The following is a 576,716-nucleotide window of genomic DNA, read 5'->3' as shown; positions in this document are numbered from 1 at the left end:
TTGGCATACAGTTGCTTGTAGTAGTCTCTTATGATGCTTTGTATTTCTGCGATGTCTGTTGTAACTTCTCCTTTTTCATTTCTAATTTTATTGATTTGCATCCTCTCCCTGTTTTTCTTGATGAGTCTGGCTAAAGGTTTATCAATTTTGTTTATCTTCTCAAAGAACCAACTTTTAGTTTTATTGATCTTTGCTATTGTTTTCTTTGTTTCTATTTCATTTATTTCTGCTCTGATCTTTATGATTTCTTTCCTTCTACTAACTTTGGATTTTGTTTGTTCTTCTTTCTCCAGTTCCTTTAGGTGCAAGGTTAGATTGTTTATTTGAGATTTTTCTTGTTTCTGGAGGTAAGATTGTATTGCTATAAACTTTCCTCTTAGAACTGCTTTTGCTGCATCCCATAGGTTTTGGATCATCATGTTTTCATTGTCATTTGTCTCTAGGTATTTTTTTATTTCCTCTTTGGTTTCTTCAGTGACCTCTTGATTATTTAGTAACATATTGTTTCACCTCCATGTGTTTGTGTTTTTTACATTTTTTCCCCTGTAATTGATTTGTAATCTTATAGCACTGTGGTCAGAAAAGATGCTTGATATGATTTCAATTTTCTTAAATTTACCAAGGCTTGATTTGTGACCCAAGATGTGATTTTTCCTGAAGAATGTTCCATGTGCACTTGAGAAGAAAGTGTAATCTGCTGTTTTGGGATGGAATGTCCTATAAATGTCAATTAAATTTCTCTGGTCTATTGTGTCATTTAAAGCTTGTCTTTCCTTATTAATTATCTGTCTGGATGATCTGTCCCTTGGTATAAGTGAGGTGTTAAAGTCCCCCACTATTATTGTGTTACTGTCAATTTACTATTTTATAGCTGTTAGCATTTGCCTTATGTATTGATTTATGTATTGTATAAATATTTACAATTGTTACATCTTCTTCTTGGATTGATCCCTTGATCATTATGTAGTGTCCTTCTTTGTCTCTTGTAATAGTCTTTATTTTAAAGTCTATTTTATCTGATATGAGTATAGCTACTCCAGCTTTCCTATGATTTCCATTTGCATGGAATATCTTTTTCCATCCCCCCACTTTCAGTCTGTATGTGTCCCTAGGTCTGAAGTGTGTCTCTTGTAGAGAGTATATATATATGGGTCTTGTTTTTTTTATCTATTCAGCGAGCCTGTGTCTTTTGGTTGGAGCATTTAATACATTCACATTTAAGGTAATTATCAAGATGTATGTTCCCATTACCAGTTTCTTAATTGTTCTTGGTTAGTTTTTGTAGGTCCTTTTCTTCTCTTGTGTTTCCCACTTAGAGAAGTTCCTTTAGCATTTGTTGTAAGGCTGGTTTGGTGGTGCTGAATTCTCTTAGCTTTTGCTTGTATATAAAGCTTTTGATTTCTCCATCGAATCTGAATGAGATCCTTGCCAGGTAGAGTAATCTTGGTTGTAAGTTCTTCCCTTTCATCACTTTAAATATATCATGCCACTCCCTTCTGGCTTGTAGAGTTTCTGCTGAGAAATCAGCTGATAACCTTATGGGAGTTCCCTTGTATGTTATTTGTCATTTTTCCCTTGTGGCTTTTAATAATTTTTCTTTAATGTTTGTCAATTTGATTACACTGTGTCTCGGTGTGTTTTTCCTTGGGTTTATCCTGCCTGGGTCTCTCTGCATTTCCTGGACTTCCTGGGTGGCTATTTCCTTTCCCATGTTAGGGAAGTTTCCGACTATAATCTTTTCAGATATTTTATATGGTCCTTTCTCTCTCTCTTCTCCTTCTGGGACCCCTATAATGTGAATGTTGGTGCATTTAATGTTGTCCCAGAGATCTCTTAGGCTGTCTTCATTTCTTTTCATTCTTTTTTCTCTATTTTGTTCTACGACAGTGAATTCCACCATTGTGTCTTCCAGGTCACTTATCCATTCTTCTACCTCAGTTACTCTGCTATTGATTCCTTCTGGTGTGTTTTTCATTTCAGTTATTGTATTGTTCATCTCTGTTTGTTCTTTAATTCTTCTAGGTCTTTGTTAAACATTTCTTGCATCTTCTCGATCTTTGCCTGCATTGTTTTTCCGAAGTCCTGGATCATCTTCACTATCATTATTTGGAATTCTTTTTCTGGAAGTTGCCTATCTCCACTTCATTTAGTTGTTTTTCTGGGGTTTTATCTTGTTCCTTCATCTGGTACATAGTCCTCTGCCTTTTCATTTTGTGTATCTTTCTGTGAATGTGGTTTTCATTCCCAGGCTGCAGGATTGTAGTTCTGCTTGCTTCTGCTGTCTGCCCTCTGGTGGATGAGGCTATCTGAGAGGCTTGTGCAAGCTTCCTGATGGGAGGGACTAGTGGTGGGTAGGCTGGCTGTTGCTCTGGTGGGCAGAACTCAGTAAAACTTTAATCTGCTTGTCTGCTGTTGGGTGGGGCTGGATTCCCTCCCTGTTGGTTGTTTGGCCTGAGGTCACACAGCACTGGAGCCTTCGGGCTTTTTGTTGGGGCTAATGGCAGTCTCCGGGACGGCTCACACCAAGGAGTACTTCTCAGAACTTGTGCTGCCAGTGTCCTTGTCCCCGCGGTGAGCCACAGCCACCCCCCACCTCTGCAGGAGATCCTCCAACACTAGAACGTAGGTCTGGTTCAGTGTCCTTTGGGGTCACCACTCCTTCCCCCTGGGTCCTGATGCACACACTACTTTGTGTGTGCCCTCCAAGAGTGAAGTCTGTTTCCCCCAGTCCTACTGAAGTCCTGCAATCAAATCGCGCTAGCCTTCAAAGTCTGACTCTCTGGAATTCCTCCTCCCATTGCCTGACCCCCAGGTTGGGAAGCCTGACATGGGGCTCAGAACCTTCACTCCAGTGGGTGGACTTCTGTGGTATAATTGTCCTGCAGTTTGTGAGTCACCCAGCCAATGTTCATGGGATTTGATTTTATTGTGATTGCGCCCCTCTTACCATCTCATTGTGGCTTCTTTGTCTTTGGATGTGGGGTATTTTTTTTGGTAAGCTCCAGTGTCTTCCTGTCAATGATTGTTCATTAGTTAGCTGTGATTCTGGTGCTCTCACAAGAGGGAGTTAGCACACGTTCTTCCCCTCCACCATCTTGAACCAATCTCAAAATATTCATTTTCTATACTTTTCTACCTTGTCAGACTAGCTTTTGTTCAGGATTGCCAAGCTGCTATAATTCTGAGAGTCATTCTCATCTCTGCACTTCTCCAGTCCTTCTGAAAATTATGAACCAGCAACTAATCTAGGTCCATGGATTTCAGTAGTGAAAAGCGGTCAAAAATGTCTGGCTTCATAGAATTTATACAGGAACTGAATTGGCAGGCACTTTTGATCTTAGACTTCCCAGCCTCCAGAACTGCAGGTTGATTTTATTGACTGCTTCCAGGAAATGGGACACTCCTACGTCTTAGCTATGTGACATTTTTTTTTGATGAATGGCACAAAGCTTTCCTCTGCAGTAAGGATGAATGCTATTGCCATTGTTTTTAAAAAATCCTCCAGGAATTTCTTCTCTGTGGAATTCTTTTTAACATGAACTCAGACCTAGATTTTTGTTTTACGGGGTAAAATTTTCAACGTACTTAAAGCATTTCCTTGCAAACCAACAGCGAAGATCCTTGAGGACAGGGAATATCCTTGTTTCTCTAGTGCTTATTACAATGTTTGGTCCATCGCAGAAACTCAGTGTGTAATTGGGAAGAACAAATTTGACTCCATAGTGGATCAGTTTCTTTTACTTTAACCTTTGTATTTGATTACTTTTGTTTAGTCGTACTAGCTCAAGCAGGCATGAAACCAAGCAGGACCCTGTGAGGCCCTCCCAAGTACAAATCCTTCTTGGGTCCCTCTACTTAAAGACTGTTTAATGATAACTGTTCTGACAGGTGTGAAGTGATATCTCATTGTTGTTTTGATTTGCATTTCTTTAATGATTAGCAATGTTGAGCATCTTTTCATGTGCCTGTTAACCATCTATATGTCTTCTTTGGAAAGATGTCTATTCAGGTCTTCTTCCCACTTTTTGATTAGATTGTTAGTTATTTTGATGTTGAGTTGTATGAACTGTATATATTTTGGATATTAACCTCTCATTGGCTACATCATTTGCAAATATGTTTTTCCCATTCAGTAGGTTGTCTTTATGTTTTGTTGATGGTTTCCCTTGCTGTGCAAAAGAGAAACATTTTCTGTTGTCACTAGTCATTGGTATAATAGCTGTAGAATATTTCATTGAATAAATGACTTTAATTTACTAAAATTTTTCATATTATTAAATTTTCACTATTACAAATAGTGCTGCAGTGTGTAATATTGAATACAAATTTTTATGACTCTGACGATTTCTTTATGTGATGTTACTGAAGTGTCCTATGAGTAAAATTACTAGGTCAAAAAGTATAAATAAATAATTATTGATTAATGAATGACATATTATCTTAGAACACACATATAGAAGTTGTTTCTGTGTGTTTTTTTTCTTTCTGAAGGGTTTCTGTTTTGGATAATTCACTACACAAAGGCATTATAATGCTAAGGGGACCCAAGGGGAAAAAATCCTTTATGAATTTTAGGTTCCCTTTGTGGTCACCTCTTTACACTGGAGCTTTCTCCACTGACTGTATCCCAAATTAGTTGATGCCTATAGACCTTAAAGATGAATCAGGCTTACACAACTTGATTATAATGCAGCAGTTTAAATTTATTCTCAAATGTTGTATTTAAAATGTCAGGGTGTGAATGACGTAGTAGCATGCTTTAAACACGTTGGTAGTACTTGTTCCTGGTGTCTGAATGCCTAGCCAATCTTATGAAGAGTCAAGATGACCCTCAATTAACCCCTTTAAAAGTAAGTCTTGGGGCTTCCCTGGTGGCACAGTGGTTGAGAATCTGCCTGCCAATGCACGGGACACAGGTTCAAGCCCTGGTCTGGGAGGATCCCACATGCCGTGGAGCAACTGGGCCCATGAGCCACAGCTACTGAGCCTGCGCGTCTGGAGCCTGTGCTCCACAACAAGAGAGGCCGTGACAGTGAGAGGCCCGCGCACCACGATGAAGAGTGGCCCCCAGTCACCGCAACTAGAGAAAGCCCTCGCACAGAAATGAAGACCCAACACAGCCAAATAAATAAATAAATAAATAAATGGATTTTTTTTTTTTAAGTCTTTTTTTCTCTCTGGGGTACCTTGATACCAGTTCTATAAAAGGAAACACATATGCATTTACCAGTTTCCACAACTACTGCCTATTGGTTTTCTGATCAGATGGACCAGAATCCAGTTTTCTCAAGGACTCAGGGGAATGCATATTCTCTCCTTTTCTCTATTGGCAGCATGGCCAAACTGCCTAGAGGGGAGAGAACTGGCCTAGGAATAATAGGTGCTGGCATCAGAGAAAGTTGTTCTTGTGTAAATCCCACCCATGACACCTCTGGGAGGCAGGGTAATGTACTCTGGCTCACCAGTGTTCTCTGTGGCCAGGCCGCGTGCGTTCATGATCCTAGTTTCACTACACATAAATGTTATGACCACGGGCAAACTGCTGAACCGAACAGCCACTTTGTGTTTCTATTGTCTCATTCTTATGAGGGATTGTGATAATGGCATCTACCTGATAAGGTTGTTTTGAGGATGAAATAAGATAAAGCATGTAAAGAGTATAGAACAGTGCTTACTGTTAATAAATGCTTAATAAAAGCCAAATATTAATTTTATTTATTTATTTTTATATTAATACTTTTATTTATTTTTTTAAAACATCTTTATTGGAGTATAATTGCTTTACAATGGTATCTTAGTTTCTGCTGTATAACAAAGTGAATCAGCTATACATATACATATATCCCCATATCTCCTCCCTCTTGCCTCTCCCTCCCACCCTCCCTATCCCACCCCTCTAGGTGGTCACAAAGCAACGAGCTGATCTCCCTGTGTTATGTGGCTGCCTCCCACTAGCTATCTATTTTACACCAAATGTTAATTTTAGAAGAGAAAGAAGCTGCTCTTAGTTGTACCTTTGGAAATATAAACAACTTGGAATCAAGTTGATATGTCCTAATCCGTGCAGTCATGCATGCAGACATTCATTCAGAAAGCACTGTACTCTGCTCAGTGCTAAGAGAAGATAAACAATAAAAATGAGATTATATGTGTGTAAAGAATTTAGTATGGTGCTTATACTCAATAAATGACATTGTGATTATTATGAAATTATAGATAATGTGTGTGTTAGAAATAATCATGATTACAGATAGTGTGAATTAAAAACTGTTCTTCTAAGTCAAAATTTATTTTAGAACAAACTTGGACCTGGAGGAGGTGTGAATTCAGTGATGCTAAGAAACTTTGCATCTCAGTGGATGCTCTCTGGCTCAACTATTAAAGCACAATGTACATTTTAATCAAGTTGATGGATTTCAAGCTTGGAGAAAATTTGTGTGTCTGAGAAAAAAATATGATGGTTTATTGAAAGGACATATTTATTTGTTGCAGTGCTAAATTTTCATGTCATTTTTGCAGGTAAACCATGGGGTGGGGTGGGGAGAGGAAGAGGAGAGGAAAAAAGTCATCTGTGGGGGCTATTCCACATAGGATTGATGTACTTTCTAAAATGAATGTTAGTGGAAGGTGAAAAGTCAGCACAACATAGCAGACATGTGAAAGAGTGACCAATATATTGCATGTGGTACAGCATTCTCTGAGGAAATGGAAATTTCATGGTAGAAGAAGAAAAGTTTATCTGCATCTAGCTTCTGTATGAATTCAGCTGAAAGCTAAAAATATTTGCTTTCCCTAAGAGAATAAAAAAATTATTATCTCATCAAACAGCCAACTATATAATTGCTTTGGCATTGAAATCTCATGGTGAGGTAAAATTGGTCAAAGCATATCCATTAGAAATTTTGAAAATGTGGTATTTATAAGGCTAAATTTCTTAGACAGATTTGACCAGAGATACACAGTTTTACTGGATGTTCTAATTCCATCACACAATCCATTAAAGTTATTCCCAAGTTTTATGTTTGATTCTTAATATTTATTGTAAATGGCAGCATTAGCCAGGAACCAGATTCCCAGCCAAATTGAAATAAAGATGGATAGAATTTTATCTTCATAGTGATGTGGAACTTGTCTCTAAAGTCTGTCTTGGCTCTTTTATGAGATCTTCATTGTCATATGTTTGCTCAAGCTACTAGGAGTTCTGTAGCCCTGTACTTCTGAACTTTCAACATATGCCATCAAGTGCTTTGATTGATGTTCTGATTGTTCTTGTTGACGAGAACAGGATCTTCTGCCAAAGTTAAGCAACACCCTCCTTTCTTTCATGATCACTGCTCAGGCACTTGGAATGAACTGCATGCTACTTCCCAGAATCCTTTTAATTAAAAACACTGGTAAATTTGGATTTATACTCTATTATACTTCTACCCACTTTCCCAATTTTTTATTATATAGGTCATACTTACAAATTTTAAATATTTTTCTACATAATTAATATTTTATACTGAAATTATCCTTGCCTATAACCACAATTATTAAACTACAGTACCTCTCAGACATAATTATTTATTTATTCATACTTTATTCTCAAATTATAATTTTTTAAATAATCATTATAACTTATTGGTACATGTTCATGGTTAATTATTTACATGTGTAATCACATGTATTATCATAATAACACCTCTTGAAAAGGTATGGAGTTTAAGATAGTAAGAGACAGAAATGAGACTCAAACATATGTCTGAAAGACTCCAAAGCCAATGTATTTCACAATGTTATGTTATTGCAATCAACTCCTTTCTGTTCCAACTAAGGGGGTCTTTGCCAAATCTAAATCTGTTAGAGCTTATCAACATTGGATTGCTGGTGATGCTACTTCTGGAACTAAATAGTTTTCAATCACTAAATGACATTCCAAGTCAAGTGCTTTCAGTACAGAGTTTTCATTGCATAAGACATTTTCTTATGTTTCATTGAAATAATTTTTTAGGATTCTGATGATGGAAAAACTGGAGGAAAAAATCATGGGAAGACTTCATAAAACATTACACTGTTTCACTAGACTAGGCAAAGGTGAAAAAAGAAAACCGAAATTTAAGTGTTGTTGTCTCCTTCTTTCGTTAACACATGTTACTTTAGAGTACATGTGATACGTAAATTTAATTCATTTACTTATTTGTCCACTACTGATATCTTGAGCCCATATTTTATTGTTGGTCACTATAATAAGCCTAGAAATACCATGATGAGCAAGTACCTCCAAGGAGCTCAGAGTTAATGCAAAAGTGCTTACCAAGACTTGAGTTTAGAGACCTAGGAGCTGTGAGAACAAAGAAGAGAAAGAGAAACCTCTCCCAACAGCCTCAGAAGCAGCGGATTAAAGCTCCACAATCAACTTGATGTACCCTGCATCTGTGGAATACATGAATAGACAACAAATCATCCCAAATTGAGGAGCCAGGAGTCAGTGCTGTGCCTCTGAGGTGGGAGAGCCAACTTCAGGACACTGGTCCACAAGAGACCTCCCAGCTCCACATAATATCAAACGGCGAAAATCTTCCAGAGATCTCCATCTCAACACCAGCACCCAGCTTCACTCAACGACCAGCAAGCTACAGTGCTGGACACCCTATGCCAAACAACTAGCAAGAAAGGAACACAATGCCACCCATTAGCAGAGAGGCTGCCTCAAATCATAAAAAGTCCACAGACACCCCAAAACACACCACCAGACGTGGACCTGCCCACCAGAAAGACAAGATCCAGCCTCATCCACCAGAACACAGGCACTAGTCCCCTCCACCAGGAAGCCTACACAACCCACTAAACCAACCTTAGTCACTGGGGACAGACACCAAAAACAACGGGAACTATGAACCTGCAGCCTGCAAAAAGGAGACCCCAAACAAACACAGTAACATAAGCAAAATGAGAAGACAGAAAAACACACAGCAGGAGAAGGAGCAAGAAAAAAACCCACCAGACCTAACAAATGAAGAGGGAATAGGCAGTCTACCTGAAAAAGAATTCAGAATAATGATAGTAAAGATGATCCAAGATTCTATTTCCAAGATCCAAAATCTTGGAAATAGAATAGACAAAATGCAAGAAACAGTTAACAAGGACCTAGAAGAACTAAAGATGAATCAAGCATCGATTAAAAACACAATAAATGAAATAAAAAATACTCTAGATGGGATCAATAGCAGAATAACTGAGGCAGAAGAACAGATAAGTGAGGTGGAAGATAAAATAGTGGAAATAACTGCTGCAGAGCAAAATAAAGAAAAAAGAATGAAAAGAACAGAGGACAGTCTCAGAGACCTCTGGGACAACATTAAATGCACCAACATTCGAATTATAGGGGTTCCAGAAGAAGAAGAGAAAAAGAAAGGGACTGAGAAAATATTTGAAGAGATTATGGTTGAAAACTTCCCTAATATGGGAAAGGAAATAGTTAATCAAGTCCAGGAGGCACAGAGAGTCCCATACAGAATAAATCCAAGGAGAAATACGCCAAGACACATATTAATCAAACTGTCAAAAATTAAACACAAAGAAATCATATTAAAAGCAGCAAGGCAAAAACAACAAATAACACACAAGGGAATCCCCATCAGGTTAACAGCTGATCTCTCAGCAGAAACTCTACAATCCAGAAGGGAGTGGCAGGACATAATTAAAGTGATGAAGGAGAAAAACCTGCAACCAAGATTACTCTACCCAGCAAGGATCTCATTCAGATTTGATGGAGAAATTAAAACGTTTACAGACAAGCAAAAGCTGAGAGAGTTCAGCACCACCAAACCAGCTTTACAACAAATGCTAAAGGAACTTCTCTAGGCAAGAAACACAACAGAAGGAAAAGACCTACAATAACGAACCCAAAACAATTAAGAAAATGGGAATAGGAACATACATATCGATAATTACCTTAAATGTAAATGGACTAAATGCTCCCACCAAAAGACACAGATTGGCTGAATGGATACAAAAACAAGACCCATATATATGCTGTCTACAAGAGACCCACTTCAGACCTAGAGACACATACAGACTGAAAGTAAGGGGATGGAAAAAGATATTCCATGCAAATGGAAACCAAAAGAAAGCTGGAGTAGCAATTCTCATATCAGACAAAATAGACTTTAAAATAAAGACTACGAGAAGAGACAAAGAAGGACACTACATAACGATAAAGGGATCGATCCAAGAAGAAGATATAACAATTGTAAATATTTATGCACCCAACATAGGAGCACCTCAATACATAAGGCAAATACTAACAGCCATAAAAGGAGAAATCGACAGTAACACAATCATAGTAGGGGACTTTAACACCCCACTTTCACCAATGGACAGATCATCCAAAATGAAAATAAATAAGGAAACACAAGCTTTAAATGATACATTAAACAAGATGGACTTAATTGATATTTATAGGACATTCCATCCCAAAACAACAGAATACACATTTTTCTCAAGTGCTCATGGAACATTCTCCAGGATAGATCGTATCTTGGGTCACAAATCAAGCCTTGGTAAATTTAAGAAAATTGAAATTGTATCAAGTATCTTTTCCGACCACAATGCTATGAGACTAGATATCAATTACAGGAAAAGAGCTGTAAAAAATACAAACACATGGAGGCTAAACAATACACTACTTAATAACGAAATGATCACTGAAGAAATCAAAGAGGAAATTTAAAAATACCTAGAAACAAATGACAATGGAGACACGACGACCCAAAACCTATGGGATGCAGCAAAAGCAGTTCTAAGAGGGAAGTTTATAACAATACAATCCCACCTTAAGAAACAGGAAACATCTCGAATAAACAACCTAACCTTGCACCTAAAGCAATTAGAGAAAGAAGAACAAAAACATCCCAAAGTTATAGAAGGAAAGAAATCATAAAAATCAGATCAGAAATGAATGAAAAAGAAATGAAGGAAACGATAGCAAAGATCAATAAAACTAAAAGCTGGTTCTTTGAGAAGATAAACAAAATTGATAAACCATTAGCCAGACTCATCAAGAAAAAAAGGGAGAAGACTCAAATCAATAGAATTAGAAATGAAAAAGGAGAAGTAACAACTGACACTGGAGAAATACAAAAGATCATGAGAGATTACTACAAGCAACTCTATGCCAATAAAATGGACAACCTGGAAGAAATGGACAAATTCTTAGAAATGCACAACCTGCCAAGACTGAATCAGGACGAAATAGAAAATATGAACAGACCAATCACAAGCACTGAAATTGAAACTGTGATAAAAAATCTTCCAACAAACAAAAGCCCAGAACCAGATGGCTTCACAGGCGAATTCTATCAAGCATTTAGAGAAGAGCTAACACCTATCCTTCTCAAACTCTTCCAAAATATAGCAGAGGGAGGAACACTCCCAAACTCATTCTACGAGGCCACCATCACCTTGATACCAAAACCAGGCAAGGATGTCACAAAGAAAGAAAACTACAGGCCAATATCACTGATGAACATAGATGCAAAAATCCTCAACAAAATACTAGCAAACAGAACCCAACAGCACATTAAAAGGATCATACACCATGATCAAGTGGGGTTTATTCCAGGATTGCAAGGATTCTTCAATATACGCAAATCAATCAACGTGATACACCATATTAACAAACTGAAGGAGAAAAACCATATGATCATCTCAATAGATGCAGAGAAAGCTTTCGACAAAATTCAACACCCATTTATGATAAAAACCCTGCAGAAAGTAGGCATAGAGGGAACTTTCCTCAATATAATGAAGGCTATATATGACAAACCCACAGCCAGCATCGTCCTCAATGGTGAAAAACTGAAAACATTTCCACTAAGATCAGGAACAAGACAAGGTTGCCCACTCTCACCACTCTTATTCAACATAGTTTTGGAAGTTTTAGCCACAGAAATCAGAGAAGAAAAGGAAATAAAAGGAATCCAAATCGGAAAAGAAGTAAAGCTGTCACTGTTTTCAGATGACATGATAGTATACATAGAGAATCCTAAAGATGCTACCAGAAAACTACTAGAGCTAATCAATGAATTTGGTAAAGTAGCAGGATACAAAATTAATTCACTGAAATCTCTGGCATTCCTATATACTAATGATGAAAAATCTGAAAGTGAAATCAAGGAAACACTCCCATTTACCATTGCAACAAAAAGAATAAAATATCTAAGAATAAACCTACCTAAGGAGACAAAAGACCTGTATGCAGAAAAGTATAAGACACTGATGAAAGAAATTAAAGATGATACAAATAGATGGAGAGATGTACCATGTTCTTGGATTGGAAGAATCAACATTGTGAAAATGACTCTACTACCCAAAGCAATCTACAGATTCAATGCAATCCCTATCAAACTACCACGGGCATTTTTCACAGAACTAGAACAAAAAATTTCACAATTTGTATGGAAACACAAAAGACCCCGAATAGCCAAAGCAATCTTGAGAACGAAAAATGGAGCTGGAGGAATCAGGCTCCCTGACTTCAGACTATACTACAAAGCTACAGTAATCAAGACAGTATGGTATTGGCACAAAAACAGAAAGATAGATCAATGGAACATGATAGAAAGCCTAGAGATAAACCCACGGACATATGGTCACCTTATCTTTGATAAAGGAGGCAGGAATGTACAGTGGAGAAAGGACAGTCTCTTCAATAAGTGGTGCTGGGAAAACTGGATAGGGACATGTAAAAGTATGAGATTAGATCACTCCCTAACACCATACACAAAAATAAGCTCAAAATGGATTAAAGACCTAAATGTAAGGCCAGACACTATCAAACTCTTAGAGGAAAACATAGGCAGAACACTCTATGACATAAATCACAGCAAGATCCTTTTTGACCCACCTCCTAGAGAAATGGAAATAAAGACAAAAATAAATACATGGGACCTAATGAAACTTAAAAGCTTTTGCACAGCAAAGGAAACCATAAACAAGACCAAAAGACAACCCTCAGAATGGGAGAAAATATTTGCAAAGAAGCCACTGACAAAGGATTAATCTCCAAAATTTATAAGCAGCTCATGCAGCTCAATAACAAAAAAACAAACAAACCAATCCAAAAATGGGCAGAAGACCTAAATAGACATTTCTCCACAGAAGATATACAGACTGCCAACAAACACATGAAAGGATGCTCAACATCTTTACTCATTAGAGAAATGCAAATCAAAACTACAATGAGATATCATCTCACACCAGTCAGAATGGCCATCATCAAAAAATCTAGAAACAATAAATGCTGGAGAGGGTGTGGAAAAAAGGGAACACTCTTGCACTGCTGGTGGGAATGTGAATTGGTACAGCCACTATGGAGAACGGTATGGAGGTTCCTTAAAAAACTACAAATAGAACTACCATATGACCCAGCAATCCCACTACTGGGCATATACCCTGAGAAAACCATAATTCAAAAAGAGACATGTACCAAAATGTTCATAGCAGCCCTATTTACAATAGCCCGGAGATGGAAACAACCTAAGTGTCCATCATCGGATGAATGGGTAAAGAAGATGTGGCACATATATACAATGGAATATTACTCAGCCATAAAAAGAAACGAAATTGAGCTATTTGTAATGAGGTGGATGGAGTTAGAGTCTGTCATACAGAGTGAAGTAAGTCAGAAAGAGAAAGACAAATACTGTATGCTGACACATATATATGGAATTTAAGAAAAAAAATGTCATGAAGAACATAGGGGTAAGACAGGAATAAAGATACAGGCCTACTAGAGAATGGACTTGAGGATATGGGGAGGGGGAAGGGTAAGCTGTGACAAAGTGAAAGAGCGGCATGGACATATATACACTACCAAACGTAAGGTAGATAGCTAGTGGGAAGCAGCCGCATAGCACAGGGAGATCAGCTCAGTACTTTGTGACCGCCTGGAGGGGTGGGATAGGGAGGGTGGGAGGGAGACGCAAAAGGGAGGGGATATGGGAACATATGTATATGTATAACTGATTTAATTTGTTATAAAGCAAAAAAAAAAAAAAAAAAAGAAAGAAAAATTAAAAAAAAAAAGACGAGTTTACAATGCAGATTCCTAAGATCCACCATCACTAGTTTAGATTCAGTAGATGTGGGGACGGACCCAAGCCGTTTTATTTTCATTAAGCCCCTGGGGTTACTGTGATGCAGATTGGCTGGAACTATTCTCTGAGCAGCAATGATTTAATGGGAAATACAGGCAAATAAGCAATTACAATAAAATATAAGTTCAACAGTAGCAATAAGCACAGGGTACTATGGGATATATAGAGTATCTTCTAATACAGATTTAGGTTAAGAGAAGACAAAAATCATGAGTTTCAAATCTTTTGTGGTGTCTCAATTTTCACCAAGGTTTTCTCTCACAGCCACTGCTGAGTCACGTCATCAAAAATGTGAATATACAAAAGAAAGGAAAAACATATCAAGGAAAGGATACATGAAAGAATCCAGTTTGAAGGAAAATATGCCCCAAGAAACAAAAAAGTTTCCCACAGGTGCTTCATGCTTTGGAATAAATGAATGAGAGCCAAAGTCTATAAATTGAGCATTAGAATAGTAGACACTGATGGGGTTCAGGATGCACTGCCCCAAAATATGGCATCTTGGTGTACTGTATATTTTAAGAGGAAATTTGAGAAAATGATGGAAGCAAGAAGGTCACTCTGACCTTCCTTTGCCCTTCTCCCTTGAAACAAGCATTAAAACCCTCATGTGAGGGCCTCCCTGGTGGCGCAGTGGTTGAGAGTCCGCCTGCCGATGCAGGGGATGCGGGTTCGTGCCCCGGTCTGGGGGGATCCCATGTGCCGCGGAGCAGCTGGGCCCGTGGGCCATGGCCGCTGGGCCTGCGCGTCCGGAGCCTGTGCTCCGCGACGGGAGGGGCCACAACGGTGAGAGGCCCGCGTACAGCAAAAAAAAAAAAAAAAAAAAAAAACCCTCGTGAGAGGAACATCCTTGTCTCCAAAGACAAAGGGATACCTGGAAGAATCTGAACAAGCAGGCCTTGTTAGGTTTCCCCAAGTTGACTATAATTACCTCTTACTCCTTGACCTATCCCACGACTGTGTACTCTTGATCAAACCTAGCATAAAAAGACTCAGGTCTAACTGTCTTTGGGTCTTCATTTTCTTATGAAGTCTCCTGTGTCACGTGAAGTTTATATTAAATAAATCTGTATGCTTTTTTTCTTTTTAATCTGTTTGTGAGTTTAATTTTCAGACCTAGCCAGGGACCATAAGTGGGTGGAGGAAAACTTCTTCCTCCCCTACAATACAAAATAACAGAATGAGACAAAAAGAACAGTGTAGACCTAAGGAAATAATTAAGGCTCAAATCAATGTTATTATATAATGAACACAAATTAGAAACAATAAGGCAAAATATCTAACAAAAATAAAATGATTGATGTGGAAGAAAGGCTTCAGTGTATGAAAATGCAAAAGACCATAAGATTAAAGAAACAGAAGAAAAAATAATAAATGTGCGTTCAGTGAAAGAGGAACCATAACAATGACACATAATGTTTGGGAAGTAGAGAATCCCACAAGTGGAAGATAAAATGTCTCTGGGTTGAGAAAAAAATTTAATTTTGAGACTTGAAACATATTTTGTTCTTGGGGGGGAAATTAAGTTTTTGAATTTCATAGATCAAGAACACCAAAGTAAACATATACCAGGAAATTGCCCTCCCTTCCCCCCCAAAAAAAGGACATATATCAATAACAGAAAAGTTTGAGTTCAAGGCAAAAAGCTGTAAAGATGATGAAGAAGGGAATTTTATAATGATAAAGGTACAATCTATGATGAAAATTAAATCTTAAGAATCTTTATGAAATGCCATTATTAAAATTATTAAGGCAAAGACTGCAGGAAGTACTAGGATGAATAGATACACAAATCAAGTAGGCAAAATATAAGTAAAGACATAAAGAATCCAAAAAACAAAATTAGTTAAAGAAATGGTGTGTATATGGACATGGATATATGTATATCTATCTTCCAAGAACTGCTTTAGCCTGATCTCATTCATTCTATTTTCATTCTATTTCTAAATATTTTTCAATTTCAGTTTTGACTTTCATTTTGAATAGGATTATTTAAGAGAGGGATTTTTTTTGCATTTTATTTTTATTATTACTTGTTAATTAAACTCAGATGTTATACTTTGTACTTTATTTAAATTTAGAACTTATTGAGGTAACCTTTATGGACTAATTTATGGTCAATACTACATTTATACAAATTCTCTTATGACTTATCTGCACCCATTTCTATAAAATATCAAAGTCTGTGTTCTGAAAACATTATATAGGCAAATATGTCTATGTATACATATGTATTGATAACATTTCCCTTATCAATTACACATACACAAACATGTGGAAGGCTGTAACCTGACAACACAGAATAACCATTTTTTATTCATTATGTTTCCAGTTTATAAAAATGTAAATTAGGTCACAATTAGTAGCTCAATAATTGCTACAATTTAAATGTATTACAAAGTTCAGTCTCTGGGACTTCCCTGGTGGCACAGTGGTTGAGAGTCTGCTGCCGATGCAGGGGGCGCAGGTTCGTGTCCCAGTCCGGGAAGATCCCTCATGCCGCAGAGCGGATAGGCCTGTGAGCCATGGCCGCTGAGCCTGCGCTCCGCAACGGGAGAGGCCACAACAGTGAGAGGCCCGTGTACCGCCGCCCCCCCAAAAAAAAGTTCAGTCTCTTTTAATTTTTTTATTTATTTTTAAATTTTATTATTATTATTATTTTGGCTGCATTGGATCTTTGTTGCTGAGCACGGGCTTTCTCTAGTTGTGGCGAGTAGGAGCTACTCTTCGTTACGGTGCATGGGCTTCTCATTGTGGTGGCTTCTCTTGTTGTGGAGCACGGGCTCTAGGTGCACGGGCTTCAGTAGTTGCAGCATGTGGGCTCAGTAGTTGTGACTCGTGGGCTCTAGAGCACAGGCTCAGTAGTTGTGGCGCACAGGCTTAGCTGTTCCACGGCATGTGGGATCTTCCCGGACCAGGGCTCGAATCTGTGTCCCCTGCATTGGCAGGCGGATTCTTAACCACTGCGCCACCAGGGAAGCCCCAGTCTCTTTTTAAAAAAATTTGTAATAAATATACAAAAATTGGCTCTCTTTTAACACCATTCAAAATATAAAATCAGGATTGCAATTGCAGAATATTTAGAAAATAATGAGAATGAAAATATAATCAAGCTAAAGCAGTACTCTTAAAGGGAAGAATATGTATTATGTGTAATATGTAATTTTATAAAAGGAAAACATAATAATATATAATAAGTAGAATACTTATATATTTTATGCACACATACACAGAGAAAATTTTAGACTATAAATGTACCCAACACAGTTCTCTGGAGAGAAAATCCCTGAAACGGTAAAATATATAGACCACAACTAATCCCAATCAAGAATAAGGAAAAGAAAGCACAAACGGTACAAACATGCAAAATTAGATATGAATTTAAGTTAATAGCCAGTGTGGTGGATTAAAAACACCACAAATTCTTAGTCACTTCTGCCATCAATGGAGCAGTCTAAGTCCTCTTAAACATGGCCTTTGAGCTTGGCCATATGACTTACTCTGTCAATGGAACATGTGTTGAGGGAGAGAGGGAATCAGAGACTTGGTAAGTGCTTATGCTTTGGGGCTTGCCTTCTTGGAACTCTGAGACCACCAGGATGTGAGGAAACCCAGGATAACCTACTAGGGGATGAAAATCCATGAGAGGAGAGCCATGGTGTCCCAGTGGACAGCCAGCATCAACTTTCAGATATGTGAGTGAATCCATCTGGACCCTCGACTCCCCGTTAAGCGGTCAAATGACTGCAGCCACATGAGTGATCCCAGGAAAGACCAGCAGAAGGACCTCCCCGATTGGCAACCCACAGAATCATGCTGAACAACAAACTGTTGTTTTAAGCCATTAAGTCTTGAAATGATTTATTGAATAGCAATAGAGGAGTGGAACAGCCAGAGATATAAAGGACATTCAAGTGTTAATTAGAAGATACTTTGTTCATGGAGATTGATTTGATCAATGGAATAGAACAGGAAGTTCAAAAATGAAGACAAATTCATTTTGGAATTCAGTGTATGAAAAGAGTGGAATCAGATGTCAGTGGTAAAACAGACAAAATAATAAAGTTTGTCAGAGCAAAAGTCTAGCCATTTGGAAAAAATAAAACTGATCCTCACTCCTTACACACAACATTTTCCAGATGACTCACATATTCAGGTAGGAATATGAAGTTGTAATATTATTAAAACAGGCAAATATTTTCATAATTCTGGATTGGAGAAGGCCTTTCTGAGCAAAACACAAAAACTTAGAAGCTGCAGAGGATAGGTGGGCAAATTTGCCTGCATGATAATTAAATTTTTCTGCTGGACCATTAAAGGGAAAAAGAGCCATACCAAAGTTTAACAACAAAAGGGAAAAACATTTAGTATTAATTTCCTTAACTTCAGCAAATTTCCTTTACATATGAAAAGTAAAGAGCTTTATAAATCAATCAAGAAACATAAACAACGAGGTAGATAAATGGGCAAAAGATAAGTGAGTTCACACCAAGCGAATTCAAATGGTGTATAAATATAAGAAATGTTTTTCAAACTCATTCATAGTTAAGAAAGACTGGTAAATAGTGTGTTGTTGCCCTATCAGTTAGCAAAAACAAAAACATTTGATAATACCAATTGCCAGCAAGGATGTAGAGAATCAGACCAATTCCTACACTGTTCATAGGATCTCTTTGGAGAGCAATTTGGTCCATCTATCAGAATCTCTGCTCTTAGATCCAGTAATTCAGCTTCCAGAAACCAATACTCTATGGGCATACAAAGATATTGTACAAGGATGTTAACTCTAAAATATTGGGAATACCTAAATGTTCATTGAAATAAAATTGTTAAAAAAATTAGAGTTGGAATAGGAATTTGTAAAAAAATAATTAGGTGAAAAAAACATTTATACATTACACTAATATTTGTGAGACACAATTTACATGTCAGCATCTAGAGATCCACTTGATTCTTTTTAAATGGTTTTAGAATATCCTTTTATATTAATAAGGTTTACTGTCTGTGTTTACAGATATATCTATATCTGTTTATCTATCTATGCATATTACATAGAAAATTTTAGAATAGGTGAAGGGAAACTTATTTTTCATTATGTATTGTCCTGAGCTGTTTAAGATATTTTAACCACAGGAAAATTTTAGTTACATAATAAAAAGAACTTAGTTCATTGTCTGCAATAGGTTATGATGAGCTCAAACAAATAAATCTTGGGTAGAAAACACCACATGTCATAGGGGCACCAAGTGCTAAATACTTGACACTTAAGAATGGTATTACCAATATATACTGGCAAAGTGTTGCTTGCTGTGATTGTGGAGGTCAGTGAGGCCCACAGTGAGCTCTTTTCTTTCTAGGAGCCCCTTGATGGTGCCCCACCCTCTTACCGTCAGGGAGTAGACACAGAGTACTTCATGCTTATGACCATATCTTGTGTCCAGAGGCCTGGACGAGCCTTGGTCACTGTCACAACACACCCACCATTAAACTGCCAGCTCGACTAGAAATTTTTTTTTTTTTTTCGGTACGCGGGCCTCTCACTGTCGTGGCCTCTCCCGTTGCGGAGCACAGGCTCTGGACGCGCAGGCTCAGCGGCCATGGCGCACGGGCCCAGCCGCTCCGCCGCATGTGGGATCCTCCCGGACCGGGGCACGAACCCGTGTCCCCTGCATTGGCAGGCGGACTCTCAACCACTGCACCACCAGGGAAGCCCTCGACTGGAAATTTTGATGATAGGAGGCTTCAAGCTGAATGACTTATTGACTCCATAAAATTCCTGATGCATCAACATAGGGTATAAAGGGGAGTGTCACAGATGAGCAAAAACGAACTAGGCGGCAAGTTTGTTCCTCTTTTTTTGTTTTGTTTTCCTGACTACTCCAAAGCCAATGGGAATATGAAGGGTCTCTTTAGAAGAGAACACATTTTGATGCCTTCTTTTTCACAAGCCTCACATGAGAAGGAACAAAATCTTCTTTCTGACCACAAGATCAGCCTTATGGAATCTGAGTAACTAAAGCTTTCCAAATTGGAATTTCAAAATCAGAGTCATGCAGGGCACAATAAACAGTTTGTAAGTACAGACTTCAGCAAGGGCATAGAGTACACAGAAAAACAGATTAATAATTTCAAAGATGCCCACACAAACTGAAACATGATACAGATTAAGATTGGAAAAAAATATTGGTGTACTATTTTGAAATCATGTTTAGCGCTTAATGTAAAGCTCATATGGTGTTAAATTAGTACTTAGATCTATGGGAAGTGCAAATGGTGATGGAGTAATTAAAGCACTCTTAACAAGAAGCATACTTTTGAATGAATTAGGTCATTGAAGGTTATTAGAGCTTGCACCAGATAAGGCTGGTGTGGTGTTAGGGTAAACATTTATCATGCTTGTTGCCCAAACATGTTTCGGAGCCCACATCAAACAAAATGGATATTTCAAAGGACTAGTTAAGACCAGAAATAGGTACAGTTAATGATTATGCAAATTTGAACCTTTGGTTTCAGAGGTGAAAAAGTATATTTCAGTACCCATCTCTCTCCAGCCTATTTTAGTCTCTATTGTTTGGCTCAGAATTCTTAATTATATTTTTATTTTTAAAAAACAGTACTCACATACCTGAAACTCTCAATTAGTTTTATTTTACTGTTTGGTTTTGGTTTAAGTTTTTTTAAGGAAAAGAAAGTGTATGATTTGGTATTTGGTGACAAAATGAACATTTACAATGTTATACTGAGAGATAATTGAAAAGTTTTTTGCCACCTGAATTAACTTGTGTCTCCAAATGAACCTTGGTCAAAGATGAATGGACGGACGTTCCTGGTGGCGCAGTGGTTAAGAATCTGCCTGCCAATGCAGGGCACACGGGTTCAAGCTCTGGTCCGGGAATATCCCACATGCTGCGGAGCAAGTAAGTCCATGCGCCACAACTACTGAGCCTGTGCTCTAGAGCCTGAGAGACACAACTACTGAAGCCCGCATGCCACAACTACTGAAGCCTGTGCACCTAGAGCCCGTGTTCTGCAACAAGAGAAGCCACCACAATGAGAAACCCGCGCACTGCAACGAAGACCCAACGCAGCCAAAAATAAACAAATAAAATAAATAAATTTAAATAAATTAATTAATTAAATAAATTAATTAAATAAAAGTAATATGAACTCATTTTAGAAAACTGCAACATTCAGAAAAATGAAAATAAGAGAAAATCAGGAAATCACTCATATTTCTTTAAGTCTAACAACCTTTGTTTAATAATTAAAGACAGTTTTGTTAGAGGTGGCATTTAACTTGGTTTTGCTTACACAAGGTCTTGACAGCACCAGTCAAGTACAAACAACTGAGGTCAAGTGTCTACCCAAATTCATCTACATATTATTGTTTAACATAAACCTTTAGGAAACAACAAAAAGAATTTTTGGGAATGATGTAATACATGCTTTGGACAAGAATTTCACATTAACTTGAACTTAATGCATGCTACAAAATACAAAAGATATATTGTCGGATTCTAATATTGCATGTGATTATGAGAGGAGCCCAGCCCCATCTGACCGAAATTCTTATTTTTCAAGTTCTACTCATCCTCTTTTGGGTTCTCTGCTGGTCTCAACTGGTGTGGGTCATTTTAGTGTGGCAGTGTACTTACTTATTGTCACTCTCTGTTTAGAACCTGACATAGAGTCCACTTTGCAAGCAGTTGATAAGGGAGCCTTGAGTCCCCACAATAAACTTGGCAAAATTCCTGCCTTCAGACAGTTAGCTAATAGTTCCTGGGGAATAGCTACACTTTCTGTTTAAAAAGCCCTACTACATAGCTTCAAGTAGCATGAGTTTTGGCCTGAACGATCGCTTTTTGTTGTTTTCTCTAAGACAGTGATGAACAAGATGCTGTGAGCTGTTGTTTCATAGAGAGAGCCACTTCTTAGTGGAGGCATAAGCTGAAAATAGATTTCTCTACTGGACAAATATGTGGAGTCCTTAGGACTTCTCATGTAGGACCACTAATCTCCTACTTTCCTCATGGTGCAAAACCTCAGTGACTGTTCTGTTTAACCAGGTCACGCCTTATACCGTGCAAATTACATTTCAGTATCCAAAGACAACCAGACCTATTTTGGTCCATTTTTTAAAGTATTTTTTTGTTGTTATAAAATAGTTGTTATTCTAGTATATATTTCTATCTATCTATCTATCTATCTATGTAATTTTGTATCCTGCTTTTTAGAATTAGTATTTTAATAAGTATTTTTCATTTGAAATATTTTGATGGTAGTTTCTTGTTGACATGCAAGAAAAGTAACAATAAAGAAATTAGGCATAATATCTGAAGTTTTTTTTTTTTTTTTTTTTTTTTAGTACGCGGGCCTCTCACTGTTGTGGCCTCTCCCCTTGCGGAGCACAGGCTCCGGACGCGCAGGCTCAGCGGCCATGGCTCACGGGCCCAGCCGCTCCGCGGCATGTGGGATCCTCCCGGACCGGGGCACGAACCCGTGTTCCCTGCATCGGCAGGCGGACTCTCCACCACTGCGCCACCAGGGAAGCCCTATCTGAAGTTATTTTATACAGTAAAACATCTTTAGGGAAATGCTTTTCAGATTTTAACATGAACACGAAAACCTGGGGATCTCGCTGAAATAAAGATTCTGAATTTGAGTTGGAGATCTCAGGTCAGATCTTGCGTTTCTAACACACGCCTAGTGACACTACTGCCCCTGGTCTTAGCACCACATTCCAGTGCACGGCTTTAGATGAAGTCCTTAAACTGCTAAATTGACTACATCAGAAAAACCTAATTTCCTTTTACCACGAAGCTGAAAGAGCAGTGTGGGCAGTATCACTGGATTTCAGCAGGATGCTTGACAGATTCTTGAGATTCTTTTTGGAAGAATAGAGGCGGCATGGTGAGTGAGGCAGATATGAAGGGAGAGGTGGCTGGAAGGATTTGTAATGGCTTGATTAACCAAATCCAAATAATTGTTATTAGTGAATTGATGTTTCTATGAAGGTTTCTAGAATCTTGTTGAAGAACTCCATCTTTGATTCTGTCCAGTTTAATAGTTTTAATAATGATTTGGTTGAGGACATGGGTGAAATTCTTATAGAAATCTGCAGTTAAGATGAGCTGGGATGGAACCCAAGACAATAAATGATGACGGATGAGCAAGTGCACTAAAACCACAAAGTGTGAGTAAAATGAGTTAGTGTCTCTGTGTATGTTTTCAGATTGAGTACTTTTAACTATAGTTATTAAAAAAACATACCCGAGGGACTCTGGTAAGGATAAACTTCCCATGAAAATAAATGTAATAGGGGCAAATATAGGCTTCCCACTAGTTCAAAATACAGCCAGATGTTGTATGTGGAAAGAATGCAGGGCCAGGAGGAAGGGACTCTGTTGATATCTAGCTGTGTGGCAATTAGCAGGTCACTTCTCCTTTTTGGACGTCAGTTTTCTTAAGTGGCCCTAAAATTCCATACAGTAATTCAATAGCACAGGTGAGGAAGGCATGGCTTCCCCACAGTTCTCATGAGAAAGACTGGATAGTGTGAGTGACACGGCTCCGAGTGAGTCCGTAAGTCTGTTGTGTGCTTCTGATGAGAGCTGAATAGAAGGTAGCCTCAGGAGTGTACGACTCAGAACTTTCTGGAGAATATTCGTCAGAACTGTGATGTGGGAGCCAAAAAAGCAAGTATGATCTCAAAAAAAGAGCCAGCATAATATAAAGACAGAGTTGATAGTGAAGGGGAAGGTAATCCTGCCTTAACCTACCATTTCCAGAGTTGTGTTTTGGCTCCGTCTGTGCTGTGCACTACAGTTTTAAAGACTCACAATAAACCTGTGTTCAGAGGATAGCAAAAGAATGAGAGTCTGTCATTTAAAGAAAGGATGAAAACAATTTGAAGGATTAACAAAAAGAATTAAAGATGCTTGTGGGGTGTGTGTGTGTGAGCGTGTGTATGTGTCTGTGTGTGTGTGAGAGAGAGAAAGAGAAGGAGAGGGAGAGAGAGAGAGAGAGATGGAGTGGTTCATACTTTATTTTCAAATATTTGAAGGATATAGGGGCAGGCAGAATTGGATTTGTCCTTTGCAGACCCAGAGAACTACACTAGAGCCCTGTAGTTGGAAAGCTTAAGGAGAATAATTTCGGGTCCACGAAGGGAGCTATCTGTGCAGTTAGAGAGTGCAAAAGCAAACTGGTCTTCTCAGGAGGCAGCAAATCCTCTGTCCTTAGTGGACTTTTAATTAGAGCCTGGGTATGTTGTGGAGGAGATTGAAGCTTTGGATTGACCAGGTTCTTGTTTTATTCATTCATTCATTCATTCATTCATTCATTCATTCGTCCATTCATTTGTGTGAATAGGACTGTGCCATTAAGCCATCCATATGGGAGGTTTAACAGAAAAAAAAGTTTTCACAATTTCAGTTCACTCTATTTAGTTGAAAGGTCAAAAATACCACAAAAGTCAATTATTACAGCTTATTAAATTTATCTCTTACAAATGATTAACACTGGATAGTTTTACATAAGAAGTAGCTTTTGGTTTTATGGAAATTCTGGACAAGTGATTCTGTTGCTTATTAACTGCAACCTGTTAAAACTCAACTAAAGTCAATAAATATAACTAGAGAGGCAGGTGTTGGGGGAAGTACCAGGAGATTATTCCTTGAGAAAGGGCTTCTGAAGATGAACAGTCCTCAGACAGACCTTCCTTCTCGTACATAGTAGAAAGAAGGTAGTAGAATTGTTGGAGTTTATGGGGAAAAGCATGAATTAGTAAGAAAAATTTTATGTGTACATAATGCCTGTTGCTATCAGAAGGATATATAATTTTTCACATATAATTATTTTTTACAGCATTAAGTTGAAAATTAAGTGGGTATTCTCAGTATTTCAGAAAAATTACTAAATTAGTAATTCTTTTTCTCATTATACCTATCCTGTATTGCAGTTTGGTAGTTTTGGGTTAGCTGATCTAAAAACATAAGCAGAAATCATCCCTTCTAGCTTCATTATCAAATAACCCCTTGAAACTTTTCAATTTGACTTCCTGCTTAAGCTAAGGAGGTGCATACTTTCTAAAATATAACCGAATGACCTGAAACAGGAAAACTGACTCTAGGTTGAGTTCCAGATTTGTTTTGCTTTTATTCTGTTTGAAAAACATCCAATTTCTTATAATACTCTTTACAAAACCATGTTAAATAATACCACAAAAATAGTCATAGGTATTTTTTCAGTGGTGTGTGTGGATGTGTGAAATATTTATACACAGTGCATTAAATACATATGTACATTCTAGAGCAACACTGTCCAATAGAACTTTCTACAGTGACGGAAATGTCCTCTATCTGTGCTGTCCAGTAAGGAAGCCGCTAGCCATATGTGGCTTTTGTGCACTGAAATGTGATTAGTGCAACTGAAGAAAAAAAAATTAAATACCACCCTAAGGGAAAACGTTAAAAAATTACTGAGACAACTTAAAAAATAAGCCACAGACTGGGATAAAATATTTGCAAAGCATATATCTGATAAAGAACTTGTATTCTGAATATGTAAGAACTTTCAAAATTTAAAATTAATATGATTTATTAATAAAATGGGCAAAATATTTGGATAAACACTTCACCAAAGAAGATGTGTGAATATCAGATAAGTGCATGAAAAGATGCAAAAACATCACTGTGCAACTACAACCATAATGAAACCTCTGTACACACCATTTAAATGGCTAGAATTGAAAAGACTGACCATACCAAGTTTTGGTGAGGATGTAGAGAAACTCTCATATACAGCTGATGGGAATGTAAAGTAGTACAACCTCTGTGGAAAGCAGCCTCTTAACAAGTTAAGCACATACCTACCAAGAGAGCAAATGCTCATGCAGTGATTTACATGTGGATGTCCACAGCAGCTTTACATATAATAGCTCAAAATTTGAAGCAACCCAAATGCTCATCAACAGGTGAATGCATAAGCAAATTGTGGTGTATCCTACAAGAGAATACTATTCAACAATTTTTAAAATGAAATATTGATACATGGACCTATATGAATGAGTCTCATAAAAATTATGTGGAGGAAAAAATGCATACAGGAAAAAATATTGTTATGTTGGGGGCTTAAAAAACCAGTGGAACAGCAGAGAAATGGGAAAGGAGGCAAAAACAAGCAATTGATGCTGCTAATTATTGTTTACAGACTAGCATGGGAAGCAGAGAGGACAAAAGGGATGGAGAGAAAATAGTGAGGCTAGCTACCATAGACGATTGCTGTCCCTTCCTGATATTTTTCCTAAGTCTACCTCAAATTTCACTCCCTGCCATCCCTCTGTGAACTCTTTTCTGATTCTACCATACCTCACTCCAAAAAAAATCTCTCTACTCGTAGCTCACAATTTGTGATCAGGGACCTTGTTACTCATGACTCAATGTTAAAAGTTTGTTGTTGTTTTAATGAGCATGTATGCCATCGACCTCTTCCAGAGTGCAAGCTGCTTGAGGGCAATCTCTGAATCAGAGTCACTTTTCTATGCCACAGAACTTAACACATTACCTGCCTCCTCACAGGCTTCTAGTAAATTTCCCTTATTAGATTCCAGTCTGGGCAGAGTAGGCAGGCTGAGTATTCAGCAAATATTTAACACATCAAATATTCAACATTCACCAAATGACCCTCTTTCCATTATCTTGTGGCACATTCAGTGGCAGTTTAATGTGTCTGTGTGTGGAGAGGTCTGGGGAGCAGAGACAAGGAAGGTTTTAAAAAATTTTTTATTGAAGTATAGTTGATTTACAATGTTGTGTTAGTTTCTGGTGTACAGCAAAGTGATTTAGTTTTGCCAAATTAGGTATCTGAAATTTTCAACCTTGATGCTTAGAAGCCATTGGCATGCAGTTTCAAATTTAAATAACATTGTTTTTTCCTTTGATTCATTGCCTCCATAAACAGTGTTAAATATAAAATTATAAATATGAATCAGTTATGTAAGCTTGAGGGCTTCCCCTTCAATAACTACACTGCTGTTTGATTGCCTTGCTGGCGGCACATATTAACCTTGTATTTAGCCATCTCTAATGGAATTACAATAGGGTCCGCTTCACCACATCTTACTGACATTTGCTATAAATTATCTCAGTACGTTAAGCATTAATAACAAATGATCTAGCTACATATTTACTTTTACTTATTTTTATCTTGGAATATCTAAGTTGAGATGGTTTTTTTTTTTCAAATTTTTATTTATTTATTTTTGGCTGAGTTGGGTGTTCGTTGCTGCACATGGGTTTTCTCTAGTTGTGGCTTGTGGGCTCTAGAGTGCAGGATCAGTAGTTGTGTCACACAGGCTTAGTTGCTCCACGGTATGTGGGATCTTTCTGAACCAGGGCTCGAACCTGTGTCCCCTGCATTGGCAATCAGATTCCTAACCACTGCACCACCAGGGAAGCCCGGGGTGTTTCTTTGTATCAGTTTTTTGGTAACACTTTTGTTACAAATTTTACTATGCTTAAAATGAAAAATTCTTCTTTTGTTACATATTTAAAGGTGACGGTAAAAAGTAGCCCATTTTGTACATAGAAGTTTTTTTTTTTTTAATCTGAAAAAGCTTGCATTTAGAAACTTAGGGATACTTTTCAAAGCATAACCAAAGATATGAAAATGTTGTACAAGGAGAAAACAAAATCGATTTAGACTGTTGAAGGTAGATTATTTTATAAATGAGCTTAAGGGTAATTTTCCTACAGGTTCTACCTCTGATAAACTTACAACTAAGTTTATACTCTGAGGGTTAAATTATACAATTAACTGAGAACTGATCATGGTACATATTTGCAAACTCTTCTTAAATATATTGCATGAATACTAGGTCAAGGAAGATAGTAATCAGTCTGAATATACTAAAATATTTAAAGAAAGAATATCTCAATCAGAAGAAAGTTAGGCTAGCAATGGAAACAAGAAAAACTGTAGTCAAAAAGGCACACCTTGGCAGTGCCTTACCTAAGCATTTTCCAGGGACAAAGTTGTCCTGACCCAAGAGTAAAACCTGTCCATATCCTTTTATTCATTTATTCATTCATCCATTCAAAATAATATATTGACTATAAATTATATAGTCAGTATAATTGTGCATTGTTTAGGTGCTATGCCTGTTATGTGCATTGTTTAGGTTCTGTAAATGCAACAGTGAAATAAACAGACACCAAAGTGTCTTCATAGAGCTTACATTCTAGTGGGGGACATGAAAACTTTGCTTCTTCCAAACAGTTCCCCATGTTCTGAACCCAGGTGCACCATGCAACCTTCTAGATTTAAACCTGATTTCTGTGTATTAGTTTATCCATGAGAAAGTAAGAACCAGCTAGGTTATCTGGGTATCCTTGACAGCTTTATTTCTCATTGTAATAGCTACCACTTTTTGAGCAACTAAGAGTGAGCTGATTCCAACCCCGATCTAGCTGATCTCAAAGCCTGTTAACTATAAACTCTTCATTGATCCAGTGGATGATAATGACCATATCTCTCTAGCAGTGGTTTTTAGGGAAACAAGGTGTTGAGAGTTTTTGGAAGAATCACTTAGAAAACTTATCTTCTAAAATATCTGCATTCTCTCCTCTTACCTCCTGCATGATCTATCATTGTGGTAGTTCATGATAAGTTTAGGATCTTGAGTTATATAGTCAATGGATAGAATTCCATTTTTTAAAATACCTCCTATATTTTGGACACCGGGTTAAGCACTTTATATCATCATAATCATACTTATTCAGAACTTAGTATGTTCCAGGCACACTGTTCTAAGCACTTTATGCCTGTTGATTAGTTTAATCATCAAAACAACTTGGTGAGATAAGGAGCTATTACTGTTCACCATTTCTGGTTGAATAACTGAGCCATAGAAAATTTAAATGATTTACCCAAGGTCACACAGCTGGTAAGTAATAGAGACAGGATTTGAACTCAAACAAGTCTGGCTCCAGAGTCCCTGCTCTTTACCACTGTGCTGCCCTGCCTCTTCTTATGTTATTTTGCATAATCCTCATAACAATTCTATAAACTAACCATCATTACCTACATATTAAAGACAGGGAAATGGAAACTCGAAGAGATTGGAAAACTCTTTCAAAGTGATACTAACAAGTTGTGGAGATGTGATTTGAACCAAAGTTCAGTTTTCATCCAGAGCATGTGTGTAGCATTCTTGCTTACCTATCAGTCTTATGTGAATTAGATCAGTATGGCAGCTCTTCCAAGTCAGATAAACCCTGGGCGCTGATAAGATTAAGTCTCTGGACTTGCAAGGCTGTGTGTTATATGAAATTCATACTAATAATTTGGAGTATTGTGTACATCCTCCTATCAACTTTGTAAATTTCAATTTGTTGTTACAGATTGGTATTATTCACAATGATATCATCTGGTAGCATCCTGTATATATATATATATATTTTTAAAGGGCTTCAAATGCTTGGCTTTTTATTTATTTATTTATTTATTTATTTATTTATGTTTGGCTGTGTTGGGTCTTCAATTCTGTGCGAGGGCTTTCTCTAGTTGCGGCGAGCAGGGGCCACTCTTCATCGCGGTGCGCAGGCCTCTCACTACTGCGACCTCTCTTGTTACGGAGCACAGGCTCCGTAGTTGTGGCTCACGGGCCTAGTTGCTCCGAGGCATGTGGGATCTTCCCAGACCAGGGCTCGAACCCGTGTCCCCTGCATTAGCAGGTAGATTCTCAACCACTGCACCACCAGGGAAGCCCAGTAGCGTCCTATTTTAACAGCATTAAGGCTCTTTCAGTTTCTTATTCATGTGTTCACTGGAGTAGCACTTTTAATTTCCTCTAAGAACTTTTCCTTGTATTCACAACTTGGCTAACTGTTTGGTGCCAGAGGCTTAGCTTTCTGCTCATCTCGGCTTTTGACATGCCTTCCTCACTAAGCTTCATCATTTCTAGCTTTTGATTTAAAGTGAGAGGCAAGAGACTCTTCCTTTCACTTAACACTTAGAGGCGATTGTAGGGTTATTTATTGGCCTAATTTCAATATTTTTATGTCTCAGGGAATAGGGAGGCCTGAGGAGACAGAGAGAGGCAGGGGAATGGCCAGTAAGTGGAGCAGTCAGAACATATACAACACTTAGTGATTAGGTTTCTTGTCTTATATGGGCACAGTTCATGGTGCCCCCAAAACAATTACAATAGTAACATCGAAGATCACTGATCAGGCTTCCCTGGTGGCACAGTAGTTAAGAATCCACCTGCCAATGCAGGGGATATGGGGCCGAGCCCTGGTCCGGGAAGATTCCACACGCCGTGGAGCAACTAAGCCTGTGCGCCACAACTACTGAGCCTGCGCTCTAGAACCCAAGAGCCACAACTACTGCGCCCACATGCCACAACTACTGAAGCCCACGCACCTAGAGCCCATGCTCCACAACAAGAGAAGCCACCGCAATGAGAAGCCTGCACACCACAACGAAGAGTAGCCCCCACTTGCTGCAACTAGAAAAAACCCGTGCGCAGCAACAAAGACCCAACGCAGCCAAAAATAAATAAATAAAATAAATAAATGTATCTTTTTTAAAAGTTCTTCAAAAAAAAGATCACTGATCACAATAACAAATATAATAATAATGAAAAAGTTTGAAATATTGTGAGAATTACCAAAATGTGACACAGAGATATGAAGTGAGCAAATGCTGTTGGACAAATGGTGCCAATGGATTCGCTTGACACAGGGTTGCCACAAACCTTCAGTTTGTAAAAAAAATGCAATATCAGGGAAGCACGATAAAGTGAAACACAATAAAATGAGATATGCCTTTATTAGTGTATAGAAATGCAACTAAATTTTGTACATTGATTTTGCATCCTACAACACTGCTGAATTTCTCTATTAGTTCTGACAGTTTTTTGTGGACTCTTTTAGGGGTTTCTACATGTTAAGATGATGTCATCTACAAACTGAGATAGTTTTACTTCTTCCTTTCTGATTTGGATACATATTATCTCTTTTTCTTGCCTAATAGCTCTGGCTAGGACTTTCAGTACTATGTTGAATAGAAGTGGTGAGAGTGGGCACTTTACCTGGATTATATGGATTCTCAAAAATCCTAGTAGGACTGAAACTTGGCACCAACAGCCGATTAGAAATCTCATCCTTGCATTGAGTTGACTTTTCCTCCATCTCTTTTTGCTTCTCTCTTCTACCTTCTTGCTCCCTGGCATCAAATTCTCAAATAAACTATCTGTATGCAAATACAGTGAACTGAATGTTTGTATTCTCCAAAATTTCATATACTAAACCCTAATCCCCAATGTAATTGTATTTAGAGATGGGGACTTTGAGAGGTCAGGATGGAATTAGTGGTCTTAGAAGACACCAGAGAGCTCGCTTCCCCTCCCCAGCCAACCCTTTCCTATCTCTCTTTTTTCCACCACGTGAGGATACAGTGAGAAGGCGGATGTCTACAAGCCAGAAAGCAAGCTCTCACCAGACACTGCATCTGCCTTAATCTTGGATTTCCCAGCCTTCAGAACTGTGAGAAATAAACGTTAGTTGTGTAAGCCACCCAGTCTATGGTATCTTGTTATAGCAGCTAAAAATGACTAAGGCATTAAGCCTTTATTTCAGGCTCTGCTTTAGCATAAGCCCAGGTTAAAACATCAGGTTTCTGCTAGCTAGTTTAATACATGGATTATTTTGAATAAATAATTTATTTGAACAAATTGATGAAAACCAGTTTTTTTTAATCAACCCTCTCTCAGTGTTGCTTCTCTCGACAATCCTTTCCCATTCTCTCTTGACTCCTTCTAATTACATTTTTGTTCATGCGCCCAACTTCACTGACTGTCTTATCAAAATCTTTGTATTATCAAAACCAGTGGTAAATTTTAAGTCTTCATCTTACTTGCCTAACAGCAGCATTAAATCCAGTTAACCACTTATTCTTGTTGAACTACATTCCTCACTTGGCCTCTGGGCCACCACTTACTCCTGGTTATTGTCTTGCCTCACTAGCTGTTATTTTTCCTTCCACTATTTGTTAGACCCCTCTTATATTCCTATGCTGGAATGCCCCAGGGCTCATATTCTCTCTGTTTATATTCATCCTTTATATTTCTTCTAGCCCCTGTGGCCTTAAATATCATCCATATGTTCATGATTCTCAAATGTCTCTTTGCAGATCCAATTAACAAGTTTCAGAAGGGAGCTGCAGACAACCACCCCTTCCACCAAGGCTCACAGCCTTGAGTCCATCCACCAAGACTAATCTCATGCCTTTTATCTCAGTTACTTGGGATGCCAAAAGAAGCCCCAGAATTCCACCTTCTTTATCTTTCATACTCTAATCTCCACAAGCCTCTGTCATCCCCAGTTTTATCCCATTCTTCCACTCCTTCTCAACTTTTTTTTTTTTTTGCGGTACACGGACCTCTCACTGTCGTGGCCTCTCCTGTTGCGGAGCACAGGCTCCAGATGCGCAGGCTCAGCGGCCATGGCTCACGGGCCCAGCCGCTCTGCGGCACGTGGGATCTTCCTGGACCGGGGCACAAACCCGTGTCCTCTGCATCGGCAGGCGGACTCTCAACCACTGCGCCACCAGGGAAGCCGTCCTTCTCAACTTTTGAAACCATTTCACTGTGCTCCTCTTCATCTTTTTTCTTCACTGGAAACTTGGCTTTTCCCTGAGGACACTGTTTCCCTTGCAGCTTTTCCAATAGTGGCAGTATTTTCTCCTACAGCTCTAGAAATACTAGGAACTTAGACTGGAGTTTTAGTCTACTTACATTTAATGTAATTACTGGTAAAGTAGGATTTATGCCTGCCATTAGTTTTTTATGTCCTGTCTTTTCTGTGCCTCTGTTTCTCTAATACCGTTTCTTTTGTGCTAAACAGATACTTTCTAGGGTTCCATTTTAATTTCCTTATTGTCCCTTTACTTTATTTATTTATTTATTTATTTTAGTTTATTTTATTTAACTATTTTCTTAGTAGTTGCCCTGGCGATTACAATTGACATCTTAATTTAAAACAATCTTGTTTGGATTAATACCAGCTTAATTTTACTATTATACATACATTTTGTTCCAATACAGTACCATTCCCTTATCTCCTCCTTTGTACAATTATGGCCATTCAATTTAAATTCTTATGTTAAAGCCTATCAACAGAATTTTGTAATTATTGCTTTATGCAGTTTTCTTTTAAATCAGACGTGAAAAGAAGAGCCTTCCAAAGATAAGTTTTTATTGTCTTATGTAGTTACCTATGTACTTACCTTTACTAGTACTCTTTATAATTTTTGTGGATTCAAATTGCTATTTAATATCCTTTCATTTCAGCCTGATTTTTTTTAGTATCCCTGTTTGTGATGAGTCACTTTTCTCTTTCTGCTTTCAAGATTCTCTCTTTGTCTTGTCATTTTTTTTTTGACAGTTTGACTACAGTGTGTGTAGAAGTGCGTCTCATTTATACTTCTTGGATTTTGTTGAGATTCTTGAATGTGCAGGTTAGTGTTTTTCATCAAATTTGAGACGTTTTCAGCTGTTATTTCTTCAGATATTCTCTCTCTCTCCTTTTGGGCTACACATTTTGTTGATATACTTGATGGTATTCCACAGGTCTCTGAATCTCTGTTCCTTTGTCTTCATTGTTGTTTTTCTTCTGTTCCTTACACTGGATAAATATCAATTGACCTATCTAACTCTTTTTTACAGCTGCTCAAATCTGCTGTTGAGACTCTCTAATGAATTTTCTATTTTAGCTATTGTACTTTCCAACTCCAGAAATTCTATTTTGTTATTTTTTTAATATGTATCTTTATTGGAGTATAATTGCTTTACAATGTTGTGTTAGTTTCTGCTGTACAACAAAGTGAATCAGCTATATGTATGCATATATCCCCATATCCCCTCCATCTTGAGCCTCCCTCTCCCCCTCCATCTCCCACCCCTCTAGGTCATCACAAAGCAACGAGCCGATCTCCCTGTGCTATGCGGCTGCTTCCCACTAGCCATCCATTTTACATTTGGTAGTGTATATATGACAATGCTATTCTCTCACTTTGTCCAAGCTTCCCTATTTGGTTATTTTTAAATAATCTCTATCTCTACTGATATTCTCTATTTGGTGAGAGATTTTTCTCATATATCCTTTTAATTTTTAGAAACTGTTTTCTTTAGTCCTTAGAGCATATTTATAACAGCAGATTTTATGTCTTTTTCTACTAGGTCCAATGTTTGTTCTTTCTCAGGGATAGTACCTATTGACTGTCTTTTATTTACCTTTGTATGGGCCAGACTTTCTCTTTTGTATGTGTCTCAAAATTTTTTGTTGAAAAGTGAACATTTTCTTTTTTCTTTTTTATTGAGATATAGTTGGCATACAATATTATGTCTGTTTCATGTGTACAACACAGTGATTTGACATTTATATAGATTATGAAATGATCACCACAATAAGTCTGTCCCCATACAAAGTTATTACACTATTATTGACCATATTCTTTAGCTGTATATTATATCCCTGTAGCCAAATATTTTATAGCTAGAGGTTTTTACCTCTTAATTCCCTTCACCTAGTTCATTCAATCCACCACACCCCTCCCCTCTGTCAACAACCTATTTGTTCTTCATATCTGTGAGTCTGTTTTCTTTGTTTTGTTTTTTAGATTTCACATATAAGTGAGATCATATGGTATTTGTCTTCTTCGGTCAGATTTATTTCACTTAGGATGATACCTTCTAGGTTCATCCATGTTGTCACCTTTTTATTTTTATGGCGAGCAACACTCCATTATGTGTGTGTGTGTGTGTGTGTGTGTGTGTGTGTGTGTGTGTAATCACCTGTTCTTTATCCATTCATCTATTGATGGGCACTTGGTTTGCTTCCACATCTTGGCTATTGTAAATAAAGCTGCAATGATCATAGGGTGCAATGTCTTTTCTAATTAGTCTTTTTCTTTAGATGAATACCCAGGAGTGGAATTGCTGGATCACATGGTAGTTCTATTTTTAATTTTTGAGGCATCTCCATACTGTTTTCTATAGCGACTTTACCAACTTAAAATCCCAACATCAGTGCACAAGGTTTCCCTTTTCTCTACATCCTCACCAACGTTTATTATTTGTTGTCTTTTTGATTATAACCATTCTGATGGGTGTGAGATGATATCTCATTGTGGTTTTGATTTGCATTTCCCTGATGATTAGTACGTTGAGCATCTTTTTACGTGTCTATTGGCCACCTGTATGTCTCTTTGGAAAAATGTCTGTTCAGCTCTTCTGCCCATTTTTCAATTGAGTAGTTTGTTTGTTTTGATGTTGAGTTGTATGAGTTCTTTGTATATTTGGGGTATTAAGCCCTTATCAAATATATCATTTGCAAGTATCTTATCCAGTAGACTGCCCTTTTGTTTTGTTGGTGGTTTCATTTGCTGTGCAAAATCTTTTTTAGTTTGACGTATTCCCATTTGTTTATTTTTGCTTTTGTTTCCCTTGTGTGAGGAGAAGGATCCAAAAAAATATTCCTAAGACCCATGTCAAAGGGCATACTGACCATGTTTTCTTCTAGGAGATTTACAGTTTCAGGTCTTACACTTAAATCTTTAATTCATTTTGAGTTTATTTTTGTTTATGGTATAGAAAGTAGTCCAGTTTTATTCTTTTGCATGCAGCTGTCCAGTTTTCCCAACACCATTTATTGAAGAGGCTGCCTTTAATCCATTGTGTATTCTTGATTCCCTATCATAGATTAATTGACCATATAAATGTGGGTTTATTTCTGGGCTTTTAATTTTGTCCCATTGATCTATGTGCCTGTTTTTATGCCAGTACCATACTATTTTGATTATTGTAGCTTTGTAGTATAGTTTGAAATCAGGGAGTGTGGTACTTCCTCCTTCGTTCTTCTTTCTCAAGATTATTTTGGACATTTGGGGACTTCTGTTGTTCTACACAGATTTTAGAATTGTTTGTTTTGGTTCTATGAAAAATGCCATTGGTATTTTGATAGGGATTTCATTGAATCTGTAGGTTGCCTTCCATAGTATGGTCATTTTAACAATACTAATTCATCCAATCCATGAGCACAATATATCTTTTTATTTGTGTCATCTTCAATTTCTTTCATCAATGTCTTATAGTTTTCCAAGTATAGGTCTTTTGGTGTAATTGTAAATGGGATTGTTTTCTTGATTTCTCTTTCTGATAGTTCATTATTAGTGTATAGTAATTCAAGATATCTCTGTATATTCATTTTGTATCATGCAACTTGATGAATTCATTTATTAGTTGTAACAGTGTTTTGGTGGTGTCTTGCAAAGAGTGACAGTTTTACTTCTTCCTTTCCAGTTTGGATTCCTTTTATTTCTTTTCCTTCTCTGATTACTGTGGCTAGAACTTCCAATACTATGTTGAATAAAAGTGGCATTAGTTGTTATTCTTGTCTTGTTCCTGATCTTAGAGCAAAACCTTTCAGCTTTTCACCATTGAGTATGATGTTGGTTGTGGGATTATCATATATGGCTTCTATTATATTGAGGTATGTTCCCTCTATATCCACTTTGTTGACAGTTTTTATCATAAATGCATGTTGAATTTTGTGAAAAGTTTTTTCTGCATCTAGAGATGATTTTATGATTTTTTTATTCTTCAATTTGCTAATATGTTGTATCACATTGATCGATTTACTGATATTGAAACATCCTTGCATCCCTGGGATAAATACCACTTGATCATGATGTATGATCCTTTTAATGTATTGTTTGATTTGGCTTGCTAGTATTTTGTTGAGGATTTTTGCATCTATGTTCATCAGTGATATTGGTCTGTAATCATTTTTTGTGATATCTTTGTCTGGTTTTGGTATCAGGGTTATGGTGGCCTTGGAGACTGAGCTTGGAAGTGTTCCTTCCTCTGGAATTTTTTGGAAGAGTTTGAGAAGGATAGGTGTTAACTCTTCTCTAAATGTTTGATAGAATTCGTCTGTGGATCCATCTTGTCCTGGACTTTTGTTTGTTGGAAGTTTTAAAATTACAGTTTCAATTTCAATAGTTGTGATTGGTCTGTTCATATTTTCTATTTCTTCCTGGTTCAGTCTTGGAAGTTTGTACCTTTCTAAGAATTTGTCCATTTCTTCTAGGTTGTTCATTTTATTGGCATATAGTTAATTGTAGTAGTCTCTTATGACCCTTTGTATTTCTGTGGTGTCAGTTGTAACTTTTCCTTTTTCATTTCTAATTTTATTAATTTGAGTCCTCTCCCTTTTTTTGTCTTCATGAGTCTGGCTAAAGGTTTATGAATTTTGTTTATCTTCTCAAAGAACAAGCTATTAGTTTCATTGATCTTTGCTATTGTTTTCTTCATCTCTATTTCATTTATTTCTGCTCCAATCTTTATGATTTCTTTCCTTCTACTAACTTTGGGTTTTGTCTGTTTATCTTCCTCTAGTTGCTTTAAGTGTAGGATTAGGTTGTTTATTTGAGATTTTTCTTGTTTCCTGAGGTAAGATTGTATTGCTGTAAACTTCCCTCTTAGAACTGCTTTTGCTGCATCCCATAGGTTTTGGATTGTCGTGTTTTCATTGTCATTTGCCTCTAGGTATTTTTTGATTTCCTCTTTGATTTCTTCAGTGATCCATTGCTTTTTTAGTAAAATATTATTTAACCTCCATGTATTTGTGTTTTTTACAGTTTTTTTCCCCTGTAATTGATTTCTAATCTCATAGTGTTGTGGTTGGAAAAGATGCTTGATAAGATTTCAATTTTCTTAAATTTACCGAGGCTTGATTTGTGGTCCAAGATGTGATATATTCTGAGGAATGTTCCATGTGCCCTTGAGAACAAAGTGTATTCTGCTGCTTTTGGATGGAATGTCCTATAAATATCAATTAAGTCTATCTGGTCTAATGTATCATTTAAGGTTTGTGCTTCCTTATTGATTTTCTGTCTGGATGATCTGTCTATTGGTATAAGTAGGGTATTAAAGTCCCTCACTATTACTATGTTGCTGTCGATTTCTCCCTTTATGGCTGTTAACATTAGCCTTATATATTGAGATCCTCCTATGTTGAGTGCATATATATTTACAATTGTTATATCTCCTTCTTGGATTGATCCCTTGATCATTTTGTAGTGTCCTTCCTTGTCTCTTGTAACTGTCTTTATTTTAAAGTCTATTTTGTCTGTATGAGTATTGCTACTCCACCTTTCTTTTAATTTCCATTTGCATAGAATAACTTTTTCCATCCCCTCACTTTTAGTTTGTATGTGTCCCTAGGTCTGAAGTGGGTCTCTTGTAGACAGCATATATACGGATCTTGTTTCTGTCTCCATTCAGCCAGTCTGTGTCTTTTGGTTGGAGCATTTAATCCATTTACATTTAAGGTAATTATCGATATGTATGTTTCTACTGCCATTTTCTTAATTGTTTTGGGTTTGCTTTTCTAGGTCTTTTTTCTTCCCTTCCTCTTTTGTTCTCTTATGGCTTGAAGACCATCTTTAGTGTTGTGTTTGGGTTGCTTTTTCTTTTTGGTGTGTGTATCTATTATAGTTTTGGTTTGCATTTCCCATGATGTTTCGATATCACTGTCTATATATGTACAAGGTTGCTTTAAGTTTCTGGTCTCTTAATTTCAAATGCAATTTCCATTTACCCATTTGCACTTTCCTCTTCTCATGGTTGCTAGTTTTGATATCATATTTGTGTGTGGATGATTTCCTATTTTTATTGTATGTTTTCCTTTACTGGTGAGCTTTCCCATTTGTGATTTTCTTGTTTCTCATTATGGCCTCTTTTTTTCTTCCCCCTGCTTATAGAAGTTCCTTTAGCATTTGATTCAAAGCTGGTTTGTTGGTGCTGAATTATCTTAGCTTTTGCTTGTCTGTAAAGCTTTTTATTTCTCCTTCAAATCTGAATGACAGCCTTGCTGGCTAGAGTATTCTTGGTTGTAGGTTTTTCACTTTCATCACTTTAAATATATCATGCCACTCCCTTCTGGTCTGCATAGTTTCTGCTGAAAAAAATGGCTGAATACGTTATGGGGATTCCCTTGTATGTTATTTTTTGCTTTTCCCTTGTTGCTTTTAATATTTTTTCTTTTTATTTAATTTTTTTAGTTTGATGAATATGTGTCTTGGCATGTTTCTTCTTGGGTTTATCCTGTATGGGACTCTATGCTTCCTGGATTTGGTTGACCATTTTCTTTCCCATGTTAGGGTAGTTTTCAACTATAATCTCTTCAAATATTTTCTCAGGCCCTTTCTCTTTCTCTTCTTCTTCTGGGACCCCTATTGTGCAAGTGTTAGTGGGTTTAATGCTGTCCCAGAGGTCTCTGAGACCATCCTCATTTCTTTTCATTCTTTTTTCTTTATTCTGTTCTGTGGCAGTGATTTCCACCACTCTGTCTTCCAGCTCACTTATTCATTCTTCTGCCTCAGTTATTCTGCTGTTGATTCCTTCTAGTGTATTTTTCATTTTGTTATTGTCTTGTTCATATATATTTGTTTGTTCTTTAAATCTTCTAGCTCCTTGTTAAACATTTCTTTTATCTTCTTGGTCTGTGCCTCCATCCTATTTCCAAGATTTTGGATCATCTTTACTGTCATTACTCTGAATTCTTTTTCAGGTAGTTTGCCTATCTCCTCTTCATTTAGTTATTCTTTGTAGGTTTTTATCTTGCTCCTTCATCTGCAATATATTTCTCTGTCATCTCATTTTATCTAACTTACTGCGTTTGTTGTCTCCTTTCTTCAGGCTGCAGGATTGTAGTTCCTCTTGCTTCTGTTGTCTACCCCCTGGTGGGTGAGGTTGGTCCAGGGGCTTGTGCAGGATTCCTGGTGGGAGGAACTGGTTCCTGCTCTCTGGTGGGTGAAGCTGTGTCTTGTCCCTCTGGTGGGCAGGGCCATGTCAAGGAGTGTGCTTTGGGGTGGCTCTGAGCTTAGTATGACTTTAAGCAGCCTGTCTGCTGATGGGTGGGGCTATGTTCCTGTCTTGCTGGTTGTTTGCCCTGAGGTGTTGCAGCACTGGAGCCTGCAGGCTGTTGGGTGGGACAGGGTTTTCATGCTGAAATGGGGACCTCTGGGAGAGCTCACACCGATTATTATTCCCTGGGGCCTCTGCTACCAGTGTCCTTGTTCCCACAGTGAACTACACCCAGCCCCTGCCTCCCCAGGAGACCCTACAAAACCCCTAGGTAGTTCTAGCCCAGGTTCCTATGGAGTTACTGCTTTGTGCTGGGTCCCAGTGCACGTGAGACCTTGGGTGCACCTTCAAGAGTGAATGAGGCAGAGATACTCCTTATCCTCAAGATAGAGAAAGGTACAAGAGAAGATTCCTCTTCATAAGCCAAATTTCTTTGTCCCTCCATTGTTTTAATTCAAATGTTATATAATTCAAAAATGTTAGAGAAACGTATGATCAAATGGGAATGGAAAAATTATTCAAACCCAAACAAATAATAGACTGTAGTACATCCATACAATAAAATACTATTCAGTAAGAAAAATGAATGAACTACTAATACATGCAACTACAGGATGAATCCCAATTGTATTATCCTAAGTGAAAGATGGCAGATTCAGAAGGCTACATATTTTGTGATTCCATTATGTAACAGTCTGGAAAAGGAAAAATTATAGGGGTAGAAAACAAATCAGTGGTTATCAGGTAATAGAGAAAGGGGGAAGAGGTTGACTGAAAAGGGAAAAGAGGAAACTTTGGAGGAGGAAGGACTGTTACATATCTTAATTGTGGTGATATTTATGCAACTCTATGCATTTGGCAAAACTTATAGAAGTGACAAAACTATAAAAGATGAATTTTATTGTATGTAAATTTTACCTCAACAAACCTGACTTTTAAGAAATACTAAATGGAAATTATTTTATTACGTATTACTCATAATTGAATCCAAAGATTCAATTAGTACTTCTTACATGTAGAGCTTTTCACTTATATTTGAAAATACTTAGAATAGGGGGCATCTGATGATCCAAAATTTAGTGAGGCTTATGAAATTTTAGAGATTATTCTCAAGCAAGACCAATATGTGGATAAAGCTGATTTCCTTTTGACAGTTTTTTTTTTGTGTGTGTGTGTGTTACGCGGGCCTCTCACTCTTGTGGCCTCTCCCGTTGCGGAGCACAGGCTCCGGACGTGCAGGCTCAGCGGCCATGGCTCATGGGCCTAGCCGCTCCGCGGCATGTGGGATCTTCCCAGACCGGGGCACGAACCTGTGTCCCCTGCATCGGCAGGCAGACTCTCAACCACTGCGCCACCAGGGAAGCCCCTTTTGACAGTTTTCATTGGGATATTTGATTGACCTGAAACAGAGAAGGAAGATGTTCATGCACTTTTCATCAGACTATTAAGTGGCACTGGTGAATTTACTTTGATTAACTGTTAATAATTTGAATACATAGTCAATCATGATCCTTTTTCTTTTGTGGTAATTTAAAACTTATTAATGAGACTAATATAACAGAATTTTAATATAAATATTTTCCTAATTGTTAAATTTGAAACAGAAGAAAAAGTATGTTTTGAGGTCAGAAAAATTAATATTATAAAAGATGAAAAAATATTTTATTTATTTTTGCTTCATTTGTATCAATTCCAGCAACTTCTCCTCAAGTCAATTGGATCTCCACTACATGAAGTCATAGATTAATGATACTGTGAGAGTCTCTCCCAATTTAAAACCTACTTTCACTTAGACACACAAACACATTTCTCCTCTTGTTTCTATTAACTTTGGAAAACTTGGTCCATTAATCTATCTCTAATACAATATGAGACAGTGCTCTCATTTTGTAATTATTCATTATCTTATGCAAAAATGTCTGTTTCATCAATCTCTACCTCTTTTTCTAAGGTTAAGATCCCCTTATTACTCCCATTTCAATAGAAAAGTTAAAACTATTATCAGATACCCAACTGTTTAATGACAGTTCAGCATTTTAAAGTTATACTATTTAGTCTGTATGTTGAGAGCATGTGATAGCTTACAGAGGAAGTTACTTCTTACTTCATCCAAATGGACATTGCCAAGTCAATTTTGAATAGATAACTAATGACATTACATGGGATAAATTTTTTTTAAAAAGTAATCATTCTGGGTTAAGTCAATACATATATTTTCCATAAAGATTCTCTTATTAATGCATATTGCAGAAGTTAGCTTTGTAGTAAACTACTTGCCTGGGACCAGGCTAGTAGTAGCAAATGGTATCTAGAAGAATTACTTTGAGTAAGAAAATAAAATATATGTTTCATTTTGTATATTCTGTTTCATGGTGAAAAGGGTTTGGTATCTATACTTTATATTCATACAGCTGAACCGGGATACTTTTGCATTTTTTTCTTAGCAGTTTCTTGACTCTAATTCTGTAAAGCTATTTTCTTGAGAGTCTGATTTTTCTGCGATTGAGGGTGGGACAGATTTTCTACAGAGAGTAAGTGACTTATCTGTGAAGTTTCACAATAAAAGTCAGGTAATAATAATAATGATTGTAATTCAAGCTAACATTTGCTGAGCAATTATACTATACCCAACACATAGTTAACCTAAGTCATTTATATATATTTACTCATATTCATTATGGAATACATATGAGATAGCTACTCTTATTAACTCCATTTTAAAGATGAGGAAACTGAGACCCCAAAACATTCTATAACTAGCCTAATATCCCTGAGTTGGGGCTAGAACACATGCAGTTCAGCTCCATGGCTAAACTCTAACCATGGTTTGGAACACTTTTGGTGACCAAGACTACACAATAATCAGTTTAATACCCTCGTGCTCATCTGTTTGAATCTGTGTTGAGAATGAGCGAGTTAACTGCAATGCTACAGAATAGTTCTCACGCATAAGCAGTGTTGTGGGTGGTGATCCCTAGATCCTGGAAGCTGTTTCTCCCCAAGGCCTTGTAATATAAGCATCATGATAACTCATCAAACAGAGCTTAATAAGTAGCTTCTGATGGTGAAAATGGTAAGGAAATTCCTAGGAGTAACATTCAGTTAAGAATTTTGTAAGGAAAATTAAATATAGTATCCTATATTTGGAAATTAAAGAGCATATTTTTTACAAATATGCTATGATGAAATTATCATGATACTTAGAGTCAAACAATCTAAATTCAGTCATGAAACTGTTACTAAGTTGAGTTAGTGTGATGTGGAATAATTTGCTAGACTTCTGTTAGATTTTGTTTCTTTCTCTCTTACGTAAGAGGATTGAAATAGATCCAGAGGTCCTTTTCAATGTTAACATTTTGTTATACAATTTAAAATTTTCTCAACAACTGGAAAATATCATTCTAATTAAAACACATTTTTTTTTTTTTGGCTGCGTTGGGTCTTGGTTGCTGCACACGGGCTTTTGCTAGTTGCAGCGAGTGGGGCTACTCTTTGTTGTGGTGTGTGGGTTTCTGATTGCAGTGGCTTCTCTTGTGGTGGAGCATGGGCTGTAGGCACACAGGCTTCAGTAGTTGCAGTACGTGGGCTCAGTAGTTGTAGTGCATGGGCTCTAGGGTGCACAGGCTTCAGTAGTTGTGGTGTGTGGGCTCAGTAGTTATGACTCGTGGGCTCTAGAGCCCAGGCTCAGTAGTTGTGGTGCACAGACTTAGTTGCTCCACGGCATGTGGGGTCTTTCTGGACCAGGGATCGAACCAGTGACCCCTGCATTGGCAGGCAGATTCTTAACCACTGCCCCACCAGGGATGTCCCTTAGAACACATTTTTAAGTCTTGTGGTCAGTAGATATGATTAGACTTGAAACCGAAACACCATAATTTAATTTACTAAAATTTCATCTGGACTCATCCAAAATCTAGCGAAGAGGCTGGGAATAAATAGAAACATAATTTAAAATATATGTTCATTCTATTCTGGAAAATAACAAAGAAAATCTTCATTTAAAAAATAAATAATAAAATTACAATACAATAATATTCTCATAATTCCTTGCACAAGCATATGGTTTAGAGAATGTCTGTCTATTTGAGATTAGTTGCATATTTGAGTCATATACAATTTCTCAAACAACTTGAAAAATTTTAGACCATTTCATGAATGAGTGTTTAGATTTCTATGGCAAACCAAGGAAATATCAGTTCAATTGTGTGTCTAAAAGGTACCATTCACCTTGAAACATCCTTCGACTTGAGTAAACTCATCTTAAAGGCTATATCTTCCTACTCATTTCTGCATTGATTTATCTTCACTTTAGAGAGGCAAATATTCCATCACTGTCCAAATATAAGTCAATGTTACTAAAATAAGTATGAAAAAATATTTAAATTACAAGGCATGATAGTAAATGTATTCTGATGTTTTCCCTAAATATACCACTTTGCATTTAAAACACCTAGAGAAAGGGCCATTTTATATTTTTATGCCTTCACAAAATTTAAAGATTGATGATGTAGTTAGTAAATGTGGGCTTAGTGGTTGGTGTACATCTTATTCTTTTGCCATATCTGCATTAGTACATTTTAGAGTCAGTGAATTTTGGAAATAAACAAAACAGAAAAACTTACCTATTTTCCTCTCTTAAGATTCACCAGAAAACATTAAAATGAAAAAATTCCTAAGCATAATTATTGGATTACCTAATTCTATTTCTTGGAAGAAATTGCTTTATGCATTCTTTTTTTTAATTTTTAATTTTTTTAGCTAATTTTTATTGGAGTATAGTTGCTTTACAATGTTGTGTTAGTTTCTTCTGTACAGCAAAGTGAATCAGTTATTTGTATACGTATATCCATTCTTTTTTAGATTTCCATCCCATTTAGGTCACCACAGAGCATTGAGTAGAGTTCCCTGTGTTATACAGTAGGTTCTCATTAGTTATCTATTTTATACATAGTAGTGTATATATGTCAATCCCAGTCTCCCAGTTCATCCCACCCCACACCTTTCCCCCTTGGTATCCATAAGTTTGTTCTCTACATCTGTGACTCTGTTTCTGCTTTGCAGATAAGTTCATATGTACCATTTTTCTAGATTCCACATGTAAGCGATATTATATGATATTTGTTTTGCTTCATGCATTTTTAAGTGTTCTATTAATCATCACTAAGTAGCATAGGATTGAAAGGAGAAATGATCCAGAATCAATTAAGTTCAAACGTGTTTTGGTGGGGGAGGTCTCTTTGAATGCATTAAACATGAGATCATTCTCATAGGGTTTACAGGAAAGTGCCTTTGATATGCCATTCTACTGAGGGGGTATGGGGAAACCCATCAAAAAGTCCATGAATATGAAATTATTAAATCGTGCCTTTGTGATTGGCTGCTTGTGTGACCTAATGTCTTAATCTCTATTTTCCAACAAGAAACTAATTTTTTTAGCATCTTTATTGAGGTATAATTGCTTTACATTGTTATGTTAGTTTCTGCTGTATAACAAAGTGAATCAGCTATACGTGTACATATATCTCCATATCCCCTCCCTCTTGCCTCTCCCTCTCACCCTCCCTATCCCAACCCCTCTAGGTGATCACAGAGCACTGAGCTGATCTCGCTGTGCTATGCGGCTGCTTCCCACTAGAGTCTGTCAGACAGAGTGAAATAAGTCAGAAAGAGAAAAACAAATACCATATGCTAATACATATATACGGAATCTAAAAAAATAAGAGTTCTGAAGAACCTAGGGGCAGGACCGGAATAAAGATGCAGACGAGGAGAATGGACTTGAGGACATGGGGAGGGAGAAGGGTAAGCTGAGACGAAGTGAGAGAGTGGCATGGACATATATACACTACCAAATGTAAAATAGAAATTAATTATTAATTCACTTATCCACACACATGTATTAAGTCTTTACTAATAACTGTGGTCTACTTTTCTCACCGAATGCTATGTGGCTTAATTAACCTAGTGGTTATAAAGGTGTGGATAGAAGTTATATGTGGAAGAAAGGCCACAGGGGAGAAATTGAAGGGAGTCATCTGGAGAGGGTTTACTGACCGCCTGTAAGACCTCTACTGCATGGGGTGAACCTGATGATGCTATCAGAGTCTTGTGTGTGGTCCTCAGCATTACATGCTCTAAAACTTGACTTCTCAGCACCCGTTGATAATAAGTCTCTGGTCAGTGGACTAATGCTAACCTCACTCCAGACTTCCATGGAAGCCACAATGCAATTGTTTCTTCCATGGAGAGGCTTGTAATCCATTATCAGTGACCAAAACGATCAATTATACTACTCAAAGCACCTCCTTCCCCCAAAATATTAATCAGAATGTGTCTGTCTTAGCAAGGAATAAGGTAAAGGAGGTGGATATCCCTGAGGAGGATTTGACCAACTGAAGTATGCTAACCTCACAGCAAAGTATGGCTCTAGAATTCTCGTTTCCTAAATTCAATCACTGCTTCACTTTCTCTGCTTGTCCCCAAGTTCTTTTGATACTGTTTTTACTTAGATATAAATATTTTGGATTGAGCCAAGTTAGCTGTCCCTGGTCAGGGAGCTGTTCTGGGGCTGGAAGACATTCTGTCTCCTCCCATCTTGTGCTGATTTAAGTCATTTGTTTCTCAGAAGACAAACTCATCTCCAGGGGCACCTCACTCTGCCCTCAAGTACTTCTAAAAAAGTTCTCGGCATATCATGGGAGGATGTTTAAAGTACAATTTTTCTAGAATATTCACAGAACATCAAAATATACAAAAGTGTAACTGAGATAGAGCATATAACTTTGTGAAAATAACCAATGAATAGAAATCAAATAATCGGCCTGTCACCTTCTGAGATGGCCACACTCTGACTGTGGAGTGTTTATCTCCCTGAATAAACCTTCTTTCCAAAAGAAAAAAGAAAAAAGAAAGAAATCAAATGATTTGATTAAAGACTGGTCTAAGGTTGTTGGAACACTGGAATCGTGAATTAAGGTGGGAAAATATCTGGATGTAGGCTGGGTAATAGCTTTCAGACATTTCAGGACTGGGTTTTAGAAGCATAGCCATACTGGTACTGTTTCTTCCTGTGACCATTTCTCTCACTTGAATCGATAAGCATATTCTGAATCAGGTAAACAAAATGATTTTGCAACATTGTGACCTGAGGAAGACATGATTATTGTCTTACGCTCCTGTACTGAGAAAAGTCGTAAGAACCTCCAACCCAGAATCAGCAAGGGTCCCTTAGGAAGAGGAAGGAAGGAATGAAAATATCTCATATAAGATACCTGTGCTTCCTGGCTGCTCTGGCCAGCTCCTTCCTGTCCTCGAAACTCTCACAGCTTTATCTACAGCCACGCTGGACTTGCCTTTGAATTCCTGCTTGAAGTTTGTCATATTTTTCTACTTCTTAATCTTAACTTTTCTAGCCTACTCTCTCTCCCTTGCTGGTTACATCCAACCTCACCACCTTAAATATCTGTATGCTGATGATTCCAACTTTAAATCTCCATCTCATTTTTCATCTCTATCAGTTTGTACATCCAGCATCTCCATTTGTATGCCTAGTTGATATCTCAACCTTAACATGTATGGAAGAAGCTCCTGATACACTCCTCTCCACAACCAGCAATTTTCACATCTCCCCTATGCTATTTCAGTAAATGGCAACTTCATTCTTCCAGTTGTTTAGGTAAAAAACAAAACAAAAAACCTTGGTATTATCTTTGGTTTTTATTTTACACTTTGTATCTTATCTGTAAGCAAGTCCCATTGGTTCTATCTTCAAAATAAATACAGAATCTAACTACTTCTCATAACCTCCAGTGTCACCAATCTGGTCCAAACCATCAAATTTCTCATGTAGGCTATGGTAATAGCCTCTTGGTAGATTTGCCCTAACACAATAGCCAGAGTGATCCTATTGAGGAATCCTGCTTCATTCACTCTCCCATTCTGTTAGATGACTATTTCATACCTCCATCTTTCTCCTCATACCTCCACTGCCCCCTCCTACATCATAATTCCTTCCTGATGACCTTAAATGTTATTAGGTCACATTACTCCTCTTCCTAAAACTCTCCAATGGCTTTCCATCTCATTCAGAAAAAAAAGCCACGGACTTCACAAAGCCCACTGCCTCTCTGACTCCATCTCCTGTGATTTTACCTCCTTGTTTACTACTCTTCAGCCACTCTGGATACCTGTTCATTCCTTGAAAATGCTAGGCAAGCTGATACCTCAGGCTCTTTGCACTGGCTGTTCCCTCTGCTTGGAATGCTTCCCTGCAGATATCTGCGTGGCTCACTTCCTCACTTCTTTCAAGTCTTAAATGAAATGACACTTTCTTAGTGAGGCTTTCCCTGGCTACCTTATTTTAAATTCCAACCCTCCCCTAAAACTGCCTTTTAGTTTTTAAAATTTATTTTTCTCTGCAGCACTTGTCACTATCTGACATACAACTCTAGGAGAGGAAAAAAACATTTTAGTTTCTCCAGCAAGGGCCTTGTAAGTTAGACTGCCCAAAAACAAATAAACAAGAGAAAAACAAGCAGAAGTTAATTAACATGTGCATTGTGCATGTACAAATGGGAGCAACCAGCAATGAGTGACCCAAAGAGGTGGTTAGAACTTGGGCTTATGTACCATCTCACACTAAAACAACGGAAAAGGTGTTAGAGGCTTCTGCATGGCGAAGACAAATTATGGGAATGTCACCAGGAAAGGTAGGGTAAACAAGGGCTTTTTAGTAAGGTTTGCTATGCAGACTTAAGTCGGTGCCTTCTCCATTTATAGAAGTTAAGAGTCCTCCTCTTCCAGGTATAGGAGAGGGAGGCATCTTTACAAATAGAAATTTCTTTTATAAGTGTAAATTTCCTTTACAAAAGGAAAACCTGTGCTCTGTTTTTAGAGCTTCTCTTGTATCTGCTGTTTCTTAATGGCTTTTGGCTCAAAATAATCCACATGCCTAATAGGCGTATGTTGGGGTGGCATATTCTGGTACCCTTCATGACATACTGTCCTTATCTTTTTTTAATGTCTTTCTTTTTCTACAAGAATGTAAGATCTATGAGGGCAAATATTTTTGTCTTTTGTTTACTGCCGTAGACCAGTGCCTAAAACAGGCATTGGTGCACAGTAATTCTCAATCAGTATTTGTTGGATGGGATGACTTAATAAACATTTATTATTCGGCAGCCATTGAAAATGCAGCTTAATGTTTCACATTAGTTTACCCTAGAAACATTATTTTGAAGGAACCACTGGGAACATACCATGTTTATTTTTTATTCTCAGCATTTTTGTAGGCTTAGCCTCTCCAATTCCATTAAAGAATTTTTTGAGGGTAGAGTCGAGTTAATGTCTCTTACATCTCCCTTAATAAAGATTCTGCCTGCACTGATTGACCCAATTCATTTTCCTGCACTGAGGACATAGAACATTCTAAAATACCTGTCTGTTATTTTAAAAGCATTCTCCACAATCTCTTGTTTTTGGGGGGTTTTTTGGGGGGGAGGGTTTTTTTTTTAGATTTAAACAGTGAAATTTTCTTCAGGGTAATTTTTTTTCTTTTTTTAATGAATGAAAGATTTTTTAAATTCTATAGTGCCTTAAAATTTTCAAAAGTTTCACACACATGATGTCATATAATCCCATAGTAACCCTTTTTTAAAATTCCCTACCCCTCTCTTGCCCCTCCTCCTTCCCTCTCCCCACTGGTACTACTAGTTTGTTCTCTATATCTGTGAGTCTGTTTCTGTTTTGTTATATTCACTAGTTTTACTTTTTAGATTCCACATTTAAGTGATATCATACAGTATTTGTCTTTCTCTGACTTATTTCACATAGCAGTCTCTAAATTAAACCCAACCATTCATTCAGCAAATATTTATTAAGTAAAACTACCCTAGGCTTTGTCATATAAAGACAGAAATGAATCCTGCCCTAAAGTAGCTTACAGTATAATACAGGAAATAAGATATGTACACATTAGAAATACAGTATTATCTAATACAACTCAGCACATGTTATCTCGAGAGATGTAGAGGTCCTTATCCCTGACCGCAGATCGATGCATCCTCCCTGTAAGTGGCCAATTATGGAACACGAATAGAGAATATGAAAACAGGGAGAGAGATTGAGGGCAGTTATTGAAAAATAATGTGGGTTGTTCATCAGAGTCTTGATGAACAGCCCAATTAGAATTGAAATGGGCAGAGTGTGGTGGGTTACTAAGTCAGTTTTAGAATATGCCAAGCCAAAGCATATATAAGCAATAGAAAACTTTAGATCACAGGAGAAAGGAAAAAAAGAGAAGTAGAATGAGTGTACTACGTCCTAATTAATTTTTAAAGGCAAATTCTGTAGCAGAAGTCCAGTTTTGAAGCTAGGTAATTTAGCTCTCTATTTGTAAGATACATTTTTTCTTAGAATTGGTAGCTATATTTTACACGAGTTGGGTGATTTAAGATTTATTTGCAATCTTTAGATGACAACATTAGAAAAAAGTTAGAGTTCTCAGGAATATGTTGTGGGTGATTAAGGACCACAACTGCAGCCACTCGAGATTATTTTCAGCCTCTTAGCTCTTAGGGGTTAGCAAACTGTGCACTGTGGGTTAAATCCAGCCAGCTGCCTGGTTTTGTAAATAAAGTTTTATTGGAATATGGTCAGGCCCATTCATTTACATATTATCTATGTCGCCTCCACACAACAGCAGAATTGAGAAGTTTCAGTGGAAACTGGAGACATTATGGTCTAGCTAGCTAGTCCACTACAGAAAAAGCTTACCAATTCCTGGTCAATGTTATTCTCTCCATTTTCCTATTGACTCTTTTCACTGGGAATCCAACTGAAGATTAACAAAAAAATTCAAAAAGTCTAGTGAGCAATAACTAGTGGAAGCTTAGTTATTTTGCTCTTGTTAACACATTGATTTATATACTTAAAACATGTGAAGTTTACCTATACTAATTTTAAACCAGTTAATATTGTCTTGACTTGTAGCCACATAGAAAGCCAGTTATGGTACAATAAAAATGGCACTTGAAATAGATTTTAAAGATCTGGATTCAAGTTACACTCTGCCAGTTACAACCTTAGACTAGTCACTCAAAAATCAAAATCTCTGAGCCCAGAGATTAAAGTAACAGGAGAGAGAGTCTTTACAACTAGCTGTAAAAATTGAATGAGATAATAAAAGTAAAAGAGCTTTATACACTAAACCGTGATATCATTATCAGATATTGTTCATGTTCCTAAGAATGTATACAGCATATCTGTTAAAAGAGCAGGCTCTATCATTAGATTGATTTGAAGGATTTGGTTGATAAATATTTACTGAGGTAATCCTGGAAAGGCATCTAGCACAATGACTGACAACACCAGCTATTATTATATATTTTGTTACCATTACTATTATAAAATAGCTAACATTTGTCTTTCATAGATACTAATCATTGAATGCTCTCAGCTCTTAGCCGATCTTTGAATGCTCTAACATGAGTTAATGAAAGGATGAAGGCCAGTGAGTATAGAAAGCGAATAGTAATGTTCCAGAGCTTGTGTACTTCTTTTTTGACTGACTACAATTCCCTGATACTAAAGGTTATCTAGTAAGTCTCTTTAAATTTTAATCTTCTGTTCACTGCTATCATGTTTCATACATTTTTACTGGTGTTTATTTTTATGTGCATAATATATCTATTTATTATTTTCTCTCTCCCACTGTTTTGTATTAAGACACGGGAAAATCAGTAAATAGAGTTCTTCATCCAGAACTATGCCATCACAATTCATAATTTAGCCTGATGCTAATATTATTTACTTTTAGCAAGACTAAAAGCAATATATTTAATTTGCTAGAATGTGAGGGACATAAAAATTAGGCCATTAATTTAGAGAGAGAAAAATATACAAATATTGCCATTCTAAGGAGAGCAAAAGAATATATTTAAACTCTTCTCTAGGGAGAGTTAGAAAATGTAACTTTAGTTTTAAAATTATTTTGGAATGTGTAATAAATTGAAAGCTAGAACCTTTAAAAAATTATTTTGACTTTGTCATAAAAGTTAAGTTTAAAATGGGACAAGGACTCTCTTCTCCCATTTCTGAATGATAACTTCCACCTCTTGCCGTTAGTGGATTTTTGTATTATGTCCTACCTCAAGGAGCCAATGTCATCTTCACTCTCTTCACCAAGAGAACTTGAAAAGGAATAGAAACAATCTGGCCTTGTTCTCCCTTTGCCAACACACCCAGTTGGCCAGAACTGACCAAACATTAGCTATATAAACAGACAGAAGTTTGTGCGTGTGGTGTGTGTGTGTGGATGTAGGTGGGTGTTTATTGAAGAACCAGGGGGATATCAGAAGTTTTACAATGGCAAAGGGACAAATATTGAGATTCTAGTTAACACACTCTCATAAGCACAAGAGGAAACTCTGTAAGACTTAAAACGTTGAAGGAGTGTGTCATCCAATAAATTGTCCCTCCTCTACGAATCTGTACCTTTCTTCTTGGGTCCTCTACGTCAGTTAGACAAATGAAGAGTTAAAGGGAGCAGCAGAACCCCACAAATCACCCCCTCTTCTAACACCAACTGCAAGGTCAGCGGGTCCCCAAAGCCACCCTCAAAGTCGGTAATTCACTAGGAGAGCTCACACACCTCACTGTAAGCAGTTATAGTTATGGTTTATTACAAGGAAAGGATACAAAGTAAAAACAGGCAAGGGAAGAATGAGTGAGCACCAATTTTGGAGTTTCCAGTGTTCTTTCCCTATGTAGTCATGGTGTGTTGCCTTCCCAGCCCTGAAGTGTGACAATATGCATGGAGTATTGCCAACCAGGGAAGCTCACCTGAGTCTCTGTGTCCAGAGCTTTCATCAAGGCTCCATCACATAGACATGATTGACTGATTGCTCACCCTGATACCCTCAACACTTCATTCCAGGTCTTCTCTTGGAGGAGGTAGATGGGGGTACTCCATCTACACCTAATTCTTTTTTCTCTTCTCTACCTGTTATGGTCTGAACTGTGTCCCCTCAAAGTTCATACATTGAAGTTCTAACCCTATGACTATATTTGAATATAGGGTCTTTAAAAACTAATTAAGGTTAAATGAGTGCTAATCCAATAAGACTGGTGTCCTTATAAGAAGGCAAAAAGATACCAGTGATCTGTGTGTGTGTGTGTGTGTGTGTGTATGTGTGTGTGTACAGAAAAAGAGGCCATATGGGGACACCTTGAGAAGATAGTTCTCTGCAAGCCAGGAAGAGAGTCCTCACCAGGAACCAACCATCTTGGCATCTTGCTTTTACACTTCTAGCCTCCAGAACTGTGAGAAAATAAACGTCTATTAGCTTAAGTTGTGGTATTTTGTTATGGCAGCCCACGCAGACAAATACACTTTCTTTCTCTTTCTTTTCAGGATCCTCCTTCTAGCCCAGAAAAATGGTGGTGTTTTGTTTCTTGACCTTTCTGTACTATAAACTCCTCATACATAGCCTTCATCCCTTCGTATGTTGTATTTAATATTTTATGAACTCTGTGCTTTAGTCGTCCAAGCTCTGGCCTGATTTTCCAATCCAGGTCCCTCTGGATTTCAAAACACAACTTCTTTGCCTTTAAACTTGTTCTTATAAATCAAAAGCTTCTTCATTTAAGATGAGTGTGCCTTCTGTAAGTTAAAAAAAATCTATTAAGCACTTCAGATTAGCTTTCAGCCCATGGGTCTGGCTAACCTTCTTTTTTCCCTGTCCTCAGAAGCAAGCAATACCATTGATTCACTAGATAGAAAGAGAGCCAAGGAGCAACTAAAACGATTAGTTACCACATTAGTTGCCAAAGTTTGTTCTCCCAGTATTCTGCTGATATCAGAAATTATGCCATTTCTGATATACCAATCATGATTAAATTATCTTGACGCTAGTGTGCTTCTAACAGAAGAAGACCAAGAGGATTTTTCCAGTTTATCTTGTCACCAATCTATACAAGTGTTTCCCATTCCTTCTGGGAGGTCCTGGGATTATTGTAAGGAATCTGTGAATTCATTTACTACTACAAACTTTGATTATAGGCGGAATAAGCAGAGTGTCTCATGCATATGCAAGCCTCTATTTTCAAATATACGTAGATGTTATTGCAGTTGACAAAATGTCAATAATTTAAAGTATAACTGAATTCACAGAAACTGTTTGTCATCATGCATTTTTTAAGTAATGGATATTAGAACTCCAATTATTGTCATATGATATTTCACTATTTTGTTGTTGCCATTATTAATAAAGTCATTTTTACAATATAAATGAAAGTTTGAGTAATCTATTCTCCTTGCCTTACCTAAAGGAGCAATCCCATATTGTGCTTTATTGGAAAGTCTCCTTTATTGAAGAATCTTTTTAGTCCTGCCTGTTATTCTTTCTAAATCTGAATTCTAGGAACATGATTCCCCTAGTCTCCTTTGGCAATCAGAACACTCTCTGGGAAGGCAATCTTGGAAGATTTATTGCCCGAAAGGAATTCTAAAAGCGGCTTTTTAAAAGAAAACTATATTCCCAGTCTGCTTATTTTGGCTACCAAAATTTTTTTGTAGAGTACCATTTTTATTATAAAAATAATACTCTGGGTACGTCTTCACACCTTATTAAGGAGAACATGTATTTTATACCTGTAAAATATGTTTTTGCCATATGGTTAGGTTTAATAATTTGTATTGCTCCTTTCAGCTGTTTTCAATTTTTACTATTATAAATAAATCACAATACATATCCTGGTATATATTTTTTCTTTCAGATAAATTAATGCCAGACTTAATCAAAAATATAAACATGTTTAAGGCTTTTAAGGCTTTTAATACACATTCCTAAGTTGGTTTCCAGAAAGATGATGCCTATTTAAACTCCCACTAGGACCTAAATCTCCACTGTGAATTTTACCTCCTGAAGAGCAAAATTGATTATTTCCTTTTTTTAATTGTTGATAATTTGATTAAAATTATTATTAGAAAGGTTGGAGTTTCTGTATTTTATTATCCACTGTCATTTCTTTTTCTGAGAATTGTCTGTTCTTGTTCTTTTCAGCACTAGAACCTGATTTTTCTTTAGAGCATTTCCTTTTTATATTTAGTGTTCCTCATTATGCATAATTTGCAGCTAATCTTCCATGTCCTTGCACTAAAACTATCAATTTTAGCTCAATTGTAGAGTCTCTCTAGTCCTTCTAAGCATAACTTCTCAGAGTCCTCATATTAGCGGATTTCCCCTCTTGACTATATTTTTACATAACTCTTTTTTTTTTTCATATTACAGTGCAGGATTGGGCAAATTGCTGAATCTACCTCCAAAATCCCTGCTGCCCATTTTATCCTGGAATGGCTTTCCTATCTAGCCTGCTTCAAGTGCTTTCAAATTCACAGCTGTGAAGGTTGCTAAGCCATTATATGTTTAGGTGAGAAAGTGATCTCTCTGCACAAAGGACATCAATTCTTTGATATTATCTCACACTATTAAACATACCCTCTGAGACAGCCACTTGAGGTCTTACTATGTATTGTTTCATTGTACTCTTTCATATGCTGTCTGTAAAACCGGACTTCTAGCCACCACCATAGCAACTTTACCATTGAAGAAAGAAATAATTTGACATTGAAAATGATTTAAAGGCCCATTATCTCTACTTTTGAATCATCTGGCTTCTTTCCAAAGGCAGTAGCATTTAAAACTCAAACTAATAGTGTATTTAAACTAGAAAAAGTTATGATAGAAAGAATAAGCTTTAGAAATAAATGGCACTGAGTATGTACCCCTATTAACTAGCTGTGCAAATTTGGCGAGGTTTCTTAACTTCTCTAAGTTTCAGACTCTTCATTTACAAAATGAAATAAATAATATCCAACTTGGTGGTTGTGAGAATAAATAAATGTACTACCATATAGAATCAAATTTTCCAATCAAATCACATGAAGCAGAAATATCATCTAGTATCGTTTTGCTAACCATTTCAAGAGTACAAGCACTACAGAGGGACAAAGCACAAAGCGGTCTGGGGCAGACTGTGTGGTTCCGAGCCCTTTCTTCCCATGAAACACCTTCATTTTATATGCCAGAGAGTTATTTGGCCTATGTGACATTGTCCAAGGAGTCTTGTCTCATAAATCCATAGATTCTGGGTTTATTTACTTTAAGTGATCCTGTAGCCAAGAATATATACTAAGAACATATTATAGTCAAGGACTCTTCCTCCTAGCAAATATCATCCATCTCTTGGTCTGGAGTCCATTGACAAGGGGGCTAAATTAGTCAACTGCCTTCTTTTCTTTTCCCTGGAAGAGTCCCTCAACCCCACCCCAGCCCCCGTAGATGAAGTACGTGGATCATAGGCAAGCTGATTTAACAACTTCCTCCCAAAATATGTAAATCACTCCCTCCTAATTAATAATTGAAATTATCTCCTTTGCTTAAAATATTTGCTATGACTGAATATTGTGTTGGCAGAAATAGTATCAATCATCTGTAGCACAGTATGAAACAGTTTATCAGTCCAATGGTGAAAATTGACAAGTACATTGAAAAAAATAACCCATTTTCCAACCTGGGAATTAATTAGTTATTGCTCTCCAAGATTGATAGAATTTTGAATAATGATGACACTCTATGAAACCACTTCCTTAGATGGCAAACCATCAAAGAGAATCTTGTAGAGGTACATAATCTCAAGGCAAATTTATTAGACACAGTATCTGTTAGTCAACTCTGTCCCCCACACAGACTGAGATCCTGAAGCTTTCCTCAGAGAGTAGAAACCTCATTGGCATTCCTAAAAGAAGGGTGAGTCTTCAAATTAGGAAGACATGGGGAATCTGCTTCTGGCCTTCAGAGGGACATTATTAGGAACAGGTAGGCTCCAGCGAAAGAGGGTTGTCTTCCCATCAAGGCTACCTAGGTGCTCAGTGAGACAGGGCTCAAATGCTAGATAAGATGAAATCAAATTCCACTAGCCTATGCGTAACTGAATCCAAAAACAAATGGAATAAAGGTAGCTGTTAGATTTTCAGGAGCCCAGAATTGCCAGAAGAGGTGAAGGCACTAACCACAAGATAAGGGCAGGATGGAGGAGGCCAGATCATAGGCTTCTTCATCATCCTGCAGTTCAAGGTCCAGGATACAAGGTAGGGATGTAAGAGGGCCCAGGCAGCTGCAAAGAAACACAGCCCAGTTGGGTCCAGAAAAGATGATCTGGAAGCCCAAAAGCTAGGATAGAAAAAACTAAGAAGGTCCTAGCAGGACATAATTCCACCAGACATGAATGTGAAGTCAGTTCAAACAAACGTCAATAAGAAGACTGAAGCAGTCGAATTTAGTGCTTAAGAGCTCAGACTCTTAAGAGTCAGAAAAGACCAAGTATTGATTTCAACTCTGCCACTTCCAAGCCAAATGACTTTGAACTAGATATTTGCTTTTGTCCTCTTTAAAATAAGGAAAATAATGGTATCTACTTTCTAAGATTGTATGAAAGTAAACTGAGATAATGCATGTAATGTGTATACCTGTAATATATAGGTATACAAAATACTCTCAGTAAATATTAGCTGTTATTATTTGTCTTATTGAATATCTTTCCCCAGCATTCACTCAAATACCCACCCTGGACAAACTTAAAAATTAACAGAACTGGGAATAAGTTTATTTGTTATACAGCCAGTATTTTCCAGGGGCCCATTCTCTGTGGTTGTCACTGTGCTAGATGCTGGGATACAGGGAGGAGGAAAGCACTCATGGTCTTCATCCTTATGACCTTACATTCTAGTGAAGGAGACACTCATTAAAAACAAAACCACACAAATAAATGTTAAATTCCAGGCGTGATAAGTTCTAGTTACAACACCTGCATTTTCCAGCCCTAGTCATCATGACGCTCAGCTTTTAGATAAGTGAGAATAAGAAATCAGCACTAAGTAACCAAAACCATTTGTTTAACTTTGCATTTGTTTTATTTTCTACTGAACATTTCTTCAAAGAAATTCCAACCTTAGCTAAACTAAGGATTTGAAAGAGGATTTTATATATTTCATTCAAACAAAATAGGTGGGGACAATGCCCTTTTTTAAAATTTAATTTAATTTTTTTTTTTTGGCAGCATTGGGTCTTCGTTGCTGCACGCAGGCTTTCTCTAGTTTCCGCGAGCAGGGGCTACTCTTCGTTGCAGTGCGTGGGCTTCTCACTGTGGTGGTGGAGCACAGGCTCTAGGCGTGCAGACTTCAGTAGTTGTGGCTCGCAGGCTGTAGAGCGCAGGCTCAGTAGTTGTGGCATGGGGGCTTAGTTGCTCCGCGGCATGTGGGATCTTCCTGGACCAGGGCTCGAACCCATGTCCCCTGCATTGGCAGGTGGATTCTTAACCACCACCCGACCAGGGAAGTCCTCAATGCCCTTTTCAGTTGCCTTTAGTTGCCCAAATGTAATGGTTGTAGACCTAGTGGGAAGAAAGGAGGGCGAGCTGAGGTAGCAGGATAGATACAGCTGCCCACAAGGTGAAGAGACTGTGTCATTGTTATGCTACCCTCTGCCAAGTCTGACCCTTTACATCAGTAGTTCCCAAACTTATGTGCATCAGAATCATCTGGGAAACTTGGTAATGTGCAAGTTATCAGGAGCAACCTCAAAAGTGTTTAATTCAGTGGATGACTCAAATGGAGCCTCAGAATCTGCATTACAACATGTCACTGATTTTTCTGATGACATGGCCTGAGAAACACATTTTAAGTAATATCACTTTGAAAGGTAACTCTTCACAGAGACTTCCAATTGTATCAGAATTCAACCAAGTGTCTCATTTTTTTAAAGGTTCATCCTTACCCCCCTGATTTGACATGCTGTCTTTATTATATACTAAATTCTTATATATATTTGGGTCTGTTCATGGATTTTCTATTCTCTTCTATGTAACATTATATATACACCCCATGCTGTGGTAATTATTGAGGTTTTATAATGTTTTAGTATCTGATACCTTCATTGTTCTTCCAAGAGATTTCCTGGCTGATTTTTCTTATTTCAATTTGTATATGAACTCTAGAATCCATTTGTTCTTTCCCTTGTCATTCCTTCTCTTTCTCTCTCTCTCTCCCTCCCTTATTTCTTTTTTCATCCTTCATTAAAAGTGTATTAATCTCCTTGACCTCATGCTCAAATTAGTCCAAGTTCTGACTGAGTAGAGGGAGAAAGAAAAAATTCAAAAAGCCATTGTCCTACTTGTCAAGACAAATTCAATTTGCTTGAGGTCAGGAGAAAGGCAACTCAAAGGGAAAACACTGCTAATATTTTAATAGGAGCCACATTAATTTACAAATTACCTCAGGTAGCACTGAAATCTTTACAATTTTGAATCTTTTTATTCAAAAACATGGTATACTAAAAATCTTGTGTGTGTGCATGTGTGTGTGTCTGTGTGCTTTAGGCATGTTTTAATGTTTTTCTTATAAAGGTTTTATACATTTCTTGTAAGATTTGTTTCCACCTGTCTTATCATCTTGTTGCCATTTTATTTTATTTTATTTATTTATTTTTTATATATTTTTAACATCTTTATTGGAGTATAGTTGCTTTACAATGGTGTGTTAGTTTCTGCTATATAACAAACTGAATCAGCTATATGTATACATATATCCCCATATCTCCTCCCTCTTGCATCTCCCTCCCACCCTCCCTATCCTGCCTTCTAGGTGGTCACAAAGCATGAAGTTGATCTCCCTGTGCTATGCAGCTGCTCCTACTAGCTATCCATTTTACATTTGGTAGTGTTATATATGTCCATGCCACTCTCTCACTTTGTCCCAGCCTACCCTTCCCCCTCCCCGTATCATCAAGTCCATTCTCTAGTAGGTCTGTGTCTTTATTCCTGTCTTACCTCTAGGTTCTTCATGACATTTTTTTCCCCTTATATTCCATATATATGTGTTAGCATACGGTATTTCATTTTCTCTTTCTGACTTACTTCACACTGTATGACAGACTCTAGGTCCATCACCTCACTACAAATAACTCCATTGTATATATGTGCCACATCTTCTTAATCCATTCATCTGTCGATGGACACTTAAGTTGCTTCCATGTCCTGGCTATTGTAAATAGAGCTGCAATGAACATCGTGGAACATGTCTCTTTTTGAATTATGGTTTTCTCAGGGTATATGCCCAAGAGTGGGATGGCTGGGTCATATGGTAGTTCTATTTTTGGTTTTTTAAGGAACCTCCATACTGTTCTCCATACTGGCTGTATCAATTTACATTCCCACCAACAGTGCAAGAGTGTTCCCTTTTCTCCACAACCTCTCCAGCATTTCTTTATAGATTTTTTGATGATGGTCATTCTGACCAGTGTGATGTGATATCTCATTGTAGTTTTGATTTGCATTTCTCTAATGATTAGTGATGTGGAGCATCCTTTCATATGTTTGTTGGCAATCTGTATATCTTCTTTGGAGAAATGTCTATTTAGATCTTCTGCCCATTTTTGGATTGGGTTGTTTATTTTTTTGATATTGAGCTGCATGAGCTGTTTGTATATTTTGGAGATTAATCCTTTGTCAGTGGCTTCATTTGCAAATATTTTCTCCCATTCTGAGGGTTGTCTTTTCGTATTGTTTATGGTTTCCTTTGCTGTGCGAAAGCTTTTAAGTTTCATTAGGTCCCATTTGTTTATTTCTATTTTTATTTCCACTTCTCTAGGAGGTAGGTCAGAAAGGATGTTGCTGTGATATATGTCATATAGTGTTCTTCCTATGTTTTCCTCTAAGAGTTTTATAGTGTCTGGCCTTACATTTAGGTCTTTAATCCATTTTGAGTTTATTTTTGTGTATGGTGTTAGGGAGTGTTCTAATTTCATTCTTTTACACGTAGCTGTCCAGTTTTCCCCGCACCACTTATTGAAGAGGCTGTCTTTTCTCCATTGTATATTCTTGCCCCCTTTATCTAAGATAAATTTACCATATATGTGTGGGTTTATCTCTGGGCTTTCTATCCTGTTCCATTGATCTATATTTCTGTTTTTGTGCCAGTACCATACTGTCTTGATTACTCTAGCTTTGTAGTATAGTCTGAAGTCTGGGAGCCTGATTCCTCCAGCTCTGTTTTTCTTTCTCAAGATTGCTTTGGCTATTCGGGGTCTTTTGTGTTTCCATACAAATTGTGAAATTTTTTGTTCTAGTTCTGTGAAAAATGCCATTGGTAGTTTGATAGGGATTGTGTTGAATCTGTAGATTGCTTTGGGTAGTAGAGTCATTTTCACAATGCTCATTCTTCCAGTCCAAGAACATGGTATATCTCTCCATTTGTTTGAATCATCTTTGATTTCTTTCATCAGTGTCTTCTAGTATTCTGCATATAAGTCTTTTGTCTCCTTAGGTAGGCTTATTCCTAGGTATTTTATTCTTTTTGTTGCAGTGGTAAATGGGAATGTTTCCTTAATTTCTCTTTCAGATTTTTCGTTGTTAGTGTACAGGAATGCAGGAGATTTCTGTGCATTAATTTTGTGTCCTGCTACTTAAGCAAATTCATTGATTAGCTCTATAGTTTTCTAGTAACATCTTTAGGATTCTCTATGTATACTTTCATGTTATCTGGAAACAGGGACAGTTTTATTTCTTCTTTTCTGATTTGCATTTCTTTTATTTCTTTTTCTTCTCTGATTGCTGTGGCTAGGACTTCCAAAACTATGTTGAATAATAGTGGTGAGAGTGGACATCCTTGTCTTGTCCCTGATTTTAGAGGAAATGTTTTCAGTTTTTCAACATTGAGAACGATGTTGGCTGAGGGTTTGTCATATATGGCCTTTATTATGTTGAGGAAAGTTCCCTCTATGCCTACTTTCTGGAGAGTTTTTTATCATAAATGGGTGTTGAATTTTGTCGAAAGCTTTTCCTGCATCTGTTGAGATGATCATATGGTTTCTATCCTTCAATTTGTTAATATGGTTTAACACAATGATTGATTTGTGTATATTGAAGGATCCTTGCATTCCTGGGATAAACCCCACTTGATCACGGTGTATGATCCTTTTAATGTGCTGTTGGATTCTGTTTGCTAGTGTCTTGTGGAGGATTTTTGCATCTATGTTTATTAGTGATATTGGCCTGTAGGTTTCCTTCTTTGTGACATCTTTGTCTGGTTTTGATATAAGGCTGATGGTGGCCTCATAGAATGAGTTTGGGAGTGTTCCTCTCTCTGCTATATTTTGGAAGAGTTTGAGAAGGATGGGTGTTAGCCCTTCTCTAAATGTTTGATGGAATTCACCTGTGAAGCCATCTGGTCCTGGACTTTTGTTTGTTGGAAGATTTTTAATCACAGTTTCAATTTCATTACTTGTGATTGGTCTGTTCATATTTTGTATTTCTTCCTTGTTCAGTCTTAGAAGGTTATACCTTTCTAAGAATTTGTCCATGTCTTCCAGGTTGTCCATTTTATTGGCATAGAGTTGCTGTAGTAGTCTCTTAGGATGCTTTGTATTTCTGCGGTGTCTGTTGTAACTTCTCCTTTTTCATTTCTAATTTTATTTATTTGAGTCCTCTTCCTCTTTTTCTTGATGAGTCTGGATAATGGTTTATCAATTTTGTTTATCTTCTCAAAAAACCAACTTTTAGTTTTATTGATATTTGCTATTTTTTTCTTTCTTTCTATTTCATTTGTTTCTGCTCTGATCTTTATGATTTCTTTCCTGCTGCTAACTTTGGGTTTGTTTGTTCTTCTTTCTCTAGTTCCTTTAGGTGTAGGGTTTGATTGTTTATTTGAGATTTTTCTTGTTTCTTGAGGTAGGCTTGTATAGCTATAAATTTCCCTCTTAGAACTGCTTTTGCTGCTTCCCATAGGTTTTGAATCGTTGTGTTTTCATTGTCATTTGTCTCTAGTTATTTTTTGATTTCCTCTTTAATTTCTTCAGTGATCTCTTGGTTATTTAGTAACGTATTGTTTTGCCTCCATGTGTTTGTGTTTTTTACGTGTTTTTCCCTGTAGTTCATTTCTAATCTCATAGCGTTGTGGTCAGAAAAGATGCTTGATATGATTTCAATTTTCTTAAATTTACTGAGGGTTGATTTGTGACCCAAGATGTGATCTCTCCTGGAGAATGTTCCATCCACACTTGAGAGGAAAGTGTAATCTGCTGTTTTGGGATGGAATGTCCTATAAATATCAATTAAATCTATCTGGTCTATTGTGTCATTTAAAGCTTCTGTTTCCTTATTTATTTTCATCTTGGATGATCTGTCCATTAGTGTAAGTGAGGTGTTAAAGTCCCTCACTATTATTGTGTTACTGTCGATTTCCTCTTTTATAGCTGTTAGCAGGTGCCTTATGTATTGAGGTGCTCCTATGTTGGGTGCATATGTATTTATAATTGTTATATCTTCTTCTTGGATTGATCCCTTGATCATTATATAGTGTCCTTCTTTGTCTCTTGTAACATTCTTTATTTTAACGTCTATTTTATCTGATATGTGTATTGCTACTCCAGCTTTCTTTTGATTTACATTTGCATGGAATATGTTTTTCCATCCCCTCACTTTCAGTCTCTATGTGTCCCTGGGTCTGAATTGGGTGTCTTGTAGACAACCTATATATGGGTCTTGGTTTTGTATCTATTCAGCGAGCCTGTGTCTTTTGCTTGGTGCATTTAATCCATTCACATTTAAGGTAATTATTGATATGTATGTTCCTGTGACCATTTTCTTTATTGTTTTGGGTTTGTTTTTGTAGGTTTTTTTTTTCTTGTGTTTCCTACTTAGAGAAGTTTCTTTAGCATTTGTTGTAGAGCTGGTTTGGTGGTGCTGAATTCTCTTAGCCTTTGCTTGTCTGTAAAGCTTTTGATTTCTCCATCAAATCTGAATGAAATCCTTGCAGGCTAGAGTAATCTTGGTTGTAGTTTCTTCCCTTTCATCACTTTAAGTATATCATGCCACTCCCTTCTGGCATGTAGAGTTTCTGCTGTAGAAATCAGCTGTTAACCTTATGGGAGTTCCCTTGTATGTTATTTGTCATTTTTCCCTTGCGGCTTTCAATAATTTTGCTTTGTCTTTAATTTTTGCCAATTTGATTATTATGCATCTCAGTGTGTTTCTCCTTGGGTTTATCCTGTATGGGACTCTGCACTTCCTGGACTTTGGTGGCTATTTCCCATAGTAGGGAAGTTTTCAACTACAATCTCTTCAAATATTTTCTTGGGTCCTTTCTCTCTCTCTTCTCCTTCTGGGACCCCTATAATGCTAATGTTGTTGCATTTAATGTTGTCCCAGAGGTCTCTTAGGCTGTCTTCATTTCTTTTCATTCTTTTTTCTTTATTCTGTTCAGCAGCAGTGAATTCCACCATTCTGTCTTCCAGGTCACTTTTCCGTTCTTCTGCCTCAGTTAGTCTTCTGTTGATTCCTTCTAGTATATTTTTCATTTCAGTTATTGTTTTGTTCATGTCTGTTTGTTTGTTCTTTAATTCTTCTAGGTCTTTGTTAAGCATTTCTTGCATCTTCTCAATCTTTGACTCCATTCTTTTTCCGAGGTCCTGTATCATCTTCACTATCATTATTCGGAATTCTTTTTCTGGAAGGTTGCCTATCTCCACTTCATTTAGTTGTTTTTCTGGGGTTTTATCTTGTTCCTTCATCTGGTACATAGCCCTCTGCCTTTTCATCTTGTCTATCTTTCTGTGAATGTGGTTTTTGTTCCACAGGTTGCTGGATTGTAGTTCTTCTTGCTTCTGCTGCCTGCCCTCTGGTGGATGAGGGTATCTAAGAGGCTTTTGCAAGTTTCCTGATTGGAGGGACTGGTGGTGGGTAGAGCTGGGTGTTGCTCTGGTGGGCAGAGCTCAGTAAAACTTTAATCTGCTTGTCTGCTGATGGGTGGGGCTGGGTTCCCTCCCTGTTGGTTGTTTGGCCTGAGGTGACCCAACACTGGAGCCTGTAGGCTCTTTGGTGGGGCTAATGGCAGACTCTGAGAGAGCTCACGCCAAGGAGTACTTCTCAAAACTTCTGTTGCCAGTGTCCTTGTCCTCACGGTGCACCACAGCCACCCCCCACCTCTGCAGGAGACCCTCCAACACTAGTAGGTAGGTCTGTTCAGTCTCCCCTGGGGTCACTGCTCCTTCTCCTGGGTCCCGATATGCACACTACTTTGTGTGTGCCCTCCAAGAGTGGAGTCTCTGTTTCCCCAAGTCCTGTCAGAGTCCTGCAATCAAATCCCACTAGGCTTCAATGTCTGATTCTCTAGGAATTCCTCCTCCCATTGCCGGACCCTCACGTTCAGAAGCCTGACGTGCGGCTCAGAACCTTCACTCCAGTGGGTGGACTTCTGTGGTATAAGTGTTCTCCAGGCTGTGAGTCACCCACCCAGCAGTTATGGGATTTGATTTTATTGTGGTTGCGCCCCTACTACCATCTCATTGTGGCTTCTCCTTTGTCTTTGGATGTGGGGTATCTTTTTTGGTGAGTTCCAGTGTCTTCCTTTCGATGATTGTTCAGCAGTTAGTTGTGATTCTGGTGTTCTTGCAAGAGGGAGTGAGAGCACGTCCTTCTACTCTGCCATCTTGGTTGAGGCCTCTGCAGTCTGTGTCTTTTGGTTGGAGCTTTTAATCCATTTACATGTAAGGTAGTTATTGATATGTATGTTCCTGTTACCATTTTCTTAATTGTTTTGGTAAGTCTTTTCCTTGTGTTTCCTGCCAGAGACATTCCTTTAGCATTTGTTGTAAAGCTGGTTTGGTGGTGCTGAATTCTCTTAGCTTTTGCTTGTCTGTAAAGGTTTTAATTTCTCCATTGAATCTGAATGAGATCTTTGATGGGTAGAGTAATCTTGCTTGTAGTTTTTTCCCTTTTATCACTTTAAATATGTCCTGCCATTCCCTTCTGGCTTGCAGAGTTTCTGCTGAAAGATCAGCTGTTAACATTATGGGGATTCCCTTGTATGTTATTTGTTGCTTTTCCCCTGCTGCTTTTAATATTTTTCTTTGTATTTAATTTTGATAGTTTGATTAATATGTGTCTTGGCGTGTTTCTCCTTGAATTTATCCTGTATGGGACTCTCTGTGCTTCCTGGACTTGACTATTTCCTTACCCATATTAGGGAAGTTTTCAACTATAATCCCTTCAAATATTTTCTCAGTCCCTTTTTTTTCTCTTTTTCTTCTGTGACCCCTATAATTCGAATGTTGGTGCATTTAATGTCCCAGAAGTCTCTGAGACTGTCCTCAATTCTTTTTATTCTTTTTTCTTTATTCTACTCTGCAGTAATTATTTCCACTATTTTATCCTCCAGGTCACATATCCGTTCTTCTCCCTCAGTTATTCTGCTATTGAATCTTTCTAGAGAATTTTTAATTTCATTTATTGTATTGTTCATCATTGTTTGCTCTTTAGTTCTTCTAGGTCCTTGTTAAACGTTTCTTGTATTTTCTCCATTCTATTTCCAAGATTTTGGATCATGTTTACTATCATTACTCTGAATTCTTTTTCATGTAGATGCCTATTTCCTCTTCATTTGTTTGGTCTGGTGGGTTTTTACCTTGCTCCTTCATCTGCTGTGTGTTTCTCTGTCTTCTCATTTTGCTTAACTTACTGTGTTTGGGGTCTCTTTTTTGCAGGCTGCAGGTTTGTAGTTCCCGTTGTTTTTGGTGTCTACTCTCAGTGGGTAAGGTTGGTTCAGTGGGTTGTGTAGGCTTCCTGGTGGAGGAGACTGGTGCCTGTGTTCTGGTGGATGAGCCTGGATCTTGTCTTCTGGTGGGCAGGACCACGTCCAGCGGTGTGTTTTGGGGTGTCTGTGTACTTATTATTATTTTAGGCATTCTTTCTGCTAATGGGTGGGGTTGTGTTCCTGTCTTGCTAGTTGTTTGGCATAGGGTATCCAGCCCTGTAGCTTGCTGGTCGTTGAGTGGAGCTGGGTCTTAGCATTGAGATGGAGATCTCTGGGAGAGCTTTCGCCTTTTGAAATTATGTGGGGCCAGGAGGTCTCTGGTGGACCAGTGTCCTGAACTCAGCTCTCCCACCCCAGAGGCTCAGGCCTCACACCCGGCCAGAGAACCAAGACCCTGTCAGCCACATGGCTCAGAAGAAAAGGGAGGAAGAAGGAAGGAAGGACAGAAGGAAGAAAGAAAAGAAAGAGAGAAATGAGGGAGAGAGGGAGGGAGGGAGGGAGGGAGGGAGGGAGGAAAGGAGAGCAACCAAACCGAAAAACAAATCCACCAATGATAACAAGCACTAAAAACTATACCAAAAAAAAAAAGAAGAATAAAAAAAGGACAGACAGAACCCTAGGACAGATGGTAAAAACAAAGCAATCCAGACAAAATCACACAAAGAAGCATACACATACACACTCACAGAAAGAGAAAAAGGAAAAATATATATAGATCTATATACAACACAAAAAGAAAAAAAATGAGAGCAACCAAATCAATTAAAAAATCTACCAATGATAATAAACTCTAAATACTAAAATCAGAGAAACATAAAACCAGAAACAAATTAGATGCAGAAAGCAAACCCCAAGTCTACAGTTGCTCCCAGAGTCCACCGCCTCAATTTTGGGATGATTCATTGTCTATTCAGGTATTCCAGAGATGCAGGGTACATCTAGTTGATTGTGGAGATTTAATCCACTGCTCCTGAGGCTGCTAGGAGAAATTTCCCTTTCTCTTCTTTGTTCGCACAGCTCCTGGGGTTCAGTTTTGGATATGTCCCCGCCTCTGCGTGTAGGTTGCCTGAGGGCATCTGTTCTTCGATCAGACAGGACGGGGTTAAAGGAGAAGCTGATTAGGGGACTCTGGCTCACTCAGGCTGGGGGAAGGAGGGGTATGGAATGCGGGTCAAGCCTGCAGCGGTAGAGGCCGATGTGACGTTGCAACAGTCTGAGGCACACCGTGTGTTCTCCCAGGGAAGTTGTCCCTGGATCACGGGACCCTGGCAGTGGCAGGTTGCACAGGCTCCCGGGAGGGAAGGTGTGGATAGTGACCTGTGCTTGCACACAGGCTTCTTGGTGGCTGCAGCAGCAGCCTTAGCATTTCATTCCCGTCTCTGGTGTCCACGCTGATAGCCGCGGCTCCCACCTGTCTCTGGAGCTCATTTAGGTGGTACTCTGAATCCCCTCTCCTTGCGCACCCCGAAACAGTGGTCTCTTGCCTTTTAGGCAGTTCCAGACTTCTTCCCAGACTCCCTCCTGGCTGGCTTGCTATGGTGCACTAGCTCCCTTCAGGCTCTGTTCACTCAGCCAACCCCAGTCCTCTCCCTGGGATCTGACCTCCGAAGCCCCAGCCTCAGCTCCCAGCCCCTACCCGCCCCGGCGGGTGAGCAGACAAGCCTCTCGGGCTGGTGAGTGCTGGTTGGCACTGATCCTCTTGCGGGAATCTCTCCACTTTTCCCTCCGCACCCCTGTTGCTGTGCTCTCCTCCATGGCTCCGGAGCTTCCCCCTGCCACCCCCCGTCTCTGCCAGTGAAGGGGCTTCCTAGTGTGCGGAAACCTTTCCTCCTTCACAGCTCCCTCCCACTGGTGCAGGTCCCGTCCCTATCCTTTTGTCTCTGTTTTTTCTTTTTTCTTTTGCCCTACCCAGGTACGTGGGGAGTTTCTTGCCTTTTGGGAGGTCTGAGGTCTTCTGCCAGCGTTCAGTAGGTGTTCTGTAGGAGTTGTTCCACGTGTAGATGAATTTCTGGTGTATCTGTGGGGAGGAAGGTGATCTCCGCATCTTACTCCTCTGCCATCTTGAAGGTCTCCCCCCTATTTTAATACTTCAAATCCTTATTCTTATTCAGAAAGTTTTGAACATATATGATGGAAATTTTCAAGAAGAGTATATGCAGTGGATTCTCTGTTTAATTTTCAAGTGTTTCCGGGCTGGCCAAGGAGACTCCTGAGGTGGACACCAGAAGGGAAGACATCAGTGCTGAAGCCTCTGGGTACCTAATTACCTCAACGTCCCCGGCGGCAGCAGTGTGGGTGGGAGCCCTGGGCGTGGGGGCCAGCGGTGGGTCACGCCAGGCCACAGGGCATCTCCTGCAGTCCCGGTGGCAGTTGGTGCAGTAGTTCCGGACGTCTGGGCTGTGGCTCCACAGAGAGTGAGGCTGCTTGAATGCGAGCAAACCAGAGTGTGTGCGCGCGTGAGAGTTAAGAGGCGGGCGGGCCTTGAACCCACTGTCTTCTAATTGAAACCACTCACTTGGTCTCAGGACTTATTGAAGCCCAGGTTCTTTTGTCTCAGTGCAGAAAGAATTCAGTGAGAGGCAAAGTGACAGGCAAGGAGTAAGTTTATTATAGGACGCTTGTGAGAGATACAAGCTGGCAGGCAAGGGAGCGCAGCTGCAAGAACAAAGAGGGCTACATTTTTATAATCAAAGAAAAAGTGGGAGGGGAGAAGATCACCTTCATTTTTGGGTCGACATCAAGGCTTACATCATTAGTTCCTCCTTTAAACCTGTATGATCTAACTGGGCCTGTCATGGCACTCTATGTATATTAGCAAAAGAGCGGTACTATATACTAAAATATGGTAACTCATCTCAGGGTTTCAGTAGAATGTCCCCTTTCACCTAGTATCTTTCCCCTTTCACCTGTACCTGTGTTAGCTATATGCAGGAATGTGGGTTTTTTCAGGGTCTGCTATCTTATAGATCTCCCAAGGCCAAATGCAGGTCTAGTATCCATTTTTCTGTGACAGCGGCCTAAGTAAGTCTGCTTAGTTTCAAAATGTTCTGATTGTTGCTTCGCTGCCAGATGTTCTGGGCATTTTCTGCTTGGTGTCTAGCTTATGGTGATCCCCTGAAGTCTCTCTCGATCTCTCTTCCCCTAGTGGATTTCTAGCTGTGTAAGTATCTTATTCTATCCCCATCAATCTGCCAGAGAGTAAATGTGTGATACAAAATGGAATCCATAAATACTGGAACACAACCATTTTACATCTCTGATATTTTTAGTTTTCAGTATGTAATTTTCTTTATAGAAAGTTATATTAAATATAATTTTGTTTCCAAAAGCTCTACCTAAGAGTTTCTGAGCTCAACTATTGTAATAATACTGTTAGATACAAAGAAGCTGCATCTGGCCAACCACTCTTGGGGATTTTTGTGCTCTTGATGAAACTTTGCTGCTGTGGATCAATTTTGTTTTATTCTTTGGTCCTTTGTTTGAAAACTTATATTTGGTCCCAGTGGAATTAATCACTGATTTGCTAGCTGAGTAAAGGCTGAAAAGATACTCTATAATAGACTAAGTATGGGAAATTACTAGCCTCTCAGCTAAATTTCTGGAAGAAATTCAGCTACCAACTTGACAGAATTTTCAAAATTTTATATTAATTAGAAGGATTTTACTCCAACAAAAGATTGAAGTAGTGTTGTGAGAGAATTTACCTGGAGATAAGAGCAGAGTACTAGAAGGTAAAGGGCTCCCCCAGAGGACCTTGCCCTTGGATGTACTCCCAAAAAGTGCCTCAAACCTGGACTACTGAAATCCCTGGGGTATGAGAAGGCTTTCCAAAAGGTTTGTGGCCATGGATAGTTTAAGGTAAACTAATTCCCAGTCTTCAACTTTCATACTTTCATAAGTACTTGCAACTTGCACAGGTACTTTTTTCTAAAGCTGATCTGCTTGAGAATCCTCCTCTGATGGAGGAGCGATTAGATTCTCCTTTCCCACCTCCATTTGCATAATTGCCCTTTTCTTAATTTATAAAAGACACACTTCTCACCCATCCCTAATGTTAATGTGCTGTATTGCTCCATAGTGTCAAAAAAAGGGTCACCTGGAAATAAAAACCTCAGTGTTGAGAAAAAGAATGACTTTAAAAATTAGGTAACAAATATTTTTGTGAGTGTACAGTATTTTTTTCTCAACAAAATTTAAGAAAGACCTAGCCAAGTGTTGAGCTGATGGATTTTTTAAATGATTTTTGTTAGTAGATTAATATGTGATTTTTGCCATATAATTCAAAAGTACTTTTAAAAATTTGAGTGAGAATGATACACAAAATGCCGCATTTAAATCCATTTCTTGAATAAAGTTTCTCAATGCTTACAAAAATGAAATATTGCAATAGACTTGATGCTGAATCCTGTCTTATTTAAGCAATAAGTAATATCCAAAAATACATGGACTATTAAGAGAGCATTTATTATTTATAATAAATGAAATCTAGCTAAGGGATTTTTCTGATAAATTTTTATTATAGTTAATAATACTGAAATGTATAATGTATTTATTTCATGATCAATTTTGTGCTAAAAATAATTATAATTATAATCCAACTCAGAATAAATTTTGTAAAGTAATAAAATTTTAAAACATTTAATCTCAATTTATGTTTTATATATATTTATAGAGAAGTATGATAGAGTAATTAATAAAAAGACTTTCAAACATAAAAACAAATTAAATGAAATTCTTTGGAGGAAGTGAAATGGAAATATATGTTCAGTGAGAAAAAGGAACAATATAAAATTTCTGACTCATAGAAGTTATTCATGTCACCTTAAAGTGGGTTATGGTCAACATCTATTTTGTTAGCTGTTTATATTCCACTGGCTGCATTTGTGATTAATAATTTTATTTTAAAATGTCCATCTTTGCAATGCATAGAGAATTATATCCATGACTTTTTTTTTTTTTTTTTTTTTTTGGCCATACCATGTACCTTGTTGGATCTTAGTTCCTCAACGAGGGATGGAACCCAGGCCTCCAATGGTGGACGCACGGAGTCCTAACCATTGGACCACCAGGGAATTCCCTCCATTGCAAGTATTTAAACGTAGGGGAAAAAAACCTCAGCTATCAATTTAAAAATACGAGCAATTGCCATTTTTTCAAAATTATTTCAGGGTGAACACAAATCAAAACTTGATGAGTGTCTGTAAATCTTGCCTACATCTGCCCATGAGGGAAAGGCTGCTGCAGATCGATTCAGAAGGCAAAAATTTCCTTTCTAAACATCAACAGTCTTGATTATAGGTTCATGTATAGTAATATCTCTTTGCTGGAGATAATAAAATTACCTATCCAGTGTATTTTTTCCCTAGCTGAGCTCTCTTCCCTTTTTCTCAAGTTCATTTCTAGCCCAAGCCTTATGCTTGAATTGAATTTCTACCTGTGTCAGTGCCCTGCTTGGAACTCAGGATACTGACTCTAGTTTTTATACCATGACCTTCTATAGCCTGTGTTCTGTACTCAGCTTAGATCTCTAAATATTCACCACAGGCCAACTGGTCAAATCTCAAACATTCTTGCATCTTTCAGGTGGAACTGGCACACTGTACTTTGACCTAGGCTTGCCTTCAGGACTCTTGATAACTTCTCACCTTCCTTACATAAGCTGGTATGTTCTCTGGCCTGTGTACTGCTTAAATTGTTCTGCCCGTGATTATTCTGGCTCCATTCTCAATCCTGGTCCCACTGGTATGTATGGTTTTATAACTGCCAAAAATACTTGGACCCAGGGTTAGAAAAAGTGATTGATAGTAGCTGTAGATTGATGACAAAGGTATTGCATTATATATTAGACTTTGTTTTCTTTACAACCCATGTTATATAAATATCCTTAAAACTAGCGTTCCACATTAAGTTAATCTGCTTGGGGAAGAGTTCTGTTCTGTATTCTTTCAACAGGGAGAACTTACAAGAGTAACAGGAATGTCTAGGCTTTTCTGGCCAGTTAATGCAGATGAGATCAGATATGTATTGATTACCTGAAAATCAAACCTATACATCCGGACCTGACATATTAGAAGCAACTCAGTCCCTCCTGGTTTTTCTCTCTGTCTAACGTCTCTTGGAGAGTGCTCCAACCAAGGATGTTGGAGTCCTGCTTTCGTTCCAAAGTCCCACCATGTTTCGCACTTTAAAGTGCAAAAGTGGTATTGGGTCACTTTACTGTACCTTCTCTGAAATTTTCCAGAGCTCCCTTGGCTGTGGTACAACTATGGCACAAGACAGGCATAGGCAGCAGATGGGTGAAAAGGATCATTGCTTCTCTCCCCAGGTCCTCCCCATTAACATCGTTTCCTATCAATACCTATAAACAAAACAAAAGTAAAATGAGTAAAAAATACCTAATATACATAGGGCTCAAATTGTTAAAGAGGGTACTCTAATAATCAAATAGGAATAGTTACAAACCTGCTCCTTGGACAGTATCACCTCAACAGAGGCAACATCTCTGATGGACAGCACTCCTAAATTTTGTCAAAATATCTAAGAAGAAGCAAGCAACTTCTCAATTGCTGAACTTACCAGTATAAGGCATGGAATTTTGAGCCAGATGGAACTGACATCAAGATTTTGCCCTGCCCCTGCTTTTTCTTAGCTGACTAGTCTTGGGTAAGTTATTTAACATCTCTCTGCCTCACTTTCCTTATCTGTGAAGTGGAGATAATAAAATAATCTATCCTCATATGCTTATTGTGAGAGTGTATAAAGAAGATGAACGGTTTAGCCCAGTGCCTAGCAAATAATATCACTTCACTGTTGGTTTTGTTTGTTTGTTTGTTTGATATGGGGCAAGGTTTACTTTTTTCTGTATGGATAATCTCTTGCTCCAGCATTCCTTTTTTTTTTTAAACATCTTTATTGGAGTATAATTGCTTTATAATGGTGTGTTAGTTTCTGCTGTATAACAAAGTGAATCAGCTATACATGTACATATATTCCTATATCTCCTCTCTCTTACATCTCCCTCCCACCCTCCCTATCCCACCCCTCTAGGTGGTCACAAAGCACTGAGCTGATCTCCCTGTGCCATGTGGCTGCTTCCCACTAGCTATCTATTTACATTTGGTAGTGTATACATGTCCATGCCACTCTCTCACTTCATCCCAGCTTACCCGTCCCCCTCCCTGTGTCCTGAAGTCCATTCTATACGTCTGCATCTTTATTCCTGTCCTGCCCCTAGGTTCTGCAGAACCATTTTTTTTTTAGATTCCATATACATGTGTTAGCATATGGTATTTGTTTTTCTCTTTCTGACTTACTTCACTCTGTATGACAAACTCTAGGTCAAACCACCTCACTACAAATAACTCAGTTTCATTTCTTTTTATATTCCATTGTATATATGTGCCACATCTTCTTTATCCATTCATCTGTCGATGGACACCTAGGTTGTTTCCATGTCCTGGCTATTGTAAATAGAGCTGCAATGAACATTGTGGTACATGACTCTTTCTGAATTATGGTTTTCTCAGGGTATATGCCCAGTAGTGGGATTGCTGGGTCGTATGGTAGTTCTATGTTTAGTTTTTTAAGGAGCCTCCATACTGTTCTCCATAGTGGCTGTATCAATTGACATTCTCACCTTACTGTTGGTTTTTACTAAAACTATTCATATATGTGGTGTCATGAATGCCACAAATAGCCAAAACTAATTAATAAATAAGAGGCTTCCTAGGATAGGAGGAGCAATAAATGTGGAACAGAAGAGCCCAGAAAACATACTCTATATCCTCTAGGTAGACACCTGGAGGTCTTCGGAATGGCTCTGCAAATGTACCTAGCTACATTTGTTTTTATAATTTCTGTCTCATGAAATTCAACACAGCAGGAGAGGTTGCCATGGAAACATGTACACTTGACAATTCTTATTTATTCAAAATAGTTTCCATAAAACTTGCCTACTTCTTTGTTAGATGTCAGTTGTTATTCTGTCCTTCTATCAACGTGCCTTTCAATTCTGTGCACTTCTCATCTGCAGTGTGGCCAAGGCTTTGAGGGAAGGGAGAGCACACAAGGCTGACCAAGCTCCCTTTTATATCAGTCAAACAATTCTTTTTTCTGTCCCCATGACTGGCAACCACACCTGTTAGCAGCATTCTGGCACTGCAGGCAGAAGAGTAGAAGCAAAGGGTATCATGAAAAGGTCTTTCAGTTCTGGTAGTGCCAAACCTTCTTCCTCTTTTCCGTGGCAACCAAAAGTACCTTCAGATGACAAAGAGGGGAATTCTTCTAAAGCTTTCAGGATTTGAGTACATGTTTACGTCTGCATTGTTTCTGTGAACTGTGGAAGCAGTTAAAATGCACGGTGTGCCAATATGTGATTGCAATGAAATTTCCATTACTTGGTGCCTGTACAATGTCTGTAGTTTCCACTGAGCTTTTGCTTTAGGGATTTTGGTCTAGTGAAACACATCAGAAAATATTCAGAAGACATAGATTAAGAAGATATGGATAAAGCATATTTTTTTAAATTTTTAAACCTTTTAAAAAATTTGGAGGTCAGTGTCCAAGGATTACGAATAAACAAAGAACTCCAGAATGAATGAACTCACTTTGCACATTTATTCTAGTATTTTCTACGTTCCTATAATTACATAGTGATTATACAATGTAAGTCATTGTGTTTTTATAAGACCATGTGTTTACTTCTGAGTCACATGGTTTATTTGGAGAAGAGTGAGAAGATAAGCCTATCACACGGGAAGGATGTTAGAATGTTGAGCCAAGAAATGAGAAAATACATAAATGATTTACTGGTAATTCCTCAACAATTTGGAATAATCAAGCACACTAGTGAGGGAAAAATTGTTGTTGTTTTGTTTTGTTTTGGCTTGGCTTGGAGAAGATAAGCCTTCATATATACTAATGTGATAAAGGAGGGGTACCTCTTAGTATTGTTTATGTAGAAATGAATTTATATTTGCTTATGCTTAACTCTAAGCAAAGTAGCAGGTGATGGGATATTCCTCACAAGTCTAGTGAAATAACTACAACCAGAAGTTACATGGTCTGGCAAACTGAAGTACCTTAAGTAGGTTTCGGATTACTAAGATTAGAATACATTGAACTTACTGGGAAGTTTGAGAGTTGAAGTATTCCAAGAGAAAATTTAGAGTACAAAACCTTTTAAATTTGAACACAGTTATACTGAGAGAGAATGAATTTCAGGTGGTAGAGTTTGAGATCTGTCCCATGAGAACTCGCTGAGGAATCAGTCAGTCCAAGGGTAAGAACAATAAGCTTTACATGTCCACAAAGAGCAGAGTACTGTATATCGCATGTCCACCATCAGAGTTACTCTTTTAAACATTTCATGTTGTTGTACATAAACAAAGCAGCAGGTGAGCATGACTCAGCCAACAGTCGTCCACTGGGTGTCCACAGGGAGCATGGTGCTAATCTGAGGAACACATAACAAAACCTCTGTTCCTAGAAACAAAAGGTGAGTTTTCCTTGCTTAACAAACACCATATGACTCACATATTTGTAAACATTTGGAGTGAAAACAATCATATTACAAACAGTACATACACTAGAATCCATTTTGTGAAGATAGAAATTATATAAGTGATAGAACAAAATATCAACTTAGGGTGTCTCTGGATAATGAGCATGTTAGGGATTTTTTTCATCTTGTTTCTTCATATCTCCTGATTATTCAATAATAAATATGTTTTGTGTAATTTTAAAGACAGATCTTTTAAAAAGAAAAAACAACCAAGTTGTCCTACAAACCCTAGAAGTAAGGATCTGATGACTTTGGACTACGATAGGAAATGCCAGCATAACTGTTGGTCTAGGAGGCTGAAGACATTGAGATTAAATTTGGAGCCAACACATTTGTGTTTAAATATCTGACAATCTTATTGTTTGTCATTCCTGTCTGCAAAAAGGCAGAACTTCTGTTTCCCTTCTTATTTTACTTAAAACTGAAAGTAGTACTCACACAATAGACATTTTGATGAAAACATTGTCACTAGATGAAGCAAAACAGTAGACTGTTAGAAATGTGGTTTTTGTCAATGACACAGAGCTAAGAACTTAAATAAAACAAATCTTGATAAGTAGCCCAAGTGTAGTCTGCCAAATATGAGGAAATGGCTTTCAGAATTTTTAATAAGGAAAACACCATGGTTTCCTTCCTTCGTTCATTCAGCAAATATTTATTAGGCAGCAGTGTAGCACACTTCAGGTGCTGGGGATAAAACAGTGAACAAAATAGATATGGTTCCAGTCCCACAGAGCATTCATTCCTGTTACAGAGATGAACAAAGAGCAAAAAGAATGCGAATGCTTGTACAATTATAGGTAGAAGTTCTATAAATGCGAAGGGCAGGATGTTATTCTAACATTCATCAGGGGGACCCATCCTACACAGAGCTATCAGTGAAGACATTGCTGAGAGATATTTAATCTGGGTCCTAACAATGAGTAGGAATTGATTAAGATGATGGAGATGATGGAGAAGGGACTTTGGGAAGAACGAATACTAAGTGGAAGAAACCTGGGACATTAAAGAGGGTTAAGAAACTGAAAGAAGGAAAATGAAGCTGGAGTATGGTGAAAGGGGAAAATAGCTTATTAGGTTGTGTTAATAGGTTTAAATGTGATCTTAAGAGTGATGGAAAGCTCTTTGGTCAGCAAATGATGCAATTCAATTTTTGTTCAAATAGTAACTGCATTAAAGTTATTTTATCTCTTGATCAGCATTGGGACCTAGAATTCCAGAAGTCTTAGAAAATGTGTTTTCTAGTAAGTAGGGGAAAAATCAACAAAGGATTAAAATCTGTTGGTGATATGAATCTAATATAACTGTTTTACTAAGTCCCTATGTCCGAAATACAGACTCATCTCTTTTATGATGCCAGTTTCCTTTGGAGCCTTCACTGTTTCTTGCTGGCCAAAATTTCAGGATATCTTGCTGGAAAGTTTTTTCTACCCCTCAATTTATCCAAGAACACCAGGAGCTTAACCCCGTCCAAACTGTACTAGTCCAGCTTCCAAAATAGAAAATGGGTAGGAGCTGGAGCCTGGTCTGTTCATTTATGCCACATGGTAACGCTGTTGAAGAAGAGTCCTGCACAGATGATCAGACCATGCCGTCCACTCACCGCTGAGGCACGCTCATGGTAATTCAGGTCCTAACCCAGGCTTCAGGGTGCCCATGCTGCATGCCAATGCCATAATAATAATAATTATTATTATTATATCTTTACTGCTTATCATGGAATGTTTCAAATATATACCAAAGTATAGTATACCTATCACCCAGTTTCAACAATTTTTTTCAATTTATGGACAATTTTTTTCATCAATACTCTTCCTTCCTTACCCTCCCCATCCCCAATGTCTTGAAGGAAATCCTAGACATCATATTATTCCATTTGTAATAATGTTTGTAGCATTAAAAGATCTGGACTATTACAAAGAAAATCTAAACTCAGTACCATTATCACACTTAAAATATAAACAAGTTCTTCATATGATCAAATATCCAGTCATTGTTCAAATTTCCATGGTTGTCTCACAAAAATTCTTTATTTTTTTTATAACTTTCTTGTTCAAATCAGAATCCAAAGTTCATACATTGCAACAGGTCCCTTAAGTCTATTTTACTCTAAAGATTTCTCCTCTACATTGCTTCTTTATCCTTTGCAATATATATATATATATATATATATATATATATACGTATATCTATATAAGAATTTGTGTGATTCGTCCTTTTGTGGATTTTGCTAATTGCATCCCAGTGGTGTCACTTAACGTGTTCTTTATTCCTCTTGCGTAGTTGGGAAATTGATAGAGGCTTGATTAGATTCAGGTTGGATTTTTTGGGGGGAGGTGTGTACAATGACCTTATGGGTGGTATTGTTTACTTCCATTAGGACTAGCCTGCTTTATTCCAGTAAGTCTCTGCAAACTTTGAATCTTAGGAAACAAGTTTTGGGTTCCTGAACACTTCTCTCATATAAAGCCCCTAGCCTCCTGAATACAAATAGATTCATTTCGCCTACTCCCTACTCAGAGTTCTGCATACCTAAGAGAAGAACAGGTTTTGTTTAGTCCCTCCAAATAAATAAACAAAACTCAGCTATACATTTCTCAGGATCCTGAGTTCTTCCTGTCCTCTATCAGTGTAATTGAAAGGGACCAAGACATAGAAGCAATCTGAACGTCCACCAACAGATGAATGGATATAGAAGATGTGGTACATATATACAATGGAATATTACTCAGCCATAAAAAAGAATGAAATAATGTCATTTGCAACAACATGGATGGACCTAGAGGTTATCATACTAAGTGAAGTGAGCCAGGCAGAGAAAGACAAGTATCATATGATACTGCTTATATGTGTAATCTAAAAGAAAAAAAAAGACACAAATGAACTTATTTCCAAAACAGAAAGAGACTCACAAACACAGAAAACAAACTTACGGTTACCAAAGGGGAAAGAGGGGTGGGAGAGGGATAAGTTAGGAGTCTGGGATTAACATATACACTTTACTATGCATAAAATAGATAACCAACAAGGACCTACTATATAGCACAGGGAACTATACTCAGTATTATGTAATAACCTGTAAGGGAAAAGAATGTGAAAAAGAATATTTATATATTCTTATATATATATATTCTTATAAACATATATAACTGAATCACTGTGCTGTACACGTGGAACTTACACGATATTGTAAATCAACTATACTTCAATAAAAAAGTTATTTTAAAGAATAAAAAAAATTTTAAGTTATTACAAAATAATAGCTATATTTAAATATGTAGTACACTATATCCTTGTTGCTTATTTATTTTATACATAGTAGTTTGATCTCTTAATCCCATACCCCTATTATGCCCCTCCCCCAACCTCTCCCCATGGATAACCACTAGCTTGTTCTCTATATCTGTGAATCTTTTTCCTTTTTATTTATTAAAAAAAATTTTTTAACATCTTTATTGGAGTATAATTGCTTTATAATGGTGTGTTAGTTTCTGCTTTTCTTTTTTATTATATTCACTAGTTTTTTTTTTAGATGCCACATATAAGTGATATAATGCAGTATTTGTCCTTCTCTCTCTGACTTATTTCACTTAGCATAATATTCTCTAGGTCCATCTACATAAATGAAAATGGCAAAATTTCATTCTTATTCATGGCTAATATTCCCTTATATACATATAATTCCATTATATATACATACCACATCTTCTTTATTCATTCATTCATCTGTTGATGGGCACTTGGGTTGTTTCCATATCTTGGCTATTGTAAACCATGCTCTATGAACATTGGGGTGTATATACTTTTTGAATTAGTGTTTTTGTTTCTTCTGGATATATAGCCAGGAGTGGGATTGCTGGATCATAAGGTAGTTCTATTTTAAATTTTTTGAGGAACCTCGATACTGTTTTCCACAGTGGTGGCACCAATATATTCCTTTTTCTCCACACTCTCTCCAAAATTTGTTATTTATGGATGTTTTGATGACTGTCATTCTGACAAGGTGAGGTGATATCTCACTGTGGTTTGGTTTTGCATTTCTCTGATGATTAGCCATGTTGAGCATATTTTCATGTACCTGTTGGCAATCAGTATATATTTTTGAAAAAATTCAGGTTTCCGCCTATTTTTTATTCAGGTTTTTTTTTAATTGAGTTGTATGAGCTGTTTGTATATTTTGGATATTAACCACTTATTGGTCATATCATTTGTAAATATTTTCTCACATTCCGTAGGTTGTCTTTTGGTTTATTGATGGTTTCTTTTGCTGTGCAAAAGCTTTTGTTTGATTTGGTCCCATTTATTTATTTTTGCTTTTGTTTCTTTTACCTTAGGAGACAAATCAAACAAACAAACAAACAAAAACAATGCTGTGATTTTTGTCAGAGTGTTCTGCCAATGTTCTGTTGTAGCAGTTTTATGCTTTCAGGTCTTACATTCAGGTCTTTAATCCTTTTGAGTTTATTTTTGTATATGACATGAAGAAATGTTCTAATTTCATTCTTTTACATGTAGCTGTCCAGTTTTCCCAGAACCACTTGTTGAAGAGACTGTCTTTTCTCCATTATGTATTCTTGCCTCCTTAGTCATAGATTAATTAACCATAAGTGTGTAGGTTTATTTCTGGGCTCTCTGTTCTGTTCCATTCATCTATGTGTCTGTTTTTGTACCAGGGTCATGCTGTTTTGATTACTGTAGCTTTGTAATATAGTTGGAAGTCATGGAGCATAGTATCTCCAGCTTTGTGTTTTTTCTTCAAATTCCTTTGGCAACTTGGGGTCTTTTGTAGTTCTTACGAATTTCAGGATTATTTGCTCTAGTTCTGTGAAAAATGTCATGGGTATTTTGATAGGGATTGCATTAAATCTGTAGATTGCCTTGGGTAGTATGGCCATTTTAACAATATTAATTCTCCCAATCCAAGAGCATGGGATATTTTTCCATTTCTTTGTATCATCTTCAGTTTCCTTCATCAGTGGTTTATAATTTTCAGAGTATAGGTCTTTCACCTCCTTGGTTAAGTTTATTCCTAAGTATTTTTCTTTTGATGTGATTTTAAATGGGATTGTTTTCTTGCTTTCTCTTTCTGATAGTTCATAATTAGTGTAGAGAAAGCTACTGATTTCTGTATAGTGATCTTGTATCTTGCAACTTTACTGAATTTATTTATTAGTTCTAATAGTTTTGGGGTGGAGACTTTAGGGTTTTCTATATAAAATATCATGTCATCTGCAAACAGTGACAGTTTTACTTCTTCCCTTCCAGTTGGGATGCCTTTTATTTCTTTTTCTTGTCTAATTGCTGTGGCTAAGACTTCCAATACTATGGTGAGAGTGGACATCCTTGCCTTGTTCCTAATTTTAGAGGAAAGGCTTTCAGCTTTTCACTATTGAGTATGATGTTAAGTGTGGGTTTGTCATAAATGGCTTTTATTACGTTGAGATATGTTCCCTCTATTCCAGTTTTAATGAGCGTTTTTATCATGAATGGATGTTGAATTTTGTCAAAGATGTTCTCTGCATCTACTAGGATGATCATGTGATTTTTATCCTTCCTTTCGTAGATGTGGTGTATCACGTTGATTCACATTTGAAAATATTGAACCATCCTTGCATCCCTGAAATAAATTCCACTTGATCATGATGCATGGACCTTTTTATTTATTGTTGAAATCAGTTTTCTAATACTTTGTTGAAGATTTTTTAATCTATATTCATCAGTTATTGGTCTGTTTTTTTTTTTTTTTTTTTTGGTAGTGTCTTTGTCTGGTTTTGGTCAGGTAATGGTGGACTTGTAAAATGAATTTGGGAGTGTTCCATCATCTTCTACTTTCTGGAATAGTTTGAGAAGGATAGGTATTAGCTCTTCTTTATACATGTGGTAGAATTCCCCTGTGAAGCCATCTGGTCCTGGACTTTTGTTTGCTGGGAGATTTTTGGTTACAAATTCAATTTCACTACTAGTGACCAGTCTGTTCAGATTGTCTGTTTCTTCCTGATTCAGTCTTAGAAAGTTTTAGGTTTTTAGAAATTTGTCTATTCCTTCTAGGTTGTCTAATTTGTTGACATATAACTGTTTGTAGTATTCTCTTATGATTTTTTGTATCTCTGTGGTATCAGTTGTTATTCTCTCTTTCATTTCTTCTTTTGTTTATTTGGGTCCTCTTTCTTTTCTTTTTGATGAGCCAAGCTAAATGTATATCAATTTTGTTTATTTTTTTTTAAAAATCACCTCTTGGTTTTATTGACATTTTCTATTGTGTGTTTTTTTTGGGGGGGGGTCTCTATTTCTTTCTTTCTTCTCTGATCTTTATTATTTCCTTCATTCTGGTGACTTTGCACTTTGTCCTTCTTTTTCTAATTCCTTTAGATAGTAGGTTAAGTTGGGTTGGGGTTTTTTGAGATTTTTCTTTGCTTTTGAAGTAGGCCTATATTGTTATTAACATTCCTCTTTGAATGGCTTTTGCTGCATCCCATAGATTTTGGTAAGTTTTGTTTCCATTTTCTTTTTTTTTTTTTTTTTTGAGGTATCTTCTAATTTCCTCTTTGATTTCTTCATTGACCCACTGGTTTTTTAGTAGCATGTTGTTTAGTCTCCACGTGTTTGTGCTCTTTTTCTATTTTTCTTCCTGTAATTGATTTCTAATTTCATACCATTATGGTTGGAAAAAATGCTTGATATAATTTCTATCCTCTTAAATTTGTTGAGATGAATTCAAAAATTTTTAAATACATGTTTTAATGTCCAACATAGACTTCATAATTTTTCAAATTTAGAGTTAATAAAGTTAGTACCTTAAGCCTGTTTGCTGACAATGGATGTTACCTCATACTTAATGTTTTTAAGTATTATAAAGAATAAGATAACAATTATTACATATGTTACATGGAAGATTTATTATGATAGATTTTTCCAGATAAATGTTCCTCCTCACTTTTTGTGTTCCCCCAGTATCCTAGCATAGAAATCATAAATGAATATTGAGAATGACAAACTTGCATTAAGTCAATGCAAAACGGTGCTATAATTCACAGCATATAAAAATCATCATATTTTCAGTTAACTAAGAGCATATGTGCTAGCAGAAATTGTTCTTTCACTGCCTACCTTTGAAGTCATATATAGTCTGACACATATGGGGTTCATTAATACAAAATCCAATGGGACAAAGCATACAAGTGGTTTTCTAACTAAAGGCTAAGGTTAAAGGCAGAAAAATACCTTAACTTCTCAAAGGTTCCATGCACTCCAAAAGTGTAATTTGGCATTTCTGAAAGTTCTGTGAAACAGAAGTGTCAACCACTGCTCTGAGGCATAAAATAGCCAACCTCAGTGATGGATCAGTCTTCAGGTATGGATTTACCTTCTAAGTACTTGCAGATTTGTCTTAGAAATTATCTATTCTAAATGTGCCATAATTACTAGGATATTATGTGTTAAATAAACTGTGCGGGACCTCACCTGGAATTGCCATATGACAAGACTGGAGAAAACTATGTTTTCTGTTCTGAATTTCCAATTATAAAATGGCCAAAACTACTGATTGAGCATGATCAGGGCATGCAGACAGAGTCATGAATAAAAGGTTCTAAAGGTGACCTGGATATTTCTGTTATTAATGCAGATCTCAATACCATATTTTTCTTGCCCAAATATTCATCACACTTCCCTAGAACAATTGCCACAGCTATGTGGGATAGACTAGGGGAAGTCAATTCTGTATTTTACTCACACACTCAAAATATCATTAGAATATTGCTGTGCCTTAAATTGCATTGTTAAATAAATTTTTATTACATAAATTAAATGAAACCTAATTAATAAGAGTTTGCTTATGAAGAAGACTGCTTGCCTCCCAAAATTGAAGACTTAAAAATAACTTAAATAGGGTTTCCCTGGTGGCACAGTGGTTGAGAGTCCGCCTGCCGATGCAGGGGACACAGGTTCGTGCCCTAGTCCGGAAAGATCCCACATGCCGCAGAGCAGCTGGGCCCGTGAGCCATGGCTGCTGAGCCTTCGCTTCCGGAGCCTGTGTTCCACAATGGAAAACTTAAATAGTTGTTTTTGTTCCACTCTGTACTTTTAAGGAAGAGCTAGAACATTAAAATTGTGTGAAGAGAATTTAACAAAAATTGCAGCTTGTTGCAAAAATATACCCTTGAAATAGATTTTAAAAACCAAGACTTGCAATATAGATATAGTGCCACAGTCAAATAAAAAAGTTTATTACCCAATCTTCAACATTCAGCTAAATGAGAGACATGTGGAGGAAAAACACTTCATCTAAATTTAGCACACAGCAAATATGATTTCCCTTAAAAAGAAAAAAATTGTCACTATATTTAAATTATTTCAAAATAGGCTTTAAAAGTTTTATTGAACTTTATGAGAAAAATACAAACTGAGCTAGAAAATTGGATATGTCAGGATACCATGAGGAGGATTTATGTTTGTTACATGTATTAATTACAGCTGGGGAACTACATATACCACTTTCTAAAGAAAGAGTCAAAGTTGTAGACCAAGTTAATATATACATTTTTGGGTAAACAAATGCTTAACATGATAGAAATATAGTCCAGTCACTTGTTTTTATTCCCAACTCCAGCTCTAACTCATAATGTCAAATTGAGCAGTCATTTATGCCCTATTTTTCAATTTTCCCATCTGCAAAATGAGGGGAAAGACTGTGTTGTCTCAGGGGGATATTATGTTGCTTCCTCTCCAGTCCTTAAAACCAAGCCCAAAACTAGGACTATTTCCTGCTTGATGTGATTTGTAATCCCAGCGGTTTTACAAGGGCACCACACCCTAAAATATCTCTCCTCTTACTATGAATATCATTCCCAGGAGCTCAAAGCATATGTTATCTGGGGATCTCCCCCACTTTATCACTATGACCTACTCTTATTTTATCAAGAACCCATGTAATCATGAGGAACAGTCTAGGTGACCATGTCACTGTGGAAATCCATAATCTCAACCAGAGAACAGCAGAATTACACTGGTACCTGTGATGTACGCAGTGAAAGGGAAAGTAGATGGATTCTGGAGATACATTTTTCCACTTAATGATTTTGCCCAAAGATGTTCATGCTTGAAATTTGAACCTTTACTTTACAATTCTGTACTCCTTTTGACCAAATTGAGCAAATGAAAGACACATTTACAGAGTCTCTCCTGTGTACCAGTCACCATGCCAGGCTCTGATGAATTAAAAACAGAAAACAAAAAAATGTAATAATGCGAAGATAAAAAACACAGTGTTTGCCCATGAGGAACTCATAATATGACATAATAGTTCAACTCTGGAAACATTCAAGAAAGAATATTCCATTTGTTTATCTGAGATCACTCAGAAAGGATTTTTAAAAATTAATTTATTATCTGTTAGGAAAATGAAGGTATGAAAAGATATTCCCCAACTTAGCTAATATTTGAGACTTCTCTTTTTTGTTGAGAATCCTGGGAACATCCTTCTATTCCTATTTCTTCCCTTAGAAGTGTTATATTTTCAGAGTACAATTTTGCTACAAAATGTGAAAGTGTAGTCAGTTGGTTTTGTATTTTATATAAACAATCTAGCACGACACATAAGCAAAATGCACAATGTAAACTTGCCCCCTTTAGCTGAAAACAAAACTGATTCCAACTCTCAGTAGACTTCAGAGCTGAGAAAGGGGCACTAGTCATTTCGCATATGACTTGGGTCTGCGGACAAGTTGTTGAAGAGACCCACCACTCCTGCCAGGTAAATGCAGAAACAAAGAGCTCAGGGCTCCGATGCTCAGATATGTCTTCTTTGCTCCCGTTGCTCCTGTTAAAACATGTTGCTCTTACACATGCAGGCAGAGTCACCCATCATGCCAGCACAGATACACTTTTATGAGATTATTGGCTATAGTGCATAATACATGGATAAGTAGAACATAGTTGTCTAACCTGGGTCATATAAATCAATATTTAAATTTTGACTTATATATGTTATGCTTCTTAGTAATCTTAGTGTACTCTATGCAAAAATAAATACATAAATTGCTTTTTGAGAGAAACTAGAAACATAACCTGACTAGAACTAGGAGCTTTCTCCTTCTTTCACTTAATTCATTTGTCAGAAATCAAGAAAAAATATTTAACTAAAAAATATGGCAGCCTCCAGTAATGCCAACACTGTGAAGGATGATTTCTTGAGCAATTCACATGCAGGTAAACTCACTTTATTGTAAGTTTCTTTAAAGCTGGGATTTCCGAAGAGATCTAAGGCTGATATATCTCACAAAATGTCTCTTATATACAGATCCTTGTCAACCCAGAGACTTTCTTAGGATGAGGTAGAAGAGATGAAAATAATAAATGAGACAGTCTCCTGGGCTTTTCAGTTTTTCTTGGTTCCTGTTAGATCAGAAACCTCACAGGGCTCCCTTCCTAACGTTATTTCAGTATTAGTATTTCCACGTCCAGTTCCAGCTGGAAGCAGGCACTGCGGACCATGTGAAAATTCAGCAAGGACACACAAAATTAGCCCTGAGGTTTTGAACCTTAAAAAGGCTTGGGTCAGGGCTGAGTTTTTTCAGAATTATTTACAAGTCCCTGAAGATCAACAGTGTCACTCTCTGACAAGGTGTCCTTAACCCCAAACTTCTATTTTTCACATTCAACCACAGCCTTGCACTCTCTCTCTCTCCTCTGACCCATTGATTCTCCAGAGCAAAGGCTCTTTAGGGACTTAGATATATTTTAAATGCAAAAGAAGAAATACAAAAGCCTAGATAAACCATTTCATAGAAATATGTGATATTGGAGTTCCTATGTACCTTGGGTAATTTCAGGGAATGACAGAGTGGATAAAAAGTATAAGAACACTTTAAGATCAATTTAGACTAAAAGCAATATCAAAGCAAGCATTTACTAAAAATTTCATAAAATCATATTTTAGTATGATTCATCATTACAAGATATGTTTGTAGCCCTCAGCTTCCCAGCAGGCTGGCTTCCAAGAGTTTGTTTGTAAGTTTGTTTTTCTGGATCTGAAAAGCCATTTCTCATATAAACAATGTTCTAAATTAGTAGTTCTTGGGCTTTGTGTTATGAACCCTTTTGAGAATATCCTAAAAGCTATAGACACACTTCCTGGAAAAATTCTCATATGCATGTGTACCCTAATTTTTCATACACTTTCAGTGGCTTCACAGATCTAATTAAGAACTTCTTTTCTCAGGCACCAGGGTAGCTCAAAAATCCATAGCCATAGGATGAATTAAATAGACTTTTGCACTCTGGTCTGGAGATGGAGCCACCATTTCTAACAACATACTAAACAATACACTTGTAATTATGTCTTTGGAGACTAGCACACCAGATTAACATCCCTGGCAGCTGCCACAGTTAAGCTACGGGGTGGTAGCATGATAGTATTCTTACCTCATCAGGGTGCAAGCCAGAATCTCTGGTTTTACAAGGTTGGCTAGAAGGGGTGTATGTTTTGTAGCTGGGGCAGATACTGGCCTTATTTCTGAAGGACTCTTACTGTTCTTTGAGAAGGTGCTAAATCAAGAGAGACATTTGTGTAGCAGTTCAGTTATTTATAAATCAGTGGTGCCTGTAGTCCAGGTCAAACTACATACAATGAAGCATGTTAACTATGTAACTCTCTTTTTTTAGATTTCTCCTCTCTTAGGAATCTGAGAGCCAAAAAGAGTTACTACTGTAAGAGCAAACCCTCTCCAAGGGTTTCTGAATATAAAGTTTACATCTCTTCATAGACAATCATTACCTTCCCCACATTGGTAGCATTTATTAGAATAAATAAAAATCAAACAAAAATCTATCCTCTTTTTAGAATGTTTATTGTAAAAAGGCTAACATCTCTTGATGACTCTTGACATGGTGTGCCTAGAGGCATCTACATAGCAAAGTCTTTTTAGACCCACACTTACCTATCTTGGCATGCTGCACAGTGGATCCACTACATCAGTATTTGTGGTTCTTGTGGGGTGTCAGGAGCTGGCAAAGTCTCCTCAGCATGCTGAGTCTGACAGTTGCTCTTGTGCTCTCAGCATCCCCAGGAGCCAATATCAAGGCTCCTGTTGAGCCTGGTAGTGACCCCTTTCAGGTCCAGCACTCAAGAATACCGCAGTGTCTTCTTCACTGGCTTCCTAAGATCCCTAGAGATAAGGGCATATGATGAGTCTGCCAGGTCTCCAAAGAGGTTCTCCCAGTATTTTGTACTATAGACCTACAGACACAAAATCTCCTAGTAGTGTCCAGATTCAGAAAACTTGGCAACAACTTCAAATTCATCTCATAGCTCCACAAAGGATATGGAATCAGAAAGATAAATTAGAAAATTGAGTCCAAAAAATAGCACCAAGATAGATTGGATTACAATTTAGCAAATATTCATGGTCCTTTCCCTTATGGTAGAGTGGACATTCCTGCTGCAAAGGGTTCCTGAACCCAATTTGTGTGTGTGTGTGTGTTGGCTTCACCAACACCAACAAGCAATTCTCAGACACCAGCAGGGTGTTTGAGAACTCAACTCAATTCTGACACTATCCACCCAGAGATAGAATCATATTCTACAGGAAAAGGGCTCAGTTCACAAGACTGCCTTCTACTTCAGATACTTCAGACAAGTCCAGGTTGTTAACTACACTTCTGACTGATGGGCTACAAATCAGAGGTTCTCACAAACCATTCTTGGGCTTGATTAATTTTCTAGAATGGCTCCCAGAACTCAGGAAACCCCATTTACTCACTAGATTACCACTTTATTATAAAAGAACATTAAAGGATACAAATTAACAGCCAGATGAAGAGGTACACGGAACAAGGTCCTGAACAAAAGTAATTCTGTCCTCGTGGAGCATGGAGCCCTGCACTGTGGCAGACAGAAACTCTCTAAAAAAGGGCAAAAATCTGTCCTATTGGGTTTTTATGGGGGCTTCATTACATAGTAATCATTGACTAATTCATTGACCACTGATGATTGATTCACCCTCTAGCCCCTATCTTCTTCCTGGAAATCAGTGGGTAGGACAGAAAGTTCCAACCCTCTAATCACATGGTTGTTTCTCCTGGCAACCAGCCCCCACCATTGGGTGAGACCCAAAACTCACCTTCCCTAAAGCATTTTCAGGAACTGAGGACAAGAAACCTCGGGTCTCAGGAAATTTCAAGCATTTTAAGAACTGTGAGCCAGGAACTTAGGATGAAGACCAAATATATATGAAAATATATATTTGAATGATGAAATATGTATTTCTTATAAATCTCAGTATTGCACCAGCCCACTTACTTAGGCCACGTGACTCACTTTGACCAATGAAATGGCTGCAGATGTAGAGTGAGTAGTAGCTCTCAGTGGGCTATGTAGTCTGTCCCTCTTATGCTCCTATTGTTCCCCATAAGGAGAACATGCCCCAGGGTTGCTGGTTCAAAAAGAAGGTGAGAATTGTGGAGCAAACCCAAACCCAAACTTGGCTGATCTGTAGCCTGAAACCCATCTATTCAACCTACCCACAGGCCTTTAAGAGAAAAATGCTGCTGTAAGTCACTGGGTTTTGGAGTAGCTTGTTATGCAACATCATTTTGACAGTTGCTGACTAATTCACATATTAACTCATCTAACTCATTAAACTAAGAAGTGGGTAATATTACTATTTTACAAAGGAGTAAACCATATACTGAGTTGGAGCAATATTTATTAAAATGTATTCCAATGAATCAGGGTTGGCTTCTAGGTTATGTAATCTCTGTAGTCACACAGGGCATCACATTCAAAAAGGCCCTACACTTAGCTTAGTGCTCTGTTATTGGTTTTTTTTAAATTCTTAATCATTTTTATCTTTGAATTTGTGTTTTGTATGTGAAGTCCAAGGGAACAATGAGCATGCATGTCAGCAGAGGAGATATGTACAATATGGGTGTCCATCCTATTCTTTGCCACTTCATTTGCATATAGCATTTGCCATGCCCCATGAACACAGAATTCTGGTGGACCGCTGATGCATGGGAGTTCAGCAAGATACAAAGAGTACCTAAGTGCAAGGTAATCATGTTATGTCTATATCTAAGTAAGTAGGGGTTCTGGCATCCCTGAAAGGCCTTGCTTTCCGTTTGAAACAGAACTTGCTTTGAGTACAGAAAGAAGGGAATAACCTTCTAAGAAATACAAACAATCAAGGAACCCTATCATGCCTTTTTTATTCACATTACTTCCCTGTATTAGCCAACCACTTATGCTAAAAATGATGACATAGAGAAAAAGAGGAAAGATCAGGCAACCTGTACTTCTTTTTCCACTTAGTTCTTCCTTACTCATCAGTAAGCATAAAGTAGAGAGCATTGGTAGAATGTGCATGAATCAAGAAGTGAATGGAGGAGGCAATGGACTTGGGAGAAAAACGGATGAACACAGTGAGAAGTTTAACAAAGTTAGAAAATATAAAGAAGAACCAAACAGACCTGAGTACAATAACTGAAACAAAAAATACATTAGAAAGAATCAACAGTAGATTAGATGACTCAGAGGAATAGATCAGCAATCTGGAGGATAGAGTGGTAATCACCCAAGGTGAACAAAAAAAAGAATTTTTAAAAATGAGGATAGTTTAAGAGACCTCTGTGACAACATCAAGTGTAATAGCATTCTTGTCATAGGGTTCCCAGAAGGAAAAGACAGAGAGAAAGGGATGGAGAACATATTTGAAGACATTATAGCTGAAAACTTCCCTAACCTGGGGAAGGAAACAGACATCCAGGTCCAGGAAGCACAGTCCCAAACAAGATCCACCCAAAGGAGGTCCACACCAAGACACAGTATAATAAAAATGGCAAAAATTAAAGATAGAGAGTCTTAAAAGCAGCAAGGGAAAATCAACTAGTTATGTACGAGGGAACTCCCATAAGACCATCAGCCAACTTTTCAGCAGAAACTGCAGGCCAGAAGAGAGTGACATGGTATATTCAAAGTGATGAAAGGATAAACCCTACAACCAAGAATATTCTACCCATCAAGGCTATCATTCATATTTGAAGGAGAGATAAGGAGTTTTAGACAAGAAAAAGCTAAAAGAGAGGCGGAGTCAAGATGACGGTTTGGGAAGATGGGGAGTTAGCGTCTCCCCACAACTTGGGCGCCTGCCGGCCGCTGGTGGGGTACTCTAATGCCCAAGTAGATGGGAGGAACCCCAAAACGAACCGGTAGGACGTAGGGGGACGGAGGGAGGAGGAGAAGTGGAGGCCAGACAGGATTAGAATCCCTGAATTCTGGGAGATCAGGATAGGCAGGTAGGAGGGACTACCCATGAAGAGCAGGAGAAGAGTGGAGGGCGATCATCTGGCCCACTTGGGCCAGGGAGCCTGCTGAGCTCCCAAGCGGGTACACCCCCTCCTAAGCCCCATCCAGGCCACGTGGGTCCTGGGCGCATAGGAGGGAGGCTGGGGAGGTCAGGAGAGGCAGGCGGGAAGAGCGAGCCAGGAGAAGCAGGAGAGGAGTGGAGGGCGATTGCCCTGCTCACTTGGTCCTGGGGAGCCTGCTAAGCTCCCAGGCCGATCCCCTGCCCTCCAAACACCCCCTCCAGGCCACGTAGCTCCTTGGGGGCATAGGATGGAGGCTGGGGAGATCAGGAGAGGCAGGCGGGAGGAGCCATCCAGGAGGAGCAGGAGAGAAGCAGAGGGTGATTGCCCCACCCACTCGGGCATGGGGAGCCTGCTGAGTTCCCAGGCCAATCCCCTGCCCTACAAAGCCCCCTCCAGGCTGTATTAGTCCTGGGGCCATAGGAGGGAGGTCAGGGAGATCGGGAGAGACAGGTGAGAGGGGGCCTCCCAGACCAGAGGAGCAGGAGAGGAGAGGAGGGCATTTGCCCCACCCACTCCAGCCCAGGAAACCTGCTGGGCTCCCAGGTGAGGTCCCCTGCCCTCTGAGACCAGGGGTGGGGGGGCACGCCTGGGCCCCTTGTGTTCCTTGAGCCTAAGCCCCACCCCCAACAGCCCCCAGGGCCTTTTCCAGCCCTGTGGGTCCTAAGCATAGGCCTTGACCACCACCCAAACCTCGCCCCTGTTAGGCCCCACCCTCCACAACCAAGGCCTTCCCCTCCCCCTTTTTAATTTCCTTTTCCCTCCTCCTCTTTTTACTATTGTGGTACTGATGTAGCTGCTGGTTGTTGATTCCTCTGTATTTTTATTTTTATATTCTTTCTAACATATCTGTTAGTTTCCTAGTCTAATTTTATTTATTACATTGTTATTGTTCTCCTTGTTTTTTTTTTGTTTTTTTTGTTTTTTTTGTTTTTTTTGCTGCCCCATGCAGCTTGTGGGATCTTGGTTCATGAGCAGAGGATTGAGCCAAAGCTCCTGGGGTAGGAGTTCTGAGTCCTAACCACTGGACTGAGAACCTCAGAACCCAGGGAATATTCATGGGAGTGAGGTCTCACAAAGTTCCTCATCTCAGCTCCAAGACCCAGCTCTACCCAATTGCCTACAAACTCCAGTGTTGGAAGCCTCAGGCCAAACAACAAGTAAGACAGGAACACAATCCCACTCATAATAATAATAATAATCAGACAGCAAAAAAATATGCCACAGATGAAGGAGCAAGGTAAAAATCTACAAGACCAAATAAATGAAGAAGAAATAGGCAATGTACCTGAAAAAGAATTCAGAGTAATGATTGTAAAGATGATCCAGAATTTAGGAAATAGAATGGAGGCACGGATTGAGAAAATACAAGAAAGGTTTAACAAAGATCTAGAAGAACTAAAGAACAAACAGAGATGAACAACACAATAAATGAAATGAAAAATACACTAGAAGGAATCAATAACAGAATAACTGAGGCAGAAGAATGAATAAGTGAGCTGGAAGACAAAATGGTGGAAATACCTGCCAAGCAGCAGAATAAAGAAAAAAAAAATGAAAAGAATTGAAGACAATCTCAGAGACCTCTGGGACAACAATAAGCGTACCAACATTCAAACTATAGGGGTCCCAGAAGAAGAAGAGAAAAAGAAAGGGTCTGAGAAAATATTTGAAGAGATTATAGTCGAAAAATTCCCTAAAATGGGATTTTGGACCCAAATCTTGGACCCAAGTCCAAGAAGCACAGAGAGTCCCATACTGGATAAACCCTAGGAAAAACACACCAAGACACATATTAATCAAACTAACAAAAATTAAATTCAAAGAAAGAATATTAAAAGCAGCAAGGGAAAAACAAAAAATAACATACAAAGGAATTCCCGTGAGGTTATTAGCTGATTTTTTTGTGGAAATTCTGCAAGCCAGAAGAGAATGGCAGGACATACTTGAAGTGATGAAAGAAAAAAACCTACAGCCAAGATTACTCTACCCAGCAAGGATCTCATTCAGATTCGATGGAGAAGTCAAAAGCTTTTCAGACAAGCAAAAGCTAAGAGAATTCAGCACCACCAAAGCAGCTTTACAACAAATGCTAAGGAAACTTCTCTAGGCAGGAAACACAAGAGAAGAAAAAGACCCACAAAAACAAATGCAAAACAATTAAGAAAATGGTAAGAACATACATATTGATAATTACCTTGAATGTAAATGCATTAAATACCCCAACCAAAAGACACAGACTGGCTAAATGGATACAAAAACAAGACCCATATATATGCTGTCTGCAAGAGACCCACTTCACATCTAGGGACACATACAGACTGAAAGTGAAGGGATGGAAAAAGATATTGTATGCAAATGGAAATCAAAAGAAAGCTGGAGTAGCAATACTCATATCAGATAAAATAGACTTAAAAATAAAGACTGTTACAAGAGATAAGGAGGAAACTACATAATGATCAAAGGATCAATCCAAGAAGAAGGATTTATAATTATAAATGTTTATGCACCCAATATAGGGATAAAGAGGTAGACATAGAAAATGGACTTTAGGACATTGGGTGGGAGGGCAAAGCTGGGGCAAAGTGAGAGTAGCATCAACATATACACATCACTGAATGTAAAACAGTTGGCTGGTGGGAAGCAGCAGCATAGCACAGGGAGATAGGCTTGGTGCTCTGAGATGACCTAGAAGGGTGGGTTAGGGAGGATGGGAGGGAGGCTCAAGAGGGAGGGGGATATGGGTACACGTGTATGCATATGGCTGATTCACTTTGTTGTGCAACAGAAACTAACACAGTATTGTGAAACAAGTATACTCCAATAAAGAGCTATTAAAAAAAAAAAAGCTAAAAGAGATCAGAACTACTAAACCAGCTTTACAACAAACGTAAAAAAGACTTCTCTAAACAGAAAAGAAAAGACCACAATTGAAAATTTGAAAATTATAATAGGAAAAATCTCATTGGTAAAGGCAAATATACTGTCAAGGTAGTAGATCAATCATTAATAAAGCTAGTAGGATGGTTAAAAGACAAAAGTAGTAAAATCACCTATATCACAATAAGTACTTAAGTGTTACACAAAGCAAAAGCATGCAAAATATGATGTCAAAAAACAGTAACCGTTTGGGGGGAGGTAGATTGCAGTATTGTTAGAATGTGTGGAAACTTAAGAGATCATCAACTTAAAAAATATTATTGTATATAGACTTCATGGTAACCAGAAACCAAAAACCTTTAATAGACAAACAGAGAAAAAAAGAGAAGGGAATTCAACTTGACATTAAAGATAGTTTTCAAATCAAAGGGAAGAGCACAAAAGAAAAAGAACAAAAAAGACCTACAAAACAACCCCAAAACTTTTAACACAATTGCAATAAGTATATACCTATAGATAATTACTTTAGCTATAAATGGATTAAATGTTCCCATCCAAAGACATATGTGACTAAATGGATAAAAAAAACGAGGCTCATATATATGCTGTCACAAGAGATCCACTTCAGATTTAAAGACACACACAGACAGAAGATGAGGGGATAGGAAAAGGTATTCCATACAAATAGAAATTAAAAAATAAAGCTTGGGTAGCAATAATTATATCAGATAAAACAGGCTTTAAAACAAAGACTGTAGCAAAAGACAAAGAACGACATTACATAATGATCAAGGGATCAATCCAACAAAAAGATATCACAGTTGTAAGTATATATGCACCCAACATAGGAGCACCTAAATATGTAAAGCAAATATTAACAGACAAAAAGAGAGAAATTCACAGTACCACAATAATAGAAGGGGACTTTAACACTCACTTACATCAATGGACAGATCATCCAGACAGAAAATTAATAAGGCATCGCTGGCCTTAAATGACATATTATACCAGATTGACTTAATAGATATGTATAGAACATTCCATCAAAAAGCAGCAGAACACACATGTTTTTCAACTGCACGTGGAACATTCTCCAGCGTTTGGTCACATGCTAGGCCACAAAACAAGTCTCAATAGATGTAAGAAGACTGAAATATCAAACATCTTTTCCTACCACAAGACGTTGAGACTACAAATCACCGACAAGAAAAAAATGCAAAAAAAAAAAAAAAGACTAACATATACTACTAAATAACAAATGAGTCACTGAAGAAACCACGGAGGAAAAATAATATCTGGAGACAAATGAAAATGGAAGCAAAACTATCCAAAATCTATGGGATACAGCCAAAGCAGTTCTATGAGGAAAGTTTACAGAAAACAAACCTACCCCAGGAATTAAGAAAAATTTCAAATATACAATCTAATCTTACACCTAAAGGAACTAGAAAAAGAAGAACAACCAAAACCCAATGTTAGTAGGAGAGAAATATTAAAGGTCAGTGCAGGGATAAGTGAAATAAAGACTGAAAAGACAGTTGAAAAGTTTAAGAAAAATGAAACTAAAAGCTTGTTCTTTGAAAAGATTACAAGCTTTATAACAAAATTATAAGCCTTTAGCCAGACTCATCAAGGGAAAAAAAAAGAGTACCCAAGTAAATAAACAATGAAAGAGAAGTCACAACACACACCACAAAAATAGAAAGGATCATAAGAGATTTCTATGAACAATTATACACCAATAAAATGTACAACCCGAAAGAAATGGATAAACTCCTAGAAACGTGCAATCTCCCAAGACTGAATCAGGAAGAAATGGAAAACAGGAAGAGACCAATTACCAGTAATGAAATTGAATCACTAATAAAAAACACTCACAACAAACAAAATTCCAGTACCAAGCAGCTTCACAGGTGAATTCTGCCAAACATTTAAAGATGAGTTAGCACTTTCAAACTATTCCAAAATAATTGAAGAGAAAGGAATGCTTTCAAACTCATACTACAAGGCCAGCATCTCCGTGATACCAAAACCAGACAAAGACGCCACAAAAAGAGAAAATTACAGGCCAATATCACTAATGAACATAGATACAAATATCCTCAACAAGATTTTAGCAAAGCAAATTCAACGATATACTAAATCAAGTGGGATTTATCCCAGAGATGCACGGGTGACTTTGCATCTTTTTTCGGTGAGTCATTTGTTGTTTAGTAGCATATGTTGGTCTTTCTTTTTTTGAATTTTTTTCCTGTTAAAATTTGTCAATATATGCAAATAAATTAATGTGATATACCATATTAACAAATTGAAGAATAAAAATTATATGATCATCTCAATAGATGCAGAAAAAACTTTTGACAAAATTCAACATCCATTATGATAGAAATTCTCAACAAAGTGGGTATTGAAGGAACATTCGTCAACATAATCCAGGCCATATATGACAGACCTATAGCCAACATTATTCTCAGCAGTGAAAAGCTGAAAGCTTTTCCTCTAAGACCAAGAACAGACAAGGATGCCCATTATTGCCACTTTTATTCAATGTAGTATTGCAAGTCCTAATCCTAGTCACTGTTGATGATGGCATACTACCAAAAATTATTAGAACTAATAAATGTATTCAGGCAGGATACAAAATTAATATACAGAAATGTGTTGTATTTCTATACACTAACAACGAAGTATCAGAAAGAGAAATTAGAAAGTATTTTGAAGTGATGAAAATAAAATGCAACAAATAAAACAGTGAAATGCCACAAAAAATTACATAGAAGGAAATTGATAGCAGTAAAGGGCTATAATAGAAAGGAAAAAAGATCTTAAATCAGTGACATCTGCTTCCACCTTAGGAAAGTAGAAAAATAAGAGCAAATAAAACACGAAGTTCAAAGAGAAGAAAAGAAAGAATAAAATGCAGAGTGGAAATCAAGAAAAATAGAAAACATGGGCTTCCCTGGTGGCACAGTGGTTGGGGGTCCACCTGCCGATGCGGGGGGCACAGGTTCGTGCCCCGGTCCGGGGGGATCCTGAGTGCCGTGGAGCGGCTGGGCCCGTGAGCCATGGCCGCTGAGCCTGCGTGTCCGGAGCCTGTGCTCCGCGGCGGGAGAGGCCACGGCAGTGGGGGGCCCGCATACTGCAAAAAAACAAAAAACAAAAAAACAAAAAAGAAATAGAAAACAGGAAAACAATACAGAAATTAAATGAAACCAGAACTTGTTTTAAAATGTGGTGGACAGATTTTAAGGGGGCCTCATGATCCCTGCCTGCTGGTATTCATGCCTCCTGTGACCCCTCGCCTTGAGTGTTACTCGGACCTGTTACTGCTTCTAATCAATAGAATATGGCAAGTGTGAAGGAATATCATTCCTGTGATTGTTTCATGACGAAGATGATAGGCTGTGACTCTCATGATTCTGTTACCTTTTATGAGACTGCATCTTGCTAGCAGACTTGCTCTCTTTTTCCCTTGCTGCCTTTGAAGAGGTAGGCAGCCATGTTAGGAGGCCCATGTGGCAAGAAGCTGAGGTCACCATGTAGGAGCTGAGGTGACCAGCCAGAAGGAGTCTGGGTCCCTTAGTCTTACAACTGCAAGGAAATGAATTCTGCCAACAACCTGAATGAGCTTGAAAGTGGACCCTTCCCAAGTCAAGCCTACAGATAAGAACCCAGCCTTGGCCAACAGTCTGAATGCAGCCTTGAAGAGGATCCAGCTAAGCTATGCCAACATTCCTCACTTAGAGAAACTGTGAGGTAATAATGTGCATTGTTTTAAGCCACTAATTGTGTGGTAATTTGTTATTCAACATTAGATAATTAATACATTAGACAAAAATAAAATTGACAGACCTCTAGCCAGAATAACCAGGAATAAAAGAGAGCATACAAATAATTATTAATCAGGAATGAGAGAGGTAACATCAATACTGATTCTACAGGTACTTAAAGAATAACAAGGGAATATATAACAACTTTATGACAATGAATTCAATAACTTAGATAAAATGGACAAATTTCTTGACAGACACAAACTACCAAAGTTCTTTCAAGAAGAAATGGATAAGCTAAATATCCCTTTAATCTATTTTAAAAATTGCCTTTGTAGTTAAAACCTCTCCATGAATAAAATTCTAGGCCCAGATCGCTTCACTGGTGAATTCTACCAAACATTAAAGGAATAAATAATAGCAATTCCACACAAAGTCTTATGGTAATTTGAGGAGGAGGAAATTCTGCCCGAATTATTCTATGAGGTCAGCATAACCCTGATTTCAAAATCAGACAAAAGATATTGTAAGAAAAGGAACTACAAATATCTTCATAAACACAGTTGCAAAAATGCTTTTTAAAAATTTTGGCAAATTGGGAATTCCAGTGGTTAGGATTGCAGTCCAGTGGTTAGGATTCTGGACTTTCACTGCCAGGGGCCTGGGTTAGACTCCTGTTCGGAGAACTTAGGTCCTGCAAGCCATGTGGCACAGCCAAAAAAAAAAAAGGAAAAAAGAATTTAGCAAATTGGATCCAATACTATATAAAAAAGATAATTCATCATGACCACGTGGGATTTATCCCAGAAATGTAAGGTTGGTTTTATCAACAATTGTGAAAGTTATGAGATTTTAGTCGTCTTGTAAGTTAACAAGTTAGCCTGCCACAGTTTCATGGGTGCTGGCACAAGACATGAGACTCTTCCATCAGAGACAAGACTTTAATACTCATTGCAGGGCTTCCCTGGTGACACAGCAGTTAAGAATCCGCCTGCCAATGCAGGGGACACAGGTTTGAGCCCTGGTCCAGGAAGATCCCACATGCCACGGAGCAACTGAGCCCATGCGGCACAACTACTGAGCTTGTGCTCTAGAGCCTGTGAGCCACAGCTACTGAAGCCCGTGTGCCTAGAGCCCATGCTCCACAACAAGAGAAGCCACCACAGTGAGAAGCCCGCACACCACAACGAAGAGTAGCCCCCGCTGGCCACAACTAGAGAAAGCCCATACGCAGCAATGAAGACCCAATGCAGCCAAAAATAAATAAATTAATTAATTTTAAAAAATACTCATTGCAGAGCAAGTATCATGAACTTCATGGTAGCATCAATTTCCTTTGTTTCTCAAGTCCTACAGGAGTGTTTCAGAGGGGGCCATGGGCGTGAATTAGGTTTGCATCACACCTATGGAACCCTGAACTTAGGGAACACTAATCTATTATAATTGGCTATAAGTAAACATACCCAACCTATGTGCCAGAGAAAAACATTGTCAGTTAACAAACCTCTCACTTGCTCCAGGGGGAGGCACTATCTCTATCTTCCAAGATGATTTTCTATACAAACATCCTTGAAAAGATAGTCCAGAACAATAGGGCACTTTAGTGTCCCTGCTCCCAAGAGGTGCTGAAATGTGAGAGGCCTATGGAGAATTGTCTCCTAGCTGTTTTAACACTCAGAAGTCATTTACTGGCTTGCCTTGATTTAGGCAAAGATTTCATAGGTACAATGCCAAAAGCACAGTCCATAAAATAAACAATAAATTAGACAATCATAATTAAGAATGCCTGCTCTTTGAAAGACACTCTTAAAAGGACAAAACGCAACCCACTGGAAGAAAATATTTGCAAATCATTATCTTATTTCAGAATAAGAAAACAAACCAATGAAACATTGCCAAAAGATTTGAACAGGGCTTCCATGGTGGCGCAGTGGTTGAGAGTCCGCCTGCCGATGCAGGGGACACGGGTTCGTGCCCCGATCCCGGAAGATCCCACATGCCGCGGAGCGGCTGGGCCCGCGAGCCATGGCCGCGGAGCCTGTGTGTCCGGAGCCTGTGCTCCGCAACGGGAGAGGCCACAGCAGTGAGAGGCCCGCGTACAGCAAAAAAAAAAAAAAAAAAAAAAGATTTGAACAGACACACAGACACGTCACCAAAAAGATATACATATGGCAAATAAGGCACTAAAGAATGTTTATTATCAGTAATCGTTAGGAAAACACAAATCAAAGCCATAATGAGGTACCACTACACACCTATTAGAATGTCTACAATTTAAAATATTGACCATGCCAGGCATTGGTGGTGATGAGGAGTGGCTGTTGTTTGGAATGTGAAATGGCACAATGACTTTGGAAAACAGTTTGGCAATTTCTTAAAAAGTTAAACATACACAAAACATATAACTCAGCTATTCCACTCCTAGCTGTTTCCCAAGAGAAAGAAAGGAATGTGTCCATATGAAGACTGGTACATGGATGTTCATAGAAGCTATCTTTTTAATAGTTAAAAACTGCTTAATAGTAAAAATACATATATATATATGTTTACCCCATCCCAGCGATCCAACTCCTGTGTGTTTACCTAAGAGAAATGAAAACTCATGTTCGCATACAAACCTATATATGAACATTTATAGCAGTTCTATTCATCATCTAAGCTAAAAATGGAACACAACCCAAATATCCTTCAACAGGTGAATGGACAAACCAACTGGTACATCCAAACGATGAAATACTACTCAGCAATAAAAAGGAACTGTGGATACATGCAAGAACTTGGCTGATTCTGAAAGGTGCTATGCTGAGAAAAAGGAGCCAGTCTGTGACGATTATGTCCTATAGGGTCCTATTTAGTGGATATTTTGGAAAATGAAAAAGTATAGTAATAGACAACAGATCAGTGGTTGCCACGGGCTAGGACTTTGCAGGGGTATGACGGTAAGGAGGCAGCAGGAAGGAGGGTTTTTTAAAGTTTTATTTTATTTATTTATTTATTTTTTTGCGGTACGCGGGCCTCTCACTGTTGTGGCCTCTCCCGTTGCGGAGCACAGGCTCCGGACGTGCAGGCTCAGCGGCCATGGCTCACGGGCCCAGCCGCTCCGCGGCATGTGGGATCTTCCCGGACCGGGGCACAAACCTGTGTCCCCTGCATCGGCAGGCGGACTCTCAACCACTGCGCCACCAGGGAAGCCCAGGGGTTTTTTTTTTTTTAAACTATTCTATTGACTGATTGTAGTTCCATAAATCTACACAAGTGTTAAAACTCATAGAAGTGCACACCAGTAAGCAAACTAAATAAGCAGAGGTAATAAATACTCAAATCCTATCACTTTCCAATTATTTTACTACATTTTGCTGTCATCATGTTCTTGAGCTTATTTATGTCTATTGTATCTGCACAGAGAAAATGCTATATAACAGCACTGCTGCACCCCTTTTCCCCACTCATCTTCAGTGATGACACACTGGTAGCTTGGAACTAGCTTGGGGAGAGCATTTACACTATGGGTATTGACAACTGATGCAAATCGAGGTTTGGATTTTTGAGGGCTTTTTGGAGAGCTGACTTTTGAGAATTTACTGGCATACCACTGTGTACCTTCCCTCTCTGATGACTGGATGTCCTTGCAGTGGAATGCTGGAGCTTTGAGCAATTACCTGAACCATAAGGATATCTACCTTTGTCTTTGACGTGGATATTTTACGAATCTGTAGAAGTTAAAATGAACTTGTCCAGAACTGATAACAATGCAACTGATTCTTGTCTATGAACATGCAAATGGCTTCTGTCCAGTAGAGAGACAATGCTCCCGTGTGTGGAAAGTTTGGGATCCATGTGCAAGTTCATTTCAGTATTCCTGATCGTAAATGTGTCTGTTCTTTGGATTCTCCTTTGAACCAACATCTTTTCTGGTTCTCTCATTTAATTAATGATATAAATATTTTTTTTACATGTCCTCATTTTACATTTGCTTGAGAGTCCAGTTTTAGCTTTTTTTGAAAAATATCTTCAGCAGCATACTGTTTTGTCTGCAGCACTTGACTGCCTTTAAAATCCCTTGCTAAGAATGTCTGCCTTGTTTCAGTAAGATTATTTAAACTCCAGGTTTCTCTGCTATCCAGTTTTCCCAATATAGTTAAATACTCTGTACCCAGAATATGGTACTTTTCTTACGGATGGTACCACAGTGCAACCAAAGAGACTTTGCTGTCCTAGCTCTGAGGTGAAATTTCAGGAAATGCTAGTTCTACAGGAGTGATATGATGGGATTGTGTGAAGATAGCCAGAGTTAAGATTGAGGGAGCTCTGGGAATCTGTCTTTGATTCCAATAAAAGACTCACAGCAGGGAGGGGAGCCCTACTTTATTTAATTATATTTTGCGATAACTGGAGAGACTGGTCTTGATCAAGTTAGCCATAGTATCTCATGGGAAAGGATGTGTTAACAATTGACTTGCTGGCTTCTTTCCTAGTGTCATTCATTAACGTAACATTAACCACTAACAAGTGACCTTTTAAAATTCCTTTTCTTTGGAATATTGACAAAATTCTCATTCAGATATTGCTTTTGCCTCTATTTTTTATCATCGAATTTTAGTTAATATCCCCCAGATCAGACAATTGGGATTCTGACATTTGCTGCACCAAGAACTACTTACAAAATAACTGTCCCTTCTTTAGCTCTTTTATTTAACAATCCTGTGAACTGGAATAAGTTGTATCATCTTTATTGGGATCAGTTCAAACATTAAGTCTAAAAATGTAACAATCACACATTGCTGTTTTTCTTAACGGTTACTTCATGTGCATTCATGTATATATTTTTTTGGTTGTTCATTTTTTAACAATATTAAGAAAATCGCCAATTTGTCTAGAGACACTTGATAATTGGCACTTGGTCAACTAAATATGGAATCCCAAGCATTTGTTGCTGATGATGTGTAGTGCACTTAATTCCTCCTGCATGTGTACTTTTTATTTAATATTTCAGAAATTACTGTGCCCCCTAGGAAAGTCAGACTAGATATAACATTTTCTTTTATAAATATAGTCTCTCTAAAAAGCCCAAAAGTGTATCTTATTGGCCTATAGCAATATTATATCAGAGCCTAAAATGTATTGTAGTTTCCAAAATTGTATACATCTGGTAGTCCAAAGGGGGAATAATTGTATTTGTTCTATGAGAATTGCTTAGGGGAGTTCATAAGCAGGGCCACTGTAATTGCTTCTTGGACAAAAGGGCTAGTCTTTCTTCCAATTTAGACAAATGACCGATAAAGCTCCCTTCCAGGATGTATAATGTCATGAAACATAGACAATGCCAACTTTTCAATTACATAGAAAATCCAATTTATTAAACACCCTTGGAGTGATAATCGATCTGTAATTGTTACTCTGAAATGAGTAATCAGATGAGTTTTAATGTTACCTTATTAATGTTACCAAGGAAACTCCACTGAGATGATTAATGGTCACTCCTAACCTGCATTTCTACAATCCAGGGGAGACCACATTCTTTGGGTGTAGGAGAACCTATGTTCAAATTCTGTTCTTAGCTTTGTGACATTAGGCAGCTCACTTAGACTTTCTCAATTCTCTTTTCCTTCATCTAGTAAAATAGGAATAATACCTGCCTCTCAGGGGTTTTGTTGATGGTGGTGGTGGTATGTTTTTGTTAGGATTTTTTTATTTTTTTTGAGACTGGAGATAATACTTATGAGGCTGTAACACAGGGTCTGGAAAAGTCATAATAATTCTTATAAAAATTTAATGTTCTTATAGCTTTATGGGATTTGAGGCATCTATGGGTTTTCCATGTTACAAGATTAAAAGCAGAGGTAATAACTTTTTAGTATATTCTGCCCCCTGAGAGAGAAGAGATCCATAAACCTTATTTGTATTGGGAAGAAGGGTATAGAATAATAAGTCTAGGTCATGACTAAATTACCTTGGGATCCTGGGGAAACTTGCTCCAGAGATGCTCCAGGCTAGATTGGATTTCTTGGTAAAGATTTAGCACTCTCAGAGCTCTCAGAGACTCCCAAAGTCCTTCCTAACCTCTATGAGGCCAATTAAACAAGCATTTATGCGAGCTAATCCTTTTAAAAACAGAAGTCTATTTAAAGGCATAAAGCAGACAAAATTGAGATTACAGCACAGTCCTTTCTCACCTGCCTTTCCAGGTCCTTGCCCTGGAGGCAGGAACCTCTCCATGGCTGCGGTGCTGAAAGTTTGTTGCTATTCTTGATATAGGGATATAGGGACAATGATGTATTGGAGTGAGCAATTATCAGACAGATTTTAGCCACATGGTTGTGCTAGGCCCCAGAATTACAGGTTCATGGAAGGCACCAAAAAGCAAGGTCCAAATTCTGGTAGACTCCTGAGATAATTAGAAAACTCTATTTGCAAAGGCCCCGTCAGTTGAGTTAGGAGTGGTGCTTTATGCATGGCTTCAGTCTGGCCAATTCTTAGCTCCTGACAGATGTGGTGAGAGCTACAGCCACCTACAGCCATGGAAATTTGTAAACCCTCTCATATATATATATTTTTTGCCTTTTTTTGTTTGGGGTTTTTGGTTTTTTGTTTTTACATTTTCAAAGATATCCCTTTGTTATATGTTCACCTGGCACAAGAACTTCAGACTTTTGTTATATTCATCTAGAAAGAGAAATTTGAACTTTGCCGAGCACCAATTGACATGGTTGGCTGTGGCTTTATTAACATTGCCCAGTCCATGCTTATATCCAAGATACTTTAAATTATTTCAATTAATGAAAAGACAATAATAACAATCAATATAAGCACTGGCACGTTTATGGGAAGTGAACATTTCAAAGATCAGTATAAAACTAGTCATGTAATTTAATCTTATATTAAAAAGTTATTGATTCAAATATAAAGATGCAAGGTTCTACTATTGAGAGTTGTTTTGTAAATAACCACCTTTCATATGCAAATCCTAAGATAACTCTCATTTCCTCAAAACAAAAACTAAGATAACTTAGAAATACAGTTGATGTCTAGTTTCTTCATTGGAGGCTGCACAGCGCCTGGCTTACTTCATTTGTCTAGTTATCGTTTCTACACAAATTCAACTGAGGACTCAACTTCTCAGATACTTTGCTTGTAGGAGCTTGCAGCCCTCATTGTGTGTGTAGATTGATGGGGGAGGAAGAAGAAAGCTGGAATCAGTATGGTAGCCGTAGGGGAGTTAACCTTGGTACAGACGCTAACACCTGTAGGCCACGGGGTGACACATGTCAGGTATTTGGTAAGGTAAGTGGCGTAGTGGAAAGGTGTTCACGTTGGCTAGTACAGCCTAGCAGCTGAGAGCTGGACAGAAGACTAGTTCTTTCACCCAGGGTTGCATGGAGATCAAGCCGCAAGCTCCAAATGAAGAATGACAAGAGATGAAGCACAACAGGCTATCAAAAAGAGAGCTGGGTTACTGGCGGGAAGTGAACAACAAAGAAATCCAGCTGGACAGGGTGGGCTAAACTGGTTGCTCCAGAGAAGTGGAAAAAGAAGAGAGAATTCCAGGATCTGGAAACCTCGAGAACGTGGAGATCATCCCGACATACAAGAAGTGGGTTTATGGCAGCAAGACGAATTCTGAACCCCATCATGTGGTAGATTTCATTCTGCTGAGAAAGACCCCGTTGTGATAAACCAGAACTCTAGCTCAGGTCTGAATTTACAGGGAAGAACTTTAAGACAGTGTCAAGGGATTTTAATACCATGAAGTCAGGATGTTTTTGTTTTGATTTTTAAACCATTTCTGTGTCTGACAGTTAAATAGTTAAGTGTCAGTCTTATTTTGCTTTCAGTCGTCAGAGATAATTTGTCTACCAGCCTTCAAGGCAGTCCTTTTTCTGTAAATTTTTTGTTTTACTTCACAAGTATAATAATTACTGAGGCTGTGGGAAACCAGTATCCAACCAATCCCTATATGTCCTCTCTTCTTTATTTCTCTGTGAATAAAAATCATTCTAATGAGAGAAACTTTTTTTTGCCTTCTAGGGAGAAGTTCTGATTCAGAGGCCATCTGAAAGAAAACCTAAATTATTCTTTTTGAATTGCCACATTTGCTTTGAGGTTAAGTGCTTTGCTAGAAATCATCAACTCTTTCCACCAGGATTATGATTTTTAGAGACAAAAATCATAGTTTTTTAAAAATTAGGTCTAAAATTTTTAACTGTAAAACTTTTATTGGCTTTGCCCTCAACTTCTGGCCAATCACATTGCTAATGCTTTGCTCATCTTAAAGCTAGGAGGATGTTAATATTTGTTGAAGCAGATTTGCAGATATGTGAAGAGCATTTTCTGCAGATGAGCCATCCTAAGAAAACAAAAATTGCAAAGAGAAATCATGTAGAATAGGGTTATCCTTCATTTTATGTGTAGATTGATAGATATGATAGTATAGACTATTGTACAATAAATATTTACTCCTCCTTCAGTGTGGTAAATTATACTCCCAGTCCCCATTGATATGGAGCTTGGCCATGGGCTTTTGCCAATGAATGTAGGCAGAAGTAATGAGGTGTAAGTTCTGAGCTAAGAGCTTAAGAGGCATTGTGTGTTTTCATTCAACTCTCTTGCATTTCTGCCTTTTGTCTCAGATAACTGCTAGACCATAGGGGATGAGAGAATATGGAGCAGGCTTGGGCCCAAGCCATAGACTTAAACCAAGCCCAGCCAATCCCAGCCTCTATAAGCTGAACCCCAGGTAAGCCCTAACCCACCATATAACTGAGGGCAGGAAATAATTGTATTGGGCTTTGCCTCTGCATTATGAAGTAGTTTAACAGCATTATTGTAGAAATAGCTTACTGATTATATATTATAGCAATAGCTTACTCTCTGTATATCTGTATATAAATTTGTATTTCGTTTAATTGATGAAATAAGAAAATAATTTATGTTCATGATCTGAAGAACTGAAGTTGGGAAATTTTCAGTTTGGCAGACACCATACTAGTATTGATAAATATTATAAAAAGGAGATTGCTCATACTCAGATAGTAGGTAACTTATTCAGAACAAAGGTTTGGGTCAATGAGTATAATAACATCAGGAAGAAATGAAATCCCAGCCAGAAAAGAGGGTGACAGGGAATTAGAAAGGGAGATGAAAAATATATAAAGATGTGTCTGTGGGAGATGTCATCATTCCTTGCATTTAAGGTTAATTACAAAGTGTAGTTCTTAATTGGTCAAAATTCCATCTTAATCCCTTTATCTCCAAAATTTTCTACTTATTCTAAAACCAAAGAATTTTATAGCCATAAAGGATCTTAGGAATCACTGGAAACATTTGAGTTCAGTCAATCATTTTAGAAGTAAAGAAACTGAAGACAAAATAAGAAACCACACCATATCAAATGAGAAAAAATTTTTAATCTTGACTAATTTATTAATTATAAATCCATAAATAAATCTCCTGATTAAAAATGTAATCTTTCTACTATATCACACCATCTCATTATCAATTTATATGAAAGTATTCTTTTGTTGACAATTTTTTTCTTCTGTTTATATGGGACTATTCTTTTGTAGTTAAGAGTATTCCATTGTATAATTAAGATAAAGTAGCTGTAAGATAGGTTTTATATGGGTTTACAATGAAATTATATATAATGCTCTGCATTCCATTAAAATCAGTGATCCTTAATTTTCACCACACATGAGGATCCCCTGGACAGCTTTATAAAATACTGGTGCCTAGTCTCACCCTTTGAGATTCTGATTTAAATCGTCTGGGGAGTAGCCTAGGAACTGGGATTGCTAAAAACTTCTGTAAAGCACTATAAATGGCTTTTCTTCATTTTTCCTTTTTAGGCTTTATCCTTTTTTTTAATTTTTGTTTATTATTATTATTTTTTTGCTTTATAACAAATTTAATCAGTTATACATATACATATGTATCCATATCCCCTCCCTTTTGCGTCTCCCTCCCACCCTCCCTATCCCACCCCTCCAGGCGGTCACAAAGCACCGAGCTGATCTCCCTGTGCTATGCGGCTGCTTCCCACTAGCTATCTACCTTACGTTTGGTAGTGTATATATGTCCATGCCGCTCTTTCACTTTGTCACAGCATACCCTTCCCCCTCCCCATATCCTCAAGTCCATTCTCTAGTAGGTCTGTGTCTTTATTCCTGTCTTACCCCTATGTTCTTCATGACATTTTCTTTTCTTAAATTCCATATATATGTGTCAGCATACAGTATTTGTCTTTCTCTTTCTGACTTACTTCACTCTGTATGACAGACTCTAGCTCCATCCACCTCATTACAAATAGCTCAATTTCGTTTCTTTTTATGGCTGAGTAATATTCCATTGTATATATGTGCCACATCTTCTTTACCCATTCATCCGATGATGGACACTTAGGTTGTTTCCATCTCTGGGCTATTGTAAATAGGGCTGCTATGAACATTTTGGTACATGTCTCTTTTTGAATTATGGTTTTCTCAGGGTATATGCCTAGTAGTGGGATTGCTGGGTCATATGGTAGTTCTATTTGTAGTTTTTTAAGGAACCTCCATACCATTCTCCATAGTGGCTGTACCAATTCACACTCCCACCAGCAGTGCAAGAGTGTTCCCTTTTTTCCACACCCTCTCCAGCATTTATTGTTTCTAGATTTTTTGATGATGGCCATTCTGACTGGTGTAAGATGATATCTCATTGTAGTTTTGATTTGCATTTCTCTAATGAGTAAAGATGTTGAGCATCCTTTCATGTGTTTGTTGGCAGTCTGTATATCTTCTGTGGAGAAATGTCTATTTAGGTCTTCTGCCCATTTTTGGATTGGGTTGTTTGTTTTTTTGTTTTTGAGCTGCATGAGCTGCTTATAAATTTTGGAGATTAATCCTTTGTCAGTTGCTTCATTTGCAAATATTTTCTCCCATTCTGAGGGTTGTCTTTTCGTCTTGTTTATGGTTTCCTTTGCTGTGCAAAAGCTTTTAAGTTTCATTAGGTCCCATGTGTTTATTTTTGTTTTTATTTCCATTTCTCTAGGAGGTGGGCCCAAAAGGATCTTGCTGTGATTTATGTCATAGAGTGTTCTGCCTATGTTTTCCTCTAAGAGTTTGATAGTGTCTGGCCTTACATTTAGGTCTTTAATCCATTTTGAGCTTATTTTTGTGTATGGTGTTAGGGAGTGATCTAATCTCATACTTTTACATGTCCCTATCCAGTTTTCCCAGCATCACTTATTGAAGAGACTGTCCTTTCTCCACTGTACATTCCTGCCTCCTTTATCAAAGATAAGCTGACCATATGTCCGTGGGTTTATCTCTGGGCTTTCTATCCTGTTCCATTGATCTATCTTTTGTGCCAATACCATACTGTCTTGATTACTGTAGCTTTGTAGTATAGTCTGAAGTCAGGGAGCCTGATTCCTCCAGCTCCATTTTTCATTCTCAAGATTGCTTTGGCTATTCAGGGTCTTTTGTGTTTCCATACAAATTGTGAAATTTTTTGTTCTAGTTCTGTGAAAAATGCCAGTGGTAGTTTGATAGGGATTGCATTGAATCTGTAGATTGCTTTGGGTAGTAGAGTCATTTTCACAATGTTGATTCTTCCAATCCAAGAACATGGTACATCTCTCCATCTATTTGTATCATCTTTAATTGCTTTCATCAGTGTCTTATAATTTTTTGCATACAGGTCTTTTGTCTCCTTAGGTAGGTTTATTCTTAGATATTTTATTCTTTTTGTTGCAATGGTAAATGGGAGTGTTTCCTTGATTTCACTTTCAGATTTTTCATCATTAGTATATAGGAATGCCAGAGATTTCTGTGCATTAATTTTGTATCCTGCAACTTTACCAAATTCATTGATTAGCTCTAGTAGTTTTCTAGTAGCATCTTTAGGATTCTCTATGTATAGTATCGTGTCATCTGCAAACAGTGACAGCTTTACTTCTTCTTTTCCGATTTGGATTCCTTTTATTTCCTTTTCTTCTCTGATTGCTGTGGCCAAAACTTCCAAAACTATGTTGAATAAGAGTGGTGAGAGTGGGCAACCTTGTCTTGTTCCTGATCTTAGTGGAAATGGTTTCAGTTTTTCACCATTGAGGATGATGCTGGCTGTGGGTTTGTCATATATGGCCTTTATTATGTTGAGGAAAGTTCCCTCTATGCCTACTTTTTGCAGGGTTTTTATCATAAATGGGTGTTGAATTTTGTCGAAAGCTTTCTCTGCATCTATTGAGATGATCATATGGTTTTTCTCCTTCAATTTGTTAATATGGTGTATCACGTTGATTGATTTGCGTATATTGAAGAATCCTTGCATTCCTGGAATAAACCCCACTTGATCATGGTGTATGATCCTTTTAATGTGCTGTTGGATTCTGTTTGCTAGTATTTTGTTGAGGATTTTTGCATCTATGTTCATCAGTGATATTGGCCTGTAGTTTTCTTTCTTTGTGACATCCTTGTCTGGTTTTGGTATCAAGGTGATGGTGGCCTCGTAGAATGAGTTTGTGAGTGTTACTCCCTCTGCTATATTTTGGAAGAGTTTGAGAAGGATAGGTGTTAGCTCTTCTCTAAATGCTTGATAGAATTCGCCTGTGAAGCCATCTGGTCCTGGGCTTTTGTTTGTTGGAAGATTTTTTATCACAGTTTCAATTTCAGTGCTTGTGATTGGTCTGTTCATATTTTCTATTTCTTCCTGATTCAGTCTTGGCAGGTTATGCATTTCTAAGAAGTTGTCCATTTCTTCCAGGTTGTCCATTTTATTGGCATACAGTTGCTTGTAGTAATCTCGCATGATCTTTTGTATTTCTGCAGTGTCAGTTGTTACTTCTTTTTCATTTCTAATTCTATCGATTTGAGTCTTCTCCCTTTTTTTCTTGATGAGTCTGGCTAATGGTTTATCAATTTTGTTTATCTTCTCAAAGAACCAACTATTAGTTTTATTGATCTTTGCTATTGTTTCCTTCATTTCTTTTTCATTTATTTCTGATCTGATTTTTATGATTTCTTTCCTTCTGCTAACTTTGGGATGTTTTTGTTCTTCTTTCTCTAATTGCTTTAGGTACAAGGTTAGGTTGTTTATTCGAGATGTTTCCTGTTTCTTAAGGTGGGATTGTATTGCCATAAACTTCCCTCTTAGAACTGCTTTTGCTGCATCCCATAGGTTTTGGGTCGTCGTGTCTCCATTGTCGTTTGTTTCTAGGCATTTTTTAATTTCCTCTTTGATTTCTTCAGTGATCATTTCGTTATTAAGTAGTGTATTGTTTAGCCTCCATGTGTTTGTATGTTTTACAGCTCTTTTCCTGTAATTGATATCTAGTCTCATAGCATTGTGGTCGGAAAAGATACTTGATACAATTTCAATTTTCTTAAATTTACCAAGGCTTGATTTGTGACCCAAGATAGGATCTATCCTGGAGAATGTTCCATGAGCACTTGAGAAAAATGTGTATTCTGTTGTTTTTGGATGGAATGTCCTATAAATATCAACTAAGTCCATCTTGTTTAATGTATCATTTAAAGCTTGTGTTTCCTTATTTATTTTCATTTTGGATGATTTGTCCATTGTTAATGGGGTGTTAAAGTCTCCTACTATGATTGTGTTACTGTCGATTTCTCCTTTTATGGCTGTTAGTATTTGCCTTATGTATTGAGGTGCTCCTATGTTTGGTGCATAAATATTTACAATTGTTATATCTTCTTCTTGGATCGATCCCTTGATCATTATGTAGTGTCCTTCTTTGTCTCTTCTAGTAGTCTTTATTTTAAAGTCTATTTTGTCTGATATGAGAATTGCTACTCCAGCTTTCTTTTGGTTTCCATTTGCATGGAATATCTTTTTCCATCCCCTTACTTTCAGTCTGTATGTGTCTCTAGGTCTGAAGTGGGTCTCTTGTAGACAGCATATATATGGGTCTTGTTTTTGTATCCATTCAGCCAATCTGTGTCTTTTGGTGGGAGCATTTAGTCCATTTACATTTAAGGTAATTATTGATATGTATGTTCCTATTCCCATTTTCTTAATTGTTTTGGGTTCGTTATTGTAGGTCTTTTCCTTCTGTTGTGTTTCTTGCCTAGAGAAGTTCCTTTAGCATTTGTTGTAAAGCTGGTTTGGTGGTGCTGAACTCTCTCAGCTTTTGCTTGTCTGTAAACGTTTTAATTTCTCCATCAAATCTGAATGAGATCCTTGCTGGGTAGAGTAATCTTGGTTGCAGGTTTTTCTCCTTCATCACTTTAATTATGTCCTGCCACTCCCTTCTGGCTTGTAGAGTTTCTGCTGAGAGATCAGCTGTTATCCTGATGGGGATTCCCTTGTGTGTTATTTGTTGTTTTTGCCTTGCTGCTTTTAATATGATTTCTTTGTGTTTAATTTTTGACAGTTTGATTAATATGTGTCTTGGCGTATTTCTCCTTGGATTTATTCTGTATGGGACTCTCTGTGCCTCCTGGACTTGATTAACTATTTCCTTTCCCATATTAGAGAAGTTTTCAACCATAATCTCTTCAAATATTTTCTCAGTCCCTTTCTTTTTCTCTTCTTCTTCTGGAACCCCTATAATTCGAATGTTGGTGCGTTTAATGTTGTCCCAGAGGTCTCTGAGACTGTCCTCTGTTCTTTTCATTCTTTTTTCTTTATTTTGCTCTGCATCAGTTATTTCCACTATTTTATCTTCCACCTCACTTATCCGTTCTTCTGCCTCAGTTATTCTGCTATTGATCCCATCTAGAGTATTTTTTATTTCATTTATTGTGTTTTTAATCGATGCTTGATTCATCTTTAGTTCTTCTAGGTCCTTGTTAACTGTTTCTTGCATTTTGTCTATTCTATTTCCAAGATTTTGGATCTTGGAAATAGAATCTTGGATCATCTTTACTATCATTATTCTGAATTCTTTTTCAGGTAGACTGCCTATTCCCTCTTCATTTGTTAGGTCTGGTGGGTTTTTTTCTTGCTCCTTCTCCTGCTGTGTGTTTTTCTGTCTTCTCATTTTGCTTATGTTACTGTGTTTGGGGTCTCCTTTTTGCAGGCTGCAGGTTCGTAGTTCCCGTTGTTTTTGGTGTCTGTCCCCAGTGACTAAGGTTGGTTTAGTGGGTTGTGTAGGCTTCCTGGTGGAGGGGACTAGTGCCTGTGTTCTGGTGGATGAGGCTGGATCTTGTCTTTCTGGTGGGCAGGTCCACGTCTGGTGGTGTGTTTTGGGGTGTCTGCGGACTTTTTATGATTTTAGGCAGCCTCTCTGCTAATGGGTGGCATTGTGTTCCTTTCTTGCTAGTTGTTTGGCATAGGGTGTCCAGCACTGTAGCTTGCTGGTCGTTGAGTGAAGCTGGGTGCTGGTGTTGAGATGGAGATCTCTGGAAGATTTTCGCCGTTTGATATTATGTGGAGCTGGGAGGTCTCTTGTGGACCAGTGTCCTGAAGTTGGCTCTCCCACCTCAGAGGCACAGCACTGACTCCTGGCTCCTCAATTTGGGATGATTTGTTGTCTATTCATGTATTCCACAGATGCAGGGTACATCAAATTGATTGTGGAGCTTTAATCCGCTGCTTCTGAGGCTGCTGGGAGAGGTTTCCCTTTCTCTTTGTTCTCACAGCTCCTGGGTCTCAGCTTTGGATTTGGCCCCACCTCTGCGTGTAGGTCGGCGGAGGGCGTCTGTTCTTCACTCAGACAGGACAGGGTTAAAGGAGCAGCCTCTTCGGGGACTCTGGCTCACTCAGGCCGGGGGGGAGGGAGGGGCACGGAGTGCGGGGCGAGCCTGCAGCGGCAGAGGCCGGCATGACGTTTCACCAGCCCGAGGCACGCCGTGCGTTCTCCCAGGGAAGCCGCCCCTGGATCCCGGGACCCCGGCAGTGGCGGGCTGCACAGGCTCCCGGAAGGGCGGTGTGGATAGTGACCTGCGTTCGCACACAGGCTTCTTAGCGGCGGCAGCAGCAGCCCTAGCGTCCCACGCCCGTCTCTGGGCTCCGCGCTTTCAGCCGCAACTCGCGCCCGTCTGTGGAGCTCCTTTAAGCAGCGCTCTTAATCCCCTCTCCTCGCGCACCAGGAAACCAAGGGGGAAGAAAAAGTCTCTTGCCTCTTCGGCAGCTCCAGAGTTTTCCCGGACTCCTTCCCGGCTAGCTGTGGCGCATTAGCCCCCTTCAGGCTGAGTTCTCGCCGCCAGCCCCAGTCCTCTCCCTGCGCTCTGACCGAAGCCCGAGCCTCAGCTTCCAGCGCCGCCTGCCCCGGCAGGCGAGCAGACAAGCCTCTCGGGCTGGTGAGTGCCGCTCGGCACCGATCCTCTGTGCGGGAATCTCTCCGCTTTGCCCTACCCAGGTACATGGGGAGTTTCTTGCCTTTTGGGAGGTCTGGTGTCTTCTGCCAGCGTTCAGTAGGTGTTCTATAGCAGTTGTTCCACGTGTAGCTCTATTTCTGGTGTATCCGTGGGGAGGAAGGTGATCTCCGCGTCTTACTCTTCCGCCATCTTCCCCGGAAGTCTAGGCTTTATCCTTATATAAATAAACATCTATTCATATTGAATAGAAACATTAAATGCTATAAATTTCCCTCTATAGAACTTTAGCTACACCCCACAATTATGATATGTGGTATATTCATTTAAAAAAACAAACTTTTTTAACTATGCACTATTTATTAAGAAGAAAAGAACTTTACTTTTCATTGATTTATAACTATAGTAAATATAGGTCTGGGTAAACCAAAATTGCCTTTGCACTTAAAATATCTCCTTTTGCTATAAACTGTATATATTAAATAAATATAATATGTATAGGATATAAAAATATAATAGAACTAATTCACTTATAAAATTTATATGAAAATAATCGTTACAAAACATTATTCTGAGAACTAAGTTCCGCCAAGCTTTATTTTGAGCACAAGTTTGAGTCTCATAAGTATCATCCATTCTTAAAATAATGAACAAGATTCCTTTTGAAAACAGACAATTCTAAAGTGTCCCAAGTTTCTTGGTGTATTTCTGGCATTCCAAAGTTGATTCATTTGAAGTTTGAATCAGACGTAAAGGAACTCACATCTGATTTCAGAATGTGAAGGTGGACAAAATAAACTCCAGCCTGTGAAGGAAGGTTCTTAAGTGCTTCCCAGAAGCACAGACAATGACAGACCTCATTTTGGAGGGGGGAGGTAGAGAACCAAACCTGGTGGCACACGGTGTCTGAGTGGAGGGAAGTGAAGAGCTCTGCTTTCAGACCCTTAGTGAGGGACAGTAAGGATGCAGGCTTCCAGCCACTTCAGTGTTTGAAAAGTCTTCTTGTAATGTGATTTCTCTTAAGTCATTTTCTGGTGACTGGATCATTCTTATAATTTCATCCATCATCTCCTTCTGTCTTGAGGGTCTGGACTTCTCTTTCTTTATTTCTTTTACTAGAGAAGTCATTTCCTCCTTTGGGATTGAGTTGGTTCTCTTCAACTTTCCATATGTGTCCACCAGGCTCTGTGTTTTTGATGACTCTTTTCCTAGGCTGGTATCTTCTAAATATGACTCAGTATTTAAATATTCCTCTTGAACAGAACTAAACATGTCAAAAAATTGATGCTTCACCTGAATCAGTGCAGCCAGTGTTTGTGCAGCCAGCCTTGCACATAAAATAAGCTTCTAACCTAATGTATAGGTCTGAGCAAAAATAAGAGACCCACCAAAAAGCCAATGACAGATACACACACCACTGACTCCCATTGGAGGCTCTTGATGACAAGGCCTAGTCTCGTGTCATCTGTCAGCAGCTCTGCTACCACTTCTCGTGACTTCCCTAGGAATAGCGAAAAACCAAGCTCCATAGTGGTTCACACACCCTCTGTGGCACTGAAGTCCACCCCAGAGTTCCACTGGGTAGTCATGGCTCCCAAAGCCTACAACAAACTGCTGAGAACCCTGCAGTGTTCCACCTGGAACCCAGTCACATCTGGCAAACTAAGCTGTCTGCCAGTAGAGCCGGTCAAAGTGAAAGATGGGTACAATTTTTTGCCATAGTGGCCTCTCTTTTCTCTTTCTAATTTTTCAATTATGAAACATTTTTATTAAAGTCAATTATATACTGTGAAATTCACATCTAAAATGTACAACTTGATGACTTTTGACCGGTTACATTTGTAAAACCAACACTCCAATACATGTTCATCACTCTAGAAATCTCTTGTGCCTCTTTCCATTCCCTCGTGCCTCAGTCTCCTTCCCCAGAAGCAATTACCATTCTGATTACTATCACCATATAATTTTGACTATTCTTAAACTTCCCATAAATAGTATCATACAGAATGTAATCTTTATGTCTGAATTCTTTCACTCAATACAATGCTTTTGAATTTCATCCATGTTGTTGAGTAGAACAGTAGTTCACTCTTTAGTTTTCTATTATGCCATTGTATAAATGTTCCATGATTTGTTTATCTATTCTCCTTATTGATAGAATTTTAAGTTTCCATTTATCTTAGGAAAATACCTAGGAATGGAGATGTTTAACTATGTAAGACACTGCCAGTTTTTCAGTGGTTGTACAATTTTACACTACTATCTACAGTGCATGAGGGTTACATTTGCTTTGCATCCTCACCAACCATTTGTTTTTTCCAGTCTATTTTTAAATGTTAGCCATTTCTAATACATGTGCAATGGTCCTAGTGTTTTTGATTTACCTTTTCATGTGCCTATTAGCCATCGTATAAATTCTTGTATGAAAGACATCTTTGCCTTGTTTAAAAAAAACATTTAAGGGGCTTCCCTGGTGGCGCAGTGGTTGAGAGTCCGCCTGCCGGTGCAGGGGACATGGGTTCGTGCCCCAGTCCGGGAAGATCCCACATGCCGCGGAGCGGCTGGGCCTGTGAGCCATGGCCGCTGAGCCTGCGCGTCTGGAGCCTGTGCTCCGCAACGGGAGAGGCCACAACAGTGAGAGGCCTGCGTACCGCAAAAAAAAAAAAAAAAAACCATTTAAGATATTTGTCTTCTTCTCATTGATTTATAGAAGTTCTTCATACATCCCGGTCATAAGTGTATATGTTTGTTATATGAAATGAAAATATATACTTCCAATCCGTAGCTTGCAGTTTCTTTTCCTAAATGGTGTCTTTTGATGTGTGGGAGGTTTTAACTTTGATGAAGTCCAGTTTAACACTTTTTCCCTTTTATGGTTAGTGCCTCTTGTGTCCTCTCTTAGAAATCCTTGTCTACCTCCAAGGTCATGAAGATACTCCCCTACCTTTTCTTCTAGGTGTTTTATAATTTAAATTTTACATTTGCATCTTGAATTGATTTTTGTGTAGTGTAGTGTAGGAGTCAAGGCTTCTTGACTCTTTTCTCTTGATTATGGGTCACATTTTCCTACTTATTTGCATGTCCAGTCATTTTTTTGTAATACACTGGATGTTGCGTATAATACATTGTAGAGAATCTCAATTGGTTGTCTTCCTTCAATTGGTGTTGTGTATTTTTTTAAACATCTTTTTTTTCTTTTTTTCTTTTTTTTTGCCCATGCCACGCGGCTTGTGGGATCTTAGTTCCCCAACCAGGGATTGAACGCCGGGCCCCCGGCAGTGGAAACACAGAGTCCTAACCACTGAACTGCCAGGGAATTCCAGTATTGTGTATTAATCTGTTAAGTCAATCCTTTTGAGCAGGCTTGGTTTTATTTATTTTCTTGTTAGTACATATTTTACTTTTTGTCTTTAATCCTAGGGGATGGCCCATACTCTTTAGGTATGAACTTTCTGGGGTCTTAATAGAATGTCAGATGTGCTCCATCTGTTTCCAACACAGTAGCCAAGCTGGCACCCATATGTCCCCAGCACTGGACTCTCTCTTGTATCTGTCTTATGACAGATGACACAGAGCCAGGGGAGAATAACTTCTAGGAACAGATGATGCAAAAATTCACAACATTCACTGGAACCTAAGTGGTGATGAAACTAAAGACCTAAATATTCTCATCTAATTCCATTGATAGATCACTTGAAATATGCTTAGATTTCTCTTAATACAGGATCCTGGGACAATTTATTTTTATTCATTAAAAAAAAAAAAACTCCACTAATCCTTAATTTAGACCCAAAAATAAATGTAAGAACTTTCCTCACAGGTTAAGGTATAACATCCATATCATTACTATTTTGTACAAAAACCCTAGTGTTATCAATTAAAATGCAGTTTACAAGAGCACCATTGGTCAAATTCAGCTTTTGGCTTCCAGCTCTGCAATGGCCACCCTCCAATACCTCATGGAGTTTTGCCCTGCGCCCTTGGACCAGCACCTGCGGGGAACCTCCAGGTGGACTTCTGCGCCCACCTTCCAGCCTGCCCCACGCCCTCCCTCTCTAGTACTCTATCTTGTAAATTCCAGCTGCCGCAGCAGCCCATTCCTGCCTCCTCAGCTCAAGGTGACCACAGTGCTCAGCCTGGGCTCCACTCCACCTTCCTAGCTCTGGAGAGTGTCCCTACCTGAGAGGTAGGCCACACTGTGTGTGCTTCCACTCTCTCAAGGACCTCAGTCCAGGACTAGGACTGGAAACAGTCATGGCATGTGTTTTCTCTAGTTTTGTGAATTATAGGTGGAACCGTGTATCCCTGTATGGTCAGGCCACCGAGGATAGCTCTCTGTACAGGCCCTGCTCCACCAGTCCCTGCTTCACCTACACCCTACGCACATGAGTAAATACCGACGTACTTGCCCTATCCCCTACCCGCAGCTAGACTGTTCTAGTCTTTAGATCAGAATGGCTCCCCTTGGATAGTTTAACAGAGGGAAGACCTCTGCCTCTTGAAGGTACTTAGCCGGGGGAGCTAAGAGAGTTGTGCCCCTCTGCTGGTTTCCCTGGTAACCGATGAGCCAATCTGACCTCAACAGTCAATTCTCCCTATAACTGATGTCTCCCCATCCACCCCCAGCCGCCCACCCCCCTCAACAGCAAAGACTGCTGCTGCCTTGTCCTGCCTGCCATCTGATGTCCACAGTAGGGTGTTGCTCCAGGACCCTTTAGCTTCAGATATATAAGATATCCCATCTGTTAACCATCGATGTCTGTCACTGACCCAGGGCTCTTTCTTCAGTCTTGAGGCTGGGCAAGTAAAAGGCTTTTGCAGGCCTGCAGGGTGCAGCCCAACAGTACCCCCGCTCAAATTCATATGTTGAGGACCTGACCCCCAACACCACAGAATGTGACATTATTTGGAAATAAAGTTGTGGCAGATGTAATTAGTTAAGAGGCCACACTGAAGTAGGGTGGGCCCCTTATTCATTATGACTAGTCCTTATAAAGAAGAGAAAGTTGGAGACAGACAAGCACACAGGAGAATGCCATGTGAAGATAAAGGCAGAGATCTATAAGCGAAAGCATGCCGAAGATTGCCAGCCGAGTACGAGAAACTAAGATAGCGGCCTGGAATGGATCTTCCTCTCACAACCCTCAGAAGGAACCAACCCTGACAACACCTTGACCTTGGATGTCTAGCCTCCAGGCTGTGAGACAACAATTTCTGTTGTTTAAACCACCCAGTTTGTGGTACTTTATGGTGGCAGCCCTAGCAAACTAATACACGGTTGTAGGAGACTAAGTCCAGGACCAGTAACTCTGCTTTCGGTGGAATTTCTTGACTCTGCTTGTGGGCCCCTTCCTCTGGGGCATTCTGGGTGGGCCCTGCACCCACTTCCCCAGCTTCAGCTCGGCTTTCAGGCTCTGGAGCTCCAGCAACAGCTGCTGGTCGTTACAGGAGGACGCTGGGAAGATTTTTAAATATACCAGAGCCCCATTTCCAGCGATTGTGCCTTAATTGGTCTGGTGTGAGGACTGAGAGTCAATTTCTTTTTAATGTTTCCCAGGTGATTTTAATGTGCAGCCAGGGTGGAGAAGCCCCCCTTTAAGCCTTACAGAACGTCAGCTGACCAATTTGCTTGCATTCTGGCTTTGTTTTAGGCTTAGACATGTACCTATTTTCACAGCAAGTGAAATATATTTATTATAATATCTTTCATTAAAATAATGTATTGGCTTTAACTAAAAGAGAAAGTGGTACACAATCATTTTTATTTATTCAAAGGAAGAACTAAAACACAGGATAGGCAACAAGTATTGAGATCTTCCCATGTTCTAGGCATTGATCTTGACACAGGAGAAGCAGTAATAAGCTAGACAGCTACAGCCCCTGGCCTCAGGAAGCTTAAGTCATTGGGTTGAGGCAGACAATAAATAGGTAGACAAACAAATGATAAAGAAAACTTATAAATAAAATAAAATCATGTAGTGGAACAGAGTGACTGAGGGACAGAGGCAACTTGCAGAGAAGACCACCTCAGAGGAGGTGACATTTACACTTAGACCTGAATGAAGAGAAAGAATCAGCTTTAGGAGGATCTGGGGCACAGCATTCCCAGCAAAAGGCACAGAATGTGCAAAAACGGAGGAGAGAAATAGACATAGCATATTCATGAAAGAGAAGGAAGGTTAGTGGGACTGTAACGTACCAAAACAAGAGTTTTATAATTCACATTTATAATCCATATTAGGTGGAGCTTTATAAACCAGTGTGGTATGCAAAATGGTCCCACAAAGATGTCCATATAAAACCCTGGGATATGGCAAAAGGGACTTTGCAGCTATAATCAAGTTTACAGGCCTAACGAGAGAGAGATTATTTTGGATTATCCAGGTGGGCCCAATCTAATCACATGAGCTGCTGAAAGCAGAATGTTTTTTCCAGCTGGTGAGTGAAGGCGTGAGGCAGAAGCGAAGGCAGAGAGACTGAAAGCCTCGTGGGGTGAGCAGCATGATAAAGGGCACAGGCAGCCCGAAGGTAAGAGGCTCCCAGCGGACAACCAGGAAAGAAATGGGGACCTTAACCCTACAGCCTCAGGGAACTGAATTCCACCACCAACCTGAGTGAGCTGGGAAGTGAATTCTCCCCCAAAGACTCCAGATAAGGGCCCAGGCTAACCAACATCTTGATTTCACCTTCCGCAACCCAGAGCGGGGGTATCAGTCAGACCCACCTGGACTTCTGACATACAGACCTGAGAGGTAATAAATGTGTGTGCTGTATTAAACAGCTACGTTTGTGGTTATTTCCTATGGCAGCAGCAGATAACCAATATAGCCAGACATCAAGCTGGTTATTTGTTTCATTCGCTGTTTGTTTTAGTTTGGGGTGAACTGAGTCAATGCTAAAGTATTCATCTATTTTAATCACTATGAAACTGACTTAGCTACAGGTTGAATTCTAAATATGTCAAGTATTGAGCCAAAATTGTCTCTCCTCAGCAACAATACTATAGACACAAAAGTTGTCCAATTATTTTGCTCCCTTAGATCAGTTTTTGCCTATATTTGTAACTGGCCATTTTTATAATCTCTGCTTTAATTTTTCACCCATAAATTTGTATTTATGCTTGACTCGGCACCAGCTCAATTTGTATAGTAATTGAAGATGATTGAGAGGGAAGTGTTAAGTAAATAATAAGTGGATATTGTCATAAAAGAGATGTAGACATTGTGTCCTAATACTGATAAGAATGTCTCTGGGCTGTTTCTCTTTACTTTTGAAATTAAATGGTCATAAAATACCATTGCTTCAGGCAAGAATATGTAAGAATGTGAAAATAAAGACATACAGCCTTTGGAAAAAAATTGGATTTCAACCTTACTTTCACCTCTCATCCTTTATTGTTTAACAGAGGAGAATTTGAAAGTTGAAAATAACTCTTATTTGTTAAGTCATCATGGCTAGTGGGAGGGGGTATACCATTTAGAATGTGTTTTCATAAGAAAACAGTATTGGAAAGCCAGTTTGTCAGCAGTGGACCTAAGGCTTATTGAAGAGCTCTCAACTTCTTAGGGGATATCAATTTTTTCTCCCAAGGCAAATTCAGTTCTGTGACAAATCATCTTTTTTTTTTTTTTTCCTTCTCTCAAGTCTTTGGTCATACCTTTGGTGAAGCAAAATTCTGAATCCTGCCTGGTCTCTTCATAAATTTAGGCTGATTCAAGCTCTCTGAGGGTGGGATACTACAGATAATTAAGAAAGCCAGCAAAGTTATATTTCAGTGGAGAATGATGTGGTGAGTTTTATATTTGGATACAAAAAGGGGGAGAAGATATTGAGAAGCAGCTTTCCTTTTGGTTGGTGCTTCTCACATCACAATCCATGAGGAGCATTAGCAAGCCAGCAGGGATAGTCAGGGCTCCTACAACATAAAAACAAGTGTGGGGCTTCCCTGGTGGTGCAGTGGTTGAGAGTCCGCCTGCTGATGCAGGGGACACGGGTTCGTGCCCCAGTCCGGGAAGATCCCACATGCTGCGGAGCAGCTGGGCCCGTGAGCCATGGCCGCTGAGCCCGCGCGTCCGGAGCCTGTGCTCCGCAACGGGAGAGGCCACAACAGTGAGAGGCCCGCGTACTGCAAAAAAAAAAAAAAAAAAAAGAAAGAAAAAGTGTGATGCCAGGGCTGGACTGTTCTCATATTGAAAGAACCAACAGTGAGATTCATCAAGGTAAATCCTTTTTTAACCCTCAGAAAGCCACTGATAGATTTAGCTTCAGGGTATGAGGATAGATATTTGGAGAATAATAGAAAAGGTTATTTTCTTAGGCTGAAATTCCTAGAGGCCTTGAGTTGCTAAGATCATGCTAGGCTGCAGGACAGTGTCAGACTGAAGTGTTTAAACAGAGATTTAAAGACACATAAGTTGTATTCTTTTGTTCAGTAAATATTTATTAAGCATCTACTATGTGCCAGGCACTTTTGTAGGCATTGGGGTACAATGGTGAACAAAACAAAATGCTTGCCCTTGGAAAACTTAAAAATAAATCAATTCATAAGTACTTAAGGTAATTTAAGTGGCAATAGGTGCTATGAAAAAAATGAAGCAAGGTACGGGGCCAGAGAGTGGCAGGGAAGGTATGTTTGCTGAGTCACAAGGTAAGTTCTCTCAGAAAGCAACATTTGATAAAGACCTGGGTGATTAAAGAGGAGGAATTTAAGCATAGATTTTGGGAAGAGCTTTCCAAGTAGAAATAACCACAGGTACAAATGCCCTAAGATTACAATGAACTTGGTGTTTTCAAAGGACAGAAGTTATGCTCAGGTGAGGGTAGTGGGAGGGAGCCCAAGAGTTTGGTATTTGAGACTGAAAAGGGAAGTGAGAACCAGATCATCTGAAACTTGTGGACCTTCATAGGAAGTTTCGGTTTTATTCTAAATGTCACAGGAAGTCATAGAGGGATGTTAAGTAGGGAGAGTTATAATCTGATTATCTTTTGTAAAAGATCGTTCTAACTGCTGTTGGGAGAATAGGTTGTAGAAAGATTGTAAGAAAGCAATTTTAAGGAAGTAGAATGCTACAGTAATTCCAGTAAGAGATTATAGTGCCTTGGACTAGGGTGACTGTGGTGAAAGAACTAATATTAATATTATGTGTTGCTTTGACATCTGCTAAAATCACAAGGGCATCAAATTGCCTAACCACGAGTTCCCCTCTGCCCCATAGATAAGGCCCCCTAGCCAGACAACCCTCCTTACCAAGCAGACTGGGTGCAATTCTTCCTCATCCCTGAGTAGCAAATTTTGGTTCTTCAGCAGCACTCAGGATTATTGAAACAAGACAATCACATCCTCCTGCAGGAACCGGGGCACACCCCATCGTCTTGCTACTGCAAAGCCTGTCTCTTTCAGCCTCTGCTTGTTCACTCTGTTCCCAAGTATAACTTCTGTTTGGCCCTGCATAGTGTGTCGTGTCCCCTGGGCTGTAAGTATATGTGACTAATAAACTGCTGTCACTTTCATCTGTCCAGTGTTGGGTGCGTTTGGCCATCCCCATAACCCTAGGATGGAATTCCCTCCCTCACCAATGAAATAAAGAGGAGGCTAATAAAACAGTGATAGCACTGGAGGTGATGAGAAGTAGAGATAATGAAAACTGATCAGATGTATTTTGGAGGTTAAGCTAGTAAGATTAACAGGTGGGTTTGGATATGACACCTAGGGATTTTTTTCCCAGCTTTATTGAGATATAATTGACATATAGCATTGTGTACGTTTAAGGTGTACCATGTGATGATTTGATACAAGTATGTTTTGTGAATATAAAAATATAACCAAAATAAGGTTAGTTAACATATCCTTCACCTCACATAGTTACCATTTTGTTTTTGTTGTTATGGAGAGAATATTAAAGCTCCAGTCTAATAGTAACTTTCAAGTATATAATACAGTATTGTTAACTCTAGTCTCCACACTGTATACTAGATTCCCAGAACTTATTCATCTCATAACTGAAAGTTTGTACCCTTTGACCAACATTTCCCTATTTCTCCTACCCCTCAACTCCTGATAATCACCATTCTACTTTCTGTATCTATGAGTTTGATGCTTTTAGATTTCATGTTTAAGTGATATCATATAGTGTTTGTCTTTCTCTGTCTGACTTATTTTACTTAGCATGATGCCCTCCAGGTTCATCCATGTTGTCTGTTGTCACAAATGGCAGAATTTCCTTCTTTTTTTTGTAGCTGAATAATATATGTATATTACATCTTCTTTAATCATCCATGATGGACACAGGTTATTTTCATGTCTTAGCTGTTGTGAATAATACTGCAGTAGACACGGGGGTGCAGATATCTCTTCAGCATAGTGGTCTTGTTTCCTTTGGGTGTATTCCCAGAAGTGACATTGCTGGGCCATGTCGTTGTTCCTTAGAGGGTCACATGGTGGCTCCTTGCCAGCATTTGCTCTCTTGGCTTTTTGACGACAGCCACTCTAACAGACATGAGGTGATGTCTCACTGTGCTTTTGACTTGCAATTCCCTTATGATTAGTGATGTTGAGCACCTTTTCATGTACCCGTTGGCCATTCATATGTCTTCTTTGGAAAAATGTCTGTTTAGGTCCTTTTTCCGTTTTTTCATTGGTAATTTGTTTTTTTTGCTATTGAGTTGCATGAGTTCTTTATATATTTTGGATATTAACCCCCTTATCAGATATTTGATTTGCAGATATTTTTCCCATCCCGTAGGTTGTCATTAAATTGTGTATCTGTGTTCTCTTGCAGCTCTCTGATCATATTTAGAACAATTATTTTGAATTATTTGTCAGGCAATTTCTGGATCTCCATTTTTGGGGCGTCAGTTATTGGAAGTTTACTGTATTTCTTTGGTGGAGTCATGTTTCCCTGATTTTGTGATCCTTGTAGCTGTGCATAGATAATCTGCCCATTTGAAGAAGTAATCAAAATGAAACCGTTCTTCCTTCTTTGTACAGTTATTCTCAGATTTTCTCCTCTGCTGTGTTGCTGAATTTTCTTAAGTTGCACTCTGGAGCTCTCCTAGAGCTATTCTTGTTTGTGGATAGCTGTTTAATTGTTGATCTTCATTGGGGGATGGAGGCTAGGGTCTCCTCTATGCCATCTTGCTGACGTCTGACCCCTAGGTTTTTTTCCTGAAAAACTGGAAACATGATGAAACCCTTAACTGAAATAGGTGAAGACAAAGATAGGGACAAATATGATGGGAAAAATTAAGAATTCTGTTTTGACATGTAATCTTTGATATATTTAATGGATATGCAAAGGATGCCCAGTTGGAATTGTCTAATAGGCAGGTAGAAATTTAGATCTGAAGCTTAGGAGTTTTATAGATCTTTGCTGCCCTAACATGTCATGTGGCAATGTGGAAACTGTAGATCAAGGAGATTAAGTGACTTGGTCAAGATCGTAGCTTAGAAATGGCAGATATTCAGACTCTAAGTCCAATAGAACCAATGAATCCTGAAGCAAAGAAAATATATTGTCCCATTTGTACCCTTTTCCACTAAGCTACATGTAAAGGTTTGGAAGGGTAACTTGGAGACTGAAGGGTAGAACTGTTTAATGGTGGCTCACTTTTCTTCTAGAAAGTGACAAGTAGCAACAAAGAGAAGGGATTATTAGTGTTGGCTAATTCACTTTAAATATGGTGGACCTAAGCATGAACAAATTTTTTAAATTTATTTTATTAAAGTATAGTTGGCTTACAATGTGTTAATTTCTGACGTATAGCAAAGTGATTCAGTTATACATATTTATACATTCTTTTTCATATTCTTTTCCATTATGATTTATCATAGGATATTGAATATAGTTCCCTGCGCTCTACAGTAGGATCTTCTTGTTTTTCCATTCTATATGTAATACTTTGCATCTGCTAGTCCCAAACTCCCACTCCATCCCTCCCCTGTGTCCCCTGCCCTTTGGCAACCACAAGTCTGTTCTCTGTGTGTGAATCTGTTTCTGTTTCATAGATAAGTTCATTTGTGTCATATTTTAGATTCCACATGTAAGTGATATAATATGGTACTTAGCATGCACAAATTTAACCTTCATTGTTTAACCATTTATAAGTAACTGATTCCCATGATAGGTTGTGATCTTGCTAAGGTTACAAAGTGGCATCAAGGGGAGAAAGAGTCTCTCCACTAGTGAATGGGCCTAGCTGTCTGCAGAGTATCCACATCTCAAGTTGGTTTCATTGTTTCTATTTGTCTTCTTGTACATGGGGACTTTTAGTAAATGATTAAAAAAAAAAAGAAAAAAAAGGTTTAATTCTAAAATGCACAACAATCAAAAACAAACACAAATAAAAACCTCCATAAATAAAGAAGTTCAAATATAACTTTAGTATTGTATATAAAATTATTAGAGATTTGAAGGAATTATTAAAATATTTAGTATAAAATGCCATATTGCATCTTACAGGGGAAATTGTTTGCTGTCATAGTGCTTGGGAATTATATCGTTCTAAACACGTACTCCTTACAAACATCAGGAGTGTGTGCTAGTATTTATTTAAATGTCAGGAAATCTTTTTGATTCTAGACCCCAAAAGGCATTCATTTATCATCAGAAAATTTTTAAACATGCATTAAAACGGAAAATGATAAAGGCAACCTGTAAGTATATTTGGTAGGGAAGCTTTCAATCTGGTACATTCAGTTGCCACATGGCTATCCAGTGTTGGCAATGGTCCAGTAAATAGAACGGTTGTTCCAGTTTCAACAGATGCTCAATGAATTTAACAGGACTTACAGATCAATGTAGTTGATCATCTGAACCAAGAGAACATGTTATTATTGATACAAAGAACATTTTAGGGAAAAATATACAAACATTGATTTTTGGTTAAAAAATATAAAGTCCAACCCAACAACAAACTTTTACATTTGAGGAAAAACACTTATAACAATGGAAAATTAAAAGCAGAATCTCAGCAGGTGCAAGGGATTCTGGATGGAGCCCTAAAGTAATAAATACAAGATGAGTTGGTAGCAGCTTGGCGTGGGCCACAAAGACCATTAACACAAACTGCTACTAATAAAATCTGTCCCAGAAGGAGGGAGTGGGCATGGTCACCCACACAGTCTGAGGACCTTCCTGGTTTGATATTTAGACCTTGAAGCTCTGCACATAGTCCAGAGTGGCACTTGAATTAATTAGGCAAGGTAAGGATAATGGGGAGGAAGGAATAAGAAGGTGCTAAAGAGATAGGTTACAACATTTACCTGGACTTTAGTTCGTGTGTGTGGTTGTGTGTGTATTTAAACTGTCTTCCTAATTGACTGTCTTCCTAATTGAAAAGTAACACCTACTATAAAAAATTCAAACAATCCAGAAATGCATAAAGTAAAAACTTGTCCTCTCTCCCATGTTCTCCTTCCAAAAGAAACCACTATTAATATACGTTGTACATTCTCACAAGCATTTTTTCTGAGCTTTTACATATATGTGTACACGTTTACATATGGATAAGGAGAGGGCAAATGAGAGCTTTATATTTCTTTCCAAAAGTGGTATCATACTGCACGCACTGTAGTGTAGCTTTCTGGTTTTGCTTAGTACGTTGTGAACACCATTCCATGTCCTTACATGGAAATCTACTTCATTTTTTAATGCTTTGCATACATGGAGTAAATATTCCATAGATTGTGTGTACCATAATTTATTTAACGAACTCCAGATCAGTGGACATTTAGATTGTTTCCAATTTTTAGCTATCAGTGTCACAAACAATGTTGCATGGTAAACATATATTAATGCATACCAGTGTAAGTATTTCTGTAGGACCAGTTCTTACAAGAAGAATTGCTGGGTCAATGTGCTCTCTTACATGGTGAATGCAAAGATAGAAGCAGCAATTGCAGCCTGATTTCTTCTACCTCTCCAGGGTCCAGCACCTGAGAAGAAGAATTCAGGACACACAGGCAGAGAAGGGGGCTACCCTTCTGATATGGTAAGAGAATCCCTAAAAGCCTTCCTGGCCAGAACTCATCCCTTTCCTAGTCTGCTCAAAAGCCTGGAGTTCCCAGGATAAAATCATGTCCTCAGCAGCCTTCTGCATCCTCTCTTTAGTGGAGTGATGGCCTTACTGATTTGGGAGTGGCAATATCCTCTCTGGCTGAAATACTGCAGGAATTTACATATCTCGTATAGTCAGCACATCTTTTCATTTCAACACTTGGTAAGGATCTTTATAAAATTTTAGTCTATTTTTCTGTCCTTGTGATTCTAGGAGACTAGATTAATTTGCTTTTCTAAACCTGAGGATATTGTGACACCTAAGAATCATTCTTACAGTAACACAGTATTTTGCCCAACTTATAATAGTTTGATATTTTATGATAGTAGGCTTCTTTTAGGTATAGCATCTCACCTCCCTCCTCCAGTGGATCAAACAGGGCAAAGAGTACTTTGGTTTTATAAATGAGAATGTTGAGGTTCAGAAATGTTACGGGACTAACCCAAGACACATGAGGAGTATTGGCAGACTTTATCAGTGATGAGTGCCTCATGTGATAGATTTAAAACCTATCAGAAATGGAACTGAACTTGAACTGATATCCTAAAAATTTGAGATTGGGAGTTTTCTGGTATTTTGTTTAAACACTGTTCTCTCTTTACTCAGTACTTAAAACATCATGGTGCTATTTTTTTTTAACATCTTTATTGGAGTATCATTGCTTTACAATGTTGTGTTAGTTTCTGCTTTATAACAAAGTGAATCAGCTATACATATACATATATCCCCATATCTCCTCCCTCTTGCATCTCCCTCCCACCCTCCCTATCCCACCCCTCTAGGTGGTCACAAAGCATATGGTGCTATTTTAATTTACTATTTCCTTATAAAATCAATGTGTTTTTTAAGTTATGTTAATTAAAAGGTCTGATTAGCTTCCTGATTCTTAAACGAGGTTTCACTCTGTTACTACATTGTGACTAAAGCATAGATGTATGCACATCCATCACCAGTGGACACATCAGCCAAGTTAACAAGGCAACTCTGTGAGCCACCACAAATAACATTAAGAAGAGCTAACCTTTCCATTATTCTTTCAATGTGTTGGTCATCCACCTAAGATATACTCATATTAACTCACTTAATCCTCACAATAATTCTATGAAATGGGTTTCATTACTATCTCCCTTTTGTACATGAAGAAAACAAAGTGCAGAGCCGGTAAGTAACTTGTCGAATGTCATGTAGCAAGGAAGTGGCAGACCTGGACTATAAGTCCCCTTGTTCTGACTCCACCATCTGTGCTCTTAAACCACAGGGCTGTACCGCAGTGTCAGCATGGCAACTACCCACTTTGCCCGTGTAATGCGCAGGTGCTCAGAAAGCTGGTGGCTTCAGGAAGCAAACACTTCAAACTGCAACTTGTAGATAGTTCAGTATAAACATGACTCCAGCCAGGCCAGAGAAGCCAAAAAGATTTGTAAAAAATTCAGACCACTTCCTCAAGACCCCTACTCTGAGTTGAATCTGACCTAACGTGACTCTATCATACTTTAGCTTTTACTGACCTCCCTGTAGGCCAAGAAAAATAATGGAAGGAATTTATTCAATTTTATTAGATTAATATTCCTAAGTGAGTGAGCTATACAATACACCTCTTATCGTTACCCACTGGTTCAAATTTCACCTAAATACAGCCTTTATGATAACATTCTTTTTTTATCTATTAAAGTAGGGTTCAGTTACATAGTTTTAGGAAACTTGTTCTTTTTCCCCTGAGGCTTAATAGCCTTAAATGTTTTTATTAGCAATACGCATACTTTAAAGGCATTTTTCTTATGTAGTATTCAATATTTTAACAAACTAAGACCTGATCTTGACAGTGCCACTAAAATTTAACTAAAATTTCTTAGTTATTCTGGGATCATCATATGCAATCTCAAGCCACTCTGCCTCGGTTCAAAACCCATCTCTGCCACTTACCAGGTGGTACTCTTGGGCAAATTACTTAATTGTTTTGTGCCTTAACTTTTTCATCTATAAAGTAGTGGTTTTGATATTAGTATTAATCAGAGTTCTCTAGAGAAACAGAACCAATAGGATATACCTAGATATATGGTGAAATTTAATTGACTCATGAGATTATGGAAGCTAAGTCCCATGATCTGTCTGCAAGCTGGAGGCCCAGGAAACCAGTGGTGCAGCTCCAGTCCAAACATGAAGACCAGAGGGTGGCCAGTGGTGTTAGTCCCAGTCCAAGTCTGAAAGCCCAAGAACCAGGAGTGCTGATTTATGAAAGTAGGAGAAGATGGATGTCCCAAGCAAAGAGCAAATTCTCCCTTCCTCTGCCTTTTTATTCTGTTTAGGCTCTCAATGATTGTATGATGTCTACCAGCATTGGTGAGGGCAGTCTACTGATTCAAATGCTAATCTCTTCCAGAAACACCCTCACAGACACACCCAGAAAAAATGTTTTACCAGCTATCTGGGCATCCCTTGGCCCAATTAAGCAGACACATAAAATTAACTGTCACACCTATTTCGTGGGGTTGAGAATTTAATGAGTGCTTAATATATCGGGCACTGGTCAAAGCTCTTAACATGTATCACTCACTCGTTCAGTCCTCACAACTACTAAGATCCTAATATCATCTCCAATTTAAAGATGAGGACCCTGAAGCACAGAATGGTTAAGGAAGTTGTCTAAAGAGAAAATAAAAAGCTCGTAAGCAATAGAGTTTGGATATGAACCCCGCCAATCTCGTTATAAATCTGCAGTCTTAGTCACGGCTATGCGCTGCCTTTTTTGAAAATTAGTTTAAAACAACAACAAACTTTCAAACGCACTTTCTAAATGCAAGCATGCTCTCCAGTGGTTTCTCACTCTGACCTTCTGTCTATAAGGGGCCAAACCACCCCTAGTTTGCCATTTAGATGGCCCTGGTGTTCTGTCCACACACACTGTGATGATGTAATAACTCAAACATCAGTTTGATTTCTGTAACTCCAATTCATCGAAATCCCTTTGTCTGCCACCAGAACTTACACCATCTACTGTAGTAGATGTTTGGTAAGGGCTCATGGCAGAACAAACCTCCTGATTAGAAACCTGTGCAATGACAGTTCTAGAATCACTGGAAAATTCTTCTTCTTTCAGAGATAAAATTTTATAAGAGAAGCTTTAGGAGAAAGATTCAGAAGTAAAATTTAACAATTAAAATTCCACATCTCAAATTTTTTAATCCAATTATTTATGGCTAATTTTATAGGAAAAAAGCAAAATGGAAATTTACATTGTTATTTTGGATGTGGAAATACTTCATTTTCATTGCTCTTGAGCCTTTAAACCAAAATAAGAGAGCAGACCAACTTAGAGGACCATACTTCAGAATATATTTTAAAAATGAGCATTGTAGCCTAGTCATGCTATTGCTGTAATAGATCTCCATTTTCCTTTCACTTCTGATAAATTCAGTTAGTTGGCCCCAAATACAGTACTCTGCATGCTATTTGAAGTGAGTCAAATACTTTGCAGAAAAAAGTTTTGATTTTTGGACAAACTGTGGGAAGCCATTATTAAAAGGGACAAATATCAATACTGTGTACTGAATTTGGATCAATCTTTGTGATTACTTCATAGCTTTTTAAGTGAAGAAACATGCTCTTTGAATGAGGCTTTTAAAAAAAAGAAAAGAAAATGACCACAAACAGTGTCCTCTGGGCTGATGGAACTTGCTATGTTTAAAAACACTGATTAGGGGACTTCCCTGGTGGCACAGTGGTTAAGAATCTGCCTGCCAATGCAGGGCACACGGGTTTGAGCCCTGGTCCGGAAGATCCCATATGCCACGGAGCAACTAAGCCCATGCGCCACAACTACTGAGCCTGCGCTCTAGAACCCACGAGCCACAACTACTGAAGCCCACGCGCCTAGAGCCTGTGCTCCGCAACAAGGGAAGCCACCACAATGAGAAACCCTCACACCGCAACAAAGAGTAACCCCTGCTCGCCGCAACTAGAGAAAGCCTGTGTGCAGCAACAAAGACCCAATGCAGCCAAAAATAAATAAATAATTTTATATTAAAAAAAAAAAAAACTAGTACTTCTAAAGAAATGTTTCAACTCCACTATAGGAGGAAGACTCCATCTAAATCTGGAGCAGACACGTGATAACTTGAGAATTTCTGAAACACTTGTCTACCTTTGAAAGAAGCACAAAATTAAATTTAAAGTCTCAAGATTGGAAAGAATGTAATGGTCAAATACTGTGACCAATCAGCTTGTGTTTGAAGTCCTTCTCTCTCTATTCCCCAAATGTCACCACCAGCCTATGAATCACGCCTCTGATGATAAGAAACTTGTTTCTTCCTCAAGCTCTAAGTGCTACGCAGTCATTCCTTATGAAGACCAACTTGAATCCAAGGCTTTTTCTGTATTTCAAGTGTTGTATTCATATTTGTGTTCTTAGGACCTAGTAAAACATAGGAACACAAGTGCTCAGTGAAGCTGGTTGTATCAAATTGAAAAAATTTCCTTGGGTCATATATTACATTGAGGTCTAGTTAATTGTGCACAAATTTTATTTTCCCAACTAGATTGTAAACTCTGTGAGGGATGACTTCTTGTTTTATACATCTTTGTATCCTCCGCATCCCCTAGTATGGTATTACGCACATAGAATGTCCCAAATAACTATTTGTTGAATTTAAAATGTGAATGAATGAATGAATAACTGAATGAACAAATCTTATTACTAAGCCATTTTCAGGGACATTTTTTTTTTACAACTTTATTGGAGTATAATTGCTTCACAATGGTGTATTAGTTTCTGCTTTATAACAAAGTGAATCAGCTATACATATACATCTGTTCCCATATCCCTTCCCTCTTGCGTCTCCCTCCCTCCCACCCTCCCTATCCCACCCCTCCAGTCGGTCACAAAGCACCGAGCTGATCTCCCTGTGCTATGCGACTGCTTCCCACTAGCTATCTACCTTACGTTTGGTAGTGTATATATGTCCATGCCTCTCTCTCACTTTGTCAGGGACATATTTTTATGCTGCTCCTCAAAGCTAAGGACAAACACTTATATTCCATTTCTAAGACTTAAAAGAATGACTTCAGTTACAATTTTCCTATACCTAGAAGTTTCTACACAAAGCAACCTATTAGATTATGGAAGAAAACTGGTACTTACTCCTTGTTAATTTTTTTTTTGCATTTTTTTAAATTGAAGTATAGTTGATTCACAATATTGTGAGTTTCAGGTGTACAACAAAGTGATCCAGTTATATATGTTTTCTTCAGATTATTTTCCATTATAGGTTATTACAAGATATTGAATATAGTTCCCTGTGCTATATAATAAATCATTGTTGCTTATCTATTTTATGTATAGTATCAATAGTTTGTATCTATTAATCGTATACTCCTAATTTATCCCTCCCTCTCTCCCTTTCCTCTTTGGTAAACATAAGTTTGTTTTCTATGTCTGTGAGTCTGTTTCTGTTTTGTATATAGATTCATTTGTATTATTTTTTAGATTCCACATATAAATGATATCATATAATATTTGTCTTTCTCTGTCTGAGTTACTTCACTAAGCATAGTATTCTCTAGGTTCATCCACATTGTTGAAAATGGTATTATAGAATTTCATTCTTTTTTATGGCTGAGTAATACTCCATTATATATGTGTATATATATATATATATATATATATATATATAATCACATCTTTGTAAGACAATCATTTGTTAATGAGTATCTGGGTTGTGTTCATGTCTTGACTATCATAAATAGTGCTGCTATGAACATTGGGGTGCATGTTCCTTTTTGAATTAGAGTTTTTATCTTTTCTGGGTATATACCCAAGAGTGGAATTGCTGGATCATATGGTAGCTTTATTTTTAGTGTTTAAGGACCCTCCATACTGTTTTCCACAGTGATTGTACAAATTACATTCCCGCCAACATTGTAGGAGGGTTCCCTTTTCTCTACATCTTCTCTACCATTTATTTTATTTTTTTTTTTTTTTGCGGTACACGGGCCTCTCACTGTCGTGGCCTCTCCCGTTGCGGAGCACAGGCTCAGGATGTGCAGGCTCAGCTGCCATGGCTCACGGGCCTAGCCGCTCCACGGCATGTGGGATCTTCCCGGACCGGGGCACGAGCCCATGTCCCCTGCATCAGCAGGCGGACTCTCAACCACTGCGCCACCAGGGAAGCCCACTACCATTTATTTTTTGTAGACTTTTTTTTTTACATCTTTATTGGAATATAATTGCTTTACAATGGTGTGTTAGTTTCTGCTTTATAACAAAGTGAATCAGTTATACATATACATATACATATATTCCCATATCTCTTCCCTCTTGTGTCTCCCTCCCTCCCACCCTCCCTATCCCACCCTTCTAGGTGGTCACAAAGCACCAAGCTGATCTCCCTGTGTTATGCGGCTGCTTTCCACTAGCTATCTATTTTACGTTTGGTAATGTATATATGTCCATGCCACTCTCTTGTTTTGTCACAGCTTACCCTTCCCCCTCCCCATATCCTCAAGTCTATTCTCAAGTAGGTCTGTGTCTTTATTCCTGTCTTACCCCTAGGTTCTTCATGACTTTTTTTTTTCTTAAATTCCATATATATGTGTTAGCATACGGTATTTGTCTTTCTCTTTCTGACTTACTTCACTCTGTATGATAGACTCTAGGTCTATCCACCTCATTACAAATAGCTCAATTTCATTTCTTTTTATGGCTGAGTAATATTCCATTGTATATATGTGCCACATCTCCTTTATCCATTCATCTGATGATGGACACTTAGGTTGTTTCCATCTCCGGGCTATTGTAAATAGAGCTGCAATGAACATTTTGGTACATGTCTCTTTTTGAATTATGGTTTTCTCAGGGTATATGCCCAATAGTGGGATTGCTGGGTCATATGGTAGTTCTATTTGTAGTTTTTAAAGGAACCTTAAAAAAACAGCAAGGGAAAAACAAAAAATAATATACAAAGGAATCCCCATCTCTTTCATCACTTTAAGTATATTTTGCCACTCCCTTCTGGCCTGGTGTATAGGAATGCCAGAGATTTTCTGTGCATTAAGTTTGTATCCTGCAACCTTACCAGATTCATTGATTAGTTCTGGTAGTTTTCTGGTGACATCTTTAGGATTTTCTATGGATAGTCTCATGTCATTGGCAAACAGTGGCAGTTTTACTTCTTCGTTTCCAATTTGTATTCCTTTTATTTCTTTTTCTTCTCTGATTGCCATGGCTAGGGCTTCCAAAACTATGTTGAATAAGAGCGGCAATAGTGGACATCCTTGTCTTGTTCCTGATCTTACTGGAAAAGCTTTCATTTTAACACCATTGAGTATGATGCTTGCTGTGGGTTTGTCATATGTGGCCTTTATTATGTTGAGGTAGGTTCCCTCTGCCCGTTTTCTGGAGAGTTTTTATCAAATAGGTGTTGAATTTTGTCAAAAGCTTTTTCTGCATCAAGTGAGATGATCATATAGTTTTTACTCCTTAATTTGTTAATGTAGTGTATCACATTGATTGATTTGCATATTTTGAAGAATCCTTGCATCACTGGGGTAAATCCCACTTGATCATGGTGTATGATCCTTTTAATGTGCTGTTGGATTCTATATGCTAGTATTTTGTTCAGGATTTTTGCCTCTATATTCATCAATGATATTGGTCTATAATTTTTTTGTGTGTGATATCTTTTTCTGGTTTTCATATCAGGGTGATGGTGGCTTCGTAGAATGAATTTGGGAGTGTTTCTCCCTCTGCAATTTCTTGGAAGAGTTTGAGAAGGATAGGTGTTAGCTCTTCTCTAAATGTTTGATAGACTTCACCTGTGAAACCTTCTGGTCCTGGACTTTTGTTTGTTTAAAGATTTGTAATTACAGTTTCAATTTCATTACTTGTGATAGGTCTGTTTATATTTTCTAATTCTGTCTGGTTTAGTCTTGGAAAATTGTACCTTTCCAAGAATTTGTCCATTTCTTCATGGTTGTTCATTTTATTGGCATATAGTTGTTTGTAGTAGTCTCTTATAGTCCTTTGATTTCTGCAGTGTCAGTTATGATTTCTCCTTTTTCATTTCTAATTTTATTGATTTGAGTCTTCTTCCTTCTTTTCTTGATGAGTCTGGCTAAGGATTTATCAATTTTATCTTCTCAAAGAACCAGCTTTTAGTTTTATTGCTCTTTGCTATTGTCTTCTCCATTTCTATTTCATTTATTTCTGCTCTGATCTTTATGATTTCTTTCCTTCTATTGACTTCTACTGACTTTGGGTTTTCTTTGTTCTTCTTTCTCCAGTTGTTTTAAGTGTAGGCTTGGATTGTTTATTCGAGATTTTTCTTGTTTCTTGATGTGAAATTGTATTACTTTAAACTTCCTTCTTAGAACTGCTTTTGCTGTGTCCCATAGGTTTTGTGTCATAATGTTTTCATTGTCATTTGTTTCTATGTATTGTTTTATTTCTTCTTTGATTTCTTCAGTGATCTCTTGGTTATTTAGTAGCACACTGCTTAGCCTCCATGTATTTGTGTTTTTTACAGTTTTTTCTGTAATTGATTTCCAATTTCATATCATTGTGGTCAGAAAAGATGCTTGTTACGATTTCAGTTGTCTTAAATTTTCCAAGGCTTGATTTGTGACCCAAGATGTGATCTATCCTGGAGAATGTTCCATGTGCACTTGAGAAGAAAGTGTATTCTGCCACTTTTGGTTGGAATGTTCTGTAAATATCAGTTAAATCTATCTGGTCTATTGTGTCATTTAAAGCTTGTGTTTCCTTATGTATTTTCTGTTTGGATGATCTGTCCATTGGTGTAAGTGGGGTGTTAAAGTCCCCTACTATTATTGTGTTACTGTCAATTTCTCCTTTCATGGTTGTTAGCATTTGCCTTATGTATTGAGGTGCTCCTATGTTGGGTGCATAAACATTTATAATTGTCATATCTTCTTCTTGGATTGATCCTTTGATCATTATGTAGTGTCCCTCCTTATCTCTTGTAACAGTCTTTATTTTTAAGTCTATTTAATCTGATACGAGTATTGCTACTCCAGCTCTTTTGATTTCCTTTTGCATGCAGTATCTTTTTCCATCCCTTCACTTTCAGTCTGTATGTGTCGCTAGGTGTGAAGTGGGTCTCTTGTAGACAGCACATATATGGGTCTTGTTTTTGTATCCATTCAGCCAGTCTGTGTCCTTTGGTTGGGGCATTTAATGCATTTACATTTAAGGTAATTATTGATATGTATGTTCCTATTACCATTTTCTTAATTGTTTTGGGTTTGTTTCTGTGGATCTTTTTCTTCTCTTGTGTTTCTGAAGTTTCCTTACACTTGTTGTAAAGCTGGTTTGGTGGTGCTGAATTCTCTTAGCTTTTGCTTGTCTGAAAACCTTTTGACTTCTCCATCGAATCTGAATGATATCCTTGCTGGGTAGAGTAATCTTGGTTGTAGGTTTTTCTCTTTCATCACTTTAAGTATATCCTGCCACTCCCTTCTGGCCTGCAGAATTTCTGCTGAAAAATCAGCTAATAACCTTATGGGGATTCCTTTGTATATTATTTTTTGTTTTTCCCTTGCTGTTTTTAATATTTTTTCTTTGAATTTAATTTTTGTCAGTTTGATTAGTATGTGACTTGGTGCGTTTTTCCTAGGGTTTATCCTGTATGGGACTCTCTGTGCTTCTTGGACTTGGGTGACTGTTTCCTTTTCATGTTAGGGAAGCTTTTGACTATAATCTCTTCAAATATTTTCTCAGACCCTTTCTTTTTCTCTTCTTCTTCTGGGACCCCTATGATTTGAACGTTGGTGCATTTATTGTTGTCCCAGAGGTCTCTGAGATTGTCTTCAATTCTTTTCATTCTTTTTTCTTTATTCTGCTCCTCGGCAGTTATTTCTACCATTTTGTCTTCCAGCTCACTTATTGGACTTCTGCCTCAGTTATTCTGTTATTTATTCCTTCTCGTGTATTTATCATTTCATTTATTGTGTTGTTCATCTCTGTTTGTTCTTTAGTTCTTCTAGATCTTTGTTAAACATTTCTTGTATTTTCTCAATCCGTGCCTCCATTCTATTTCCAAGATTCTGGATCATCTTTGTTATCATTACTCTGAATTCTTTTTCTGGTAGATTGCCTGTTTCCTCATCATTTATTTGGTCTTGTAGATTTTTACCTTGCTCCTTCATCTGTGACATATTTTTTTGCTGTCTCTTTTTTTTTTTTTTTTTTTATGAGTGGGATTGTGTCCCTGTCTTACTTGTTATTTGGCCTGAGGCTTCCAACAGTGGAGTTTGTAGGCTGTTGGGTAGAGCTGGGTCTTGGTGCTGAGATGAGGAACTTCGTGAGACCTCACTCCCATGAATATTTCCTGGGGTCTGAGGTTCTCTGTTAGTCCAGTGGTTTGGATTCAGAGCTCCCACTGCAGGAGCTTTGGCCTGACCCCTGCCTCATGAGCCAAGATCCCACAAGCTGCATGGAGTGACAAAAAAAAAAAAACAAAAAACACAAAGAGAACAATAACAAAGTAAAAAATAAGATTAGACTAGGAAACTAACAGATATGTTAGAAAGAATATAAATAAAAATATCGAAGAATCAACAACCAGAACGTACATCAGTATCACAATTGTAAAAAAGGAGGAGTCCAAAAAATAAAAAATAAAAAAGGAGGAGGAGGGAAAAGGAAAAAAATATAAAGGGTGTGGGGGGAGGCCTTGGCTGTGGAGGGCAGGGCCTAAGCAAGTGTAAGGTTTGGGCAGTGGGCAGGCCAACTCTCAGGGTGCTCAGGGCTGGAAAAGCCCTGGGGACCATTGGGTGTGGGCCTTAGGCTCAAGGAAAAGAAGGGGCCCAGGCGTGCCCACCACACCTGTTCTCAGAGGGCATGGCACCTCACCTGGGAGCCCAGCAGGCTTCCTGGGCTCGAGTGGATGGAGCAAATGCCCTCCTCTCCCCTCCTGCTCCTCTGATCTGGGAGGGCCCCCCCACGCCCGCCTCTCCTGATCTCCCCGGCCTCCCTTCATGCCCCCAGGGACCCACGCAGCCTGGATGGGGCTTTGGAGGGTAGGCTACTGGCTTGGGAGCTCAGCAGGCTCCCTGTGCCCAAGTGGCCAGGTCAATCACCCTCCACTCCTCTCCTGCTCTTCCCAGAGAGTCCCTCCTGCCTGCCTCTCCTGATCTCTCCAGCTTCAGGGGCACCGATATTGCCTGGCCTCCACTTCTCCTCCCCCCTCAGTCCCCCTGCATCCTACTGGTTCACTTTGGGGTTCCTCCCGTCTCTTTGGGCATCAGAGCCCCCCACCAGCGGCCAGCAGGTGCCCTAGTAGCAGGGAGATGCTAACTCTGCATCTTCCCACACTGCCGTCTTGACTCACCAGTCTATTATTTTGAATCTATAAATATAACAGATTGCAAACCCACTTAAAGACAAAACCAGATTTACATCTTTCATGAGATTTTCACATCCTTTTTGTACTCAGGAGAAACAGTGAATATGAAAATGAGCTATTGACACTGAGTGGAACCAATATATATGATGTAGAGTATAAAAGTCAATAAAAGAATTTTCAGCACAGTAAGTATTAATCTTTGGCTAAATGTTTATGAAAACACAGAAGTTGACATGTAATTACACATATTTCAAACTTTGTCTCTTTAGTTTTGGCTTGATGAAACAGCATGTGTACAAAGTATGCCTTTGATCAAAATCTGAAACTGCTACAAAGTAACTGAGTTGTCTTGGATAAGTTACTAAGCCTTTCTGTGCCTGTTTCCTCCATGTAAATAGGATTTTTTTTTTTTTTTTTTTTTTTGCGGTGCGCGGGCCTCTCATTGTTGTGGCAACTCCCATTGCGGAGCACAGGCTCTGGACGTGCAGGCTCAGTGGCTATGGCTCACAGGCCTAGCCGCTCTGCAGCATGTGGGATCCTCCCAGACTGGGGCACGAACCCATGTCCCCTGCATCGGCAGGCAGACTCTCAACAACTGCGCCACCAGGGAAGCCCCTAAATAGGATTTTTTGATGAAGAATACATATAAAGTATTTAGTACAATGTAAGTGATCCATAATTAAAAGTTATTAATATGTTCACAAAGGAATAGGACATGGCTGTAGAGTAAAAGAATGATTTTAAAACACTATTGCTATTATTTATGCAGTCAGAAGGAGCATACACTTTCAAATCAGTCATTTTATGTAACTATTTAATTATTCAAGAAATGCTGCCTTAACTCAAAATAATTTTGGAACTCCTCTTTTGAAATTGCTGTAAAACTACTTTATGATCCACTTAAAGCTATAAGACAGAATCTTAAGATCATATTTTACTTATTTTTAAAAGTAGTAATAGTGCTTCCCTGGTGGCACAGTGGTTAAGAATCCACCTGCAATGCAGGGGACACGCGTTCAAGCCTGGTCCAGGAGGATCCCGCATGCCACGGATCAATTAAGCCCATGCACCACAACTACTGAGCATGCTCTCTAGAGCCTGAGAGCCACAACTACTGAGCCCACGTGCCACAACTACTGAAGCCCAGGTGCCTAGAGCCCATGCTCCACAATAAGAGAAGCCACCACAATGAGAAGCCCACACACTGCAACGAAGAGTAGCCTCGCTAGCCATAACTAGAGAGAGCCCACGCACAGCACTGAAGACCCAACACAGCCAAAAAAAAAAATGATAATAAAAAGTAGTAATACCCTACTGTTGTACTCAACTTATAAGACGTGGCTATGAATGATTTTGATATGTTTACAGAAATCTAATCATTTGCCAAAGGAGAAACATTTTTCCACCAAAGGGAATAATCAAAACAAGATCCTGAAAATGCAGAAGATAATTGCAAAAGGTACTTTATGCAGTGGTATTATTACTGGATTTAGTGGTTGCTTCCCAAGTAGTTTGTAAACTCTATGAGGAAAGGCATCTTGTTTCATGTATCTTTTTATCTTCTGCATTACTGAAAGGATTTTTGAAGGTGGATGCTATGTATTTGATCACATAAGTCCTATAAATATTGTACTTTATTATATATTTGACTATACATGTTTATAAATATAATGCTTTATGATTATTATATTATTATTCAGGAAAAATGTGATTAAGACATGTGATTAAGGCACCAACCAAAATATCATCCAAGACAGATGGTAGGAGTGTCAGATACTGTGCATGCTTGAGCTCTCATCAGGCTCTGATAGATACACTGCAGTAGTCCAGGAAGCTTGAGTAGAGATGATCATCTAGCTCCCAAGACAACATCCAGGAGGGCAAAAATGTGGCAGGAAGAGCATAACCCCTTCTAGACTCTAACATTCTCTTATACACTGGAGAATGAGATTCTCTCCTGAATATCCATTTAAGGGTTTTCCTCATCTTTAATCTCTTAAGCGCAGGTTGGAAAGACAATGAGTGTTCCTCATTTCCACGTATTTTCTCAGTCACAAGGACTTGGAGAAGACAACTATTAGGAGACAATTCTTTTTTTAAAATAAATCTATTTATTTATTTATTTTTGGCTGTGTTGGGTCTTCGTTGCTGAGCGCAGGCTTTCTCTAGTTGTGGCGAGCGGGGGCTACTCTTTGTTGTGGTGTGCGGGCTTCTCATTGCGGTGGCTTCTCTTGTTGCAGAGCACAGGCTCTAGGCACGTGGGCTCAGTAGTTGTGGCTCTTGGGCTCTAGAGTGCAAGCTCAGTAGTTGTGGTGCACAGGCTTAGTTGCTCTGTGACATGTGGGATCTTCCTGGATCAGGGCTTGAACCCATGTGCCCTGCATTGACAGGCGGATTCTCAACCACTGCACCACCAGGGAAGTCCCAGGAGACAATTCTTATATTTCTGCACATTTTGCCTTTTCCTGATTATCTTTTCAAGGACGTTTGTATAACAAAGATAATGTTAGTGTCTTCATTCACAGCAAAGGGCAGGCTTACTACAGTCTTAGAGGAGAGAGATAGTATCTTCTTCCAGAGCAAAGAGCAGACATACTTATCATTCAGTATAATAAAGGCAGTACATCCCTCTAAGGCAAATTACAGGCATGCTAACAGATTACTACAGATCAAGGTTTCCTAAACTCAGAATTCCTCTCCTGTAATGACACCCTTTAGGCATGTAAGTATCTTCATATTGCCATAGGGAACTGGGTCTCGGGGAACTAGTGCAAAAAGAAAAAAAAAAAAAAAGTTGGTACTCTGGTGACTGTTACTGTGAGTAGTAAACTATCCTTTATTTTTTGATCCATGAGTTCCATATCTTGTAGTAGCATCCCTGAAACTGTGGTAAGCCAACTTCATAGTTGGCAAATAGAATAAAACAGACTTTTTTTAAAAAAGAACCTAGAAATCAGAGAGAATACTAAGCAAATAGGATAGTCAAGAGCAGTGTTTTCCAACAGGAATATACTTTTGGCCATATATGTAAGTTTAAATTTCCAGTAGTCACATTAAAAATTTTTTAATAAGTAGGTAAAACTAATTTTAATAACATTTTATTTAACCCAGCCTATCCAAAGTATTGTTATTTTAACATAGCAATCAATTTAAGAATTATTAATCAGATATTTTACATTCTTTTTTTCATACTAAGACTTTGAAATCTAGTACATAATTACACTCACAGTGTATCTCAGTTCACACAAGCCACATTTCAAAAGCTCTATAGCTACATGTGGCTACTGATACTGTATTGGACAGTATAGGTCTTAGGGAATGAGACACAGCTAGAGCAAGATGTCCCGAGAATGTTCCATGTATATGAATAGGGGTTCTATGAAGAAAGGGTTACATGGTTCGAGAAGTGCTGAATTATAGGAAGTTGAATTTATTTCCTTTTTTGCAAAACTTCTTAGAAACTTTAGTACTCTAAAATATTGTTTTCCTAATTTATTTGACTGAAAAATGCTTTTCTTTCAGAGCATTTTGTGGGGCTAGTGTTCTGTGTAATACTCTTGGAAACTGCTGACACAGATTGGGTTTTCTAGGACAGCCATGATTTCAAATATTTTGTCCTGTTGTCCATTTAAGCATTGTGTGCCATGATTTTAGCTTTGAACATTTTAATCACCAAAATGCACTGCTCTGCTAACTCTCGATTCTCTTCCTTCTATTGCATTCCCATTTTAGCCCTTATGACTTTTCTCACTTTCCAGACCACACCTACCACTGTTGTCAGTCTTTTAAGTTATAGTTTTGACCCCATCCATGTCTCCCCACTTTTTCCTAAATATATGTGTATTAGTTTCCTATGACTGCCATAACAAAGTACCACAAATGGCATGGCTTAAACAACAAACATTTATTATCTCACAGCTGTGGAGGCTAGAAGTCTGAGATCAAGGTGTCAGCAGGGTTGGTTTCTTCTTAAGGGCTGTGAGAAAGAATCTGATCCGTGCCCGTGACCTAGTTCCTCGTGGTTTGCTGGCTTATAGTGCTTGGCCCATAGAAGCATTACCCCAATCTCTGCCTTCATCTTCATATGGTTTTCTCCCTGTGTGTGAGTCTGTGTCCCAATTTCCTCTTTTTATAAGGACACCAGTGCTATTGACTTAGGGGCCCATTCCACTCCAATATAACCTCATCGTAACTACTTTCATCCACAATAACCCTACTTCCATGTAAGGTCACATTCTGAGGTACTAGGGGTTAGGATTTCAATATATGAATTTGAGGAACAGACAACTGAAGCCATAATTATAAGTAAAAAAAAAATGCCCTTAGCAAATATTTATATGTTCACTATATGCCAAGATGCTTGCTCCATTCCCCAGCCTACAGATTCAGCCCTATTTCCCATTACTCCTCTACAAACCATATCCAAACTGAGCTGCTCACTATTTCCTAAAATGCTGTATTTTCTTATTATATTAGTTTCCAGTTGCTTTTGCAGCAAATTACCACTTAAGGGCCTAAAAACACAACTTTATTATCTTGCAGTTCTGGAAGTGAGAAGTCAGAAATGGGACTTACAGGCTACATGATGGTGTTGGCAGAGCCACCTTCCTTCTGGAGCCTCTAGAGAAAACTGTTTCCTTGCCTTTTCCAGCTTGTGGAGGCCACCTGCATTTCTTGGCTCCTGGCCCAGTTCTCTCCAACTCTCTCAGGGGCCAGTTATATAGCAGCTTCAAGTCTCCCTCCCTCCTCTCTCTCTCTCTCTGTCTCTCTCTATATATACCTATATGTCTGTCATCACCTCTCCTTCGGTGACTCTAATCCTCCTACATCCCTCTTTTTTAATTGAGTTGTAATTAACATAAAATATTATATTATTTTCAAATGTATAACATAGAAATTTGGTATTCTTATACATTATCAATATCACCACAGTTAAGACCAGTTAGCATTTGTCACTATACAAAATTATTACAATATTATTGACTGTACTTGCAAGTGTGGGTTACATCCCCATGACTTAAATACCTTACAGCTATAAGTTTGTACCTCTTAATCCCCTTCACCTATTTCATCCATCCCCTTACCCCCACCCCTCTGGAAACCACCAGTTTGTTTTCTGTATCCATAAATCTGTTTTCATTTTATTATGTTTGTTTTTTTGTTTTGTCTTTTAGATTCCACATACAAGTGAAATCATATGGTATTTGTCTTTCTCTGTTGGACTTATTTCACTTAGCATAATACCTTCTAGGTCCACCCATGTTGTCACAGATGGCAAGATTTCATTCTTTTTCATGACTGAGTAATATCACCTTATGTTATATATATATCACTTCATCTTTATCCATTCACCTTTTAGTGGACACTTAGGTTGCTTCCATATCTTGGCTATTGTAAATAATGGTGCTATGAACATTGGGGTGCATGTACCATTTCAAATTAATGTTCATTTTCTTTGGATAAATACCTAGAAGTAGAATTGATGGATTGTATGGTAGTTCTAATTTTAGTTTTCTGAGGAATCTCCTTCCTGTTTTTTGTAGTGGCTGCACCAATTTACATTCCCACCAACAGTGTACTAGGGTTCCCTTTTCTCCATGTCCTCACCAACACTTATTGTTTCTTTCCTTTTTGATAATAGCCATTCTGACAGGTATGAGGTGGTATCTCATGGTAGTTTTGATTAACATTTCCCTGATGATTAGAAATTTTGAGCGCCTTTTCATGTGCTTATTGGCTATCTGTATGTCTTCTCTGAAAAATGTCTATTCAGGTCCTCTCCCCACTTTTTGCTGTTTGTTTTTCTCGATATTGAGTTGTATAAGTTTTTTATATTTTGGATATCACACCCTTATCAGATATATCATTTGCATGTATTCTCAGTAGTTTGCCTTTTTATTTTGGTGGTGGTTTCCTTCCTATCCAAAAGCTTTTTAGTTTGACGTAGTCCCCCCCTTTTTTTTTTAATGTTGTTACCCTTACCTGAGTAGACAGATAAAAAAAAAGTACTGCCAAGACCAATGTCAGAGAGCATACTGCCTCTGTTTTCTTTTAGGAGTTTTATGGTTTCAGGTCTTACGTTTAAGTCTTTGATCCATTTTGAGTTTATTTTTGTATATGCTGTAAGAAAGTGGTTCAGTATCATTCTCTGTGTGTGTAGCTATCCTGTTTTTGCAACACTATTAAAGAGGATGTCTTTTCCCCATTGTATTGTATCAGTATATTCTTGCCTACTTTGTTGTAGATTAATTGACCATATGAACATGGGTATATTTCTGTACTCTCTATTCTGTTCCATTGTTTTCTGTGTCTGTTCTTGTGCCAATTTCATACTATTTTGATTACTACAGCTTTCTAGCATCGTTGCAAGTCTTGGAGTGTGATACCTTCACCTTTGTTCTTCTTCCTCAAGATTGTTTTGGCTAGTCAGGGTCTTTTGTGTTTATATATACATTTTAGGATTATTTGTTCTAGTTCTGTGGAAAATAACATTGGCATTTTGATAGGGATTATATTGAATCTATGGATTGCCTTGGGTAGAATGGACATTTTAATAATATTGATTTTTCTAATATCATGAACATGGTATATCTTTACATTTATTTGTGCTGTCTTCAGTTTCTTTCTTCAGTATCTTACAGTTTTCAGAGTATAGGTTTTTCACCTCCTTGGTTAAATTTATTCCTTAGTATTTTATTCTTTTTGATGTCTTTGCAAATGGGGTTTTTCTCTTCATTTCTCTTTCTGATAGTTTATTAGTGTATAGAAATGCAACAGATTTCATTATATTAATTTTGTATCCTGCAACTTTACTGAATTCATGTATTAGTTCTAATAGTTTTTTGATGGAGTCTTTGGATTTTCTATATATAGTATCATGTCATCTGCAAATAGTTACAATTTTACTTTTTCCTTTCCAATTTGGATGCCTTTTATTTCTTACTCTTGCCTGATTGCTGTGGCTAGGACTTCTAATACTGTCTTCTGGAGCATATGGGTGGCAGAAATGTTTTAAAATTATTTTGCCAAAGTGCTCAGAGAAGACCTTCTAAAATCATCTCATTCAAAGCACTCTTATTCTCTGTTCCTTCAGCTCTTATTTACTCTGCAATTTCATTTAGTATTTATGAAAAAATTAATATATAATTTCTCACAAATGCTTTGTGTATGTAGATTTGATCTCAGTAGACTAAGCCCCTTGAACATAGAGACTATAGGTTCTAGTCATTTGAGCACAAATAGAACCCTTTCTTCAGGGCAACTTTTTTTTCTTTTTCTTTTTCTTTTTTTTTTTTGCAGTATGCGGGCCTCTCACTGCTGTGGCCTCTCCCGTTGTGGAGCACAGGCTCTGGACGCACAGGCTCAGTGGCCATGGCTCACGGGCCCAGCCGCTTCGCGGCATGTGGAATCTTCCCGGACCGGGGCATGAACTCGTGTCCCCTGCATCGGCAGGCAGACTCTCAACCAGGGAAGCCCTTCAGGGCAACTTTTACACATGTCTGTCTGGTGTCCTGCTTTTTATGTCTGGTACCCTGGTTTTTGTGGCTGCCACCCAAGGAACACACCTGGATCACCTGGCTCTGGTGGCTAGGAGGACTTTTGTTCCTGGGTCTCGTGAGACTATAACAATCAGAGAGACAGTTCTCAGCAGTCTACCACCCCCACCCAGGGCACTGTAAAAGAAGTTGATTTGCTTGTCCTGGAGCTTCAGCCTGAGATGGAGGCTTCACATTGCACACACTTCTAGAGACCTATTGAGGTGCTCTCAGGGAACATAGGCTGGAGGAACGCTATCTTTGCATTCTCCCTCTGCCTCAATACTGCTTACTGGTATGCCCAGAAAGTAGCTTATACACTTTTCTAAGGCCCCAGTTTTTGTGACTGTCATCCAGGGGACACCTCTAGATCACCTGGCTCTGGTGGCCAGCAGGGCTTTCACTTGAAGTCCCACAGGACTGATATATATTTGTATGCTTTAAAAGTAGTGCTGCCTGAGGGTCTGGCTTCCAATCAGCCTGAATCTAGGTGCTGATTGTGATCTTCTTCTTTGGGAAACTGACAGGGCTCAGGAGCTATTAAAAATAAGATAGGTGGCTTGGACAATCATAAAAGTTTGAGACACATCCAAGAGTTAGGAGAAGGTTAAATGATGAGTTTCATCTTCTACACAAGGCTACTCTTTCAAGACTGGGAGAGGTGGCTGCTTCATCTAATACATAGAAATAAACAAGGCAAGCATAATGAGCAAACAGAGGAATATGTTTGAAACAGAAGAACAAGATAAAATCTCATTTTTAAAAACCTTAATGAAACAGAGATAAGAAATTTATCTGATAAGGAGTTTAAAGTAATGCTCATAAATATGCTCACCGAAGTCAGAAGGAGAATGGATGAACACAGTAAGAACTTCAGCCAAGAGACAGAAAATACAAGAAAGTACCAAATAGAAGTCACAGAGCTGAAGAATACAATAACTGAAATGAACAATATACCTCAGAGGTTCAACATTACACTAGATGAAGCAGAAGAAAGGATCAGTGAACTCAAAGACAGGGTTGTGTAACTCACTCAATCCGAGCAGCAAAAAGAAAAAAGAATTTTAAAAAGTGAAGATAGCTTAGGGGACTTATGGGACAATATCAAGCATATTAACATTCATGTTATAGAGGTCCTAGAAGGAGAAGAGATCGAGAAAAGGGCAGAAAACTTATTTGAAGAAATAATGGCTGTAAACTTCCCTTATCTGGGGAAGGAAACAAGCATCAAGATCCAGGAAACCCAGAGAATTCCAAATAAAAGGAACCCAATGCCCCCAAAAGTTTCATTTTTGTCAAGAGTGTTGCAAAATCCCTTCCTATGTGGAAATTCTCTGTGTTTAGTGACTTATTTACTTACTGCTTTTCTGGACCTCAACTCTGTTGTTTCTGACAGAATGCAAAATAGTATGGCACAGGGGTTCATAGCTTAAGCTCCAGAGTAAGATCTCTCTGGGTTTGTCCACTTACTAGCTGTGAGATCTTGGGCAAGGAAGGAAAATTGCTGTTTTAACTCTCTAAGCCTTTGTTTGCAGTACCAAACATTGATAGTTCTTTAGGACTGTGTAGATGATTCAGTGATATAATGCATATATGAAGTGTTTAATAGCCTTGTAAAAAAAAGGCTTAAAATATGGTAGCCGGTAATAATCATGGTACGAGTAGAATATTTCATATAAGTTAAAATATAACAATCCTATACTGATCCAAGATATAGACCTAATGTCAATGTTTTGCTCTTCTTGGAGCTTCTGGGGCTGGTGATCCTCTGCATTTAATGACAGCTTTTTAATGAGGAAATGACCTCTGGGTAGCAGTTCTTTGAAATCATTTACTTACTAGATTTGTTTTTTAGATACTTTATGTGGACTACTATGCTACTGCATTAGAGTAGTAGGTCTCGAAATCTATTGTGCATATAATCTGGAGAGTGCCTTTAAAAGACAGATTTCAAGGCCTACCCCAGATATTATAAGTCAGCAGTTCTGAATTTTTGTCCAAGTTTCATGCTGCAAACACTGACTTAGAGATTCTATGTCAGTTGTTATTTCATTCTATTTTATTATTAAATTATACTAACCCAAAGTAATTTTATAATGCACATCACCAACTATTACAATTTTGTTATTCATTTCTACTGAAATTATCACTGAAATTCTGATACTTAAGCTGTTATTATGAATTCATGTCAGCTCATCATACTTAATTTCTATCTTATTGTCACAAATGACATTGATTCACAATTCATAGTCATCAATAAGAAGTTTCTATTCTTCAAAACACCCTAAATCATCTTCAGTAGGACTTTAAGCCTATCAGAAATTGTCCTGTTGAAAATCACGTCTATAAATAATCACATGGCTTTTTTCATCTTTTTCTTCCAGTTGATAGTGTAGATCATCCCCTTTCTGAAAATCTCTACTGTTTACAGTCATACCTCATTTTATTGTGCCTCACTTTATTGAGTTTCCAGATACTGTATTTTTTACAAATTGAAGGTTTGTGGCAACCGTGCATCAAGCTAGTCTATTGGTACCATTTTTCCAATAGCATTTGCTCATTTCATGTCTTTGTACTATTTTTGTAATTTTCATATTTCAGACTTTTTCATTATTATTATTATATTTGTTATAGTGAATTGCGATCAGTGATCTTTCATGTTACTACTTCAATTCACTGATGTCTCAGTTGATAACATTTTTTAACAACAAAGAATTTTTAAATTAAGGTATGTACATTGTTTTTTTAGACATAATGCTATTGCACACTTAATAGTATAAAGTGTAGTGTAAACAGAACTTTTATATGCACTGAAAAACCAAAAAATTCAGGTGACTTGCTTTATTGCCTTATTCACTTTGTCGTGATGGTCTGGAACTGAACCCACGATATCTCTAAGATATGCCTGCATTTCTTTTAATAGCTAATATGTTTGAGCAGTTACTACTCAGTGCACCTCCTTGGGCACTTTCCATATATGATCTCACTTAATCTCCGCTCCATATGAAATAGTCCCTGAGTTGTTTCCCTCAGTTGTGGTTAAGAAAATTGAACCAAAATGAGATGAATTTTCCCAAGATCATAAGTAAGTGGTAGAGCCAGTATATGAGTCCAAGTTTGTTTGATTCTAGATCCCGTGCTCCTGGTTTTGACATGATTGGCTTTTGGTTCCCTTCTTTTTCCTCTGGCTCCTCCTTCTTGGCTCTTCTTTGCTTGCAACCTAAATTTAGTTAGTTCGCCAAGGTCTATCTTTAGCTATCTCATCTTAATCATCTAACTCCAACAGATGATCAATAATCATTTCATGCACATTATCAGGTACACTGCATCTGATCACTTGTAAAACTGTGTGGTCTCTGCTTCTGGAATATCTATTTCACATTTTTCTCTTTTATTTCCCACTACCATGCTAGGTCACATCCTTATTACCACTCACCCATATTTAAATAGCTTCCTAGTTCCAGTCCTCCAAGCTTCTTCCATTAAACAAAGCCTCACACTGTTACAAGATCACTCTTCATAAAGCTTCCAACCATATCACTCCTCCGTTTAAAAAAAAATCAAATTAAAACCTTCTTCAATGATTCTCTGTTGTCAAGTGCACTATCAGTTTGCCTTCAAGACCTATAAGGTTCTTCTATCCATCCCCCCTCATTCCTTGTAAAAGTACCTGATTTTCTTTTGAGAGGACACCTATCCCCTATCTTTAGTCATCTGTTTTGCTGAGATTTACTCCACTCCCAGTTATAGAATTGGATTCTGTATACCCCATTCCTCTGACACTCTTATTAAGGTTGGGGAAAACGAAAGTAAAGCAGAAAACTCAATCTTGTCAAATCAAAGGGAACCTCAGGACTTTTGCTGCATATGCTGGACTCTCTTTTTCTAGGCTTGGTGCTATGATAATATGAGGCTTAGGACTGCTGCAGCCTTTTTATTCCAGTCAAGAGAGCCTGCCTTCAGATAGAGCACATATAGAAAAAGCAGAGCTAGAAAATTAGATCAGTGATGGTGTTTGAGTTCTAGATCAAGCTGAACCTACACCAGAGGATCTCCCCCAGGACCATTCAACCCATTAATTTCCATTTTGGTTTAAGTTGGTTGAGTTGGTTTTTTTGAACACCTGAAATATTAATATTCCTAACTGACACAAGACTTTACTCAGGAAGGTATCAATTTATCAATCTCTAACCATACCTGTGCTCCAGTTACGTGTTGGTTCTTCATTCTTTGTCTTATGTACTTCCAACTTTTTCACTGACCTCCCTTCCTACCTGCACCTCATGCATTCTTCAAGCTCCATCCCAAATTTTATTCTCTTGTAAACTGTCAGTAATTTTTTTGCAACCATTTTTGAGCAATTACTCCATGTACTGGACTAGAGGTTTTCCAAACGATTTCATTCAATCTTTAACAAACCAGTGACATTAGTCTTCTTATCCCCACTTTAAAATTATTATTAAGGTTAAAGCTACATTAAGTTATTTTTAAAAAGCTAAATGGATTTTGAAGCATCTTTTGATATCAATTAGACTCAACTAATTTTTTTAATGAACAATAGATTTTGATAAAGACCCTGCATACATTCAAAATTAAATTACTTTGATGTCAATGGAACTTTAGCATACACTGAGTATAGAATTAGATTTGAAAAATATAATGCCTAGTTATAGTAATAGCTTTAAAATTTTACTTTCCAAGAAAAAGATATTGAGCCTTGGATTACACTAGAACTGAAAATGCATGCTGAAATAATTCAAACATATGAACTCTTAAAGTTTTGTACTTTGTAATAGCATTTCATCTCTCAGACAACCAGGAGAAAAGCAGCTTTTAAGAGGGTCTCTATCTCTTTTCTTTATGCAAGGGCAGTCAGTAATTAAGAAAACTCCATGGATTCTATTTCTGATCTTCTCCAAATGAGTGAACCCCTAATTCATTAAACACTGTATCACAACCAATTAACACCAGGTTACTTTCAGCATTTTGTAGATTAGATCCAAATTTTAAAGTACGTGTAAAACAGAGGGTGAAGGAAACATCATTTTAAAATAACCATAAAACCATCTGTTTTGATTTACTCATGTTGAAGTGACTAACTTTCTCTGAAGATTAAATAAAAGGGTGTGGGAATGATTTGAGAAAGCCTACATTCTTAACAATTGATCTTTCTAAATTATGGTTATTTTTCTTCTCAAAGATAATTGGAGCCTTTGAGTTTCCATAGGATAATGGCAGTCACATAAATTTTAATCTCTTTTAAACAACTTTCAAAAACCACACAGATCAACAAGGAAAGCAAACAAATTCACCCATTGCCTACTGCCCAATTAGAAGACAGAAAATACTACAGATTTATTCAGTGTACTGTACACCTAAGTGAGGAATTCAGCATCAGAGACGAGCAGCCTTTGTCCTAGAGCCCACAGCTGGAATAAGATTGTATGGACTGCAGAATGTAGAAGCCGCTGCAGCAGGTTTGGGGTTGCAGTCATGCTGGAACATGGGTAACACCAATGAGGACACACCCAAAGGGAGAGTCCTTCCCTCAAGGAGAATTACCCTGCGTTGGCGTGTGGTCTGGTAGATCAGAGCTCTGGCCACTGGGGTGGGGGTGGGAGGTGGGGAGGGTAAAGGAAAGGGGCCAAAAGTATTTAGGATGACAGAGGGCACCCTTGGGAAGGTTCCACTTCTAGGGAAAAGGGAGGATCTTCAAGTGGTGGCCCTTGTAGGCTTTGTGAAGAGAGGAAGAAAGCAGGCAAGGATAAGGACCCTAATGAAACAAAATAGTATTAAAGAACCAGCAGAACAGAGATTCCCTCTCCCACAAAGTGGTCACCATTTATTAAAGAAACTGCCTTTTCTTGACAAAACAGAAGAAATTCCTCTTGAACTAAGAAGCCACGGAAGCCCCCTGTAAATACAAAATTAAGACTCTGTTTGCACTTTAAAGTGGCCAGATGGTTTTTTATTATTTTGAGTGAGTGGATGGACTATGGGGCTAGCCCTGGTCTCATGCATCATCTCACAGAAGGGAACGTTCATCCCCACCAAATATATTTTAAGGAGCAATGGAAGACAAAATATAGTTGATTTGCTTCTCAAGAGCTCTACTCATTCAGTGTATCAACTTTTAAATGTAGTTTGCTGAAAACAAATCAACAATGTTGAAGTTAATAACAGAAAGATTGTCTTGGCCACTTCTAGATTCAATCCATATTTGTATTTTAACTTCATGATACCAATACAGAGATACTTGTACACAAAAGTAGAATAGACAAAATTGTCTTTAGAAATGTCATTATTGGCTAGCTCAGAATAATATCACTTCACATGTATTACCCTGCCGACCTTCATTCCTCAAATGCCGATTTTAATTTATTCTCAATTAAATTATATAAATCCTTTTAGTTCAATTTAAATTAGCTTTGTTGTGTTATTAAAATAGCTCTGACAGTTCTGACCTTGTGATGACTCTGTATGCTTGCCTCTGTTTCAACTATCACAAACCTTTTTCCTACAACAAACCTTAAAATCTTTTGACCTTCTCTCAGCATAAATGAAAACACCAAGGTAATTTTGAGCCCTGAAACTTTATCAGAGTGTTCAGTTATAAAGTAGTCACCCGAAAGATCCAGAATGTATATTTTTATTTATATGTGTGTATTAGATTAGCCTATGACCTTCATGTCCCCAGTTTGAAAAACCCTCCTTATTAGAAAGACATGATGTGTTAGGAAGAAGAGAACATTATAATCTAGAATTAGTTATAGCAAATTGCCTAAACTCTCTGTACCTACGCAATGGATGAAATGATACACTTTGTACCTTACAAAGATGAGATTATCAAGAAGAGCAATGCCTTGAAATGAAATGACATAAAAATTCAAAGAAATGCTTTGTGAATTTAAATGTAAATAATGTAATAATGCAAGCTGTATTAACTGATGTCTGAGATTTTGTTGAGGATCAGATTCTGGTTTTCTTTAATGTTCTATCATGAAGCAAAACTTATTCAATTCAATCTAAAATAATTAGAAGAGAAGAAAATAATTTGAGGAGAAGAAAATTTTTACCTAGTGTATCATCTTAGTTCAAAGATATCTTGAATAGGCAGCATATGTAAATTATTCATGGAGATACTCTATTAGTCCACTAAAATTTCCATTGATGAGCACTTTTTATTTCCTTCAACTGCTTACAACTTGCTTAGGTGCTTCATTTCCAACTGGAAATGCAAGAATATTTTCTCAGAGTAGCATATATTTTTCTGCATTTAAATCAAAAAGCCTCATATTCAGTTATAATTCTATATAAGGGAAAGGAGATCATCTTTGTAGTTGCTTCAAGTCCTATAATTTTGATTCTTTTTGTCCAGAAGATCATTCCATGACTTCTTAGTCTTATAATATTTGGTCAGTTCAGACCTTTTAAGTTGTGAAGATAAAAGATTTGTACTTTATCTGCAAGTCAAAACAACAATAAGATATAACCTCACTCCTGTCAGAATGGCTGTCATTAAAAAGACCCCAAATAACAAATGTTGGAAAGGTGTGGAGGAAAGGGAACACTTGCACACTGTTGGTGGGAGTGTAAATTAGTGCAGCCACCATGGAAAACAGTATGGAGGTTCCTCAAAAAACTAAAAATAGAACTATCATATGACCCAGCAATTCAACTCCTGGATGTATATTCAGAAAAAACAGAAACACTAATTTGATAAGATACACATACACCAATGTTCATAGCAGCACTATTTACAATAGCCAAGACATGACAGGAACCCAAGTGCCCATCAAGAGATGATGGTATTAAGAAGATGTAGTATACTCAACCACTGCGCCACCAGGGAAGCCCCCCTCCCCTTTTGTAACCACAAGTTTGTTTTCCATATTCGTGAATCTATTTTACATACACATTCATTTGTATTATTAGATTCCACATGTAAGAGATATCATATAATATTTGTCTTTGTCTATTTCACTAAGCATAATATTTTCTAGGTCCATCCACATTGCTGCAAATGGCAGACTTACTGTAAACCATGGAGTATTACTCAGTCATAAAAAGCATGTAAGTCTGCCATTTGCAGCAATGTGGATGGACCTAGAAAATATTATGCTTAGTGAAATAGACAAAGACAAATATATGATATCACTTACATGTGGAATCTAATAATACAAATGAATGTGTATGTAAAATAGATTCACGAATATGGAAAACAAACTTGTGGTTACAAAAGGGGAGGGGGGCTTCCCTGGTGGCGCAGTGGTTGAGAGTCCACCTGCCGATGCAGGAGACACGGGTTCGTGCCCCGGTCCGGGAAGATCCCACATGCCGCGGAGCGGCTGGGCCCGTGAGCCATGGCCACTGAGCCTGCGCGTCCAGAGCCTGTGCTCTGCAACGGGAGGGGCCACAACAGTGAGAGGCCCGCGTACCACAAAAAAAAAAGGGGGGTGGGGCGGAGAGGGAAGTGGGGAGGGACAAATTAGGGGTATGGGATTGACAGATGCAAACTACTATGTATACAATAGATAAGCAGCAAGGATATACTGTAGAGCACAGGGAATGATAGCCATTATCTTGTAGTAACTTATAATGGAGTATAATCTGCAAAAATACTGATTCACTATGCTGTACACCTGACACTAATATAATATCATGAATCAACTATATTTCAATAAAAATTAATTTATTAAAAGTCTTATACATTAATTTAATTTGTCCTTTCCATAGTAAGTCTTACAAAGTTTACGCCAAAGCATATTTCAGTTTCCAAGCTTCCCAAAGGAAAAGTGAAATATGGAATTCATCCTAAAACAAAGTAGAAAATTATCCCATCTATTTTGATTAATATATTAAAAATTTTTTAAGCAAAGAAGAAATGTGATCTTTCTATCACAGTATAACAGGAAAGAGATGTCATTTTGTTCATAATTCTTTCATCCTACTGAACATCAATTATATCTTAAAACATATAATAAATAGTAGGATGTGAATTAAATATATTTGTGCCATATGGAAAGAGGGAAACATACTTTCTCTCGACAGCCTAGGGAAACTTTCAGTGGCAATGTGGTTGTAATAGAGAAAAGCAATGCCAAACTGTTTGATTTCTTAGCGAAGAGCTCTATTGTGCTTCTGTGAAAGTATTTGTGGTTAGGTGAAATCATATAGAAGAAAATTTTGAAAGATGAACACAGATCATGAAAAGCTGATTTTTAAAATATTTTCTACCTCCTCTTCCTACAGCATAATTGAAGAAAACTTTTCTTTCCCCAAGGTCTCCTATGCTAGGTCATATAGCCATACATTCCTATGTTATGCTTTCGATAAGAGTTAGTATTTTTTTTTCCCTGAATCTCCCTTCTGAACTCTCTCATTTAATATATTGAGGTTTTGGCTCTGCTTTTCTAAAATATCATAAATTTTTTTAAAATTTTATTAACTCTAGATAACACGTACTAAAGATGAGAACATAGGATTGAATTCATTCTTGGCCATTAACTAGCTGTGTGGGCTCAGACCTCAGTCTCCTCATCTGCCAAGTATAAATATTAATACCTTATCTTCATAAAGCCAGGCAGCTGTGCCAGATCACCTCCCAACTTCTTTCTAACTTTCTAAGTTATTTTTTCCTCTAGTTTATGGATTCTCTATGATACTATGTCTAAGATATTTCCCAACTGCATTAAACTGGTTATGCCAACTTTTTTTTTTTTTTTTTTTTTTCGGTATGCGGGCCTCTCACTGTTGTGGCCTCCCCCGTTGCGGAGCACAGGCTCCGGACGCGCAGGCTCCGGACGCGCAGGCTCAGCGGCCATGGCTCACGGGCCCAGCCGCTCCGCGGCACATGGGATCCTCCCAGACCGGGGCACGAACCCGTATCCCCTGCATCGGCAGGCGGACTCTCAACCACTTGCGCCACCAGGGAGGCCCTATGCCAACTTTTGATGGGCACATTTACCACAGTTTTTGTGGAGTGGGGTTGACGGTTAATCCTTTTCTAGTATAAACCCTTCCAGAGTCTCCTTTTGGTTAGATCTTTGCATGCATGTTTAATTCAGCTAATTCAGTGCTTTGGCTGTCTAAGTCTTGAGCTTCCCTAAAGGAATGTTCTATAAAAGATAATTATTTGTATCATTGAATGAGAATAATATATGCAATATAATAGCTGTAATTAGTGTTCATGGCTCCAAATTACAAGGAATAGAATACCTTCCTGAACTATTCTAAAATTTTTATTAATGCTAAAAGGGATGGTGCTGGGGGTACATAAAACCAAAGAAATATATGCACTAAGTCAGAGATGGTAGAATCAATTGAATCACCATTAAATGCAGCAGATCAGAGTAGTTTATTCCCATCCCTCTTATTCTTTGTGTATAGATTGGGGAAATTCACTTAGAAATTATATGAAGTTAGGAAAATGTTTTTGAGATGCACTCTTAGCCATGAGATTATGTTTTCCATGAAGAGATGTCTTATCAAAGAACTAGATGAGTCAGAAAAGAGAACATCAGATAGGTCACTGTTTATTTTCTTGCTGGGCCGATACACCACAAAATACCCTGCAGTGCTTTCATTTAGTCAAATGACCACCATGTCAATTCTGGTCTTCCATTCAGATAAATGTATCTTTTCTAAGACTTCCATTTTGTGTATATACCTGAGAAGCTTCTGAGCTGCTGGGATTTTATCTGAACTCTTTAGGCCTGTGGTGATGAATCTCTCTCTCTCTCTCCCCCACCGCCTAGGCCCCCATTCACAGTACCCCTAGCCATTAGCATTATTATGTCTGTCTTCTTCCTTTCTACCACTTTATTTTTATTTCTCAATTTCTATTCTACTCTGTCTCAGAAACCTCCAACTCAAACCTTCAAAAACAGTGCATATTTTCTGTGTTCAACCATAGTGCCTATATTAACTCTTCTTGCTGTCCCCTTCCCTGCCCCAGACAGCAGAACTTCACTTACGTTAATGAAGCTTCTGGTTCCAGGAAGAACAGGGAAGAAGATGACTTTGTTTTTTCCCAGCTCCAGGTCTAGCTCTAACTCTTCCAGTGCAAGTGGCCCGCTTGCCAAACAGAAACCCCACTTACACTTGGGTGTTCATGTAGCTCTGGCTCCAGAGAAGCCTTCCTGTGAGGCATCACCACATCCATCCCCACTGGAAGAACTCCAGGCATGAAGTCTTTTCGCTCTCCTTTTATTCCATTCCTCAGCAAAGTGTACTCACCATTCTTGGGTCCTAGCCCCTCAACTCCTGACTGCTTCCTGATCAAATTTGATAAACCTAATTACTTCTAAGGTTTTAGTAATTGATAATGACTTGATTATTCACCTTTTACATTTTAATAGTAACCTGCACTTCTTGGCCCTGAAGATGATGGCCCAGCGTCAAAGCAACAGGAAGGGCACTGAGGTGATAATGATGATGAGATGAGCAATGGCCTGTGTACATGGGAAGGTGTTCATAGGAGGCTTCTTAAAACGTAAGTCCCAAAAAAAAAAAAAAAGTTAAGTCCCGTTGGGATATATGAACTGCATTATCCTTGTATAGAGACGGTTTTATATAATATTGCTGATGGTGCTATACACTTGCATATTTGAGAAGTATTATTGATAAAATATATGATTATAAGAATGTGAATAATAGACAACTTGTTAATACCAGAGACACCTAGATAAAACATCATCTTTATTACTAAGCATTACTAAACTTTTTATCAAAAAGAAAACAGAGCAGTTGAGGCAAATAATAAGTTTGATTTTTCTCTGAATGGGCCTAAGGAGAAAAGAAGATAATTAGGTGTAATCAAACATCATCCCTCATTCATGGCTCCCCTCCTGATATTACAGGCTTGGGGAATAGAGACCAAGAAGGGGTTTTTCTTGCTGTCACTGAAAAGTGATCACTAATGGTGGAAATTTCAGACACTGTGATAGACTATGCAGGAAAAATCAGGGGTTAGCAGAGTCCTTTAGGCATCCTAAAGACAAGTCATCTAATCACCAGTGTGCCGGCGGATGGTCACAGTGAGCCACATTTTCCAGGTAACTGAGTTCTGATGGAAGAGGAGATGGTAGACACAGCCTTGCTGCAGGCCAACTGAGGAAAGGGACAGTTGTCTCCTGTGACTGTAAAATATGGACACCACAAGGTGGCTTCCTCTCCCTGAGAGATTTAAATAGGGATGCGCACCACTGGAGTGTTATGTTTAGGAAGCATGAAGAAGAACCTTCTCTTCCACAATGCCACAGAGATGAACACATCTGAACTAGCTGTTCAGAGAAGAAAAGGAGGAGTCAAAGGTCTTTGAAGACCTAGGCCCTGATGCACCACAGTCCCTGTGCTGAGAGAGTAGGTCTCAGCCCCGTGGCTTCTGGAAGTGACCTAAAAAGGCAGACAGGAGTTGCTTCCTGACATGCATCAGAAGAGGCTGCAAGCAGCATCTCAATTACACAGCTTTGGAATTTTCCCAAGCTCTCCTGGGGTTTGCAGTTTCTAGTGTGAAGATCAGTAATTTAGTTAGATATCATGGGGCTTCTCATCACACAAACTTCCTAGTTTCCATGCATTGTCACTTATTCCAAAGACTTAATTGACCACTCACAGTTGTTTTCCCTCTAAAATGTTTGCCTTCTGCCCTCTGGAACCTTTGCTGCTTTGTAAACAAACTCTCCTAAATCCCCAATCTCTCCATAGACTGATGTTGTGTGAAATACTATACAGGAAAAATCTGAAAGATAAATGTATTAGTCAGAGTTCCCCAGAGAAGGAGAACCAATACGATGTGTAGATAGAGATTTATTATAAGGAATTGGCTCATGCAATGTTGGAGGCTGACCAGTCCAAAATCTGTAGTCTGGGCTGACAGGCAGGAGACCTAGGAGAGCCAGTGGTTCAGGACATCCAAAGGTTTCTGCTGGAGAATTCACTCTTGCTTGGGGAGGCTGGTCTTTTTGTTCTATTCAAGCTTTTATCTGATTGGATGAGGCCCACTCCCATCATGGAGGGCAATTTGCTTATTCATAGTTCACCAATTTAAATGTTAATCTCAACCAAAAACACTCTCCAAGTTGACACACAAAATTAACCATCATAATGAAGAAAAAGAATAAATAGTTGTTTTTAAAAAATATCTTCTTCCATTTTTCTTCTCTCTTTCCCTTAACGGGACCTGGCTTTCCCATAGTGAAACTACTCTCGTTGAACCCTCTTCTATGGAGACAAGCCCTCCTCCCATACACCATGGCCATGGGACTCAGAACAATGCTGTCATTCTCTTAGCCACCCAGTGTCACTTCCAGATCCTTTCTCCCCCTTTCTGCAGAAAGCCATCTTCCTTCAAGCTTGTGCTTATAGCTTATGTCTGCTGACATGCCACTGTCCATTTCCTGCTGATCAACCCCTTACATTCATCAAGGGTTCTCGCACCAAACTCACAGTATTTCCTCTTCAACTCAGTTCTACCATTGAGTTGACCTCAGTGCCCACGGTGCTGACTCATCCTTAAATGAAGAGTTTCTTCACCACTTTGCCACCCTTGAGGACTCCACGCCTCTTCAGCAGCCCAATCTACATCCTAGGCCTGACCTTCCCATCGAGGCTTTAAACAGAATTCATTCTCTTTCCTTCATCTCCATCTCCCACATCATAGAAGCCACTTTCTACTGTCAAGTAAAAGCACCCAATGGGTAAAGAGTCTGAAGCAGGTGGGCAATAGAACAGAGCAAGAATGGAGTAAGCAAGAAATTTTCTACAGATGGGACTAGAGTTACCCTCTGGCCAATCTTCTACTCACCAATCAGTTCTCCTCGCTCCCTCCAAAACACTGATCCAATGTTGTTTTTCTCTATACAAAATACCTTAGTGGTTTAGTAGATAAGTCCTAAATTCTTACCATGGCATACAAGGGGCTTCCTGATCAAAATTCTTCCGAAGTCTTCAGCATTCAATGCCTACATACATACTCTGCTGTGTATTTAGTGAAAGACTCTCAGGTCCCATAATTAAACTGTGCTTCCTCAGACCTCATTCCTTTGCAGCTTATTTTCTGTGTCTGGAAACTCTTCTGTATTTATACTTCTGTTTACCTAGCAAACTCCTGCTTATCCTTTAAAAACTAAGGCAAAGTCCTCTTTGTTGGATAAAACAAAAGGGCTCTTTCCTGAATCCCTCCCTCTCCAGCAGGGTCATCTCTCATAATTCCCCCTAGGTGCTCCCCGTCCCAGCATAGTTCCTGTCACTTTATATTGCAATTACTTGTTTGTCTATGTATCAGTTCTCTTTCCCATTCTGAGTTTCTTGAGGGCAAGGTCTGTGTACCATTCAATCCTCAGCGCCTCACATAGTGAATGAATATAAGCCTACTAAAGTCTACTTAGAGCAAGCTGACCACCAACATGGCCAGGAGACTCAGAGGCTCCCTGACCATGGATAGAAGTTATTCTAGGACTTTTTGCCCTGTTCCTTCTTACTCTGGTCCGTTGTCTTTCTGGCCTCTAACGTCTTTTGATCCATCTCTCCTCTCCCACACTGTGCTTTCCCTCTGGGCAGGACAACAGAACTTAGATCTCTAAGCTGCTTAGGGCAGCAATTCTAAACCTCTGTGTCCCAAATGTGTTGAGTCATAGAACAAAAAGAGAGGACAGGGTAGAGTTACAGTGACCTTACTGGGAATTCAAAATTAAGACCATATGCACAGTATGCACGAATCTCAAAACTCATAACATTGAGGCATGCAGCCAGACACACACAAAGATGTACATACATAAATTAGTCAATGCTGTTAGAAGTTGGGATAGTGGTTCTTTAGAGGCAGGGTGAGTCGAAAGGAACATAGGGAGGGGGGTCACTGGGGTGCTTGTAATACTCTGTTTCTTGATCTACGGGTTCATTTTGTGAACATGTATCTGTACTCTTATGTTCTGTGTGCTTTTTTGTATTATACAATACACAGTGCAGAATGTAATGTTAAAAAATTAATACCACAATGGGAAATCATTTTATTCCCTGGAGAATAGGAAACAATTTTAAAGTCTCACAATGCAAATTTTTATCAAGAATGTGCAAAAATGAGAACTCATTGTTTTTAGAAGTGTAAAGTGGCAAAAGTGTTTTCCAAAGATCTTTGGAAAACAATTTAGCATTATCTTGTAAAGCTGGACATGTGCATATCTTACAACTCGGTAATTCCATTCCTAAACCAGAGAAGTTCTTGCTTTTCTGTATCAGAAGGCATGTAGAAAAATATGCATAGAAGCATTGTTCATGAATAAAAACATAAAGAAAAGAGAAAAAAGACAAAAAAGAAACAGTTGGAATGACCCACTATCAGGGAAATGAATAAATAAATGGCAGCATATTCACACTACACGGCAGTGAAAATAAAAGAATACAAGTACTCACATCAACAGAGATGAGTTTAGAAACAAAATGGTAAATGAAAAATAGTCTCAAGAGATTATATGCAATCCAATGTTCATAAAACTAGCAAAATAATATGTACAGATGTGATAAAGCCATAAAAGAGAGCAAAAGCACAGTAAACACACAATCTAGGAGAGCGATTTCCTCTGGGATGAAGGAGGGAGATGCAATTGAGGAGGGGCATCAGGGAGCTTCATTGGCGTTGTCCCAGGTCAGGGAGTGGGTTACTGTTGTGCTGTGTAACTTGCATATTATCTATATTGCATTATCTATATTCATGTGGATGTACAGATGTTAACCAGCCAAAAATTTATCTGCGAGTTCCCATTCAGTATGAGCGCATGATCTTACCTGATCTCCTTTATAAACCCTCGTTGAAGGAAAAACTGATAATAATAACAAAGGCTTTTTTTCTAAAGCACCAAGCGGAAAAAGAAGAGCCATTAGCTAACAGGGCTGTCTACCCGCTTCCGAGAGACAGAAAGTGTCTGGAGGGGGTCGCTGAGGGTGCTCGGCAGAGGAGGCGGTAGCCAGAATGCGCGGAGGAAGGCTCGAAGCTGAGGAGGGACGGAGCGCCACGGAGCCCACAGGGAGCTTAGCCCCAGACAACGTGGACTGTGACCGAGGCGGGAGCCAGAAGTGGAGGGCGAGGCAGGCAGGTTCTTTGAACATCTCTATCTAAAAGTCTGATCCACTCCACGCCCCTCCCCCGACTCACGTAGAAAATTACCGGATGGAAAAGTCACGCCCTCTTGGTAAACGCAGGTTCTTTCACGGGGAGCTAGGACCTCCATCTCCCGAGTCTTTCTGAGAGTCTGCAGCCGGACACCTTTAGGCTTTCTTTTCCCAGGGAAAGGCCTCAGTTTAATCTGTTATCGTTTGCCAGTCTACTGTCCAGCTTTCGGAATGCTGCTGCTAGTTTCTCCTCTTAGCCCCTGTGGTCTTGCCCTTTTATTTGAATTCCTTTATCTTGATGGGGGGTGGGGGGGGAGCAAGATGGCGCAGGGAGCTCTGGCAAACTTGAACATTCAGTCATATGGTGACCAAAGCCTCTAAGTTTTACAGCAAGAAAAATAAGAAATATTCTTCAATCAAATGAACTTGGGGAGATAAAATGTATATGTGCACGTTTTAGTGGGTTGTTAAAAAATGGAACAGAACTGAAAATATTAGGGTATATCATATAGCAATAGTAAGTGCTGTTTCCCAAAACGTGTGTGTTATTTAAATATGGTTCTTACTGTGGGTTGTGATTTTTTTTTTTTAAGTGTGAAAAATGCTCACTTAAACATAGCTCCCAAAGGCCAGAATGGGGCTTCCAGGTGCAGAGAGGCTGACAATTTTCTGGATCTGGGGGCTGGGAAACAGCCAGATACACACTAGTTCTAAATCAACTGCTAGGTGCTGGCCTGGGATTAGCCCTGTGGGAGGAGAACTGGGCGGTCAGGGATGAGGTTCAAGGTAACTTCTTATAATATATACTTTGGTAAAAATATCACTATTCATACATAAACAACTAAACACATATCTACAAAAGGGCAAACAAAAATTTTTAAAGTTTATTGATGTCCTACAGTGTGGCAGGCACTGCCTTAGGGTTTTACTGAGAGAGCTAACAAAGTGCCACAAGAAAGAAAATGCATCATTAAAAGTCTAAGGTTGGGATGGTGAAAAAGCAGTACTATCTGATGATCTTAGTATGTTCTAGTGATACTAAAAACCAGAGGGATGTTATGTATGTATGTATGTATGTATGTTTTTGTTTTTGTTTTGCGGTACACGGGCCTCTCACTGTTGTGGCCTCTCCCATTGCGGAGCGCAGGCTCCGGACGCGCAGGCTCAGTGGCCATGGCTCACGGGCCCAGCCGCTCTGCGGCACGTGGGATCTTCCCAGACCGGGGCGTGAACCCGCGTCCCCTACATCGGCAGGCCAACTCTCAACCACTGATAGACGTTGAACAAGATGTGGAAAATTCCTTCCAGTGCTAACTGTCTGTGTAATACGTCCACCAGCATAGGGACCTGGGCCCATTTTCCCCTTGAACTCATTAATCAGGTCCTTTCCATGAACATCCTCAGGTCAATTTAACCGTGACAGCTGCCCTGAGATGTGATCCTTCCCACGGCTCCCAGATCAAAAGAGAACAATTTCTACAGGAAAGTATTTCTGGCCACTTCCAGAAAGCAGTCATTGGCAATGTTCAAATAACATGAGAAAAACCAATCCACATTCCGCTATATTTTACTTGCTGATTTTAAAAGAACTAAAATCTGTGCCTGCAGCAGAAGAGGGGCTCCCAGGAGCACATAAGATCCTTAGCTCCACCACGTACTGTACTTCTAAGTGCCGAGGTCAGGAAGGGAATGTTGCATTGGTTTCTAACAGACTATAAGGGCTACGTGAGACTGTTCTTGACCTCACTAAAAAAAGGGGGAAAAAATCTATCAATAAATGGGAAAAGAAACTGAATTATAAAAATATTAAAGAAAATATTGGAATTTCTAAAAAATGATTGGGGATAGTGAAGGTTCTTCTAAGCAACAAACAACCCCAACATTTTAAAAGAAAATATTAGATTTGACCCTATAAAAAATTCTGTACAAAAAAATATGCAAAATTAAAATACACTTTAAATATTTTGTGATTTTAGTTGCCATGTATATACCTCAATAAAGCTGAAAAAATTAAAAGACCAGCAACTGATAGGGAGAAATGTTGCCAGTGTATTAATAAATACACATTTAATACCTAGAAAATATGAGTCTATGAGTAAGAAAGTATACAAACTAATAGAAAATAGGAAAAAGATACAAAGAAATGATGCAAAAATAGAAAAAGAAATAGCCAATAGCATCTAAAAAGATATTCAGCTTGATAAAATCATGTGAAGATTATGTATTATTGGTCATCATATGAGCAAAATTAAAAAATAGATATCAAGTATTGGCATATGGGGAAATAGGCATTCAGATATAATTGGTATGCTTTAAACTGCTACTGCCTATTTGTTGGGTAATTAGTGGTTTCAATTAAAATTTGCAGTTGCCTTCTTGGACCCAGCAGTTCTACTCCCAAGTATCTATTCCAAAGAACAATTCATACACATACACAAAGTTTTGCAAATATGTTTATTTCCACATTCTCTGAAATAACAAGTATGTAATCTAAAAATAATATATAAGATATATGTTAAATAAGTAAATAAATATATAATAAAATATATTTACTATGTTAAAATTTTATATTTTATATAAAATTATGTATATAAGTATACAAATAAATTTATATAAATGTATATAATTATATATAAAATTATATGTATTTGAATAAATTATGGTATATCTATATTTGGATATGCACAATTAAAAGGAATGAGGAAAATTAATATACTACATGGAAAGGGCTCCCAGGTGGGCTAGGACTCTTGCAAAAAGCAAGTTACATTAGAATGAGAGGGGAGGTAGAGGGAACATTAACTGTTTAGGTAATTTGTAATAATGAATATGTACGCGGAAGTATTGGTATGTTCTTTATACATAATTGTTAAATTTGAGGAAGACATTCAACAATGCAGGAAAGGAAAGGGAAAAGATGGGAAGGGAGGGAAGGGAGAGGAAAGGAAGGAATGGGAAGTAAAACTTCTACATGCATCAGGCACTGAATTGTCAGGATAAGAAGCATCTGGGCTCCTTAATAATGATTTATTCTAGAGGAGTCTCATTGCCTTCACCTAAATTTCTTTTGCCAAGAGAAGTAGAGCAGAGTGATTCATAGCCCAGTCTCTAGAACCAGGCTATTGGATTAAAATGTACTCTACCTTACCAGATATATGATCTTGGGCCAGTTACTAGACCTCTCTGTAGTTCAGTGTTCACATGCGAAAGGGGGAGAAAATGTTAATACCTACCACACGAAGTTCCTGTAAAGATTAAATGCATAAATCCTTGGAACAACATCATTTACACATGGCAGACACCCAATAAATGTTAGTTCTAACTATCAGTACCAGTGGGCATCCCCTGTCTTTTCTGGCTGAGAGTAACATGAAAGAGCACTGCTCTTTTTCCTTGCTTAGACTACAAGGAGAGAAGGCTGTGTTGGAAGCCAACCCAGGTGTGAGTAGATCCAGGTGGACAGCACGGCCCCTGGCATCATACAGCCTACAGACCTAGTAGGTTAGGTTCTAAGCCAAAAAACAATGCCTACTTTGCACTGTTGTAAGAGTTAAAAATATTATTTGCATAGTGCTTAATAGTGCCTGTTAGTAAATGGTAGCTGTTATTATCATGGTCTGAGTCTATCTAAGCTGGCTTGTTTTAAAGTTTGGAAAATAATTCAACTTCATTAGTAGCACTGTTTGCAAAGAAACCTCATGACCAAAACATAAGTCTAAACGTTGGACTATGAACCCAGAGTTCTTTCTAATTTTGGCTCTGTTGCCGACTTCTGTAGTGCCCTTTAAGAAGTCATTTAATCAAATGAAATATTCATTAATAATGATAAAGTCTATAGACAGAGCACATCTACTTGCAGAATCACTCGCTGTGATTATGCATGAACTTCATTTAAAATTCTTAAACTTCTGGGCTTCCCTGGTGGCGCAGTGGTTGAGAGTCCGCCTGCCGATGCAGGGGACATGGGTTTGTGCCCCGGTCCGGGAGGATCGCACGTGCCGCAGAGCGGCTGGGCTCATGAGCCATGGCCGCTGAGCCTGCGCGTCCGGAGCCTGTGCTCCGCAACGGGAGAGGCCGCAGCAGTGAGAGGCCCGCGTACTGCAAAAAAAAAAAAAAATCTTAAACTTCTGTTTGTATGTGTTCTGTGAAATGATTAAGCTGCAAACTTGCACGGGATTTTCACCTGTGAGTTTTGGTTTACTCTAGTTACTCAGAAAGCTCCGTGCCTATGTCCTAGCATGCCTTGGGCAGCCCCCATGTTTCCTAGTCCCACTTGTTTGACCTCCTTTACCATCGATTTCAGAGAGGTTGGGCAGGGTGGTTCTTACTGCACTATAGTGATTCCTTCCCTGGTATTCCATAGTTACTTGTCATATATTAACTCCAGTTGATTCCTCTTGCAAGTGACTATAGTGCCACACCCATGCCATCCTTCCAACAGGAAATGGCTCTATCCAGTGTGAACCAGAGCATTTTGTCTCTAACCACTTAGGGTATATATGGTTTTCTACCCCACACTATAATGGCATATCTTCCCTTTTAGATTATAAATACCTTGAGAGATCAAAATGTATTTGTATAGCCTCATAAGCCTAAAAAATACCTTATGATAAATTATGGTCGAAAAATGAGAAGAAAGTCTATCCTGAGATTCGTCATATCTAGGATAATTAAAAAATTCAGGACCATGATTTTCTAATGGTTAAAAAATATGAATATAATTAGTTATTACACTAGTGGCTTATTTTTTATCCTGATATTATACTCTTCATCATAAGACTTAACATTTTATTTTGAAGAAATAAGTTCATAAGATTTAACATTTTGTTTCAATTTAATGGATTGGAGAAAAATCAAAAAAGGTTAACTCCTTTATAAAGATGTCTTGAAAATTTAATGATAAGTCTTCTATGGTATAGAGTATTATGTACATGTACAATATAAATATAGGACTGGCCCTGAGGAATATTTTTTAACTCCTTATAGTCTTAGTCTTTTTATAAAAGCAACTTTCTTTGAACACTTACTGTGTATTATCTTATTCAGTCTTCACAAAAGCTAACCCTAGAAATAGATTATTCATGCATCTATCATTCATTCAGTAAATATTTATTGGGACCCTACCAGGTATCAGATACGGTTCTGAGTACATTAAGATAAAACAGTTGAGGGGTGGACAGGAGGAAGGTACCTATCCTCGTGGAGCTTATGAAAGGAAGAAAGAGAGAGGGAACAAATAAACATCTAATAGAATATCATGTAGCAATAAATGTTATCCCCTCCCTCCCAAAAAACCCAAAGCTGCATAAGGAAAAGGATTGGGGAGGTTGAGGCGGGGGAGGAATAGTTAACTCATATAAGATGTCCTGAAAGGCCTCTTTGAAGAGGTAGCATTTGAACATTTGAGACCTGAATGAAAGTAGGGAACAAATCATGTAGATACCATAAGAAAGAACATTCTAGGCAGAGGAAATCACAAGTGCCTGTGTCCTGAGGTGAGAGCATATTAGCATAAAGTGAGGGTGGAAAGGTGGACAGAGGTGACACCCTGCAGGGCCTCTTGGGTCACAGCAAGAATCTTGAGGATTTTTGCTAAATGTAATAAGAAATAATTGAAGGGTTCTGAGCAAGGGAATGACATCATCTTAATGACTTCCATACTAAACACATTAGCTACAGGTTGAGAATAGAATGGTGACTGGGACAAGAGTGAAAGCAGCATCCTGTTTTATTTTTTAACATTTAGATGTTGGACTTTATTGAATGCTTATTCTGCATCACTTTCTGCATTCTTCATTCTTTCTACTTTCTCCTCCTAAAATAAGCCAGTAATTGAACCTCAGACAATCATCATCATACAGTAGAGAGAGTTGCTGTTTCCTAAAGGCTGTATATGTGACAATCTATTTCCTATGGGCTGCATTCCTCAACATAAGTCTGATTTCCCTGTTAGAAGCATAAGGAAATGTTTCCTTCATTCAGCTCCATTACTCTTGCTAAAAAGTCTCCCCTTTAGCCAAGCTTGTTTTAGCTGGGAATGACTGTAGAGAGATGGAAATCTGTCCCCAGATCTCTTCCAGCTTCCGTGGTTCTTTTTTATGCTTCCAGAAAAACCTGTGGATGTTTTAGAAGCAAAAGACAGTATTACTTTTAACTTACTGTTTATTTACTTAGATTTCTCCACGTGTCAGGGGGTGTGCTGTTAAAAATCAGCTCAGCAAAGCTTTTGCTGAGAATTTGGGTGACAGCTGCTACGTATAGGACAGGAGGGAGGTGCAGTCAGCCCTACCACAGCCTTATCCAGATGCAGTCCAGTCAGAGAGGTCAGCACCGTCTCAGAGCAAGCAAGACATCAGAGCAGCCCCAGTTTGGCTTTAGTGTTTTGGCCCATTTGGGGCCATCATCTTTTGTCTTGGATTCTGTAGTTTCCTTCTTCCCGGAAATTTCTATAAAAATCCTGATATGTGGTAAAATAGGGTTATTGCTTTGCTTAAGTAGTCCAAAAAAATCAGATCCTAGTTATCCACCACTTTCCTTTTTCTTTTTCTTCTACTTGCTTGCCATCTAATAAAATATAACTTTGAAGGAATTAACTGGTAAACCAAATATTTTGTTAGCAATAGTGGCAAAACAGAATTACTTATAGTCAGTAACTTCTAAAGGTATTGATGATTCTCAAAGACAAGTCAACAAAGGTAGCCTTAGGGAATGTAGTTCCAGCAATATGCTATTCAAAAACAGCGCTGCCCCATAGCAATTTTCATCAACTGAGGAATAAAATAATAGTATTCAAACTAGTATTGTGACACTATATGCTGTATACACTCGTAGAACAATGTAATTCTATATCTAAAAGGCACCAGAGGGGAAGACCTTACACAAGTAAGAGGCAATGTGCTCCAGCAGAATGAGTGAGCTGTAGGATCAAACAGATAGAGGTGAGGCTAGCTCTGGCTTTTACTGTGGGCATTTACGGTGTAAGTTATTTAAATTATCTACAATAATGCCCCCACATTTTTGTGAATGTCAAATGCTGAAATACATTTAAATGCCTGGCAGTTTCTTTCAGCAAATAATTATTGATCATCTACTAATCTCACCATGCTGGATCGGGGAAAAAGGAGAGGGAAATAGAGGGAAATGAGAAACACATGGTCTCTATCCTCAAAGACAAACATTAAACAAGTAATTTAAAGAGTCATGCATATAACAAAACAGGTATAGGATGCTATACAGTAGGGGCTCAATACACAGTAGCTATCATCAGCTGATAGAATTATCATGAGTTTTATGAATTATTTTAACTAAAAAACCTTTGCAAATTATTACTATGTCAGAAAATAGGGAAAATCATTTCTATTTTAAGAGAAAAACAAGCTATTAAGTGTTAAAGTGAGACTTTAGTCTGTATTTATGAACTGAAGTGAATTGGTTGGAGCACGAAGTTTAGAATACTTGTGTGATAGGCTGTTAAATCTAAATTGCCAATTTAAAATTCCTTCAACCCCCGGCCCTCTTATCTGTTGGCATTTAGCCTCATCCTTAATTAAGAACAGTCTTTGGAGTCAGACATACTTGGTTTTCAATGTTGGTTCTGACTCTACTAGCTATATATCCTTGGGCAAATTTTAACCCTAAACTTTCCTTCTTTGTAAGTTGAGAATAATAACAAATCTTTTCTCCAACTTGTCAAGGAAAAAGCATTTAGCAGTAAGTGCTTAACAAATTCTGGCTTTCACTGTTTGTTACCCCGTAGTAGGCGCTATGCAAGAGTGAACAAGTCCGTCCTCAAGAGTTTGTAGTACAGTAGAAGAGATGGGTATTTAAATAGGGAATTATGAAACAGTTAATTGCTACAGTAGGAAGAGCACACAGTGCTGTGTTGGGGATGCATCGTAATGCCCTGGGCTAGCACGGAGAGATGAATAAGAAATCTCTGCCTTGGTGAGTTATGCTAAGCAAGAAGGAGAACAAAACATGTACCTAAAAACTACACTAGAAGGCGTAAGTGTATAAGGTGGTAAGTACCTTATGGAAAACCAATGTGTTGTAGAGGTTTCTTGTGATGGAAGACTATCTCACCTTATACATATAGTTTGTGAGCCAACGCATGCTTTTAAGGAATGGTGTTTATGAACCTCAGAACTAATGGAAACTTTATTGACACAAACCCTTCACTGTGCACAGTATATAGAGTTCTCAGCCTCTAATAAGAGATAGGTAGCCCCTATTATGCACTTATTGTCCAGTTTGTTGTGCCCACAAATATAAAACTCCATAGGAAAGATACTTGAGGCTAGCATCTAATGATTAGATCCTGATTTTCAGTATTCTCTTTTGAGAAACCCAATGGCAGGAAGATTTCAGTCACAGCAAATTAATTGCCATATTATAATGACATATTCACTTTTTTCTAGCTTAACACTACGAAACAAATCCTGGCATGGGGCTTCCAACCTTACAGTCTCCTGAAATATTCAAAATATCTTGAACAATGCAATTTTCTGTGCTATTGTTCTCACCATTGCAGCTGTGCACATCGAGTAGAAATAAATCACTCAGGGTGTCAGGATTGGCACAGCATTTGTTAAGGCAAAAACATTCAATGCTCATAGGTCCATTATGTATTAAAATATTGATTTTTCCATAGAAGAGGGATGACCTTAAAATTCATGTTTCACTTAAAAAGAAATAAAAATACCTAACTGGGGCTTCCCTGGTGGCACAGTGGTTGAGAGTCCGCCTGCCGATGCAGTAGACACGGGTTTGTGCCCCGGTCCGGGAAGATCCCACATGCTGCGGAGTGGCTGGGCCCGTGAGCCATGGCCGCTGAGCCTGCGCGTCCGGAGCCTGTGCTCCGCAACGGAAGAGGCCACAACAGTGAGAGGCCCGCGTACCGCAAAAAAAAAAAAAAAAAAAAAAAAAAAAACAACCTAACTGGTGGCCTTATATATATATTTGAAACTTAATCTTTCAAGTTTATGTATTATGGTTCACATAGGCAATGTGTAAGTTTTATTATATTGCACACTTTTTAAGAGAGAGCTGCAGCACAACTAAAGAACAGCAAAACTGTAAGATGAATATGTGTTTTTGGTGATTTTTACTTGAGTCGGTTAAATTTAAGAAGCCAGCTGTCTATTTCCTGACCATTATTCTAGTTTTTCACAGCCAACTGAGCAGATAGGACATTTCCACCTCAAACCAAATATTTATGGCAATTTATTAATAGTTTTAATAAGTTCAAGAAAACAAAAAGTAGAAACATTTGACTTAAAAGAAGCTCCTAAATACTGGTTGTTTCGGGCTGAACTATATTCCTCTTCCCCCCACCCCACAAATCCATATGTTGAAGCCCTGACCCCCAGTTCCTCAGGATGGAAGTTAAGGACTGTAATTCAGTTGGAGTTAAGGACTGTAAAGAGGTGATTTCGTTAGAATGCGGTCCTTAGGGTGGGCCCTAAGCCAGTATTACTGATGTCCTTGTAAGAAGAAGAAATTTGGACATAGACACATACAAAAGACCATGTGAGGACACAGCAAGAAGGCAGTCATCTGCAAGCCAGGGAGAGAGGTCTCATAAGAAACCAAGCTGCTGATATCCCGAACTCGCACTTCTGGACTCCAGAACTGTGAGAAAATTAATTTGTTGTGTAAGCCACTCAGTCTGTAGTATTTTATTATCGCAGCCCCAGAAAACTAAGATAGCTATGGATTTCAGTCATATGATTCCCACCCTACACATCCCCTTAATATGAATAATTGACTGCTGCCTGGATTCTTTTTTAAAAAGACACCTGGACAAGAGTAATTACGGTTTTGGAGACGCTGGTATTATGACTTGTTCATTGGGCCAGAAATGAGGCTCATGTTACAGAAGGGTCAAGCTGAGTAATACTCCTCTCCTTTGAATGGAGTCAGAAGAGGCTCCTGGGACAAGGTCATGACCCCTGTCTGTAACTGAGGTGACAAATAGTCAAGATACTTTTTGATATAAAAATAATAGGTTACCTCTGTCTAGACTGAGACCTATGCTAATTTCCAGTTGCTCTTTGTGCAATAAATTTTGGGATTAAATCAGCATACATGTTTCTCATAAATCCTGACCTGTATGACCTACCCACACCCACCTCATCCCTAGAATTCTAGGCCTCTCCAAACATCTCTCCCTTCTCTGAATGAGGAATAAGAAGTGTGTGTTCATCTGAGACCTCATAAATCATGATAGCCTTTTCTGTACACCTAATGTGGTCTCACACTATTAGAATGATATTTCATGGCTCTTGATACTGAGAGCAAGGTCATTATAAGGATTCCAACAGCTCTGTAGTCTGTGAAGACCCCAATGCTATTTCACTACAGGTTCAGTTTCTGTCTTTCGTGCAAGAACTGTTTGAGTTGAATAGTGAGATTGAGCCATTCCCTAAAACAAAACCTATTCCAAAGAAGCTCCACCATGGTATTTTACACATTTCAAAACTATTTATTATTTGTCTCTCCATGGGGACAAATATTCTGGGATTTGTCCACTTAAATTCCAAGAATTTCTGGATTTTATTGTGAGCTTTTGGAGGCTTTCCCTGACTTGGAACTATTTTCTACTCTTATTGTTTGTGCTTACATTCTTGCAAGAACAAGTATAAAAACTCAGTAATCCCAGCTGTCTATATCTTTGAAAATGGCATCTCAGGTTTAGGATTCCATCTGGCTAGATGTTTAGACATTTTAGAGGTTTTGCTACTCCTGCTGCTAGGTTATTGCCAAGATATTGTTGCATTTGCTTTGAGTGTGTGTTTCATGCAAGGGGCCGTCAGGTGCTGGAAAGGAGAGAGAGCTACAAGTTCACTGAACAAGCAGGCACAGTTTGATGCCTGTTTTGTGCTTGCTGGCTAATAAGTCACAGTTGGCACAGTGGAATTCTGTCTGAGACTTTACTTCTTTGTAACATATCACCTGGTAGAGAGGTAATTGGGCGGGGAAGATCTATAGCTCTCATCTCCTTCCAACCATTGAAGGGCACTGGGGCAGGGGTGGGGGGGTGGGTGTGGAGAGAGAGAGAGGGAGAGAGGGAAGGAAAAAAGGGAAGAATATGGGATGGTTAAACCATTAAGTTTCCCTGTAACAGTCAAAATCCCTAGCAAACTCAAATAAGTCCGGGGGCATGCATCCTGTACTGGAGAGTTGGGAAAATACTAGGAGACTGCATTTCCTTCCACAGCTTATGAGGGAGCAGAGGAAAGCAGGATGGGAAGCCTCAGGGAAACATAAACTAGAGATTCATTAAGCCTTTTTCCAGGGCCTGTCACAGAGAGGAATGAGGAAGAGAAGAGACACACCCCGGGCTCACACAGTGCCCTTAAGGACTCAAGTTAGTGGGGTGCCATTGTCCTGCTGTGCTCCTTTGCCCCACCTGTCCTGTCCATCAACTCTCGCTCTTTACCATTAAAACCTTGCCTTATATTCTTGAACGTTTTAGTTGGACAAATCCATTTTTACTCCTTCTTATTCAACACCCTCAATTTCCTGAACTAATATTAAATTATTCTTATCACTGTTATATTCACAATATTCTGGGATGTTAGCACTTTTCCCATAAATGTGCAAGTTGATATGTGCATTATGATTTATTTCTGCATTTTTGTGTTTCCTGCCTGCCAACTGTATAAATATGTTCTGTAAACGGTGCGGCTTAAAAAGTGCTCTTGCTTGGCTCTTCAGGGAGGCTTTTCTTGTACTGCATAGTTTTTATCCAGTCACTCCCAGAATAAGAACAACAACACACAACTCTGTACTGGGAATACCCACCAAGTGATGGACTGCAGAACCTGCCCCAGGGGTGGCCAGGGCCATATATAGACCTAAATCAAAGAGGAGCCTGAGATCTGCAGGAACAGACACCTTTGCTTTCTATTTAGAGTCAAAAGTGGGAACTTACCATTCTTTGGTTGCATTACAAGAAAACCAGTAAAATACGGTTTTTATGTTTTTCATACTCTCTGGAATGCATGGAATATGAGACCCTAGCAGATCCTTTTGAAAAGCAGAACCATGAGATAATTTTTATACCCTTCACACTCCCTGGTGTATTTTAATCTCTCTGACTTCTCCTTAAACAATTACAAGTATCTGTTGGGGCAGATCCAGTGAGCAAAAAGAATATAAGATCTTGAAATTTACCATTTGCCCATCAGTTTCTTTTCTGGGTTGAGTTTACTGACACTGACCTCTAAGAAAAATTTTAGAAGAAAGTAACCAGCTTGAATCTTTTTCCACATAAATTTCTGCAACTGTAGCTGAGTTTTATGTTTTAGTTTTAGTTTTTTGCTTAGTTATACATGCATAAACAGAGCTCAGCTGTTATGCTGGTAAAGGGCATAAAAATTCCATACCTACTGAGAAGTGAACTTTAAAATAGAGAAACAAAAGCTCTTAGAAAAAGTGTTAAATATAACAGATAGAACAATTTCACATTTGAATTCGAACACACGATTTTTAGTTATTGTCAGTAAGTGGTGAGAATCCTTACCATTGTTCATTTAACTAAGCCCAATACCCAGAGACTTACATTTGTATTTCAAGGGGAGATTATATCACAAATGAGATTACTGTACTACAATATAGCAGGTTTTATATACACACATATACACATGCACACATAAAACAGGAATAAAAACCCTTTCACCTATGTAAAAGGTAACTGTCTAATTATTACCTCAGGGTGTTATGAAGGTGCTATTTAATTTTCTATTACATCTTGAATCAGTAATTTACAGTTTTCAAGTAATTTGTTTATTTCATCTAAATGATCAAATTTGTTGGCAAAAAAGCTATTCATAATTTTTCTTTACTATTCTTTTCATATCAGTTAGACCTGTAGTGAGTACCATTCTTTCATGCTTGTTATTGGTAATTTGTGTCTTTCTTTTTTCTTGATCAGTTGAGTTGGGAGTTTAGCAATTTTGTTGCTCATTCAGAGAACCTATTTTTTACTGTGCTGATTTCTCTATTGCTTGTCAGTTGTCTGTTCCAATTATTTGTACTCATATCTTTACGATTACTTTCCTTTTCTTACCCTAGATTTAATTTACTCTCTTTTTCCAGATTCTTAAGGTGAAAGCATTGATAATTTATTTTAAAACTTTCTTCTTTTCTAGAATAAGCATTTAAAGTTATAAAGTTTCTTCTAAACATTGTTTAAGCTGCATCATACAAATTTTAATATGATGTATTTTCTTTACCATTCAGTTAAAAATATTTTCTGATTCCCTTTGTAATTTTTCTTTGACCCATGAGTTGTTTAGAAGTATATTATCTAGAGGAAATGCTTGGCATTTCCTCTAGATATCTTATTGTTATCGATTTCTAGTATAATTCCATTGTGGCCAGGGAATATACTCTGTATGATTTTATTAGTCTATTTAAACTTATTGAGACTTATTTTATGACCCAATATATAGTCTATACTAAATAGTCTATCTATCTTGGTTTATATCACATGTGTACTTGAAAAGAATGTGTATTCTGCCATTGTTGACTGTGGTCTTCTATAAATATCAATTCTGTCAAAGTAGTTGACAGTGTATTCAAAAATCCTATGCCTTTGCTGATTTTCTGTGAAATTGTTCTATCAATTATAAAAAAGAGTTTAGGGCCTCCCTGGTGGCACAGTGGTTAAGAGTCCGCCTGCCGATGCAGGGGATACGGGTTCGTGCCCCGGTCTGGGAGGATCCCATATGCCGCGGAGCGGCTGGGCCCGTGAGCCATGGCCGCTGGGCCTGCGCGTCCGGAGCCTGTGCTCCGCAGCGGGAGAGGCCACAACAGTGAGAGGCCCACATACCGCAAAAAGAAAAAAAAAAAAAAAAAAAAAAGAGTTTATTTAACCTCCAACTGTAATGTGGAGATTGTCTCCCTTCAATTCTGTCCATTTTTATTCATGTATCTTGGTGCTCTGTTATTAGGTGCATACAAATTGATGATTTTCACATCTTCCTGATGAATTGACCCTAATATGCCTTTTTATCTTTTAATATTCTTTGTCTGGAGGTTTACTTTATCTGATATTAATATAGTCATCAGCTTTCCTATGCTTACTGCTTGCATGGCATATCTTTCTTTATCCACTCAATTTACTTTCAACCTATGTGTGTTTTGTATTAAGTCAATCTCTAGTAAACAGCATACAGTTGGATCTTTTGGATCTTACACTTTTAATCAGTACTCAATAAGTTTCTTTTTGCTTTTATCATTATTTTGGCTTCATTCGTATTCCTTAGTCTTTCTTGGTCCCTCAACTCTCTACACTAAAGACCCTAATATTTAAAGTCAGTATGCCCTCCTTAGTTATAGCACAATATTCAGCTGAGAACAGAGTTTCTCATAATTCAGAATCCTGTTCTGGGTGCTAAGTGAGAACCTGAGGCCTCTCATCTTCAAATATAGCCAGAGTTGTTTTTCTCTAAATGTTCTTCCTTTCCTTCCCTTATTGACACATATTTAACACTTTTCAGTCCATTCCCATTCTCTTGGAACATTCTTGTCACTTGGATGTTCCCTTTTCAAAAAGACCTCTGTGCTCTCTGCATCCATGAAAATTACACTGTGTCTCTCTCTCTCTCTGAAATAAAACCAGTACCAAAGGAACTTGTTATTGATGCTGAAATTCATCTGGACAGTTGATTAATTTTTTTATTCTGTTCACTCTTTTAAAGCAGTTCTATCCATGACTAAATAAATTGTCCCCTTGATCCTATTCACATATTCAGAAAGTATTTAGTGGGTGACTGCTGTGTGTCAGGCACTGTTCTAGGCACTGGGAATATAGAGATGAATGAGACAGAAGTCTCGATCTCAAATTTAGTTTCCAGTGATCAGGTACTAACAGTATATAAGTCAACATAAAAATAAACAAGATAACAGAAATATAGATCAATGGAATAGGATAGAAAGCCCAGAGATAAACCCACGCACATAGGGTCACCTTATCTTTGACAAAGAAGGCAAGAATAGACAATGGAGAAAAGACAGCCTCTTCAATAAGTGGTGCTGGGAAAACTGGACAGGGACATGTAAAAGAATGAAATTAGAACACTCCCTAACACCATACACAAAAATAAACTCAAAATGGATTAAAGACCTAAATATAAGGCCAGATACAATAAAACTCTTAGAGGAAAGCATAGGCAGAACACTCTATGACATAAATCACAGCAAGATCCTTTTTGACCCACCTCCTAGAGCAATGGAAATAAAAACAAAAATAAACAAATGGGACCTAATGAAACTTTAAAGCTTTTGCACAGCAAAGGAAACCATAAACAAGACCAAAAGACAACCCTCAGAATGGGAGAAAATATTTGCAAACGAAGCATCTGACAAAGGATTAATCTCCAAAATATATAAGCAGCTCATGCAGCTCAATAACAAAAGAACAAACAACCCAATCCAAAAATGGGCAGAAGACCTAAATAGACACTTCTCCAAAGAAGACATACAGATTGCTGACAAACACATGAAAAGATGCTCAACATCACTTAGCATTAGAGAAATACAAATCAAAACTACAATGAGGTATCACCTCACACCAGTCAGAAGGGCCATCATCAGAACATCTACAAACAGTAAATGCTGGAGAAGGTGTGGAGAAAAGGAAACCCTCTTACACTGTTGGTGGGAATGTAAATTGATACAGCCACTATGGAGAATAGTATGGAGGTTCCTTAAAAAACTAAAAATAGAACTACCATACGACCCAGCAATCCCACTACTGGGCATATACCCTGAGAAAACCATAATTCAAAACCAGACATGTACCCCAATGTTCACTGCAGCACTCTTTACAATAGCCAGGTCATGGAAGCAACCTAAGTGTCCATCGACAGATGAATGGATGAAGAAGATGTGGCACATATATACAATGGAATATTACTCAGCCATAAAAAGGAACGAAATTGAGTTATTGGTAGTGAGGTGGATGGACCTAGAGTCTGTCATACAGAGTGAAGTAAGTCTGAAAGAGGAAAACAAATACCATATGTTTACACATATATATGGAATCTAAAAAAAACTGTACTGATAAACCTAGTGACAGGGCAGGAATAAAGATGCAGATGTAGAGAACGGGCCTGAGGACACAATGGGGGAAGGGGAAGCTGGGGTGAAGTGAGAGAGGAGCATTGGCATATCACTACCAAATGTAAAATGGACGGCTAGTGGGAAACTGTTGCATAGCACAGGGAGATCAGCTTGATGCTTTGTGATGACCTAGAGGGGTGGGATAGGGAGGGTAGGAGGGAGGCTCAAGAGGGAGGGGATATGGTGATATATGTATACATGTAGCTGATTCACTTTGTTGTACAGCAGAAACTAACACAACATTGTAAAGCAATTATACTCCAATAAAGATGTAAAAATAAAAAATGAGATAATTTCAGATAGGGATAAATGCCTAGAAAGTTGTTGGGTCTGATGAGAAAGGAAAGGATTAGAGAGGAAACAAAAATTTTAGAAAATTGCAGTGTTCCTATTCCTCTCCCAGACAAAGCCAGGGTGGAGTGTTGGAGATTATAGGATCCAAGAAAGATCTGGAGATGTAGGAGAATAAGAGGGCCATGCCCCTTTCCTGGATAAGGTACAGGAAAGAATTTCCCCCAGGCTCTGGATATTTTAGGAGCAAAAGAATATTGACTTGTGATGTCCATGCAGCGGGTCTGAGACATCCCCACAGAGTACTGAGTTCCCCCAAGATGTTTCAGAAAAATATAGAAATGCAGAGGGAGGCATGATTATGGTATAAATCATTGGCAGGCCAAAGAGGCTTCATAATTGGGGCGTGAATCTTGACCTTGAGAGATCTCTTTTTCTGCTTTAGAATCTTAGTTTTAACCCCAACTGGTATGGTCTAGGAAATAACTCCAATGTCCATTAAAAAAATTCACTCCAAAGACACAGACCTACTTGAGAATGGACTTGAAGATACGGGGAGGGGGAAGGGTAAGCTGTGACAAAGCGAGAGAGAGGCATGGATATATATACACTACCAAATGTAAGGTAGATAGATAGTGGGAAGCAGCCACATAGCACAGGGAGATCAGCTTGGTGCTTTGTGACTGCCTGGAGGGGTGGGATAGGGAGGGTGGGAGGGAGGGAGACGCAAGAGGGAAGGGATATGGGAACAGATGTATATGTATAACTGATTCACTTTGTTATAAAGCAGAAACTAGTAAAAAAAAATTCACTCCTATGTTTGTTCATAGCATTGAAATAGAGTGGGTAAAGAGAATAAAACCACTGAAAAATTAAAAGTAACCCTACGGATAATTAAAAGCAAGAATTGCCCAGTTAAACTTAAGCTTACATAAAAGCGCATGTGAAATTTACCTTCATAAATCCAGCCTCCTGTATACTTTCCATGACTTCTACACAGAAAAATACTTGTTTTTGTTTTCAGTTCCCTTTAGATTTACACAGAGCTTTAAAGTATGAGCCTTTACAACCACCCTACACTCCTACCTAGATAATCAATGCTTATGTGCATTTGATTAACTCTGTGATATCCAAGAGGGGATAATTGCTTGTGATCTCACAGGTGAACTGAGTTCTTTGATGCTGAAGCCAAAATACTATTATTGGAGCAAGGCCCATGGCAGAAGACTGGGGAAGCACAGTGCCTGCACTCTGGCAGCACCAAACCACTTTTAGACACTCTCTCTTCTCACTTGATTCTCTAGACTTGGAAATTTAATTTTTGGGGGAGTCTGATGAAGTTTAAAAATTCTCAGAAAAACGATTCAGAAAAATCATCAAATATATATTTATACGTTCCATAGCCTTAAATATGTATGTGCATTTTTATTCACTGTCCTTCAGAAACAAGAAGGGCTTTGGAAACATATTTAGTCTTTTTTTTTTAACTTGTAAGATTATTTTTATGGCTAACAACTGCTTTTCTAAATAGCCACAGTTTTTATTACACATATTAAAATTGTAATTCTGGAAATATCCAAAGATATCAGTTTCTAAACATGCTTTTTTAAAAAAACAAAAAGGCTCCAAGACATGCTTTAAAAGACAAGTATGACCGGCTCATGACACTGGCCTCCTGTAGGGGACTGGCAGCAGATTGTGTCATTGTGAAAGTAGACTCCTGCCTGGAAGCTCAGGCTGTGGCAGAGTTCATGATCAGCCATGGGGAGCAGTCAGTGGAACTAGTGTTAGAATCAGTATATGAGAAATATAAATGAAAATTAGGCTGCACTGGGTCTTAGTTGCGGCACTCGGCATCTTCACTGTGGCATGCGGACTTCTTAGTTGTGGCATGTGGACTTCTTAGTTGTGGCATGCATGCAGGATCTAGTTCCCTGACCAGGGATTGAACCCAGGCCCCCTGCACTGGGAGCGCAGAGTCTTATCCACCGGACCACCAGGAAAGTCCCACCACTGGGAATTTTGATAGAGGTTGCTTTGGGTAGTGGATTGCCTTGGGTAGTATGGTCATTTTAATAATATTAATTCTTCCAATTCATGAGCCTGATATAGCTTTCTATTTGTTTGTGTGGTCTTCAACTTTTTTCATCAATGTCTTATCATCTTTCACTTCCTTGGTTAGATTTGCTCCTAGGTATTTTATTCTTTTTGATACAGTTGTAAATGGGATTGTTTTCTCAACTTCTGTTTATTATAGTTTGTTGTTAGTGTATCGAAACACAACATAATTCTGTATATTAATTTTCTATCCTGCAATTTGACTGAATCCATTTTTTAGTTCTAATGGTTTTTTGGTGGTCTTTAAGATTCTCTACAAACAGTATCATATCACAGCTGATAGCTGCCAACAGTGACAGTTTTACTTCTTCCTTTCCAATTTGGATACCTTTTTAAATTTGTGTCTTCTAAAAGAAACTGAACATGACAAATATAATGTGAATATTGATCTGTGAATTATTTTTTCCACAGAAGAGGTTTATATCTATATCTATATATCTGTATAAAAATAGATAATTTCGGGCTTCCCTGGTGGCGCAGTGGTTGAGAGTCCGCCTGCCGATGCAGGGGACATGGGTTCGTGCCCTGGTCTGGGAAGATCCCACATGTCGCGGAGCGGCTGGGCCCGTGAGCCATGGCTGCTGAGTCTGCACGTCCGGAGCCTGTGCTCCGCAACGGGAGAGGCCACAGCAGTGAGAGGCCCACGTACCACAAAAAAAAAAAGATAATTTCTCTTAACTGTTATATAGAATTTTGTTTAGAAACACTAGTCATGTATCTGTTCCTTTCTAATGAGCATTTAGGTTGTTTTCTTTTTTTTCCTTCTATTTTGCTGTTATAAACACCACTGCAATGAATAGCATTCTACAGTTTCCTTGAGCATAAATGCAAAAAACATTCCAGAATATATGCCTATACTTAGCATTACACTTCAGTGTTTTATGAGATATTGCCAAATTGCTCTCCAAAATGGTTGTTCCAGTTTACATTTCCATAGCCACGTATAGTGTTCCTATTTCCTTGCATCCTTGCCAACAAATTAATGTTCTTGGCAATTTGATGACTAGAAATGATATCTTCTTGTTGCTTGAATTTATATTTTTCAAAAAGCTGAGCATTTTTTCATACCATTTCGGTTTCCTCTTATGACTATTACCTGTTCATATCCTTTGTCCATTTTCAGTGAGGTTATTTTTCTTTTTCAAATAGATTTTTGGTGGTTTACAAAAATATTCTGTATACGAATTTGGTTATCTTCTATCTTTTGTGCCCCATACCTTCAACTTTGATTATGTGTTGTTATTGAACATACATTTAAAATTTTGATGTAAAATTTATGAAGCATGTTTTATCATTTTTCTTTTTGTTTTTTATGTAAGACAACCTTCCTTAACACCAGTGTTACACATTTTTCTATATTTTCTTCTAATGTTTAAAATTTTGTATTACTCATATGGAGTATGAGTATTATTATAATATTCATGATACTTTTCTCAATTTTAAAATTTTCTTTAAGAGAAAATGATGTTCTATAACTGCCAATGTAACCACATTATTATTAGGAAGAACACTGTCACTCTAATTTTGGATTCAGTGCAGTGGCACCAAGTCACAGGAGAGATCGTTCTATAAGGGGGTTATTCCATAAGGCAGCACAGGGAGATTAATGGATATAATTTAAGGACAGATTTGAGTTTTAATTCTGACTTTGCTCCTGCACAATGTGACCTTAGATACATTATTTGACCAACGCTGAACCAAAGAGAATAATAATACGTATCTCATAAATTGTTGGGAACACTTGATGAAATGTTTTATGTAAACTGCCTACAGGAATTTAAAAATGTTAGCCCCTTCCTTTATGATTTGCCTAGTAATTACTGGCCAAAAAGAGAGAAGCAGTAAGGAGGATAGTAACATTTCTGAATTTCCTTTTATATACTGTAGTGCTGGGGTACAAGGTCACTTGCGCAAACTGTTTCCATTAAATTGCTTATGTTTTGCCACTTCTGGAAAATCAGTTTCCTTAATTTTGTGTTGTCTAGTTTAATCCCTCTTGAACTGCCTTCATGTGGATTGCGTTTTTTTTCATTTTATTTTCATATTACTGAGTTGTCCTCAGTAGTGTGGTCTGATGTCTCCTGTGCTATTCATGATGACAGCTTTAGAGCTTTTTTCCCTTGACCCATTTTTCTTCTTCATTGCTTAAAATTGTCCCATGGCCCAGTGTTCCTCTTTTGCATGTCCCTGGTCACTAGACACACTTCAGTGCCTGTCCAGGGAAAAGAATATATATGCCTCGAAGGTTTTAGACCCTAATTAATTGAAGGGCATGTGGGGCACTCAACCCCAAAAGCTCTGCCTTTTACAACTGGCTTCCCAGCAACTAATGCAGTCAGCTAGAAAAATAGAATAAAATGCACAGTAAGGTCAACCGAGGAAGGCTACCCCAACTTCCTGAGTCATCCAAGTTATGAATGAAGGCAGAAATAGTCCTATGTAACCCACAGCACTGGCGTTATCTCTGACTGAGCTGATAATCCTGCAGGGCTCACTGAACAGCCTAACCGAGGGGAAGACTTCCCCACAGGAAGCACAGGGAGTGATGAAATACCTCCCATTTCTTCGCCTCTTAACTTCAAATGCCTTTAAAACACGTGTTTTTTCACTCATTCATCGTTCTGTGCAGATCTCAGCCTATCCATAACCAGTATTGTGGTGGGACTGGCCCTCGTGGTTCTTATTAGGATTGCAAGACACCCCCAGCAATAATCGTAAGGAAATTTTGAAAGAGACGTGGTTTATTACCTACAAGTCCTAGAAATTACACAGCACACCTGGGGCCACACATGAGGTGGGGGGGAGGGAGGAACGGAGAGAGAGAGAGAAAGAGAGGATGAGAGAGAGAGCGAGAGCGAGAGCGAGAGCGAGAGCGAGAGCGAGAGCGAGAGAGAGAGAGAGAGAGAGAGAGAGAGAGAGAGAGAGAGGGCTGGGCATGAGCATGAGAGCCTAGGGTTCTGCTTTTATTGGAGTCAAGGGTCGGGGAGCCAAGGCATTTGCAGGATCCTTTTTATTGGTGAATTTAAATATAAGAGTGGGAAGTTAATGTGCAGGAAGAGAAAAAACAAGCAGCCCACCGGTCAGTTATCTGGAAACCAACCAAGATCTTTAAAACATAGGAGGGAGGGGCGGGATCCTGTCTCTTTAACTAGTCCTATGGTTGGCAATGCATTTATTCAGTATAGCCATCTTTGTGGAAGATGCCTCTTTGAAGTGGATGCCTCGGCAATCAAAGCTTAAGTCAGCACTTGCAAAAAAAAGAAAACCCAACTGTCAGGGCTTACATTACATTCATTCTTCCATTAATCCATTTACTCTTTCTTCCAAGAAACACACAATAAGTGTCATCATATACCTGATCGTAGAGGTTTTGAAAATTAATAAACTCTAATACGTGTCCTGGAGAATCTTAGTGAGCTGGAAAGATAAACGAATACTTTTAAGGATGTGTGGTGGCAGCACAGAGAAGCAGCAGAGAGAAGGGAGATATTAGAACAACTTAGCAAAGGAGATGACAGTGGCATTGAACCTCAAGGGTTGGGCAGATCTGGAGGCAAGGGAGAACAGCAGGGGCAAAGGAATGTGGGAGCAAATTCATTACGTTTTCAGGGGTAACAAGGGGTCTACTTTGAATAGAGACAAGGTCTCTCTTATTCGTGAGGTCGAGCTATGTGAACTTGGACTTGTCATCTCTAAACTTAGTATCTCTGAACTCTAATTTCTTTACTTGTCAGGTGATGAAAGGATTCAGGATTGAGCTAGCAATGAAAGATAATATGATTATAGTAGCTGTAGCTACTATTTATTGAGTACTTACTATGACAACTGTTGTTCTTCATATAGATTCTCTCATTCAGTTATCAGACAAGAATGTTATACTTTAGATATTATGGTTATCCATATTTTATTTGGGAATTTTTTGATAGTAGGACATTCAGTTGGCTCTGGCCAGTGGATAGTAGACCCTGGGCCAACAGGTTCTGAATAAATATAATACACAGTTCCTATGGGGGTAAATAAGAGCACCCAGGGAATGTCAGGTGAGGAAAGAAGGGGGCACAGGACCAAACCCTGAGGAGGTTCATCCTTTGTGACCTGTAGAAGAGTTCACAAAGGAGACCAAGGAAGGAAGAGCAGAAAGGTAAACTGCAGAAGGAGAGGACAGATTTTACCCCCTTCCAGGTTTGTAGGAATTGACACTAAACCCATGTGTGCACCAAAATTTCTCTTGCTATTGATGTCTGCTCTCACATACCCCCTTGCAGATTATAATCCCTATATAACTGCCCACAAGTAGACGCTGAATTTTTACACTTATTTAATTTTTGCTAATGTAAATTTAAATTTAAGTAGCCCCATTTTTCTAGTAGCTGTGATATTGGACAGTGCAGCTTTAGAGTGACCAGTAAAAAAGTAATGCAAAGAGCTATAGCTAAAAAGATAATGGAGAAAATGAAATGGAGTGAGAAAAAAATGTTGATTATTTCAAAACAAGGAGGGAAAAAGAAATAAAAGAATAAAGGACAGGGGCTTCCCTCATGGTGCAGTGGTTAAGAATCCGCCTGCCAATTCAGGGGACATGGGTTCAAGCGATCCGGGAAGAGCCCACACACTGCAGAGCAACTAAGCCCATACACCACAGCTACTTAGCCCGCGTGCCACAACTGCTGAAGCCCACGCACCTAGAGCCCGTGCTCCACAACAAGAGAAGCCACCACAAGGAGAAGCCCACGCACTGCAAGAAAGATTAGCCCCTGCTCGCCACAACTAGAGAAAGCCCGCATGCAGCAACAAAGATCCAACACAGCCAAAAATAAATAAATATTTATTTATTTTTTAAAAAAGAATAAAGGACAGATGGGGCAAATATAAACATATAGCAAATTAGGTAACTTAAATCCATATCCAAAAAAACCCAGAAAAACAAAAAAATCCGTATCAGTAATTACTTAAAATCTGTATAAATAGATTAAATGCTCTAATTAAAAGATGGATATTGTCAGATGGGACTTAAGAAAAGACCCAGTTATTTGCCATTTCAAGAGACATATTTTAAACATAAAGACACAAATAGTTGAAAGTAAAAGATTCAGAAAAACTACATCATGTAAACGCTAACCATAAGAAAACTAGTGTGAATGGTGATTGAAACATTAAAAAAAAATTTTTTTTTAAAGAAAGCTGGTATGGAACTATTTATATCAATCAAATGAGATATGAGATCAAATGATTGTATAAGAGACAAAGAGGGGCATTTCATATAGATAAATGGTCCAATTGACCAGAAAGAGATAAAAATCCCATGTATATTTATTTAAATATGAATTTAAATATATGAAACAAAATTAACAGAACCAAAAGGTAAAATAGACAATCTACTATGATAGCTGGAGATTTTAATACAGGTCATTTTGCAATTTATAGAGGAAGCCAACAAAAATCAGAAGGCATATTGACAGTTGAACAACACTCTTTACCAACTTGGCCTAAGTGACGATTATACACCATCATATCCAACAACCACAGAATACATATTATTTTCAAGTGAACATGAGACATTAACAAAAATAGGCTCTATGCTATATATATAATGCTATATAAAGCTATATAAATCATTTTCAATAAATTTCAAAGGACTAACATCATACAAATATGTTCTCTGATCACAATGAAATTAATTAGAAATTAATAACAAAAAGATAACTAGAAAATGCCAAAATATTTTAAAACTAAGTAATACATTCTAAATAATCCATGAGTCAAATTGAAAACACAATGACAGTGAGAAAATATTTTGAGCTAAAGTACAATAAAAATACAGAATATCAAAACTTGTGAGATATAGCTAACACAGTGATTTAGAGGAAATTTTCTATTTCTAAATGCATGTATGAGAGAAGAAGAAATGTGTGTAATCAGTGATAAAATTTGACCTCAAGAAGCTAAAAAAAGAGGAGCAAATTAAACACAAGGAAGGCAGAAGGAAGAAAATAATAAAGATAAGAACAGAAATTAATGAAGTAGAAAAATGTCCATCAAGAGGAGAAGGAATAAGTAAATTGTGGTATATTCATGCAATTGGATACTACACCGCATTAAGAAAGAACTGTTAATAACTCTCAGAAATACTGTTTGATTGAAATACATCTAGCACAGAGAGTCCATATATTGTTCTATGTATATGATATTCAAGGCTAGGCTAAAGTATCATAGTAGAAGTGACAGTGGAGGTTATTACCTGTGGCAGTATAGACAAGAAGAGAGGCCTGAAGGAACTTTCTGGGTTGATGACACTGTTCTGCAGCTTGTACAGGAAGGAGGTTACAAAGGTCTATGTGTAGGTAAATATCAAACTATACAATTAATATATGTAAGTTTTACTGTCTATAAAACATGTCTCAATTTTAAATGAAAATTCAAAGCAGCATCTAAGGAACATGTTTTCCATGGGGCAAATAGAGATGTATATGGATGTGTTAACTTTGAGATACCTGTTAGAGGAACAAGTGGGAATGTTGAACTGGTAGTGGAATGGTAAGGATGAAATCCACATAAGACGGGGTCAAGAAGAAAATAGGAAGTCACCAGAAAAATAACAAATGCAGACCACATTTTGAGAAGTATTGCTGTATAGGAGAGTAGAGATATGGGGAAAGATAAAATGAGAGAAGGAGAGGGAGAATTTTATGAAGGAAGAGATAGCATTTATTTCATGTAGGTAAGATGAGATGGATCTAAGTGGAGGGTGAGAGTTTAGATAAGAGGGGGGACAACTTTCCACTGTAACAGGAGAGCAGTTACAGTAAGCAACTCCAAGTGCCAGTAGGTTGATATATTTATCATTGGAAACATGATGTAATTTCTCATCTGAATATGTCTTCTTCAGTAAAGCATAAGATGAATTCAGCTGAGAGAGAGAAGAATGTGTGAGATTTGAGGATAGAGGAGAAAATGTAAAATAATCATGTGAGAATATAAAAGTAAATTTATTAGAAGCATATCAGCCTTTGAGACCCATTTGAGATTAGTGCTCATAAATTTTAGTGATGCACAGTTGTGTAGTTTTTTCCAACAACGTTTAACTGCCCTAGATCACATGTTGTTTTAGGTATAAATTGGGCATTCTCACATAGAATAATTTTATCTTAATGGATTACTCAATTACATGGTAAGCCAATTTTACTGTCTACCTTTATATTAAATGGACTAACTTAACTAGTTGTCATCCCCACTCCATTTTTTTTCAATTGCTGTTTCTGTTTTTAATGAAGAAATATTAAACTCAAGTATCGTAAAACTCTGTTACATCAATGGAAGCTTTACATTTAATTTTAACTTTTGAGTAAAAACAAAGACTAAAAAGGAATTTTAAAGGATAGCTATATTCATAAGTGCTTCTTAATTTTATATATAGTTACCTAGTTTATGTTAAACGTTAATATTTTCAAATCTTCAATCTGTTGGAAGAGTATGAGTGTCTGTAAACTGAATTCAAGCCATGATTATCAGAAATACAAAATGAAAACAAAATCATCTCAAAGAAAACCCTAAGGTGTTTGTGAAATAAAGCTAGTTTTTCAGCCTTAATTTCATACAGGTGCTATGAAGAAAAAATGAATTTTACTGATAATTTAATTTAAATGACTCTTACTTCAAATAAACAACCCTATACCAAAAATATATATGAGATTCCATTCTCCAGAAGCAGGAGGAAATTCTCAAAAAGCAGTATAAAATGAAACAAAGCCACTTGAGAAAAACAACATAAGATGTTCATGAAATAAGGCAAATTTTTCAGCCTCAATTTCATATGGATGCTTTGAACAAAAAAATGAATTTTAGTTATGATTTAACTTAAATGACTGTTACCTCAAACCATCCTAAACCAAGGGAAAATATATGATTCAATTCTCAAAAAGCAGGAGAAAATGGGGAAAGGGAAAGCACTCACATTTAGCAAGCGCCTACTTCGTTCCAGGCACTAGTCAAGCATTTTTAACAGGACTCTCTGAAGGCTATTACTCAAAGTACACCTCATCAGGTATGAAAACTGGATTTGCTCCTGAAAAGTGTTAACATTTAGACTAAAGTATAGTCTGCTGTGCATTTTTCTTTATTATGGAAATGTGTAAATCAACTCACTCAATTAACTATTGTGAAAAGACTACAGATATTTTTACCCAAAGAAGGATAGAGAGAGATCAAAAATGTCTAACTATTTGAACCATTATTCCCCACATAAAAATTTTAGCTTAATCTGCTTTGTTATAGAAGGGACTTGAGTTTTTTGGGATAATTCATGCATAAGTTCCTCTACATTGCATGGCATATTACATGTTTCACTTTAATATCTCTGCAGCTATTACAATTATAAATGGCAACAAAATGGAGAAATGAGGATTCTATGTGACTTCATTGCTCTGGATAAAACACTTTGCTCCTTTTACAAGAAATCATAGTGAGAAGCATGTCTTTCATAAAGCAGCAGTGTGTATTTATTGTGAGAAATACTTTGCTTCAAAATCGTTTAAATGAGGCCAAGAGGAGTTTAGATATAAACTTCATGCTGAGTTCAAAGATTTATAAAAATAGTCAGGAATTTTTAGTCATGGTGTTTTTCTCAGCTGAAGCTTGATTTTATGTGTGTGGATAAAATGGATGAATCAATGGAGTTGTGCTATAGAAAACCTCTGTATTTGACATAAAGATTCACTCCATCAATTTCACTAAGACAAATTAGAGTCAATACGTAAACCCACCTGTTCTTCATAAAAGTTCTAAATTTTGAAAATGACCAACATCTCTTTCAATCAATTTAACAAACATATTAATGAGAAGAAAACATGATTCGTGGATTCAGCAAAGTGAAATGGTTTAACAATGAAATGCTCAGAATATATTTCAGGTACCATATTATGATCAGTGGCCTTTGACCACCATATATTTTTTTTATATACATAGACACACAACCTCAGTTTTTATTTATTTATTTATTTACTTACTTACTTACTTACTTACTTATTTAATTTTCTGCAGTACATGGGCCCCTCACTGTTGTGGCCTCTCCTGTTGCGGATCACAGTCTCCGGACGCGCAGGCCCAGCAGCCGTGGCTCACGGGCCCAGCTGCTCCGCGGCATGCGGGACCCTCCCGGACCGGGGCACGAACCCGCGTCCCCTGCATCAGCAGGCGGTCTCGCAACCACTGCACCACCAGGGAAGCCCTGACCACCATATTTTCTAAACTAAAAATCATCCCCCCTCTAGCTTGTGGGAATGCCTTTGGTAAGTGTAAATGCTAACAATCCCCAATTTTTGGAAATAGTTAAAGAAAATATCACCTGGTCCATTGTAGTTATTAATTGTAGAAGCTAAATTTAAAAACATTCAGGTCAATTGCTTCCTTTGCAAATATTTTCTCCCATTCTGAGGGTTGTCTTTTCATCTTGTTTATGGTTTCCTTTGCTGTGCAAAAGCTTTTAAGTTTAATTAGCTCCCATTTGTTTATTTTTGTTTTTATTCTCATTACTCTAGGAGGTGGGTCAAAAAAGATCTTGCTTCAATTTATGTCAAAGAGTGTTCTGTCTATGTTTTCCTCTAAGAGTTTTATAGTGTCTGGCCTTACATTTAGGTCTTTAATCCATTTTGAGTTTATTTTTGTGTATGGTGTTAGGGAGTGTTCTAATTTCATTCTTTTACATGTAGCTGTCCAGTTTTCCCAGCACCACTTATTGAAGAAGCTATCTTTGCTCCATTGTATATTCTGGCCTCTTCTGTCATAGATTAGGTGATCGTAAGTGCAAAGGATTAATCTCTAAAACAGCTCATGCAGCTCAATATCAAAAAAACAAACAACCCAATCAAACAATGGGCAGAAGACCTAAATAGACATTTCTCCAAAGAAGACATACAGATGGCCAACAAACACATGAAAAGATGCTCAACATCACTAATTATTAGACAAATGCAAATCAAAACTACAATGAAGTATCACCTCACACTAGTCAGAATGGCCATCATCAAAAAATCTACAAACAGTGAATGCTGGAGAGGATGTGGAGAAAAAGGAACCCCTGTGCATTTTTGGTGGGAATGTAAATTGATACAGCCTCTATGAAGAACAGTATGGAGATTCCTTAAAAAACTACAAATAGAGCTACTGTATGACCAAGCAGTCCCACTACTGGACATATACTCAGAGAAAACCATAATTCAAAAAGACACATGCACCCCAATGTTCATTGCAGTACTATTTACAATGGCCAGGTCATGGAAGCAACCTAAATGCCCATGGACAGACAAATGGATAAGGAAGATATGGTACATATATACAATGCAATATTACTCAGCCATTAAAAAGGAACGAAATTGGGTCATTTGTAGAGACATGGATGGACCTAGAGACTGTCATACAGAGTGGAGTAAGTCAGAAAGAGAAAAACAAATATATATTATCGCATATATGTGGAATCTGAAAAAATTGGTATAGACGATCTTATTTACAAAGCAGAAATAGAGATACAGACATAGCGAACAAACATATGGATACCAAGGGGCAAAGGGGACTGGTGGGATGAATTGGGAGATTGGGATTGACATATATACACTACTGACACTATGTATAAAATAGATAACTAACGAGAACGTACTGTATAGCACAGGGAACTGTACTCAGTGCTCTGTGGTGACCTAAAAGAGAAGGAAATCCAAAAAAGAGGGGATATATGTATATGTGTAGCTGATTCACTTTGCTGTATGGTATAAACTAACACAACATTGTAAAGCAACTCTACTCCAATTTTAAAAAAATAAAAATAAATAAAAACTTTCAGGTCAAAATTGGGATTGACATATATACACTACTATGTATAAAACAGGTAACTAATGAGAACCTACTGTATAGCACAGGGACGTCTACTCAGTGCTCTGTGGTGACCTAAATGGGGAGGAAGTCTAAAAAAGAGGGTGTATATGTATATGTATATGTATATGTATAGCTGATTCACTCTGCTATACAGCAGAAACTAACACAACATTGTAAAGCAACTATACTACAATAAAAATTAATTTTAACAAATTAAAAAATAAAATAGAAAAAAAATAAACACTCAGGTCGGCCAGAATGCATGGCAGTGGGCATTTCTAGCAGTGGTTATGAACAACTTTAATGTTTGATGCAACATCTTCTACATGTATTTTATAAAGTATACATAGATACTGACATTATTAATATTTATGTAATGCTGTCCAGTTTACAGCACATTTTTTCATAATTTATTTGCCCCTCACAACAACTCCATGGATTAGAGTTATCATCCCAGTTTTTCAGGTTAATAACCTAATTAGGAAGATGTAAAATTGGGACTCAAACAAATCCTCCCTTTTCTGACTCCCCAAGCCAAACTTTTTTCCACTGAATCATTCTGAATCTCTATTGATATGGTATGCTCCATCTGTACTCATATAAAAATATACCTGCATACAACTTGGATTCCCAGATCATTGGGAAACCTTCAACAGTGAAAACAGAAAACCACAAGGTATTATAACATTGTGTGATATGGAGAACCCACCATAACGTGGTAAGGGGCAAATTGCAGTGGAAGACGTTCTTTGTAGAGAATGAACATGTGAGTTTTATAAACCACCTAGAGATACTAGCATATAAAGACTTTTTTATCTCTACCTTACAGAGATAGTGACAGAAAATAACCTGTCAGAGAACTGCTTAAAATAAGAGATTTTAACCAGATGAACAGCATCAAACATGCTGCAGTAATAATCAGATCTTTACATTTAAAGATCTGATTATTGTTTCTGTTTCTTTATTTAACAGACATGTATTGAGTGCCTACTCTTTGGCAAGTACTGTACTTGATGCAGGGGTAGAGTGGTAAGTAAAAAGGACATGGTCTCACCTTTGTGAATTACAGTCTAGTGAGAGTGATAAATATTATTTTAAAAATAAAAATCAGGGCTTCCCTGGTGGCGCAGTGGTTGAGAGTCCGCCTGCCGATGCAGGGGACGCGGGTTCGTGCCCCGATCCCGGAAGATCCCACATGCCGCGGAGCGGCTGGGCCCGCGAGCCATGGCCGCGGAGCCTGTGTGTCCGGAGCCTGTGCTCCGCAACGGGAGAGGCCACAGCAGTGAGAGGCCCGCGTACAGCAAAAAAATAAATAAATAAATAAAAAATAAAAATCAATCATATAATTACCATATGGACAAGGTATAAAGGAAAAGCGCTGTTTTCTACGTGAGAGGATTGAAGAGGTACCTAATATAAATTGAAGGATCAGGGAAGGCCCCTTTGAAGAAGTGACATTTAAGCTGAAATTTGAAGAATGAGTTATCAACCACTTTTCTCCTCTATCATCTTTTAATGTTACATCTTTTATCTTGTTAATGCTTACGCAATATTAATAATAAATTGGAATGGAGTTTAAAATACTGAAAAGAAGCTGCTAGATGTTAGGGACATATTATATATGGTAATTAATGGTAATAATAGAATTGGAAGGTAAATTACCATGACTGCTTTATCAGTCTACTATTGCTACATTCAATTGGTATAAAAACAACCCCAGGGCTTCCCTGGTGGTGCAGTGGTTGAGAGTCCGCCTGCCGATGCAGGGGACACGGGTTCGTGCCCTGGTCCGGGAAGATCCCACATGCCGTGGAACGGCTGGGCCCGTGAGCCATGGCCGCTGAGCCTGCGTGTCTGGAGCCTGTGCTCCGCAATGGGAGAGGCCACAACAGTGAGAGGCCTGCATACCGCAAAAAAAAAAAAAAAAAAAAAAAAAAAAAAAAAAACACACACAAACCAAATTCTCAGTAATATATAACGGCAAGGATTTATTTTCACAGATGAGGGTTGGCATGTCTCTCATCCTTGGACCAGTGGGAGCTTTTTCTTCTCATGGCGATGATAAATGTACAAGAGGGAAATAAGAAACATGGGAGGCCTCTTAAGTTCTGGCACAACTGGTACACTATAACTTCTGCCCCATTCCATTGCCCAAAGCAAGTCATGTGGCCAAACTCAAAGCCAAAGGGCAGGGAAGTATATCACACCCTTTAAGAGGCCCTGGCAAGGATGTGGATGCAGAGAGAGGTGAAATATTGGAGCCAGTAATTTATTCTACCTCTATTGCTATGGATTATACTAATAGATATATCCCTGGCAGAGGTATATGTCAACAATGTATCCAATTTAAATAATTGACTTCAGTAAACTAAGAACATCATATTCTAAATATGTGCCCAAATTACATTAAATAAAAAGACCTCTGACTGGTTATAATGAATGAAGTCCAAATGATAGATTCCAAATTGTAGTCAACAAACCAGCTATTTTGTATTTGATGTAACAAAACTCCTAAACATGCTATTGTTATTCTACATGCAAAAAGTACTTACTGAGCACAGCAAGAAATACCAAGCAATATGAGAGATGAATAGAAAACATACAAGTTTGAGACAATTATCCTTATCTTACATCAGAAGCCTGGACAAAGTTAGCACACACGAAAGATGTATCCAGTCCCCACTAGGCTATGTGATAGATGCCATGTGACAGGCATGTGATGGATGCCAGAAATGTGGAAGTCCTGATCTGTCTGCAAAGAAGTTATGAATGGGCTATGCTAAGTAGTGATTTGACTGTCTGAATCATAGTGCTACTGGAGTTCAGAGGAGGGAGAAGTTGCTCTGGAATGTGGGGTGGGCCTTATGGCACAGATAGGATCTACGCAGGCCGAGATGAAAGTGGAGGGAAATCCTAGGAGAGGGAATTGTATCAGAAAATGCTTGCAGTTAGGCATGCACACAGCATGTTTGAGAGACACCGAGACTGCATAATGTAGAACATTTCTTGGGAATAACAATAATAATGATAGTAAAATAGCTAACCACATATAGTGCGTACTATGAGCCAGGCACTCTTCTAATATTTTATATATACCGCAATGTCAATTAGAAGATAGTGCTTAACTAAAAGATTTTGTTAATTTAGTTTACTGAAGTATAGTTGTTTTACGTTGTATTAATTTCTGCTATACAGCAAGTGATTCAGTTTTATATATATATATTTATATATACATATATATATAAAACTTAGAGTTACTGATTTAATGGCATCCCATTCCATTAAAGAGCAGAGAGGGACTTCCCTGGTGGCACAGTGGTTGAGAATCCACCTGCCAATGTGGAGAACATGGGTTCAATCCCTGGTCCGGGAAGATCCCACATGCTGCAGAGCAACTAAGCCCATGCGCCACAACAACTGAGACTGCGTGCCACAACTACTGAAGCCCACGTGCCTAGAGCCCGTGCTCCGCAACAAGAGAAGCCACCGCAATGAGAAGCCCGTGCACCACGACAAAGAGTAGCCCCCGCTCGCCGCAACTAGAGAAAGCCCACACACAGCAAGGAAGACCCAGTGCAGCTGGGGGGAAAAAAAAGAAAAAAAGAAAAACGGAGAAGCTCATAGAAAGTGTGAAAGAGTCATAAATTATAAATTATAATTAAAGGAGAACTCCAAGCAAGAATTGCCTTTTGCCCCTTTATCTCTGCTCTGACCACTGAATTTATGGCTACACATTACAAAAATGTATGTATCTGGGAAGAAATAAAAGATCAATTTCATAATCCTAAGTTTAAAGTAGGGACCAGATTGATTTATTCAGGGTATTAGATCTAGTATCTTTTTAGACTGTGTGGAGACAAGAAAGAGATGCAAAAAATATAAATAGCACGGGCAAGAAGGATGCCCTGTATCTACTGACTAATCCTTGTAAACCAGATTATCATGGCCATAATGTTATCTGGTGACCTGAGCCGCCTGTCACGGGGTCATATGAAGTCATATATATATTTATATATGAATGGTAATGGCAATGAAGTTATTGACTGAAAACCATGAGATTTCAGAACTAGAAGTGGCCATAGAAACCACAAGGTCTAGTAGTGCCTGCCCCCCATCTGACAGAAGATAAATTGAAATAAGAAAGGTCAAATTCAAAGTCACATTGAAACAGCAGAAACTGGCACCAGAATAGTGATAAACAGGTGTCTGATTCCAAGTCCATTTCAATATTCAGAAAACATCTTCTAAAAAATCTTAAAAAGTGGAAATGTTCTAGACAGAATTGGAATCAGAAGATTTGCAGACTAGTTGTGTGACTTTGGTCAAATTACTGGATTGTGCTCAACCTCATTATCCATAATTATAAAATGACAATAATAAAAGGTACTTCATAGCACTCTTTTTAGGATCCAATGAGATAATAAATGTAAAATTGTCTCTAAACTACTTAAGGCAAGGTCTTCAACTGCTAGTCTCAAGGTGTTTATTTAGCCTGGAGAGTTTTGTAAAATTTTTAGATTAGCTTAAAATGATAAAAATCTGGATATTTCACATAAAAGTTTAGGGTTTTGGTTTCTCTTTAGAAATAAGAAAGTCTAGCAGTACAGAATTTGCATTTCCCTGTAGCCACAATTAGAGAGACATGCATAACAGTCACCACTACACATGCTCATACACTATGTCAGTCATCACTGTACATACCTGGCTCTTGATGGCATTGGGATACCTGCCCTTGACTTAAGGCTTGATTCAAATACCAGGTTTTGTTATGATTCAGACATAATGATCCGTATGTTTAATAGAAACGGATACACACTTTCTATGGAACTAAACAGAATGAAATAAGTGTGAAATAGATATAAAAACATGTGGCTTGGAGTACAGAAGAAGTTGTTATGGAAAACAAACTATTCTTGCAAAATAATTCCTGAACTTAACGGCCAACTATACATTTCTTTTATGTCTATTATAAATTAATCTATTTGGAAGGAGAATGAGACATTGCCATAAACCTCTTTTCTCCTTGCAAGTTTGTAAATTAAATGCTACTTCTAGAATAGTGGGAAGAAGCATTTGCTCAGAAACACCCAGAGAAACTGGGCGCTAGAGTGTCTTAAGCTGCCTGGCTCCATCTCCTGGTTTCAAATTTGCCTTTTAATTTAAAAATATTTTTATGAGGAAAAATCTGTCAATATTTTACTTTTGGTTTTTCCTTGCTTTTAGGCTTGGAAAATCTTTTATATTTTTATATTTAGGGATGCTTAATTTTACTTTGAACTCTTTAAGCCCACAGGAGTTCATTTTAATAAAGGAGCAGAGAACATTCTTTTTTGTTGTTGTTCAAATAATACATTTCTCATTTTGTTCATTAAAAGATTTTGCTGTTCACATTAGTTCAATATGCCACCTTTATCTTGGTATAAATTCCTATGTATATGAGTCGATTTCTTGCCTTTCTATTCTATGTCTATAACTTATTCATTTATTCATTTGTCACTACTATGATTCATTAATTAGTGATGTTTTGTATGTTTTAATATTCGGTAGTGAAAGTTCCCACACAAAATTTTCTTTCTTAAAATTTCTTGGACATTCTCATCTACTTCTTTATCCAGATGATTTTTTTTTTTTTTTTTTTTTTTTTTTTTTGCGGTACACGGGCCTCTCACTGTTGTGGCCTCTCACATTGTGGAGCACAGGCTCTGGACACACAGGCTCAGCGGCCATGGCTCACGGGCCCAGCCACTCCGTGGCATGTGGTATCTTCCCGGACCGGAGCACGAACCCCTGTCCCCTACGTTGGCAGGTGGACTCTCAACCACTGCGCCACCAGGGAAGCCCTGTCATTATTGATAATTATAACATGCAAGCACTGAATATCTGACTCTCATGCACAGAAACTGACATTTTGCTTCTCACTCAAAAGTGACTAAAAATAGTGACAGAGTAAAGCCACACAGAACCATGTGAAAAAAAATATCAAACTGGATACCAGAGCACTCTACTCTCTGCTGGACACCTGAACTACCCATATCTCCCTCTCTAATTGTTAGTGAAACTCTTGTGTTCAGCTAAACTAAAATGCTATTAGCCGAGGGATGGATTTAATGAGTGTTAATTAAGATGAGTCATAATTTTTCAAATGTTAAGTCAGTAGCCGAGAATAATGAATTTGGAATAGGCAAAATTTAAAGTTTTCTCCTTAAGAAAATTGGAAGCAGTTCAAAGGAAACCTGGGAAATAATGGCAATAGCAAAGTGTGAAAAGGAAGAGAACCTAGGTGATCCCTGTCACCCAAAAGTAGGATCTGGTTTAGGGGTCCTAAAGAAGGACTCTGCCTGAGAGACAGTGTTACTCTCCCAATTCTACTCGCAGAAAATGCTCTTTCAAAGGATGAGTTTCTCAGCAATTCATGTCTCAGTGGAAATTATACTGCAATCTAACTCTGAATTAAATTTGAGTAATCTAAGTTAATGAATAATGACAGCAGAAGTGAAAGTACTATTAAAAAGTTCTTTCTTCTGCATCTTTCTTCCTGTAATCTATAAAAAAATTTATTAACGGATATAAGTGTATACCTGAATGTGGAGCCATAATGAATTTATATTTCTGGATGAGAAGAGTAACTACTGTAAACGTCAAGTCTTCTCAAAGTTACAGTCAATGCAACCACAATAAAAACTTGATAGGGGGCCTCCCTGGTGGCGCAGTGGTTGAGAGTCCGCCTGCCGATGCAGGGGATACGGGTTCGTGCCCCAGTCCGGAAGGATCCCATATGCCGTGGAGCGTCTGGGCCCGTGGGCCATGGCCGCAGAGCCTGCGCGTCCGGAGCCTGTGCTCCGCAGCGGGAGAGGCCACAACGGTGAGAGGCCCGCGTACAGAAAAAAAAAAAAAAAAAAAAAAAAAAAAAAAAAACTTGATAGGATTTTAAAATGGAATAAAAGCTAATGTTAACGGTCATCTTTAGGAGTAAGTATCCAAGGGACTTACCTGGTGGCACAGTGGTTAAGAATCTGCCTGCCAATGCAGGGGACACGGGTTCGAGCCCTGGTCCAGGAAGATCCCACATGCCACTGAGCAACTAAGCCTGTGCGCCACAACTACTGAGCCTGCACTCTAGAGCCCACTTGCCACAACTACTGAGCCCATGCACCGCAACTACTGAAGCCTGTGAGCCTAGAGCCCATGCTCTGCAACAAGAGAAGCCACCGCAATGAGAAGCCCGCACACCACAAGAAAGAGTAACCCCCACTCGCCACAACTAGAGAAAGCCTGTATGCAGCAACGAAGACCCAACACAGCCAAAAATAAACAAATTAAATAAATAAATTTATTAAAAAATAAATAAAAATTTTTAAAAAGTGCCTAATGGAGCAGGACTTTTAAAGCAAATTTCCTAAGAGTAGCATAATGCAGAATGGAACTGAAATCCAAGTAGATTTCTTCATTTGTAAATAAGTTTAGTGAAATTGGGTATTACTCATCCCCAAATCTTGAACTGCATTGTCTTCTGTTTAAATTGAATTTTTATAGGTTAGAAGAAGACCCAATGAAATGATACATTAAAACTGGGTATCCATTTACCAATGAATGACAAATATATGTGGTGAGATTAAGACAATTAACTTGTCCTTCAGAGCATTTTATAAATAGTATCCACTAAATCAAATATCTATTAAAAGCACATGTATATTAGTATGTGTTGAAGTATTAAGCTGCACATTGTTGGATTTGACTATGGTAGTCCCACTCAAGAGATTGAAAGAGGAATCACTGGAATTTTGTCAAGACATCTGAAAATAGAACCCTTCCTAATCTTATTCTTTTCCTCTAGCTAATGGATCAGTAAAGGTCAGGAAGAAATGGAAAATTATGAAATCCTCACTTTGAATGAAATCAGTTCCACTAAAGAGTGTAAATATCTCTTTTCCCCTTGATTTTGGGGAAAAGAGAAATGAACTGACTTTGAAGATATGGAAAAACAGATACCTAAATGCCTACCCAGGGGGACTTCCCTGGTGGCACAGGGGTTAAGAATCCACCTGCCAGTGCAGGGGACAACGGGTTTGAGCCCTGGTCTGGGAAGATCCCAAATGCCGCAGAGCAACTAAGCCTGTGTGCCACAACTACTGAGCCTGCGCTCTGGAGCCTGCGAGCCACAACTACTGAGCCTGTGTGCCACAACTACTGAAGCCCATGCGCCTAGAGCCCATGCTCTGCAACAAAGAGTAGGCCCCGCTCACCGCAACTAGAGAAAGCGCGCACGCAGCAACTAAGACCCAACGCAGCCAAAAATAAATAAATAAATTTATTTATCTTAATAAATAAATAAATAAATAAATAAATGCCTACCCAGGATTATTTGCTTCCCATCCTGATTTCTGATCTAAAGTGTACCAGAAAGAAGATTACTATACTTTACTGAAAGACTGTAAGACTCTCAGTGCTCCCTTTTCCCTCTGTCACTTACTAATTGTGAGCACATAAGCCAGCAGTTTAACTAATCTGGGCCTCATTTCCTCCAGAAACAAAATGGCAATAATGACATCTGTATAGAGTCATAGAACTGGATCAAATGAGATTTTAAGAACCCTCTCAAGGTATATGATTTTCAGTTCATAGACTTATCTAATAAAGTTGGAGTTACTCAAACCTATATAAACACCCTTAAAACCATTCCACATCCAAATTACATTGTAATGTGTAATATAGTTTGTTTCAAATTATTTGGAGATTAGTCCATAGAAGTTCATACAAAATGCTCACTATGAAAAAAGATGAATCCAGATGTATTAACCTCAGGCTCTATAAATAATAGTAATATCTGGACAATTTCAGAGTGATAATATGAACGTTAAGTTAGAGACAGTACAGATATAGTGTTATTGGTTTTTACTTGCTCAGTGTTACTTCAGAAGAAGAAGTCTATGGGGTTTAGGTTTTTTTGTTTGTTTGGTTTTTCTTTTTTCCATGCATATATAATAACCCAAAGTCAATATAGGATAAATCGACTTCGAACATACACTACAATTTTTTAAAGTGTATTTGGACAGCACATAAATGAATTAATTGCCAAATAACTTGTATTTCAAACTAATATTATCAATTTTGTTCTTAACTGGCAGAAAAGAAATGTTAATATCACCATTATTTTTAGAAGATGTCTTTAATTAAAATTCAAACAAATAAAGGGGAAACAATGGGATGGCAAAAAGTAATAAACTTAGAAGAAGGCAAGAAAGGAGACAAAAAGAAACTAGAAGAGGATGGTACATAAGCACAAAAATACATGATTTTAAGCCAAAACAGATCAGTAATTACCAAAGGTTGTCATTAAAAGTTACTTCTTTCAGTCCACCCCACTTATCAATGAGCCTTTGGTTCTGATTTATTTATTTATTTATTCTTCTATTTTCTGGCCTTTTTATTCTAGAGATATTTGCCAATGATTCCTTTTCCAAATAATGACCCTTTATTGGATTTCACATCTCATATCAATTTTATCAGCAACATTTTGATGAGCTTCTTATAACTGTTCTCCATCCTTTTTCTTAATCTCTTGAATTCTATTTTCCTCAAAATTAAAATCTAATCTACTCACTTGAAGAATATAGAATTGCAGCTTTTCTACAAAATTGTTTTTGCTGAGACAAAATCTTTGGAGTGTTCATTGTATGTCAGCAATAGAATGCTTAGAACTGGATTTCTGTTTTAAACTTAAAAGCAAAAAGCCATCTTCATTCTAATCTTATTTCTTCCATTTGTTTTGATGTTGTCATTTGCATTTTCCTTCATCTTCATGTCCCTTTATAAAATAAAGTTAATAGGATGGCCTCTGATATACTTACTTCTCTTTACTCTTTTGGTTCCTTTATATTCCTCTCTGTTATATCTTTGAAAATAGCTTTCCATTGTATAGACAGTAGAATAATATCAAAGATATCTTTTTATTATCAAAAATAGTTGCAATTGTTTTAATAGTTGCATGTCGTTTTCAAAAATCAACTACTACCAAAAGGTAGATCCAATAAGAGCAATTCTCCTTTCCACCACATACCACTCCCAGTTAATGCCCCTAGGGGCAACCATTTTCAACTCTTGGGCTGTTTCTTTTTCATTTCCTCTGTATCCCTAAATGTGTGTGTGATGCCACTTATTGATTTGTTGGTTTTGTCATTATTCTTTGACTCTTTAATATTATCTCCTTCACTTTATTACCCTTCCCTCATCATCCCAATGGGGTCATAGTTGGTGCTCACATTATCATCAGTTGTATAATGTTGGCATAAGTAGTGTGCTACAGCTACTTTTCCTTATTATGGAACTTCAATAGGACAGATATATAAATATAGATATATATTCTATCTTTGCTAGCCTTTTTATTCTACATAATATCCATTAAGTGGAGTTATTCTACAACCACTGTTCATTTGCCAATAATTCAAAAAGATTTCACCTCCAGACCACTCTCCTGAGCTCATTAAATAAATATTTTTTGAGCATCTGCTTTTTCTCAGGCTCTTGAGGAAATTACAATGCAGTTGTTAACTATCCAACTGATATCTACATCTGGATGTCCTCGTATTTAACTTGTTCAAAAGGAAATTCATGAAAGAATCCTATATCAATTAAGATTAGGTTTGGCTGCAGAAAGAAATTTCTAAACAAGATGCAGGTTTATATTTCTTTCACATTAAAGATATCAGGAAGCAAGTAGTCTAGGACTGTGGCTGGCTCCATAGTCATCAGACACTTGGCCTCCTTCCATCTTTCTTATTCACCATCATCAGGGAATGGTTTTCATCCTCATGGTTGCTTTTTTGCCCAAGATGGCCCTAGACCTTTAGTCATCACATCCACATTCCAGGCCAATCTGAAATGAAGGAGAAAGGGAAGAAGGGCAAAAGCTGTCTGATCTCTTTTAAGGATCTTTCCCATAAGTTCAATCCAATAGCTTCTGTTTAATATTATTGATCAGAATTTAGTAACATAGCCACTTCTATTTGCAAGGAAGGCTGGAGAATATAATGTTTATTGAGCCCTCCAAATATTGGTAAAAGGCATGCATTTGCTTAGTCACCCATATTAACAGGTCAATAGTATCTTCAACCTTTATTTCAGCCTCAATATTTATATCTCACAAGGCACCAAATTAAGTCAATTTTATCATGGAACTAACTTACACAATCTCTCTCCCCATCTTTATTGCCACTACCTTATTTCAAGTCTTCAGAATGTCTAGCAGGACCATTGCTATGGCCTGTTGCCTGATCTTCCCCTTATCAATTGTTCCCAATTCCTGGCCACACTCCAAATTGCCCCTAGTTATTATTTGAAATAATAAAACAATTTTAGTGTACACTACTTCTTATAAGGCCTCAACATAGATGCTCAATAAACACTATTTTTTTGGTTTATTGATTGAAAAAAAAACTGCGAAAAGAAAAATTTTATGAAACAAAATTAGAAACCAAAAGATGCAGATTTCTTTTCAGCTTCTCTGCTGACTAGATGAGCCTGAAGAAATTTTATATTCTTGAATCCAGTTTGCCAGTATAAAAATAAAAATGCCACACTAACTGACAAGATAACTTGCTAATAATTGCAGAGCATATGGAGGCTTTGAATTAAACTTCAAAACATTTATTAAGTCACAGGTTTCAGTTGCACATTTAATTACCATTCTGCAATGAACTGGTCTCCATTTGTTTTGAGAAGTTGTCAAATAACTGGTTGAATTATACTATAATTTGGCCAACTATAATGTGGTGATTTCTACATTAAAATTTTAAGTATATTTGGATATGTATTAAGTCAGGGATTTGACAAAACACTTATGTTTTAGCAGGCTGAGCTGTATTTAAATTCTAGTAATTCAAAGAAGAGAGGGGCAGAAATGTATCTGACAATCAGATTTTATACTTGGTTGGTATTTCGGAAAACACAGAAACATAGAAATAAAGTCACCACTAAATATGAACTCAAATAATTTTAGAGTAAGAGGCTATAACACTTTGTACACTCAATAGTGAGAAATGCAAAGCAACAAAATGAACAAAACTAGTTTACTGAAAGAGAATAATAAAACTGAAAAATATTTACAATAAAAATGAAAACACACATGCTTTTAAAAGTCAGTGTAGGGCTTCCCTGGTGGCGCAGTGGTTGAGAGTCCGCCTGCCGATGCAGGGGACACGGGTTCGTGCCCCGGTCCAGGAAGATCCCACATGCCGCGGAGCGGCTGGGCCCGTGAGCCATGGCCGCTGGGCCTGCGTGTCCGGAGCCTGTGCTCCGCAACGGGAGAGGCCACAACAGTGAGAGGCCCGCGTACCACAAAAAAAAAAAAAAAAAAAAAAAGTCAGTGTAATAATGTTTTATTCTCTCTACCACAAAGAGGTTTATGAGTAGACAAAAGTTTCATGTTATCCTCTACTACTATGGAAAAGAAATCACGGACTGAGTCTAAAATAAGTCTTTCTAATTTAGTTTAACAGTTGTACTGCATAAAGAAAATGGAGAAGGCACTCACCAACCAGTAGCTAGATAGCTAGCATATCCAATGCCTTAAAAACCTCAAAATTACAGGTTTTCTTTTATGTAGAGGCACAAGCTAAGGCCCCTCAGAAAAAAATTGCCTTGTGATTAGTATTCACTGGAGAAGTGGGTCTTATCACACTTGTTCCTTGGAGAGGGGGTTCATTTACTAAGGTGGAAATACCATGATACTTAGAAGAGGAAAGGATGGTCATAAGTGAGCAAATATCGCAAATCCGTTTCAAGGGGTACTGTTAACATACTGTTGAAAAGGGCCATTGTGTTTGTCCAGTAAAACATAAGGGACCGGTTGTTGAGACTTACTTTATTTCTCCAACTGGAAGGCTATGTCTTGTCTAGTAACTCTTCTGTTTTGAGGGAATTAGAGGTGGTTTTTCACCCACCCTCTGAGACTACCCAAGTCACACCTGTGTGTACATGGGCCCCGCCTGCTTTGCCAGATCTGCTAGTGTTCATCATCACAGCAAAAGAAGCTTGGGAGAGAAGAACATGGGAAGTCAGATCCACAAAATTTTCCAAGTCTATGTCATAAGCCATAAATTTATTTGAAAGGATCTCTGTGTAATTCTCCAATATTACCTCTGTGCCTTCTCTGTGTCTGTACAGATGCCAAGAGGAATGCCCTTTCCCTTGAGCTGCCACAAGGAGGTGAGAACCTGAAGTTTCCCATTTAAGTTTTCCATTTAAGTTTATTAAATGACATGCCAGTCACAGTGACAGAGGGAAAAGAGGATGGCAGAGCACATGCTGGCTCTTAAGTTGCTGCCTGAGAGTGCCACAGGATGCTTCTGCTCAAAATTGTATTAGCCAAAGCAAGTCATATGGTCACACCTGAAATCAATTAACAGGCCAAGAGTGTATAACCCCCTTTGAGGAGGGACTGCAAATATTGCTAAACAGTAATATATTCTACTACCATGTACTGAAAAATAGAATGTAGAATGTCTAATCAGTCATTTAATGGCATGTGTGTCTAAACCCAGGTTATCCTCACAGTGACTTGTGGGGGTGGGGGGAGAGATCAAATATACCATTGTATTTTTTACTTTAATAACTGGAGAACTATAGATTAAAGTTCTTTTTGCTAAAAATGAAACTTACCAAAACAATTATAAAATTAATTAAAAGTTACAGAGTTCTTTTCAAATCACTGGAGAAGCTAAAAGCAAATTAAAGAAAATTCATACAGCAAAAGATCAAAAACAAAAGAAAGAGCAATTGCATCAAAAAGAATAAAATACTTAGGAATACACATACCTAAGGAGACAAAAGACCTGTACTCCAAAAACTATAAGACGCTGATGAAAGAAATTGAAGACGACACAAACAGATGGAAGATATACCTTGTTCTTGGATTAAAAGAATCAATATTGTCAAAATGACTACACTACCCAAGGCAATCTACAGGTTCAGTACAATCCCTATCAAATTACCAATGGCATTTTTCACAGAGCTAGAACAAAAAATCTTAAAATTTGTATAGAGACAGAAAAGATCCCGAATAGCCAAAGCAATCTTGAGAAGGAAAAACAGAGCTGGAGGAATCATGCTCTCTGGCTTCAGACTATACTACAAAGATACAGTGATCAAAACAGTATGGTACTGGCACAAAAACATAAATATACATAAATGGTACAGGATAGAAAGCCCAGAAATAAACCCACACACCTATGGTCAATTAATCTATGACAAAGGAAGCAAGAATATACAATGGAGGAATAAATGGTCTCTTCAATAAATGGTGCTGGGAAATCTGGACAGCTACATGTAAAAAAATGAAATTAGAACATTCTTTAACACCATACACAAAAATAAACTCAAAATGGATTAAAGACTTAAATGTAAGACCAGATACTATAAAACAAGCAAAACATAGGCAGAACACTCTTTGACATAAATTGCAGCAATATCTTTTTTGAGCCATCTCTTAGGGTAATGGAAATAAAAACAAAAATAAACAATTAAACTCAAAAGCTTTTGCACAGCAAAGGAAACCATAGACAAAACAAAAAGACAACCCTCAGAATGGGAGAAAATATTTGCAAACAAAGCAACTGACAGGGGATTAATCTTCAAAATATACAAACAGCTCATGCGGCTCAATATCAAAAAAACAAACAACACAATCAAAAAATGGGCAGAAGACCTAAACAGACATTTCTCCAAAGAAGACATACAGATGGCCAAAAAGCACATGAAAAGATGCTCAAAATCACTAATTATTAGAGAAATGCAAATCAAAACTACAATGAGATATCACCTCACACCAGTCAGAATAGCCATCATCAAAAAAATCTACAAACAATAAATGCTGGAGAGGGTGTGGAGAAAAGGGAACCCTCTTGCACTGTTGGTGGGAATGTAAATTGATACAGCCACTATGGAGAACAGTATGGAGGTTCCTTAAAAAACTAAAAATAGAACTACCATATGACCCAGGGATCCCACTCCTGGGCATATACCCAGAGAAGAACATGGTTTGAAAGGATATATGTACCCCAGTGTTCATTGCAGCACTGTTTACAATAGCCAAGACATGGAAGCAACCTAAATGTCCATCGACAGATGAATGGATAAACAAGATGTGGTACATATATACAATGGAATATTACTCAGCCATAAAAAAGAATGAAATAATGCCATTTGCAGCAACATAGGTGGACCTGGAGATTATCATACTAAGTGAAGTAAGTCAGACAAATAAAGACAAATATCATATGATATCACTTATATGAAGAATATTTTTTTAAATGATACAAATGAACTTATTTACAAAACAGAAACAGACTCACAGACTTAGAGAAGGAACTTATGGTTACCGGGGGAAAGGGTTGGGGGGAGGGATAGATTGGGAATTTGGGATTGACATGTACACACTTCTATATTTAAAATAGACAACCAACAAGGATCTACTGTATAGCACAGGGAACTCTGCTCAATATTCTGTAATAACCTAAATGGGAAAGGAATTTGAAAAACAATAGATACATGTATATGTATAACTGAATCACTTTCCTGTACACCTGAAACTAACACAACATTGTTAATCAACTGTGCTCCAATATAAATTAAAAAGAAAGAGCAAACATGCACAAGAGATAAAAAAACTTAACAAAGTTTAGCAGAAGACTGCATACAGCAATTATCACTGCATACACAAAGGTTTAGAGTCCCATGAGGCAAATACTAATTAAAAGGTAAAAACCAACTATATGCTGCTTGAGAGACAAACCTAAAGTAAAATAAAACAGAAAAGTAAAAAAAAAAATTTAAAAAGCAGACAATTTAAATTGTAGCCACAAGCAAAAAAAAATGCTGATAGGGAAATATCAATTTAAGGTAGAGTTCAAATCAAAAAAGAATTAAATGTAATAAAGAAGACATTTAAGAGTGATAAAAATAACAATTCACAATGGAGAGAGAGTAGTTATTAACTAACAGATATGTCCCCACAAAACAGGAGGTACAACTTCAGGCCTGTGTGAAGCAAGGGAGTAGAACTGAACCCCTTACATAAAGTCTGGAGTTTCGGTCTGTCCCATCCATAGAGAAATGGGAAATTCTGCCCATAGCACTAGAAGCTATGAATTAACTTATTGGCTGCTCAGGCACTTGGAAGTAAAACAAAGTCACCCAGGAAAGTAAAAATCCCAAGCCTGCTACATTCACGTGTGTGGGATCTGAATGTTCAAAATCTGCGTAGACAAGAACAAAAGGCTAAGATAATATTCAAATTAGTCAAGGTAAATCAATCGCAGTATCTTCCCACATTGTAGTGCTGTACAGCAATGAAAATGATCAACACTACCACACACAAATATGCGTGAACCTTACAAGTACAGTGTTGAATGAAAGAATCTGTTCAGAAAACTACATAAAGTTTAAATACAAACAGACCCAAGTGACAGTGATAAAATGGGGATTACCTTGTGCAGGATGGAAGTGATATTGACTGACAGGCAGGCTTCTGAGCTGCCTGTAATGTTGGTTCTCAATCTGGGTGTGAGTTTCAGAAAGATGTTCTATTTGTGAAAATGTATTAAGCTGTACACTTATGATATTGCCCTTTTCTATATGAATATTACATGTATATTTCATTATCTCCATTATACATTAGACTTCAATAAAAAGAAAGGAAAATATGTCCTGAGCTGTTGAAACTCAATTAAAACCAGATCCCATTCTCTAGAGACATTTTCACAACCCAGCCCAGGGTTGTGCAACTTTCATTTGTCCGTTAGCCAGGACAAATGAAACTCCTTCAGGAAACAAACAACAACGTTTACCTGATAAACTCACAAGGAAAAAAATTACAAACATTCAAATATGACCAATACCAATAGTGGTATTGGTAACAGTATTTTGTAAACTAAGTTTTCATTTCCCAAAAAGAATGCCAGAAAAACCCATTGATCAATGAAAACTAAGTTTATTGGAGTTAGTGTGGTAAAGAAAGACACAAACCGGACAGAGTCTGAGTGATGACTCAGAAGAATAAAATCAAGACAGGATACGTGTCGGGTTTTAGGGCCTGAGCTAGATGATTTTAAGATGAGTCTTGGAGGGCAGGGAACTGGTTGGGATTGGGTAAAATTTATGACATAATAGTTTTGGGTAGATAAACACAGTGAAACTAAGGTCTTGAAGCAAGTTCTTGATAAGTAAGATATTTTCATTGGTTTACAACCAGGAGCAAGTATTTCCTAGAGGAATTATCTAAGCTAGATTTGCCTGGTCCCAGTGCTGGTTAGTCAAAAACAGGAAAGAATGATTTAGTCCAGAATTGATCAGCACATGGACAGGACAGTATGGTGTTTTCAGTGGTTTGCATTTATATCTTCAAACACAAAAATGATCTTTTCAAATTTGAAATGATATACACAAATACAAAATTATATTTTTTAATACAAAAATAATATTTTCAAATACAAAATATATATATACTTTTTCAAATACAAAACTTTGATAAACATAGTAAATAAAAATATAAATTAACAATAAATGTTAAAACTGTTGTTATTCAAATTATTGACATAATATTAATGAAAATTTAAAAATTTTTAAATCCAAACATTAAATAAAAATAAAACAAAAACTAAATTAAATTAAATTTTTAAAAGATTCAATGAGTGCACCTTTTTATAGGTAATGAGCTATAATTTGTTTCAAAGAAAGCCTTTCTGGCTTACCTTTGTCTTCCTTAGTTTTATTATAAAACGATTAAGGTTCCAAGTCAGGGACTTCCCTGGTCATCCAGTGGCTAAGACTCCATGCTCCCAGTGCAGGGGGCCCAGGTTTGACCCCTGGTCAGGGAACTAGATCCCTCATGCCGCAACTAAGAGTTTACATGCTGCAACTAGAAGATCCTGCGTGCCCCAACTAAAGACCTGGTGCAGCCAAATAAATAAACTTTTTTTTTTAAAAAGGTTCCAATTCAGTTGCTAGGATCACTTTCAATTCCGTCATGTTACTATTCTTGTTCAGAACGTTTTGATTAAAATACAGATTACTCTTGCAAAAGAAACTTTTATCAGTTATTGTTTCTTCCTCCTCTTCTGGATTATGGAGATAAGTGAAGACGTTGCCTCATTCAAAACTTCAGTTCAGCATAAAATAAATTTCTCTCTTAAGTCACTGTTATTTTGAGTCTCGGCTACATGTAGCCAAACCTAACTATTACAGAAAATCCAATAAAAGATTTGCAAACATTATGGATAAAATTATAAAGCTTTATTGAAAGACTTTAAGTTAGACCTAAATGGTATCTTACTATCCATTTTCTTCTGTGCTTTGTTTTTGTCACTCAATGTTATGTTTTTTACATTTTTCCATTGACACGAGTGTATCAGGGCCTGTGCGCTGGAGGGTATCACACATGGCCACAGGAGATAAACATAAGCATGTTCCTTGCTTGTATAGAATTATATTGGGCACGATTTGAATGCCCATAAATAGATTAAAAGATTCGATATTTTAAAAGTCAATTATCGGGCTTCCCTGGTGGTGCAGTGGTTGGGAGTCTGCCTGCCGATGCAGGGGACACGGGTTCGTGCCCCGGTCCGGGAGGATCCCACATGCTGCGGAGCGGCTGGGCCCGTGGGCCATGGCCGCTGGGCCTGCTCGTCAGGAGTCTGTGCTCCGCAGCGGGAGAGGCCACAGCAGTGAGGGGCCCGCGTACCGCAATTAAAAAAAAAAAAAGAGTCAATTATCCCCAGATTATTCTATAAATACAATAAAATTCTGATTCCAAATTCCAATTCAAGAGGGGTTTTTAGTGAAATTAACAAATTAATTCTAATGTACAGGGAAAAGCAAAGGGCCAAGAATAGCCAAGGCAGTATTTTTTTTAAAAAAAGAAAAGAACAAGTTAGGGAGACTTGCCTTTCTAAATATAAAGACTTATTATAAAGCTTTAGTAACTGAAGCAGTTAGTTAATAGTAACTAAGAGAGTTACAGTTATAGTAACTGACACAGGAAAGGCAGAGAAATAAGACTAGATCCACACATACAAGAAATCCTGATGTTGGCAGAGGGAGTATTGCAGATTAGTCATTAAACAATGATCTAACAATAATTGTTAATGGCATGATTTGTAACACATACAGGTGGGAAGTCTCAATACTGTAACATGTTGTTTCTATTTATTCTATAAATTCAATACACTTTTAATTGACTCCAAGTAAATTTTTCTTTTTTTAAAATTTTTATTGGAGTATAGTTGATTTACAATGTTGTGTTAGTTTCTACTGTACAGCAAAGTGAATCAGGTATATGTATACATATATCCCCTCTTTTTTAAGATTTCCTTCCCATTTAGGTCACCACAGAGCACTGAGTAGAGTTCCCTGTGCTATACAGTAGGTTCCCATTAGTTATCTATTTTATACATAGTACTGTATATATGTCAATCCCAATCTCCCAATTCATCCCACCCCCCTTTCCCCCTTGGTATCCATAAGTTTGTCCTCTACATCTGTGTCGCTATTTCTACTTTGCAAATAAGTCCATCTGTACCATTTTTCTAGATTCCACATATAAGTGATATTATACAATATTTGTTTTTCTTTTTCTGACTTACTTCAATCTGTATGACAGTCTCTAGGTCCATCCACATCTCTGCAAATGGCACTATTTCATTTCTTTTTGTGGCTGAGTAATATTCCATTGTATATATATATACCACATCTTTATCCATTCCTCTGTTGATGGACATTTAGGTTGCTTCCATGTCCTGGCTATTGTAAATAGTGCTGCAATGAACATTGGGGTGCATGTGTCTATTTGAATTATAGTTTTCTCTAGGTATATGCCCAGGACTGTGATTGCTGGATCATATGGTAGATCTATTTTTAGTTTTTTAAGGAACCTCCATACTGTTCTTCATAGTGGCTGTATCAATTTTCATTCCCACCAACAGTGTAGGAGGGTTCCCTTTTCTCCACATCCTCTCCAGCATTTATTGCTTGTAGATTTTTTGATGATGGCCATTCTGACTGGTGTGAGGTGATATCTCTTTGTAGTTTTGATTTGCATTTCTCTAATAATTAGTGATGTTGAGCATCCTTTCATGTGCTTTTTGACCATCTGTATGTCTTCTTTGGAGAAATATCTATTTGGGTCTTCTGCCCATTTTTTGATTGGGTTGTTTGTTTTTTTGATATTGAGCCGCATGAGCTGTTTGTATATTTTGGAGATTAATCCCTTTTCAGTCACTTTGTTTACAAATATTTTCTCCCATTCTGAGGGTTGACTTTATGGTTTTGTTTATGGTTTCCTTTGCTGTGTAAAAGTTTTAAGTTTAATTAGGTCCCATTTGTTTTTTGTTTGTTTGTTTGTTTTCATTTTCATTATTCTAGGAGGTGGGTCAAAAAAGATATTGCTGCAATTTATGTCAAAAAGTATTCTGCTTATGTTTTCCTCTAAGAGTTTTATAGTGTCTGGCCTTACATTTAGGTCTTTAATCCATTTTGAGTTTATTTTCGTGTATGGTGTTAGGGAGTGTTCTAATTTCATTCTTTCACATGTAGCCATCCAGTTTTCCCAGCACCACTTATCAAAGAGACTGTCTTTTCTCCATTGTATATCCTTGCCTCCTTTGTCATAGATTAGTTGACCACAGGGCGTAGGTTTATCTCTGGACTTTCCATCCTGTGTGTTGATCTATATTTCTGTTTTTGAGCCAGTACCATACTGTCTTGATTACTGTAGCTTTGTAGTACAGTCTGAAGTCAGGGAGACTGATTCCTCCAGCTCCATTTTTCTTTCTCAAGATTTCTTTGGCTATTCGAGGCCTTTTGTGTTTCTATACAAATTGTAAAAATTTTTGTTCAAATTGTGTGAAAAATGCCATTGGTAACTTGATAGGGATTGCATTCAATCTGTAGATTGCTTTGGGTAGTATAGTTATTTTCACAATATTGATTCTTCCAATCCAAGAACATGGTATATCTCTCCATCTGTTTGTGTGGTCTTTGATTTCTTACATCAGTGTCTTACAGTTTTCTGAGTATAGGTATTGCATTCTTAGGTAGTCTTATTCCTAGGTAATTTATTCTTTTTGTTGCGATGGTAAGTGGAATTGTTCCTTAATTTCTATTTCTGACCTTTTGTTGTTAGTGCCAAGTAAATTTTTCTTAAATTCCTGTATCTATAAAAATAAGTACATGTGAGTTAATAATATATGACAATAGGGCTAGCAAAATTTCCATAATCCAACATCTTTGGTAGCATGATGATGTAGAGAAAAGAGATTTAAAATATGATTTTCTAACCCCCAAATTATAATTTTCCATGCTTACTTTGGAAAAGTTCCTAAATCTACTGACTTAAAAAAAATTCTCACTTTGACATCTTTTACAAAATTGCTAAACCATAATTCAAAAAGAGTCATGTACCAAAATGTTCATAGCAGCCCTATTTACAATAGCCCGGAGATGGAAACAACCTAAGTATCCATCATTGGATGAATGGATAAAGAAGATGTGGCACATATATACAATGGAATATTACTCAGCCATAAAAAGAAATGAAATTGAGCTATTTGTAATGAGGTGGATGGACCTAGAGTCTGTCATACAGAGTGAAGTAAGTCAGAAAGAGAAAGACAAATACTGTATGCTGACACATATATATGGAATTTAAGAAAAAAAATGTCATGAAGAACATAGGGGTAAGACAGGAATAAAGACACAGACCTACTAGAGAATGGACTTGAGGATATGGGGAGGGGGAAGGGTAAGCTGTGACAAAGTGAAAGAGCGGCATGGACATATATACACTACCAAACGTAAGGTAGATAGCTAGTGGGAAGCAGCCGCATAGCACAGGGAGATCAGCTCGGTGCTTTGTGACCGCCTGGAGGGGTGGGATAGGGAGGGTGGGAGGGAGACGCAAAAGGGAGAGGATATGGGAACATATGTATATGTATAACTGATTTAATTTGTTATAAAGCAAAAAATAAAATAAATAAATAAATAAAAAATAAATAAATAAAAAATAAAAAAAAGAATACACACATGCACACACACACAACCAAACTATAAAAATGATTGATAAATTTAGCTATATTAAAATTTAGAATGTCTTTACAATAGAAGATAATATAAATAAATTTAGTAGACCAGCCAAAATTGGAAAAATAGATTTGCAATAAACAACAAATGATTACTATAGAAAGTAAATTTAGAAGTCATATAATCAAAAGTAAAAGATAAACAATGAATAGAAAATGGTATAAAAATATGGACAATTTACAGAAGAGGTAAACAAAAAAACAGTAAATATAATTTAAAAGTACTAACCCTCACTATTATCCAGGGAAATGATAATTAAAACAACAGAATGTCATTTCAACCATCACATAGGTAAAAGCCAAATCAAATCTTTACCACTTAAAATTCCACACACCCTCTCTCTTATAATCACTACTAGATTAAATAAGAAGCCCAAATCCTGTCTAATTCATAGTGTGGATAGACCATAATTTATTTACTAATTTCCCTATTAATAAGCATTTACCTAGTTTCTAGTTTTTTGGGCCCTACAGACAATGCTGCAAATAAATATCTTTATACATAAAAAAAAAAAAAAAACAGAGAGAGAGAAGCCGAGACTATCCCTCGTGGTCCAGTGGTAAAGAATCCGCCTTCCAATGCAGGGGACACGTATTCGATCCCTGGTCAGGGAACTAAGATCCCACGTGCCGCAGGACAACTAAGCCCGCAAGCCACAACTACTGAGCCTGAGCACCACAACTACTGAGCCCATGTGCCGCAACTACTGAAGGCCGTGTGCTGCAACTACAGAAGCCCGTGCACCTAGGGCCTATGCTCCACAACAAGAGGAGCCACTGCAATAAGCCCACACACCACAATGAAGAGTAGCCCCCACTCGCTGTAACTAGAGAAAGCCCGCACGCAACAACAAAGACCCAGTGCAGCCACAAAAAAAAAAAAAAAAAAAAAAAGGAATGTTTTCATTACATTTAAGTAGAGAATCGTATGCGGAAATACTGTCAAGAAGGTTTTATCGCTTAACTTATGTGGAACCCAAACATAGCAATTAACATGGCCAAGCTGGTGGAAATGATTTTCAATGCTTGATCTGGATATTTTGAGTATGTGAGCTATCTCTCACGTGGTATAATGTTGATTGTTCTCAATTAATGTCTTGATTTGATCGCTATCAACTTCAGCTAGTCTACCCGACCGTGGAGCATCGTCCAGCGAGAAATCTCCAGCACGAAACTTCTCAAACCAGTTTTGATGTTTGATCAGTCACAGCACCTTCTCCATACACTGCACAGATCTTTTTTTGTTGTTTCAGTTGCATTTTTACCTTTCTTGAAATAATAAATCATAATATGCCGAAAATGTTGCTTTTTTCTTCCATCTTCAATATTAAAATGGCTACACAAAAACTCACCAATTCTGATAAGTCTTTTTTTTTTAATGTACGCTGATATGACAGCTGTCACATACAATCTAGCAAAATTGTTTCAAATGAAGTTCAGTCCAGTGGTTAAGACTTCCCCTTCCAATGAAGGGCGTGCAGGTTCGATCCCTGATTGAGGAGCTAAGATCCCACATGACTTTCAGGCAAAAAACCAAACATAAAACAGAAGCAATATTGTAACAAATTCAATAAAGAATTTAAAAATGGTCCACAGGGAAAAAAAATTAAAAACACCAATTCGTTAAAGATAAGCTTTTACCAACAAAGAGGTTGGAAACTTTATCCAGAAATGTTAAGACTGCATCGGGATAGAGTTGAATCTGTCAGAACACAACAGCTTAAAGCTCTAACTGTCTACTCCACACTCATGTCCTACAAGCTTTCCAGCTAAGAAGACTGCCAGACAAGTTGAACAGCAAAACCAGATACAACTGACCAAAAAAAAAAAAAAAAAAAAACCCAACTTAGCAAGGCTTGACATAGAAAAGAGATAGACAACATTCAATTTTACAGCCTCTATTTGACAAAAGACTGCATGCCTATGTGCATTCAAGTCACATCATAGTAATTAAACTCAATTTTTTTCATATTTTTATTGTAGCAAGGTATATATAATATGATGTTTGCCGTTCTAACCATTTCTAAGTGTACCGTTGAGTGGGAATTACATTCACAATGTTGTGCCACTACCACCACTTAAATTTTTTAACGGACATTTATATTCATTCAATACCGCAGGCTGGGATGGAGATCACATGTTGAACAAAAACTGCCATGGTCCATGCCTTCCTGTGGCCTTAATGGACTAAGGTGCTGTTTTGGGTTTTTTTCTTTGAGGTCAGATGATGGTGAAGTCTTTCTGTGCATCGGAAGATGGGCAGGGTTGAAAGTGGCCGTGGATACACTGCAGAGGTCATGGATTAGCGCGGGCGAAGGGGCGGTCTTCCAACGCCCGATTCCAGAGTCCGAGGCAAGAAGGATCTTAGCGCTCCCCGAAAGGGCGGGGCCGATGGCAGGGCGGGACGGAGGAGCCGCAGAGAGGCTTAGGCGGGGCTGAGGGCGGGGCCTAGGGCGAGTCCTGGGTGGGGCGGGGGCGAGGGGCGGGGTCGGGGCGCGTCTGGGCGGAAGCGGCGGGCGGGTCCGTTTCGGGTGACTCCTCCCTCCGGCAGGGCCTGAGTCCGCCCCCGGCGACGTTAGGGACGCGGCGCAGAGTGGCGGCTTCGCCTCCGCCCCGTGTCCACAGTGGTGGTGGCCTGAGGGGAAGGCTGAGTGGGATGCGGCTGACTCGGAAGCGTCTCTGCTCGATTCTTATCGCCCTGTACTGCCTCTTCTCCATCTACGCCGCCTACCACGTCTTCTTCGGGCGCCGCCGCCGGACGCAGGACGCGTCTTTGCGGGGCCTCAGGAAGGGGGCTGCCCCGGCGCGGGAGAGGCGAGGCCGAGGTAGGACACCGGCCCGCGGCCTCCCTCCTCGGCGGCGCGCCGGGACTCGGGGCTGCGGGCTGGTGGGGGCTGGGCTAGCGGAGCCGGGCGGCCACCGGTCCCGCTGTCGGGTCCGGGATTGCCCCCGGGCCCCGGGGTGCGCTTTTCCTCCTTCAGCTCTCGGTAGCCAGCCCAGGCCTCGGGATTGGAGGATGTATGTATGAATGCCCCCGTCCTCGCCCAAGTCTCACACGCCGTCCCCACTTCCTACCCCTGGGGCTGACAGGTGCGCACACGTTTAAAATACATCTTAAATATCCAAGATATTTAGGTCTTCTGCCCATTTTTGGATTGGGTTGTTTGTTTTTTTTGTTATTTAGCTGCATGAGCTACTTGTAAATTTTGGAGATTAATCCTTTGTCAGTTGCTTCATTTGCAAATATTTTCTCCCATTCTGAGGGTTGTCTTTTAGTCTTGTTTATGGTTTCCTTTGCTGTGCAAAAACTTTGAAGTTTCATTAGGTCCCATTTGTTTATTTTTGTTTTTATTTCCATTTCTCTAGGAGGTAAGTCAAAAAGGATCTTGCTGTGATTTGTGTCATAGAGTGTCCTGCCTATGTTTTCCTCTAAGAGTTTGATAGTCTGGCCTTACATTTAGGTCTTTAATCCATTTTGAGTTTATTTTTCTGTATGGTGTTAGGGAGTGTTCTAATTTCATACTTTTGCATGTAGCTGTCCAGTTTTCCCAGCACCACTTATTGAAGAGGCTGTCTTTTCTCCACATAATTCAAAAAGAGTCATGTACCACAATGTTCATTGCAGCTCTATTTACAATAGCCAGGACATGGAAGCAACCTAAGTGTCCCTCAACAGATGAATGGATAAAGAAGATGTGGCACATGTATGCAATGGAATATTACTCACTAAAAAGAAACGAAATTGAGTTATTTGTAGTGAGGTGGATGGACCTAGAGTCTGTCATACAGAGTGAAGTATGTCAGAAAGAGAAAAACAAATACCATATGCTAACACATATATATAGAATCTAAGAAAAAAAAAAGTCATGAAGAACCTAGGGGTAAGACGGGAATAAAGACACAGACCTACTAGAGAATGGACTTGAGGATATGGGAGGGGGAAAGGTAAGCTGTGACAAAGTGAAAGAGTGGCATGGACATATATACACTACCAAACGTAAAATAGATAGCTAGTGGGAAACAGCCGCATAGCACAGGGAGATCAGCTAGGTGGTTTGTGACCACCTAGAGGGGTGGGATAGGGAGGGTGGGAGGGAGGGAGACGCAAGAGGGAAGAGATATGGGAACATATGTATATGTATAACTGATTCGCTTTGTTATAAAGCAGAAACTAACACACCATTGTAAAGCAATTTTACTCCAATAAAGATGTTAAAAAAAAATCCAAGATATTGTCACGAAATGCCAGAGATTCGCTGGAATGCTGCTGGCTTAAGGACATCTATTCCCATATTGAAACAAAGAGCCTGCTCTAATCCTGCCGTGACTTTGGAAGGCCAGAGCGCTTCATCTCCAAGTGTTGATCCCCTCTCGTGTGTGTGTGTGTGTGTGTGTGTGTGTGTGTGTGTGTGTGTGTGTGTATTTTTTCGGTATGTGGGCCTCACACTGTTGTGGCCTCTCCCATTGCGGAGCACATGCTCCGGACGCGCAGGCTCAGCGGCCATGGCTCACGGGCCTAGCCGCTCCGCGGCATGTGGGATCTTCCCAGACCGGGGCACGAACCCGTGTGCCCTCCATCGGCAGGCGGACTCTGAATCACTGCGCCACCAGGGAAGCCCCCTCTCTTGTATTTTGACCTATGTCAGGATCGGACTCAGGCTTATTTCTCTCTTCTTTCAGAATTTTGCACAATAGTATCTGAAACTGTGGGACACTTTTCATGTTGAAGTCAAGTTTTTATGTATAGGTTGTGTTACATATATACGATCTGTAAAGAACTGGCAAAAGTTAAACTTGTAACTTGATGCGTATTACTGTACCCAGTCATTTTAGAAGGCTTTGTTTGGGAGAGAGAATTTCCTGCCTCGTGTTAACATTTTATTATTTTATATCAAGCTCTTTTAGGGTAACAGTTCAATCAAAATTAAGTTATGATTTCCTTTTTTTAATTTTTACAGTGTTTAACCAGTTCAAATTCTGTTGCTTTATCTCTTTGAAAAATTGAAGTTAGGATGCAATTAAAACTCCCTAACATCTAATTTAAATGGTTTGAATTTATCTGCAACTGCAGCTCTACCTTATTGATAACACTTGTTACTCTTTTTATAACATAGAACAATCTACTTTGAGAAGTGAAGAATGGAATCCTTGGGAAGAAGATGAAAAAAATGAGCAAAAACACAGACTGCAGATATTAAATAAGTCCACAAAAGAGAAAAAAGACTTCCATGTACAAATCTGGGGCAAAGCTGCCATTGGTAAGTTAATGTTTAAAGCTAAGACATGTAAAAAGCACTTTGTTAGTATATTTACAATTTATTTCATCATTTGTTAAGACATCCTTATGCATTTTTTCACTTTTTCTCAATATTCCATTTCTGTTTTCTGTTAGACAACATCTGTGTAAATGCACACACACACACACACATGCACACATATATTCTATTGTTGGTCTTTAGCAGAGCACAGCTTTATTTGTCAATACAAAGAGTAGGTTGTGTATGCATAATTATACTGAAATGCCTATGTCAACTGAATTTTTATGGAATTATGTGTTTATTAGACACTTGATGCACAAGTATAAGATGTGGCCCCTGCCCTTAATGGCCAAACAAGTTTGGGAAACATTAAACTAAACAAAGTTAAACAAGGTTCTTTATAGCAGGGCTTTGTCAGAGCCTTTAATATGCCAGTGTTCATTGTGAATGTCTAAGAAGGGGATATAGTATGTAGTTGATTAAACTTGTTTGCCTACAAAAGCATTTTTGCTCTGAGTTTCATGAGAGTGTAGTGTTCCAAGTTATATGATATGCTCAATTAGAGAATGGGGGACCCTCAATGACAGAAGAGTCAGAAAGAATTTAGTGAGTTAGAAGGGGCTTTCTTTGGCCATAAAACATTAGTTAGATTTAAGTACAGTAAGGGATATGGATAGAAGGTACCATGTGAAAGGAAAGTAAACAGAATAGTAGTGCCTGACCCATGATGTTTCATAAATTCATAGACACTTGCATACATACATATATACATCCTTGAAAATTTCTACTGACCTCTGAAGTTCTAGTACCCAGACCCAGGCATCCAATCATCAAGTTCTAGCAACTTTTTTCTCTATAAAATCTCTAATATTAATTTCTTCCTTTAAATTTCCACTTCTCCATTCTAGTTTTTAATTATATCGACTTCTTAAAAAGTTTCATGTTTCCAGAATTTTCTCATTTCAATCCAATAGGCACAAAGTGTCCAGATGAGCTTTATCAAGCACTGCATTCATTCATCGGCCTATTCTCTAGGCACAGTCATAGGATACCAGTTATAGAAATTCCCATTCCAAAAGGGAGAAAATGGAAGGAAAGTGGAGTCACAGGTTTAAGCAATTTTGATATCCAGCCAGGCAAACTCCATTAGGTTTCAATGCCTGGGAGTACTCTGTGGCTCAGAGCTTTACTTCTGGACTTTCAGCTCCATGCTTGGGAAGTCATCCTTCCATTTTCAAGAAGGTTAGCATGTGTTTGCAGCTCAGTAGTTTTATCATCCTGTTCCTGCTGTTAGGATTTTGGGAGTCCAATAAGCTTGTTTCATTTCAAGCTGTCTCTGTCCCTTTTAGTCCAAGCTGGCAGTGTTTCTGCTAATATAACATTCTCAAGAACCTTGTGGGTCTCCCATTTATGTCACAAAGATTTGCTTTTTTAGACAAGAGTTCCTCCACAGGTCTTACCTGGAAAATCCCATCTCTATTTCTAGCTTCTGCTGAGATGGCTAAGGAGATCCATAAATTAACACCTAATATTTTCAAAAAACCCTCTTTGTGATTGAGTATTCTGACCAGGCATTAGCAAAAGGATGTCACCTACATCCTTAGCCTTCTCTCCAGAGCATGCTTTCTTGACAGTGAATCTCCTAATTTTTCATCTCTTTTGCAATCTGAATAGGCTAAGAATTTCCGAAATCATCAAGTCATTGTTCCTTTTTGCTTACCGGTTTTTTCCTCAGTCTCTCTTTTCAACTCATATTTTACTGTAATCAGCAAGATGAAACCAGGCCACAACTTCAACACGTTACTTAGAAATCTCTTCAGCTAACTATCCAAGTTTATCGTTTACAAGTTCTGCTTTGCATATAACTGCAGGACACAATTCAGCTAAACTTTCTGCTGCTGTATAACAAAGATCCCCTTTTCTCCAGTTTCTAATGACATGTTCCTCATTTCCTTCTGAGCCCCTACCAAGAGCAATTTTAATGTGCATATTTTTACCAACAGTCAGCTTATGGTGATTTCGGTATTCTCTAATGTGATACAGGTTTTTTTCTACTGTTCTCCTCACTTTCTTCTGAGTTCTCAGAACTGAGTCACTAACATCCATATTTCTACCTACAGTCTGTTCAAGGCAATCTAATCTAGGTGTTTTTTAATCATGCTTCTCAAAATTCTTCCAGCCTTTCCCCATTACCCAATTCCAAAGACACTTCCAGATTTTTAAGTATTTGTTACAGCAGCACCCCATTTCCAAGTACCATAATCTATTGCTACATAATCTATAGGTTCCTTTAGCTGCCATAACCAATTACCAAAAATTTAGTGGCTTAAAACAACACATTTTTTAAATTGATCTGTGAGTGACATATATAACATTATATAAATATGTTTCAGGTGTACTACATATGATTTGATATATTGTATGTATTGTGAAAGGATCAACATAGTAAGTCTAGTGAACATCCATCACCTCACATAGTTACAATTTTTTTTCTTGTGATGAGAACTTTTAAGATCTACTTTCTTAGCAACTCTCAAATATGCAATACAGTATTATTAACTGCGGTCACCATAAGTTTATTAGCTTAAGTTTCTGAAGGCAGAAATCTAAAATGTGCCCACAGGGCTATATTCCCTTTGGAGGCTCTAGAGGAGCATCTGCTTCCTTGCCTTTTACAGTTTCTAGTGACTGCCTGCATTCCTTGACTCAAGGCCCCACCTCACTCTGACTTCTGCTTCCTCCTCACATCTCTTTCCCTCATTTTCAGTCTCCTGCCTCCCTTTCCTGAGGACCCTTGTGATTACATAGGACCCACCCAGGTAATCCATCATAATCTCTCCACCTCAACATCCTTATCTTAATCACATTTAGAAGATCTCTTTTGCTTTGTAAAGTTAACATTCATAGGTGCTAGAGATTTCATCTTGGGTTGGAGGAAAGCATTACTCAGCCTACCATATTTGGAAAGCTTTATCTGATTAGCCAAGTCTTTAAACATGGGTTTTGTGTGTGTCTTTTAGTACTGTGGTGTAATGAGAATGGAACAAAACACACCTCTCAATGTAACTTTTTAGTTACATTTACATAATTGGGCTCCCTGATTACCTCCTCATCTCCAGATTACCTCATTGTATGACAATACAGAGCTCTGAGACCTCTACTCTAAGAGCTTTCATTCAGGTGAAATCATGATAAAACGTAGGGGCCAGCCTAAGGAGAAAAGACACAGTGGCATTTGTTTGCAGAGGGCATCATGCAGTGAAGGATGTGTGTTCAGGTGGGGAGGAGGTAATATCTCCTTGACATATTGAATGTATATGTACATACATGAGCTTCTCTGGTTCTATTTGGCACAAGATGGTGACTCCACCCCCAGTCTGTTATAATATAGAAACAGTCCTAATCATACAATAACTTACACTGTAATCATACAGTAACTTACACTGTAGTATAACACATTTCAGGATAAGATAGGTAGTAAAGGTCCAGTGATGATTAGGGGTTTCTCAAATTTAGAGTAAGAGAGTTTTTTGTCTTTAATATAACCCACATTTTACACTGACAATCTCTGAGTGTAGTCTCTTGTACATTAGCTGCCATATTGATGATTTTGAACCCAAAGAGGAATAGAATCTGGTTTCCTAATCAAATGATACGAAAGAGCAGAACATAAATTCATCTCACACACTAGAGTACACCAGAAGGTAAATGCTTTCATTTTTTGTTTTTTTAATTACCAGGTTTGTATCTCTGGGAGCATATTTTTGAAGGTTTACTTGAGCCCACTGATGTGACTGCTCAGCGGAGAGAAGGAAATTTAGTTGTTGGAAGAACACATTACAGGTATTAATTGTGCAACTTTAACCTTTGATATGTTGCTGTACAATTTTTTATGTAAATACTAGAAGAAAAATCAGAGGAAAATATATCAATATTTATAGAAAATATTTTCACTTCAACTTGTGAAGGATGGAGAGATAAATCTCATGTAGTTAAATCTCATTTGTAGTTAAAGCTTACCTTAAACATTTTCTTATAAAATTGGATGTTAGAAAATATGGGGTTTTTTTGGAATGATGTGTCTGTTTCATTTTAATCAAAACATTTCTGATTATATAGAAAAGTTCATGCTCTAAATTTTGTAACATTTGGTTGTTGATAAACATGTAACATTCTGTATGTTGGAATAATATGCAAACTTAAAGTATTTTTATTTTTCTCCTTCGTGTAATAGATTCACATATTTTTATATATTCATGTGGTATAGCAAAGCTACTGCTATTAGTTTTGAAATTTTTATCAAAACATTTCATATATGAGTTCTATCATGATTTGATAGTATAGATTACCATTTTACTGCAATATTCAGAAATCTTTTTTTAATTCAATAAAACCAATGTATTGACATTTTTACACTCTTATAAAACTTTTAATCTGTGATTGCCTATTTTCTGAAGATTTTTAAATAGAATTAAGATCATTTTATTTAGAAATATTGTGACAATGAAAGAATGCTATTTTCTATTAGATTTTGCTTTCTTATTGAAATAAAAACCAAAAATAATTATTTTAAAATGCTTATTTCATTTAACAATTATTAAGGGAAAAAAATGTGAACCAAAGATTATGGTTTCCTTTAGGTTTCCGTTTATTTCTCACAGAAATCAAGAGGAAGAGCTATAGTTAATATCAGTTTCATTTGAATTTTTGCTGCTCTTTTAATTCTTTATTTACTGTATACACACTTGGAAAGCAATTTCATTGCATGTGTCTTTTCAAAGTAATCATTCTTGAAAAGTAAACAGGCTTTTAAATCATCATTGGTAATAATTATTTTTCCTTTTATCTCCAGGCTTCTATTGATCTAATCCCATTGAAGAGTTTATACATAATCCTAAACTTAAAATAGTTGGATTTGGGTGTTTGAAAGTAGATGTGTATTATGCTTATAAATGTAACATTTTGCTGTTTTAAAAGTAAACACGTGTTATGAGTATTAGTCTATTAGGTCTACCTACAATATATATTAGCATTTTCAAAAGAATTATTTGAAATTCATAGAGAAGTTAATATACAGTGTTACTACAGCAAAGGTTTTGAGCAAATGGCATTAACTCCCAAAAGAAAAACTAACTTCCGGTTTCCTTCTGAAATTTTTACCTGAGATTTTATATTATGATTAAATAACAATGCTACTTCCTTTTAGAATTTAAGAGAACTGTGTCACTATTGTAGCAGATTTTTTTGAACAGCTTATTAAAGTTTTAGGCTCATGGAAAGTAGCATACATAATTTATCCAAAATTAATGAACTTTTATGAAATTACAAGTTTTGAGTTGAATCAGGCTACATGGGTACTAGCTTAAATGTTTCGACACATTCTTTTTTTTTTAAGTTATTTATTTTATTATTTATTTTTGGCTGCATTGGATCTTTGTTGCTGCGTGCCGGCTTTTTGTAGTTGTGGCGAGTGGGGGCTACTCTTCATCGCAGTGCGTGGGCTTCTCATTGCGGTGGCTTCTCTTGTTGCAGAGCATGGGCTCTAGGCGCATGGGCTTCAGTAGTTGTGGCTTGCGGGCTCTAGAGCACAGGCTCAGTAGTTGTGGTGCATGGGCTTTGTTGCTCCATAGCACGTGGGATCTTCCCAGACCAGGGCTCGAACGTGTCCCCTGCATTGGCAAGCGGATTCTTAACCACTGCGCCACCAGGGAGGTCCCAACACATTCATTTTTATTTGACCAAAAGTGAATTGGCAGTAATCAGTCATCTTGAAGATACAGAAAGAGTTTCTAAATACTATCAAAATCCTTTAAATAAGCATAAATACATTCTATTTAAATAAACCTTTAAGTTTACAAAGAGCTTATATCATTTAACGTTAATTTCAAAGCACTTCCGAGGCAGAAAATAGAAAGGGTATCCTCAGTGTTCCAGGGTCGATCAGGCTCCTGAATGCTGATTCTTACCTATACATAGGTCCAAATAATGTAATCCAGAATATCAAGTAAATAACTCAGAATGGAAATAGAACTATCAGTCATTCCACATGTTTGTATTGGCTTGACCAGCACATTCTTTCCATATAGGCAGACTACAAGTGATACCTAAATATTTGAGAGTTGTTTGATTAAATATGGAATCAAAATGTGGGCTATAACTATATATAGCACTTCCAAATCTGTGTGTTTCAGAAGGGAAGAAATGAATGACTCCATGTTCACCACTGAGTCAGTACCATACATAGTCTGTGCTCAGGATGTGAATAGATGAATACATGCAGGGCAAACTGAACTTGTGAGGCAGCCTGGTGAAGTCCAGTCACCTGTGGGCAGTGTAGCAATGTGACTGAGTTGTTAAGGGCACAGACTCTGAAGCCAGAATATCTCAGTTCCAATTCCAGCTTTACCTCTTATTAGTGTCTGACCCCGGCAAGTTTCTTAACCTCTCAGTGCCTGGATTTCCTTGCGTTTAAAATAATTATAATATAATGTAATATATATATAATATATATAATTATAATATAATATAATAATTTAAAATAATTATTAAGGTAAATATTAGTTTCTATTTCACAGGATTGTTTTGAAGATTAAATGCATTCATAGATATACAGTGCTTAGACCAGTATCTGGCACATGGTGATCACTATAGAAGTCTTGTTATTAGTTTTATTATTTTTACTGTTACTTAAATAGGTACTGCAACATCTCCCTACCTTTCAGTTCTCCTTTTTTCTGTGTTTACATTATTGTCTATTATCTCTCCATTCACATACCTCCCAATAAACACCTTTTTGATACACGTTTTACGTTAATGTGTTCAATTAGGTTACAAGCTAGTATGGCACCCATTCCGTCGCTTGAAGGAACTTTGCCTGTCTCTGCTCATATCTGTCATATGTTCATTTATAGTTTAATTTCAAAGGGCAACTTTATGTTTAATTTCTTAGGAAGAGTCTTCTGCTTATCATGACCTTTGATTATCCCCAAAAGACTGCCTTCAGAATTCTGTAATGTGCATGTGCAGGCATTATCATAAGATATATAAATGTCTACCCATTTGATAAAACAAAAGTTAGATGCTAAATTACTTAATTCGTTGTTATCTAAATTCAATTATACTTTCTTTTATTTTAATAAGTGTATTTATTTTTGGCTGCGTTGGGTGTTTTGTCCCTGTGCGCAGGCTTTCTCTAGTTGCGGCGACTGGGGACTCCTCTTCATTGTGGTACACGGACTTCTCATTGCGGTGGCTTCTCTCATTGCTGAGCATGGGCTCTAGGCATGCAGGCTTCAGTAGTTGTGGCATGCAGGCTCTAGAGCGCAGGCTCAGTAGTTGTGGCTCATGGGCTGTAGAGCACAGGCTCAGTAGTTGTGGTGCACGGGCTTAGTTGCTCCGCAGCATGTGGGATATTCCCTGACCAGGGCATGAACCTGTGTCCCCTGCATTGGCGGGCAGATTCTTAACCACTGCGCCACCAAGGAAGTCCTAAATTCAATTATATTTTCAGTGAGCATCTGCTCCTTATGAAAAAGTTGAACTTTTCTCTGAAGATCACAATAAAGTGTGTCTGATTCCTATTTTTAGAATTTCCAGATATTACTATTATAAGAATTTAGTGAGCTCACTACTCATTACAGTGAGTGAAAGCTTTTATAGATAATATTAATGGTTACACTATGTTTCAGTCATATACTGGACCATAGATCAATACAGATCTCAAATAAAATTTTCATTGGTAAAGAAAGACAATATAGTTAATTTTTCATAATGCCCATTCTCCCACTCCAGCCAAGCTAGTATGAGGGTGGGAGTGTTCCATCATAAACACTGAATTCAGAAGGCGTGGAGTCATGGCAATGATGCTGGCCACAAAAGTAAGGTGAATTGCAACAGCTATTCAAAAGTAAGGGCCATTCATGGGTTCGGTATACCTATTTTCTAAAACTATTTATTAACCAAAAATGATGTAGAATTCGATGCTGAGAGCTGTGTGGATGGTTTAGCTTGTACGCTTATTCTTTATCAAGGCATTTGCCACATTTTTAGCTGGCAATTATTAATCTTATCGGTAACTCACTTAATGTAATAGCATATAGCATTTGTTCAGTAGCACTCAATGAATTTTAGAAAAAATGAAACAATAATTATATTGGATTCTAAAAATATATATTTTGCTCACATTCAGCTTAGAACTCAATATTCAAATGATTTCTCTGGACTTTGTAAGTATTGAAAGTACTTATTGGGAAGAAAGTTTTCAACCGAACCTAGCAGAAAAATAATAAATATTGAAAATCAGAAGTTCTGACTATTAAATATATGCTAAGAAATCTAGAAGAGCAAGTCACTGTTTTAAAATTCTGTGTATGAGCTCCTTAAATATGTTCATTTTTCAGCTAATGGATATTTGTGACTGATGCATGATTAATAACTTTAGGAAACTAAAATACATCTTTTATCATGCATAAATATACTATAATGTCTCATACATATGCCCTACTTTATGTAATAAATGTATAGCTAGAAATTTATTAATAAATTGAATTTTTGTAACTTGATTCATATTTTAAATGCAGTAGGAGAACTTAAATAAATTGGTAGAGCAGATAACTCCCTTAAAGAGAATTACGGCTTAACTCATTCAACATTTACTGAGTGCCTGCTAGTTAGTTCCTACTAGGCTCTGAGGATTTCAAAGTGAATAAAATACTTTTCCCTAGCCTCAGGGAGTTCACACACTAGTGGCTGAGATAAACACATAAATAATTTTCATACCTTATACAAAGCATAATGGTAAGGACGTGCATACTCCTTAGTTGTTAGGGAAATATAGAGGCAAGGCCACTAACTCAATATGAGTAGAGTTGGGGATATGGGGCCTATCAAGAAAGACTTCCTAGTGGAGGTGATAGCTGAGCTAAGTCTTAAAAGATTAGTAGGATTTAGGAAGGCAGTAAGAGGAGTGATTATATTCCCAGCAGAGGCAATATCAGGGCCTAAGAATTGATAAACAGCTTGGGTTGTGCATAGAGTCGCAAACCATTTGGAATCCCTAGAGCATGAAGATGGGGTAGGGTAGCTCATATTGGGAGTGGAGGGCAAGGGCCAGATCATCATGGGCCTTGTATTTGCCATCTTAAAACTCTTGGACTTTATTCTTGTTCAGTGAAAAGCAGTTGAAGATGATTAAACCAGTTAGTGGTATTGTCATGTATGTTTTTTGTGTAGATGTCTCTAGTAGCCATGTGGAAAAATGATTTGAAGGAGACAGCTGAATGCAGGCAGACCAGGACATTGCATTAGGAAACTATAAGTATCCAGCAGAGATATAAATAAGGGATGAAATTGGGAAGTGGTATTACAGCAAAGCCAGGAATTTTAGAAATCTGGGGACAAAACTATCAGAATTTAAGGATTATTAGGTGAGAGCAAGAATCGAATGTGACAGTTCCCTGGTTTCTAGCTTGCATGACTGGATAGCTAGTATGCGTTCAAGATAGAAAATACAGAAAGAATAAAAGCAGATTTTTCTACTCTTCTCTAGGCCACTACCCAACACCTGCCTAACCCCCTTTTTCTCAGCAGACAGCCCTGCCTCTATTTCCTCAAGATATCCACAATTATCTCCCTTAACTAGCTGCTCCTCTAACATTTACCTACATGATCTCTATGTGATCCCTCACCTAACCTTCTCTCTTTCCTCAGCTCTCAGACAATGAGGTGATCTCCCTCACCTGTGTTCAGTATTAACTCCCTCCACCTGCGCATGCCTTCTGCATATCCCAAGACCTTGCTCCATCGGTTACTTCCTTGCTCTCCTTTGTCTCCCACCTTTCACTCATTATTGCGTTCTCACCTTCTCATCCACACTTTCAGAAGAGTTGTCTACACTTACTGTCCCCACTTACTACTTTTTTGTAATTTATTTTATTCAAGTATAGTTGATTTACAACGTTGTGTTAATTTCTGCTGTACAGCAAAGTGATTCAGTTATACATATATATACCTTCTTTTTCATGTTCTTTTTCATTATCGTTTATCACAGGATGTTGAATATAGTTCCCTGTGCTCTACAGTAGGACCTTGTTGTTTATCCATTCTATATATAATACTTTGCATCTGCTAATCCCAAACTCCCAATCCATCCCTCCCATACTCCCCATGCACCTTGGCAACCACAAGTCTGTTCTCTATGTCTGTGAGTCTGTTTCGTAGATAAGTTCATTCGTGTCATACTTTAGATTCCACATACAAGTGATATCATATGGTATTTGCCTTTTTCTTTCCGACTTACTTCATTTAGTATGAAAACCTCTAGGTCCATCCATGTTGCTGCAAATGGCATTATTTCATTATTTCTTATGGCTGAATCATATTCATTGTGTATGTGTGCCACATCTTTATCCATTCATCTGTCAATGGACATTTAGGTTGTTTCCGTGTCTTGGCTATTGTGAATAGTGCTGCTATGAACATAGGGGTGTATGTATCTTTTTGAATTAGAGTTTTATCTGGATATATGCCCAGAAGTGGGATTGCTGGATCATATGGTAATTCTATTTTTAGTTTTTTGAGGAACCTCCAAACTGTTTTCTATAGTGGCTGCACCAATTTACATTCCCACCAACAATGTAGGAGGGTTCCCTTTTTTGCACACCCTTCCCAGCATTTGTTAATTGTAGACTTTTTAATCATGGCCATTCTGACTGGTATGAGGTGGTACCTCATTGTAGTTTTGATTTGCATTTCTCCCCACTTACTTCTTACTGTCCCCTTCTCATTCACTTCTCAACCCACTGCAGTCTGACTAACACACCTCCCAACACACACACAACTATCTGAATCTTATGGGATTTTTTTTTTACCCCTAAAGTTTCTTTACCTAAATCTGTGCTTCCCAAACTGTATACTAAGGCACCCTGGGGCACCACAAATATTTGTAGGAATCACAATTATACTTCATATCTGTCAAACACCATGCAAACTAGTTTGAGGTAGTTCACAGTTTCAACATTAGATCACCCTACATCCATTTCAGAGATGTCATACATTTGTGGAGCTGGATTTCCTATGGTTGCTGTGATCAAATCCAAGTACTGTGCAAAAATCAAAGTGGAACAGGCAGCGACCGTGGCAGTGTCCTCTCTGATTCCAAGGTTTGAGAAGTTGGGTAGTGCTCAACGGGTGCACACATCCCATTATTAAGTATGTGTGGTTAGTTAAGAATGAAATAGGAATATTATTTTTTCCTTCAGTGTATGTGTATTATTTTTAAAGTGGCTTCTAAGCTCTTAGGACATAAATACTAAGTTATTTGGATCTAAGAACTTAAAAAACTGAACCATTACTCATTTCTTCTGGCTTGAAAAAATTACTAAAACACTGAAAGTCTTGGGAACCAATAAAATTTGGGAACCTCCGATCTATACCTTAGCTCCAGAGCATTGACCCCAGGGCTTTCACTATTATTTGAACATGGCCTTGAGGTCTAGAAAACCAGTTAGTCAGAGCATAAGAGCTGACATGCCTGCTTGCTGGAATGTGAGAGCATTCTACAAAAAGAGAGCTGTGGAGATTCCAAGATGGGTCAAATGTGCCCTGAATGAATCATGCTTTTGTTAATTTGTGTGGATCATTAAAATTAGAACTATTCCCACCTATAATTTTAAAGGAGAGAAAAAGTGTTCGTGTACTACCAATAATAAGTATTTTAAACCTATCATAATTATCATCATTCTCTTTAAAGTGTTTTCTAACCCCTCAGATTCTGCCCATTCTCTTAAATTACTAAATGATTGCTGAATTATTTGGCGTCTTCCTGTCCAAAGCAGACTCAAAATGCAGTTCTGATCCGTGTAGCTTATTATCACTGTAGAATAATGTCATAGCATTCATACAGTACATATACAGACAAAATACATATTTATATTTTGTGTTTTAACTAATATCTACTAGTTCAAGTACTTGTTAACCATAGTGTCATGGGACTGACTCAAGCTCTGAAGTTAGATCTTGATTCAAAACGTGATGCTGCCATCACAGGTTGTGCAACTAAAGCCTGATTTCCCAAATGCAAAATGGGGGACTAATCTCCTCTGCAGAGTTGCTGTGGAGCTTAAAGGATAACCTGTGCAGAGTGCCTATGTATCATGTATATAAAAGGCATTTAATAATGTTAGTTTTTATCCCCAACAATAAGCAAAAAAAGCAGGATTTCAGCATATTTGTACTAAATATTAAAAGATTCTAGCAAGTTATAAAGAAATGTTTGAGCAGGTTGCAAAGAATCTAGGACCGTTGTAACTAAGTTTACGATAGGTTAAATGGTATTTTTTGTATTGAATACACATTCGTGTAAAATATTTCAATGGTATTGGTTGTTCGAAGCAGCACATAATATGAAATGTGAGTTATGACATGTATCTATTCCTTTTATGATATTTTTAAAATACCTTAAAGAATAGAGAGTGGGCTTCCCTGGTGGCGCAGTGGTTAAGAGTCCGCCTGCGGATGCAGGGGACACGGGTTCGTGCCCCGGTCCGGGAAGATCCCACATGCCGTGGAGCAGCTGGGCCCGTGAGCCATGGCCGCTGAGCCTGCGCATAAAAAAAAAAAAAAAAAAGAATAGAGAGTAATACAATAGATTCCCATTTACCCACCACCTAGAACTAACAAATTCTGTCTCTCTGTCATATTTGCTTCAGATATTTAACTTTCCTCATAAAGGAATTAGATATTTCCAGTAAAGGCAATAAATGCTCTCTTTGTATTGTTTCCTCAGGCCCTTTCCTCTTCCTTCCTCCTAAGAGACAACCACTATCGTGAATTTGTTATATATATCTTCCCATTCAAATTTTTATATTTATACTTTTATTAGATATATAAGGTAAATATTTTTTCCTGTGGGTACTTTCAAATTTGCATATAATTAATCTGTCTACAACCAAAGTTTCCCATTAATCTATATCTATGTCCCGTCATCCAAAGTTGTTCAAAAAAACATGTGTTATAGAAATTATTTCTAGAAAGAATATGGATTAAGTTTCATTATATACTTTATATAAAATGATTTAAAACTTCTGATACCAAATACTTTTGTTCTCTTTTTGTTTGTCTCTTGTTTTCATTTTGTTTTTAACAGCTTCATCACTGGTCCAGCTGTGGTCCCAGGGTACTTCTCTGTTGATGAGAATAATGTGGTACTCGTTCTAAATGGAAGAGAAAAAGCAAAGGTCTTTTATGCCACCCAGTGGTTACTTTATGCACAAAATTTAGTGCAAACTCAAAAACTCAAGCATCTTGCTGTTGTTTTGCTTGGAAATGAACACTGTAATAATGAGTGGATAAACCAGTTTCTCAAAAGAAATGGAGGCTCTGTGGAACTACTTTTCATAATATATGACAGCCCCTGGATTAATTACATGGATGTTTTTCAGTGGCCTTTAGGAGTAGCAACGTAAGTACCAAATATCATTACATGTTTTTAGACTCTAAGACCTGAATTTCTGTATCAGCAAGATTGTATTTTAAATTTGTAGTAAATGGGGCTTCCCTGGTGGCGCAGTGGTTGAGAGTCCGCCTGCCGATGCAGGGGACGCGAGTTCGTGCCCCGGCCTGGGAAGATCCCACATGCCGCGGAGCGGCTAGGCCCGTGAGCCATGGCTGCTGAGCCTGCACGTCTGGAGCCTGTGCTCTGCAACGGGAGAGGCCACAACAGTGAGAAGCCCGCGTACCGCAAAAAAAAAAAAAAAAAAAAAAAAAAAAAAAAAAAAAAAATTTGTAGTAAATGTAGTACTTCTGAGCTCATTGAGGCCGTGTACAACCTTTTCTATGGGCAAAAATATGGTTTGGTCTCATGCTTTGGTAATAATAATGTTTTTAGAGTATCTTAGACTTTTATGAGGAGAGCAGATGAGTTACATTTTTGTATTTTAGAACCCCAAGTCATAGGAGAAATTTTCAGGTTTATCACTAGTACCTTAAAGAAATGTTTAGCAGTGGATGGCAGACAGATGGACCTTCTTAAAACAATTATAGAATCTATATATCTATATAACTATACCTATATAACTATATAGATATAGAGTTTTCTTAAATCCTTACTTTATTTCTTCTTTTTTTGGTGGGAGGGGGTGCCATGCCACATGGCATGTGGGATCTTAGTTCCCTGACCAGGAATCGAACCCATGCTTCCTGCAGTGGAAGCATGGAGTCTTAACCACTGGACCGCCAGTGAACTCCCCTTAAATCCTTACTTTAGATCCAATATTAAATGAAGAGCACACTGACCCTGGGGTTTGGGAGGATTATAATATACTCAGGTCTGCGACTAAGACTGATAGAATTTGCACAAATCTGTTGTGTATAAAGAAAGGGTAATTAAATAGTATGTAATATATGTGAAATCTTTCTATAGAACTGGAAACTTATTTTGTATCATTCTGTTAATAGAGAGCCTTTGAATAACAGTAGGTTGACTTTAAGTTGCCACTAGTACATAAACTTCCTGATGGCAGGGACTTTTGTCTCTTTTGTTCACTACTTCATCTGTAGAGCCTAAAACAGTGCCTACAGAGTAAGCATTCAACAAATATTTGTTGAATGGATGAATTATGAAATAGCTCAGTAATATAATGTATTTGAATCAGATGTTCATTATGCATTATTTTATCACTGGTTACAAAATGTGACCTTAGACTGCTGCCCAGTTGGCTACACAAATATCACCAGGGAAGCACATTAATAAGACATATTCCCTGGCCTTCCACAACAAAATTCTGACTCAGCAGGCTTAGGGTAGGGCAGACAAAAAGGTTTGTTAGGTATAGCCAAGTTTAAGGTGCTCTGAAAAATCTATTCCTTGTGTAGAGCCCATATTTGTAAAATGTTTTGAAACAAAAGAATTACTTCTTCACAGTAACTCTGGTAATATTGGACAAAGCCAGTATCTTTCCTATAGATCAGTGGTTCTCAACCAGGTGCAATTTCACCCCACACCCACCCCCAGGAGATATTTAGCAATGTCTGGAGATATATTTGGTTGTTACAAGTGGAGAGAGGAGGTTGTACTGGCATCTGGTGGATAGAGGCCAGGGCTGCTGGTAAACATCTTACAATGTAGAGGACAGCCTCCACAATGGAGAATTATCTGGCCCAAATGGCAGTAATGCCGAGATTGAGAAAACCTGTTATAGACTAACTGTTACGTTAAGCTTTCTCTTATGTGAAGGTTGTAGTTCAGGCATATAATTTGATGCCTGGAATTACCAAATGCCCATTAGAATGGGCCAGTTGCAACAGACCTCTCCTGTGTGGGATGTAAGGTTTTTTTTTTTTAATCTACTTGATAAGCCTTTGGAGTTGGAGTTCTTTGCTATAGCAGTATGTATTCTGTAATCTTTCCATCACCTGCCTAAAACATTAATTAAATCATGATTATTATGAATGTAGAAGATTCTTTTTACCTTTAAGGTCTTAAATTCAACCTGTCTTATAACTTCAGGTAAGTAATGGAAGTTGAAGAATATAAAAAACAAGGCACTTTAGGCACATAGTCTCTATAGCAATTTTGTAAAAGATGTCAAAGTGAGCATTTTTTTTAAGTCAGTAGATTTAGGAACTTTTCCAAAGTAAGCATGGAAAATTATAATTTGGGGGTTAGAAAATCATATTTTAAATCTCTTTTCTCTACATCATCATGCTACCTAAGATGTTGGATTATGGAAATTTTGCTAGCCCTATTGTCATATATTATTAACTCACATGTACTTATTTTTATAGATACAGGAATTTTCCTGTGGTGGAGGCGAATTGGTCAATGCTGCATAATGAAAGGCCATACTTGTGTAATTTCGTAGGAACCATTTATGAAAATTCATCCAGACAAGCACTAATGAACATTTTGAAACAAGATGGGAATGATAAGCTTTGCTGGGTTTCAGCAAGAGAACAGTAAGTTCTATGTCTACTTGATTCATCCATTTTGTCTCCAATCTGAGAGTTGCTTTGTGTGACAGCACAGGTTTTCACAGACATTTTTAACTCCATTAATACCAGTCTTTCTCCAGAAGATACATGAGTAATTAAAGTTGTGAAGAAACTATGTTATATACATTAAAAATAGAGAGACTCTCCTATAGTCCATCTTGAAGGGGAATGCTGGTAACTATCATATGCAAATGTCAATTGTTCAGGTTTCCTCAATAATATTTGTTAGTCAGATTTGAACACAGGAGATTGTAAATGACAGTAATGGTCTCAGGTTCATCTCTGAGATGTTTGGCAAACCAGTTCAGTGTTCCAAGACTGGCATGCCATACTCCTCACACCTTTAGGAACCTGACACCACCCTGAGGACAGAGGCCATGTACCATTCTTCTTTGAATCCCCAGATGTAACATAGGACCTTGAATTAAGTAGGCCAGGATAAGCGGGGAGTGGATGGATGGATGGATGGATGGATGGATTTAACTGGGTTAACTTTCTTCCATCTTTTACATGGTAATCATGAAACAGGTGTTCATGGACTGAAGGAAGAAATTTGGGGATCATTCATTTTATTTTTAGATAAACAAATGGAGTTTCATGTGTAAAGCAGAGTCATCAGAGAAGCAATGCCTAAAAAAAATGTCCTTTTAGATCTAGAAATATATTAATTGGAGCAGATACTCTCTTTTAGAAAGCCTGACTCTACTACAGCCAAGAATACTCTACCCAGCAAGACTCTCATTCAAATTTGATGGAGTTATCAAAAGCTTTACAGACAAACAGAAGCTAAAAGAGTACAGCACCAGCCTTACAACACATGTTAAAGGAACTTCTCTAAGTGAAAAAAGAAAATGCCGCAACTAGAAAGAAGAAGATTACAAAATGAAAGAAGTAAAGGCAAACATACGGTGAAAGTAGGAAATCACCACACACAAAGCTGGTAGGGAGGTTAAAATACAAAAGTAGTAAAAATCATCCATATCCACGATAAGCAGTTAAGGCAGCAGTCCCCAACCTTTTTGGCACAAGGGACCAGTTTCGTGGAAGACAGTTTTTCTACGGACTTGGGGTGGTGGTGGTGTTGATGGTTTGGGGGTGATTCAAGCACATTCGTTACATTTACTGTGTGTACTTTATTTCTATTATTATTACATTATAATATATAATGAAATAATTATACAACTCACCATAATACAGAATCAGTGGGAGCCCTGAGCTTGTTTTCCTGCAGCTAGATGGTCCCATCTGGGGGTGATGGGAGACACTGACACCCGAAATGTGTTGCTTATGTCCAGTCTACTCCATAAGATGCAGCTTGTCGCTTGCCACTCACTGATAGGGTTTTTTTTTTAATTAATTTACTTATTTGGTTGTGCCGGGTCTTAGTTGCAGCACGTGGGCTCCTTGGTTGAGGTAGTCAGGCTCCTTAGTTGCGGCTCCAGGGCTCCTTAGTTGCGGCACACAGGCTCCTTAGTTGTGGCATGTGAACTCTTAGTTGCAGCGTGCATGTGGCATCTGGTTCCCTGACCAGGGATTAAACCCAGGCCCCCTGCACTGGGAGCATGGAGTCTTATCCACTGCGCCACCAGGGAAGTCCCACTGATAGGGTTTTGATATGAGTCTGCAAGCAGTTGATTTATTATGGTCTCTGTGCAGTCAAACCTCTCTGCTAATGATAATCTGTATTTGCAGCCACTCCCCAGTGCTAGCATCGCTGCCTCAGCTCCACCTCAGATCATCAGGCATTAGATTCTCATAAGAAGCGAGCAACCTAGATCCCTCACGTGCGCAGTTCACAGTAGGGTTCACCCTCCTATGAGAATCTAATGCCGCCACTGATCTGACAGGAGGTGGAGCTCAGGTGGTAATGCCAGCAGTGGGGAGGGCTGTAAATACAGATGAAGCTTTGTTCACTCGCCCGCCGCTCACCTCCTGCTGTGCGGCCTGGTTCCTAACAGGCCACAGACCACTACCGGTCTGTGGCCCGGGGGTTGGGACCCCTGAGTTAAGGGATACACAGAACAATTAGATGTAAAATATTATATCAGAAACAGTAATTGGGAGGATTTCCCTGGTGGTCCAGTGGTTTAGAATGCACCTTTCAATGCAGGGTACACGGGTTTGATCCCTGGTTGGGGAACTGAGATCCTACGTGCCCGCGGGGCAACTAAGCCCACACGCCACAGCTATTGAGCTCACGTGCCTCAATGACAGAGCCCGTGTACCACAAACTACAGAGTCCACGTGTTCTGGAGCCTACGTGCCACAACAAGAGAGAGAAAATCCACACACCACAACTAGAGAGAAGCCCGCGCGCTGCAATGAAGAGACTGTGTGCTGTAACAAAAGATTCCCACATGCCTCAACAGAGATCCCATGTGCCACAACTAAGACCCGACACAGCCAAAAATAAAGAAAATAAATAAAGAAAATAAATAAATATTTTTAAAGTGAAGAATAAAAACCATATAATCATCTCAATAGAAAAAACTTTGGATAAAGTTGAACATCCATTTATGATAAAAACTCTCCAGAAAGTGGGCATAGAGAGAGCATACCTCAACATAATAAAGGCCATATATGACAAATCCACAGCTAACATAATACTCAATGGTGAAAAGCTGAAAGCATTTCCTCTGAGATCAGGAACAAGACAAGGATGCCCACTCTCACTGCTTTTATTCAACATAGTTTTGTAAATCCTAGCCACAGCAATCAGAGAAGAAAAAGAAACAAAAGGAATCCAAATTGGAAAGGAAGAAGTAAAACTGTCACGTTTGCAGATGACATGATACTACACATAGAAAATCCTAAAGACGCCACCAGAAAACTACTAGAGCTCATCAGTGAATTCAGTAGAGTCGCAGGATTCAAAATTAATATACAGAAGTTGGTTGCATTTCTGTACACTAACAATGAACTATGAGAAAGAGAAATTAAGGAAACAATCTCATATACCATCTCATCAAAAAGAATAAAATACCTAGGAATAAACCTACCTAGGGAGGTAAAAGATCTATACTCAGGGCTTCCCTGGTGGCGCAGTGGTTGAGAGTCCGCCTGCCGATGCAGGGGATACGGGTTCGTGCCCCGGTCTGGGAAGATCCCACATGCCGCGGAGCGGCTGGGCCCGTGAGCCATGGCCGCTGGGCCTGTGCGTCCGGAGCCTGTGCTCCGCAATGGGGGAGGCCACAACAGTGAGAGGCCCACGTACAGCAAAAAAAAAAAAAAAAAAAAGATCTATACTCAGAAAACTATAAGACACTGATGAAAGAAATTGAAGATAACACAAACAGATGGAAAGATATACCTTGTTCTTGGATTGAAAAAATTAATATTGTTAAAATGACCATACTATCCAATGCAATCTACAGATTCAGTGCAATCCCTATCAAAATATCAATGGCATTCTTCACAGATTAGAACAAATCATTTTAAAATTTGTATGGAAACACAAAAGACCCCAAATAGCCAAAACAATCTTGAGAAAGAGGAACAGAGCTGGAGGAATCATGCTTCCTGACTTCAGACTATACTACAAAGCTACAGTCATCAAATCAGTGTGGTACCAGCATAGAAACAGACACATAGATCAGTGGAACAGACTAGAGAGCACAGAAATAAACCCACACACTTACAGTCAAGTCAGTTTAGCTATGACAAAGGAGGAAAGAATATACAATGGAGAAAAGACATTCTTTTCAATAAGTGGTGCTGGGAAAACTGGACAGCTACACGTAAAAGAAAGAAATTAGAACATTCGCTAACACCTTAAAAAAATCAGCTCAAAATGGATTAAAGACCTAAATATAAGACCAGATACTATAAAATTCCTAGAAGAAAACATAGGCAGAATACTCTTTGACATAAATCACAGCAATATTTTTTGGATCTGTCTCCTAAAGCAAAGGAAGCAAAAGCAAAAATAAACAAATGGGACCTAATTAAACCTAAAAGCTTTTGCGCAGTAAAGGAAACCATCAACAGAATGAAAAAACAACCTACTCAATGGGAGAAGATATTTGCAAATGATACGACTGATAAGGGGCTGATATCCAACATATATAAACAGCTCATCCAACTCAACATCAAGAAAGCAAACAACCTGATTACATAATGGGCAGAAGAACTGAAAAGACATTTTTCCAAAGGGGAAATGCAGATGGCCAACACACACATGAAAAGATGCTCAACATTGGTAATCAGCAGGGAAATGCAAAGCAAAACCACAATGAGATATCACCTCATACCTGTCAGAATGGCTATCATCAAAAAGAACACAAATAACAAATATTGGTGAGGCTGTGGAGACAAGGGCACTGTTGGTAGGAATGTAAACTGGTGCAGCCACTGTGGAAAACAGTATGGAGGTTCCTCAAAAAACTAAAGATAGAACCACCACATGACACAAGAGCTCCACTCCTGGGTATATACAAAAACAAAAAAACTGGAAAAAAACCAAAAACACTCATTTGAAAAGATACCAATACATGCACCCCAATGTTCATAGCAGCATTATTTACAACTGCCAAAATATGGAAGCAAACTAAGCATCCATCAACAGATGAATGGATAAAGAAGATGTGGTATATATATACAATGGAATACTAATCAGCCATAAAAAAGAACGAAATTTTGCTATTTGCAGCAACATGGATGGACTTGGAGGGTGTTACGCTAAGTGAAATAAGTCAGACAGAGAAAGACAAATACTGTTTAATATCACTTAATGTGGAATCTTAAAAATGCAGCTAACTAGTGAATAAGACGAAAAAGAAGCAGACTCACAGATACAGAGAACAAGCTAGTGGTTACCAGTGAGGAGAGGGAAGCAGGAGAGGCAATTTAGAGGTAGAGGGGGAAGAAGGGTTATTATGTGATTATATGAAATTATGTGTGTGAAACTTTTGAAGATTGTAAAGCATTATACAATTTAAGAAATCTTTCATTCACAGAAAAGAAGGGATTGGAAATTGTAAAAAATCAACCAATCAATCAGGCATAGAAATACAAAAAAAAAAAGAAAAGAAATCCTGACTCTATTGCTAGTGTAATCATATCCATTCAGTATTGCTAGCGTAATCATATATATTTTTTAACATCTTTATTGGAGTATAATTGCTGTACACTGTTGTGTTAGTTTCTGCTGTATAACAAAGTGAATCAGCTATACGTATACATATATCCCCACATCCCCTCCCTCTTGCATCTCCCTCTCACCCTCTCTATTCCACCCTTCTAGGTGGTCACAAAGCACTGAGCTGATCTCCCTGTGCTATGCGGCTACTTCCCACTAGCTATTTGTTTTACATTTGGTAGTATATATATGTCCATGCCACTCTCTCACTTCGTCCCAGCTTACCCTTCCCCCTCCCTGTGTCCTCAAGTCCATTCTCTATGTCTGCGTCTTTATTCCTGTCCTGCCCCTAGGTTCTTCAGAACTTTTTTTTTTTTTTTAGATTCCATATATATGTGTTAGCATACAGTATTTGATTTTCTCTTTCTGACATACTTCACTCTGTATGACAGACTCTAGGTCCATCCACATCACTACAAATAACTTAATTTTGTTTCTTTTTATGGCGGAGTAATATTCCATTTTATATATGTGCCACATCTTCTTTATCCATTCATCTGTTGATGGACACTTAGGTTGCTTCCATGTCCTGGCTATTGTAAATAGAGCTGCAATGAACATTGTGGTACATGACTCTTGTTGAATTATGGTTTTCTCAGGGTATATGCCCAGTAGTGGGATTACTGGGTCATATGGTAGTTCTATTTTTAGTTTTTTTAAGGAACCTCCATACTGTTCTCCATAGTGGCTGTATCAATTTACGTTCCCACCAACAGTGCAGGAGGGTTCCCTTTTCTCCACACCCTCTCCAGCATTTATTGTTGGTAGCTTTTTTGATGACGACTGGTGTGAGGTGATACCTCATTGTAGTTTTGATTTACATTTCTCTAATGGCTAGTGTAATCATATTATATCCATTCAGTCAACAAATATTTATCAAGCAACTGCTATATGCCAAAAACTATTTTAGCCATAAAGGGATACAGTGGTGAGCAAAACAGTCAAAAGGGTCCATGCCCTCTTAGAACTTAAATGCTTATTGGAGGAGACAAACCAATAAAATATATTGTGTCATATATATATAGTGTCAGACGATGATAAATACCATGTAAAAAAATTGAGCAGAGGAGGGGGATGTAGAGAGGACTTGGGGTCAGGAGTGGAGCATTTGATATTTTAGAATAGCCAAGGAAAGTGCTAGTTAGAAGTTTGCATTTAAGCACAGGACTGAAAAAGGCAGAGGGGTGAGCCTCATGTCTATTTGGGAGAAGAGTTGCCCAGGCAGAGGGAAGAGCAGATATAAAGGCCTAAGGTGGAAGCATGCTTACCATGTGTGAGGAACGAGGGACAGTGTGCCTAGAATGGAATGAGTGAGGGCAAAATAACAAAGCTTACTGTGGGAACAGAATTATTCTTAAAATCCCTCTCCTACCATTGAGCCAGGAGGTGGAGTAGGTGTCCTCCTTGCTTCTCATTGCTGCTTCCAGACCACTCTCCCTTTTCCCTCCCTAAAACCTCCAATTTTGAATCTCATACCAGCAGACAAAACTATTCTTTCTCTTTGAAATCATAAGGGGAAGGGATAAATTGGGAGATTGGGATTGACATATACACACTACTATATATAAAGTAGATAACTAATAAGAACCTATTTATAGCACAGGGAACTCTACTCAGTATTCTGTAATGGCCTACATGGGAAAAGAATCTTAAAAAAAGAGTGGAGAGGGCTTCCCTGGTGGCGCCGTGGTTGACAGTCCGCCTGCCGATGCAGGGGACACAGGTTTGTGCCCCGGTCTGGGAAGATCCCACATGCCGCGGAGCGGCTGGACCCGTGAGCCATGGCCGCTAAGCCTGCGCATCCAGATCCTGTGCTCCGCAACGGGAAGGGCCACAACAGTGAGAGGCCCGCGTACCACAAAAAAAAAAAAAAAAAAGAGTGGAGATATATACATGTATAACTGATTCACTTTGCTGTACACCTGAAACTAACACAACATTGTAAATCAACTATACTCTAATATAAAATTAATTTTTAAAAAACTCCTAAAAGAAAAGAGAAATCATATACTGGCCCTTGGGTTTATCCCCTTAATTCTTTGAAGAGTCTAGTTCCTGGCATACTCTCAGTGTCTCCGACATTTTTTCCAGCCTCATTCTTAGTGATTCCCAAATCCACAAAGATGGTCTTTCCATCACGTTGGTCTTGCAGTTCCTTTACTTCCTCTCCCCCAGCGATCTGGGTCTCCACTTGACCTCAGCCATTCACTACCATGGTCATTTCCTGGACCTTATGATTACACATACTGCATGATCTCAAATTCCAGCATCTCTCTCTCTGTAAACATCATTTTCTATCATTCCAGCTCATTCCCTGTAATAATCTGACTTCAGCAATTTAACTGGGACTTACAGTTCATTGTTCCTTATACCTTTTCATTGTCCTTTACCCACCTCATCTTTACTTTATTCTTTACCCACTTAAATTTCATAGTCAATCATGACCACATATACAACCAGCTCCCTAGTTCCTTAATCTAGCAAACCCTAACTCTGGTTAAATCCAGCTCTCTTACCTGCTCCATACCTTCACCCATGCAGCCAAACACACTTGGAGAAAGGTGCCAATTGTTCTCACTTTAAATATATGACCTTGGGCTTCTCTGGTGGCGCAGTGGTTAAGAATCCGCCTGCCAACGCAGGGGACCCAGGTTCGAGCCCTGGTCTGGGAAGATCCCACATGCCGCGGAGCAACTTAGCCCGTGCACCACAACTACTGAGCCTGCGCTCTAGAGCCCATGAGCTACAACCACTGAGACCGCGTGCCACAACTACTGAAGCCCGCGTGCCTAGAGCCCATGCTCCACAACAAGAGAAGCCACCCAGTGAGAAGCCCACGCACCGCAACAAAGAGTAGCCCCTGCTCGCCACAACTGGAGAAAAGCCCGCGTGCAGCAACAAAGACCCAACGCAGCCAAAAATAAAAATAAATAAATTTATTTAAAAATATATATATATATATATGACCCTGACCCTTGAGTGTCCAGCAGTCATCCATCTCCCTTGTCCATGTATTCTTCCTCTCTCCTGGAAGACTGTTTCATACCTTCTTCTCTCTTCCCAACTGCTCTTACCTTATGACCCTGTTGCTTATTTCACTGAGAAAATAGGAACAGTCAGGAGGGAACGTCTAGTTTTCTAACTAGCCTCTCAGCTCCTACCCTTGCCCCATACAATCTACTCTCAACACAACAGCCGGATAGATTCTGATAAAACATAGATCAGGTCAGTTACCCCTCTGATCAAAACTCTGTGATGGGTGCTCTGACTTCATCTTCTACACCTCTCCCCTTCAGTTACCCTGCTTTAGAAACCCTGGCTTCCTTGCTGTCCCTTGAACATGCGTAGCACATGCCATATCATGGCCTTTATGCTTGCTCTGTGCTCTCTTCTTCCCCCAGATATCTGTGTGGTTTGCTCCCTCACCTCTGGCTCCCCGCTCAGATGCCCATGCAGTGAGACACTCCCTGATCACCTCTTTACAGTTGCAATACCATCCTACCAAAAACTCCCTCCTCACTTCTCTGCTTTATTTTTCCACACAACACTTAACACCTTCTAAATAATTTACTGACTTGACCTGGTTACTATCTGTCTCCACCACTAGAACTGTGATAATAAGCTCCATAAGGGCAGGAATTTGGATGGAGGGTGAGGTAGAGAAAGAAGACAAAGCACTCACAAAATTTTGGCTGATATAATTTCATTCAGAAATTGTATGGCCACAAGATTTTTTTAAATGTGTAGCTGTAAACTTCTCAAATTCTTAAATATTTTCAAGAAATCTATTTGGGCAAGATTTTATGCATCTCTTCTGCCTGCCACCTCTATAATGTGTTTACCATTTCTTGTAACCAACATTAAAAGATAAAATATTTTCTTCCACAAAAGATACGCTTAGTAAAGTGAAAACTTCAGGTTTTTTTCTGATTTTCTAGGTGGCAGCCTCAAGAAACAAATGAAAGCCTTAAGAATTATCAAGATGCTCTGCGTCAGAGTGATCTCACGTTGTGCCCAGCAGGAGTAAACACGGAGTGTTACAGAATATATGAGGCTTGCTCCTATGGCTCCGTTCCCGTGGTAGAAGATGTAATGACAGCTGGCAGCTGTGGAAATTCATCTGTTTACCATAATGCTCCTCTGCAGTTACTCAAGTCCATGAATGCTCCCTTTATCTTTATTAAGAACTGGAAGGAACTTCCTGCTATTTTAGAAAAAGAGAAAACTATAATTTTACAAGAAAAGATTCAAAGAAGAAAAAGGTTACTTCACTGGTATCAATACTTCAAAGCAGAGCTAAAAATGAGATTTATTAATATTGTGGAAAGTTCATTTCTAAAGAACAATAAAGGTTAACTGTAGTTCATCTTTTTGAGCTAAGATCTGATTTTTTGAATTTCTAATACTGGGTATGTGTGTGTGTGCTTGTGTATTTATTAATGTTCTTTAAGTTAGCCCTAGACCCTAGATTATGTCTGTAGTATTGACCAAGTACAGCCTTATTGGGCCCCTCCTGAAAATAAAGTTAAAATGTTACTCAAACTCATTTGTACAAAGTTGAGTGATTCAGCATAATCAACTCTTCTCATTCATTTAAACCCGCTCTAGAGAAGCAGCATTGTGTAGTGGAAAGGCTGGGCTTTGGAGTCAGACAAAACCTGGGTTAAAACCTTACCACTGCACCTACTATCTGGGGACCTTGAGCAAGCCACCTCTTTGTTCTGAGTCTTGGTTCCTTTCCATGTAGAACGGAGATAATGGTACCTCATAGGGTTGGTTGTAAATATGAAATGAAATAATATATACTCAATAATTGTAATAACTTCCACTTCATTTTTCATTCCTTACTAGTTAATAATAGGGTTAAGTTTAAATATTTTAACACATCATTTCCACAATTGTGGAGTAATCATGTCATGATAGGAATGTATGCGGACAAATCTTACGGAGTTAGACTTTTAGATTACTCAAGTTTTGTTGGATCACATATGTTGAGGTAGGTGCCTAGATACAGAATTTGGTCATAATCCGTACAAAACATGGACTGGGGGCAGTCAAGAGCCAGAAAATTAGTATCTAAACTCAACAAGTTGTCCTTGAAGTATGGAGTAAGACGAGCCAACTCAAAGGAGAGTGCTGTGTGCAAAGCCTGTCTCATGCCCTCGGGGAGCAGCGGCTTTGATTAAGGCTGAGAGGGTGGTCTTGTATCTTCAGGACCTTGGGCTCCTGAAAGGATACAGGTGACTTGGGGCTCAATCAGTTGCTTTGCCTGGCTTCTTATTTTCTCAGGAATCCTATGGCTTAACTCCTGTGAAATCAGGGAATTAACATCATCATTCCTTCCAGGAGCTTTTTGTCTCCTTGTTATGTGAATGGCCATAGATACTGAACAAGTGTAAACTACCCACACTTTCTTATACTTGGAGCTCCCACAGGGGTGTCCACATCACCAGAAGGTCTGGCAGCCTTGATATAAAGAACCTCATCTTTGCACCATATTGGAGAATCATCATGGTGCCTGCCACAAACCTATCCAGTTCTGAGGAAACTGCCCCTCCTATAGCCCCTGCTAAAGGTACTGCACACGGGGAGCCATTTTATACCATGTGTCTCTCCTCTTTGTCCCACACTTCAGGTGACAGCTATGGGCACTTTATTCAAGGGCACCCTTTTAATAGGCTTCTTGATGACCCTGGACATTGGTACCAAAAATAAGAATAATAACTGTGGCAAACAGCTAGTTCAAGACCTTTCTGAACTAGGAAATACTGAGAAACTGGGAGTCAGCTACAGGAGAAGAAATGGAAAGGATGCAATGGAATACAAGCTATGTAAACTAGTGTTGGGGCTATGAGGGAAGCAGAGATGCTGAGAACAAGCTCAAGGAGAGAGAAATCTGACGCCAGAGCTGTTGCGAGGTTTCCTGATGGGTTCTCAGCTCCCGCTCCCATAAACTTCGAGATTGCTTTTTTATTTCCCCATTGTATATCCTCAGAATTATCTCCTTTCTTCAACTTTCATCCCTCCTTGCCCCTGGTTACTTGAGCTGACTTCCAAACCAAAAGAGCCTACCCAAAACAATGACAAGATACTTCATCTTTCAGAGCCCCCATTTTGCCTTTCCCTTGAACAGAAGTGCATGCCAGGTCCAAGGTTGTAACAGAATTCTCCTTTGACTAAGTTAAAGGAGTCTCTGTACTAAATTTTACGAACAAGACTAGACCATCTTCCTCTTAATGTGGTACTTGCTATTATTGCCCATAACCCTTTCAAAGAGTGCTTTCTGCATTGGTGTATTTGTTGCCAACAAAGCCTTTGGAATGTCAAGACCATGGAGCAAGACACAAGTGAATCATATCAAAAGAAATTTTCCAGTATCCACCAACATCCCTTCTTACCACATGGAGTTTGTTGGTAACTTACCTAGAGGCCAACTCTAAGCTATCTGTTGCCTCTAGAGTTAGATGGAAGCCTCCCTACATAGTTCTGGAGGTTTGCATGACAAAGTTGAGTCTGTAAAGTCTCAAGCTCCAGAACCTATCAAGATCTGAATTCAAAGCTTCACTAACCCAGAAATACAGTCTAAGGCCAATGTTGGAATGGGACTCCACTATTTCTGGTTGCTTGTCTGTCAGTACCAGAGAATTTTCCATCTCAGAAAGTAGCCAGGCAGTAGAATGCATTCATACATTAGATATTTTGTAACATATAATATGTATACTATGGGTATACATAGTGTACCTGGGTATGCCTACAGTGAAGCCTTGTTTTTTTGTTTTGTTTTTGATTTTTTTATTGAAATATAGTTGATTTACAATGTGTTAATTTATGCTATACATCAAAGTGATTCATATTTTTTTTCTTTTTTTATATATATTCTTTTCCATTATGGTTTATCATAGAATATTGAGTATAGTTTCCTGTCCTATATAGTCAGACCTTGTTGTTTATCCATTCTGCACATAATAGTTTGCATCTGCTCACCCCAAATTCCCACTCCATCCCTCTCCCACCGCCACCCCTTGGCAACGACAAGTCTGTTCTCTACATCTGTGAGTCTGTTTCTGTTTCGTAGATATGTTAATTTGTGTCGTGTTTTAGATTCCACATATAAGTGATATCATATGGTATTTCTCTTTCTCTTGGACTTCACTTAGTATGATAATCTCTAGTTCCATTCATGTTGCTGCAGATGGCATTATTTCATTCTTTTTTATGGCTGAGGAGTATTCCATTGTATATATGTACCACATCTTTATCCATTCATCTGTCGATGGACATTTAGGTTGCTTCACCATCTCAGCTATTGTGAATAGTGCTGCTACAAACATAGGGGTGCATGTATCTTTTTGAATTATATTTTTGTCCAGAAGCCTTGTTTTTGAAAACCATATAGCATAAAAGGAATTCCCCCCGCCAGGCTGGAGGGGGCGTCCCTATACCACCCTTCCCCTCCATATTGGCTCCTAATCCTTTCCAGGAAGGTAGAGTTTGAGCCTAGATTCCTAATGTGTCCCTTGTTTGTTTTTTCTCTTTTTGATTTGCTCTTCTTTTGCAATCTGTTGTTTAAAAGGTTTGATTTGTTTAAAGCTTTTAAAAACTCACTAAAAACAAAGCAGGAAATATGATAATGGATCATTAACTCAGAAACATGTTTCTAACTGATGTTGACATTTTGTTTATTATGTCTTACCAGTTTTCTGTCCATTACCATTTGCTGAAACTCCACCTGGGTTTTCATTGCATCAAAACTCTTTCCTTGGGCCTCCCTGGTGGCGCAAGTGGTTGAGAGTCCGCCTGCCGATGCAGGGGATACGGGTTCGTGCCCCGGTCTGGGAGGATCCCATATGCCGCGGAGCGGCTGGGCCCGTGAGCCATGGCCGCTGAGCCTGCGCGTCCGGAGCCTGCGCGTCCGGAGCCTGTGCTCCGCAACGGGGGAGGCCACAACAGTGAGAGGCCCGCATACCGCAAAAAAAAAAAAAAAAAAAAAAAAAAAAAACTCTTTCCTTTAGTGAGCTTTGGCCAGGTTGCACTGTTGATCTTGTCTTTATTCAAACTTTTGATATTTTGTTCGTCATGGATTCTTTTTGCATTAATTGTGACCTTTTTGAAAACATTACATAAAAATATCACTCATCTTGATTACTGAGTTGTTTGAAACCCTGTGAATTTTGCACTCAAAAAGAGTGTCTCACTCCCATCACCCTAGATAACAACCAACCTCAAATCTTAGTGGCTTACAAGAACAAAAATATTTATTTCTTCTTCACATTTCTTTGGGGTTACAGGTCAGCTTCAACTTTGATGGACTCAGATGGGCTGTGCTCAGCTTGGTTCTACATGTCTTCCCTTTCCAGAATCCATGAAAGATAAAGGAGTGACCTTTCTTTGGGGTATTCTCATGGTAGAGGGTGAGAAGAGGAAGGGTATTTTAATCAGCTTGGGCTGCCATAACAAAACACCATAAAATGGGTGGCTTAAACAATAGAAATTTATGTCTCACAGTTCTGGAGGCTAGATGTCCAAGATCAGGTTGCCAGCATGGTCAAGTTCTGGTGAGAGCTCTCTTCCTGGCTTACAGATGGCCACTATCTCACTGTGTCCCTACATGTCAGTGAGAGAGTAAGCTCCAGTCTCCTCCTCTTCTTATAAGGACACTAATCCTATCATGAGAGCCCTGCCTTCATGACTTCATCTAAACTTAATTATTCCCAAAGGTCTCACCTCCAAATACCATCACATTGAGGGTTAGGGCTTCAGCATATAAATTTGGGGTGGGAGGGGGGGACACAAACATTCAGTCCATAGCAAAGGGGCAATTACTTCCACACACTGGGATGAATTGTGCCCTAGATTTTATTTTGTTTTAGTTTGAAGGTTGATTTTTTTTTGTTTTTTTAAATTTCTTTATTTTATTTGGCTACATCGGGTCTTAGTTGCGGCCCACAGGATCCTCGTTGCAGAATGTGGGATCTTTCGTTGCGACACGTGGGCTCTTCATTGTGGTGCGCAGGCTCCAGAGCACGTGGGCTCAGTAGTTGTGGCACATGGGCTCTCTAGTTGTGATGCACGGGGTCTAGAGCATGCAGGCTCAGTAGTTGTGGCGCACAGGCTTACTTGCTCCACAGCATGTGGGATCTTAGTTCCCCCACCAGGAATCGAACCCGCGTCCCCTGCATTGGAAGGTGGATTCTTTTTTTTTTTTTAATTTATTTATTTTTGGCTATGTTGGGTCTTTGTTGCTGTGTGCGGGCTTTCTCTAGTTGTGGTGAGCAGGGGCTACTCCTCATTGCAGTGCGCTGGCTTCTCATTACAGTGGCTTCTCTTGTTGCAGAGCACGGGCTCTAAGCACGTGGGCTTCAGTAGTTGTGGCATGTGGGCTCAGTAGTTTTGCCTTGCGCGCTTTAGAGTGCAGGCTCAGTAGTCATGGCACATGGGCTTAGTTGTTCCACAGCATGTGGGATCTTCCCAGACCAGGGCTTGAACCCGTGTCCCCTGCATTAGCAGGGGGATTCTTAACCATTGTGCCACCAGGGAAGGCCCTGGAAGGTGGATTCTCAATCACTGGGGCACCAGGGAAGTCCCCTGCCCTAGATTTTGAAGCTTCTGCCCAGAGCTGAAATCCTGTCACTCTGTTCATGTTCCATTGGTCAAAGCAGTCACAGGGCCAAGCCTGAAATCAAGGAGGGTGAGGAGGAGGGAGGAGTATATCAACACATTTTGCCTTCCAAAAGAGAGAAAAAATGGGGAAGAACTGTTCAGTTTACTGCAATCTATTTAGCTAAAACCTGAACTCTGGGATATATAGTGTGGAGTCCTGGGGACTGTTCAACCATTCCAGTTCTACTCTCCTGAGCACATTATAGGATTGTACTCACTGCCCCCACTTGAAGGTTTACTTTGGTCAGTGACGTGTAGTAGAGGTGATGTTTCACTTCCAGGTAGAAGCTTTAAGAGACAATGCACAATTGACCTTGTTCCCTTTTTCTACCTCAGCAGTTATGAAAGCCTTTGTCAAGATGAACCTCAGTCAGACTGTGTCCCCGAGTGAGCAGAAACCCCCTGACAACCAAAGGAACATGGAGAACAAAATAGATCAACTTTTGTTATGTTAAGCTGCTGAGATTTGAGGGTTGTTTGTTGTAGAAGCATAACCTAGCCCATCCTGACTAGTACATTTGGCTTTCACTGATGGTTCCCCTTCTTATAGTCTGACATATGCATTGCTGTGAAACAAAAGATAAATCACTCTTCCCTCATAGGTTAGACCAGTCGTTCTAAATCTAGTGGGTGAAAGTCTGGTAAGAAACAGGAGACTTACATAGTCTCAGAGTAATTACAAGGGGAAAAAATAGTAGTTTATAGTTGAGAAACCTGATAAACAGCAACTTAACCAAGTAATCATATTTACATTATCAGTAACAGGAGAAATAAATATCATGTGCTTCTTGAAAGGATGCATTGAGGACATATCATTTCTGCAGTAGTCCTGGTAAAAATGTATCCCCAGAATCTAATCCTGAGGAAACATTAAAAAGAACCAAATTGAGAGACATTCTTCAAAACAGTGAAAGATCAAGAGTAGCCAAGGCAAGAATGAATAAGAAGTGAAAGGTGTGCAAACTTATGTGACATAGGGACATTGTAGATCATTGGAAACAATGTACTTTTCAATAAGTAGTTTCTTCCCTATGGGAAGAAATGAAATTAAACTATGTCTCACAGCATATGCAAAAATAAATTCCAAGTGGATTAAAGATGAAAGTATGAAAAAGCAAAATTATTAACCAATATGTACTCTTTAGAAATATAGGAAAAATAACTTTCTAAATTCAGGAAAGGGAAGGATTCATCTAAAATGATACAATAAACAGAAGCCATTTCTTTTAAAGTTGATAAATTTTAGTTATCAAAAGGCACCATAAGGAGAGGGCAAAAGAAAATCTACAAATTAGAAGTTATATGTAGTGAAAAATATAACTGACAAAGGATTGGGATTTAGAATATATGAATAACTGTGATTCAAAAGAAAAAGAAAAAAAATCTAATAGAAAAATGGGCAAAGGAAAGAAATGGTATTAGCCCCAAAGAAAAAGATAAATGGCCCATAAATCTCATTAGTAATCACGTCTTGCAATGCTTGACAGACCTACATGTCCTGCCCAAAAGTTCACCATGATTACCTGGAAGAGCTGGACTCAGACACAGAAAGTTGGGCTCCAGAGCTTACGCTCAACCACGATACCCTAACTGGGTCCTACAAATCCACAATCTTGAAATCTATTTTTACTTAAGTGAACTAAGTGATGCAAATTCAAAAAAGGAGCAACTTTTGGATTAAACTAGAAAGAAAACTCTAAGCTGAATGTTTGCTATATTTATGGAGTAAAAGGGTAAGTTTTTCATGTTTAGAGGAGTCTTCCTCCATCCCAAAGTCATGTCTTTGATGCAAATAAAAACAGGACCAATTGTTCTCTTTTATAGATAATAAAAAAAAAATGGAAGCAATTGGCAGGAAGACCCAGTATGGACACAGCCAATTAAAATTGACAGCACCTACAGGTAATTATTAGAAGTCTCTTAGAAACATCCTAGTGTTAGAGATTCAAATCCATTCAAAAAAGTGTGAAATGCCAGATGGTGTAAATATACATCAAATCCATTAACCCCATCTTTTCTGAATACTTGGTAGCTTTGGTTTTCCATTGTTTAGTTGCTCAGTGCTTGAATTACAGCATGATCAGCATGTCTGTGATAAATGGTTGAATTCTTACCCACTTGAAGCAGCAGAGGGCCTGTATTCATTCATTCATTCACCCTACATTTACTTGTCATCTCCTAACTGACATTTATAAGTCACTTAAATGCTTACAGCCTCTTAGAAAACATGTACAAGTTAACTAGAGGTGGCAGCATGACAAACAGAAAATGCACTGACAGGGGATTCCAAGGACATTGACTTTGAGACCTAGCTCTACCAATATCTAGTTACTTTTCTGGAATAAGTAACTCAATCTCTTTGACCCTCAGCTTTCTTATCTGTAAAATAGGAATGAAGACTGGGCACTCAAGGCAGATGATAACAGGATGAAAAGGTAAAGAATCAGAAAAGCTTGAGGTGAGGTGAAACTCCGGATGTCTTCAGTTAAGCAAGCCCAAGTTCTTAATACTAGCTGTACATTAGGATTACCTGAGGAAAATTGAAACTACCCACTTTGTGATTCTGTTCACTAGTCTGGGGTGGGGCTCAGGCATTGATATTCTGATGCCATTGTTCTCAAACTTTAGCAAACATCAAAATCACCTGAAGAGTTTGGGAAAACACCCCCAGAATTTCTGATTCAGTAGGTCTGGGAGAGGGCTGAGAATTTGCATTTCTAACAGTTTCCCAGGCGATGAGGTTGCTGGGTTCCTACCCACCTGAAGAACCACTCAAAGTGTATGTAGGAAGGATTAGTAGAAAATGCCAGAAGGGCATTTGAGGGCATATGCTTTTTTCTCTTATTAAATGAGGAACGTAATATGTCATCATCCTGAAATTCCTCTTTATTTTGTTAAGCATGTGCAGAGGGTTTCTCTTATAAAATACATGTATTGAGGAATTGACACTAGAGATTGCTCCCCCAGCAGGGAAGCTGACAAGTGAAAGACTTTTCTCACTGTATACATTTTGGTATTGCATAAATTTTGCAACATATGCAATTATTTCCAAATGAATAAACAAACTAATGAATTAATTAAAAGTAAATCCAATAAAACCTTGACTCAACTTAATGAGTAACAAAAATAATAGAGGAGTCATGCTCCCTGACCTCAGACTATACTACAAAGCTACAGTAATCAAAACAGTGTGGTACTAGCACAAAATCAGACATATAGATCAATGGAATAGGATAAACAGCCCAGAAATAAACTCATGCACTTATGGTCAATTAATCTATGACAAAGGAGCCAAAAATATACAATGGAGAAAAGACAGCCTCTTCAATAAGTGATGCTGGGAAAACTGGACAGCTACAGGTAAAAGAATGAAATTAGAACTCTCTAACACCACATACAAAAATAAACTCAAAATGGATTAAAGACCTAAATATAAGACAAGATACTATAAAATTCCAAGAGGAAAACATGGGCAGAACACTCTTTGACATAAATCACAGCAATATTTTTTTTGTATCCACCTCCTAAAGCAAAGGAAACAAAAGCAAAAATAAACAAATGGGAACTTATTAAACTTAAATGCTTTTGCACAGCAAGGGAAACCATAAACATAATGAAATTACAACCTACGGACTGGGAGAAAATATTTGCAAACGATGCTACCAACAAGAGCTTAATTTCCAAAATATACAAACAGCTCATACAGCTTAATATAAAAAAAAATCAAAAAAAAATCAAAAAATGGGCAGGAGATCTAAATAGACATTTCTCCAAAGAAGGCATACAGATGGCCAACAGGCACATGAAAAGATGCTCAATATCACTGATTATGAGAGAAATGCAAATCAAAACTACAATGAGGTATCACCTCACACCAGTCAGAATGGCCATCATTAAAGTCTACAAATAACAAATGCTGGAGAGGGTGTGGAGAAAAGGGAACCCTCCTACACTGTTAGTGAGAATGTAAATTGGTGCAGCCACTATGGAGAACAGTATGAAGGTTCCTTAAGAAACTAGAAATAGAGTTACCTATGATCCTGCAATTCCACTCCTGGGCATATATCCAGAGAAAACTCTAATTTGAAAAGATACATGCACCCTAATGTTCATAGCAGCACTATTTACAATAACCAGGACATGGAAGCAACTTAAATATCTATCGACAAATGAATAGATAAAGATGTGGTATATATATATACATACATACGCACACACAATGGAATATTACTCAGCCATAAAAAGGAAATGAAATAATGTCATTTGCAGCAACATGGATGGACCTAGAGATTATCGTATTGAGTGAAGTAAGACAAAGACAAATATCATATGTGATATCATATCACAAAAAATTGATACAAATGAATTTATTTACAAAAGAAGTAGACTCAGTCATAGAAAACAGATTTATGGTTACCAAAGGGGAAAGAGGGGAGGGAGGGATAAATTAGGTTGGGATTAACATATACACACTACTATATATAAAATAGGTAAACAACAAGGATGTACTATATAGCACAGAGAATTGGATTCAATATCTTCTAATAACCTATAATGAAAAAGAATACACACACACATATCTGAATCACTTCTCTATATACCTGAAACTAACCCAACATTGTAAATTAACTATATTTCAATTATAAAAAATAGAGAAACCCTCTGAGTATATTATGGATGACTATCATCTTCCCCATATTGGGGTTCCCCAATATTCCTTGCATTGCACTAAAATTCATTTAAGCAATTATAAAAGATTTTTTTAAGGAGGGAAAAAAGGAGGAATGGTAGGAAGGAGTGGAGGGATAAATGGAAAGGAAAGGAAAGAAACATGGGCTGATATAATAAATTTTGTGATTTGGGCTTAGTCAACTTCACTTTTCAGGAGGAAAAAATCACTTCAGAGAACTAGATAAATATCAGGATTAAAAGGTACAGAATAAATGGAATGTAAGGAAAGACATCAAGGTCAAGGGTAAATTATCAATTGATAACACTTTAAAATACCTTATTGAGGGGATTTCCATGTCTAAAGACTTAGCTTGGTTTGTTTTCCTTTTCTCTTTTCTATCACCTACTATCTGTATCTATCTGCCTGTGACAGTTGGATTAGATGGTAGACAGGAAAATAGATAATAGATAGATAAAATATGTTCATTATGAATCTTTACATGTTATATATATTTGGGGAAGTTTAGGTTACAAAAGTAGAAATAGAGAAACATTTTATCAATAATTGTAGTATGCAGTGGAAAGTGAATTACTTTCACGGTGCAAGTTTAGGCTTTAGCCAGAAGAGGGCGATCTAAAACCACAAATAGCATCATGGTTTTTCTGACTTTGCTTCGGATATTTCTAAGCTAAGGAGCCTTAGGAGACTCTGGGACTGGATAAAGGAGGGCTGTTGGTATTTGGACAGATAAGTCTTTGGAGTGAGCGACCGTATCCCACACTGAAGCTTCGGAACCACTGAGCAGAACACCCAGCCACCAGTGCCCAGGCATGATTATCTGTCAAGTCCCTTTCCTTTACAACCTAAAAATTAAGATTATATCCTTATTGTTAGAAGCATTCCATTCTTTTTACGTGAAATGACTAGAATCTAGAATGTGTTCATTTAATGAAAAATGGGTTTGTGTTATTGAAGTCTGACTGTACAATCAGAAATCTAAAGAGTAGGAAATTTTTGTCAAAAATCAGTGTTCAAGTTTCTCAGAACTTTAGTAGTTTTTCATTCTTTTTAATGTGAAAAGACAAATATGATTACTTATAGTTTATTAAATGTAATAAATTTATTAGTTCCTCATGTAAATTTCACTTAAGTTTACTTAAATTGAATAAATCCTACTTAAATAACCATCAAGGCCTATCGGGGTCCAATTATGTTTTCACATGCAGCATGTCCTGTGCAAATGGGGACTGTCTCCTATATTGTTGCACATTTTCCAGACAATTCAAGGAAGAGGAAAGACAAATGGCCAATAAACATATGTAAACATATGCCAGTAATCAGGGAAATGCAAATTGAAATAAAAAGGAGATACCATTTTAGACTCATCATATTGGCAAAAATTTTAGAGTCAAATTTGAGTTTGTTGGAAAATGGGTACCTTCATGCACTGCTGGAAGAGTTTAAACTGGTAAAACCACATTGGAGAGCAATTAGCCATATAATAAAGTTAACAATGCATATACCCTGCAATCTGGCAATTCTACTCCCCTTAAGTTGAAAACCTGGCTGCACATTTAAACTCATTATCCCAGTGGGCTATCAACCCATCACCCTATAAGAAACTTGCACGTGTGCATCGGGAAACAAATTCAAAAATATTCATAGGAACATTGTTTATAACAGCAAAAAATTGTCCAACAGCATAAATGTCCATCAACAGGAGAACAGAGAAATAAAATATGGTGTAGTCATTCAGTAGAAAACTAATGAAACTGCACAAACTACAGGGACCTGCAGCTACACGATTGCACTTCTTAAATGTAATTTTAAGAGGCAGTCGGCAAAGAACACATGCAATGGAATTCTACATCACAGCCAAAGTCCTCCCATAGCTGCTCTCCCAAGCAAAAGGCTGCATTCCAGATCTGGCCTGGTACGGAACGGTGAGCTTGCTCCCTCTGCTTAATTGGGCCATCCCTCTAGTCCTGTCTTCAGAAGTTGGCACTCCTGGTTCTTGGGCCTTTGGACTCAGATTGGGACTTAAATCATTTGCTCCTTTGGTCCTCAGACCATTGGGTTTGGACTAGAACCATACCATGGCTTTCCTGGGTCTCCAGCTTGCAGACAGCAGATCATGGGCCTTCTCAGCCTTCAGAATCGCATGAGCTGATCCTTCATAATAAGTACCTTTTAATACATGTACTTTGGCTCTGTTTCTTTGGAGAACTCTAACTAATACAAGGACCAAGTATTTCAGAATCTGCCAGATTTAGGCGTGCCTTCCCCTGCAGAGCCAGACTTTATTTCGCTGTTTTTCAATTACAGTTAGATAGAAATTAAGGGACACAAAAAGGCAGAGACTAGCCCAAAGTCTTTAGCCTCTTTTTATTTCTTGAAACAAGACCACCAAGAATCCTGGGTATTCCTGGCTCTCCCTCACCCTCTGCCTTCAATGATATAAATGGCCCAGGGCTCAGAACTGGCTCCGTTCACGGGTCTTTGGGGACAGATGAGAGAGGGGCCATCTTCTACCTGCCCCTGAGCTGCTGTCCACACAAGTGGGTGGCCACTGAAAAGAGAGCAAAGTGTTTTGGGGGGAAAGGGAAGAGAGGTTCAGCCTCTTTTTTGCTTTCTTCAGAGGAGACTTTATGGGCTAAATCATGACATCTAATCACTATTTCCCTGGGAGCACTGAGGGGAGGGTTATTTCCCCCTATTCTATAATATTAACATTAAAAAGAAAGCAAACACAATCTCTCCAGTAAAAGTGGGGATTGGGGACCAGTTGTTAACAGGGAATTAGAAAACGGTTGCATACTCTGTTCCATTGCCACAAATATATAGGCAACAGCTTAGTGGTTAAGTATTAGACTCTGGAGCTAGACTGCCCTGATTCTGATTCCAGCTTTGCTACTTACTAGCTATATGTCCTTGGGAAAGACTTGTCACCCTTGAGACTTCCCTGGTGGTCCAGTGGTTAAGAATCCACCTTCCAATGCAGGTTCAATCCTGGTCAGGGAACTAAGATCCCACATGCCGCGGAGCAACTAAGCCTGCACACTGCAACTACTGAGCCCACACACCACAACTAGAGAGCCCATGCACCGCAACTACTGAGCCCTCACGCTCTGGAGCCTGGGCACCACAACTAGAGAGAAGCCTGCACACCAACAACAAAAAGCCTGCACACCCCAGCGAAAAGATCCTGCGTGCCACAACTAAGATCCAACACAGCCAAAAATAAATAAGTAAATATTAAACAAAACAAAACTTGTCACCCTCTGTGTCTTAATACCCTCCTCTAGAAAATGGGGCTGATAATGATAGCACCAAGCCCACAAGGCTGTGACAAGGATTAAATGAGTTATGCGTGTAAACTGCTTGGAGCTGCACTATTACAAGTCTGAACGAGTGTTCCCTGCTGTTGTTGTTGCTGTTGTTGCTGTTGTTGTTGCTGCTGTTGCTGCTGCTGTTGCTGTTGTTGCTGCTGCTATTGTTGGTGCTGCTGTTGTTGCTGCTGCTGTTGCTGTTGTTGCTGTTGCTGCTGCTGTTGTTGCTGCTGTTGTTGCTGCTGCTGCTGTTGCTGCTGCTGTTGTTGCTGTTGCTGCTGCTGTTGTTGCTGCTGCTGCTGCTGTTGTTCCTGCTGCTGTTGTTGTTGTAGCTGTTGCTGCTGCTGTTGCTGCTGTTGTTCCTGCTGCTGTTGTTGTTGTTGCTGTTGCTGCTGCTGTTGCTGCTGCTGCTGATGTTGTTGCTGCTGCTGTTGCTGCTGCTGTTGTAGTTGCTGTTGTTGCTGTTGCTGCTGCTGCTGCTGTGTTGTTGCTGCTGCTGTTGTTGCTGCTGCTGCTGTGTTGTTGCTGTTGTTACTATTGTTATTGCTGTTGTGGGAAGGAAAACAAAGATCTCTGTGGAGACTCAGTTAATAATAACAGACTCTAGTCACAGTTTTCTTATTCCAAATGGACTGCCAGACCCCATCAGAGAGATGGAGTAATGTAGGAATTTCAAGCACTGGGGAGAGGCCAGTAGGGAAGCCATTTTGGCCAGAGCGCTTCCCGGGGGGGGTCCCCTGAGTCACACCACCGGACAGTTACTTGCTCTGCCCCCTTGTACACCACTGTGATCCGGGGCACTAATCCACAGCTTATTGCTCTGCCCAAACTGGGTAAACAAGTGGATCTGGGAACCCCAATGACACCCAGATAGGCTGCCCTGGCTTTATGCAACTCAGCTGGTGTTTCCAGGAAGCCAGTGAACCCAGTTTGAAATTGAAGAGTTCATTCCCAGCCTGAGTGGACGGCTGGAAGGCCTGATGCCCCACCATGTTCCCCCACAGGAGATGCTCCCACTGTCTGAACACACTGGAATCTCTGTCTCTGATTAAGTCAGGTTCTCCTGGGCTGCCTTCACAGGTCACTTCACACTTTGTACAGAGCTCTAGAGTTTATGATGTCATTTCAAATACATTCTCTCTCTCTCTCTCCAGCTCTTAACTTACATATTCTTTCCATCATTTCATAAGCAAGGAAACAAAAGGTCAGAAAGGTCAAACCAACAGAAATGGAACCCAAGCCCAGGTCTCCTCTAAATCCAGGGCTCTTTCCATTACGCCCTGGCTGCCTCAAACTCGGCAGATCTTACTCTCAGAGACTTCACCTAAAGGTGTCTCAGCTAAAATGCAATCTTCTTACTTTCATTCTTGGTGTCATAGCTCCATCTTTTATTTTCATTCATCATTCTTCATTTTGATCATTTGACCTCATCAAAATTAATGAAGGAAGATCCTCAGATACAAGGAATTTCCACTGAAGAGCAACACAATGTCCAAATTATGCAATTTGCCAAATGATGTCATTATTCATTCACGTTTTTCAACAGACATTTATTGAGCATCTACTATATGCCAGGAACAGTATTCAAGCATGCTCCATTACCATACAGATCAGAAGGGTGACCAGACACATAGATAAATCAGAACCTAGAGTGGTAAGTGCTCTGCCCAAAGAAAGCACAAGGTGCTGGTTCAGGGTGGGGTTGGGGGACATGAGGAGGGGACTTAATGTGGCCTGGGAGAAGGTGTTGGGGGGAAGGTTTTTCCAGGATGATGCTCTAGGTGAGTTATGAAGGTTGAGATGTTAGCCAGGCAAAGGATGGGAGAGGGGCAGGTACAGTGTGCTCACGTGTGTATGAGTGTGTGTATTCTATGGCGACCCACTCACAACTCCAGAGTTGATATGAAGATTATTTTAAGCTGAAAACATTTGAAATTCAACAGATGCAGAAAGAAGCCTTCTTGGAGCTTCACTTGTCTGACTAAAAGCAGAAACTTCTGGGAAACGAGGCTGCCATAAACCCCCTCTCCAGGGGGTTTCATGGCCATGAAGAAGATAGAAAGACCACTCTCACCTGCCTAACCAAACATTATCACAGACTTCTTCATCTCTTGTTTGTTCTTCTAAAACCCCATTTGTCTTCCCTAAAGAAATTTATTTGTTCTTTCTATAGAAGCCTGTTCTTCCCTCTTTTTTCCCCTACTAAGTTAGGTATATAAGCCTCTAACTTTAACCATTTAGCAAGCTAGCTACTTCTTTTGTTAGTCTCTGTAGGTGTACAAATACACCTTATTTCTCCTATCAATCTGCCTTTTGTCAGTTTAATTCACGGGCCCTCAGGAATTGAACCTAAGAGGGTGGAGGAAAAGTTTTCCTCCCCAACAGTTTCAAGCAAAGGAACAGCACGTGCAGAAGTGTGAAGGTGTGAGAGAGACAAAATGCATCGGAAGAGCAGTGAGAGGTGGAGTGCAGCTGAAGCAAGGGAAGGGATGGGGTATGGTAAGAGATGAAGCTGTATTGCCATGAAGGCTGATCATGAAGGATCCTAGGTCTGTCCCAAATGTACCTTAACCAAGTAATAAGTAAGGATCACTGTTAGTACTTCAGGATTCTGAAAGGATGTCAGATATGACCAAAGTTAAAGACAAGTGCTATCTGCTACTTTGTATCTGACTGTATTTATAGATAGGGATCTGCAAAGTTTTTTTTTTATTATTAACCCCATCAGTAAAAATATTTGAGCATTCAACCTCAATATCTGTTTATTTTTAATAAATTATATACATACACTACTGTAGTAAGACTTTACAAAATATAACATGCACAAAAAGGAAATTTTAAAAGAATATAGAGAATATAATATCTTTCCAAACCCCAAGAACAGATCATATTACACCTCTTGGGGTGAAAGTTCCTCACAGTCAAGAATGCCTGCCTTCAGACATGCATCTAATTCTGAGTTCTTTTAAGGAAAATTCAGAAGATGAGGCAGGAAAAGTTTTCCAGAAGAAAAGCCCCAAGGAGACAATAGTGATACCAGGCCCTATAATCGCATTAGACTTTTAAGAGAGTGGTTCTCAGTAGAAGCTGAATTGATGCATAGGAAGCTTCTGGACATGTCAGGAGTTGATTTGTCTCCATATTCAGAGAGGAGAGATGATGTTAACATTTAGTGAACAGGTCCAAGGCTGGATGTCCTACAATGCCCAGCTCAGTCTCCTACCAATGAAGAATTATCCCACCAGGCGTTCATATATGTGAAATATTGATTTCACTTACCTGAAACTTTAGTCTTACTCCATTTTACTTGTTAAACACACAGTAGTTTTTATATATATTGAGTATGCTAGTTTTTATTCTAACATTCATGCATACTTTTGACTTGTATTCATTGACTTGTACATCTTTTTTCTTTTTTCCCAGCTTTATTGAGATATAATTGACATAAAGTTTGTACATCTTGTATGGAATATCTTCTGGTCTTATTACTTCTCTTATATCTAAATTTATCTGACTACTTCAATCCCTCTCATGTAGTTGGGTCCAAGTATTTACATATTGAAATTTATATCACTTCATTATGATTTACTTTGTTTCTATTTCTCCTTCATTTTACAGGTAGGATAATATACTGACTGCATAAAGAAAAATATGAGTGCGGGTAAATTTTATTTTCTTTTAGGATAGTTAAGTGAGGTGTTACAAAAATATTTATTATAAAAAAGAGACAATTAGGGTAGTAAAACTATTCTGTATGCTACTATATTAGTGAATGCAGTCATTATACATTTGTCAAAACCCATGGAATGTACAACACAAAGAGTGAACCCTAATGTGAACTATGGATTTTAGCTAATAATAATATATCAATATTGGCTAGTCAATGGTAACAAAGGTACCACACAAATGCAAAATGTTAATAATAAGGGAAGTGTTAATAAAGGGGAAGTGGCAGGGGTGAGGGAGTATACCGGTGCTCTCTGTGCTTTCTGCCCTCTGTAACCCTAAAACTGCTCAAAAAATAAATAAAATTTTTTTAAATAAATACATTTTAAAAAATTTAAAGGCAACACTGGTTCCAATTGGTTTGAGAACCACTGCTTTAAAGAAAGACCTACTACATAAAAATTCAATTTTATATTAAAAAATTAGAGCAGATGATAATTGTTTTTCCAAAAATGTTCTTTGATTTACAAAAGGCTATACCTTGAGATTCCTTTAAATAGCAAGTGTCTCCATTATATTTAAATAAGATTCCATTTACCAACCTTCCACTTCCCTGGTATACTCACCAGGAGCATATCTATATCTAAAATGAGGAATAACTGTATGCAGACTTGTTTCTCTGTAGAAGAGGAGACAAAATTAGGCAGTCTTAAAGTGTCTGCTGCCAAAGTATAATGGCAGTAAGGGGAGGAGTCTATCGTTTATTTCCTAAAATATAAGCATTAGAGATGCATGTATTTCTTGGTACAGTCAACCTTTTTATGAGCATTTGCTCTACATATTAATCCATCTCTGATTCTGACAACTGAATTGAAGCTGCCATTTCTCGCCTAACTTTGGCTGTTTTCCTCTGAGTAACAATACTTTTTTTTTTTTTTTTGTCTAAGTGATGGGATTTAATACTTTCATCAGAATGGGCTCATTGAATATTCATATTCTGCTTATATTGTGCAGCAGCCACATGGGAAGTCGTAGTAGGATTTCAAAGCAGAAAATAGTAACTCTGATGAGAAGACTGTTATGTGTGGGTGTTTGGAAGTTATGAATATGAGATTAAACAAAGTAAATTCTATTTTAACGATCTGTGTAAAATGGAAATGTGATTTTAAGCAGATGGTTAAAAATATTATAAAGCAGTTTTATTCAAAGAAAATTACAGACGTTTAAAAGTCCTGATTTATTTTAGCTTTAGTTTTCTTGAAAATTGGAGAAGGATTTTTTTGGAGGGGAGGGGAGCTAAATTATACAAATGAACGTTTTAGAAGAATCACGCATTTTATTGTTCTCTTTTGCAGCTTCTCTCCCTGTGACTAGTGTCTTTACCTCTTCCTTTTCCATCCTTTCTCTCCTACTGTCCTTAGTACCTCTTGCATTGACCCCTCCAGGGCCTCATCTAAACTCATCTTTACTGTAACATTCTACCCTCTTCCCTGCCAGGGAAAGTGCATCAGAATGAAATTGGCAAGATCTTTTAACAGCTTGTCTTTACTACTCTGTTGCCAGAAAAGGGAAAATGGCTATTTATATGGTCCATTTCCACAAGCTGCTCTTAAATTATGGGCCAAGTTTCTTTTACAACAGTGGTTAATATTTCTTGATTGACTACCTGGCAGACTGCACTGGACTAATCCAACCTATGAGTGAATGGGATTTCCCTAGATCTGGGCAGGGTTCAACAGAGGCTTCACTCGAATATTCGGAAATGGGTTTTTATTATTGAGTTTTGTTTACACTAATTGCAGAGTGTGAGCTGATAGTATTGGGTTGAGTCATACGGCATTGCCATTTATTATGTCAAAAATGGTCAAATATCCGCATTGTCATATGGTTCAGCTTAATAGACAATAAATATTTGTTGATTAGAACTGAATAGACTATAGAAATCATTCTATAAAAATTTGAGGCACCGGGCCTCCCTGGTGGCGCAAGTGGTTGAGAGTCCGCCTGCCGATGCAGGGGATACGGGTTCGTGCCCCGGTCTGGGAGGATCCCATATGCCGTGGAGCGGCTGGGCCCGTGAGCCATGGCCGCTGAGCCTGCGCGTCCGGAGCCTGCGCGTCCGGAGCCTGTGCTCCACAACGGGGGAGGCCACAACAGTGAGAGGCCCGCATACCGCAAAAAAAAAAAAAAAAAAAAAAAAAAATTTGAGGCAGTGTATTAGAAATACATACACATAGTAAACCAATAAACTACAAAACAAACCCATTAAGAACAAAGAAATTCTCAATTAACATAGGAGGTTTAAACAGGGAGGTAAATAAGACACAGATAAACACACTATAAGGTCCTCCACAATTGCAACAGTTTGGTATAAACTTGGAAGTTAACTTTCTGCACCAAAACAATAATGGCAATGACAAGGACAAGCGACATTTATGTAGCACTTACTATGTGCCTGACTTGGTGCTAAGTGCTTTATGTACATTTTGCATTTAACCCCTATGAAACCCACAAACCTATTAGGGAAATTATTACCCATCCCCATTTTACAGATGAAGAAGTTAAACGTTTTAGGGCCCCGGAGGAAGATGGCGGAAGAGTAAGACGCGGAGATCACCTTCCTCCCCACAGATACATCAGAAATTCATCTACACGTGGAACAACTCCTACAGAACACCTACTGAATGCTGACAGAAGACCTCAGACCCCCCAAAAGGCAAGAAACTCCCCACATACCTGGGTAGGGCAAAAGAAAAAAAGAATAAACAGAGACAATAGGATAGGGACGGGACCTGCACCAGTGGGAGGGAGCCGTGAAGGAGGGAAGGTTTCTACACACTACAAGCCCCTTCGCGGGCGGAGACTGCAGGTGGCGGAGGGGGAAAGCTTCGGAGTAGCGGAGGAGAGAACAGCAACAGGGGTGCGGAGGGCAAAGCGGAGAGATTCTGGCACAGAGGATCGGTGCCCTCAGGCACACACCAGCCCGAGAGGCTTGTCTGCTCGGCCTCCGGGGCGGGCGGGGCTGGGAGCTGAGGCTCGGGTATAGTGCACCACGGCTAGCCGGGAGGGAGTCCGGGGAAAGGGTCTGGAGCTGCCGAAGAGGCAAGAGACTTTTTTCCCTTTTGTTTCCTGGTGCGCGAGGAGAGGGCATTAAGAGGGCTGCTTGGGGAAGCGCTGGAGACAGGCGCGAGCCGCGGGTAAGGCGCGGACCTCGGAGATGGGCGTGGGACGCTGGGGCTGCTGCCGCCGCCGCCGCCGCCGCCACCGCCGCCAGGCCTGTGTGCGAGCGCGGGTCACTGTCCGCCCCGCCTTCCGGGGGGCCTGTGCACCCCGCCACTGCCGGGGTCCCGGGACCCGGGGACGGCTTTCCCGGGAAAGCGCACGGAGCGCCACGGGCTGCTGCAACGTCACGCCGGCCTCTGCCGCCGCAGGCCCGCCCCACACTGCGCGCCCCTCCCTCCCCTCTGCCTGAGTGAGCCAGAGCCCCCGAATCAGCGGCTCCTTTAAACCCGTCCTGTCTGAGCGAAGAACGGACGCCCTCCGGCGACCTACGCGCAGAGGCGGGGCCCGGTCCAAGGCTGAGACCCGGGAGCTGTGAGAGCAAAGACAGGGAAATCTCTCTGTGCAGCCTCGGAGGCAGCGGATTAAAGCTCCACGGTCCATTTGATGTGCCCTGCGTCTGTGGAGTGCATGAATGGACAGCGAATCATCCCAAATTGAGGAAGTGGACTTTGAGGACAAGATTTAAGACTTTACCCCCTTTTCCTCTTTTTACAATGAATTATCCCAAATTAAGGAGGTGGACTTAGAGAGCAAGATTTCAGACTTCTTGCCCTTTTCCTCTTTTTACAACGAATTATCCCAAATTGAGGAGGTGGACTTGGAGAGCAAGATTTTTGATTTTTCCCCCTGCTCTCTTTTTGTGAATGTGTATGTGTAATCTTCTGTGTAAGATTCTCTCTGTATAGCTTTGCTTCCACCATATGTCCCAGGGTTCTATCGGTCCGTTTTTTTTTTTCAATAATTACTTTTTAATTTTAATAACGCTACTATATTTCATACTTTATTCTATTTTACTTTACCTGCTCTTTCTTTTTTTCCTACCTTGGCTTCCTCCCTCCCTCCCTCCGCTCCTCCTTTCCTTCTTTCTTTTTCTTTCCTCCCTCCCTCCCTCCCACCCTTCTTCTTTCCACTTTCTTTTTCTTTCCTTCCTCCCTCCCTCCCTCCTGTCTTTCTTTCTTTCTTCCCTTCCTCCCTCCCTCCCTCCCTTCTTCCATTCACTCTTCCTTTTGCTTTCATTCCTCCCTCCCTCCCTCCTTTCTTTCTTTCTGCCTTCCTTCCTTCTTTTCTTCCCTTCTTCCTTTCTTTCCCTCTCTCTTTCTTTCTTCTACTAATTCTTTCTTTCTGCTTTTTCTCCCTGTTATTCTGAGCCAGGTGGATGAAAGGCTCTTGGTGCTGCAGCCAGGAGTCAGTGCTGTGCCTCTGAAGTGGGAGAGCCAACTTCAGGACACGGATCCACAAGAGACCTCCCAGCTCCACATAATATCAAGCAGCGAGAATCTCCCAGAGATCTCTATCTCAACACCAGCACCCAGCTTCAGTCAACGACCAGCAAGCTACAGTGCTGGTCACCCTATGCCAAGCAACTAGCAAGGCAGGAACACAACCCCACCCATTAGCAGAGAGGCTACCTAAAAACATAATAAGGCCATAGAGCACCCCAAAACACACCACCAGACGTGGACCTGTCCACTAGAAAGATAAGATCGAGCCTCAACCACCAGAACACAGGCATTGGTCCCCCCCACCAGGAAGCCTACACAACCTACTGAAACAACCTTAGCCACTGGGGACAGAAACCAAAAGCAACGGGAACTACGAATCTGCAGCCTGCAAAAAGGAGACCCCAAACACAGTAACATAAGCAAAATGAGAAGACAGAAAAACACACAGCAGGTGAAGGAGCAAGATAAAAACCTACCAGACCTAACAAATGAAGAGGTAATAGGCAGTCTACCTGAAAAAGAATTCAGAATAATGATAGTAAAGCTGATCCAAGATTCTATTTCCAAGATCCATAATCTTGGAAATAGAATAGACAAAAATGCAAGAAACAGTTAACAAGGACCTAGAAGAACTAAAGATGAATCAAGCATCGATTAAAAACACAATAAATGAAATGAAAAATACTCTAGATGGGATCAATAGCAGAATAACTGAGGCAGAAGAACGGATAAGTGAGGTGGAAGATAAAATAGTGGAAATAACTGATGCAGAGCAAAATAAAGAAAAAAGAATGAAAAGAACAGAGGACAGTCTCAGAGACCTCTGGGACAACATTAAACGCACCAACATTCAAATTATAGGGGTTCCAGAAGAAGAAGAGAAAAAGAAAGGGACTGAGAAAATATTTGAAGAGATTATAGTTGAAAACTTCCCTAATATGGGAAAGGAAATAGTTAATCAAGTCCAGGAGGCACAGAGGGTCCCATACAGAATAAATCCAAGAAGAAATACGGCAAGACACATATTAATCAAACTGTCAAAAATTAAACACAAAGAAATCATATTAAAAGCAGCAAGCCAAAAACAACAAATAACACACAAGGGAATCCCCATCAGGTTAACAGCTGATCTCTCAGCAGAAACTCTACAATCCAGAAGGGAGTGGCAGGACATAATTAAAGTGATGAAGGAGAGAAACCTGCAACCAAGATTACTCTACCCAGCAAGTATCTCATTCAGATTTGATGGAGAAATTAAAACATTTACAGACAAGCAAAAGCTGAGAGAGTTCAGCACCACCAAACCAGCTTTACAACAAATGCTAAAGGAACTTCTCTAGGCAAGAAACACAACAGAAGGAATATACCTACAATAACGAACCCAAAGCAATTAAGGAAATGGGAATAGGAACAGACATATCAATAATTACCTTAAATGTAAATGGACTAAATGCTCCCACCAAAAGACACAGAGTGGCTGAATGGATACAAAAACAAGACCCATATATATGCTGTCTACAAGAGACCCACTTCAGACCTAGAGACACATACAGATTGAAAGTAAGGGGATGGAAAAAGATATTCCATGCAAATGGAAATCAAAAGAAAGCTGGAGTAGCAATTCTTATATCAGACAAAATAGACTTTAAAATAAAGACTATTAGAAGAGACAAAGAAGGACACTACATAACGATAAAGGGATCGATCCAAGAAGAAGATATAACAATTGTAAATATTTATGCACCCAACATAGGAGCACCTCAATACATAAGGCAAATACTAACAGCCATAAAAGGAGAAATCGACAGTAACACACTCATAGTAGGGGACTTTAACACCCCACTTTCACCAATGGACAGATCATCCAAAATGAAAATAAATGAGGAAACACAAGCTTTAAATGATACATTAAACAAGATGGACTTAGTTGATATTTATAGGACAATCCATCCAAAAACAACAGAATACACATTTTTCTCAAGTGCTCATGGAACATTCTCCAGGATGGATCCTATCTTGGGTCACAAATCAAGCCTTGGTAAATTTAAGAAAATTGAAATTGTATCAAGTATCTTTTCTGACCACAATGCTATGAGACTAGACATCAATTACAGGAAAAGATCTGTAAAAAATACAAACACATGGAGGCTAAACAATACACTACTCAATAACGAAGTGATCACTGAAGAAATCAAAGAGGAAATTAAAAAATACCTAGAAACAAATGACAATGGAGACACGACCCAAAACGTATGGGACGCAGCAAAAGCAGTTCTAAGGGGGAAGTTTATAGCAATACAATCCCACCTTAAGAAACAGGAAACATTTCGAGTAAACAACCTGACCCTGCACCTAAAGCAATTAGAGAAAGAAGAACAAAAAAACCCCAAAGTTAGCACAAGGAAAGAAATCATAAAGATCAGATCAGAAATAAATGAAAAAGAAATGAAGGAAACGATAGCAAAGATCAACCAAACTAAAAGCTGGTTCTTTGAGAAGATAAACAAAATTGACAAACCATTAGCCAGACTCATCAAGAAAAGAAGGGAGAAGACTCAAATCAATAGAATTAGAAATGAAAAAGGAGAAGTAACAACTGACACTGCAGAAATACAAAAGATCATGAGAGATTACTATATGCAACTCTATGCCAATAAAATGGACAACCTGGAAGAAATGGACAAATTCTTAGAAATGCACAACCTGCCAAGACTGACTCAGGAAGAAATAGAAAATATGAATAGACCAATCACAAGCACTGAAATTGAAACTGTGATTAAAAATCTTCCATCAAACAAAAGCCCAGGACCAGATGGCTTCACAGGCAAATTCTATCAAACATTTAGAGAAGAACTAACACCCATCCTTCTCAAACTCTTCCAAACAATATCAGAGGAAGGAACACTCCCAAACTCATTCTACGAGGCCACCATCACCTTGATACCAAAACCAGGCAAGGATGTCACAAAGAAAGAAAACTACAGGCCAATATCACTGATGAACATAGATGCAAAAATCCTCAACAAAATACTAGCAAACAGAATCCAACAGCACATCAAAAGGATCATACACCATGATCAAGTGGGGTTTATTCCAGGAATGCAAGGATTCTTTAATATATGCAAATCAATCAATGTGATACACCATATTAACAAGTTGAAGGAGAAAAACCATATGATCATCTCAATAGATGCAGAGAAAGCTTTCGACAAAATTCAACACCCATTTATGATAAAAACCCTGCAGAAAGTAGGCATACAGGGAACTTTCCTCAACATAATAAAGGCCATATATGACAAACCCACAGCCAACATTGTCCTCAATGGTGAAAAACTAAAACCATTTCCACTAGGATCAGGAACAAGACAAGGCTGCCCACTCTCACCACTCTTATTCAACATAGTTTTGGAAGTTTTAGCCACAGCAATCAGAGAAGAAAAGGAAATAAAAGGAATCCAAATTGGAAAAGAAGAAGTAAAGCTGTCACTGTTTGCAGATGACATGATACTATACATAGAGAATCCTAAAGATGCTACCGAAAAACTACTAGAGCTAATCAATGAATTTGGTAAAGTAGCAGGATACAAAATTAATGTACAGAAATCTCTGGCATTCCTGTACACTAATGATGAAAAATCTGAAAATGAAATCAAGAAAACACTCCCATTTACCATTGCAACAAAAAGAATAAAATATCTAGGAATAAACCTACCTAAGGAGACAAAAGACCTGTATGCAGAAAATTATAAGACACTGATGAAAGAAATTAAAGATGATACAAATAGATGGAGAGATATACCATGCTCCTGGATTGGAAGAATCAATATTGTGAAAATGACTCTACTACCCAAAGCAATCTACAGATTCAATGCAATCCCTATCAAACTACCACTGGCATTTTTCACAGAACTAGAACAAAAAATTTCAAAATTTGTTTGGAAAAACAAAAGACCCCGAATAGCCAAAGCAATCTTGAGAACGAAAAACAGAGCTGGAGGAATCAGGCTCCCTGACTTCAGACTATACTACAAAGCTACAGTAATTAAGACAGTGTGGTACTGGCATAAAAACAGAAAGACAGATCAGTGGATCAGGATAGAAAGCCCAGAGATAAACCCACGCACATATGGCCAACTTATCTTTGATAAATGAGGAAGGAATGTACAGTGGAGAAAGGACAGCCTCTTCAATAAGTGGTGCTGGGAAAACTGGACAGGGACATGTAAAAGTTTGAGATTAGATCATTCCCTAACACCATACACAAAAATAAGCTCAAAATGGATTAAAGACCTAAATGTAAGTCCAGAAACTATCAAACTCTTAGAGGAAAACATAGGTAGAACACTCTATGACATAAATCACAGCAAGATCCTTTTGGACCCACCTCCTAGAGAAATGGAAATAAAAACAAAGATAAACAAATGGGACCTAATGAAACTTCAAAGTTTTTGCACAGCAAAGGAAACCATAAACAAGACCAAAAGACAACCCTCAGAATGGGAGAAAATATTTGCAAATGAAGCAACTGACAAAGGATTAATCTCCAAAATTTATAAGCAGCTCATGCAGCTCAATAGCAAAAAAACAAACAACCCAATCCAAAAATGGGCAGAAGACTTAAATAGGCATTTCTCCAAAGAAGATATACAGACTGCCAACAAACACATGAAAGAATGCTCAACATCATTAATCATTAGAGAAATGCAAATCAAAACTACAATGAGATATCATCTCACACCAGTCAGAATCGCCATCATCAAAAAGTCTAGAAACAATAAATGCTGGAGAGAGTGTGGAGAAAAGGGAACACTCTTGCACTGCTGGTGGGAATGTGAATTGGTACAGCCACTATGGAGAACAGTATGGAGGTTCCTTAAAAAACTACAAATAGAACTACCATATGACCCAGCAATCCCACTACTAGGCATATACCCTGAGAAAACCATAATTCAAAAAGAGACATGTACCAAAATGTTCATTGCAGCTCTATTCACAATAGCCCGGAGCTGGAAACAACCTAAGTGTCCATCATCGGATGAATGGATAAAGAAGATGTGGCACATATATACAATGGAATATTACTCAGCCATAAAAAGAAACGAAACTGAGCTATTTGTAATGAGGTGGATAGACCTAGAGTCTGTCATACAGAGTGAAGTAAGTCAGAAAAAGAAAGACAAATACCGTATGCTAACACATATATATGGAATTTTTAAAAAAAATGTCATGAAGAACCTAGGGGTAAAACGGGAATAAAGACACAGACCTACTTGAGAATGGACTTGAGGATATGGGGAGGGGGAAGGGTAAGCTGTGACAAAGCGAAAGAGAGGCATGGACATATATACGCTACCAAACGTAAGGTAGATAGATAGTGGGAAGCAGCCGCAGAGCACAGGGAGATCAGCTCGGTGCTTTGTGACCGCCTGGAGGGGTGGGATGGGGAGGGTGGGAGGGAGGGAGATGCATGAGGGAAGGGATGTGGGAACAGATGTATATGTATGACTGATTCACTTTGTTATAAAGCAGAAACTAATAAAAAATATATAAAAAAAAAAAGAAAAGAAGGGCCTCCCTGGTGGCGCAAGTGGTTGAGAGTCCGCCTGCCGATGCCCCGGTCTGGGAGGATCCCATATGCCGCGGAGCGGCTGGGCCCGTGAGCCATGGCCGCTGAGCCTGCGCGTCCGGAGCCTGCGCGTCCGGAGCCTGTGCTCCGCAACGGGGGAGGCCACAACAGTGAGAGGCCCGCATACCGCAAAAAAAAAAAAAAAAGAAAAGAAAAAGAAAAGAAAAAAAAAGAAGTTAAACGTTTTATTATCTTGAAGGTGAAAACAGTCCAGTTTCTTAGAGATACATTAAATTGAAAAAAAATCTTAATGTCGTCGGCATCACTTGAGTAAATGTAGCAAACCTTTTATAAGGATGCTCTTTTTTTAAAATAGCTCTTGGGCCTTGGGCAAATATTCTCAAGCATAAGAATCACCGGAGGACTTTCCCCTCAGCCAAAATTTGGACCTTATGGGTCTTTGCTCCTCCAAGTATGGTCTTTATGACAAAATTATTGGCATGGCTTAGGAGCTTATTAGACATGCAGGATCTCAGGTGTCACTCCAGAAGGCATCAGAACCTTATTTTAACAAGATTCCCAGGTGATCTGTATGCACATTGAAGTCAAGAAGTGTGGCTTTAAGTGTACAAGAGCTCCCATGTGTCTGAATTCCAAACATGCTCCCAAGGTGATTCTGATGTAGGTGATCAATGGTAAGCTCATACTTTATAAAACTCTGCCCCAGGACACAATACCAAAATGCAGTCCATGGAAAGCACTACTGCAAGCAATTTGAGAAGCTAAAGGGTCCAGAGTCAAGACAATATAAGATATGCATGCACAACAGTTGGTGTTCTGATACTCAGGCTGGATCCAAGAATAAAAGCTAGGATATTGGCAGGGCTTCATCAACTTTTTCATCCCAACGGGCAGAGGAGAACGTTTTCCTTATATGAAGAGGAGTAACAGACTGGTCCACCTCAGACATGAAATTCTTAGGCACTAAGACCATAACTAAAAAAATTGTGTCAATTTGGCATTGAGTCCTTAATGTGTTTGTATTTAACTTTTTAAATGACTTAAATTATTTACCACTAGGACAAAGTGATGCTGCAGTAAGGTGCATGATTTATTTTGTGGCTGCAAGGAGCCAGGTACGTTCTCCTACCTACTCCCAGGGTTTATGATCAGATAATGAATTAACTTCTACTTCTGGAAATTTGGAGTGGTCCTAAAAGGAAAATATTAGATAATGGAGTGGATTAATCTTTAGTATGGATCCCACTTTCAGGTGCTCCAAATTTCTCACCACTTGCCCCTAAAGAATGAGAGTGTGGGGCTTCCCTGGTGGCGCAGTGGTTGAGAGTCCGCCTGCCGATGCAGGGGACATGGGTTCGTGCCCCGGTCCGGGAAGATCCCACATGCTGCGGAGTGGCTGGGACTGTGAGCCATGGCCGCTGAGCCTGCGTGTCCGGATCCTGTGCTCCGCAACGGGAGAGACCACAACAGTGAGAGGCCCGCGTACCGCAAAAAAAAAAAAAAAAAAAAAAAAAAAAAAAAAAAAAGAATGAGAGTGTGGCAGGGGAGGGGTAGGTTTTAGGGGGCAAAGCGCAGCCATCCCTGTTGTATAGCTAAGAAAACAGCTACCACAAGGGGGAGCAAAGTCACAGAATTAGACTCAGAGTTGACTGTCTCCCAAATTGGACTGACCCTAGGGGCCTTTCTGGATTTTAAGTCATAGGCATTCTCCATATAAGCTTTGTGAGGCAAAATATGGGAAAGATAAGGAGAACCTGAAGAGATAAAACTATGAAAAGAAGAACTGACTTGTGAATCACACTGATTGGCTGGATCAGAAGAAAGCCACCAAGGAAAAACTGTCGATCAGTCATACACAGTTCACTGTATGTGATCCTGCTTCACAAGTTTAAAGGAATCATAAGTTCGTAGGCAGAATAGCAAATTGGGAAAACCCAGTTTGGAGGCAGGTAGATGTGGGCTGGAATTCTGGCCCAGACAGGCCTTTACACATTTACTGAACTTTCCAGCTTCTCTCAGTAAAACGAGGACAATAGTATTCACCTTGTAGGGTTCTTATAAGAATGTATGCAAAATGCTTTGTTTTATTTGGGACCCAACCTTCTACAACAATAAAATGGTGGCTTACTAACATTAAGACATTAACATTCAAAAAAAAGTTTATTGACAGTTTATTGGGCACTATGATAAAATCAAAGATGATTAAGATACTGTCTCCAATTTTTTTTTTTTTTTTCTTTGTGGTACGCGGGCCTCTCACTGTTGTGGCCTCTCCCGTTGTGGAGCACAGGCTCCGGACGCGCAGGCTCAGCGGCCATGGCTCACGGGCCCAGCTGCTCCACAGCACGTGGGATCTTCCCCGACCGGGGCACGAACCCGTGTCCCCTGCATCAGCAGGCAGACTCTCAACCACTGCACCACCAGGGAAGCCCTATTGTCTCCAATTTTTAACTAGCTTTCTCTCAAAGATTAAAACTGAGATAACAGTAACAAAGATAACTGAGTAGGTACAAAGATCTGGTGTTCTTGTAATTTTTAAGGATTATCTCAGTAAGTGCTTATAACATTCCCGGGAACTAGGCATTAATCCATTTTACAGATAAGGAGACTGAGGCCCCAAGAGACGCAGTAATTTTTATCAGCTCACTTAGGAAGCAGCAGAGATATGATTCACCTCTGGGTACACTGTCTTTGGGGCTTGTAACTACCACAGTGCTTTAGGTCTAAACTCAGCCAACAATTCATTCCCAGGGGCTGCATTCTCTGCACCAAGTTGTATTTCCCAAGTGCAAATATGAAATAAATCCCAGTAGCACCATGGATGGATGACATGAATCACATTTAGATTTGACTACAATTATCTCCAGAGTGTGCTGCTTGCCTCTGGTCTCTCCACCCCCATAGCCAACTCATCCTTCCATGCGGCCAACAGTTATCTTCATAAAACATGTATGTGATCATGACCCTTCTCTACTTAAAAGGCTCCCTGCTGTCTGCAGAACTGTGTCCTGGAGCTCAGTACAGGAGGCCTCTCCCAGTTGGCCCTGACCTTCCTTCTCAGCCTCTGCTTTGGAATATCCTGGCTCTTCACGCTACACGCTTACATAAGACAGCCCCACGTGAAATTAGGGCAGTCTGCGATTCCGTAGTTAACCTCCTGTGTGGCAAAATGGAAACAAACAAAACATTTCTTTTTACATTTTTTCCATACATTCTATTCTGTCGTTATAAAGTAAAAAGATTTGCTTAACAATTAAATTTTAAAAGGCCATACAATTAAAAACAATGTGTACACACTGCCGCTTGAAACACACAGATATTTAAATTTTTAAAATATTTTTCACCTCCCATCAGAGATCTGGTATTTTAGAGGAGGGCATCCTGTAACTCATTTGCAATTCTCCCAGAGTAGGATTCTCCTTCTTCTCCGTGGAATGCAACACTTTCCCTCTCTAAGGTGGCAAACTACTTACTACTCACCCTTTAAATGCAGTTCAAATACCACTTCTGTGGGAAGCCTTTCTCCCCAAACCTCTTACGCAGCCCACTTTTCTTTCTTCGGGGCTCCCAAAGCCGGCAGTAGCTCTCTTATAGCATCACAGTACCGCCTGTAATTACTTTGTACAACAATAGACCGTGAGATCCTTTAGGGCAGGGTTCTACTCTCTGAATCCTTAGCTCTTACTTGGTGTTTGGTTCGCAGTAAGAAATTTTTATCACTGGATACATGAATGAATGATTAAAGTCTCGAAGTCCCTACTCTTCTTTAGATCTAGCAGGGAAAACATTTGATACTGGACACGCCTTTGTACAAATCACTTTGGTAAATCAGGCCCATAATATTGGAGAAAGAAGGTCCCAAACACTAAATGTGTCCGTCAAAACCTGGTGACATCCTAGGTGTGACCTGTTTCCCCACCACGCCTTTCCCACCATCCTAGCCCCCTCCAGCTGCTTCTAGGATGGGGAGAATAATGGTGTTCAAGATGGGTATTTTTCTCTGCCTGATCAAAGAGCTTCGCTCTTCTTTGATTCTTAACAGCCAAGACGTTCACAATTCAGTCTCCAGTGTTCCTTCTGGGGTTTGGAGTGACATCTTGGAGTGACATCCTTTTCTTCCATGGAGACATCCAAAGTCTGGATTTCCCCACTGTACACTGAAAAGAGCCTCACCACAGCGCTCACCCTCGGCCAAAGACAGACCGCCGGGTCGGGAGGGGTTTCCCAGCTGCTGGGGCTGCGCAGCTCGGGGAGGAGCTGGGGGCGTTGCCCACGGCCGCCGGGCTCGGCGCGCAGGGCCGGGCTGCGGTTGGCCACAAGAGGCGTCCATCTTCCCGGACGAGCGCGGCGCTTCCTCACCGCGCCGGGAGGGGGCGAGGGCGGAGAAGGGAACGCGCTGCCGAGCCGACCCCTCCCGCGAGCCCTGCCCCTCCTCGCCGAGCCCCGCGCGGCCGCCCCGGCCGCTGCCGCACGTAGCTCGCTCCCCAGGTGCCGGGGAGCCGCGGGCCGTGAACGTGCCGGCAACTTCGCGGCCTCCGGGGGCGCGGCTCCTCCGGGGGCGTGTGCGAGTGTGTCTGTCGCCGGCGGCCTCCTGGGGGCAGCAGCGGAAAGGGGGTCGGTGGAGAAAGAGGCAGCCTCGGCGCACGGTGGCCCAGGAGGCAGAGGCCCCGCGAGGCGCCGGCGGTGGAGACCTAAACTCCGCCGCGGCTGTGCCCAGGACGCGTTCTTACGGTGCGGCAGCCGCCCTTGCGGTCGGCGCCCGGGACTTGCTTTAGGATCGCGATTCCTCTTGCCTGCCCGGGGCAGTAGCAACCGTGTGTGTCGACGGAGGAGCGGCAGTAGCATCCCCAGCCCGGGCGGGACCCCCGAGCGCCGGAGCCGGCAGCTGGAGCAGGAAGGGAGAGTCGCGGCGCCCGCCCTCCCCGGCTGGCCCTGCCCCGCGCGCCCCGTGCGGGTTGCTAACAATGGTGCGGAGCGCCGGCGCGATTCCCGCGTCCGCCCAGCGGTCGTAGAGGAAGTGGCCGGGCTCCGGGTGGGGTGGGCAGGGAGACGCCCCCCACCACTCGCTTGCTGGAGTTTGCCGACGCGCCGGGCCTCTCCGGCCCCGAACCCTGGGCTCCCCTCCGCATCACCGACGGCAGCTCGATCCGGAGAGTATGGTGCCAGCGCCCGGGTTAATCTAGTCCTCGGCTCGCTCCTTTTTTTCCTCCTCCTCCTCCTCTCCCTCCCCCTTTCCCTCCTGTCGGTGCTGCCTCTGGGTTCCCGGCGTGTGGGAGTACAACTCTCTGCCTCTCCGAGGAGACTGGTCGGTGACCCCGTAACAGAACTTGCCCGCTGAAAGCAAACCCAGAACAGCTGGATAATGTCCACTCCGAGCAGATTCAAAAAGGACAAAGAGATCATAGCCGAGTATGAAAGTCAAGTCAAAGGTAAGGATGGGAGCGGCTGCCTTGCTCCTTTTGTGTGCTTTCTTGTCATTGTGCTCCGGGAGTTGCATTTCTCACTTGGGGTCTGTGTTGGAGGAAGGTGGTGAGGGACAGCTAGAGCGCCTCGTTGAGCCACCCGGGGCTTCGTGGAAGCCAATCCCAGTCCCAGTCCTAGTCCCGTCAAGCCCACAGGGAGCTGGAAACCGGGTGGCTCTCCGCCGCTGCCAGGGCGCCCCTCCAATAGGGGAGAACTGGCTTTAACTTAATCACCTTCAGCCGGGCAACTTACATAGGAGGCAGGCAGCAGCAGTGGTTCCTGCCCAGTTATCATCACCGTCATCCTTATTATTTTTTTTAAAACGATACCATTGTCACAACGTAATTTTTCTTTAAGGAGTCATTTTTTGAAGTCTGCCTCCGAAGTGCCCTAGAGCTTCATTGAGTGCAGGCAATTTTTGACATTCGCACTGTTCACTAATTTATCAGGGCGAGTCCCGCTTTTATAAAATAGCTCCCTAAAAGCTTGGCAGTTAAACCAAGCAAGGACTAGTGGAATCTGACTCCTCCTTTTTAATGGGCCAGAATTCAGTGCCATCTCTCACACTCACACGGGAATATTGCTTTATCATTTGTTGGAGGCCACTTGCATGTAAAATGAAGGTTTGAATATTTGAGTAGTAGTTTCCATCCATTTACATTGTCCACTGATGAAGGAATCTAATTAAGGTTGATTATGCATTTTTACTTAACGCGCCTTGTGGTTTAAAAAATATATTTTCTCTCCAGTACAAGTATTTTGTCTTGCTGTTGAAGAGTTTAATAAACATATATTTGTTATTTTTTTTTCCTCCTTTATGGTCTCTCATGGGTAGCTTTTCCTATCCATTGAGACAATGGATGGAGTGTTGAGGTCACTGCTGTCCTTTGGAATATTCAATGCAAAGTTGATAAAAATTGCTTTGTAGACACCTGTGTTTGTACAGACACAATCTCATGAAAGGACTGCAGAGAAAGGCATTCCTTACTTGTCTTGGGAAAAGCAGGAGCAGACTGGGGGTTCTTTTGTGTGGTCAAGTTGTGAAAATGCTTGGAGTCCTGTGAGAGGACCTGGTGGGGAATCCCTCTGTCAATCAGTGTGAATCTGGACCATCTCACCATGGCCAGAAGCAAACACAATATGCAAGCCCAGAGACTTAAGTTTCCTTTAGGTTGACTCCAGTAATGGAGTTAAGATGAACACTGTTCAGGAAACACAGATTTTTATCTGCATGCAATTAAGATAACTTATACTTGTAGGAGCTGGTTACATTGACATGGAAGTTATGTTAGCAGAGAAGTAATTATTTGCTTAGAGACAGGTAAACTTTCTAATGAGCATAATCTTTCTTTTCTTAACGGTCCAACACAGCCAAAAGTCTTTCATACTGAGGTAGAACTCTTGTTCACAATCACCATTTCTCTGTGCGGTTTTTCCACATGGCTCTTTGTGGCAGGTCTTCAAGGGGTAGCAGTCTGGTTTTCCTGCTGCTTGGAGCACTGACTTGCAGAATGTATTTCCAAGTATTGGTTTCGGTATTTCTGCTCTAAGGTCATTTGTCCATGATCAAGTCTTTATCTGAAAAATATTCTCATGATTAATCTCTTTCAGAGTATGAATTTTATAGTTATACGGTTACTTATATGCTTTGAGAGTATAGGCCGTCTATATGGATTTAAAAATAAATACAGTGGGGACTTCCCTGGCAATCCAGTGGTTAAGACTCCGTGTTTCCAATGCAAGGGGTGCGGGTTCGATCCCTGGTCCGGGAGCTGAGATCCCACATGCTGCGGGGCACAACAACAACAAAAATAAATAAATAAAATAAAAATCAATAGAATGGGATGTGTTGCAGTGCTTAAGATGTGTCCATCAAATCCAATCCAAGGAAAAACCACAAACAAGGTAAAAATTACTTTTGGAACAAATTCTGTCCCATAGAAAGTCATCTGTCTGTTCCCTTCAACCCTCCTCACTTACCTGTGGTCCTCAGGCTGCTTTATGGCTCTTTACTACACCTGACCTGCCCTTCTCATCAGAGCCTGTGTCCAGACTTCATCTACTTCCCCTGTAATACTTACACATCCTGTGTCTAACCCAGATCCTTATATCCATATGCAAATATGGGAATAGGGCAATATCAGTACAATGGAATTGGATCATATACACCTTGAATGGCACACACTCACCTGAATTTACTAGGCAAAATCAAGAAGGCAGTGGAAGAGAAATGAGTTAAATAGTTAAATAGACCATGAGGCCCGCTGTCCTGTGCAGTGAGAATAGGTCCCTTATTAAGGATAGTTTCGGAGGTAGGATCCTGGTTTTCTAACTGTTTCTTTTCCTGAGCCCCTCTTTAAGGGTGAGTATCTCACCCTGGCAGATGCTAGTCCACTGCTTAAAGGTAGGTGGTTTTGGAACAACCAACTCTTTCCATTCTAACAGGTATTTCATCTGATGGTAAACAAAAGAAAGTGGCTTATTCTATTGCTGGAGGAAAACCTAGCTGTGCTGGACTCATTAAGAGAAGGCACTGGTCTCTTCCCAATGAATAAAGACGTATATATTGGACTCCCTGCGTGATTTTAGTGTATCTGTGATACACTTAAATGTATCAAGAGTCATTTTTGATTATATGTGACTTTTTTACCTTCTGACTTGAATCTAACATTCTGTAGTATTGTCCTTTCTTATTCTCTCCCATTTCCCCTAATACCAGTTGCATTTATCTCAGAATTTCTGAGGTAAGGGTTTGATTTAAAAGAATGACTCCACAGATGTGGGATTTAGCCACTGTGGCTGCCTGACTTCATGGGGCTATTTTCAGTGTGAAAAGAACCAGCCTAGGTGTAACGTGTAATTTTATGCTGTAATTTTATGGGTAAGACCATAAATGTATCCAGTTAGATGTATCATGTAGGGCAAGTCACTTAGCTTCTTCCTGGGTTTTGGTTTTCTTATCTGTAAGATAAGGAGTTTAGATTCTCTCAGTCCTAGGGGTCTTTGAGTCTAATTGAAGATGTCATGTCAGTTCACATTAATTATGCAGTAAAATTTTCAAGCTTTTTGTGTTTTCTCTTGGCTGCCCTGTTTTGATTAGGGTTACCTTTGCTTTAACTTTTTTCATAATGAATTCACAAACACTATGTATTATCTGATTTCTCAAGGAATTAAAATGTAATACCACAGAAAATGCAGAAAAATAATAAAACCACGTTCAGAAAAGTAGAGCATAGAATTGTAAGAGGGCGAAGAATTGGGAATTATACAAGTAGTTAAAGGAATAGATAGGTTTAAATCGAGGATAAAAGGACCCCAAGCAATAATTTAAAAGATTAATGTGTTAGTTAATGTGTTAACTATAGGAGGAGAAAGACTACTTCATGCATGTTGGTCAACTTCCCAAAGATTTAGAATCCAGAGAAATTAATCTCTTATTTGTGTGGGCCCTTAAAAAGCAAGATTGTCTGGAAAAGTGTATGAAACTCAAACCAGTTGACTACACTACTCTTAGCATCTCTGGCAAAAAGCTTAGCAGTGGAAAAGATTGTAGCAAGTGGCTAACAGAAGGTTTGGGGATTATCTGTATATTTTAGAGCTCTAGTAATTTTTGAATTCTGCAGCAGAAATATTATGGAGCCCATGTAAAAAATATTGGTTCACATATGAGAGTCAGAAGAAACAAAAGACACATTTTGTGAGGTGGAACTCAGGGATGGGAGGTTGTGTTTATTTTTAATAATGCGTGTTGTTAGTTGCTAAGAATTGACAGCTATTATTTGCAGTATTTTCCTGAGGATAATCTCATACTCATCTATGTGCCATACGTGCAGGAAGTGCCAAGAAAATCTGTTGTTTTTCAACTGCTCTGCTGCCTGAACTACAAATAGTACATTTTGGTAGCAGATGGAGCATAAGGAAATTCCAGTTCAATTTAATATGACCTCCCCTCATGTGATAGGTTTCAATAGGGAAATTAAAAGGGCTACTGTCACTCATAGGGAACCTGTGTCTACCTCTAATGTTCTTCATTTAACTTGCAATAGAAAACAACAATTTAAATTACGAATTAAAACTTTATAGCTGGGAAGGACTTTAAACATTTCCTGTCCAGCCCACTTCAGTGGTGCAAGGAGGCATAATGTCAGTTACACAATTAACTGTAACATATGTGGGACTGGAACCCAGGTCCTCTGCTTTTCGGTAACAGTGGTTTACTTTTAGATTCCTCACAAAGAAGAGTAGGAGATAGAACACTTGACTGTTTAGACTTTACATCCGTTGAAGGAATCATAGTTGGATGGAGGAGAGAACAGCAACTCTGGTCTGTTAACAGGAGGAGTTAATTAAATTGATTAACCATAACTAAGTTGTTTTTTCACCAAGATCATTTCAAGAAACCACAATGCCCAGCCAGCAGCTTCACAAGGTGGTTTGAAGAGCAAGGGGAAAAAAATATGGTGAATATGTACAAATGTAACGTGCTTGAAATTTTGGTCATACTAAGTGAAGCTACTGCAATAAGCCCTCATGTTGTCCAGAAAACCTGATTTGTTTCATGAACTTCAAAATATCTTAAGAAATAGTTTTGGAGAAATGTTTAAGCAAAGCATGCTCTGAAATACAGTGAGGGTTGGAGTATGCTATGGGATGGTAAATCTGAGCTCTAACTGTCTAGATTGCTCTGCTTACTCCCGTGCTGTGTGATGACCAGGTCAGGAACCCCACATCCTCAGCTCTGGTCCAATTTGAGAATCTACTTTGTGGACTGAGCAGACCCTTTTTTATGCTGACTATTTTTATTTCAAGTTACATAACTGAGAATTAAGATTTTAAAAAAATATACGGAGTAAACTGTATGTCTAATCACTCAGTCTACCTTTGTTTCAGTGGTTTGAAAGCAGAAGTTGAGAATAGAGTCAGTTACTAGAAGACATTTTTAGTTATTTGAAGGTATTTTTATTCGTTGGACCCAAATTACTTTCTAATTTATTGACAACATATATATGCTCACCTGTTGGTATCTCAGGATGGGAAAAAAATAGAACATAGTGTTTAAGGGCAGAAACTGGTGTTAGCCATTCAGTCCTGCCACTAATAATATATTTGACCCCTAACAGTCAACTTCTTCATCTGTAAAATGGGGATAATAATAGTACTTACCTCCTTGCCTTTGTGAGGCTTCTGTGAGGTGATTTGTGGAAAGTCTTTATCACACGTTTTGCACTGATAAATAGTCTGTAAAACTTAGGCCTTGTTATCTGTTTAATTTTGGTTTTCTTTACATTTCAACTGCTTCTTGTTACATTCTGACTTAGATAAGCTTTTTGAAATTCAAGTACATAATCACCAATCTGCTGCCTAAATAGATCCCAAAGTGGGTGATTCTTAAATCATCCTGATAAAGTCCTCTGTACTTTTAGAATGGAGTGAGTTTCATGGTGGAATTAAAAAGGGATATGTGATAGGCAAACCAGAGAGATTCCCAGCTCCTTATAAGGTGGATTTTTTTTTTTATTGTGTCATTCCTTTTTATCCAAGTACAAGTAACAGCTGAAAAGCACATTTCCTGGGCTTCCATGTGTTTGCTTACAACTTTTGTTTTACATTTTCTCTACCTTTAATGATGCCAAATGGAAAATGAAAACTGTAGTCCAATCAGTTGATTTTATTTACCCGTGGTGAAAAGGATTCTTATGATGTCAGATAAAGTCTCTGACTTAGTTTCATAGTTTTGAGCAAAATATTTTGTTTTAAAATCAATATAGAAATGAAAAATTTCACTTGCTTGTGCTTCATTTGAAAGCACTTTGATTTCTTTTCCAGCTTTATTGAGATATATTTGACATATAACAGAAAGCACTTTGATATTAAAAATTATTGTCGGGCTTCGCCGGTGGCGCAGTGGTTGAGAGTCCGCCTGCCGATGCAGGGGACACCGGTTCGTGCCCCGGTCCGGGAAGATCCCACATGCCGCGGAGCGGCTGGGCCCGTGAGCCATGGCCGCTGAGCCTGCGCGTCCGGAGCCTGTGCTCCGCAACGGGAGAGACCACAACAGTGAGAGGCCCGCGTACCGAAAAAAAAAAAAAAAAATTATTGTTTATGTATCTCCCACACCTCCTGGTATAGGGCTTCATTAAACATTAATTGAATGAATAGAGTAATTGTTTTGAATTATCATTCCTTTATAGTATAAACTAACATGGCGATCATTCAGAATTATCTAGGGTGTCCAATGAAGTATTACCACAAAATTAAACTGAATTCAAATGTGTAAGTTACACACATTTAGAAAGTCACAGAGCTGGAAACAGTCTGAGTGTCCAACAATGGAGAATACTTAACTAAATTCCACTGGGGAATGGTTAACTAACTTGTGCACATGGAATGTTATGGGGTCATTAACAGTGGTTTTTGAAGAACGTTTTATGGTATGGAGAAATATCTTATAACAATTGGGAAAAAGACCTAAAAAAAAAAAAAAAGCATGGTTAGGACAAGCTAAAACAGAGCTAAATTGATGTATAGCTACGTACATACACGTGTGTCAGCCATACTGGGTAGCGGGATTTCAGCATGAGGAGAAACCGTAGCTGGACCTCAGTCTTTTTTTTTTTTTTTTTTTTTTGCGGTACGCGGGCCTCTCACTGCTGTGGCCTCTCCCGTTGCGGAGCACAGGCTCCGGACGCGCAGGACCAGCGGCCATGGCTCACGGGCCCAGCCGCTCCGTGGCATGTGGGATCTTCCCGGACCGGGGCACGAACCCGTGTCCCCTGCATTGGCAGGCGGACTCTCAACCACTGCGCCACCAGGGAAGCCCAGGCCTCAGTCTTATATGTCACCAAAAAATGAAATAAAACATCACTCCCTCCAAGTCAGATGTTCTGTGAAGTCAAAAGTTTATAATTAAAGTTAACTTCCATGGCGGGGGGGGGGGGAAGGATGATGAAATAATAATAATGAAAAATAATCGTAACAGCAGCTAACAGTTATTGAGCGCTCACGGTGTGCCAGTCACTGTCATGGTGCTTTGCATGGGTGGACTCAGCTTTCTATGTACATACCAAGCTATAACGCATGGCGGGAGGAGTTTCCGGTTATTTTTCCTGTTTGGTATAGGTTGTATTTCCTGTACTTTTGGACCTCAGTACATCCTCTCCTCGGTAAATTTCCTGGCCTAATACAGGAATCTCACTTTGAGACCCACCCTCCTTCAGGATGGGAGTGGGGCAAGGTGCATCCAAGCGAAATTGAACCTCTGCTGATCAGGTTTGTTCACAGGATAATTTCAGACTTCCTGTTTGCTTAGAGCTCAGTGATATACTTTGGTTTTTTCTTGCTTTGCATTCAGCTAACAGTTCGTAGGTTGGCGGGGTGGGAGGGTGGGAGAAGCAGCCTCTCTTTTTCTTTTCTTTTTTTTTGGGTGAAATATATATACAAGTGGGTACGGAAATTATTTACAATTTAATGCATAATAATAAAATGAATACCTGGTTAGTAGCCACCCAGGTTAAGTAAGAACTAGAACCTTAGCAGCGTCTAGAAACCCCCACATCGTCCCCTTTCTAACAAATCTCTCTTCATCCTGTTGCCCCCTCAATAACAATTCTGAATTTAGTATCAATCATCCCCTTGTTTTCTTTAAAGTTTTATGATAGTTTTATAGTTTTCTTTATAGTTTTGATGTATGTTATATCCATGCATCAAAAATACAGAGCCCTTTTGAACACATACCAGATTTTTTAATGATATTAAAGAATTGATGTTAATTTTTAAAAAAATAGTATTTTGGCATGTATAACAAATCTTTATCTTTTAAATATATGTACTGAAGTATTTGGGGATGGCTAAGATTTGCTTCAAGATAATCTGGGGGAAGGAGGAAGTAGGTGGGAATACAGATAAAATAGCCAGGAATTGATCATTGTTTGGTACATGGGGTTCGTTATTTTATTCTCTTTACTTTCGTGTATGTTTAAAATTTTCTCTAATAAAAAATTTTCAAAGTAAGTATGCCTTCTTATGACTTCCATTTTTCACTCAATGTTATATTAAGATTGATCTACATTAATGTGTGTAGCTATCATTAATTTATTTTCACTGATATATAGTATTCCAGTGCATGAAAATACTGGAAGCTGTTTATTCATTCTTTATGACATTTGGGTTATTTGCACTTTTTTGCCATCATGATTAATAATAATATATAAAATGCTGTGAGTGTCTCCTAGTGTACATGAGTTTCTCTATGTGTACTTGCTGGGTCATAGGGAATGTGCGTGGTCAACTTTACTGATGTCATACCTTTCTCCAAGTGCTTGGTAGTTATTCTCTTACCAGCAGTGAATGAGAATTCCACATCCTGAAAAACACTTAGTATGGGCCAATGTATTAGTTAAGATAAAGGCTAAACTATAATAATAAAGAGAACCTTGAAAGACAATAACCTAAAAATGTAGAAATTTCTCACATAATAGTCTGGAAGTGTGCAGTCCAGGCTACCAGGACAGTTTTGCCTCCTTAAATTATTTGAGTTTTTTCCATCTCGTTCCTCTGCCATCACCTAGGGAACTGAACTTGTATGCCTGGTTGAAACTGGGTCTTAAGTATATCCATGTTCTGACTTACAGGAAGGAAAATGAGTCTTGAGGAGCATATGGCCAATGTGTTAAAACCCAGGCCAGAAATAATACAGAGAATTTCCATTCATTTAACTGGTGAGAACTTAGTCACAGGACAACATCTTGCTGCAAGGGAGGCTGGCAAATGTAGTCTCCCTGGGCAGCCCTGTTGCCAGCTACAACTTCATGACCATGAAAGGAGAGAACAGATTTGGACAATCAGTAGTCAGCATGAAGACAAGGTTTTTTAGAGAGGCAATCTACTGGGGTAAAATGGTATTTTGGCTTAATTTGTATGTCTTTGATTGCTGATGAGATAGAGCATCTTTTCACATGTTTAAGGGCCATTTGCTTTTGTCACTAAAATGCTTTTTATACTTTGCCCATTTATCTGTTGGTTTGTCTTTTTCTTATTGATTTGTGCATTTTGTTTTGTTTTGGTTTTGGTATGTTCTTAATATTGATCTTTTGTCAATTATATCTGTTGCAAATATCTTCTCCCTGTTTGTAGTTTGTATTTTCACATTTTAAAAAGATATCTCTGGATAAACAGGTGTTGCTCATTTTAATTTGTTCAAATGTATCAATTATATATTTGGTGTTTAAGCAATCCTTCCCTACTCTAAGATCAGAAAGGTATCTGTCTATATCATCTTATGAATGTTTTAAAATCTTGCTTTTGACATAAAAGTTTTTAATTTATCTGAAGTTATTTTTCATATTGTGAACTACGGATATATTTTTAGTTCTTTTCATGTGGATGACCAACTTTTTTCATTCCACTTGCTAAATAGTTTCTTGTTTTTAAAAGTAATCTACTAGCTACTTCTGTCTTGATCAGTTTCATGTATACATATGTCTATCTCAACACTCTTGTGTTTTATTGGTTAATTTATAAATTCTTGCACATACCACACTATCTTAATTACTATAGCTTTATAATAAGTCTTATATTTGGTAGGCCAAATTCTTCTTCCTTATACTCTTTCAGAAGTATCTTGGTGATCTTGGTCCTTTCTCTTTCATGTGCATTTTATTTATTTATTTATAAAATATTTATTTGGCTGTGTCAGGTCTTAGTTGCGGCATGCGGACTCTTAGTTGCTGCATGCATGCAGGATCTAGTTCCATGACCAGAGATCAAACCCGGACCCCCTGCATTGGGAGTGCAGAGTCTTAACCACTGGACCACCAGGGAAGTCCCTCATGTGCATTTTAGAATCAGTTTTCCTTCCATGGGAAGCCCACAGGCATTTTGATTGAAACTGTGTGAAATTATAAAGCAATTAGCAGAGAATTGGCAACTGTATATTAGATTATAAGTTCTACTTCCCCATGAATATGAATATTTCTCCATTTATTTAGTTGTTTTTAAATATCTTACTGTAAAGTTTTATATTTTCTATGTCTTTTGTTAGACTTATTTCACTTTTGTTACTAATGTTTATGAGATCTCTTTTAAAATTATTTTCTGATTATTTCTGGTATACAGAAATGCAGTTTACTTTAGCATATTGGTCTTATATCTAGCCACTTTGCTAGTTTATTATTATTTCAAATAATTTGTTCATATTTTGGTTAAAAAAATCTTATTATTTGCAAATATAAAGACAATCATACTTCCTCCTTCCAAACTTTACGGCTTTAATTTATTCTTCTATTTTTGCCCTAGGCAGAATTTTGAGTATGAAGTTAATAACCGTAGTGAATTGTCATTCTTTTCTTGTTCTGGATTTAAAGGGAGTGTTTTCAAGCCTCTCCTATTGTAAAGGATAATGATTGTTTTCAGTTTATTATAGATATTAGGTTAAGTTTCATGTATTCTCTGTTTACTTGAAGTTTTAATAATTAATAGTTGGTTGAAAGTTATCCTTTTTCCTTTCTGCATCTATAGATTTTAAAAAATACTTATTTATATATTTGGCTGCACTGGGTCTTAATTGTGGCACACGGGATCTTTCATTGTGGCACGTGGGCTCTTTGTTGTGGCACACAGGCTTCTCTAGTTGCGGCACGTGGGCTGTGTAGTTGTGGCGTGTGGGCTTAGTAGTTGCGACATGCGGGCTTATTGCCCACGGCATGTGGGATCTTAGTTCTTGGACCAGGGATGGAACCTGCATCCCCTGCATTGGAAGGCAGATTCTTAACCACTGGACCACCAGGGAAGTCCCTGCATCTATTGATAGTATTTTTTCTTCTTTAATCTGTTAATGTAATGAGAAATATTTACAGAGTTTCTAATATTGAACCATCTCTGTATTCCAGAATTAAACCTATCTTCATCATTGTATTATATACGTAAATAGTTGGATTCAGTTTGCCAATATTTAGTTCAGGTTTTTTTGTTGTTGTTTTTTGTTTTTTGTCTCTAAATTCTTGAATGAAACAGACCCATGGCTTTCCTTTCAGATAATGTCCTTGTCTGGGTTCATATTTCAGTTATACTAGCCTAACAGAATGCATTGGAGAGTATTGCTTCTCTTCCTATTTTGTAAAAGAGTTTGAAATTTTGGAATATTCCTTCTCTTGAAAGGTCAGTAAAACTGCTTATTTGGGTCTAGTTATTTTCTTTATGTGAAGAACTTTTTAACTGCTAATCAGCAGTTAATCATTACTTTTACTACTGATAGGATTATTTATTCTTTATAATTCTTCCGAAGTCAGTTTTGTTATGTTTTTCTAGAAATGTCTCTGTTTTGTATAAGTTTTCAAATATATTGACATAATGTTGATGATAGTATATTTTAAAAATATGGGCTGATCTGTATTTAATTTAAAATATTATTGTAGGGAATTCCCTGGTGGTCCAGTGGTTAGGACTTGGCACTTTCACTGCAGGGACACCTGGTCAGGGAACTAAGATCCTGTAAGCCATGCAGTGGGGCCAGAAAATAAAAATACAAAATAAAATATTATTTTAAAATATTTATTTTTGCCTTATCTCTTGCTGAATCTTAAAAGGGGGTTGTCTATTTTTGTTGTTTTTTCTTTTCTCTTTTATTGATTTCTGCTCTTATCTTTACTCTCATCCTTTAAATTTTCTTCAGATTTATTCTGTTCTTTATCTTTTTTTTTTAAGTTGGACATACAGCTCATTTGTTTTTATCCTTCTTTGCTTCTGTAAGCATTTAAGGCAATAAATTTCTTTTCTAATGTAAATGTTATTTCTAATAAAAGCATCATTCTTAACAAAGGTATGTGTTCTTCTCCCCAATAAATATTCTCCCCTAATAAATATTTATGATAATTCCCCTTAAAGTACCATCTTTGCTTCATCTAGAAAGTTTTGATGTGTAAAGTTTATTAAAATTAACTTCTAAGTATCTTGAATTTCTTATAATGGTTTCCTCTTTGCCCCAAGAGGTATATAGGAGTGTGACTTTACATTAAAAAAAAAAGTGAAGGGACTTCCCTGGTGGCGCAGTGGATAAGAATCCACCTGCCACTGCACGGACACGGGTTCGATCCCTGGTCCGGGAAGATCCCACATGCTGCGGAGCAACTAAGCCCATGCACCACAACTACTGAGCCTGCGCTCTAGAGCCCGTGAGCCACAACTACTGAGCCCACGTGCCACAACTCCTGAAGCCCATGCACCTAGAGCCCGTGCTCTGCAACAAGAGAAGCCACCGCAGTGAGAAGCCTGCGCACCGCAACAAAGAGTAGCCCCTGCTCGCTGCAACTAGAGAAAGCCCGCGCACAGCAACAAAGACCCAATGCAGCCAAAAATTAATAATTAATTAATTAAAAAAATTTTTAAGTGAGGATATTTATCTTTTTTAAAAAATATAATTACTACATTGCAATCTGAGAATAATCGTGTTTGAAATTAGTTGGGGATTATTTCCTCTTACTATTCTCTGGAGGAATTCATGTAAGACTGGAATTATGTGACTCTTAAATGTTTAGTAAAGTTATCCAAGTTTAGTATTTTCAAGAAAAGAATCTGTCGGGACTTCCTTGGCAGTCCAGTGGCTAAGACTCCACACTACCATTGCAGAGGGCACAGGTTCGATCCCTGGTCTGGGGAACTAAGATCCCACATGCGTGGCATGGCCAAAAAATAAATAAAATTTTAAATAAGAAAAAGAAAAAAATCTGTCATTGCTTTCAAATTTACAAATTTTCTTTTTTTTTATGGCTGCGTCGGGTCTTCGTTGCTGTGCATGTGCTTTCTCTAGTTGCGGCAAGCGGGGGCTACTCTTCTTTGTGGCGCACAGGCTTCTCATTGCGGTGGCTTCTCCTGTTGTAGAGCACGGGCTCTAGGCCCACGGGCTTCAGGAGTTGCAGCAAACGGGCTCAGCAGTTGTGGCCCGTGGGCTCAGTAGTTGTGGCACATGGGCCCTACAGAGCACAGGCTTCAGTAGTTGCAGCACGTGGGCTCAGTAGTTGTGGCTCTAGGGTGTGTGGGCTTCAGTAGTTGTGGCACGCAGGCTCAGTAGTTGTGGCTCACTGGCTCTAGAGTGCAGGCTCAGTAGTTGTGGTGCAGGGGCTTAGTTGCTACACGTCATATGGGATATTCCCGGACCAGGGCTCAAACCCGTGTCCGCTGCATTGGCAGGCGGCTTCTTTTTTTTTTTTTTTTTTTTTTTTTTTTTGAGCTATGCGGGCCTCTCACTGTTGTGGCCTCTCCCGTTGCGGAGCACAGGCTCCGGACGCGCAGGCTCAGCGGCCATGGCTCATGGGCCCAGCCACTCCGCGACATGTGGGATCTTCCCAAACCGGGACACAAACCCGTGTCCCCTGCATTGGCAGGCAGACTCTCAACCACTGCGCCACCAGAGAAGCCCTGGCAGGCGGCTTCTTAAACACTGCACCACCAGGGAAGCCCCACAAATTTTCTAATTTACTGACATAGAATTGTTTATAGTATTCTTGTATCTCTTTAGTCTCTGCAGTGTCTGCAGTTACACTTCTTTTCTGTTAATAACAATTGTTTGTATGTGTGCCTTCTCCCGTTTTTTCCTTGATTGACTTTGCCAGAGGTATGTTTATTTTATTAGTCTTTTCAAAGAACTAGTTTTTTGCTTCCTTTAGTTACTGTGTTGTATGTTTGTTTTCTATTTTGTTAGTTTTTCCTCCTTGTGATTCCCTTCCTTTTACTTCTTTGTGAGCATTATTTGCTGATCCTTTTTAAAATTCTTATTTTCCATGTTCTTACTTTTCTTCTTTTCTAATGTAAACATGTAAGTAATAAAATTTTCTCTAAGTACTGCTTTACCTGCATTCTACAAAAATTTGTTTTTACATGTTTATTGTTTAATTTGGGGGCATAGCAAATGTAGCTCTTCTTTTTTTTAATTGAAGTGTAGTTGATTTACAATGTTGTGGTAGTTTCAGGTATTCAGCAAGTGATTCAGTTATATATATAACTGAATATATATATTACATATATAATATATATATTTTTTCAGATTCTTCTCCATTTTAGGTTATTATAAGATATTGAATATAGTTCCCTGTGCTATACAGTAGGTCCTCGTTGTTTATCTATTTTATATATAGTAATGCGTATTTCTATAAACTTGTTTTTTAAAGAATCAATTAATTTTATTTATTTATTTATTTATTTTTGGTTGCGTTGGGTCTTCGTTGCTGCACACGGGCTTTCTATAGTTGTGGTGAGCGGGGGCTACTCTTCCTTGCAGTGCGCAGGCTTCTCATTGCAGTGGCCTCTCCTGTTGCAGAGCACGGGCTCCAGGCGCGCGGGCTTCAGTAGTTGTGGCACACGGGCTTAGTTGCTCTGCAGTATGTGGGATCCTCCCGGACCAGGGATCGAACCCCTGTCCCCTGCATTGGCAGGTGGATTCTTAACCACTGCGCCACCAGGGAAGTCTCTATAAATTTTTATATGTGGTGTTTTTGTTACCTTTCAGTTCTGTGTATTTTCTAATTTCCATTATGTTTTTTTTCTGTGACTCAATCTTAAACTTTAAAAGTGTGTTTTAAATTTTTCAGATATACGAAGTTATTTCATTTATGGTTTTATTACTGATTTATAACTTAATTGCATTGTCATCATAGAACGTTGTCTGATTATATTGATCTTTTGAAATGTTTTTCTTGACCATGTTTTCTTTGACCATGTTATTTAAGATTATAAGCCTCAACCTCTCCTGGCTCTTCCCATCTTCCTTCTCCTGCTTTCTATCTCTCCATAGCCCTCGTTATCATTTGATCTGTTTTATACTGACCTTATCTTGTTTTGGGACTTTTAAAATTCATTACTTATGTGAAAGCTGGTGATGTGATTAAAATTATATTTTAAAAATATTTTATCCAGCATTTTAGTTTCAACCTGAAAAGTCAGGTTCAAAATCTATGTCAGAACTACTGACATATATAATAAGTATGAGTTAAGTAAGACCAAAATGATAATGAATTTAAAGGAATTTGAAAGGAAATGGTTTTGATGTTCAGAGAAAGATGATCCAAAATATTTTAATTTACTCTATTTAAATTTACTATACTGTAGGAAACAGAAGTCTAATATTCAGTAGTTTGTTTTTGGTGTTTTTTGGAGCCCATCAGTATATTACATTGTTTTATTGAGATATAATTGACATATATTATAACATTATATGTCATAATAATGTTATAATAGTATATTAGTTTCAGGTGTACAACATAATGATTCGATAGTTGTAAATATTGCCAAATGGGCACCACGGTAATTCTAGTTAACGTCCATCACCACACAGTTAGAATTTTTTTTCTTGTGATGAAAACTTTTAAAATCTACTCTCTTAGTAACTTTCATAAAATTATTTTTAATTTATCCAATATGAAGTTCTGTTTTAGCAAGAGAACCTAAAAGTATATACAGTTCAAGTTACTGGGAAGAATAAGTCTGTGTTTTTTAGTCCCTGCCGTCCAGAATGATGTTTATAACCCAAGATCCATACACTGAAGAGGATACACATAGATGAGAGCAAATAATGTTACCCTAACACTTTCAAGTTCTATATGTATAGGTTTATGTCTACGCATGGAAAAATCCAGGATATATGGATTTTAGGGATGAAAATGTGTAGTGAGGATCAGTGAAAGGCTCTGATATGGGCAGAGCATGAAAACATCCACACTTTTCTGAATAATCTGAGATGCTGTTGGGAAATCTGGAGTTTTGCTTCTGTTACTAATCATCCAGAGACCTGTCTTTCCTTCTTGGAGTTTGGACTTTCCTTTTCTTGTGGAGCTATTTCTACCATTTTATCCCTTGGAATTCTACTCCAAAGCTGGCTGCAGTGACCTTCTAGAAGTGGTAGCACCCTCTAGCCTTGGCATCACAGCAGAATAGCCGACGCAGCATAAGGAGTATTTACAAAGGTTCCAGCAGTTCTTAAAGTGCTTGATGTCCCAGTTTCTGGGCTGTCACTTCTAACTCCTTCTCAACTGGTCTGTGGAAGACCTCTGGACTTTGGCCCTTCGCTTTTATCATTCTGAAGGTGTGGCTTACAAAAACAGCTCCCTCCCTCAGACCTCCAGCAGTTAAGATAGAACAATAGGTGTCTGCTAATCTTATTTAAGTCAGGCACTTTTCACTTCTGAGGACCTCCAGATTTTAGTCTGGCTGTGAAAGTAGCATGTTTGAAAAATAGAATTAAGCCTCCAAACATTATTTACCAAAGAAGAGAGAGTAGGAAGAAGTCATTCTGCTCATCTCGTTTTCCATACGTCACGGTGGTGTGGCGTATTTTGATGTCTTGTCAGTGTCCAGCGAACAGAAGTTCTCCTTGAGGATCATGGATGGCTTTTTCTTGTGCTCATATTGATGGTCCACACTTCTAGGACAGTTCAGTCAAATTATAACCCCCAAGCACCAGCAGAAGTTCCGGAACTCAGAGCCAAAGGTGTGGCCATTGCTTCAGGGAGCTGCCTGCTCCTGTCTTTAGGGGACAGAGAGATAAGGACAGGTAGGTAAAAAGAGCAGCTCTTTAGAAGACTGGTTGAGCAGCCCTACAACGTGGAGGAATGTTTTCTGGGCTGACCCCTGACTGGAATAATTTGCTCTCATTTCTTTGCTGTGCTCAGTTTTCACCTTTCTTTTCATCATTACAACAGTGGATGCATTCCCTGGTAAAAACATGGAACAGAAAGCTGGTAAATTCTGAGAAATTAGAAAAAGAGAATTTGTTAGATTTCATGTCCCTTAGAAAAGAAAGTTTTCTGAGTGCACTACAAAAAGAGAGAGAGGTAATGAATGCCTTTTCAAATGGCCACTCCATTTTTAATTGACCTTCCATTGCAATTATATTAAAAATGTTTATGGAAACTCAAATGTGTCACCAAAAGTATATGTTTGAAAGATATCCAGACTGTATTTTTTTTACAATATTTATTTATTTATTTGGTTGTGCCAGGTCTTAGTTGCTGCATGTGGGCTCCTTAGTTGTGGCATGTGAACTCTTAGTTGCAGCATTCATGTGGGATCTAATTCCCTGGCCAGGGATCGAACCCGGGCCTCCTGCATTGGGAGCGCAGAGTCTTAGCCCCTGTGCCACCAGGGAGGTCCCCCAGACTGTATTTTTATAGAGTTTAAATTATACATGTTTTTCTCCAAATACCTAATATACAAATAAATATCTCTTGTTTGAAACTGGGAACTCTTACTTCCTACAGTCAGGTTAATGTTTTAGTCTCTTTTCTATTGGGTATCTCATTTCCTCCATCGGTCTTGGAATTAAATTGTGAAATAATGTACAGAAAGCGCTGTGCACTGTCAACACAATAAAAATGAGTTTTATTGTGTTTGTGGTCAGTCATCTTTTGGAAGTTTCTGACATTCTCATAATGTCACATCCCATTTTCAGGTACCAGGTAACACTCTGAAACAAGCATACTCATATAAATTTATATGTGTTTTGTGTAGCATAGTAGTTTGTAGCATGGCCTCAGGAATCAGACTGCTGGCCTGGGGTCCTCCGCCACTCTCCAGCTATTGAATTGTGGGCAAATTACTTACTCTCATCCTGCCTCATTTTCCTTGCCTGTAAAATGGAGATAATAATAGTACTTCACTCAGAGCATTGGTAAGACAAGCAGAGTATTGAACAAACAAACTGTCTGGCACACAGGAAGTGCTCAAGAAATGTTAGTGTATTGCCACTTTTATGAACTCTGGCTCTGGAAGCAATAATAATAAACTTTAAGTTATAAAAGATTTAGTAGCCAAGAGGAGCCTAAGGAGACATGAGGACTAAATCCTGGATGGAATCCTGGAACAGGAAAAGGCCATTAGTTAAAAACTAAGGGACTTCCCTGGTGGCGCAGTGGTTAAGAATCCACCTGCCAATGCAGGGGATATGGGTTCAAGCCCTGGTCTGGGAAGATCCCGCATGCTGCGGAGCAACTAAGCCCGTGAGCCACAACTTCTGAGCCTGTGTGCCACAGCTGCTGAAGCCCATGCGCAAGAGAAACCACCACAATGAGAAGCCTGCACACAGCAACGAAGAGTAGCCCCCGGTCACCGCAACTAGAGAAGGCCCGTGCGCAGCAACGAAGACCCAACACAGCCAAAATAAATTAATTAATTTAAAAAAAAAAAAACTAAGGAAATCCAAATAAAGTATGGGCTTTAGTTAATTTTTAAAAATACTTAGTAAGAATAGGAAAAGAAAACATTTTATCTTTAAAAAAATCCCACTCATGTTAACTTTCATGGTTATAAAAATTTTTTTGGCTAAAGTACAGAATTGGTAAGGCAAAAAATGGCAATTCTCAAATAGTTTGGAGTATATCCTTCCAGTGGCATCATTGGTATTTGTGTTCATAACATTTATCTACTTATCTGTTTATAAACTGAACAAATGTGGTCATTTGCAGAATAGTTACTATAGATTTGCTTTTGTTCAACAATAAATTGTCTGCACCCATGCTGCTCAGAACTGGTTCGTAGACCAGGGCTGGTCAGAACTATTTATTACCGATCCATGAGGAGATAAGGTAAATCATGGCCCTGCTTCCTTTATCCGGAAAGTCTTGCTACACACAAATGTCAGCTAAACTAAACAGTGCTTAGTGATGTGCTGATTTAGGTTCTGGCACAAGCTCTTTATCTCATTGTGGATCTGCAACCAGCAGTTCTGTGTCCTGCTTTTGAGTAATGCTGGTCGGCACCATTCCATAGATGTATATAGAGAGCTGCCTTATTCCTTTAATGGCTGTTACTGTTACTTGTTGTTCTTTGTTGATTTAGAGACAAGATTGCCCTTCAAATGGAACAGTGGTGACATTTACCAGTGGCCACCTATGTACTTTAATCATCAGTGTGCTTCCTTTAGAAGGGCAACACAGTGTAGAGGTTAATATCTTGGATAAGTCCAATTCAAATTATGGTTCCTCTGGAACTCAATTTTCTAATCTGAAAATGGGTATGATGATTATGTCTGTTTTATAAAATTGTTTTGAGGATTAAATGAAATTATACCTGTGAAGAGTTTAGCACTGCTCTTGGCAAGTAGTAAGGGCTCAATAAAAATGAGCTTCTGGGCTTCCCTGGTGGCGCAGTGGCCTGCCGATGCAGGGGACACGGGTTCGTGCCCCCGTCCGGGAAGATCCCAGATGCCGCGGAGCGGCTGGGCCCGTGAGCCATGGCCGCTGAGCCTGCGCATCCGGAGCCTGTGCTCTGCAACGGGAGAGGCCACAACAGTGAGAGGCCTGCGTACCAAGAAAAAAAAAGAGCTTCTATAATAATAATGATTATTATTTACTACTGTACCTGAAGCTATTGTCTTTATTAGTAACAGATTTTTTCTTAAATAATTTAAAACTCACTCATCTCCAGAGATTTAAATTACTAAACAGACTTCAGTTTTACAAGGCAAACAGTAAAAATGGGGATTTTAATGGTTCTTTGAAAAAGCAATGGGAGACATTTAGCCAATCACCAGAAGCTATACTGGACCCAATCTTAAAAGAATTGTGTTGGTAGGCTTCCTAGGACATTTAGCTACAGAGACACTTTGTTACAGTTCCTTGCATCATCATTGTTAGAGAACCTTGAGGGATAATGAATTCTATCTTCTTCATGTGTATGATTGCAGCTGTAGATGTAGATTGCTCTACCATTAACCGGTGCTCGTTGTTCATTAAGGGTTGCCAAAAATAAATCTGCCAAACAAATGCAGAGAACCGTAGATATTCTAGCTGCTGTAAAAGGCATACTCCTCATTTGCTTCCAAATGGGATATATCTGTACAGTGTGTGTATGCATGTCTGTTTCTTTCCTCTCTTTAAGCAGAGCAGCGCCCTTCCTAAAGACACCCAAGATAGAGACTCCTTGAATGTCCCTCGTCAGCAGTTTATAAGTCTTTCAAAACTTCAGTCTGATTTCTCCTTTGTGTTCCCCTACAGGTATTCACTGTGCCCTTAAAGTCTTTTATCATTTGATCGTTTTAAGCTAAGATCTAGTCTCCCCTCATAATGAATCAGAAGAAGGCTTGGGTCCAGACTTTTGCTTGCGACCTGATGCAAAATGCCTGGTTATATTATAAATGTTGCCTGCAATTATTACTGTTAGCGCCTACATTTCTAGCAGCTAACATCTGTAGTGTGTTCCTTTTGAGGGAGGTTATGTTGTTGTTACCTTACGGTTGGGAAAAATGAAACTGAACACTTAGAAACTTGAAATAGTTTCCCCAAGATCACACAGCTACTAAATGGTGGAGCCACCGGGGTTCAAACCTCTGTTCTAGTTCTGTAGAGCTACATAAGGATGCTGCCTTATAAAAGATTAAATGCTTAGTTTCATTTCACAAACTCTCTTGAAACTTCCTGAGTCAGGAAGAATGATTGCCGTTTTTGTCTTAATAAGCAGTTTGTATCAATTCAGATTAAAAGTCCATTTTTTTGTTGTTCAGCGATTATGTACTAACATTGAAGTGTTGCCTTATTATTATCTTAGTGCGTTACTTGGTAAGAAGACTCATGGTGGAGCTGCCTCTTTGTATGCAGCAGAGAAGGCGTTTGGTTTAAAGTCCTAAGTTGGAATACTCTTGCGAAATTTAGTGCCCTAGTCTTGGGGATAAGAATTGCTGCCTCAGCTCCTTTGTCGTCGTCCCCGCCAACCCCCGGCCACTGGTTCTCCAGTGAAGAGGCCCTGACCTGTCTTGATTTCTCCTGAGAAAGAAGGTGTAGCTCTTTAGCTGGTTCTCTAACTTTACGTTAGATTTCGGTTATCTCTTGCTGTTGTTCCTTTTTGAGTGGTGTTAGGACTCCCTGTATCAGAATCACCTGTAGGGCTCGTTGAAGCAGTTTGCTGGGCCCCGCCCCAAGCCCTAGAATTTGCCTTTCTAACAAGTTCCCAGGGGATGTGGATGCTGTGGATCAGAGACCACACTTTGGGAACCATTGCTGGAAAAATCAAAGCAATTTTGTAACTTCTTTAAATGAGCCAATTTTGATGCTAATTTTCCTCCCAAATTTCCCCAAAATCTTTACCTTTCTTACAGTTGCTCTCAATTCCTGTAAATGGACATCAAATCATGGCACTTTAAACTAAGAGTATAGAAAATGCATGCAGCCCCCAGCTTCTTACTTTGGTTCTATGCCCCCACCCCCAATCTTCGTAATTTGTTAGTTTCTCAAACTGTAAAGAGTCTGTTCACATCACACCTGAGTAAATTGAAAACTAAAGTGGGAACACGATGAGCCCTGGAGGAATAAAGCTTCAATTTCCCTGCACATCTGCATGTGCTTTTGGATTAAGGAGAAAGAGCACCAGGCAAGGTTTAGGACCTCCTGTAGCACCTTTCCATTTTCCACTGTCACTGCCAACTCTTAGGACCGTCAGGAGACTTGATACCTAACTCTGGAGCAGCTGAAGTGCATGTTGTTTTGTGGGTTATGGTTAATTCAAGTTATTGTAAGGAAGGGATTTTTTTTCTATAAATAGGAAATTTTATTATGTTTCATGAGAGGTTTTTTTTTTTTTTTTTTTGAGCTATGCGGGCCTCTCACTGTTGTGGCCTCTCCTGTTGCGGAGCACAGGCTCCGGACGCGCAGGCTCAGCGGCCATGGCTCATGGGCCCAGCTGCTCTGCGGCATGTGGGATCTTCCCGGACCGGGGCATGAACCCGTGTCCCCTGCATTGGCAGGCGGACTCTCAACCACTGCGCCACCAGGAAAGCCCTCATGAGAGTTTTTATTTGATTGTTTTAAAATCCTAGGTCCACTGACAGTTCATGAAATTGCTATAGCAGTAGTTACAGGGCAATTACAATTTTTGCTGTAAGTTAGGATCTCAAGTCAAACCATAAGGAGAAAAATTAAACAGAATTATTCTTGAAAATCTCCAAGTCACCGTGTTACCAAGAACTGCTTCCATCAAAGCTCAGAAGGAAGAAATTGTGTTTCTCTTCGCTCATAGACGGTGGCCTCACACTTCCATGAGGCTAAGGTCTAGTTGAAAGACTGAAAGGATGTTGGGGAAAATAAGATTTTCCTTCCCTCCCTTGGACCCTTCCTAATAACTATGAACTTGTAGTTAAGTTCTAATAAATGTGCTTATAATGTGACTCCATTATCTGTTAAGATAATTGAAACATTTGATTCTGGGTCTCTGGTTTAAATTCTTTTAGTCATGCTGGAATTAAATATCATTCATTCATTCAACAAACAGCTATTAAATACCTCCTTTATCAAACTGTAGACTCCACAAGGGCAGATTTTTTTTTAGTCAAGGCATCTGCTTTGCCTTATCGTAGTTGCTTAGGTGGTATTCATTGAATTAATAACTAATGAAACACACCCATGTCTTTTTATGGATTGTGTCCTAGATTTAGAGATGGAGAAGTGAACAAAGATTTGGTATATAGTATGTTAGAGGTGTTTTAAATTTATGGGAACATTATGCAGGAAGAAATTAGTTCTGCCTGGGAGAGTTTAATACAGACTCATGGGAGAGACATTTCAGCTAGCTTTGATGGATGAGTAGGAGTTCTCCAGGAAAGGAAGGGCATTCCAGGTAAAGGAAAGTCTCCTCCAAGGATTCTGTGTTTTGTTTTTTTTTTTTAATAAATCTATTTATTTATTTATTTATTTATTTATTTATTTATTTTTGGCTGCGTTGGGTCTTCCTTGCTGCGTGCCGGCTTTCTCTAGTTGCAGCAAGCGGGGTCTACTCTTCGTTGAGGTGTGCTGGCTTCTCATTGCGGTGGCTTCTCTTGTTGCGGAGCACGGGCTCTAGGCACGCGGGCTTCAGTAGTTGTGGCTCGCAGGCTCTAGAGCGCAGGCTCAGTAGTTGTGGCGCACAGGCTTAGTTGCTCTGCAGCATGTGGGATCTTCCCGGACCAGGGCTCGAACCCGTGTCCCCTGCATTGGCAGGTGGATTCTTAACCACTGTGCCACCAGGGAAGTCCTATGTTTTTTCTTTTTAGGAATCATTAGCTTAATGTTTTAAATACTTTGAGCAGGATAACAAGATGAGAATAGGAGGGTAATGCTGTTAATAGCTTATAGCTATTGGGTGTGTATTATGTGCCTGGCAGTGTAAGCGTACTTTGCACACATTATTTTGTTTGAATCTCACAAGAAACACATGAAGTAGACTCTACTAGTACCATTTTCCACATTAGAAAATTGAGGAAAGTTTATTTTGTGAGAGATGACAGTTAGTGAGATGATGATTATGTTTTATGTTTTTAGGTTATTAAAGCAGTTTAGACTTTGTGGACAGTAGGGAGCCATTGAGGGTGATGTGGTCATATGTAAGGGTAGAAAACCCTGAGTGAAGGGAGGCCAATTTAAAAGTCTTCTCGTATTCTACCGTGGCATAGTGAAGGCCTCAGTTCTGGCCTTGACTTTGGGGGTGGAAATGTTGAAATATGAAGGAGATACAAGAGGTGGAATCAAAAAGACTTGATGGGGCTTCCCTGGTGGTGCAGTGGTTAAGAATGTGCCTGCCAATGCAGGGGACACGGGTTCAAGCCCTGGTCTGGGAAGATCCCACATGCCGCGGAGCAACTAAGCCCGTGTGCCACAACTACTGACCCTGTGCTCTAGAGCCTGCGAGCCACAACTTCTGAGCCTGCATGCCACAACTACTGTAGCCCACATGCCTAGAGTCTGTGCTCCACAACAAGAGAAGCCACCTCAATGAGAAGCCTGCACACCACAAAGAAGAGCAGCCCCCGCTCGCCGCAACTAGAGAAAGCCGGCGCGCAGCAACAAAGACCCAATGCAGCCAAAAATGAATTTTAAAAAATACATAAATTTATTAAAATCAACAATAAAAACAAACAAAAAAACCAAAGAAAGAGGCCTTGATGACCCTTGGGAGAAAGAAGTGAGTGATCAGGCTTACAAAGGGGAAAACAAGGTACACAGTGATGCCCTGGAAGAAATGTCATATATTTTTTATGTCTTCTTTTAGACTTCATGTTTTTTTGTTTTTGTATACAATACCCAATATATATTAGCACAGTAGTGAATGTGCATAATGTATAAATGTAGAAATGGAAGCACATTGAGAGTATGCTCATTTTTTTCTTTATGGAGTGTACCTTTAAAAAAGTTTGGAGGCTCCTGATTCAAATGTATCCCAAGAGATCACGAAGTAAGCCAGCTACTGGGGCAAGAAAGATTGAATAGGTGAGGCAAAAAGATGACTACCTGTACTTTTACTTCTGCAGGTGATCATTTTAAGTTCTTTCTCTCCCTTTTAGCCATTTGTCTTTTGCATTTCAGAATAACCCCCAATAATGAGGATAGAGGTGCTAAAGGGGGAAAGGTATTCCTTTCCTTTGGAAAAGAGTCTGTTCTAAGATGTTGTTAGCATTGGAGAATGTGAGAAGTGGACCGGACGTTAAGGTTGTCTAATCCATCTTCTTCCTACCCATCCAGAATCTCAGACCAGTAGTCAGTCAGTGGGCTTGTGCTTGAACCCTTTGAAAGGTGGTAGGCAACTCAACCCTTCATAAGGAAGTTTGGGCAGATGTAATTGGAGGAAAGTTCTTCCTTTTACAAGGATCAGTTTGCTTCCCCATATGCAACTTCTACACATTGGTCCTTTTCCTTCCTTGAAAATAGTTACAGAGCCAGTAAAACCGTACCTGGTGCTTTGCAGTTTACCAAGCACGCATACATGCACAGTCACACCTGATGCTCACAACTCTTCTATGGAGTGGGCAGGTATGTGTTTGTTCTGATTGAAGAAATGAGGCAGTTGCGATTATAGTCCCATGGAAAAGCATCCTAGTTATTTTCCCTATAAACATTTGTCATGCCTGATTTGCATATTCTGCAGAAGACATTGAAGTACCAGGAGCCATCTGACCTAAGTTTCAGTTCTGGTTCTATCACTTTCTAATAACAAGACCTTTAGCAAATTATGTTGCCTTCTGAGCTTCAGTTTTCTTGTCTATAAAATAAAGATAGTGCTATCCCTCGCAGAGCACTGTTGGAAAGATGAAATAAGATGACTCTTATAAAGTCATTATAAAAGCTTGGCTCAGAGTTAGGTGTGCAACAGATGTGAATTTACTTGCTTCTCCCATCTTGTTTCAAATAAGTTTTAAAAAATCTGTGTACAGGGCTTCCCTGGTGGCGCAGTGGTTGAGAGTCCCCCTGCCGATGCAGGGGACACGGGTTCGCGCCCCGGTCCGGGAAGATCCCACATGCCGCGGAGCGGCTGGGCCCGTGAGCCATGGCCACTGAGCCTGCGCGTCCGGAGCCTGTGCTCCGCAACGGGAGAGGCCACAACAGTGAGAGGGCCGCGTACCGCAAAAAAAAAAAAAAAAAAAAAAAAAAAAATCTGTGTACAGCATGATGTTTATCTGTGTTAAGTTTTATATTTTATGTATATTATATATATCCATTTCATTATATCAGCTAATGGAGGTTACTCTATTTTTTTCCCAGCTTTATTAGATATAGTTGACGTATAACATTTGTACATTTAAGGTATGCAAAATGATGATTTGCTATATGTATATATTGGGAAATGATTACCACATTAAGGTTAGTTAACACATCTTTCACCTCACATAGCTACAAATTTTTGTGTGTGTGGTGTGAACATTTAAGATTTACTCTCTTAACTTTTAAGTATGTAATACGGTAATGTTAACTAGTTACCATGCTGTACATTAGATACCCAGAACTTATTCATCTTATAAATGGAAATTTGTACCATTTGACTAATATCTCTCCATTTCTCCACCTCCCAGCCCCTGGCAACCACCATTCTATTCTCTGTTTCTGTTAGGCTTTTTTTTTTTAGAGTTCACATGTACATGAGATCATATGGTATCTGTCTTTCTCTGTCTGACTTATGTCACCTAACATAGTGTCCTCAAGGTTCATCCATATTGTTGCAAATGGCAGAATTGCCCTTTTTGTGGCCGAGTAATATTCCACTTTGTATATATACACCACATTTTTTCATCCATTTATCCATCCATGGACACTTAGGTTTTATCCATGTGTTGAGAATAATACTGCAATGAACATGGGGGTGTAGATATCTCCTTGAGACAGGGATTTCATTTCTTTTGGAATTTCTATTTGTAATTTTTTGAGGAACTAATGGAGGCTACTTTGCTTTTTTTGTTTTTTGGTGTTTTGTGGGTTTTTTTGGCTGTGCTGGGTCTTCATTGCGGCCTGTGGGCTTCTCTAGTTGTGGCGTGCGGGCTTAGTTGTGGTATGTGGGATCTTAGTTCCCCCACCAGGGATGGAACCCAGGCCCCCTGCACTGGGAGCGCAGAGTCTTAACCACTGGACCACCAGGGAAGTCCCTACTTTGGAACTTAATCCTCTCATTTGTCTTTTTAATTGTCTCATAATAATCATTAATGTTATCTTAATATTTTTAAAAAGAAGTTTATTATTTCAAAGTCATGAAAAGATGCATTATCAGAAAGAAATTTAATCTATGTTTATTGAGAAAAAAAGTTAAACCTGCCTTGAAACTTTTAAAAACATTTAATTTTATGTGACATCGATTTTTTTCACAAATACATAGAATTATAATGAGTGCCTTTTTCTATTATGTAGACAGTAGAAATGTTGGAAATACATTCTTTTCAATTCTTTAGAAATTTATTTTATTGAAGTATAGTTGATTTGCAATGTTGTGATAATTTCTACTGTACAGCAGTGATTCAGTTTTATATATATATATATATATATATATATATATATATATATATATATATATATTCTTTTCCATCATGGCTTATCATAGGATATTGAATATGGTTGCCTGTGCTATACAGTACTACCTTGTCATTTATCCATTCTATATACAATAGTTTGTACCTGCTTATCCCAAGCTCCCAATCCATCCCTCCCCCCAACCCCCCTGACAACCAGAAGTCTGTTTGTTGTCAATGTTATTTTTCTTTGGACCTCCCTAGAATTCTCCTTCTTGAAGCATGCATATTTTCTAACACTTTGGTGATGGAGGTGGTGCCGTGGGCACTAGCTGAACTTACTCAATCCAGGGTACATATGAGATGTCTCTTGTCCAGAATTCTAGTCCTGCAGTCCACCTTTAGCCCACAATGAGCAGCTCTTTCTTGCTTGCTTCCTTCCTGCCTCCCTCCCTCTCTCTTTCTTTCTTCTCTTTTTATATCTCCTTTTCAAATTTAGTCCAGTAGCACATTTATACAGAGAAGAAATCTTTCCCCATCTCTTGTTTTTAATTTTTTTCCCCAGTAAGTTCAGCTGTGCAGGGAGTCTGTTATCTGTTGTATCCATTTTCTAGCAACTTCCTGGGCTCTTGAGGGATATTAGCAGAAAAGAATTCAAGGCCAGATACAGTGTGGGTGAGGGTATCTCCAGTTATGACTTTGACTTTTTTCCAGAAGTTGTAATGGATCATTTGGGAATGATGCATTATGCATTCTGTGTATTCTCTCCATGGTGGAGTTGCTCGTATATCTCATTTTTGTTATGGTCATTTCTCTGTGGTAAATGCTTCCCTCTTCATTTTATTTTATTTTAGTCACTGTTTCTAAATCAGTATATTCTGTGTGCTGAATCATAGTTCTTTTCTTCTACCATTTTGGCATTTAGAGGCCTCAACATGAATTTAATCTGAGAAAATATCCTAATGTCCTGACTTCTGGCAGGAAATATTTACATTAGGGAACTCCAGTTTTACTGACTTTTCCTTGAGTTCTAGGAAAATATATGTGTAATGTTTGTCACGTGAGGTTTCCTGAATATTAATGCTATTTAATATGATTAAATTGTCTTCTTAAAAAAAATATGTAACATGGCACCAGAGCTGAGGAATGTTTGCTACACAGGTTGACCATACACAAATGAGATGTGATTTTACTTTTCAGTCGGAAAATGTATTTTTTTTTAGGATAATATTTGATGCAGCAAAGTTGTGGCATGATAAACATAATTCCTCACTAGGGAGTGTAAATTGATGAACTCTTTCTGGAGTATAATTGGACCCTACAAATCTTACTTTTAGAAATCTATCTGAAGGAGATAATCAGAGATCAGGATTTAGGCATAAGAATGCTAATCACAGTTTTGTTTTTTTAATGAAAATTATAAGCCACATAAGTATCCAAGAGTCAAGAAATAAATTGATTATGGTATGCATAAGTATTGGAATGTTATGTAAGCACTAATATTATGACTCTGAAAAGTATTTAAAGGCAAGGGAGGGCTTCCCTGGTGGCACAGTGGTTAAGAATCCTCCTGCCAGTGCAGGGGACACGGGTTCAATCCCTGGTCCGGGAAGATCCCACATGCCACAGAGCAGCTAAGCTCGTGCACCACAACTACTGAGCCTGTGCCGTAGAGCCCGCGAGCCACAACTACTGAGCCTGCAAACCACAACTACTGAAGCCCACACGCCTAGAGCTGGTGCCCCTCAACAAGACAAGCCACTGCAATGAGAAGCCTGCGCACTGCAATGAAGAGTAGCCCCCACTCGCTGCAACTAGAGAAAGCCCGCACACAGCAACGAAGACCCAATGCAGCCAAAAAGAAAAATAAATAAATTTATAAAAATAAAAAATAAAAAAAGACAAGGGAAACTATTCAAGGTGTCTCATTAAGTAGGGAAAAAAAAATCTACTGTGAATAAAATATGATATATGTACCTCAGAATGTTACCATTATTATTTCTGAGTAAATGGGACAACTTAAAAATCTTTCTGTATCTTCCAAATTTTCTATATGTATGTGTTACATTGAAGATTAAATGAATATGTATGAAATACTAGAATGATGCCTGGCCCCATCATGTACTCCCAAATATGAGCTTTTACTGTGGCTGTGATAACTACTTTTATAATAAAAGGAAATTTTTTAGCCCACTCTAATTATAATTGATCATTTGCGTGACCACTTGTTAATATCTGTCTGCCATAGACTGTGACCCATTATCTGTCACATATGGGTTCTGCCTCAGCACATAGTGTGGTGCCTGGCATGGAGTAAGTGCTCATTAAATAATTGTATGGACCCTCAAAAATCAGATTTTTTAAATGTTTTCTCTTATTTCAGTTTCTTAGCAGGAAGGTCACCAGCGTGAAAGCTGTTAAAATGTTAGTTGTTTCCGACTGAGAATTTTTATATTCTTATGAGTGCTGAAAGGTACGTAAACGAGGAGATTGCACTGTGCTAAATGGTGCAGAACCAGAAATGTTTATTGGCATATATTATGTACAGATTGGCACCAAGATTCTTTAAAAATTTTTCAAAAGTTGTTTTCAAACTTTAGAACACAAAGAACTCGAATAAGACTATGACAAAGCTGCTTCAACATCCTTTTAGACTGGCCCTAAGTTTACAAGTTTAGGCAAGAATAGGCACATTTTTAATAGCCTAGAAGGTATTTTGGTGGGACAATAGGAGTGTATTTGGTTATACAAAGATCTATGCTTCTATAAAAGGACATAATTTGAATCTGTAGTTGATTACGAGTTTAGAGGTCTCTGTAATATACAAAGTTTCTTAATTGTAAATAGTCACATCCCAAGGCTTGCTGATGTCTCTGAAGAAGTAATGAAACTCAGCAAGAATTACCAGCTGCTGTTTATGAATCCAAACGATAGAATTCACTTAATGAAAGTAATGTGCTGACAGCAGTGTTTACTGTTTAAAACATAATAATCGTGTTTATTGTATCTCTCTGAGACAGAATATATCATAAATATACCAGAGAAAATTGAGAGTAATGTGCTTTAAAAAAAAAAAGTGCCTTTATTTACACAAAACCAACATGAAAAGCTTGAAGAATCCTTTGTTAGAGGTCTCAGTTTTACAGAGTTAAACTGGAAAGATTGCAGTATTGGAAAGTAACTATTGTTTTTGGATACAAGAAATTCAGAAGTATGAACTCAGAAAACATAGGCATTTAGGGAAAATATTAATGTGAACCAGAGACCTTGTGAACTCCAAAAAACGTTAAAATCCACTTGTTGATGATTTTTGGAATCTCAGAAATAGTGTTGAAATACCATAGGATAGAAAAGAATAATCAGGAAGCTTAATGCAATCAGAACCTCATAGCCTGTTATGGGAAGTAGCATTTGGCAAAGCCTGCTACGCTACTGTAAATGAATGTTAATCACATTTTATCAGCCGCTTGCACTATCTTTGTTACATAATTTGAATATTTATGACCCTGTAAATATGTTTAACAGTGAAATTACAGTGTTTATGAAACTCAAATTCCAAAAAGCATATAACCCTTTGATGGAGAAGAATTATCTTTAAATGCTACAAAATTCAAGATGTTTTTGCCATTTAGCAGTTGTCTGTATGCTATGGGACATGTATTTCTGACTAAAATTCGGTGACAAACAGAATGATGTATGTCAAAATTGACTTTGAAGACACACGTGATTCAGTTCATTTATCATTTATGCAAAAATAGATGACTAACTGGAGTATTTTAACTTTTTAGGATTAAGTACAATTTATTTTCTCACTATAGTTTATATCAGTTTGGTTGACTGCATCCATATCTGTTTGGAAATAATAAATGAACCTTTTTTTGTATGAACCAGACTGGAATTGAACAACTCCTCCTAAATTAGCAGTAATATTGCAAATGAAAATAATGGATGTAAATGCCTATTTAGTTTTGTAATCTGTACTTATTTGGGGTGTGTGTGTATGTATTTGGTGTGTGTGTAATGTATATTGACTCTCTGCCAATGCTTTCTTATCTTTGCAAATATAAACCCACTAAAAGGTATTTTTCCCTTCAGAAGGATTTAAATGCACATTGTTCTTCTGGAAAATATAATCTAATATGAAGATACAGTTCATATTAGAACCAGAAAAGCCTGTAATTAAGATGTGTCTCAGTCACATTTTTTTCTGTCTTTTGTTAAAACAGAAACATGGATTCATTTAAGTAAATAAAATTGTCAGTGGGTAAAGCATTTGTTTTCAAAGACGATAGCAAGGTTACAAATATCTCTTTCTTCATTTTGATTGTCTAAAATGTTAACAAATTCTCATTTCATAAAATGTGGGCATATGTGGTCACTTTACACTTTGAGGTGAATTTAGACTAATTTAGGTTAATTTGGGCGTTGCTGTCTTTGCAACACTACAGAGAAGTGATTCTGAGGGTGAACTTTGGAGTTGTAGATTATGTTTTTAAAATATATTTATTATTATTTATTTATTTATTTATTTTTGGCTGTGTTGGGTCTTCGTTGCTATGCACAGGCTTTCTCTGGTTGCGGCAAGCGGGGGCTACTCTTCCTTGTGGCGCACAGGCTTCTCACTGTGGTGGCTTCTCTTGTTGCGGAGCGCGGGCTCTAGGCATGCGGGCTCAGTAGTTGTGGCTCATGGGCTCAGTAGTTGTGGCTCACGGGCTCTAGCGCACAGGCTCAGCAGTTGTGGCGCACGGGCTTAGTTGATCCACGGCATGTGGGATCTTCCCGGACCAGGGCTTGAACCCGTGTCCCCTGCATTGGCAGGCGGATTCTTAATCACTGTGCCACCAGGGAAGTCCTAGAGTTGTAGATTATGTTGAGACCAAACTCTAGGTCAAGCACTCACTTAGCTTAGTCACTGTTGTTCTAATCAGGTTCTGAACCTCGCTGGGTCTCAGTGGCTGCATCTTCATGGGGTTGTTGGGAGGATAACCTGAAATCCTCACAAATATGTGGAACGTGCTAAAAATGTGTGTCTGGAGTCAGTGGGAGTTGCTTTTTTTTTTTTTTTTTTTTTTTTTTTTGCGGTACGCAGGCCTCTCACTGTTGTGGCCTCACCCGTTGCGGAGCACAGGCTCTGGACGCACAGGCTCAGAGGCCATGGCTCACGGGCCTAGCCACTCTGTGGCATGCGGGATCTTCCCAGACCGGGGCACGAACCCGTGTCCCCTGCATCGGCAGGCGGACTACCAACCACTGTGCCACCAGGGAAGCCCGGGAGTTGCTTTTTTTTGTTTGTTTGTTTTTTGCGGTACGCGGGCCTCTCACTGTTGTGGCCTCTCCCGTTGCGGAGCACAGGCTCCAGACACGCAGGCTCAGCGACCATGGCTCACGGGCCCAGCCGCTCCGCGGCATGTGGGATCTTCCCGGACCGGGACACGAACTTGTGTCCCCTGCATCGGCAGGCGGACTCTCAACCACTGCGCCACCAGGGAAGCCCAGTGGGAGTTCTTATACACTGCTATTACCCAGTTGGTGATAGAGCCTCTTTATGTTGGGGGTCTCTTAAAACCCTTTGTCTTTCCACCATCCTCATTTGGGTGAATTAGCTAGTGGGTGCATTCTCCTTTAAAAAGTTGACAAGGGAAAAATATCCAGAATGCAAGTCGCTCTCGATGCCTAATAACAATGTTGGAGAAGTTTTGATACATCAGACTCTTGATCCTAATGCATAACATGAGATGGAGGCTTACATTATTGATTTGCACTCTGTGCTGTTGCCTGTCTTATTGGCACAGCGGTCGACAGACGTTTCCTGTTAAAAGCCAGGAAGTAAACATTTTAGGCTTTGTAGGTTTTATAGTGTCTGTCACAACTACTCTGCTCTGCCATTTTAGCCAAGACCAGCCATTCACAATACTTTAATTAACGGAATGGCTGTATTCCAATAAAGCTCTATTTATAAAAACAGCCTGTGTGCTGGATTTGGCCCATGGGTTGTGGTTTGCCAACCCCTGGGCACAGGTAGTTGAGCATTATGTTGGTGTCTCTTTCTTTAGAATCAGAGATAAATTCTTGCTGTCAGGGTTGTAGTTGTCCATTATTTAGTTTATCCAAGTCTTCATGAACATAGGGAATTGCCTGGTTGTCCAGTGGTTAGGACTCCAAGCTTCCACTGCAGGGGCCCGGGTTCGATCCCTGGTCGAGAACTAAGATCCTGCAAGCTGGCTTGGCCAAAATAAATAAATAAATAAACATTATAATTTTCTATTCTTTTTGTTTATACTTTTACCCTAAAAGGATAAACTGTCGACTTTTGATCTCTGAAGCTGTATGGCAATTGAGTTTTCTAGTGAGTTCTCACACATCTCTAGGAACAGGTGGGGGGATGGGGAATACCTTGATTGCCTAAGAGATTAGACAGACATTACACCGTTTTATTGGTAACTGAGTAGATTTTGAGTTCTGTTGGACAGTATCAGGTTTGGCTTCGCAGTTGGATAGGTTCACCTCGCTGCTCCGCTCCCTCCTAGCCATAGGTCACTGGCTTGTGACGTGGCTTTCTTAAGGCTCAACTTACTCATTGGTAAAATAATAATTCTTACCTTGCTGGGTTGCTCTGAGGATTGAATGAGCCCATGCATTTAAAGTGTCGGGGCCCAGTGCTTGAAAAAGATAAAGCAAATAAACAGCAGTTCTTAAAAACTTGGGTGAGAATCTTATCCTGAAGGCTACGTGCTTTTTAAAAAACTTCATTGTTATTTTACATTCCTTGTTCTTTTTTAAAAGGGAAGATGCATTTCTGTGTACTTAAGCACTCAAACTTATTTGGAGCTGTGCCTTTCAGACTATTTGTGCTGAAAGACTTTTTTTTCTTCTCTGTCATGAACCAATGCTTTCATAAAATATAATAAAATGAATTTATTACAAAAATGAAATAAACACAAACAGAACACATGCAAAGCCCTATTTTTTTTTTAAATGAGATCCAACAAATACATCAAGTTTCTAAATGCTTACTCTAATTTGCCTGCTTATTTCTTTGGGAAATACTTAGTAGATAATTAATTAATTAATTAATTAATAATAAATAATAATCGATAAATTAATAAATAATTTGTAGATCTGTACTGGCCACAGTTTTAGGGTCACTGGTTTAGGGGGAAGCCAGTTCATGGGAATTCTTTTAAAATACCGGCATCAGTCTCTCTTGAATAGAATTAGCCACTAAATAGACAGTGAGTTTCCCCCTTCTTATAAAGTAGTCACCAACTGCAAGTGAACGTTATTTACTTACCCACATCTTTGTTCAACACAACCCCTCTCCACTGCCAAGGCAGATGGTTTGGTTTGAGGTAACCAGAGATTCTCATCAGGGAATAGGCCTTGATGGTTTGCTCCAGATCAGGATGACACCCCCTTGGCGCATCTCCCTCACAGGAGGGTCCCAGTGGCTCCAGTGCTGATCCTAAGAGCCTAGACCTCGTAGAATGCGGGTATAGGAATCTCAGCCCTTCGCTTTCCCCTCCACCCTCTGTGATCTGACAGCACCTCCCATTACTTATATTAAACCGCATAGCTTATTGTACCGCCATTATTTTCTCTGACTCCCCCAGAGAACTATGAGCTTTATAAGGATAAGAGCTATTTTATTTTCCTTTTGGCTCCCTGGCTCCTGACACACTCTAGGTGTACCTCGAAAATGTACTGATGTGTGAATGGATGAGTAGGCGATGCTGTCCGGGTCTCTCACCAGGCTGACATCCTTTATCTGCATGCTCTTCACTTTGCTAGGGTTCCTCTCAAAAACATAACCAGATTGGGAGGGGTGGAGGAGGAGAAGGGGGTCACTCCAGAGCAGCACACAGCTGCCAACACTTTTTTCATGCCCATAACCCAAAAGAACATGGACTGTGTATTTTGGGAAGTCATCTTTTTCTCATTCCTCATATTTTTGGTGCTGACTGTGTAACAGTGTTGTAGGAAATTAGTCAACAGTGATGCTACCGCCTTCAGAACTGTCACAGTGACTTTCTGGAAGCTGTCAGGGCCACACCTTACCTTGAAGTTCAGTGGCATTGAGCTCTTGAGATTATAGATAGTGATTTTTCTGGAGTAGACACAACGGTGTGTGAACTGGGCTGGAATATACCAAGGTTCTTGCATGGGATATTATGGATCATTGATACATTACAGTAAACCATTTATAGATCTTTTATGATACATATACAGAATAATATCACTCTATGATTGGGTGGAAAAGGGTATCAGAATCATTTGTATGGTAACAATCATTTTCAAGGAAAAAGAACTTAAAAATCAATTGATATCTTATAGTAATAGATTAGGTTTTTGGCAGTTATGTTTTCTTTGGGGGACCAGTAAAGTTAACAGCATCTTGACTAAATGTTGGCTTTGGATGAGGATGCTTGAATCCCATCTTAGCTCTATGACCTCGTTCAAGTTACTTAGCCTCTTTGAGCCTCACTTTTCCTTATCTGTAAAATGGGGGTAATAATAGTACGGAGGAATAGATGATTATGAAGATTAAATGTGACAATCATGTACAGTGTTTAGTGGTGCCAGTATTTCTTTCGCATTCATTATTACCGCTTAAGTGTGTATAGATTGTTTGTTGGTGTAGTAACACTTTTGAAAAGAAATGACAGCCTTCAATAGCAGTTGTATTTGAAAACTACTTATGTGTGCAGAGTACTAATTTCCATATTTCTGCCCTTCTTAACTATTTTATATATGTTAATTTATTCTTCTGGAATCCTTCTTGTAATAAAAGTTATCTTTAACTTTTTAACACTTAACATTGAGAGGTGATTTATAGTTTATTAAAATAAATTGCTAAAACTCTAGCAAAAATAATAAGCAGACCATATTAAACAAATACTGCTAATTCAGTGGAATACAATATATGAAAACTAGCAATATAGAAAATAAATGAAAAATCAGAATATAGAGTTATATGTATAGCATGAGTATAATTTATATAATATATAATATAAAATTAAGTAAATTATGCATCTTAAGATGAACAAATAATCACTGTGTTATAGTGTTGGTATTAAGGATGTCTCTTTTTTCCCCTTCACTTTCCAATGCTTATAATGTTGCTAAAAGGTATTTTTTTTAATTTATTGTTTTTAACTGAGGTATAGTTTATGTAAAATATTATCTAAGTTACAGGTGTACAACATAGTGACTCACAACTTTTAAAGGTTATACTCCATTTATAGTTATTATAAAATATTGGCTATATTCCCTGTGTTTTATAATATATCCTTGTAACTTATTTATTTTATACATAATAGCTTGTACCTCTTAGTTCCCTATCCCTCTCTTACCCTACCCCCTTCCCTCGCCCCACTGATAACCACTAGTTTGTTCTCTCTATCTATGAGTCTGTTTCTGCTAAAAGGTTTTTATCATTTAAAAATTTTAAAGACCAAACATCTGTTATTCACTCTAATTGCTCAAAATGACAGACATTAAAAAGTCACATTGAATCTAAGTCTTTTATTATAGCTAGCAAATTTATTCAATTTATTTACAGAATGTTTGCTAAAATCAGGTAACTGCTTTGCAAATTAACTTTCTGGATGGCTAAAAACAAACAAGGTGTCTTGGTTTTATTTACTAGGTACCCAAATTTTTTTTTTTTTTCTTTTTTTGCGGTACGCGGGCCTCTCACTGTTGTGGCCTCTCCCGTTGCGGAGCACAGGCTCCGGACACGCAGGCTCAACGGCCATGGCTCACGGGCCCAGCTGCTCCACGGCATGTGGGATCTTCCCGGACTGGGGCATGAACCCGTGTCCCCTGCATCGGCAGGCGGACTCTCAACCATTGCGCCACCAGGGAAGCCCCTAGGTACCCAAATATTAATTGCGTAGCTACACAGGACCAGGAACAACTCTCTTGAAACTCTTAGTCCATGACATTTTGTAGACATTTCATGGAGGAAATTTTCAAGGCCAGTGGGCAGTCAGCAGCAGAAACTTCTGTGATCTGTTAAAGGGCTACCTAGAGACCATCACTGTTTCCTGAAGCATGTGTGGAGATATCCAATTACAACCCAGGGAAAGTGCAGATCTGGTTCATCATGTGATCAGAGAGTTATCCTTCCCAGTCAGGGTGACAGGCTGCCAAGCTGACATCTGTCTAGCAGGGCATGTGGGCCCACCTGCCAACACCATTATCCCTATTTAGGGTCAGGCCAGCAGGGATCTTTCCCATTTAGCCCTGAATGTCTTCATTTTCATGAAGTTTTCAAAGCAGAATGAACAACTCAGCAGGGCAAATGGTGGTGTGATTGAACCTGCCTCAGTTTATTAAATTATAGGACTGTTTCTTGGTCACAGATGGACCTGCCCTTTGTCCATCCCAGGCTATTCCCAAAGCTTCTCTTGAAACAGAACACATTTTTATAGTAGCAAATGTAATTTACCAAAGTACATCTTTTAACCGGAAGTTAGAAGGAAACTTGGTTTTTTATTGTTGTTTGAAGTGTTCCATATGGTACACTCTGACACATATCTCATTGCAAATGCTCTTGCTCCTATGACCAAACATCTTCCTAAATTGGAAGCTTAAAAAAATATATATTCTGACTAAAAGTAGATGACATTTTGCATATACAAAATTGCTGAACGTGTATAAATGCCTCTAGTACCAGAATACGTCTTCACTCTGACAGCCCCACCCAGGGCTTGCTCACCGTTCGTTCAACAAGACATCCTTTGATTTTGACATTTCCTTTCAAGGGAAATCCTTTTGAATGCATCCCGCAAAAGGTATGGAGAGCATTAGTCACTGAGATTTTTACATGTTGTAGTTGAATATCATTGTTAGGTTTGACTCCTACATTATTCGAGTAGATTTTTTTAAAGCAACTAAAGTTTACAGAGGCCAACAGGGAACTTTTGACCTTTCTCTTACTACTGTGGCCTGTAGAGCCATTGACAGGAAGAGCAGCACTTTGCTATTTCAAATGTCCCCGGTGGCTGAACTGCTTGTGGAGAACAAATCATTAGGGAGTAATGGCCTGGCTCGTCAGATTCAATTTTGCTGCTTATATTTTTTAGAATGTATAATAATGAGAATAATTTAAGCTATCTCTTTTCACCAAATACTGTGTAAACTTTATATCACATTGCAATTGGGCAAAAGCATAACCACTATGTAAAAGAGATTTGTTTTGTTTTGTTTGGTTTTGCGACTCAGTGTAAATAACTCAATTATACATCAGAAGAAAAAGATGCAAAATGACTCAAAGCCCTGTGTGTCAGAATTTTGACCAGTGGGGTCATGTGGTAGCTCAGTGACCCCGCCTCCCTCCCCCATCCCCCCAGAAGGGAGCAGACTTCCATATTCTGCATGGGGGTGTCCCTAACCACTAGAAGGATAAGGACAAGGGCCCCTTAATGGAAAGCCAGCTTGTGCTTGTGGAGGGTGGCAGGTGGTAGACAGGGGTTATCCATGCTTTCTGGAGGAGGGAGAGGAAGAGGAAATCCTTTTCCCATAAATGCCACCTTTGGATGCATTGAAAACGTTGTTATTATTATTTTTAAATTTATTTTTTTATTTATTTTTGGCTGCGTCAGGTCTTAAGTTGTGGTGTGGGGTCTTCACTGAGGCACGCGGGATCTTTTTTGTTGCGGCGCGCAGGCCTCTCTCCAGCTGTGGCGTGTGGGTTTCTGGCTGTGGCGTGTGGGCTCCAGGGTGCGTGGGCTCTGCAGTTTGCGGCATGTGGGCTCTCTCGTTGAGGCGCACGAGTTCAGTAGTTGTGGCGCGCGGGCCTATTTGCCCCATGGCATGTGGGATCTTAGTTCCCTGACCAGGGCTCGAACCCGAGTCCCCTGCAATGGAAGGCGGATTCTTTACCACTGGACCACCAGGGAAGTCCCTCCATTGAAAACTTTGGATTTGGCAATGGAGGAAGCAAAAGGCTTGGCATCCAAGGAGAGAATCTGAGAGGGAAGGGTTTGAGACCTTCCTGTCTCAGAAGGAGTAGCAGCCGATGCCCAGGCATGGGAGCAGCTGTGCCACCTGGCTTATCAGATGCACGAGGATCCGCTTTAGAAGCTCGCTGTTGAGTTGTCTCAGGTCTGTAGCCTCCTGTCTTGAGGTGAGAATATCCTCCCACACCCTCACACTGTGATGGTGAACTTTAGTTCAAGGAACAGAGTTTGCTTTGAGAAGAAGAAGTGGCTCTTTCCAGCCTTTCTTCAAGGTGTTTGAATGGCTTTTTAAGGTTTCCAGCTCTTTATCCACATGACTCATCCTGTCATCTGCTCCAGAACTTTCCTACTCTTGCTTTATTTCATGATCTGCCTCGAAGGTAGTAATAGCCTGAAAAGTTCTGTTTGTTCTTGACAAAGTTCAGCCTTTTCCTTTCCCCTCTCCTGAAGATTTCAAACTGTACTTTCATTTGAGGCTCACACCATCTGAAGACATTTGAGATGATCTGTCAAGTCTGCTTTGTGTCTTCTTTTTTTAGAAAAGTTGGTGTAGAATTGATTTTTCTCTGTATTCTGGTTGTTGAAATATACGCTTAACTTTGCAACATCAGTCAGTTCCCTCCTCGCTCCCCTTGCCTGGTCATTAGCATCATCGCTTGTCTCCAGATGCTGCCGGGCCTTTAACCTTTCACACACATTCCTCCAGCCTTAATCTGAATTTCCACAGAGACTCTAGAGCCCTGTGTGGAGATCCTGACTTTTTCATCTGTTGCCCTGAATAGTGTTGAGTTTGTGGTAGCTTTTTCCACGTGTCTATGGATTTAGTTTCTGTTTATAGAGACTGGCCCTTGCAGTATCAGACATTGACTCATCTTGTTTGGAACATGGAGATTTTTCTTTTCCAAGTTGGTTTGCCGTAAAGCACAAGATGGACCAAATCACAGGGTAACATGTCCAAGGCATCAGGCACTTCTGGGCTTTCATTTTCTTCCACCACAGGGTAGAACCATGGTGAACACGGAGCAGGATTATGCCTGGAACCAAGCCTGCACCTGGCGGCTGGGATGAACCATGAATGGAAAAGGCCAGCAGGGGTGCAGGACTGGTCCAAGGTAAACACACCCTCAACCCTGCCCACTACTCCTTGACATTTTTCTAAAACTAGAAAAATGCTGAGCTTTTAATGGCATGTTTCTTGTCTCTCTGTATAGAGAGACTTTTTTTTTCACTGACTGAAAAATTCTGCCTAAAACTAAGAGAATGGGCCACTTACAACTATCCAGGCACACATCACTCTCTTCCATTTTTACCCCGTGAGGATGAGACTGGCCCCACATTGTTAGGTAATTCTGCTGCAAAAGAGCAGAATTACATTTTGGCCAAAAGTACAACTCATGATAGGGCAAAGCCCCTCCATGGTACCCCCAACCTGCCACCCAGTCCCCTGTGGTCCTCATGGGCACCTGGGCCACAGCAAGCCCTTGCAAACACCAGGCAGGGTTCTGCTTGGAACCAAGCTTGTACCTGGCAGCTGGGATGGACCATGAATGGAGAGGGCCACACCCTCAACCCTGCCCACAGCGTCTTGTTTTCCTAAACTTTGCTTCCTGTGGCCCTACCAGCCTCCCCCCATCCTCTGCACTTGCCATGCCCTCTGCCTTGAAAGCCCTTCCCCACCCTGTGTGCATGGGAACAACATCTATCTTATAACCTCCTCATGCCTGCGACCCAAGTGCTTAGGGCAGGGCCAGGCTCAGAGTGGATGCTCAGTGCCCCACACATGTTTGTGGAAGGAATGAAGGAGTGAGTGAGTGAGGGAATGACAGAGGGACAGAGACACGTTTGCCATCCCTGAAGATTCCCTGCTGACTCACTGGCGGGCCCCTGCAAGAGAGCTTTAAACTCCTTTCAGCATTCCAAACTGGGATGTAGAGAGTAGAGGGAGGTGGTAGCAGTTCTGGCCTGGGCTTCTGATCCCCTCCCTCCTCAGCCCTCCTCTCAAGTAGGTTTTCAAACAGCCCATCATGTGTGAATTGCCCAGTCGAATAAAGAGACACGCAGCAGCTGTGGCTGCTATTAAGCAATGTAATGCCGTGCAGCTTTTGAGAGATTTGCTCTGTAAAAATAATGGAATGCAATGCAAGAGCTTGTGCTATAAAAAAAAATAACAACGGCTTCAGAGTTTTCTGTTTTTGTTTTTTTTGAAGAACTTTGTTATTTGGGCGTGAGTGGGTAGTGTGGGAAGAACACAGGTAACAACCAGACGGGCCTTTCCCTCCAAAGAACCTGAATCCTCGTGGGTGTCATGCCTGTGTCATACCAAATAGTTGTGTCTTAGCCCAAGCACCTAACTTGTGCCTCTCACACAGTAGGCCCGGAATACCTATTTGTTGAATGAACTAATATGGTAAATACTAAATACCACTTAGCTATAGGTTGTACGAGAATGTCTGAGGTTGTTGTGCATTTACCACGAGCTAATCTTTCATTTGCTTTATGCGGTCTTTCCATGCTATTTCTTCCTACCTGGCCTGTAGTTTCCCTCCCTTCCGTCTCTTTTTCAGAGGGCTGCAGGTTCACATTTAATAGGTTTGTTGACTTCGCAGGTACTTCTGGAGTACTCCAGGCCCTGATACCTGCCCCAGAGAAGGGGAAGGATAACAGCGTTAATCTTAGATCACCCTCCTCCTCCCCAACCCCAAGAGGCCAGTGCTGTTTTTATCAGAAAGGGGTAGACGGGTTTGTTTTTGAGAGCCACACTTAACACTGTAGAAACAGATGTTGACAGAGGCCAAAGGGCGGGGGAGAGTAAGCCGTGTGTGTTTTCCCTCCTTCACGCCACTTGCTGCAGTGGCTGCTAGCACAAGTTTGAGTTTTGGTTCCACAGTAGAAAAAATAATCCATGTTAATGCAAAAGTTTGCATTTTCTGATTGTGGGAATTCGTCAGCGTAGCTGACCGTTGAAATTGGAACTCTTTAGAGGACTGTGCTATGAGCAGTGTATGGTGAAGCTGGGGGTGTGGCCTCTGCCTCCACAGCCCCTCACTGACATCCCGCCTCTGATGCTCAGCTGTATCCAGGATGAGGCGGGAGAACAGACCAGGCCTAAGTAACACCACCTGCGCTCCTGCAGGCCCCGCCTGCCTGAGCAGCCATCTCTGCAGAAGGAAAGCCTTTCACCTGGGTTACGGCATGTCCACGTGACCAGTGAGTTTCATCCCCCGCGGGAGGCAGGGTGCCGTCCGCCCAGCGTGGCTCTCTGTTCTGCCCCGTTCCTGTCCTCTTCTGCTGGGCCCTGTGGAAGACTGATGGCAGTTGCACTGTAAGTAAATGCCCCAGCCTCGGGAGCTGTTCTTAGGCTGTTCGTCCAGAACTTTCTGTCTCTGCCATCTCCTTTCGTCTCCAAGGATAACACATCGTCCGTGTTATCCTCCGTGGCCTTCTCTAGAGGAAACCCTGCACTCTCCCAGACTGGGAAGCAGGAAAGGCCCTGCTTGGCTCCACACTGCTGATTCCAGACTCCTTCTTTTCCTTCTTGGTACAGAAGGCCTCCCTCTTCCCCGAGGTCAGGCCGCCTGCTAGACCCCCACCGCCTCTCTCGTTCCTCGGGACTCTCCTGTGCTTGGTTCTGGGCCACTCCTACACAGTCACTGGGGCCTTCAGTACCTCTCTGCAAGTTCTCACTGCCCAAGTCCAGGGGCCTTCACCTCCACGCCTGAGTCCTTGTTACCAGAGGAAACTCCTCCGCTGACGGACAGCGGCTCTCTTGCTGCCCCCACCCCCCGTTCTTCCAGAGTTCTTGCTTGCTCGCCCCCAGCCCACCCATTCCGTAGGTGATGCACCCACCCAGCCACTTGACTCCCCACTGTTCTTTCCGTCATCTCCACACTGCATGGTCTTCAGCTCACCCCTTTCTCCGGAGGTTGATTTTGACCCCCATCAAAGCTCCCTCCTCTGAAACCCTTCTGTGTCTGGCTCATAGTTCCCTTCGTCAGTGCAAGAGCTTACAGCTGAGTGGGATTGCTCTCGTTCCAATGATCATTGGATCCCTAGCACTTGGTACATCTCTTCACCTAGAGCTGACCTGGAGGGAATGTTGTTGAACTTGTTGAAGCTGCTGATGGGTTGTTAACATGTGAAGGATGTTAGTATATTCAGGAAAAAATATTGGCAAAGGAGGTACATCTGCCTTCCTCCCCTCCAAAAAGTATGGTATAGCTATGAAGATGATAGGGGAAAAAATTATTCCGGAAGTTCTCTTGTAGACTCTCTTTTCCAAAATTTAGTCCTGTAACTTAAAAGAAAAAAACAATTATCAAAGTAGTTTATGCACATAATTAAAAAATGAAATAGAACAAACTAGCTTATAATGAAAATCAACCATCCTCTCCCTACCTCCAGTCTTGAACTATAGGGTCAACCATTTTTGTTTTATTTATTTATTTGTTTGTTTACTTATTTATTTATGGCTGCATTGGGTCTTCGTTGCTGCACGCGGGTTTTCTCTAGTTGTGGCCAGCAGGGGCTACTCTTCGTTGTGGTGCACGGGCTTCTATTGTCGTGGCTTCTCTTGTTGCGGAGCACGGGCTCTAGGCACGCGGGCTCAGTAGTTGTGGTTCGCAGGCTCTAGAGCGCAGGCTCAGTAGTTGTGGCGCACGGGCTTAGTTGCTCCACGGCATGTGGGATCTTCCCGGACCCGGGTTCAAACCCATGTCCCCTGCATTGGCAGGCGGATTCTTAACCACTGTGCCACCAGGGAAGCCCCGGGTCAACCATTTTTAAATGTTCGGTTTTTAGTTTATCTGGTGGTTACTGCCAAATTTCCAAATGCTGTGGTTTAATCTCAAATAGGGCTAGTGAAAAACAGCCCCTAAAAATAATGAAGTCCTAGACGATGTAACACTGAATTATTGTTCACACTGAATCATTGTTACCAGTTTCATTATGAAAATTACTGAAAAATATTCTAGACAAAAGTCTTAAATCATGATGCTGTGGAATCAAAATTTTCACCTCTCACTTTTCTCTGTTTAGTGTTAGGAATGGAATATTTTTTGATATTTTGGGGTATATTTTGTATAGTTTTTGTATATTTTAATAGAATAAAAGTGATGTTTTCCCAACCCTTTTTCTTTTCCATGTTTTTTTTTGCCTCTTGTGGCTATTTGCTGTTTTTATTCCCTGGGAATACAGTATAGAAAGTTTATAGCACCTGATTTATACAACCTTGATAAGGGCTTTGTGTAGCTCTTTAAAGCTACAGCTTACTCTGTCTTTGAATGCTGTCTCTGAAGGTGGGTTTAGAAACTAGAGGCTGTTCCTACCTCAAAGCCAGTGAGTGTTACAGGAAATATCATGAGGAGAGGAATACTTTTTGAAAAAAGGCACATTGTAGATGCCTCATTTCAGAGTGCAAAATGGCTGCCTATGGTTGAAAACAAGTTGGTAGATAGCGTCTTCAGCGCATTTAATTAAAAGTACTGTGCTGAAAGAAATTGTAGCAATTATATATTATTAACCTAAGTGGTGCCAAGGCTTTGAAGTTGTTTGCTGTGGCCCATTATTTCCTTTGATTGCATGCCATCTGAGACTAAGCTTGGCTGTTCAGTTACGTAGGCATTTAGAAGAAGAGCAACATAGTAAACCCAAGTACAAAATTAGGATCTTTGGAGCCCCGTGCTATACATCCAAGCTATTGCTAAGTGAATCCAGTCTTTTGCTGCTGTAGTTATTTTGACTGCGATTATTCTGCTTTCCCGACCCATTCCCCAGACATTGGTTTTTTTGTTGTTGTTTTTAGTTAATTAATTTATTTTATATTTATTTTTAGCTGCGTTGGGTCTTTGTTGCTGCGCACGGGCTTTCTCTATTTGTGGCGAGAGCAGGCTGCTCTTCGTTGCGGTGCGCGGGCTTCTCGTTGCGGTGGCTTCTCTTGTTGTGGACCACTGGCTCTAGGCGCACGGGCTTCAGTAGTTGCAGCACATGGTCTCAGTAGTTGTGGCTCGCAGGCTCTAGAGCGCAGGCTCAGTAGTTGTGGTGCACGGGCTTAGTTGCTCCGCGGCATGTGGGATCTTCCCGGACCAGGGCTCGAACCCGTGTCCCCTGAATTGGCAGGCAGATTCTTAACACTGCGCCACCAGGGAAGTCCAGACATTGTTTAGTTTATTGGAAAATGCATGTTGTATATGTCAACTAAAAACAGGGTGTCATTTTGGGACTTAAATGGAGGAGGCTTTTATTTCAAGCCGAATTGAATGAATAAGGAAATTGAAGAACTGAGAAGAACAGTGCTGGGCCCATTATCATAAGAAAATGAGGCTTGGCAAATGTAGGGCTTACAAGTCATTATATGTATGGTAGGTAGCAGCAGGGAGAGGGGGCATCTCTGGCTAAAAAAAGATCAAAATGTACTTTCCTGCATTAATAACTCTGCAAGGTGGCAAAGGGTTTCAGTGAAAAGAATAAAAAAGGTTCTAGATCTGATTTTATCACTTTAAGCTGTATACTCAGCTACAGTTATTAAATAGAAAAGGTTTACTGAGTGCCCATGACATGTGTGACAGAATGTGACAGCTGAAAATGACTAGGAATCAGTGGGCCAACCCCTTCATTCCACAGAAGGGAAAACTGAAACTGGTGTGGCCAGGTGACTTGCCTAAAGTCCCTTGCTAAGTGACCTTGGGCAAATCCCCATGTAAGTCAGCTACATTAATTTTTATTAGCTCTGAACATTTCAATGCATTTTAATACTCATTAGAACTTTGTTACTGAAGCTGCATTTGATATTATTGAGTTCTTTGTGCACCAGGAAACAAAAGGCTTCATTTGTTTACTGAAGAAAACATTTATTGAGCACTCACTGTGTTCAAAACACTCTTGCTTTTTAAGATATGGCTTGATAGCATAATATAAAAGTTAATGTTCAAATCAAGACTGATCATTTGCTTATCCCATATGGGAGGTATAGAGCCTCCATGAAAATACATTTCATGGTGCACACCCAGTAGTAAGTGTGGTTAAAAAGATTTATAGAACTTTTAGCCCTCTGTCCTACAGTTCAGCAATGTAAGGGGAAATTCTGTTTTTTCTTCTCTACGCTCTGCTCTCTATACTTCTGGTCACCAAATGTGTGAAGGTTTTTCCTACACCAAGCGATTCTCAGATGCCAGCTAGGTGTCCTACGATTTAACTCGATTCTGACACTCCCTAGACATAGCGTCAGATCCCACAGTCTGCCCCCATCCCACTTCAGCTGCCAATTCCAAGTCACCTGGGCTAGGTCCAGCCAGCGATAAATTGGAGGTTCCATTGAACCCCCTCCTCAGGTTTAACCATTTGCTAGAATGGCTCACAGAACTCAGGAAAACCATGTACATACTCGATGACTGGTTTATTAAACAAGGGTACAACTCAGGAACAGCCAGATGGAGGAGATGCAGAGGGCAAGGTAAGGGGGAAGGAGTGCAGCGTTTATGAGCCCCCTCCAGGTGGGTCACCCTCCCAGCATCTTCATGTGTTCACCAACCTGGAAGTTCTCCGAATCCCTTCCTTTGGGGTTTCTATGGAGGGTTCATTACATAGGCATGATTGATTAAATCACTGGCCTTTTTTTTTTTTTAAGAGTTCATAATATACCTTTATTCTTTAACTTATAAACAACATTTAATTTGTCCTGCAAAAAGCTAATTATAATTGGCAATAGCTTTTCTCAGATACTTCTCTCACGTCCAAAAGAGGGGAAGATTTTAGCCCTTGATTTAAAACAAGCACACGAGGGGAGAAGGAGATGACCTTAACTACTAATAACATTCCGCTGTTGGATTGTTAGTGTAATTGGACGTATAAAACATCCCAGCTGGCAGTTCTTCCAGATGCCAATGAATGTTCAACCTCCATCCCTCTCACTGCTCCCCCCTCCAGAGGTGAGGAGGGGAGTGGGATTGAAAGTTTCAACCCACTGATCACAAGGTTGGCTCCCCTGCTACCAGTCCCCACCATGGAAGCATTCCAAAAGTCACCTCATTAACATAAGCTGAAGTGTGGTTGAAAGGGGCTTATGAATAACAAAAGACACTCCTTTCACTTTATTGCTCTTATCACCTACGAAATTCCAAGGGTTTTAGGAGCTACAAGTCAGGAACCGTGGACAAGGACCAAAATATATATTATTATTATAAATCACAATATCACAAGTAGCAACTAATCAGTATTTAAATTTAAATGTATAGGGGTCTTGGGAGTAGCCTATTTACAGCTGGTTGGTCAGAAGCCCAGGTGATAACCTGGATTTGCAGTTGGCATCTGAAGTGGGGGCAGTCTTGTAGGACTGAGCCCTTAACCCGTGGGGTATGACGCTAGCTCTAGATAGATAGCTGATTATTTAAATTAAATAAAAATTGTTTTGTTTTGTTTTGTTGTTTTTGCGGTACGCGGGCCTCTCCCGTTGCGGAGCACAGGCTCCGGACGCGCAGGCTCAGCGGCCATGACTCACGGGCCCAGCCGCTCCGCAGCATGTGGGATCCTCCCAGACCGGGGCATGAACCCGTGTCCCCTGCATCAGCAGGTGGACTCTCAACCACTGCGCCACCAGGGAAGCCCTAACTAAAAATTATTTTTAAATAAGTATACTTAAAAACTCAGTTTCTCAGTCACACAACCACATTTGGATACGAATTGGACAGCATAGATATAAAATATTCCCATCACCATAGAAAGGTCTATTGGACAATGCTTTTCTCTCCCTTTCCGTGCCAGAGTCACTTACTATGAATCTAGATCTGGAATCCAGAGATCTGAACTTGAACTCCACATTCACCATTTACCCTGTTATATAAGCTGTAAGGTCTAAGACAAGTCCTTTAACCTGAACAGAGCTCTGGTTTCATTTTGCGTAAAATGAGACCTATCCTACAACATCTGTGAATTGCTTCACGTTATACCTGAAGAGCTCATATAAAGGTAGAAAGAAATTGTTAACTTAGAGCTGTTCACTTGGTTGCTACTGAAAAATATTTGCAGTTGAGCGTGTTGCCTCTTTGCTTGCTTCATGGGGAATTCAAGCATGTGTGGTGTCTCAGTTTCATTTGTGGGTGAAGTCTGACCCTGCAACAGCAGGTAACTGTCTTCTTTATTCCTGGGTCTACCATAAGGCATTGCCTTCTGCCAGACTTCTTCCTCAGGTCTGCTCTTCACCGGAGCCAGTTTTTTAAATAAGGCTGTGTAATGTGTAATGGTTAAGACCACGAGCTCCGGCAACCGTTGGCCTGCTCTGCCCTGCCTTGGCCAGTCTAACCTTGTTTTCTCATCAATAAATGGGGGAATAATGAAAGGACGTAGGCCACAGAGTTGCTTATAGGAGTTAAATGGTATAGTACTAGGTTATTAGCCCAGTGCCTAGAACTTAGTGCTCAGTAATTTGTTCTTGTTAATAACAGCATGATGACGTTGAGAATTTAGCATAGAAAATATATTGCAGGACATTCTGATTGAACTATCTGGTGGGAGTACACAGTCTAGGTACAGATCCTGAGCACTGGAGGAGAGAAGGTGTGACATTAAAAGTTTTCAAGTGGGCTTCCCTGGTGGCGCAGTGGTTGAGAGTCCGCCTGCCGATGCAGGGGACACGGGTTCGTGCCCCGGTCCGGGAAGATCCCACGTGCCGCGGAGCGGCTAGGCCCGTGAGCCATGGCCGCTGAGCCTGCGCGTCCGGAGCCTGTGCTCCGCGGCGGGAGAGGCCACAACAGTGAGAGGCCCGCGTACCGGAAAAAAAAAAAAAGTTTTGAAGTTTACAAGGGATGAGCTTTCTCATTATACCTACACTTGATCGACTCAGGGGAGCAGGCTTCCGGTGCCTTCTTCATGTCCCCCTTTCTTCTTCACGGAGTCTCCGAGGCAGATAAATGCCCGGGAGCAGCAGGCAGGTAACGTCCATGCGCAAAGCAGACTGTGAATTTGAAGAGACTGTGGAGAATGAAGAGGACTTTATCAAACTGAAGCACGTGTTGTACTCCGTCTAAAGGGTCTCAATCCACTGTTAAGCTTCAGCTGGTATCACCACGCGGGAGTGGAGTATCGGTAAACCTAGATGTTTATGTGAAATCTCCAAATATCCACTATTGGTTTGTTTTATTTACAACTTTATACATACTAGATAGAATATGTCCATGGGTAGGAATGGGCCAATGGCCACGATTTTATGATCTTTTCAAAAAAGGAACATTTTCTAATATCTTCCCAAGAATGCTAAGTTGGAGTTGTTAAATTTGGAATTACTACTTGAAAAGAAGATTCTGTAGTCAGATAACTTTGGGGAGCCTTGGTTCCAGGACCAAAAATGTTTAGAAGATACTTAACACTGGATTTGATTCCCCAAACTTACTTAATCTGAGAGCCCTGTTCCCCATGAACTATATGAATCTTTCATTGTCACCATACAGTGTGGGTGGCAATATTCTGGGGAATGGTGGTAAGGGTGGACTGAACTGGTGGACCTCTCTTTAGACTGTAGATGTAAATAGAATCTTAATTAACACTTAGGAAGAGATCATCATCATGTTACTAATTAACTCTTTTGTAATGTAAATGGAATCCTTGAATTGGGTCAGATTTTCTGTTTTTAAATAAAAGATCTCATCACCCTAAAGCCTATTACTAGGGCATATGTGCTATTTTGATGTGTTTTCTATAGGAATAAAATTGAGAAGATTACTTTTGTTTGGGAATTAGGCTCTAATGTGCTCCGTAAGGATTTGTGCAGCCAAATTTGGGGGAGATAATAGTATATGAACCCAGGCTACTAAAGCAATACTTAGGAGAATCTCAACTTTCCTACTGCTACTTTATTATAATGGTTTGGTTATTTGGAACAAAGGGATATTTTCACTCTCATCAGTGAAACCTGTGCACTGTCTGTGGGAGGAGGTGAAAAAAATTCCTCTAAAAGGAATTCAATGAGCTTTCTTATTAGGCGTTAACTCTTGAACGTGCTCTCAAGAATTCCTTGGGTACCAACCCCAATTTATCTTTCCTGCTATTTCAGATGTGTCTTAAAATAGCATGATTTCCCACAGTCCTATTGAAATTGTGGTGTTCTCCACCTAGTAAAATGTTTCTGCATTAGATGTCATTTAATTGCATTTTCATGTGTCTTTATTTTGAGCATCAAATTCAATTTGGGAACACAGTTAACTAATACACATCTTTCTGGGGATTTCATTTTGGTTTGTATTTGGATTTGGGGGAGGGAAATAGATTTTTTTCTTTGATGTTTTTCAAAGGTATTTCTAGATACTAATATAGTAATCAGAGAAACAAGAGGGCACAGAAGGCCCATGCACCTGAGGTTGAATATATTTCAAATACTGAGAAAAAGAAAGGTTTGGGCACATGGGGTTAGGGGGAAAGTCTCACCCTCAGCACAGCTGCTTCACTGTGATAAGAAAGCAGAGCACAATTTATGCTGATCTTGTATCTAACCAAAGTTTACCCTGCAAACTCCTGGGGGAATAAAGGAAGAACTTCCTGTAAAATACAGCTAATGTTGGCCTTTCAAAGGTTGCAAAATGAAAAGCTGTGAGCATGACGCATACTTGCAGGGGGGACTCCCAACAGGATTTCCTGTGTTGGAAAGGAAGCTCTGTGGAAACCTTTAATTCATTCAGGAACGTGGAGACTAGATATGGCTGTTAAGAGCTTGGTTTTGCAGTTACGGAAGCTAATCTAATATAATACAGTCAGCTCAGTACATCCCATTTCTCATTTATAAGAAAATTATGCATGCTATATTCATTCTAAACAATCATGATGTTATCTTATATGGGAACTTTTTCCTTGAACATTTCATGTATTCTTTTTTGATAATTTTAAAATGTAGTTTTGCCAGATATAATGGACACTTCAGTGGGCTCTTTAGTCTCTGTTTTAATATGAGAAATTTCCTCAAATTAAAATTGAAATCATGCTGAGTTTTAAACTCGATGTGTTGCTAACACTTTTAAAAGATGTACATTACATGAATATTATAGAATTGAAGTAGACACCAAAAAACATCATTCAGTCGGAATCATTTGAAATAGTAGTATATATCAAGCCTCAAAGCAATAGTTATGAGCTGTATATTGATATTATTTTAGTTAATCTTTTTGGGATCTTCATATTTACCATTGTTAGATATCTTTTTTTTTTTTAAGAGGAAAATATATAAGTAAGTTGGAATGCAGGTATACCTTTTGGCAAAAGGAATGCTGAGGAAGCCTCAACCACTTGACTCTCTTGCTTCAGATTGGACTAGTTTAGTTGGAAGAGTCTTTCTATATGTATTTCATTGTTTTCCTCATTGACCACGTCAGTGGTTAAGTTTCACTGTTGTTTTTGCCAACTTATTTAGAACCAACTGTGTATAATGTATAATATGCTATACCTTAAAACTTCAAGAATGAAGTTCGCTTTCTCAAAAATAGGACCAGGTTTGCTACATAATAGAAATATTACAAGTCATATTTTTATTGGTGTGTACACATGATTTTTATTAATCTCCTTATTCTGTGTGTTCATAGGTGTCTAAATAAGTAACTATGAAGTGTCTCCTTATATAATAAATTTAAGCTAGCTTTGTTCCAGTATATTAGACTTTAGAAAGAACTCATTAATAAATGTGAGGCAGTGAACTCAGTGCCAAGGGGAAGTTAGTGTTAAAGGACTTCCTAGAATCTCGATAGAGTTCTTAACAGGGCAGGTTTATTTTATTTTGAGTATTAGGAAACAGGTTGGGGAAAAAAAGATATGTAATAAATCATGGTCTAAAGTGATTTACCATAGGATTCTTGGTTACCTGCAATGGACCATTCTCACTCTTGTTTGGTAAATAAATAATGCTGATGGGAACAACTCTTTGTCTGTGAACTAAGCAACGCTTCATATCTCCATTTGCCTTTTTAAAAAAATAAAATTAAAATAAATTACAGGGCTTCCCTGGTGGCGCAGTGTTAAGAATCTGCCTGCCAATGCAGGGGACACGGGTTTGATCCCTGGCCTGGGAAGATCCCACATGCCGCGGAACCCGTGTGCCACAACTACTGAGCCTGTGCTCTAGAGCCCGCGAGCCACAACTACTGAGCCTGTGTGCCACAACTAGTGAAGCCCACATGCCTAGAGCCCATGCTCTGCAACAAGAGAAGCCACGACAATGAGAAGCCCGCGCACCGCAATGAAGAGTAGCCCCCGCTCACCACAACTAGAGAAAGCCCGCGCGCAGCAGTGAAGACCCAACACAGCCAAAAATAAAAACAAATAAATAAATAAATTACAAAGAATAAGTAGTTATTTAGAATTTTGCACCATCAAGCTTAATAAGAACTTGTGCATAGTAAAAGGACGCTTAAAGGTAACAGGAGTGAGTGGGGAAGGGATAAAACAGATCTATTTGATGGTGTTTATAGATTGTGAGCTCTCAACCAGATTCATGCTTCCTTTGTTGTTGTTAAAGACAGTCCAGGCTTGCTGTTTTGGGCTATTGCTATGAGGCTGTTGTTCAATCACTTACTTGCCAGGCAGTTTTAGAACACTCACTACGTGCCAGATACTATCCTAGGTGCTAAGAATTCCCAGATGAACACAACGAAAGCTTGTCCTGGAGAAATCTCATAGTTGTTCTTCAGAAGCACTATTCCTAACATGGTTTGTTCTTTCTTCTCCACATTAAGTGATGAGGAACCCTGGGGCAAATAATTCCAGTAGTGGGTACATTCTTAAAGAAAAACTGAGCCATTTATAGTCTGGGCCCATGTTTAGCTATGTGAATTTATCTTCCCCAGATCTCCACAGTGTCCTCTCTTCTTGTTGAGTTACCTGGTCTGGTCTCATCGCAGCACGTGCGGAGCTCACCCTGTCTTTCTGTTTATACGACTCCTTGCCCCTCTTCCCCTCTGTCTGTATTGTACATGTGCTTTAAGGCTGAGCCAGATCTTCCTTTTTTCGTGCATAAGGCTGTTTCTTTCTGGTCGTTGCTGCCCACACTGAGCTTCCATAATCCTGGACCGTCCATAGTTGGCATCTCACAGTTTAGCACTTAATCACATGTTGGTTTGCACAGTGGGGTTTTAGTTACACATCCCCAACTTGATTGTCTTAAGTTTTGCTGGGAGCTATTCCTAACCACACCTTGGATTCCCAGCTACTTTAGGAGAAAGCTGGACTCAAGGTTCTGAGGGGTGGCAAGAGAAAGCCTGAGATTAAAAATTAACTGGATTATCTTCAAGGAATGTAACCCATAGGAGGAATAACCAACTCTAAATTAGAATTTTAAATTAGAATTATTTAAACCCTGGAACTTGCCTGAATTTATTTTAACAGCATTCTTATGCAATAAGTTACCTAACATTGTTCACTAGATTTAGCTCTCCAAGCTGCCTTGTTTGACCTTCTTGGTATTTGAAAAACTCAGGAAATCTTAAAAAAATTCAGATTTCTACTTTGTCTGAAATAACCTCTCCCACCCTAGTGAACTCTAGGGGAAACTAAATAAAAGAGCTCATTTTCATAGTCAAGGCAAAGGCAGATAACAACAGCAGCAGCAGCCATGTGTTATTGGGTGTTTACTCTGTGCCATGCACAGTTCCAAGGACAGTGTGAACTCACAGTGCCTCTAGTAAGTAGGTGCTATTATTATCTCGATTTTACAGATGAGGAAACTGAGGCACAGAGGTTAAGCAACCAGTTCCACAGTCCCACAGCCTGCAGACGGTGGCTGGGAGACCCAAACCTATGCAGGCTGATTACAGATGTATGCTTTACTGCCTCTTCAGAGGGACTGAAGGTACCTGCTCAAAGGTCTACCCTAAAGTGATTGCCTTGGTTTGGTTATAAAGGAACAAAGTTGGTTATAATGTGTGAAAGTGGAATAGCAGTTTATTTTTCTATTTCCTTAGATTTCATTTAACTTAATTCTAAACTTTGAAACAAAATGACAGCTTCATGAATAGACCAGCAGAAATGTGATTGCTTAAAATGAGCTTGCATATTTATTATTGTTTTTATTAATGCTTACTCTATTTGTCACATTTGCTTAATTCCAGGGGTTATGGCCATCTCATCCTTCCTAAACCTTCTCTAGATTCTGTCCATACCTCTCATTTGGTCACTCCATCACATCCTGTATTATTTTAGTCTCAACACCCCAATTAGATTATAAACATTTTTTGTTGTTGTTTGTTTGTTTTGCGGTACGTGGGCCTCTCACTGTTGTGGCCTCTCCCGTTGCGGAGCACAGGCCCCGGACACGCAGGCTCAGCGGCCATGGCTCACGGGCCCAGCTGCTCCACGGCATGTGGGATCTTCCCAGACCGGGGCACGAACCTGCGTCCCCTGCATCGGCAGGCGGACTCTCAACCACGGCGCCACCAGGGAAGCCCAGATTATAAACATTTTAAGGATAGCATAGTCCTTTCTTTCTTTCTTTCTTTCTTTATTTATTTATTTTTGACTGTATTGGGTCTTTGTTGCTGTGCGCAGGCTTTCTCTACTTGTGGCGAGCAGGGGCTGCTCTTCCTTGCAGCGCGCGGGCTTCTCATTGCGGTGGCCTCTCTTGTTGCGGAGCACGGGCCCTAGGCACGCGGGCTTCAGTAGTTATGGCTCGCGGGCTCTAGAGCGTGGGCTCTAGAGCGCAGGCTCAGTAGTTGTGGTTCATGGGCTTAGCTGCTCCGCAGCATGTGGGATCTTCCCGGACCAGGGCTCGAACCTGTGTCCCCTGCATTGGCAGGCAGACTCCCAACCACTGCACCACCAGGGAAGCCCTGTCCTTTATTTTTCATATACATATAATGTATGTATGTAACACAACATTTAAGACAGTACTTTTTACAAAGTGGGTTTTTAATAAGTATTGTGTATATGAGAGGGTATTAAGATGAAAGTATACGTATATAAAGAGTGTGTGTATGTGTGTAAACTTTTTATTCTAGAATTTTTCAAGTATGCTCAAAAGTTGAGAAAATAGTGATAAATCCCCATGTACCCATATCCAGCTTCAAATCTTAATGTTTTTTAAATTGTGAAATATACATAATAAATATTCTATTATTATATATATATGTATAAGAAATAACAAGGAAAAATTGAACTCCATGTTGTAATCACGTGGCTTAAGAAATGTTATTGCCCTTAAAGCCCCTGGAATGCATTTTTTTTCCCTCCCACCAAAGATAACTCCTATACTGAATTTTATGTTAATCATTTGAGGCTGAAATTGCCACGGTTATTTGTGGATCAGCACATGTGCTCCCTTCTCTTTTAGTAATACAACTTCCCATGTTTTAGCTGGACATATGCCTTCTAAAGATTATTTCCCATGTTCCCTTTCAGTTACTTATGTGTCATGTAACTAAGTTCTGACCATTGTGATGTGAACAGAAATGATATGTGCGACTTCTGTGTTGTGTTCCTGGAAGGATTGTGCTCTTTTCTTCCTTCCCTTTTTATTGGTTGGAACGTAGACTTGACGTCAGGAACTGAAGCAGCGTCTTAGAGACCATGAGACAGAATCTGGGTGTTGAGGACAGAAAGCAAAAAGATTGAAGTAGGTTTTGTTCTTCCCAGCCCAGAGCAGACTGTGCACAACGCTTCCCTGTTCATTTGGCTTTGAATATGCCCTGGTGAGTTTCCCTTATATTATGCAGTTTTAAAAAGGATTTTATAAACTAGTCACATGTTCAAAATCCACAAGTAGTAAGGTATAGAGTGAAAAATGTCCCTTTCACTTCTGCCACCCTCCCCCCAAAGCAAAAAGCACCGGTTTCTTTTACATCCTTCCAGAGAAATTTATATAGTACTATGTATTTTAAATATAATTCAGTTACAAAAATTTGGAAAGCGAGAAGTATCTGAGGACCCCTGCTTTGGGCCATGGTTCTAGGTTATACCTTAAGTGACAATTCTGATATTGTTAGTGTCTTACTAAAGGATTGCCAAAGAATTTTGAAGCATGCTATGTTCAATTAAAAAACAAAAGGTTGTGACCATTTATCAGAGTCTAGGCATAGTAGCTGCATGTGTTCAGATTAAGCTGTCATTCTCTTCAAATTCCTTAAGAGTTGAGTTGACGATGAGAACTGAGCAAGTAGGAATTCCAGCACAGTAGTGGGCGGTCCAAGCATCATGGAAAGCACTAGCTCTTTTTTTTTTTTTTTTTTTTTTTTTTTTTTAGTAGCCAAGTGCATGTACCAAAGCTCATGTGCTTTACATACTGGGGAGCCTAAAAGATATACTCAAAACCTCAAACCCCAGTCTAGCACAGGGAACTATATTCAATATCTTATAATAACCTATAATGGAAAAGAATATATATATATATATATATATAAACTGAATCACTTTGCTGTACACCTGAAACATTGTAAATCAACTATACTCCAATTAAAAAAAAAACCCTCAAACCCCAGCTTTGGTTTATACACATCTCTAAACTAGCAAGCTTAATAAGTCTGCTTCCTAATTCCTAGAACAATGGCGTCAGTACGTGCGAAAGGGCGGGGAGGAAGGGTGCTTATTTATATATAAGCAGGCCCACAGACAGAAGCAAGAAATAACAGCAGACAGGATGACAACACAGGAAGGACATAAGCCACAGCAGTCTGAGGCCATTTAATGGAGGGACAGACACTCCCACATACCTCTGTAAGCCCTTTTGCCGAGTTGGAGCTATACTCAGAGAAGCGCAACACTTAGTGTTTATGGAGATGAGCCTGAGTCATCAAATCAAGACGGTGTGTCCAGTGCACTGGGTTTTAAAAAGTTATATTATTGAATCAGACCCATAGAGGAATGATAACTTGCAGCCTTGAAACCATAGAATAGACAACCAGAGGACTAACAGATGCAACTATGTCAAGATTAATAACTGTACACACACATGCAAAACAAACCATAAGACAACAACAGACTGGGGAAACGAGTTCTACTGTTTATATCAGGCAAACGGGGTTAATATTATAACCTAAAGAGGGGTCCAGAGTTTTTACTAGAAGAGGGGAGAGTTCATGCAGCTGATAGGTTAAAAAAAGAAAAGTTTGTGCAAAGGTGTAGAACTGTAGGTTACTTTTCAAAACATGTATTTTTATGATCTTTTTAATAATAAATGCATATGAGGATAAATGAATATAGAAAAGGCACAGAACTTTGTACAAGGCATTCTAGAAAGATTGTTGTCAAAATGAGTATAAGACACTTGTGTTTGTTGCCTTTGTGTGTACATGCAAAAAGGGTAAGAATATTTAGGTCCCCAGAAAACTTTGCCAAGGATATCTTATACCCTTGGGGCAATTTTTCTTAATAACCACGTAGGGGTCTGTGAGGGCATTCTCAGAAGTCCCTGAATTCTATGGAAATTTTAATTTAGATGCCTTAAAAATCTTCTTTGTGATCCTAAAAAGGCATATTTTGGATTATAAGATGACGACCTCCTTTCACATTCTTACCGTACATTTCTTTTTTTTTAAACAGCTTTATTCAGGTATAATTTACATACCATAAAACTCACTTGCTGTAGGTGTATGTTTTAATGATTTTAGTAAATTTCTAGAGGTATGGAAACATCACTGCAGTCTAGGTTTAAAACATTTCCATTATCCCAAAAGTTATTTCCTCAGGTTTTTGTGCTGTGAATCCCTGTTCCCACCCCTACCCCAAGGCAACCACTGATGTGCTTTCTGTCTCTGTAAATTTACCTTTTGTAGATATTCATATGATAAATGGTATCAAACAATATTTTCTTCTTGTATTTTGTGTCTGGTTTCTTTCACTTAGCGTTATGTTTTTGAGGCTCATCACTTTGTAGCACGTGTCAGTAGTTGATCCCTTTTGCTTGCTGAGTAGTATTTCATTGTATGGAGTCCACAGGTGGCTTGTTCATTCACTCCACTGATGGGCATTGGATTGTTTCCATTCACATTCACTTTTTTTTTTTTTTTGCGGTAAGCGGGCCTCTCACTGCTGTGGCCTCTCCCGCCGCGGAGCACAGGCTCCGGACGCGCAGGCTCAGTGGCCATGGCTCACGGGCCCAGCCACTCCGCGGCATGTGGGATCTTCCCGGACCGGGGCACGAACCCACGTCCCCTGCATCGGCAGGCGGACTCCCAACCACTGCGCCGCCAGGGAAGCCCCCCACATTCACTTTTACGTTTACAATCAAATTGGTAACAAATAACCATCATGAAGCTAAAAATCATGATATAGGATTTCTCAGTTTGAGGTTTTTAGATTTTCCAGGACTCTGGTATTAAAAGGGTCCCTCCGTTATTCAAATTGGAGAAACACTGTTTAGACATATCAGATTTATGAGCAGTATCCTAGTGACAGGACTTCTCCCCTTTTAAAGTGTTAGACATAACAATACTTATATCTCTCTATACAGTTTGCTTAACTGCATGGTGAACACTGTATCACTGAAAAAAATCTCTTTGATCTCTGCCTCCTAAAATTAGGACTACTGTTTGTTAGAGTAACCTATCAGTAACATTAGGTGGATGCCTAAAGGAATGTTTATTCTGTATCAGGAATTCTTCAAGAGAAATTAGTTTATATCCTGCCCTTTGCCTCAGTAAATCTTATGGTCCTGGTACTTATCCTCTGACCTTCCCTGAATATCAAAAATTTCTTCTGACCTCTTCCCAACAGAAACTGATTTGGGATAACTTAAGAAAGGGGGCATTTATTGGAATTAATTTTAATAATGGGAGACAGAATTGAAGCAGTGTTGAACAACCAGTATCCAGGGTAGCTCTGGGGAGCACAGTTATAAGGATTCAAGGGCACTGTCTGGAGTGCTGACATTCTAATATTTCAACTCCAAAGGCCTTCAGTCCCTGTGTGACTCTTCTAAAAATCGAATTCCTGGGAGGTTGGGCTGCCTGTTTATCCCTGAAGGGGGGAGCATGGGGACAGGCCTCAAGAGACCCACCTTGAGGAAACATCAAGCTCCCACACTTACGTCTCTCCTTTTCTGGGAGCACCTTACCTTTAACATATCTTCTGTATTTTGGAAAGGTCCTCTACTTAAGCTAGTTTGATTATCCAGCTACTTCCTGTCCTTTCCCCTTTTTACAGCTTTATTGAGATTTATTCCAGTTTTCAAAAGGTTCACACAGGTAAAGTGGTTCAGTGGTTTTTAGTTGATTCACAGAGTTGTGCAACCATCACCACAATCTCAGTTTAGAACATTTTTTTCACACCCCAAAAACAAACTCCTAACCCATTAGAAGTCACCCCAATTCCTGTTCTCCTCCCTGCCACACTCTACCTCCACCCCAGCCCCAGCCAATCATTAATCCTTTTTCTGTTTGTATGGATTAGCTTTATTCTGGACATTTCACATAAATAGAATTATACAATATGTGGCCTTTTGTGACTAGCTTCATTCACTCAGCATATGTTTTCAAGGTTCTTCCATGTTGTAGCATGTATCAGTCCTTTATTTCTTTTTGTGACTGAATAATATTCCATTGTATACCAGTTTTGTTTATCCATTCATCATCAGTTGATGGACATTTGGGATTGTTCTTTTTTCTTTATCTTTTCACTCTTATGAATGTTACTGCTATAAATGTTTGTGAACAAGTTTTTGTATGGATATATATTTTCAGCTCTCTTAGGCATATATCTAGGAGTGGAATCGCTGAGATTCCACAATGCTAACTCTATGTTTAGCATTTTGAGGGATTGCCAAATTGTTTTCCAAAGTGGCTGCTCCATTTTATGTTCCCAACAGCAATATATGAGGGTGCTAATTTTCTTCACATCCTCATCAACACTTGTTATTATCTGACTTTTTTACTTTAGCCATCCAAATGAGTATGAAGTGGTATCTTGTGGTTCTGATTTGCATCTCTCTGATGGCTAATGATGTTGAGCATCTTTTCATGTGCTTCATGGCCATTTGTATATCTTCTTTGGATAAACGTCTATTCAAATTCTCTGCCCATTTTAAAATTGAGCTATTCATCTTTACTGTTAAGTTGTAAGCGTTCTTTATATATTCTGGATATAAATCCCTTGTAAGATAATATACCTTGCAAATATTTTCTCCCTTTCTGTGGTCTGTCCTTTCATTTTCTTCTTGGTGTTCTATGAGACATAAAAGTTTTAAATTTTCATGAAGTCCAACTTAACCTGTTTTTTTCTTTTGTCCCTTGTGGTTCTGGTGCCATATCTGGCATTGCCTAACATGGGGTCATAAATATTTACTTGTATATTTTCTTCTAGGAGTTTTATGGGTTTAGCCTGTGATCCATTTTACATTTAGGCCTGTGATCCATTTTACATTAATTTCTGCATAAAGTGCGAGGTAGAGGTTCATATTCATCCTTTTGCATGTGGATATCCAGTTGCCCAGCACCATTTGTGGAGAAGACTATTTTTTACCCATTAACTTTTTTTGGTCACCCCTGTTGTCACCCCTGGTGAAAATCAATTAGCCATAAATGTATGGGTTTACCTCTGGACTCTCAGGTCTATTCCACTGATGTATATGTATGTTTTTTTTTTTATTAATTAATTTTTATTTTTGGCCGTGTTGGGTCTTTGTTGCTGCGCATGGGCTTTCTCTAGCTGTGCGGCAAGCAGGGGCTTCTCATTGTGATGGCTTCTCCTGTTGTGGAGCACCGGCTCTAGGCGCACGGGCTTCAGTAGTTGTGGCACGTGGGCTCTAGAGCTCAGCCTCAGTAGTTGTGTTGCATGGGCTTAGTTGCTTCGCGGCATGTGGGATCTTCCTGGACCAGGGCTTGAACCCGTGTCCCCTGCATTGGCAGGCGGATTCTTAACCACTGCGCCACCAGGGAAGTCCCTATATGTATATTCTTATGCCAGTACCACAATGTCTTAATGACTGTAGTTTTGTGGTAAGTTTTGAAGCATGAATCCTCCAACTTTGTTCCAGTTTTTTCTTGTTGATACCCTGGGTTGCTTCCATTTTTATATGACGTTCAGGATTGTCAGTTTTTACCAAAAAAAAATCAAACTAGCTCAGACTTTTAGGGGTTGCATTGAATCTATAGATCATTATGGGGACTCTTGCCTTCTTAACAGTATTATGTCTTTGGATCTATGAACGTGAGATATTTTCCCACTTATTTGGATCTCTTTAATAAGTCAACAGTGTTGTGTAGTTTTCAGTGAACTGTTATACTTGTTTTGCTAAAGCTTTTCCTAAATATTTTATTCTTTTTGTTTTATCATATTGTAAATGGGATTGTTAATTTTATTTTCAGATTGTTCATTGTTAGTATATAGAAATAAAATTGATCCTAGTACATTGATCTTATATCCTGCCATATTGCTGAACTTATTCTACTTCTCAACTACATAGCTTTACAATAACAGTAATGCTAATCCAATAACATTCATTTATGCATTTATAATATCAAGAAAAATTAATTGAACAGCTGTGAAATTGATGAGGGTAGCCTTGTCCTCCAGGATCTGATCTTTCTCACTGCAGACATGGTCCTCCATGTGCAGCCCACTTTATTTCCTACCACATCACTTGCTTTATCCCGACCTTCATCCTGCCTTTTTACTTTATGCTCCAACAGACACACTCTGTATTCTAACATCTCTTTTCAATTGTGTGTTTTTCCTTTTCCTGTAACAAATTCCCTCTGTATCCTTCTTTCAAATCTCAGATATTTTTGGCTTTCCATGATTGCCCCAGGCAAATATAAACACTCCTTCTATGTTCCTACTGCCTTTTGCACTTGGCTTCAGTGTAGAAATTTACTGTTTTTTAAAAAAGATTTATTTTTTATTAATTTTAGGCTGCATCGGGTCTTAGTTGCGGCAGGCAGGACCTTCGTCGAGGCATGCAGGATCCTTCGTTGCACCACGCAGGCTTCTCCCTAGTTGTGGCCTGCAGGTTTTCTCTTCTCTAGTTGTGGCACGCGGGCTCCAGGGTGTGTGGGCTCTGTAGTTATGGCACGCAAGTTCCAGAGCTCATGGGCTCTGTAGTTTGCACCATGTGGGCTCTCTAGTTGAGGCCCATGAGCTCAGTAGTTATGGCCTGTGGGCTTAGTTGCCCCGCGGCATGTGGGATCTTAGTTCCCTGACCAGGGATCGAACCCACATCCTCCGCGTGTTGTAAGGCAGATTCTTTACCACTGGACCACCAGGGAAGTCCCAGAAGTTTACTTTATATTGGAATAGTCTGAGTGTCTCTGCACTCTTGGACATGACCTTTGCAAGGCATCTTTGAACCGATTTGTTCTTCCCATTACTATTTGCTTAGAATTGCTTATAAGAGTGTGTATGAGAGCTACCCAGAGAAACGGAACAAGTAGGATGTAGTTCGTATATCTATAGTACAAAATCTGTAGAGCAGGCCAACAGGCTGGAAACACAGGCAGAAACTGATGCTGCAGTGTTGAGGCAGAATTCCACCTTCTCTCTGGGAGACCTTAGTTTTTGCACTTAAGGCCTTTCAAGTGATTGAGGCCCAGCTATATTATGGAGGGTAATCTACTTAAAGTCAACTGATTGTAGATGTTAACCACATCTATAAAAGACCTTCAGAGCAACACCTAGATGTGTGTTTGATTAAATTACTAGTTGTCATAAGCCTGTCCAAGTTGACCCACAACATTAATCATCAGAGTATAAATTTCTGTAGGAAAGGGTTTGTGTCTTCTGTTTTATCTTTTATTTGCTCCAGGGAGTCAAATGCAATGCTAATAATCAGTAGGTGTTTTATAAATGCTGTACTGGATGGTTGAATGACATGAACAGTGTTAAGTCCAAAATCCAATTTGAAGAATGGCGAGTTGTAATTCTGTAAGATTATTGCTGCTTAGCAGGTGTTTTGTATTGTAAGATGTTAACAGGAAGTTGTTTTCCTCAATCTCTGGCAGCCTAATTATTTTAACTAAATATGCCTGTGCCTTCTGTTTTGGGTCTTTTGCTACTTCAATATTGCTGATACATAAACTACTGTTTTATTTTCTTTACTTGACTATCCTTCTGACTCTGCTTGACTGTTAAATAAGTTCAGCATTCAAGAGTAACACAGGGGCTTCCCTGGTGGCGCAGTGGTTGAGAGTCCGCCTGCCAATGCAGAGGACACAGGTTCGTGCCTCGGTCCAGGAGGATCCCACATGCCGCGGAGCGGCTGGGCCCGTGAGCCATGGCTGCTGGGCCTGCGCGTCCGGAGCCTGTGCTCCACAACGGGAGAGGCCACAACAGTGAGAGGCCCGCGTACCGAAAAAAAAAAAAAAAAAAAAAGATGAACACAGTGCAGCACAATTCCTTTCCCACCCTCTTCTGCTCCATGTTTGACTTGCAGGCCCTGAGATGCTGCTGCTCATATTCCTCTCTCTATAGGTACAATAATACTGGGTATTTTGAAACACACTGAAGTCATGGTACATTGTTGTTAAGAAAAAAAATACATAGAACCTGACAGCAATGTTTTAGTAATAGCTGTAAGACATGGAAACAAAGCAGAATTAAGAGGTTAAAACATAATGAAAGCAGATATAGGGTACAGAGGTTGTGGGTTATAGATACCATAATAATATTTTCTCTTGACCTTTTATAGTCTCTCTGCAAGTGACAGTAAAATTAAATAATTTTTTGCTTTTAAGAGACAGTGCTTATACTAAGTTCCTGTAGGTCAGCCTTTTGGCAAGTGGGGGCAGTAAAGAGGTCCGCCCATCCTGGTCTTACAGGGCCTCCTCCAAGGTCGAAGAGGTCTTCCATTTGTCCTGACAGCTACAGAGTAAAGATGCGGAACTGTTTGGAGAAGAGAGGAGAAAGGAATAGCAGAAACAATACACTTGACAATAAATGTGAAATATAAGGGGGAAAAAAGCTTAATAACTTTATCTAGGATACTAAAAGCCTGCTGAATGCCTTTGCACAAGTGCCTTTAGCATCCTTAAAGTGACCCCCAGAACACTTTGGCCTCTAGATTCCTTCATGTTTCTACTGATGTGCCTGCCCCATCGAAGACAACCTTGGTTCTATCTCTGGAATTTGTGCCATTACTAGGGGGGCCTCTGCACCCATCCATTGTAGTGGTGGTGTTTTGTCTAGGCGGCTGTGTCCTAAGCTGATCTTCTGAAAAGACTCCACTCGATTTGGCTGCTCCCAGCTCTACAGCTGCTAAATTAAGATAAACTCTTACATTCCTGACCCAAAATTACTACATCCCCTTGCTAAGCCTCAGCTTGAAGAGGCACCACGATGCTTATTCCGTAGTCTCCAGTTGTTGTCAAACTCTCAGTGAACTCCGGACAACCGTCTCAGACTTTAAAATATTTAAGCATTGACTCGATTGCTTTACATTGCTAAGAGGTGCTAAATGTTTTAAATAAAGCCTGCCTAAACAGTCTTGTCTCATTCCGGTTTTCTCTCACAGAGGAAGTGTCTTTCAATAACCCAAAACTACTGGCTTCTAATTTTAGGGATAACCAAGGTAGGATCAGGATGGAAAATAAGCTCTTCTCTATGGATTTTTCCTTAGTCATTTTACTCTAGAGGCCTATAATTAGCTCTGTTTTCGCCACCTGTAATACATGTTTAGATTTACAGTGATGTTGGGGAAACAGTGGGTGATCTACAGGGTTAGAATTTAGGGAGCCTACTTCATCCTACTTTGGTTTTTTGGTTTTTTGTTTCGTTTTTTTAATTAATTTTTATTGGAGTGTATTTGCTTTACAATGTTGTGTTAGCTTCTACTGCACAGCAAAATGAATCAGCCATACATATACATCTATCCCCTCCCTTTTGGATTTCCCTCCCATTTAGGATACCACAGTGCATTAAATAGGGTTCCCTGTTCTATACAGTATGTTCCCCTCAGTTGTCTATTTTATACATGGTATCAATAGTGTATATGTGTTATTCCCAATCCTACTTTCGGAAGCTGATATGAATGACACTGCTGGGGTTGCGGGGAGAAGAGGGATATTATCTATTCTTCCATTTCCATTTCCTTTTATTTTTAATGATATGAATAACTCAGTGACACTCATTGATCACCCGCAGTTTGTCAGGCACTCTTATGTGTGCTTTACTTGTATGGACTCATCCAGTCCTTACAGTACAATAACCCTGTGGGGTAAGACTGTCATGTCCCTCTTTCAGAGTTGAGGAAACAGGAAGGGTAAATAAATTGTCCAAGATCATGGAGCAAGTAAAAGTCAGCCCTAGGCAGAGCCCATCCTCTTGACGGCTTTCTTGTCTGCAAGGAGAGATGGCAAAACAAAAACAAAAACAGAATGAAACAAAAAACCAGTAGGAGGAATATAAACTTTACCCCTCGCATCTGAAAGCACTCTAGGTCTGGCATGGTAGGAATTTTTTTCCAGTATTTTAGATGCTATGACGAGGGTTTATTAGCTGCATACTAGCTCTAAAGAAAGAGGAGGTAATATAAATATAAGGTGGTCTTAAATGAGCTCCAGCCAGAGGTATGACATTCACTTGTGACTGTCGCTGGAGTTATTATTGTTTTTGTAATAGTATTTTAAATACTGAGGAAGAGAATCAACTGCCTTCTTTTTTCAGTGTTCTGTATGAAATTTTACCAAATGGGGAGAGGGCTGTTACAAAGCTCATATTCAGCTTATAGGACCCTCCTCGACTGGCCTTTCTCTCCCCTCATTACTCAATTGTATAGACAGTCTTGCTTTTCCTTCCTCTATGTGTTTCTCTTTCTACCTGCAATGCCATTCTTCCTACCCCTCACTGCATTTTACTGGCAAATCCTACTCCATTTTTTAAAGACCCAATTGAAGGGTCACATCCTCTATAAAACTTTTTCTTAGATTAACTCTATCCCTCTCCCCATAAACTGATCACATCACCTCCTCCTATGTGACAGCAACTTACATACTCTTAGCACCTGTAATACTTCATTGCAGTGCTTGTCCATGGACTGAAATGTGTTACTGCTCCTCCATGAAACAAGCTTTTATTATTTTTTTTAGCTTTTTTGTGTGTTTGTTTGTTTTTTTTTTTACAAAAGTATCAGTCTGTGAAGGATTCAAATTTTTACAAAACTGGTCCTTCACCATGATAGTTTGAGAAGTAGTAGTTGTCATTTTTTTCTTACCTGTCCCCTGTGCTAGAAGGTTCATCTTTGTATGACAGTATTTTGTGTCAACAATAATGTGTTTGACATGTAGAACAATGAAACTGCAACTCTCATAAAATGGTTTTTCATACCAGACACTTGTTCTTTTTAAAAGACTGAATTAGGAGGAGATGTGAGGATATATGTATATGTATAGCTGATTCACTTTGTTATAAAGCAGAAACTAACACACCGTTGTAAAGCAATTATACTCCAATAAAGAATGTCTAAAAGAAATGTCTAAGGAAATGTCGAAAACAGCTTCAGATGAATTAATTTCTAATGTTTAACCATGTATAAAATCTGCTTCTATAATATTGTTAAAAATAAAAATTACTGGCCTAAATTTAAGTAGCACTTTTTTTTCTTCACATGAACAAAATGAGCTTTACATTCTTTTATCTGTTACTTGTGCTAATAAAAGGCCTCTGTATCATATTGCCACTGATTCACATGATTGTAATCTTGCTGTGCAGATCTCCACCTTTGAAGATTTGAATTTTTGTCCTTGTCCCTGAGTTGCAAAGTAAAATCTTACAGGTTTCTGTCTAGAAACCATTCCCTATGATCCATTTACGGGTGTGTCTGTGTCTGTGTCTGTGTCTGTGTCTGTGTGTGTGTGTGTGTGTGTGTTTCCTCTAGACGTGTTCCCTTTTCTGCAGATTTACCTAATTAGGGTTTTGGAAACCCCCTGAAGGATCTGTTGTATAATTTACACTGGAAGTCTAGATTTCAATAAGGCAGCTAACCCTGCTTGAAGAATGCTGAGATTGTTTTTGGATGTTGTATTTTAGCTTTCTCCAGTTATTGGGATACTTAGTGCAATACTTAGGTTTTGTTTTAGTTTACTCAGCATTTCAAGTTCTTTTTCCTCTTATATATTTGTAAGAAGCAGCCATCATGAAATCATTTCGGTATTGGAAATGTGAATAATGTGTGTGTAATCAGATAAAAGTATATGTACGTTAACTTTAGTCAAAGGGGGAAATAGAAAAATTGCATCCACTTTAAAATTAATCTTGAGATATTCCAAGCCAAGAGCTTGTTAAGTAAATAGCATGAGAAGAATCAGCAGGTTGGATATTTTTATTGGCAGTGTTCAGTTTCTTCCAGTGCAGATCAGTAGTTCTGAAAAAGAGGAGGTAGCCAGGGTGGGCTGCCATATGATTAATTTATTTTCAGGGAACCAAGAAACATAAAAGTATAAATGGTATTCCTAATGGACTACCTAATATTATAATCCAAATCAAAGACATTTCCAGAGGAACCAGAAGAATGGGGGTGTTCTGTTTGTATGGAATATTGTACAATCAAAAAAAATTATGAGCAGATTGCATTCATGAAGAAATAAACTATGTGTGAAGGAAAAACAGCAAATAAAGGGGAGATGAGAGAGAATAAAAGCAGCCATCCACATTTTGAAGATTTCTGGCCGGGGACACTGAGTGATCATAGCAACCATCTCCAAGGAGACCTGTGGAAATGAGAAAACGCTGAGGTCACACAGGCGCGCAGAGAAATTCCATATTGATGAACAACTTCTAGATGTATCTTTCTCTCTTCACCTTCCATGCCTCCAGCTTTTTAAACAGCATTTATCAGAAGGATAAAGGAAAACCAAATGTGATTTGCCCTGCAGAGAAAAAGTAACTCTCAGAACAGAAACTCTGCTCAAAACATTGTGAGCAGCTTTTCACTAAGCTCCAAAAGCTATTCAGAAACTTGGATATTAATGAAGTGAGAAGTCCCAAGGATTAAATGCAAGCCTTGGTCGTAGGTGGTCGTGATGGTTATTGTTTCATTGAAAAAGATGCAAGTTTCCATTCTAGGGCTGGAATCAAAGCTCCCAGAAAGGGGTCTCTTGTAAGTCCTTCATTACTAATCAGGCAGCTCCCTGCCTGTGCAGGGACTCCTCCCTTCCATCCCACTGGTCCTGCCAGGGCATTGTTTAGGTGGATGGTGAGAAACGCTGTGCTGTTCACCGAGAGCGGTGGTTTTCTTAGTTTACTCAGTCAGTAAACATTTACTGCTTGTCTGCAGCAGCCCAGCTGGCTCTATATCAGACGCTGGGAAACCAAATGTCACCTGTGGTCTCAAGATGCTAGAAGTTTAAAAGGGAAATGGGCAAAATAAAATAAAAATGAAACCAGTAATTACATGTCACAGGAAATGTGTACTGAGTGTTATTAGCAGAGAGGGACTAGAGGAAGATGACAGGGAGACATTTGAGTCAGGAAGAAATTCCAAGAGGAAGTTTTGGCTGTGTTGAAAGCCAAGAAGGAAGGTAAGGTACCCAGGATGATGTAAAGGTCATGGGATATAAGATAGGTCTGGGAATTGCGTGCCAGTCTGCAGACTTGATGAGAAGTAAGGATGCTCTCCTTTCGCCCGCTCCTCGTTTATTTCTACTTGGTTAATTCTGCAGAAATAGCATTAGGGGTTGGAGAAGGGACACCCTCCCTTGACCAAACCAGGAGGTCAGGCCACTGGGAGCTGCTCTCTCTTACTACTGGGGACCATTTGGGATTTCTGCTCTGTCTGGGTCTCACCTTGCTCGGCAAGGTCAGGTCATTTTCTGGTCTCACTTATAGGGATTTAGTCAGATTACAAGCTTTATACCTAAGCCATGGAGTAGTTAAGTAGATTAAATGAACAAATATATGTAAAACTCTTCGGATAAATACTGCCTGATCCATCGTAAGCACTGGATAAAGGATTGTTATTGTTATGAGTCATTATTATTATTAATCTGTGGTTCTCCCAGGCCATTGGAACCCTTGGAGTGTGCTCTAGATCTGTAGCCTGAACAGAGCTGGAGCAGATCTCCCAGAAGGACCTAGAGCTCTCCACGAGGGTATGGTTCCTCCAAGGGGAAGGAAGCCCTGGTCCTTGGCTGTAACCCAGATGGAAAACGTGGGAGTTCTCTGAAAGGTTCATCTTTGTTGTGTGTGTGCTGTGAGCCAACAGCCCTGTAGAATTTGGTCCTTTGGAGGGAGCCGTGTTGATAGTAATTTTTACATGGGTTTCACAGCAGTGGAAGCCCTGGGTTTACTGTTAGAAAATGAGACACCATTTAGGATGTGAAACCAGATTTTGTTTTTTGCGTTTTGCTTTGGTTTGGTTTTAAAAGGATGTATTACAGCTGATAGTACAAGAACGGTGAGTTACTATTTGAATATCGTCCAGAATCTGCTCAGGCCCAAAGTGGAAAACAGTTTGCAATATGCCCGCTTTGTGGAATTCTTGTACATACCAACTTCCCAAGCTAGTTGTGGAGAATGAGCCAGATGATGTATCTGAGTTGTTTAGCACAGAGAAAGCCCTCAGTAAACAGCAGGCGCTATTTTTCTTCTTCACATCTGGCTGATCTCCTGAGCTGGTGGCCAGGGCAGATGCAAGATTATATTGTGCCATCCTCACTGGAGGTTTGGTGGTTACAAGGTTTCCCTAGCACATCTCTTTAGTTTGACCAAACATGGAAGTAACTAGAGGATTCCAGATTGGTCCACGGTTTAAAATTGAGTGTGGAGGAAATTGGTCATAGAAGAACTGCCTAAAGAATTCAAATTGCTTGCAGCCACCAAGATGGACATCTTTTATGGGGAAATTACGTTGTGACTGCATAATAATAATAATAATTTTCTGCTGGACAAAGTGCTAAATTTTTGCTTTAGTCATCAGAACCACTCCCATTACAGGTTTTATAGGTAAGGATACTGAGACCCAACGAAGCTCAGTAACTCACTCAAGGTCACTCAGCTAAGATTGACTTAGAGCCTGGATTTTAGCCCAGAGGTGTCTGACTGCAGAGTGCACACACGGAATGTTTTATGCCCTATTGCTCTGCTAGTGCTATCTTGGCCATTCCTTCATCCATTTATCCATGTATTTCTTAAATATTTATAGTGTATGCCAAGTACTCTTCTAGGCCTTGGTGATTTTGTGATGGACAAGAAGTCCAAGACTCCACAGTTATGGAGCTTACATTCTAGTGGGAGAGACTTAAACAAGAAAATGAATGTGCGTGGTATGTATGTATATACACATGTATACCTTTGGGAGCGATGTGTGCTGTGAAGGAAAGCAAAATCCAGAGAAGAGGTGCAGTAGCCATTTTACATAGTCAGGGAAAACAAACTAAAAAGTTACCTAAAATAGTAACTTTCCCCTCATTTTGGTTCAGCCATTACTTTGTATTTTAATTATATTGCCTAACATTTAACATACACATGCTAACATGTTTGTAAGTTATGAAGCATAGCAGTGTAACACCTGTGACCCTACCGCCTAATCTAAGAAGTAAGCGTTACCAGTTCTGTTTCATCTTCCTGTGCTCTGTCCTAACCCGTCTACCTGCCTGTCTTTTTTTTTTTTTTTTTTTTTTGCGGTACGCGGGCCTCTAACTGCTGTGGCCTCTCCCGTTGTGGAGCACAGGCTCCGAACGCGCAGGCTCAGCGGCCATGGCTCACGGGCCCAGCCGCTCCGCGGCATGTGGGATCTTCCCAAACCGGGACACGAACCCGTGTCCCCTGCATCGGCAGGCGGACTCTCAACCACTGCACCACCAGGGAAGCCCCTGCCTGTCTTTTGAAGTGACCACTTCTTAAATTTTTTGTTAATTTTTCTCTTGCCTTTAAAAAAAAAAATAATGCTTATCACTTATGGTTATATGCATTAGTACCATATTGTTTGATTTTGCTTGTTCCTTTTGCCTTATAAAAATAGCATCATTGTTCCTCGCTGTTGCATGTAGCTGCAGTTGATTCATTTTAACAGCTGAGTTTCGGTTGGTGGGTTAATGTGCAAAGCCAATTGATTCATTGCCCTGTGGATGGATATTTGGGTTGTTTCCAGCCTTTTTCCCTTTGAACAGTGCTGCTAAACATTCTTGTGCGTGCCTCTTAATGCACACGTATGGGAGTTTCTCCATGACATTCCTGGGACTGGAATTGCTGGGTCAACATTCAACTTCACATGATAAAATCAAATTGTTTTCCAAAGGGGTGGTGCCAATTTACCTTCTCACCCAGAAGTGATTAAGAGTTGATCCACTTGGCTTTATGAGACATCTTAATTTTTTGGCAGTCTGTTGGGTATAAGGTAATGTTCCATTGTGGTCTTCATTGGTATTTCCTTAGTAAGTAATGAGATTGAGCCTCTGAGAGGGTAATTTTTGAGCAGAAACCTGAAGGAAGTGAAGGAACAACCAATGCAAAACTATGATGGAACATTCCAAGGCAACGTTTCAGAGGCAGTGACTTTCTTGAAGTGTCCGAGGAGCAGCAAGAGAGAGGTTTTGATGAGAGAGAAGGGAGCCAGAAGAGGTGAGGTCTGGAAGGAAGGCGGGGACATGACTCCTAGGGCCTGGAAACACACAGGTAAGCACAGTACTTTAGCCTTTATTCTAAGAGTTACGGGAAGACATGGGAGGGGACAAACATGATTTGATTGATGCTTTTAAAAGATCCCCTTGGCTTCTGTGTGGATAGACTCTAGGGGGTGATGAGAACAGGGGCATAGAGATGAGTTGGAGGCATGCAGAAGTTAAGAGATGGTTCTGTGACCAGGGTGTTGGTGGAGAAGATGGTGAGAAGTTGGATTTAGGACATATTTTGAAGTTAAGGCTGGGTGAGGCTTGTTGATGGCTGGATGGAGGTGTGAGGAAGACAGTTATTGAGGATGATACCTTGATTTGAGAGTGAATAACAGAGAATGTAGGTCCATTAACTGGAATGGGAAAGACACTGTGGAGAGAAGCAGCACTGGGGTGAAAATACAAAGATTTTTCATATGGAGAATAAGTATTTTTTACACAGGTAGCTATCTACTTGATGTGTCATCTGTTGATGTCTCAGAAGTGCCTCCAATAGAACATGGATGCTGTGTCTTCCCACTCTTGGACCTCTCCCCTGTGTCACTGAGTGGTGAATTATCTATCTGGTTGGACAAGCCAGAAATGGGGAGTCACCTTTGATACCTCCCTCTGGCTTTTCACCATTATCACTCCATCTCCACAGCCTGCCAGCTTTACCTCTGAAATGCCTCTGGAATCCGTTCCGTTCTCTCCATCTCTGTTACAGCCACCCCAGTCCTGGCTCCCGTCGGTTTCAGTGCATTGGTTCTGGTCCTCCTCCAATCCACCGTCCCCTATATAACCAGCTTACTTTGAACCCCCAAGCTCAAAACCCTTCAAAAGTCTTTTTTTTTTTAATGATTATTGCTTTTAGGATAAATCTATAATATGACCAAAGGGCATGGATGAGCAGGGCCCTGCTCAGGCCCCTCTCTAGTCCCATCTCTAGCCGTGTCACTCCACCCCACGCCCCCAGCCCCATGGGTATCTTTTAGTTCCTTGAAGGCCCCTGTTCCTTTCCCTTCCTGGGCCTTTGCACAGGCTGTTCCTGGAATACTGCCTCTCACCCCCCATAGTCATCCTTCAGATTTTACCTCAAATAATACTTCTTGGGCTTCCCTGGTGGCGTGGTGGTTGAGAGTCCGCCTGCCGATGCAGGGGACACGGATTCGTGCCCCGGTCCGGGAAGATCCCACATGCCGCGGAGCAGCTGGGCCCGTGAGCCATGGCCGCTGGGCCTGCGCGTCTGGAGCTTGTGCTCCGCAACGGGAGAGGCCACAGCAGTGAGAGGCCCGCGTACCGCAAAACAAACAAACAAACAAAAAAAAACTTCTTTAAGGAAGCCATATGTACTACCCCTCCACCCCAGCACACACACGCACACACACACACACACACACGCACGCACACACACACACACATACCTGCTCTGCTACAACAAGCTTAGGTTTCCTTGTTACATGTTCTTAAGGAATATAATTTCTTACTTTGCCTTCATACCAGTTATACAGTATATATTTATATATTTGCATAGCTCTTAATATCTTTCTCTTTCCCTGGAATGTGAACTCTACGAGGCCCATAAGACTCTGTCTTGTACTCCATTGTGTCTTGAGGGTCTGGCCCAGTGCCTGGTGCGTAGAAAGCATTTAATGAACATTCACTGAGTGAATCAGTGAAGGGAGGAGGAAGCCATGCTCAATATCTGAATTGACTTTTGTAGGCCTTTCTAAGAGAAATACATTTTCGGCTATGATAGACTCTTTCTTACTTGCTTGGGAATATCCTAGTTCTGTTTTAGACTTCCTTAGCAGTCTCACCTTTTCATTCACTGTGTACTGTACATGAAGTAAAGAATTGATTATTTCTAATCTAAGAAACTTGATTTCTTTTTTAAATTTATTTTTTTTGAAGCATAGTTGAATTACACTCTTGTGTTAATTACTGCTGTACAGCAAAGTGACTCAGTTATACATATATTTGCATTCTTTTTCATATTCTTTTCCATTATGGTTTATCACAGGATATTGAATATAGTTCCCTGTGCTATACAGTAGGGCCTTGTTGTTTATCCACTAAGAAATTTGATTTCTAATCTTATTTATTTTAATTTTTGAGAAATGAGGTGTGCTACTCTTTAAAATTATTTATTTATTTATTTATTTAGGCTGTGCCGGGTCTTAGTTGCAGCACGTGAGATCTTCTTTTTAGTTGTGGCATGTGGACTTCTTAGTTGCGGCATGTGGACTCAGTTGTGGCATGCATGCGAGATATAGTTCCCTGACCAGGGATTGAACTCGGGCCCCCCCTGCATTGGGAGCAGGAAGTCTTACCCACTGGACCACCAGGGAAGTCCCTAATCTAATTTAGAGTAAGGAATTTGTGGACGAATTTTAACTCAGCTGAGAATATTTTCTTCGTCATTCCTGAGCAAACGCCTGGGTATAATGGAGGATAGTAGTAAACAGTAAGTATTTCAATAACATTTACAGGTTACAGAGTATTTTTGCATTAAAGATATCTGGAAGTGAATGAAGTTTCTCTTTGCATAGCATGTTACTTCACCAGGAAAATCTTTCAAATGCTCTCCATTATCTACACAATTAAAGTCTTAATTCTTTATCAGGGTAAGCTGGGCCTCCAGGATCCTATCCTAACGTACTTTTCCAGGATCAGCTATCACCACTCCTCAAGTTATCCTTCACCTTCCAGCAACACCAGACTGTTAGCAGTTGCCCCAGGTTAGGTCAGGTGCTACTCCTCTGTGCTCTGTGTAGTACTCTGGGCATGCGTTTCACGGTGGGCTCTGTTTGCTTGTCTCTCCAGTGGACTGCAAGCTCTCAGAGGGAAGAAATACCATCATTTCTTTTTTATACTCAGCCCCAGTAGTACAGAGCTTGGTAGGGACTCAGTCAATGCTTGATGAATTTGCTTGTAGTCAACCATAGGAGAAGATCTGTTTGATGACTAAAAGGGGGCATGCACACTAAGACTAGCCACTTGATCAGTACTTCACTGAAGACTTACTTGACCATCGAGAACTTCCTCTGTCTGGGTCTACTCCTCTCATTGACGTCACTGAGGTTAACCTTTGGCCTGGGCTGTGGGACTAAATAGACTTCAGTGAGTTGCTGTTTAGAAAGCAGATCAACTAGGGTAACCCACAGGGTAACTGGGTAATGGTAGAACATTTTATGGCGTCTGCTCTAGGACATCTATCTGCATTGCGTTTCCTACTACCCTTCTTGAAGACTCACCTACTTAAGTCTGAAATCATACACTGACCAATCCATAAACTGAAATGCTAATTCTATCACTCAGAGGTAAACACTTAATATTTTCTGATACCCTGTCAGTCTTTCATCTGTGCCTATATATATCATTTTCCTAAAATGGGATCAAACTGTGCCATTTTTTGGTAACATACTTTTTTCTCTTTATATATAATATAGATAAATAGGTAGACAGAGATATATTTATAGATATAGATCTTATTCATGTTACTATATATTCTTACATGCTTACAACATCATTTTATAAATGCTTCCAAATATTTTGTTCATACTTTTGTATTTTATAAATAATTTTGTACTTTTTTATATAAGGGATGATTAGGGTAAGAAAATAGTTCTCTCGATATTTTTATCCAGTCATAGGAAAGAAATTTCACATGATTTTATATAAAGGAAAGAAAATTTGAGATTATAGCTTCTTGGGTACATAATTAAGATGGTATTTAATAGCTAGCCTCATTCTGTCTCTCTAATCAAAATTATCTACCTCTGAATACTGATTTTTAAAATTCCTTCATTGCACAATATAGTCAAGATAATTTCCTCCCTTGTTAGACTAAGTAAGACTTTGATAACAGTCTCCTTTGAGTTTCTTAGTTTTATACAAGAAGTGTACAAGATGGCTGTCAAAATTTTGCTCCTTTCAGGAGCAAGTCACTTAAGAAAAGGCTACAGTCTATATACCATTGACTCTTTTTAAAAAAATTTATTTATTTTATTTATGTATTTTTGGTTGCATTGGGTCCTCGTTGCTGCACACGGGCTTTCTCTACAGGGTCTACTCTTCTTTGAGGTGCGCGGGCTTCTCATTGTGGTGGCTTCTCTTGTTGTGGAGCACGGGCTCTAGGCGTGCAAGCTTCAGTCAATGTAGCACATGGGCTTAGCAGTTGTGGCTCGTGGGCTCTAGAGTGCAGGCTCAGTAGTTGTGGCACACGGGCTTAGTTGCTCCGCGGCATGTGGGATTTTCCCGGACCAGGGCTCGAACCCGTGTCCCCTGCATTGGCAGGTGGATTCTTAACCACTGTGCCACCAGGGAAGCCCCTTTACCACTGACTCTTAAGGCACTGAACAAATTGTTAACTTGAACACTCAAACATTTATACAATTTTGATACGTTGCAAAAATAAAAAAGTATGAGCTCTATAAAAGTATGAGCTCCTTTGTCCTGAGATTTTCATTGCCATGTTAATGTTACTTCTGAGGATCTTCAGTTTATTAGATTGTTCCGATTCAGCCTCGGAGAAGGTGAGTGCCATCTTTCTTTTTGTCTGTGTTATAGATGAGTTGGGCATCTATAAGGCACTGCCCACCCCAATCTTATGCTACATTTGATCAAGAGTTAAGCAGATCACAAATAGATTCTATATAACTTTTCATGATTATACTGTATCCCCTGATTCCATACTTCAGTAGATCCTCTAATTTAGGTGTAACATGAACAATTTTTTTGGAGAAGCAATATCTGATTTATTGTATGATTTTCAAAAGGAATATTTGCCATCATTCTGATAACCACAGATTACAGGACCGAGCAAATTCCTACCTTAAGGACCTTTACTTCTTAAATGACTAGGGGTTTCCTTGTCTTTATTCTTTTGGATGGTGCCACCTCTTACTGAGGATCGAGGAGGGAGCAGTTTGGGGAAATCCCAGAGGGATCGTCCTCTTGAGGGTCATTTGGTTGCCTTGTGGTTTGGTCCTTGAGAACCAGCTTATAAAATGTACAAATGTCTTTAAGAGGCCTCTCACGTTTAGGCACTGCCTTTCCAGTATAGTACTGGGATGATAAACATTTGCTAAATGAATGATTGAAGTAAGGAATGAATTATTTAAAAACTTTTGTTTAAAAAAATGAGTTAAGAACCTAAGCCAAGCCATGCCGTATGGTTGAAGGCTATTTATAGCTCTTAAGTAGTATCATTTTGACATGGTACAGGAGGGGTGACTGTCACCATGCTTGATGTTATCCTATGTGTCCATAATGCTTACAAGAACAGATGATTTAAAGTAGGTGTAATTTTTTGCCTGGATCTTGATTAGCAGCAGAAGCCCTTACAGGATAAGTGGCCCACCTTCTCTAGCCTAGAATCAAAGATAGACTGCTTTAGATGCATATCGTACCAGCATTCATATTCAAGGTGAATCTATTGTTGACATCATTCTTTCTTTATTATGAACTATTAGCTTCCAGTATCAATGACTCAGTCTCTCACCAAGGCAGTTGAATGCTCGGCCTTATGTTTTTATTTCATGGTCACTTGGAAAAATAAGTGAGATGTATAGCATCTTAATTTTGATGAGTTTTAAGTTAAATTAGCGGAAGAAAAATTGCGAATATTTGCTATGTTAAAAAGCTTCATTATTAAAATTATGCCAATTAGGATATCCCTGCAGTGCGGAAATGAAAATGTATAAGTGACATCATTATGTCACTCTCAGCGTCCTAGAATTCAAATTTTCTAGGAGGTGTTACAGCAAAGAAAAACTGAGCAAAGTGCTAACATTTACTGAGAATTTATGTTACTGAATTTTCACAGTCACCAGCATGTTAGTATCCAAAGCAGAAAAATCCCAGCAAGGAAGAAAAGAGAATGGAGGAAAGTTAAGGGGGAAGGAAAGGAGTAAAAATATTTTTTGTATGAAGCACTGGATGCACTAGTAAGATGGCCCCTTGTGGCAAGTGAAAAATCAATTTGAACCGAAGAGGACCACAGTTTGGCCTAAGTTTCAAGGGGATTTCTCTTTCTCTCCTCTAAATCCAATTTTATTTCATGTTCTAAAAATTATTGGATAATGTATATTTACAGTCCTTTGTTGTTGTACCAGTGGTTTAAGGACTATAATTCTCTCTTCACACCATCAATTATGTAGACTTTTTTGATATTCAAAAATCCTTCTAATTTAATCTCTTAACAGCAAGCTAATGTGGATTTTTTGTTTGTTTGTTTGTTTTGGCTGTGTTGGGTCTTCGCTTCTGTGCAAGGGCTTTCTCTAGTTGCGGCGAGCGGGGGCCACTCTTCATCGCGGTGCGCGGGCCTCTCACTGTCGCGGCCTCTCTTGTAGTTGTGGTGCACGGGCTTAGTTGCTCCGCGGCATGTGGGATCTTCCCAGACCAGGGCTCGAACCCATGTCACCTGCATTGGCAGGCAGATTCTCAACCACTGCGCCACCAGGGAAGCCCGGATTTTTTTTGATAAAAATAATAATAATAGCTAAGAGTTGCTGAGCTGGTGCCGGGTGTTGGGCACTGTGCCATTCGATGTCATTCAGCCTTCATACCATCTTTGGGAGGGGGATGTGAATAGAGTTATCATCCCAGTTTTACACACGAGGAGAGTGAGGCTCAGAGAGAGGTTAAGTTCTTTGGTCAAAGTCACCCAGGTTGCAAGTGGTCCAGCTGGGATTTGAACCACTTTGTCTACCTCCTGAGACTGAGCTCTGCCTTCTTTGTGGGTAAGGCTTATGTCTCTTTTTATTTAGAGTCTAACATCCTCACGGTTTTCATATGATTTAAATAAAGAGTTGTCAGTATTGAAATTATTCCATTTGTCATACTGCATATTAATGAGCCCAAACCTCTCATCTAAAACTTTATGCTATTTCCCAAGCATCTCTACCTGGATATTTATCCCAGTACCTCAAACTCCTAATCTCAACACCCTGCCCCAAATATATAGTAATGAGGGATCAGTGATGAAATATATACATATTTCATTTTTATATCTGTTACTGTTTTCTTCAGAAATTCTTGAATTAAATGGATTCTGCTCTTAAAGCTCAGGGGACTTTGGATGGTCATCCATTCCTATTTTAGAGTTCTAGAACTTGGCCTTTGTAAGCAGCTGCACACCCCTACTATACTGCAGGGTCCATGAGAGCAGACGCTGTGTCTGGCAGATTATCACTGTACCCTGATGCTGAGTGTGGTCCCTGGATGGCCCAGATTAGGTACTTGGTAAATATTTGTTGACAGACTGATTGTTACCCTTATACTGTTGCCAACCAGCAGGCGACCAGCCAGTGCGTAGAGATAGCATCCTCTTGTTTTCGTGGGAAACTGTAGAGTCCCTCATGTCTGACCCCACTATATCCTAACTCAGCCAGAGTGACCCAGTCCTCTCGGCAGAATTTTCATTTATGCCCTTCACACTTCTCATTTGTTCTTTAGTTTACATTCTATCCTGAGTCCAGAATGAGAGCCTTTCTGCTCTCTCCATCCATTTCTACAAGTCTAAAACCTTACTGTCTAGCAAGACCTGTATAAATTATCTCCTTTATAAATTATCTACCTGTATAAATTATCTCCTCCATGGACTCAGACCCATGTTTTCAGACAGAGGTAATTGCTCTTAACTGTGTCTCCCAAACACTAGAATGTTGGGAACACCATAATCTGCCTTGTATTTCTTAGAGAACTGGGGGACCCTTGATCAGCTGGGTTTAACATGACTAATCAGTTTACTGATTTCCTTACTGTTTCTTTATTACTGGACTACTCAGAGCCAGTGGGCATTTAATATTCTGGGATTCATTGTGAATCTTTCAGTGAGGAGTGCGCTGTATTTATAGTGAGCTTTTCCCCCTTTTGTCTCTCTTGATGTCTAACAGAACCGATGTTTTCAAGTGCCCACCGGTAAATATGCTGCTACAGGACAAATACCTGTGGTGGTGTTGAGGTTCTATTTTTCCTTTTTTTGGGGGGGGGGTCAAATAGCGAATCATTGTCAAATTCCAAACTTCCCCTTCTTCTGGATGACTGCACTATGAAAATTGCAGCATGTTCTTCCTAAAAGGCACTGTAGGGACTTCCCTGGTGGTTCAGGGGTTAAGAATCCACCTGCCAGTGCAGGGGACACAGGTTCGAGCCCTGGTCCGGGAAGATCCCACATGCCGCAGAGCAACTAAGCCCATGCGCCACAACTACTGAGCCTGTGCTCTAGAGCCCACGAGCCACAGCTACTGAAGCCTGTGCACCTAGAACCCGTGCTGCACAACAAGAGAAGCCACCGCAATGAGAAGCCCGTGCACCACAACAAAGAGTAGCCCCCGCTTGCCGCAACTAGAGAAAGCACGCACACAGCAATGAAGACCCAACGCAGCCAAAAATAAATAAATTTATTAAATACATAAATAATAAAAATGTAGACCTTTAAAAAAAGTGCACTCTAGGGTACACATTGCTGATGGGAGTGTAAAATGGTACAACCACTTTGGAAAATAGTTTAACAGTTTCTTATAAAGTTAAATGTATATCTACCATATGATTCAGCAATTTCATTCCTATGCATTAACCACGAGAAAACAGCCTCAGAAAGGCTTGATCAAGAATATTCATAGCAGCCTTACTCATAATAGCCAAGAAATGGAAACAGTGAATATAAAATGTTCATGAACCAGGTGACTGGATAAACAAATTTTGGTGTATTCATACTACCTTGACCTGCTGAGACAGACAAAGAACTATTCAGACACGCAACTACATGGATGAATCTCAGAACCATGCAAGTGTTTGAAATCTTGTTTTGGGTGGTAGTTACATGGGTGTATACAGTTGTCAAAACTCATTGAACTGAATGCCTTAGGTTTTATTGTAGGTAAATTCTCTCTGGGAGAATCAGGCCAGCACAGCAGTTAAAGAGCCTGGGGTTGGGAGCCATATGGCATGGATGCAAATTCTGGTTCTACCGTTCCTTGTCTCTGGGACCTTTGGTGAATCGCCTAAATATCTGCTTCAGTTTCCTCATCTGTCAAATGTGACTGAAATTAGTATCTACCTTATAAAGTTGTACTAGAATCAAATGAGTTAGATTGTTTGTCTGTTTGTCAGTGCTCTTTAAGTTTTTGCTAAATGAAATTAAAAAATTAAACACTCTGCCCTTCATGACAATACCCCTAATCATCTAATCCCTAGTTGCACATGAGAATCACTTGGGAAGTTTTCTAAAAATAAAAATACCTGGGCTCAATTCCCAGGGATTCTGCTATAATTGGTCTAGGGTGGGGTCTGGGCCTTGTAGGGTTTCTTCCTTCCTCCCTTCCTCCCTGCTCCTCCCCCCCTTAGGTGATTCTAATATATAGCTAAGTGAAAACCATAGCAATCCATTAGTTTTTTTAAAAAACTATATCTTGATGAGGAATGCTATATGTTATAGTAATATTACCTATTTCCAACAGTTATGGCACTGTGTAACAGGTGGACTTATTTGCTTCATTTCCAATAGCACTGGAAGCCTTTCCAGAGAAAACTAAAAAGACCAATTTAATAACGGACTTCCATAAGAATTATTGATCACTTCATTATATTTCCATGGAGAAATAACAGAAAATCCTAACATTCAAGGGGGAGCCCTGAAATCCCCCCTCTTTGTACTTAAATCATTTTTTTTCTTTCTCAGAATGAAATATTAAATATCTAAAGTGCTTGAGGGGAAAAATCACTCCTCAAAGGCATAGGCACTTTAAAACACCCAAAATGCAAATTGTGAGGCCCTTGCCCTTTCTGTTCAGAGCTCTATAAATGTTAGGTGTCACTTTTCTCTCTCTTTAGTTGTGAATGCAGGCAGGGCTGGAAGGACAAGAGTCTTTGATTAATATGAGGAGATAGGTTACATCAACTTTTTAGAGTCTCCGAAGAAAGAAATCAAAGTACCTTACTTTTGCTGGGAGTGACTGAGCGAATTGTTTGGGATTGCATTAATGGAAAAGATTTATAGTCATTGAGATAAGAAGGAAAAAATTCAAGAAGTGTCAAGAGTATCGCCAGTGAGAAAGCCACATATGGCACTAGACTAACAGACAAGCATTTTCAGGTATTACTGCAATGCTGTTTTTACCTTTGAAGATGAATCTAGCCAGCTGAGTTTTTGCATAAATGTCTGATTTGTTCTCTTTATGAATGTTTGCTCTTTGTTTATACTTGCATGCTTCTTACTGATAATCAGTTGCTTATGGACTGGTTTATGATTCTCAATCCCATTGCATTTATACAGCCAGTGTATTTCCACCCTCCCCCACCTTTTGTTTGTAAGTGAGAAAGAACCCCAGTCCTGTAGAGGAAGTCTCTTGTAATTACTGCAGTGTGTTTCTTCATGAATGACGAGGTAATGTTGGTAGCTTTATTTTTGTAGTTTTTGGCAGATGATTTACATTTGCACTGTGTCTGGGTAGACTCAAACATCCATCAGTAATGGGCAAGAGGTGATAGAGGACAGTGGAGCCTAGTGGCTCGAAATGAGCCTAGTGGTCCTTCCCTGCTTTTCTTGTCTCATAACCACTCTGGGCCTCGGTTACTACATCTTTAAAATGGCTTTCCTTTTTTTTTTTTCCCTTTCTTTCTTTTATTTATTTATTTATTTATTTAATTTATTTATTTTTGGCTGCCTTGGGTCTTCGTTGTTGAGCACGGGCTTTGTCTAGTTGTGGCAAGCAGGGGCTGCTCTTCATTGTGGTGCATTGGCTTCTCATTGTGTTGTCTTGTTGCAGAGCATGGGCTCTAGGCGTGCAGGTTCAGTAGTTGTGGTATACAGGCTTTGTTGCTCCGTGGCATGTGGGATCTTCCCGGGCCAGGGCTCGAACCCGTGTCCCCTTCATTGACAGGCAGATTCTTAACCACTGCGCCACCAGGGAAGCCCTGGCTTTCCTTTTGAGCAAAAGAAGGTCATAGCCAAGTACCATTGATCAGTTGGTGAAACCAGTTGCTTTCATTTTCTTTTTTTCTCCTGCAATTAACTGTTGACTCTTCTGTTCGATTGCATTTCCATTCTGCAGTTAAAAGATAAATTAAAATTTTTTCTGTCTTCTCTCCTTCCTTTAACAAATACTTATTGAATGGTCACTACTGCATATGGACAAAGTGCTGTGTTAATGCTGTGAACAAGACATATCAATTGAGAGGCTTCTACTTGGCTCGCCAGAATTGTTCACTTATTTATTCAGCAGATATTATTGAGCCTTCAATAGACAAGACGTGATGCCAGGCACTGTGGGTCTTATCAAGATGATTAAGGCCAGAATGCTCTGAGTGTTCAGAAAAAATGAAGAGCATGCTATATTGGAGAGGGCTCAAGATCAAGGAATAGTTTACAGAGTAGAAGACATTTAAATTGTGCCTTAAATAGGGTGGATGAGATTTTTAACAGGTGCACGTGGAGAGTACATTTTAGGAAGAAGGAATAGCATAAGCAAATGAATGAGGGCTGGAAAACAGGGCCCTGATCAGGAGGTATAGCTTGACTGGGGGTTAGAGTATACATTGTATAGAACACACACACACACACACACACACACACACACACACACACACACACACACACACACACACACACACACACACACACACACACAATGTAGGGTTAAGTCTGAAAATAAGAGAAGGCCAGGCTATTGAATGCCTTCAATGTTGTCAGTCCAAAGACTTTGGGTAAATATCTACCTGTCCATGTGAGATTTAAGTGAAGGCACAGGGACACGTACTAGCAAATGTTAAGAAATTCTGAATTTGAAAAGAATTGACGATGTCAAATCAGACACATACTCTATTCTAACCATATATAGTTGTGAGATTTGTCTTTAGCTCCTTTAAACTTTTTCTAGATTTGTAAAAAGCCCATGCAAAGAATAAAGTAATGCAGATATGAATATTTTCATATTCATATCTTATGCAAATTGAAATTTCAAGTTTTTGCTGGTACATACGGTGGTCATACCAAGAAATATTTATCATGAATTCTTTTAATAAAAAATAACAAAGATATAAAATTCTTTTAATGAGTCTTTTGCATTGTGTTCCAGTGTCCTTGAAATATACTCATAGGGACCCAATGCACTGAATGTTAGTAGTGTACTAGTCAGCAGAAGACCCAAGCAACTTGATTTTACCATTGGTGTTTAAGATTTCACTTATACTGTGATTTCTTGGGTATGCAAGGGAAAAGAGCCTGCATTCTTGGCCCCTGTTCACTTTCCTTTGTCCTTTTGCATTTTTTCCTCCATTCTGACATGAGCCTTGTAGAAGTGGATAATCACCTAGCAGCCAGCTATGTTTCTATGTTATTGCTAGAAAGAATCATGCTTACTTGTAGACAATAGTTTTGCTTTTTTTGGGAGACCATATTTTGGAAGAGGGGTTCATTCATTGGCACCCAAGAAATGCAAGAGTAGAGGGATGATACAGGTACTGACACGTACCTACATTATAAGTGTTAGAGAAGGGAAAGGGGTGGGGAAAAGGAAACCATTTTCCATTCAGAAAATTGGAGACATATCCACATCCACATCTGATCCACATCAGATACCTAACTGGGATCAAAAGCATGCAGAAACAAAAGCTAGTTAACTAGTACTGAGAATGTCCTATCTAGTCAGTGCTATTGAGAACCGATAGAAAAAAAGACAACATTCTGCTATACTTTTCGTCTATATATAAAGGACTCTGTGAAAAGAGCCATCTTTTTCTTCTATGCCTTGTTAAAAAGGATGCACAAGTACACTAAAGGTAAACCAGTTAGAACAAAAAGCTTGAGTAGTTAGAGCTTGAATCTAGTGTGGGAAAACTCATGGAGCTTATAAAACTTTGGTAACCAGGTTTGATGAGGCAGTCTTGCCATTTTAAGTGAACCAGTGGTAATTCATGGAAGTTCTTAGTGTTACCTAGGATAAAATGGAAATCAGTAGTGTTACAGCAATGTTAACACAAAGGACAAGCCACGTACTGTAAATATAAGTAATTCTGGCATATGTGGGAAGGCACTCAAGGAAAAAACCATCACTGTTACTTTTTTTTGGCTGTGTTGGATCTTAGTTGCTGCGTGCAGGCTTTCTCTAGTTGCAGCGAGCGGGGACCACTCTTCGTTGCGGTGCACAGGCTTCTCATTGCGGTGGTTTCTCTTGTTGTAGAGCACCGGCTCTAGGTGTGCGGGCTTCAACAGTTGTGGCACACGGGCTCAGTAGTTGTGGCTCACGGGCTCTAGAGCGCAGGCTTAGTAGTTGTGGCGCATGGGCTTAGTTGCTCCGTGGTATGTGGGATCTTCCTAGACCAGGGCTTGAACCCGTGTCCCCTGCATTGGCAGGCGGATTCTTAACCACTGCACTGCCAGGGAAGTCCAACTGTCACTTTAAATAACCTTTTTATACAAAAGTAAAGCTTAAAGTACAGAAGTTGTGTCCAAAGCTCTTAGAAATATTGTCTTTCTGCCCTAAGATACAACCCTCACGAGGGTAGAAATTTTAACCTGAAAAAACAGGAAGACTTTTTCTACTTCTTTCAGTTAATTTTTGCTTTCATTGAAGTTCTGTTCTTGTCAAGGCTTATGAACTCTCAGGGAGACCATCCATTGTGCTGCTTCAGCTGTCATCTCTCAGCTCGGGACTCCTGAGTCAGTCAACACAGACCTCCTGACTGAGCTCCGCTCCCATATTGTCAGCTGCTTTTGAGTCTGTTCCATTGGGTTGGCCTCCCAAGGCCATTCCACCTACTAGGAGTGGCTTCCCCCATCTCTCTCCTGCCTCCATTCTACCCCATCGTAAGAGGCCCAGTAGCTCTCCCGCCACTTTAAGTCGTTGGAATACGCATTGGCCCACTGGAGTCCTTCCTTCTTCTGAACTCATAGAATTCGTTACTGTTCCATTTTTTGCTAGTTCTTGACCCACCTTGTGACAAAAGTTATGTTTTTGTCTGTTCCCATGCATTATAATGTAAGCTTCTATTGCCCTTTGTTGCTTTATAATCTGTGATTCTTCCGAGATCTGGGCACAAAGCCCTCCCTGTCGTCAATCAGTATCTGTAGGCTGACAGATTCCTTGGATACCTTGAAGATACTAACTGCAGTAAGTTAACTGACAAAGGTAAAAGGGAACTTGAGGGGTCACCTCAGCCACTGCACGTCCCTCTCCTCCTGGGCTTTCAGGTTGTTCCACATATTTTCATGCATTTCCCGAAGAGGTCCTACAACACACCCAAGCATTTGTAACTTATCCACTTCACCCCCACTTTTCCCCAGTAACTATTTTAATCTAAGTTCCTTGTGTTTTAGTTCAGACTTGTTTGCTTGCTCTTGTTTAATTAGTGAAGATGGAGACTAGAAAGGCAAAATGAAGATGGTAAGATCAGATACTTGGTCACTGGAGATTGTTATTGGGACAAAAAGACTTAAATTCCCTGTAAACCCTTTCAGCAGTGTCCTTGGATCTCCGCCATCCTGTGAGCACCACGAGAGCAGGATGTGCCTTTGTTTCGGCACACCACTCAATCACCAGTGCCAGGCACGTGGCCTGGCCCATAGTAGATATTCAGTAAATATCAATAAATACTTGTTAAATGAAAACAGGACCATACAATCCTATGGAGGGTTTGAGCAATAGAAGGTTTATCATATGTTTTTTATGCCACATAGAATTGTGCCTCAATTTAAGAAAATCCTTTGACAAAATCAGAGACCAAAAAGCAGATAAATTAGTAGATTATTTTTTATAATATTTATATATTTATGCTGTTTCCTTCAAATAACCACTTACTCCAATGCTTTGAAAATATGATTTAAGTGTATAGAAACATTGCTTTACACAAATGTGTTAGTGATCTTATCTCTTATGAAGTGAATTTGAGAATCATGCTTCCTAAAATTATATTTATCCTACCTAGTTTGCTGTTTGCTGTCGTATCTTTATATGGAGGAGTGGCTTAATTATAAGTATGAAGGAAATTTCTAGACATAAGGGAAATTACCCAATATTTTCTGGTCTAAAAACACGTTTACTCACAGAAAACAGTATATCTTATTGCTAGATATTTTATTGTTAAAAATATTATTGCCAGAAAGTTTAATAAGTTTATTACGTGTCTTGGTGAAAAAAGTGCATCTGAAAAATTAGTGGACAAGTTTTGGAATCTTATTAAATCTTCCTTCTTAATCCCCCAAAGAAAAAGAACAGCTTATTTAAACTTTCTTTGTATCATCTATAGAATCTGAATCAGTAAAACTGTCTTTTAAGATCCTGTAATTGTATGGGGGATGGAAAGAAGCACAGAGAATCACAATCCTCAGTAAGTTTAAATTTCAGTTGGGCAAACCAGGAACGGTTATACCAAAAAAAAAAGGCATTTCTCTTACATATAAACACACCTAAATAGGAAAAAAGAGTGGAAGAAAACATTCTGAAATATTAATAATGGTTCTCTCTCAGTGAGACTAGGAGTGATTTTTATTTGTATGTTTCTGAATTTTCTTCTGTGAACATATATTACTGGTATAATTTTTAAAAATTATTTAAAAAAAAAACTGCCCAAAAATGTGCAGTGAATGCAAATAAGAGACACGAATAGAAGGGGCGAGGAGAGTGAACTTCCTCGGGCTTGTGTAGTGAGGTTACCCAGAAGAGTTGAGGCCTGAGCTGGGTCTTAGAGTAGATAATACCATAACAATCATGATATCTTGAACTTATGTGCTACTTTTATTTTATTTTATTTATTTTATTATTATTATTTTTTGCTTGTAACTCTGTAACACAAGTAAGGTTAATTGACAATGTGGAGAGAATGAATCCCCAAACCACAGTAAAAAAGTTAATAAACACATGACAACTCAGCCTTCATATGTCAAGACATTGTCATACAAGAGATAATTGGGTCCAAGAGACTGTAGTGTTAGCCACAACCGTTCTAAGCTTGGGTTCTTCCTGGATCCTTCCAATTGCATCCTTCTGTCACTAAGATCTAGAGGACCTGTCAAGTTCCCAAGGAAATTCCACAAGAGTGAGAGAGCGACTTCCCATGGTGGGGGACGTTTGACTCTTTGCTGCTGGACCTTGTCTGCCTATATATATGCTACTTTTAGATCAGACTGGTTGCCTCCTCCGTCAACATTCTCTCTTCCTTTGTTGGAAGAGTCCCAATTTTTTTCACTCATGATGGCTTTTTTCTAGTTGTCAAGGATCAGTTGGTTTAAAATTGGTCATGTGACCCAGTTTTGGCTAATGAGATGGTGAAGGGAGGTGTGCTTAGGTGCTCCTGGGAAAGTTTCTTCAGACACTGAAAGAGATGATCCTTTATTGCCTGTGGACACACCATTGCCTGTGGTGTGTGATCTGACACCTAGAGCTGCTGCATAAGAGGAACCTCTTTACATCCACTAGAGGAACCGGATTCAGGACAGTGGAATGTAGAAGGAGAAGGAACCAAGGTCATGAATCCCATTACTCAGCCGCTGTGCCTTGGGTGAACTAGTTTCTTCTCTACCTATGGGTTTATACCTTAACTAATTTCTTTATTGTTTAAAACCAGTTTGTATTGGGCTGAAAGCATCCTCACTGATACAGTTCTATAATTTGCTAATCTGTTCATATCCAATATTGATTCTCATCTGAACAACAACTCTGTGAAGTGATAAGTCGATGTATTAGTCAGGGTTCTCCAGAGAAATAGGACCGACAGGGTGCGCATGTGCATGTGCGTGTGTGTGTGAGAGAGACAGAGAGACAGACAGACAGAGGTTGATTGATTGTACAGAAATGGCTTATGTGGTTGTGAAGGCTTGGAGAGTACAGAATCAGATGGGGTAGGCTGTCAGGCTGAGGAAATAGTTGAGGTCTGTGTCCTAAGGATGTCTGATGGCAGAATTCCTTCTTGCTTGGAGGAGGTCAGTCTTTGTTCTGTTAACGCCTTCAGCTAATTGGATAAAGCCCACCCACACTATGGAGGGTAATCTGACTTACTCAAAGTCTGTGGATATAAATGTTAATCTCATCCAAAAAACACTTTCACACAAACATTCAGAATAGTATGTGACTAAATATTTGGGCACCATGGACCAGCCAAGTTGACACATAGAATTAACCATTATTATTCCCATATACTGATGTTGAAACTAAAGTTAAGAGGATGCAACTTGCCTAAGGGTTCAAATCCAAGTTAGTAATTTTAAATCTTTCTACCTTCTTTATGCTCTTTCAAATGGAAAAGCATCTTCATGTGAATAAGAGATGTGGTTCTTATAATCCATCAGTTACGGATTGAATGCCTGCTCTATGCCAAGCAATGTTCTAGGAGCCAGGGATTCAAAGTGGAGGAGGCCAGGAAAAGACAACCACTAAAGAGTGAGAATGTGCTCAGTGTCTGGCCATGATGTCTGGCATTGGCTTTAGTGGGTGTTGCATGTTGGTGGTTAATGACTACTGGATCCAAAAGTTAAGTTGGTACCAGATTGTGGAGACCTAAGAATTCCAGGCTAAAGAGTAAATTTGCTTTAAAAAACTTTTTTCTGCTTTATACAGAAAAACATCCAAAAGCAAATACATTATAATGATACAAGTGATTGATAACCTCTTTTTTGTTTTAGAGGGAGGCAGTTCTGTGATTCAATATAGCAGACAAGAATTTTAGCTTTATGCATATGATGTGCTTTTTTAAAACTATAAAGCATACTTATGTTAATTGTTAATTACTATATAAGGATAATTTACTTGCAATAGAGTTCTAGTTGATCTTTTTTTTATAGTGGGAAAACTGTGATATTGATGACAACGTCCCAGAATCATGTAGAACCAAAAAAGAGAGGAGAATCTTAAAAAGTCCTTTTATCTTGGTGACAATTTCTAAATTATTATATACAATTTTATATACAATTTGCCATAGAACTTGAAATAAAGAAAATCCAGACACCATCAAGAATGTTCTTTTTGGATGTGGGTAGTTTTAGCATTATCCATACCTCAAAAGAAATTTATTATTATTTTATGGATTACTTAGTTCAAATATAAGTTGCCTATGACACCTGGGCCCCATATGGTAGATTAATTAAAGCAGGAATGCTGAATTTGGATAGTTTGATATCTTCTTCAAAGACTGACCGCCCTTAAGACCAACATGGGAAAATCCTGACATTTTGATTTCTCTGTGGGCCTTTAGCATGAGGACAATAAACAGGAATTTGTAGCTTCTTAATGAGAGATGTAGCATGCTATAGGAACAGCCAGGAGCTTGCCTAAAACTGTTCTTCCTCATTAATAACTAATAAAATGAGCACAAAGTGGAAAGCCATAGCATTTCTTTTTATTTTTTTTCACCCACATCAGCAGCCTCTGTTTCCCCTGATGTTAAGTCCCCCTTCACAGCATGTGGAAACAGCACACTAGTTCCCGAAGCACCCCTTGGCACGGTTAGCCTGGAATCTCCAATGATCTCCCCACACAGCAGCAGGCTGCCCTGGATTACCAGGTCAGCCAAAAAGTAAGATGAGTGTTTTGCACATTAGCATAGCACACATGTGGACTGGGCGATGTATAATAGTCTACAGAAAGGGATGCTGGGAGCTCTCTAAGGAGATGAGTGCACCAGGAGGACCAAAAGCTGGCTGCGTGGCCTGAGAAGACAGCCTTCTTAAAGGAACCAGAACAGTGGGGATGCACAGGCGATGAGAGGTGGGAGCTGCAGGGCCTCGTGGAGGCCTGGCCTTTAATAAAATGTTTACATGTGTAAGCCTGGCTTGGTGCCTTCTCTGCTTCTAAATTTAAATGCTTACATTTAAGTCAGTTCACATTTCACTTCTCCTCAAACCACATAAATAATGTAGGGCCCTTTAGAGCCCTTGTAGGTGTGGAAGAGCAGATGCCACCCTCCTTTGGGGTGGAATCATCCAGACTTGGAAGGGTGTCTGTTTGTGCTCACCTGTCACCTGTTACTGCTGAGCCGTAGTGTGTTCTTACTCTTTGGTTGCTTGTGTCCTGAAGCTTGAGAGAGACTCTCAAATCCAGTCCCAAGCCCATTTTCATGAGCAATGGAGTAGAAAGAATACTTGGTTACTTTCTCTATTGTACTTTATTTTTTTTCCTCCCTAGGTAGTATTGTCCAAATAAAAATGATGCCGCGGGCAGCCGAACAGATGGAAAGTGATATAAATTATTATGCTATTTGTGAAAGTATGGAAATGGAGTGAAACACATTGGCACCTTCTGATACTGTTTGTGAAAATCCTTTAGAAGTGTATTTCATTTTCTTTTCAGCCTGACATGTCTTTAATTTGAGTGAAAATGTGCCTTAAATGCAAGGTTTGCTAAGGTACTTCTCAATCTAATCTAAGTAAAATACGATAAACTTTAAAAATATATATATATAAAAATAGGAACTGAGTTTTCAATTAGTATGCCAACAGTTATTACTCAGGAGGAATTACACTTGACCCTTGAACAACATGGGTTTGAACTGTGCAGGTCCACTTATACGTGGATTTTTCCAGTAGTTTATACTACACAGTCCATGGATGCAAAACTGTGGATACGGAGGAAGGACAGACACAGAGGGCCATAGCCATAAGCCATAGGTGGAGCGTTGGTGACCCTGAGACCTGCATTGTTCAAAGTCACCTGTATGTTTTAAGGGAATAGGTCTGAGCGTGCCAATCCCAAGACTGACCTCAGACTCTTGATACGACCTTGTAAAGTGGAACAGTAATACTTGACCTCCGTCCCTTACAAACTCCAGTGAGAATAGATGAACACATGCCTGTGAAACACACCAAGTTCCTCGGAAGGGCAAGTGTTCTATGAAGCATTTATTATATATATATATATATATATATATATATATATATATATATATATATTTTGTTCCAGAAAGGAGCAAAAAGGGAGTTTACAAGGATCTATAAAATACAGGAGAACAAAGATATTGAAGGGAAGGCCTAGAAGAAAGGGGGAAAGAAGAAGGCATGAAAGGGAGCTAGAAATGAGTTAAAAATGCCCATTCTGCCTGGAATGCTTGATTAATGAGGGACCCAGGCTTCCCATGAAGGTTGGTCTCCTCCAGTGAACAGGGAAACCTGGTCTGTTAAACACTTCACAGCAACCGTGAAGTGAAAAACATGTTGTTTCTCAGGAGAAGAATATTCATTGTTAAGACAGCATTTTTCTCCCAAGGGTGCTCATAGTTAGAAGAGCCCTAATTATGTTAACCGACATTGTGACCCTGGGAAGGCAGCTGAATGGCTCTCCACTCTTACTTCCTTTTTATAAAGTGGCAAGATTTTTTTTTTTTTTTTTTTTTTTTTTTTTTGCGGTACGCGGGCCTCTCACTGTTGTGGCCTCTCCCGTTGCGGAGCACAGGCTCCGGACGCGCAGGCTCAGCGGCCATGGCTCACGGGCCCAGCCGCTCCGCGGCATGTGGGATCTTCCCGGACCAGGGCACGAACCCGCGTCCCCTGCGTCGGCAGGCGGACTCCCAACCACTGCGCCACCAGGGAAGCCCCTCCAACCCTCTTTTTGCTGTTGCCCAACCTGATAGTCTATCAAAGTTGTCTTCTCGACAGCTGCTTATCTAGTTTCCCTACTTTAAAAAAACAAAAAACAAAAAAAACACCACAAAACTGAGGAGAGGAGCTATGGCCACAGAGTGTTATGTGTCCAGGGAGGAAGAGGGTGAGCGATGTGTCAGTGTCTGGAATTGAGGTCGGCCAGGAAACAGGAAGCAGTTTTTATGCTTCCTTCACTTGCAGGATGGTTGGGTATTGCGCTTGGAAGCTCAGCTTTTTGTTTAAAATATAGGCCACAAGGAGCACTGTCTCTGGTAGCGTGACTGAATGGTTAATTGTCCTTGATTGCATTCTTCTGTGTCTGCAGACCACTAACTACAGTATCAGCTTAAAAACAGTGTTTAGGGAAATTGTTTGTGCCTCTGTTTCTCATGTCCCAGTATTTTCATAGTTGGAGGCAACATGCCTCGAAGTGTCACCATAAAGGCTCACAAGGGCACCTGCTTTAGACAGCATGTGGCATCCCCTACCAATTATGCACCGTCGACTTATGGGGAATGGGGGCTGCCTAAGGAAGCGACCAGACTGTTATCATTGCCATCATTGTGCTACTTTCCTGTGACCTGATTTGGGGCAGTTTTCTGCTAGATGGGGGCTGTGATTGTTTCTTCCATGTGTTCTGTAGAGACTGTCAGAACCTTAATGGCTTCTGCATGGTGAGGCTTTAGTATCATTTTGTGTTGCTGGTCTATAAATGGTAAGTTCATTGTGGTAAATAAGATATTTGAGGTCTAGTTCAGGTGTGATAAATACACATTAAATTATTCAGCTTTCTTCCCCTCAAGCACATTTTCTCCTACCGTTTGCACTTGGGCAGTTTGGTGCATCTGCCCAGATTAACTATAATCCCTTGTCCGCCTGTTTGAGTAAAAAAAGGAATGGCTGTTAGCTCTTGTCAACATGCGAAAAAATGAAGTAGTTATTCTTTTTGAACGGGAGATATGGATGATAGGGTTAAAAAATATTAGGCAGGTCCATTGGATTTGACTGTCAGCTCAACTAGTGACTTATTTTAAGAATGTCAGTGCTGGGCTTCCCTGGTGGCGCAGTGGTTGAGAGTCCGCCTGCCGATGCAGGGGACACGGGTTCGTGCCCTGGTCTGGGAGGATCCCACATGCCGCGGAGCGGCTGGGCCCGTGAGCCATGGCCGCTGAGCCTGTGCGTCCGGAGCCTGTGCTCCGCAACGGGAGAGGCCGCAGCAGTGAGAGGCCCGCGTACCGCAAAAAAAAAAAAAAAAAAAAAGAATGTCAGTGCTGATCTATAGTTAATACTAATAAGCTAAATACATAAGGGTGAAGCACATGGTTTTCTCTAAAATTATAATTGGGATTTTATTTCAGAATTTTACCTAGATTTCATCAAATCTGGCCTTTAACAGTAAAATGTGTCAACATTATTTGCAAAACCCTCAATATGGCCGTCTTTTCATAGTGAAGGATTTAATGCTCCTTTTCCAACACACCAGTTAAAAAAGAAAAAAAAGAAAAAGAATTGACACCCCCCACTTTTAAAATATTTATTTATTTATTTGGCTGCACCAGAATTTATTTATTTATTAGTCACGGCATGCAGGATCTTTTAGTTGCCGCATGAGGGATCTAGTTCCCTGACCAGGGCTCAAACCTGGGCCCCCTGCATTGGGAGCACAGAGTCTTAACCACTGGACCACCAAGGAAGTCCTAATAGTTGACCCCTTTGAGTGGAAAGCCCTTTCTAGCATATTAGCCATTTTCTTGCCTAATATCTTGTTTTGCTGAAAACAATTTAACACTATTCACTAGTGTCGTGACGCCAGTGAGTCTAGATTCTGCTGAACGGAATGACTCCACCTGGCTGTGATTTCTGAGCTTTTCTGTCTGCCTTTTTTAGGAAATGTATTATTATGTTATCTTTCTATGTTGGCACTTCTTGACTTTTTCCACAGTTAACTTATTGCCTCCATTACAGGTTTGTAAATCAGATCTGAGTGTATTAGAATTCTCTGTAAAATAAGAGTAAGTGCATGTTAATAGCAATCCCGTGGGAACTCCTTTGAATAAAGAATCTGCAATTCTGGGCATTTATAACCCATTCCATCAATTCTGCAAATCTTTCCCCTTCTCAGCTCCCTTTACTTGCACTGAAGTAAGAAAGTATTGAAGGTAGGCTTGTTGAAAAGATTTTCTATGGGCATCAGTATAATGACCAGAGAATTCTAGCAGACCTCAAGACTGTCATTTACACTATAACAACAACAAGAAAAAAACCGTCACCTATTATAGTTGTTTAATTAAATAGAAAGGACATACTTGAAAATAGCTATATACAGTATGACTTATATGTAGACTTTCTAAACAATTAACCTCATGACATAAACATCTAAACGAAGTATATAATTGTGAATTAAAATTTTAATTGCCTTTTATTGTAAGCAATTTCAAATTATTTGGAGGATTTAGTAATGCAGTTAACCCTTGAACAGTGGGGACCGGGGGGTTGGGGCACTGACCCGCTGTACAATCAAAAATCCACATATATAGTATCCGTGGTTCCTCCATAACTGTAGATTCAACCAACTGTGGATCATGCACTACTGTAGTATTGGAAAAAAAAAAATCTGTGTATAGATGTGGACCCTCGCAGTTCAAACCAGTGTTGTTCAAGGGTCAACTGTAGTTTTTAGGTAACGTGACATTCTTTTTCTTGTTCATTGCTTCAGATTTCTGACCAGATGCTGTTGTTCTTTTTCAGTCCCAGTCGGGCCACGGTGATTTTGCTGGTTGGCTCAGCTGGGCTGGGTCTTCAGAGTAGTTTTTCCCACTTTGTAATGAGTGTCATAGTTACTCCCTAGCTACCTCAGCAAATATCTTAATGAACCATTATTACCATCACTGAAGCTTGCCACTGAGCATTAGTAGTGCTCCTTGCTTGTGCTTTTTTCTTCTCTAAGCCTGTCCTTCCTCCCGTCCTCTGCACTGCTCCACACTGCCTTCCATCTGTTCCTTCTCCTGATGCCGCCTCCCAGCATGCACTCTTTCCATTTTCATCCATTTGTTACTGTTCTTAGCACAGTGCCTGACATATAAAAGTGCTCATTAGATAGATGGACAGACAGATCTTTTTTTTTTTTTTTTTTTTTGCGTTACGCGGGCCTCTGTTGTGGCCTCTCCCGTTGCGGAGCACAGGCTCTGGACGCGCAGGCTCAACGGCCATGGCTCACGGGCCCAGCCGCTCCGTGGCATGTGGGATCTTCCCGGACAGGGGCACGAACCCGTGTCCCCTGCATCGGCAGGCGGACTCCCAACCACTGCGCCATCAGGGAAGCCCCCAGACAGATCTTTTTAAATGAATGGATACATCCAAAAATTATTTTAGCCACCTTCCAATAAAGGCATTAAAATAAGAAAAAGAAGAGGAGCCCTGCAAAGTAACTGGGAGATTATAGGTACCAGGAAATCTAGACTAAATCTAAGTTACTACAAATGAGTCCCAGATTTAATTCTGTCTTTCTTGAAGGTTTCAGAGAGGGAAGCACAGTGAGTTGGTCGTCACTCATTGTCTGGTGGAAGGAAGCATGCCAGTGTACCAGGAGAAACAATTTTTTTTCCTGAAAACTTGTTTCTGTATATATGGTTGTTCATTCAACAAAATAATTGACAGTCTCATTGTAATTTTACAACAAGCTGCAGACATTTTTCGTCTCAGTTAAAAAAAAATGAATCAAGCATTTAATACATGCAAGGTACAGTGCCAGGAACTAATCATACAAAGGTGAGTAAGAAATGCCTGGTCTCTACCATCAAAGAAAAGTCTTTCTTTTATTATGTTTCACAGAGTGAGTTAATAGTAATAATAATTAGCATTCATTGAGCTGTGAGCTGTGTGCCAGGCGCCTGAGTGTGTACATGTATTAGCCTATTAATTCTTTTTTTTTTTTTTTTTTTTTTTTTTTTTTTTTTTTTTGCGGTATGCGGGCCTCTCACTGTTGTGGCCTCCCCCGTTGCGGAGCACAGGCTCCGGACGCACAGGCTCCGGACACGCAGGCTCAGCGGCCATGGCTCACGGGCCCAGCCGCTCCGCGGCATATGGGATCCTCCCAGACCGGGGCACGAACCCGTATCCCCTGCATCGGCAGGCGGACTCTCAACCACTTGCGCCACCAGGGAGGCCCTAATTCTTTTTTTTAATTTTTTTTTTATTTTTGGCTTTGTTGGGCCTTCGCCGCTGCATGGGGGCTTTCTCTAGCTGCGGCGAGCGGGGGCCACTCCTCGCTGCGGTGCATGGGCCTCTCACTGCAGTGGCCTCTCTCATTGTGGAGCACGGGCTCTAGGCGCGCGGGCCCCAGCAGCTGCGGTACGTGGGCTCAGTAGTTGTGGCTCACGGGCTCCAGAGCACAGGCTCAGCAGTTGTGGCACACGAGCCCAGTTGCTCCGCGGCATGTGGGATCTTCCCAGGCCAGGGATCGAACCCGTGTCCCCTGCGTCGGCAGGCGGACTCTCAACCACTGCGCCACCGGGGAGGCCCTAGCCTGTTAATTCTTATAACATCCTATGTGTACTGTTATTTCTCCAGTTTACAATTGAAGAAACTGAGGCAAAGGGAGGTTAAATAATTTCCCCAAGATTCTATTACCTGGAAGTGATAAGAGCCAGGATTTGAACCTATGTAAGGCTGACTGGCTCCTGAGCCCACACTTTTTAACAACTATTCTATATTGCTTCTCTAGGGGTATAAGAAAGGGAAGAGGAACAGATTTGTGGGGACTGGAGGTAGGTAGAGATGATTGGTTTGGAATATGTTGCATCTGAGTTGTCTGACAGTATCAAAAACGTAGATGCCATGGGGTATACAGAGAGATCTGGGCCAACATTTAGGTGATTTTTTTAAGTGCCAGCAGCACATGGTTGGCATACGAAGCCATAAGGAGAAAGCCTATGAAATGTATGAGATGAATACATTTAAAAATCTACCCTCAGAAGAAAAGTCCAAGAACATAAATTATAGCTCAGTAAAGATATCACTAATAGGAGTTCCTGTAATACAGGTGAAGATCTGTAACCCTCTGGCAGTTGGATGGACGTATATATGTTAGGTGCTAGAATTGAGCTTAGCTAATTCAGCGGAATGAGTGGTAAGCATTTTTCTCATCTTATAATAGCCAGCAGTGTATTGGGGGCACATGTCACCTTGGGTCTCCCAGTGCTTTCCAGGAAGGTGCTGTTATCCCCCTTTTCCAGTTGTAAGTAATGTGCCAAGGTTGCCCAGTGTACGAAGTGACAACGCTAGAGTTTGAAGCCAGGGCTTCGTGTCTGCCCTGTGCTTCTGCCTGTGCTGCGCAGAGTGGGCTCCCAAGAACAGCAGTGAGCGTGAAAGCTTTGCTGGGGAAACAGGTGTGGCTCTCCTCACAGACATGCAACCAGACATGCAGTTGAAGGCCTGTAGTTGCCTTTGGTAGTCCATGGAAGAAATAGCCCATCTGAAAAGATTTTGAGGACTAGTGTTCCCGGCATCCCATCACACTCACAAAAGAACCCTAGAACAGCCATGGTAGTGGAAGATGTGCTTTGGAGCAGGGCAAGAACCCAGGTGCTCGCTGGGTGAGCGACCACAAAGTACCCCCCTGCCCAGCTCCTTGGCCTGTCCTCAGGCTGCTGTCCTCCCACCCGGGCAGCGAGCGCCATGTCCCAGGCAGACTGCCTCTCGCCTTCCCTGACTGTGCAGTGACGTGGACGGGCCACTGATCCACTTCCCAGTTATTCGTGCAGAAAGGATGACTTCCTGGCAAAGCCCTCAGGAAAGCCCCCCTCCCGGACCCGAGCCCCAGGAAACACAACAAACAGAGCTCTTCCTATTCCCCTGTTTTGACATCCTCTTTTTGCCCACCCCTTCCTGCAAGACAGCAGAAATTTGGATTCAGCACTTTTAACTCTTTATTGCCATTAATATTAATGGGGGATTCTTCTTGGGGGCCAAAGGCTTCTCTCTCTCTCCCTCGCCCCTTTTGTTATTTCTGGTGTTCAGTCTTCTCCCCAGGACTCTTACTGCGCCCCATCTCTGCTGACTCAGCTTATGGACCCACCACCTGCAGAGTGTTGTTACATGATTACTCTAGGGATGTCTAACTGTTGAAGGACACTGTCACTGTAGTACACGTGTGTTCCGTTTTGTGGGCTTCATTGTTATTGTCTGTCAGTTATAATAAGGATCGTTCAGACTCTCTGTTGAAAAGGGTGCTTTCTGGAATGCTCTTCCTTTTCTCTGACCAACTTAAAAAAATTCTTCCTTTCAATCTTAAGCCCTTGCCCATATTTCAGTTTTTCCTTTCATGCCACTTTGGGTTGCTGTCTTAGGCGTGGCTCCCTGGGAAACAGATGGAGATTTGTGTGCAGGCAGTTTATTGGCTAGTGCTTTGGGAATAAGCACCTTTTAAGAAAAATTGCGCTGATCCCACAGGGAGCTCAGGAGCTGGGATGGCCGTCAGAAGGGGGTAGCTTCTTGGGCAAGGTGGCTCCCTTTAGCCCAGGGCAGTGACTGGGGAGGGACTCAACTGTGAGCCATCCACAGCCAACACTCCTGGCAGCTGGAGGGGTGAGCACTTCACCCGAGAGTGGGGATCTGGGCAAAATCACAGCATCCTCTGCAACAGCCTTTCTGTCCGGTCATCACACCCTGATCTCTTCAGGCGCTGACGTCTTTTTTTTGGCTGCGTTGGGTTTTTGTAGCTGCACACGGGCTTTCTCTAGTTGTGGCGAGCGGGGGCTACTCTTCATTGCGGTGCGTGGGCTTCTCGTTGCGGTGGCTTCTTTCTGTTGCAAAGCATGGGCTCTAGGTGCGCGGGCTCAGTAGTTGTGGCTCACGGGCTCTAGAGCGCAGGCTCAGTAGTTGTGGCTCACGGACTTAGTTGCTCCACGGCATGTGGAATCTTCCCGGACCAGGGCTCAAACCTGTGTCCCCTGCATTGGCAGGTGGATTCTTAACCACTGCGCCACCAGGGAAGCCCCCTGACGTCTTTTTTATAGAAATTATCTTGGCAAAATAAGGAGTCTTTTCAACTAAAAATACCTCCTGTCTTCTTTTGCCTTAAACTGCCTTATGAACTGGAAGTCTTTGTAATGAACAATAAAAACAAGCCAACATCATAATGGGGAAGATCTGGTTTCCATTTTCTCCCTTATTAACTAGCATTGTCACCATCCTAATTTTGGCCTTCATTACCTCTCTTCAGATTCATGGATTAACTTCTCCCTCTACCACCTTCTTTAAAAAAAAATTTTTTACAGTTTTATTGAGATATAATTGATATACAATAAACTGCACATATTTAAAATGTTCAATTTGAAGAGTTCTGACATGCACACACCTATGAAGTGAACATTCACCTATGAAGTGAAGTGAAGACAGTGAACATTCCTATCACTGCCACCCCTACATTCTGTCAAGCCCCCTTGTAATTCTCCCTTTGGCCTCTCCTGGTTCTACCCACTCCAAGCAACCACTGATCTGCTTTTGTCACTAGATTTCTGTTCTACAGTTTTATATAAATGGAATCATGTAGTCTTTTTTTTTTTTTTTTTAAGTAGAGGCTCTGGCTTCTTTCACTTGGCATGATTATTTTGAGATTCATTCATGTTGTTGTATCTGTCAATAATTTCTTTTTATTGTTGAGTAGTATTCCATTGTATAGATAGACCACAGGCTGTTTTTCCATTGACCTAGCTGATAGACATTTAAGTTGTTTCCACTTTAGACTACTGCATATAAAAGTGCTGTGAACATGTGTGTACAAGTCGTTATGTGGACATCCACTGTCACTTGGGCACTTAAGAGTGGAGTGACTGGATCACATGGTAGGTCTGTGTTTAACTTACAAGAAACTGCCAAGCTGTTTTCCAAAATGGTAGTGCCATTTTACAATCTCACCAACAGTATAAGAGTTACCTTTGTTCTACATCATCAACACTTGGTAGTATGAGTCTTTTAAATTTTAACCAGTCTAAGTCTGTAGTGATATCTCACTGTGGTTTTAACTTGCATTTCCTTAGCCCCAAGCTCACTACATTTTTTTTCTCTTACGTTTTCTTTTAAAAGTTGTATGTTTTTAGCACTATATTTAGATCCATGGCCTGTCTTGAGTTGATTTGGTTTATGGTTTGGGGTAAAGGTTTAGTTTTTTTTTTATATGTGGATACCTATTGTTCCAGCACTGTTTGCTGAAAAGATTTTTCTTTACCTGTTGAACCTTTATAAAAAATCAGTTGACTCTATGTGTGTGCCTATTTCTGGAATCTATTCTGTTTCATTTATCTTTATGTCTATTTGCTGATTCCTTACTTCAGATTACTGTAACTTTATATTAAGTGTTGAAATCAGGTAGTGTAAGTCCTTCAACTTTGTTATAACTTTTTTTCAAATTGTTTTGGCTATTTTAGTTACTTTATTTTTCCCCATTAGTTTTAGAATCAGCTTATTGCACTGGCCAGAACCTCCCATTCCATGTTGAATAAAAGCAGTGAGAACAGCAAGAGATCCTAACCTTAGGGAATAACCATGCAGTCTTTTTACCACTAAGAATAGTTTTAGCTGTAAATATTTCATAGATGCTTCATCAGAATGAGGAAGTTTTCTTCTCTTCCTAGTTTGCTGAGAGTTCTTATCATGAATGGATTTAAATTTTGTCAAATGATTTTTTTCTCCATTTATTAAGATGATGATACAGTTTTTCTGCTTTATTCTGTAGACATCACCTTAGCAATATAAGGAATCATTTCAACTGAAAATACCACCTGATTTCTTTTGCCCTACATTGCATAATGAAATGGAGTTTTTTTTTAATGTAAAACCAGGAATAACTAACAAAATGGAAAAGACCTAGCTTCCATTTTCTCCTTTGGTTACCATAGTCACCATCCTAATTTTGGCCTTAATAACCTCTAATTTGGATGAGTAGACTAGTTTCTAACTGTTCTTCCCACCCAGTCTCTCTCCCTTCCTGTCTTGGTCTGGGAAAAACCTTCCTAAAGAACACCTTTGGTCATGGTGTTAGTTGTTCTGGTAACAAACACCATCACTGGATCCTCATTACCCTCAGGATAAGATTCACCTGCTCAGTAAGGAGGTCAGTGTTTCCCACAATCCATCTCTCTCTAGGAAGAGCCCATTTCCCCACCCCTTGTTGATCCAGTCTAAATATGGTCATCTCCCATATCTGTGTTCTTATACCATAGGACACTTATCACACTTTTTTTCACATCTGTGTATATTTCATATTTTCCCCAAGATTGTAGACAGCTGAGGATACAAGGTACGTTGTGTCTATTTTTGTATGCCCACAGTACCTCCCTGATACAGCGCTTTGTGACAGGCACTTTACATGTTTATTGAATGAATAGATGAACATAACATTTAATCTCCACAAATACATATTTAATACTAAATAAGAGGATATATCGTTAGTACAGAGACTATTTTCCCACTTCCACTTTTATAAGTGTTCTTTAACTCTGTAATAGCTGCTGGGTCAGTGTTTCTTGTTTCTGTTTTTTTTGGTGGGGGGGATTTTTTGCCATTGGTTTTTAGGAATCCTAGAGTCTTAGATCAGATGTTTTCATTTTAAAGGATATAAGGTATTCTAGAAATGTGATGGATCCCATACATGGAATTTTATGACTTTGAAGCAGTTTTTCAGTTTATAAAGTACTCATAGTTACTGACAATTTATTTTTCTGACTATTATCAGAGTAATCCAATTATTCTTTGGGGCGGGGAAAAAAGAAGAAAGGAATCCAAACTACAACTCAAAAAATATTCCCTTCCCGCTGATACTGACTGAACCTAATAGCTCTTGTTTTGAATTTCATAATTCTAGAAGAGTTAGACTTGAAAATGTATCTCTAAACAATGGAGCCTCTGTTTTCCACCAAAAGGCAGTGATTGTGTTGAGCATTTTAACTGGTTATCAGACCTCAGGCTGCCGGTTTGAAGAGTGAACTTTGGCAATGGGAACTTGGCTCTCAACCCTGTTTTGCAGCTGGCTAGAATGTGAATAAACTTCCTATTGAAAGAAAGACATATCTTCTCAAAGAAGGAGACAAATAAAATCCTCAACCTACTAATGTCCTCCTTTCTGTCTGCCCTGAGCCTCTACTTACCTTTTCTTCAAGTGTCAGAGAGGGATATTTTTATTTATTGTTTTTTTTTTAATGTTTCAGTCTCTTTTAGAGGGATGTTTTTAGATTCTCAGAAACTCAGGAAAGAACTGGAAAGTTATTGCTTCCTTGTAATCCTCAACTTGAGAGATTTATTTTTTGTGAAATCCCCACACCAAGCATGTGGTTTTCTTTCTGACTTTTCCCTCTTTCAGGAAGCGTGCAAATACTGCAAGCCTTTGTGCTTTTTGCAGCTCCGCTGTTTCTCTTTGACTTTTATTCGGCTCCATCTCTGGTTCCTCACATGACATGGCTTTAATGTGCGCACAGTACATGCTTCCTCGGGTGGCCTCGTATCACCCACTCACGACATGCATGTGGTTTCTCCCACAGCGGTTCTTTGGGGCAGCATTGTTAGTCTCGAGAGAGGTTCACCCCTTTCTGTATCCTCTCCCTTCACCCCAGGGCTCGCCGTCTTAACCAAAGTCTTTGCGTTTAAGTGAGGTAGGGATAAAGGCTGTACAAACCTTCACATTCCATAGAGGGTTTTTTTTGACATTCTATCAATGTAGCAGAGACGTTTGAGGTGTGTTGGAAGCCTTGTTTGGGATTTATCATTTCAAACAGTGAACCGTTCCTGAATGTTCCTTACACAGTGTCATCTCCTCTAGAATGACCCACCTGCCTATGCTGCATCCCTCATCCCTCCCTTCTGTGTTAAGTGTCCCACATCTGTGTTTTCTTACCCTTTTCTGCCTGTTGCTGTTGTGGTGCTTACCCTGTTGCCGGATTGATGTTTTTTTAATTAGGAGGACTCCTAGAGGTCAGAGAGGAACCATTCACATTCTTATTTTATCTCAGGTGTCTTATCCAAGTACCTGACACATGGTAGATATTTAATCCATGTTTGTGAATGGACCAGTCCCTTCCATTTAGAACTAGTTTAACTATTGCCCTCACCTTATATGCTGGGTTAATTATATGTGCCAGCAGCCATAACAGTGAACCTTATCTGGAAAATATGATTCTGTTTCTCAAATTCGTATAGCATTCTTACTTCAATTTTGGCAGATATTTTTAAGAGTGTTGTACATCTTATTTACAAAAACAGATTAAACTTAAAAAGAAAGCTTCTTCCACCATGGCTCTTCATGTTATCAGAATTTTAATTTATTTTTTAACCTGACTTTCAGAATGTTTATGTTGATGGTATGAAGATGAACTTTTTTACAGACACTTTAGTTCCTCAGGCATGCTCCGTATTTTCTCATTTAAAGACTTGCAGTTGGGGGAGGGGAAAGGAGTCTGTTTCTTGGACTTAGTAACTGATAAACATGTGTACCTATTTATAGAAATTTTAGAAACATTTTATCTCTTAGAGACTATACCTTTATTCAGTGAATCCGACTTTTTTTTTTTTTTTTGGTAAGTTACATGTGATTTAGCCAACTTCTCTGCATGTCACTGGGAGTAGGAAGGGGCAGCTGCTATCCTATAGCTCATGAAGAGAATGACCTTTGTTGACCCAGATGTTTCAGCATCGTTATCATCTAGGTCAGTGGTCCCCAACCTTTTTGGCACCAGGGACCGGTTTCATGGAAGACAGTTCTTATACCAACGGGGGTTGGAGGGGGGGATGGTTCCAGCGGTAATGCGAGCCATGGGGAGCAGCAGATGAAGCTTTGCTCGCTTGCCCACCACTCACCTCCTGCTGTGCGGCCTGGTTCCTAACAGGGGGTTGGGAACCCCTGATCTAGGACATGTGGCAATTTTAGGATCTGTGTCCTCTTGACTTTAAACACACACTCTCCTCTTTTTCTCTCTTACACACACACACACACACACACACACACACACACACACACACACACACACACTATTCTGCTTTCTATTGCCCTTGTGGATCAAAATTTGTGAACTGGGATTGTTAAATAAAACCCACACTTCTGAGCCTGCCTTCTGATTTCTGGATGAGAAAAAAAGGCATAATGCATTTGGAATATCAAATGGAAGCTAGCCCCAGGGTGATCAATTTGTCTTATCTGACTTTGGGGATGGAAATGTATTGATTAAGCCTTTACAGAGAGCCCCAATGTGAGTTATTGGGGTATTGAGTAAAGCTAAATTAAGTGTTTAACAGGGGATAAGAGGGGGAGGAAAAGGAGATAAAGGTGATAACAATTTAAAAACACTTCGCGTATATTACCTCATTTAATCTTTAAAACAACCTTGGTGGCAGGTTCCCATTTTCCAGAAGAAAAACCCAGACACTAAGAGGTAAGTAATTTGCCTGAAGTCACGTAGTCAGTGGCAGAGGTGGCGTTCAGACCTACATCTCCATGGGAGCAAAGCCTGTACTCCTTCCATTACACCACATTGCCTAAGGTTTATGGTTGGCGGCTGTTTATAGTGCGTTAAGACCATATCAGAAAGTACAGGGAAAGGATGCCTCCATCAGTTAGTGATGTCTGCCCCAGGGCTTGGGGAGACCAAGGGTGAACCGCAAGTAGAGAGTTTGGCATTGTACATAATCTCTTTAAACTTCAATCTCTCCATCTTTGTAAAGAAGGAAAAGATGCCTTATCACTTTGTTTATACGCTTCCACATGAAGTGAAAGAGAACCTGTTCCTCCAAGACTTTCATCCTTACAGCTGCCATCCCAGCATTTATTTAAAATAACGTGAACTTGGCTTTGTGGTGGCACTTCGAGCAATGGTGCTGCTGTTAATAGCATGAATGCATTTGGGGACTCTTTCATTGGCTTATTTCTGAGCCCTAAGCTATATTACTGACCAGCCTTTCTCATGTATGAATACGGGAGAAAATTATATTTTTTTCATTGTCAGCCATTTTTGTTACGTAAGACATTTCACTAATTCTTTTTTTTGGCCGTACACGGGCCTCTCACTGCTGTGGCCTCTCCTGCCGCGGAGCACAGGCCCCGTATGCGCAGGCCCAGTGGCCATGGCCCACGAGCCCAGCCGCTCCGCGGCATGCGGGATCCTCCCAGACCAGGGCACGAACCCGCGTCCCCTGCATTGGCAGGTGGACTCTCAACCACTGTGCCACCAGGGAAGCCCACTAATTCTTTTTAATATGTTGCAGACGTGTCTTCTTGCTAGCACAGGCCCCGATATATACGAATCTGAATGTTCTATAAAATCTTACAAAAAATTTTTTCCTGTTTTATTTTGTTCATCAAGCTGTGCTTTGAGATAGCTCCATATGAAATGTTTTTTCCCACTCTGCCTAGGAAAAAAGGAGGTAGTTCTATATATTTCTATTAAGAAGCAGTTTTAACAGGTCAACATATTAGTGTCCCAGGAAATTTAACATTTTTCCTTTTTGTTTACTTAATTGCTTTTCCTAAAAAACTTTTCTTGGACTAGCAGTTTTTTGAGTAATTTTCTTTTATTTTTTGCTTTATTTTGATGGGACTTGCCCCCATCTTTCTCATTAAAAAGAGAAAAGCAATATTCAGTGTCAGTAGAGACAGTTTGTTGCCATGGAAAGATTTTCAAGCCACATAGTTGTAGGCTTGAACCCAGCTCTGCTGCTTTCTAGTTTGTGGGGACCTGAAGCAAGTCACTTATGCTCTTGGATCCTTGGTTTTTTAAATCTCTAAAATGAGTATAGGAACTACCTCCAAGGTTGTTTAAAAGAATATGTGAGGTAGCTTCCTAGATTGTATCAGTAAAAAAAATTTAAAAATTAAAAAATTAAAAAAAAGAATATGTGAGGTGATTTATGCCAAATGTCAACAGATGTTAATACTTTTTACTCCTTCCCTTTTCTCTTCTTTCTAAATACTTAATTTAGCTGGTCTTAACACCCCATGTGCCGCTTTTTGTAAGAGGCTTAATAAATACCTGCTAAATTGAATAAGTTAAAATGTAACTTTAAGAGAAACTCCATTGAAATATAAAATAAAACCAGATGGTAGAAAGGGTGACAATCCTGCTTCTTTTTAAAAAAAATTTGTTTGTTTGTTTGTTTGTTTGTTTATTAAGAGGTACCTGAAACTGAATTTTCTTTGAATTAAAATAATGAACTGTTCATGGACATGTCAGTTTGGGGTAAGGAAAAAAAAAGACTTAGAATAGTAGCAAATTCATTTCTTTGGTAATTATTAGTTTGCCTGGATTCATTTATTTAAAATCACTTGAAGATGTATAGGTCTGATTACAAATCACTGCCCTAAAGAACTTTGTGTTCTCCCTCTAAAGAAGGCAGAGGCCTAGCCAAGATAGTGCGCCTCTTTAAAAAGACCCCGTGCAGACACGAACATGTGCTTCGGGGTTGTTATGATTGACCCACCGATTGTGTAACATGACTTTGACAAGTTACTGCTGTCTTTAGCCCCGTTTGCATGACATAGGAATGATTCATACTCTTAGGCAACCTAGGTTTGTAAGGAATGGGAACCACTAAAAATGGTATGCTATTTCGCAAACATGCAATATGCTTTGAAATTTTTGACAATAATGTTTAATTATAGACCAGGAGATTAACCAGAAATCTCTCTTGAATACCAGAAAACTTCAGTTGTTGACATTTTTTTATAAAATGTGTTTCATGTATTAGAACATGTGTTTCATGTATTAGAACACATATTCCTGCCTTCATGGGGTTGTATTTCAGAGGAGGAAGGATAGACAATACATAGTTAAAGAAGTAAACTATATGGTGTGTCAAATGATGCTAAGTGCTATAGAAAAAAGTTGAGCAGAAGGGGAGGGGAGAGGGAGTTCCTGTAGGCAGGCATGTTGGTGCATTTTTAGCTATGATGATCAGTTAAGATCTCACTGAGAAGGTAGGTTTGAGCTGAGAGGTCAAGGAGGTGAGAAGGCAAGTCGTTGGGACATTGAGGGAGGAGCCTTCCAGGCGAGGAGGGAACGACCAGTACAAAGGTCAGAGCATGCCTGGCCTTGCTGGAGTGTAGGGAATGAGGTCGGAGAGTTACAGAGAAGGAGCCCTGAGGAAATGGTGTATCAGGACAGTGGAGGAGACAAATCTTGGCTCTTACCCTGAGTGGTGTGGACTTTCAATAGAGAAGTGACATGATCTTATTTTCTGTTTGAAAATATCACTCTGGATTTTGTGTTTTGATCACTTTGGACTCTGTAGAGCAAAGACTAGAAAGGGGACCCTTTCCTGATTTACTAAATACAGTTATAGTGATAACAGTCAATTGTTAAAAGTGAAGTGTCTTTGTAAAACTAGTGCATTAAAAAAAAAAATTTCAGTGCCTTGTGATGATCAGTCTGGACCCAGTGTTCATCAAGCATTTGTTCAGGTTTTTATATTAACCTATGAAGATATTCATGGATGTGACAGATGGAGAAGATTTAAGAGTTGTTTGACTGACTTCCTGGAAGGACTGACTGCAGGACTTCCTGGAAGGTTTTCTTTTAAACGAAATTTCTCCAGTTTTTGAAATGCAGATTTACCATTTCTAAAAGTGAAGTGCCGAAAAATAAAATAAAATTGAAGGTCTTTATTAGGTTTAGTCAGTGAAGAGTCCACAATTTATTTATGTTAACTATTTATTTTTGGCTGCATTGGGTCTTCGTTGCTGTGCACGGGCTTTCTCTAGTTGCGGTGAGCAGGGGCTACTCTTCGTTGCAGTATGGTGTCTTCTCGTTGCAGAGCATGGGCTCTAGGCGCACGGGCTTCAGTAGTTGTGGCGCATGGTCTTCAGTACTTGTGGCTCGCGGGCTCTAGAGCACAGGCTCAGTAGTTGTGGTGCACGGGCTTAGTTGCTCCGCGGTATGTGGGATCTTCCTGGACCAGGGCTCGAACCCGTGTCCCCTGCATTGGCAGGCGGATTCTCAACCACTGCACCACCAGGGAAGCCCGCCACAATTTCTTTGTAGATTAAAAGAGCTTATTTTTTTTGAAGTTTTTTTTAAAAACTTAAATTATTTTTTTAAGTAGGACGCGCATCATTCATGAACAGCAGTGGCATGGCCATGTCAGTATAACATGCATTTGCTGGATTATTGCTATGTGTCAGGCACTGTGCTTGATAGGGAAGATATATAGATGATTGAGATACAGTTCTTGTCTTTGTGGAGCTTAGAATTCAGGAGAGGAGTTGCACACACGTTCATTTCAACCCACAGTGGCTTCAAGATGCGCCTTCAGAAAGATCCAAATGAAGGTTAATGGGAAAATCACACAAAGACATTATTCAAATTGGGAAGATCTTATACATGCACCCCAATGTTCAGAGCAGCACTATTTACAATAACCAAGACATGGAAGCAACCTAAGTGTCCATAAACAGATGAATGGATAAAGAAGATGTGGTACATATATACAATGGAATATTATTCAGCCATAAAAAGGAATGAAATAATGCCATTTGTAGCAACGTGGCTGGACCTAGAGATTATAATACTTTTTTTTTTTAACTTTTTTTTTTATTAGTTTCTGCTTTATAACAAAGTGAATCAGTCATACATATACATCTGTTCCCACATCCCCTCCCTCATGCATCTCCCTCCCTCCCACCCTCCCCATCCCTCCCCTCCAGGCAGTCACAAAGCACCGAGCTGATCTCCCTGTGCTATGTGGCTGCTTCCCACTATCTATCTACCCTACGTTTGGTAGTGTATATATGTCCATGCCTCTCTTTCGCTTTGTCACAGCTTACCCTTCCCCCTCCCCATATCCTCAAGTCCATTCTCAAGTAGGTCTGTGTCTTTATTCCCGTTTTACCCCTAGGTTCTTCATGACATTTTTTTTCTTATATTCCATATATATGTGTTAGCATACGGTATTTGTCTTTCTCTTTCTGACTTACTTCACTCTGTATGACAGACTCTAGGTCTATCCACCTCATTACAAATAGCTCAGTTTCGTTTCTTTTTATGGCTGAGTAATATTCCATTGTATATATGTGCCACATCTTCTTTATCCATTCATCCGATGATGGACACTTAGGTTGTTTCCAGCTCCGGGCTATTGTGAATAGAGCTGCAATGAACATTTTGGTACATGTCTCTTTTTGAATTATGGTTTTCTCAGGGTATATGCCTAGTAGTGGGATTGCTGGATCATATGGTAGGTAGTTCTATTTGTAGTTTTTTAAGGAACCTCCATACTGTTCTCCATAGTGGCTGTACCAATTCACATTCCCACCAGCAGTGAAAGAGTGTTCCCTTTTCTCCACACCCTCTCCAGCATTTATTGTTTCTAGATTTCTTGATGATGGCCATTCTGACTGGGGTGAGATGATATCTCATTGTAGTTTTGATTTGCATTTCTCTAATGATTAATGATGTTGAGCATTCTTTCATGTGTTTGTTGGCAGTCTGTATATCTTCTTTGGAGAAATGCCTATTTAAGTCTTCTGCCCATTTTTGGATTGGGTTGTTTGTTTTTTTGCTATTGAGCTGCATGAGCTGTTTATAAATTTTGGAGATTAATCCTTTGTCAGTTGCTTCATTTGCAAATATTTTCTCCCATTCTGAGGGTTGTCTTTTGGTCTTATTTATGGTTTCCTTTGCTGTGCAAAAGCTTTGAAGTTTCATTAGGTCCCATGTGTTTATCTTTGTTTTTATTTCCATTTCTCTAGGAGGTGGGTCCAAAAGGATCTTGCTGTGATTTATGTCATAGAGTGTTCTACCTATGTTTTCCTCTAAGAGTTTGATAGTTTCTGGCCTTACATTTAAGTCTTTAATCCATTTTGAGCTTATTTTTGTGTATGGTGTTAGGGAATGATCTAATCTCATACTTTTACATGTCCCTGTCCAGTTTTCCCAGCACCACTTATTGAAGAGGCTGTCCTTTCTCCACTGTACATTCCTGCCTCCTTTATCAAAGATAAGTTGGCCATATGTGCGTGGGTTTATCTCTGGGCTTTCTATCCTGATCCACCGATCTATCTTTCTGTTTTTATGCCAGTACCACACTGTCTTAATTACTGTAGCTTTGTAGTATAGTCTGAAGTCAGGGAGCCTGATTCCTCCAGCTCCTTTTTTCGTTCTCAAGATTGCTTTGGCTATTCGGGGTCTTTTGTTTTTCCAAACAAATTTTGAAATTTTTTGTTCTAGTTCTGTGAAAAATGCCAGTGGTAGTTTGATAGGGATTGCATTGAATCTGTAGATTGCTTTGGGTAGTAGAGTCATTTTCACAATATTGATTCTTCCAATCCAGGAGCATGGTATATCTCTCCATCTGTTTGTATCATCTTTAATTTCTTTCATCAGTGTCTTATAATTTTCTGCATACAGGTCTTTTGTCTCCTTAGGTAGGTTTATTCCTAGATATTTTATTCTTTTTGTTGCAATGGTAAATGGGAGTGTTTTCTTGATTTCATTTTCAGATTTTTCATCATTAGTGTACAGGAATGCCAGAGATTTCTGTACATTAATTTTGTAACCTGCTACTTTACCAAATTCATTGATTAGCTCTAGTAGTTTTTCGGTAGCATCTTTAGGATTCTCTATGTATAGTATCATGTCATCTGCAAACAATGACAGCTTTACTTCTTCTTTTCCGATTTGGATTCCTTTTATTTCCTTTTCTTCTCTGATTGCTGTGGCTAAAACTTCCAAAACTAGGTTGAATAAGAGTGGTGAGAGTGGGCAGCCTTGTCTTGTTCCTGATCTTAGTGGAAATGGTTTCAATTTCTCACCATTGAGGACAATGTTGGCTGTGGGTTTGTCATATATGGCCTTTATTATGTTGAGGAAAGATCCCTCTATGCCTACTTTCTGCAGGGTTTTTATCATAAATGGGTGTTGAATTTTGTCGAAAGCTTTCTCTGCATCTATTGAGATGATCATATGGTTTTTCTCCTTCAACTTGTTAATATGGTGTATCACATTGATTGATTTGCGTATATTGAAGAATCCTTGCATTCCTGGAATAAACCCCACTTGATCATGGTGTATGATCCTTTTAATGTGCTGTTGGATTCTGTTTGCTAGTATTTTGTTGAGGATTTTTGCATCTATGTTCATCAGTGATATTGGCCTGTAGTTTTCTTTTTTTGTGACATCCTTGCCTGGTTTTGGTATCAAGGTGATGGTGGCCTCGTAGAATGAGTTTGGGAGTGTTCCTTCCTCTGAAATTGTTTGGAAGAGTTTGAGAAGGATGGGTGTTAGCTCTTCTCTAAATGTTTGATAGAATTCGCCTGTGAAGCCATCTGGTCCTGGGCTTTTGTTTGATGGAAGATTTTTAATCACAGTTTCAATTTCAGTGCTTGTGATTGGTCTATTCATATTCTATTTCTTCCTGAGTCAGTCTTGGCAGGTTGTGCATTTCTAAGAATAGAGATTATAATACTAAGTGAAGTATGCCAGACAGAGAAAGACAAATATCACGTGATATTGTTTATATGTGGAATCTAAAAAAAGGATACAAATGTACTTATTTACAAAACATAAATAGACTCAGAGGCATAGAAAACAAACTTATGGTAACCAAAGGGGAGAGCGGGAGAGGGATAGATTAGGAGTTTGGGATTAAAATATACACACTACTATATATAAAATAGATAATCAACAAGGACCTACTGTATCACACAAGGAAATATACTCAATATCTTGTAATAACCTATAATGGAAGCAAGTGTAAAGAAAGAATATATACAATATTTGTATATATGTATAACGGAATCACTTTACTATATACCTGAAACTAACACAACATTGTAAATCAACTATATTTCAATAAAAATTTAAATAAATAATTTTTTTAATTGGGAAGATCTTAGATGACAAATAAGGATCTACTCTAGTGTGACATTTATAGATCTTCATGGAGCAAAGCATTAAGACATTTTTCACAGTATAATATGTCATTAAAAACTCGATTCATTATGTAGCTGTTAACATGCATCATATTTTCAAAGATGCACATAAATTATTCAAGGAGTCATAATGGTCAGTCAAAGCCAAAGCTATGAAAAAACAGTTCCCACTGTCATGAACTCATTTAAAAAGGAAAAAAAGGATAGTTCAAGATGATCAGGTGCTTGATAGTAGCGAAGCATATGCAAGAGATAAACTGAAAGAGAAATAGGAAAATTATTTTATAAATAATTAAAATGTGAATGTTTATAATAGCAGCTTTATTCATCATTGTCCAAACTTCGAAGCAACCAAGATGTCCCTTGGTAGGTGAATGAGTAAATAAACTGTGGTACATCCAGACGATGGAATATTATTCAGCACTAAAAAGAAATGAGCTATCAAGCCATAAAATGACATGGTGAAAACGTAAATGAATATTTCTAAGTGAAGAAACCAACCTGAAAGGCTATATACTGTATAATTGCAGCTGTATGCTATTCTGGAAAAGGCAAAACTATGGAGACAATAAAAAGATCAGTGGTTGCCAGGGGTTGAGTTGGAGGAGGGATGAATAAGCAGAACACAGGATTTTTAGGGCAGAAAATACTCTATATGATTCTAAAATGGTGGATACATGACATTATACATTTGTCGAAACCCATAGAATGTACAACAATCAGAGTGAGCCCTATTGTAAACTATGAACCTTGGATGATCATGATGTGTCAATGTAGGTTCATCGATTGTAACAAATGTACCACTGTGGTGAGTGATGCTGTTGATGAGGGAGGCTCTGCATGTGTAGGGACAGAAAGAATGTAGGAAATCTCCATACTTTCTGCTCAATTTTTCTGTGAATCTAAAACTCTTCTAAAAAACAAAAGTCTTTTTAAAAACTATGTCCTGATACAACAAAAATATAAGGGAGCTCCCACCATCTAGCCCTAGCTTCTAGACATGCTCTCATATTGATAGGATACAAATTTGCATTTTGAGGATCAAAAAACAAGGTACAGTATTTTTTTGGTAACAGCTTTATTGAGATATAATTTACACACCATACACTTGACCATTTACAGTAGTACAATTCATTGGTTTTTAGTATATCCGAAGTTGGGCAGCCATCTCCACAATCAATTTTAGAACATTTTCATCATCTCAAAAAGAAACCCTAGGGCTTCCCTGGTGGTGCAGTGGTTGAGAGTCCGCCTGCCGATGCAGGGGACGCAGGTTCGTGCCCTGGTCCGGGAAGATCCCACATGCCGTGCAGTGGCTGGGCCCGTGAGCCATGGCCACTGAGCCTGCGCGTCCGGAGCCTGTGCTCTGCAATGGGAGAGGCCACAGCAGTGAGAGGCCTGCGTACCGCAAAAAAAAAAAAAAAAAAAAAGAAAAAAAGAAACCCTGTACTCATTAGCCATCATTACCCATCCTGTCCCCCTCCCCCCAGCCCTAAACAACCACTAATTTACTTTCTGTCTTTATAGATTTGCCTCTTCTGGACACTTCACTTTCTTATAAATGGAATCATATAATATGTGACCTTTTGTGACTTTTTTTTTTTTTTACTTTACGTGACGTTTTCAAAGTCCATCCATGTTGTAGCATGTACCAGCACTTCATTCCTTTTTATTTCTAAATAATATTTCATTGTATGCATACCCATTTTATATATACATTCATCAGTTGGTGGACATTTGGGTTGTTTTCATTTTTCAGTTATTATAAACAAGGCTGTGAACACTTGAAGGCACAGTATTTTGCCAGGTCACGTTATTCTCAAGGATTAGGAACCACAGGCTCCTGGCATGTTGGAGGTTAGGCCGTTACCCTAACCGGTTCAGGTGATGAGCTGGACATCAGGCCAGTTGGCACTGGTGACTTTTCTGGGCTTCCTCCTCCTTGGCCAGCTGCTGTTTGTCAGTCTGCTGCTCAGGCCTCAGGCAGGAGATCCCCTTGAACAAGAGCAGATGTCCACAGCTGGACCAAAGAGCCTGGAACTGTGCCTGTGATAGAACATCTTCTGTACCTGACCCTGAGCAGAGATAGAGAGCGGGAAGCAGAGTCAGGGGCTTCCCACAGCCTGGCGGGGGCCTCTGTTTAACTGGGCTTTCCTTTCTACCATGTTGTGGGATTCTGTGGTAACTTCTGTAGAAACAAAGTGGATGTGTGCTTGTTCCTGCCACACGCACACACACACCCACTTTCATACTGAGAAAGAGAAACCATATGGGAACTGAGAGTGAGCACGTGGGTGTCAGGTAAGACATACAGGTGGGGAGAGATGGGGCTGCGGTACCTGTCTGCTGCCTGTCTTCGTTACTTGTCTGCCGGCTTCTTAATTCGTTCTTTTCCCTCTCATCAGTTTTCTTCTTGGAAGCTTGGCTTTTTTTTTTTTTTTTGGCGGTACGGTACGTGGGTCTCTCACTGTTGTGGCCTCTCCCGTTGCAGAGCACAGGCTCCAGACGTGCAGGCCCAGCAGCCATGGCTCACGGGCCCAGCCGCTCCGTGGCATGTGGGATCTTCCCGGACCGGGGCACGAACCCGTGTCCCCTGCATCGGCAGGCGGACTCTCAACCACTGCGCCACCGGGGAAGCTCCTATAATTATCTTTGTTTTGTTTTTTGTTTGTTTGTTTTTGCGGTATGCAGGCCTCTCACTGTTGTGGCCTCTCCTGTTGCGGAGCACAGGCTCCAGACGTGCAGGCCCAGCGGCCATGGCTCACGGGCCCAGCCGCTCCGCGGCATGTGGGATCTTCCCAGACCGGGGCACGAACCCGCGTCCCCTGCATCGGCAGGCAGACTCCCAACCACTGCGCCACCAGGGAAGCCCCTGCATGATTTAATCTTGAATGAGACGTGGTATAAACAAATCTCCGGAACTGGTTTCTTGCTTGGCACTGCATCTCCATTCTCCATGACTCAGTGGGCGCTGAGTCTTGGAAAAGGATAAGCGCAGTGGCCAGTGTGAACCCCCTAGAGGACAAAGGGAATGGTGCCATCGGAGGCTGCTCCCCACAGCAGCGAGGGTACAGTTTCAGGGGGGGATGCAGAGCAGTCTCCTAGTCCCTGTTTGAGATCTTCTGAGCTTGCCTTCTTTTCTGACTCCGAATTTATGCTAGGAAAACACAGGGACTGAGTTTTCCCAAAATGTCACTGTGCAACCGTTCGGAACATGCTTGGTAGGGGTTAGGTGAGTGGCAACTCCAAGAAAACACCCTGGCACCCAGTGGAGTCACTGGGGCCCTTGGATTCCTTTTCAGAAACTTTGAAGATCCCTGGACAGTCTGCTGCTTGCCCGTCCTCAGTGCCACCCTCCACCCGCTCACTGTGCCAGCGTGCTTAGCTGTCTTGAGCCATACTTCGGCTTACTGCCTTCTCCCCATCACTCCCTTCTCACTCCCCAAAAGACTAGAGCCCTCCTCATCAGAAGGCTGTGTCCCATGCTTGCTCCTAATTGTGAAATTGTCTTTTAAAGAGTTACAGTCTGGTTTTCTCAGTGACCTTTAACTGTGATTGATCGTCCTTGTTGAATGACTTGACTTGATGAGCAACTTCACTGAATGTTTAATAAGGTGAAGTAGGGTCCAGAGAATATCATTTAAAAAATACTGTTTGTGGACAGTGAAGATGAGCATTTAATTTGCTATCCTTTGGTAATTAGGGTTTACAGATAGAAAGCTGATGGGGCAAACTGTGTTACTTTGGCAGCCTGTATCTTAAGTTGTTTACTAGCTTTCTGTAGCTGTTACCTTATTTTTAAAAACACAACTATGAATTTGAATCCAGTCCTAAAAAGCATACACCACACCCTACTATAGGCCTCATCAACAGAATGCTGAGTTTAACCATTTCTTGTATTTTAAGCTCCGATGTCCCCTCCCCAGTCTTTTCTGTCCCTGTGTATCAGATTAATGGTGTGTCTGTTCATAAAGTTGTCCCATTCAACTAAAACGTTAACTGGGGAGGGGAATTGCTGTCTTCAATGTAAATGAAATGTCTTGCCCCAGGAAGGTAATATAGATAAATGTACTTTAGATAGACCATCTTCCAGTTTGTCAGTTACAGGGTGGGATGTTTTTTCATTACCTGAAGGTAGAGATTACTTTGCCACTTCAGTCAAAACATGACCCTGGCAAGACCCCAAATTTAACGTGGAGCAATCTGTTTAATTTCATCTGTGCCAGAATACCAAATACCATCTATCCTAATCCTATGGCTGGTTTCCAAAAAACGTTACTGCATATTTCCAGAGAAATAAATTTCTGAAATTACCATTGGGAAAATAAGTTCTGATTACCAAAATCTAGTCTGCAAGATATGTGTTTTTTTCAGGGATATAGCTAGTCCACAAATAGAGGATGCCTGCATTTTTAATTTTTCCCTAATGTATTGGTGCTGATTAACTTGGGTGAGTTTTACTATGTTCCTTAAAACACTAGTGAAGCCTGATGGATCATTTAAAGCTGAGATAGAAGCTAAAAAATTCAATTCATCTGTCATTTATCCTGAAGCTTTAAATCCATGTCATTAGATTATCCATAGTTATTTCATGAGGATTTGCTGATGTGTTTTCTTTCCAGATTTGAAATTTCTACTTGTGTGAGTTTTTGGTTTGTGTTCTGGGTTTTGTTTTTGTTTTTACTGTTTAGGAGAGCCTAACCAGATTTGTTAGTAAGAAACAATGTGTTTTTCTGATGATGATTCTTGCAAACAGTGTTATCAGTTACTAAAGAATAATTACCTTTATTGATTACCTAAACTGTATTGGACATGAAAGAGGATATCACTTAACCCTCATAGCAACCCTATAATATGCATTATTTTCTCTCCTTTAACCATGAAGAAACTGGTGTTCAGAGAGTTAAGTAGGTCCCTCAAAGGTCAAAGCTAATATTATGGTAAAGGCAGTATTTGAACCCAGGTCTGTGAGGTATCAAAGCCCACACACAGGCTTACTCACTCTCCTGTATTCAGATGAATCCACTAGATTTATCTTTTGGCTTTAAAACTCCATACTACACCTTTAAAAAACTCCTAAGTCCCGATGAACATGCCTTGGCATTAAGCTGAAATGACCAAAAATCCTCTGGAGGCCAGACTGACCCTTCTGCCTTCTTGTACAGTGTATGCATCCGCATCTTTGAACATCCAATGCGAGTTCTACATAGTGTTCACAGATGGATCAGCTTTTTTAAAACACCTCATATTGTGGAAAATGCCCTTGTATATTGCTCAGTTAGTGGAATTAATTTAAGGTAACATTGATAGACAGGAAAATGATACAAATAATCTGAATCCCCAGCTGGAATTCCAAGAGGTTAGCATTAAAATTCTCACTCACTTTGTCCTTCCCTCCAACATCCCCTCAGGCCAGGATTCCCCACTGCGGGTTCTGGGGGTTCTACCTCCTTAATACTTCTCATCCTCATCCTCTCTTCTCCTTGCCCACCTCCACTAACTGGCTCTAGGCTTCTTTTTTCACCTCTACTCTTTCCTTCCCGTGAGCATCTTCATCGGTCTCCCTGCCCTCAGTCTGACATCCCTCCAGTCATTCTGCTACCAGAGTGATCTTTTTCCTGATGAAAGTCCTTCTCTGGTTCTCTTTTGCTCTTTGAGTCTCCTTATCTCCTATAGCACTCAGTAGTAGGCTGAATAATGGTCCTCCATAGATATCCATATCCGCGGAGCCTGTGAGTGTTACCCTATATGGTTAAAAACAAACAAACAAAACAGGACTTTGCAGATGTGACTGAGTTAAGGATCTTGAAATGGGAAAGGTTATCCTGGATTATCCAGATGGGCTTAGTGTGAAATCACACGGTGAAATCATAAAAGGGAAGCAGGAGGGTTAACTGGAGAGAGTGTGGTGACGGCAGAGATTGGAGCGGGTCTCCAGTACAGGTCCCAGGAATGTTGGCAGTCTCTAGAAGCTGGAAGAGGCAAGGAGTAGATTCTCCCCTAGAGCCTCCAGAAGGAACTAGCCCTCCGGACACCCTTGATGCTAGCCCCAAAAGACTCTTTTGGACTTCTGACCTCTAGAACAGTAACAATAAATTTGTGCTCTTAGACCATCGAATTTGTGGTTATTTGTTACAGCAGCAATAGGAAACTAATTCAAACCTGTTCTGTAATCATTAATTTTCTTTTCCACTAGACTTGCACTGTCCAATACAGTGGCTATTTAATTTTAACGTCAAAATTCGGTACAAAAATTAAAATTTTCAGTTCCTTAATCACTTCTCATTTTAAGTACTCAGTAGCCATATGTGGTCAGTGGTTACTGTACTGGCCAGTATAGCTCTAGAACACTTCCATGGTTGCGGCATGTTCTGTTGAACTGAACTGCTTAGGACAAGAATTGTGCTCACCTCATCTGTTCTCACCCCCTAACCCTGTCCTTCACTGCAGAGGGCCTTGGCTGGATCTGGAGCAGAGGCTGGGCAGGCCATGGAAGCGGGCTCAGGCTGTATGCACAGGGAATTGAGGGCACATTCTACCTGTGGGCCAGGATCTGTGTGAGAACACTCCCTAGGTCCCCAGAACTCCTTACCAGCACAGGGGCACCACTGGCCCAAGTCTAAGAGTATCCTCTTTGTACCTGTCACAATGGCTTAAAATGGATGCTAGATGCACAGTTGGGTTGAATAAACATGTTGAAAACCAGTGAATGCCCTGCGTTCTGTGCATGCTGGGGTTTCACAGTGAATAAAACAACTTCCCGGGCTTCCCTAGTGGTGCAGTGGTTGAGAGTCTGCCTGCTGAGACAGGGGACACGGGTTTGTGCCCTGGACCGGGAAGATCCCACATGCCGCAGAGCGGCTAGGCCCGTGAGCCATGGCCAGGGAGCCTGCGCATCCAGAGCCTGTGCCCCACAACGGGAGAGGCTACAACAGTGAGAGGCCCGCGTACCACAAAAAGAATAATAAAAATAAATAAATAAAAACAACTTCCCTGTCCTCATGGAACTTACATTCTAGGGGAAGAAATAGCTAATTAACCAGTAAATAAATGTGTACTCTAATGTCAGGGAATAATCAGTGACATGAAGAAAAATAACTATAACAATGGGATAGATTGGTGGGGGCTGGGGGCTGGTGGGTATACTTGATATCAATAATTGGATAAAACCTTTCAGGGGAGGTGACATCTGAGGATAGGCCTCATTGAAGTGAGACGGGACGTGGGAAGAAAGGAAAAGAGGAAATCAATATGGGGTGCAGTTTTTTTAGTGAAGTATAGTTGTACAATGTTGTGATAGTGTCAGGTATACAGCAAAGAATATATATATATTCTTTTTCTAAATTCTCTTCCATTATAGTTTATTACAAGATATTGAATATAGTTTTCCCGTGCTCTACAGTAAGTTCTTATTGTTTATCTATTTTATATATGGTAGTGTGCATCTGTTAATTCTGTAATAACAATTTATCCCTCACCACCTCCCCTTCCCCTTTGGGTAACTGTAAGTTTGTTTTCTGTATCTTTGAGTCTGTTTCTGTTTTGGAAACAAGTTCATTTGTACTTTTTTTTTTTTTTAGATTCCACATATAAGTGATATCACAGGATATTTGTCTTTCTCTGTCTGACTTACTTCACTTAGTATGATAATCTCTAGGTCCACCCACGTTGCTGCAAATGGCATTATTTCATTCTTTTTTGATAGCTGCATAGTATTCCATTGTGTATATATATTACATCTTCTTTATCCATTCATCTGTCAATGGGCATTTAGGTGGCTTCCATGTCTTGGCTATTGTGATTAGTGCCACTGTGAACATTGTGGTACGTGTATCTTTTCGAATTAGAGCTTTCATTTTTTGATATGGGGTGCAGTTTTAATCACTGTCATTCAGAACTCCATGTCCCCCAGTAGTACACTTCCCACATTCTTTCCCAGTGTTTCCCTTTGTTCGGTCACACTGGGTGTCCACACTGGCCACAATTTTATTATTTTATTGATTGTTATTATTTAGATACTAAAATCGTGTGTTTGTGTGTATACACATACACATACTTACAATCTAAGCTTTTTAAGTTCTAGTTGAAGAGGACCTTTACACTAAAACACTATGTACCTCTTAAACAGTGCAGAATTATCAACCTATTGTAAGTTTTCTCCCTGACCTATGCTTTGCTGATTGGGGGTGAGAAAGTGGCTTATTCTCTAATCCTCATTATACTCTTAAAAACACTCTGTAGAACTTTACTGGCCAATATGGCAGCCACTAGCCATCGGTGGCTATTCAGCACTCGAAAGGTGGCTAGTTCCCATTGCAGTGTGCTGTAAGGTTAAAATACACACCCCATGTTGAAGGCTTCATACAAGAAATTTCAGAACATCTCATTGTTAACTTTTTATATTGATTGCATATTGAAATTATAATATTTTGATATGTTGGGTTAAATACAATATATATTAAAATTAACTTCATCTGTTACTTTTATTTTCTTCAATGTAGCCACTAGAAAATTTAAAATCACATATGTGGCCTACATTTGTGGTTCATATTCAGTTTCTACCTGCTTACTTTCTGAGGGTACTTGTCTGCAGTTGGGCATATCATCTGGCTGTGATGCCTTGGGGAGAGAATTAAAATGTGGGGGAGGAATATATTCAACAGCCATAGACCAATGTCTAGCTCATATAATATTTAACTCCATAGGAGCCCTAGTTAAAAGGGAAGACTCAGTAGATGATGCTGTTCAGTAGATTGCGTTTCTTTGAAATGTGACTGTTACCTACTTTAGATTTTTATCTCTGCTGCATACTTTTCCTCTTTTTAGGTTTTTCCCAGACTGAAAATTTAAGATAGTGTGTATCATCCCTTTCAGAGCAGGGTATAATTTTTCAGGATCATTGGGGAAAGATTTTAATGAGAACCATCTTTAAAATAGCAGTATTCAGTATTTGAAAGAATTGTAAACCTTAAAAAAAATTTTTTTAATGATATTACCCGGTATGCCTAAATATATATAACATTGCTGGAAAAGACAAATCTGTTTTGTGGTTTTTTTTTAATCAACAGATTTTTCAGAGTAGCTTCAAGATTACTTGTTTTATTTATTTTATAAAGAAAATTATATAATTGGAAACAGCAAAAGTTGCCGAAGCAATTGAAAATATTTTGGTATTATTTTTTCCCCTGGGGGGCTTGGCACAGGGGCTGTTGGAAGTGAGAAGGAGGAAGTAAAGAATTCTACTATAGCAGAAGTTAACATTGTAAATCAACTAGACTTCAATAAAATAAAATTTTTAAAAAAAGAATTCTAGGAACCTTCTTTTTATAGTTAAAAGCCTGGACTGGAGTCAGATTGCCTGGGTTCAGAATCCAGCTTTACCTACTGGCCAAGTGACCATGGGCAAGTTATTTACCTCTTTTTGCCTCAGTTTAATTGTCTGTAAAATTGAGGTAATAATAGTACTTACCTAATAGAAATGGTATGAGAATTAAATGAGTTAATTCATATATCAATAAACTAGAACAATGCCTCACATTATATGCACTTAATCAAATTTCACTATAGTAATACATTATTGTCATTACTTTTATTAGATATCTTATATATGAATGTAATATTGTATTTTCTAAGCCCTTTGACATTTCATACCTTCATCCTTCTGACAATAGTGTTAGTCCATAAGGATGGGTATTTTTTTTAATTTACTTTTTTAATTGAAGATAGTTGATTTACAGTGTTGTGTTAATTTCTGCCATACAGCAAAGTGACTTAGTTATACACATATATACATTCTTTTTTATATTCTTTTCCATTATGGTTTATCCCAGGATATTGAATATAATTCCCTGTGCTATACAATAGGACCTTGTTGTTTATCCAGAGGATGGGTATTTTTTATACCTGTTTTAATGATGAAGTCACCTGAGCCCAGAAGAGGGTCCATAACTTGCCCAAGGTCACTGAAGTATTTAGTGACAGAGCTGGGAATCTCATCCATGTCTGTGGATTACCAGTTTATCTTTCCCAGTAGCCCGATAAGCAAGGCTTTTAAACCCCAGGGAAAGTTACACTGTGGTTTATACACTGAGGCTCTGCAACTCCCTAGTTAAATTGTGGGTTTTCTCTTTGAATTATACCCCAGTAACAGCACACCAGTGATTGCCTGTGGATGGCTTTAGGGTGTGTTTATTTTATGTAAAATCCCAGCAACTCTAAACATTTCACAGCAGAGGGTTATCTTTGCATTAAAATGGTGGTGTCCTCAACACACAACACACTTAACTGTTTTTAAGACCCAACCTTATCCCTCTTTACTGTGTTAACTTTGTAAAATTTTGTAAAATGAGAACCATACTACTGTGCTCCCAAGATAAGGATCTGGATCGATTAAGCTTATTTAATTGTTTTCAGATACACAATAACTTTAAGAAAATATAGGCTTTGGAGTCAGACAACGATGGATTGAAACCTAGCTCTGCAAATAGGGACATTGGAGTGTATTTTGCAGGACATTTGTAAAGATTTGAAGTAACGTAATAAAGGGCCTGGCCCTTAGGAGAGGACAAGTGATGGTAGTTAGAGATGCTCTGGAATTTTTACCCGTGTACAAGTGGAGTTGTATCTTCTACACCAGAAACTGCATGTGAAAATATCATTAGGGGTTGGAAAATCAAAATGAATATAACCTAGAGCTTTGCATATTAGAAAATATTTGGGGAGGTATACAACAAAATGTTATCAATATTTATCTCTTGATGATAGAAAATCAAGTGGGTTTTTCAAATTACATTTTCTAACACATTATAATATACATGTCTGCTTTTGTAGCAATAAATGGTTATTTTTAAATTAAAAGAATCATTCATATATTTTTAAAAAGCACAAAAAGTAACTGCACCATATTAACAGGTGTGTTCCCAAGATGGGTAATTTCCCCCTTCTTTCTACTTTTGTAATCTTCTAAAATGAGTATGAGTACGTTCGCATGAATGATGGAGAAAATAAAAGTGCATTCTTAATATTCATGATCACCACCCTCAAATAGAATCTACAGTACATTAGAACTCACAGAAAATATGAATTCTTTGGAAATGTGTGAAGATATTCTAGGACCAACAGATGTAATAATAATAACCAGAGGTACCATTTGTTTGAGCATTTTCTATGTGAGGCTCAATTTGAATTCTTTACATGCATTATCTAATTTAATCCTCATAACAACCCAATGAGATTGGTTTTACTTGAGATTTAAGATTATATAAATTACCCAAATTCAGGACTCAGAATTTAAACCTGTGGCTTTCAAAGAAAAAAAAAAATCATAGTAACATGATCATAGTAACAGAAAATTTTCACTTATGCTCAGCTGGAGAAATAAAGCTTTCCACCAAATTTATGACCAAGTTTGTATCGGACCAAGTCTTCTCAGCAGCTAGCTGTCATGCCAACTTTAAACTACCATATACTGATTTTTTTTTCTCAATTTTTTCTTAATTGGGCAACTTGGGATTGGGGGAAAATGGGAATGGTGTTGCTTGAGTATCTTTTACTTGACTTAGGCTTAAGGGAGAGCATAGCAGAACAAGAGTACAGGTATCAATAAGGGGTGAGGTTTGTTAAGTGAAAACACGTGGTGATACTGAAACCTATTTTGTACCACTTCAAGCATGGAGGTTATGGGTAAATCTGCTCCTATTGTAGTGGGTCATGAACTTGGCAACCGTTTTTCTTTTAGCCTTTGTTTTCCAGAGTGGTTAGGAAAAGATGTTAGGTTTTGAAGGAAGTTTCATATGAGTTTTCATAACCATTTCCTCAAAACTGTTAAACCTTTCCTTTTTTTTTTTTTGCGGTACACGGGCCTCTCACTGTTGTGGCCCCTCCCGTTGCGGAGCACAGGCTCCGGACGCGCAGGCTCAGTGGCCATGGCTCACAGGCCCAGCCGCTCCGCGGCATGTGGGATCTTCCCGGACCGGGACACGAACCCGTGTCCCCTGCATCGGCAGGCGGACTCTCAACCACTGTGCCACCAGGGAAGCCCCTTTCCTTGTTTTTTTATACCCTGCCCGCTTCACTCATTTATGGGCCCAGTCTGGCCTCTGAGGGCATTTAGGTTTGTGACCCTTCCTCTATAAGTAATGCTCATGTGCAGGTCTTAAGACTATAAGTAGCTATTATTTCAACCTCAGGAAGGGACTGCAGAATAAGGTAAAAGTTTTTCACTGGATTTGGGCAGAGTGTTCTGCCTTTGGGATGATCCCGGCCTGCCAACTCTGTAACCAGAGGGGAGAAGAAAAAATGTATTCATCCTGAGCTGCGCTGCTGGCATTCAGGAGAGCCCTAGTCTAGGAGACGGGGCCTGAAGTGCCCTGCCGACTGTTGCTTGCCTAAACTCAGGGTGACTTGGCACCTGTGCCAGGGAAGGATCCAGTGGAGTGGCAGAAGGCTCCGTGCCATCCATTCAGACAGCTTTCTGAATGCTGGCAGCCAAGAGAACATCATCTGTGCCTGTGAGTAGTGTGGGTTCCCGCCAGAAACTTCTCAACTTCAAAGGAAAAAAAAAGAAAATTGTACTGTGGGTCGATGTGGAAAAGCTTTTGGCCTTACTGAATTGGGCTCATTTTTACAGAGAAGGAAGATGGTGCAAAGAATTCTGAGGGATTCTGCGTGTTTTTCGTGGCCTTTCCATTCTATCCCTGAGGTGCCAAGATCATTAAGATGCTCAAGGAACTGCTAAACCTAACCATGGCAATAGAATGAATACGAAGAATTTCTATAGCTTGGTCTGAGAGCTGTGTTAGAATTAGGGTAGTGTGAAAAAAGAGCTTGGATGAGCCTTATGGCAAATTCCACTAAAGCTGAAGTTACCCGTCATGACCAATTTTGATTTCACTTAGGTTTCTAAAGGCTTAAAGGGGTAGTCGTGGCGGGGGAAATCTTACAAATCTGAACAACCTACACTTTGGTTCTAATAAGGAGAAAACTGCGCTTTATGTTTGACATCGAAATTTTGTTCTTATGCTGGCCCAAGACTGAAGTCTGATATCTGGCATTATTAAAAGCAAAATGTACTCTTCAAAAATCTGAGAGCCTGAAGACAGGCAGAGGGAGACTGAAGCTCTCTCCAAGGCCCTCTGGTGCCCAAGTCTGATCCAGTGACTTCCTAAGATGTACGGAATTTACTTTACACTTATTTCATTTTCTTCACCCGCCCGCTTTCCTCCCTCACCTACCCCTCCTTGCTCCTCTCTTATCTCTCTTCTCTCCTTGATTCTCTTCTCCTTTGTTTTCTCAGGAAGCTATGTTTCCCTTTATCTTTCTTCTACTCCCGCCTGCCTTCTTTCCCTCTGCCCATCAGCCCATTGTCTCCCGTATTCTTCTTGTAGTACCTCTTACCCAAGCCTTGGGGAAACTTAACAGCGGAGGGGACAGTGTGTGAGCAGAGAGCTGGGAAGGAAGTTTCAGTCAAAAGCAACATTTAGATGGTAGATGCATAGTAGGGGCAGAAGTCCAGAGAAAATAGCTGGGACTGGGGATTTGGAGGGAGGAGGATTGTATTTCTCAACAGCGCACTAAGAGCTATTCATGCATCTGATCGTATTTAAAAATGAATCTCTTCCAGATAAGAGCAGCTGTGTAAGAGTGGGCGTGGCAGAGGCAATAAAGCTAATATTGTGTTTGAGATCCTGTAAAGAGCCTATAAAGAGGTATAAGATGAGAAAACGTTAGCATTTTCACCTTGGTTTCTAAACTGCTGCTTTGTTATAAAGATTAAATGATACCTTTTCAAAGTAAATTGCAAGATGAATGGACCACAAAGTATATAAGAAAGGTAGAAGATAGGTGTTTTAAATAATTGGTTATTTTAAGCTACTTCAACTCAAAATTAGATACAAATCTAATTATAGTGAAATAAGAGGCAATTCTGATCACATTATGGTACTTATAAATCCTTCCATTCCATATCCTCAGTATTCTATTAAATATAGCTGACACTGCCTTCTCTTATCTAACTTGGCATTAAACACCTAAAAAAAAATCTCTTGTCAAAGATTTGGCAGAAAATGTCATTTTCTGATAATTTAACCAGTTAGAACATATTTCTACAGCTATCCTTTCTAAATGTGAATAGTATGCATTTTTTAAAATAAATTGAAGTATAGTTAACATACAATATTATATTAGTTTTAGGTGTACAACAGAGTGATTCGTTATTTTTATACATTACCAAGAAATCACCGTGATAAGTCTAGTACCCATCTGTCACCATATAAAGTTATTACCGTCTTATTGACTATATTCCCTATGCTGTACATTATATCCCCAGGTGGGAGGGGAGGATATGCATTTGTTTTTAACTTGTTAAAGAAATAAACTGAAGCATTCCCTATAATGAGAGCTGAGTAAAGATAACACCCCTTATCATTATGGAATATTTACTTTTAAGTCCCCTAATAATTGATCCAGCCCCCGTCTACCTTATGACCCCGCAATATGTAACAAACTTCCATTCTTGTAAATGCCCTGAACTCTCCGGATACTCATACCCTGGGGCCTTTGCACAGGCTACTCCTTTTGCCTGTACTACCCTTCCCACCCCCACCCCCAACCTGACACTTCTACTTGGGGATTTGGAGGGAGGAGGGCAGTATTCCTCAGCAAGCCTTAGCGTCACCTCAGAGCCTTCCCTGATTTACCCTGGGCAGAATTTATTGTTCCTTCCTCTGTGTCCTCACAGCACTTTGCTCATGCTTCCATTATAGGATTTACAACATTGTAGGTGATGATAGTTATAAAAATAAGTTACTTGTTTCCATGTCTGTAGACCAGGAGCGACCTTGGGAGGCCCTGGGGGCAAAAAGCAATGGGTTTATCTTTTCTTCGCCAGGGCCCAACACCTGAAAGTTACTCAGTAAATGTGTGTCAGATGAAAAGGGTAAGCCTTTTTGTACTCACTCCTTGGCTTGTTGAGCAGACAATGAGAGAACATCGTTGAATTCCATTTCTGCAGGTTATGTGGGTAAAGGTTGAGCGTGCAGGACCAGAAGTAACTTTGACTATAGAATTTGGCTTTCATCTGAGGATAAAATAAAAGAATGTTACTTTAATACATATCAAATTGGACATTTTCTGTGATACTTTGAAGAGATGAAATGAAGAAGAGAATTATTATTTCTGACATTTTCACAAGCTGGTTGATGTTCAGTATTTGCTTAGACCTAAAAAAATCATTAAAAATATACGGATGTATAGAGCTATATATGATTTTTTAAGTTGCCATCTCTTTAAGGATTTTATAGCCTAGGATTGAAAGGTATTTATTCTATGATCCAGAATTGTGGCTTTCAGCTGTGAAATGAATGTTAAGGAAGCACACGTAACTAGGCTACTTTCCAGTTTCCTTGTATCAGCTCCTGAGTTAGAGTTCAGGTAGTTCACTTGGAGCCAGAGGTTATTGGAGCTCTCATTTATTGAAATGTAGTTAAATAAAAATAAGATATAAAGTTGCCAATAGCAATCCAATCAAAGTCTCTAATAGAAGTCTAAGGAAAATTAAGTGAAATGATTAGTGCTTCCTTTGTTATTTTCCTAGATGAAGGTTTTCACTTATGTTAGAAATGGACATATAAAGGATACCTTTAGGGCTTTCCTGGTGGCGCAGTGGTTGAAAGTCTGCCTGCCGATGCAGGGGACGCGGGTTCGTGCCCCGGTCCGGGAAGATCCCACATGCCGCGGAGCGGCTGGGCCCGTGAGCCATGGCCGCTGAGCCTGCGCGTCCGGAGCCTGTGCTCCGCAACGGGAGAGGCCACAACAGTGAGAGGCCCGCGTACTGCAAAAAAAAAAAAAAAAAGATACCTTTAACTGAGAGATGTTTAAAACATGATTTTCACTGGATTTAATTGGAGTTCTTTTCAACTGTTGACTGAGTAGAACATTATGTGGGAAAGCTTGTAGGGCTGGATGCCAGCAGGACCACATGGAGCAGAGAATGAAGAGGTGTAGTGATGGGGTGGTGGGTTGCAGGCAGATGAGGCAGGAAACACATTTTATGAATTAGCAAAATTTGAGTCCTATAACGAAGCATTTTAGTAACTAATTATCTTTACTGAAGCAAGCATTCATCAGAGATAGTTATTGAGTATCTATTATGTGCTGTATATAAATTCAGAGACGTGATATTTGTATTCAAGGGATTCATTCGTGAGCTATATAGTTCAAAGCTCTACAGTCATTGTAATGTAATAGCAATAGTATAGTAATGATTTAAAATAAAAGCAATTGACCAAAATACATGGTTTCCCATAAAGCTGTGACATTCAGGAAGTACTAGGGAATTAGCATTAGCCACTTAGCTAGTTTTGTAAAATGTTAGTTTTTTGTTTTTTGTCTTTTGGCTTTCTTTTATTTATTTATTTATTTATTTATTCATTCATTCATTCATTCATTAATCTATTTTTGGCTGCTTTGGGTTTTCATTGCTGCACGCAGGCTTTCTATAGTTGCAGTGAGCCGGGGGCTACTCTTCGTTGCTCTGCAGCATGTGGGATCTTCCCGGACCAGGGTTCGAACCCGTGTCCCCTGCATTGGCAGGCAGATTCTTAACCACCGCGCCACCAGGGAAGCCCTGGCTTTCTTTAAGTAAGAGATAGAAATGCAATTTTTATGGCTTTTCTAAATGATGCTAGACATTTGACACTTAACTTTTACTTGATACATTAATAGTTATATACAGCATCTATATACATTGTAATAATTTATCTCTAAGGCTAAGCCTAGATCACTTAGGCTTGCTTTGTGTAATTGCACACTATGTGTAATTGTCGAGGGTTATAATTTTGCATCATGAACTTTGGAGTCAGACAAACCTGAATGGGAATCTAAGCTCTAGTACTTATTCATTGTATAACTTTGGAGCAAACGCTTAACCTCCTGCTTCAATTTCCTCATGTATGTAATGGAGGCATTACATAATAGGTTTGCTGTAAGAATGAAATGAGCTAAACTACATCAAGTACTTATCACAGCATCTGGAACATAGTAGGAACTCAGTAAATATTCTGTTCGACATAAATGGTAAATTGTTTGTGGGGTTAAACTGTGTTCTAGTAGATGCTTTAAAATTATAATTTGAAAAAAGCCTCAATTTGCAGTTAACTCAGTACAGAAGATTTAAACTAGTTTAAAAGTTTTTTATTCTTAAAACTTATTTAGAGAAAAACATGTAACATGTTTACTCCATGAGACTCCGTGTTGAATTATTTCAGGAAAGAATGTCAACGTTTAAAGAATGCCTTGAACCTTTGTCAGTGACACAGCCCTTCCAAAATGTAAATCTTTGGACTCTCTATAGATCAGTGATTTCCACAGACTGTCTTTTTCTGGTAGTAAAAATCAATCTACTAATGTGGTCTTAAGTGTTCTTGCTTAATTATAGGGAAGGTAATGAAGTCCTGCCTCTTGTGCATTCTAAATAAAAGCACTAAAGCTAATCATTCAGATCTGTACTTCCTTAAACTGGCCTTTTCTACAATGTAGTTAAACTGCAATAATTGATCAACTTAACTTATTGCCTCTTATCCTGGCTCGTTTTCATCTGGAAAAAAAAAAGTACAAATTTGTTTTCCATACTTTTCCTGAAAATGTTATCTGGACCAAAATATAATATTTGGCTTTCAAACGCTATGAAAACTGATGCTTTTGTAGTAAGCTTTATTCTAAAATAATACTGAGGTAAATGTCGCTTCAAATAAAGATATTATTATGAGAACTTAGAAAAACAGACACAGCCTCTCTTTAAGTGCAGGAAATGTTGTGAAATTGACTTCCATGTCATACAGTGAGGATTAACTGTACTGAGAGGACACTTTCTTATTTTATTCCAAAAGGTTTTATCATTAACTCTACTTCCTCACAAATGTGCTAATTATCTCTGAAGTTCTAGGATGCAGCCATGGTTCGAGCTTAGAATGGAAACAAACCGATTTCATATATGTCTATGGTATTTAGTTCGCCTAAGTCGTTGGTGATTTCATAAGTCAGAAGTAGAAAAAGACTTGAGGGAGTTATATTTGCCATGAGGCAGTAACCTGGTCCAGCCACCCTAAACTTCCTTCCCTAGAACCTTACTCTTCTGGGCCAGGGTATCAAGAATTATCATTTTCAGTTATTTAAAGAACTACTTTTCCATTCCCCAGATTTGCATAGCCTTCCAAATTTTACATATCTTTAAGTGCAGTGCAGGGCCAACTACCTCTGAAGCTATCACTGATGAAGACCCCAGCTCTGGCCCATGGTTTTTTCTTTTCTGAAAGTCCTTTAGTCTGTGTAGTTGACACCATCAAATCTAGAACTTGTGTTTTCCTTTTTTCAATCCACTTTCTGTGATAATTGGCCAATACAGTGTTTGACATGATGAGGAAGTCTTTGTATATCTCATCTCATTGAAGCCTTCTATTGCCTTTGGGAGGCGAAAATGGCAGTTATGATTAGTGATCATTTTGCAGTTGAGGAAACATGAGTTCCACAGAGACGGTTACTCGTCCAAGTTCCTACTTCTAATTGGAACTGACGTCCCGATACCCTGTATTCTACCCCGTATTTGGCTTGTGCATAAATCTTGTCTTCTGATCTCAAGTACGCTAACTCTTCAAAGACCTTTTCTGATGGTAACCCCACATTCCAGATTCCACGTATGAGAAACTTAGTTGCTAATTCACTCATGTACTAGAAGAGAATTGTCCTATAGATGAGCCACATTTCCATTTTAAATTTTCTTTAGCAGTCACATTTTTTAAAAAAAGGAGACAAACAGGTGATATTAATTTTAACATCTTTTTATAACCAAAATATCTAAAATTTTTAATTCTAACATTAACTAATATAAAAAATATTAATGAGACACTTTTATGTTCTTTTTTTTTCCCACACTGAGATTTTGAAGTCCTCTGTGTATTTTATACTTAGAGCACATCTCAATTTGGAGCAGCCACATTTCAAGTGCTCAGTGTGACAGATGGCTACATATTGGGCAGCACAGCTTTTTTCCTACAATGTGGTTGACAATCAGCTTCTCCTCTCTGATAACAGATAACATGGACATACTCATTAGCTCCACACCAGATGACAGAAATGAGTGATTCATAACTAATTAAAATAATAGGCTTAGGCAGAGAAAAACATGGATACCATTCATTCTTGTGTGGGTTTTTGTCAGTGGTGTTGGCTTGTTTTGCCCAATAATTCATAATTCAAATGAGGACCCCTAGAGCTTACAAAGGAAGCAATTTAATAAGGTATAGGATACGTAGCCTTTCATTTCATTTATTTATTCATTTATTTGTGCTGTTTTCTAGAATGCAGATCTGATCATGTGTCTTTCTTATTCAGAATTGTTCAATTCCTCCCAACTGGTGTTTCCTGCAGTTGCCCAGTGGTAAGATTCACCTGGGTACTTAGTTAAAATCCTCTGTTCCCGGTCCTGTCAGACGAACAGAATCAAAATATCCAGCTGAGGGACCTGGACACAGGTATTTTTAGTAATCACCCCTGGTGGCTCTTACCATCAAGCCAGTTGGGGAAACTGGCCTAAAAGATAAACTTTTACTCCTTAGTGTACCGTGTGGGATCCTTTCTGACCTAGCCCATGACTAGACCCATTGCCCAGCCAGAGTTAGGTTTTAGCCCAGAGAAGCACTTGCCAAGGTACTCTTCCTGTGCTCTCCTCCTGCCTGTGCTTGTGTTCTTTCAGCCTGGGGTGCCCTCCCCCTCTGTGTCTGCCAACACACTGCTGAGCTCCCCTCAGGATCACCCCCTCAGTGTTTGCCTCGTTTCCCGACACACCTCCTCCCATTGCTCCTTGACATTGATAAATCAAGGCCCTGAAGGTCACTGGCTCTCACTGTCTGTTTGTCTTGGCTGTCTTCTCACTGAGGGATGGGGCTTGTGATTTCCAGTCTGTTATTTAGAGCCACTAGAAGGGAGTCTGGCACAAGGAAATAGTCAATAAATATTTTTCTAGTGAAAGCCTGCTGATACTAGTAATAATAACATCTCCATCTGTTTCATAGTGGTTTCAGATTGCAGCATGCTTTTCACTTACATCATCTCATTTAATTCTCTCACCACAGCCTCGTGAGGTGGAACTGTTTATTATTCGAGATGTTAAGCAACTTGCCCCATGTCATGTGACTTGTAATAGGTGACACCATAACTCCAACATGGGTCCATAACGTGCAGAGTGTAAAAGAAGCATAAATTTTGGGTTCAGATTTCTAGTGAAATGAAGAAACGGCCTTTGCTTATTCAGTCTGTTCACACACACACAAAAATTAATAAAGTTCATTCATGTTTATGGATTTTTTTTTGCTCCAGATTTCTAGCCTTTTTAGACTTTTTAGCATATTTCTTTTTTTTTAAATTAATTAATTTATCTATTGGCCGTGTTGGGTCTTCGTTGCTGCGTGCGGGCTTTCTCTAGTTGAGGCGAGCAGGGGCTACTCTTTGTTGCGGTGCGCGGGCTTCTCACTGCGGTGGCTTCTCTTGTTGCGGAGCACAGGCTCTAGGTGCACCGGCTTCAGTAGTTGTGGCTCATGGGCTCTAGAGCACAGGCTCACCAGTTGTGGCACATGGGCTTAGTTGTTCTGCAGCATGTGGGATCTTCCCGGACCAGGGCTTGAACCCGTGTCCCCTGCATTGGCAGGCAGATTCTTAACCACGGCGCCACCAGGGAGGTCCCAGCATGTTTCACAGAAGTTTGCACCTAGTGTTTAGCTAATCAGTAGCTGCAAGATTATATAAATATTCACATCAGCAATGATTATGTGAACGATTGATGGAACCAGTTAGTCTAATTGGGTTCTTCTCTTTAAAGATATTCCAGTGGTTCATACCTGTTATTTGGGAGAATTCCTTATAGCCCACAGGTAAAGGTACTGATAAATCCACACACAATGTAGACTTTTTTGACATCATAAGGAAAATCTGACAAAACAAGATTATGAAATAATTGAGATGGTCTGTGATGCTTTAGAAGTGTTGCTGTTTTTTTATTTTTTGCTGGATGATCACGAGTATCACACCCAGTCTATCAATTTTATGTCCTAGTCCTAATCATTCAGTAACATATTAGAGAAACAGCCCAGCCTGGCCTCAGTCTTTTCCGTGAAACATGCATCACACTCTGTGGTCTCACACAAATTTATTTTAAGGGTTAGGACTTCCCTTTATCAGAGCAATAGCAAGAAATGCCTCCGTTTCCTCCTTTCCTAGGCAATTCCATTTTATTTGGTAAGTATTAGTCAATATTTCTGTAGCTTAGAGGAACTATTTCAATTTTTTAAACAAATTAATTGAGTAGTTTGAAAGCATAGTCTTTTTGTGTGTTATTCTTGTTGGATTATTGATGTTGATTCATCCTGTGGTGATGCTCTGGTAGAACAGAAATTAAATAAGTCATAAAAAAAAAACCCAGTAAATTTTAGCTCCTTTAAAATGGCCATGATTAGTATTTAGTAGGTCCTGCCCTAGATTTAAATAATAGCTGCTTGGAGCCTCCTCAGAGATGGCACTTTTCTGCCTGAAAGAGTTTGCGCTGTTTTATGCAGTTGTCTGGGAGTCATGGTGATAAGCCCTTCCTGATGTTCTATTAGGTAAATCTTTTCTATACCATTAGAAATTGTAATAATTAATGTACAAATGGTGCTAGCCAGTAATTAAATTTACTATTCTGACTCACAGATAAATTCAGGATGAAATTAAAATATTGAAGCAAGAGCCATTTTGTGAAGACATCATTTTAAAGTGCTTGCCCATATGTTGTCTAATTTGATAAACTACTAAAAAGTATAAGATGTAGAAATAGGACTCATTTTATTATTATTATTATTATTATTTTATTATTATTATTATTTTTGGTATGCAGGCCTCTCATTGTTGTGGCCTCTCCCGTTGCAGAGCACAGGCTCTGGACGCACAGGCTCAGCGGCCATGGTTCACGGGCCCAGCCGCTCCGCAGCATGCGGGATCCTCCCGGACCAGGGCACGAACCCACGTCCCCTGCATTGGCAGGCGGACTCTCAACCACTGCGCCACCAGGGAAGCCCCTTTCATTATTATTTTATTTATTTATTTATTTATTTGGCTGCGCCGGGTCTTAGTTTCGGCAAGCGGGATCTTCGATCTTCGTTGCGGCATGTGGGATCTAGTTCCCTGACCAGGGAGCGAACCCGGGCCCCCTGTACTGGAAAGTGCGGGGTCTTAGCCACTGGACCGCCAGGGAAGTCCCAAGGAGTCATCTTGTTGTTACTACTGTTATCATTCTCAGAAATGTCTCAACCAAAATTTCAATGAATTGTGATACGGCAGTCTATCATTTTTTATATAACAGCTATATTGTGATATGTTACATATCATTCAATATACCCATTTAAAGTGTACAATTAACTGTTTTTTAGTGTACTCACTGTTTTATATCTGTCACCACAATCACTTTTTGAACATGTTCATCACCTCCCCACAAAAAAAAAAACCCGCACCCCTTAGCAGTCGCTTCCCATTTTCCCCAACGCCTCCAGCCCTAGTCAACATCTAATCTACTTTCTGCTTCTGTGGATTAGTTTCTTTGGGACATTTCACATTAATGTAATCACACTTTCCATTAGTGACTACTTTTATTCACTAAGCTTATATTTTCAATATAAGCATGAAACAGTACTTCATTCCTCTTTATGGATGAATAATATTCCATTGTATGGCTCTATCTCATTTTGTCTTTCTGTACCATATTGATGGACATTTAGATTACTTCCACTTTTCAGCTGTTAAGAATCATGCTGCCATAACCATTTGTCTATATGTTTTGTGGGAAATGTGTTTTCTCTTGGGTATGTACCTAGGAGTAGATTTGTTAAGTCTATGTCAGCCTTTTGAGGAACTGCCACATTGTTTTCCAAAGTGGCTGTACCATTTTACATTCCTACCAGCAGTGTATGAGGGTTCCAATTTCTCCATCCTTCACCAACACTTGTGTCTTTTTGATTACAGCCATCCTAGTGGATGTGAAGTGGTATCTCATTGTGCTTTTGATTTCCTTGTGATCTTTTCCTCATTTGTCCTAAACTTTTCTAAATTAAAAGATAATCAAACAAATTCTCTCCGATTTTTGGAGCATACTTTTTCTCTAGGTTCTGTCCCTCCACTTTTCCCACTATTGAAAATGTTGCCAGTGTCCTATTTTGACTGGAAAATTACAGATAATGTGAAATAACAGTTACTCCCTGCAAAACGAGGATGGGATTTTGTAACTGTTTAAAATAGAGTCCTCCTTCTCAAAACTCCCTAGTTCTTGATTTTAAACCCTGAAGGAAGCAAGCAAGAGAAAATCTAAGAATAAGATCCAAGAAGGAAGCCCATATAATTTTTGTGTACTTCTACAAAAACAAAAAGAACAATGGAGTAGTAACTTTACATATTGTTATAAAACCTAAGAATAAAAAGGGAGTAGCCCATTCACCACATACTGGATTTAATAAGAAAAGGCAGGAATAAAGCAAGTAATACTTTGACACACCATGAGCTAAATTTTTAAATAATATAGACACGTTTTTATAATAAAAGTTTTTTATAATAAAATTTAAAAAAAAAACAAAAAAAGGAGGGGGGAGAAACAAAACAAAACAGAACTCATTGACAGCCGAAGACGACTGATTTTTTTTTCACTTAGCACAGCAAGATGTGCTCAAATTACTTCATCAAAAAAGACTTCCTGGGGCTTCCCTGGTGGCGCAGTGGTTGAGAGTCCGCCTGCCGATGCAGGGGACACGGGTTCGTGCCCCGGTCCAGGAAGATCCCACATGCCGCGGAGCGGCTGGCCCCGTGAGCCATGGCCGCTGAGCCTGCGCGTCCGGAGCCTGTGCTCCGCAACGGGAGAGGCCACAATAGTGAGAGGCCCGCGTACCACAAAAAAAAAAAAAAAAAAAAAGACTTCCTGGATGAGAAATGCCCCCACCCTTGATTTTTTTTTTCTTTATGAAACAAAACTAGGTCTGTATTTTTGGGGGGGGAGTTTGGCAGCCATGCTGATTATAATACTGTATTGAAAAATATTTACTTTGATGGACTAAAAACCAGCTGCTGTTCGTGGTAGTTAAAAGCCTGTAATAATGTCTTCACTTTGGTGTTCACCACACTTTTATGAGATTAATAATAGGATCCCCGAATCTCCAAGTGGAGAAACCAAGAGAGGATGCTTGAGAAATGCTTCCCTATCTTCTCCCGGGACTCCCCCAAAACCATGCTGCTTGGACATGAGCTTATTGAGATCAGAGACCTTGTTTCATAGTTACTGTATCTTCTTTGCCAGGGTATAGGCCTGGCACACTGTAGGTACTTAAAACATGTTGCACGGATGAAAGGCAGGCAGAAGCGTTCAATTAATTGACGGACGGACCTGGGTAAGAGGTCCTGCGGGTGCCGCTTACAAGCTGAAGTCTCTACATGAAGTATGTCATCTCATTAAACCTCAGTTTCTTCTTTGCAAAATGAGGATAATACTAGTACCCACTTCATTAGGGTGTAGAACAGCAGGCATTCGGTTGTTATTAGCTGTTAAGTTGAGCAAATTTCCTGACTCCTCATTCAGAACTGGATGGCCCTGCTGTTAATGAGCCTGATTACACATGGTCAGGTATGTGCATACGTACTGTCAGCTCAGTCTTTATTTAAGAAGAAGCATGGGAAGAAATTGAGGAGCTGTTATTTGGACATCCATTTCTTAAGCTCCACTGAATTAGATTCAGCCCTCACTTTTAAGGAATAATGCACCCGACACTGAGAGGATGAAATAAAGAAGTTTTCCAGTATGAATAGTCTTGTCTTTGGATGTTAGCCCTGAGTCTCAGAACAAAAACAAGTCAGTAGTTAATAGTAACTGTATCTTATTTTCCAAAACACACATGGTTCATTGTTACAGTCATTTGCAGATAGTTTTGCATGACACACTTTTGCTTTTGTGTTTCTACTAAATCACTAAATGACTAACCTTCCTGTTCCTAATGTATCAAAATTGTCAAAGGATTCTTTTCAGATAAATGTGTCGATAAGGCTTAGTTTGAGCAATGGGGAAAAAGTGAAAGCCAAGTGAAGAGCTCTTGATCTTGTGATCAGAATAATAAAGTGGAATCCAAGGATTGCCCCATAATGAATGGATTACTTGGATATGAAAGGAAATTATTTTTAGGTGTGGCATTCCTATAAACCCTGAAGCTATGTGTTTTACAAACTAGAGATTTATGCACTAAATAAAAATTACCAGATGTCAGTGTTAGGATGTGCCAACTGGCAAAGAAATTGAGAAGGTTCCGAAGTCTGGAAGAAATGATGCTCACTTCTTTGCCATTCAAACTCAAAAAGGATAGTTGAGGTAAAATGCTGTTTAAAAAACTACAGTGTCAAAAAAAAAAAAAAAAAAACTACAGTGTCCTCAGCTACCCAAAGATGTCACGTGTTACAAATTGTTATCTGAAAGGCTTTCATTTTTTTTCCCCTCATGACTCCCCGCATGTTTGTGGCATTGCAAATGTAATCCATGTTTCTATTCTAATTTATTACATTCTTTCCAGAGGCTTATCTCATTCTTTTACAGGGTCAACAGATATCTTATTTAAAGACCCAACCTGAACACAGCAGCCTCGTAAAGGTCCAATACAGAGCTAAATGTATAATAGGATTCATTATTTTTATCTTGCACATACCGGCACACCTCAGTAATTTTCATGAAATCATCAAATGGATTCTCTTCTCTCCTTAGAAATTCGAGCTCAACTGGTAGAACAACAGAAATGCCTGGAGCAGCAAACAGAGATGCGAGTTCAGCTTCTGCAGGACCTGCAAGATTTCTTCCGGAAAAAAGCCGAAATTGAGACAGAATATTCTCGGAACCTAGAAAAGTTAGCAGAAAGGTTCATGGCAAAAACGAGAAGCACTAAGGATCATCAACAGTACAAGTAAGAGGGACTTGACTCAAATTCACCTTTCCAAGGGGATATCCTATCTTTTTACCACCCTTATTGGTTTTAGAATTTTCCATTTTTGTCTGAAAAGTTGTTGATTGATATATCCCCATAGATAAAAGCAACCCTCTGCATTTATAATTTATGAGCATAAATGTATTACATTTTAAACTAATAGTATTCTCTTGACATGTTTCTCTTTCCAATAAATGCACTAGGAGTTGTTTAACACAGGTAGGTATTTGGATGGGCAAATTTTAAATAGCTGATTCTTCAAGCAAAGACCTCAAGATTTCTGTATAGTGATCTTACCTGAAAATAAGCAGTGAGGGTTGCTTAAATTTATATCCCACCCCCCAATCATGCTTGTGGTCATTGCAGTTGAGACTGACTTAAAACAAGGGCTTTTGGTAAAATGCGTACAATCTAGCTTAATTAAACCTTATATTAATTGCACAGTTGACCCTTGAAGAACACAGGAGTTAGGGGCACCAATCCCCTGCACAGTCGAAAGTCCACATACTGCTCTCTCTGCCTCAAAAATAAAGGAATTGATAAATGAGTCACCTAAAGGCAGGAAGCTGAAACAGTTATGGACAGATCAGGACTCAAACCCAAGTTCTACATATTGTGATCTCTAACTGAACAGAAACTTTCCCCCACATCTAGTTAATTTAAGGATGTAATGAAAATAGAGGTACTATGTTTTTCTATATACATTTGTTTTTTATTTTTATTTTTGCCTGCACTGGGTCTTTGTTGCTGTGTGCGGGCTTTCTCTAGTTGCGGCGAGCGGGGGCTACTCTTTGTTGCGGTGCATGGGCTTCTCATTGCAGTGGCTTCTCTTGTTGCGGAGCACGGGCCCAGGTGCACGAGCTTCAGTAGTTGTGGCTCGCGGGCTGTAGAGCGCAAGCTCAGTAGTTGCGGCGCACGGGCTTAGTTGCTCCGCGGCATGTGGGATCTTCCTGGACCAAGGCTCGAAGCCCTGTCCCCTTCATTGGCAGGCGGACTCTTAAGCACTGTGCCACCAGGGAAGTCCCACAGGGACTATATTTATTGAAAAACATCTGTGTAAGTAGGCCTGCACAGTTCAAACCTATGTTCACTGTCAACTGTACTTCATTTGTTTAAAAAAACAAAAAATACACGGGGCTTCCCTGGTGGCGCCGTGGTTGAGAGTCCGCCTACCGATGCAGGGGACACGGGTTCGTGCCCCGGTCCGGGAAGATCCCACATGCTGTGGAGCGGCTGGGCCTGTGAGCCATGACCGCTGAGCCTGTGCGTCCGGAGCCTGTGCTCCACAACGGGAGAGGCCACAACAGTGAGAGGCCTGCATACCGCAAAAAAAAAAAAAAAAAAATACGACAAACTAGTGAATATAATAAGGAAGAAGCAGACTCACAGATACAGAGAAAAAACTAATGGTTACCAGTGCAGAGAGGGAAGTGGGGAGGGGCCACCTGGGGGTAGGGGATTAAGAGATACAAACTATTAAGTATAAAATAAGCTACAAGGATATATTGTACAACACGGGGAATATAGCCAATATTTTATAATAACTATAAGTGGAGTACAACCTTTAAAAATTGTGAATCACTATATTGTACACCTGTAACTTATATGATATTGTACATCAACTCTACATGAATAAAAAATTTTTTTCTAACCCTTCTCATCATAAAAAAAGGTAGGAACTTTTACAGAAAAAAAGGAAGGAGGGGTCCTTTTGCAGAAGCAAATGCAGAACTATTCTGGGTAGGGAATACTTTTTTAATTTTTATTTTTGGGTGACTTTAACCTCTAGTGTTGGTCAGCATAGAAATAAATTTTGGTGATGGTTTCCAGGGTGAGCAAATATCAAGTGTGCTTGACAGAGACTGGAGCCAGTACTAGATCCTCATTTATAGAAACTGTCCCTTTTTAAAAGTGATTACAGATAAGAAGACAGCCCATTTGTACATTCAGTAAATATTTTTGAATGTCTCCTTCTGTGTTCTGTACTTGGTAATCTCTTGTGAACTGAAAACATGGATGGGCCCATGCACCTTAGTCTGATCCCTGAGTGGATCAGCTGCCACCTTTTGTTCCTCCTGTTTTTTTCACTAGTTTTCTTCAAAAGGTAGGCAGCTCCGAATTTTCCTTGTCTTGAGTAAGTTTATTATTGACTACAGAACTGAAGGTAAGGTAATAAGTCTACAGAAAGGACAAACCAGGGTTAGGGGAGAATAAATCAAAGACAGCCCGTTAGGAAAGAGTCAAACAGACCTGGTTTGAATACTGGCTGTACTGTGTGACTTTGGTCAAGTTGCTTAACCTTTCTGAGCCTTGGTTTCCTAACTTGTAAAATGAGATTTTATGACCAGTAAATGAGAAACATAACAAATCGTTGATGTGATTAATAGCTGACATGGAGTATGCACTCAGTATTCCTTTTCTTCACGAAACAAATGTTAAATCTTTAGCACCTTTACTTTACTTTATTTAAGCTGGGCTATGGAGTCTAGCTCTTACTCAGTTTTGGGATGCTTGTTGTGTAGGATAATCCTTGGCCTAAAGTTGCCACAGCATGGTAGAAAGACCAAGGCTTGGATCAGCCTCCCTGGACTCAGAAACTTTCTCTGACACCAGCTTTGGTCTTGAGCAAATCATTGTGCCTTGCTAAAGCTTAAGTTCTCTTTTTGATAGAGGGGATACAAAGCATCTCTGCCTTAAGTTGTAGTGGTAAGGATTAGGTAGAGTTAATGTGTGTAAAGTCTTTAGACCAGCCGCTAGATGAAAATTGCTAACTTTACACAGCACTTACTATGAATCTAAGGCATTCTAGTAAGCACTAAAAATATATATATTAACTCAAATAATCCTCATAATCTTATGAGATTGGTACTGTTGCTTTACCCATTTTACAGATGAAGTAACAGAGGCACAGAGAGGTTTAAATAATTTGGCCAAGATCTCCTAGGTAATTGTTCTGGGATTTGAAGCGAGGCAGTATAGATCCATATTCCATGCTCTTGACTTGTGTGCTCAGTAGGTGCTCAGTAAATGATAGCTTAGCCGCCTCTGTTGTTTTTGTTGTTGTCGATACTGTTATCATTTAGTATTAAGGCAATAAAAAGTGTTTATTCAATGAATGAAATAACATTTATTTAATGCTGACCACGGGCAGGGCCCTGCGGATACAAAAAAGTATGAAATGTTCTCAAAGAACTTATGGGTTACTTCATCATAAAGGATATACAGAAAAGTTAATATAAGATAACACTTAACCTCTTGGGCTGGGCGGCTAGAGAATGTCAGTGGAAAGGCTTCAGTATTCGTCCATAGAACCATTGCCCCTTGCCCAATGGCTCTGAGAGAAAAGGAGGGTTCTTTAGGTTGGGGGTGTAATTCTTAATGTGCCAGCTGGGAGAGTGGGAGGTTTCTCTTCTGGGTATAAGTGCTGGGACCCTAGATCAGGGGTTTCTTCCCTTACACCCACCCATACTTCTGTGGTCTACTTCCTCTTTCTTTTAGAGAGGGTTTTGACTGATGCAGGGTTAAATCCTGAATCCGGGGGACGTAAGGGCTGAAAATCCTTCTTTAATCTTTTTTCTAATTTAATTAGTATTCAGAATCATAAATCATCATGAATATTAGGAGGATAACATGTCTGATAAAATAGCACTAGTGTCCCTGAGTTAGGATAAACATTCTGTGCCATTTTGCCATTTTAGAGTTAGATTTTTAAAGTAAAAAAACAAAAAACAAACACTGTACTTTTTTTTTTTTTTTTAAAGCAGTAATATCCCCGTCGGTCACTGCTTTTGTTTGGAGTATTTCTTTAAAACTTGTTACAAGTTGCCCTTTGTGGTTTATATACACTTTTCACTTTATTATGTAGAATAAAACAAGGAGTGGTTACAAATCTGAAATAACTTAATGGGTTTAAAAAGGAGATGTGACATGTCATAAGCCAGTAAACTTCTTGGTTCTATTCACAAGCCCTGAGACAATGCTGTAAAGTTCTGCTTCCCAGGAACACTTTTTGGGAGGCTGGAGGGTTAAGTATCAGGGGATTAGTAAATCATCCTCACATTTATGTTCCATGCAAAGTATACCCAGCCAAATTTCTTTTCCAACAACAGACTGGACATTCAGAGCATGCTTTGCGTTCAGTGGCAAACCACAGTCTGTCTGTGAGACACTGGTCAGTAGATTTTTATGTAAACATAAGCTGCTTTCTTCAATGGGCTGTTTAAAGCTAAAGGCCTGCCTTAATACTGTATATGTTAGGGTCCCATGCCCTTGTCAAGAGTGTGGGTTTTGACTGGTGTTCTTGGTTCAATTGTTTTCTTCCAAGCCTAGGGGAATTGCTGGCTGGGTGCCTTCCCAGCCTGGAAGGCTGTTCTGCTGACTCTGGAGTATCTTGCCATGAGCAGTGCTCAGAGGAGAAAGAACAGGGACAATGCCCGTCTGTTGTGGCTCCTAGTTTGCCTTGGTGACTTTCCCTTAGCTGATCGGGGCAGCTTTGAACTTGATGGTAATTCTCTCTCTTCTTCACTTCTTAGGAAAGACCAGAACTTGTTGTCTCCAGTGAACTGCTGGTATTTGCTCCTGAACCAAGTGAGACGAGAAAGCAAAGACCACGCAACCTTGAGTGACATCTATCTGAACAATGTGATTATGCGGTTCATGCAGATAAGTGAGGATTCCACGAGGATGTTTAAAAAGGTATCCTCCATCAATCCTGCCAGAGTGTGCTTCCCTGTAACCACTGAGCCTGTAACCAAGACTGAGAAGGGTCTGCTGCCTTAATGACTTAATTGTATTCAATAAATATTAGGTTCAAAAAATACATAAGTGAACAGATATTTTAAAGACACAGAACGAAAAGTTAAATCGCTGCTGTCTTGGGAAAATGTTATCACAGTTTTTTTCTTATTCCCACCAGACTAGCAACAGAAGCTGTGAGAGAGTGACAGGAAAAAAATTCCCCAGGGCACGGAAAATTCAGTCCCTTACATGCCAGAGAGCTTCCTCCTTCCCAAATCCACTTTAAAAAAAAAAAAAAGAAAAAAGAAAAAAGGAACTGGGCTTTTAAGGCTTCATATCATTGTTACCAGTCTCAGCCAACTCTCAGCAATTTTTTTTGTTGTTTGGACATCTTTGTTGAGAACAATAACAAAATTGGACCATTTCCTGTGTAGGGAATGCAGCTACTTGCTCAATAAGACTGGCTTTTGGTTTTTATGTTTATAGGACAAGGGTTCTCCACCACCTCCTCAGCTTCATACTCAGGGTGTTTGGTGCCTATACCAATATCTGTACATCTATTCAGTAAGTAATTATTAGTTTCAGAAAGTGGGGGGAAAAAACCACCTTGTAGTTTAAAGACATTTATGTTTCAAAGGGACCCCTTAAAACAAAGTTGTATCATGCAGGCCATCTGGGAAACTTCTTAGTCATGTTTGAAGTGTCCACAGTAGATTTGATTTCTGACCTAGAAATGGAATTTAGCAAACTCGAAGTTTTCTTTTCCTCTATTAAATAGGAAGAAAAACGTTTCAAACAAAGGAGAAATTTTTAAAATTTGGAAATAAGAACATATTAAGAAGAGACCACATAGAGAAATATCCTATGTATCTTAAAACATAGAGATTTTTAAAAAATAGTTTAGACTGAGCCAGGAAAGTAAGTAATTTTCTCGTATGTCAGCCCTTTCTGCCAAGACCTCATTTGGTTCAATGGGCTTTTTGCGTCTTGTCCTCTATGAGTGAGAGATGGTGTCAGGTCTTGGAAAGGTTACTTCGATGAAGAAAAACTAGTCCTCGTGCTCAAGGAGGTCACAGTTTATCCAAATTTGTATGACGCTATATGTTGCCTCCCAGTCATGGGGACGCTGGCAACCTTTCAGCCAGGGCCTCTGGGACCAGCACCTCAATTGACTTCGTTTAGTTATCCATCCAGCAAAACATCTTTAAAATGCCAGGCTGGGAAGCAGAGTTAAAAGACACGTTCCCTGCCTACAAAGAATCCATTACAATAATTAACAGTTACCACAATAAGGAAACACACAACCTGTGGTAGAAACTTGAAGGCTGGAAATCTTAACCCTACTGAGGGGCCAGGAAATTCTTCATAGAGGAGGGAACACCTGAAGTGAGACCTGTAGGAGATGGAGGTGGTCATCAAGCAGATGAGAACAATGAACTATTCCAGGTAGAAAGCAGAAGCATGACACGTGCAGGGAAAGGAAAGAGTTTGGTGTGACTGGACCAGGGGTTGTATGGGAGTGAGTGATGGGGTGTGAGGCTAGAAAGGACTGTCATATCAACAGGGACTTCGCATGTCTTGCGAAGCTGTAAGGATTTGTGCTTTGTATGTCAAAGTCAAGGGCTTCATAAAGTTGATGGGAACTTAGGGCTGAGAGTCAAATGGATTTGGACTTGAATCCCAACTCTTCTGCTTTTGTGATCTTGGGAGATGATTCAAGAGAGTGCTCTCTTCTGTCTAAGGGAGTGGGGAAGGCTGGACTGGCAGAAGGGGAAGGTGAGCCTGTGGGAGCTCTGGGGCTGGGATGGCCCTTTGGAGTTTGTCGCCAAGGAGGCCTCGCCTTTGTTTTGCAGACATTGGATTTGAGCTGCCCTTGGGGAGGGGCTAAGTCACCTTGGGGTGATGCAGCTCCCCTTGGTGGAGGGTAGTTCCCAAGGGTGATTCCGAGAGAGAGATCAGCTGTAAGTTTCAACAGCCAGCAGCCAATATTCCCAGTAGTTGGGGAAATAAGTTCTTGGCTCTTGAAAGAGGGCCTCAGGAATGTACAGTAAGTACACACACACCATGCCTGCTTGTTTGCTACCTAGAAGTTCTCTTCTTATCCAGATTTTCTGGGACTCAAAGAATTGTAATCCCTGGAAGCTGCCTATTTATAGCAGACTCCTGGTTACTTCAGCATTTAGTGGGGAGAACAGTCTTCTCACCTTTAACTATTGCTGATCAGCTGGAAAGTTAATAGTCATTACAGTGACAGGTATAAAATTCCACTTCCTCAAGCAGACCCAGCAGATGACATGCCTCACCTTTCCATGTTTTTAAAATTAAGAGAGGGTAAGACTGGAGCTTCTTGAGGAGTCAGATCAGCCCACTAGGACACATTTGTCATCTGCAAAGATAGGAAGCCAGGACCCATATCTGTCAAGTCCAGAGAACTTCATATCCCTTTAGATTAAAAAGCAAGACTAGGCTTTTCTGCTTTTTTTTTTTTTTATATATCATCAAGCCATCTCCTTCTCCAGCTCTTCTTCCATTGTTATGGTTCCAGAAGCATATTTTTTATCAAATCAGAAGGAAATGATCAGAACCAGTCTGAATTGACCTTTAGAACTTCTGTGGAGTCCTTAGTGAGCATAATGCTTGTTCTTCTTGGGAGGGGATTTTGCAACTTACTCATTTTTCAAAAATAACCCCATGTCTGTATGGAGATCCAGTTAGATGCTGGGTGCTTGACAGGTACAGCCTCTTACACAGCTGTGTCGTATTCAGTTTAGTCATTGACCAAGAATCCTTTTACCCAGACTGTTCTATCAAATAAGGAGTTTGGAGCAGGTAATTCTAGGCATGTTTTTGTTTCCAAATGGATATAATAATCAGGAAGACACTTATAGGAATACCTAATTCCAGGCATAGGTATAGGCAACAGCTTCAAGACTTACATTTTAATCACATCAGAACCAGTTTTAGAAATAGTTGCCTATGCTTGACAGTTTTCAACGGCTAAAAAAAAGGGAAGCTTTAAAAAAATAATAATACCCAATTATTCAAGTATCAGCTATTTCAAATTTAGGTCTTTAGAGTTGTAGATGAAGCCTGTTGGTCAGAATAACATAGTGATCCATCTCTAAGTCTCTAACATCAGATACTTTGCATATGAATCTTAGTTTTGTCACTCTTATTATCTATGTGGACCTGGGAGTGTTTGTGAACCTCTTAAGTCTCACTTTCTGCATCTGTAAAGTAAATATAGTAACCTATTTCAGATACCTGTATGGAGATTCATGAGTCCTGCATGGAAAGCTACTTACCCCAGTGTCTGGATTTAATGCTAATATGGTCTAACTAATTTTTAGCTGTTATCTTTGTTATTATCTATACTGTAAACATTTATTCCTTACACCTGTAATAATTATGTAATGTGAAATTACACCAGACATTATCTTAAATGTGTCCTCATTCTAAAGAGACTGTGTAGCACAACTGTGATGAACACCGTCCAGATCATCACATGGTATTTGTATATCACTTATTATGAAGTTCCAAACCATGTTTGTAAACAGACTCTGAGACATGCTCCAACATCCTTGCTTGGAGCTGAATTAAAATTTTGGTCCTCACATTTCAACAATTAATGGGAACTTAGGGGATAACACAGTGAATACCTGTGTTGGTCAGCACCCCCTGTGCCTCTCAGGTCCCCCACAGCTATTTCACATAGACAGTCTTAACTTTGAGGCTTCACTGATTTCTTCATTCATTCAACAATGAGAGTTATTCAATTCCAGACCCTCGGTTAGGTATGGACAATGTGAGCACAGACAGAGTAGGACTCTGCTTTTACTCTCATAAGTTCTGCTTTACTGTTTTAGGGGAAGGTCAGAACTTGGAGACTGCTTGTACACAGGGGTTTTTCATTATCAGTCCTACTGTCCTTCCCGAAGAACAAGAGGCAGTGAGGTGCCTCTTGCCCTGTTCTCCAGCCCTGCCTGCTGGAGTGATGAGATTTTGCCACCTTCTTTCCATTACTCACGCTCGAGTGGTCTGCATCTGGGTTGGTGCTGCAGCCAGAAATTGTGTGATTCGTATGTTACACATAAAGTAATCAGCATCAGCAGTCACCATGTAGGAAAGACCACAGCTAGCTCGCAATAATCACTTTATTTAAGCACCTTATCACATGATCTTCTGTATCAAGTTTAAGAATGTTAACAGAAGTATGTAGTTTAGAGGGAGCACCATAAAATGGCAGCCTTTGAATATGTTCAATTATCTCTGTGTGTTTTAAATTATCTACAAGTCTGTCATTTCCCCATGGATTATTCTCAAATTATTAATGTTTTTATTCTTGGTTTGCATAAATATGTGTACAAATATAATTTATTTTGTTTCTTCACCAATAATAATGACATAACCCTACCACTTTGCTGAATTTTAACTGTGCACCCAGCACTGTGCCCGGCGTTTTTCACACATTAACTCATGCACCCTCACAGCTGCCCAATGAACAGGGATTATAAGCCACATTTCAGGCATGAGAAAACAAAAGGCTCAGATATAATTTGTAGAGCCGGGCTGGCTGGTACGTCTTCTTGTCTTTGCCTGTAGGCCTTAGATAGTTCGTAGTTACTACAACTGTGTTGGTGTTTTTCAGTGGTAACCGGAGACGTTACGCAACGCACAGGTTAGAAACTTCTGAGATTGGGACACTGTGGGTCTTGGCCCCATTCATTTCTAATGAAAATCCTGAAGAATGATAGTTCTGGATGAGGCAGCAAAATCTGTCAGTCATCCAAGTTATAGGCAGAGATTCAAAGCAGCAGAGACTGGCTGCAAGCCACTGCGAATGACCTCACTTTGGCCTAAATGCCGTAGGTTATCAGATTCAGACTCACAGGAATTAAATTAACCCACTTTTGGTATTGTTGATTGTGTGGCCTAATCTGAAAGGAAAGAGAAATTACTAGTAAGATTTGGAAATTTGAGGTCATTTAAAAATTTTTATCAAAACGAATCATATTCTATTTAAATACCCTAGTATGAAAGAAAACAAAGACATTTCATGGGAGAAAAAAATACTGTTTTCAATTAGGCCATTTAAAATAAGTTAATATTCAAGCAGATGCTTTGAGTTAATAAACGATACTAATCTAGTACAGATCTCTAAGGCTCTAACCTTGTTTTGAAGAAAAAGCCCCTAAGTTTAAAAAAATCTGAAAACTTTACAGATCTGTAAATAAAAGAGTCTTTCCTATTGTACAAATCTATACAAATCTATATATAAAAGAGAGTCTATTTCTTTTTGAATATAAAAATACATATTCATTGTAGAAATTTAGAAAACACCAAAAAATATAAAAATGGAAATGAGTTACCCATATTAATGCTACCTACTGGTAATATTTCTCGCTATATCTTTTCAGCATTCATATGTATAAGCATACATGTGTACTACACAAACACACATACATACGTATTTTGCAAAATTGAGATTTCATTGCAGATAACCTGGGAACCTGCCCTTTTCATGGAAAATATCGTTAGCGTTTCCCATGTCTGGATATAATCTTTTAAAATAGGATACTTCGCGCCTGCATAACGTTTCACTGTCGGCACAGCCATGTTGCTTTTCCCGTTGTAGGACATTTAAATCTTTCACACATCTTTGATATTTTTCTTATGCTACATTCCTTGAAGTAGAATTATTAGGCCAGAGGGTGGCATTAGAATTTCATGCTTTGGATGAAATTCTTACTTTTTGCCTTTCTGGAGTAAAGATGGTCATGGCTGTGATTTACCAAGGAGCAATCTATCCCCTGAAAAATAAACTGACTGTTTATTAGCAGAGAGCTACCACATGTGATTTAGTATGCTGATGCAACAGTGGTAAATAATATAACAAGAGGAACTTTTTCAAAGCATTTCAGTGCAGTGTAGCAGAAGAATTAAATGGTATTCTGGTGGCCTCAAGGGACAGCTTAATAATTGATGGGGAGTGGTTAAATAAGTGAGAGTCGTTCAAGCTAATGCTACTAGCTGGTTCTCTTGAGTTTTATCAACCCTATGGTTAGCTCATTTCTCTAGAAGTAAATCAAAACCAAACTATCATTTCTTACAGTGATGCGCTTTTCTGAAATATTTTAGAAACTATTTTTAGTTTGTATTTATAAATTGCTTATCAGGATGGCTGGCACATAGATAAATGGCAGCTGTCAGTGCTGCTTTTCTTGTATTTATGTTGTTGCCTTTATTATTTAGTGACAACAGGACATATGTGATTGACCTAGCCGTAAATTTAGCAGCTGAGTTACTAGATAAGAGCATTCCGCATCAGTTTAGAAGCTTCATTAAAGACTTTTAAATATATTAAGCAAATGTTATATGTCTGTCTTCTTGGAAAGTGATATAACGTTAAAAAACCTGAGGTCATTGAGGTCAGCTAAGTTGGACGTTTTGTCGCACAGCATGATGTAGTAGTTGAACCCATAATTACATTGAGAATAGTTTCCAAAAACACTTGAAACCTATTTATGGTAAAAAAAAAAAAAAATCTGAAAGTATATAGACCAAAATTATTTTAAATGGGTACCTCTAAGTTACTTTTATTTTCTTCTGTTTGATTTTTCGTAATTTCTGATTTTTGTACAATGAACGTATTGTATAAGACACAAAGAAAACAATTATTCATTGTAAACTAAAACCTTAGAGAAACTTGGCCCCGAGTACACCAGTCAGTGTTTACCACAAAGAAGTGGGGAACTATATCCAGTAACTAATTCAGCCCGAAATGCTGTTTATTAATGGAGAATTAGCCTATTCTCCAAGTGCACTTGAAAACTGTGCTTTGAATATACAGTATTCAGGTGCTTAAAATGAAGACATGAAATCAGGGAACTTCTGAGCAAGATGGCGGCATGCACAAGGGCTGCAACAGCCTTACCTCCCAAGTTCTCTTTGCAATGACTAATCAAATGTATAAATAGGAAAGACTGGAACAGTCCTTTTACCTTCAAGCAGATCCCATACTTCTTTGCTCACTCTGTTCGTTCCCACCTTACTCTGAAAGGAAGTCTATACCCCCATCTCCTTTCCCTAACTTTATTTTTCTCTCCAGCACTTAACCCTTTCTGCCATATTTTGTATTTACTCAATATTTGTTTACTTTCTGTCTCTCCTCAATTTAAATGTAAGCTTCTGAGGGGGAGGAATCTTGTATTGTTCACTGAAACAGTGACTAGCACATAGTAGATACCGTGTAAATATTTATTGAATGAATAAATAATGAATACTTACATCTGTATTAGAAACCAGAGATAAGTGTCAGCCACATAATAGAAATTTCAAGGTATTTCAGAAGACCCAGTATTGACAGGGCTGGATTTAAGCAGCACTATCACATGCTGTCTACTTCCTAAGAGAGAAAAATCAGAGGAGAAATGAGTCATGGCAAGTCTGTGGCAGGGTGGAATAACTAAAGTGCCAGCCTTCTGGGCTGAGGACTGAAAGGGGGTGTCAAAGGAACCAAAAAGTACTAGGGAGATTACAGAGAGGGTGTAGATTTTAAAAGCAATCTCATGAAGTTCTTTATTAACTCCTGGGCTCTCTCCTGACCTGCACATGCTTGGGTTTGATCTTAAGCAGTATACCTACCAAAGACTTTGGGAGCTGAACTAAGGGATAGACCACTGCCTGGGCTCCAGACTGGCCACTGAATGGTGCGTATGCAAGTCAGATCCAAATAGTGCTACAAAGGTGTTGGAAACAGTATGGATATTGAAACCACACCCTGTAGAAGGCTGGTCAGAATTTGCATCCTGAATTCAACTTGGTTGATTTCCTGATAAAACAAAAATATCAACATTCTACATGTGGTTTAAATAAAACCCAGAGTCTCATAACATAATATTCAAAATATCCAGAGTATATTCCCAATTACTCAGCATACAAAGAACCAGGAAAACCTCAGCTGACATGAGAAGAGACAATCAATAAATGGCCAATCCTGAAGGACACAAATGGTGGAATTAACTAACAAAGACTTTTAAAGCAACCATGATAAAAATGTTCCGAGAAGTGAGAGCAAATACTGTTGAAACGAATGGAAAGATAAGTCTCAGCAAAAAAAAAAAAAAGAAGAAAAAAAGAAAGAACCAAATGGAAATTTTAGAACTGAAAAGTACAGTAACCAAAATTAAAAACCCACTAGATGGGTTTCGATAGAAGAATAAAGATAACAGAGGGAAGAGATTAGTTTCAGTTCATCTTAAAGATAGATTAACAGAAATTATCTAACCTGAACAACAGAATAAAAGATTGGGGGAAAAATAATCAGTGCCTCAGGGAGTGTTGGGACAATCCTGAAAGGTCTGATATTCATGTCAGCAGAGTCTCTGAGGAGACGAGAAAGTGAGTGGGTAGAAAAAACATTTGAAAAAATAATTACAACAAAACTTCCCAAATCTGGCAAATAAGATAAGCCTACCCATTCAAGAAGCCAGCAAAACCCAAGCTAGATGAATCCAAAGAAGTACATGCCTACACTCATAATAATCAAACCAAAAACTAAAGACAAAGAAAAATATATTGAAAGCGGCCAGAGAAAAATAACACACTACCAATGGAAGAACAATTGGATGACTGTGGATTTCTCTACCTGCTAGATGCCAGTAGCACCTTACTAGTTTTGACAACCAAATATTCCTTCAGATGTTATCTAATGTCCCCTGGGGGGGAAATTGGACCAAGTTGAGAACCATTAATCCAACTTGAGTTTTCCATTTTTCCAAACATTTTTTTAAAAGAAATGTTCCAATTTGGTTTACATATCAATTACAGGGTTTACAACTCTAGATTAAATTAACAAATATGGAGTAGGTCAAAGGCACCCAGTCTCTCATCTCCCATCAAGAGAAGTTAAAAAAAAAATATATATATATATATATATATATATATATATATTCAATACCAGGTTTATTTAGGTTCAGTTATTCATAAAAGATCAGCACTTAAGAAAGTTCATTTTCAAAGAGCCTTGAACACTGAATCCTTACCCATTCTCCTCATCCAAGAAGGAAACTACATTCTTAAAAGAACTGATGAGGAGAGAACATTCCTACCTTAGGTCGAGGTGTCTGTAGTTGAGATCAACAAAGTCTGAAGCAACCTGAGAACAGTACTCTGGTTGCTAGCCAGCGTTTCTTACCATTTGAAGACTTTGTTTAATTTCACATGGTAGGATTCTAAAAGATTTCCAGCAACTGCAAGAAATGCCATATTGGGGGATATTGCACATAGAGCAAATATTTGGATTAAGAAACTCTTGTGATACCTTGAGTAATAGCAACCCAAAAATATGCACTTGCAAACAAACACTGAATGTGGTTGTCAGATTGATTTCAGTACCTTTTAAATCTCAATCAAAGGGAAACATTTTTTTCTCATTGTTAGAGAGGCAATTAAATAGAAACAAGCAGAAATTTTACCAACTAAATACTTTGTCAGATCAATCTAGAAACTTAAAACAAAATTTGACACTGGCTATATGAACTATATGTATTGAGAAAACCCACTAATGTTCAATAACAATAGTAAATAAATACATGCACCACTTTTACTTTTTAAACTTTGGTAGTTTCAAGTGAACACAGAACCATAATTGGCTTAGTGCACTGGCTTGAGTAAACATAGCCATTAAAATTTCATTTCTTTAGCTCTAAAGATAGAGATTGCAAGGGGCTGCTAAAATAGTCTTTTATTTTTTGGCGAGGTCTTATAATTACACTGACCAGTCATGACAAATTCATTGCAACTTCTACTTTTCCTCTCATTTCCTTTTTTTTCTGAAACCTAGCTTTACTGAAATCAGTTCTCTTTTCCAAAACAGAGTAGACATTCTATTTCATTATTCATTCAGCAAACCTTTATTGATTATCGTTATGTGACAGGCACAATGGTGGGTTCTAGGGTCACAAAAGTAAGACACAAATCCTCAATTAGTATTCCAAAGGGGCTTATAATCTAGTAACGAAAGGAAGTATAGAGATAAAAATTACATTATAAGTTGGCAACTGCTCTTACAGAAATAGGACCCAAGAGCACAAATGCACAGATGATTGAGTAAGGCATACTGCCTAGGAAAATGGAGAAAGGCTTCACAGAGAGAGTGGCATTTGATCAACGTCTTAAACTTGGTGAGGTTTTACAGAGGAATTAGGGGAAGTGCCTTCTTCTATATGTATGTAGAGAACAGCACAGGACAAGGGCCTGGGGTTCTGATCAAGACTAGCACATATCCAGGAAATGATGCTAGGAGAAGATGACGGTAGGTGGGGCTCTTGGCCGCATCTTCACAACTCTTAACGGAAGTGAATTGTCATCTTAGGCCACCTCTTTTTGGCCTGGACCTAAAGCTCACATCAGTTACACGGCTGGGATTAGGAGTATAGCCTATGACATGGCAAACTGTACATAGTGGGATAACAGCTACCTGTGATCTAGAAAGGCAGGTTGGGGGTGAGGGCTGCAGGCATGGAAGGATTTTGATTTTCAGTTTAAGGAACTGGTATGTTTTCATCTAAGCAACTGAGGAAGCCAAGAGAGATTTTGCATCAGGGATATGGCATAATCAGCTTTGTTTTTTGAGAGCATTGTGAGGAGTAAATTGGAATGAGAAGAAACCAGTCTTGGGGAACCTAGTGAGGAAGCTGGTGCATTAGTAATCTGGGTGATGATTTTTGCTCTACCATGAGTTATGGCCAGAGAGTATTTCCATACTTATAATGATATTGTCTTCAAAAAGATCTCATCCATGTAGATCAAGAATGAATCAAATGGCTTTTTGTTGTTTTATGAAAGGTCTGTTGGAAATTCAAAACCAGGACATTCTTATTCAGTCCATCCTAATCAGATTGTAAGGCTTCTACTCCTTTATCTGATGGCTCTTTAGCCTGTTGGAGAAAAAAAACGAAGCTAACAGTGATTCCAGGATTCTTGGGCTTACCTTAACTATGCAGATGTGGGTTTGGACTGCCACGGCAAAACAGGGTGATTGCAAGCAAATGCAAGTCACTGAGAGGTGTTTGTTGCCTCCTGATCTTCCCAGGATCTTAGCTTCTACCCCTTGAAGTATAAAGAAATACTTTATATGTCCTTAATGCCACTAGCTCCAAGACAGTGAAAGTTATCTGGGAGGCAAAGAGAATTCTCTCTTCATTTCTTTAAACTGTGTCATATAAGGAACAGTTGAAGACAGTGGGAATGTTTGGTACAGAGAAAGTAAGCCTTAGCTAGGAATAGTAACTGTCTCAAATATTTGAAGACCTGTCATGTAGAAGATGGCTTAGATTAACTAGCTCTACAAGTCTATAACAGTTAAGACTGACTGGTGGAATTAAAGTGGAGACAAGTTTTACTTTATTCTAAGGAAGACCTAACAGTCTAAAGTCAGCAAGGGCTTGCTCAGAATTAAGAGTTCTGCTTCCTTGTAGCTTTGCAGTGTTCTCTGGAATAGACTTTATCCTCCTTGGTATAATAGTATGTCAAACACAAGTATTCTAGAAAGTAAATCTTGAATTAGGTTGAAGTGACCATCTGAGACATACTGATTTGAAAGTTGCTATGAGTAGACTGTTACATTAGCATTTAGAAAAATGGAGGCTGATTTCATGAAATGAAACAAGGATATGATGCTGAGCTGATAATAGTGACATGACAGTTACATTTATGGAGTGCTTGGTTTGTGCCAGGCACCTTGTTAAGCACGTAACAATGGATATCTCATTTAATCCTCTTAAGAACCCTAGGGAGTATATTATGGGAATCTTCTCCATTTTTCAGATGAGGAAACAGCTCAGAGAAGTAAAGATATTTAAATAATCTGACCAATAATCTGGATCTATGTTGATGGTTTGGGGTTTGTTTTTTCCTGCTTCAAGTAGGCTGTCACCCCATGTACATTTGCCTACTAGCCATAGGTGTTTTCTCAAATTCTCTGGTAGTATTCAAGGAACCAAGTTCTTGGTGAACAGGACACTTACCCCATGGGAATTTGTTTTTTGTTTTCTTTCTATTCCTTAAGCTACCTTTACTTAAACACATGGTTAATTCTATAGACCAATTAATGAGTTGTAGTTCTGAGATGGTACTATTAGTATTAGGATAAATATATATCTTTAAAGGAAATTTCTGATTTAGGATAAATTCTTGAAGATTGGTTTATTAAATTTTGGGCTTGGTTCAAGAGTTATATAGAGAAATTTCACTTGACTTAAATTGTTTGAATAAGCATAAATCAGACTGAATTGAAATTGTTTTGTTTACCTCTCTCACTAAAATGTAAGACCACTTTTCTATCTTTGGCACATAGAAGGTACTCATATAAACTGGTAGAATGGATGACTGAATGCATGAGTGTGTACGTGAATAAATGAACTTTTATCAGTATCTCAAAGAATCTCTGCCTTTTGCTTACTAATTCAATGAATGACTTATAAATGAGCAGATCTCCTACTTACTTTATTTAGTTTTGTAAACAGTCCCTGGATTTTTCTTACCACAGTACTATTAAGACTGAGGTCATGGGTTCCCTACACAATATGGTCTAGTTTGCTTCACCACAGGTTATACTCATAACCCCAGCCAACTGTGCCATAGATGTAAGCTTTTGGTCACACTGGATCTTTGCACAATCACACCTGTCACAGGAGAGAAAGACAGTTGTCTTTAGTGATAAACTAGTAGACTCAGTTTCATGTACTAAAGACGATGTATTATTATGATAATTGTTAAGGAATTATTAATAAAGCTGAGTTATTACATTTTTGTTAAGTTCAGCATATTGAAAAGTGGTCTGGAAATGTATTTCTGATAGTTTTTAGTTAATTATATTACAGTCTTAACCAGAGTTTCATAACACGTTCTAATTTTAATTAGGTAGGTTTGTTTATATCCACTGCTGAGAATTATGCCTAAGTGATTATTCCTCTAGAGGCACTGAAATGGTGTTTCCAGTGTATCGCCATTTTGAGTAGAGAAATATCCCTAGCATGAAAAATTGTGTTTCTTGAAGAGTTAAGGAAGTGCAAGCTGAAAATGATAATAATTGTTTCATCTACTTTATTCCCTGTAGGATTTAAAATTTCAGTCTTGAGTTACTTAATCTGTCTGTTCAAGTGCTCTTTAAACCTGGGTGGTTATGAGTGACACTGGTGTACGTGACTTTGCACTTTTGCCTGCTCACAGGCTGAGCACAGTCGAATGCCACATTTGCCTAGCAGTTATATTAGTAAATATTCTAGGAGATGCCCCAGATATTTCCTTTAAGGTTAAGTTTTGTCTTGTTTCAAAATGAAGCTCTGGTTCCCCTGTATCTATGATTTTTTTTCTAACTTTCCCACATTTTCTAGTGTCATGGAGTTTTGTCTAAAAGAATGTTGATTATTTTTCGCCTTGGGAATGCAGTAGATCGTGAGGCTAATTCCATACACTGATATTTAGTTGTGATTTTAATAAGTACAAATCCATGTCCCTTGACAGATAGAAAGGAAATGTGCAACTACTCTAAATATTATAGCTTGCTTCAGGCCATTAAGCCCAGCCCAGATTTTTCCATTAGGCATTTTGGGGGATGCTGTTGCTGCTATCTTCAGAGTTTACATGAATTAAGAGAATCTATAAAGACACATGAACACGAGGTTTTGGAAATTTAAAAGCACACACACTGTAGAGGTATGGCCTGACCCTTTTTTTTTTTTTTTTTTTTTTTTTTTTTTGCTGTACTCGGGCCTCTCACTGCTGTGGCCTCCCCCGTTGCGGAGCACAGGCTCCGGACACACAGGCTCCGCGGCCATGGCTCGCGGGCCCAGCCGCTCCGCGGCATGTGGGATCCTCCGGGACCGGGGCACGAACCCGCGTCCCCTGCATCGGCAGGCGGACTCTCAACCACTGCACCACCAGGGAAGCCCCCGGCCTGACCCTTTTAACCAGAATTTACATCCAAAACTCACTGAGCGTGAGGCACTATAATCATTTGCAGCCCTCTCATTAAATATTTAATCTGGTTTTCCTTCTTCTCTCTTAGTCTCACTCTGACTCAGCATAAGGTCAGGATTCCTTGACTGGTCATCACAATAGATTTACTTTAAAAATAACTCTGTGAGAGGCCAGAGGCCCTCTGAATTGGTCATTTAATACAACCATATAGATCAGTTGATCGATTGCCCAATGTACTCAATTATGGTTGTATTAATTATGCTCTTTGTTCTGCCTTCCTTTCTCCCCTTTCTGGGAGGTTCCAGGGAGCAAACCTGCTGTTCTCCAGGAATAGAGATACTGGCCAGGGTCCACCCAGTGTAGCACTTATCACAGTGCTCTGTATGGGAAGCTGTTCGGGCACATGTAGCTCCTCCATGAGTCTGTGGACTCTGGAGGGAGGAAGCCATGCCTTACTCAGCTCTGGGTCCCATTCATTCATCCAAGGTATATCGAGCACCTACAGTGTGCCAGGCACCACGGCAGGCCCTGGGAACACAAAAATGATTAGGACACAGTCCCTGCTTTCAAAGAAACCCTCTGTTTATGAAGAGAAAAAGAAACATGATGAGCGTAGTAATAACGGGCAGCATCAGTTTAACACTCAACTGTGTGCTGGGTTTTGTGTTAAGTGTTTAATAAGGACCATCCCAATAAAACCCTGCGATGTAGAGGCTGTGGGTATCTCTGTTTTGCTATTGAGGAAACTCACAAAATTATTTAACTTATGCACAGACAAGAGAGTTTGATAACAGGCATCCAGTTTTAGAGTTTGAACAACTAACCACTAAATCATACAGCCTAGAAGTGATAATGAATGAACGTATTATACAGTCACAAAGAAGGGAGGGTCTAATTTCCTTATTTGAAGCACAAGGTAAAAGTTACAAGAAACTTTTCACAAAGTAGTAGCATGTAGGATTGTACTAGGCCAGTGAGGACGGCATGGGGAAGGCAGAGATGTGCAAGTAGAACCTGGGACTGAGCAGCTTATCAGGCTAAAGGATGTGGTTTGAGATTTGTGGAAGGTAAGGTAGACTAGTTTGACAGGGGAAGTTATGAGTGATTTAAGAAATTGTAACTCTATCCTGAAAAAAGTATAGCAAGAATTTGATGGGTTTTAATCAGAAGAAGGACATAATTAGCTCTTCATCTTTTTTTGGTGGGGGGAGGGTGCTGCACCACGCAGCTTACAGGATCTTAGTTCCCCGACAGGGATTGAACCCGTGCCCCCTGCAGTGGAAAGGCAGAGTCCTAAACAGTGGATTGCCAGGGAGTTCCCTAGGTCTTTATCTTTAAAAAAAATTCTCATGACATACAGAAAAACAGATCAACCAGAATAGATAGGATTGGTGGCTTCTCTTTCAAGGAGAAGAAGCAAGTCTTGGATGAACCCCAGATTCTGGCATGAGTGACACTATTGTCCTGGAAGCGATATAAATTCATTATAACCCTTTTAGAAAGTAATCTTCCAATGTGAATCCAGGGTCTTTAAAATGTCAATACTTTTATCCTGGTAATTTCATGTCCGGGAATTGACACTAAGGCAACAGCGCAAAATGCAAGATAGGACTTTAGAACAGCATTCATGATAATAGTTCAGGGTGATTAAAATATATTGGTGAGGGCTTCCCTGGTGGCGCAGTGGTTGGGGGTCCGCCTGCCGATGCATGGGACACGGGTTCGTGCCCCAGTCCGGGAGGATCCCACATGCCACGGAGCGGCTGGGCCCGTGAGCCATGGCCGCTGAGCCTGCACGTCCAGAGGCTGTGCTCCGCAACGGGAGAGGCCACAACAGTGAGAGGCCCGTGTACCACACACACACACACACACACACACACACACAAAATATATATATATATATATATATATATATATATATAGGTGAAACTGAATGAATAAGTAAGTAATTGAATGATTGATGGAAAATAGTGGAAACATTGGAAACCATAATAGAAGAATGGTTAATATACATTCACTGTGTAGTTATTTTAATCAATAATAACGTTCTAAAAATTATATAAGTACATGGAAAAATGTATGATAACTGGAAAAAAGCAGAGTAGAAAAAAGATACTTTATTATTATAGAATGATTACAACTCACACCTCTGTTTAGATAAATAAACTTGAAGGAAATACACCCATCAAATTATAATGGTGGGGCTTCTCTGGTGGTGCAGTGGTTGAGAGTCCGCCTGCCGATGCAGGGGACACGAGTTCGTGCCCCGGTCTGGGAAGATCCCACATGCCGCGGAGCGGCTGGGCCCGTGAGCCATGGCCGCTGAGCCTGCGTGTCCGGAGCCTGTGCTCCACAACGGGAGAGGCCACAACAGTGAGAGGCCCGTGTACCACAAAAAAAAAAAAAAAAATTATAATGGTGGTAGTTTTGGCCTTCTGTTCTCTATTTTTCCAATATTATTTAATACACTTAATTCATTTTTATAATGAAAAAAGGTGGAAACTTTGGGGCTGTTCATTTTGGACTTATGTTTGAATTGTCTGAAACATAAAAGTGATAATAAATAGGAAACAATTAGAAATTGACTTGGTATTCAACTCTGGGTTTACACATTCCCCAATGTCAACTGAATGGAAGTTCTAACCATTTTCTTTCCCCTTGGGTCAGAATCCTAGAATCCTATTGCAATGCATTAGAAGTTTTTACCATCATTTGAACTTATATAGGCCCACAGAATGGGGGGAAAAAAAACTGTTCGCTTTTTCAACTCCGTACTTGAAGCAGTTGGAGGGGACTCTCCTTCCCTGTGCAAAAGTAATTTTAATCAGCCAATCGCAAATAACATGAAAAATACTTTATTTCAAGCATATATCATTTCATAAAGTTATTTTTTTCTCTTGTACAAAAGGAACATTGATTGCTTTCCTTAATACCCGTATCCTTTTTCTTATCTAGCAGCTCTTGGTCAAGGGTCAAGGGTCTGCTCTCACTGTTTTCAAATTTTTAATGAAATAGAATCCAGAGGTATACTTAAACCTATTGAATTTTGATGGACTTTTGATAATTCAGATATTTTCTAATTAAAGGGTTTCAGTGCATTAGTTGAGTATGTCAGCATCCTGTGTGCCACAGCAGATGTGTTTTGTTTTAAGATTGCTTCTCTTTGGGTCCAGAGTCATATTTAGAAGAAAGGACTGTTTTTCACTGTTACTGTAATAAATTGGAGACATGTTTAAAGTTGGGGTGGGGATAACATGAGGTGATCTTGTCGTTGCTTCTATGCCATGGGGACAGGGACCAGGCCCCCAGCACTCAGACTAGGACTTGATGTTGTCTGGCCCGGGTATCTGTGAACAAAAGGGTGTGCAAATTCATGCTTCACCCTTCAGTCACATGGTCTAGTGTTTCAGAGCACAGCCCAATTCTTTTAACAGTTTTTGCAGGCAAAAGGAGTGGTGCAGGGCAGGGAGAAAATGGTTAATTTCGAGGCTACTAATAGGCCATGGAGAGTTTAGACTGTCATTCAAAGCGAACATCTAGGCGGAAACTTCCGTGATGTGTCATGAGGGTAGCTGGGGCTCTACCTACCTGAAAATAACTTGCCACCAACTTCTCACAGAATTTAAAGTTCCCACTGAAGCCTGGCTCCTTAACGGCCTCTTTCATGACTTGTATATATGTTATCCCATTGGCTTGAGGAATTATCCATTTCCTAGTAGATGTTTGATTAATTCATCTGGTACCACCAGTAGTATACCCACGAAAATGGAACATAGATAAGTTCAGTGTACGTGTGTGGCAAGGGTGTATGGATGTAAGAAGGGCTCAAGGGCTGGAGCACAATACTTGAGGCGCTTCCAAATCAGGGGTCACTTGGGTGGATCTAAAGGCCAGGGTAATGGGGAGTGGGGTGAAGGACATCCAATTCAATTCAACCAGTGTCTGCCAAGCACTTTCTACGTGGAAGTCAATGGAATAAGTGTCCATAGAGACCAAAAGAAGGAAGAATACCATGTGGGCTTTTCACTCAAGAGGGTTAACCGTTACAGTGTCTGGGAAAGAATTAAATAATTATAACATTTGTGGGATGTTTACTGTGTGTTAGGTACCATTCTGAGTTCTGTGTATGTGTCATCTGGTTAATACTCTCATCAACCCTATGACTTAGGTACCATGACTACATTCCTTTTATAGATCTGGAAACTCAGGCACAGGGGAGTTCAAAGCCCTTGAGACTTCAGTCCCAGCATTCTGACTCCAGAGTCCTTGCTTCGAAGTGTTATTCTATACTGCCTCCCAGACAGATTTTTTATATTTCAGGGCTTCTGAGGAAAGGTGAACCAAAAATGTGAGTGTGCTCAGCAGAGAACAGTATGTCTGTTTTGCCAGACTTCCTCTACCACATTACCTGAAATCTTGTAAAATGTGAAATGTACAAAGAACCTTTTTGCTGTTGTAAGATATTTGACTTGGCTGGTTTAGCAGGCCCTTATCGCCCCAAACCCAAGTGTTCAATCTGATCGTAAATATTCTTGGCTTGCAGTTAATTGGACCTAAGGGAGTTGGGTGGTTATTGTTCTAAAGTCTTAGCCAAGAAATATTTTCTTTTTGGACTTGCTACCTGAAATGTGGGCAGCTGAGCAGAGTTACTTGGTAGCCTTTGATCCCATTAGAGAGTTCTGAATTGGTAGCTCAGATCCTTGAATGAAATATGATATTAAAATAACACCAAGCTGAAGTCATAGGAGATTGCAGTGTAATGTATATAGTCAGAATAGCCAAGATTTAAGGGAAATAAAATGAGTTTCAGTTGGCTTCATTTGCTCACTTGTGGCTTTCCTTTCACCCTTCAGTGATTCTTAACCCACCTCTTCACATAGCAGGGACATAGCAAAACATAAAATCTCTAACTCAAGTGTAGGGATTTTAAATCTTTCAGAGCTCGATAAACACCAGCACCCTTTATCACTCCAAGAAAACCCAGGGACAAATGCAGCTAACAAACTTGAATTTCTCAAAGTTTAGCTATTGCTCTGATGTCATCTTCCCACACTAGTTTATGTTCACAAATTTTTGCTTCAGCACACGTGGCCTTTTTTTTTTTTTTTTTTTGCGGTATGCGGGCCTCTCACTGTTGTGGCCTCCCCCGTTGCGGAGCACAGGCTCCGGACGCGCAGGCTCCGGACGCGCAGGCTCAGCGGCCATGGCTCACGGGCCCAGCCGCTCCGCGGCATATGGGATCCTCCCAGACCGGGGCACGAACCCGTATCCCCTGCATCGGCAGGCGGACTCTCAACCACTTGTGCCACCAGGGAGGCCCACATGTGGCCTTTTTTAAGGGAGGCCTAACCCAATGACCTAGTGTTGGCAGATGGACTGTGTTTCATCTAGATCCTCTGATTTTATTAAGGGTGGTCTATGGGCCTTTCTTTTCTGCCCTCTCACCGGTGACCAGCCTTCACCAAAGGCAGTAACTACTTCAGCAAATCACACAAACAACAGTATTTCAATTTATTTACAGATTCATTTAGCAAGTGCTGATTGGAAGCTTCCTTTGTGCCCAAGTGGGACCTGGACTAGTGTCTTCTTAAATTCCATACCCTCGGCACCTCACTTGCCTCACCCTAGTTCTGGCCTCGTGCCCAAGCACTGTGCAGGACACTGGGGTCGCAGAGCTGATACAGATATGGTCCTTACTCTCCCAGTCCTGACAGCCCAGTAGAAGACACAGAAATGAACCCTGGATGTTGTTGTTATTGTCTCAAACTATAGATTAAGCCATGCTACACATTTTTTTTTCCATTTTCTGTACCTGACTAAGTACTGAACTCAAAACAGGGAAAAAAAAAAAAAAGAAAAGTAATTTGGATATATGATTTCCTTTAAAGTTAACTTACAGATTTTGCTGAAAAAAAATATTCAAATACTCCTCTGTCAAACCCTCAAAATTAGCCTAGGGAAGAATATCTTAAATGCTGTCATTTACCCACTGAGTGGAAAAGTAAAACTCTCTTTTTTGTCTTAATGAAAAAATAACAATAATAAATGCAGAGGCAAAAAGTATGTGGAGCATAAGTGGCCTTACCAACTCACTACCATGAAAGTGTTTTCTTAAAATTAAAATTGTAGTCAGTCAAAGGGAGAGACAAGTATCATATGATATCCCTTATATGTAGAATCTTTTAAAATGATGTAAATGAACTTATTTATAAAACAGAAACAGACTCACAGACATAGAAAACAAACTTATGGTTACCAAAGGGGAAAGAGGTGGGGAGGGATAAATTAGGAGTTTGTGATTAGCAGACAGAAACTACTATATATAAAATAGATAAACAACAAGATCCTACTGTATAGCACAGGGAACTATATTCAATATCTTGTAATAATCTCTAATGGAAAAGAATCTGAAAAAGAACATATATATATATATATACACATATATATATATGTATATGTATAACTGAATCACTGTGCTATACACCAGAAACTAACACAACATTGTAAATCAACTATGCTTTAATTAAAAAAAAATTTTGTAGTCAGTCACATAGTTATTTTGGAAAGGGAGAGTAAATTTCCCTTTTGGTTTCTAACTAAGCTTCTGGGGACTCACACTGCAAAATTCCCTTGTGATGATACTGAGATGGGAAGCAAGATGCTGGAATTCATCTTTTCATGACTTAAGTTCTGCAACTCAACTTCTGAGCAAGCACGGTGCTTCACCCTCCTTTTTCTCGCTCTTGATAAAGTCTGATTTGGATGGTGGGAGAGCCATTCACACTGTCCACTTCTTTGCTTCTGTCCAGCCAGTGGTAACCATTGGTGCACACATCTAGTATTTAGAAAGGGCCATTTGATCAAAGATGTTCATTGTATCAGGGTCGTGCTGGCCTTCCGTTGTGTTATACACATTCTTCTATTTTCAGTCAGTGGACTTCTTAAGATGTAAGTCATCTAGAAACAAGTTTCTGTTACAGTTTTTAATATTGTTAATTTTTTCTCATTGCAGAGCAAAGAGATTGCATTCCAACTTCATGAGGACTTAATGAAGGTTCTTAACGAGCTCTATACGGTAAGCACGTAATCTTTCTTTTGGAAAAATCTTTGGTTTAGAATTCTGGTTTGCAGAAACACTTCTCTTATTAGAACTCATTCCAAGCTAGAGTGTTGATGGATGCTTGTCTGGTTGAAATGTGGAACTGAGTGGATAGATGGCATGAGACGGTTTCAAGTAAATATGTATATGCAGTCAGAACACTTTAAGAAACTGGACTATAGTTGTCCCAAAAAGAATGTTTTTATATGGTTGGATTATATGTGATCTATTCATATATTCAGTTCCAGAGTATTGAGGGGGAGGGGTATCTATTTTTCCTTCTTGGCAATAGTTTGCTTTTCTGAATTTAAGTTTTTTCAGGTTAATGCATATAATCAGAAGAAATTAAATGATTAACTATTAAAAAACAAAATCAATGATTAGTCATATGCCTATGTATATTTTGTTGTACAATTAATGATCATATTATTAAATACAAATTCCTTTTGGAGGAATTTGACGAGTTTTTATTTTATAAGAGAACAACATAATGAGAATTGAGTAATGTTAATTTGTTCTAACTTTAGATATTTGCATTTTCATTACATAAGATTATTTGAATTTTTCTTTACAGGCAAATTAAACCTGAAACTTATTAAAATATGTTTCTTGATTTACAAATTCATTTGTTCCTAAAAAGCAAGTGTGTAAAATACAGTTTTGTGAATTAAATTGCTTTTAATGCTCCATTGATACTTGCTAATTAAAAGAACCTGTAGTTTTAAACTTTATAAAATGAGTGATATTCTTATAAAATCCACTTTCCAGGTTTTTTTCTACATGTGTGATAAATTTGTTTTTATGCAGCATGTTTACTACACCTGTGCTTTTGAATTAACTTGACAGTATCTAATTGCTTGTTCCTCCTTCAGAAACCTTTAACTTTATGTGCAAAAGCCTCATGTTATAAGGTCATATCCATATAAAAGGCCATTTATTAGCCCACGCTTGGTGTGATTTATTAATTTCTGATAACCTAAGGTATCAACCATTTCTAGAAATCCTGGATGTAGAATTTAAAAGTTAAATCAGCATTGTGCCTCTGAGACTTCCACAGAAGAAATTCTGTCTTCTTCCATTGAACTATTTTAAGATGAGGGCTTCATGGCACTCTCCTTGTGGTTCCCTTTGCTTGAGCATTGTTTTCCCTAGAAATATAAATCATTCTCTAATACTTTAAAAAATAAATCTGCTGGTTGTCATGGCATCATAAACAAGAGCCTGTTGTTTATGGTCTGGAACTAGTAATACTAGTCAGAGCAACACTGGCAAAGATAAACTTGACTGTTGAATACAAGAAAATTTGGTAGAATGTCATGAAAATTTTATCTCAGTGAGGGATGTGTATAGAGAAATTTCTCCTGGATTCAGCCTATCAAGTGGAATTAGACATCTAGGAGACTCTATAGTTGAATCAAGTAAGTTGATAACTCCTCAAACCTCTCATCAGTATCAGTCTGAAAGCCTGAAGGAGCCAGATTCTAGAAAAGGTCACCAGAGTTTAAATAACCGTCAGTCATTTAATCTCTGAATCAGTTGAGGAATCAAGGCATAGAGGAGACAGGCAGTGAGGTTTTAATTAGGTAGTCTGTAGATCACTTTGAGCTCTTGGGAGATAATTTTACTTTAACCAAACCAGAGAGCATGCACATTTGAGGTCAGATGTCATGTTCTGTGGGGAAAGACCGTCTTATTATACACACACACACAGACACGCACACACACACTTTTTACTCTGAAAGATGGTCTCTCTTGCAATTTAAATTCAGATACATAAATTCTGTCATGTTCAAATGAAATCTATCCATTATATATATTCAGTTTACATTCAGAAAGGAAGAAAAAGTGAGGAGTGTTTGAACAGGGGACCAAGGTTTGGGGGAATGCGGTTTAGGTTCTTTTTTTTTTTTTTGCGGTACGCGGGCCTCTCACTGTTGTGGCCTCTCCCGTTGCGGAGCACAGGCTCCGGACGCGCAGGCTCAGCGGCCATGGCTCACGGGCCCAGCCGCTCCGCGACATGTGGGATCTTCCCGGACCGGGGCACGAACCCGTGTCCCCTGCATCGGCAGGCAGACTCTCAACCACTGCGCCACCAGGGAAGCCCGGTTTAGGTTCTTTATTCAACCACTGACTGGTCACGAATAAATTACCTTCTGAGTTGCATCATGCATAGAATTTTTTACGACTGATGACGTAATAATGATTGTTGAAGTAAAGTGTAAAATATGTAGCCTAAGGGAATTGAGGATGCTATTTAATTGCCTTTTCAAACAAATATTCACTCCTCCCTTTCTCACAACCCTTGATACTCCTTGGGAGTTGAAGGTGAGCTCCTTTTTGAGAGGTACATTAACTTCCTTAAACCAGAGGAGTGCTTTTTATTAAATTACAGTCCAACCTTAGTGGTAGGCAGTAGCCTTATGTGTGGGCTTCCCTGCCCCAAAATAGTTCTCTCACAGGTCTATTGATTATTCCAAGCATTCTATCAGAAGGCTTTGTCTTAAATAAAATACAAATGCCCAGGACAAATACAAAGAGATGCCTTATGATCATTTCTACCTTAGAATGAACCGAGATTTATCAGATTCTTTGAGAACGGGTTGTATCCATGGGGCACGAAGGCCTGGACCTCTGAGCAGGAGAGAGAGGATGGTGGCATCTGAGTGCCCTCTGGAAGGAGAGGAAAGGCTTTGAAGACATGCATCTCCTTTTCTATATTTTTGCCTCAACCTTGCCTTTATTTACAGAAACAGGGCCTCAAAGTGGTTTTGAACCTACCACATGGGCCAGCCACAGCAGTTAGGATTACTTGGGCCTTGAGTAACAGAGGTACTCAGAATAATGGCGTAAACAAGATAGAAGTTTAACCTCTCTCTCACATAAAAGCAGTTCAGAGGTTGGCAGCACAGGACTGGTATGGAGGTTACATAAAGCCATCAAAGAATCAGGCTCCTCCTAATACACAGTTCAGAGAAACCTAATTGTATCTTTGTTCTTAGAGTTCAAGATAGTTGCTGGAGCTCTAGCCATTACATCTGCTTTCCTGAAATGGAGAAAGGAGACGCCAACAGAATGCAGAAGGGAGAGAAGGGCAGGTCCTCTGTCTCTTATGAAGACTTAATGAAGGTTCCATATAACACTTTCATATACATCTCATTGGCCAGAACTCAGAAACACAGTTTCACAGGCTTCAAGGAAGTCTGGGAGTTATAGTCTTTTAGTTGGCCAGCTCGTTGACAGCCAGTTAAAAATTGAGGATTTTGTTAATTTGATAGAGAAAGGGAGATATTTTTTAGGTAACTAGACATGCCTTTCAAAGTAGCTAACATTTATTAAATGCTTATTACATATGGCTAGTTATTGTGCTAAGCACACGCATTATTTTATGTAATCCTCACAGTGTCTCTATGAGGCAGTTACTATCATTATCCCCATTTCACAGATGAGGAAACTAAGGCTCAGAGAGGCTTGCCTAGATTGCACAATAAGTAGTAGAGTGGGATCTCAAGTCCAGGTCTGGCTCCAGAGCCTCTGCGGGTCTGTCATTTTATCTCTGTTGCCATAGTTTTGGGAAACCATTCTCTAACAAAGATCTCTAAATGTTAATGCCACCCTAACAACACAAAGCACCTAAGCCATTTATCACTTGCTCCTTTGTATTTTTTTTTAAATCAATGGCATTAATGTTGCTTTAACAAAAACATAGGTGAAAAATTGAACATGTGCCTCACTGGCAACCTGTACTTCTTAGAAATGTTCATTTAAATGATCTAACAAAAAGGAAAAAGAAATAAAATGAAAAAATACAAAACCAACAACAGAAAAAACTAAAAAGTTAAAATTAAAAAAAAAAAGATCTAGGGCCTCCCTGGTGGCGCAAGTGGTTGAGAGTCCGCCTGCCGATGCAGGGGATACGGGTTCGTGCCCCGGTCTGGGAGGATCCCATATGCCGCGGAGCGGCTGGGCCCGTGAGCCATGGCCGCTGAGCCTGCGTGTCCGGAGCCTGTGCTCCGCAACGGGGGAGGCCACAACAGTGAGAGGCCCGCATACCGCAAAAAAAAAAAAAAAAAAAAAAAAAAAAAGATCTAACAGATGGGACTCATTGGGCTAAAAAGTAAGAGTGAACCGAGATCTTCAAATTCCCTTTCTAAGTCTAATCCACTAATGAACTGCCCTTTCAGTTTAACATGTGAAAGAGAACTAAAGTAGGGTTAAGAAAGCAGGGAGACTGCTGTGCTTTAAGGAAACAGAATTGACTGGACTCACATTGAACTTGAATTTGAATCTCAGCTCACTTAGCCAATCTGGGCATCCGTATTAGTCTGGGAGAAACAGAACCAATAGATTAGATAGATAGATAGATAGATAGATAGATATGGGAGAGAAATTGATTATAAGGAGTTGATGCGTGCGGTGTGGAGGCTGAGAAGTCCCCAAATCAGCAGGCAGCAAGCTGGAGAGCCAGAAGGTATTTCCAGTCCGTCCAAAGGCCTGAGAACCAGGAGAGCTGATGGTGTAAGTTCCAGCCCGAGTTCAAGTCCAAAGCAGAAGACCATGTCTCACCTCGAAGACAGGCAGAGAGAGCAAATTCTCTGTCACTCAGCTCTTTATTCTATTCAGGCCCTCAATGTATTGGATAAGGCTCAGCCATGTTGTTAGGAAAACTAGTTTATTCACTCCACAGGTTTTGAATGCCTCCTACCATGCCAGGCACTTGTAGATGTACTGGGGTGTATAATAGATGTGAATAAAAACAGTCCCTGTTACTTCCTCTCAGGGCATTTATATTCTAGGGAGGAGAAACAGACAATAAACCAATAAATACATAGTATGGCAGGTGTAAGTGCTAAGAGAAAAAATAAAGCTGAGTTAATACAGATTAAGCATTCAGAACAGTGCCTGGCACATAGTAAATGCTTCATAAATGTAGGTAGTTAGTGTCATCCTCATCGTCTTTGTCATCGTCCTCACCATCGGTGAAGTGGAGATGGCAGCAGCTCCTTGTCTGCCTCTCAGAGTAAAGGTGGAGATCAGGGATGATATTAATAGTAATTTCAGATGGTTTTTCCTTATAATCAGTATATATTAGTTTTGTACAAAAGAAAAAGGATGGCAACTTCCTGTTAGAAAACCAAATCAATAGTAAATGTGAACAGGGCTGTGACTGGGTTAGTGGAGAAGTGAAAAGGCAAAAATGGAAAAATGGTGACAGAAAAGGTTAAAAGGAACATTCAAACCAAAATTTGCCTTCATCAGTCTGGTAAAGGGCTCATCATAAAACAGTGGTTTGAAGTGTTAAGCCTGTCCCCTCATACCAAAATCTCAAAAGGTTATGCTGTATTTTAGGGGAAAAACAATTATTTGTCCTATATTAATATTTCTTTACTTTGCCTAGGTTTTACAGCATTATACTCAGTGTTTTGAAAAACAAGGCGCTTACCATCCTCAGTAAGCAAATTCTAACGGAGATTAACACAGATGTCATGGTAAATCCACGTGAAATTGATTGTTAATTATGTGTAATTGCTGATTACTCTCTCCATACATCAGTGACACACATGGCTAGCCAGAGTCAAGAGATAATCCATCTTCAAATTCCATTAAATCAAGAAGAAAGAGCGGAGAAAAGGAAGATTTATCCACCCCTTACCATGAGGCACATGCAGGATCCCATTCATTTCTCACAGCAGTCCTATGAGGCAGGTATTCCTAATCCCAAGCTTACTAATGGGAGCCGGGGCTCCAAATAATTAGCTCAGGGTCACACAGATAGTAGATGAATGCTCCAAAATCGCAGCCCAGTTCCATCCCCAAGGCCCATCAGTTCCCCACTGCACAGCTGCCTTAGGTAAGGATGTGCAGGACAGGTGGGGAGAAGAAGGGTGGAGCCTGATCTAATAGGTAAAACTCAGAGTTGAAACTGTTACACTGCACGCTCTGATTGCCACTTGTAAAAACTTGATTGAGCTTTCCAGATTGTTGATGTGGGTTACAAGATGGGCAAACCCAAACGGCTTTGGGTTTGCACACTCAGCTTTAATATTAGGATATGTTCATTTGGGGGCCGCCTCTTTAAAACATAGCTTCTCATATAGCTTTAGTGTTATACGTGGTGTCAACACCACCTGTTCAGCTGTGTGTTCTCACATGGTGATTAGTGCTAAGCATCCATTACTGGCTATTCCACGCACCTTTGTTTTCTCCCTTCGGAGCCCTAGCTCTAATTTGCCTAACAAATGTAAATAGAGAATAGAAGCTGTCCCAGTACAAACCCAAGTCTTTTGAGCCTCTTGTACAGGAGTTATTCGGAAAACAGGGTTTCTGAATGCACACAGATATCCACGCTGGCCTTTATATATCTTTGAACCAGTTTAAAATGTTAAAATAAAAAGCTAATTATTTTTAGAGGAGATGGGAGGGAAGACACTTTATTATTTCAAGCCCTTCTTAGAAAACTCCACCTCTGAGGACTGCTGAGGAAAGCTTCCTTGGCTGGCTTTGTGAGCCTCCCACAAACCAGGAGCTAATGCATTCTTCTATAAGAAGGAACATGCCCCAGGCAAGGTTGAAAGGTCATTCTGAAAAAGCCCAAGATACTTGCCACATCCTATCAGAAGATTTTTCTCTGTGCCTCCAAGAGGTTTTTGGGTTTTTTTGTTTTGTTTTGTTCTGGTTAAGTATTTATTTTAGCTCACGGGCATTTGAAGTATTTGAAATATATATTTCTGTAGTGAAAATGCAAATTCATTGCTTTGAGAGGGACTACAAAGAGGTCTGGGTCTCGGAACAAAACACTGAACACAGAGAAATAAGGCATAAAGGTTATGTAAAAGGCTCCCCAAAATGAAAACCTCTCTGGAATACCACATTCTCCGTGATGCCACCTGGAAAACTTTTAAAAAGCAGTCTATTTAGAGATCCTGGGCTGACAAAGTGTTTCCATATATCCTTGCCCTGGCTTTATTACTAGACACTTAGTTGGAAAGAAAGAGAGGTATTGGGATCACATGACTCCCTGCCAACTTCTGAATTCTAATCTTGGCCTTGACACAGACGGACTTTAGAGACCAGGTTCGATAGTTTAACCTGGATTCATCTTCCTGCCCAAACGATTGAGATTAATAAAATTTCCATTGGAAGACTCTCTAAAGACAGCTGTTGTTTTTTTCTTTAATTTTTAAAAAATGTTATTGAAATATAGTTGATTTACAGTGTTGTGTTATTTTCAGGTGTACAGAAAAGTGATTCAGTTGTTTATATATTATATATATCCTTTTTTTTACATTCTCTTCCATTATACATTATTACAAGATTTTGAGTATAGTTCCCTGTGCTATACAGTAGCTCCCTGTTGGTTATCTGTTTTATATAGAGTAATGTGTATATGTTAATCCAAAACTCCTAATTTATCCCTACCCCACCCCAGGACATCTGTTTGATAAGAACTTTATATGTAGATGTCTTTTAGCGTACCCTGCTAATTAATGAGGTGAAATGCTCGCTAGCTCCTGCTTGGAATTTTTCTTTTCTCTCTGAGATTTGAGAATTAGTTATGGTTAGTGCTTATGAACTACAAATAAAACTGTCTTTTAAAAGAAGTGAGCAATATGAACTGAAAACAATTATTTGGCTTAGAAATGAAAAAAAAAGTGTTAGAAATTATAGTTTAGTAAAAACAAAACATTTCTAAAGCATGTTTCATATCAAGAATCCTTCTCAGAGTATTTTATCCAAACTATTACATTCTGAAATATAGTATAGTATGACTTTTAAATGATTAGAATGCTTTAATAACAATCAGAATGTTTCCTTTGTATTGGGTAATTAAGGTACTTAGCTTTGTTTATCATTATTCATCAAAACCAAATATATAATACATATACATAGAATAAATCATGGGCATTTTCCTTAGATTTATTGTCTCAAAATGGACTAGAAATGTTGGCCAGTAAAAATCATGTGACGGGAATGAAGATCTAAATCTGTTGAGCCGGGTGATCCATTTCAACATATCTTAACTCACATGATTATCGGATAGAATTTTAGCGCTGAATGGGCCTTTAGAAATGATCAAATTAACCACCTCATGTAGGGAGACCATCACAGAGACTCAGATTAAGTGATTAACTAAAGTCCCAAGTTGGAACTGTAACCCAGGTTTTTATTTTAATTCAAATTAGTAAATAGGGCCCTACTATGTATGTGCTACTGTGCTGGGAGCTTTAGGCAAGACAGTACCAGAAGTCTGGCAAATAAAAGCTGAACAAGGACTAAATAGCAACAGCTAACCTTTATCTGGTACTATTCTAAGCAATTTATATAATTAGCTCTTTAAATTCTTCCAAGGCCCTACAGGGTAGATGAAGCACAGAAAGGTTAGGTACTTTGCCCAAGGTCACACAGCTAGGAAGTCTCAGACCAAGCAGAGTCAAAAGGCTCAGCTCTCACACTGTACTCCCTTTTTTTAAGTAGATTTATTTATTTTATGAATTTAATTTTGGCTGCGTTGGGTCTTCGTTGCTGCGCACCGTCTTTCTCTAGTTGCGGCAACCGGGGGCTACTCTTCGTTGCCGCGGGCGTGCTTCTCATTGTGGTGGCTTCTCTTGTTTCAGAGCACGGGCTCTAGGCGCACGGGCTTCTGTAGTTGTGGCACGAGGGCTCAGTAGTTGTGGCTCGCAGGCTCAGTAGTTTTGGCACACGGGCTTAGTTGCTCCGTGGCATGTGGGATCTTCCCGGATCAGGGCTCGAACCCGTGTCCCCTGCATTGGCAGGCGGATTCTTAACCACTGCGCCACCAAGGAAGTCCCAGTACTCCCTTTTTAATGGTGATTATAACTTAAGGCAGACCATTATGTACTAACAGAAAGGTTCAGCTAGAGGGCTTTGGAGTTCCAAAGAGAGAGGTCCACCCTGAGGATTAAGAAAAATTCAGAGAGGAAAGGGTCTGAAAATGGACAGGATTTTACGAGTAGGACAGATGGAGAGAAGTTGGGGAAGGTTTTTTAGGCAATAGGAGCAATGTGAGCCAAGGCATACAATTAGGACGAACACAAGGCATATTCATAGAATTTCCCTCTGGAGCCATATCTAGAGAGAAAGGAAAAAAATCACAAGTTGAAAGATTTCAGGAGAGTACCAAATGAGATTCTAAACGACATAGGCAGCAAAATATGGTTAGACATCTGGTCAAAAGCAATTTGAAAGCTCAAAAATCTTTCTTGCATAGATTAACAAAGGCCTCTCACCTTCTTTTTTTCTCTCTTCTTTTTAATAAATGGAATGAGAGGTATTGAATTTGAGAAACAGGTTTATGTGTCAAGTTCTAAACCATTTTCCATTCAAAGAAAAGGATTCCATATCATTCTTTCCATTTTAGTTGATGCTACAATTCCAAGGGTTTCAAGTCTTTTATGATTTTAAAATTCTAAGTGTCTGGTGTCCTCAGCTTAAATATTTCATATACTAAACCATATAACTTAAATGTCTAATATACACGTGTAATGTCGAAGACATGTGAAACATTTCCCTGAAAAGAATTAATGATTTAAAATTGCAGGTGACTTTGAAATTCTAGTAAATTTGTTGGCCTTTCATTATACATGTATTTCCCCCCTCAACACTGCCAACTGCTTGAAACTCTCCCTTCACCACTTCTGCTGCCACTGTGTTCACTATGGCCCTGGTTAATATGTATTCCAAGTGCCAGTTTGTGGGTATTATTCTTTCAGTAGCTTAAACTTGTAAGCTATTCAGGGCCTCTGAAGACTTCTTATGAAAACGCTTTTTGAAACAAGGACTTTCTGATGACCTTCCCTATCACTGACTTTCTCTGTTGACTTGTTGGGCAAGGATTAAGTCTCTTTGCAGCTCAGTTTCTTTGGTGGATAGAACAAAGACCATCCCTCTGCTCTCAACCTTCAGGTGTGTGAGAGTAAACAAGTGAGCATTGACACTAAACACTGGCTGAGGCTATTGTGGGCTTTAAAGATAGGATGGGAGGGTGGTATTTTATAATTTTTGTAGCAACCATGAAACACTCACTGTTTGCCGGTTACCACTGTAAGTGCTTGGCATGTATTAATTCATTTTATCTTCACAGCAACCTTAGAGGTATGATTCTTATTCCTCATTACAGGTGAGAAAACTGTGGAACGTGATAAAAGGCAAAACAAGGATCTGAACCCAGGCAGTCTGATTCCTGAATTTAACCATTAGGTCTGTTGAGAAATGGAATCGGTTATCTTTTAAGATGATGCTCTCCTCCTTTGTAGAGTGGCTGCCCAGCAGCACTTGTATGGAGAGGGTTTGTGATTTGTAAGTTTCTAGGATTTATGGAATGCCATTATTCAGCATTTGTTCCAAATCTCAAACTCTGTTCCCTGTCTCTACGTCGGTTAAATGGAAAGTACTAAAAGCATAGTTGCCTCAGCTCTAAAATTATTAGAGGATCATCTCTGTTGCGTCCAGGTGATACACACTGAGAGGCTGGGAGGAGCCTTTCAATAAATTTACAGGTCCCGTTAATATATTGATGGCAAACAGCCCTGTCATCAATGAGTTAGACTTGTGAGATATTTCCATATATGGTGTTGGGTGCTGGGCTAGATAGAGGTCTCCACAGCTCTGTGTAAACCTCCCAAGGGCTTCCTGGAGAAGCTGACACCTGATTTTATGACAAAGGAAGGGTGGGAAGGGCCTTCCAAAAGAGCAATTCGTGTGTGAGGAAAAGCACAGATGCATGAAAGTGCATTGCCTTTGCAGGGAACTCCATGTGCTTGAATATTGCCAGAGTAATAGCAAATCATTCATGTCAGATTACATGATTACATGATTACATTACAGATTATTAAGCTGGACTTTGTTCAGATCCTCTGCCCTTACCAATCTCTCTTTACCCCACTACAAATGGAGTGCTTGAGAGACAAGAAAGGAAAATATTTTCTGCAAAATTAGAAGTTCCTGGATAAAATGACATTTATTTCATGTTAAAAATCTCTGATCATTGTGAAGTGGGCAGATATTATACCAAATTGTTCATTGCTCTCATGAAAAATAATCCTGATGAACCTAGTATAAATCAATAGAGAATAAAATATAATTGGATTTCTAGTAATAGAATGTAAAGGAATCAAAAAAGACAAGGCCTGTTTGTGGTACATTTTATGGGGCTCAAGAAATTTTTGCTGGGGCTTCCCTGGTGGCGCAGTGGTTGAGAGTCCGCCTGCCGATGCAGGGGACACGGGTTTGTGCCCCGGTCCAGGAAGATCCCACATGCCGCGGAGCGGCTGGGCCCGTGAGCCATGGCCGCTGAGCCTACGCATCCAGAACCTGTGCTCCACAATGGGAGAGGCCACAGCAGTGAGAGGCCCACATACCGCAAAAAAAAAAAAAAAAAAAAAAAAAAATATATATATATATATATATATATATATAGTTAAATTTAGCACTTTGAAAAAGATGACTAATGCCCTGCTTTAACTTAAATATAACAGTCAAAGATAAAAGCAGGTAGCAAATCCTTGTGTCAACCCTGCACCTACCAGATAGTTCCTGGGTTTTCCTCCTTAATGAGCACTTGATGATTGATCACTAATCAGTTTGAGAGCTAATTAAAGTCACTAGAGTGATAGATACCCCAGTTTAAGATTCATCAATATAATAGTACATTAGAGTATACAGGCATTGTTCATTTCTAGATATTTTCTGTGCAGCAAAGCAGATGAGTTATGGCCTCAGAGCCCATGGGAAATTCTAGGAGGAATATTATGTCCTCCGCATAGCATGGTATACTGTTTGCTGCCTCAGTCAACAGAAGCAGGAGATAATTAGTATAATTAATAGGTTTTTCCTTTTGATTAAAATTTATCTGCCATCTACCCTGACACTGAAAAAAATCAGCCTCTTTAGCAACTGAGAAGTATATTTTATATAGATGTATTTCCCCAAACAATAAATACTTGTGATACTTGTTGAAATCATGGACTCATAGAATTTTAGAGTTGGAAAAGGCCTGAGCGATTACATGATCCAGCCACGTCCTTTATAGGTGAGAACGCTCTGGGCCAGCAGGGTTAGACAGAGCCTTGCCACAAGGTCACAGTCAAGGCCTGGCAGACTGAGGGTTCACACGCTTGGATATTTAGGACCTGAAAGCTCCTTCCACTATCACAGGCTCTTGTAGGTTCTTGTTGAAGATGGAGAAGAAAATAGTAAATCCCCAACAGAAAGCAAAACATGAATGACAGTCCGGATGCTCTTTTCATATAGACTGCTAGATGCCATCCTATGTTGTTTCCTCTGAGCATCATCAAATATTCTCCATTTCAGGGGGTGTGTTAAAATTCTCATGGAAAGAGGCCTTTTAGTTACATGATCAGTTTTTCTATGGTCAAACCTCTAGTTTGTGCTTTTTCTTTCATTCCACAGTTTTCAAAGTGTTTGAGGTTCATAGTTTTATTTGATTGATTGCCTAATTTTGGTCCTGTCAGGAGACCTCATGTTGCCATCTCTAATAGATGAAAGTCACACTGAGGGTCAGAAAGACTGAGGTTACAGAACTATTTTGCAGCAAAGCTAGGACCAAAATCCAGGTCTGTTGGATTTTATAGATCTATAAAATGCTGCTCTTCGTAATTACTCCTGAAACAAAACCTTTAACACCACACTGAACAGAATAGAATTATTTTTGTGACTTTCATTAGCCTTACTTTCTCCCTTTGCATGTGTGTTCTCTGTTTTTCCCTTTGTTTTGTTTATTCTCTGTATCTCTGTTGCCCTGTCATTTGGTTGGTTAGCAGCCAGCAGGGTCCAGAGTCCCAGACAATGCCTTTTGTTCAAAGCATTTGTTTGGATTATAAATATAATTTGATGATAAATTCATACTGTTTTACTGATTTCATTTCAGTGGAGCCACAATATACCTCAAGTTTTCTTTGATAAACTAGCTATAAAGACGGGATCTCATGCTCTTTAATTGTTCATCTTGAACTATTTGCTCATTTCTAAAGCGCTTTGCTGAAATTCTTACCATACACATAAATGGAAATATCACTTCTTTCCTTTCCTTTACCTCTGTTGGAAATGATAGTCTTTCCAGTCATGGAGAAATCATTACCTATTATTAAAATGAAATATTTTGTGGTAATTTTTTCAAATAGCAATAGCTGACATTTACTGTGCACTTATTATGTGTCAGGCTCTTTTTTCTGTGCTCTTTACATGTCATGACACATCTAATCCTTCCAACTACCCTATGCATGCAGTGAGTAAGAATGTTATGCCCATTTTACAGTGAAGAAATGAAGGCACAGAAAGGTTAAGTTACTTGCTCAAGATCACACAGTAAGTGCAGAGGCAGGATTTGAGCCCAAGCAGTCTGTTCTGTGGGTCTAAGCTCTTAACTACCAGTATACTACCTCTCAAAGTGAGTTCTCCTATAAATGTTACTCTTCAAATATAATTAAGTTTTGTAAATTCTGCTTTCATTGACTTATAGTGAACCATACAAGCCTGGGGAAAGGAAGTGGGAGAGTTCATCATTGTAACAGTCCTATTGACCACTCATTACCTTGGGGATCAGCGACTTTTCCCGCCCTGATGCCACAAATGAGAATAAAATATACTAATAAGTGTCCCTCACAGGCTTTAAGTGGGAGATGGGGCATTGGGGTGGGAACTGAGATCCATTGTGGGCATTGACTGAGTAACATTCATGTTCTGGGTGGGATTCTCCTGTCTTTACATCTTTATATAAATAAAATATATCCCCCCTCCCACCCCAACTTTCTCTCCAAGTGAGCTCCTAGACTTAAATGAAGCTGTTTAGAAGGAAGCCTAGGAGTCTTCTCCACCTGACTTGCACTCAGCCTACCTACCCTGAAGTCCATGAGTGCTTCCCTCCCCACCTCCTATTTGTCTTCAGTAAGAGTAGGCCTGCCTTTGTGTCTTTACTGGGTAGGGACTGTGTCTTTCATCTCTAGCTTCAGAGCCTAGCACAATGCCTGCCTTATGGATACTCAGTAGCTGTTTGGTGGATGAGTAAATGCAGATCACTATGCACTGCTCCCTGAAACCTGGGTAATTTTCCAGTAAATTACACTTAATTTTACAGTAACTGTCAGCATACATCAAAAAGGATGCTGGGCTTCCCTGGTGGCGCAGTGGTTGAGAGTCCACCTGCCGATGCAGGGGACACCTGTTAGTGCCCCAGTCCGGGAAGATCCCACATGCCGCAGAGCGGCTGGGCCCGTGAGCCATGGCCACTGAGCCTGCGCATCCAGAGCCTGTGCTCTGCAACGGGAGAGGCCACAACGGTGAGAGGCCCGCGTACCGCAAAAAAAAAAAAAAAAAAGGGTGCTAATGATGAGATGGACATTGCAGAGAGGCTAGAAGCCTTCCTAAGTGTGACTTCAGGTGGTGTGTTTTATGAACATGTAGGTATCTATGCCATCAACTCCTGGGTACTGGTCACTGGTATATTAGATTAGTTTTTAAGAGGTTTTGGCTGTCCCGAGTTGTAATATGAAACAGCAGGAGAGGCCTCCATCAGGTCTGCTTTTACTGTACTCAGTTCTCCAGCTGCTTTGTCTTTGGGAGGCACTGGCCTCCACCTCTCTGCTTAGAGCCAGAATGTGAAGCCAGTTAGTCTGGCTGCGGAGCCTGTGTACTTGCTTCTACATCATACCTTAGAAACTGTCAAGAAAGAGAACTGCCCACCCTGTTCTGTGCTTCCCATGCATTGTATCACTTAATCCCAATTTCACCTCAGAGGAACTGGGGCTCAAGAAAGTTAAGAAACTTGCCCAGCTGATAAGCAGTAGCACGAGAACTCAAATCCAGGTCTGCCCGGCTCTGTATTCATCGCCAAGGTTGGCTCAGTTTACTAAAGGGCAGGAAAGCTCAAGGTTGCTGGTGTAAAGATCGCAGCATGCAGTGTTAAAATGCTGTCTGAAAAGTAGTTCCTGCCTACTGCCCCTATTTAAACTAAGCTCCAGAGACACAGCTTGGCTCAGCAGAAGCTATGGTCTACACAGAGGAACAGAGGCTGTGTGAGCCCCTGAAGGAGTCAGGCTTACAGCACAGCTCCTGGGGCTCAGCCTAGGGTGGCCCGGGAGCCCTGCCTTCCCCATGAACCTGAGAGCTTCGTGGTAATGGACTTCCAAGGTGGTGGTCCTACCCTGATGGTTTTGTTAATCTGGCACTGGCAGAAACTCGGTTACAGTTAGAGCCCTCTCGTGTATTGATTATAGAAAAGAGATCTTTATCTTAGGTTGTTGGTATTTAAGGAGACCTAAAGAATGTAGTTTCTCAGGAGAGCTTTTTGTGATTGATGGATTTAGTAAAACAGCAGGCTGTGTGTGGAATTAGGAAATACTGTCACTAACATACTGCTTTTTACCAGCCCACCCGCCAACCACAACACCCTTTTTTTTTTGAGATGCCATAAATTCCAGTGCTAACTGTATTTCACAAATGATTTAGAAATGTTTGCCATCCCATCAGTCCAGTCCCAGGTATTTATTGGTGGTACTGTTTTGGATGCCAGGGATGGAGAGGAACAATGCTAGTCACATAGTGTTTGTTAAATGAATAAATGAATGGGCAAGCTGAATATAAAAGGATTCCTGTCCTTCATTTGTTTCTCACCAGATGCCTATGTTACTCCTCCTGTATATAAGACAATATTAAGGACCTGGAATTGCCTAAAATATTATTGGTGGCCTCACTGAACTTACAGGACAATCCATGATACTGAATGGTACACAAATATCTGTAACACACAGCACAGAGTCTGAAGTGCTATCAGTAAGTAGGTCTTGGAGGTCGGAAGAACAAGATCACTCTGGCTGGGGACCCAGGGAACACTTGGCAATAGGTGAGCTTTGACCTTGTCCTGGAGGATGAGTCAAAATGGTAACAGCAGGGGATGCTGGGGGAGGGCATCCCAGGCAGTGGGATTGGATTGTCTTGGGAAAAGGCCACAGAGGCAGGAAAGTACAGATTTTGAGGAGGGAGTTAAGTGATTGACTCAGTAGTATACAGAGTGCTGCTTGGGCTGGTGTTGGGAGCAGAGTGTGAGAGCATTTGAACTCCGTGGTGGAGGGGTCATGTCAAGTTTAAGAAAAGGTCGGAGAGAGTGAGAACAGAGAAAAGGCCCTGGAGCTGTCCTTCTGGATTCTCCTTCCTCCTTTCCATTCCCTCTTCTTCATGCTAAATCAGGTCGCTTCACACCCTAAACCATCCTGCCTATCTTCACCGAATTACTGCTAAGGTACTGCTTTGACCATACTGTTCACACCTCTGTGGATTCACCAACCCCCTTCAGAATAAATTCTATACTACTTAGTTGGGGTTTCAAGGCTCTCCTCATTGGGCCCAGTCTTATTCTTCAGCTCAGTTACCCCATCATCCACTACCCTGGACTCCCTTTTCCACCGTCTTGGTCTCCTCATGCCCACCTCACCTGTGTGGGTCGCCTACCCTGTTACATCTTTCCTGATACTGTCCTTTCAGCCCAAATGCCCTCTCACTTCATCAGTGTCCATGAGAATCTCCAAAGCCCATTTTTTAAATTCTAAAAACTTAAACTTTTAGAAGATGGAAACCAAGTCTTTATTTTTATACCCATCAGTGCCTTACAGGTGCTAAACACCAAGCAAATGTTGAATGAATAAATAATTATCTTTCATTCCTTCTTTTCCTCCATTCCTAAATATGACCAAGAGTAACTATATCCCCCAGATAAAGAGGGCTTCCACTTGTATAATGCATTAGACCTTCTGAAGGTCATGCCATAGCAGTCCAGAGCACTGAATCTGGAGCCAGACTGCTGGGGTACCAACCATTGCTTTGCCGATTATCAGCTGTGTGACCTTCAGCAAGTTACTTAACCTCTCTGTGCCTCACTTTTCTCGTCTGTAATATGGGGAGAATAAAGGTACCTACCTTATAAGCGTTTTTAGAAGGATTAAATAAGCTATTGGGCTGTCCAAAAAGTCCGTTCGGGTTTTGCCGTAACATCTTATGGAAAAACCCAAATGACCTTTTTGGCCAACCCAGTATTTGTAAAATGCTTAGAACAATGTCTGGCATGTAGTAGGAATTAGATAATGTTTGTTTAGCTAAATAGATACACATTACATATATCTCCATATATATATTAGTGGTATAGATTATATACATATATATACACACATACGTAGTAAGTACTCAGTAAAGGTACAGTTGTACCCACACACAGGGACCATGTACAATTGGGTATCCACAACAACCTTGTAAGGCGAGCAGAAGTGTTAAATGACTCTCCACACCTAGTAACTGGTAGATCCATTCCTGGAACCATGTCTTCTAACTTCTGAGCCAGAAGTCAAAAAGTAGAATTTATACCCTTAATCCACTAATCTCCAACACATGGATAGTTTTCAGATACACCATGACTTCTTGACACTGAATATTGAAATTTACTATAGATACTTTAATTACTTTGATTTAAAGTACAAGAGTAGTGTCAGATCCATTATATAGGGTCTGTCAGTAAGAAAAAAGTATATACAGTTTTTGTCCAAAGTTTTTGTATAGGATTTCACATGAGGTGAGAGGTACATGATGTAAAGAGAGATTGGTAAGGGCAGAGGATTTGAACAAAGTCCAGCTTAATATTCCCTTTATTCTGACATCAATGATTTGCTAATACTCTGGCAATATTCAGGTGTCACAAAGAAATCCATGATGTGGTCACTTTCTACTTGACTATATTCTTCTTGCAGTTGAAGACAGAGCAGGGAAGATAAATTGAGTGTGTTCAATGGAGAATTATGCCTGAGGTTTTAGTAGAAAAGAATTCAAATAGGAAAATATGCTATTGGAGTACACTTAAATGGATATATGCCTATCATGTCATTTGTTATGCAAAGGCTTGTGTTTGCATTAAGCTGATGGAGAAGCTGTTATTTTCTTTGCAGTATATATTCAAAAGCTTTCTTTTACTTCTCTGAAAAAGAGAGGAGTGTCTGTTATTTTAAATACAAAACACACTTCTGTCAACAGCTTACATTTTATTTTTTTTATTTTTTATTTTTTTTTTGCGGTACGCGGGCCTCTCACCGTTGTGGCCTCTCCCGTTGCGGAGCACAGGCTCCGGACACACAGGCTCAGCGGCCATGGCTCACGGGCCCAGCCACTCTGCGGCATGTGGGATCTTCCCAGACCGGGGCACGAACCCGTGTCCCCTGCATTGGCAGGCGGACTCTCAACCACTGCGCCACCAGGGAAGCCCAACAGCTTACATTTTAAATAATGTAGTTCGTACTGGCATTCATTGTCTGCAATTAGAGTTCTCGAGAAGCTTTTAGTTTTTTCTCTCCAACTTCTAAAATTCATTCATTGTAACTGTTGACATTTTGGAGAACAGTGGAAACCCTAAGTCAAATTGGAAAAACGCAACAAAGACATTACCTTTCTGGAAATTACTATTGAACCGGGTGGAGAATCCTCAGCTATTTTGCTGAAGCACATTGTGATGAAATATTTATACCCTCTTCTTGCTAGTGTTAGGCCAGATTCAAATGTTTTCCTTTTAAACCAGCCTACTTAACCAGAAGCGTCATGCTAGCAGCCAGCTCAGAATCCTTAGTCCCTAAAGCTTAGTTTGTGCAAATTACCTGCTTACAGTAGGCCTTAACATTTTAGTAAAGCAAGAGTCAGGAGTTCAGGTCTTTTCTTCAGGATGTATTTAAAAGCAAGATTTCTCAGTTACCCAGGTCTGTCTGGGATGCCTTTTCATCCAACTATGATGGGAGGCACGTGTTCTCATTTCTTCCTTCCTGTCAACTAGCAAGAAGACAGCCAAGCGTGTGTGTGTGTGTGAGTGTGAGTGTGTGTGTGTGTGTGTGTGTGAGATCGGTTGTGTGTGTGTGTGTGTGTGTGAGTGAGATCGGTTTTTTTCACCCTCTCATTTAAAGATGTAACTGGAACCAGGACCCAGACGGCCTGTGGGTTTGCTTCAGGCGGGGAATATAAACAGAGCCAAGCCTAGAAATGCCAGGTGTGCAGTGGATTCATTGACCTCGCTGTTTGCCCAGCTGCATGGGGACTCCCATTTCATTCCCCAGCTGCTTCCTAATGCTGTCTTATTTTTCTTTCAAACTGGAGTAGCCGACCAAACCACACCCCCAGACAGATTTGATAATTACTAAAAAGAGACAACTTTGCAGTTACACACAGCTCACAGAAAGCTGCCATGACTTTGTAGTTTGGCCCGCACTTTGTTCTTGTTCAGCAGTGCCTTTGACGTAATTAGCTAGCTTATGATTCTAAGGAAAGACATCATCAGATTTTATGAAAACAAGTAAAGCTCTTCATTAACCCTTCAAAATAGTCATCTTAAGAGTGTGTATTAAGTTGAACCATAAGTGCTGATTTTCTACCTTTTTCATATAACCTACAAAAAACAGCAATTTGGTTCAGCCTAAACAAATATATTTATTCCAGTGATGCTTCCAGTCTTCAAACTATTTTAAAACTCATCTTTTGAAATGAGAAAAATCAAGTTCCTTACTTTAAAACATTACATCAATCTCTTTAACACAACTATTCCTTAGTTATAAAATTGGCTCTGAATAACAGTTATTTACAGATGAAATAAAATCCATTTTATGTGGAGGAGAATTTGACATAATTTTTGAGAATGTGCCAGTAGTTATTACTTGGGTGCTGAGTTCTGGTACCTCAAGGAACCTTGAGACATCAGTTGGCATCGGAGTCATCACACCTTTAATTTTTTTAAATTAAAGAATATTTAATTGAGGATTGATTATATATTTACAATATATATGGAAAGGATACATTACAAAATTTCATCTCATATATATTCCTAAATCTATCAAAATGCAAATTACCTGTATCATTTCTAAGAGAAGAAACAAGATACTCTATATATGAAGGGTTTTCATCTTCAGCACAGCTTTATTTATAAAAAAGCAAGAAGTTGAAATATTCTAAAATGTTCAACAGTAGGGAATTAGGTAAGTAAGTTATGGCACAATCATATAAAAAATATTATACAGCCCTTAAAATTATGTTTTACAAGACTATTTTGTGGTATAGGAAAATGTTGATATTTTTAAGTGGAAAAGGACATAAGAGATTAAAAATTGTAAATATAGTATGATCCAGATTTTTTAAAAGGAGAAATGATATGTGTCATTTTAAAATGAACAAGTGTGTGTGTGTGTGTGTGTGTGTGTATTTTCATAGGAAAAAGACTGGATAGCTGTATACCAAAATCTTATGCTTTTTATTTTCTACTTGCTTTTTATTTTACTTTATTTTTTGTATCCTGTTTTCTACATTGAACATAAAGTATTACTTTGTGCTCATAAAAAGTTTTTTTTTAACTACAACTATATATGAACCTTATATTTACATTTTGTATTTTTTTTTTTCTTTTTTTTTTCTTTTTGCGGTATGCGGGCCTCTCACTGTTGTGGCCTCTCCCGTTGCGGAGCACAGGCTCCGGATGCGCAGGCCCAGCGGCCATGGCTCACGGGCCCAGCCGCTCCGCGGCATATGGGATCCTCCCAGACCGGGGCATGAACCCGTATCCCCTGCATCGGCAGGCGGACTCTTAACCACTGCGCCACCAGGGAGGCCCTACATTTTGTATTTTGACAAGTACATTTTAAGCAATAAAGTACCTTTAGTAAGGGCTATATATTTATTTGGAGTTTTTTATAATTCCAAGGTTGGACTAAAATTTATCCATGCATAAGGGTTTATTCTGCAAATTAATAATTCAGAGGAGATTTTAGAGAAACACTTTTAAGTTTGAGGGAACTTTTTAAGTACACTGAAAGCACACACAAGACTCTAAATCATTTTCTTCATCACAGCCTGTCTCTAAGTGCCTCTTCCTGGCAGGTGAATTTGCATATTTCTGTTTGCTTTATGTAGAAGGAATAGTATATACTTTATTTTACTAACAATCTGGCTCTCTGCCAGTTGGAAGGTGATATCTTTAACATATTATGTCATATAATGGTTTCCATTCACTTTCTACGTTACAGACAGACATCTTTTAACAATGTGGGTCACATTTTCACAGGTGATGAAAACATACCATATGTATCATGCAGAGAGCATCAGCGCAGAGAGCAAGCTGAAAGAGGCTGAGAAACAAGAAGAGAAGCAAATTGGCAGATCCAGTGACCCAGTCTTTCATATTAGACTGGAAGAGAGACATCAGCGGCGAAGCTCTGTGAAGAAAATTGAAAAAATGAAGGAAAAAGTAAGTAAAAGACTGCAGAGCCTTTCTGTCCTCACTAGAGGTGACAAACCTAGGAACACTGATGCAACAGCTGATAGACACACATTGTAAATTACTGTGAAGTGACATGCATTTCCTCCCGGGAATGAAACAATGTGTTAGAAACATAAAAATCATGTAATAACAGCTGGACCTCATTTAGTGGTGAATGCCAAGTATCCAATACACAATGTAGAGAACTTTGAATATTAACAAAGAGATTTTATTGCAAATGGGCCTGGCGCCCATATACGTTGTTGTTTTTCCTCATCGCTGGGTAATTTTCGTTTATTTAATTCAGATCGAAATGTACTTTTCTGAAAGGACTTCGAAGGTCATTTGTATATGTTGAATAAATTGTTTAGATGAATAGAAATTCATGTATGTTTCCCTGTCTTGTTTTAAAATGACTTTATTGTTTTCCCCAATGCCTGGATCTTCATTTCCAGAGACAAGCAAAGTATTCGGAAAACAAGCTCAAGTCGATTAAGGCACGGAATGAATATCTCCTAACCCTTGAAGCAACCAATGCCTCAGTTTTCAAGTATTATATTCATGATCTTTCAGATTTAATTGATGTAAGTACTTGAAGTTTTTATACTTTCCATACCAAGATGGAATTAGAAGTAATCTCATTTCCTTGATTCTAAAACACCATCATTTATTAAAACAATGTTGTTTTATGTAATTCTCAGGGAAAAAAATGCTGCCAATTAAACTACACAGAATACTAAGACACAATAAATTGTAAGATGCATGTGAAACACTGTGCATCCTAAAACCGCTGAAAAACAAATTATGAAGTTCTGTGAAGCTGTGAGTATTTGGAAGACTCAGCTAGGAAGGGGGTCCAGGCATTTTCAAATGATGCAGTGGCACAGCCCTAACTGTGTTCATTGATTCAAAATATATTTATTGGACCCCTACTATTGTGAGATGCTGAGGCTCTGAGAAGCCATAGATAAACAGTTCTTACCCCCTGGAATTTAAAGTGGAAAAAAAAAATGTTAAGCAAATGACTACACAAATGATTGCTTTATGACAGTTGTGATCAATACTGTGAAGCAAAATAGGATACACAGAAACCACTTTTATTATCTAACTCTCTTTACTTTTATAGGATATGATATAAAAAAAAGCACTAATTGGGCTCATTGAGAACTCTCCAAGTATATGTCTACTATTATATTTGCGCAGTGTTTACTGCCAGTATTCCCCAACTTTGACCCTCAGCATCACTCATTCTTTCATTCAGAAATCATCCACTGAGTAGCCCAGTCATTGTGCTAATACTGTAGGAGATGGCAAAAATAAAACAGACAAAAATCCTGTGTCCAAAAACGCCAAGATCTGCAAATAGAAGATAAAAAGTGATGTGTCATAAGGAAAGCGCAGATAAAGTGTGAAGTTCAGAGAGTTATCTGCTGGAATTTTACTTGTATACTGCTTTGCAGTGATTGGATTCAACAGTTAGATAATAATATAAGATTATTTTCTATGGCTCATAGTGTCTGTCATAATTTAGTCATATAGTAGGTTAAAACAACTATTTTTATGGTGCATTAAGTCTCAGATATTTAGCTATTATTTTAGAGCCACAGTTTGGGACTTTTACAAAAGAATTGCTAAGAATTGTTACAAAAGATTTTTTAGTTCATTTTTAGTTCATTAACACTCTGATGTGACTTTTTCCTTTTATTTAAGTGTAAAAACAATTTAATCTCATATAATATCATAATTTCTTTATACAAAACCATTTAGTAATAAATAAAACCAGGGAAAACTTTTTTCTCTTTTCCTTTGTTACAAGTATTTCAACCAAGTAAGTAATCACTTAATTGTTTTAAATACGGAAGCTTTAAAAAAAATTTTTTTTCTTCTAGCACTCTGATGAAATAAAAGGATTTTTTTCTGCTAGATTGCTGCTAGTTTTCCTGAATAAAAATAAAAAATTTTATGACCCCTGTTTTCAAACTTAGATCTGTAAGGATTCTGCAAAATGAATGGAATATAGAAGAACTAATTCTTGTAACAGCTCTGCTTGCTTTTTTTGTTTAGGGCTTTTTTTTTTTTTTTTTTTTTTTTTTCTTCGGTACGCGGGCCTCTCACTGTTGTGGCCTCTCCCGTTGCGGAGCACAGGCTCAGCGGCCATGGCTCACGGGCCCAGCCGCTCCGCGGCACGTGGGATCTTCCCGGACCGGGGCACGAACCCGTGTCCCCTGCATCAGCAGGCGGACTCTCAACCACTGCGCCACCAGGGAAGCCCTAGGGCTTATTTTAGTAGTGATTGGAGTACTTCGCTAAACCCAAGCCAATTTAACAAGAGGCCAGATAAGTCTCTGTATCTTGAAAAGTGCTTCTTTACTACCTACAAGGTACCAAGTACTATTCTTGATCATGGGGATCCAGCAGTGAACAAAACAGAGCGCTCACCTCCATGGAGTTTATGTACTAGTTGGGGAGACAAGCCATAAAAACATTTGCACATATATAATAGATTATATGTATGTAATATATATGTACTATATTATATGCTTATATATTAAATATTTATATTTAATATGTATATAACATAACAGTAACTTACTGTTGTAGTAGTAACAGTGCCATGAAGAAAAATAAAACAGAGCTCTGGGGGTGCTTCTGTTGATGGCATGTCAGAAAAGCCTGATGTTTGAGCAGTGAAGTGAGCTGCAGAGCTATATTGATAATGGGGAAGGAATCCCTCATATAGAAGGACTGGCAGGGCTCCAGGTACAGAGGTGGAGGTGTGTTTGGCAAGTTCAAGATGCTCGAGAATAGCAAAGGAGGCCCGTATGGCTGGAGAGGAGCGAGGGAGGAAAAGGTTCTGGGAGAGAAGGAGGGGCAGGAGCCCAATCACTTAGGGGCCTTTGGGCAGGGAAAAGGGATTAGCTTTTGCTCTAAGTTTGGTGTGAAGCCAGTGAAGGGTTTGAAGCAAGGAAGTGACATCACCTGATTTCCATTTTAAAGACTTACTCTGGCATCGGGGTGGAAAATAGACTGAGGTAGGTGAGGAGGACAAGTGTGAAAAAAGCGAGCTATATCGAGAGTCTTTTGCAGTTGTCCCGGCCAGAGATGATGCTGGCTTGGACTGGCGTGGTAGCAATAGACCTGTGAGAAGTGGTTGAATTCCAAATATATTGAAAATAAAGCTAAAAGAAAATTGGGGTGGTGGGTTTAAAAAAACAAAAAAGGATAAAAGTGACTCCTAGGCTCAGGTCTTGAATAACTATAGGTTAATGACATACATTTTACTGAGATAGGGACCTTGAAGAGGAGCAATAGTTCTGTTACATGTAGTATGACTGAGATACCTGTGGGGCACCTGTGTAGAGATGTACAGTAGCATCCTTGATACCATTAGTATATATAGGACAAGAAGAGCATGTCAGGATTATATGAGTCACCATCATGGTTGTGGATATTTATTGAACTCTTACTATGTGACAGGCACCTAGGTTTCTAAGCATAATTTCATCTAATCATCATAACCTTGTGAGGTAAATACTATTTTCTCTATTTTATAGATTAAAAGAACTGACGGAGGCTTAGCTAGCTGGGTAGCTTGCCAAACGTTACACAACTGTTATGTGTTAGGTTTCAAACTCAGACATTTTAACCTCCAGATCAAAATAATTCTGATATAAATAAATAGCTAAATATGCCAAGTATTTTCAATTTTTTTTTTAGAAAGCTGGATTTTTTAAAGATCAGCCTTAAATTTAAAATGTAGATTGAGCGACGGCCGCAGCTGCAGCGGGACAGCCCGCCGGCGGCTCGGGGCCGCGCGCCGGGAACCTCGCGGGGCGGGCGGGCGCAGCACCCCCTGCCTGGCCGCCAGCGCCCCGGGGAGGCGGCCCGCGCGCGCGACGGGACCAGCAGCATGAGCAGCGGCTAGAGCAGCCTGGAGGAGGACAACGAGGACGACTTCTTCACCGCCAGGACCTCCTTCTTCAGGAGAGCGCCCCAGGGCAAGCCCCGCGCGGGCCAGCAAGCTTCCAGAAGTAGAAATGGGCTAAAAATTGTTGGATTTCCCTGGTGGCGCAGTGGTTAAGAATCCGCCTGCCAATGCAGGGGACACAGGTTCGAGCCCTGGTCCGGGAAGAGCCCACATGCCGCGGAGCTACTGAGCCTGCATGCCACAACTACTGAAGCCCGTGCACCTAGAGCCCGTGCTCTGCAGGAAGAGAAGCCACTGCAATGAGAAGACTGCGCCACCACAATGAAAGAGTAGCCCCTGCTCTCAGCAACTAGAGAAAGTCCACCCATAGCAACGAAGACCCAGCGCAGCCAAAAATAAATAAAATAAAATGTAAACAATTCTCAAATGATACAACTTAAATATGAATTTTTAAAGAAATGTTATGAAATTGGTATGTTGTCATATTCAACAGAAATTGAGTACTCTTTTAGTGAAAAGCATACTTCAAGTTCGTTGACCCACTTTTAAGGCAATCAGAATGTGAATATGTACATTCTAAAATGGCTGCTTATTTTGTAGGAATCCAACTTACATATACAGTGGTGATCCTAAAAACCATTAAGCTTGACCCTTCATGATGAAAAAGAAACGGATTATTATGCAAAGGCACCTAGAATCCTTTATGTTCCTGTGTGAGCCTATTTAGCAAAATACCTTTTATACTGAGCTAATAATTATTAGAAGGTATAATAATTATTATACCTCTAGTGAGAAAAAGTTAAGACAGCATTTTTAATGCTGTCTTAAGGCACTTAAGACAGCATCAAAAACATTTTATATGTGAAATGACATGGAAGATACTAAATGTATCTTGATTAAATCAAAGCATTATAAATAGTCAAAGAATTCAAGTTGAGACCTTTTTTATACAAACTTCCAGTTTCTCTTGGCTTCTACTCAAGTCAGTATCTGTCGCTTTTCTTAAAATTTTTCTGTCATACATGATGATGAATGGATCTATTGATATAAAAAAGTCATATAAATTTTCCATAGAATTTGTTTTAAAACTAGTCTTATTATAGAAGCAGTACATTTACATTGTAGAAATCTAGAAAATACTACAAATGAAAATAAAATCACATTCCTACCACCTGAGATCATCACTGTTAAAATGTAGACTTTTTCTGTGTCCACACACACATTTTTAGACCAGAGAGTATGAAATCACATTTTACATATAGCTTTTTAACTCCCTTTTTTCAGTCGTTCATCTCCCATCCTTCCATTTCAGAAAATTTTTATCTCGTCTAATGACCGCTACATTCCCATTTGTGACCCCCCCCCAAAATGTTTCTCAGCTGGTATGTCTAGACTAGATCCAATTTAGGATCACACGTTGCATCTGTGTGATGTGTCCCTTTAGTCTTTTTTTATCCAGCCAAGTCCTTTGTTAAAGAGACAGTTGTTGAGGAGACAGGAGTTCCTGAGAAAATCTCAGCTTCTCAATTTGTCTGATAATTTGTTGTGTTTTTATTTAGCCCATTTCTCTATCCCTTATATTTCCTACAAAGCAAACACTACATAAATGCTTTATGGATTCAAGTTAAGCACTTTACAATGGAATACACCATGGGTGGTATTGCTGTGTCTTATGTAGGTATGTAACAACGTATGTTTGGCCCACTGATAGTGTTACTGAAATTGATCACTAGCCTATGGTGATATAGCTTTGATTCCTTCATCATATATAGTTAAGGTTTTTCCCTTGCAACAAACTATGGATATTCTAAAACCTCTTGAATTTGGATTTTATTAAATTGAAAATCTACTAATTTGGAACTCAGCAACATCTGGGCGATAATTTACTTTTGGTCAGCAAAATGCCTTCTTAGAGTACAAATTAATAATGTAAATTAAACAGGAATGATAATTTAAGAAAATATTTTCAGGCACTTTCACTGACACCCTATTTAATGGAATCCTCTTTTGTTAACGACTACAGGTCTAAAAACTAATACTTCAGCAATTTGATAGATTAGTTCAAGTCGTTCCTGTAGATTTGGAGGTGATCTAATTTTTTTTTTTTAATAATTCCAATTTTATCTGTTTTAGATAAACTTCACCTTTACCTATCAATGTTAGTTTGGATACTCCAGATACTGAGTTATCTTTAGGGAGAAGGGAGGGGGTTGCAATTGGCAGGGTTAGAGGACTTATGAAATGCCTGTAATATTTTATTTATTTAAAAGTATGCAGTTGTCCCTCGTATCCACAGGTAATTGGTTCCAGGAGCATCCTTCAAAATCCAAGGATGCTTAAGTCCTTTAAAGTCAGTCGGTCCTTCATATCCATGGATGTGGAACCTGCGGATATGGAGGGCCGACTGTATATATTTTGCACCTGTCTGAAAGTTTGGCATGTTTTATATTTAGAAACGGAAAAAGCAGAGAGTTATAAAAAATGATTAAAACCATGCCTTAAATATTTTAATCTAAAGTATACCAATGTACTTGAACTTGCTAATCTTTAAATTATTATTTATCTTTTTATACAGAATTTTGAATAGTCAGTCTTCCTATGTACAACCACACCCACTGTGTATTATCTATGATTTCTACTTTTAAGTTTTTTTTAACACACAAGAAAAAATATTTTGGATATATACAATGTTTTCACAGTCTTGCACAGTTGGCAATTGTGCCTAATTTGATAACAATTTTGTTTACTCTTAAATCTTCCAACAGCTCCTTTCTCAATTATTTTATCAGTTTATTTAATATTTAATTAAATTATAATAAATATAAATGGCACAGATATTATACAGTGAGCTCTTTTTTATATATGAATTTATTTATTTTTGGTTGTGTTGGGTCCTCGTTGCTGCGTGTGAGCTTTCTCTAGTTGCGGAGAGCGGGGGCTACCCTTTGTTGCAGTTCGCGGGCTTCTCATTGCAGAGGCTTCTCTTGTTGCAGAGCACAGGCTCTAGGCACACGGGTTTCAGTAGTTGTGTCACGTGGGCTCAGTAGTTGTGGCTCACGGGCTCTAGAGCACAGGCTCAGTAGTTGTGGTTCACGGGCTTATTTGCTTCACGGCTTGTGGGATCTTCCCAGACCAGGTCTCAAACCCATGTCTCCTGCATTGGCAGGCGGATTCTTAACCACTGAGCCACCGGGCAAGTCCCTGTACAATCAACTCTTGAAAGCATACAGACTAACTGTTTGAGCAGAAATGTACAGGAGTATTAGAGAGAGCCTATTAACTGTGTATATTCACAGTGCATTGGCATTGGTCACCATGCTTTAGAGCAGGATTGACAAACTTTCTCTGTAAAAGGCCAGGTAGTAAATATTTTAGGCTTTGTGAGCCTTATAGTCTCTGTACCTACTCAACTCTAGTGCAGAAGTAGCCATAGTAAGTAAGCAAATAGATATGGTTATGTGGCAGTCAAACTTCATTTATCATATCAGGCCATGGGTTGGATTTTGTTCACAGGCTGCATAGTTGGCCAACCTCTGCTTTATAAAATGAACTGAGTATTAGTTAATCCAGAGTGTCACTTAAGCAGAAGATTGTTGAGATGGCTTTTCCTCTGTCTCTGAAGAAAGTTCTAAGTAAATTTTAGTTTGTAGAGTAACAGTCTCTTACTTTGGAATCAGGTGGGAAGTGAAGAAAGTTAATTTCACAGTGAGGTTTTTATTATGTCATTCTAAAAAATTAATATGAATTGCAAGTATTGGCCAAAGGAAACTTAATTGGTTTGGGAGAATAAAGGCATAATTATAGGATAAAATAGATTGTAGTTTTGTAAATAACAGATTTTGTATCTGTTATCATTAAATATTCCCAACATTAAGTGCCGAAGAGACTATAACTATTATTCTGTAAAAATTAGGATGTATTACAACAAGAAGAAAGATCATACAGGCAACAAATATACTTGTGATTGAATGCTGAAATTTTCAAGTGATTATGATTTGCTAAGAGAAAAGAGTTGGGGAGAGTACAAGTCTTAATGCTAGGAATCTCTGATCTATAATCATATTCGCTACTCTGTATATCTGAAATTCTTAAACCAACTGGTTTTAAGATTGCAGAACTGGTAATATAACCTCTTTCAGTCCAGTTCCACACCTACCCACCCTCAAAAGGTTGTCAGAGAAACAAAATCCCCAACAGTAAGATTCTATTAGTGCTTTGTCCCTGAGCACCTGCCCTATAATAATAAAGTATTTGTCATCCTTACAGTACAGTTTCACAGTCTCCAATTACTCCCTGTAAAAGTTTGCAGGTCACTTTGAAGCTTGAAGGATAAATCTTTGTTACTATTATGGAATATTGCCATAGAAAATCCCCTATTCCAGCTAATTTTCTTGGTAGAGATTTCTGTCATGTGTTTCATTAACCATTTCTACAGAATAAGATTGAAGTTAGGTTACATCGTATACCGCATGCCATGTTTATTTTATCATTTCTAAATAATCAGCTATCCTTTTGTCTCTAGGGACATATTTTTAATTAAAAAGCATTTTATTCAGAGTTCAGATTTTTCTTAATTAGTTTGACTTCTCCCCCACTACATAATATTAGTATTAAAATTTATCCATGAAAACCTGCCAAATTTTAATATTGTAGTCTCCATTAGGCCTGAACTCTTATCAGGAAGATTATAAAGAGATGATGCTAGATGGGTTAGGACAGTGTAGTTATCATGTAAACTGATGTATGCATGTTTTTATCCCTTCATGGAAGAAGGGGTATTTAAAAACTGAAATGAGTTGGATGACCGAAGTGGATGGCTTTAAACATTCCTTCCAATGGAGATGCTGTGGGCCTTTGTTAAAGAAACTGCATCCACCTGGTTCCCACCTGCGGTATAGGCTGCACTTTCTCAGGCTCCAGTGCTCGCTTTTCCATCTTGGCTGTACCTTTGAATGTTGAAAGTTGCCTAAGGCATGATCCTTTGTTTTTATTTCTCTTGGTCCCTTGCCTTAAATACTATCTGATGGTTCCTAGATTTTTTTTCACCAGCCTTGATCATATTCCTGGGCTTCAGATTTGCATATCCACCGCCTCCTGGACATCTCTAACCAGATGTCTGTAGACACCTTGAACATTTGCCCCTACTGTCATCATCATCCTTCACACATGTAACAACTTTTTCTTATCCATTGTTTACATCTCAGAAAATGGTACCACTTTCTACCCAGTTGCCCAAGCCAAAAACCCAGTTCTCTCATTCCCCACATATAAACGCATCAGCATATCTTATCATCTCTACATCCAAAATATCCCAAACTTTGGTATTTCTCACTACTTGCACTCTCAGTCTCTGAGACAAAGCCTCTTCATCTCTTGCCTGCACTTAGGAAGCAACAGCTTCCTAAGATGTCCAACTTAGCACTAAGACCTTCTAATCAATAATTCATTCTCTTCCCAAGCAACCAAAGTATTAAAAAAGATAAATCAGACCTGTAATCCCTATTTAAAACTCTCCATTAGAATAAAATCCAAACTATTCACCAAGACGCTATGTGAACTGTCACCCACCTGCCACTCAGTGTCACCTCCTGCAACCTCCCCCTTAGTCACCATGCTTCAGGTACACAGGCCTTTCTCTTACCCAGACCCACTAAGCTTTTTCTTGCCTGGGGCCTTTCTCATTTTTGTCTAGAGCACTCTTTCTTCCAGAGCTTTACAATACTACTCCTTTTCATTCACGTGGCACCTGGCTGCCTATATAAAAGAGCAATGCCCTTCCCCCAGCACTCCGTGTTCCTCTGACTTCTTTTCTCCATAGCATGTATCACCTGACCTGTATTAATTGAGGCTTGGTTTATTGTTCTCTCTCCTCTCTTGTGATTTGATTCAGGGTAGTTACAGAGATTTGGCCTGGGAAAAAATGAGTCCAGTAGCAGCTCCTCTGAAGGAAATAATTGCCCCTGTGGGTGGGAGCTGTATTAGGCAACAAAAGATTATTCAGCCTACTCATTGGCTCAGGCTATGCAACCTCTGTTCTCCTTCTCCTGTTTCCTACTTTGTATCCATTCGTATCACACCGATGTATCATTTTGACCTTTTCCATCCTAAAGAGAAACTCAAAACAAGTTTGGCTAAATGTTCAGCTGCAGTTAGAGTAGCAGCAAAAATTAAATTGTCAGCTATGGACCATCAGGAACCCAGAGGTGAAAGCAGGTGTGTAAAAGTTGCCTGTAATTTAGACATACGGTTCAATTCCACAAGATGCCTCTGTCTCACAAAATGTGTTTGTGGTATCTTGCCTGAGGCACTGAATAGCTAGAGAAGAAATTAGTGAAGGACAAAGATACCTACACAGGAGAACTCAGCTTTCTTCCTTGACATCTACTGTAAAAGCTCTGAGAGTGTCTATTTCTGGTCTTTGAAAGCTACCCATGGTCATGTGAAAGCTGTATTTTGCAGTTCAGTTTGCTTGGGTTGCACTATTTTTCAGCAGGACTGAAAAGAAGGGTCAGACTGAGTCTTTCCACAATATCCATGGTTCTGGAATGGTCAAAGCCAAACTTATTAAAAGCCAGAGATAGGACCCACAAGAAAAGATCATGGAAGCTTCTCATACAGAGGCAGGAGTGATGAAGTTAAGACAGAATACGTCTGCAGGATTTCTTCCCTCTCCATTCTCATGACAGCCACTTAGTTCTGGAGTAACATACAGGCTTGGGGCTGCCCTCCAGCCACTTCCTGGGCTGCCCTGCAAATGACATTGGCTGTTACTGTTCTGGAAGCATGTATGTAGGACTTGTTTTCCATTATGGTGATCCCATCTAAGTCCAAACTTCTACCCCACTAGAGCTTCTCATGTCATGGAGTTTATTTCAAAAAAAAAAAAAAAAAAAAAGTTGTCTCCCTGAACAGCATGATCCAGTTATACCTGACACCCTGACATTATACCCACCAAGTATATTTGAACCAATCTCTCAGCCTTTGGGACAAGAAAAAGTATTTGTCACTGGCCTCAGTACCTAGGTTTCATCTTCATTTTTTTATACTGTTTCAACACTTTTGCCTAAGGAAATTAGCCTTACTGTGGTGATACAGACTAATGCCTAGTGGAATCTATCTTGGCAGCTCTTAGGATATTTAAAAAAAAAAAAAAAATACAGCCTTCGACTTCTAACAATCTTTCCTTCCCCAGCTTTAATCCGTGATTTAATATATCCATTCAGAGTTTTTCATCCATCAGAACAACACTATTTTGTTTTCATGAAATATTTTATTGGTTTCTTATGTATTTTCATCATTAAATGCACTTGGGCACTTGGGTTATAATTCAGCTCTTTGTGTAGAAGCTGGCTCTTCGTATTGTCATTAATAATTCATAAGCTCCATAGAATTACTTTAGACCTTTTAACCAAGTATCTTGAATCTTAACATATCCAGTGTCATTTTAGCTTCCAGTTTAGAAAAAAAAAAATGACTCTGACAGGTCTTGCTGTCTCAGGAGACCTTGAATAAGAATTTTATTGCTGTTTCTTGTTTCTTTTAAAATTCTGGATGGTTAAAAAGCCTACAGTGTAGAAAAAGCTGCATATCACAAGTAACAAAATCATGCCAGTTACATGACCTCACAGACTGGAAAGTATTGGTAGAGGTCAGAGAAGGAAATTTTCCATCAAAGCTCATCACAGAAATCTACTAAGTTCTCAAAGGCCAGAAGATACCCAGGGAGGCCCCTGGGTTGATTACTAAGCCCACATGCATGCTTCTCCCCAAATTATTAGGAAACAACAGTGAAATAAGGGGTGTCTTACTGGGACCAGACCCACCAAATTTTCATGGCTGAACTGGGTGTGGAAACATGCACTGGTACTTTTGAAATCTTGACATTTACTCCCCAAAGAAGCCATACTTAGAAATTTGAGGAGTGAACTAAGTCTGGAAGTAATGAAAGTTTGGTATGTATTTTTCAGAGCTGTAATTCAAGTGGATAGTTGGGGTTGAATTTCTTTCTTTTTCTTCCTCTTTTTCCTTCATTCTTCTCTTTTTTCCTTTCTCTTTTCAGTTGAAAATAGACTTGGTTTTTGTTGGGGGGAAGAAAAGGCTTTTCTCTGGGTTGTTTCCGCTCAATATCAATTTTCTATTAAGTGCCATTGGGATCAGTACTCAGAAAGTAAAGGAGCTTGTGTGATCTGCTTCATTATAATCAAGTTGAATCTGCCTTCTTTCAGAATAGTAGGGTGTTTTGAAGCACTGGTACATCTCAAAGAAATGAGGCCATTTCCTTCACAAATTTATGTTTTCATAAGATGAGGTGTTATTGAAAGGATAATTTTTCAGTCCCTCTGAGGTGTATAAAGCTGCTACACAGAACCATTATGGATTTTGAGGAGTAAGAGGAATAATAAAAGAGGACTTTGCTCATCTGAGGCTAGAATTTTTTAATTAACTGAAAATCAGTCTCTGTATTTGAGTGCAGCTCATTCCACCGGAAATGTATTAATGCAGAGACTGATTGCTGCATCTCGCAACTATGTTTTGCTTATATTTGTAATTGTGATGTGGCAGCTACTGTCTGCTTTTTTAAATCAAGTAATCTTTAATGAAGTCGATTCTCTGGCCTGTTTGGAGAAATGGCACCCCTAAAGGACAGGGTTCAAGACCCTTTTACTTGATTGTTTTAGTGCAGTGCTTCTCAAACTTTAGTGTGTATATGAATCAACCTGCGTATTTCTTTTTTAACTTCAGATTCTAATTCAGTGGGTCAGGGGTGGGGCCCAAGAGTCTGCATTTGCTGCTGATCCACAGACCACACTTTGAAAACCAAGATTTTGTAATATGTTTATGTAAAAATCCCAAACTTAAGCATTATGAAATTGGAGGGTGAGGGTGGAATTTAATGTGTTCTAAGGACAGGTCAGTGATTAAATCTGTTCCTTCGTAAAACATAAGACAAGTTGTGTCCTTTGCACCCTTCTACTACTCTTTTAGTAGCAAACTGATGAACAACTTATACTTGAATTCCTTGAGAATGGAGATTATATTTTACTGTGTTCCAGTTTTCATATTCCTGGACCCTAGCAAATGCCCAGGCATCTATAGATGGCCAATTAGTGAGCTGAGTTGAATTGAATCAAATTGAATTGATTGAACTTCATTAGAACAATATAGGAATGACCTGATTTTGTACCTTTAAAACTACTTGTTTTCTCTTTAAGAGATTTATATTGCTTTTATGTACAAATTTAAAATTCTGTCAGTAATTTATAACTGACTAGTATCCAGAGTTACGTTGTTTTTAAAATTATATTCTCTTAAAATGCAATATGGGGCTTCCCTGGTGGCGCAGTGGTTGAGAATCTGCCTGCCAATGCAGGGGACACGAGTTCGAGCCCCGGTCTGGGAAGATCCCACATGCCGTGGAGCAACTGGGCCCGTGAGCCACAACTACTGAGCCTGCGCATCTGGAGCTTGTGCTCCGCAACAAGAGAGGCCGCGATAGTGAGAGGCCCGCGCACCGCGATGAAGAGTGGCCCCACTTGCCGCAACTAGAGAAAGCCCTTGCCCAGAAAACGAAGACCCAACACAGCCAAAAATTAATTAATTAATTAATTTTTAAAAAATTGGCAGAGGAACCAAATAGACATTTTTTTTTAAAATGCAATATGAATAAATAATTACAAATTAAAGATAGTGAAGATTGAAGCCCAAAGCCCTTGTATTCCTAGGAATACTAAACAAAATTCTATCTCTGTTAAAAGGACTTTGGCAGTCATTTCTTACTGAAAAATTTTATTCTAGAGATAAGAAAGAAGGCATTCCTGGGCTATTTTGGCAGATTGAAACGTGTTTTCCCCATTTCTGAAAGAGTACAGATTATTGTTGTCTTCAGTAAATTATACAAACATCAAAATATTACAGTTAGTATGTTTGCATCCTAGAAGGATTTCAGTAGATCATTGTGTCAATCTCAGTATGCATGAACAAACTTGAAAGCTATTTTTTCATTATTTCTTTTCTGTATTTGATTTTGCTTCTTTTATTTTTTAATAGCTTTATTGAGATATTATTCACATACCATACATTTAACCCATTAAAAATCCACAGTTGGCTTTTATTTTATCCACAGTGTTGTGTATATGTTGCCACAATCCATTTTAGGACATTTTCATCACTCCGAAAAATCCTCTACCCCTTAGCCATCACTTCCTAATTCCTTCATCCCCCCAGCCCTAGGCAACCACTAATCTACCTTCTCTCTATATAAATTTGCCTGTTCTGGATATTCATATAAATGGAGTCATACAATGTGTGGCTGACCCATGTTGTAGCATGTAACAGTACTTCATTCCTTTCTATGGCTGAAAATGTTTTGTTTATTCATTTATTGATGGATACTTAGTTTCCACTTTTCAGCTATTAATAATACTGCTAGAAACATTCATGTACAAGTTTTATCCCTTTTTTATATATTCCTAGGAATGGAATTGCCAAGTCCTATGTTTTATCTCTTTTTTATATATTCCTAGGAATGGAATTGCCAAGTCATATGTTTAACCTTTTGACAAACTGCCAGACTCTTTTCCAAAGTGACTGCAACATTTTACATTCCTATCTGCAGTGTATGAGGTTTCCAGTTTCTCCACATCTTCCCCAATCCTTGTTATTACCTGTCTTTTTTATTTTAACCATCCTAGTGGTATCACATCATGGTTTTGATTTACATTTCCCTGATGACAAATGATGTTGAGCATCTTTTCATATGCTTATCGACAATTTGTATATATATTTTTTAAGAAATACCTAGCAGATCCATTGCCCATTTTTTAAATTGGGCTATATGTCTATTTATTATTGAGTTGCCAGAGTTCTTTATATATTCTAGATACAAATTCCTTATCAGATAACATGATTTGCAAAATATTTTTCCCATGATGTTGGTTATCTTTTTACTTGATAGTGCCCTTTGAGGCACAAAAGTCTTCAAATTCGATGAAACCCAATTTATTTTTTCTTTTGTTGCTGTGCTTTTGATACTATATCCAAAAAACCAATGCCTAATGCAAGATAATGAAGGTTTGCTCCTAAGAATTTTATGGTTCTAGCTGTCACATTTAAGTCGTGATCCATTTTGAGTTAATTTTTATATGTGGTGTTCTTTTACTTTTTAAGTGCTGTGATCTTGGCTACCATGCAAGTCTAAACAGAGCCCTGAGAACATATCTCTCTGCGGAGTATAACCTTGAAACCTCCAGACACGAAGGCTTAGACATTATTGAGAATGCAGTTGACAATTTGGAGCCCAGGAGTGATAAGCAGAGATTCATGGAGATGTACCCTGCTGCATTCTGTCCACCAATGAAGTTTGAGTTTCAGTCTCACATGGGTGATGAGGTCAGTAATTGACTATTTTAAAACTAATGAATTGTCTCTTAACTTATATTACTCTTCCCCTGCTGTACCCAGCAGTTGTAAAAATTCCCAGTTGTCTTCTCATGGCTGCCTTTGCATGGGATCTTAGTACAATACTCTCAACTATCAGCCACTACCACCTTTTAAAGCAATGGTCAAACACTCTAATGCCTCCAGAGGCCAAAGAAATAGAGGTGCAGATTCACCTGGGTGTAAGCACTAAACTGTTGTAGGATAGTTAAAGAATTCTTTCTCCACCTCAAGACATTCAAATTTAAGTTCAAAACAAAGCATTTTGTTGGCCCAATAGAATCTGTCTGAAGACTTCTTATAATCCTGATTTAAAGATCTCTGTAAAGAAAAATAATTATAAATGGCAGGAAAATGGAAGAGAGGAAAAAAGATACAAACCATTTTTTTAAGACTCAAGTTATCTCCCAAACTGGTAAAACGAGCATTAGAAAGGCTGTATTATATCTTAGGTTTTTTATATGAGTTTAGCTTTCTATCCTATTTTATGCAAGGGAAAAACTCCATTTAAACCATTTATGAGTTACAGTGGTATATTTATTGTCTGTGAACAGGGGGAAACAAGAAGAACCAATAATGGAGCATGCTCTATAGCACTTGGTGTCCCAGCTGTACAAAACAGTACTCATAGATTAAAAACTCAATTTTAGCTTATTGTGGTGACAGTATATTTTTTAAAATAGACATACTTATAATTTCCATGGCAGATTTCTTCTTTAATGTCATATTTTCTCTGAAACGCCTAATGTTAAGACTTATAAGATGTATATGTATGTACCTGATATATTTCTAACCTAATTTATTTTTGCTTGATTTGATAGAGTGAATTACTTGATTAAAAATGGTAAGCAGTCTTTATGCCAATAGCACACGAATTTGACAGGCGAGTGGCTTATCCCACCCAGAGTTATGTTTCTAAAACCAAATGGTTTTAATCTTTCAGTTATGGATGGATGTGTTAAACACAGAATGATAAAATGTCACAAACAAGTGATTTCAGTTGGGTTAAAAGTTGTTACTTTTTTTTTTTTTTTTTTTTTTTTTCCGATACGCGGGCCTCTCACTGTTGTGGCCTCTCCCGTTGCGGAGCACAGGCTCCGGACGCACAGGCTCAGCGGCCACGGCTCACGGGCCCAGCCGCTCCGCGGCATGTGGGATCTTTCTGGACCGGGGCACGAACCCTTGTCCCCCGCATCGGCAGGCAGACTCTCAACCACTGCGCCACCAGGGAAGCCCATTTTTTTAAACTATTATTATTTTAATATAGTAAATCTCTTGCCCTTTTATGTGGCCAGTTCTGCCAGGAAGCAATAATCTCTATGATGTCTTGGAGGCTCCATAAAAGGAAACTCTCATTTGCTGAGACCATTTCTGTGATGGAAAGATGAAAAGAAATTGTTCATTTCTAGTCTGATTTTAATATAATTAAAAGGCTCTAATTTTGACCTTATCCATAATTGAGATCATGGCCAAGATATCTTTCTACCAAAGCCTAAGACAAGTGGCTTCCTCAGTTTCATAGTGAATCACATGATTTGGCTGAAAATTGGCAAGACAGGCCGTGGTTGAAGATACAGAAAACCGTTATTCACTTTTTCTGAGTTTTCACTGTGTGCCAGGCAGTGTTCTAAGTGCATTATGTACATCATCCCATTTCATCCCCACCACAGCCCTATGGCATAGGTACTCTTACTATCCCCATTTTACAGAAAAGGAAACTGAGGTTTAGTAACTTACTGTACTCACCCAGCTGACTGTAACCAGCAGGCTCTGCTGCCTGCCCTACTTTGGCCTGCATGACCGTACACTTGGATCACCCGTCACACTCTGCGCAATAACTTATTCCACAGGTAGACAGCAGCATCAGAGCTCCATCTCCAGCAACCGCCACATTCTTAGAGGGATGCTTCCTACCGCTGCTTTTTTCCCAGTCATATCCAGGCCAGGCAGCTGCATTCTGCTCTTGCCACTTACATAACAAGTTCATATTTAAGACTGAAGTTTTGAGGTGGCTGTTAAAAGTAAAATATGTAATTGGAATCTTGAGGGGATCCACCTGATTCATGCAGCCTTTAAATGGGAGAACTGTGTACCTGGAGGCTGGCTGGATGGCTCCCTGTTGTAACTGTGGTTTCTGATTCCCCATCAGGTGTGTCAGGTCAGCGCGCAGCAGCCGGTCCAGGCAGAGCTTATGCTCAGGTACCAGCAGCTGCAGTCCCGACTGGCCACGCTCAAGATTGAGAATGAGGAGGTGAGCATGCTTTCTGCCCTCACAAATAAAATGAATTCTAATGTAAACTGGAAGACAGTTTCACACGACCCTAGGGAATTTAACATTGTAACTGCAATCTCTTCATCCTGCATTTTCAGCTAAATCAGAGTTCCTGAAGTACTCCTTGTAGAAGATAAATGCAAAGGTTCTATATTCTACCATAAATGAATACTTTACCAGGGATTCACTGCATACGCATGTAAACACACCTTTTATTCTTAAATTCTTAAATACTGAAAGTAGTTCCCAGTAGATTATCAAATTCAACATATGTGTTCAAGAATCTACATGAATGTATGGAAAGAAATGTCTGACATGTTAATTTAATCCTAACTTTTGAAATTAGTCCTTTTTTATGCTTTTTTTGTAGTTTCTAGATTTTTGGTACTGAATATGGCATTACTGATATAATTATGAGTACAAAAATCATAGTACTTGAATGGGAATATAAAACTGTTTATTTGCTGACATTACTGGATTTAAATGGATAGAACGTAAAATGTGAATTATAAATGTGTGTTGAGCCAGAAAGCAGTGGTACAATTCAGCTGCCTGTTTCTGAAATTGATTTATTGGGTCCATGTTCTACTTAAATAAAAATAGGAACCACAAATGTTTCTTGTGTTAGTCAAGGCACTCAAATGTAATTTACAGGAACCCAAATCATACTTAGTCAAGTCACAAAGTTTACGTGTTGGTCAATGTTTGCAGTAGCCTCAGTGGTGATTGGATCTGTGTCCAGATGATAGTTATCAGGAATCTCTTTTCATCACTTTGAAGCGGTATCTTCATGTGTGTTGGTAGGAAGTCTCTCCCCATATCCTGTATTGGGAGATCCAGGACTACATGGTCCCTACAGTTTACCATCTCACCTCGTCCCAGCATCCTTATCTCTGACATAAGATCTTCAATTGGCCTGACTTAAGTCATGCATACTTTTGGACCAACTATTACAGCCAGGAAATGGGATTTTTTCATTGGCCAGCTTAGATTCTGTGCCCATTCATAGAACCGTTTGATTGACAGCCCCAGCAGAAATACGTATTTCTAGAGACAAACAATTTCCAAAAGAAGAAGTGTGGGACAGAAAGGAAAAAAACAACAATTTTCCCTTGATAAAATAAATGGTCAAAATTCACTTTAGTACCCTCTTTTATTCTGATTCCACTGAGATGTTTTGAATTATGTGAATGTGTGTTTGTTTCTGTTAAGAAAGAGTGTCATGTTTCTAGACCAGTATAGTTTGGTGAAAACCCATTGCAGCCTTTCTGGTTTCTGGTCTTTCTGGAAGAACCAAATCACCCCTTATTCAAACATGTGTATATAAGATGCAACCAATGTGATTAAGACTTCAGTGTAAAGTCCCACTAATGAAACTTTCCGAAGGAAAGCTGTTGCTCTCTTTGAGGTGTTTTTAGAGCTTAGGGTTTTGGCAAGGCATCACAAAACACTCACTTAATGCAGTTTACTGGATCCTGTTAGACCTAGGGTTTGTATGCCTAGTGACTTCCAATTTTTTTTTCATGCATATGCTCTCGCAGTTTTATTTGGAAACAGTCTCTAAACTCTAGGAAAATAGTGTATTATACACAAGGTCAAGACTGGCAGCCCACAGACCTGTTTGGTTTGGCTCACACAATTTGGGCCTGTTAAAAACAGGAAAGTGTGGGAACTCTGGCCCCTGTGTTGCTTCATGAAGGGAAAGGCTGGGGTACTCGAATTCCACTTTGCCATAGTCGTTCAGCTCCTGATTTTCTTACATTGGACTAGTCCATTTATGTAACCTGTCTGGCCTCTGCAGCCCTTTGAGTTTGTGACCCGAGTCTTCCTCTTTGGGCATAATGTGGAGAAGCACAGTATCTTTATAAACTGATAGGGCAGACAGTGCTTTCTGAGGGCTAGTTTTTTAAAATTTACTGTAGAAAGGAATGAATTGGATTGTCCTGATGTTTCTTCTGAGCATGACAAGTGGTTTATGATTCTTGGGTATGGAACAGATTCACTGTAGTAGAATGGGATTCCCAAGGAAAGTAAGATTTAAATTGGATTTGTGGCAACCAGTAGACTTCATAGGTATAGAAAGAGGGAAAGAGGTTTTAATATATTTCAAGGTTGGAGAATAGAGCAGTTTGGTTATCACCCAGGCCCTCCTTGGGGATGAGCTGAAGGTGAAGCTGAAATTGTGTGACAAGAGGCATTGAGAACAAACTTAAGGAGTTTTGATGCTGTGGGTCTGTTCATTTCAGTAAAATAAATATTTATTGAGCGACTTCTACATTTCACATATTTTGCCAGGTGTGGAAAGTACAGAGATGAATAAGTTACAGTTAGCGTGTGTCTAGTGGAGAAGCGGTCTATAACAAGTCATTTATACAATGTGAAAAATAAGAGACCTAACTTGGGAACAACATAGCAATCATTGCTGATTTGGAGCCCCTGTGTAGCACTTTTCTCCACCATGAAAAAGGAATTTGCCTCTGATCTTCCACTGATAGGAGGACAGAAAATTGACACCTTGGTGTCAAAGCAAAATATACAAGTAAAGAAACACATGCATAATTCTATGTAATTCTCTGCCTCTGCACAAACTTATGTGTATGTGTGTGTGTGTGTGTACATACACACACATACTCATAAAGTCCAAAATTTATTGGAAAGAGTTTAATTAACTAAAAATAATTATGACTGCCCAGTGAAAAGATCAAACTTGAGGGAGAATTTCATCCAAGCTTACAAAAGCATAGATAGGGCAGCTACATAGAACATGAACCTTTTCACCAAATCTTAGACAACTATAAATAATGGACACCCCTTGAAACTGTAGGAGGCCTTCTAAGAAGGGAGTTTCCATGCTAAGAGCCCACAGACCATGTCTGGCCATGGACAAATTTTGTTTGCTCTACAGTGCTTGATTTTTTAAATTGTTATTGTCATTTAAAAATTGGAAGTTTTGCATGAAAATGTGGATTTTCAGCTTCAAAAAAATTAGATCTTCTCATACTAGACCTGCATTTCTGTAGGATGATAACTGGCTTGAGCTGAGGAGTACATACTCCCCTTAAGACGCAGAGCACGTGCTTCCTATTTGCCATACGCCCCACTCAGCCCACTTGCCTATTTTCATTACTTACTTGGCCCTGGAAGATAGTTGATTTTGCAGCACTTGCCTTAAAACAAAGAGAAGAGAGCAGTATGCATTTGTAAAATGGCCTGAGTATACTCGTAAGTAGTAAAAGTTGGAAGTAAAGGCTTGAGAAGGGCTTGATAAAATTTGTGGTTGATGCAGATTGATAATGGATTGTGACATTTACTGTCACTTCACAGTAAATGAACTGTGAAGTTCAAATGTAAAAAACTTTACATTTGCCTGTTAAACCTTTTAAAATGAGCTTTCAGTTTCATTATGCTGTGAACTTGCATCGGTGATACCTTAGCCTTATGATTCCAACTTCCAGTCAGCCGGTCCACAAATATATATTATTAGGTTCGCTGTATATTGTGCCCATAGAATTAGAGCAGGGACTGCTGCCCACACAACTCTATTCCCCAATTTTTTTTTTTTTTACTTAAAAGTATAACTGTTTATTAAAACTTTGAAGTGAAACATTAATAAACATTATTTTTAAAGACAACACTTTGAAAGCAACCTAAATCTAAATGATCATTTATACCTTTCTCACTATACACCGTTTCCAAAGTCTTTCCAACCTAATGTTACACAGCCATGTCCACCTTCTGAAAGTTCAAGTGAGATAAGGAGATTAAGAGGTACAGACTTCCAGTTACAAAATAAATGAGTCAAAGGGATGAAATGTACAGAATGAGGAATATAGTCAATAACTATGTGATATCTTTGTGATATGTGACAGATGGTAACTAGACTTAAGATGGTGATCATTTTGTAATGTGTAGAAATTTCAAATCACTATGTTGTATGCCAGGAACTAACATGGTGCTGTAGGTCAATTATACTACAAAAACAGACCAAATTTATAGAAAAAGAGAGGGGGTGGGGGAGAGGGGGAGTTGGATGAAGGTCATCAAAAGGTACAAACTTCCATTTATGAGATAAATTATTACTAGGGATGTAATGTGCAACATGGTTAACATAATTAACACTGCTGTGTGTTCTGTGTAAAATTTGTTGAGAGTAAATCCTTTTTACTTTTTTTATTTTGTATCGGTGAGATGATGGATGTTCACTAAACTTATTGCAGTCATCATTTCGTGATGTATGTTAAGTTAAATCCGTATGCTGTAGACTTTATTATTGCCCTGTCAATTATATCTCAATAAAACTGCAAGGGAAAAGAAAGAAGGAAGGAAAGGGAAGGGAAGGAAAAAATTTACTTTTAACCTTTGTCATAGGGATTTCAGCTAAGGGGGTCATTGCTGTGGCTCCTTTCTTTCAAAGCTAGCCTCTGGAGTAATTCCCCATAGATCACATTTCCCTTTCCTTAGAGTTCCTCATTCCTCCCTTTGTTGCAGGAGAATGGGGTGCAAGAGGATGGTCATGTCCCAGGTTTCAGGTGAGTTCCTGGGACGGGCTGCCAAGTGAGGGTCCTTGGCTTCACACAGGAAAGAATTCAAAAGTGAGCCAAGGTAAAGTGAAAGAGAGTTTATTTAGAGAGATACACATTCCATAGGCAGCCCAGGGTGATTAGTTTTTTGGGGCCGGGTAATTTCATAGGCTAACAAGTGGGAGGGGTATTCTATTTCGGGGAAGGGGCAGGGATTCCCAGGAATTGGGCCACCATGCACTTCCACTTTTTGGGCTTTATGGTGGCCCTCAGAAGTGTCATGGCGCCTGTGGGTGTGTTGTTTGGCGTATGCTAGTGTATTACAGTGAGCGTCTGATGAGGCTCAAGGTCTACTGGGAGTTGTATCTTCTGCCATCTTGGGCCTAGTTGGTTCTAACCAGTTTTTTTTTGTTGTGGTTTTTTTTTTGTGGTACGCGGGCCTCTCACTGTTGTGGCCTCTCCCGTTGTGGAGCACAGGCTCCGGTCGTGCAGGCTCAGCGGCCATGGCTCACGGGCCCAGCTGCTCCGCGGCATGTGGGATCTCCCCGGACCGGGGCACGAACCCACGTCCCCTGCATCAGCAGGCGGACTCCCAACCACTGCGCCACCAGGGAAGCCCCTCTAACCATTTTTTGTCGTATCCTCAATGGCTGTGTCATTCTTTTAATGGTTGTGCCCTGCCCCCTTCCCTCCTGTCTCACCTTTATCAAAGCCAAAGAAAAGGAAAATGAATTGCATAAGTAAAGCAATTAGGCCTTTCTTTTCTTTAGGACAACCTTATTTTTAAGTAGTTTGCCCCATTTTCAGACCCTTTGTCCCAATATTTGCTCCAGAAAATAGAGCTTTCGTAAGCATGTCACTTCTGTGCTATGAGTAAAACCTTCTCACACATAAAACAACTAATTTCTCTTAAGTTATAGTAGATTTATCCCCCTGAAGGGAATAGAAAAGAGAGTAGTCTGTAATTAATTCCTCAATTAATTTGCAACAGTGTTTAATGAACATATAAATTTTCCTAACACCACTTAAAATCTTTCACCAACAGTTTACTAGGGAGTATTTCACAGAGTATTCCCAAATATAATCCTTACACAGGATATTTTCAACAATAATGAACAAGATCTTAGGCAAACATGTGAGATAATTTTCATGGCATGGGTAATTGAGGGAAGTAAGAGATATCTTGGTTATACTTTCTGTTACCCGAAAACTGGGTTCACCTCTTGGTGGGAGTGTAGCCAAAAGACACAACCAAGCCAAAGCGCAGGAGAAGGAAGGATTTGTTATTACTTGCAGCAAGTAAGGAGAATACCGGGCATCTTTCCCAAAGCAGTCACTCCCCAACAGCAAGAATTGGGGAAGTTTTAAGCTAAAGGTACATGCATATTCCTGAAGAGGTTTGAGCAGAGGAGAATTCAGCATAGAATAGGGGGCAAAAGTCAACAGAGTCCAAGTTTAGTTGATTGAGGTCAGGAGGGTCAACATCCTCTTTCCATCCTCCACCTGGGTAGGGGCCTTAGTTCCTGCAGAACAAAGATATGTTATGTATATCCCTTGAGGAGGAACTAGGACTCTGCTTTATCACTGCCTATTGTTTGACTGCCTTTTCTTGTTCCTGCATTCCTTTGTTCCCTTGAGATCCTTGGTTACTGAGACCTGTTCAAGGGCAAGCATTGTGGCCAGGCTTAGATCACAAAATGGCTTAGGCTAAAATGGCTTCTCTTATGTCAAGAAAGCCATCCGTTCCTAGTTCTCTTTCTCCAGGGACCCCCTAACCTATCTGCTTACATTTCTACTTAGGGTAGAAAAATCACATTTCCCCCCCATCAAATTTCCCATAATATCAATCGATGACTGCGGCAGAATCTCAAGTCATATACATCATTAATCAAACCCTTAGGGGCAGTTGGTTTAAGAAGTGAAGCTTGATAACCACTTAATCATTATTGCTATGTCTGATGACTTGTGTGGTTTTAACTTCATTTTAACTTAAGTGTTTCTTACTTGTCTGAAACCTACTGATGAGGTTGACAGTAAAAGCCCAAACAAAAGAAAACTGCCATTTATCCCTTAAATGATAGCATCATCTCGGCCAAAATTGAAAACAGGATCAACTGTTTCTCACTGGAAATGCCTGTTTTTAGAAGCTGTGTGTGTGGGTGTGTGTGTGTACTTTGTTTGTTTGTTTGTTTCAAATAAGCCTTAACTCACTGAAGGGAGGACCTTGATCCAGAAGAATACCAAGCGGAATGAGGAAAGTTTCTAGAAAGTGTCTAAAAGTGATGGATGGGGTAGGGCATCTGGAAGAAAATGGCAGAGCTCAAGATGACTGTCAGCAAGGAAACCCCACGTTGTTGGTGTGTGCTGAGCATTTCCCTGGCGTCTTATCAATTTGGAAGGAGGATGACTCCAACTTCCACCGTTCATTCAGTTCATTTTCACCGCCATTTTAAGAATCTGCTGTATTCCATGCACTGTGCTAGTTAATAAGCTGTCCCTGACCTCAAGGTGCTCCCGCTGGAGATAGAAAACAGAGGCCCTCTAAACAGTGTGGTGTAGGTGCTGGTGAGAAATGGATTGGGGATCATGCTCCTCAGACCACTCTTAGCAAAGGGTCTACCCAGAAGGGTCATTAAGTCAGAGTCCAGGTGGGCTGCAGGAAAACAGGCTTTCTGAGACATGACTGAAGCAGAAATGTTGTTCAGAGAGCTCTAAGCAATGATGATGTTCTCTTCTTCGGATTAAGTTGTATCATTGCTGAGAATGAATTGTGTTCAGAAGTCAGGAGAGGGCTTCCCTGGTGGCGCAGTGGTTGCAAGTCCGCCTGCCGATGCAGGGGACACGGGTTCGTGCCCCGGTCTGGGAAGATCCCACATGCCGTGGGGCGGCTGGACGCGTGAGCCATGGCCGCTGAGCCTGCGCGTCCGAAGCCTGGGCTCCGCAAGGGGAGAGGCCACAACAGTGAGAGGCCCGCGTACCACAAAAAAAAAAAAAAAAAAAAAAAAAAGAAGTCAGGAGAGCCTGGTATTTGTAAACATTGCCTTAAATGCAAGTGTGTAGGTTACTAGTGTGAATTCCTCTGGAATGGTGACATGACCCTTCCCCAAAAGCAGGGGGAAGAGCAGCAAAAATTGGACTGTTTTTCTAAATCTGGCAACACCTTACCCAGCAGTGACAGGGTCACTGGCACCTGTACCCCCTGTTAAGGTACCAGGAGCAAGGGAAGTGCTCTGCCGCTGCTGCTGCCTTCTGTGGCCTCTGCTGGCATTAAGTTTCTGTGCCCCTGGCTAATTAACCATGGCATTAATCCAGTTTTATGTGTGTGGTCTCTTTCTGCTAATTTTTGATACATCTGAAAGGATACAGTGCTCTGATTGAAACACATACAAGGTCAGTGGTGGCGAGGAGGGAGTAGTTAAGTGGGGAGGGAAGGGACAGGGCTAGGGGTCACCTTCACAGATGGAATGATAAGTCTTAAAGGATGAATAGGCCTGCACCAGGTGCAAGGTACAAGGCACAGTGCCATGAAATAGTGTGGTGCATGTTAGGGGTTGAATTGTGTTCCCCCCAAAATTCATATGTTGAAGTCCTAACCATCAGTCCTTCAGAATGTGACCTTATTTGAAGATAGGGTCCTCACAGAGGTAATCAAGTTAAAGTGAGGTCATTAGGGTGGGCGTAACCAGTGTGACTGATGTCCTCATGTTAAGGGGAAATTTGAACACAGAAACACAGAAGACAATATGAAGAGACAGAGAAGATGCCAGCTGTCTGTAAGCCGAGGAGGCAAGACTAGAACAGCTCCTTCCATCACGGCCGCAGAAGGCACCAACCCTGGCCACACCTTGATCTCGGACTTCCAGCCTCCAAAACTATGAGGCAATACATTTCTGTTGTTTAAGCCACACAGCATGTGGCACTTTGTTATGGCAGCCCTAGAAAACTAAATCAGTGTGTTTGGAGAAGGAAACTTCTTGTTTTCTCTAATAATTGTAATGTCCTGGGAGAAGAAAGCCAAAAGAGGCAGTCTACAGAAGGCCACAGAAATCTCTCAGAGTTCAGGCCACCTGGACACTCCCCCAGTACAGCATGTCCTTCGGGTTTTTCATAATTCCTTATCATGTTTTTGGCCTCTCCTTCTACCAAACCCAACTGTGTTTCCTTGCTACTAATGGGGTGTCATTACAAGCCTCATATTAGCTGTTTCATATTTGCTTCATTATGTTCCCCCTTGTGACTTATTAACATGGCTTGTGTGTGTGTCGGAAGCTGGTGTTATTCTTCGTCGGCAGTGTCCCATGGGATAATACATAGTCCCAGCCATTGTATCTGGTGGCTTCTGTCACATCCTTTATTCTTCCCGATAATTCCAGATTTAACCATGACACTCTTGTTTCTGAGAAGGAAGTTGAAAAAAAAAGAAAAGCGATGGACAAGGAATCACATTCACCGTTGCTAGGTCCACAGTTTGGGCCATAGTCTGTGAGCCTGTTACCAAGGACTTGGGTGGGTGTGGCACCTGCCAAGTCACTGGACAGGTCCCTGGTGGGCAGGACTGGCCACATAATCCAAGAAGACCAAAAATATTCCAGGCAGAATATATTTTTAAAATCCTTACCTAGATACATTATAGTGAAACTGTAGAAAACTTTAAAACCAGCTGGAGAAAGAAAGCAGGGTTCATTCAAAGTGTGATAGGCTGATAGTAAACTTCTCATTCAACAGGAACATAGAAGCCACAAGAAAGTACAGTGATGTTTTAAATGTACTGAAGGAAAATAACTGCCAACCAGGAAAAAATATCTTTCACAAATGAAGGTGAAATAGAAGACATTTTTAAATCAACAAAAGCAAAATTCGCCACTAGAGGATTCATGCTAAAAAGAATTTCTATGTAGAAAATAAATGTAGTTACCAAAGGGGAAGGGGAGGAATAAATTACGAGTATGGGATTAACAGATACACACTACTGTATATAAAATAGATAAACAACAAGGATTTACTGTGTAGCACAGGAAACTATTCAATATCTTGAAATAACCTATAATGGAAAAGAATCTCAAAAAGTATACATGTGTGTGTGTGTGTGTGTATATAAATCACTTTATTGTACACCTGAAACTAACATAATATTGTAAATCAGCTATATTTTTAAAAGAAAGAATTTCTAAAGGGTGTTCTGAAAAATATAAGGTACAGAGATCAAAGAATTTAATAAATATATGGATAAAGCTAAATGAATACTGACTATATCATAATAATGTCTTGTATTTAAATGTATACAAATATTTACATATATAATAATCCTATTATAAAACATTACAAAAATAGCATATAAGTCAGGAAAAGTAAATGGTTTTAAGGTGTTCTAAACTCTGTACATTGTCTGGGAAAAGGATAAAGCTATTGATTTACATTAGACTTTGATAAGCAAAGGTGAAGTACAACCTAATTGTGGAAGATAAATGTGGAAGATAAATTTAAAAGCTCCTAGAAGATAACATAGAACGGTATCTTTATGACCATGAGATAGGAAAATATTCCTTAAATAGGACACAAAAGGCACTGATTATAAAGGCAAGGATTAGTAAATTGATTACATTAAAATTAGAGACTTTCATCTAGACACTATAGAAAGAGTAAAAAACCAGAGCTCAGAGTGGGGAAAGATATTTGCAACACATATAACTAACAAAAGACTCATATACGTATTACAAATCTGTAAAGAGAAAGGCTCATCACCCAACAGAAGATTGAGCAAGAGGTTTAACAGACTGTTTCAAAGAGAGAAAATCTAAATTGCCTTCAACATATGGTAATGTGCTCAATCTCAACCATCAGAGAAATACATATTAAAACCACAATGAGATACCACTACACACCCAACACAGTGGTTTAAATTTTTAGGTGATTTTTTTTTTTTTCTTTTTTGGCCGTGCCACACGGCTTGCAGGATCTTAGTTCCCTGACCAGGGACCAAACCCTGGCCCTCGGCAATGAGAGCACGTAGTCCTAACCACTGGACCACCAGGGAATTCCCAGTGGTTTAAAATTTTAAAACTGACAATACCAATTGTTGTGGATGTGGAGTAATAGGAATGCTCCTGTGTTGGTGGGAGTACAAATTAGAACAGTCTGGAATACCCAATAAGCAGCAGTTCTACTCAAGTATGTGTGGCCCAACAAAAATGTGTTCATAGCAGTATTATTCATAGTGGCCCAAAACCAGAAATAAGTCATCTATCAACAGTAAAAGGGATGAATTGTGATGTATTCTTACAATGAATATTCAGCAGTGAAATACTGTACTCACAAGAAATGAATAAATCTTACTACATAAAGTTGAGCAAAAGAAACAAAACAAAAATAGTATATGCTGTAAGAATCCATTTATTTATATAAAGTATTTTAAAAGGGCAAAACTAATATATGAGGTTAGAAATCAAGATAATAGCTACCTCTAGGGAGCAGGAAAGTGTGTGTGGTGACTGGGAGAAGCACAGGGTACTCATAATGTGCTATATTTTTTGATCTGAGTGGTAGTCACATGAGTGTGTTCAGTGGGTGATAATTCATAAAGCTGTACACTTATGGTTTGTGCATTTTTCTGCATGTAATTTCACTTCAGTTTAAAAGGTCCTTTAAAACAGAAAATATAATTGAGAGAGTACTCAGTGATACATGTGATTTACAGGAACTCAAATATAAAGTGATATCCTCCTCAGGATAATTTTGAAGAAAGCCTCTCCTTATATTGTTGACATGGGGTATTGTTTACCTGTCTCTCTCCCTGTCTACCTGTCTCTCTAATAGACTCTGAACTTTGGTGGGGGCAGGGCCTGTGCCCCCATCTCTACCTGACAGAGCAGTTTCTCACTGTTTGTGGGATTCACGAAATAAGGTACTAACTTGAGAAATGTGCTCCTATTCCCAGGTTAAGAAAACGACTGAGGCCACCTTGCAGACGATACAAGATATGGTCACCATCGAGGACTACGATGTTTCTGAATGCTTCCAGCACAGTCGTTCCACAGAGTCTGTGAAGTCTACTGTCTCTGAAACCTACCTGAGTAAGCCCAGTATCGCCAAGAGAAGAGCCAACCAGCAGGAGACTGAGCAGTTCTACTTCATGGTATGCCTGCTGCTTCCACAGCCACTCTTGGGGCTCAGATCTGGGGGCCCCAAGCACTGTTTCTGGAGTTGCATCAGAATCACCTGGGGTTCTTTACTAAGATCAGAGTTTCCAATTCAGTAGGTCTGGGATAGGGTTTAGGAGATAGTACTGGCATGTGGACAAATTTAAAGAGGACTGCTCTGAAACAGAACTTTTAGATTATTTAACGAACATACATGTCACCAGGAGAGCTTGTTACAATGAAGGTTCTGATTCCAGTAGGTCTGGGGAGGGAGGCACCTGAGAGCCCACATCTCTAATAGGCTGATGCCACAACACTTTGCTTAGCAAGTTTCTATGATCTAAAAGACAAAAGTGGCTGGATTTTAGATATCCTATGGGAAGTTCCTGGACACTGAATAATGTTTTTAAAGTTAAAAACGTATCTTTGCTTTTGCAGAAACTCAGAGAATATTTGGAGGGTAGTAATCTCATCACAAAACTTCAAGCCAAGCATGACTTGTTGCAGAGGACCCTTGGAGAAGGTCAGTTATCTGACATAGTTGGGGAGATGACCTGGATTATATGTTGTGTCATGTATGTATTTCATGAAGAGTGTGAACTGTGAATTCGTGCTGGAAGAAGCAGAGAACACTGTATGTTGACATTTGGCTTTTATCTGTGTAAGAATCAAGTTCTCCCTGGAACTGTTTTCTTTATGAGCTTGATGCTAACCAGAACAGGGAAATCTGGCCAACACAGAGCTCCAGAGGAAGGGTCTTCAGAGCACAGTGCTCCTAGGAAGAGAGAAGTCAGAAGGAGCCGCACCTGTTCCCACCTGCTGACCCCGCCCCCCCCAGTCACTTCTTCCTTTCCTTCTTGGACTTCCCCACCCTTCCAACCCCACCCCTTTTGTTTAAATGGACTAGTATTTGTTGTCCCATCTAATGCCTGTTTGGACTCTAGAAACCAGTTAAACCAGTTTGGGTGATTTTTTTTTTTCTTTCAGTAGGCATTGGTTTTACTTGAGAAGCAAACGAATTCTATTACGCATATTGCTGTATCTAATGGTACCAAAAACAACAGTAGCTACCACTAACACAAGGCTCTCTCTGTGCCAGGCATTGTTCTGAGCTGTATATATAACTGGGCACTATTAATTTCCCCATTTTTACAGATGGGAAAACTGAGGAGAAAAAAAAAGGATTAAAGTAAAGGGTACAGGGCTTCCCTGGTGGCGCAGTGGTTGAGAGTCCGCCTGCCGATGCAGGGGACACGGGTTCGTGCCCCGGTCTGGGAAGATCCCACATGCCGTGGAGCGGCTGGGCCCGTGAGCCACGGCCGCTGAGCCTGCGCGTCCGGAGCCTGTGCTCCACAACGGGAGAGGCCACAACAGTGAGAGGCCCGCATACCGCAAAAAAAAAAAAAAGTAAAGGGTACAGTGTAGATGTTATTGCTTCCCTTTTCATCTTCATGAAATTTAAAAGGGAAAAAAAAACACAAATGAAGTTCCTGTCATAAGTACCTCATAATCTGTAATACATTTAATTATCTTTTATTCACACTAAATCTTGCTGGAAGTTATAAAAAAAGAAAGAATACAGATGGGAGAGGAAATCAGGGGACTGAGTTGTGTAAACAACTCGAGCCAAAAAGAGTTTGCTCCCTTGACCTAAACTCTTACCTCCTACCATTTTAGAACCTTCCTTAGCCATAAAGCAGGGTTTCCATCACCTTATCTCCTGGTTTCCTCCAAGGGACCATTATCCTCTGGGAATGTCCACATGGAGAAAGATCATCATAACCTGAAACTCCGTGTGTTGCAGTTAGGATGACAGACTCTAAGATAAAAGGCCAATTTCACTTAGAAAAAAAACAAATAACATTTAAAGTGCTAAGAACTGTCTTAAAAAATAAAATAACCAAATACAATATGTGAACCTTCATTAGACTGTGAATCAAAAAGCAAAGTTGGGCTTCCCTGGTGGCGCAGTGGTTGAGAGTCCGCCTGCCGATGCAGGGGACATGGGTTCGTGCCCCGGTCCGGGAAGATCCCACATGCCGCGGAGCGGCTGGGCCCGTGAGCCATGGCCACTGAGCCTGCGCGTCCAGAGCCTGTGCTCCTCAACAGGAGAGACCACAACAGTGAGAGGCCTGCGTACTGCAAAAAAAAAAAAAAGAAAAGAAAAGTGCTTTTTTTTTCTTTGAATAGTTGCCTTGCCTCAGCAATTATGTCCTCTTTTTTCTTTGTTCTCCTCATGATATCATGTAAAGTCTTTTTTTTCTTTTTTCCACTTTTCACAAATGCCTGATATTGCAGTGATGCCCCAAGGTCTGTTGCCAGTCCCAAAGCATAAATAATCTTCAGTGCAGATGAATACTTAATAGGCACAAAGTCCTTCCCTACAGGACTGGAGACACCATTTAAGAAATTGTGAGTTGGAGGGAATTAAGTAGTGGGTGAATTCATTCTTGGCACTGCATGTAGACACGTGTTCATACTCTTGGGATCACATTCTGAAACTTTTATGGTACTCATTCTATGTAGATTCCCTTATGTCTCCTGGAGAGAAAGCCCCACCAGTTGATATTATTTTACATGCCATTTTGGCTAGGGCTCTGTTTCAGCCAGTTCACTGAATCCGTACGCCAGATTCTGTCTTCAGCTGCAGAACTGTGTAAAGCTGTATCGTACCTTGTGAGCTCCATGCCAGGATGTCTTCATCTTGTAATTACTTTCAATGGTTTCCGGTGTCCTAGCGACACAAGCTTGTTCACACGTACCAGGCGTTCGCTGGACTGGATTTATTCTGTGCAAGAAACTGGATGGTTTTCACCCAGTGCCTGCAGACCCACTGGCTGCAGACCTCTCTGCTCCCCAGCACTGCCCCCCATGCAGGCTTGGCAGCACACAGTTGTGCTGCATGGGCTTGTTGCTGGCGGCTTTGCCCAGAGACAAGCAGAGCATGGGGGCCATGCCCCACCTTTTAGCTCGGCCATTGTGAGCCCTTTGGCTTTCCATGCAAGCCCTGTTCACATTAGTAGGCTTACACCAAAGGAGACCAGGCAAATTCATGGCGCCTGTCCCACAGTGAGATTATCCAATGGTGAGCCCTTAAGAAGGGATCCGACTCTGGGTTTGGCCAACTAAGGTTAGTAGCACAGGATTAAACAACGTGTTTGGGGACAGTCCTGACTTTTTATGTAGAAATCACATCTCTGAGTTATACTAGGCTCATTGCTACAAAAACTGCCTTCATAGTAAAAGAAATAGAGCCTAACTCAGGGATTTAGCAGTTGATCGTACACAGCTGAAACTGTAACTGCGGACATGTGTTTGGCCTGTCTTGCTGCTCACTTTTGGCAGGCTACCAGTGGCCCAGTAAGTCCTTTGATTTACAGCCCTGCAAAGCAACTAGATTAGGCTCTTAAAGTGGCACTGTCAAAATTCAGAATTCCAAATCTTTGAAAACAACTGAAATAGAAACACATAATGAGTTGTTAAGACCAAAATCGTCATCATCATCTTCATCATCCTTCAGCAGCACCATTATATCATTTTGTGATGTCTTTGTTTTTAAATTGGAGATGTTCAGTCGAACACGGTAAATGAGCTATGTGTCTATAAAACTGAGGCACTGAATTTTTTTTTCTTTTCTCTTTTAGTAATGAGCCTTAGTGTTCACATTGGCTTCTTTGAGTGCAGCATTTGGAGTTAAGGGGGTGTAAATATCAGTGTAATTTTTGCTGAACATAGAAAATCTAATACTGAAAGTTGAGTTCCATGTTATTTTGTTTCTAGACCCAGGCATAAGGTTTCTGACAAAGGAGTTGAATAGATGATCCTCACTTAATCCTTTGTCTGTCTTTGAGTAAGAGTACAAATATACTTTCCAAAGAGAAGCTGATTGTGAATAATTATGTTTTTTAGAAAAGCACTGCAGGTAGTTGGTATTTTCAAGGAAGAAAAAGGGCTGAAAAGTAACACCAGGAGTCCATATCAATCATTCGTTAGGGGCAAAATCTAGGGTGCCTCCATTCAGTTTGAGCTGCGCACATTTTAAATATTTTATCTAGTTTGGGGACTCAAATTGCAACCAAATTAATATTTTGGTTTTTCCTTTTACTCTGTGGACAGAAAACACATTTGGGCATGAAAAATAATTCTCTTCCTAATTCTCAAGTAAAATTTTAAAAGTAGTCAAAGTAGGTGCTTGTACCAAGAACAAGATAATTCTGGGTCATGGGTCATTCTTTTCTTCCAAATGGCTTGCATTGGGGTGGGAGGAGGAGTTCTCTGTTGTTCTTAATAATTAAGTAGCCTTCCAAAGAAAGTGATTGAAATTTAATCCTCAGACCACTGGAAGCGTTCACATTTCTCTGGGAAACAGATTCTTCTAAGCTTGCGTGTTATTGATCTATTAATGATGATACTGATTGAAAATAAAACCTCATTCATCAGTTAAGACACAGTCAGTACTATTAGCAGAAAAAAACGATGGATGTGGTGGTGGCAGTTACACTATGAATGATAGTTCTTGCAAAGCTTGCTCTTGACTCATTAATCAAAATGTATCTTTTATAGGTTTTTAATTTTTTATCAAATACTACTAACCATGGATGGATGGAGCAAAATGATTTTAAGCCATTTTATATAATCTTTTTCTAACTCTAGTGAATATTCAGTTGGGATATTCTAACAAAATAGCAAAATTTAAACATTATAAAGCGTTTCATTTCTAAGGAATTATCATTAACATCTTTATCATTGAATCACTTGAAAGTTATTAACCTCTGTGATTCTCTTTAATTTGATAGATATTATATTTGTTTAATAATTAATTTATTAAATCTTCAGTATTTTGTATTTGGTTTTAGCCATATGAGGTGGACAGATATGTAAGCCATAGTCTCTACCTGTCTTCTAGGATCTTTCAGAGTATTTGCTGGGGAAAACAAAAGACTTAACATTTTACAATGTATTGGATTGGCCCAAAAGATCATTCGGTTAGTGAATACACTGTGCAATAAAATTCTTGGCAAAAATGAAAAAATGTCTTTTATTTTTACTTAAAACAGAACGAACTTTTTGGCCCACACAGTATTACTTGGGAGCTCAGATCTATAATTAAAACAAACCTGAGCCTTAGTGCCAGACCCACCACATACTGACCATGTAACCTTGGGCAAGTCACTTGCCCTCTGTATGCTCAGTCTCTTCTGTAAAATAAAAATAGTAATAGTATCTACTTCATAAAGTTGTGCAAATTGTGAGTTACTATAGAGAAAGTGCTTAGAACAGTGTCTAATAAATGTTAGACATTGCCGTTTTTTTTTTTTTTTTTTTTTTTGCTGTACGCGGGCCTCTCACTGCTGTGGCCTCTCCCGTTGCGGAGCACAGGCTCCGGACACACAGGCTCCGCGGCCATGGCTCGCGGGCCCAGCCGCTCCGCGGCATGGGGGATCCTCCGGGATCGGGGCACGAACCCGTGTCCCCTGCATCGGCAGGCGGACTCTCAACAACTGCGCCACCAGGGAAGCCCAACATTGCCGTTTTTATTGTTGTTACTGATACATAAGTTTATGTCATACTTTTATGTTGTAATAAAGTATGCAGCATGGCAGAATATAATACAGCACAAGCCAGCTATTTTCTCCGCCTTCCATCCTTTGTTCATTCTACTGACTCGCCCTGGGTGATCTCAGCTAGCTCCCATGGCCCCAGCACAACCTAAAGGGTGGCAACTCTTTAAATCTTAATCTCCAGCCCTGTCTTCTCCTTGTGCTTTAACCCTGTATAGCCAGCTTCCTGCTGAAGGCTATCCCGTAAGACATCACACTCAGCTCACCGTCTGCTCTCTCCGCTTTCATAGACCTCTCCCACTTAGAAATAGCTATAAATTCTTCTGGAGTTCTGTGTCCACCGTCTCTTTTTTCTTGTTCCCCAAAATAGCAGAAGGCCAGCAGAAGGAAGGGACTTCCAGTTAAATGATAGGTAGAACTGGGTAGTGGAGGAAAAATCAGATTTTTCTCCTTTCCCCCGACCCCAACCCCAAGTCATGGCCAAGGACAGATTCTACCAAGACTAACAGTAGCCTGGATCTGTTTGAGAAGGGTATTCTCTGATATGAACTGGTGCCCCTTGTTTAGTAAATAGGTATTAGCCAAATCGTTTATGTCACTTGTTATTCAAAAGCAGATGATAGAGTAAAAGACTCGTTGCAGCCTGGCAGTGTTCATTCACCATTCCCAGCCAGGCAGCTCCCTCTATGGATTGTTATATTGGCCTTGCTGTACAAGTCTGAATCACTGCATTGTGATACGATGGGCTGGTCTCACCTGTTTGTGCTGCAACATGACCCTTCTCTGCCAGCTGTATTTTCAGGCTGTTTCAGGACCGTATCATCATTTTGCAAATAAACCAGTTGAATGGTTTAACTCTCCCACACCCCTTCCCACTGCTCCACCCTAAATATAAGAGAGAACAGACAGCAACCTGTAGACATATTCAAACTTGAAATTACCTCAGTTTGTAGGAGCACCACAAAAATACAGAGCTGTTATTTAAAACAAATCAAGAAGCCCGAATGTATAAGAACCTCATGTTTTAAGTGACAGAGAATTCTGTGAAAGGCTTTTAGCTTACAAGTTGGTGGAATGTAGCATAATTTAATGTCCTTGTACTTTAATATCTGCAAATGTCATTTCCGACTGTAAAGTGCAACTTCTCTCCCTGATTTCATATTATAGAATAAACACCAATTTAATCTAAAGGAAATTGAGTTCTCCTAACCCTACGTGACCCCCTGCTTCTCTCTCACAAGTATCAATCAAGACGGGGAATAACTAACATTCAAATCTTGGATGTTTTATTTGTATTTCATCTTTGAACTTACAGTTAAGATCAAGCAGGAGCTTCCCTGGTGGTCCAGTGGTTAAGACTCTGAGCTTCCACTGCAGGGGGCTCAGGTTCAATCCCTGGTCAGGGAACTAAGATCCCACATACCACATGGCATGGCCAAAAAACTAAAAAAAAAAAAGATCACGCAGCTATTTCTTGATTTAAAAAATAATAATAAAAAATAAAACTCCCTGCCTCATATTGCCAAGTGAAATGTTTCTCTAATCTATAGAATTTATTAAATTTTATGTATAGATTTTATTAAATATTTACTTTGCATTTTTTGTCTATCTTTATATACTGTCTTCATGCTCTCCACCATAAAATGTGTAAGTTATTATAAACTCAGCGTCATAAATCAAGGGACAGATGATACAAAAGATTGCCCAGTGCACTGCACGGATGCCATTCAGTTGACTTATTTTAATTTTTTTTTTCTGCAGGTCATAGAGCTGAATATATGACTACAAGGTAGGAAAATATTTTATCATAACTTATTGCGTCTCACTCTCTTCTCTCTTTTAACAAGCAACCATTTAAATGCTGCATGAATGAAGATATTTTGTTAATGAACATGGAAGATAGTTTGGGCTTGACAAAACAGTAACATGAAGTGTTTGGGGTTCTCACAAAAGCAGATTTGCTCTGGAAGATCTGAGAGTTTCCCAGTGGAATTGTAAAGCTCTTTAATGAGCAGCCTCAGTTTAAAAAAAAAAAAAAGACATAAATTGAATGGGTTTGATTTATCTAATCCAAAACACTTTAAGTTTCTAGAAAGAGTCTGATAGGATTTTTGATTTGATAATTTAATTAACAAGCAATATTATGCACATATCTACTGTGTTAGTTACTTCTTGCTCCTGTATGATGTATAAAAACTAGAGCTATGTTGAATACTCTTAGGATTTTAGCTCTGCCCCTGTTTGGTTTACTTTAAAAATTTGACTTTTAATGCCTAGTATCATATTGCACTTTCTTTCTTTTTTTCTTCCTTTTTCTCCCCTTTTTAAAAATTCTTAGAAGGATTTTGATGCTACTGCTGAGAAGGAAAAGCCTTTTTGGAAGCAGGTTCTGATTTAGGTTGGAGAAAGTTTGTGGCAACTTTTACTTTTCTCTGTCAACATTTGTACAACAGCCAGAAATTATTCTAATGGACATAGCAAGACTTTACACTTTTAAAATTGAGTTCTCTTTGAGGTAGGAGGCATTTAGAACACTGGTGTGTCTGTTGCAGTAATTGGCAAGTTGATTTTAAGGTTCTGCAATGTTCCTGCTAGGCAGTTTATTCAAAAGGAAACCCCTCTTACTTCTCGGTGAACCAACTAGGAAGATACAGCTACTGACTTGTCTAAACTTTATGAAAATACTGAGGTTTTTCTTCCCTATGTCAGTGACAAAGAGGCATATTACTCCTGCATAGTAATATGTGGCTTTTTTCACAAATAGTGTCCCTTTGCATTATCAACTATTTTACCTGTTTCTAAATTATAATTAATGTAAGGCAATTTTTAAAAAGATTTTTTTAAAGGAAGGAGTGCAAATATATATTTGCAATGAGGGCTGTACTTGCCCAACAGACTTGATATTCACATCATCCTGACTGGTACTTCCTCTCATCCACATGGGCATTCTACCTAGAAAGCCAGATTATCTGGAAGTTGTGTGGCAGGCACACAACCAGCAGGAGTCATACAATTCGAATGTTGAATGAAGGTAGAATCTGTTCACCTGATGTGTACGTGGTAGAGCCAGATCCATCAGTGCACCAGTCTGCCTGCCAAGCCAACTCTGCCATGGAAAGTACCTTGATAAGCACTCAGGCAGTTTATGTTAACCTCAAATCCCTCTCACAGCTTTAGTATCTTCATATTTGTCTCATACTTTTGATGTGTCAAGAGAGGCAATTTTCAGGCTTTTGGGAGAAGACTCAAAAGGCATCTCTCCGTTAGCCCCAGCCAGGAGTTTCTCGGCATCTCTCAGTGATGCAGGAGTAATTATCCAGTGCCACTGGGGGCTTTGGCTCTAGCTACAACATTTGCTTGTCCCCACTAATCAGTAACCAAACAAAATGAGCCTGTGTTCCTATTCCCTTAGCTTCATCAGCTGCTCCAGATAGCATTAAATGTGAAGTTCTTTGGACCTTGTTGTAATAACCACATTTTCTAGTTCCTATATTTGATGCTTTGATACCTTGGGGCCTTACTGACCCTGGAGGGACTCCCCTTCTGAGAGCCAGTCAATTCCTAGAGATAGTAAAGGGCTTGCTTACAAGTGTGCCTTTTGTGTACAAAGCAACCAGTCCAGAGCCCAGACTCTCAGCCACCTCCTTTATCAAGTCTTCACCTCAGGGCCACTGTTCCTCTTCCCCAGTCACCCAAAGGCCAGGTACCAGACAAATAGGGACAGCTCCCGTGCCCCCAGGGCCCACCAAAATTATTCAAGAACTAGCCAATCCTAAACCTACTTACCCTGCCTTGCCTGTTCCTTCCATGGGAACCGCAACAAAGGCTCACATTTTCCCTCATTCTTCCTTCCTCCTGAGCGACCTTGGTGCTTCTGCGTGTGCCCCCCTCCCCCATGTAGTAGCAGGCCCCCAACTCTTGGGAACTGTGAGTAACAAACAGTCTTCCCAATAACAGTTGTCTTCTGATCTGTTGCCTCACCATACCTAAGTAAAAATAAAGTCTATATTTTAAAATACTTCTAAAATAATGAAAAGAGTGGATGAAATCAAGCACATATGGTTAAATTCCTTGGTGGGCAGTTGTTTTGTTTGTTTATACCTACCAGATCCTTTCCTCTGTGAATGGCACAGAATTCAGTGTATAAACAAGATTTCAGAAACTTCAGCAGTGGCAGATTATGACTTGCTGCTTGGTGAAATTTTCCATGTTTGCTTCTAGGCACTTGCAAGGGCTCCTTTTAACCTCTCAAGCACCATGGAGCTTCAGGTGTTGCTTGCTGAATACCCCATTAGTCATAGGAGCCCAGCTGTTGGGAGGGCCTTAGAATTTGGCTATGGAAGGCGGTATCAGCAAGTTTGTTCCCCTACCTCTCTTGATTGCTATGATAATACCTTAGGAAGCTAGCCAGGCTTCTACATAAACTCTTGGGCTTTTGTTTCTAAACTGGTCTTTCAGAACTTTAATGAACTGAAAAGGCAATTCTTCCTAGAGAGTTTGCAGCTTAATAAAGGGCTTTACCTGATTTCCAAGTGTGGTGTACATCCTCAAGCCAGCCTTCCAGTTAAGAAGGAGTTTAGATTGGAATGTCCAGAGAGAAGTTTTGGGATTCTTCTTCCATGTATTCCTTGCAGCACAGTTGTTGAAGTTGAGTCACGTAATCCTGGCCCTCTTTGCCGTAAAGGGAGAGGGCGGAAGAGGTTCCCTCTCTCCAGTTACAGAGCAAGATGATGCAGGGTTTCTAAATATGGTACGTGGTACCCTGGATGTGCATATGCCAGAGAGACTGACTTATCCATCAAAGCAAGCAGACTGGAGATGGAGAGAGTCCAGAAAAGAATAAATGGGTGCATATTAATGCTCTACAAATAGGTGATGAGCTAGTCTGTTTTAAAGAAATAACAATTCATGTGAGCCTGGACCCACTGCCCCCCACTGAAACAAAACTCTATTTTTCACTTGTGACCCATTAATAGCTACTTTTGCATAAAATAAAATCCCATTAATTGCCCGAGGGATATCAAACAGATGTCATGTTATTTGCATTGAAGAATTATGTTGTAACTAAAAATATTACATTTAATTTCTCTATTGGGATCTATCAGAGTCCTAATTTTTATGACCTGTTGTCTTCTGTGTGACTTGTAAGCCGAATAACACAAACCTCGGTTTGTAACTCTTGGCCAAATAGCTCGCAGTTAATTCCATTTGTTTATGATGACTGCTTTAAAACAAACTAGCAAACAAATGTCAACTACAACATACAAGAAAAGAATAGTCTGATTGAATAGCTGGTATGGGTTTTGATATATAAGTAAAAGTAAATAAATGGGAAAGGGGAGGACTGTTTTCCTCTGTGGGTAGGGGTGGGGAAGGAACACAAGAATTCCTGTGTTTTGTAATTTTGATGTGACCTATGGGTGTTTCATTTATTGTTTGATTTCTGTCATGCTCAGTAATTATATTCCCTCTCTTAGGCCTCCAAATGTTCCCCCTAAGCCCCAGAAACACAGGAAGTCCAGACCCCGCTCACAGTATAATGCTAAGTTGTTTAATGGGGATTTGGAAACATTCATCAAGGTACTGGCACCAGCCATCTGGGTGGCTGATCTCCACGCTTCTTACTATAATGGTCTCAGCCTCTCATAAAAGGAGGCAGGTCATTATGTCCAAGTCTGTCCTGGGGCTCTTTGCTTTCCCAGAAAATCAATATAATATTTCCTGAAGTCAGAGAGAGGAAAGAATATTTGGTTTGAGTGCCTTCAGAAGAGGGAATAAATGTGGGTATTATTATACTGGCAAAAGAGAAAGCCCTCTTTCTTAAAAAAAAAAAAAAAAAGCCATAATTTGTACAAAAAGGAAAAGAGCTACCTGATAAAATGTTTTGTTTCTACTCATGCAAATGAGGTGGCACAAAATATATCTAAAGTCCATCGTTAAGCTAGCTCTGAAGCACAACGAGTTTCGATTTCCCATGACTTGAGGAATTCATTATATTGGATAAATTGTAGGACCCTGTGGTCTGTATCTGGATCTCTGCTGTGTTTACTCTGTCTTTTTCATCCTGTATTTCTGATAACGCTTCTAGCCGAGGACGAAGGAATTCACACGCGAGACATCAGGTATAGTGCTCGAGGGAAGCAAGGGCACAGCCTCTTTCACTCTTGATATCATTTTCAAATCACAGTCATGCTTGGCTTTAATTAGACTTTTTAAGGTCTTTAAAAGAAAAGTGTTTGCAGTTGGAAATTAGACAGGTTTATAAATAGCTTTACTTAGAAAAGAATCATAGGACTCAGACACTGATTTAAGAGGAGTAGTTCTCTAGTAAAACTGGATAAACTCTTAGGTTTTACATTATGTATTTGGCAAACATACTAAATTTGGGTCAGGGGCTTTTATTAAGGAGAGTCAATGTTAAATACAAATGTACATTTAATACTGGATTTTGGACCCTCATGTAAATTATACAAAAAAAGAGAAGAACTTACTCTTCCATAGCTAACATTTTATGACATGGGATGCAGTGTTTCTGAAGGCTAAATTTATACAGGAAACCACATCATTGATAACCCCCGTTAACAATATGTTACAGCTGTCTTGCTTTCTTTAAAGACAGATCTTTTATTGGATATGTACACTAATCGTTAAAAAATGTATGTGTGTGTGTGCATGCATGCGGACAGAGAGACACATGCATACATACAGAGATTAAAAGCATCTGACAACCTTAAAACTGAGCCCTAACCCTGGAATTGAGTGAAAAGTCACTGGATAACCTACAGAGCAATCACGAATCCAATGCCATTAGCCTTAAACCCAGAAGAGCCTTATTGGCTCTAATTTAATATGAAATTATTGTCAAATTTGATTATCTGGTTTCCCAGCCCAGGGCTCACAAGCAGGGGCAAACTAGATGGAGAGAAGGGAATGATAAAATGAAAGCACTGGGATATGCAACTGATGGCCTGGCAGAGAAGGAGAATATAGAAAAGCTCAAAGAAGCAGATGTGTGATTCCATTATATTTGATAGCACAGTACAAGAATGACTGCTTAAGGTCATAGGAAAGCACATATTATATTTTTAAAAGATTTTTCATTCAGAACAGTTAAAGGAAACCAAATTTAGGCACGAAAGGAGGAGTAAACCACTTATCGTGGAAAATTCACTTATGTGAGCTCTGCTTTGTCCCAGATGCCATATTAAAGAACCTTTGGTCCTAGCAGTGAAACAGTGGATACAGAGATCCCTCCACTTCTGAAAAGTGCCCAGTCAATTGAGGTCCCCACAATATCACTGTGAGAAAAACACCATTTTTCCTGTTTCCCATGGGGAAACTGAGACACAAAGGGATTTGTTTGAATGGTTGATGGAACACAGCCCATTGCTTCACTTCTTGTAAAATATTTTCTACCAAAGCATCTGGCATCCATGAAATTAAATTAAAACATGCACATTCATTACTTTTTGACTCCAAAATTCATGATATCTGAATGAAATAGTGATGATAGCTGAAAGATTAGCAGTTGCCTAAGCAAATGTGAAGATGAAAATATTTAAAAAATAATACACAAACCTAACACATTTTTATTTAGAACTTTCTTAATGCAAACATTTTCCTTTTAATAACCTTTTATTCTTGGTTTTTTTGTTTTAATCCTAAGTTCAGTTGAGTTGCAAACTAATATTCTCGTTTTATCATTTACATTTAAATATTTGTTGCTCTTTTAGATTACAGTTTTATAGGAATTGTTCACATAAAAAAAGTTTGTGTCCTAAAGAAAAATCCCCTCTCATATTTAGTAAGTTTTGATGTAATTATATGGCTATTCTTGAGCCAACTGGTCCACAATTAATAAAGTTTACATTCCTGAAACAAATTGACTAATTAGAGAAACTTAATGCAGCCTCCAGAAGTAATTGAACCATTAACTGGTTTATACACTGATGAGATTGTCTTAAAACCGAAAAGGAAACCAACCATTCCTCAAGAAGTATATTACCCATTCTAGGAATGGTAAAAAGTTAGATTGCTGGACTGCATTATTCCCACTCCTTGCCCTGTTGATTAATTGGAAAGGTTAGTGGATTCTGAATTGTTCTAATAGATAGAGACAACCAAATTTTTCTTGTGTTGCAGAATAAAATTCCACATGAATTAGTGCCTGATTTCAGCTAATCATTTTGAACCTCCATGTTAACCTTAAAGCTCTAATTCCTGAAAGAGCAGAGCCTGAAAAGAACATGAAAAATAACTCCATAGTCGGTAACCTCTTTTAACTACATGGAGTGCATGGCATTGATACATATTTAACTGTGACCTAAGCAGCTCTTTCATTTCATTTGTCATCCTGTACATGTCTTAATACATTTCCAGAATTCACATTTGCTCAGTAGAGTGCACTGACTATATTATGAGATGTGGAAAAAGAAGGCTAAGAGATGTTCCTTCTAAAAAAATGAGATCTAATGGGGTGTGCATTGGTGCCATTTTTTTCTCCATCCTTAAAACATGAAAAAATAACAGTGAAAAATCTCTAAGGATCAGTAAGTTCTGATGCCAACTAAATAAATACATGACACATTATGAGCAGCTCTAAAGCAATTCTCATATTATGCATCTGGAAACATGTAAGCCCTTTTACAACTGTCATCCTCTAGATGGTGGACTCTCAGGGATGCCACAGAGAAGATCCTGAGATGGCTGAATGGTTGTGTTTGGTGACTAGTACAGTCAGTCAGTCCTAAGATGCTATGCTTAAAATACACAGAGTTCTGGGGCTTCCCTGGTGGCGCAGTGGTTGAGAGTCCACCTGCCAATGCAGGGGACACGGGTTCGTCCCCTGGTCCGGGAAGATCCCACATGCCGCGGAGTGGCTGGGCCCGTGAGCCATGGCCGCTGAGCCTGCGCATCCGGAGCCTGTGCTCCGCAACGGGAGAGGCCACAACAGTGAGAGGCCTGCGTACCGCAAAAAAAAAAAAAAAATACACAGAGTTCTTTTCAGGTCCATTAGATTAATTACTTGTATAAATAACCTTTTAAGAAATGAGTGATTTATATATTCATTTCTATATGTAAGCCTACATACAGTAGAAAAGATGAATTAGCTGGACATCTTTAGGCACAGCAGAGTAAGTTAAAACACGATTGCCTTCAATGTATTTAATTTAGTTTGCCCCAGAACTGAAACATACCTTCGGTTAAATATAATTTTATATTTGGCCCTTGTGGAATATTTTAGAGGGAGTGTGTTTGGAAAAGATCATCTAAAAGAGTAAAAGTCAGTCTTTAACTAGGGTTAAACTATGAGCTTTATTATTATGTGTGATTTGTGCCTCTTCTTTGCGGTTAACTGGTTTCCATCTCTTTACCCAGGACTCAGGACAGATCATCCCCCTCATTGTGGAAAGCTGTATTCGGTTCATCAATCTCTATGGTAAGCCCTAAACTGCAATATTCTTATTTTAAACAATAATTACTAGGAGTATTTCAGTAAATATGTCTTTCCTTTTAATACTTAATTGTTGTGAAAAGGGGGACCTGGAGGACATGATGGGTTCTTTCATGCTCTTTCCCTTCTGTTCTCTTTAGGTCTTCAACATCAGGGGATTTTCAGAGTGTCTGGTTCCCAGGTGGAAGTCAATGATATTAAAAATTCATTTGAGAGAGGTACTTGCATGTCTGCACCTATAAGCAAACCTTGATAAAAAGTCATCGTCTTCTGTAGAGTGAAGTGGCATACTTATTCTGTATATCTTCAAAACCTTTCTCTGCATTTATTTCGTTGTGGATGTTGAGTTAAGAATCTATTTAGGATAGCTAAGAAATGAAGCCAAAATCATAAGACTTTGTTATCAAGTCTAGAAAAGCATATGAGTTTTGTATCCTGGTTTAGGACTGGCATTGATAATCCTCAGCACGTTGTCAAAGGTGGCTCATGAAAGGTTCTAGAAGAGTGGCAAGAACAGCCCTGGGCCTGCATAGCAGCTGTTTGAGGTGACTCATCCCAGCTTCATGTCTATTTCCTTTGTCAGGAACTCTCCTTCCTCTTATTACCATCCCCAGACTCCTTCCCTGTAACCTCAGTTGGTGCCTTACTCTTATTCCCAATTGGCTAAATAAGTCCTCCTAAACATTATGATTAGCAAAACCGTACACTTTAGCATCAAGCGGACCTAGAATCAAATCACACTCTTGCATTTACTAATCATGTGATTTGGGTCAAGTGACTCATCTCTTATTCTGGCCTCGGTTTCCTCATCTGCAGAATCCCAGGACTGGTGTGAGAATTGGGTATAATCCATGAAAGTGCCTAACTCTTTAGTAGTGGGTCTCAGCTGCTAATGCTCTCCAGTTACAATGACTTGTATTGTGTCTGCTTCTGGATACAGCTGCACCTTCCTGCCTCTGCTTGGAAGTCAAGCCAAGAATGCAGAGGGAGGGGCATCAAGGCTTGGAGACAAGGCAACCCCTCTTGGTCCCATTTGCCCTAACCCAGACTTGACACAGAGCCAGTTTGAAACCTTGGGTAAAGAGGTGAACTCGGAGCCAGATTGTTTTTCCTCTTCCAAAGCCTCTTACAGTGCGTCGAGCCGAGCAGCCTCCCCTCTCAAGGGCTAAGTGTCCAAGTCTCTTACATGGACCATATTCAAGATAAATTGAAGTGTAGTAAAGCCTCAGGTTCCTGTGCCAGCCACTGCAAGCAAAAACGCTTTATTATTTTTCCTTGAACATTCCCCTAGTATGTTGTTTGTTTGTGATCCCTTTGGGTAAGGCTTTCTCACAGTGGGCAAAAAAAAAATATTTTGGTGAATTCGTGTTCAATGATTTCCCACCCTTGAAGCAGAGAAAAAGGAACCACAGGTCCCTGAAAATAAGCTGCCCCAACAGGCAAAAAAAAAAAAAAGTTAAAATTCAATGTACAGGGCTTCCCTGGTGGCGCAGTGGTTGAGAGTCCGCCTGCCGATGCAGGGGACATGGGTTCGTGCCCCGGCCCAGGAGGATCCCACATGCCGCGGAGCGGCTGGGCCCGTGAGCCATGGCCGCTAAACCTGCACGTCAGGAGCCTGTGCTCCACAACGGGAGAGGCCACAGCAGTGAGAGGCCCGCGTACCACAAAAAAAAAAAAAAAAATTCAATGTACAATTTTTGTGAACTTTACAAGAGCAGACCTGTGAATAAAAAAATGGAGTTTGATTTAAAGCTGCACATTATGTTGAACTTCTTAAGGATTTTATTTCAGTTTGATTCTCAGGGAGGTGGACAAGCCAGGTCAGTTACCTGATCATTTTAAAGTGCTTAGCATAAAGAATAATATAATTTCATGTTTGAGATATATTTTTAAATTTTCCACTTTTTATGCAAATTCCTTGGTACTGTTAAGGTACATTTTCAAATTCCTCTCTCTGATTTCAAAATCTCCCACTGCACGGGCCTCCCTGGTGGCGCAAGTGGTTGAGAGTCCGCCTGCCGATGCAGGGGATACGGGTTCGTGCCCCGGTCTGGGAGGATCCCATATGCCGCGGAGCGGCTGGGCCCGTGAGCCATGGCCGCTGAGCCTGCGCGTCCGGAGCCTGCGCGTCCGGAGCCTGTGCTCCGCAACGGGGGAGGCCACAACAGTGAGAGGCCCGCATACCGCAAAAAAAAAAAAAAAAAAATCTCCCACTGCTGAAAGCAGCTTTCAAGTCTGCTGTGAACACCACCATGCCACTTTGAGAAGTATTTATTTAATTGTCGGTATTCACAATTAGGTGAATCCTATGGTATTTCTGATAAATGTTGCTGATCCATATAGCATAGCCAGACAGACCTATATTGTTTCTTTTTCCCAGTAGAATAAGAAACACAGAATATAGTATTTGAATTTATGTCAACCTAAGATAACAGATTTTAGCTTTAAAAAAAAAAGTTGGGTCCAATTATAAATCCCACAATATTTTATTTTAAGATTTAGGTAATTTGTAAGGGATTATTTGGTAGCATATGATAAAAAAAAAAGGCTTTATTTTAACCAACTATTTTTAGGTTAATCATGGGGTAGGATATCTAAACCAGTTATTTTAACTTTAGTAGCATATAATCTTCCATAAAACATAATTAAAAGATACATGTATATATAGAAATGTGTGTGTGAGTATAGAAACATATTTTTGTTCAGAGATAAAAAGAGAAGCAATGTGCATGTAACTAATTTTTTTTGTTTGGTTGGTTTTTTTTAGGTGAAAACCCTTTGGCTGACGAGCAGAGTAACCATGATATTAATTCAGTTGCTGGCGTTCTAAAGCTCTACTTCCGTGGGCTGGAAAACCCCCTCTTTCCTAAGGAAAGATTTAATGATCTGATTTCTTGTGTCAGTAAGTGGGCTTTTTTTTTTTTAACAATTCTTTTCCCACTAGAATTATTTCACTAACCAATTTCCTGGAAAAGGCAGTGGCCCCTCTCCCTGTATCTTCCTCCCCCACCATCACCCATCACCACCAAATTTCTGAGACCATTTGTTTTCTCTCTGGATCCAGCATGAGTCATCTTTCCAGCTGTGGCCTCACCCTTTGCTGAGTGGGCTCTGCTAAACATTCCTCGGGCTCCATAGAGCCCGAGAGCTACCCCGTTAGTATGTGGGATAAAGCAGAGAGGCAGGTGCCAACCAGCTGAAGGTGAGGAGGAGGCTGTAAGCATGGAAATGGAACTCCTTTTTGGCTTTTGGTTCTTGGTTTTCTCCACTGATCTTAGGAGTAGGGTAACTTATCCATCTTTGAATGTTACTTCAAGAAACAAGGCAAAAGGTGGGGACTTCCCTGGTGGTGCAGTGGATAAGACTCCACACTCCCAATGCGGGGGGGACCTGGGTTCAATCCCTGGTTAGGGAACTAGGTCCCACATGCATGCCGCGACTAAGAGTTCGCATGCCACAACTAAGGAGCCCATGTGCTGCAGCTAAGACCCGGTGCAACCAAATAAGTAATTTTTTTATATATAAAAAGAAATAAGGTAAAAGGAGATAAATGATCATTATTACAGTGTAGGAACAGCAGGTGGTAATTATCTGTCAGTGGGCATCCCCAGCTAATAGGCAGAGTTGCCCTGGGACCATGTATGATATATTATGAAACCCATAATCAGCAGCAGAGTAAAGCATTGCTGTTTTCTGCAGTGGGTGGGGAGCTCTTGTCACTACAGGAAGGAAGTTGAAAATACTGATACTGAGAATTAGGTATTTAACCTCAGTCACATCCCATACATCTATAAATGTAGTGTCCTTTAAGTCCAAATTCCTGGGCAAAGGTGTAGAGCTGACTTAAATCACATAGTGAGGGCTTTCATGAGAATCAAGCTTTACTCTAATGAACAAACCTCCTCTCTCAAACCACCCACCTGAATCAACAGGTCCAGTGGACCTCAGAAAATCTCTCCACTCACCCTTCCTTCCCCATTCCCGTCACCAGGGCCTTGGTTTCTCACTGGGAGACACTACGTGTAGGTTTTGCCCTCTTTCCTTACCTCTCAACCCCAGCTAGGTTCAAAAGGGCAAATCGAGTGTTACATTACCACCACCGCACCACCCCGTTTAAAACCTATTTCAATATTTCCCACCTGAAAACAAACCCCTTGGTATGGCCAATTCACAGAATGAAATTCTTCCTCTCCTTGATCTCATCTCCTGCCAACTACCCTGTTGCCTTTCTTTTATTTATTTGTTTGTTTGTTTGTTTGTTCCTGGCTGCGTTTATTTATTTTGGTCTTATTTATTTAGTTTATTTATTTTGGTCTTTGCTGCTGTGCGCAGGCTTTATCTAGTTGTGGCGAGCCGGGACTCCTCTTCTTTGTGATGCGAGGGCTTCTCATTGCGGTGGCTTCTCTTGTTGCGGAGCACGGGCTCTAGGAGCGAAGGCTCAGTAGTTGTGGCGCATGGGCTTAGGTGCTCCGCGGCATGTGGGATCTTCCCGGACCAGGGCTCGAACGCTGTCCCCTGTGTTGGCAGGCAGATTCTTAACCACTGCGCCACCAGAGAAGCCCCCTTATTGACCTTCAATTTCAACAGTAGCAACCTGCAGGCACGCCAGGCCATTTCCCACCTCCGTGCCTTTGCCTGTGCTGTTTCATCTGCTGTCCCTGACAGCCATTTGACATCCACTAGGAAGGATTTGCTGAGCTGGCACTCCTCCCAGACCGCCATCCTCCCTGGTACCCGGGCAGCATTAGTCACTTTCTCCTCTACTAATATTCCATTGTATACATATGTCTATAATTTTTCTTAAAGCCCCGCATTACAATTACTTTTAACCTCTCTGTCTCCCTCTACTACAGAGAGTTTAGGGAAGAGGCTAAGAACGTAGGTTCCAGACTCAAACAGCCTAGGTCCAAATCCTAGGTCCAAATTGCTCAGCAAGTTTCTTAACCTCTCTGCACCTCAGTTTCATCATCTATAAAATAGGGAGAACATTAGTCCATATATAATAAGGTTGTGAGAATTAAATGAGTTAATACATGTAAAGTACCAAGAAGAGTGCCCAGCATGGAGTATGGTCAGTGAAATGCCTACATTTAGCTCCATGGGCGTGTGAGGTCTTGATAGTTTATTCCATTTTGTAGCTCCAACACTTGGCATAGTTAATTCCAGTCATGTGGTGAGTGAATAATTCATAGTTGTTAAATAGAATTTAAATGAAAAGTCAAAATTCCACCAAAATTATTTGGTTGGCATCCAGGCCTGGAGTCCTAGATCTCATTGAGTATGAGTTCCCTGGTCATAATTACCTCCACCCCCGACCCATATAGTCTGATGCGTGTGTGGAATTCAGAAGTGTGCCTGAGTGTCCATTCCAAGGCCCTCACATAGCCTGAGTCATCACAGCAGCCTCTGACTCAGCTGGAAAGAACTGAGAAGGTGTCACACTTCTGGAATTCTCCTTTGGCCATGTGCAAAGATTTCCCTCACCAGCTTAGCCAGAAAGTTTAAATCTGCAAAAATTATAAGCACTCTCTAATATTCAGTGGTTCTCTAGGTACATACATCATCAACATTTATGTTTACATATGCCAACTGGATAAAGACCAGTGGTCTGCATTGTCATTTACCACTGCAAAATCACATCACACTTTCATTAGATGAGAAATATTATTTTATTGTGGTTATTAAAAGCTGAAGCCTTAGAGTCAGAAAGATCTAGGTTCAAATCCTAGCTTCACCACTTAACAACTTTGTAACCTTGGGCAGAGATAAATATTTAATCTTTTTAAGTATCTGTTTCTTTATCTACTTCATAGAGTCTGTGTGAATAAAGGAGATAGTCCATACTAAGTGTTTATAACATCATGCCTGGCACATAATGAGCCTAAATATATGTTGCTAGCTATTATCATTACAACTATTACAACTACTCCTACTACAAACTCAGGTCACATATGCCAGTACCTGGGTCAGCCATTTACCAATCTATCTGTCCAGCAACATATGTGTTTCTCTGCCATAATTACTTCACGTGCATTTAGAAATGATGTTAGCTTAACCCAAAAGTTGTGTTGGTTCCAGCATGATTTTTCCCAGCACAGTAAATGTTTTGTAACAATCCAAGACAAGCTTTCTCAAAATTAAATATGAAGCAAAATAGGAAGAACATAATGGAAAAAAGGAAAATCTACAGAAATATCTTTCTTTTTTTTTAACATCTTTATTGGAGTATAATTGCTTTACAATGGCATGTTAGTTTCTGCTGTATAACAAAGTGAATCAGCTATACATAAACATATATCCCCATATCTCCTCCCTCTTGTGACTCCCTCCCACCCTCCCTATCCCACCCCTCTAGGTGGACACAAAGCATCTAGCTGATTTCCCTGTGCTATGTGGCTGCTTCCCACTGGCTATCTATTTTACATTTGGTAGTGTATATATGTCCATGCCACTCTCTCACTTCATCCCAGCTTACCTTTCCCCCTCCCCGTGTCCTCAAGTCCATTCTCTATGTCTGCATCTTTATACCTGTCCTGCCCCTAGGTTCTTCAGAACCATTTTTTTTCTTTCTTGTTTTTAGATTCCATATATTTGTGTTAGCATACGGTATTTGTTTTCCTCTTTCTGACTTACTTCACTCTGTATGACAGACTCTAGGTCCATCCACCTCACTACAAATAACTCAGTTTCGTTTCTTTTTATGGCTGAGTAATATTCCATTGTATATATGTGCCACATCTTCTTTATCCATTCATCTGTCGATGGACACTTAGGTTGCTTCCATGTCCTGGCTATTGTAAATAGAGCTACAGTGAACATTGTGGTACATGACTCTTTTTGAATTATGGTTTTCTCAGGGTATATGCCGAGTAGTAGAATTGCTGGGTCGTATGGTAGTTCTATTTTTAGTTTTTTAAGGAACCTCCATACTATTCTCCATAGCGGCTGTATCAATTTACATTCCCACCAACAGTGCAAGAGGGTTCCCTTTTCTCCACACCCTCTCCAGCATTTATTGTTTGTAGATTTTTTGATGATGGCCATTCTGACCGGTGTGAGGCAATACTCATTGTAGGTTTGATTTGCACTTCTCTAATGATTAGTGATGTTGAGCATCCTGTCATGTGTTTGTTGGCAATCTGTATATCTTCTTTGGAGAAATGTCTGTTTAGGTCTTCTGCCCATTTTTGGATTAGGTTGTTTGTTTTTTTGATATTGAGCTGCCTGTATATTTTGGAGATTAATCCTTTGTCCGTTGATTTGTTTGCAAATATTTTCTCCCATTCTGAGGGTTGTCTTTTCGTCTTGTTTTTGGTTTCCTTTGCTGTGCAAAAGCTTTTAAGTTTCATTAGGTCCCATTTGCTTTTTTTTGTTTTTATTTCCATTTCTCTAGGAGGTGGGTCTGAAAGGATCTTGCTGTGATGTATGTCATAGAGTGTTCTGCCTATGTTTTCCTCTAAGAGTTTGATAGTGTCTGGCCTTACATTTAGGTCTTTAATCCATTTTGAGTTTATTTTCGTGTATGGTGTTAGGAAATGTTCGAATTTCATTCTTTTACATGTAGCTGTCCAGTTTTCCCAGCACCACTTATTGAAGAGGCTGTCTTTACTCCATTGTATATTCTTGCCTCCTTTGTCAAAGATAAGGTGACCCTATGTGCGTGGGTTTATCTCTGGGCTTTCTATCCTGTTCCATTGATCTATATTTCTGTTTTTGTGCCAGTATCATACTGTCTTGATTACTGCAGATTTGTAGTATAGTCTGAAGTCCAGGAGCCTGATTCCTCCAGCTCTGTTTTTCTTTCTCAAGATTGCTTTGGCTATTCAAGGTCTTTTGTGTTTCCATACAAATTGTGCAATTTTTTGTTCTAGTTCTGTGAAAAATGCCAGTGGTAGTTTGATAGGGATTGCACTGAATCTGTAGATTCCTTTGGGTAGTAGAGTCATTTTCACAATGTTGATTCTTCCAATCCAAGAACATGGTATATCTCTCCATCTGTTTGTATCATCTTTAATTTCTTTCATCAGTGTCTTATAATTCTCTGAGTACAGGTCTTTTGTCTCCTTAGGTAGGTTTATTCCTAAGTATTTTATTCCTTTTGTTGCAATGGTAAATGGGAATGTTTCCTTACTTTCTCTTTCAAATTTTTCATCATTAGTGTACAGGAATGCAAGAGATATCTGTGCATTAATTTTATATCATGCTACTTCACCAAATTCATTGATTAGCTCTAGTAGTTTTCTGGTAGCATCTTTGGGATTCTCTATGTATAGTATCATGTCATCTGCAAACAGTGACAGTTTTACTTCTTTTTTTCCGATTTGGATTCCTTTTATTTCTTTTTCTTCTCTGATTGAAGTGGCTAAAACTTCCAAAACTATGTTTAGTAAGAGTGGTGAGAGTGGGCAACCTTGTCTTGTTCCTGATCTTAGTGGAAATGCTTTCAGTTTTTCACCATTGAGAACGATGTTGGCTGTGGGTTTGTCATATATGGCCTTTATTATGTTGAGGTAGGTTCCCTCTATGCCTACTTTATGGACTGTTTTGATCATAAATGGGTGTTCAATTTTGTTGAAAGCTTTTTCTGCATCTATTGAGATGATCATATGGTTTTTCTCCTTCAGTTTGTTAATGTGGTTTATCACATTGATTGATTTGCGTATATTGAAGAATCCTTGCATTCCTGGGATAAACCCCACTTGATCATGGTGTATGATCCTTTTAATGTGCTGTTGGATTCTGTTTGCTCGTATTTTGTGGAGGATTTTTGCATCTATGTTCATCAGTGATACTGGTCTGTAGTTTTTTTTGTGTGACATCTTTGGTTTTGGTATCAGGGTGATGGTGGCCTCATAGAATGAGTTTGGGAGTGTTCCTCCCTCTGCTATATTTTGGAAGAGTTTGAGAAGAATAGGTGTTAGCTCTTCTCTAAATGTTTGACAGAATTTGCCTGTGAAGCCATCTGGTCCTGGGCTTTTGTTTGTTGGAAGATTGTTTTTTTTTTTTTTTTTTTTGTGGTACGCGGGCCTCTCACTGTTGTGGCCTCTCCCGCTGTGGAGCACAGGCTCCGGATGTGCAGGCTCAGCGGCCATGGCTCACGGGCCCAGCCGCTCTGCGGCATGTGGGATCTTCCCGGACCGGGGCACGAACCCGTGTCCCCTGCATCAGCAGGCGGACTCTCATCCTCTGCGCCACCAGGAATTCCTATTGGAAGATTTTTAATCACAGTTTCAATTTCAGTGCTTGTGATTGGTCTGTTTATATTTTCTATTTCTTCCTGGTTCAGTCTCGGAAGGTTGTGCATTTCTACGAATTTATCCATTTCTTCCTGGTTGTCCATTTTATTGGCATAGAGTTGCTTGTAGTAATCTCTCATGATCTTTGTATTTCTGCAGTGTCAGTTGTTACTTCTCCTTTTTCATTTCTAATTCTATTGATTTGAGTCTTCTCCCTTTTTTTCTTGATGAGTCTGGCTAATGGTTTATCAATTTTGTTTATCTTCTCAAAGAACCAGCTTTTAGTTTTATTGATTTTGCTATCATATCCTTCATTTCTTTTTCATTTATTTTTGATCTGATCTTTATGATTTCTTTCCTTCTGCTATCTTTGGAGTGTTTTTGTTCTTCTTTCTCTAATTGCTTTAGGTGTAAAGTTAGGTTGTTTATTTGAGATGTTTCTTGTTTCTTAAGGTAGGATTGTATTGCTATAAACTTCCCTGTTAGAACTGCTTTTACTGCATCCTGTAGGTTTTGGGTCGTCATGTTTTCATTGTCATTTGTTTCTAGGTATTTTTTTATTTCCTCTTTGATTTCTTCAGTGATCTCTTGGTTATTTAGTAGTGTATTGTTTAGCCTCCATGTGTTTGTATTTTTTACAGATTTTTTCCTGTAATTGATAACTAGTCTAATAACATTGAGGTCAGAAAAGATACTTCATACGATTTCAATTTTCTTAAATTTACCAAGGCTTGATTTGTGACCCATGATATGATCTATCCTGGAGAATGTTCCTGAGCACTTGAGAAGAAAGTGTATTGTGTTGTTTTTGGATGGAATGTCCTATAAATATCAATTAAGTCCATCTTGTTTAATGTATCATTTAAAGCTTGTGTTTCCTTATTTATTTTCATTTTGGATGATCTGTCCATTGGTGAAAGTGGGGTGTTAAAGTCCCCTACTATGATTGTGTTACTGTCAATTTCCCCTTTTATGGCTGTTAGCATTTGCCGTAAGTATTGAGGTGCTCCTATGTTGGGTGCATAAATATTTATAATTGTTATATCTTCTTCTTGGATTGATCCCTTGATCATTATGTAGTGTCCTTCTTTGTCTCTTGTAATAGCCTTTATTTTTAAAGTCTGTTTTGTCTGATATGAGAAGTGCTACTCCAACTTTCTTTTGATTTCCATTTGCATGGAATATCTTTTTCCATCCCCTCACTTTCAGTCTGTATGTGTCCCTAGGTCTGAAGTGGGTCTCTTGTAGACAGCATATATATGGGTCTTGTTTTTGTATCCATTCAGCCAGTCTGTGTCTTATGGTTGGAACGTTTAATCCATTTACATTTAAGGTAGTTATAGATATGTGTGTTCCTATTACCATTTTCTTAATCATTTTGGGTTTGTTATTGTAGGTCTTTTCCTTCTCCTGTGTTTCCTGCCTAGAGAAGTTCCTTTAGGATTTGTTGTAAAGCTGGTTTGATGGTGCTGAATTCTCTTAGCTTTTGCTTGTCTGTAAAGGTTTTAATTTCTCTGTCAAATCTGAATGAGATCCTTGCTGGATAGAGTAATGTTGGTTGTAGGTTTTTCTCTTCCATCTCTTTAAATATGTCCTGCCACTCCCTTCTGGCTTGCAGAGTTTCTGCTGAAAGATCAGCTGTTAATCTTATAGGGATTCCTTTGTATGTTATTTGTTGCTTTTCTCTTGCTGCTTTTAATATTTTTTTTGTTTGTATTTAATTTTTGATAGCTTGATTAATATGTGTCTTGGCATATTTCTCCTTGGATTTATCCTGTATGGGACTCTGTGCTTCCTGGACTTGATTGACTATTTCCTGTCCCGTATTAAGGAAGTTTTCAACTATAATCTCTTCAAATATTTTCTCAGTCCCTTTCTTTTTCTCTTCATCTTCTGGGACCCCTATAATTCAAATGTTGGTGCATTTAATGTTGTCTCAGGGGTCTCTGTGACTGTCCTCAATTCTTTTCATTCTTTTTTCTTTATTCTTCTCTGTGGTAGTTATTTCTACTATTTTATCTTCCAGGTCACTTATCCGTTCTTCTGCCTCAGTTATTCTGCTATTGATCCCTTCTAGAGAATTTTTAATTTCATTTATTGTGTTGTTCATCACTGTTTGTTTGCTCTTTAGTTCTTCTAGGTCCTTGTTAATTGTTTCTTGTATTTTCTCCATTCTATTTCCAAGATTTTGGATCATCTTTACTATCATTACTCTGAATTCTTTTCCAGGTAGGCTGCCTATTTCCTCTTCATTTGTTTGGTCTGGTGGGTTTTTACCTTGCTCCTTCATCTGCTGTGTGTTTCTCTGTCTTATCATTTTGCTTAACATACTGTGTTTGGGGTCTCCTTTCTGCAGGCTGCAGGTTCATAGTTCCTGTTGTTTTTGGTGTCTGCCCCTAGTGGCTAAGGTTGGTTCAGTGGGTTGTGTAGGCTTCCTGGTGGAGGGGACTAGTGCCTGTGTTCTGGTGGATGAGGCTGGATCTTGTCTTTCTGGTGGGCAGAACCACATCCGGTGGTGTGTTTGGGGGTGTCTGTGAGCTTATTATGATTTTAGGCAGCCTCTCTGCTAATGGGTGGAGCTGTCTTGCTAGTTGTTTGGCATAGGGTGTCCAGCACTGTACTTTCCGGTCGTTGAGTGGAGCTGGGTCTTAGCGCTTAGTTGGAGATCTCAGAGAGCTTTTGCCGTTTGATATTACATGGGGCCGGGAGGTCTCTGGTGGACCAATGTCCTGAACTCGGCTCTCCCACCTCAGAGGCTCAGGCCTGACACCCGGCTGGAGCACCAAGACTCTGTCAGCCACCTAGCCATTGAAGAGGTAAGTCCAGGTCCAGGAAAAAGCCCAGCTCTACAGTTCCTCCTCCAACACTCTTGATTTAGCCTTCTAAGCATCTAATGTGCAACAGTGACCAGGGTGCTCTGGCAGTCTGAGCAGTTGTCTTCCGACTCCAGTCCCATCCTTCTAAACTCTCCAAATATCTTTCTTTTATGCAAGGAGTGCCTTATATGAAATGCTGCAGGTGCAAATAAAGATGCTGCAGAGACATTTCCCCCTGTATTTAAACAATGGATTAATGAAAAAAATGGGTTAATATCCTTGGGCTAATTTTTATGAAAATAGTCTCTAGTGGAAATGAATACCCTCCAGGACCGACATCTCATAGAAGCAGGAGTCCCCAGGGATTAAGGCCACTAAGGATGCTAGGTGCACACACCAGTAGAGATTTAACTTGCTAGTAATTTAAGTTGTATCTTTAATGTTTTTGTTAGTGCTCTAATTACAGAGTTTAGTAGATGTTGACTTGTCTGTCCCAACCCTACATTATTATAAGTCCTATTATTTTGTGCATAATTTTACAGAATGGGATGTTTTTCAAGAACACTTACTGGCACTATATATAACACCCCCCTTTCTTCCAACATCTAATCTATTTAAAAGGGGGTTCCTGGCTATTATTGATGTATCTTTAGGTATGCATTTTCTCTTACCATGTGACCATGATATATCTCTTTTTTCTTGGATTGTCTGTGAATTATTTGAAAATGGTATAATATGTCATTCATGATTATATCCTTTCATTGATATTACAAACTTTTAATGATTTGGACCGTTGATTAATTGCCTACAATGTTGCAAAACTTTCTCAGGATTCAAAGACTTGATTTTTGCATTCAGGAGGTTTAAAATCTACTAGAGGAGATAAGACATTTACAAATAAATGCAATCTAAGTGTGTGATAGAAGCAAAAGATTTAGAAGGGTTAGCAGAGAGAGAGAGGTTTCATGGAGATTGATTGCTTTGTCCATGTCATCTTCTAGCATCACCATAATTGGATTTGATTTTCCCTATTAAGGTAATTTCATGTGATAGTTATATTGTATAGAAAAACTTCCCTTTTCATCTTTTCTAAGAGTTTACATAAGTCTCTGGAACACCTACTACCTTTTGCTTACCTACTTTTGAATTGTTTGGGGAAAGATTTGTATGTGTGTGTGGTGAGTTATTATTGTGCCATTTTTATGCCCCTAATACCATGTTCTTTGGAAGCTTGCTTGCAAGTGTAGTAAAAGGGAATTTGTCTTAGCATTCTCTCTCTCTTTCTTTTTTTTTAGTGTGCACTATTCATCCCCAATTCACTATAAATTTCTTTTTAAAAATTACTTATCTGGATGAAGACATCAAAGACAGTCTAAATTTGAAATAAGCTTGATAGTATCTCCATTTCTCACCCAAGGATTTGTTTTTGTTTTTGTTTTTTTTGTAAACCATCCACTTTGTGAATGGTTTTGTGAATGCTCCAGATCATACCCACACAGTCTGGGCAGCTTCTGAAATGTCCGTGTACTGTGGAAACATTTGCACTTCATTATGTGTTATTATTTAGGGGACTGTTTGGACACAAGCAAACTTTTTTAGGAGGGCAGATTTTTTAACCTATCACCAAACCAACATGTAGTCATTGTAGAAAACTTGAAAAATATCTTAAAAGCACATAGAACAAAATATTGTCATCCATAATGCCACTACCCAAAGAGAATCAATAGTGTGTACACATTCTGATCGTTTATATTCATATACACACACAACTGTTTTTTTTTGTTTTTGTTTGTTTGGTTTTTTTTTTTCTGCGGTACGCGGGCCTCCCACCGCCTTGGCCTCTCCCTCCACGGAGCACAGGCTCCAGACGCTCAGGCTCAGCGGCCATGGCTCACAGGCCCAGCTGCTCCACGGCATGTGAGATCCTCCCAGACCAGGGCACAAACCCATGTCCCCTGCATCAGCAGGCGGACCCCCAACCACTGCGCCACCAGGGAAGCCGACAACTGTTTTTTTTTTTTTTTTAATTGAAGTATAGCTGATTTACACTGTTGTGTTAATTACTGCTGTACAGCAAAGTGACTCAAGTTATATATACATTCTTTTTCATATTCTTTTCCATTATGGTTTATCACAGGATATTGAATATAGTTGCCTGTGCTATACGGTAGGACCTTGTTGTTTATCCATTCTGTATATAACAGTTTACATCTCCTAATCCCAGACTCCCATTCCTACCCTCTCCCACCTCCCTCCCCCTTGGCAATCACCAGTCTATCATCTATGTCCCTGATTTTGTTTCTGTTTCGTAAATAGGTTCATTTGTGTCATATTTTAGTTTCCACATATAAGTGATAACATATGGTATTTGTCCTTCTCTTTCTGACTTACTTCACTTAGTATGATAATCTCTAGTTGCATCCATGTTGCTGCAAATGGCATTATTTCGTTCTTTTTTATGGTTGAGTAGTGTTCCATTGTGTATATGTACCACATCTTCTTTATCCATTCATCTGTCCATGGACATTTAGGTCACAACTGTTTTTAAAAGCCAAAGTGGTATAAATCCCCACTTGCCCATGCTGTCTTTGGAATTGACTGCAGTTCTAGACTGAGGTCTCTTTTCCCATATTGCAATAGCTTCTAAATAAAATCTGTTCTTACCACTTTAAAAAAAAAACAAAAAACAAAGTGCAACTGTACTCTCCTATTTGTAACCTACCTTCCTTTTGACTTATTTATTGTAGAAAATTTCAAACATCTACAAAAGGATACAGAAAGATATATTTATGTATAAATAATATAAATATAATCACCCCACTTTAACAATTTCCATTTCTTAGCCAGTCTTGTCCCACGTATACCCCTTATATCATCCCTCTGACATCGATCATTTCATCTGTGTGTGTGTCTCTGGGAAATGACAGTTCTTTTCCTTTTTTTATACAACATAGCCACAATACTATTCTCATACCTTAAAAAAATAGCAGTAATTCCTTAAAATCATCAAATAGCCAATCAGTGTTTTTTAAAAATAATTGTTTAATATGCAACTAATATGTGATTACTATAGAAAATTAGAAAATAAGTAAAACAAATCATCTATAATTCTTCTGCACAAAGATAATATTAACCTTTTTAATATCTTCCCAGATTTTTTTCTATATATATATATATATATATATATATATATATACCTATGTACTTTTTAAAGCAGCTTATTGAGACACAATTCTCATACCGTACAATTTATCCATTAACGTTTGCAATTCAGTGGTTTTAGTATATTCACAGGATTATGAAAATCACCACAATCAATTTTAGAACACTTTCCTGACTCCAAAGAGAAATCCCAATTAGCAAACACTTCCCATTTACTCATAACCACCACCAACCTCAGCTCTAGACAACCACTAATCTACCTTCTCTATATTTACCTATTCTGGCCATTTCATATAAATTGAATTATACAATATGTGGTCTTTTGTGACTGGATTAATTCATTTAGCATGTCTTCAAGGTTCATCCATGTTGCAGCATGTGTCAGCACTTTTTTAAATTGTCAAATAATATTCCATTATGTAGATATACCATAACTACATACTTTTTTTTTTTTTTGGTATGCGGGCCTCTCACTGTTGTGGCCTCTCCCATTGCGGAGCACAGGCTCTGGACGTGCAGGCTCAGCGGCCATGGCCCACAGGCCCAGCCACTCCGCGGCACGTGGGATCCTCCCAGACCGGGGCACGAACCCGTGTCCCCTGCATCGGCAGGCGGACTCTCAACCACTGCGCCACCAGGGAAGCCCCATAACTACATACTTTTGATAAAAACTGTATCATACCAAATGACTGCTAGTGAATGTAAGATTTCTTTTGGAGATGATGAAAATGTTCTATAATTGACTGAAGTTATGGTTGCTCAATTCTGAGTGTACTAAAGACCATTGAATTTTACACTTCAAATACGTGAATTATATCTCAATAAGTCTGTTATTAAAAATTATAACATGGGCTTCCCTGGTGACGCAGTGGTTGAGAGTCCACCTGCTGATGCAGGGGACACGGGTTCGTGCCCCGGTCCGGGAAGATCCCACATGCCGTGGAGCGGCTGGGCCCGTGAGCCATGGCTGCTGAGCCTGTGCGTCCAGAGCCTGTGCTCTGCAATGGGAGAGGCCACAACAGTGAGAGGCCCGCGTAACACACACATACAAAAAAAAAATTATAACATATTTGCTCTTCTTTAAACTTTTTAAATTTAATGATGTTATTAACATTTTCCCACATCACTAAGTATTTTTCAAAACGTAGTTTTTAGTGTCCATATAATGGTTTTTATTTAACAAATCCCCTAGTTTTAGAAATTTAGGTTGTTTCCAGTGATTTTGCAATTATACAAAAATACCATGATGAACCTCTTGGTACATAAATTTGTTTGCCCGTATCTGATCGTTTTATGTAAAAATCTTTTGAACTCTTTTCCTGGCACTCCAGTGTATATTTTTGTTGCTAAAAATTCTTTTGGCTTTTCTGCCATACATGGTAGTTTTCTCTCTGAACTCTATAAATTTCTGTTTCATGCCTTATAATGATTTTCTCAAAGATGCCTTTTCTCCTTTAAAATGTTTAATAGGCTTAGTATTGGAACTGAACAGGTAAGGTTTCCTAAGCTAAGACTCAGTTTCTTTACTAACCTCAATATGGTAATTCAGCAGGAGAGACATTATTTATATATTTATATCTACAGTGTTGCTAGTTAACTAGGAAAGAGCACAATGGCTTAATTCACAGAATCCAAATCTATTAATGGTTAATTAGAGAGATTTACAAGCAGTTCACTTCTTACCTAGAAGAACAGCTGGTAAATCATCTCAAGGCTAAGCTAAGATCCATCCAAATGTACTAGAACATCTGTTTTTCTCTTTTCCTTTCATTCGCGCACATACACTATTACACACAACTGATTGATACCTTGACATTATTAGAATCTAACACTGAACCTAAAAATACCCTGGAAATGTTAAATTCCCCTTGATTACTGCTTGTTGGGCTATGGAGCTCAGAAATATTTGTGTACCTGCTCTTACATAAGCCATTTCTAAATATGGCCATCAGGAATTTCCTTCCCTGTCTTTATACTTAAGGATAAATTTGCACCTTGTGTTATCTTACTTGTTTTCTGACAAACACTTTTACAAATAGTGCCACACAAGAACTGATATTTTCAGAGGAATGGCCATTTGAACTTTTTGCCGTTTTCTGAATCCACTTGTGTTTGGTGGTGAATTTTCCACACACGTTTACATAGACGTGTCAAACCCCCATGCTGTCAAGTTGGCATCCTGACATGGGAACCTTGCAATGCTAGGGAAAGAACATAAATTAGCCTAGGGAGCTTTGAGCATGTGACCGAAATTGGATGAATGCCACTTTTACCTAATTACATGAGATGCTGAAACATGGAAACAAAGGCCATCATAAAAGAAATCCAGATGAAATACTGATTTTCCTCACTGATGACTTTTCTGAGGAGAAGGAAAGATCCATCTTTTCATGCAGCATAAAATTGTGAAAGACCATGTATTGCCATGCTCAGAGCCAGGGGGGAATGCACGTTAATCAGAGTATCTGTAGCAACCATAAATTTTGACCCGCCAACTGGACTCAGGAGAGTTAATGAGTCATTTACACAAGAGTGCAATTCCTGTAGGAGGCATGCTGCAAGCCTGTTAAGCAGCTAGCCAGGTAACATCTGAGTCCTGCTCACAGCCATCGTGGTCTGGCCTTCGGGAGACATTGATTTGCTCCTACTTCAGGAATGCCAGCAATTCTGTTTTGCTTTTGTTTATGAATGCCTGCCTCACATAATTTTATTTAGTCTTCTTGGTGTCACTTTTTTATATTCTGTTGCTTTTCTCTCCTGAAATCTTCCTTTGCATCTCACAGAGCACCCCTCTGCCATTCTTTTTTTTATTGCAGTAAAATAGACATAATGTAAAATTTACCATTTTAATCTTTTTTTTTAATTTTATTTATTTATTTATGGCTGTGTTGGGTCTTCATTTCTGTGCGAGGGCTTTCTCTAGTTGCGGCAAGTGGGGGCCACTCCTCATCACGGAGTGCGGGCCTCTCACTATCGCGGCCTCTTGTTGCGGAGCACAGGCTCCAGACGCGCAGGCTCAGTAATTGTGGCTCACGGGGCTAGTTGCTCCGCGGCATGTGGGATCTTCCCAGACCAGGGCTCGAACCCATGTCCCCTGCATTGGCAGGCAGATTCTCAACCACTGCACCACCAGGGAAGCCCCATTTTAATCATTTTTAAATGTACAGTTCAGTGGCATTAAATACGTTCACATTGTTTTGCAACTGTTACCACCATCCGTCTCCAGAATTTTTCTTATCATGCTGTACTGAGACTCTACCCATTAAACTCCGCCCTCCCTCTAGCTTCTGACAACCACCATTCTACTTTCTGTCTCTAGGAACTTGACTACTCTAGGTACCTCATATAAGTGGAATTATACCGTATTTATGTATGGCTTTTTGTGTCTGACTTCACTTCACTTAGCATAGCATCTTCAAGGTTTATCCTTGTTGTAGCATATATTAGAATTTCCTTCCTTTATAAGGCTGAATAATATTTCATTGTGTATACATACCACATTTTGTTTATCCACTCATCCATCAATGGACATTTGGGTTATTTCCACCTCTTTGTTGTTATGAATAATGCTACTATGAAATTGGTATGTAAATATCTGTTCCCCAATTCTTTTTTTAAAATAGATTTATTTGTTTGTTTGTTTGTTTGTTTTTGGCTGCGTAGGCTCTTTGTTGCTGTGCGCAGGCTTTCTCTAGTTGTGTTGAGCGGGGGCTACTCTTTGTTGCAGTGCGCGGTCTTCTCATTGTGGTGGCTTCTCATTGTTGCTGAGCACGGGGTCTAGATGCATGGGCTTCAGTAGTTGTGGTTCACGGGCTCTAGAGCGCAGGCTCAGTAGTTGTGGTGCACGGTCTTAGTTGCTCCGTGGTATGTGGGATCTTCCCGGACCAGAGCTCAAACCCATGTCCCCTGTACTGGCAGGCGGATTCTTAACCATTAAAAAAAAAAAAAAAAACTGCCTTTAAGGAGCAGGGGAACTGAGTTTAGAACTCAGAAATAGAAACAATAGGATCTTGATTTAAAATGAAGCCTTTTGGAAGTAATACCTGTATTCTCTTCTAGCCTAAAAATAACAGGCCCCCTATGGAATTTGACAAATATTAAAGATCAATACTACATTGAGTGGTTCCTTTTGCATTCTTTCCTTTCCTTTTGTGCTTTAACTCTAGGACCCCAAAACTAGCTTTAAGATGCTAAAACCCTCTCCCTGATAATTAACCTTAACCTTAAACTGAGGGTTAGTTGGAGAATCAGTAGACCTAACTCTTGAAACACTCCAGATCTTCTGTAAACAATAGTAAAAGTTTTTTTGCTACTTTGTTCTTAATCATAACCCCTATATGACTTTATATGTGGCTGGAAGAGAGTAAAGGGTATTGCCAATCCGAGGGCCCATTAATGGGACAGTTCCTTTTTACAATTTAATATCTATAGATATATATTAAATATTGTAATTGTTTGGCTTGAGGTATGATATAAAATTATTTATGCAAATTTTTTAATGACCAAAGGAATAGATGATAATCTCAATGTTTACTTTTAATAATGGGTCATAATCTGTATAATTTCACCTTTGAGAGTTTTCGTTTGTTTTTTGAGATAGTCTTTCTATATACAAGTATGCTAAATCATCTTTTTATCCTTACCTTAAAGCAGCAACAACAGTCATACTTTAAAAAGTCAGTTATCTTAGATAATAAACTTTTAACCAGTTACTTTCAGATATGAAACAATAATCCAACTATGCCTAAACCTATATAGCATTTATAGATGCAAAATTCACTCCACCAAACTCTCAATGCCTTGCAAATCATCTGTAGGTATTTCGTCTTCCCTCTCTGTACAATGTGGGTTCTTCAAGTGTCCCATGAAGTTGTCATGAAAGATAAACCAATTGCCCTGGGACATGTTTTGGTCCTACTGACACTCTTGAGACTGAATTAGGTGGAAATGTTGATAACTTGATTACTGAGTTCTTGTGACCTTAGTAAACTTATGCACCTGTTTAACAACTTCTTTTAAAGCCTCTTATTCCCCTTTTTCAGAAAAAAGTCAAGACCATTGTCTGGAAAGTATATTAAACAAAGTGCTTATCCTTGATAGATGTGACACTGACTTACCTTGTTCGTAGTATTGTAATTTTTTCCATTTTGAAATACTTTACAAATAAAAAAGCAGAATATAAATGTTTTACTTCAATATTACTGAAATTACACTATTATTAGTTATAAGTTTATGTTGAAAAATTGTGTTACAAAAATGTTCATTGGATGATAATGTTTGACTTACATTCTTTTTTCTCTTTTTTTATTTTTTATTTTTTATCGAAGTATAGTTGATTTACAATATTGCATTAGTTTCAGGTGTACAGCAAAGTGATTCGGTTATATTTTTTTTCAGATTCTTTTCCATTATGGTTTATTACAAGATATTGAATATAGTTCCCTATGCTCTACAGTAGGTCCTTGTGTTTGACTTACATTCTTTTTTTTTTATGCTTTTTTTTTAACATCTTTATTGGAGTATAATTTCTTTACAATGTTGTGTTAGTTTCTGCTGTATAACAAAGTGAATCAGCTATACATATACATATATCCCAATATCCCCTCCCTCTTGCATCTCCCTCCCACCCTCCCTATCCCACCCCTCTAGGTGGTCACAAAGCACCGAGCTGATCTCCCTGTGCTATGCGGCTGTTTCCCACTAGCTATCTGTTTTACATTCAGTAGTGTATATATGTCCATGCCACTCTCTCACTTCGTCCCAGCTTACCCTTCCCCATCCCTGTGTCCTCAAGTCCATTCTCTATGTCTACATCTTTATTCCTGTTCTGCCCCTAGGTTCTTCAGAACCTTTTTTTTTTAAGATTCCATATATATGTGTTAGCATACGGTATTTGTTTTCCTCTTTCTGACTTACTTCACTCTGTATGACAGACTCTAGGTCCATCCATCTCACTACAAACAACTCAATTTCATTTCTTTTTATGGCTGAGTAATATTCTATTGTATATATGTGCCACATCTTCTTTATCCTTTCATCTGTTGATGGACACTTAGGTTGTTTCCATCTCTGGGCTATTGTAAATAGTGCTGCAGTGAACATTGTGGTACATGACTCTTTTTGAATTATGGTTTTCTCAGGGTATATGCCCAGTAGTGGGATTGCTGGGTCATATGGTAGTTTTATTTTCCGTTTTTTTGAGGAACCTCCATACTGTTCTCCATAGTGGCTGTATCAGTTTATATTCCCACCAACAGTGCAAGAAGGTTCCCTTTTCTCCACACCCTCTCCAGCATTTATTGTTTGTAGATTTTTTGATGATGGCCATTCTGACCGGTGTGAGGTGATACCACATTATAGTTTTGATTTGCATTTCTCTAATGATTAGTGACGTTGAACATCCTTTCATGTGTTTGTTGGCAGTCTGTATATCTTCTTTGGAGAAATGTCTATTTAGGTCTTCTGCCCATTTTTGGATTGGGTTGTTTGTTTTTTTGATATTGAGCTGCATGAGCTGCTTATATCTTTTGGAGATTAATCCTTTGTCAGTTGCTTCATTTGCAAATATTTTCTCCCATTCTGAGGGTTGTCTTTTCATCTTGTTTATGGTTTCCTTTGCTGTGCAGAAGCTTTTTTAAGTTTCATTAGGTCCCATTTGTTTATTTTTGTTTTTATTTCCATTCCTCTAGGAGGTGGGTCAGAAAGGATCTTGCTGTGATTTATTTCATAGAGTGTTGACTTACATTCTTTTTGAGAGTTTCTGAAATCCATTTTCTCAAAGATGTTAGCTACAGTTCCAGCTACAGCATACTCAAAGTTGGGAATGAAAGTGATTTTTCCCAGGAATCCTGATAAACTATTTGTTGTTTTGCAAACTCCTCATTGGTTAAGTGAGAATATTCCTAATATTTTTTCCCCATCTTTTCACCTGTGGAAAATAAATGAAAAAATAAAATACCTTATTAACATGGTGGTTTGATAATAAGTGGAAAGCAGCTGGAGTCAGCACTCAGGATTCCAGGGAAATGAGGCTTGGCATGAGTAATTCAGGCAGTGGTTCTCAACCTTGGCCGCATAAAAGAATCTCAGGCATCAGCCTTTTAATAAAATCTTCCCAAGTGATTCCAAGTCAAGGTTAAGAACTGCTGGTTTAAGAGGAATTAGAAAGGGAAACTTGAGTTAAGAGAGTATTATGATGGTCCAAGTTAGAAATAATAAAGACTTCAGTTAGGAAGTTAGCAGTGAGATATCCAGTGGTAAAAACAATAGGACTTATGTCCCAGACAAGGGAGAAAAATGAAGCAAAGATACCATCTTCATAGACGTGATGGTCCTAACCTTGAGACTGGATGAGGTTGCCATGGAAGAGAACCAAGTAGAGATCCTTAAAGGATAACCACATTCATGGATGGGAGAGGGTCCAAAAACCTGAGAAGTGGGAGGAGAATCAATTGGCTGTAGTGGTAGAAGCTGAGGCCTGAGATTTTCAGGTAGGATATATGATTATCTCAAGAGCAATTAAGAACAGTGTAGTAACATTAAATCATAGTAAGCTTCAAAATGTTTTTGAAATAGTCTGAAATATTTTTCTCAAATGTATGCTTATTGGATATCTTCAAAGTTATACTTTATAGGGACTTCCCTGGTGGCACAGTGGTTAAGAATCCACCTGCCAGTGCAGGGGACATGGGTTCGATCCCTGGTCCAGGAAGATCCCACATGCCGCGGAGCAACTAAGCCCGTGTGCCACAACTACTGAGCCTGTGCTCTAGACCCCGGGAGCCACAACTACTGAAGCCGGTGCGCCTAGAGCCTGTGCTCCACAACAAGAGGAGCCACTGCAATGAGAAGCCTGTGCACCGCAACGAAGAGTAGCCCCTGCTTGCCGCAACTAGAGAAAGCCTGCGTGCAGTGACGAAGACCCAATGCAGCCAAAAATAAATAATTTTTTTTAAAGTTATACTTTATAAAGGTACTTTGAAATCCAAGAAAGATAGCCAGACTTATGAAATAGAAAACAGTTTCTAGGGCTTCCCTGGTGGCGCAGTGGTTAAGAGTCCGCCTGCCGATGCAGGGGACACGGGTTCGTGCCCCAGTCTGGGAAGATCCCACATGCTGCGGAGCGGCTGGGCCCGTGAGCCATGGCCGCTGAGCCTGCGCGTCCGGAGCCTGTGCTCCGCAATGGGAGAGGCCACGTCAGTGAGAGGCCCGCATACCCGAAAAAAAAGAAAACAGTTTCTAATTCTAGTTCCACCTTTCTAGCCAGCTGACCTCGGGTAAGCCACTTACCCAGTGCTCATTCTGCTAATCCATTGAATGGCGATGCTAGTGCCTGCCCTGCCTATGCCACTGTATTGTTTTTTGCATTAAATTAGATAACAAATGTGAAAATGCGTTGTAAAATGTAGACCAGTATACAGAAAATGGATTATTAGCACTAACCTTTTTGCTGTTATTCACAACACTTTAGTATTGAGAAGCTTTGGACAATTTACATTCCTAATAAAGAGGTAAAATAATACTAGGAAGTCCAAGGTCACCTTCTTTTCAGGGAGCTCACCATCCCACAGGGAAAACAGGATAAGGAAATATATAACTATAAACACCAGGGCAAAAGTTCTGTGAGAGCAGGAATCATATCACTAAGGTATTTCTAATGCCTAACTTAGTGCTTGAAACCTAGTAGGGCTCTCCTAAAATATTTATTTTTAAAATTTGATGAAATAATATAATACAAGGTAAAAGGTCATATAAATAAAATATTTGGATAGTTTTGAGGAAGAGGAGATTCAAAACCTGGCACATTGCCTGAATAATAGTAAAAGACAAATATATGATGAATTAATGAATCATGGAGAGGGAGAGGTGTCATGTCCCAAAAAAGTTACCTGAGTTAACATGCAGCAAAAAGGAGTTTAAACCATATCAGATGCAAAATGTAGAAACAGCAGCAAGTGAAAAATGATTTTTAAATTCAGAAGGCTCTAAGTTGCTAAAGGCCAAGACCACGGAAATCAGAAAACAGTGATGGGTCAGAGGAGACACCCTCGGAAATGGTGGTACACCCAAGCTGATCACTTATTTGCTTTATTGGTTACGACTGCATCTCACCCAAAGGCAAAGTATTGCTTATGTTCAAATATGTACCTGAAATTTGGGTGCTAGAGCGTTCTGCTTTAAATGTGGCCATTGAAAGCATCCTGATCATGTGCTCTTCTGTCTATAGGAATAGATAATCTCTATGAGAGGGCGCTTCACATCCGCAAACTCCTCCTGACCTTGCCCAGGTCGGTCCTTATAGTGATGAGGTACCTCTTTGCCTTCCTCAATCAGTAAGTACCATAATTCTCTGCCAAAATGCTCATCTTAATTCCATTTGCACCCCTCTGAGTTCTCTGTTCTTGGATTCTGTAGCATGTACATTGGGTTCCATTTATCAGCAGAGTTGAAGAGGAAATGATTGAATAGAGACTGAAGGTGCATTTTTCCTCAGCAGATCAAAGTCATTGTGTGACCTACCTTAAATAAGCCTTGTCACCAGATGCAGGAACTGTGGCCATAATTGCAAAAATATACAAGTATTACTAAAAAAGAGCACTTTTCAGTGAATTACGTGTTTTTCCAACTTCCATCCAAAGCCAATGTCATAAATGTTTTGTTAAAATGATGTAAACCACCTGCTCACTGCAGAAAATTTCTGTGATTTTTAAAGCTGTAGTCAGGGAAGGAGGGAAAGTGTAGGTGAGATTTATACACAAATCCAAAAAAGAATTTTCTGCAAATTCACTATAATGAGACCTTGTCAAAAAGATGATATTTCTAAAACAATGTAACAGAAATCTTAAAAATCACTGCATTATTTTCAAGGAAACTTTACTCTTTTAATGTAGGCAACTTGATTTTCGGTTGTGTCACTTGTAGATACATGGGCTCCATTATAAGAACATCTTCCCCAGGTCCTATCTAAGAGCCCCCTTGCACTTCAGTGTTTCAGTTAAATAACTGGAAATTAAAAATCCAGGCAGAGTAAGCTTGGGGAAATGCTTTCTCACTCCAGCGTGAATTCTCCTTTCTTAAAATTAGGATATTTTCTCTTCTCTATTTCATTGGAAATTTTAAGTTCTTAAAAGCCATGGGGATTTATTATAACCCTGCTAACTCTTCCTGAAGTCATACCTATTCAGGCTGACCCCCTGCATGCCAAGTATCCTAAAATAGGGAAATGCTGGCAAGGAACCATACAGAATGGAGCTAAAGCATTCACAAGTGACATTTGTACAGAAGTCACCCCTGGAAATTAGCAGTATCTAGAGAGATGGGTATAAACTATTTTAGGTTAAATACATCCTGTAAATTTTTACCTTTAAATAAGCCAAGTCACCCAGGCAGTTGTAAAACTCTGAAGGTTTGCCATCTGCACCTTTAATTGCATGTGCCTCTCCTTCCCCAACATGGAGCACCTTGCATTCCTGCTGGTCCTCTCCATGCTGTCCCTACCAAATTTTCCTGATACACCTGAGCGAAACCAACTGTGAACGAATAAACCACAATGGATTAGGAAAGCAGACTGACCATGAATCAAGAAAGTTCTCAAAACCTGAATCTAATTCACTGTGTATCTCAACAGAATGGCCACCGTGCCATTAGTCAGATGGTTGGCATTGCTTCCAGCATTTCTGCCCAAAGATGCCCCTTGGCCCCCTGCATCTGCCTTCATGCAGAGGCAAGGCCCAGCCTCTAGGATAGGATGCTTGGGACAGGAATTTTGGGAAAAGAAACTATTCTCTTTTAATTGTAAAATCAAAACATGTATTTAACATTTTTATGTTAAGTTTTTGCTCTTCAAGCCAGCACAAAATTAAAGACCCAGAAAGACTGTGACTCTCCCCATTGAGCTTAAGTGGGTCTTTTGAAAATCAGACCATTCTTATTCTGAATCTCACTTTTCCTTCCTGCATTCATTTTCAAGATGATCTGTAACATGATCATTGGCTGTTATTTGTGAACTGTTTTTAAGATTTTATGTTTGAGAAATGGCAGAAGAGAAAGACATATGTTACCTGTGGAAATCGTGCTTTTGTATTTTCCACTTTCTAGGCTATCTTATTTCCAAAACAGGGTAAAGTATCATGTCACATGGTATCTCAGTTTCTTTGTGTCTGTCAACATCTCACAAACATAGAGTCTCTTTTTTTCTCCTTCCATTTGTCATCTGTTCACCTGGATTTTACATTTCCTTTCAATGTTGACATTCTATACACTGAAAGATAGATTCTCTAGATTCTCCCTGGAGCAGCACCTTGCCCATGTGTTACGAGGCATAGCAGTAAAGAGCTGACTTATTTTCAGTCACCTGTGGAAAATATCTCACAAATAGCCATTGGATTGAATTTAGAAATGAGTACTAGACAACTGGAAATGTCCTCAGAGTTTGTAGTTTACCAGCTTTAAATGGAATACAAGAATTGAGGATTCTTTTCCCCTTCTCTTGCACTTGTGTGTTTTATGACACTGGTTGTCACCTAGTGTTGGTAGTCTTACCCAAAAGCAAATTACAAAGCCTGGAGTTGCTTGCTTTCTCTCAGTGGGTACAAAGAAAAGGTGATTTGTTTTCCTCCAGACTCTCCTCAAGATTTATGGGAAAAAACTGAAATCTGAAATGTTTTTGGTTCGTTGGAGAACAGTTTTAAAGATCTCCGTAAAGCTTTATAGAGATCACCGCCGCCCCTCCCAGGTTTACTTGAGCAGCATTTACAGCCTGACCATAATGTTTACAAATGAAACTCATATACTTGATCCTTGTCTCCATTGTAGTAGAGATGATCTTAAACTCCCTGTGGCTTTAAAAAATACCACTTAAGCAAGCAGGATTTATGTTCCCCTTTCAGTTTCTACCAAGTTGAAAGGTTGTTAAGTCCCTTTACTTTCTTTGGAATTTGCTGAGCCACCTTAAAGTAGGATGGAATATCATTTTATTCTAATAAGAAAAACCAAATAAAATATTTTAGATCGGTATTTTTAGAAGAGGAAGTATCTTATTAAACATTGATTTTCTTTTCTTCTCATGTTAACTCCTTTCTTGCTTCTTTTTGTAGTCTTTCACAGTACAGTGATGAGAACATGATGGACCCTTATAACCTGGCCATTTGCTTTGGACCCACATTGATGCCTGTCCCAGAAATACAGGATCAAGTGTCCTGCCAGGCTCATGTGAATGAGATTGTCAAAACCATCATCATCCACCATGAGACTATTTTCCCAGATGCTAAAGAGCTGGATGGCCCTGTTTATGAGAAATGTATGGCTGGAGATGACTATTGGTAAGTCCAAGAATTTTAGTCCTTATCCCCCTGGAAGAATTATGGAAGTACAGATATCGACTTAATTAAGAAAAAGAACCGACTATAAGCTGCCAGTGCTTCCAATTTAAAAAAAAAAAGAAGCAGCCCCAAGAACACTTGAGATACATTAGAATACTAAAATCCATGACAGGGCCTCCCTGATGGCGCAGTGGTTGAGAGTCCGCCTGCCGATGCAGGGGACACGGGTTCGTGCCCCGGTCTGGGAGGATCCCACATGCCGCGGAGCGGCTGGGCCCGCGAGCCATGGCCGCGGAGCCTGTGTGTCCGGAGCCTGTGCTCCGCAACGGGAGAGGCCACAGCAGTGAGAGGCCCGCGTACAGCAAAAAAAAAATAAAAAATAAAAAAATAAAAAATAAAAATAAAATAAAATAAAATAAAATCCATGACAACACTGGCTTCTTATTATGGAATTTCATATTCATCCCTCTCTTTTCCCCAAGCATGACATCTTTATAGATATATCCATCCTATCATGACTTTCGTAGAGAATGGTTTTGATCTATAGAGCTGTGTTAATTTTTACTATTATATCAAGAAAAGATAACTGATTGCATTGACAGATTTCATTTTTATTCCTAAATAGTTTTGATTCTATATAAAGAATTTCAAAATTCTCATTTAAAAGAAGCGCTGTCAACCAAATGTGTTTTCACTCTTACTTATTTTCATTTTCATTCTTACCAATAAATGTTATCCTAACCAGTTATGGTCACTTTGAGCAAATTTATTATTATGTTGTTGGGATAAAAATGTTTTAATATGGCATTGTAGTCACCTCCCAATGAAGTATAAAAATGAGGGGTATAGTCAGTTGAACAATCCCAAAGGTAAGGAACCCTAAAATGTTTATGTTCACTATTTGATATATGAGTGCTAGCTTCTAAGAAATCATATACAATTAAAGTGGTTTTGACTCCTTGAGCCCCTACCGGGTGCCAGCTTCTCAGTGCATATGATCTCTTTTATTCCTCACCACCACTCTACCAAGTAAGTTAAGAGAGGCCAAGGAGCCTGTCCAATGGCTAGTGGTTACTGGATGCAGCCCAAGTCTTGTCTGATTCCAAAGTCCACACGAGTCTTCCCACTCAGCAGCTGCCTCCCAGCCTACCTCGGAAACTGCTTTGTGCGGCTCAGACTAAGGAGAAGCTGGAAATAAATTTCTCTAAGTCCTTCATTCTGGACCCTCCTCAGGACACTTTGTTTCCCACTGCCTTCCTGGAGATTAAGTAGAAGTAGAATAAGTAGCTGAAAGATCTAAATAACTCAGAGTACACTTCTTTTTTACTGAAACCATAGTATATTCTTAAACCACAGATGATCCTATGCCTTAAGAAAATTGAGAGTTGACTATTTCCACAAGTACTGCTAAATTAACAATAAAGCATGATAGATTCTAGTTTTATAGTATATCTAGCAATTGTTTGTGAAATTCAATTTTAAAATATTTACTTGAGCACTTACTACATGTACATACTGACTAAGCTTGGCTCTGGGAAGATAAATGAATAAAACTCAGCCCTGGTGAGATTCAGAATTTTATTTTCCTAGCTGTATTTGTTTCAAGGCCAATGTCAGTCATGTTTAGTATTTCCAATTATTCAGAGCTATGTCAGTAAGTTCTGTTGTCTTGTTCATTTTATCACAGAGCAAGTATGTGGATGTCTGGTCGATATTATTTGATGCGTTGTATTCTAGAACTTTTGTGGTTGCTCCATTTTTACAAACAGTGTAAAAGCCCCATAATAAAGAGTCTTGCAGCCAGTAACACGTGCTTGATTATGTCCTTCTCCCATACATAGTGTTTTTTATGGGTATCGCTCATTTTAAACAGAAAGTCAGTAATATAGTGGTCATCCTTGTCCCCCAATGCCAGCAATATAAATGGGCTTTTACAGTAATGTCAGGTTTGTATTTGTAACCATTGCATTCCATTTATCAGCATACATTTGAGAAGAGATAGTGGTAATGTTAAAGGATAAAATCTGACTCTCAGATACAGAAATGAGCATGTGTGTAGAAAAGATAAAAAAAGATACTACAATCAATTCAAAGCAGAAACCGAAGAGCCATCTATTTTTACGCATAGGGAATATTGAAATGAATTTGCAAAAACTGGTGTATCCATGGGGCAATAATCATATTCCACTAGAATTCAATAAATTTTCATTTTTATGGATAAGAATTATTTGTAATGCTATCAATTTCCTACAAGTTAATTTTGTCTTTACAGATTTGTAATGTGTCAAAGATGAAGGTACATACACTCCCATAGGATTAGAGAATCCTAGAGGCTCCAGCATTCCCCTGAAAGGCTGTCCAGTAACTCCTTTGCCATTCCAAAGTCTTGTTGTTTTTTTTTTTTACAGTAGCAATTGTTCATCTTTGAAATGCTTTCCACTTTGGCTTCATATGAATTTCTATTTTCGCTCCTCAGCGACAGCCCATACAGTGAGCACGGTACATTGGAGGAAGTGGATCAGGACGCTGGTACAGAGCCCCACACCAGTGAAGACGGTATGCACTTGTGCCCATGCTACTATAAAATTAGTCTTTATATCCATTTTTTAAGAATTGCTTATATTAAGAATTCAGTAGCTACAAAAGAATGCTTACTAAATATGTGTAAAGTGCAAAGAATAACATTACAATGAACACTTGTGGAACCACCACCAAGTTTAAGAAAAAGGTATCATTACCTTTGCACTTTCCTGAACCCATTGCCTTCTTTACCCCTCCAGGGTAACCACTCTATGTGCTTTTAAGTGATTTATTGTTTCATTTTCTATTTTCTTGAACTTCTCATGAATGGAATCATATGTATATATTTTTCATGATTTTTTTTCTACTCAGTATTATGTTTCTGAAATTCATCCATTGTTGCATGAAGTTATAATAATTTATTTACCTATATTCCCTTGTATTTATTTTATTATTGATGAATACGTGAGGTGTTTTCTGTTTTTTGCCAGTAAAAACAGTGCACCCATGAATATTTTGAACATGTATCCTACTGCAAATGTAGAGTTTCTCTAGGATATACACACGTAGGAGTAGCATGTCTTCAACTGTACTACATACTGCCGAACTATTTTTGAAAATGGTTTTTTTTTTTTTTTTTTTTTGCGGTACGCGGGCCTCTCACTGTTGTGGCCTCTCCCGTTGCGGAGCACAGGCTCCGGACACGCAGGCCCAGCGGCCATGGCTCACGGGCCCAGCTGCTCCGCGGCATGTGGGATCTTCCCGGACCGGGGCACGAACCCGTGTCCCCGGCATCGGCAGGCGGACTCTCAACCACTGCGCCACCAGGGAGGCCCTGAAAATGGTTTTGAGGATATCCACTCCCACCAGCAGTGTCGCAGCCTTTCAGTTGTACATAGTCATCAACACTTGATTTTTTTTGGCTGCGTCGGGTCTTAGTTGTGGCACACGGGATCTTCGTTGAGGCATGCGGGATCTTTCATTGCGGCGCGTGGTCTCTTCGTTGCAGCACTGGGGCTTCTCTCTAGTTGTGGCATGCAGGTTTTCTCTCTCTAGTTGTGGCGCACAGGCTCCAGAATGCGTGGGCTCTGTCGTTTGCGGCACACGGGCTCTCTCATTGAGGTGAGTGAGTTCAGTAGTTGTAGCCCATGGGTTTAGTTGACCCGCAGCATGTGGGATCTTAGTTCTCTGACCAAGGATCAAACCTGTGTCCCCTGCATTGGAAGGTGGACTCTTTACCACTGGACCACCAGGGAAGTACCAACACTTGACTTTATGAAATATTGTAATCTTTGCCAATATTGTCAGTGTGTAATGGCATCTCATTGTGATTTTTTTTTTTTTTTCTTTTTGCGGTATGTGGGCCTCTCACTGTTGTGGCCTCTCCCGTTGCGGAGCACAGGCTCCGGATGCGCAGGCCCAGCGGCCATGGCTCACGGGCCCAGCCGCTCCGCGGCATATGGGATCCTCCCAGACCGGGGCACGAACCCGTATCCCCTGCATCGGCAAGCGGACTCTCAACCACTGCGCCACCAGGGAGGCCCCTCTCATTGTGATTTTAATTTGCATTTCTCTGATTACTGATGAAGATGTTGTTTTAAAATATAGTGTATTAATAGAAAATTTGAGGTATGTTAAGGCCAGCAGATTGGGAGATGATCGCCATTGGAAAGATAATTTGATACCCATATTTCCTAAGAGGAAGGGACACATCACACCTCAGGGGGCCAAGGAAAGCACCAGGGTCAGTCAGGAGGCAGAGGGAGAGGAACAACTGGGTAAGAGCTTTTATTGTGGTTTCCACAGAAAGGAACAGGAGAGGCAGCGTAAGCAGGGTTAGGATTGCCTAGTTTGAATAATTTCAGTGGGCTCTGGGGCTGTCTCTGGTTGTCTGGTACCTGGCTCTGAAGTGATTGGGGCAGACAGATAGTGGCCCAAAGTGTGAGAGCCCCAGGGAGGAGGTGGTTGGGATATAGGCTCTGGATTGGTTGGTTTGTATTTGCAAACACATTCCAGGTGAGTTGTTTACCGTCCCTAGGAATTGGCTAACCCTAGGAAGGACAGTCCCTCCAGGGGCAGCAAGGCCTCAGAGGTCACACTACAGAAAATGAAAAGCATGGTTAATACAGATGTACTAATTTTTGTATGTTTAGATTTCTTCTTTGTGAAATTCCTATCTTTTGCCCATTTAGGACCTACTTGCCCACTATTATTTTCTCTGGGCTTTTTTTTGCTTAGTTTAGTTTAGTTTGGCTTTGTTTTTTTCTTATTAATAAGAGGTCTTTGTGAGTCTGGATCAGGTCAAATGGATATATGATTTGCAAATATCTTCTGCTCTGTAGCTTGTCTCTCATGTGCTTATTGTGTCTTTTGCCAAACAGAGAATCTTAATTTTAAAGGCACTGAATTTACCAGTCTTTTCCTTCATGGTTGTTTCACTTTGCATCTCTTTTAAGAAATCCTGTGCCCTGAGGTTAATGAAGAAGTTCTTCCATATTCCCTGCTAAATCCTTTCAGGTTTTGTTTTTCACACACAGGTCTTAATTCTACCAGGAATTTATTTGGAGGTATGGTGTGAGGTAGGGATTTGTTCCTTTTTTCCTCCATTTGGATGCACAGTTGTCCCCACTGTCCCAGCCTTAATTGTCCTTTCTCTACTGCTCCACACCTTTATCATAAACCAAGTGTCATCTCTGCATGAGTCCGTTTCTGGACTCTGTTCTTTTCCATGGGTCCACTTGTCTATCCCTGCACCCCTGTCTTAATTTTGATAACTTTTAATAAATCTTAATATTTGGCAAATCAAGACCTCTGAATTTGTTCCTCTTAACAATTCTTGGCCTTTTTTACTTATATTTTAAACTCAGTTTTTCAAGTTCTTGAAACAAACAAGGAAAAAAACCTAAAAATCTGTTGAGGTTTGGTCTGCAACTGCACTGATCCTACATATATTAATATGAAAAAAATTGATATTTTTATAATACTCAGTCTTCCAGTCCACAAACACCTTTCTAGTTACTTAATGTCTCCCAATAAACTTTTATACTTTTCTCTGTAGTGATCATTTTTTTCTCTTTCTAACTTCTTAAGTTTAATATTTAACATTACTTTTTGACACTTTTTTTTTTTTTTTTTTTTTTCTTTTTGCGGTATGCGGGCCTCTCACTGTTGTGGCCTCTCCCGTTGCGGAGCACAGGCTCCGGATGCGCAGGCCCAGCGGCCATGGCTCACGGGCCCAGCCGCTCCGCGGCATATGGGATCCTCCCAGATCGGGGCACGAACCCGTATCCCCTGCATCGGCAGGCGGACTCTCAACCACTGCGCCACCAGGGAGGCCCTGACACTTTTTTAATGTGAACATATAAAACTGTCATTTTCTTAGTACCTCTTTAGCTGTATGCATAATCCTTTTATTCTCTCTTTAGCTGTGACTAATCTGCTTTAAACCCATTCACTGTGTTTTTATTTTTAATTTTTTTTCTACAAGTTCTGTTCAGTTTACTTTCATATCTGCTTGGTCATTTGCTCTTTACTTATAATATTAATCCTTTCCATTGTTTTAGATTACGTGTCTAATCATGCTAATAGCTGAAGTCTTCCTGGATTTGTTTTTTGTCGGCTTTTGCTCATTGAATCTTATTTCCAGTGTGTTTTATAAATTTTTTACATATTTCTTAGAACTTCATGGAATTCCTTTATGTTGAGTTGAAGGTATGTCCCTCCAGAGAGGGTTTTCATTTACTTCTGCCTGGTGCATAACCAGCTTGGGACCACATTAGATTTTTAGTCTGAGATTTTTTCAGGCCACCCAGGTAGTGTGAACTTAAACTGCAAACCTGCCAGAGGACTGAAATGTGGTTGGGATTCTCTAAGGTGATTTGTTTCCCAGGGCTTGAGATAGATTATTTCCTTAGGTCCAAAGTTGGAGTGGTTACATCTATGGAGAAGTATGGAGAGTGAGAAGGGAGGAAGATTTCAGAACTAGAAGTCCACTGTGACAGAGAGAGTTTGATCCTTTGGTGGGGCTTAGATTCTCCACACTGGGCAGCCCCTGGACCTAGTCTTTTGTGCAGAATAAAGTTTAAGTTAACCAGGCAGGGAAAATTCCCTCCAGGCAAACTCTGACTTAACATATTCTAGTGTTCTGTTTACCTTGGTGGGTTCCCACATTCATCAGGTTTTTGGTCTTTAGTATTCCTCACGGTCATAATTAATGTGATTACAAAGACTTTTTTTTTAATCCAGCATTTTTAGTTGATTTCAGCAGGAAGGTTATCAGGGTGTCTAGGTCCACCCTCTGCTTTAAAAAAAAAAAAAGTTTGTGTTTTTTTAATATATATTTATTTATTTATTTATTTTATTTATTTATTTTTGGCTGTGTTGGGTCTTCGTTGCTGCACACGGGCTTTCTCTAGTTGTGGAGAGCTGGGGTTACTCTTTGTTGCAGTGCACAGGCTTCTCATTGCAGTGGCTTCTCTTGCTACGGAGCACGGGCTCTAGGCATGCGGGCTTCAGTAGTTGCAGCACGCAGGCTCAGTAGTTGTGGCTCATGGGCTCTAGAGCACAGGCTCAGTAGTCGTGGTGCACGGGCTAAGTTGCTCCACGGCATGTGGGATCTTCCCGGACCAGGGCTTGAACCCGTGTCCCCTGCATTGGCAGGCGGATTCTCAACTGTGCCACCAGGGAAGCCCTTGTGTTTTTAAAAGTAGGATAAATTGACATTTTTAGAACTTAAGTTAGAAGAAACTCTTTAAAGTGAGAGCTTCTATTTCTGTGGTATTGCTTCTGAAAGTCTCTGAGCCCTCCCTCTGCCACTCTCCATTCTTTTGTCTTGAGTTTCTGTGTTTCTTTGTGATTCATTCCTTTTTCACTGATGACTTCTCTGAGTGTTTCCTTGCTTGCCCCAGTGGCAGGAAAAGCCCAAGACAAAGCCCCAGCCATCTCTCTTTCCAAGCATCTGTCTCACCACCGCACCATCTGTCAGTTGTTCTTACCTCTTGGCTACAAAAGAGCAGCTTTGCTGAGGGCTCTGTGTTTGAGATAATATTTTGATCATGTTCACCTGATTTTACTGGAAAGAAAAGCATTGCTTACAAAGGACAGATACCCTTGCCTGCAGCCAGACTCTAAAGTCCTGTAACTAAATTAACTAGAGTATTGATTGTCTTTTTGATCATCTAGGTATTGTATTTTCTTTTCTCTGTCATGGTATCACTAGAGAAGAGTAGCTTTTGTTTCCAAAAGACAGGCTGTCACAGAACAAAATCGTCATCCACAAGGGCAGTGGGTAACAGAGCTAGGAGAGAAAGTGTCAGGGACAGCAAGGTCACAAAGGGGTAGTGTGATGTACTAGCACTTTGTATAAAATGACAAGAAATGGAAATATAAGACTTGATAGCACCAGGCGGTCAGAAAATCCGCTTTGTTGAATTTTCTTTCCCTTTGCGCCAAATTATAATTGCCTTGTAGGAAAGTGAAGTTATCGTGTTCACCCTTATTAATGTTATTGGTAGCAGTAGCATTCTACAAAGTCTGTGTAGGACCTTAAAGGACTGTGTGACCCTATATGAAAGGGGTATGGTGTGTCTCCATACCCTGAGATCGATTTGCTCTGCAATGATGAGACTCAGATGTGTATAAGTAGCTTATTGATTGACACTTGACTGTGAAATTTCTCTCATGGGAGTAGAAAGAGTCAAAATAATGAAATTGCTCAGAATTACTCGTTGATGTAGTAGGATTACCAGTAAAGTGTCCTTCTGATTCATCTGGTCATTCTTTTATAAAGTCTTTACATTTGAATTATATAAGCAGAGTCTGATAATCTTGTTGCTAGTTGTTTCAAAAAACAAAAAGAGATAATGAGCATAGAGGGCATGATGATGAAATTATGATAAAATATGTATATATCTATTAAATAGTCTTAAATCGCCCTTGGCCAGTGTTGACCGTGTAAGACTGAATGGCATTAAAGAATATTAATAGTTCTCTCTTCTTTTCCCTTTGACAGGTACATAGGTTGTAGGCTATGTTATGCTGTTATCTTTCCACTTTTTTTCAGTAAGACAATTTAAACATTTGGGTGTGTCACATAAGAATTTGCAAACTACATATCGTGAAGCTCTTTTTGGCATGAGTTCATTGGCATGACTTCACTCCTCTATGGAGGTTTATTTGTGTCCCCTGTACCACAGACAGGTTGATTTCTGTCCCCCAGGGCAGTGGTTCTCAGTCTTTTTGGCACCAGGGACCGGTTTCGTGGAAGACAATTTTTCCACAGACCGGGGGCGGGGGAATAGTTTCAGGATGATGCAAGCACATTACATTTATTGTGCACTTTATTTCTATTATTATTACATTATAATGTATAATGAAATCATTATACAACTCACCGTAATGCTGACAGGAGGCGGAGCTCAGGTGGTAGTACGAGCGATGAAGATGTAAGTACAGATGAAGCTTTGCTCGCTCGCCTGCCGCTCACCTCCCGCTGTGCCGCCCAGTTCCTAACAGGTACTGGTCCGTGGCCCGGGGGTTGGGGACCCCTTCCCCAGGGAGAACTGGGGTTAAAAAAAACTGGCATCTGTCATTTCAGTTCAAGCAGGATTTATTCTTTACGTGCAAGTTTAGAACAGACTATAAAGTCAGTCTCCTTGAATAAAAGTTCTGTTTCCTCCTCTGTGAGCAGATTTGTGGATATTTAATAAAGCTGCTATTTATTGTTTTATTAAAATATAATTTTAGGATGGAATATCGGAGTGCTAACATACGATCTAAAAGTTATCGATTATTAAAGGACTTAAACTATTGTTTTAAAATTATTTTTACACCTACTTTGCTGAGAAGTATACTATGTGCAGATCATAGTGTTGTGGTCCTGCCATATGAAATATTATTCACCTTAAACATTATCCACTAGCAAACAGATGGGGCTTTTTTTTTTGTCTTTATTTTAAACATAGAGCTGAAATTCACCCAGGCCCTTCATATAAGGTAAACCCTAAGCTTTTTCAGTATGTTTGTTGATTTTCATGCTCTTGCCATCCCAGAGGATGTTTGAATTTATCAAGTGAGAAGTTTAGCTGGCTATCCAAGGATTTCCTGTGCAGCTATTTCATATAAGTGCAACAGATATTGAAGATATTGCAGTAAACTTTGGGAAGTAATAAACTCTTAAATGGAAAGGTTTGTTACCAAGGGAAATAGAAGATAAAATTTCCTTACAAAATATTTGACAGGCAGGTTTTAATCTATTATGTGTGCATATATTCTAGAGTATTTGGAAAGTAATACATGCTCAGTTTTTAGCAAATGAGGTATTGTTCATTGCATAGACAGATTTCTCTAAGCATATGCCACTTGTACTGACCCTTTTTTGTTCTGTTTCTTATTAATTAGCAGTTTACTCACCTATTATAATTTATTTATTTTATTTATTTTTGGCTGCGTTGGGTCTTCATTGGTGCGCGCAGGCCTTCTCTAGTTGTGGAGAGTGTGGGCTACTCTTCGTTGTGGTGCGCATGCTTATTGTGGCGGCTTCTCTTGTTGTGGAGCACGGGCTCTAGGCTCATGGGCTTCAGTAGTTGTGGCACGTAGGCTCAGTAGTCATGGCACACGGGCTTAGTTGCTCCGCGTCATGTGGGATCTTCCCAGACCAGGGCTCGAACCTGTGTCTCCTGCATTGGCAGGCAGATTCTTAACCACTGCGCCACCAGGGAAGCCCTACTCACCTATTGTTGGTAGCAGGGATGAGGATGGGTTGATAGTGGGAGAGGGGAGATAGGATCATAAAGCCCCCGATTCAGGGCTTTTTGCAATAAGCTGGATCACAAAAAGCAACTCTTGTAGTTGTTGTGAGTAGTTTGTCCTCTTATTTGCCTTTAATATTTGTGGTCAGAATTAGAATAGAGCTGAAATTCCAATTCTAGGCCCAGAGCTTGATAGCTTTTTTCAACTTTTAATTTTGAGGTCATTGTAGACTCACATGCAGTTGTAAGAAACGCAACAGAGAGATGCCATACACCCTTCTCCCAGTTTCCCCCAGTGGTAACGTTTTATATAACTGTAGTATAATATTACAAGCAGGAAACTGATATTGATATACTCCCTCCACCATTTTCACACTTCACCGGTTTTACATGCACTCATTCGTGTATGTGTTTACTTAGTTCTGTACAGTTTTATCACACGTGTAGATTTGTGTGATCACAACCACAGTCAAAATCAAGAACAGTTCCATCACAAGGATCCTTCGTGCTACCCTTTAATAGCCTTAGCTGTTTCCTTCCGTCACTTCCCCCCCACCCCAACCTCTGGCAACCACTAATCGATTCTCCATCTCAATTATTATGTCATTTCAAGCATGCCATATAAATGGAATCATGCAATATGTAACTTTTTGAGGTTGGCTTTTTTCACTCACCATTGTTCCCTGGAATATTTTTTATCTCTAGAAGATATATTTTTTGAATCTGGTCATTTGAGTAGGTATGCTTGTTTCACAGGTGATATCCAGAATTTGTTTTTGATACTAGAAAAAATAAAGTTGTCTTTACTGTTGGTAGTAGTTTCAAGATTTGATAGTACCCAAAAAAATACATAAGGAAATTAAATGTATTCAAATAGTATTTAATGTGGTGATTTCTGTAAACTTGATTTTTTTTTAATAAGCAAATAAAGCATAAACTTCTTAATGTTCTGAGATAGCGATTCTTCCATGTTCTAAATGGTATTAACATGTTGCCAGGGAACTTGATCAAATAATATTGGTCAAGATAATACTGGAGCTGCAGAGGATATTACAACCAAGGAGAGATCTTATATATCATATTGCAAAGCTTTAAATATTTTTTTATTAGACTGTCATGGTATCTCTAGTAAGAGGCTGTGGAAACTAAGATCTAATGTTCAGTTTTCCTTTGCCTGAAAAACTGATGACAGCAAGAGAATATTTTTCTGTATCTCTTTTAACAGCATCATTTTCTCATTGTCTTGATGATTTATTTATTACCTTGTTCAGTCTGGATATTAAAATGACCTTGTTTATTTCTAAAGCCTCATATAGACCTCTCAGTTAGTGTATCATGCCTTCCTGAGAACCCTGGCCCTCACCATCTTCTGGTGTGTTCTTTGTAGAATGTGAGCCAATAGAAGCAATAGCCAAGTTTGACTATGTTGGGCGGTCTGCCAGAGAATTGTCCTTCAAGAAGGGTGCTTCCCTGCTGCTGTATCACCGCGCATCCGAGGACTGGTGGGAAGGAAGACACAATGGGATCGACGGGCTTGTGCCCCACCAGTACATAGTGGTGCAGGATATGTAAGTAGTCCCAACTTCCATCACTTGACGCTCCCAAGAGAAGACTCCAGCCACTGTTTTTATATATATCTTTATTTATTTGTTTGCTTAGTTAGTTAGTTAGTTATTGGCTGCATTGGGACTTAGTTGCTGCGGGCGGGCTTTCTCTAGTTTCGGCAAGCGGGGGTTATTCTTAGTTGCAGTGCGCAGGCTTCTCACTGTGGTGGCTTCTCTTGCTGCACAGCATGGGCTCTAGGTGTGCGGGCTTCAGTAGTTCTGGCACACGGGCTCAGTAATTGTGGCTCACAGTCTCTAGAGAGCAGGCTCAGTAGTTGTGGCACACGGGCTTAGCTGTTCTGCGGCATATGGGATCTTCCCGGACCAGGGCTTGAACCCTTGTCCCCTGCATTGGCAGGCGGATTCTTAACCACTGAGCCACCAGGGAAGCCCAGCAGCTAGTGTTCTTAAAATGACTTTGGTCTCATGAGAAAAGAGAAGAAGGGATTACAGAGCAAAAATTTCTGAGCTGGGCACAGTTCTTCACCTTGCTAATGGGTCTTTGCTAACAGTACTTCGGGGCCAACAGCTTCTCATTTCCCAAACTCTCCTTGAAGGTCTGGAGCCAAGGACTAGTGAGAGACACCTTCTGAAGCGTTCAGGTTCTTAGAAAAATACCCAGTGCGGAGGATGGCTTTAGGAGCTAAAGTGGCACTGCTGATTCCAAACATAGTGGAGGCTCTTCTCTTGGTGCCTGTTTACTGTTTCAATTCCACATTCCCAAGAGAGAGGATACTGACTTCAAGTCTAAAGACAATCATCTTCAGGCTTCTTTATTAATTTTGCTGATGAGAAAGCTCTACTTTCAAAAATACTTAAAGAGACATCTTCCCATCTGGTCATAATTTTAAGTGAAAGAAACAAGTTACAAAATACCCTGTACAGTGTAATTTTAATTTTGTGACTGCAGTATTTCACAATGCAGCACCAATTTATGAACAGCTTTTCAAGGAAAAGAGAAAAATACCACATAAAATGTATACAGTGACTGATTCAGCCTAAGTTTTAAAATGTTAAAATGTGTCTCTCAGAATGCAAGAAATATGATGTGTGTATGTATGCATAGTCATATATATCTAAAGTACTTAAACATATAAATATTTATAGTGTATAAATGCTGTACATACCTGTGGACATCCTTGTACATACCTGTGGACATCCTTGTAGATATGTATCCCAGGCAGAGAAGAAAAGCATAGAAGGATATTTTCTAGAATTCGAACAGTAGTTGTCTCTGGATGTTATGTTATATTATGGGCGATTGTTATCGGAATTTCAGAATTTTCCAATTTATCTGCCATGAAACGTTATTATTCTTATAGTGAAAAGGAAAAAGTTACGTTAGTAAGAGAAAGACTTACATACATAAATGCCATCATTTATTTTTTTGTCCCCATTCATCTAGCAAAAGACCCTCACTCTTTTTTTTTTTTTTAAGAAGATGTTGGGGGTAGGAGTTTATTAATTAATTTATTTATTTTTGCTGTGTTGGGTCTTTGTTTCTGTGCGAGGGCTTTCTCTAGTTGTGGCAAGCGGGGGCCACTCTTCATCGCGGTGCGCAGGCCTCTCAATATTGCGGCCTCTCCCGTTGCGGAGCACTGGCTCCAGACGCACAGGCTCAGTAGCTGTGGCTCACGGGGCTAGTTGCTCCGCGGCATGTGGGATCCTCCCAGACCAGGGCTTGAACCTGTGTCCCCTGCGTTAGCAGGCAGATTCTCAACCACTGCGCCACCAGGGAAGCCCAAACCTCACTCTTGATTCTCATTGTTTCAGGGATGATACGTTTTCAGACACGCTGAGCCAAAAAGCTGACAGTGAGGCCAGCAGTGGGCCAGTGACTGAAGACAAGTCTTCATCCAAGGACATGAACTCCCCAACAGACCGTCATCCTGATGGCTATTTAGCCAGGTAGGTGGAGTGGTCACCAGGCTCCTGAACCTCCACTTCTCCAGGGGCTCTGAGGGGCCACGGCATCCACAGCCTTGCAGAATTACCCTGTGTGATAACCTCTCCTATTCTCTCACTCTCTGTCTCTGTCTAGGCAAAGAAAAAGAGGAGAGCCACCCCCTCCAGTAAGGCGTCCTGGCAGGACCAGTGATGGCCATTGCCCTCTCCATCCCCCACATGGTCTTTCCAACTCCTCAATTGACCTGGGGTCCCCAAGCCTGGGCAGTCACCCCCGGGGCCTGCTACAGAACCGTGGCCTCAATAATGACAGTCCCGAGAGGAGGCGTCGGCCAGGTCACGGCAGCTTGACCAACATCAGCCGCCATGACTCCCTCAAGAAGATTGACAGCCCTCCTATTAGAAGGTCCACATCATCAGGGCAATACACAGGCTTCAACGACCACAAGCCACTGGACCCAGAGACAATCGCTCAGGTAGGCTGCTTTGAATAGAATATTGCATGGTAAGTACCAGTGTGTGATGAAGGAGGCATACAGGAGTTAGTTTCTGGAGCCATGTCTTTTGTATAGAATCAACTAAAGACAACAGAAAAGAAATTAACCCATTCTTCAATTTAAGTCCATGTGATACTGGAAGGGCCCAAGTGTATTAGGTTCATAGTGATTTAAACAAAGACACGGCAGAAACTTAGGACCCAGGACAGTCAAACCCATCACTGCTGAATGGCCAGGAAAATTCTAAAAAGGAAGAATGAGGAAGGACTAGCCCTACCAGATCCTAAATGCATGCTAGAGCTAGTAAAACAGACAAACTGATGGAACAGAATGGAGAGCCCTGAAACACAACATTTTTAGTGTATGATGAAAGTGACACTTCATCTTAGGAAAGGGTGGATTACTCAGTAAATGAAGTGAGAAAATGATGGTTGGCTGTTTGAAGAACAGCAAGTTTGGCTCCTCTGTCACTCCTGAATGGATGTGTGTCTTCACTTCCCAATAGTAACTGCAGAGAAGGGCCTTGCAGTTTTTTCTAATGATCAGAATTGACAAAGTATGGCTTCCCTGGTGGCACAGTGGTTAAGAGTCCACCTGCCAATGCAGGGGACACGGGTTCAAGCCCTAATCCGGGAAGATCCCACATGCCGCAGAGCAACTAAGCCTGTGCACCACAACTACTGAGCCTGTGCTCTAGAGCCCGTGAGCCACAACTACTGAAGCCCGCACACCTAGAGCCTCTGCTCTGCAACAAGAGAAGCCACCACAATGAGAAGCCTGCACACCGCAACGAAGCGGAGCCCCCGCTCACTGCAACTAGAGAAAGCCTGTGCACAGCAACGAAGACCCAACACAGCCAAAAATTAATTAATTAATTTTTTAAAATAAGAATTGACAAAGTAAAAGTAAAACAGTATTAATGGATTTTTCCATCATTCGTTCTACCATTTATTTCCCTCTGGGTCTTTTTACAACACAGACCATCAGAAAATACATGTATGACAGGAAAAAAAAAAAAACTGAATCACTATGCTGTACACCTGAAACTAACACAATATTGTAAATCGAGTATACTTCAATGGAAAAAAAAAAGAAGAAAATACGTGTATGGCCAGTGAAAAAGGAGGTGAATAGATTCAGGGTTCACCATTTCAGTAAAGTGTCTTCCAGGTATCACTGAAGCTTAAAAACAGAATAGATCAAAAAAGGAAGTGAGAAATTAATGAAACAAACATATTAAAGATGGATTATTTTTAATAAAAAGTGCTCAAGGAAACCTGCATTTGATATGACAAATTTCCAAGCTATTTTCATTGTCCTAACTAAAAAGAATTTTGGATAGCAAATTAGATTGTGTGGAGAGTTTAATGTGTTTTTACAAAATTAAACCAATTTTAAGTGCACAACAGTTTTTCAGCAAAAACCAAAAAGACTTTTGACCTTTTTGGTTTTTTTTTTTATTTGAAGTGCAATGCAGAGTCCTTTGAGGTCTGTTTAGAGCCAGTGATATTTGGCTATAATCCATAACATCATTCCTTGTAATAAGCAGGTGAAACAGCATTTAGGTTAGAGAGACAGGGAATAGGCGCTTAGTGGTGGGAAGGTATAATAAGATCTGTTTTAACCCTTTTGCTTCTAGAACCAAAATCCTTTCATTATAAATCATAAAAACAAAAACTCGACAGATAAACCAGGCTCTGCACGTTCTCTCTGGGGCAAATACTTGTAAAAAACAAATCCATATATTTAGCGTCAAATGGAAATCACATATGAAAATAATCACTTGAAAAGTGATGTCATCCTCACAATATGGCTTCCAGCTGTGTCCTTTATTTATCTTTCCATCTCTCGTCTTCAGATTTTCCCATGAGGACAAGTAAGCCTGCCCATGAGGACAAGTAAGCCTGCCATCATGGTGTTCATACCAAAAACATGCAATTTCTTTTAGTAAACAAATCAGTGGAATCCCTGATAGAGCTTTTTAAAAAAAATTTACATATCCATATGTGATCACTGGATCTTCGTTTATTCATTTAGCAAGTCTTTATTGAGCACTTACTTACTGTATGGCAGCTCCCATGCTAGGCGTTATGGACACAGAGGAGTTAAATCAATGGTCAGTCAGCCGCTGCATGAAGGTGCTTATAATTTAGTGGGGGAGGCAGATATGGAAATCAGTTGCTGCTGTGCAGGGCCACAGGCTAATGCTCCAGGTGAGTGGAAGAAGCCCTGGGAATATGGAGAAGAAGTATTTCTATCAGACCAGGGCAGTGGTTCTCCACCCACCCTATCTCACACAGTACTCCACCATGTGTGTGTGTTGGTGGGTGGGGTGGTGTATTAAAAATAGAACGTGGGGCTTCCCTGGTAGTGCAGTGGTTAAGAGTCCGCCTGCCAATGCAGGGGACACAGGTTTGATCCCTGGTCTGGGAAGATCCCACAGTCCGTGGAGCAGCTAAGCCCAGTGCGCCACAACTCCTGAGCCCCGGTGCCACAACTACTGAAGCTGGCATGCCTAGAGCCCATGCTCCGCAACAAGAAGCCACTGCAATGAGAAGCCCATGCACCGCAATGAAGAGTAGCCCCCACTCGCTGCAACTAGAGAAAAGCCTGTGCGCAGCAATGAAGACCCAACCCAGCCAAAAATAAATCAATTAATTCTAAAAAAAAACCATAATGTAAAACTGACCCTCTTAACCATTTCTAAGTGTACAGGTCAGTGAAGTGTATTCACATGGCTGTGTAACAGATCTCCAGAACTTTTTCATTCTGCAAAGCTAAAACTCTATACCCATCTAAGAACAACTCCCTTTTTCCCCTCCCCACCATGCCCTGGCCACCACTATTCTAAATACTTTTTGCTTCTGTGAATGTGCCCACCTCATATAAGTGGCATCATGCAGTATTTGTCTTTTTGTGACAGGCTTATTTCACTTAACACAATGCCTTTAATGTAGCATGTGGCAGGATTTCCTTACTTTTTAAGGACCAGTAATAATCCATTGTATGTATACAGTACATTTCACTTATCCATTCATCTGTTGATGGTGCACACCTCACCTCTTTAAAACAAATATTTTGTAATTCCTCCTTTATTATCTGAAAAACTGATGATGTGCCAATTTTTTTAAAACCTATAAAGCCCTAAATACAATGTAAAGGAAAAACAAAAGGAGATTAGTATTAAAAGAAATGTATTTCAGAATGCTTAACTACATTAGAAAACAAATGAAGTAGTGAGATGCTTTCACCTACATGTCGACTTACCATAAATACAATTAAAAATGTACGTTGATGTAAGAGTATTATTAAGTTAATTAGTCTCGACTCAGTTTCCATAATGGTGTTCCCATTATGGAAAAAAATTATGATTTTTCTAAAATGGTGGCCCACCCTCGGTCATACAGTTCTAATCAAAGCAGAGTATAATTTACATGATAGTTTCATTCCTAGAAAACACCATGAAAAAAATATTTTGTGTTTATATATAAGAAAGTTAGGTTCTAGACTCAGACTATTACAAAAAAATTTTCACCTACATAAATGTCTGGAGGACATTTAAAAGTTCAACGAGATATGGGACAATTCATTGTATGTAAATTATCCAGGACACTTGTAAGGTATCCAGTATCTCTGGCCCCTGCACACCAAATGCCAGTAATGCCACCTGGTTATTTTGACATTTAAAAATACACATACACATACACCATACTACAGAAATGCCCCTCTATGGGGCAGTACCACTTCCATTGAGATCCACTGGACAAAAGCATCAGGGGAAGTCTTAAAATGAATTCTGAAGAACTGCTAGGAGTTAGCCAAGTATACAGTAAGTGGTCAAAAATTATTATTTGTCTGATGAATGAAAGAAGCCTGATTTTTCATGCCTATACACTTTTATTTCTTAAGAAATTGTTGCAGTATCTAAATTTAAGCCATCTTTTACCACAGATTGAAATAGAATTCCATAGAAGATGTCAGCATGTAAGGTCAAAACCACCAGAAAAGGCTGCCACGAGCCTCAGAATGGCCAGTGCTTGTTCTGTGGCTCTTTGAGCCACGGGCGCCATCGCACCTCTTGTCTCCTGCACATTCCGAGTCACGGTAGTCGTATGAGATACACACTCCACAGGCTGGTGTTAAAACCGTCATGATATGGTCACCTTATCTTTGATAAAGGAGGCAGGAATGTACAGTGGAGAAAGGACAGCCTCTTCAATAAGTGGTGTTGGGAAAACTGGACAGGGACATGTAAAAGTATGAGATTAGATCACTCCCTAACACCATACACAAAAATAAGCTCAAAATGGATTAAAGACCTAAATGTAAGGCCAGACACTATCAAACTCTTAGAGGAAAGCATAGGCAGAACACTCTATGACATAAATCACAGCAAGATCCTTTTGGACCCACCTCCTAGAGTAATGGAAATAAAGACAAAAATAAACACATGGGACCTAATGAAACTTTAAAGCTTTTGCACAGCAAAGGAAACCATAAACAAGACCAAAAGACAACCCTCAGAATGGGAGAAAATATTTGCAAATGAAGCAACTGACAAAGGATTAATCTCCAAAATTTACAAGCAGCTCATGCAGCTCAATAACAAAAAAACAAACAACCCAGTCCAAATATGGGCAGAAGACCTAAATAGACATTTCTCCAAAGAAGATATACAGACTGCCAACAAACACATGAAAGAATGCTCAACATATTAATCATTAGAGAAATGCAAATCAAAACTACAATGAGATATCATCTCACACCAGTCAGAATGGCCATCATCAAAAAATCTAGAAACAATAGATGCTGGAGAGGGTGTGGAGAAAAGGGAACCCTCTTGCACTGCTGGTGGGAATGTGAATTGGTACAGCCACTATGGAGGACAGTATGGAGGTTCCTTAAAAAACTACAAATAGAACTACCATATGACCCAGCAATCCCACTACTGGGCATATACCCTGAGAAAACCATAATTCAAAAAGAGTCATGTACCAAAATGTTCATTGCAGCTCTATTTACAATAGCCCGGAGATGGAAACAACCTAAGTGTCCATCATCAGATGAATGGATAAAGAAGATGTGGCACATATATACAATGGAATATTACTCAGCCATAAAAAGAAACAAAATTGAGCTATTTGTAACGAGGTGGATGGACCTAGAGTCTGTCATACAGAGTGAAGTAAGTCAGAAAGAGAAAGACAAATACCATATGCTAACACATATATATGGAATTTAAGAAAAAAAAAGTCATGAAGAACCTAGGGGTAAGACAGGAATAAAGACACAGACCTACTAGAGAATGGACTTGAGGATATGGGGAAGGGTAAGCTGCGGCAAAGCGAGAGAGTGGCATGGACATATATACACTACCAAACGTAAAATAGATAGCTAGTGGGAAGCAGTCGCATAGCACAGGGAGATCAGCTCGGTGCTTTGTGACCACCTAGAGGGGTGGGATAGGGAGGGTGGGAGGGAGGGAGACGCAAGAGAAGAGATATGGGAACAGATGTATATGTATAACTGATTCACTTTGTTATAAAGCAGAAACTAACACACCATTGTAAAGCAATTATACTCCAATAAAGATGTAAAAAAAAAACAACAAAAAACAGTCATGCTTTTGCTGGCCTGCTTGCTTTGATGTGAAGTATATGGTTTCTATACATTAGTATTCATTATCAGCCTAGTCTGTCTCTCTTTCTGGGTTTTTTTTTTCCAGCTAATTATCGAGTTATCATTGACACACAGCACCATATAAGTTTAAGGTGTACAGCATAATGATTTGACTTACATGCATCATGAAATGTTTACCACCGTGGGTTTAGTGAACATCCAGCATCTCACAGAGATACAAAATTAAAGAAATAGAAGAAAAAATGTTTTTCCTTGTGATGAGAACTGTTAGGATTTACTCTCTTAACCTTCATATGTAACCTACGGCGGTGCTCATTATATTTATCACGTTGTACATCACATCCCTAGTACTTAATTCATCTTATGACTGGGAGTTCGTCCCTTTCGACTGCCTTCATCCAATTGCCCATCCCCGCAACCCCCCGCCTCTGGGAACCACAAATCTGATCTCTTTTTCTATGAGTTTGTTTTTGAAGTATGCTTGACCTACAACACTGCTAATTCCTGTTACATGACATAGTGATTCGATATTTCTATACATTTCAAAATGATCACCACAATAAGTTTAGTTACCATCTCTCACTTCTGGTTATCTTTCAACCAGGATATTGAAGAGACGATGAACACTGCTTTGAATGAACTCCGAGAACTGGAGAGACAGAGTACAGCAAAGCACGCCCCCGACGTGGTGCTGGATACCTTAGAACAAGTGAAAAACTCTCCCACCCCTGCCACGTCCACGGAATCTCTCAGCCCTTTGCACAACGTTGCCCTCAGGAGCTCGGAGCCTCAGATTCGACGTAGCACTAGCTCCTCCAGTGACACAATGAGTACTTTCAAGCCTATGGTGGCGCCCAGAATGGGCGTGCAGCTGAAGCCCCCAGCCCTTCGGCCGAAACCTGCTGTTCTTCCAAAAACAAACCCTACCGTAGGGCCCACCCCACCTTCCCAGGGTCCAGCAGACAAGTCTTGCACAATGTAAAAACCAACTGAGCGAACATATGGGGAGGTGATTAGAAAGAGAAAACGGATTAGTGACAAAAGTCAACAATCCTTAACTTTCCTTAGTCGTGTGCTTATAACTGGAGACCCTTTGGCTTTTCTGTGTTCTCGAATGTAATGTCTGAGACTAGCTAAATTAACACGGGCATTTGTATTTTGTAATTTCATCCTTTTTTTTAATAACTGGACATATCCTGTGTCATTTTAAAGACAATAGAGACACTTAGACTTACTTGAAAATCCAATGCTGCACCATTTGTAATGAAGGCAACACCGCTCTGCCCTGCACGTTGCACAGGGCTTCAGGCTTAGTGTAGCCTGGATGAGTCAGAAGCGTCTGAATCCAAAGGCAGGAGGATCTGAGTTCCAGGCCTTGGAATGTAACCAGTGTTGGTCTCTGGCACTCGGGGTAAGGCTAAAAGGTGACAGTGGCATTGTTTGGTAGCTGACAGTGAGTACCTCTTATTCCATGCAGCGGGGCAGGGGCCTGGCTCTTGCTACAGACTTGCTGTTGTCACAGTGGGGTATTCCCAGTGCGAGCTGCAGCCCACCGCCTGAATGATTAGGACGATTGCCTCTTTCGGAACCGTCGTTTCCCTGGGTCCAGGTGAAAGCCTCAGCAGGAGCAGGTGGAACCTCTGCAGTTACTGCTTGAACTGAACCTGGGAAAGGACAGTCCTCCAGAGCTATTGCTGTGACTCTTTCCCCAAGCCTGATCAGGCCCCGGAGGGTTTCCAAGTCCATCCCCTACATTCACTGCAGACTAGAACAGTCTAATTTTAAAGACTTTCTGGTTACACTCCTCCATGAACCCCTTCAGAGGTCTGTTGTTGCCTAGAAAACAACTTCTAGCTCCCCTAAGCCCCCGTGTCTTCCTCTGCGGCAACGGAGAAAGCAGACAGCACACAAGTCCTTGGTTTGCCGGCCTTCCCTTCCCCTGACAAGATGACCTGGGTTCCTTTAAACGTGCTACAGAGGCCTGATGATCCTAAATTGAATCCCCAGCTCCCCTCGGCGTTTGTCTCTTTGAGCTACGGTACTGGCGTAAGAGAGCAGCCAAGGTGGGAGGATGACCTCATGGTTCCAGGATGACTTCCTCCCAGTTGTGCATCCTGGAACCACGGCTTTTGTTGTTTTCTCCGTGTGGTCTCTACATCACTCACAGTCAGCTGAACTCCACTGACACCCTCTTTCTCTGACATCCTCACCCACAGACAATTTTTCTTTAGCCCATATTTATGCTCTGTTTCTCCTCTATCTTAAAAAGGTTGCTTTGAATTCATTTGTTTTTACTAAGGTACAGATCACCACTGTCCTACCAGCAGCAGCTTATACCATCTGTAAACCTATGAGCATTTTATCTACTCTGTCGTTGAACTTACTGAGGAAGGGTTTTTGTGTTTGTTTTTTGGTTTTGGGGGGTTTTTTGTTTTCAGAAAAATGGGTGGCCAGAACTAACCCCTCTGGACCACTTTGATTTCAAACTGGCAGCCAACTGCATGCCCACCTAAGAGTTACAGTATGGACTTTGACTTCTCAGCTCATTGGTGAATGCAGCAATGTGGAAAAAATGGGGATCTGTACTAAAATCAAGATCATTACTTTGATCTCTACCTCAGTTTGCCAGTCTAATCATTCTAATGCAAAGAGAGATTACATTTATGAGATATTGTTACCTTTCCAAGTCACATTGCTGGCTTGCCTGCAGCCTGATTTCACAAATGGATTAAATAGTGAAAAAAATTATTTCAAATATAGTATTTCCAGGTATTGTAAACCTGTGAATTTTTACAACATCCTTCTTGCCCATTTTGAAAAAGAGGCCCAGCTCAGCATCTTGTGCAACCCCCCATCCTCTCCCTTGAGCTTTAGTGGTCCTTCAGCACCTTTGGGCACCATGGAAACCCAGCCAGGACTGAGCTCTGAATAGCACGAACCCTTTTAAACAACCTTCCCAAATTTCTAGGAAATTGAAACTTTTACGATCACCTCCCAGTTCTTTCTAGATTCCACTGTGGTCTCTAATTCTCTGTTGTTAATGGGGAAACAGAAACAGAGAAAAGGGTGGAAGTAATGGGGGAGGAAACCTTAAGTCTTTTAGAAATTAAAGAGGATTCTTAAAAAACCACTTCCTTATTTGATGGATGAGTAGGATGTTAACAGAGGGCATCAAAAGGGCAGAGGTGGGGCCTCCCTGGTGGCGCAGTGGTTGAGAGTCCGCCTGCCGATGCAGGGGATACGGGTTCGTGCCCCGGTCCGGGAGGATCCCATATGCCGCGGAGCGGCTGGGCCCGTGAGCCATGGCCGCTGGGCCTGCGCATCCGGAGCCTGTGCTCCGCGACGGGAGAGGCCACGACAGCGAGAGGCCCGCATACCACAAAAAAAAAAAAAAAAAAAAGGGCAGAGGTGTTTTGAACTTACTAATTTTTGAAGGGTTCTTTTACAAGCTTTAACTTTAGCTTTTCAGATCTTACTCCTGCAAACTCATTTCTTCAGAGCTCTCCCTGGTAATCCTCCCCAGTGTCTCCTCTCTGCCGTTGACACCTGCGACGGAACGAGGACTCTTTCCGCCTTTCCACCCTCCAGATCAGGACTCTGCTGCCTTGGACGGCAGAGGACATGCTGCTCCAGACCTCGGAGCCTCACAGGCTGTGCCTTCTTCCAGGAGACATTTCCGGATACCTTCCCATCGCTCCCTTTCTTTACCTGTCTCTGTCTTTTCTCTCTCTAACTCTGTTGTCACCCTGAGGCTTTTTTTTTTTCCCCCAATTCCCAGGGAAGGATGTGACCTCAGAGTGAGTAAGGACTCACTAATCCTTACTTTGTTTAGTAAACGCCTTCAGATTCCAAGGATAAGACAAAGTGGCCACTTAACAAAGGATCCAGAATAACACCCAGTAAGTTCCTTAAAAGTTTCAGCAGCTGAGAGGGTTCACCTGTATGTGGTCCTCTTTACCGCCACAGGTGTAGCCCACAGTGGAGAGGTGGGAAGTCACAAGGAATGGGGAGAGAAGAAAGAAAATAAGTCCCTGAGATGTTATGCCCCAGTTTCAAGGATCTTAACGGTTCATGTGCAGTTTGGCAAGTGGGTCATTTTGATGATGAGTAAATGATGGTTCTACAAAGATTACCTGACTCCACTTACACAAGAATATGTATTCACAGCTGATATAACTGAATGTTCACGTCCCATCCACAGAACTCACTGAAGTAGATTTACCAAATTGGCCTTTCTGTTTGGGTGGGGATGCTTGGAGTGGGTCATTAGGATAGAGTGAACGGTTCTTAGTACCTGTTTCCTGATGAGTGTTCTGTAAGTTATTTCAATCCATTGAATGGCCCTTTGTAGAGCTCCATGTTCAAGTGTGGTGTAAACGCCATTGTTCAACAGTTTTTCACATTTTCACACAATGTAATCTGACTGGTGCCCCTTGAGCAATCCATAGAATAATGTATAGCAGGGTCCCACTTAATCTACAGCAATGAACATGAACAGTGATCAATGGATATAGAGTGCCAAGGGTCAAATTGTATGAGTTTTCTGTCTTTGTACTTTTGCCATTCCCAAAAATGGGTTTATAATTTAATTAAGAAAAAGAAAAAAGTGGGGGGGACGTGGTGGTCTCCTTAGCGTTTGGGAATGAAGCATAGCCTCTGGGGTCTATAAACTGAAGAAACTTCAGTAATCACAGCCTCTGAAATCCAAAGTTAAGAGCCTGTGGTTCCACTGGGTTGAGAAGACTTCAGATTTGGGATGACATTTATTCCTGACCACAGTAGTGGGGGCCATGAATGCAGGAAATGCGCTTGGGGCTGAGGCCTGCTCTGAGTTACCCGCCACATAGGCCCCAAGGCACGGGCAGCTTAGAAGTGAAGTCTCTTCCCACGTATGAATGAGCTCACGACTGGAGACTGGCCCCTGAGCTAAAAGCCAACCTCCAGCTGGGCTGGGGTGTCGGGCATGGGGCAGGGTGACTGGCACAGCTTTGTTCAAATCAGTAAAAATAAACTGGAAATTGAGCTTTCACTCACCCACCCTAGTATACTTTCTTTACAAAAAACAAAAAAAAGTCTACGTAGTATAATCAAAATGGTACCTGTATCTTAAAATTACGTAGGGAATTTTGTATGCTTAAATAATTGTTCTGGGTTCCATAATGCTTATCTTAGAAACTGTTTAGTAAAAGAAAATATATAAACCGTGCATTTGTGAATGCCCCCCCCCCACTTAGAACATTCATCCGAATTCAATGTGTAGTGTGATGGTTATTATAGATGTTTAAAGTATAGTAAGTGGCTGTGTGACAGGAGAGACTGCTATTTACCTACTGACTTAAGGGTAACTCCTGCCCACGTAATTAAATCAGTATTGTCCTTTCCTGTCGGTTTGATTAATTGCAGTATTGGTGGCTTCCTGCTTGTGACTGTTACCTGATCGTGTCAATGTACATCTGTAGTATGTACATGTGAAAGTGCCTTTCTATTTTAGAGGAGTTTTAGCCTTGTTCTTTACTGTTGCCCCGCCCACCCCCTCCCCCAAGTGCCACCCCAATTCCTCCGTCCACTGACTGTTTTGAAACTTCCTTCCCTCTCTCCCAGCTGCTTCTCCATCCCCGTACCTTTTCATGCCTCGGTGCTCAGCCTTGTCCTGTCTTGCATCCTTGTCGGTCATGGTCAGGTCATGGTCATCAGGCGTGTTGTTTTCCTCTTAGCCGTGACTGTGCCTTTCGTTCCCCACAGTCACTCTCCAGGTCCCCCGCAAATCGCCCCCCTCCCCTCCCCTGCTCACGTGCTGCTGACGGCCATCCTGTTCGCCTCTGCTCTGTACTGCCTCTTCCCATGACATTCCCTCCTCTCCGAGGTGAAAGTAAAGGGGATGCTTTTCTAGTTCTGGAAGAGAAAAAAAAAAATTTTGTTAATCTGTTGTGACAATGCACTTTTATGTATAAGTACTGTACATTTTGGCATGTACCATTCCAGGCTTCAGTATACAGTCAGGTCTGTTCTTCATGGTGTACCTTTATAATAAATAATATAGTTCTGGCTGCCTTTGTCGGCTTCCGATGGTCTGATTCTCTGCCGTGTTTTCATTCCTTTCTACTTCTAGTCACTATTTAACGCCCCCCACCCCCACCAGAGCTGAGTTGCCTTAAATCGTTAAATCATATGAAACTACCTTTAAAAAAAAAAAAAAAGTTTTCATCTTTGATTTTGGTTTGTGAATTTGAAAGTGAGGCCTCATGCACAGGGCCTTGTCCATGAAGCCAGGGTTTTTTAGAAGCATAGTTTGAAGACCCCTCTGTAATAAGAGAGACGGGGCTGGGAGAGTCTTAACTAAGAGGCTGAGAGAGCACAGTCCTCCTAAACACTCAGACTGAAATCTTTCCTTTGAGGAGTTTCTGACGTAGTAAACCTTGCCAAGCTGATTTTTGGTTTCATTTGAATACATTGAAATGCAATCCTTAGGTATAGACTATGTTTAGAATTCCCCCATGTATGGATATTTTATCTTCAAACTTAGCTTTTTTTTCCTAACTCTTGAGGACTAGCAATACATAATATAGTTTTGTAAAACTGTATCAGCAATGTGCAGATTGTATCAGCAATATACCAGACTGAATATTGATGAGCTGTTAAAAAAAAAGACATAAATTGAGAGGAAAAAACTTTCATTGAAGCATAAAATACAGAGAAAAGTACACAAATCATTAGTGTAAGAGCTTTCACAAAGTGATACACTAATTTATCCACCTCCCAGATCAAGAAATAGCACATTAAACAGCCTCCTAGAAGCTAGGCTTTCAAAGTTATCAACATCCTGACAAATAATACCATAGTTTGGTTTTGCCTGTCATTTTAACTTTCTACAAACGGACTAGTGGTGTGTAGATTTTCTGTCTGGCTTCTTTTCTTGAAATTTATGTTTGGGAGAGTCCATGTTGTTAAATATAATGGTAGTTTTCTACGTTTTCAGGGCTGTATAGAATTCTATATGAATATGTATAGTTTAGTATTTCCTAATTAAACTTTAGGTATTGTATGCATGGCTGTATAGAATTCTATATGAATGTGCTTGGTGTTTTATTTTAGTATTTCCTGATTATACTTTGGGTATTATATGCAGAAATCTTTAAACATGGACAAATTAATGGAAGAGGAAAAAAAAAAAAAAGACCCACCTGTTAAAGGAAATCTTTTCCCCAAACATGATAGAATGACTTTGAACTAAGCCATTGATTGGAACGCCTATCTGAAAGCAGGTAGGTACCATTTTAGGACCCGAGAGTTGGATTTAGAGGCTGCCCCATGGGAACAAATGCCCAAGTCAGACTATAGGATTGTTCCAGGAAAGCCCCACTGTCCTGCATCTCCCTCACTACTATCCTCAAATCCACGAGCCTCAGCCTCTGCCACAACCCTCCCCACGTGCACCTGTATCCCTCACGCCTGAATTCGAGTGCCACATGAGTATGGTTGTCAGCTCCCACTGTTCATAGGCCAGCACCCTGTAAGAATATTAGGAAGGCAGGGAAAGGGTGCTTTCCGGCTTCCATCTTGAGTAGTTGGGACTCAAGCAGAAAATTCCCAAACTTGGGCTTCCCTGGTGGCGCAGTAGTTGAGAATCTGCCTGCTAATGCAGGGGACACGGGTTCGAGCCCTGGTCTGGGAGGATCCCACATGCCGCAGAGCAGCTAGGCCCGTGAGCCACAACTACTGAGCCTGCGCGTCTGGAGCCTGTGCTCCGTGACAAGAGAGGCCGCGATAGTGAGAGGCCCATGCACCGCGATGAAGAGTGCTAGAGAAAGCCCTCGCACAGAAACTAAGACCCAACACAGCAAAAATAAATTAATTAATTAATAAACTCCTACCCCCAACATCTTCTTTAAAAAAAAAAAGAAAAAAGAAAAGAAAATTCCCAAACTTGATCTAAAATGCCCAAAAGGTCCTGGAAGCCAAAAATTATGGCAAATTCTATTCCATGGGCCATATATCCCCTTTTGGATTTTGGAAAATAGGGTTAAGATACCTTTGGGAAACAATCATGGTGAGGTTCATCATTCTTCAGTAGACTTTTATGTATATAGTAGATAGAAAACTTGCCTTTTACAGTGAAAAATGGTGATTTTATCAAGATTAGTCCTTAGCAAGAGTGGCCAGAGAGCTGGAACCAGGTTGGATATCAAAATGTGTGTCTGTGTGTTTAAGAGAGAAAGATTGGTCCTCCTGGAACCCTGAGACAACATTCTTTATTCAACATTAACATCTTGAAGGAAGTTAAGATATTTGCAATCCAGTTCTGGCGAATAGTGGGTGCCCTCTTCCTACGCATCAGAGTGCACTCTCTGTCAAGTGCACTCCTGGGATGATTGGCTTTCTTTTAGCTGCTTGGGTGTGCAGCTGAAGGGAGGACTACTGATGAATTATCCTCCCAATGATGGTGCACTGTACTAATCTTTTGTCTTTGACATATCCAGGGAATCTCTTGTGTAAAAATTGCCTCTCTAAATGAAAGTGAACGATCATGTCTGTAAGCTAGGGGAGAGGGAGGCATCATCAATAGTCTGGTGGCATATTCGAAATTATACAATGATATGATATTAACTAATTTGAAAATGAGATTTGGCTTTCTAAGCCTTTGATGGATGGACTGCATCCATTTTTTTTTAAAGGCAACATGGTCAGGATTTCAAATAGAAGTTACAGACTGTGAGCCAAAGATGATTATTGCATTAGTAACTGAATATTAGCAGATGCATTAGGAGAAGAGGGAAATTTTTTAAATGAGACAAAAATCTATTATCTGATCCTAATTCAAACTCAGTTACTAGACTTCTACAAATCATTAACCAATGCCTTAATTTCCCAGACAGAAATCATCCACAGCAGCATTTTAGTATATTGTCTTCTAATCCTTACACTATGCTTATTTTTAGTGAAGTTGAATTTATATCGTGCATATAATTGTGTATCCTTGTCAGGTTTTTCTCCCTCATATCAGTTCATATTACAAGTCTTAGTAAACATGATTTTTTAAGGACTGCATAATATTCTAGCATATGAACATACCATAATTTATTTAATCATTTTTCTCTCACTGAGTGAGCCTGTTTGCAGGGGTTTTTTTCAACTGAATATTCTATAGAGCTGTAGTAAGCAGCTCTGTACATAATCACTGTCTGCATTTTGGATCATTAATTTAGCATTGACTCCAAAAAATGAAATAACTGGGTCAGGGGGTATAAGCATCTCTAAATTTCATGATAAATGTTGCCAACATGTTTTCCAGAAAGTCTGCACAAATTTACACTACTGCCGGCAAAGTATGAGTACAGAACACAAGCTTACAATACTGTCATTTTGTTTCTTTGCCAATGTAATAGGTAAATGAGAGTTTTGATCCAAATTCTCCACAGGCTTTGTTAAAGTGCATATCCTCATTTTCAGAGTAGAAATCCCTGTTTTGCTCACCTCTTTGTCCTCAATCTCAGATGTCTCCCTCCCTATCAATTCAGCTGAACATCAGCAGACAGAGATTTTCCCCTAGGCACCTTAAACTCAAGAGACCCAAAAACTAAATCCACTTTCTTGTATTCCAAAACTTATCCCGTTCCCCTCCACCAACATCCAATGTTTTACTGATTTTTCTGTCTGATTTAACCTAGTTCTGTGCTTCATTTCTTTTTGCCTCAACTATTGCAGTATCTTCCCACATAGTTTTCCTGGGTCCATTGTCTTCCCTTTGCAAGGATTCTCTATACTCCCGCTAATCATCTTTCTTTAAAAAAACAAAAACGAAAACAATCTAACAAACTAGTGAGTAAAAAACCCAACAAGCAAGCATTGAAAACTTACTATCCACTAGACATTGTTTTAGACATGTTACATAAAAATAGCTAATTTGTATTGAGTGCCAGACACTATTATACAAACATTAATTTAATCCTTACAAGAAAGCCAAGAGAAAAAGCTACAACTATTACCATCCTTACAAACGAGAAAACTAAGCCAGGAGGGGTTAAGAACTTGCTGTGGTCACAGAGCTAGCCAGTGGTAGAGCCAGGATTTGATTCTAAGCCACCTGGTCCCAGAGGTTGTGCTTGTAATTACTGCTGCATTCTGACCCCTGTAAGATGCTCACATCACTCCCCTGCTCAAAAACCATATGTGGCTCCCCACTACAGACCCAGAACTATGTCTCATTCATCTTTGCACCTTCAAACCTAACATATCATTAACTAACAAAACTGAAATGAATGCAGTATCTGCCACATTGGCGGTCTGCCACTTCAGCCTTACTGCCAACCACTTCCTCTCAAGAACCTTTATGCTCAGCCCTATCGGGTTACCTTGACCTGAATGGGCTGGGCTATAAGCTTCGTCACCGCAGCTCAGGCCATTCCTCAGCCCAACATGTCCCCTGCCTCACTGATATCTGCCTGATGCAATCATTTAAACTTAAAAACCCAGCTGAAATGTTACATCTTACACGAAGCGTTCCCTAAATCTCTCAGCGGGTGTTCACTGCTCCGTCCTCCATGCTTCCACTGCACTTCACTCTCATTCAGTCAGGCTCTCTTCTGGGCATGTGGCTGTCAACAAGACATACAGGCTTCCTGGTCTCATGAAGTATGGTTCTTAGTTGGATAACAACCGAACAAGCCAACAACTATTCTGGCAAAACAATTTCAGGTGCTGATAACTGCTATGGAAAGTAAAAGTGAAACAGAACGGGGTGATTTACAATGTCTGGGAGGGGGACTTTAGATGGGACAGTTTGAATGTCACCTCTGAGGTGGTAGAATTTGAGCTAAGATCTGAGTGATGAGAAGGAAACAGGCAGGTGAAAAGAAAGAAAAAGACTTGGCCAGGCAGAGGGAACTGCATGGGCCACTGCCCTGTGAAAAGGCCATGCAGAGTTGTTAGGGAGTTAAAAAAGCTCACAATGACTGGAGCAGTGTAAGCAAGAAAAACGGGAGATGGAGATGAAGGCTAAAGAGTGGATAGAGACCAGACTTTGGAGGAGCTTAGAGGCCAAAATAGGGTATTTAGATGTCATTCTAAGTGCAAGGAGAGTCATTGGAAGGTTCCAAGCAGGAATGTGACATCATCAATGTTTTAAATAATTGTTCTACACAAGCACAGTGAGACATCACATCATACCTGTTAGGATGGCCATTGTCGGGGGGAATTAAAAAAGGAAAGAAGGAAGGAAGAAAGAAAATAACAAATGTTGGTGAGGATGTGGAGACATTGGAATCTTTGTGCACTGTTGGCAGGAATGTAAAATGGTACAGCTGCTATGGAAAACAGTATGGCATTTCCTTTAAAAAATTAAATATAGAATTATTATATCATCCAGCACTCCCAATTCTGAGTATGTATCCAAAAGAACTGATAACAGAATCTTCTTGAAGAGATATTAATGCATCATATTCATTGTAGCGTTATTCACAATAGCTAAGGGGTGGAAGCAACCTAAATGTCAATTGATATTTGAATGGAGAAAGAAAATGTGGTATAAGACCCAAGAAAACCACCTTCCACAGCTTGCAGACCCAGCCTGCCCACATCAGGCCAGACCCTACCCTGGGACCAGCTGGGTCCCAGCCCTGCCCACTAGCAGGCCAACACAAGCTTCAGGACACCCTGGAACCCAACTGTGTCAGGAACCAGCTCCCCCCAACCCCCTTGCCCCTTAGCTATCTGACACCAGCTCTGGGATCCCTGGGTCCTTCAGCCAGATTCCAGGACGTGGCTCTGCCTGCCAATACTCCAGCCCTAACCCCAGGAACCAGCTTCACCCACCAGTAGTGGGGGCAACAGCCCCTGAGTCTTCTGGACCCTGAGGCCACACACCAGTGAGGCAGCACTAGCCCCAGGGCCCCCTGGGCTTCTGCAGTCACGTACCTTGTGACCAGGCCCCACTAACCAGCAGCATCTAGAGAAGGTAGGCCTGGCAACCAACTGGGCCAGGCGCCAACAAAGTCTACCAGATCACCCACATAGTCAGTCTGCCACAACAGAAAGACCCACGTGGCCCCCTGAGGGGGGAGTCCCTAGAGCATATAGCTTGGGTAACAAGAGGAAAGTGCGCTGTCCTGCGCTGTCAGGACTTTTCCTACAGAAGGTCACGTCTCCAAGGTCAAGAAACATAACTAACACATACATAAAAATAAAAGCAGCAACTTAGACAAAATGAGGCAACGAAGGACCATCTTCAAACAAAGGAACAAGATAAAATCCCAGAAGAAAAACTAAGTGAAGTGGAGATAGGCCATCTACCCGAGAAAGAGTTCAGAGTAATGATCGTAAAGATGATGGAAGAACTCAGGAAAAGAATGGATGCACAGAGATGGAAGTTTTTAAACAAACAGTTAGAAAGGATAAAGAACAACCAAGCAGAGGTGCAGAATACAATAACTGAAATGAAAAATACACAAGAAGGAATCAATCATTTGTAGACTAAATGATACAGAGGAATGGATCAATGAGCTGGAAGACAGAGTAGAGGAAATCACTGCTGCAGAACAGAAAAAAGAATGAAACGAGAGGAGGAACCAAGATGGCGGAGTAGAAGGACGTGCTCTCACTCCCTCTTGTGAGAACACCAGAATCACAGCTAGCTGCTGGACAATCATCAACAGAAAGTCACTGGAACTCACCAAAAAAGATACCCCACATCCAAAGACAAAGGAGAAGCCACAATGAGATGGTACGAGGGGAGCAATCACAGTAAAATCAAATCCCATAACTGCTGGGTGGGTGACTCACAGACTGGTGAACACTTATACCACAGAAGTCCACCCACTGGAGTGAAGGTTCTGAGCCACACGTCAGGCTTCCCAACCTGGGGGTCTGGCAACGGGAAGAGGAATTCCTACAGAATCAGACTTTGAAGCCTAGTGGGAATTGATTGCAGGACTTCCACAGGACTGGGGAAAACAGAGACTCCACTCTTGGAGGGCACACACAAAGTAGTGTGCGCATCGGGACCCAGGGGAAGGAGCAGTGACCCCAGGGGAGACTGAACCAGACCTACCTGCTAGTGTTGGAGGGTCTCCTGCGGGGGGGGGGGGGGGCGGCTCTCTTTCACCGTTGGGACAAGGACACTGGCAGCAGAACTTCTGGGAAGTACTCCTTGGGATGAGCCCTCCCAGAGTCTGTCATTAGCCCCACCAAAGAGCCCACGTGGGCTCCAGTGTTCCGTTGCCTCAGGCCAAACAACCAACAGGGAGGGAACCAAGCCCCACCCATCAACAATCAAGTGGATTAAAGTTTTACTGAGCTCTGCCCACCAGAGCAACAGTCAGATCTACCCACCAACACTCCCTCCCATCAAGCCTCTTAGATAGCGTCATCCACCAGAGGGCAGACAGCAGAAACAAGAAGAACTACAAACCTGCAGCCTGCGGAACAAAAACCACATTCACACAAAGGTAGACACAATGAAAAGAGAGAGGGCTATATACCAGATGAAGGAACGAGATAAAACCCCAGAAAAACAACTAAATGAAGTGGAGATAGGCAACCTTCCAGAAAAAGAATTCAGAATAATAATAGTGAAGATGATCCAGGGCCTCGGAAAAAGAATGGAGGCAAAGATCTAGAAGATGCAAGAAAAGTTTAACAAAGACCTAGAAGAATTAAAGAACAAACAAACAGAGATGAACAATACAATAACTGAAATGAAGAATACACTAGAAGGAACCAATAGCAGAATAACTGAGGCAGAAGAACGGATAAGTGACCTGGAAGACAGAATGGTGGAATTCACTGCTGCAGAACAGAATAAAGAAAAAAGAATGAAAAGAAATGAAGACAGCCTAAGAGACCTCTGGGACAACATTAAATGCAACAACATTCATATTATAGGGGTCCCAGAAGGAGAAGAGAGAGAGAAAGGACCAGAGAAAATATTTGAAGAGACTATAGTCGAAAACTTCCCTAACATGGGAAAGGAAATAGCCACCCAAGTCCAGGAAGCGCAGAGCGTCCCATACAGGTTAAACCCAAGGAGAAACATGCCAAGACACAGTAATCAAATTGGCAAAAATTAAAGACAAAGAAAAATTATTGAAAGCAGCAAGGGAAAAATGACAAATAACATACAAGGGAACTCCCATAAGGTTAAAAGCTGATTTCTCAGCAGAAACTCTACAAGCCAGAAAGCAGTGGCATATATATACTTAAAGTGATGAAAGGTAAGAAAGGGAAGAAACTACAACCAAGATTACTCTACCTGGCAAGGATCTCATTCATATTTGATGGAGAAATCAAAAGCTTTACAGATAGGCAAAAGCTAATAGAATTCAGCACCACCGAAACAGCTCTGCAACAAATGCTAAAAGAACTTCTCTAAGTGGGAAACACAAGAGAAGAAAAGGACCTATAAAAAAACCCCAAAACAATTAAGAAAAAGGTCATAGGAACATACATATCGATAATTACCTTAAACGTGAATGGATTAAATCCTCCACCAAAAGACACAGGCTCGCTGAATGGATACAAAAACAAGACCCATATGTATGCTGTCTACAGAGACCCGCTTCAGACCTAGGGACACATACAGACTGAAAGTGAGGGGATGGAAAAAGATATTCCATGCAAATGGAAATCAAAAGAAAGCTGGAGTAGCAATATTCATATCAGATAAAATAGACGTTAAAGAATGTTACAAAAGACAAGGAAGGACACTACAGAATGATCAGGGGACCAATGCAAGAAGAAGATAAAACAATTATAAATATATATGCACCCAACATAGGAGCTCCTCAATACATAAGGCAACTGCTAACAGCTATAAAAGAGGAAATTGACAGTAACACAATAATAGTGGGGGACTTTAACACCTCACTTACACCAATGGACAGATCATCCAAATTGAAAATAAATACGGAAACAGAGCTTTAAATGACACAATACACCAGATAGATTTAATTGATATTTATAGGACATTCCATCCAAAAACAGCAGATTACACTTTCTTCTCAAGTGTGCACGGAACATTCTCCAGGATAGAGCACATCTTGGGTCACAAATCAAGCCTCAGTAAATTTTAAAAAAGTGAAATCATATCAAGCATCTTTTCTGACCACAACACTATGAGATTAGAAATGAATTACAGGGAAATAAACGTAAAAAACACAAACACATGGAGGCTAAACATTACATTACTAAATAACCAAGAGATCACTGAAGAAATCAAAGAGGAAATCAAAAAATACCTAGAGACAGGGCTTCCCTGGTGGGGCATTGGTTGAGAGTCTGCCTGCCGATGCAGGGGACATGGGTTCGTGTCCCGGTCCGGGAAGATCCCACATGCTGTGGGGCGGCAGGGCCCGTGAGCCATGGCTGCTGAGCCTGCACATCCAGAGCCTGTGCTCTGCAGCAGGAGAGGCCACAGCAGTGAGAGGCCCGCATACGGCAAAAAAATAAAAAATAAAAAATACTTAGAGACAAATGACAATGAAAACACAACAATCCAAAACCTATGGGATGCAGCAAAAGCAGTTCTAAGAGGGAAGTTTATAGCTATACAAGCCTACCTCCAGAAACAAGAAAAATCTCAAGTAAACAATCTAACATTACACTTAAAGCAATTAGAGAAAGAAGAACAAACAAACCCAAAGTTAGCAGAAGGAAAGAAATCATAAAGATCAGAGCAGAAATAAATGAAATAGAAACAAAGAAAACAATAGCAAAGATCAATAAAACTAAAAGCTTGTTCTTCGAGAAGATAAACAAAATGGACAAACCATTAGCCAGACTCATCAAGAAAAAAAGGGAGAAGACTCAAATCAATAGAATTAGAAATGAAAAAGGAGAAGTAACAACTGACACTGCAGAAATACAAAAGATCATGAGAGATTACTACAAGCAACTCTATGCCAATAAAATGGACAACCTGGAAGAAATGTACATATTCTTAGAAATGCACAACCTGCCAAGACTGAATCAGGAAGAAATAGAAAATATGAATAGACCAATCACAAGCACTGAAATTGAAACTGTGATTAAAAATCTTCCAACAAACAAAAGCCCAGGACCAGATGGCTTCACAGGTGAATTCTATCAAACATTTAGAGAAGAGCTAACACCCATCCTTCTCAAACTCTTCCAAACAATTTCAGAGGAAGGAACACTCCCAAACTCATTCTACGAGGCCACCATCACCTTGATACCAAAACCAGGCAAGGATGTCACAAAGAAAGAAAACTACAGGCCAATATCACTGATGAACATAGATGCAAAAATCCTCAACAAAATACTAGCAAACAGAATCCAACAGCACATCAAAAGGATCATACACCATGATCAAGTGGGGTTTATTCCAGGAATGCAAGGATTCTTCAATATACGCAAATCAATCAATGTGATACACCATATTAACAAGTTGAAGGAGAAAAACCTTATGATCATCTCAATAGATGCAGAGAAAGCTTTCGACAAAATTCAACACCCATTTATGATAAAAACCCTGCAGAAAGTAGGCATACAGGGAACTTTCCTCAACATAATAAAGGCCATATATGACAAACCCACAGTCAACATTGTCCTCAATGGTGAAAAACTGAAACCATTTCCACTAAGATCAGGAACAAGACAAGGCTGCCCACTCTCACCACTCTTATTCAACCTAGTTTTGGAAGTTTTAGCCACAGCAATCAGAGAAGAAAAGGAAATAAAAGGAATCCAAATTGGAAAAGAAGAAGTAAAGCTGTCACTGTTTGCAGATGACATGATACTATACATAGAGAATCCTAAAGATGCTACCAGAAAACTACTAGAGCTAATCAATGAATTTGGTAAAGTAGCAGGATACAAAATTAATGCACAGAAATCTCTTGCATTCCTGTACACTAATGATGAAAAATCTGAAAGTGAAATCAAGAAAACACTCCCATTTACCATTGCAACAAAAAGAATAAAATATCTAGGAATAAACCTACCTAAGGAGACAAAAGACCTGTATGCAGAAAATTATAAGACACTGATGAAAGAAATTAAAGATGATACAAATAGATGGAGAGATATACCATGCTCCTGGATTGGAAGAATCAATATTGTGAAAATGACTCTACTACCCAAAGCAATCTACAGTTTCAATGCAATCCCTATCAAACTACCACTGGCATTTTTCACAGAACTAGAACAAAAAATTTCAAAATTTGTTTGGAAAAACAACAGACCCCGAATAGCCAAAGCAATCTTGAGAACGAAAAACGGAGCTGGAGGAATCAGGCTCCCTGACTTCAGACTCTACTACAAAGCTACAGTAATCAAGACAGTGTGGTACTGGCACAAAAACAGAAAGATAGATCAATGGAACAGGATAGAAAGCCCAAAGATAAACCCACGCACATATGGGCGACTTATCTTTGATAAAGGAGGCAGGAAGGTACAGTGGATAAAGGACAGCCTCTTCAATAAGTGGTGCTGGGAAAACTGGACAGGGACATGTAAAAGTATGAGATTAGGGCTTCCCTGGTGGCGCAGTGGTTGAGAGTCCGCCTGCCGATGCAGGGGACACGGGTTCGTGCCCCGTTTGGGAGGATCCCACATGCCGCGGAGCGGCTGGGCCCGTGAGCCATGGCTGTTGAGCCTGCGCATCCGGAGCCTGTGCTCCGCAACGGGAGAGGCCACAACAGTGAGAGGCCCGCATACCGCAAAAAAAAAAATAAAAATAAAAGTATGAGATTAGATCATTCCCTGACACCATACACAAAAACAAGCTCAAAATGGATTAAAGACCTAAATGTAAGGCCAGAAACTATCAAACTCTTAGAGGAAAACATAGGCAGTACACTCTATGATATAAATCACAGCAAGATCCTTTTGGACCCACCTCATAGAGAAATGGAAATAAAAACAACGATAAACAAATGGGACCTAATGAAACTTCAAAGCTTTTGCACAGCAAAGGAAACCATAAACAAGACCAAAAGACAACCCTCAGAATGGGAGAAAATATTTGCAAATGAAGCAACTGACAAAGGATTAATCTCCAAAATTTATAAACAGCTCATACAGCTCAACAGCAAAAAAAACAAACAACCCAATCCAAAAATGGGCAGAGGACTTAAATAGACATTTCTCCAAAGAAGATATACAGACTGCCAACAAACACATGAAAGAATGCTCAACATCATTAATCATTAGAGAAATGCAAATCAAAACTACAATGAGATATCATCTCACACCAGTCAGAATGGCCATCATCCAGAAATCTAGAAACAATAAATGCTGGAGAGGGTGTGGAGAAAAGGGAACACTCTTGCACTGCTGGTGGGAATGTGAATTGGTACAGCCACTATGGAGAACAGTATGGAGGTTCCTTAAAAAACTACAAATAGAACTACCATATGACCCAGCAATCCCACTACTGGGCATATACCCTGAGAAAACCATAATTCAAAAAGAGACATGTACCAAAATATTCATTGCAGCTCTATTCACAATAGCCAGGAGATGGAAACAACCTAAGTGTCCATCATTGGATGAATGGATAAAGAAGATGTGGGCACATATATACAATGGAATATTACTCAGCCATAAAAAGAAACGAAACTGAGCTATTTGTAATGAGGTGGATAGACCTAGAGTCTGTCACACAGAGTGAAGTAAGTCAGAAAGAGAAAGACAAATACCATATGCTAACACATATATATGGAATTTTTTTAAAATGTCATGAAGAACCTAGGGGTAAAATGGGAATAAAGACACAGACCTACTTGAGAATGGACTTGAGGATATGGGGAGGGGGAAGGGTAAGCTGTGACAAAGCGAGAGAGAGGCATCGACATATATACACTACCAAAAGTAAGGTAGATAGATAGTGCGAAGCAGCCACATAGCACAGGGAGATCAGCTCGGTGCTTTGTGACCGCCTGGAGGGGTGGGATGGGGAGGGTGGGAGGGAGGGAGATGCATGAGGGAAGGGATGTGGGAACAGATGTATATGTATGACTGATTCACTTTGTTATAAAGCAGAAACTAATAAAAAAAAGAAAAAGAGGGAGAGGACTCAACTCACTAAAATTAGAAATGAATAAGGAGAAGTTACAACAGACACCGCAGAAATACAAAGCATCCTAAGAGAACACTACAAGCAACTCTATGCGAATAAAATGGACAACCTGGAAGAAATGGACAAACTCTTAGAAAGGTATAACCTTCTAAGACTGAACCAGGAAGAAACGGAAAATATGAACAGACTAATCACAAGTAATGAAATTGAAACTGTGATTAAAAATCTTGCAACAAACAAAAGTCCAGGACCAGATGGCTTCACAGGTGAATTCTATCAAACATTTAGAGAAGAGCTAACACCCATCCTTCTCAAACTCTTCCAAAAAATTGCAGAGGAATGAACACTCCCAAACTCATTCTATGAGGCCACCTACACCCTGATATCAAAATCAGACAAAGATACTACAAAAAAAGAAAATTACAGACCAATATCACTGATGAATATAGATGCAAAAATCCTCAACAAAATACTAGCAAACAGAATCCAACAACACATTAGAAGGATCATACACCATGATCAAGTGGGATTTACCCCAGGGATGCAAGGATTCTTCAATACACAAGTCAATCAATGTGATATACCATATTAACAAATTGAAGAATAAATACCATATATTCATCTCAATAGATGCAGAAAAAGCTTTCGACAAAATTCAACACCCATTTATGATAAGCACTCTCCAGAAAGTGGGCATAGAGGAAACCTACCTCAACATAATAAAGGCCATATATGACAAACCCACAGCCAACATCATTCTCAATGGTGAAAAACTGAAAGCATTTCCTCTAAGATCAGGAACGAGACAAGGATGTCCACTCTCACCACTATTATTCAACATAGTTTTGGAAGTCCTAGCCACAGCAATCAGGGAAGAAAAAGAAATAAAACGAATACATATTGGAAAAGAAGAAGTAAAACTGTCACTGTTTGCAGATGACATGATACTATACGTAGAGAATCCTAAAAATGCCACCAGAAAACTACTAGAGCTAATCAATGAATTTGGTAAAGTTGCAGGATACAAAATTAATGCACAGAAATCTCTTGCATTCCTATACACTGATGATGAAAAATCTGAAAGAGTAATTAAGGAAACACTCCCATTTACCATTGCAACCAAAAGAATAAAATACCTAGGAATAAACCTACCTAGGGAGACAAAAGACCTATATGCAGAAAACTATAAGACACTGATGAAAGAAATTAAAGATGATACCAACAGATGGAGAGATATACCATGTTCTTGGATTAGAAGAATCAATATTGTTAAAATGACTATACTACCCAAAGCAATCTACAGATTCAATGCAATCCCTATCAAATTACCAATGGCGTTTTTTACGGAACTAGAACAAATCATCTTAAAATTTGTAGGGACACAAAAGACCCTGAATAGGCAAAGCAGTCTTGAGGGGAAAAAACGGAGCTGGAGGAATCAGACTCCCTGACTTCAGACTCTACTACAAAGCTACAGTAATCAAGCCAATATGGTACTGGCACAAAAACAGAAATATAGGTCAATGAACAGGATAGAAAGCACAGAGATAAACCCACGCACCTATAGTCAACTAACCAATGACAAAGGAGGCAAGGATATACAATGGAGAAATGACAGTCTCTTCAATAAGTGGTGCTGGGAAAACTGGACAGCTACCTGTAAAAGAATGAAATTAGAACACTCCCTAAGACCATACACAAAAATAAACTCAAAATGGATTTGAGACCTAAGTGTAAGACCGGACACTATAAAACTCTTAGAGGAAAACATAGGAAGAACACTCTTTGACATAAATCACAGCAAGATCTTTTTTGATCCACCTCTTAGAATAATGGAAATAAAAACAAAAATAAGCAAATGGGACCTAATGAAACTTCGAAGCTTTTGCATAGCAAAGGAAACCATAAACAAGACGAAAAGACAATCCTCAGAATGGGAGAAAATATTTGCAAACAAATCAATGGACAAAGGATTAATCTCCAAAATATATAAACAGCTCATGCAGCTCAATATTAAAGAAACAAACAACCCAATCCAAAAATGAGCTGAAGACCTAAATAGACATTTCTACAAAGAAGACATACAGATGGCCACGAAGCATATGAAAAGCAGCTCAACATCACTGATTATTAGAGAAATGCAAATCAAAACTACCATGAGGTATCACCTCACACCAGTTAGAATGGGCATCATCAGAAAATCTACAAACAACAAATGCTGGAGAGGGTGTGGAGAAAAGGGAACCCTCTTGCACTGTTGGTGGGAATGTAAACTGATACAGCCACTATGGAGAACAGTATGGAGGTTCCTTAAAAAACTAAAAATAGATTTACCATATGATCCAGCAATCCCACTACTGGGCATATACCCAGAGAACACCAGAATTCAAAAAGACACATGCACCCCAATGTTCATTGCAGCACTCTTTACAATAGCCAGGTCATGGAAGCAACCTAAATGCCCATCGACAGATGAATGGATAAAGAAGATGTGGTACATATATACAATGGAATATTACTCAGCCATAAAAAGGAACAAAATTGAGTCATTTGTTGAGATGTGGATGGATCTAGAGACTGTCATACAGAGTGAAGTATGTCAGAAAGAGTAAAACAAATATCGTATATCAACACATGTATATGGAACCTAGAAAAATGATACAGATGAGCCAGTTTGCAGGGCAGAAGTTGAGACACAGCTGTAGAGAACAGACATATGGACACCAAGGGGGGAAAACTGCGGTGGGGTGGGGATGGTGGTGTGCTGAATTGGG

The 576,716-nt window shown here is 39.4% G+C and overlaps 2 protein-coding genes across 2 annotated transcripts; both read left to right on the top strand.

Moving 5' to 3' along the window:
* Positions 1-217,692: 217,692 nt before the first annotated feature.
* Positions 217,693-245,896, top strand: RXYLT1 (ribitol xylosyltransferase 1). The gene is made up of 6 exons (XM_060113716.1): positions 217,693-217,961; positions 220,251-220,394; positions 224,135-224,237; positions 233,539-233,853; positions 236,178-236,348; positions 245,460-245,896. The coding sequence occupies exons 1-6, from the start codon at positions 217,793-217,795 to the stop codon at positions 245,875-245,877; spliced, it is 1,320 nt and encodes a 439-aa protein (XP_059969699.1). The 5' UTR covers positions 217,693-217,792; the 3' UTR covers positions 245,878-245,896.
* Positions 245,897-277,555: 31,659 nt separating this feature from the next.
* SRGAP1 (SLIT-ROBO Rho GTPase activating protein 1) lies at positions 277,556-560,957 on the top strand. The gene is made up of 22 exons (XM_060112684.1): positions 277,556-278,369; positions 415,827-416,022; positions 420,576-420,738; positions 441,776-441,838; positions 462,963-463,145; positions 463,613-463,741; positions 478,252-478,473; positions 480,671-480,772; positions 492,248-492,445; positions 492,888-492,972; positions 499,772-499,799; positions 503,488-503,590; positions 507,389-507,449; positions 507,605-507,682; positions 510,232-510,366; positions 531,905-532,010; positions 534,774-534,998; positions 537,475-537,554; positions 546,654-546,834; positions 548,644-548,778; positions 548,912-549,251; positions 555,517-560,957. The coding sequence occupies exons 1-22, from the start codon at positions 278,303-278,305 to the stop codon at positions 555,892-555,894; spliced, it is 3,258 nt and encodes a 1,085-aa protein (XP_059968667.1). The 5' UTR covers positions 277,556-278,302; the 3' UTR covers positions 555,895-560,957.
* Positions 560,958-576,716: the final 15,759 nt, after the last annotated feature.

The sequence above is a fragment of the Mesoplodon densirostris genome, chromosome 11, assembly GCF_025265405.1.
Source record: "Mesoplodon densirostris isolate mMesDen1 chromosome 11, mMesDen1 primary haplotype, whole genome shotgun sequence".
NCBI classification, from domain to species: Eukaryota; Metazoa; Chordata; class Mammalia; order Artiodactyla; family Ziphiidae; genus Mesoplodon; species Mesoplodon densirostris.
This window is presented reverse-complemented; position numbering and strand designations above follow the sequence as displayed.

Coding starts and splice junctions, on each gene's coding strand:
- RXYLT1 (XM_060113716.1), top strand. CDS start 217,793: ATGCGGCTGACTCGGAAGCGTCTCTGCTCGATTCTTATCGCCCTGTAC. Junction 217,962..220,250: donor GCGGGAGAGGCGAGGCCGAG/GTAGGACACCGG, acceptor TTTATAACATAG/AACAATCTACTTTGAGAAGT. Junction 233,854..236,177: donor TGGCCTTTAGGAGTAGCAAC/GTAAGTACCAAA, acceptor TTATTTTTATAG/ATACAGGAATTTTCCTGTGG.
- SRGAP1 (XM_060112684.1), top strand. CDS start 278,303: ATGTCCACTCCGAGCAGATTCAAAAAGGACAAAGAGATCATAGCCGAG. Junction 478,474..480,670: donor AGTCTCACATGGGTGATGAG/GTCAGTAATTGA, acceptor ATTCCCCATCAG/GTGTGTCAGGTCAGCGCGCA. Junction 537,555..546,653: donor GCCCCACACCAGTGAAGACG/GTATGCACTTGT, acceptor TGTTCTTTGTAG/AATGTGAGCCAATAGAAGCA.